Source organism: Pelobates fuscus, chromosome 3 (assembly GCF_036172605.1).
Source record: "Pelobates fuscus isolate aPelFus1 chromosome 3, aPelFus1.pri, whole genome shotgun sequence".
NCBI classification, from domain to species: Eukaryota; Metazoa; Chordata; class Amphibia; order Anura; family Pelobatidae; genus Pelobates; species Pelobates fuscus.
The window spans coordinates 310,029,846-310,606,561 of record NC_086319.1 but is presented as its reverse complement, the minus strand read 5'-3'; the positions used below and the strand labels follow the sequence as shown (position 1 = coordinate 310,606,561).

General features: G+C 42.1%; 1 protein-coding gene across 1 annotated transcript; it reads left to right on the top strand.

Annotated features, from left to right (window-relative positions):
- Nucleotides 1-174,441: 174,441 nt before the first annotated feature.
- On the top strand, nt 174,442-529,764 carry SLCO3A1 (solute carrier organic anion transporter family member 3A1). Its single transcript, XM_063445626.1, has 10 exons — nt 174,442-174,941; nt 249,265-249,730; nt 400,333-400,431; nt 403,186-403,449; nt 458,773-458,937; nt 467,254-467,452; nt 471,781-471,919; nt 485,640-485,815; nt 514,954-515,018; nt 528,721-529,764. Exons 1-10 carry the CDS (start codon nt 174,771-174,773, stop codon nt 529,098-529,100), a joined length of 2,124 nt encoding a protein of 707 aa, XP_063301696.1. The 5' UTR covers nt 174,442-174,770; the 3' UTR covers nt 529,101-529,764.
- Nucleotides 529,765-576,716: the final 46,952 nt, after the last annotated feature.

Genomic DNA, 576,716 nt, shown 5'->3' with positions numbered 1-576,716 from the left:
CACACAGGCATGCAGTCACACAGACAGACAGTCACACAGACATACAGTCACACACACACAGGCAGGCATGCAGTCACACAGACAGTCAGTCACACATACATACAGTCACACACACACAGGCTGGCAGTCAGTCACACAGACAGACAGTCACACACACAGGCAGGCAGGCAGGCAGTCACACAGACAGACAGTCTCTCACACACACACACACACACACACACACACACAGGCAGGCAGGGAGACAAACAGGCAAACAGTCACACACACACTTACCTCTTTCCAGTGGAGGCAGTTGGTTGTTGGGGAAGCAGGGACTTCTTCCTTCTTCCCTCTTCCTGTGCAGCTGCAGGTAGGTATTAGCCCCACCTCACGAGCCCCGCCCCGTAGCTCGTTAAGCTGCTGTTTTTTTTTTTAATAGACCCGGGTGAAGAATAATGAAATCCTCCACCTGGGTACCTGTTTTAGCTTCCCTGCACACCTGTCACCCAACCAAGTGCGAGCTGTGTCGGCCACATGGCGCCCCCTGGTCCATGGCGCCCTGTGTGGCTGCACAGCTCGCACACCCCTAAGGCCGGCCCTGAGTGCTGCAATGTAAAACATTGTAGTTCCAGAGAACTGAAATGTATGCATTGCAGTTCTAAGTCTGCCCTCAGTGGCTGTCTACCAGACAGCCACTAAAGAGCTTCCGGAATCCAAATGGACTTTTGGTCCTTTATATGACACTGGACGTCCTCACGCTCTGCGTGAGGACCTCCAGAGTCAGATTTTCCCCATAAGAAAGCACTGAATAATGCTTTCCTATGGGGAAGACTAATGCGCGTACGACCATTGCCGCATATGCTCATTAGGTCTCCTTCACCGGCTGCTGGCGGCGGGGGAGGAGTGAGGGCAGAGCCTGACAAAGCACCAAGGGACATCGGCACTGGATTCAGGTAAGTTGCTGAAGGGGTTTTAACCCCTTCAGCCCCGTGTGAGGGGTGCCCCCACTGAGGGGGGCACCCCAGAAGCCTATAGTGCCAGGAAAACTGGTTTGTTTTCCTGGAACTCTAAGATCCCTTTAAGGATAAGGTGTGACATCACAAGCTTTAGAAAGGAATCTTGTAATTAAGGGAAAACAAGACATATTGCAATGCAGCAGCAGCTGTTTCAGAACGCTATCAGGGAAGTCCACCACATATACTGTATAACAAAGCAGACAGACTAGACAGAATCCCCCAAAGGCTGGACTGGATGGGGCAGGTAGGCCAAATGTAGAAGAAATGTGAGAATACTCGAAAAATGTAATAAATGGATGCAGGTTATTATAGGACAACACCACATAATTACAGGAGACAACCTTTAAAAACAGTCTAATGAATTTAAGGATTAACTTTTTGTACCTAATCAACATGAACATGCTTAATATTATTATAGGATTGTATCATATGCACAAATAGTCCTTCTCGTTTGCATGATTACATCTTAAAATTTCCTCACATTCTTTTTTCTCTATCCAAATAGAACAAAACACATTAGAGCCTACACATTGAAATTAGCATACAAAATTAAGGTTGAAGCATCAGAAATCTGTACTTTTCCTGCCAGGTGTTCATCTTTGCTATTGTTTGAAAAGAACTAGATAATTATTTTTAAATTTTATTAAAGACACGGAGGCTCCTATTATGCATTCTCTTTCTTTATTATACTCCCAGCAGCAAGAAAAGGGAAGTATGAGAGAATCATAGAAAAAAGAAACCATAACAATAGCCTGGTAACAGTAGCACCAAAAAAACTTATAGAAAACGGTACATGCAGTGATAACACCACAAATAAATCAGTAAATGAATAAAAAAGAAGAGTAGCAGCTACACACCCACTCTAGCGACTTGATGAGTTATATACTCAGAAATGGAAAATAGGGTGTGTGCGCTTAAGATTATAAAACTAGATAAATAGTATAAAAATTATCAAAAATAATTTATTAATTAAGTAAAAAATAAATCAGCAAAGGACTAATTCCGATCACCACTGTTATACCTTAACCGGACAATTAAATACAAAAATCTCATAAAACAGAATAACAAAAAAAAAAAAAATAAAAAAAAATAAAAAAAAAATAAATTAAATGACACCAAATGTATCCACAAACTAACTGCACTGAATGGCCAAAAAGATGGAATAACCTCAATATAAAGAATATATATATAGAGGTCCGATCACTAAGTGAAGGTAGGGTGGATACACAAAAAAAAAAAAAAAAGCAAAAAAATTATATACCAATAAACACAATAGTAATAATAAATGGGAAAAAATATATATCTGTCCTCGGTGTGGGCCCCCACCTGAGGTAGATATAACCAGAAGATGAATAAATGAGATATATAAAAATAAAAGACAAGAGACAAGAAACAATAATACTAAGTGAAATAAAATAAAATGAAAAAAACCAGTAATTGTCCGGAAGTCCTCCCTGGGTAGGCAGAATAAAGGTGATGTTGGGCGGATCAAAGAGCAACCAGATAAACCCTCGTTATGGGAACTCCAACTCTCTCACACTGCGGTCGGGATCTTCAAAAAAGACCACAGTGGAGGTGAAGCCGTGAAGATGGACAAAGTAGGTGCAGAGTGGTACAGCAACCGCCCAGACAGCAACCAGCAGATAGAAACCGCGGTCGGTATTTTCAAAAAAGACCGCGGTATTCAGCCAAAGATGAAGACAGGACGTCAAACCCAGGGGAAATGGAAAGAAAGGAACAGCCAGCAGCCCACAGATCAACGCGTTTCGTCCCAAACTGTGGGACTTTATCAAGATCAGTACTTGTGCCTAGATCACCACCCAGGGTTTAAATACCTGCTCAAGATAAAACCAGCAGGTGAACCCCGGAGTGGATAATTATCAGTAATCAAGCTACATCAGTGAAACCTGTTAAACATAGAACAGGTGCTAATGATACATACACTAAACTGACAGTTTAACACACAGGTAAACAGTTTAACAAATTAGTTCCACACAATCTGATTTAACATTAGCATATAAACAAAAAAATTTTTTAGCGAATTATTTCCACACAATCTGATTTAATATTAACATATAAAGCTCCATTAAAACTATACACATAATATAAAAGAAATTTATAATAAATTCTATTAGACAGCAAAAATCTAGGTCAGGGGAAAAAAACATCTCCATACAAAGAGAATGCAGTGCAGATGCCCCCTATATTATTGTTACATCTCAATAATATAGCTATATAATTTTCCTCAATGAACCAACTAGATATAGAAAAGGGACCTCAAACTAAAAAAGTTCTATCTCCTCGTTTAGGCCATTGGGTATGAGGGAGTCTAACCTAAAAATCCATAAGGACTCAGCCCTGATCAGGTGTCTTTTCCTAATAGCAAAATCCCTAGTGGGAGGTATAAACTCTATTCCCATCACTTTAATAGATGCCGGGTCACTATTATGAAACAACTCAAAATGTCGAGCAACCGAAGATCTCCTATCTTTGTTCAATATAGCCAGTCTATGCTCTCTAAATCTAGATTTCAGGGGTCTGGTGGTCTGTCCCACATAATGCTGATTACACGGACAAATCAAAAGGTATACAACAAAGGGGGTACTACATGTAATCCTATGGTTAACCACAAAAGTTTCTTCTCCCCTATATGATTTAAAGGTGGACGTATTATGACAAATAAACCCACAGGTCAGGCATCTGCTCCGCCCGCAACGTAAATTGTTGACACCATTCTTACTAGTAGCTGGCCCCTCCACATTGTCCCTTAGTTTAGAGGGGGCTAATATATTTTTCAGGTTTGGGGCTCTCCTAAAGGTAATCTTCGGGAGTTCTGGAATACTAAAACAAAGTAAAGGGTCCTTTCTAAGGATAGGCCAGTATTTATAAACGACACTAATAATATCATCATAACATTTGTTGAAAACCGTAGTAAAGACAGGAGAAATCCCCACCCCCACATCCTTAGTACTGATATTGTATTTAGCTCTCCTCTTTTGTGGACAGTTATATTCATCCAAAAGGTTAAGGATAAGTTCGTGATTGTTACTGTGTGACACCCTAATCAAGTGTGACTCTTGATCAAGTGGCCCTACCCTATTCTTTAAACGGCCTAACGGAGGGACAAGGTCCTCTCTATTTAGTGCCCCTGCCCTCAAATAAGCCCGTCTGATCTGCTCAGCTGGATACGCTTTTTCTATGAAGCGACAACATAAAACGAGTGACTCTCTCTCATAGTCCATAAGGGAGGAACAATTGCGCCTTAACCTATAGAATTGGCCAGAAGGGATATTTTGGATCCAAGTGGGATGGTGGCCACTATCAGCATGGAGATATCCATTAACATCAACACTCTTTTGGAAGGTCCTAGTTAGAACTCTCCCCTGAAAACCAGTCAGGGTGAGATCAAGAAAATCAATGGTGGACAAATGTCTATGGTAAGTAAAGGTAAGTCCCCATAAATTATCATTTAGGTAGGAGATAAAATCTTCTAATTCTTCCCAACCCCCCCTCCAAATGATAAGGATGTCGTCAATGAACCTGCGATAGAAGGCGAGTCGCCCCCTCCAATGCGAATTTTCCAAAATCATGGTGCTCTCCCAGAGGCCCATGAACAAATTGGCATAGGATGGGGCGAAACTCGCCCCCATCGCAGTCCCCTTGGTTTGTAGATAAAAAACTTCATCAAATTCAAAATAATTATGCTTTAAGATAAATTCTGTGAATTTCAAAATAAAATCAGCCTGTAATTCCGGTAATAGAGGATCAGATGAGAGATAATATGAAATAGCTCTGAGGCCAAGAGCATGATCAATATTAGTGTAGAGTGAAACTACATCAATGGTGGCCCAACAATAATAATCTTGCCACTCAACCTCTTCCATAAGGGACAGGACATGACCTGTATCCTTAATAAAGGAAGGTAGATGGGGAACATACCTCTGAAGGTGGAAATCAACCCATTTAGAAATGGGAGCTATAAGGGAACCTATACCAGAAATGATGGGACGACCTGGCGGTCGAGTGAGGGATTTATGGACCTTGGGCAGATGGTAAAAAATGGGTATGTTACACTGTGCGGCCAAAAAGAAACCCTTTTCCTTCTTATCTATACATCCACTAGAGAAAGCTAATTCTATAAGGACTCTCAACTCCTTTTCATATTGCTTCGTAGGGTCATTCTTTAAAACCCGATAATATTCTCTGTTACCCAAAATATTCATAGCTTCCTCAATGTAATCATTCCTATTTAACAAAACAATTCCACCTCCCTTATCCGCCCCTTTGATAATAAGATCAGGGTTATTCTTAAGACTCTTAATGGCTAATAGCTCCTGCTGGTTAAGATTATTAGAACTATTTTTCGATTTGTTAATAGCGCCACAGCGCAAACATAAATCCTTAAACTCCTTCAAGACCAAATCATAAAACAATTGAATAAACTGTCCCTTATCAGCCTGTGGATAGAAAGTAGAGGGGGCCTTCAACCCCGATGAGATGTTAGCTTCAACGATACGCATAACATCCATCTCCAGTGATGGCAAATCCTGCTCCTCCAATAGAGAAAAAAGGTTATGGAAAACAATTTTATCTTGTGGATTATGGAACATCCTTGGACATTCTGTGGTACCCACAGTTTGCTTAATATTAAATGACCTCAGAATCGTGAGCTTCCTCACAAAATAATTAAGATCTTTAAAAAGTTCGAATATCTTAGGTAGTCTATCAGGTGAAAATTTCAACCCTTTATTCAGGAGAGACATCTCCCCAGGGTTAAGGGTGTGCGAGGATAGATTAAAAATGCCTTTGATTACAGGCACCTCACTTTGGATGGGCTGTCTACCACATCCTCTGCTTCCTCTAGTACTGCACCCCTTTTTTTGGAAAGAGCAGCCTTGAATAATGGAAAGGTCTTTGCTGCCCCAGCTGGAGCTATCTCTAAAAAATCCTCTTGTTCCGAGTTACCCCTGTTCATCCTATTAAGGGACGTCTTAGGTCTGGCACCCAACTCTTGTGTAGGTGGGAACCTTGCCTCAGACGTCACTTGGTTCCTAGATGTGAAACGGGAACCATCAGTTACAGGAATAAAATTAGGGTTATCAGACCTAGTCTGTTTAGTATGCTTATTTGGTCGTGGAGAGCTATAAAATCTCCCATCATTAGCCCTCTTCCTATACACAGGCTGTAAGGGGTGCTCCCTCCACGAGTTGCTCCTCGCTACTTCTGCATAAGTTTTCTGTTTGACCCCTGACCGTTTATTAAATGCCATTTTGGGACCTGGCGGGGTGCTATCAGTGGTGTTAAAGATCGCACGCCTCCTGTCACCAAATGATTGCCTGAGTCTTTTCTTACGCTGCCAACTCCTCACCTGTCCTGTCTGATAGTCCTTTTTATCCCTTAAAAATTTCTTATTTTTCTGGAGCATTATATCCTTCTCAAATTTAATCAGGCGTTGATTGATAACATCATCCAGTTTAGAGATCTCAGCCGTGTTCTGGGTAGAGCCAATTTGTTTTTGAAGATCATCAATCTTCTTCTCTGTAATCACCAATCTTGATTCCCTATATTTAACCAGGATATTCATTAATATCAAGGAGCAAGAGTCAAGTGCTCCCAGCCATTCTTGTTCCAATAAAATGTTATCTTCAAAGAACGGTTTTTTATCAAACCTCAATCCTCTAGGGATGAACTTGTTTTCTATATACTTATTTAGAAGGACACTGTCCCACCAATCTTTCATTTCATTCTTCAAATTTTTCTCCAAATCATAAAATAATTTGCGTATATCAGCCTCATCTGAACAACCAGTAACACCAGAAACATGATCATTTTCTAGGGTAAAGGTTTTTCTCCTCTCAAATCTGTCATTAATGCTATTCAGGCTCATAATAGTTAATTAAAATAAAACACCAATTAAAAGCTGTCTAAATAGGTACCACACCAACTGCGCTATTAAAGAACAAAAAAACTTATAGAAAACGGTACATGCAGTGATAACACCACAAATAAATCAGTAAATGAATAAAAAAGAAGAGTAGCAGCTACACACCCACTCTAGCGACTTGATGAGTTATATACTCAGAAATGGAAAATAGGGTGTGTGCGCTTAAGATTATAAAACTAGATAAATAGTATAAAAATTATCAAAAATAATTTATTAATTAAGTAAAAAATAAATCAGCAAAGGACTAATTCCGATCACCACTGTTATACCTTAACCGGACAATTAAATACAAAAATCTCATAAAACAGAATAACAAAAAAAAAAAAAAAAAAAAAAAAAAAAAATTAAATGACACCAAATGTATCCACAAACTAACTGCACTGAATGGCCAAAAAGATGGAATAACCTCAATATAAAGAATATATATATAGAGGTCCGATCACTAAGTGAAGGTAGGGTGGATACACAAAAAAAAAAAAAAAAAGCAAAAAAATTATATACCAATAAACACAATAGTAATAATAAATGGGAAAAAATATATATCTGTCCTCGGTGTGGGCCCCCACCTGAGGTAGATATAACCAGAAGATGAATAAATGAGATATATAAAAATAAAAGACAAGAGACAAGAAACAATAATACTAAGTGAAATAAAATAAAATGAAAAAAACCAGTAATTGTCCGGAAGTCCTCCCTGGGTAGGCAGAATAAAGGTGATGTTGGGCGGATCAAAGAGCAACCAGATAAACCCTCGTTATGGGAACTCCAACTCTCTCACACTGCGGTCGGGATCTTCAAAAAAGACCACAGTGGAGGTGAAGCCGTGAAGATGGACAAAGTAGGTGCAGAGTGGTACAGCAACCGCCCAGACAGCAACCAGCAGATAGAAACCGCGGTCGGTATTTTCAAAAAAGACCGCGGTATTCAGCCAAAGATGAAGACAGGACGTCAAACCCAGGGGAAATGGAAAGAAAGGAACAGCCAGCAGCCCACAGATCAACGCGTTTCGTCCCAAACTGTGGGACTTTATCAAGATCAGTACTTGTGCCTAGATCACCACCCAGGGTTTAAATACCTGCTCAAGATAAAACCAGCAGGTGAACCCCGGAGTGGATAATTATCAGTAATCAAGCTACATCAGTGAAACCTGTTAAACATAGAACAGGTGCTAATGATACATACACTAAACTGACAGTTTAACACACAGGTAAACAGTTTAACAAATTAGTTCCACACAATCTGATTTAACATTAGCATATAAACAAAAAAATTTTTTAGCGAATTATTTCCACACAATCTGATTTAATATTAACATATAAAGCTCCATTAAAACTATACACATAATATAAAAGAAATTTATAATAAATTCTATTAGACAGCAAAAATCTAGGTCAGGGGAAAAAAACATCTCCATACAAAGAGAATGCAGTGCAGATGCCCCCTATATTATTGTTACATCTCAATAATATAGCTATATAATTTTCCTCAATGAACCAACTAGATATAGAAAAGGGACCTCAAACTAAAAAAGTTCTATCTCCTCGTTTAGGCCATTGGGTATGAGGGAGTCTAACCTAAAAATCCATAAGGACTCAGCCCTGATCAGGTGTCTTTTCCTAATAGCAAAATCCCTAGTGGGAGGTATAAACTCTATTCCCATCACTTTAATAGATGCCGGGTCACTATTATGAAACAACTCAAAATGTCGAGCAACCGAAGATCTCCTATCTTAGTTCAATATAGCCAGTCTATGCTCTCTAAATCTAGATTTCAGGGGTCTGGTGGTCTGTCCCACATAATGCTGATTACACGGACAAATCAAAAGGTATACAACAAAGGGGGTACTACATGTAATCCTATGGTTAACCACAAAAGTTTCTTCTCCCCTATATGATTTAAAGGTGGACGTATTATGACAAATAAACCCACAGGTCAGGCATCTGCTCCGCCCGCAACGTAAATTGTTGACACCATTCTTACTAGTAGCTGGCCCCTCCACATTGTCCCTTAGTTTAGAGGGGGCTAATATATATATATATATATATATATATATATATATATAACAGTAGCACCAATCAGCATACAGTATAATCCATATAGGTGTAGTGTTCCTTGACTCCTCCTCTTTCTTGCTGCTCCCTCAGACAAGTTAAGTACCTCATCTTGCTACTCCTGAAATTTTATACATTTACTTGTATTTAATTTTTACACATTAATTGTTTATTCACTAAATTGTGTGTAATACTTATATTGTGATATCATTATTGTTTGCTCCTGTGGTGTATCCCCTTCTGGTGTCAGGAGAGTGCTTCTTGCTTGCTTCAGAGAGTGATTCCCCCCTGCCCTCACCTATTGTTTCCCTGTTAGGTGTCTGGGGCTTTTTATTCTACCTTCTGGTGCTTGGCTTGCACCTCCGGTTTATGTCCGCGGTCTTTCCGCGGTTTTGCGGGCGGCCGCGCATGCGCGGTCCCTGAAATTAATTTTCCGCTTTCAGCCCGGTCGCGCATGCGCAGTTGGTAGCGCGGCGGCCATCTTTTTGGTTTTATGTCGCCGGGAATGTAACTTACACTCGCGGCGGCCGTTTTACCGCGATTTCGGCGGGAATCTGCTGGGTTTTAGCTCCTACCGGTTTCTCCTACCCGCCAAGCACTCTCCTAAGACCCAGACTGGGATATTATTACAGGTTATTGGCTGTCATATCTCTACCAAACTGTAAGTGTGGTGTGGAGGATTAATCTATCCTGACACCCTTCTTTTGTGCTGTTTTTTCCTCAAGCTAGTTCCTTTACAAGCTATATATATTGGCTAGGTACCAAGTGTATAAAGGATTTTACTGGGCCCAATATTTTCCACTATTTGAACTAGGGTATATATATTCCCTGTAAGGATTTATCTGCTATGCAGGATCAGAGTGACAGACCCTCAGGGTCTATGTGCCCCACATCAGGCGTTTCCCCCTCTAACAAGGGAGGTTTAAGTGACGCCAGCCTCATGGCATCCGAGGAGTTTCAATCCCTCCTGGACGCTACCATGGCACAATCCATTAACAGAGCTTTAACCTCTGCGATGGGGGTAATGTCGTCCTCTATCACTCAGTCTATAACAGAGGCACTGATACAGACACAGACTAGTGGAATGCAGAACACACGCATCCCGATACCCACTAACATGGCACAACCGGGACGTAAGGCGTTGACAAAGAGCAGACATGTGACCTCCCCTCCAGAACTGCAGGCTCAGCCTGCATTGAATGACACGCCTCAGGCTGTCAAAGATGGCGCGATACCACCGCGCACTAGAGCCCCTGGCCGGGCAAAATCGGCCAGAACTTGGAAACGGGCACGTGCCCATGGGGATTCGTCCGATTCGGACCGGAGTGTGGAGGAGGAGTATGAAGACTCCTATATGGATCACTACAGCGCGGAACTTTCAGATTCCGGGTCTGACATCCAAACAGGCGTTGCTACCAAAAAGAGTACGGCTCAGGGCACTGCGCCTCCTGACTCTGGCGAGGGCGACCATTTGCGGGACCCACTGGGTAACCTGTTATTTGACCCAGATGATCTCCGTCACCCTCGCTCGGCAGCATGGGAGCCGCCTACTCACATTGCGAAGTATCTCGCACTTCGGGTGTGAAAACCTTTATCCAAAGAGGGGCGTAATAAGCTACGGGCAGAATGCCCACGTCCCATCCTCCCAGACTCGGTGGAAAAGACACCAGACGTGGACCCTCAGCTGGTCCAATTCTTGAACAAGTCTGGTTGGAAACCAAGGAAGGGATTAGATTTTTCCCTCAGAAATTGTCAAGACAAATTCCTTGATACTTTGGGACCCATAACTAAACTATACGAGCTAGTGGAGTCCGCCCAATCGGGCGAAAGCGAATTTGATTTTGAAGTAGCGATAGGCTGGTTGCAGAGATTAGTCTGCATGGTGGGTAACGCCAATGCGGCTATGGCTACCGAACGCCGAAAGGCGATTCTCCTAAAAATTGAGCCCAAACTGACCAGCATGGCAACCAACGAGCCGGGCCCAGCGGCTAAAGGCTTATTATTTGGCGAATCCTTTATTAAGGATCTGGGGCTGTACGTTAAGACGTTCACGGCAATTGATAAGGCTCAGACATCTCTTAAGAGAGTTTTTGCACCACGGGTTTTTGGAGGGGCCGGCAGAGGAAGGAGCCGTCTACCCGGCCGTGGATTTCGAGGCTCAACCAGAGCCGGCAGAGGCTCCTTTAATAATCAGAGACCAGTACCAGAGAGGCACTATACCCCTTTCTTCCCTTCTCGGGGTCGGCCCTGGAGTTCCCGTGGACCACGGTTTTTCCCATGTAAAAGTGGGGGGCAGACTGGCATTGTTTCAGCATGCTTGGAAGATTTTAACAGCAGATGTTTGGGTTTTAAATACGATACAAGGGTACATGCTGGAGTTAACCTCCCACCCGGTTCAGACACAGTTCCCTCGAGAACTAAATATGGCCAGCCAACACCAGATGATGATCTCTACAGAGATCGCAGAATTAGCGTCCAAGAACGCTATTCAACAAATCCCATGGGACACAGAAGGTTTCGTGAGCAACTTGTTTCTGGTCCCCAAGAAAGGAGGCGGGGTACGTCCAGTAATAAATCTCCGGCCCCTAAATGCGTTTGTCCAGTACCACCATTTCAAAATGGAGGGTATTCATTGCCTTCGGGACCTCCTCATACCATCGGATTGGATGGTCAAAATAGACTTACGGGACGCTTATCTGACAATCCCGATCGCAGAAGCGCACCGAAACTTACTACAGTTTCAATGGCAGGGAACGAAGTGGAGGTTTGTATGTCTGCCGTTCGGCCTATCCTGCGCTCCATGGTGCTTCACAAAAGTGCTAAAACCAGTGATTGCTTTCCTGCGCACACGGGGGGTCAGATTAATAATTTATCTGGACGACATCCTTCTTCTGTCCCAATCTCAATCCCAACTTCGCATTCACCTATCCTGGACGATCCACCTTATCCAAAACTTAGGATTCTTGGTGAATTGGGAAAAAAATAAATTCTACAACCCTCCAGGCAGATGGAATTTCTGGGTTTCCAAGTCGACTCTGTTCAACAGAGGTTGTGTCTACCCAAAGACAAAATGATTTCGATCAAGAAGGAGATCAGACGGCTTATGCACCGTACAACTATTTCCCTCCGACAACTTGCGAGGATCATAGGACTCTTGGCATCGTCCATACAGGTGATCTTTCCAGGACCGCTACACTATCGTGCCCTACAACGACTCAAAGCCTCATATCTACGCTCTGGTCACTCATACGAAACCTGCGTCACACTAGACGAAGACTCCAGGGAGGAACTAGACTGGTGGCTAGCACACATGGAGGCATGGAACGGACGGGCGATATTTGGATCGACGCCGGACCTGGTCATAGAGTCGGACGCCAGCTTACACGGCTGGGGCGCGCATTGCGGATCAGTTTCCACCGGTGGCAGATGGTCGAACGAAGAGTCTCGGTTACACATCAACTGCCTAGAACTACTAGCAGCGTCCTTTGCCATTCGCAGTATGACCCCCACAGGCATTTCATGCTCAATCTTAATCAAGATGGACAACGTCTCAGCGGTACGTTATATCAACCATCTAGGGGGTACAAAATCGAAGGTTCTCGCTTTGATGGCTCGAGATTTTTGGCACTATTGCCTGAAACACAGCATTTCGGTAATAGCAGAATACATTCCGGGGCAAGACAATACAATGGCGGACTGGAACTCCCGATACCTTCGAGACGCAGGGGACTGGCATCTCCATCCAATGATTTTCCAGCGCCTCTCGCGGCTCTGGGGACCTTTCAGTATAGACCTCTTCGCGTCTCGACTGAACACCCAGCTTCCTCGGTTCTTCAGTTGGAGACCGGATCCAGATGCTCTGGCAACAGATGCATTCCTGCAGGACTGGACCAAAGACAGGAACTACGCGTTCCCCCGTTCAACCTCATTTCTCGGACCCTGGCGGTCCTTCGATATTCCAAGGGGACGCTAGCACTGATAACCCCGTTATGGAGGTCACAACCTTGGTTTCCTCAATTATTGGAAATGTCGATAGATTTCCCACAACTGTTGCCGGACATTCCCTACCTCTTAACCAACCCAGAGGGAATGAGTCACGAACTGGCCAACCAAGGCCTACTGCAACTGATGGCATGGCTCATTTCAGGAGATCATGGAATCTCGAGGAGGTTTCGCAGACGACACTCAGTCTCTTGGCAGAGTCATGGGCACCAGGTACCAGACGTGCCTACGGATCGGCTTGGAGAAAATGGTCTGATTGGTGCATGGGACAGTCAATGGATCCCATATCAGCTTCTACAGAAGCAGTCCTACAATTTCTGACTCTACTCTTTGAGGCAGGGAAAGCCTTTCGTACTATAAATCTGTACAGATCAGCTATATCGGCGGGACATATGGGGTTGGATGGCACCCCAATAGGTAAGCATGCCCTTATCTGTCGTTTACTCAAAGGCATGCGTCTTACTCGTCCTCCTCAAACTCGATATTCTTCCTTTTGGGATGTCAATGTGATGTTGCGATTGATCGAATCGTGGCCAATGAACCAGGAACTTTCACTGAAACAATTGTCGGCCAAACTGTTGATGCTGTTTTGTTTACTTTCATGTAAACGAGTCGCTGATGTCAGGGCGCTAGACTGGCATGCACGTGTTTTTACCCCAAACGGAGTATCCTTCAATATTTCACGTAGAACGAAATCCTCGACTAGGGAAGTTTCCTACCCAGCATTGCCGGACAACCCAAATTTGTGCCCGGTGTTATGTCTGAAGGAATATGAGCATCGCACGGCTTCACTCCGTCCAGGACAAATCCATCCACTGTTCATCTCATTCAAAAGACCTCACCTACCAGTATCTACTGCTACTTTAGCTCGTTGGATCAAGTGGCTGCTGTCAATGGCAGGCATAGACACCTCGATTTTTTCCGCACATTCCGTTCGCGGAGCTATGGCCTCTAAAGCGTCCATGTTGGGTTGTAAATTGGAAGATATACTACGGGCTGCCGACTGGTCGAATGAGTCTACATTTCGTAATTTCTATTTACGCCCAGTGCAACACATTTCGAATACAGTGGTTGCTCAGCTTTGAAATAGCATAATATGAGCCTCCGTGTCTTTAATAAAATTAACAGATTTTACTATTAACATGACGTAAAGTCATGATTTTATTAATGACACGGAGGCGAGTATTATTCCCACCCGCCCTACCCAGGGTGGTGAGTGGATTACAACCCAGAACATGAAGCATTTAGGATGCCTTAATACGGTAGGTACAAGATCATTCATGACACAGGTGAGTGAGGAGTCTATGAACATGACTTATGTGATACAATTTTGATCTAGCAGTATGGCTGAAAATTTTCTTTTTATATAGTTACATCGTTTGATTAACATGGTTTACGAGTTGTTGATTGCGGAATGACAGTCACGAGATTTCGATATTACCATATTTCTCCTCTCTTTTAGCTTGAATACAACTGGAGAGTTCACGGTTGAAACGGTTCTAGATTGAAGTTCCAGTTATGGTTTTTTGTTCGTGGATTCGTATTTATGGTTGGAATACTTGAATTTGCACTAATGGTCTTCAGGATCTACGCAGAAAGAGGAGGAGTCAAGGAACACTACACCTATATGGATTATACTGTATGCTGATTGGTGCTACTGTTACCAGGCTATTGTTATGGTTTCTTTTTTCTATGATTCTCTCATACTTCCCTTTTCTTGCTGCTGGGAGTATAATAAAGAAAGAGAATGCATAATACTCGCCTCCGTGTCATTAATAAAATCATGACTTTACGTCATGTTAATAGTAAAATCTGTTAATTAATCCTCATATTATTATGGCAACCAAATGCGTATGCATTTCAGTAAAGTGGTTTGGCCTGTAAAACTTTGGAGTTGGTCCGATGTTTGACTATGTAAGGCTTTAAATGCTTTTTATTGACAACGAGATCTGCAACTTTCTGAATCTGGACACATTTTATAACATTAGGTAGCCTTAGGAAATGTTTTTTAAAAAGGGGGAAATTTACAGTTGGGACCTTTTCTGTGACTTTACATCAACTATTCATGTCATATAGTATGGTGACATTGCCTAATGATAAAAGAAACATGCGTGGTGAAAAGATATCACTATTAAAATATGTTTGATTTTAACCACTTAAAGTGGGACTGTTTTATACTTTTGGTTTACCTTTCATTATGCCCTAAAGATTACTTTTCACCTGTTAATGTTTAGTATCTTTATTATCTTTCTTGTGCTGGATCTCAATATCAGGGTGCAGACATTTTGTTTTCCTCTGCTCATGATGTCTGCTGTCTGCCCTTCTCTTAGATTTTCTTGATCAATGGAACGTGGGTGAATTAGATTGGCCAATGGAACACTACCTTTCATAAATAGTTACTCCAAGCATCATAAAAAAAACTGTTAAAGAGTTACTGTAATGTTCACTATTGAACCCAAACACGCAGACAGAACACAGTAGAGAGAATTGCAATACCGATCGTTAGAATAGTCGGGTTATGTAAAAAAGGATAATCAAAACATGAGCCGAGGTCAAGGGAAACAGAGAGACGGAATAACGAGAGTCAAAGCCAAATATCACTAACCAGGAAATCCAAATAAGTGCAACGCTTAATGGTAGACCAAAAACCACAACAGGTCACTGAGGAAAGAAAGGGGTTAGCTTGTCAACACACAGGGTGTGTCTGATTGGCTAACCTCCAATTAGTGTTAACCACAACACGTGGGAGGAGTTTCTTCCCTCCCTTGTGGTCTCTGAGGTTATCACTGTGTGCTGGGTCACATGACCGGGTGCAGCACACATATAAGGATGCTGCTCTGGAGCTTGCAGTGTCAGACACACTGCCAGTCTGGAGACAGGGACCAGATGACGCTGCTCGTGGTGACGAGGTAAGCAAGGTCGCCGAGAGAGGCGCGGGGGCAGGGGACTTCCTGCAACTATTTTTATATCTCAGTATATGCAGCATTCCATACTGAAACTGTGCAAATACAGGGTCCTTGCACCATATCCACTTCAAAACAATAAAGTTGTCATGGTGCATGGAGTCACTTTCACCGATTGTCAAGTTTTGTGAACTTGACTGCGGAATTAGTAAGTAGTCCCATTATCTGTTTCTAAACTGTATTTTATAAAAACTAGCATTGTCAGGACACACACACACACACAAAACTATTATAAAGAGAATCAGCTATCCATACCTGTCATCTGACAGGCCTGGCAGTAGCACTGCACACTAATATCAATATAATTTTAAAACATATTTTAGTTGAGACATAGCTATAACAAAATGCCTAACTAAGAAATATCCTCAAATATTATTTTCCTAATAAATAGCAAAATTTTCAGCATAAATACATTTATCTGAAAGTATATTTCTGATAACTCAGCTTGATAGCACATCATGAAACCAGAAACGATCTATAGGACACTTGTTGAAAGGGAAAGACAGATCTTGAGTCTCATCTATCATATTTATATTATTTTCAATGTTCTGTCACCATGTTCATGCACTAAAACCATAACAATCTTGTATTCTGTGTTGGTTATTAGAAAGTGCTGATAGCACGCTGAGCTATCATGTCGCTTGATACAAAAGTAAAAAGGACAATGGTTGATAGTATTACATATAAATGCCTATCTTTTATTCTTTAGTCTATATCATACAGTGCTGCCCTTGCTTTACTTCTTTCTCGTTCCTTAAGATGTTGCTTGAGATATATATTTCTTTGTGATAAGATGACTGATATCAAAAGTCACTTAATGAATCAATGATATGTGACAGTTGTCAGTGGAACTGTCATGTTCTGTTGTATTGTACTCAGTGTTCTTTTACAATTGTCAGAATTTTTATGAAACCAACGATAGCTGCAGATGCTATAAAGGTTATTAAAAAGACAGTTATAACACTAAAATAATAGAAAATTACTTTTTGTGGATCGAGTTCCTATAGGATCCCAGAGCATTCAACATTAACACTAAATATGGTGGTACAACATTCATAAATATTAAAGATAATTATACATGGCAATAAGAGCTGGCCTATAAGGGATCTGAGTAGGCAACACTTTGTGGAGGTGGCACTACATGTATTAAGCATTCTGCACAACAGAACTGAGTGTTGCAAGCCTTCTATTCGGAGCCTAGCAGACTCAAGGCATGTTCTGAGAAGACCAAGTTAATGAAAGCTCTAAAATTGCATCTAATTACTTATTCCGAATAAAGAGTCAGTAGAACAAAAAAATTTATATAAACCTAAATAAAAAAACAACATAACTACTGATTAGGTGCCATAGTAAAATTCATGGATAGATAGACAATCTGTAGGGTCACAGACACAGGGGTACAATGTTGTGAATTAAATATTGGCACACAGTAGCATAGTGTGTTCTGTGCCTCCCTGTCCCCACAATGTTAAATGACCCTAGTATTGTTTGCCATATGTCAAACTCTGACACTGTATACCCTTGTGTCCTAATCTGGCAAAGTGTTTCCCCATGTCCCTCTTTAAAATTGTGGGACAATATGTCCTAATCTTACATATTGTGACAATATGTGTGCCCATGAGCTTAATACATTGGTACATGTTAGACTGCGACACATCAGCACACTGTAATATCAGGACACATTGTCATACAATTTTAGAATGGGGCATATGGGCACACTATGTTACAGTGGCAAACAATCCAGATTCCCTTTACCACTTTTATATGAGATATGACCTCCACTAACTGACTGCTGCTTCTTAAGCAGTGTTGATCGGCTTGGAGGTTTTCTGGCAGTCAGGTCAGTGCTCACAGGATTATAATACAATTTATGGTAAGTTTATATAAATTGATCCATTGCTTAAACATTGTCACTTTAAATCTTCGGGTGTTTTAATGTCACTGTTTTGGGATGGGCTTTATGTTTACAAGGTTTAATTGTGTTGGGCTTTGAAAAATGAGCCATGGTGGGAGAGTTGACTGAATTTTGATCTTGGACCCAGGCTGCATAATTTCTTAGGCTGATGGGATTATGAGGATGATGGGATTAGCACATACAGCTAAACTTTGAAGCCTAAATAGAGCAGTAAAATATTGGGCTACTCAACTAAAATGGGGACTGGCTTTTGTAATGTAAGGCATGTAGCTGATATCATCAAAATGCACAGGGTGGTATTATAATTCAATGATTGAAAGGTTAAAGAAAAAATATCTTCAGTACTCTTTCTTTTTCAAATGTTTAGGGAATACTTTTTTTTTTTTTAGCTTAAACTCAGTTCATATACATAAACTTGTTGCCATGGCAACACACATTTCAAGGATAAGAGAATTTTGGTGTCTTTTGTGATCATGTGACACCAATTAACCTATCACCTTATAAGTCCCAAACTGACAATTTATGTAACAGCATTTTGCATATCCTTGTCGTGTTTACTCACCCCAGACAACCTTGTGCTAATAGGGTTTTGAAAAAAAAAAAAAAAAACTTTACAGAATGTAACTGAATTCATATTTCAAAGAGTAAAACATAAAAAGAAAGAATAAAAAGCTGGAAATAGTAATATTTAAAATCAAGAAATATAAATACAAAATGTGTTTACCTAAAGTAAGTGTTTAACTAAATTAAGGTTATAAATATATTGCCAGCAAATGTTTTTAGTTTGGGTACTCGTTTTAATTATACAAAAATAAATGTCAGACAGATGGAAAAGAAGGTGTCAAAAGACTTACCTTCAAGCTTTCAATTTAAAATGTATAGGACAGTGAAGATTTAAAAAATGTAAAGGTTTAGTGTTTTTTTTTAATGTTAGTCTGTTCTTTTTTTAATGTAGATAAAAACATTAATCAAGGTTACAATAATATTTCATTTTTTACTAAAATTGATACTCTAAGCACCAAAAGAAATGTCACTCAATGAAGCAGTTTTGGTGTATAGATCCTGTCTCACTGCTCAATTGTCTGTTATTTAGGAGTTAAATCATTTTGTTTATTCAGTTCTAGCTACACCTCCGTGTCTTTGACTCACACAGCCTCAAACAGAGCTTAATTTTCAATCAGATCTTCAATCAGCACAATGCGTTTACTGTTTAGAAATTTGTAACTTCTGCTCTGTTGATAGAACTTTAATAACAAAGAAGACACAAATACAAGTGTATAAAAATGTATTGTTAATATTGATCTAGGTTACGGTTACAGATTTTAAAGGAATATACACAGTACATATTAATAACACGTCCAGTCCATAATTAATAGATATACAAAAAAAGGGAATACTTAAACATTTAAATGAAGATTTTCTCCTTGCGATGTCATCTTAGGACAGCCTGAAGCAGTCTGGGTCTTTCCGTTCACCATTTTGACCCAGAGCACTTCTGCTTGTTGCACTCTTCTCCCTAAGACAAGACTGATTCTAGACTAGATATGCCAGAGAAACCAGAATCGCCCTTCTCAAAAATGGTTTATCCAGACTCCTTTTTCCAGAGAGTTCTGTTTTTACACAAGTTTTTCCCTTTGATCTCTTCCCCCAGCTATACTAGAATATTCTGTAAGAAGTGACCAGTTCCAGTGGATTTCTGGGTAGGTTGGGAGCAGGCTTGGACTGCTTTATTATTATTATTATTGCCATTTATATAGCGCCAACAGATTCCGTAGCGCTTTACAATATTATGAGAGGGGGATTTAACTATAAATATGACAATTACAAAGAACTTACGGGAACAATAGGTTGAAGAGGACCCTGCTTAATTGAGCTTACATTCTATAGGAGGTGGGGTGTAAAACACATTAGGATATGAATTTGCAGTCAAATAAGGTGGGTTGCCCTTTAGGGGAGAGCAAGAGACAGGTATGTGAGGTAGAGGTTACTCTGGGAGGCCATAAGCTTTCCTAAAGAGATGGGTTTTAAGGCACTTCTTAAAAGATGCAAGACTAGGGGAGAGTCTGATGGAGGTAGGCAAGCTATTCCATAGGAAGGGAACCGCCCGCGAGAAGTCCTGCAAGCTTGAGTTGGCCGTACGGGTGCGGACAAAGGACAGGAGGTGGTCACGGGCAGAGCGGAGAGACCGAGAAGGGACATACCTATGGATCTGTGAGGAGATATAAGAGAGGCTAGAGTTGTTCAGTGCTTTATATGTGTGAATTAGTACCTTGAATTGACTCCTATAGCATACAGGAAGCCAATGTAAGGACTGACAGAGGGGTGAGGTGTGAGAGAAACGACTAGAGAGGAAAATCAGTCTGGCAGCAGCGTTCATTACGGACTGTAGCGGTGCAGTACGGCTTTTGGGAAGACCAATCAGGAGAGGGTTACAATAATCCATGCAGGAAATTACTAGAGCATGGACAAGCTCCTTGGTAGTATCTGGTGCAAGAAAGGGGCGGATGCAGGCTATGTTTTTAAGATGGGATTTACAGGATTTGGCAACATGTTGGATGTGCGGCCAGAATCAAGTATGACGCCAAGACAGCACGCTTGCAAGGATAGACTGATGTGGGTAGCACAAACTTGAAGGGAGAGCAAAAGAGGAGGATCAGTATTAGGAGGAGGAGGAAAGACAAGGAGCTCAGTTTTAGAGAGATTGAGTTTCAGAAAGCGGGAGGACATCCAGTCAGAGATGGAAGAAAGGCAAGCAGTGACACGTTGCAGGACGGCAGGGGAGAGGTCCGGGGAGGAGAGATATAACTGGGTGTCATCAGCGTACAAGTGGTAGCGGAATCCAAAACTTTAGAGATAGGATGGCTTGTTAAAACACATGCTTGCATGGTTACACCCAAATGTGAATGACTCTGATACTCTGATCTCTTGATGACTCTGATACTCTGATCTCTTGATAACATGAGCCTTGCAACCTCCTTTTTATATATGTTATAGCAAAGATGTACACAATATTTCTTAGATAACCCACTTAGATGTTAGGTACTCTAGCATTTTGAACTATCTACTTCCATGGAGTGTGAAGATCTCAAGGAGATGATATCTGAAAAGCAGGATGAATGCATTTCATAAAATCGTTAAAAAAAAAATACATATTGACTTACATTCCAACTCAGTATAAAGACAAAATAGGGACTGATTTATTTTATGTATATTCTCTATACCTGATAAACCTTGACAGAAGGTGGAGCTGCCACTAGTGATGGATGCAGGGAAAAAGGCATTGTCTATGTAGGATGCAAAACCAGGAGTTGAAGAAGACCGACTAGATGAAGATGGCGGCTGCTGTGAGGGACACATTCAGGTACCTTTACCTGCCCACTAAGGCCACCTCACTGCCAGCAGAGCAGTCACAATTGGGGTTATTTGTAAAATATGCAAATAACATAGCTGGTGATAGAGCTGCTTTAAGAATCGAATCTTGCTCATTCACAGGGAGGGGTCGATAAGTTATTAAACGTGACAACCTATGAAGAGCTATAAAGGTACGTTGATATAATGAAAATGTCAGGATAAATGATTCTTGGTTAACCAAAGTAGAGAAAAGGTTGAGATATTAACTTGTGTTAAATGAAAGTGTCACCGATGGAATTTACTTTGAAATGTACTCATGAATTTATTTTTGTCTTACCATAATCTTTTATTTCAATAATATAAAAGTGAATATGCCATCCAAAAAAAATTATAATAAAATAATCTTCATAAACAGCCTTAAGCAGTTCATTGTAATTTTATGTTTCACATAGATGTCAGTTTGTATAATAGTCTTTGTTTTTGGCTGCTGGAATCATAGAATATATTTCTCGGCACTATGAAGTTCAGGGCCATGCACACACATATTCCACATTAAAGCGCTTTATACCCTCTCTCTCTTACTTTCTTTTCCAATGCCTAACAGTCATCTGCCATTTTTATGGTTTGTAATGGTGCCTTTAAAAGGACACTCCATTGCCCCCCCCCAAAAAAACAAAAAAAATAAAATCACTGTTTAGTAGATATACACCATGAATGTATTTAATTATGCATTTTTTATTAGGGTTATATCTCAAAACAGCTTGCAAAAAATACAATTCGCTTGTCTGCTCCCTTTGCAAACCCTCCCCTTCTAACTCCACACAGACTTTTTGTGGCTGTCCAATCACAGACTTCCCAATGCAGCTCTATGAGAGGTCTTTGCAAGGCAGGTGCTCTGAGCAATTGGCTGCCTTATAAGTTTAGCTCCTTTGAACTAGCCAACTAGGAAGTACCATGGCTCTTTACAAGAATAAAAAATTTATTTGGAAAGTGGAAAATGTTGTAAATCACAAAAACAAACAAATACTGACAATTTGATTCTGCTGTACAGATGAATTGCTCTGCAGTTTGGGGAGATTGGACTGCTCTCTTAACCCCTTCAGGACCAAACTTCTGGAATAAAAGGGAATCATGACATGTCACACATGTCATGTGTCCTTAAGTCCTTAAGGGGTGTAATGGACCCAGCACTAGGCAGTCTGTGTCACACACACCCCTATCTAGATTATAAGCAGTATATACAAATACACAGGGTTTAATTCACTAAACACCAAATTGGAATAAATTACAATCCAAATTGCAAAACGTAGGTTGAAATAGCCAAGCGGGACCTAGGATGAACTGAAGAATTTGATCAAATCAATTATTTTTGTCTTTAATTTAGAATTAATATTTCAATTCACTACATTTCACAGTTTAATAAATAAACATCTGTAGTTTTTTCCCTAAGCCAATCGTTCCCAACCTTTTTTCACTAGTGTACTCTGTACTCCTTAGTGGTCCATTTCCATAAATTGTACCTCTTATATTAACAAAATGCTTGTAATGAATGTAGTTGCTGTTATTTCAAATTTATACTTTTTAATCAGCCCCATTGTTCCTTTTTCTCACTGCTAGGCTCCCCTGCCCGGTGCTCCCCCTGCTCCTCTTCTGCCCTAGGCTCTCCCTGCTTCTCCTCTGCCCAAGGCTCTCTCTGCTCCTCCTTTTGCCCCAGGCTACCGTGCTTCTTCTCTGCCCTAGATCCCGTGCTTCTTCTGTGCCCCAGGTTCCTTCCTGCTTCTTGAGGCTCCCCCTGCTTCTCCTCTGCTTAAGGGGTATTAGTATATACAGTGTAGATACACACATGCAGATACACAAGCACACACATTGACAAACATGCTAACACACAGATACAAACACTGTTTCTGTATGTCTGTGTATCTGCATGTGTAAGTGTTTGTATCTGTGTGTCTGTCTCTGCATGTTTGTTAGCATTTGTATCTGTGTATTAGTGTGTGTCTGTGTATCTGCATGTGTGTCAGTTTTTGTACTGGTATGTATGTGAGGGAAAAAAGTATTTGATCCCCTGCTGAATTTGAATTTGACAAAGAAATTATCAGTCTATAATTTTAATGGTAGGTGTATTTTTACAGTGAGAGACAGAATAATAAAAAAAAAATCCAAAAAAACCATGTCAAAAAAGTTATAAATTAATTTGCATGTCAATGAGGGAAACGAGTATTTGACCCTTTCGAATTAGTACTTTGTGGCAAAACCCTTGTTGGCAATCACAGATGTCAGACGTTTCTTGTAGTTGGCCATCACATCTCAGAAGGGATTTTGTCCCACTCCACTTTGCAGATTCTCTCCAATTCATTAAGGTTTCGAGGCTGAAGTTTGGCAATTTGTACCTTCAGCTCCCTCCACAGATTTCCTGTGGGATTAAGGTGTGGAGACTGGCTAGACCACCCCAGGACCTTAATGTGCTTCTTCTTGAGCCACTCCTTTTTTGCCTTGGCTATATGTTTTGGGTCATTGTCATGCTGGAATACCTATCCATGACCCATTTTCAATGCCCTGGCTAAAGGAAGGAGGCTCTCACTCAAGATTTGATGGTACATGTCCTTGTCCATTGTCCCTTTGATGCAGTGTAGTTGTCCTATCCCCTTAGCAGAAAAACATCCCCAAAGCATAATGTTTCCACCTCTATGTTTGACGGTGGGGATGGTGTTTGGGGTCATAGGCAGCATTCCTCCTCCTCCAAACACGACGAGTTGAGTTGATGCCAAAGAGCTTGATTTTGGTCTTATCTGACCACAACACTTTCACCCAGTTCTCCTCTGTATTATTCAGATGTTCAATGGCAAACTTCTTATGGGCCTGTACATGTGCTTTCTTGAGCAGGGGAAGCTTGCGGGCGCTGCAGGATTCCAGTCCTTCATGGCGTAGTGTGTTACCAATTGTTTTCTTGGTGACTATGGTCCTAGCTGCCTTGAGATCATTAGCAAGATCATTCCGTGTAGTTCTGGGCTGATTCCTCACCATTCTCATGATCATTGAAACTCCACGAGGTGAGATCTTGCATGAAGCACTAGAGCAAAGTAGACTGATAGTTATTTTGTGTTTCTTCCATTTGCGAATAATCGCACCAAATGTTGTCACCTTCTCACTAAGCTACTTGGCGATGGTCTTGTAAAAAGTTTATAAAAGTACAGATTTCAATAGAAATCAGCACTTTTTCAAGTTGACACCAAACACATTCCAGTTGTCACTCATACAGCTGGGAAGTTTTCCTCAACATCTGACTCAACAGAGAACGTGTTCCTTTCACCTTTTTAATTAGCAGTACTACAGTGTATTGAGTAGCCTTGGAAAGCCACAATCATGTGCAACTGCGTGTGTGGCTGAAAGTCTATGCCTGGAAAAGATGGGATGCCTTGCAAAAAAGACAAACAGCAAGTCTGCATCTAGGTAGAAAAAAAAAAACTTTTTTTTTTGTATGCATGGAGGTATATGTACTAAGTAGTAAAAAATAAATTAATTGATTTTTCCTTTAGTTCAGTAATGTATTTTAAAGGATGTCATTGTCTAACTCCTCTTATTTTATGTCTCCTCAGTTTACAACACTCTTCATTAGCTCTTTTACTCACCTCCCCATACTCACCCCCATCTATCTGTCTCCTCATTTCCAAACCCCATCTGTGTTTTTCCTTACCTGTTAACCCACATGATCTGTGTCTCTCTCCATCTGTTAACCCCCATGCTATGTGTCCCTCTCCACCTGTTAACTGCCACCTGTGTCTTTTACTTGCTATTTTTATTTTGATATTTGCATTTGTTTTTTATATTATTTTATTTGTATCTTTATTTTATTTTTATTTTTATATGTTTATATTTTATGTCAATTTTATAGCCAGCTTTTTCGAATTTTTTTATAAATGCCATCATTCCCCTCAAAGTTTGCATTCAACACAGTGCGTCAAGTAGGTCTGTTCCCGATTTGTTCGTGTTAAGGCGCTCGCCTATTTCGTGTTATTCCCTTTCTTAGATTTTGTTCAGTTTAATTTTTGCGCATGCAAACATTGTTTCGGAGCGCGTGCGCACGCAACAAATGAGCCGGCTCTGCATTCATTCGTATGCCGCATCCATGCAAACAGTCGCATTAATGACCCCACACTGCAGATGCATAGGATGTACGTTGTTGTGTTCCATAGTGGAACGCACACTGACAACCAGGTGAAATGGATCTACTTGGATGGCTGGCATTATAAAAAGTCCCAATTGCGATGGATACATACACATCCCTGAGGAAGTTCTTTGTTTACAGGACGAAACACGTTGTATTTTTACAATATTTTATGGACTTTTATGGATTTTATTTTGTATATTTCTTCATTGTGTTTTCTATGTTTGCTTTTTTGGCCTATCTTCCACTTCGCTGCTTTGGTACTATAAGACTACACCATGCTGCTGCTGAGTTCCACTATCTGTGGAGATATGGCCATGATTCTTTCCAGATTGTAAGTGCAATCAAATAAATGTTTCTCTGGTTTTAATGGTACATGAGACTCTCTATACAACTGATTCATTTTAACCCCTGGTGGGGTGAGAAGCCTGATATATCATCTTTGTGAATTTTCTACCAACATCACATATTTCTCTATTTTTTTTTTTACTGTATTATGCTATGTTTTATTTGTGATTATTATAGATCTCTATTTGGTCTATGGATCCTCTTATTTTATGTCTCCTCAGTTTACAACACTCCTTATTAACTCTTCACCTCACCTCCCCATACTCAACCCCCATCTGCGTCTCTCCACTTTTCCAAACCCCCCATCTGTGTCTTTCTTCACCTCTTAACCCACATGATCTGCGTGTCGCTCCATCTGTTAACCCCCATGATATGTATCCCTCTCCACCTGTGTCTTTCATCGTCTCCCGACACTAGTGTGTCTCCTGTCCTCCCACTTTTCTCCCACCATCACTCACTTACCTGACTTGCAGGCTGGAAGCTGCTGGCTGAACTCTCTAAACTGGTCCCCTGGGGATTCAGTCAGTAGAGAGAGGCAGACTTCCTATCACTGCCTCTCTTCCCACACAGTGTGATGCTCCCTACTGGTCAGTACTGGTATTGCAGTCTAATCTCAGTCACAGAGAAATATACCAGAAATCAAGAAAATGGAACTGCACTCTTTCCAAAAAGCCTGGGTGCAACCAAGCCTGGTGCCAGCACCAAGGTCCAAGAAGAAGATAGTGGTCACCAGAGAAAGGAAAAGGTCCAGGCACTCCATTTATTTGAAGTACAGTGTCCAGCAGTAATGTTGCTACCCAGAACTTGAAAAAGTCCTTTTGGGTCAAAACAAGAACCTGGAAGGTGGCTAAGTGTACATTTTGCATGTTGTATGTCTGTATGTTTGTGTGTGTGTATGTCTGTCGTGTATCTGTGTAAGTATGTCTGTTTGTGTCAGTATGTCTGTGTGTGTGTCAGTATGTGTGTATGTCTATTTGTGTCAGTAGGTCTGTCTGTTAGTGAGTGTGTCTGTATGAGTCAGTATCTTTGTCAGTGTGTGTGTCAGTGTTTGTGTCTGTATTTGTCAGTATGTCTGTCAGTGTTTTTCAGTATGTCTGCCAGCATATGTGCCTGTGTATGTCACTGTATCAGTATATGTGTGTGTATGTGTCTGTCAGTGTGTATGTCAGTATGTCTATCAGAGTGTGCCAGTGTGTCTGTCAGTGTGTCTGTCAGTGTGTCTGTCAGTGTGTGTCAGTATGTCTTTCAGTATGTCTGTCAGTATATGTAATTCAAACCAAGCTATAGGTGGCGCTCAGTTAAAAAGTGCGGTGCTGCTGATTCACCCAAGTATACTATATATACTTAAAAGTGAGAAACACTGTAAAACTGTGATAAGTGCACACAATAAGAATACATTACCTTATATACAATATTACTCTTACATTAAAGTAACATATTGTTGTGGTTTAAATTCAGCAGACAGCAATGTTTTCTCTCAGGTAAATGAATGGACACAGCAGAAATACAAGCTTGGAGGGCAGTACTCGTTCACAAGTGTATGACAAAATACTGTTCCTAATTTTAATGGGGAAAACACAGCTCTTATAACAAAATTCTGTACACATCCAAAAAGGGGCTGTCTTTATATAATACAGTCATGTCCTGTCAATTGCATATTCAAAGAACTTAAAGCACATTTGGCATTACCTGGTCAAATGGTGTTACTTGATTAAACAAACACTTCCCAACAAGGTGTTAGCAGGATATGCAGTGCAGGGGGGGGGAGGGGGGGGGGGGGGGACAAGAAGAAGATACAAATCAGGATCAAAGGCCAGTTGTTATAATAGCGCATCCTGACATTACTCAATCAACTGTGTAGTGTGACACAGGATATAAGGGGAAAGGTGCTCATTAATCCATTTCACATATATAATGTCCTATACAGAAATAAAGATAAAACACAAAATAGTGTAATCTGTATAAATAATTTGTGAGTAAGGTTTAGATTTCATAACACTCACAATGTTTAGAGCCCATTAAAGTTGGCTCTGGACTTATAGAGCATATATGTCTCCTTGTAGACATAAGGTGATTTCCTTCACTGGTTAGGATCCCAAGAAGTGCAAAATTGCTGGAATCAAGAACTCCAAAAAGAGGCAGATAGGTTCAATCAATGTATTACTTTAGTGTAAAAAACAAAAAAGTATAAAAACAAATGCACAACTTGTTTCAACCCAAAACTGGGTCTTCCTCAGGTGATCATAAATGCCACACTGACATGAGTATCTTTATATATGTGTACAAACATTATAATTAATCAATCACACATATTAAAAGGGGAAACACCCATTACCAAATATGGTCCGAACCGGAAACACATTGTGCCACTTCCAAAATGGCGACGTTTCCGGTTTCTACACATACTTCCTTTATATCCACCACTTATACCCTAAACACCACCTATAGCTTGTTTTGAATCACTACTACTGTTGTCACTATATAGTTTGGGCTGCTAAAGTAATAATGTCTTTATTCGAACAAAGGCAGAACTGGTGCAATTTTGCATCAGAAAAATTTGGAAAGGAAGATTTTGGAGCGGAACCAATGGTGATCTTAAGTGAGATGATGTCTCAATTAGAAAAACTTTTAATCAGAGAGGTAAAAATTAGATAGGAAATCTTCATCCTCAAAAAATATATTGAAAGAGAAATTACCCCAAGAGGGTTAAGGTTTACAAAATGTCCCAGAGAAAAGGTCTGCAAAACAGGAGGTCTACAAATATAAACAAACATACAAAACAAAAAATTTCCAAAACAAAAAATAACATAGGCAATATAACTTTACCCATAACTTTACCCACCAAAAGATGGCGCCTATCTTTATGAAAAACTCAGAATTGACAGTACAGCTTTACATATACTACAGACAATGAATTGAATGGCTACTAGAATTGTGCAAAGTGTATACAATAAAACAATCCTTGAGAGACTGTAACCAATAAACATATACAAGCTAAAGTAGATAATGAATACATGGGGCATGATAGACCTTTTCAAGTACCTGAAGTAATTGATGTCACTCTACTCCAACTGCTTACACCTAAACGTAAACAAATAGGCCCCATTCGATACTGTAGGTAATATCATTGAGGCTTGTGCAATGTGGAATGTAATGACTGTATTTAAATAATATATGATAATAAATACATCTGATGCTCACCCACATTTGTCACATCATTACTGACTGTACAGAGACAGTATTTTATACATATTCATTATAATTTATATTATATGCTTTAAAAACAACAAGTGGTGTGAGAAATATAAGAACACAGATGTTTTCATTCAGTGTCAGTGCAGATTCCAGATGCTCATTTGTAGGAGTTCACGTTACTGTTATGGCAATCAGAATGACCGCACAGAGCTATAAAAAGAAATCATAATAAACATAAATAACATGAGCTACCTATGCTGGATATATAACATTTATATGGAACAGGCATCTAGATGGTAGGCATACTGCTGATAGCATGGCAATTAGGTTCAGTGTTCTGGCATCTTGCTGTGGTAATAGCTCGTGTTTCAACATCCCTAATGTAACATATCTGAAAAAGTATAATAAGTTAATGGGCACAAAGAAAGTAACAGAGATGTTTGCGGTGCAAAAGCAAGATACAGCCATTATTCTGTGTAATTTCCAAAATACATACAAGTATATTTTATTGAGTCATTTATAAAGAGGTTTATTTGTGAGCTTCATATTTCAGATTTAAGTGCAACGCTCCGCTATAAAACACACATATTTATCAAAAACACTGACTGTTAAAAAGTACTTTCAACAAAATAATATTGAGGATCTATGTATTTATTGCAAAGGTGGCAGCTGCAAGTCTATAGGGTTTGTTTACCGGACATACTAAACTGGAAACCAAAATACAACATTTTGGCAGCAATAGTTTATTTGGAGAAATTTCCCATCTCAGCTTTCATGTCAGCTATTTAACCCCTTAAGGACCAAACTTCTGGAATAAAAGGGAATCATGACATGTCACACATGTCATGTGTCCTTAAGGGGTTAAGCCGTCTGACTGTTTAAACTTCGAATCTTGGTATAGGTAACCATGCCAATATTTTGCATATTGTCTGTGGGAATCGAATTGAATGCACTCTAATTGAAACAGTAATTACACTGAAAATTACATAGAGATATGCTAATACAAAATAAGAACTTTGACTGCACTAGTAAAATAATAGTTTAACAAAGGCAAATTCAAATAATTATACACATTTGCATATTACATCTGTTTAGAGGTCATGAATAATCAGAACATTGTTATAATTTAAATGATAACTGTGACCTCAAAACTATTTTAATATAATTATTCTTTCATCAAGTTTTGAAAGGAAATTATTTTTTTTAAATGAAGTATGTGTAAAAAAAAATTAGAAAAACTCATCCCTACCTTTAGTATATGAAAGGATCTTTCAGCCGTATACGTGCATCCTTTATATTGTAAGCCCTTTCGAGCATGATCCTTTATAAAACTATTGCTAATTTAACAATTCATAGTTATTTGATTTGTTGTTAAGTGTCCCTCTTTATAATATTTTAAAGCAATGCAGAATAACTTATGCCATCCACCTCTCCCGGGGTATGGGCTGCCAAAGGTAGATCTCCAGAGACTTTTGTCCTGGGCCATTTTTTCTAGTTGACTCCAGGTGTTGCCCATCCTTGTGAGGTCTGCCTTGAGGTTGCGTCGCCAGGTGTTTCTTGGACGGCCTCTCTTCCTCTTTCCTTCGGGGTTCCACCTGAGAGCCTGCCTGGTGATGTTAGTTGGCAATTTGCGTAGGGTATGCCCTATCCAACCCTATCTTCTCTTCCAGGTCTCCCTTCGCATAGGTTGGTGTTACTAATGGTGTCTGACCAGCGAATGTGGAGAATCCTTCTGAGACAGCTGTTGATTAATGTCTGGATTCTTCTGTTGGTGGTTTTGGTTGTCGTCCAGGTTTCAGCCCGTACAGCAGTACTGACTTCACATTGGAGTTGAACAGTCGGATCTTGGTGGTCAAGGTTAACTCTCTAAAAGCCCAGATGTTCTTGAGCTGGATGAAGGCGACTCTTGCTTTGCCGATCCTTGCCTTGACATCTGTATCTGTTCCACCTTGCTGGTCGATGATGCTACCCAGGTAGGTGAAGAACTGTACTTCCTCCAGGGGACTTCCATTTAGGGTGATTGAGTTGATGTTGCTGAAGTTGGTCTTAATGATCTTAAGGATCTTGGTCTTCTCCTTGTGGATGATGAGTCCAACCTGTGCTGATGTAGCTGCCAACACACTGATCTTCTCCTGCATCTACTGCTGACTGGGAGAGAAGTCCAAGGTTGTCTGCAAAGTCTAAGTCATCCAGTTGACTCCACAAGGTGCACTGGATTAAATCTCTGCATTCGCTGGTGGATGTCTTCATGATCCAGTTGATGGCGATGAGGAAGAGGAACAGGGATAACCAGCATCCTTTTCAGACTCCAGTCTTAACCTGGAAGCTGTTGGTAAGCTGTCCTCCGTGGATCACTCTACAGGTCATTCCCTCATATGAGCTCTTGATCAGGTTGACCACCTTGGCTGGGGTGCCGTAATGCCAGAGGAGCTTCCATAGGATCCACACTGTCAAATGCCTTCTCATAGTTGACAAAGTTAATTTACAGTGATGAGTTCCACTCCAAGGACTGCTCGACTATGATACGCAGCATTGCAATCTGGTCCATGCATGATCGATTCTGACAGAAGCCTGCTTGTTCATCTCGTAGTTTTTAATCAGCAACGTCCTTCATCCGCTCTAGGAGGATCTGGTTGAAGACCTTGCCTGGCACTGACAGGAGTGTGATACCTCTGTAGTTGTTACAGTTACTGAGGTCACTTTTCTTTGGAAGCTTGAATAAATTACCCTTCTTCCAGTCAGTCGGTATCTCTTCTTCCTTCCAGATCTTCTCGAAGAGTGGGTACAGCATCTCCACTGATGATTTCAGGTCTGCTTTCAGAGCTTCTGCTGGTATGTCATCATGTCCAGCTGCCTTCATTAGGGTGATGCCTTCCCGATCTCTTCTCTAGTTGGCTTGCCACAGTTGATGGGGAGATCTTTGTTGACTGGGTTGATGTCTGGTGGATTTGGTGGTGCTTGTCTGTTCAGGAGCTCCTCAAAGTGTTCAAACCATCTATTCATCTGCTGTGCTAGTCCTGTGATGACCTTTCCCTCCTTGTCCTTGACGGGTCGTTCTGGCTTTCTGTACTTCACAGACAGTTTCTTAGTCGTGTCGTACAGCTGTTTTTTTTTTCTGTTTTTTTCTTTCAAAAAATATATTCTTATTATAATTATACATGGGATATACAATAGTGGAAAAAGACTCAACATGCAGAGTAGTCAGACATCCTGTCAGGTAATTGCATGGAAGATAACAAGGCGAGAGTGGATGACATGACATATAAACAGTCTACCAAGTGAGTTCAGTCTCTATCATTTTCTGCAGTCTATTATAAAACTCATCCTTGTCTTTTTCATCTGCATGTTTGGAGCATAATTCTGGATGATGTTGAACTTAAGCTTCTCTGCTTGGTTCTGAAGGATGCTGTGATGATTATGGGATTGTGCGCCTCCCATCCAATCAGTGCCCTTTGTGCTTGCTCGGACAACATAAAGCCAGCTCCCTACATGTGGGGTGCGTCATTCTCTTCCTGCCCAGAGTACAGCAACAGCTCTCCTGTCATTAGTCTTTTCTGTCCTGCTTGTGTCCATCTGGTTTCACTGATGCCCAGTATGATCAGGTTGTTCTTCTTCATCTCGGCAACTACCTGCTTTATCTTGCCTGTCTCGTATATAGTCCTAACATTCCATGTGCCGATGTGGGTTCTCCTGGTCAAAAGGAGGGTAATTGGCTCGGTGGCTTCCTTTTGGCTTTCACCACCTAGCATCATGCATCTCCGAATTATCGGAGGTCCATCTTCCAGTAAGTTAGTTTCTGTTTCTCTTTTTGGCGTTTCTGTAGTGGTTGAGGTTTTTCCAGGGCGAGGTTGTTAGCCCCATGCCCAACCCTCCTCCTTTTTTATCTGGGCTTGGGACCGGCAATGGCGGAGTTAATGCAGAATAAACATGAATAAGGTGAGGGTCCGACAGTGTTTAAAAATCAACAGTTTGTTCTGGTTCCACAATCTTAGCCACCCACGTTTCACCCCAGCTCTGAAACTCACCTCCACAATCAATAGCAATCCAGCACTCTGGGACCATGCTGACATCGGAGGTTTGGGAAGATGCCAGAATAAACTCAAAATGTCATGGGGACCTGCCGGAAGTCGAGGTCTATGTGATAGGTTGCACCAGCATACACCACACTGCGGCCTGCATCAGGGACATCGGCCTCATACACCCAGGGTCCTTTTCAGAGAGCAGAGGTGGCCTTGGGAACACTCACAACGCCTGTGGAGAGGTGCCACACAAGGTGCTTGCAGTGCAATTCACTGCTTCTTTTCACCCAACCGTGAGTAGCGATACCTACCTCATATCAGCTCAGGACTCCTACTGCTGGGTTCTCTGTCTCCCCTGCACGGCTTTGTGTCACTCTAAGGAACTGTGTCTCACAGGCCAGTCTCTAATACTATACTGTCCCCTACCGCATTAACTTATTTCCTGTAGTCTCCAGCAATACTCACAGGCTGCAAAGCTGGCTCTGCTGTACATACCTTAGTTGATATGCTTTTGCTTCTTATATTTGCTTCTTATATTTTCATTAGGCATGTGCATGGGAAAAAAAATTGGTTCGGTTCGGCATTCCGAAATTCGGGACTACGGCAATTCGGCACTTCAAGACTTCGGAACTTCGGCACTTCAGCACTTCGGGACTTCGGCACTTCGACACTTTGGAAATTCGGCAACTTCGGAACTTCGGCACTTCAGCACTTCGGAACTTCGGCACTTCGGCACTTCGGAACGTCGACACTTCGGAACTTCGGAACTTCGGCACTTCGGAACTTCGGCACTTCGACACTTCGGAACTTCGACACTTCGGAATTTCGGGACTTCAGCACTTCGGAACTTCGGCACTTCGGCACTTCGGAACTTCGACACTTCGGCACTTCGGAATTTCGACACTTCGGAACTTCGGCAACTTCGGCACTTCGACACTTCGGAACTTCGGCATTTCGGAATTTCGGGACTTCGGCACCTCAGGACTTCTCTTGCAGCCGCTTGGTAGATAACTCCCTAATTCCCACGGTATCAGGGAGTTATCTACCAAAAGACTGAAAGACCTAAATTGGTCTTTCAGACAAATTTACTAATACTAAGTAAAAATTACTTGGTATTAGTAAATTTTGCCCCTACTCGCTATACCCCGAGTAGGGGCATATCTAGTAAACAGTGATCAGCCTGTGACTGCTCACTGTTTTAAAAAAAAAATAGTGCCCCCCCGGCCCCCACCCCCGAGCGGCGGGTGGGGGCCCTAAATACTAATAAGGGGGGGACCTAATGTCCTCCCCCCGGCCCCCACCCCTGAGCGGTGGGTGGGGGCCCTAAAAACTAAAAAAGGTCCTCCCCGCTGCCCCCCACCCCTGAGCGGCGGGTGGGGGCCCTAAAAAAATGGGAGTTATCTAATTAGGGAGATATCTACTTATTCATTCCTGTCATTAAACTGACTAGCCAAGTAACATTTTATATGAATGTATGTTACTTGATTGTTGTAAGTGTTGCAAATGCTTACAGGTGAATCCTGGCTATGTTTGTATACTTTTTATTTAAAATTGTATACAATGTAACATTCTTCTTCTTTCACTGGGTAAGTATATTAGTACTTAGGCAATACTGTGCTTCGGAACTTCAGCACTTCGGCACTTTGACACTTCGGAACTTCGGCACTTCAGCACTTCGGTAATTTCGGAACTTCAGGACATCGGCAATTCGGCACTTCGGCAATTCGGCACTTCAGCACTTTGGACATTTGGAGGTACCCGAATGTCCGAATTGTCTGAAATTCGTCCGAATTCCTATTCGGACGAAATTAATTGCACATGTCTAATTTTCATGTTGGTTGGAATTGATTAGAGTAGCTGCCTGCATGAACTATACAGTTTGGTACACTTTGCATGCTTTATTACTGGATTTTCTGCTTTTCTGTCAGCATTCATGAGGGGCCACCAAGCTGCTCAGGGATACAATAATGAACTGCTTGCCATGTCCACGCACTCCCTGCAGAACTGTACTTTTCCTCCTACCATATCTCTGTTTCTCTATCATAATATTGGCAGTTATCGGTGACACTAATTTATTAAGTGATTTTTCAGTCGACTCCCCAGGTCGAGCTCAAGCTGCAGTGCACATTCCCAGATGCTCGAGTGGCCGTGGTCACTTCTCCGGATTCCTATGCCATTGTGAAGGCCTGAATTCTATATACATACCCTGCTTCACATTTCAATCCTTACGGGTATTTTCTGCTACCTGTCATCAGTCTATCACCTGTCAATGGATTCCAGCCTGCAGCTTGTCACATCACTATTGACTCTGTTCCAGATCGTTTTTCTGGCTGTTCTGTTTTTCCTCTCCAATCTTTTGCTTCACTTTCTTCTTCCTTTACTTCACTTTGCTCTGAATTCCATCCTCCTCTCACCCCAGTCATCTTGCTCCCTCTGACATTTCCCTCACCACGTCACATCCAACTCCACTAACCATTTACATCAGACAATCCACGACATTTACACAGCTGACTGCACTATTCACAAACCCTACCTACTGCGGTCATTTTCTCTGACCGTTCTCACAGGATTCCACTAAAATAGCACTTACATATTCCCACCTCTCTCCATAGACTGGCCTTTCCTCTTGTGTTCTTTGTCTCTGCTCAACCATCATGGACAAATTTATTGACAAAGCTCCTTCTAAACGGTCCCAGGGTAAGCCACAATGACAGGCCAAGAAGTCTCCCTCCACGCCTCACTTCTCTCCAACAAATTCAGAGGTGGAGGAGGGTCCCTCTCAAGTGCATTTCCAAGCAGCCTCTATTTCACAACATGCTTCTGAGATGGCAAGGGAAGTCTCCAACCTTCTCCAACCAATCTTTGAGTCTCAATTTAAGGGTCTCAAGGAATCAATCGACATTGCCCTTCATCTTCTTCACACTCACTCCTCTCAACTCACGCTGTTGGAAACAAGACAGAGCACCACAGAGGATGAGCTGCACCAATCTCTACAGGACAAGCTGGATTATTTAGAAAACAGGAGCAGTTGTAGCAACCTTAGATTTGACTCCTCTCTGGCGCTACTCTTTGACTGCCCTACTTCACAGGCAACATCAACTCCTCCCAGATTACATCCTGTCGAACCCCCTCCTAGGTACTCTCATCAGGGCCTGGAAACAAACCCGATCCAAACTGGGAGCACACCCCCTTTGTTCATTACACATACCACTCCTTCACAATCCTGATTTTCCTCCGGGCAATGACTACCCCTTTCCATTGTGGGACAAGCAGGGGATCACGGCTCTCAGATCCTTTGTTGATCACAATGTAGAAACATTTTTTACACTGGCAGAACTCATGGAACGCTTCCCAGGCCTTCAACTCCCATGATTTGCTTACCTTCAGATGCGACACTACTACTCGACTATTACACAGAATTTCACGACCACAAACTGGGAAACCCCCTAGATGCACTGCTGTGCTCTTCTACCAGGACCTCCTACTCAATCTCGACACTTTACATGATAATACGATGCACTCCAGATTGGAACAATCTCCAAAAATGACTTGGAAATGGAAGTCTCATTTTCCAAATTTAGGTCCAGCGGACATACTTCTTACACATCATACTCAGTGTCAGTCATTACCTATGGTCAAATATAAGGACATGTTTCTCAAGACTCTACACTACACTTACTATTCCCCCCATAGACTTCCCCTCATGGCTATGAAGGACTCTGCAACCTGTTTCAAATGCACACACTAAAGCCGACCTGTATTACTGTCTGTGGGAGTGTACACTCATTCAGAACTTTTGGACAGAGATGAGGGGATACCTGGCCAATGGGAACATGCCAACTTTGCTACTCTCCCTGACTTCCTGCTTTTGGGACCCATGTCGGGTCAACCTCTGACTAACAAACAATTCCTTTTCATTGTAGCAGCTGTTGGCCACAAAGCCAACCCCCAGGTCTGAAACCAGCCAGGTGCTCCCACCTTACAATTATTTATATCTAAACTTTAGTTTTTATTTAAAATGGATTGGCTAACAACTTCAACCAATGAAGAAACCTTAACCACCCAGTATTTTCAAACCCAGATACATCCGTGACTCGAGTAGGAGGGTTGATGCGATATTTCAGCATTTTGCTTTGTTTAAGTAGCTTTCCATCCGTCCATGGGTTGTCTGGATCAGCTACTCAGATCACTGGGATTACTGGAACTGCCCACTGCCATATACCTTTGCACCTCTAGCAACCCACCAGTATCCCATCCATTACCACAAGATTTGTAGCCACAAGTTATGTAACTATTATGCTGCTTATGTACCATATCAAGTGCCAACCGCTATGTGGTGGAACAAGCCTCGCCACTGGGCATTGGAGAAGACTGATTGCCAGCCTCCTGCCCCGTGACTATGGCACTGTGTTGAAATGCTTGATTTTCCCCTGCAAAGACCCAAAAGCCGGGTCATTCTGTACTTTCCCTATGTGAGCAGTGTTACCCCAGATAGCTATGCCATGGAGCCCATTCATATAACGAAAGACTATGTGAAAAACTTTGGCTCCATGGCAATTGAACTGTATGTATGTGATCTGAGCGCCATTCAGTCATAATGTGTGCTCAGATCTAAGCTATCTGGGGATATGTTGAATGTACCTGTTTTATGCAATAGCTGCGCAGTTATGTATTTTTATGTATTTTATTGTATTTTGCTACCATGTGGTAATGTGGCTAATGGAGTTTTGCCTCTGTCCTTGGAGATAATTGGATTACTTCCCAATTATATCCAGGATAGAAGAGTCTGTGGAACTGGTTTTGGGCAGAAAAGCCATGCTTCATTTGGTCTTAACTTTTTAACCCCTGAACCGATTGCCCTGATTTTTGAGTATGTGTATATTTCAAGCATGCTGATTTTATGTGAATAGCATGTATATTTTGGAAGTTATTAATATTTTGTAAAAACTGTATTTCTCTGCCTGTGATAATTATATTACCCATTGTGTTCAGTAATCATATCATAGGCAGATTGGAGGATTTTGTGTGGGAGTGTCTGCGTGTATTGTACGGATTGATTGGTTATATTTCAAAACCCTGTGGGCAGTACTATGTTTGTGAATTGTGAATAAAAGAGGCTGTATGTGCCAGTACAGCCAGTTCTACTTCACCCTCAATTTGGAGTGCCGTCTCTTATTGGGGGAATCTGCTACAAGGGATTGCTATGCTTGTCATACTCCCTTGCTAAATCACTACTAAGCTCTTGTAAGAACTTGTTCCTGTCCTGCTCTCTGAAAGAGTCTACGGTGGTTATGGTATCTGGTGGAGTGCTTGGAGTCCTCGGGAAGCACTAGGAGCATCCATCAACGGAAGGTACCCGGTCGGGGTGCAAGCGGTTCTGTTACAGGCTATACTGGCTTCATGCGACCGCCATGGGGTAAACTATGGTCTAGCAAGCAGCATTATACAATAGATGTTGCCCCAGATGAACAACCAGGTACCTTGGGGAAGTACACTCATCTCTTCCTCAATTTCCAGTGGAACCTTTTTCACCCCTCAACATTATATCCTTTTCTAATAATTTGCTCGATATCTATATCTAATCATTCTGATGTGATGTGTCTTCCCTTCCTAAAACCTAGTGATCGGCCGCGTGGACATTCCTTGGGACAATGTAGTGACCACACAGACTGTGACTTACTAACACTATAATAGGACTGGACGTTTGAGTTACGTTTTTCTTTATTCAGTTTTCATATTGTTTCTTCTGGGAAAAATGAATGTTAGATACGCCAAAAGTATCATCACCAATGTTATTATAATTGTATCGTTGTCTATGATTGATGCTTCCATGTATGCCATGTATTTTGCATTCACAATAAAAATTGTATTTGGCAAAAAATATATATATATATCAACAGTTAGTCTCTATAGTCTTTACTGCTTCTGTGCAGGGAGCGAAGCAAGGGATGCTATAGAGACTAACTGTCAGTTTCCAAGTAGTGTCTGACCCAAGGTGTATGTATATGGCTGAATGATACGGTCTAAAGGTAAGGATCAGTTTGCCTTATTTTTTACATATACTTACATTTTTTACAAATCTATTTCCTTTCAAAATTGATTAAAGGATTATTATATCAAAAGATAGTTTTGAGGTGACAATTGTCCTTTAAAGCGGTGTTCACACAGATTGTTGTGGGGTAATTGTCTCCTCAAGATATAGAGATTATCTTTATAGCAACAGAGTCTAATGTCTGTAATGTTTTATTAAAAACCAGATATATACAAATTATATGTGTCTTTTTAAAGCTATTGTGTCTTTAAAAAACTGTATAATTTCTTATAAAAAGATATGTAAAAACAATCTCAATATTTCAAATATACAGAGAAACTGTTTATTCTGTAATTTTATTCCATTTACATCTACCCGCTCCATCTTTGGGGATTTGTGCTTAACATGTCAAATAATAAAAGAGGTAGTTCGCACCTGTGCTATGCAAGTTCTATGATTGCTGTCAGCTGTTAATATTATATACAGAACATGTAATATTCCATAACCAAACTCTAACAGCAGTGAACGGTGGTCTCCAAAGACCTCTAGAGACTTGCACATGTCTGGATGCAGTCATGTGTGAATGTTACATTTTGACACTTGCAAACTGTTTGACAGGTAATCAGGGAAAGGCTTATTATCCAACACTTCCATTAACAATATCATATCAACTGCTTGTATAATTAACACTGGTTCTTAGACTGTTACACCTTTATTCTCATACTTAAGTGTTTGCCTACACTGATATCCCAGTTCATGACACTATCACTACCTTTGATCATTTTCAGTACATGTAACTTTGTAGCTTAGCTTCCTCAACAATTGTACACCAGGCAGACGCAAACCATCTCACATCCTTCAAACAAACTCAAAAAGGCCAAGTCTCAGTCCTCTATACCTCTTTAGTGCATGCTCTACTTTTTCTCACCATATGTGAGAGAAGGTCCATCCACATAAAATATGATTCTGGTGGTATATACCCCCCTACAACTGGCAAAAAATATGCAGTTTCCCTATCAACCTGTGTTCGAAACCATTCTACCTTCGAATCAATTCCCTGCTCTCACATATTTTTATGAAACCTTACTTGTTAAATGCCTGGGAACTTGTATTATCCAAACCTTTTGACTCCTTTATGAGACCCGAGAACATATTAGCTGCCCAAATTGACCTAGCTGCCCCGTAGTGCTTTTGGAGAACTGATGGCCAAATTACCACTTTTGCTATGGACATTCTAAAAACTAAGGAAGCTTCATACATGGATAGGTTGACTGCTCAAATACATGATACGCCCAAGTAAGTACACAACATAAATTTGAGACAATACGCTTTTGACTTTTTCTATATGGACATTGCCACTCCCTCACATTCTCTATCCCTTCCACTCCCTTTTCCTTTGCAGGACTCAAACACACTCTTCCTTCTGTCTTTTCTCCTTAGCTCTATCTTTGCTTTCCTTTACTTCTATTACTCTCTCTTTATTTCACTGTCACTCTTGTACATATTTGATCTCCTTTACACCTACTTTCGTCTTACACTTCTACCAACCATCTCTCCCACCCCCACACACTACTTATAAATGCAACACATGCATCGGAAGGTAGCATCACTCAGGTTTAGCAACACCACTCTGGGCACATATATTGAAATAACCATCTCCATTTTTTCCTACCCATATCCACAGTTGCCATATCATCCCCTCCACTCCACACCCTTTAATCCTTTCTATTATTTCAATTTGGGTTTTATCTGTAATACTTTGTATCCATATAATCCAGTATTTCAAGTGGAACTTGAGAGATCCTACATGTACATTTACATTATTTTGTCTGCACTACCAGCTTACTGGGAATACATTTTTTCTTCCCTCCATATCTTAAGTTTTGTTCTTATTATTTTTAATATAAAGAATTATATAAGAAAAAAAAAATTAGTACTGATTAGATACAGGAATAGAACCTTACATGACCTGAGACAATAGATGGACACAACACACCAAGACGAGATCTGCTTTTTAATTCTGATATAATATAGTTCAAACTTTGCTAATGATGCCAGACGTTTAGAAAATATAGAATTTACTTATTTATCCAGCAGTCATAGTGTCTTTAATACTTTGTAAACAAGGTAGATCATAGATCATTTCACTGTGACATCTCATGCCAATCAAACATCACTCTGAGATTGGTTTAAAATAAAATAAGTGAATTGTATGGTGCGATAGAGAATAGAAACCCTTCCATAGTATGCAAGTAGATTAGTCTTGAGTTGTATCTTAAAATTAAATAAATATAAACATTAATTGAGAAATGAAGCTGCAACAATACAAACATCATATGTTGCCTAAATACTTATAGTTTTGACAATCTGAATGTTTGAGTATATTAATGTAATTAATTTGGAGAAAAGCTCTGAAGGCTTCTAAATGCAATAATTGTATCATAAATAGAGTTGAGCGGACACCTGGATGTTCGGATCCGGCAGGTTCGGCCGAACTTTGGAAAAAAGTCCGAGTTCGGGCTCGAACTTGACCCCGAACATGACCCCGAACCGGAACCCCATTGAAGTCAATGGGGACGCGAACTTTTGGCCACAAAAATGGCTCTAAAAAATTTCTGGAAAGGGCTAGAGGGCTGCAAAAGGAAGTAAAATGGGAGTAAGAGAAGAAAAGTGCCCTGCATACAAATATGGATAGGGAAATCACTTAAAAATAGCATAAAATAAGCAGCCACTTAGTAGATAACTCCCTAATTCCCACGGTATTAGGGAGCTATCTACCAAAAGGCCGAAAGACCTAAATTGGTCACCTAAATTGGTCTTTCAGCCACATTTACTAATACTAAGTATAGATTACTTAGTATTAGTAAATTCAGCCCCTACTCGCTATAGAGCGAGTAGGGGCATGTCTAGTAAACAGTGAGCAGCCAGTGGCTGCTCTATGTAAAAAAAAAAAAAAAAACCTATTGCCCCCACCCCTGTGCGACGGGTGGGGGCCCTAAATAACAATAAGGGGGGACCTACTGTCCTCCCCCCCAGCCCCCACCCCTGCGTGGTGGGTTGGGGCCAAAAATAAAAAATGGGGGGCCTAATGTCCCCCCCCCAGCCCCCACCCCTGAGTGGTGGGTGGGGGCCCTAATTAAGAATTTGGGAGGACCTACTGTTTCCCCCCCCGGCCCCACCCCTGCATGGTGGGTGGGGCTCTAAATAACAATAAGGGGGGACCTAAGGTCCTCCCCCGGCTCCCACCCCTGCGTGTCGGGTGGGGGCCCTAAATAACAATAAGGGGGGGACCTAAGGTCCTCCCCCCCGGCCCCCACCCCTGCGCGGCGGGCAGGGGGCCCTAAATAACAATAAGGGGGGAACCTAATGTTCTCCCTCCCGGCCCCCACCCCTGTGCGGTGGGTGGGGGCCATAAATAAAAATAGCCCCCCAGGTGACTAGGGGTCCCCAAACCCTTAGTCACCCCCTCGCAAAAAACAACAACTAACCCCTACCTACTCCCCTCACCCAACAAATAATGAGGGGGGGCATTAACTAATGTTACAAATCGCTATTTGTAACTGGCCCTTTAAATGAGAAATTGCCCTGCTTCCCTGGATTGTGGAGAAGCATGTTTGCCAGCCTCCTGCCTCATGACTATGGCCCCTGGAAGATTGTGCCCCTGAAAACTTATTAACATTTATTGGGTGTGTATGGCCCTTTAAGAACCGTCTGGGGACATATTGTGACTTTGCTGAACAATGCCCCTTTAAGACTATGTCCCCAGACCTGTAAAATAACTTGCCCCTGGCTCTCTCCCACTTGGTTCAGTAAATAGGGCTTACTGAACCAAGTACCACACAGGCGGACCACCCAGAAGTTAAAGTATGCAGGCAATTTACCTCCCAGGCTGTGAGGTTACTGCAGGTTAATTGCCGTGCGCTGGGTGGCCGCCATTCGGCAGCCGAACACGTGGCGGCGGCCATTTTAGTCATTCAAATGCGGTCAGCGGTGTATGCTAAAGATTCTGTGGAACTAAAATCGGCTACACATTTTGCCGAACACCGCTGACCCTTACCTTCTCCCATACTGAACTTGCAGCTCCAGAGACTAAGTCCCGTTTGAAATGGTTCTTAGTCGTTTTTCCGCATGAAATTGACCGGCCGCACAGCCCAAATCTATGGAACTGTTTTGGGCAGGAAATTGTGCTTGCGGTCGGTCATAAAGGGACTTCCAGCTAACTTTTGAGCCACTGGAGGGATTTGGCTGATTTTTGGAAGTGTTTATGTTTGATGTATGCTGAGTCTGAATATGCAACTTTTATTGAAATTGAATGTATGGTTTTAAAGTTACAGTGTGTGTGTAAAAACTGTATTTTTATTGTATGTAATAATTGGTTTAACTGTTTATCTGAGGGGAGGGAACCTGTGGGCTGTACTATGCTGTTATTGGTTAATTTCATCCTCCCCCTGGGAGTGTCCTGTGTGTACCTTATCCTAATAAAAAGCAGGCTGGGTGTTCCAGTCCTCAGACCTCTTCTGACCCTCAATACGTAGCCTTGTCTTGTTATTGGAGGGAACTGCTATATCACACTGGGGATTGCTATGCGCTGCATATTCCCCTGAGCTCTTAATCACTTAGCTCTTTTAAGAGCTTGTTCCGGATACGCTCTCCTGGAGGAGAGGTCTTCCCCACACGGTCCTGGAGGACAGAAGCCGATCCAGGGTGGAAGGAAGACGGCGCGGCTCCAGTTAAGCTACGGCGGTTGTGGAGCCTGCGGTGGTTGTGGTGTCGTCTGCAGTGCTTGGAGTCCTCTGAGAGCGCTAGGAGCATCCATCAACGGAGGGTACTCGGTCGGAGTACACGGAGCTCCGTTACAACTAAGTACCTGTTAAAAAAGATAAAATAAAACTTACCATTTGATGTTTTCTTTCTTCTAAAGTCTTCTTTTCAGCCCCAAAAAAGGCCAAATCAAAATCCTCCCAGGGTGAGGACATTAGGTTCCCCCCCCCTTATTGTTATTTAGGGCCCCCACCCATTCGCACCCGCTACATTGGAAGAGGTTTCTGCTCTGCTCCAGTCCTCCCGCCCCACCACCTGCTCCCTTGATCCAATTCCCTCTTATCTCATCCGTACTCTGTCTTCTTCTCTTTCTCCACCTCTCAAAATTCTCAATCTCTCTCTCTCTCCCCATCCAACTATCGTCCTATCTTGCTACTGCCTTTTGCATCCAAGATCCTTGAAAGAATTGTGTATGTGAGATTGACAGACTTCCTCGAGTCCAACTCTCTGCTAGACCCGCTTCAGTCTGGTTTCCGCGCTAAGCACTCTGTGGAAACGGCACTGACCAAAGTATCCAATGATCTACTCGCTGCAAAATCTTGTGGTCACTACTCTATCCTAATTCTCCTTGACCTGTCTGCGGCTTTTGACACTGTTGATCATCAACAGCTTCTTCTCATCCTCCGCAATATCGGTCTACAAGATATTGCTCTCTCCTGGTGCTCCTCCTACCTCTCCCAGCGCTCTTTCAGTGTTTCTTTCTCTGGATCTGCTTCTTCTCCCCAACTCCTCTCTGTTGGTGTCCTCCAAGGTTCAGTCCTTGGTTCTCTACTGTTCTCCATCTATACTGCCTCCCTTGGTAAACTCATTAGCTCCTTTGGCTTCCAATATCATTTCTATGCAGATGACACGCAAATCTCACTCAGTGTTCACTTCCTGTTAGTCCGGCCGGGTACAGGAGACAGATGCTCCCTGTACCCGCGGACCATACAGCGCGCAGCCACGCTACAGTGAGGGAGTGACAGGAGGGAGCGCTGAGCGCTTCCCTCCTGTCAGCCCCTCTCCTCTGGCTGCGCCTGGGCGGTGCACCCTCATGGACGCACCAGCCCGGGCAAAGCTGCAGCCGCCTGAGGCTCTCTGCAGAGCGCTCGGGCGGCTGCAGCATGAGGGGGGCCGGCGCCTTTTCCCAAGGGGCACCCAAGGCGGCTGCCTAGTCTGCCTTACAGGTAGCGCCGGCCCTGCTAAGTGACCAGCTTCTATAGAGGCTGGGTCAGATGCTGCACTGGCCAATCACAGCCATGCCGTTAGTAGGCATGGCTGTGATGGCTTCTAAGGGCACACTAGTCAAACACTTGTTGATTGGCTGCCCTGCAGCCTTTCAAAACGCGTCATTAAATCACCAAACTCCGAACTCCAACCCGTACATACAGTGATATGTCCGTGTTCGGGTCCGGGGTCCAAAAAACTTAATGTTCGGTACGAACCCGAACTTTTCAGTTGGGGTTTGCTCAACTCTAATCATAAACAACACAGGGTTAAAGTTCACATAAATTAACCCATATTGTTACATATAAATTGAATAATTCATTAAAATATTAGGTATAATGCAAGGTAAAAATAAACATGACAGCAAGTAGCATAAACAACAGCTATAACTTGCGATATTGCTGCAACAGCGATACTTGTGTAACTCTTTTTCATTCTTCCACTGTCGAACCACAAGCTTTGTTTCTGGTTACGTTTGGCAAAAATACATAGATCCTAGATTTCCCTTAAAAGATGTGTAGCTGAGAATAGAAATGCCTCCCTACAGCAAGGATTTTTGGGATGCAAGTTATACGCTACTGCTAAGACACAGTTAAAATTTGAAAATGTGCATGGTATACACTACATATTGACTGATGTCAATCAATAAACAATGAGAATCAAACAGCTGCACTAGCAATAATAACTAAACTATCAAGGTCTATCTCCAACCCGCTAAGCCAGGGGTTGGACACCCCAGATGTTGTGGACCACATCTCCCATAATGCTTTTACCACCATAAAGCTGGCAAAGCATCAGGGGAGAATAATCCACAACATCTGTAGTGCAGAGCTGTGAGCTGTGCAACATAAAATGAAGGGTTATTCACAATAGTAAAAATTGTTACGAGTTTAAAGTGAATTAAGTGTGAATATCAAATGAAAGGCTAAAGCAGCCAAACTGTAAGCATTGCTATTTTGCTCTAAATTTAAAATGCTCAGAGAATTCCCAGCAATCCTCAGCTTAGTGAATTACCTTAATACTGCCATGGGCGCAGAGCAAAAGCTCTCAAATCAACCCATCTCACAAGGTTTAAAATCTCTGGGATAAAATGACAGAGGACTTGGTGGCCATTTTTGTTGGTTTGGCAGGGCTATCGAGGATTTAGTAACACCACATTTTCTGTCTGTAGTGTTAGGGATTTCTATTAATTAATTGAACTAAGGCTAATCATGCCTGCCACAATTCAATAAACTAATCTGCAGAGACCAAGCTGTTCTATCAATCAGGGTCCACCCCAAAGCACTCAATATTTGTAGATCAAACACAGTAAATATTTATTGAATATGAAAATGTCAGTAGTTAAACAAGCTGCATCGGTGAGAAATAAGCAATTTGTGTAATCTGCAATCAATTGAGAAATTAATTTTATGGCTTGGGATTTATGTACATAGAGATGACACAAAAATTATTGTAGTGTTTTACAATATAATAGAATGCAGTCTATTTACAAACTATGAGCTTGCTCCAGCCAAAATATTCTGACATATTGTGTTGTCTCAGCAATTTCGGGGATGGCATTTTCTGCTTCATTATTTGCATTTACATTGGATATCAATCACATACATTATACCATCCATTATTTTCATCATATTTTAAACAATAAGTTAAAACTGATTTTTCTGATTAATCATGCCGTGTTTGCCATGTTAGCTCCTCTTTATTGTTTTACAAGATATGAATGAATATTTTAACTAATTGTAATTTACAATCGCAAAGTAAGTGAACATGTTTGATAAAGCAATGTACCAGTATGGACTGAATCTAGTTCATGATATGTATTGTGCAAAAGCTGGATGACAATTGACTTTGTTTGCTCATTTACCAACTGGGGCTGTATCTGACTGAGTGCTTGCAAGGCATGTAAACACAAAGATGATATCTATATGAAAACAGGAGAGAGCTTTGTGTCTACTACAAAACAACAAGTATTACAATAAACCATAGCACTCCAAGTCTGAATTTTAGGGCATTTTCATATAGGAATAGTTTTCGTGTCACATTCGCAATGAATTAAATGCCGGTTACAAATTGCAAATTCGGTTTATGAAATGTGGTCATGGGCGCGCTCCATTCAAAAACATGTCTCACAGTATGGTGGCATTAGCCCTCCCTGTCACGCAGAGCGTATGTTTTCTGCTATTTAGAAACAGATTTTCTGCTATTTAAAAACCTAAAATGTGACGACAGATAAGAACCATTCGGCCCATCTAGTCTGCCCAATTTTCTAATTACTTTCATTAGTCCCTGGCCTTATCTTATAGCTAGGATAGCCTTATGCCCATCCCACACATGCTACCACTTCAGCTGGAAGGCTATTCCATGCATGCACTACCCTCTCAGTAAAGTAATACTTCCTGATATTATTTTTTTTTTTTTTTTTCAATTCTTTATTTTCGTTGTGCATGAAAAATAACAACATATTGGGCAGTCTTGCCAGCTTAACAAAAGAGAGGAGCAATTTCAGCATGCAAGACAGGTAAGCATTGCACATTTTTTTTTTTTTTTTGGTTCAAGCTTAATTAAATTAAGTCAAATACAGGCGTGTGGTTAAATGTTATATAAGTCAAGTTATGAAAGTCAGAGCCACAATAGCTTAAATAAACATACGAATGTGGTAAAGATAAGACTATATTTGCTAATTCTAGGCATTTGAGAGTATGGATACACAGACTAGTCAGGTATGTCCACCTAAAGATTGAGCTATCAGTGTGTGAACAATTAGTGCATGTTAGACACAGGTGCTTAAAAGAGTATGGTAAATAAACATATAGCATGGGTCATTTAAATGTAGGTTAAAATAAAATGGGTGTTGTAGAACATGCTAACTTTTAATAAATCAACAGGGATGTAACTGGGTACTTGTTACTGTGAATAGGTAAGCTCTGCACAGGGAGCTCTGCGCAGGAAACAGGAATAACTACATCTTAAGCAAAGTCGCTGCCATCGAAGGCTTATCCAATGCCACAGGTAGGCCACACATGCCAGTCCTTGTTAATGCCAGGTCAGTTCATGTCATCCGATGCCCAATCTTGGCAGAGTGGCTGAGGGATCTGTCCGGCCCCAAGAGGCTATAATGCGCTGCTCCCATGTCGGAGCCTTCTTCCGGCCCCAGGCCTTTGTGGAGGGCTGCATCTGTGAACCACAGGCTCGGTGGCTTCGTGAGTCCGAGGCTTTCCCGTGTCGGGAGCAGTGAGAGACCCGGGTGGACATCCGCCGCCAGCGGCGGGCGGTCTTCCTGCTAGGTGGGCGATGCTGTGGAGGTTTCCTCCTTTGGGCCCTCAGCCTGGGAAGGTAAGTAGGTGCGGTTTGAGTAGCAGTTGTGCCCAGGAGCTGTCGCTCCGTCTCCAGCCCAGCTTCCGTCTTCTCCCTCTCTGATTGTACCGGTTTCATGGTCATGCGTTTTTCCAGTGATGCCCAGAATCGTTGGAAACTTATGTCGATTCGGGTGAGTATGCATTCAACCGCAGTGTCGTTGTCTCCACCATGTGGCACAGATGTAGGGGGCGCCGTCTGTCCCACCGCCATCTTGTTAGTTACTTCGCTTGAAGTGGAGGCACTGCGTTGAGGTACCGGAGGCCTCGTGGTTTTGGGCCTGTTCAAGTGTGCCGGTTGTCGCTGTGGGTCGGGCGGTAGATGGCATGAGGGATGGTTAGAGGTTAGTGGTAGCGGTGTCCCCTGTCTCATTCTGTGCTCAAGCTTGAGCCAGAAGTTTGTGAATATGAGTTCCAGGTTTGACAGGGGGGCTTGTTGTACCTCGTGTCCGCTCGCTGGTCGTGTGTTCTCCGCCATCTTGGATGGACCTTGCGGCCCTCTGATATGTTCCTCGCTTGTCCGATCGGTTTTCCATTCGCCTGGGTGGACCGGGATTACCCCCGCCGGTCCGGGGGGGGGGGGGGTTTACAGGGCTGCCGTGTGCTGCGAGTATCCTCCATGCGCCTCCAGGCTGAGGGAGCGGCCGCCTCCCCCGCCCGTCGCGCACCAGGCCGCAGTGCCTGTCTCGGTTCCGGCAGATCCCCATCGGGTTTCCCGGTGGCCCATCTCGTGCCCCCTGGTGTGGGTGGCAGGAGGGTGTCTAGGGATGCCGCTTGAGTTGCCTGTGGGGGCCCGATTTTCGCCTTTTCGCCGAGTGTGTGCGGGAGCTCGAGGAGAACACGTCTCGCCGCCATGCTTGTCAGGCCCCGCCCCCCCTGATATTATTTTTAAACCTTTAAAGGTGGTTATGCACTACATATTGAGGTATTTTGTCTCCATTTCAAGATAACATTACCATGTATTGGTAAATGTATTGCTGTATATATATTTCCAGAATATGTATACTATCTGGAGTTCCTTATTAATATTGACTAGATTTGGTATGATGTACTGAATTGCATAAATTACTATATCATTATATAAATTTGTACTAATAAAGATATATCAATTTTTCCAAATATGCAATGGTGTTTGATGGTAGACACTTGTAGCTCACAGTCTAGCTTTTTCTTAACTTCTCCCAGGAATCAGGAACTAGTTCAGTCAACCAAGCAATCAGAAAACTCTGTTACTAGAATCACTGCAGAAACCACACAGAGCATACAGTTCCTGGTGAAACTAACATACAATACTCTATTTTCACTTAAAACTAGCCCATATTCGTATTACATTTAACTTATGGTGACACACTCAATCCAATACATATAGCCAAATCATATAGGGTAACATATTAACACAATAGCATATTTATAAAGTCTCGGGGAAGACAATGACAAAAAAAAATATATTTCTAGCCTGCAGAAACCATAATATGCAAATCTCCCTGAACATGCAAATGATCAAGTTTTGCTGTTTTAGGTAATGAACATAACAGTTGCACCTAACAGGTGGCATTGCACATAACTGTAGCAAGATCATCACAACCAACAGATGGTGCTGTACAGGCTCCACAGCCAAATCCACCTAATTGGTAGAGAGCATCAGCAGGACAGGAGAGCACAGAAAACAGGGACATCGGTGGGGTCTCAGGTAAGTGACCTGAAGGGGTTTTCACCCCTTCAGCTACCAGGGGATGGGTGGTGGGAGGGAGAGGGGACCTGCAGTGCCAGGAAAACGGATTGTTTTCCTGGCACTGTAGTTTCCCTTTAAGCAAATAAAAATAATAAACAATCTGCATCTATAATGGACACAGTGTGACTTAAACAAAAGAGTCATCCGGTGACCTACATCCGTCTTATGGTCTTAGCAATGACTACCGTCAACGAGCTGAATTCGAAAGAATTCTGGTGAAGATGAAAAAGGTTAGCCCTTTGATTCTTACTTGTGAATAAAAACAAAAAATATAAATAGTACCATTAAAATATATAATATAAAATAATCATCCTTAAAATATTATATAAAAATATGCTGTCCAGAATGCTTTAAAAAATGGAAGTGTTAATATTTTTTATAATTTAACAACATGCAAAGACAGTGGACAGAAGACAAGTGTAAACCATAACAATATTTGCAGGGTTACTTACTAAACTGAATAAAATGAAAAAACAAGTGATTTTTAAATTAAGGCCAAAGTAGCTCAATTGGAAGACTTACAGAATTATTCCAGTTCAATTATTTTCACCTTAAATGTTAAATTCATATTGAATTCACACTTTAGAAAATAACCCTGTCAGTATGATCATCCTCTGTAAAACATCATCAATTCTTCTAAGTAGACTTGCGCAAAATGTTTCACTCTTGCCTGCGGGCACTCATTCTTGTATCGCTCTCCAGTCCTTCAGCAAGCAGACTACCTTCTGCTACAGCCAAAATTCTTGACTTATCAGTCCAGTGCAATTGCTGCCATTTTTTAAATAATCTGAATACTATTTTCATTATTGTACTTTTTCTATTAGCGCACGCCATGGCTAAAGGTTTCTAAGTAAATTAAAAGCAAATTGATTTGTGTATTGAGATTAATGGTATGGTATATGATATTATTATTATTATTATTATTATTATTATTATTATTATTACTAATTTAAATCTACATTGTGCTGCACTTGATATGCTTGTTATATTGCTAGAGATCCATAACACTTTATATTTTTATTGAACTTTTCTAATATATAATATTAGTAAAATGTGCAGAGTTGCTCAGTTGATTTGAAAACATGTTAGATCTGATGCCAATTATAATAAAATTAAGTTTGAAATGAAAATACCTTTTTTGTGTGTGTTTATTTATCACAAATTCAGATAAAATATGTAATTTAATTTGTTCAGCGGTGCACTGACTGCCTATAACTGGAGATTTTGGGGCACCAGATTTGGTTCTCAGAATCAATTGCCCTGTTACGAAATAGTTCATGTTTATTCTGCAGCAAAAGACGGAAAAAGACCAGTCCCAGGAAGCCAATATAAATAACCCATAATAATATCATACATTATACATAGAAACTATAACAAAACAGACACTATATTAAATGAGTAGTATTAACGGTGGGAGTACCATAATGAATTGTTTTAATATGTCGTGACACATATTCGTATACACTATGCTGCAAAGTTGTAATGCCATTACATCTCTGCACAATTTAAGTACTCAGTAACCAACAAAGCAAGGCAAATACAGTAGGTTGTACACATTTACACTGAACATCCATTATCTGACAATGATAAAAAAAAAAGGTACAAACACCCTTTTCTCTACCTCAATCTCATTTCTCCAGCCATCTCCTATTTCACCCCAAAATTCTTGTCATTCTTTTTCTTACAAACTCTAACCAGTTCTGAAAACCTTCCAGGCTTCTTCCAAGCAGACTTATCTCACCCATTCTTTTCCAACTCCCCTTACTAATATACCTCAACTCATCTGCTCCTTTTTCAGCCTGTCCCATGACTCATTTGGTTTCCTCCTCTGTTATTCAGTTTAGCTTATCTCCTTAACAACCCCTCGCCTCCTTTTGTAATCTCTCCTTTTTCCCCCAATGACTCTGTCCTCTCACCACTCTTCTACTTACTACTGATTCTCACTCCAATTTACTTTAACATCCCTTCTCCATTTTATCACTATTCGATGCCTCACAACATATAAAATAGATGAAGTGGGACACTTTTATTTAACCGTTGTAGCCAAAGAAGGGGTGATTTTTATATATTGTTGTTGCCTTATTTATGACAATTTATGCAAGTTGTAATAATCTCGCTCCTTTTTCTGCTTGCGCTCTTTATTTTATATCCTTCACTTTGCAGTCTCCTTATTACATCTCCCTTTTTCACTCTTTCAGTTAAGCTGGTAACAACAGAATTTTGTTGCCAAGTCATATTAGCTATAAACATAATATACTTCTCTTGTTTAAATCCATTATTATTATTAGCATTTATATAGTGTTTTACTAGTACAGGAATTGAATATCTGGGGGTGAAGAAGGCCCTGCCCAAATGAGCTTGCAATCTATTAGGATTCGAGATTGGCAAATATGTCAGTAGGTGTCTGGCTATTTTTATAGAAGAAGGAACACTCCACACCAAAAATTATTTTAAAGAGGTGGATTGTAATGGATATATTGACCTAAAAAGCTGCCACCACGCCCCATGGCTTACAAATGCACCAAAGAGCCAATTCATGAGAAGAAATTGTACGCAAGAAAGAGATTTTTTAATACAGACACAAGTCATAAAGAGTCAATTTTTAGAAAAGGGGTATAACAAAAATAGTTTACAAACAAGTATTGAGGAAATTAAAAGATTGAAAAGAAGTGATCTACTTTCTTACAACAAAAAGAAAACACAAGTAGTATGTAGGAAGAAATAAATTTAAGATCCCGTTCGTTTGTGACTTTTCAGCAAAGAACAAAAAAGTAAGATATGCCATTAATAAATATTGGCCTCTCCTACAAGATGACCCAATTCTTAAGGAAATTTTGCCATCAAAACCTCAGATAGTACATAGGGGGTGTAAAAATATCAAACAGATTTTGGTCAATAGTGTTCTAAAAAACCCTTCCAGTAAAAATTAAAATGTTTTAACAAAAAGTAAAGGATTTTATGGATGTGGGACATGCCTAGCATGCAGGGAAACTAATAGCAAAAAAAGAAATATAAAAAATACCAAAGAAATTAGTAATAAAGAATATGCTATAAGAGATCAGCTGACCTGCTATTCTAAAAATAGTATCTACCTCTTAATATGCCCCTGTAATAAAATGTACATAGGGAGAACAATTAGATGCCTGCATATCAGGGTTTCCGAACATATAAGGAACATCAAGAAGGGTATACAAACTCACAGTGTCCCTCAGCATTTTAAACAATACCACAGTCAGAATCCACAGGGACTCACATTCTGTGCACTAAAGTTAATTAAGAGGAAGTGGAGAGGTGGATATTTTCTTCAACAAATTGGGAAGGAAGAAACGTCATTTATTTATAATTTTAATACTTTAGTTCCGTTTGGATTAAATTTAGATTTCGAGCTATGTCATTTTTAATAAGTATTCCTTCTTTTATATCTCCACCCTACTACTAAGATTTCCCACTTCCCCTATATATTACTTTTAAGTATATCTATTTATTATGGGTAGGATTCCCCACTTCTCACTATCTGCACTTTATATTTACCACTTTTTTATTCATATTGTGGATGTCCTTGTTTACTATTTTAATTAACCAGCCCCCTTTTATTATTAGGTTTGATTTTATCAACTGTGATATCAAGTATTTTAACTAGGAGCTATTTTAGTTCTTAAATTAATTTTATGATATATAGTAATGTTTATATGCAATCCTTTCTGATGCTCTCTCTCTTTACCTGTTTTAAACGAACTATATATGCGAGATTGGACTTATTATAAACAAGGACGTTTTGTGAACATTTTCGTAAATAAACCAAGTGGAACGCAGACATGCGTTCCACGAAGAACCAATAGGAAGACGAGTAGTAAGTTACATGCGAACGTACACGTCATCCGGTCATGTGTGCGCCTCACGGATCGGTCACATGTGCGTTCCACGAACAGGACTTCCGGGTTTACGGATGCCGGCATGGACGCACTAATGAAGTACACGTCCCATGGATCAACACGTCCGATTACACAGATGTCGAAAATTAAGTAATCTACACCACATAAAAGCAGGAAAAGTGCCATTTGAAAATCCACACCAACTGAGGAAGCCAGCTCCTGGCGAAACGCGTTTTGGTTTATAGGACTACTTGTTATGTTATTTTGATTCATTTGAATCTTTGTTATTATTTTTATGTTACTTTTCATTTTATTTTATTGAATACATTTCTTCCTGATTCATTGGATACTGACCCATTTGCATCTTTACCTTTCTTTTGGAAGTGGAAGATACCAGGAGGATACAAGGAAAGGGTAGTAGATCCCCTTTAAAGATCCCGAGGCGTATACCACTAGAGCCAGGTGACCCTTTGGCTCTATATTTGTGAGTTCAAAATTTATATGCGTTTTTTACTCTATTATTCTTTTGTATTACATATGTCTGCACTATGATTTGGTTGTCTGTCATTTGCAGGCTATAATACAGTGTCATCCATATACATCGTTTATACATTTGTACAGGTATTTCAGTGCTCCATTTATTTTCTATCTTTTTGTCTGGTAAGATGGTCTGACCAGAATTTAAACCTGGGTTTTTCAGTTCCCAGTGTAAAGGCAATGATGTTACCATATCCCTAACCAATTGATATATAATAAACAATTTTGTCGGCCAGTGCATTCATTTATAAAAGTTATTAGGGTGTGTATTTCAGTTGAGGTGTAGAGAATATACATCTCAGCTTATTCACCAGTGTAAGCCAACTTTTAGTATATGTTATGAATACCCACAATATAACTGATTAAACACAGAACTGTTTGTGTTTCGTGTCTACCAGCAGGGCCGGATTAAGAGCCCAGTGGGCCTGGTGCTGATAATTATGATGGGCCTAATTACAAAATCTTATTGACCAAAAACACTAAAACAGTCCTACCTCCTAAGCGTCATGTATCTGATGGAGATGATGCTGTAGGGAAACTCATAGGATGCAACTATGAGAAAACACATACCCTTTGCTAATCTCATGCTTTCATCTTTCAAGTAAACCCATACCCCCTAACAGCAGTGTCCAGTAAAGCAGGAAGTCTATGGATGCGGTAAAAGGGTGGGCTACTGACACAAATCACATAACCAGAACGTCCGAAAGGGCGAACATACACAAAAAGGGGGAATGTCTGTGTCCCTATGTCTCCCAGTCCCTTAGTGTTTGTGTCCTCATGTCTCCCAGTGTCCCCATGTCACTAGGGGACATTGAGAGACATTGGGACACTGGGAGACATGGGGACACAGATACTAGGGAACACTGGGAGACCTGGGAAATCTGAGACTCTTGGGGACACTGGGTGACAGACACGAGGGGACACAGGGAGACATGGGGCACTGAAATACTGTGATATATAGGGGACACTGGAGACTTGATAAAAACCTGGGTACAGGTCAAAATGTTGTGGTGTCCAATAAACCTGCTTAAAGCTATCACAGTGAGTGCCTGAGATTTTTTTCTTTTATACTAGGGGACACTGAGACACTACGGGCACAGAGACACTACGGGCACAGAGACACTACGGGCACAGAGACACTATGGGCACTGAGAGACATGGGGCACTGAGACACTGATACATAGGGGACACTGATACATAGGGGACATTGGAGACTTGATAAAGACCTGGGTACAGGTCGAAACGTTGCGGCGTCCAATAAACCTGCCTAAATCTATCACATTGAGTGCCTGAGATTTTTTCTTTTATACTAGGGGACACTGAGACACTAGGAGACATGGGGACACAGAGACATTGGGAGACTAGGGGACTTTGGGAGTCTAGGGAACACTGAGACACTAGGGACACTGGCACACTACAGACACTGAGAGACACCAGGGACACATGGCGATACTGAGATACTAGGGACACTGGCTGGGAGACATGGGAACACTGCCATGTCTCCTATGTCTCAGTCGCCCAGTGTCCCCATGTCTCCCTGTGTCTCCATGCCTCTCAGTGTCCCCATGTCGCCCAGTGTCCCCTAGTGTTTGTATCCCCATGTCTCCCAGTGTCCCTTAGAGTCTGTGTCCTCATGTCTCCATGTGTCCTGATGTCACTAGGACACTAGGGGACACTTAGAGACATGGGGACACTGGGAGACATGGGGACACTGAGACACTAGGGACAGTGGCTGGGAGACATGGGGACACAGACTAGGGGCCACTGGGAGACATGGGGCCACTGTGTCCCTAGTGTCTCAGGGTCATGGGCATCCGAATGGGGGGGTAAAGAGGGTACTTGGCCCCCCCGGATTTTTCAGCTTGTGCTGCTATTTTTCGTTTTAGTGTGAGAATACAGTGCAATACCATGACTGAAACCGCAGGGGAGCAGCACAGAGGCAGCCTACAGAGCAGGTAAGTGAGGGATGGGGGGTGGGGGAGACCGCATAGAGGAAGGTAAAGTAGAAGGAGCAGAAAGGTTCTGCAAGGGGCAGGAGGGGCCAGCAAGGAATAGAAAGGGGCAGCAAGAAGCAGGAAGGGGTCGAAAGGTTTTCAAGGAACAGGAGGGTAAAGTAGAAGGAGCAGCAAGGAGCAGGAGGGGTCAGCAAGGAATAGGAAGGGGCAGCAGGAAGGGGTAGGGACGGTCTGCAAGGAGTAGGAAGGGTCTGCAAGGAGCAAGAGGGGTCAGCAAGGAGTAGGAAGAGGCAGCAAGGAGTAGGAAGAGGCAGCAAGGAGCAGGAAGGGGCAGCAAGGAGCAGGAAGGGGCAGCAAGGAGCAGGAAGGGAAAGCAAGGAGCAGGAAGGGACAGCAAGGAGCAGGAAGGGGCAGCAAGGAGCAGGAAGGGGCAGCAAGGAGCAGGAAGGGGCAGCAAGGAGTAGGAAGAGGCAGCAAGGAGTAGGAAGAGGGAGCAGGGAGGGTCTGCAAGGAGCAGGAAGGGGCAGCAAGGAGCAGGAAGGGGCAGGAAGAATCAGAAGGAACAGAAAGGATCAGCAAGGGGCTGCAAGAAGCTGGAAGGGGCAGAAAGAAGCAGGAAGGGCAGTAAGAAGCAGGAAGGGTATGCAAGAAGCAGGAAGGGCCATCAAGAAGCAGGAAGGGCCATCAAGGAGCAGAAAGGGATCAGAAAGAGAGCAGAAGGGCGCAAAATAAGCAGAAAGTAGCAGAAAGGTAAAGGAGCAGAAGGAGCCTCAGAAGGCAAAGAAGACTGTCAAATGAAGGAGAAGAAAATTAGATTGGAGCACTTCATTCTGGACACCACATCATTAGGCGTTGGTACCTGGGCCTGGCAGGGAAACTTTGGACCTTCTCATCTCCCCAGGTAAAAACAAACAATATCAGTGTTAATGTGTTCACTTTTATTTACTGAGTGTCAGGAAACACAGAGGGCCGCTGGGTAGGGGTGCCGCTGATTGGCTAGATGGGTCAGCTAGCACTCTACGCCAATCAGTAGCTCCCCATTCATAAAAACGTAAAACATTTTTATGAATCGGGAACTAGCGATTGGCTTAGAGGGTCAGCTGACCACTCTAGCCAATCTGCAGCACCCATGCCTGACGTCAATCTGCACTTCCTGACACTCTGTTTCAGAAGTTGAATACCACTGAGCGACCTGGAGATCTGGAGCTGAAGGAAGCCTTTGGGGGTAAACCATTTGAGAGCGGTTTAACCCCTTCAAAGAAAGAGCACCCAGGGGCCTCCTTGCATCACATAATTTTCATTTAGATAAAGTTGTTATGGTGACCAGAATGTTCCTGTAATTTGATGAAAGGAACACTATAGTGTAAGGAATACAAACATATATTCCTGACACCATAGTTGTGAAAACGCTTTTCACCCTGGCTTTATGTGAAAATGACTATGCTCCTTCCCTTTCATGACACTGTCAAAAAGGGGCCAAGCATGGATGTCATTACAATTATGTCCCCCCTCCCCCCCGGAAAAATTCCTGCGGACGTCCATGCTCAGGGTCCCCATGTTACCCAGTGTCCCAATGTTGGACTCTCTGTGCAGAACTGGTCCCGGCGGATCAGTGAGTAGAGAGATGCAGGGAGGGAGATGCCGTAACTTCTTATCACTGCCTCTCTCCACACAAACAGCGACCCCTACTGGCCGGCGCTGGTATTGCAGAATAAACTATATTTATACTGAGACAGACATTTGTATTGCCGGTATTACTGCAATACCGGCACCGGCTAGGCAGCCTCAAATACCTGAGAAATACTTCTGAGAAATACCTGGCAACCCTAAGAAATACATGAGAAATACCTGGCAACCCTAAGAGTAGTGTGTAAAAAAAAAAAAAAAATGTAACAAAAAAAATATTTTTTTTTTTTTTTTTTTTTTAAACCAATGGGCCTATTCCATGGGCCTGGGCCTGGAGCTGCAGCTCCATCAGCCCCTATGTTAATCCGGCCCTGTCTACCAGTCTTCATGACCTTAATAAACAAATTAAGGAGAAAAGGCACTCCAAGGGCAAAGGGTAAAATCAAACTACAAGACAAATATAACTTTCTCTAAAATCAGCTGGTAACTACAAATATCAAAACCTACAAGAAACAGGTGGTAACTATGTAGAAAAAACATTGTAGGACATACACAGTAAACATCAGACTGCCAAAAGCAGGGTTTGTGACTCAAGCACTGTCTATAGAGCTGATTTCATTTAAAGAAGCACTGTCACCCCCACCCTGAAAAATGAGTATTTCATAAGGATAACAGTTTTATGAATTACTCATGTTGATTGTGTTGGAATTTCACTGAAATTCCAACCTAATCAAGAGATATACTGAGACAAGGTAGGGACTACGTCTGACACTTATAGACACTGGGTGTAGCTATCACCTCCTAGAAGTGACGGTTGCAGGGAATTGGCTTTGTCTATGGAGGATTCCACGGTCTCGTGGGATTCTCCATAGACCTCAATGCTGCTCTTTCATATGCTCCCCTGCCAGTGGACCTCCAGCTGACATGTCACCGTCAGGGGTCTTTGCATATTCTGTAGAAAAATTGCATAGCTATAGTACCCTAGCCTTAGCAACAAGTATTTTGTAGTAATTTTTTTCAGAATTTTTATTACTTTTTTTTTTTTTAAATCAGGGCTAAAGTGAATTTCTAACTATAAGTCAAAGTAGACAAACTGGAAGAATACACGAATTTAGGAGTTTTTTCAATAGTTATTTTTGCCATCAATTTGAAATTAACTTTGAATTCCCTGTATATGTCATTTGCATTAACTATTAATACCATTGGAGATTATTAGTCACATCGAACACTTCCTCATATTTATTGTGAAAGTTCTGTGTTCGACTTATTGAATACTAACTCATAGAGCAATTGTTGCATCAATGCCTAGAACTAATTTGTTTCAGAGTACACTTGGAATACAGCTATGATTTGGTAATGCAAGATATTTTTCATTGAGACTTCTTGTATTCTCTCAGCATGACCCTGCAAGTAGCATTGGTTCAGTGTGCATTGGAATTACAAAACAGCTCATCTTTGGTGACATGAGACAGAATTTTTTTGCTCGCTGTGATGTATTTCCTGCGTTTTGACATGTAGTAACCTTTCCCGAAATTAATGTTATAAATTCCCAATTTCTTCTCACTCTTGTTACTTTCTATTCTTATAAAATGCACTGTCAATTCACAATGTGTGCACAAGGCATTGTACATTTTATACAGTAAATTTAAAGATATATTGTATGCACCTATTCAATTTATTTTATACATGCACGTGTTCTTTCAAAACACTATTTCTATTTCTTATTTTCTAGAATGAATAAGACAAAAATAGATAAGAAAAAAAGAAGACAGAAAGGTGTGTACTTATAAAAACAAAACATAATAATAACTTGTATTATAGTATTACATTTCGTAATACACAAAACATATTTTAAATTCAGGAAAGGGTACAGGGACCCAGCGCTTACTGGGTGTTCTCATATAGTGGTGAGTCAGTATGGAAAATATGAGGACATAAAACAGAATAAAGTGTAATATATTCTATAGGTGGTGAGGTAAAATAAGAGAAATGCCACTTACAATTTTATTGTAAGCTTATGTTCAGCTCAAGATATATGCGCCTGGGCGGTATTTCCTCCCTCAGGTGTTGCTACTCCTGTGTCTGTCTCCCTTCAAGTCAACAGTGTCACCATCACCTCTACTATGCAGGCTCGCTGCCTAGGTGTTCTCTTTGACTCTGACCTCTCCTTCACCCCTCATGTCCAGTCGATTGCCAAATCCTGCCGCTTCCATCTCAAAAACATAGCTCGCATCCACCCCTGTTTAACACCAGATGTGACTAAGGTGCTGGTCCATGCCGTTGTTCTTTCTCGCCTTGACTACTGCAATCCTCTTCTCAGTGGTCTTACATGTTCCACCGCTGTAATCTATAATGAATGCGATGGCGAAGCTCATTTTCCTGTCCGCCCGCACCTCCCATGCCTCCCTCCTCTGTCAGTCCCTACATTGGCTTCCAGTTAAATATATAGCTCAATTTAAGATTCTGGTGCTTGCTTACAAGTTCCTACATAATGCTGCTCCAACCTACCTATCCTTCCTAATACACAAGTATGTCCCGTTCAGGCCTCTGCGCTCTGCCGATGACCTACGTCTATCCTCTGTCCATACTCCCACATCTGATGCTCGCCTCCAAGACTTCTCCAGGGCTGCACCTTTTCTGTGGAACTCCCTTCCCTTCTCCGTTAGACTTTCACTCAGTCTCCACTCCTTCAAAAAAAGCTTTGAAAACACACTTCTTCAGGAAAGCATATCATTTAAACTGTTAGCAGTTTTTCTTTCTCCCCCTCCTCCCCCCCATGACTCATCTCCTGCAACTGTCAAAAATAACCAAAGTTCTCAGTGAATACTTTTCTAGCAATCTTCTTCATTACCCCTACTTATACCTTTTGTGTGACTATACCCCACTCTCTCTAGCATGTAAGCTCATTGAGCATTGCCCTCAACCCCTCAACAGGGGTCCATTTGCGGTTTTAGACGACTGCGGTGCCTGACGGGACCCCTGTTGTATGGGATGCTGGGAGGAAGTGACAGCACTTCCTCCAAGACAGAGCATGCCGGCTGGAGGGAGAGATGGAGCAGTGAGGACTGAGCAGGACACCAGGTTTAGCCAGCAGCATTAAAGACCCTCCTGCAGAAAAAAGGTGAACAGCAAATTGAAACATATGTGTGTGTGTATGTGTCTATGTGTGCACGCCTACCAGTCTGGAATATAGGAATTACCCAGTGGTGTGGTGTTTTTAGAAAAGGGGAAAAAAATACCTTGACGCAACTGGGTAATCCCTAAATCCTGGACTGGCAGGCGTGTTTTGAGGACTGGTTTGGAAACCACTGCCCTAGATGCACTACTGTCTCAGATTGGATGTTGTGTGTAATGCTATTATATCTTCCTCTGTTTTTCAAGCATGACATTAAGGTATTCAAAGGGTTATTCATTAAACTGTAAACTGAAAAATGTTCTAGTGAATTGTTATTTTAGGCAAAAAAAAAACATGGGAGCATTGCTAAACTAGAAAATTGTTCCATTTCAACTAATTTGGCCTATAATTGGCAATTCTATGCTGAATTCTTTGCAATTTCCTATCTGCACAATTTTTCCAACTGGGCTATATCATTTGCAAGTACGTAATTGAATGAAAATTACAATAAAACTACAATTGTACCTTGCCCTACACATATACTCCAAAATGGGAATTGTATATGACATACTGGGTTTTCATCTACAAATAACCTGTTTCTCTTCATCCTTCTGATTTCTTCCAGTACCTGTACTTAAACATTTTAGCTAGATCACTCCCTCTAAAAAGTTATCCTCCATTCAACAGCCTATTGTCTTCCATCTTCAAATTTTTGGTTGTAAATGCTCCACAATTCTGTCTTTTTATCCATCCTCCTTTTTAGAACAGCTCTAAATATAACTACTATGCTCAGTTACTGTTTCATATTTATCGTAAGAACAACCATAAAGTAATAACAAATTTGAGTTAAGAAAGGGTCACATGTGGAAAAAAAGAAATGTATGGCCAACTTCACAGCTTGTTATCTCACTAAAGAAGTATAAATAAATAAATACGTTATGTATATATTCATTGTGTTTATTAAAATATTTTTGATCAAGAAGTACATGGTCAAATAGTACAATATTTACATGTGCGTAAGTAGAGGGTATTGTGTATGGGCATACCAAACAAAAAGGGGAACACCTTACTGCCCCCCCCCCCCCCCCATCCATTTACTGGGCTATATATGTATAACCAATGCCACAAGTTTACTTGGTGAAAATAGGCCAAAGCTATAATTTTAAATATATATATATATATATATATATATATATATATATATATATTTCATCAGTATTGATATATATCTTCAACTTCCACTTTATAACATATTAACATAATGTAACTTTCTCAGCAAAATTAAGCACCTTGCCAACCAAACACAATCACTTAGGCAACTGCCCCCCCCCCCCCCCCCTTTGTCCCAACCAGCACCAAGTCCCTTCTTGGGCCTTCCATTCTCGTAATGCTAACCACTAGCCGATCATTGGCTCAGTGGGCACATCTAATATCATTACCTGTACCCAAGGTTAGGAGAGGGATCAGCCCCGACCATACATCTTTCCACAGACCGCTGGTCCAACCCCCGATTGGCAAGGGTCATTTACCGCCATGCTATGACAAACAAACAAAAACACTTGACCAGCAAACAGAAGGGAGTAAGGGTGGGAAGCTGTTACCACTTTGAGTAATTAAAATGGCTTTGCCTGCAAAATGCCCTCATATTTATACAGGAAACACCTCTTTGCCCTAAACCTCCAAGGACCATTCTAAGACCTACTTAATATTTCTTTCTATACACTCCCCTCACTCTCACACAGGCCCGTCGCTACCCGACAGGCAAACCAAGCAACTGCTTGGGGCCCCGAGCTGGCCCGGGGCCCCAAGCAGAGCCGGCAGGGCCGCCATCAGGGCATGCGGTCCTGGGGGGCCCGGACTGCTCAGGTCGTCCGGGCCCCACATTCAGTGGGTACATACCGGGTCGCAGGGGGCCCGGTATGTACCCACTGGGCCAGCCTCTTCTCCTGGGGGGCCCAGCAGCCGGTCACCTCAGGTCCCCCCAGAGGCTGGCCCTGCTGACACCCGGCGGGCGCGCGAGGGAGCACTCTCCTCTGAAAGCTTCCACTTCAGCTCCCTCGCGCACCGTACTGATGCCGGAGCAGGAAGATGACGTCATCTTCCGGCTCCGGCATCAGTACGCGGCGCGCGAGTGAGCTGAAGAGGAAGCACTCAGCCAGGGAGAGTGCTCCCTCGCGCGCCCGCTGGGTGTCAGGGACAGGGAGGACATTTAAGTGAGTGGGGGTGGGGGAGAGGGAGGGAGGAAATTTGAGGGGGGGGGAGGGAGGAAATTTTTTTGGGGGGAGGGAGGAAATTTGGGGGGGGGGGAGGAAATTTGGGGGAGGGAGGAAATTTGAGGGGGGAGGGGAGGAGGGAGAAAATTTGAGTGGGTGAGGGAGAAAATTTGAGTGGGTGGGGGGGCGAGGGAAAAAATTTGAGTGTGTGGGGGGGGCGAGGGAGGAAATTTGAGTGGGTGGGGGGGAGGGAGGAAATTTGAGTGGGTGGGGGGAGGGAAAAAATTTGAGTGGGTGGAGGGGAGGGAGGAAATTTGAGTGGGTGGGGGGGTGAGGGAGGAAATTTGAGTGGGTGGGGGGGAGAGGGAGGAAATTTGAGTGGGGGAGAGGGAGGACATTTGAGTGGGTGGGGGGGAGAGGGAGGAAATTTGAGTGGGTGGGGGGGGAGAGGGAGGAAATTTGAGTGGGTGGGGGGGAGAGGGAGGGAGGAAATTTGAGTGGGTGGGGGGGAGAGGGAGGGAGGAAATTTGAAGGGGGAGAGGAAGGAAATTGGGGGGGAGGAAGGGAGGGAATTTGAAGGGGGAGATGAAGGAAATTTTTGGGGGGAGAGGAAGGGAGGAAATTTGAAGGGGGGAGAGGAAGGAAATTTGAGGGCGGGGAGGGAGAGGTAGGAATTTGAGGGGGGAGAGGAAGGGAGGACATTTGAGGGAGGGGGGAGAGGAAGAGAGGACATTTGAGGGAGGGGGAGAGGGAGAGGGAGGGGGGAGAGGAAGGGAGGAAATTTGAGGGGGGAGAGGAAGGACATTTGAGGGAGGTGGAGAGGAAGGAAATTTGAGGGAGGGGGAGAGGAAGGAAATTTGAGGGAGGGGGAGAGGAAGGAAATTTGAGGGGGGAGGGAGGAAGGAAACTTGAGGGGGGGAGGGAGGAAGGAAATTGGAGGGGGGAGAGGAAGGAAATTGGAGGGGGGAGAGGAAGGAAATTGGAGGGGGGAGGAAGGAAGTTGGAGGGGGGAGAAGGAAGGAAATGAGAGGGAGGGGAGAAGAAGGAAATTGGAGGGGGGGAGAAGGCAATGAGAGGGAGGGGGAGAAGAAGGAAATTGGAGAGGGGGGAGAAGAAGGAAATTGACGGGGGTAGGGGGAGAGATTGACATCCATCACACACACACACAATGCACCCCTTGCACACAGAAAAACACACAATGCATTACACACAGACACACATACACAAGCAATGCATCCCTTACACACAGCAACACACAATGCACCCCTTCCACACACAGTGCATCCCTTATAGCAGTGTTTCCCAACCCAGTCCTCAAGGCACACCTACCAGTCCAGGATTTAGGGGTGACCCAGTTGTGTCTAAGGTGTTTTTTCTTTTTTTTCTAAAAACACCTTGGACAAAACTGGGTAATCCTTAAATCCTGGACTGGTAGGTGTGCCTTGAGGACTGGGTTGGGAAACACTGCCTTACAGATACACACACTGCATCCCATACATACACAAACTCACCTTGCAGCCCTTACACATACAAACACAGATTCACACAATGCATTCCTTACACACATCAGGACATCCCCCCCCCCCCCCCACACACACACACCCTGGTGAACAAACTCATTGGTGGAACATGAAGGTGGACCCTGGGACCCAGACCTTGAGCTGTGTAAATGGCCCTCAAAAAATGGAACTGCTCCCCGATCTCCCAGAACATTGATTTTTGTGACCACAGTTACAAACCGCCTCCAGAGAACCTGTTCTACACCAGACCAGATCATATGGGTGGGGCACTGTGATGTCACATGGGGGCGGCAAACTTTACTTTTGCCTAGGGCGGCAAAAATCCTTGCACCGGCCCTGCAGACACTGCATCCCTGTGGGTGGACTCGGGGGGGGGGGGGGGAAGGACCCGGGTGCAGGCGCCGGGGGGCCCAGACCTTGAGCGTGCATGTGGGGGGTGGGGGGGGGGGGGTTGGAGTTTGGGGGGGCCTTCATGTCCGTTTTGCTTGGGGCCCCCAAATTCCTTCAAACGGCCCTGCTCTCACATGTCCCTGTTCTGTCCAGGCCTTGACTGACTCCTCAGGGTCTTTCTTTTGAACTAAAGATTTACAAATATAAAAACTAACATGTAATTAAGTTAGTTGAAGTAAAATCCATATATTATTTATAGCTAGGCCCAAACATGATTAGACCAAAGATAGGTAAGCCAAAGTTATTCAGAACCAAGTAAAAGTGACTGTAGTTTTAAATGCATGATAGATAAGGGTGAACGTTTTACTTATGTTTGAGCTAGTTCTGGGTTCCAGAACTCTTCTAATTACCAGTGAAGGATAAGTATGTATACTAGACAAATTCTTGCAATGCAATCGCTTGAAGCATAACGTTGTAAATGAAGACTTGTAAAACGGTCTATGGTTGGCTGATTTCAATCATACATCTAGGATCCTGCAAAGCTTAATGGCTGGTAGCCTTGTCTTGTAAGCCAGGTAATTAAAGCAAGTTCGTAGATGGGAAAATCAAGATCAGAGTCCGAGGTGACATACATATAAAAAAGGGAACTGGTATTTGCAATGACGGGCAGCATACTATTCTGGATGGCAAATTATATTAGGTATTACTTGGTAAATGAGCATTCTCCTTTAGACCTGAATGAACTAATTATTGGAGGCAACAGAAAGAAGGAAACACAAGTTTTAAGTGGTTAGGAACACACAGCGAAATAAACATCACGGTTCAAGTCTCCCTGAACTCAAAACAGCCATGGAGAGAAATTCTATTTTTGTTTCTTTTTTTATTTACTATGTGACGCAAATTTAAAACATTGAGTCAACTTAGTATTAAAATATGGTTCTACGGCCTTCCCTGCTTTTGGAACTTAAGGTTGATTTGACTCAAGATATATATTTTTTTCCATTAAATGCAATTTATTTAATATAATTGAGAATATCTGCTCCTGTTAATCTTTTTTTCAATATATCGTTGCTGTGACAAACTGCCATTTGCCACTGGGCATTGGAGAGGACTTACTGCTAGCCTCCTGCCCTGCGACTATGGCCCTGGAAGGTATTGCCCTTTGAGGCTTGTATTTGGGCACAATGGATGTTTGTATGCTGTTCCTGGCCCTTTACATACTTGGGAGCAGTGTTCCAACTTTTAAACTGGCACTTCGAATGCAGTTGAAGTGCCGAAGCTGTCGAAGTGCCGAAGCCATCGAAGTGGCCGCCATTACAGTCGAACACGTGGCGGCGGCCATTTTAATCCAGACGAACGCGGTGAGCTGTACCTTCCCCTACCCTTCGACACTGCGGCTGGAGACTAAGTCCCGTTCAAAGATTCGAACACACGTTCGAACTGGACTTTGTCATTTCTGGGTGTAAAACAGACCTCTGGTAGACAATAGAACACCACGGAAACAACCCCGGTTTCACTTTGACACTTCGACAAAAGTCGAAGTGAGTTAAACGATTCGAACAGCGCCTTCGGACGGGACTTTGTAACTTTTCAGGGCAGAAATAGACCGACCGCACAGCCTGTATCTGTGGAACTGTTTTGGGCAGGGATATGTGCTTGCGGTCGGTCATAAAGGACTTCCAGCTAACTCTTTAACCCCTGGATGGAATTAGCTGAATTTTGGATATGTTTGCAAGTAAAGTATGCTGATTATTAATATTGGATGTATAGTTTTAAAGTTATAAAAATGAATAAAAATGTATGTTTAAACTGAATGTTATAATTAGGTTACCTCTCAGGCTAAGGGGAGGGAATCTGTGGGAGGTAACCATTGTGTGATTGGGTAATGTTTAATTGGATGTGGGCGTCTCCCTTGCAGGGGAGAATTGCATAAAAGCAGAGTGTGTGTAATTAAACTGGAGACTTCTTCTTGACCCTCAATACGTAGCCTTGTCTCGTTATTGGAGGGAACATCTATATCACACTGGGGATTGCTATGCGCTGCATACTCCCTTGAGCTTTAATCACTTGTTCTTGTTCCTGTTACGCTCTCCTTGGAGGAGAGATCTTTCCCACATGGTCCTGAATGCTGGAGGTTCATTCAGGGTGGAAGGAAGACGGCACGGCTCCAGTTAAGCTACGGCGGTTGTGGAGTCTGCGGTGGTTGTGGTGTCGTCTGCAGTGCGTGGAGTCCTCAGGAAGCGCTAGGAGCATCCGTCAACGGAAGGTCATCCGTTATATTGGTTTCAGCGATGGGATGGCGTCCTAGTGCGAGGAAAAGCAGCTCAGAGACACTGGTAACGTTTGGAGTTACAAATTGAGGGCAGCGCTAGCCACTGCGCAGCGTCCCTACCTATGGCAGCATGGAGCAGGCATGGATAGAGCCCTGCGAAGAGCCCCTGAAAATGATACGTCACTACGAGGGTGACGCTTACATTGAGGAGGTAAAGAGAAATTTGAGGGAGGGGGAGAGGAAGGAAATTTGAGGGGGGAGGGAGGAAGGAAACTTGAGGGGGGGAGGGAGGAAGGAAATTGGAGGGGGAGAGGAAGGAAATTGGAGGGGGGAGAGGAAGGAAATTGGAGGGGGGAGAAGGAAGGAAATGAGAGGGAGGGGAGAAGAAGGAAATTGGAGGGGGGGAGAAGGCAATGAGAGGGAGGGGGAGAAGAAGGAAATTGGAGAGGGGGGAGAAGAAGGAAATTGACGGGGGTAGGGGGAGAGATTGACATCCATCACACACACACACAATGCACCCCTTGCACACAGAAAAACACACAATGCATTACACACAGACACACATACACAAGCAATGCATCCCTTACACACAGCAACACACAATGCACCCCTTCCACACACAGTGCATCCCTTATAGCAGTGTTTCCCAACCCAGTCCTCAAGGCACACCTACCAGTCCAGGATTTAGGGGTGACCCAGTTGTGTCTAAGGTGTTTTTTCTTTTTTTTCTAAAAACACCTTGGACAAAACTGGGTAATCCTTAAATCCTGGACTGGTAGGTGTGCCTTGAGGACTGGGTTGGGAAACACTGCCTTACAGATACACACACTGCATCCCATACATACACAAACTCACCTTGCAGCCCTTACACATACAAACACAGATTCACACAATGCATTCCTTACACACATCAGGACATCCCCCCCCCCCCACACACACACCCTGGTGAACAAACTCATTGGTGGAACATGAAGGTGGACCCTGGGACCCAGACCTTGAGCTGTGTAAATGGCCCTCAAAAAATGGAGCTGCTCCCCGATCTCCCAGAACATTGATTTTTGTGACCACAGTTACAAACCGCCTCCAGAGAACCTGTTCTACACCAGACCAGATCATATGGGTGGGGCACTGTGATGTCACATGGGGGCGGCAAACTTTACTTTTGCCTAGGGCGGCAAAAATCCTTGCACCGGCCCTGCAGACACTGCATCCCTGTGGGTGGACTCGGGGGGGGGGGGGGGAAGGACCCGGGTGCAGGCGCCGGGGGGCCCAGACCTTGAGCGTGCATGTGGGGGGTGGGGGGGGGGGGGTTGGAGTTTGGGGGGGCCTTCATGTCCGTTTTGCTTGGGGCCCCCAAATTCCTTCAAACGGCCCTGCTCTCACATGTCCCTGTTCTGTCCAGGCCTTGACTGACTCCTCAGGGTCTTTCTTTTGAACTAAAGATTTACAAATATAAAAACTAACATGTAATTAAGTTAGTTGAAGTAAAATCCATATATTATTTATAGCTAGGCCCAAACATGATTAGACCAAAGATAGGTAAGCCAAAGTTATTCAGAACCAAGTAAAAGTGACTGTAGTTTTAAATGCATGATAGATAAGGGTGAACGTTTTACTTATGTTTGAGCTAGTTCTGGGTTCCAGAACTCTTCTAATTACCAGTGAAGGATAAGTATGTATACTAGACAAATTCTTGCAATGCAATCGCTTGAAGCATAACGTTGTAAATGAAGACTTGTAAAACGGTCTATGGTTGGCTGATTTCAATCATACATCTAGGATCCTGCAAAGCTTAATGGCTGGTAGCCTTGTCTTGTAAGCCAGGTAATTAAAGCAAGTTCGTAGATGGGAAAATCAAGATCAGAGTCCGAGGTGACATACATATAAAAAAGGGAACTGGTATTTGCAATGACGGGCAGCATACTATTCTGGATGGCAAATTATATTAGGTATTACTTGGTAAATGAGCATTCTCCTTTAGACCTGATATGAACTAATTATTGGAGGCAACAGAAAGAAGGAAACACAAGTTTTAAGTGGTTAGGAACACACAGCGAAATAAACATCACGGTTCAAGTCTCCCTGAACTCAAAACAGCCATGGAGAGAAATTCTATTTTTGTTTCTTTTTTTATTTACTATGTGACGCAAATTTAAAACATTGAGTCAACTTAGTATTAAAATATGGTTCTACGGCCTTCCCTGCTTTTGGAACTTAAGGTTGATTTGACTCAAGATATATATTTTTTTCCATTAAATGCAATTTATTTAATATAATTGAGAATATCTGCTCCTGTTAATCTTTTTTTCAATATATCGTTGCTGTGACAAACTGACATTTGCCACTGGGCATTGGAGAGGACTTACTGCTAGCCTCCTGCCCTGCGACTATGGCCCTGGAAGGTATTGCCCTTTGAGGCTTGTATTTGGGCACAATGGATGTTTGTATGCTGTTCCTGGCCCTTTACATACTTGGGAGCAGTGTTCCAACTTTTAAACTGCCACTTCGAATGCAGTTGAAGTGCCGAAGCTGTCGAAGTGCCGAAGCCATCGAAGTGGCCGCCATTACAGTCGAACACGTGGCGGCGGCCATTTTAATCCAGTCGAACGCGGTGAGCTGTACCTTCCCCTACCCTTCGACACTGCGGCTGGAGACTAAGTCCCGTTCAAAGATTCGAACACACGTTCGAACTGGACTTTGTCATTTCTGGGTGTAAAACAGACCTCTGGTAGACAATAGAACACCACGGAAACAACCCCGGTTTCACTTTGACACTTCGACAAAAGTCGAAGTGAGTTCAACGATTCGAACAGCGCCTTCGGACGGGACTTTGTAACTTTTCAGGGCAGAAATAGACCGACCGCACAGCCTGTATCTGTGGAACTGTTTTGGGCAGGGATATGTGCTTGCGGTCGGTCATAAAGGACTTCCAGCTAACTCTTTAACCCCTGGATGGAATTAGCTGAATTTTGGATATGTTTGCAAGTAAAGTATGCTGATTATTAATATTGGATGTATAGTTTTAAAGTTATAAAAATGAATAAAAATGTATGTTTAAACTGAATGTTATAATTAGGTTACCTCTCAGGCTAAGGGGAGGGAATCTGTGGGAGGTAACCATTGTGTGATTGGGTAATGTTTAATTGGATGTGGGCGTCTCCCTTGCAGGGGAGAATTGCATAAAAGCAGAGTGTGTGTAATTAAACTGGAGACTTCTTCTTGACCCTCAATACGTAGCCTTGTCTCGTTATTGGAGGGAACATCTATATCACACTGGGGATTGCTATGTGCTGCATACTCCCTTGAGCTTTAATCACTTGTTCTTGTTCCTGTTACGCTCTCCTTGGAGGAGAGGTCTTTCCCACATGGTCCTGAATGCTGGAGGTTCATTCAGGGTGGAAGGAAAACGGCACGGCTCCAGTTAAGCTACGGCGGTTGTGGAGTCTGCGGTGGTTGTGGTGTCGTCTGCAGTGCGTGGAGTCCTCAGGAAGCGCTAGGAGCATCCGTCAACGGAAGGTCATCCGTTATATTGGTTTCAGCGATGGGATGGCGTCCTAGTGCGAGGAAAAGCAGCTCAGAGACACTGGTAACGTTTGGAGTTACAAATTGAGGGCAGCGCTAGCCACTGCGCAGCGTCCCTACCTATGGCAGCATGGAGCAGGCATGGATAGAGCCCTGCGAAGAGCCCCTGAAAATGATACGTCACTACGAGGGTGACGCTTACATTGAGGAGGTAAAGAGGCGGTTGGTCTGCTATGGCCCAGACCTTTCAAACGAGGTGGTCTCCAAAGTAATGCGCCAGTTGAGTGCTGAGAACAGTGTGGCAGTGGCATTTGAGTGACAACTGTGGAGGTTGAGGATATGGACACCAGTCTCCAGCGGGAGTGTGAGTTCCAGGGAGCCAAAGGTGTTGTCCTTCCTCCCCAGCGGCAGTGTGAAGTCCAGGGGGCCGAAGGTGCCGTCCTTCCCCCCCAACAGCAGTGTGTTCTACAGGGAGCAGAGACAGGTGGTCACTCTCTCCAGCAGCAGGACAATGTTATGGGAGTGGAGACAGGTGGTCTCCCTCTCCAGCGGCAGCCTGTGTTTCAGGGATAGGAGCACAGCACCTTCTCTCCCCAGCGGCAGTGTGAAGTCCAGGGGGCTGAAGGTGTAATCCTCCCCCCCAGCAGCAGTGTGTCCTGCAGGGAGCAGAGACAGTTGGTCTCTCTCGCCAGCAGCAGGACAATGTTATGGGAGTGGAGACAGGCGGCCTCCCTCTCCAGTGGCAGCCTGTGCTTCAGGGAGAGGAGCACAGCACCCTATCTCCCCAGCGGCAGCTTACCCTACCAAGGGGAGACACCAATCTCCCAGATGGCGCAGATGGGACCGTGGTCTCTGTGCCTGACCTACAGGGATGCTGGACAACCTGTCCAGATCCCCAACTACCTTCACAGGGACAACAGGAGGAGGGGGTAAGTACAAATTCCCCTCCCCAGCTAACTCCTAACTTGGCCCCAGGGTTAACAGAGGAGATGTTAACCCCCACTGACCCCCATGTTCCCCTGGCTACTGAGCCGGACTATGTTCCCAGGACCCCAGCAGAAGAGCTGGCAGCTTGGCAGAGTGCAGTTGGCCTCTGCCCTACCTTTGTCCCTAGTCCAGAGCCTGATGTCCTGCAGGCTATCCCAGAAGAAGGGCTGGCATCAGGGTAGAGTGCCGCTGGCCTCTGCCCTTCTGACCCCCTTGTTACAGGACTGGCCTGCACTTCTTTCACCCCAGCAGAAGTGCTGGCATCAGGGCAGAGTGCCGCTGGCCTCTGCCCCTCAAGTCCCCACAGCGTGTTGCCCCATCACCACAGTGAAATACCCAGGTGCAGTAACTGTTTGTTGTGGGTGGGCTGCTCTGGCACTGGTTTATTGTGGGTTGGTGGATCGACTAACGGAGGCACTGACTGACAGAAGGTTAGGTGACTGGTTAGTCTTCCCCCAAAGGGGAGATATGTGACAAACTGCCATTTGCCACTGGGCATTGGAGAGGACTTATTGCTAGCCTCCTGCCCTGCGACTATGGCCCTGGAAGGTATTGCCCTTTGAGACTTGTATGTGGGCACAATGGATGTTTGTATGCTGTTCCTGGCCCTTTACATACTTGGGAGCAGTGTTCCAACTTTAAACTGGCACTTCGAATGCAGTCGAAGTGCCGAAGCCGTCGAAGTGCCGAAGCCGTCGAAGTGCTGAAGCCGTCGAAGTGGCTGCTATTACAGTTGAACACGTGGCGGCGGCCATTTTAATCCAGTCGAATGCGGTGAGCTGTACCTTCCCCTACCCTTCGACAATGCGGCTGGAGACTAAGTCCCGTTCAAAGATTCAAACACACGTTCGAATGGGACTTTGTAATTTCTGGGTGTAAAACAGACCTCTGGTAGACAATAGAACACCACGAAAACAACCCCGGTTTCACTTCGACACTTCGACAAAAGTCGAAGTGAGTTCGACGATTCGAACGGCGCCTTCAGACGGGACTTTGTAACTTTTCAGGGCAGAAATAGACTGACCGCACAGCCTGAATCTGTGGAACTGTTTTGGGCAGGGAAATGTGCTTACGGTCGGTCATAAAGGACTTCCAGCTAACTCTTTAACCACTGGATGGAATTAGCTGAATTTTGGATATGTTTGTAAGTAAAGCATGCTGATTATTAATATGTTTATATTTTTATTAATATTGGATGTATAGTTTTAAAGTTATAAAAATGTATGTTTAAACTGTATGTTATAATTAGGTTACCTCTCAGGAATCTGTGGGAGGTAACCATTGTGTGATTGGGTAATGTTTAATTGGATGTGGGCGTCTCCCTTGCAGGGGAGAATTGCATAAAAGCAGAGTGTGTGTACTTAAACTGGAGACTTCTTCTTGACCCTCAATACGTAGCCTTGTCTCGTTATTGGAGGGAACAGCTATATCACACTGGGGATTGCTATGCGCTGCACACTCCCTTGAGCTTTAATCACTTGTTTTTGTTCCTGTTACGCTCTCCTTGGAGGAGAGGTCTTTCCCACACGGTCCTGAATGCTGGAGGTTCATTCAGAGTGGAAGGAAGATGCCGCGGCTCCAGTTAAGCTACGGCGGTTGTGGAGTCTGCGGTGGTTGTGGTGTCGTCTGCAGTGCGTGGAGTCCTCAGGAAGCGCTAGGAGCATCCGTCAACGGAAGGTGATCTGTTACAGTTGCTATTGAGTTTAATCATCAGAAAGGAAGTACATAAACAGGATAGAAACATAAAGTGCATGACTGTTTTTAGAAAGTAAAAATATGTTTGTTGTACAACTATAAACACACTTTGAATTCCATGAATTCTTGTCAAATTATGCATGAGAATTTTAGCTTGCAGTGACATACATTTAGGATACAAAACAACATTGCATGACTAGTTCATAAAGAAGAGAAAATTGGTTCGTTAAACAAACAAGGTTGCATACAACATCTGTGAATATGGTATTGATTACATATGAAGCACTAATCATATTTACGCTAGCTGTTTTCATTTAGTTTTCCTGGGGATTCTGTATTAGTGAGATAGAGAAATACCACTCGTCGCTCTGCCCTGGAACTTGCCTATGTCACTTAGGTTATTAAGGGATGGACCCAACTTTCCGGTCATTGGTCATCCTTGTTGAAGTAGCGATTTAGTTTTTTGTGTCATGGATTATATCCTTTGTTGAACCTGTTTAGTTTCACCATGCTGAAAAGTAAATTTGGGGGGGACAGTGATAAGTAGTAAGGGTGAGGAACTGGTATTGGGGGAAGTTGCACTTGGTTGTATTGCCGAGGCTGTTGAGGCTAGTCTGGATTTGTTTGTTTGGACCCTCTTACCACCAAGACTACTAGTTCTTAGTTTGGACCCACTGTTCACCTTGCTACAGTTTACGAGGCATTATGTGGCCGAGACACCCAGCTACTCCAATGTTTGGCATGGGTTTCAGTTTTTCTCTAACCTAGATGCCATTTCCTCATTTAAGCATGTTCCCTCTACCCGTTGCAGAACCTCCTGTAGTGATGGGGACTTGGGGGCTTTCCAATGGCTCGCAATACTAATTTTGGCAGACTGTAAGAGGTGCGTGATTGCCCCTTTGTGAGGAGATATATGAATTTCTAGTGACATATGCAACAAGATATTTTCTGGGTGGAAGGAAAGTTTAACCGAAGTCAGGTCAAGGATGACTTTCTTAACTTGCTTCCACAGACTAAACAGGATGGGACATCCCAAAAGATGTGTTTAATTTTTCCTGTGGTGTGATTGCATCTCCAGCACAGCTGGGAGGCATTGGGGTATGCTTGGGCTATTCTAGAGGGAACCAGGTACCATATCATTAATATTTTACAAAATGCTTCCTGATGGGATAGGCTGCTGGAGGAAGCCTTCATGAGTTGGATCGACTGTAACCAGAGGGGCAGAGGGAATCTTGTCCCAAAGTCGCCTTTCCATTGTGTCATGTACTTATGTTTGACCAGTGTGTCTGCTGCGCTAAAAGCAGTGTAGCATACGCACAAAGATTTGTGTGTTTTCCGTTGTCCTGTGCAGCACAGGCCAAAAGTTGTCAGGGGAGGATTATATACCTTTTGTAGTTGCACCTGTTGTATCATGTGCTTTATATGAAGGAAGGTAAACAGTTCCCTGGGACGAAGGGAAAATTCCTTGAGTAGATCTATAGATTTCTTTCAGACCCTGTGGACCAATTAGGGAGTGAACGTAAGTTGCCCGCTCCTCCCCCCTCCTTACTCAGTGACCCAGAGTGATCCACTTATAGAGAGTGCTTAGGGCCTGTAAGGGAGCATATACCAGGTTGGATTGTCCCATTAGCCGTGGAGCCCATCTCCTCCATCTTTTCAGGTACAATCATCGTCCATAGCAAATGAGTTGGTTGACAGGGTGTTAAGCATGAGTTCTCCAAGGGGAGCCAAACAGGGGAGGAAGTGCGTGTGATCACATCCAGGCCTTGTGCCATTATAGAGACTCGGTAGTACATGGTGATGTTCAGTACTCCCAAACCTCCCTTGTGGAGGGGAAGCCAGGTCAACCGTTTGGAAACTCTTGAGGGTTTCTTTTTCCAAATGTGTGAATTGAAGATAGACTGGAATTGCTTTAAGGTTTTATTAGGGATTTGTATAGGGATTGTTTGGAAGAGGTAGAGGACGTGTGGTAAGGCCATCATCTTGATTGTATGAATGCAGCCAAACTATGAGATTTCGTGGTTACTCCACTGATCTAGTTGCGATCTGAGTTTATGTGTAAGGGCTACATGATTTTCTTGGATTAGGTGGTGATGCGATTTAGTTAGGTTTACACCTAGGCATTTCAGAGAGGACTTACGCCAGTCGAACGGGAATGACTATTGAAGGAATTGGACTTGAGCACCATTATGTTTATAGTATGAGACTTTGCCGTAACTTTCTAAGAGATTCAACTGCTCATGAATCAAGTTTTCTTGGTTTGTGAAGAAGAGTAAAATGTTGTCGGCAAATAATGCCAGCTTTTGTTCTCCTAATGGGGTCTGTAGGCCTGCTATGGCTACATTGTTTTTGATTTGGTGAACTAGGGGTTCTAAGTAGAGGATGAATATTAACGGGGAGAGTGGGCAGCCCTGACGTGTGCCATTGGAAATTGCAAACGGCTCGGATAGGAAGTCTGAGTTTAAGACCTTAGCTGTCGGTTGTTGATATAGGGCTTGAATACTAGTGACAAATGCCTGAGGTATACCCATTTTTAGAAGTGTGGCTTGCATGTAGGCCCAGTTGAGGCGATTTAATGCTTTTTCAGCGTCGAGCGCTATCAACACTCCTTTTTGCTTGGTGGAGGAAGCCCAATCAGTTAAATGAATAAAGTGTCTTGTATTGTCTCCAATCTGTCTGCCAGGAACAAACCCTGCTTGTTCCACAGAGACCAGCTGACAGAGGTACAGTTTCAATCAGGATGCTAGCAGTTTGGCATAGAAGGTGTGTGGGCCTTCTTTTAAAGAAGGCGTGTGGGCCTTATCCACATATACCCTAGATCAGAGCCGATGTGGATGGCTCTGTGTCTGTAAGTACAAACTTGTTCATTTTTTACCGTATTGGAACCATAAGGTATTGCACCATATATGCTTTTCAACATTTCAGGAGTCAAAGGAAAGAACACCCAGTATAAAAGAAGGGATAGGGTCGCCTTCACGGGCCCCATGGGCTACTAAATTGAGCTATACACTATTAGCTCTCCAAAGTGTGAGTGAGAATTTTTTCACCCTTATTTTAACTTTTGTATTGTCACAGTTTACACTATGTTTGGTATATTTTGTTTATTTTCAAGGTATTGAATATCTACTTAGGACTCTCTGTATATACCTAGAAGGTATTGTTGATTTACTTTATACGTATTCACGACTGTTATAAATATATAGCGCTGCACCAGCACTTTTACCACTAGATCTACTTTTAAGATAAGAATTGGTGTTTCAGCTGCTCATTCGGTTTGTTTTGCACTTCTAAGATTAGCGCTAGTACTACCCATTTTCAGTTTGGCATAGAGTTTAATATCAACATTTAGCAGGGAGATTGGGTAGAGATTTGCACATTCTGAAAGGGAGTTTACCTGGTTTGGGAAATGACACCATGTGTGCTACTAGCATTTCCTTAGGTACTGCGCCTGAGGACTTAATATCATAAAACGGTTTCGTAAGGTGTGGGGTCAATAGTGGTTCTAGACAAGTATAATAATAGTTAGAAATACCGTCTGGACCTGGGGCTTTGTGTTTTGGTAGGGACTTTATAGCTAATTGGATTCCTTCACACATGAAGGTGTTGTTCAGAGAGTCTTTCTGCTGTTGGGTTAGGCTTGGGAGATTTACAGAGTCTAAAAAGGCATTGTCAGTTGGTTGTGTGATTGCGTTTTGCAGATTGTAGAGCTTAGTGTAGTATCTGGCTAACTAGTTCACTATATTGTAGAGGTTAAAAAGTTTTGTTTGGTTTTCTGAATTGAGGAAGGGAATTTTAGTTTGCGTGTATTTGTTTTTCTATTTATTTGCTAATAGTCTCCCTGCTTTTTTCCCTTGGGTATAAAATGTTAATTTTAGTGATCTCAGATGTCGTTCTGTTGTTAGCAGTGATAATGAGTGTAGTTTATTTCATACTTTTTTAGCCTTCTGGTTAAGAGTTTAGATGGGTTTTGTTTATTCTGACTCTCCAGATCGGCTTGCTCATTTATCAAGCGGGTCTGGGTGTCATTCATCTGTCATTTCTTCCTGGAGCCTAACTGGATGAATACACCTCTCATGACTGCCTTATGAGCTAGCCATAGGGAGGTTGCAGACATCTGGTCACTGGTGTTATCTACAAAATAGTCTGCTAACGCTTTTGTTATGGTTGGTTTAGCTGTGCTATCCTCAAGCAACATCTCATTCAGTCCCTACTTTCCTCTACCCCTCACCGGATAACACGCTTTGAAAGTTATCATTAGGGGAGCGTGCTCCGAGTGTTCACAAGCAGTCACCGAATCTGCACATAGTATTAAACTAAAGTTGTGCGATTATTTGGCTTGGTGTAACGGGAGCAGTTACTCTATTCGACTGCTCAGCTTGTTGGCAGGACATGCCCCTGCTCCTGTTAATCTTGACAATATTTTGAGAAGATCCTTGTAGGACCAGAGAAAGTGTCTGTTACAGCACCACAATTACACATTCTAGTCTTAGATTTACTGCCAGATTTATCACACTAATATTTAGTGACTGAAAATATGCTGCAATGGTCTTGAATGCACAGAACAATAAATCTCAAATAGCAAGTTTGAAGATACTGAGAATTTAATGGAGTGCAATAAATCAGCTCTTTGCAATGACTCTCCACTGACCTGTAAAAGACACTGCTGTTATGGCTCCCGTACATGGTATTGATACTATACGCTAGAGATTATATTTTGTGATTTCAGCATATAACTCTTTGTAGATCAGAACTGCAATGCAACTCTTAGATCACTCACTTTAAAAATGTATCTTGCCAATATGCAACCCAATAAGTAACTATCCGAGTTGAAGTCAAATAAATCAATTATCTTAATCTATTCTTATTCACATTCACAGTAGTCATTAAAATGTGTAACTTTCCACTAACATGCCAGACAAGATAGTTCAAATATGGCTAAATTAAAATATATATTCCAAATAATTATACATTTAACATGGCATCATCCTATAATATTTCAGTAAAGAAGCATAATTTATATAAATTATATACGTAAGGATTCTAATAAAAAAATGGACTGTTAACTAACTAATAATGTCTCCAGCCTCCCTAACTCAATTGACATAAGGTCAGGGCCAGCGCTACCTGTAAGGTGACCTAGGCAGCCGCCTAGGGTGCAACTTAGCAGGGGGCGCCGGATCCCTGGGCCCGGTGTCGCTCCTCATGCTGCGCCGCCTGAGCGCTTTTACAAGCCTCAGGCGGCGCAGCACTGCTGCATGGAGGGCGGCCGGGTTTGAGTGACCGGCAGGAGGGAAGCACAGAGCACTCCCTCCTGCCGGTCTCTCTATGTAGCGTGGCCGGGCGGCGCAGAACGCGGGACAGGAACCTCTGTTTTCTGTACCCGGCCGCCGGCGGAATGACAGGAAGTGCTCACTCAGTGAGCGCTTCCCTTCAGTCCGCTGGTGGCCGGGTACAGGAAACAGAGGTTCCTGTCCCGCTTTCCGCGCCGCCCGGCCATGCTACATAGGCAGGAGGGGAGGGTAAGGACCTCTAGGGGAGGGGGGGATAAGGACCACTAGGGGTGGGAGGGAGGGAGGGGGGATAAGGACCACTAGGGGGAAGAGGGGGGATAAGGACCACTAGGTGAGGGGGGGATAAGGACCACTAGGGGTGGGAGGGGGGTATAAGAACCACTAGGGGGGGAGAGAGGGGGGATATGGACCACTAGGGGAGGAGGGGGGGATAAGGACCACTAGCGGAGGAGGGGGGATAAGAACCACTAGGGGAGGAGGGGGATAAGGACCACTAGGGAGGATAAGGACCACTAGGGGGGGTAAGGACCACGAGGGGGGTAAGGACCACTAGGGGAGGGGAGGGTAAGGACCACTAGGGGAGGGGGGAGGAAGGACCACTAGGGGAGGGGGGGAGTAAGGACCACTAGGGGAGGGGAAGGTAAGGACCACTAGGGGAGGGGTGTGGAAGGACCACTAGGGGAGGGGGGAGTAAGGACCACTAGGGGAGGGGAAGGTAAGGACCACTAGGGGAGGGGAGGGGGGAGTAAGGACCACTAGGGTAGGGGAGGGGGGAGTAAGGACCACAAGGGGAGGGGAGGGGGGAGTAAGGACCACTAGGGGAGGGGGGTGAAGGAACACAGGGGGGCCGGGGGTGGGGAGGTAAGGACCACTGAGGGAGGAGGAGGGGAGGTCCACTAGGGGTTTGGGAGAGAGAGGACCACTAAGGGGGGGAAGGACCACCAAAGGAGGGTAAGGAGGGAGGACCGCTAAGGAGAGGCGAGGATGGTAAGGACCACTAAGGGGGGGGGGGATAATGACCACTGAGGGGGGTGGGGATTACCACTAAGGGGGTGGGGGGAGTAAGGGAAGGTCTACTAAGGGTTTTGGGAGAGGGAGGATCACTAAGGGTTTTGGGAGAGGGAGGACCACTAAGGAGGGGGGAGTGAGAAGACCACCAAGGGGGGACTGCAGAGGGACAGGGGGCCAAGGGAGAGCACTAAGGGGCAGAAGGGGAGAACATGGAGGGACAGAAGGGAAGGGGAAATCAATAATTGACCGGAGGGGAGAGCACTATGAATTTAAAAAAAATAAAATAAAGAGCTGCTCCCCTCTCAGTCCCTATCCTACCCCACAAACCCTCTCTTTTACACTACACACATACACAATGCATCCCCCCACACACACACAGAAACATACAATGCATCCCTTACATTCACACAAACACTCATTCTCTTACACACAGAAACTACATTACATACACAGAAACAAACCTTGCACCCCTTACACACACACACACACACAGAAACATACAATGCATTCCTTATACGCAAACACACACTGCATCCCCTATAAACACACTACATCCCTTACACAAATTGCACACATAAAACATCCCCAACTCATGGATGGGCCATGTAGGTGGATTTATGGGTGGGCATTGTAGGCATACTCACGGTCAAGCCCTGGGGGCCCAGACCTTGAGCTGTGTAAGGGGCCCTAAAAAATTGAGCTGCTTCCTGTTCGTTAATTGTTGTGAGCTCTGTTAAAAACAGTCTCCAGAGAGCCTCTTCTACACCAGACCTGTGGAGCCAGACTGAGCCCATCATCAGTCTCTTGTCCTCATCTGGTGGTAAGTAGCCAATCCAATATATTATTAGTGGCACTAATCTCTAATTTACCTCACATTAAATGGATACTATAGTCACCAGAAGCACTACAGCATAATGTAGTGGTTCTGGTGTCTATAGCCTGTACCTGTAGGCTTTTTAATGTAAACACACTGTCTTTTCAGATAAAAGACACTTTGTGAAGACTGGCGTTGGCCCATATGGCAGAGCATATGGGTGGGGCATTGTGATGTCACATGGTGGGCAGGACATATGGGGGGGGGGGGGGGGGCGGCAAAATAGTTTTTGCCTAGGGCGGCAAAGATCCTTGCACCGGCCCTGCATAAGGTTCCAACCAACAAATTCCTTGGTTAAATAAAACATAAATAAAAAGTATATTTTTGGATTCCTACTTAAACTTTTTAACATTACAGGCATAAAATCAATATTCCTCTCTTTTATATCTGATGTACATAAAACTAGATTATCTTACTGAATGGCAATGGTCTATTGAAAAAGTAAACCCTTACTCAGCTAACAGAATCCAGAACATAGTATCAGTACCACCCATGTCCGTATGTACACGTTGATATAGAAAGGTGATTTCTTTGAACATGTTCAATTATTAAACAAAATCCTAAAAAAATGAAATACTAATCTATAATATTCACTTGATGTAAGACAAAAGACACATTTTATAACAAACTTGCACTAGACAATTGTGTTTTCACAACCCTTCCATAATTTCAGTTTGAACAAATAGGTAGACAGCATTGATTTTTTCAAAACTTAAATTAAAATGTTTGGTCACATTAGATGTGCAGAGACTTGCTGTTTCATGACATGTGTTTATTTTAATGTGCTGCTTACTGTTTTGAATGTTATAGGAATATCTACTGTATAAACGGCATGGTACCCAAATGTCTGAATTTGAATATTTTGTGACAATTTACTATTTATAATTTGTTGCACTTTCTTTGTCATGCATCAAATTTATTAAAATCAAGTCTAAATGTTTAGAGACAGTAAACGTTTAATAAGCTGAGGTAAGGTACTTACTGAAAAAGTACAATATCTTCCTAGAGATTTGCAGAGTCCACTTATTATCTTTCATATCTCTGATCTCCAATTCTAACCACTGAAAACACAGGTCAGACAGCTGCTTTGAAGAAGCAGGTTTCCATTTAACAAGTATGTGTAGTTCCTTCTGTCAAAGCATTATTTCAGTAACTGTCACTGTCAAAAACTCCAAAAAATGATTACATTGAGCAGTGGAGTTGTGCTATGTATCTGCTCTCCTCTATGGAATCATTTTCATTACACAGTATTATGATTTCAAAAAATGCTGTTTAATACAAAAAATCATTAAACCTCCTGTGGTATATTTAATTTGAAGGAACAGAAAAACAATAACGTTTACATACTGTATTACAAGGATGTGAGAAGTGGAAATGTGCAGTTAATACATTAGTAATGTAGCTAATTAATATTAATATATACAGTTGTGCTCAAACGTTTGCAAACCCTGGTAGAAATTGTGAAATTTGTATAGATCATATGAACAACTGCATATATATATATATATATATATATATATATATATATATAAATATCACTTTTATTTTCCTTTAAAAAAGAGTGCACTCATTGAATTAAAGTGATTATTTTATTAAAGGGATTCTATATTGTAAGGAATATAAATCTGTATTCCTTACACTATAAAACCCTCTACCCCTCCCCCCTTCAGCAGCTAAAGGGTTAAATAACCCTTTAGTCACTTATCCAATTCCAGTGCTGATGACCCTCAGCACTTGGTCGGTGCTCCGCCTTTTTCAGATGCCATCTTATTGGGAGGAGGCTAGTGGAGGAGGCTAGTTGTGCTGTGTGCGTGCTTGGCCCTCCCCATACGAAAGCATTGCTTCATATTATATCGATCGTTTTAAACCATGCTCAATCAGATTGAGATCTGGGGAATTTGGAGGCAACACCGTAAGCTCTTTGTTCTACAAATCATTCCTAAACAAATTTTGCAGTGTGGAAGGGTGTATTATCCTGCTGAAAGAGGCCACTGTCATCAGGGAACACCATTGCCTTGAAGGGGTCTGAAACAATCTCTAGATACGTGAATGCCAGGACCCAAAGTTTCCCAGCAGAAAATTGCCCAGAGCATAACACTACCTCCGCCAGCATGCCTTCTTCCCATTGTGCATCTTGCTGCCTACTCTTTCTCAAGAAAATGATGCAGAAGGAACCAGCCATCTGTGTTGATGTAAAAGAAAATGCAATTCATCAGACCAGACAACCTTCTTCTATTGCACCATGGTCCAATTCAGATGCTCACGTCCCCATTGAAGGTAAATTCAGAAGTGGGGTCCAAACTGCGATAGATTGAGCGTTCTGACACCTTTCTATCATGGCCAGTAATAAGTTTGTCAACAATTTGAGCTACAATAGCTTTTCTGTGTGAACAGACCAGACAGGCTAGCCCACTCTCCTAACGTGCATCAATGAGTCTTGGGAACACATGACCCTGATGTTGGTTCACCATTTGTCCTTCATTGCACCACTTTTGGTAGGTACAAACCAATGCATACTGTGAACATCCCACAATACTTGCAGTTTTCTTTGCAATATATTATTTTTATTACGTTTTTTGTTTTTACAGAAACAGAGCATACACCAATTGACAGTTACAAAGTTTCCAATGGAGACAATCACATAAAGATCGTACATGTCAAATGTGGCAATGTAATGTAACATGCAATGTAAAATGTAAATTCTGAGGCAGGTTCAATTATAGCGAAGGTTACATGTTTCAGATGTGAGCATTAATGGAATCATCAGTGAATTCGCTCTTGAGGTTATACATGGTAAAACATAAAATATCAGAAGAATACATAAACTAAACATAATACAACTCATTATAATAAAAAGGCACATCCCACATCAACACTGACGGATTGGGTTAGTGTAAAAACTTTGCTGTGAGTTGCAACACATTGTATCATCATGAATAAAGATACACATCTCTAACATGTAACCAGCTTTGTTATAACTTAGTGTGTTTATCTTGGTTGCCTTGTAATCTAAGCACCATTGGTTTATATTGGCATGTTGAGTTTACTCTGTGTAAAACTTCTTTTATAGTTGGGGCTGTCTTGCTTTTCCAGTGTAAGGCAATGCTTAATTTAGCTACAGATAACAAGTTGAGAAGAACTATGTAGTGTTGATGATTTGCCAAACCAGGAAAAATGTGGAGCAAATAGTATCCTGGTTTCATGGAGAGAGTGAGAACATTCTGTACTTGCCAAAATGGTTTCAGTATGGTGCAGTTCCATATAATATGCAGTATAGTGCAGGTATCTTGTTCACAGTGCCAACATAGAGGTTCAACATTCTTGTAAATTTGGGACAATTTATGTGCCACCAGATACCAACACATGGGAATTGTGTGGTATGCTTCCCACAAGGAGAGGCTCTTTGATGACCATTTGGTCAAGTGTATCGCTGTTTGCCACTGAGAAATGTTGAATTATTTGCCTAGGTCAGTTTCCCATTGAAGCATTTTATTTTATGTATCTCCTAGGGTTTATGCAATGTAACTGTGCGTAAAGTGCCTCTGCAGCTTATTCCAGGGTAGACCAGTGAGTAAAGAGTCATCTCTGTTTGTCAGCTTCCTTTGTAGGCTGTTTTTGATTCTGAGGTAAATACATAGCTATCTAGCCAGTAGGGAAAATTGCTTTCGCAGTTAAAATATGAAGGACCTGTACTATAACCAATGCAATATGATAGGTACTGACATCTGGTATGCCCAGGCCTCCCTTATCATAAGGGAGCTATAATGATCGGTAGGCAATTCTTAGTGGCTTCCTTTCCCAAATGTGCACATTCCATTAATTTAGATTCTAGTTTGTGCATTAGCGGTACGTGATTTTCCCTGTATAGAAGGTAATTGGTTTTGGTCATTTTTATTCCCAGGTATGAAAGGGATTTTTTGCGCCAATCAAATATATACTTTGTTTCTAGAAGCGGGTTGGAGAGACTTATGGACAGTACTTGTTTTTTTTGTGTTTTTCTTTGTATTATTCTTACAGTATTAGATTTTGCCGTAGGAATTTAAAATGTAAATAGGAGATGGAAGATTCCGGATCAGTTAAAAAGAGGAATTTATCATCAATAAAATATTTCCCCATCTGGGGTAGACAATCCAGCAATTTGTGAGTGTTGTCTTGTTTAATGTGACGGATTAAGAATTCTAAGCGCAGGATGAAGATTAATGGTGCATACCCTTGATGCATACCCTTATGAATACTGAAAGCTGAGATAAAACCTATATTAAAAACTTTAGCTATGGAATTATGTATAAAGTGCTCGGATACTGCTGAGAAATTACTCCTAGTTGGGTGTTTATTTTTTTTTATCTCTCTCTGGAAAGTGTTTTTGAGGTTTTTTAATTTACTTTAGGATTATATATCTGAAAATTCCTGAAGTTCCTGACAGGGCATTGCGCAGTTTGCGTTTGATTATTGAACCTTTTTGTATCAGCACTCCCCTCAAAATTCCCTTGTGTGCTAACCATTGCATGTCTATTGGCATGTCTTGATGTGAATTCTCTTCAAAGTAATGTGTAATGTGTTTATTACAGATTCTGTTCTTAAAAGCTGTTTTCATTTTATTTATATATATTTTTGTTTTTTTCTAAAGTATCTGATGTGCCATACAGTTGTGTAAAGCTGCCTCAACATTGAGACCCACGAATACAAAAATAAATAAAGAATCCCAATAAACTCCAACCACGTCAGCCCACAAAATATTTAGAGAATTTTTCCAGTGTAAGATGACTTCTGATATGATATGATCAGAGCCAGGCTTACCATAAGCCACCGAGGCCATGGCTTTGAGGCAGCAGGCAACACTTCTGACGTAGGTTGGACACAGAAGCTAGCAGTCATTAGAGGAAGCAGCCTGGCAGGTGTAATTATGACCCATGTGGATCTCTTGCAGGAGACAGTGTGATCTTTTTATTTTGAGAAGTGACCCTTCCAGGTATAGTATACAGACTGAGGGCATGGATGTCAGTGGGCACCATGTGTGTTCTCCTTGGGCTTTGAAGGCTAGCCATGTGACATCAACTCTATATGAATTCCATTTTATATGATGCTCAACCAGCCTAATGGATATCAGTGCAAAAGCTCAACAGCCCATATCACTCGCCCAACACCCACTAGAGCGTCTATCTCCCCCAATATACACAATGGCTTTGTGTCCCTAAACACATGCTGTAGGCCCTACACCTGCACACACACCGCACAGCCCCAAACACACAACACAGCCCCATTTAACCACCCAATCCTACATTAAACTAGTAATATTTACCTATCAAGTCACACACCCTCAGACAAGTCCCATTCACCCTTCTAATCACATACACCAAACCTTTTGCAAATGTAGACTGCAGTTGCTGTGGATTGCATTGCTCCAGGCTGGCACTACCTTCTTTTGGGTCCGCATGTGAATATTATGGCTTACCTCCTCCTGCCCAATTACATATCTCTCATTGTTTGGAATTATTATTAAGGGATATTTAATGTAAAAGTATTTTTTAAAAGATATTGAGGACAGTTAATTTGTGCATGTGGAAATTGAATTTATTTTAAATTGGTGAAGGGTTATCATGTGTATGTGTATTTGCTTATGTAGCGGAAAATGTGAATGCACATTTGTTTATAAAATCAATTGTGTATTGGTGTGTGGAATGAGAAATAGGCCTTCATGTGTAGAGGAAACTGGATATTTGTTTATGTAGAGTTTGGAGAAATAATGATATGTATAGAAATTAGGATAAATAACAGAATAATGTATGCCAAACAGGCACATCATTGGAGATTCACCATTTCTGTTTTGTACAGATTCTAGAGGTTCTATAATCCACATGTTGATATCAGAGTCTAAGTATTGTTTGTGCCGAAAGTTGATGAGCAAATTACCTTGGGATTTTCTCACTATATATGTTTTATGTACTATTTTTCATGTGTCAGAATTCATGAGGATTAAGTGTACACATTGAGTGATTGCTATAATTTATCATAATTCTTGCACAATTCCACATATGGTTCTGTGAATGATTTATGTTGATTAACCCCTTAAGGACACATGACATGTGTGACATGTCATGATTCCTTTTTATTCCAGAAGTTTGGTCCTTAAGGGGTTAATAGTGAAATGATTACTCAGTGGATTGAGTACAGCTGGAGTATAGCTGCACCCATGTGTTTGTCAGGAAACTGATTTATGTATTTGTGTGCAAAAAGTGAATTAATGATGTTTGTGTGGATGTTAGAAAGGTTATTAGTAGTGTATGTATAGAAAAAGCATTGGTTGTCTGTTTAGGAGTTGCAAAGAGAATGAGATAGTGAGATGTCTCAATGACAATAAGCACTGTAGCATCAAATGCAGGAGTTGCACCAATAATGTGTTTATGGTTAATTAATGGGTACCTGTAGGCCCATTAGGGTTACAACTGGACAGATTTTGCATGTGGTGGGTGCACCTGCTTCTGAGGTGACAGAGTAGCTGTTGGACTGTCACCTGTCTTGATAAGACTCGTGGCGGGAATTTGGGTGTTTAAATAGAGCTGTTTTGAGGAGGGAAAAACAGTTGAAGATGGGAGTAAGAAAGAAACCAAGAATACTTGAAGAATGTAGCACACTCTCTCTCCATTCTTCACCTGTGAGTTAATCTAAAACAATGTTGTTACAATTATTTTAGTTGAAGTATTTTAGTGTAAGGGCAAAAGTCATCTTCTTAGGTTAGGTTATAGACTAGAGGATGAATCTGGATCAGTCAAGGTGTAAAGGCAGTCAGTTTACTTATGGCTTACTGTCTTAAGTATGTCTGTAATTTCTGAAGTGACGTTTGGATGTATATTTTAATAATTTGGTATTTATTTATTTTATTACTTGAATGCTTTAAGAAATGCAATTGCTTTTGCCCCACGTAGTTTGTGTCGGTTTATTTATTGTGTGGTCTATCTTTTATAATTTGATTGACTCATACTTTGCATGCAGTTGGTGTGAGTGACTGGCTTTATGGATAGAGAATTAGTCATGTGTGGAAAAAAATAATTGTCTGGATCATTCTCTTAATGGCCTTACCTAAAAGATTAGAATCCCACTTTTGGGACTATTATTCAGTGGTTGTACTGGAGTTCTGTCCTATAGTTATTTTCCATTGATGTCTGTTTGTTATTTTCATCAGAAAAGCCCTCACACTGCACAATTCATCACAAATGGCGTCTTCTTCAGATTTGGGTAATTTATTTATCCAGATGTTTAACTGATACCTATTTATTTATAAAACGTATTAAGTCTTGCCTCATGAGTACATACAGTATATGTACCACCTTTCACATCACAGCTTTATATGAGACAGACCATTACCAATAAATAACAGGTCAATCAGTAAAAAGGTGACAGACAACACACTTAGAATCGCAAGGTAATACTGAAGGTACTGGAAGAAGAATCACCATAACCACTATAGCTTGCTTTACCAGCATTCTGCGCATGTGTAGCCTTGAGTGGCAGTCCACTTGGAAAGCATTCCGGACAGGCTGTCATGCTCCTTTTTTGGCTAGACAGACATTTTCTGGTAGTCATGACCCTTTGGGCAGTTATGATAGCCATGTAACTGGCATTCCCTTAGTAGGCCAAACCATTGATTATGATTTAATTCCTCCCTATGTTAGGAGTTATGCCATCAACCTAGCAGGTTTCAGAGTAAACGTGCAGAAAGACAGATAAAAGTGGGTTCTTTCTCTTGTTCCTCATGCAGGGATCCTGACAGAATGTTCCCACAGACGACATCAGCCAGACAGTCAATGTTGAAGCAGGCATACAGAGACAAGGAAAGCAATATCTTCCTTACCTTGGCAACCATACACATGTTCCGGCAGAAAATTCAAAACCCACAATCCACTGGCAAGACATAATCTTGATGAAATCAAGGCAAGGAAGAGCTGGTAGAGGGAGCAGGGGGTATTTGTTCCCTCGGCCACTATTATACAGAGAAATCTGGGCTGCCGTCCCACAGCCCAGTACTAAACATATTATATACTTTATTATTATTTTATTCCAGTTAATGCAGTATTAAAATAAAACACTTAATGTAATATTATGTGTGGCCTCAAATTAAATGATTTGTTTGTAGTTGCCCCAAGCCAAGTGTAGAGAGCTCTCCGTTGACAGGAAACAATTAATCAGTCTGTTATTCTACTGTTATTAATCTTTACACTGGGTCACGTGGAACTTATTTTAATCAATCACATATATGGAATTAATAAAAAAATATTTTAACAGGGCATGATTGCCAGATATTACATTCTGCTGCAGTGACAATACTGAAGATGGAAAATACAGAATTCTGAACTACAGCATTTCCAGTAAAGTTACAGACATTATTTGGATTATTCAAATACCATTTTAAAGTAAAGCTGCCTGTTAATTGCATCCATTTAACATTTGGAGAATATCCAAACATTTTAACCAAGCCGTTGCATTTATTGTTGTATTTTGTTGCTGTGGCAACTGCTTTTGTATAATTTTTAAATCTATGCTAACTGACGAATGCATAAATTATTATTTTTATTTGTTGTGCTCTTATAAATGATAAAAATTTTTTTTTTTTTAAACCCACATATTTATCTATAGTGCTTTCTTTTAAACTGGCAACATGGGGCCAGGGCCTGAGAGTCATAACTCTGCAGCTATAAGCGATATTATTATAATGTCAAGGTCCAGACTCTGCTATCTCGCATCTGCCTTCTCAGAACCCGCAATGAATTTAAGCCGCTGAGTGCTGAAGCCTAGTCAGCTACTCTAACCAGAGAAGTGGGCGATCTCTTGCCTGCTGTGAGTACTGTACTTTGCTCGAAAGGGGTCAACTGGTGTGTCCCCCCTCTCTTTGGACCGATAAGGTCCCCCCCTCTAAGGCCATCCAGTAAGTAGTGGAGATCAGGTGCCTATATAGCCAGCCTGCATTGGTCACCTATGATGCAACATGCTTGAGAGTCAGAGAGGAGTGGGAGACCTTGCATACAGCCTGGATGCATATGACCTGATTTGTGCCAAATTCTTGCCAAATCTTGCACAAAGGGAAGGCACTGGGGCACCAATCAGCGATCTTTATCATGCCTGCCTTGAACATGGCACACAGCAGCAAAAAAGGCTTCAAGAAAACCACCCTCAAGGATGGCGAGTGCCCCTGAACAGCAACAACCTCCTCCCGGTGTTTTGGGAAGACTGTGCTAGCAAGATGGTGCAGAGAGATAATTTCAAGGAGATCTAGCCAGGACTGTGGACTAGAATGAGGGTGGTCATCAGCTTTGTAATGGGCTCGCGCAAAACAATTTTCCAAGCCATCCACACCATCTCCTGAATGGTGATGGGTTGAACTGGGGCAGTTTCCTATAGAGTGTATCTATGTTTCATATATTTCGTTAGGGGCCTTGGTGGAGGTCTTTTCTCTTGGTGGAGTATGATCTCATATATGACCTACTACTAATATTTTGCATATGATTGTACTTATTTTGTTGTGATTCTACTCTTTATTAAAAATTAAGGTATAATTTACGTCACCACTGTTTATGATGTCTTATTTTGGTGACACCATCTATGCTGTCTAATATGCCCATACCTCAAAAAAAATGAAATAAAAAAAAAAACAAAAAAAAAAACTGGCAACATTCAGTCTCTAAGTAGTTTTACTAGCCCTGTATTTAATTGTTTTATTCACCTACACACATAGTTTTACTAGTCTTGTATTTAATGTTTTTATTCACCTACATGCATACCTCTATTTGCCCTCTGATCTCTGCTCTCTGCCCCTTCCTTATTTATTGGTATCTACCAAAATATGTGTTTTGCTTAAACAACCATCACCTCATATCTGTGCATATCCCATTCCTGCAGCTTTATTGCAGATATTGCCTCTTTCCCACAGCCTTATTTAAAATGTACTGCTGCAAGAAAGTTCTTCCTGGCTACCCCACTTCCTCTCCTCTAACACTCCTTCCCTTATACTTGGGGATTTCAATATCCCAATCAACAACAACAACAACTGCATTGTTGCCTCTCATCTGCTCACTGTAACCTCATTCTTTGGCCTCATGCAATGGTCTAATTCAGTAACTCATACAACGGGAAAGACTCCTGATCTTGTCTTCACTAATCTCTGTACCGCCTCTAATCTCTCTAATGAACCTTTTCCTCTATCTGACTACCATCTACTGAATTTTAACATCGGCATAGCTTGTACCCAAATTACACCACCCTTGACATAACAATCTTGTAGAACCCTCCACTGTCTTGACCTAGAGCAATTCTCCACCAACCTTTAAACTCTCCTTTTACCTACCTCACCTGCCCTAGTTATGCAACCTCCTTCTACATTTCCACCCTCTCTTCTCAACTAGACTTCTTACATTTAAATGCAGTAAGCACCTCCAACTACAAACTTGGCACACAAACCTGACCCAATACCTCTAAAAATGTTCCAGAACTGCTAAACGTTGCTGGAGGTAGTCTCACTCTGCATCTGACTTTCTCCACTAAATTTAAGGTGTGCCTCAACAGCTTGGCTCATTCCTCTGCAAAAGTAATATACCCTTACAACCACATTCGCCCATGAGCCCAAATGCCTATTGCATACTGTTAACTCTCTTCTTCACGCTGTTGCTCCTACTTCTCCTACCAACTTGACCGCCACAAACTTTGCAACTCATTTCACTGAGAGACTTCTCTTCTCTCTCCTTCCCCTACCTATGCTTCCCCCAACCCCACTCCCTCTGTGGTTCTATGTTCATTCACACCCACTACAGCGAATTAGGTTTCTGCTCTGCTCTGGTCCTCCCGCCACACCACCTGTTCCCTTGATCCTATTCCTTTGCATCTCATTTGCAGTCTGTCTCCTTCTCTTGCTCTGCCTCTCACAAAAATCATCAATCTCTCCCTCTCCTCTGGCATATTTCCAGAATGCTTCAAGGATGCAGCTGTTACCCAATTCTGAAAAAGACCCTAACTACCCATCCAGCTAACTGCCTATCTCGCTATTGCTTTTTGTGTCCAAGATCCTTAAGAGATTTGTGTATGCGAGACTGACAGACTTCCTCAAATTCAACTCTGTGCCTGACTTACTTCAGTCTGGTTACCGCACTTATCACTCTATGGAAACGGCTCTGACAAATTATGAAGTGATCTAATTGCTGCAAAAACTCTTGGTCACTATTTTATCCTAATTCTTTTTGACCTTTCTGCTTCTTTTGACACTTCATTAACAGCTTATTCTCATCCTCCGTAATCTCGGTCTATGAGAAATTGCTCTCTCCTGGTGCTCCTCCTACCTCTCCCAGCGCTCTTTCAGTGTTTCTTTGCCTGGTTCTGCCTCTTCTCCCCAACCACTCTCTGCTGCTGCTCCCCAAGGTCCAGTCCTTGGTCCCCTACTGCTCTCAATTTATGCTGCCTTCCTTGGTAAACTCATCAGCTCATTTGGATTCCAATATCCTTTCTATGTGATCTCACTTGACTCATGTCTCTGACTGCCTCTCTGCTATTTTTAACTGGATGGCTACTCACATCCTTAAACTCAACCTGTAAAAGCAGAACTCCTGGTCTTTCCTTCCTCAAGTGTTGCTACTCCTGTTTCTCTCTGCCTCCTCTTTAACAGCGCTACCATCACCTCTACCTCACAGGCTTGTTCTGTTTATGTTCCCTTTGACCCCAAACTCTCCTTCACCCTTCATGTCTAGTCAATCGCCAAATCCTGCCACTTCCATCTCAAAAAACATATTGGGCATCCGCCCCTACTTAACGTCAAACAGAGCTAGGCTGCTGGTCCATGCTGCTGGTCCTCTCTCGCCTTGACTACTGCAATTTGCTTCTCAGTGGTCTTATGTGCTCCCAACTTGCCCTGTTACAGTCTATAATAACTGTGGCAGAAAGGCTCATCTTTCTGTCTGCCAACTACAGAAAGATGTAGGGCTCAGTTTAAAATCCTGGTTCTTGCTTACTAATCTCTACATAATGCTGCTGCTCTAACCAAACTATCCTCCCTAATACACAAGTATGTCCCGTCCAGGCCCCTACACTGTACCGAAGAACTGCGTGTATCCTCTCTTTATACTCCCACCTCTGATGCTCGCCTTCAAGACTTCTCTAGGGCTGCACTTCTCCATTAGACATTCACCCAGTCTCCACTCCTTCAAACAAATCATTGAAAACTTCAGGAAAGCATTTCATTTAAACTGTTAAAAGCTCCTTCCTCCCCCCCCACACACACACCCTGATTCCGCTCCTGCAACTGTCATTAAAAAAACAAACAAATAAAAACCCACTAAACCTTCAGAGTATATTATTCCACCAACCTACTTTTCTACCTAACTACTCTTACCTTTTGTGTCGCTCTCTCTGTAAGCATCATGTAAGCCAATTGAGCAGGGCCCTTAATGCCTCTGTTCCTGTATGTCCAACTTGTCTAGTTACAATTACATGTTTGTTAGTCCACCCACTGTACAGTGCTGTGGAATTTGTGGGCGCTATATAAATAATAATATAGACTGTCAGATACATTTGGATGAATATAACTATAGTGTTTGGGATAACAGTTTGGTGTAATAGTTTGTGACATCAACAGTCTGATTGGGCTTCACAAAGTTACATATTTCAGCAATTGGAACATTTGTAAAGATAGATTACTTAACATTTGATTAACCAAAGCGTGCAAAAAAATAATACGTCTAACTTTTGCCACAGTCATTTTTCTAAGACAAGATTAATTTCATTGTGAAATTTTAAATGTGCTTAAAAATATAGAACACCAAAACGTGCATGCATATGTCACTGTATGCATAGTCACCAACCTTAACACAAACTAAATCAAAGAAGAAAAAACAAATGGATATCAACACATATAATAAGGACATTTACCCTTCAATTCCCTTAACCAGTGTGATTACAATCTATAAAAATAAACTATTAATAATTTCAGAATAATTATCCCCCTAGCTGACACAAATTTGCACACAAACACCTATAAACACAGATACAGATAAACATAGAGCATGTAAACAGATATAGCCACTTAGCGATACACACATAATACACTGTCTCACATATAAACACAAATGCACAAGCATATAAACTGCCACACACATACATACTGACACACACACACATGCATACACACATATACAAAGATACACACAAATGCACAAGCATATAAACTCTGCCACACACAGATACACAATGCCAAATGCAGATATAATAACACACACACATATTAAGTCTGGCACACATACACATAAATCACATTCTAGTTGAGCCACCCTCCTCTTGGTGCTGGAGTAGGGTGGCTTCCCTGGAATCCATGGAGGCTGTGGGCACTGCTAGACTTTCCTTGCCTTCCCATGCAGCTTCCTTCTTGCACCAGGAGGATGGGATCTGCCATCACTTCCCCCCAGCACTGCCACACAAGAGAGCAATGGAGGGTGTCAATACAGCTCTTGAACTGGCCCACTCAACCCCAAATTCTTAATGCTGTTCGGCTAGGAGATATATGTATATCTACCCTACTGGACCGCATAGCACTAGTGGCCTACGTGATGGAGTACCATCTGTCACCCTGAGGTCAGCCCTGGTTCTCCATAATTCCCGTTTCTTTGAACAAACCTCACACTTTGGAACAGGTCAGCAAAAACAAAAAAGGAAACCTGCTTTATGGTGGGATAGCTTTATAATGGCCAGATGTACATATATTTGAAAATCATCTTACATTAAATCTCTGTAGCATCCAAGCCTCACTGAATCTACCTACTGTTCCAATGGAATTAACATTAAATACATTAACATAATAATACAATATAGTTTCTCTATGTATTACTCTCTAGTTTTGAAGATCCATGCCTTGCATAATCTGTATTTGATGTCATTTCCATTCACAGCAGCTCATTAGTAGCCATGGATTGCCGAGAGACGTTCAAAGGAAAATCATTTCTCCTCTGCACTGATAAAACTTTAATACCTTGTGATCGCCTGAAAAGTTTTAGCAAGTAAGAGGAATAAAAACGAGGTGAGTGAGAGGATATCATTCAAAGGACTATTTTAATTTTGTGCATACTTATTTTTAGATATCTCCCATCATCCGTCTTCTGAGCTGAGGCTCATCCAGCATGAAATCAGTATTTCCGAAGGAAATGGTTTCTTCATGACCAATTCTCTCTGATAATATATTGCGTGAACACAAAAAGGTGCTAACTAGAAGTTAACTCTTTCCTTGAGTGCATATTGTTTTTAACACTGGTGTATACATACCTAAAATACAGAAATTTGACACTGAAGCAGTAAGAGCTGTGGTGGATGGGAGATCACATGTGACAAAATGGGCTGCTCTGATTAAAATTAGAGACAGCGGATTCAAATTTATTTTACCTGCAGCAGTTTAACTTGTGGAAACAGGAAGCAGAGGACACGTGATGCCCTGGTTTAATTATGAGATATATAATTGTTATGCTCATTCTCTAAATGTATTTATTTATTTACAGCCTCTTTTAAAAAGTGGTAGTAGAAAACACCAACAATATGCGTCACTATGTTCCATTGGTATACTACTCCTGTTAAACTTTATAAAATGAACAAGTCTCCAGATGACCAGTGCCATCTATATATGGTGGAGGTGTCCGGAAGAACAATCTTTCTTGTCTGAAGTATTTCAAAGAAGACTTGAGTTGAAGCCTCGTTTTTTTTTGTTTTTTTTTTGTTATCCAGGTCCCTAGATGACTGGACATAATCGGATAAAAACTTCTACACAAGCTGACCTTAGCTGCCAAACGAGCCTTGGCTCAATCTTGGCTAAAACTAGAAACTCCCTCTCTCCCTCCCAACAGACACAGTAGTACAAAAAAATGTAAAACACATATCTCATGGACAAGCTGACAGCTCAGGTCAGATAGCATGTTGAAACTTTTAAAATTGTATGGTGTATAATATATTGTGACATGTGTAGCTGCTGTATGTACCTCTGAATTACTGATACATTTTTTGACAACTGTCATGGCAAAAATAAAGATTTTTTTTTAAAAGTGCTAGTAGCCAATGTGAGCTACACAAATCATATTGGCATTATCTGTGCACAATCTGTACAAGTCAGATTAAGTTTTTTGCCACCATGTTTTGGAACAATTACATGGACCCTGCAGAATTATGTCAACAAATGTTCCGTTTGCGAAAGGATGATGAAATGAGTGATGCGCAATCATTATTGCCAGAGGATGTAGATAACAGGGATATGTCTCAGTCAGGCAGCATTACACACATGGACGTACGGTGTGATGATGATGATGTTGTACCCGCTGCTGCTTCATTTGCTGAGTTGTCAGATACAAGTGAAGCGGTTGATGATGATGATGCGTCCGTGGATGTCACGTGGGTGCCCGCTAGAAGAGAAGAAGAACAGGGGGAAAGTTCAGATGGGGAGACAGAGAGGAGGAGGAGACGAGTTGGAAGCAGGGGGAGGTCGTCGCAAGGAGCTAGTGGCACAGTTAGACAGCATGCATCGGCACTCGGGGTCAGCCAGACAGCACGCCAATCAATGCATGCTGTTGCCACCACCAGAATGCCGTCATTGCAGAGCTCAGCAGTGTGGCATTTTTTTTGTGTGTCTGCCTCTGACAACAGCGATGCCATTTGCAACCTGTGCCAAAAGAAACTGAGTCGTGGGAAGTCCAACACCCACCTAGGTACAACTGCTTTGCGAAGGCACATGATCGCACATCACAAACACCTATGGGATCAACACATGAGTACAAGCAGCACACAAACTCAAAGCCGCCATCCTCCTCCTGGTCCAGCATCTTTAGCCACTTAAACCACTGCTGTCCTCCTTGCCCCCTCTCAACCATCCGCCACTCCGTCTCTCGCCTTGAGCAGTTCCTGCTCATCTGCCCACAGTCAGGTGTGTGTCAAGGACATGTTTGAGGGTAATAAGCCAATGTCACAAAGTCACCCCCTTGCCCAGCATCTGACAGCTGGCTTGTTCAAAAAATTTGTAGCTATTGGGACACCGCAGTGGAAGGTACCCGGCCGAAATTTCTTTGCACAAAAGGCAATCCCCAACCTGTACTCGATTGTGCAAAAGGAAGTAATGGCATGTCTGGCACACAGTGTTGGGGCAAGGGTCCATCTGACCACTGATACCTGGTCTGCAAAGCATGGTCAGGGCAGGTATATCACCTACACTGCGCATTGGTTAAACCTGCTGACGGCTGCCAAGCATGGAATGCGTGGCTCTGCAGAGGAGTTGGTGACACCGCCATGACTTGCAGGCAGGCCGGCTGCCACCTCCTCTACTCCTCCTACTCCATCCTCTTCCATAACCTCCTTGGCTGAGTCCTCTTCTGCTGCTGCGTCTTGCTCCACATCAACGGCACCCCACCAGCTCCCCAGGTACTATTCCACATCCCGGATATGGCAGTGTCACGCCGTCTTGGGGTTGACTTGCCTGAAAGCAGAGAGTCACACCGGACCAGCACTTCTGTCCGCCCTGAACGCACAGGTGGATCAGTGGCTGAAACAAGGAGTATACTAACTAATTACAAATAAAAAATCTATATAGTAGAAGGGGTCCTAGGTGAACCTCACTGATCACCCAATAGTGAGACAAAAAACAAACAAAGTGGAACCCACATCTAATGAGCATACAGTATATGTATACCTGGGAATTAGACCAGAGTGAGATATTCTATATACAATGATGATAGAATCTATAAAAACACAAATTGAGAATCATAGCATAACACTGTTATGTGTAATAAGTGAATTCGTGATAGTGATGTTACACTCACAAACGAAGGTAGAAATCAGGCCTCTCACCCCCTTGGGGTATATATGGAGTATGAACCTTGGTAACCGCTTCCGATGCACAATTGGAGAAGGTATGTATCTTTAAGAAGTGGATAAGAGAAAACCATACATGGTGAAGTATGTAGTAAAAATTATAAAAAGAATTTATTGGATACACTTACAAACAGAAGGCAATTCTGCGCATATCTCCACTCTTTGTGGAACTCCAGAGCAGCATGGAACAAACAGCACGATTCCAAAAGGGAGTAACACGACCAAGGGAGATCAAAATACAATATAAAATAAAAATTAAGAACAACTTGAGTCCATATATCCAACGCGTTTCGTCCAGATAAACTCTCAGGGACTTCTTCAGGGATATGTGAAGGGTCGTATGAAGGGGAATCTTCTTATACCCGTTGCAATTCTTCATAATGCCGATCACCGGCGGCGTGCGTTTCAGTGTGGAACGCACAAATATATTTCCTGTGACGTACATCCGTTTGTTGAGCGCGTGCGCGCTGGGAATCTAAGAAAAAAACGCTCGAGACTCGAGCATGTATAGACACAAAAAGATGGAGATCAAAACACCAGAGATCTAGAGAACCCATGAATATGTCGTATGGTAACTACAACGTAGTTAGAACTATACAGGACCCCAGAATTAAATACAGAATAGGATACATGGATAGATGACATGTCTACTAAACAGACATATAGTGAATCCAGCGTCATTACAAATGTGCACGCAGGTGCGCAGACAGGTTGACAAAACACCCAATATACGCATCCGTGTGCAAAAACGGTGACGAACTGGAACAAACTGGATAATAGAATTACAAAACAACCGTCTGAGTATGCATATATACCTCATAATACAAATAAAGTAGAAAATAATATAGATATTGTATACATGCATGTGTTGATAAATGAACAAGAAATGAGAAAGTACAAGAGGAAAAAACAGACTATACCAATGACCAGCAATCAAGATATCTATATAAGGCCTTGAAGATCTATTTCAGCATTCAAGCCAAAATGTAACGTCTACGTTACATTTTGGCTTGAATGCTGAAATAGATCTTCAAGGCCTTATATAGATATCTTGATTGCTGGTCATTGGTATAGTCTGTTTTTTCCTCTTGTACTTTCTCATTTCTTGTTCATTTATCAACACATGCATGTATACAATATCTATATTATTTTCTACTTTATTTGTATTATGAGGTATATATGCATACTCAGACGGTTGTTTTGTAATTCTATTATCCAGTTTGTTCCAGTTCGTCACCGTTTTTGCACACGGATGCGTATATTGGGTGTTTTGTCAACCTGTCTGCGCACCCGCGTGCACATTTGTAATGACGCTGGATTCACTATATGTCTGTTTAGTAGACATGTCATCTATCCATGTATCCTATTCTGTATTTAATTCTGGGGTCCTGTATAGTTCTAACTACGTTGTAGTTACCATACGACATATTCATGGGTTCTCTAGATCTCTGGTGTTTTGATCTCCATCTTTTTGTGTCTATACATGCTCGAGTCTCGAGCGTTTTTTTCTTAGATTCCCAGCGCGCACGCGCTCAACAAACGGATGTACGTCACAGGAAATATATTTGTGCGTTCCACACTGAAACGCACGCCGCCGGTGATCGGCATTATGAAGAATTGCAACGGGTATAAGAAGATTCCCCTTCATACGACCCTTCACATATCCCTGAAGAAGTCCCTGAGAGTTTATCTGGACGAAACGCGTTGGATATATGGACTCAAGTTGTTCTTAATTTTTATTTTATATTTTATTTTGATCTCCCTTGGTCGTGTTACTCCCTTTTGGAATCGTGCTGTTTGTTCCATGCTGCTCTGGAGTTCCACAAAGAGTGGAGATATGCGCAGAATTGCCTTCTGTTTGTAAGTGTATCCAATAAATTCTTTTTATAATTTTTACTACATACTTCACCATGTATGGTTTTCTCTTATCCACTTCTTAAAGATACATACCTTCTCCAATTGTGCATCGGAAGCGGTTACCAAGGTTCATACTCCATATATACCCCAAGGGGGTGAGAGGCCTGATTTCTACCTTCGTTTGTGAGTGTAACATCACTATCACGAATTCACTTATTACACATAACAGTGTTATGCTATGATTCTCAATTTGTGTTTTTATAGATTCTATCATCATTGTATATAGAATATCTCACTCTGGTCTAATTCCCAGGTATACATATACTGTATGCTCATTAGATGTGGGTTCCACTTTGTTTGTTTTTTGGATCAGTGGCTGACTCCGCACCAACTGGAGATCGGAAAAGTGGTTTGTGACAATGGAAGAAATTTGTTGGCGGCATTGAATTTGGCCAAGTTGACACATGTGCCATGCATGGCACATGTGTGTAATCTGATCATACAACGCTTTGTGCATAAGTACCCAGGCTTACAGGACATCCTGAAGCAGGCCAGGAAGGTGTGTGGCCATTTCAGGCATTCCTACACGGCCATGGCGCACTTTTCAGATATCCAGCGGCGAAACAACATGCCAGTGAGGCGCTTGATTTGTGACAGCCCGACACGTTGGAATTCAACACTCCTAATGTTCGATCACCTGCTCCAACAAGAAAAAGCCGTTAACGACTATTTATATGACCGGGGTGCTAGGACAGCCTCTGCGGAGCTGGGAATTTTTTTGTCACGTTACTGTAGGCTCATGCGTCCTTTTGAGGAGGTGACAAACCTAGTCAGTCGCACCGAAGGCACCATCAGCGACATCATACCATTTGTTTTCTTCCTGGAGCGTGCCCTGTGAAGAGTGCTGGATCAGGCCGTAGATGAGCGTGAAGAGGAAGAGTTGTGGTCACCATCACCACCAGAAACAGCCTTATCAGCATCGCTTGCTGGACCTGCAGCAATGCTGGAAGAGTATTGTGAGGAAGAGGAGTCAGAGGAGGAATGTGGCTTTGAGGAGGAGGAGGAAGACCAACCACAACAGGCATCCCAGGGTGCTCATTGTCACCTATCTGGTACCCATGGTGTTGTACGTGGCTGAGGGGAAGAAAATACCTTCAGTGAGATCACTGAGGACTAGGAACAGGACATAGGTAGCTCGGCATCCAACCTTGTGCAAATGGGGTCTATCATGCTGTCGTGCCTGTTGAGGGTCCCTCGTATAAGAAGGCTGAAGGAGAACGCCCTGTACTGGGTGTCCACGCTACTAGACCCCCGGTATAAGCAGAAAGTGCCTGAAATGTTACCGAATTACCGCAAGTCAGAAAGGACGCAGCAGTTCTAAAATAAATTAAAAAGTATGCTTTACACAGTGTATAAGGGTGATGTCACAGCACAACAGGAATCTAACAGGGAAAGAGGTGAAAGTAATCCTCCTCCTCCCACGACCACGCCGGCAAGAACAGGACGCTTTACAGACGTGTTGTTGATGGAGGACATGCAGAGCTTTTTAAGTCCTACGCATCGCCACAGCCCTTCGGGGTCCACTCTCAGAGAACGACTCGACCGACAGGTAGCAGACTACCTCGCCTTAACTGCAGATATCGACACTCTGAGGAGCGTTGAACCCCTTGACTACTGGGTGTGCAGGCTTGACCTGTGGCCTGAGCTATCCCAATTTGTGATAGAACTTCTGGCCTGCCCAGCTTCAAGTGTCCTGTCAGAAAGGACCTTCAGTGCAGCAGGAGGTATTGTCACTAAGAAGAGAAGTCGCCTAGGTCAAAAAAGTCTAGATTACCTCACCTTTATTAAGATGAATGAGGGATGGATCCCCAAGGGACTGACAGTGGGCGATACATTCAACTAAAAAAGGCCTGATGAGGGGGACGTAACAGGGATTAAACTGATAAGAATAGTACTACTTAACACACCACTCCTATCTGGTGGCACATTAGATTGCACGCGCAGTGCCCCAAATTTGAAGTAGGAGGACCAACCAAGCATCTTTTTCCATCTCCCGGTTCCTAAAATCGATGCCATATACACGTCCCCTGATAGAGGACGTAACAGGGATTAAACTGATAGAAATAGTACTACTTAACACACCTTATAATAACGCAGAGAGAGGCAATGCAGATAGAGGAGTCTGAAGAAGAGGAGTCAGAGGAGGAAGGTGGCTTTGAGGAGGTGGAAGACCAAACACAGCAGGCGTCCCAGGGGGCTTGTTGTCACCTTTCGGGGACCCTTGGTGTTGTACGTGGCTGGGTGGAGGAAGAGACCTTCAATGACATCAGTGAGGACATGGAACGGGACATGGCTAGCTTGGTATCCAACCATGTGCAAATGGGGAGTTTGCGGTTGTGCAAATGGACTGTTTGCGGTTGTTTGCGGTGCGTTAGTTTGGTCTGTCACTGTGAAGCGGGCGTAACCCTTACACTACCTGATCGATACAACATCATACCGGATGTTTTAAAGCACGTTATTCCAAACAATTTAGGAATGTTAGGTGATTTATGCCCTTGGAGTAAAACCAGACTCTGCATCAACTATGTCATTTTCCATGGGAGTTTTGCCATGGATCCCCCTACGGCATGCCACAGTCCAGGTGTTAGTCCCCTTGAAACAACTTTTCCATCACTATTGTGGCCAGAAAGAGTCCCTGTGGATTTTAAAATTCGCCTGCCTATTGAAGTCTATGGCGGTTGCCAATTTGCGGAAATTCGCGTTCATCGTTCGCGAACTGAAAAGTTTATGTTTGCGACATCTCTACTTACCAGGAAAGGTTAGAGGATCTTAACATGTATAGCTTGGAGGAAAGATGAGACAGTGGGGATATGATGGAAACATTTAAATATTTAAAGGTAATCAACACATGGAAAGTGTAGTGTCTGTTATCAAAAGTATATACACAGTATATACAAAGTAGCCTAAAGTTGGACTCAGTATGGAAGGTGCACATGTCAGGAGGCATGATACCCAAGATTATTGGTTAAGTGAGGGCCTGGGTCAAAACTGGTGAAGTTATTATAAAGAAAAAATAGTATAAACATACATTACCTAAATCTCTCAGAGATATGTCAAGTTATGAAGCCAAATTGCAAAGATACATCTCATTACACCTCACTTTAAATGTGTGGCATATGCTAAGTACAATATATATATATATATATATATATATATATATATATATATATAGGTGTACATAATGACTCTCAAACTATAAACAATCAATTAAAAAAAAGTATTAAGAAAACATTAAGGCAAACTAGGCTTGTAGTATCAGCATGTAGCAGATTTAGTCATCCATTCCTTGTCTAGCTGTCTCGGTGACCTAGGCTATGTAGCACCATCTAATATTGGGATATTACAGCTTTTCAGGAGGAACCACTACAATACTTCAGTCTTCCACGGACTGGAGTACTGTAGTGGTGCCATTCGAGTGATCACCAAACAGGTAGGAAAACTTCATCTGTAAGGCATATGTTGAGAGTGTAATACTGCAGTTTTTCTGTAGCAGGTTTTCCGCTGGGTCAGAGTAGCTGCTGAAAGAATATTCGGACTCCAGCATATTTGGTACGTAAATCCCATGCCACACAACTCTTCCTTAAAAGTAAGTATTTTACGTTAAAATAGTGACATCCTTTGGTAAGTTATTCAGAACATATTTAGTTTTTGGAACCCTGTGTAGTTGGTCCAGAAGAAACATATCAGTAGGGACATCAGGGGCAAAGGCCATGTAGAAAATGCAGGAACGTACACTAGACATGTGCACCAGTGAAATTTTCATTTTGTATGAATGATTTCGTACTAAACAAAAATTTAATTCATCAATCCCGAATTTCGTCCGCAAATAGTGATGTCCCGAACAGTTCGCCAGGAACTGTTCCCCAGCGAACATAGCGTGATGTTCAGTCCGCCCCCTATTCGTCATGGAGGTGGGAGGGTCTGGGAGGGAGGGTCTGCTGCTGATTGGCTGGAATGTGTCTGCTGACTGTGAGGTACAGGGTCAAAGTTTACTCAATGATGACGAATAGGGGGCGGACCGAACATCGCGCGTGTTCGCGACTGCGTACACGCTATATTCGCTGGCGCACAGTTCCCGGCGAACTGTTCGGGACTTCACTATCCGCAAACCATTAGTTTTTGAACGAAATTCGTTAAAAAATAATCCATTTTCGTCCATTAGGACGAAAACAACACTGCGCATTGGCAAAAAAAAAAAAAAAAGCAAGGAGGGAGCCGGCATCGAAACCAGCTCCCTCCTTGTAATAAATAACTACCGTATATACTCGAGTATAAGACGAGTTTTTCAGCACATTTTTTGTGCTGAAAAACTCCCACTCGTCTTATACTCGAGTGAGTGTCTGTATTATGGCAATTTGCATTGCCATAATACAGACTGGGGGGAGAGGGGGGCTGGCAGAGCTGTAACTTACCTTCACCGCAGCTCCTGTCAGCTCCCTTCTCTCTCCTCCGTCCGTGCAGCTCCCAGGTCAGCTCCCTCTGCAAATCTCGCGAGAGCCGCGGGGTCAGAGCGTTGCCACGGGTTACCGTGGCAACGCTCCGCGCGGCCGCGAGAGTTGCAGAGGGAGCTGACCTGGGAGCTGCACGGACGGAGGAGAGAGAAGGGAGCTGACAGGAGCTGCGGTGAAGGTAAGTTACAGCTTCCTGACAGCCCCCTCCTACAGCCCATCCACTGGACCACCAGGGAGTGAGAGCCCCCCTCCCTGGCCAGCTAACAGGCAGGGAGGGGGGACGAAAAAATAAAAATATTAATAAAACAAATAATAAGAAAAAAAAATATTAAAATAATAATAACAAAAAAAAATAATACAATTAATAATAAAATAAAAAAATAATTACCTAAAAAAAATAACAAAAAAAAAATATTAAGATAATAATTAAATAATAATTAATAAAATGCCCAACCCCCACCAATGCTCTGCACACACACACACACACACACTGCACTCACACATACACACACTGCATTCATACACACACACACTGCACTGCATTCATTATATACACACTGCACTCATATACACACACTGCACTGCATTCATTATACACACTCATATACACACACTACACTCATACACTGCATACACACTGCACTCATACACACATTATATACACACTGCATTCATACACACACACTGCATTCATACACACACACTGCACTCATATACACACACTGCACTCATATACACACACTGCACTCATACATACACTGCACTCATACACACACTGCACTGCATTCATTATACACACACTGCACTCATATACACACACTGCACTCCATTCATTATATACACACTGCACTCATACACACTGCATACACACACACTGCATTCATATACACACTGCATTCATTATATACACACGCTGTAAATAGATATTCAGTTAATATAATTTTTTTAGGATCTAATTTTATTTAGAAATTTACCAGTAGCTGCTGCATTTTGCACCCTAGTCTTATACTCGAGTCAATACGTTTTCCCAATTTTGGGGGGTAAAATTAGGGGCCTCGGCTTATATTCGGGTCGGCTTATACTCGAGTATATACGGTATTCCTTAAAAACCCCCCTCATTAAAACCTATGGGGGGTCAATATGACCCCCATATTAATAAAAGGGAAGCTCGAGTAGGGGCATGTTGCCTAAACAGACTGCAGCAAGTGGCTGCTCGCTGTCATTTAAACTTAATATAAATCACTATGACCCCCATATTGATAAAAGGAACGTTAAATCCCTCCGCATGCCCCTATTCGCGGGATGCCACAAGTATGGGCATGTCGCCAAAACAAATTTAAAACTACTAGTGACTGGGCAGTTGTTACCTTACATAGAAGTGATAGAGAGCTATGGTAAAAGTACGTGTAACCAAAAGTTATAGTAAAAAATTAGATCTAAATAGCTACTTTTTAGACATACTCTTACCATACTCTTTACACTTCTATACAAGCTACATTTATATCCAGTTTTAAATGACAGTGAGCAGTCAGTGGCTGCTCGCTGTCATAAAACTATATAAATCAGTATGGGGTAACTATGACCCCCATATTCGTAAAAGGTAGAAGGGGCATCTTGCCTAAACAGTGAGCAGCCACTGGCTGCTCGCTGTGATTTAAAACTACAAGTGACTGGGCAGCTATTGCTATTGCCCAGTCGCTAGTAAAATTAGGGTGGGGAACACACAACTAAAATGGAGGGCATAGTACCCCCCCGCATTCCCACCCGTGACCTGCGGGTGGGGGCTCTTAATATAAATGGAGGACCTAATGTACCCCCTGGTCCCCACTCATGAGCGGCGGGTGGGAACACTAATGAAATAAATAATGGGGGGACCTAATGTCCCCACCCAGGAACCCACCAGTGACCGGAGGGTGGGGACCACAAATAATACAGTGACTAGCGGTCCCCAAGCCCTTAGTCACTTCCCCCCCAATATAAATACCCTACCTACCTCATTCACTCTAATAATAGTGAGGGGGGGCAATAAACTAAACCTGAAAACTAAAATGTCATACTTACAATTTGATGTCGTCTTTCTTCTTTTCTTTCTTCAGCCCCCAAAAAAGCCAAATAAAAATCCATAATATGCATAGCAACTGTGCAAAAAAAGAAAACGAGCAAAAAAAAAAGTCAGTCGGAAACAAAAAAAAATCCAGATGGTAAAAAAATAATCCATCTTCGCCCAGCAGGGGCACAGAGCAGACTGAGCTCTGCAGGACGGGGGAAAGACTTATAAAGCCTTCCCATGCCCTGCAATTAGGCTCAGAGCGCTCTGACTGGTTGGTTTAAGCCACGCAATCAGAGTGCTCTGACAGGTAAATAAAGAGACTAACAGGTAAGTCTCTATATTTACATGTCACAGCACTCTGGTTGGCTTGAAATCCAACCAATCAGAGTGCTCTGTGTCATCTCACAAAGCGGGAGAAAGTTCTTTGGAATTTCCCCATGCTATGTAACTTGACTCATAACACTGTGATTGTTTGCTTTTCATATTAACCAATCAGAGTGCTGTGACATGTAAATATAGAGACTTACCTGTCTCTTAGCTCTGCGGAGCTCATTCTGCGCCGTGCCCTCCATGGGTAAAGATGGATTATTATTTTTTTCCGTCAGGATTTTTTTTTATAAAGCCTTCCCATACCCTGCAATTAGGCTCAGAGCAATCTGATAGGTAAATTAAGAGGCTAACAGGTAAGTCTCTATATTTACATGTCACAGCACTTTGGTTGGTTGGCTTAAAATCCAACCAATCAAAGTGCTCTGTGTCATCTCACACAGCGTGGAAAAGTTCTTTGGAATTTTCCCATGCTGTGTAATTTGACTCATAACACTGTAATTGTTTGCTTTTCAAATTAACCAATCAAAGTGCTGTGACATATAAATATATAGACTTACCTGTCTCTTAGCTCTGCGGAGCTCATTCTGCACCGTGCCCTCCATGGGTGAAGATATATATATTTTTTCGATAGATTTTTTTTTTTTGCGATGGTTTTTTTTTTTTTTTACAGTTGCGGCGCGTATTATGGATTTTTATTTGCCCTTTTTGAGGCTGGAGAAAGAAAAGAAGAAAGAAGACATCAAATGGTAAGTATGACATTTTATTTTACATGTTAGTTTATTGCCCCCTCCCCCCTCACTATTATTAGGGTGAGGGGGCAGGTAGGGTATTTGTATTGGGGGGGGGTGACTAGGGGCTTGGGAACCATTGGAACCATGCAATGCCTCTTTCAAGATAAATTATCAATAAGCAAGTTGAATAGAAGCGGCCCCAGAACAGAAACCAGAGGGACGCCACTTACCAGTTTTTACCAGCTTAAAAATTTACCAATAATGACAATTCTCTGTATGCTATCTTTTAGCCAATGTTCTGCCCAAGAACAAACATTTTCATCTAAACCAATTTATTTTAGTTTGAACACTAACTTTTTGTGTGGAACTGTATCGAATGCCTTTGGAAAAATCCAAGCAGATCACATCCACTGCAGCACCCAGAGCTATACTTTTACTTTCTTCTTTGAAAACTGCAATTAATTTACTTTAACAAGCCATGTTGATTTGTGCTAATAACAATGTTATTCCCAATGGATTTCTGATAATTATCCCTTAATAACTCTACAAATACTCTCCCAGCCACATGAGTAAAGCTCACAGGTCAATAATTTCTAGGCAAAAATGTTGAACCCTTTTTAAATATAAGAACCAGACCTGCCTGCCTCCAATCCTCTGGTACAATTCCTGAAATAAAAAAAAGCTTAAAAGCTTAAAAACAAAGGATCTCTTATTTCCACACTTAGCTCCTTAGGTACTCATTTACATTAACTTTCTTTAGTTGCTGTAGCACTTTGTCTTGAGTCTTCCAATCAAAATTTCTCTTCAAGTTTTTGCAACAATCATTTGCATATCTCTTGTCATAGGAATTGGCTTCTTCTAGTCCATCTTTAATTTTCAGTTCCTAGTACATAAAACCACTTTGTACTAACTCTCTCGTGTGCACTACAGATCCTCTTAATATATGATCAAAGAGATGGTAGATGTATGTTGCACTTCATATGAGAATATATATTCTCCCCAAAACCGCTTGCAATTGGGAATTAGCAAGTTGGCAAGTAGATGCTCATAAGAGATCCATCTTTTTTGACAATATCAACAATTTTATGTATATCTCCAGAGTTTGCTGAAAATATAGAAAAGGTAATACAATATGTATGAGATATTTTTTAAATAAAGATTATATCATTAGGAAATCCTCAAAAGTTATAGTGCCACTTTAGAACAATAAATTGTCATTCAGTGACCACTGCTAATGGCTTTAGTTGTCAAAATGATATATTAGACACAAGAGTGACAGTAGGACTATAAAAAGTTCCAACAAAACCTTAGCAGCAAAAATATATGGCTAGAAGTATCTCTGCATAAACTTCCTAAATAAGAAACAGAAAATACTCAATCCTTCAATAACCCATATTGCTCTACACATTATTAACTGGATCTGTGGTTAAAGAGACACTCTAGGCACTGTGCCTGCTTCATTTTTTTAATATAACTATAGTGTCTGGAGTCCCCTGGTACTATGATTTTATTCAGCATTATAAACAGTGTTTAATATTTTTATTGTGTTATTGCTTTGGTTATGCGGAAGTATTCGCTTGAGCAGCAATGATAGCTGTGGTTGACTGAGAGCTCAGAGCTCCAACTGACAGTATGAATTAGTATGACTTCAAGGAAGTGTTGATCTCTGTCTTAGCCACACCTCTAGAAGGGGCCAGACTCTGGGTGGCCAGAGACACTTATTTAGCGCTAACCTGCTCTAAAACAGTTTAAAACTGAATGGAGGGACAGTGTTAGGGAACTCCACGCACGATAACCAATTCAAAAAAGATGAAATGGATATAGTGGCTGCAGTGTCCCTTTAATAATTCCAGTGTCATACATACTGTACATGTGTATTTATATTGTAAAGTTCACATTATCTATTTCATGCTTCAAACTGGGTTTGTTGCCTTCTTTTGGATCAACAGCAAAAAACATATGTGAGGGAGGCTGAACTTGATGGACGCAAGTCTCTTTTCAGCTATGTAACTATGTAACTAACTATGTAATGGCCCGTTTCACATCTGTCAATCACAGCATGGCTTGACCTTTAAACCACTTGATAGCATGACTTATTATTATTCATCATTTGAAACCTGTATTCAAATTAGTAATGATTAGATCATTCCCTGTTTGTGATCCTGGGCAGATTGTTATGTTTTATTGTTACAGAACACATACGCTATTACTGTGTGTAAGCATTTTATTATTCATGAGGGCAATGAATACAGTATTACAGATTATCTACGTCAGCTGCCAGAGTTTGACCTGTTCACATCCCTCACCTACTTGTGCGAGAAATGACTAATAAATATTCGACAGCTGCCGCTAACTAGAATAAAGTTTTGGCACTTGCAGTTGTAAACACATCTTATTTCTGCTTCCTGTTAGTATTTTTGTGACATGTTACTATATGCCATGATAACATAGAAAATACACATTATGCTGATAGCTGAAGGCTGGTATTCCCATGATACTCACATGATTATTCCACAAGTAGCTCTACATTCATTTAATAGGATTTGAAGTAAAAAAAAAAAAAAGACAGCATATGAGCTACTGCACAAACAGCAACCTTGTGAAAGTTCAAAATAAATGTAAGGTTTTGTGGATAAGATACCAGTCAAAGGTTACCTCTTTTTACGGAGGAATGTGTGTAACAAAAGTGCTCAAAAGATACAAAGTGATATACAGGCAGCTCTATACACTTGTGTGGAAATATCCTCAATTCCACTGAACAAATTGGTATATTTTAGTGCGGTGTAAGTGACAGGGACCTACACCTATAAGTGGAGCGCTCAAACTCGTATATAGCTTACCAAGCGTTGTTTCATTCAATGGGGTACATGTCAAATAAAATACAAAAAGGTACAATATAGTGCAGATGGGATTTAAAGTGACAATGCAATAATAGTAATAGTAATGATAACGTGATGGATTATACACTCACATTTCAGGGAGCCTGTATATAAAAACACTGGCTCCGTATTGGGGCTTGTGTGCTTTTATGGTAGCACCACCCTTCTATCTCGACTTGGAGAAATCCTCAAAGATATAAGCAGAGAGAGCAAACCAATGTGTAGATTGTAACGATAAAAACACAAGTATGTGTTAATAAATGTGGTGCTCACCTGGTCCTGAGCCTATGGGTCCCAGCTCTAGGTGTATAGCTTGACAAAGACCGTGTAGGTCGAAACGTTGCGATGGAGTGGGTTCAATAAAATTGCCTGATTTGTACCTTGGAGTGCCTCGACTTTCCTTCTATTTTGTTGTTCTATATTTTATAGCTGACAATGTTCATTGGGCTCGCCTTGCAGTAACTGCTGTTGTTGTATCATGTGCTTCTGTTGTTGTTTTTAGGTTTGAGTGTAAAGTTTCAGTGATCCTGTTGCTGATTACAGTGATCCACTCACATATAACTGCCTAACACGAGAAACTTTGTCTATCCAACTACAACATTTGCAAGCAAGAGCTCAACAGCCATTCTTTTAGTTAGTTATGTTTACTGAAAGAACTTGAGTATTGAATCAAATGTAAGGCATTACATTTCACTGTCCAAAAGAAAACCGCAAGATTGGGAGATACTTTTCAGCTAGAACCAGTTAACTACAGCCATACAGAAACAGAGGGAGTAATTCTTTATTCTGTAAATACATACAGCTCCACCTACTGACCAATAAGGCAAGCACACACCTGCTATATGATGAACAATATTGCAAATATTATATCACCCAGGTAGTGCTACTAAGGACACCAACACAAAGTTCTCCTCGTGTTTTCCACTATATGTGTTCTCTTGACATGGCATGGTGGGAAAGGGAGTTATGGAATAGAAAAGAAAATTTAAAATTGGAACATACCTTATAAAAACATTAAATACTGAAGAAGATAAGCATAGCAGTATACATTTCATATTCTTTTAGGACATTTAATACTGATTTATTGCTTGTTTACATCAATTAAATTCATTCATTACTCAACATATTAAATGGAGTGGATTAAAGTCCAAGGAGATCCCAGAACAAATGCAAGGGACAATTAAGTGAGCAGAAACGTGTTAGAAGGTCACTGTACTCTCTGACCAACCCAACTCTTTTCGGACAGCAGGTAAAATAGGTTGCCAAACCAATAATAATATTTACCAGTCATCCATAAGGTTCTCTCCGCCCTGGTGACCTTGTTGAATAGGATCCCTGGTTCCAGTAGCACTGTATTAATGGAATGTTCAGTAATGGACCACTATTTGCAGATCTAAACACAAGCAATTGTTTCATTTATAATCAGTACTACTTATTAGAGTGTCCTCATCTCTTCCCACTCTTCAGGCTCTCTCCTAATTAATGTATGCCTATGGCCTTATGGAGTAGCATGGCCTTGGCCAGTACTAGATCTTTTTATCTGCATTAATTATATTATTGATACTAAATACTATAATTACTAACCCAATTAGTAAGGAACAGGAGTGAATATGACACTTGTAGAGCAATATTTCGTTTGGTAGACCATAGTTCGGATCCTTGCAACATCTACAGATCCTTTGCAGAAGTATGTGATCATTTGAAAGAATTTCACTTCTATGAAAAGAAATGTATGCAGAAAATGGACAAAGACTAACAAATGTTACTCACTAAAGTGAGAAATGTTGGAAATGCAAAGAGAATTCAAAGTGAACTTCAAATCTTAGACCGAAATAGCGGAACAGGAAGCATAGCTGACTTGATTTTTTCAAATTCGACAATTTTGGCTTTAAATTTTAAATTTACTTTGAATTCATTTTGAATGCCTGACAATTATCATATTAATGAATAACCCAGTATATGCACTTCACACTCTGCATTTTTTCAACAGTTCTCTAGGGATTTTTTCAAGGTCTACCACCCATAATCTGATGTATGTGGCTTGCCTCTAGCTTGACCTTACCATGTATTGAACCAGTGACTCTAAATCACTACATCCTGAGAACATCTGAGCTATACTAAACATGAAATATTTAATCAAATTCACTCCAAATCATTTAATATTTTTGGATTAACATTAAAAAAAATTTCAACAAAATAAAATAAAAATAGATCACCAAAAAAAAATATGAATCTTTAAAAAAAAAAAAAAAAAAAAGAAATATTAAAAAAGTTAAATATTTTTGATGTTACGTAATTTTGAACGTTATATATAAATTTACATACATCATGTTAGGATCTGCATGTACCCTTTGATATAACAGCTGCTCTTAGTCAGCAACAAAAAATGCTCGATAATCAAAATTATCACTGCTAGCTTTCTACAAGTGAACGTGCCAAGCTACTGACTATGACCTCCAATAACTTTACTGATTATTTCTGGTCTTTGAGTTGTAATTACATTAAGAACTGTGTGCCAAAATGTAGGTACTGCATATTTCCTCAGCTGTACAGTACCTGTAAGCCAATCAATAGTAATAAATAGAGAATCCTTTCACTTGTGTAATGGCAATTGCTTTTCCAAAACAATTTATATCATCCTTTGTTATAGGATTTTTGACAATTTATTACTCTGTGAAGGTTGAAAGACTGCAAATCTCTACAGGAAAGAGAAAGAAAGAAAGAAAGAAAGAAAGAAAGAAATTATGTTGATTGTTGGTGCAAAGCTCACTCATACCTGCATCCTCTTTAGTGCACACATGCAAACTACTTAGTATGCTGTGTGCCAGCTGACTGCACAGTAACGAGATGTCATTCACTGATGCCACAGTTTTTAGAAATGTTACACCTCTTATTGCTCCGCTGACGCCATCTTGAATGTTTGGTGGCATGTGCTAGCATACCAAAAATTCTGATTACAACCATAAACATAGTTTATTTAATAGTTGCACTGCTGGAGTGCAATAAATGTATGCATTTATACTTATGCTTATAAATTAAAGGTTGCCCTATAATTATACACTTCTGAGGATCATTGTTAAGGAGAGGATTGTGGGATATGTGGTTCATCAGCTGCAAATATTTTAATTAGAAAACAGATGCTAATGGAATTACTCAGCTTACTTTAATATACTTCCCAACACTAGGAAGAGTGAGAATGGGACGTAAGGGGAATATCATATGTTGGGCCTGTCTGGTCAGCTTCCAATCTACAGGATCTTCTAAAGAGTACTGGTGAAAGACTATCTTCATGATTGCATTACCCATTTAGAGTACGAGCACATCTAATGATGCGCTTGTCCTGTGTTGGAATACCAGGGGACAAAATCAGTACATAGGGACACAACTGGTATGTGAGCGCTCCAATTAATTATGCAGATCTACATAAAAATCAAGATGAAAATATCAATAAACTTAAAAATGACCAATCTCGCCGAGATCACCACAATGACCACCATAAACCACAATTGAATGTACTGGGTGAGTCTTATCTGAATCAGAATACTCTACACATATATATAAGAGTATAACAAAATATCATTTATTGTATAGTAAACCAATCATAAAAAATGAAACAACATCTCAAAACGTCCAGTATCAGATGTAAACGTGATGAATAGTAAGGGGCCCCTTATTCATATTCTTGTCGACAAAGGACTGATGTAAAAAATCAGAGATGTGCACATTAGCATAAAAACTATATGTAAACTCAAAAAAGTTTACATATAGAGTTTACATATAGTTTTTATGCTAATGTGCACATCTCTGATTTTTTACATCAGTCCTTTGTCGACAAGAATATGAATAAGGGGCCCCTTACTATTCATCACGTTTACATCTGATACTGGACGTTTTGAGATGTTGTTTCATTTTTTATGATTGGTTTACTATACAATAAATGATATTTTGTTATACTCTTATATATATGTGTAGAGTATTCTGATTCAGATAAGACTCACCCAGTACATTCAATTGTGGTTTATGGTGGTCATTGTGGTGATCTCGGCGAGATTGGTCATTTTTAAGTTTATTGATATTTTCATCTTGATTTTTATGTAGATCTGCATAATTAATTGGAGCGCTCACATACCAGTTATATCTTTTCGGTTTCATTTAATAAGTCGCTCCCTTGTATGTGACGCAGCCCTACTGTTATTTCATCCCATTGGGTATATTTATTTCTCACTGTCAGTCCATATTATATTTACATAGGGACACAACCCCAAAATTGGGACTGTCCCACCAAAATGAGGACTGTTGGGTGGCCTGCTTTTAAAGCAGTTTGAAAAAGTAAAATGCAGAGAGACCGCCGTGGAGCTCCTTTCACCATAACCTATGGAAGAAGCTATTTTGAGCCATGTGAGAATTATAAGTCATCTGAGTACAGGTACATGTCTATACTTAGGTGGTGTGTGCTCTCACATGGTTAACGATATTTTTTGCTTTCTACATACTGGCTTACAATCTATATACATTCTATGTTATTGTGCTCTCACATTACCCAAATACTACCTGACATTCAAGGACATTGTTCTTTTGTGGTTTTTCCTGTTATCCCTATCACCTACGGGAATAACTGAAATTGTCATCTAAATATCTTTTCTCTTACAACACGTTTTGTTGACACTCTTAACATATACCATTAATTAAACTAGTATATACCAACGGTAATATAGATTCATCAACACAGTAGGGAGTCATTGAGATTGTCATCGGAATGTATTTTGCTATGCAACTAGTTTGTTGTCTGTTTAAACATTTTCCACTAGTTATCTAGTAACTTCATATAACAATATACATTCATGGAGTACATGTATATATCAAACATTTGAAATAAAATTGTACATCTACATTAGGTTATCTAGACAGGCATACACATCACAGCGAAGAACAATATGTCTTTTGGTTTTATCATGGCAATTTAATTACAATTTGTTATTTCTTTAAGCTATCAAGCATACATGAAATGTTCACTTATTTTCTAAACTAAAAAGGATAGTTAACCAGAGAAATGACTGCACATTTTGATTAGAGTAAGATGAAAAGATCCATCTGCTCTCCTGGTAATTTGGTTGTGTTGGTTATATGTGTGCAAAATAAAACATATCTGATCCTAACGTACAAAGACACAGACATTAATATACTATGACATGGGCATTTAATCCTCAAGCTTTACCTCTATAAAGATGTTTATTATGCCGTGCTTACTATTTCACCATACTCTTCAGTGCTTGTGCCTCAATGATTATTTCTGTTAATGTGATCTACTCTGTGTGTATAGCAATACAGAAAATACAGAAAATGGAAGCACTCACCTGAAGTTTATATTAATTGGGTGCTGTTGAATGACCATAATTTATATATGACATCAATGGGCATCAACGCACCATTTATAAAAAAAAAAATTAAATAAAAACACTTATTTATGACAGCAAATTATATTTTGTCATATTACATAAAATACTTAGCCCACTGCTTGACAAATTTCATTGGAATCTAGGAGCCAGTTAAAAAAAAATTAGGAGACAGTTTTTTTCAAAAGTAGCAAAGCTTTATTTTCAACGACAAAAAATACAATTCGTAAAGGGACACTATAGTCACCAGAACCACTGTTAAGGCTTAATGGACTGGTTCTGGTGTCTATTGTTGCCTAGAAACACCTATAGTGACACTCACTCTGATATCCACTAAATGTGGTTGTTAGTCCAGTGCTGCAAAGTGTGCAGAACCTTCGAAAAGCATCTTTACGCTCTACATGAAGGAGCTGAATGTTATCCATAGAAATGCAATTATTCAATGCATCTCTATGAGGAGATGCTTATTGGGGCAAAGCAGTGTTTTGCCACACATGCACAACAGCCTCTTAATGCTTTCCTGGGGAAAGCTTTGGATTGGCTAAGGTCATCAATATTGGAGGCAGGGCAAGCCACGGCAAGGGAAAAAGGTCAGTAAAAACACTTTTCCCATACGATCGGAGGGGAACAGCCACCTAAACAGACACAATCACTGACAGACTTACACATACTCACTGGCAAACAGACATAGACTTGCTGATAGACATACACACACTCAGCAGAAGTTTATAAGATAAGTTAATAGGCGGCTGTCTCAGCCTCAGTTTCACTCATCACATAGGATAAGTAGAATTGCTGTATAGACTGATTATCAGCTATGCTGCTGTTCTATAATTGTATATACAGTCTAGTTAGCAGTTTTCTGAACTGGACAGTGTGCAGCAGTAAGCAGGATTGACAACCACGCAAAAAGACAGATAGAACCTTCTGACTTGTGCTTGCATCATCCTCGTTTGCATGCAATAACCCCCCCCCCCCCCCTTTACTATGGCCTCAGTTTAATATAGTTGGTTGAGCTTTCTAAATTATTTAATATTTCTGGATAAACTTCAGGAATTACTTAATAGTATGAAATAATATTTTTGTAATATTTTGATATTTATTTATATTTTTTTATTTTAATATCTTGGAAAAATCATTTTAAAAGTGTATTGAAAAATATTAAATCATTTTGAAAGCTTACCTAATAATATTAAATTGAGGCCTATGTCTGATCCACAAAGGACATCTAATAGGTTTTAGCGTATACAGATCATTTACAGTAAGAGCCAATCGCAGCATCAAGAGCAATCATGCATCAGATGATGTTATGGTGCTTAGACTGATACTCTAAAGAGGCACCTGTTCAAATGGATGGTTGCTAAAACAGCATCATTATAGTTGGAGGAACAATGCGTTTGGGTTATAGATTTCCATGAATGCTGCTGAATTGAAAACCAAACCAACATTTCTGAACTCAATTGGTTAACTGTAACAAAATGCACTGCTTGAATTTTTCATATTGGGAAAAGCAATTAATTAAATGTCCTCCAGCCTTTTAACTTTGATTTTATTTTAATTATGTAACTCTAATAGTTGCCATTGTTATAACACATTTCCTAGTTTGCTTCTAGACACAATTTTTATACCATAATGAAATAAGGCAATTGAGATAACCCTTTATAGTGCAGCAGGAGCGTTAGAACCTTAATAAAACCCAACATACAGACTAGCAGACAATTAAAAGTATCTTCTGACAGTATGAACTCATCAGACGCTTGGCGAAGATAAATCATAGGATGCTGAGAAGATAAGTATACTGATACCTTTAATGAGCTTAAAGTGTAATTTCTCTTTGGTCACAACAATTTGCTTCTTAACAAAATGTAGCATTTAGCATTTAGCAGCCTGCATGGTTCCTCACTAGGACTCCTTTGAATGCCCCATCTGCTCCTCTATCATTTTTAACATTTCATTGTACCATTGTAACTATTTGTGTCAATTCTCCTTGCCTTCTCTGTCTCTTTCATGCTCCCTCCCATCTTGTAGTATATGTGATTTTGTTTTTTATCTGTGCCTCTCATTTACCTTTTCTGCCCCCTGTTGCTTTGTATACTATTTCTAGCATTCCCCGTTGAGTCCTCTCTTCCCCAGTCAGATAGCTTCTACATAAATATATTTCACAAGAAATGTGCACAAATAACTTCATTACTTAAAGGGACTCTATAGGCCCCGGGACCACTTCATCTCAATTAGGTGGTATGGGTGCCAGTCCTTATCTTTTTAACCCTGCAACTGCAAACATTGTCATTTTTAGGAAGAAAGCCTCTAGAGCAGGGGTAGGCAACCTACGGCACTAGTGCCATGCACGGCACTCAAGGTGTCTTTGCACGGCACTCAAGGCTGCTAGAGCCAAACAGGATCTGGCCTATCAGGAGTCCCAGTAAAACTTCAGATATCTGCTAATCCGAAAAGGTGGTGAAGGACAATCCTCAATTTATGCAATGCAGCACGTAGAGGTAGTGATCTCAGATCACTTCCTCCCAGCACCTGTGAATAGGAATCCACACTGTAATAGAGCAGCTCGCAGTTGCTGTTGCAGCTCCTGTCCTTGACATGTACCTGGCCGGCCTAGTCCCCACTGGAAGGCACCCACACTGCTAGATATACACAGAAATGCAGAATAACCCTCCCATGATACAAATAATACGGACAGCCCAGACACAAACATACACACAATCCGCACAAATGAAACACCACTAACAATCCACATGCATACACACAACTCCACATGCAATACCTCAAACAGCCCCCACACACTACCAAACACACACACTGTGACATATCCATCCACACACACACACACACAATTCCACAAGCAGCCCCCATACACAGCCCACATTCATATGTATCATACACAATACCATAAACTACTCATGAACATATACAATATAATAGCTCATATACGCAGGGCCGTCTTTAATGCAGGGCAAACTGTCCAGCTGCACCGTGAGCCCTGCTGGCCTCAACAATTTCTAACCCTCTGGCCGGTAATCCGCACACTAAGGAGGCCCACCGGGTGGCCCATGCACAAAGGACCACCTGGTGGGCTTCTGTCAGCAGGGGCCCGGTCACACGCTGAGGCGCTTTAACAGCGGGAGCGGGCCCCTTGCTTTTCGGCAGCGGCTGGGAGGAAGTGACGGCCGCGCACCACTTCCTCCCACAAAGAGAGGAGCGCGCGGGAAAGAAGAGTTGGCAGATTGGAGGGGGGCTGGCCGCGAGCGCTAGACCCCAACTCCCAACACCTTTCAGCCACCAGTAGGAAAGTAGGAAACTGGAGGGTTGGTTTTAAAGTGTATGTCTGTGTCAGTATATCTGTCAGTGTGTGTGAGTGTCATGTTTGTGTGTCAGTATATCTGTGTGTGTGTGTGTCTGTGTGTCAGTATGTGTCAATATGTCTTTGTGTGTGTCAGTATGTGTATCAGTATGTCTGTGTGTATCAGTATATCTGTGTGTGTGTCAGTATATCTGTGTGTGTGTCAGTATGTTTGTATGTCAGCATGTCTGTATGTGTGTCAGTATATCTGTGTGTGTGCGCGTCAGTATGTCTGTGTGTGTATCTGTGTGTGTGTGCGCGCATTTCAGTGTGTATATATCTGTGTGTGTGTGTGTGTATATGTGCATACATCTCAACATTCACACACTAACACTACACACAAATACACCCCTGCATTCAAATTTCAACACTATGTACAAACACATGTCTGTGTTACACACCAAAATTATATGTAAATACACCCCTGCATTAAAAAACCAAAACTACACAAATACATGCTTGCAATCACGCCAACACCACAAACAAACATATTCCATACAAAAACCTGTTTACATTCAAACAAACAAAAACTGCTTAGTGCTAAATACAGACCTGCAAACATGGGTAAATGGTAGAGCCCCAGCTGTCAATGCATTCTGGAGTTGCACGACAGATGGGGATCTACCTTTTAATCACCCGTGCAACAGGGAGACCCCCCAAAAACTCTTGCACCTCTCTACTTTAGGTCCGCCACTGCGTTGAGGTTGAGGACGTGATTGCATGCCTGGGGAGGGGGGACAGGGTCCAGGGGGCCCCAAGCAAATGCTTTGCCCAGGGTCCAGTCACTATTAAAGACGGCCCTGCATATATGCACAAATACAACGACACAAAGCAATTACAGAAAAAATAACACAAGCAGAATACGGCAGCATACACACCTCGATAAAAAAAAAAATAGGACCGGCACGCTGCGGGACATCACAATCCTATATCGGCACAGTGCTGCTAAAAGGTTGCCTACCCCTGCTCTAGAGGCTTGATGGCAGCTATAGGCGACATTAACTGAGTGATAGCTCAGATGACTCTCATTTAGAGCATTTAATTGGTGCAGTGTGGCATTTTTCTACACATGTGCACTACATTCCCAAAGCTTCACCGTGGGGCTGATGATCTCAGCTAGGGAGGTGGTTCACCAGCACAGAGACCAGCATGCCCTGGGATGTAAGGTAAACAGTTTAAACTCCTACAAGGAGGACAACATAGGTATGGGATCATTATAGCATTAGTAACACGGGTTTGTATTCATAATGCTATAGTGTTCCTTTAAGTGGACTTTCTTAAGTACATAGATCACCATAGCTAATAGTAGTGCGTGGAGGAGTGTTATTGGGGACAATCTTTAGTTTTATTACCCAAAGCCTGCCATAGAGAAGAATTTTAAATCCTGCGTTATCCATACAAATCTGGGTAGCAATGAGGGAGGTAGGGCTGGAAAAGAGTCTATTAAAAATTCAAGTGACTGCACACAGAAAATGGTTGCACTATAACCCCCTAAAATAACCTGTGCTCTTTATGAGCTTAACCCCTTAAGGACCAAACTTCTGGAATAAAAGGGAATCATGACATGTCACACATGTCATGTGTCCTTAAGGGGTTAAATTAGTTTGTCCTTTTATGGGGAACCGGGTAGTTGTCTGCTATCTTCAGGGTATTATAATAGCATAATAAAGAAATCTGGATTTCCACAATCTTTAAAAAAAAAAAAATACAATTAAAAAGTTCTTCTGTACTTGAAATATTGTTGCAACTACTGCTGAGACTTTGAGAGAAATATAGAGCAACAGAAATGCACTGGGTATAACTAGAACCAGGAAAAATAATTAAAACATGTGGAAACTATTGTGACAAAAAAAATAATGAAAATATAGAAAGATGTTTGTGTTTTCAACAAATTATGAGCCAGGGGAGAACTTTGACTTCCATATAACTATCAACAGTGCGAATTTCAGAGTAAAATACATTCCTGTGAGCTGAAACAGAACGGTTTGTGGTTCTTAATTAAAAGAGACTGCTAAGGGAATGTGAACACTGAAAAAAAAAATATGCAAAGCTAGAGATAGACTACTAGTGTGGAAGCCGGCTCATGTGTATTGTAACATAAATTCTTAGCTTATTGCTAGATTTGGTCACAAAACGGCTTAAGAAACAAACATATTCTCAAGCCATTTTTTATGAATGAGAAGCTACTGATTAGCTGAGAGTGTCAGCTGACTGTTTTCAGCCAATCAGCTGGGCCACTTCCCGCAGCAGCTATAGTCTTAAGTTTTAATGCTTTTCAGCATGCAGAATGACAGGGGAATAGAGATCAGGCACTGGAACACAGACTTTGGGGTTAAACTGTTCATGAATGGTTTAACACCTATAGGTGAGCAATCACAAGGGACCTTCTGGCACCATAACAACTTAATCTCATTTAAGTTGTTATGGTTCCAAAACTGGTCCTTTAAAAGGTACAACAAGTATCAGAAAGTGCTACAACAAAGAGCAGAAAACAGTTCCTCTTCTAATACTGGATCTCGGTGGACTTTTGGTGTGTACATTATTTTGTGACCAACTAAGTTTACAAGTGAGTGATGGCACATCTGCTGATGCCAGTCTAATGCCAGATAAAGCCCATAACTGGAATAGGATGCAAATAAATGCCAACCATTTTATAAGGCTAAAAGCAACAAATAACTTGCCAATTATACAAAGCCCTTACCTTTACGGGCACCACCAGAGAATATGCAGAAGACCTACACTCATACCTCTTAAACCCTCTGAACTCTTATGGAGACACAATCCAGGCACGTTCTGTTGCCAGATAAGAAGGCTTGGTGTTTGCCCTGCATTCAAACCTGTGGCAAGGCTGGCTGTCTTACACATACAATATTCTAACAACTGTAAGATTTTGCATTGCTTCTCTTTTCCACAGCAAGACTGTGTTCCCAGTTACCAGTTATGCAATGTTAACCTTTTTTTTTTTTGTGCAGACATATTTCACAGCTTCTTCAGTAGATTTTCAATCTGTCTGCCTCTTGCTGTCTATACTTTAAAAAGTTTTTTCTTACATTTCATCTGTCTGTCACATATATATCAAAAATAAAGATTGACAAAAATTGATTTTGCCATGAAGAGATGGATGGGAAATGTAGATGTTTTACAATATTATGCACCATGTTTTTGTGTTGTTAGCAGCCTTAAATGTCATACATAGCTCACACATGATTTAGCAAAAAAATACTTAAACTCTAGAAGGACTACCAATTATCAACAAAATGTAGATAATTTAGTTATAAATAGAAAGTTGAAAATATAGCGTTTACTGTAAAGGATAATTTTATAAATAGAAATATGAGCAAATAATTAGATATAGTATAATGGCACTGCAATTTTCTAGTTGTAATGGCTCCTTTTTATCCTGCTCTGTGTAATAGGAATAATTAAATGAATTTGTAGAAGCCACAGGAACACCATGTTTAATTGGGCAGTAGGTCATGGGCACTGGTCATCCTGCTGTATCATCAGCTATCCATTGGTCCACCTCTTACTTGTAAGGACCTTGGTGGATTCGAAACCACACTGCTCTGTTTACAGATTTGTCATTCAGCCCTGTTTTGTCTCTATGCAGATGTTTGCATGGTTAGATGCAATCATCGTGAAGCATTCCAGTTATCGAGCTACACCTAGCCAAGACTTGTGCTAATGCCAGAGCATGCATTGAGAGTCAGTTTCTTAGCTCACTGTTGGCCTTGAGTCTTGTTTGTATTTTCCTGCATTGTGCCAGAACTGACTTCCTAGTCTCTAGAGACATACTTAAAAGGGTGAGGTATAAAAGTGTGAGGTGTGGATGTGGAATTGGCAGTGGACAGGCCAAAATGGGGTCCCGGTGAAGGAACATATTCCCTGGAAAAGGATAGACCTACCCAGAAAGTAAAATGACAGTTCATAAAAAAGGGCATATAAGCCAAGAGGCTGAAACTAAGATTTCCCATCTAACCGATAGTGTTGGGAGGCATGCATCCTTGTCTAATCTGTTAAAAACGTATGGACCAGGTCTAGCTTTAGTAATAACTGCTATATATCTGTAGTCCAGTCATCATGAGTAAACACTGTTTACATCTGTTACACTTATTTAGAAGTTTCGTTTTGTTAGTCCAACCACTGTAGAGATCAGTAATACCACAACCCCAAACTAGCTTAGGAACAAATCATGACCAGAAGAAAGACCAAGGCTGTCCAGGGGCTTAATCATTATTTTCTTGGATAAAATTGATCAGCTTATTAACCGCAAGGGTTGGTACACATTTGTGTTACCCTCTCTCATTTTATTTCTAGAGAGATCAGTAATACTCACCTCTTGAACTGTTGGAGTTATATGAAATATCAAAAAAGGTGAACAAATAAAAACACTTTTTTTATTTTATTCATGTAATCCTTTGAGTGCCAAAAATATAAGAAAAATAGTAAAAAAAGGTATAATAGATCGGGCGCTAGATAATTGCTGCTAAAACACCTTAGTGGGAACAATCACATAAATCCCACGAAGATAATCATACAAGAAACGCAAAGAAGTGTACAGCGCATACAAATAGAAAGAAACACCTTTAGGTGTATATCACTTAACACATGTAATGTTGCATATAGTGAATAAATGTGAACTAAGAGAAACAATAAAAGGTATATATGCCCCAACAATAGAGATGTCCCGAACAGTTCGCCAGGAACTGTTCGCCGGCGAACATAGCTTGTTCGCGGTCACCGCGGCGGGCGAACATATGCGATGTTTGGTCCGACCCCTATTCGTAATGGAGGTGGAAGGGTCTGGGAGGGAGGGTCTGCTGCTGATTGGCTGGAATGTGTCTGCTGACTGTGAGGTACAGGGTCAAAGTATACTCAATGATGACGAATAGGGGGCGGACCGAACATCGCATATGTTCGCCCGACGCGGCGACCGCGAACAAGCTATGTTCGACGGCGAACAGTTCCCGGCGAACTGTTCGGGACATCTCTACCCAACAATGAAGATATCAGCACAGCTTTTCCTATACAATGTAAGAAAATAATAAAATCTCATAGGACAACACCGTAATAGTGGTAAATGTAGTATTTCAATCTCTGTATGGTCCAACTCATATTTTATTGAGCCTGTTATATGAAAAACTGGCTCAGGTAGTATCACTTTGAGTGCAATCTGTAATGGATCCAGACAGGTTGAAGCTTGATCCTCAAATGTAAGATGTACAAGAAAGGCAGCACCAGTTAGTGTAAAAACATAAAATGTATTACAAAATAATATAAAATCTTACATTAAGATTACTGGAGTGCCATTCAGCAGTTAGCAAAGCACAGCACGTTTCAATGTTACATCTTCCTCAGGTGCATAGTTTGGACAGGCTTCATAAAATCAATTTAAACACATTTTGGCGCGGAAAACAGGTACTTGGAACCCGCCTCCTTAGCTCAATTAGCCTATCATTTGATAGACTCTCATTTACACAAGTATATTTCGGTGTTCGTGGGATCGCAGTACGCCACTTCTGGGTTTATGCGTTCCAGCCACCATGTTTCTTAGTTTTCATGCGTTTCACATGTCTCTTCATATCGATATGAACCCACGGTTTTTGTAATTTTCATTCTCGCGGATTGATTGTAGTTCATGTGGTTTAAGAGATGATAGTCCCATTGTAACGGATCACCTGGCACCCCAACTGGGTACCTCCGTTGATGGATGCTCCTAGCGCTTCCTGAGGGCTCCAAGCACTGCAGCAGACACCACAACCACCGAACTGGAGAAGCATACGAATGCTCTGAAGCATGTGAATGCTGTAAACAGCTTAACAAGAAAAGCATACAATCAGCTTACACTCCTGGCAATCAGCATACAATCCAATTCCCCCAATAACAAGACGACACTTAGTTTTGAGGTCAAGCAGAACTGACTTTACTGGCACATACAGCCTCTTTTATTCACAATCCACAAACATAGTACTGCCCACAGGGTTTTGAAATACAACCAATCAATCCGTACAATACACACAGACACCCCCACACAAAATCCTCCCCTCTGCCTGTGATATGATTACTGAACACAATGGGTAATATAATTATCACAGGCAGAGAAATACAGTTTTATAAAACATATCACAGGGACCCCAAAACATGCAATAACCCCATAAACCGGGGGATCTGGGTGAACCACACATCCAAAATTCACCCAGATCCGTTCAGTGGTTTGGAAGATACAGTTTAATGCAGATTCCGCAGAACATATACAGGCTATATAAAAAATAAGTACTGTATAATGTGTCCCCTGTTGTATAGTTTAAAACTACTGCACAATGTCTTTGTGCACCAAATACCGGCGAGATGGCACCGTGTAGAAAAGTCCAAACAGTGTCTGTGAGTTACAATGGCCACCATCCATTGTTCTCACCATGTGCTTCATCCATTGTTCTCACCATGTGCCTCTTATACATGAAATGGTGGCCACCCAGTAACTCCACAGTATGTCCCCAGATGGTTCTTAAAGGGCCAGCAGCATAATAAAATACAATATGCCCAAATACTGTATTTAAAGGGCCAAATCTCCCAGGGTCCATAGTCAGCGGGCAAACAGGCTTCTCCATTGCCCAGTGGCGAGGTTGGTTTGCCGCACCCATTTATACAGAATATTCTTAAAACGTCCAGGCAATGTAATAACAAATGCAGTATATATGGAATACATTTAAGAAGGAGGATGAGAATAAAGATAGAAAAGTAGTTAGAAAACACTTCATGTATAAATAATGATTAAAAAAAAAACTTTTTTTTAAAAACTTCATATTAAGATCATAATTTTTTACATTTGTACATATCAAAATCTATATTTAATCCATTTGGAGAGAAGGTCTCCAGATCGAAGATCCACTTAATTTCTGCCTTAGGATCTTCAAATGGTCACCCCCTCTCCAAGGTTTTTGTATTTTTTGGATACCTACAAAGTGCAAACATTTCCCTTCACCATTGTGCATTTCATTAATGTGAGTAGATACGGAGTGGTTATGTACTTTATTCTGTATATTTCTCAAATGCTCACTTATTCTAATTTGTAATGGTCTTGTTGTTCTCCCGACATACTGTAGTCTGCAGACACATGTTAAAAGATAAATTACATTGTTAGAATGAAAAGTGATACATTCTTTAATATTGTATTCCTTTTTCGTTACATTGGAGCAAAATTTGTCTTTTTGGTGACAATTTTGCTTGTTTTGCACGCTATACAGTTTTCACAATTATCAAAGCCTTTTAGGCCAAAAATATAACCTTGCATATCTCTAGCATGGAAAGGTTTAAATATATATTGCAAATTGTATATTGCTCCGTATGCCACAACCTGATAAGTGTAATGAAATATACTATTCCTGCTTTTAAAATAATACATTATGCTAAAATATGGAATTGCTAAAATTGGCAGCACACACAAAAAAAATATATACAAAATAAGACATGAGGATTCAGTCCAAGGCAATAATGGTAAGAATCTGAAATAGTCTGTGAGGCATATGCAGCAGACACATGGTGCTTATATTAAGGGGACACATTTCTAGAGGGAGAAATTAGCGTGTGTATCTTTTTTTCATCCTGAAATCCTGGGTTCAATGCCTTGTATGGCAATGAACATTTGTATTTAATTTTACTATATGTTTTGTGAAATAAGATAAAAATAAAGATGTTAGAGATACCATCTGAATTGATTTTTTTTTATTAAACATAGACCAACAGATAATTAAACCTATTAAGTGTTCTATGTCCACGCCACAGAAACTCTGTAATGAAAATTGTAGTCATTTGTCTAATCTTCAATAAGGGTATTTACAAAAACATAGTAAGATAATATGCATATAACATCACAATTTAAATGTGCTGATAACAACACTCTTGGCGATTGAACAATAAAGAACAGAAATTAAAACCATAAATGTTCAGAAATTAAAAAAGGTCATATGTGGATTGAACTTAAAATATTGACATTCAAGCATGACACTCTAATTTTCGGCTACTATCTATATAGCACTTCAGAGTTAAATTGTAAAAGCATCAAACTATTATTCATAGGACGTTCAGGCTCAAAGTAAATGGGGCACTTCAGAAATCAGCTCTAGGAGCAGTCTAAGCATGTTGTAGATCTTTACTCAGACTAGGCATTTTTTCAGCTTCTTTGGCTATCATTCACTACGAATGAATCAGTCTGTGCATTGAAGGAAGAAGGGAATACAATATTGCTGCAATGCGGTACTGTATAGTGTAGGTCCACCATTTTGAATCCATATTTAAAAGTTAATTTCACTCTACACCAGGGAAACAAGGTCCTTTAACACTGGCAAATGGGAAAATAACAAACCTTTTAGAAACTCTATAATTATCTAGTGGGGTCCTTCCAAGAGTCATTATTTTCGGCCACTAACAAGAGCATGCACAACTCTCTATTTCTTACCTGTCCTAGCTTAAATTAAGTGCAACCAGTTAACTGGGTATAGGATTCAAACCTCGCTCGGTTCATTGCTTACATGCAAACTACCATCAGCATCTAGTACAATTCTGATATATGGACACGCCTCATCGATTGCTGTATGTTGGCTGCTTATGTCATCGTTCACTAGTTTTTTTTCTCTGTTGTTAATCTTTTGGGCACATGGCAGAATACTGGTTGGGGGAAACATCCAGTATGGCAATTTTTTTACATTTTTAAATTAGTTTTAATATGTTTTTAATAGAAATTAAAAGATGAAAATTACATTGTAATAATCATAAAAAAGGGTAATTATGTGTGTTAAGTTCCTTGCTGAAGTCAATAAGTTAAAAAGTAAAGATTGTTTGTATTTTGCAAATACCATTGCAGTGGCATAAAATAAACTCAGAGAAATGGATCTTAGGTTTCGTTATTTTTCCAATGGATACATAAATGTCCTTTCAGGACGGAAGAAGGGGGGTACTGCAGTGTCCTGCAGTGCCAGGAAAACTGATATGTTTTCCTGGAACTGGAGAGTCCCTTTAATAAATCTCAAAATGTGTAAAATGTCTACATCTTTCACGGTAGTTTGGTAGTGATAATAGAAAGTGAGTAAGTTGGGGCATAAGTAAAACGATCCATAGATGTAGGGCATCTTCCCATAATAAGATCCTGGAACAAAAGAAGGGTATCTCGTTTAGAAATGTTGGATATCATCAGGTAAATATTAAGGGAATTAGCGAACAATGAGATATGTCCCTTTACCTTCAACAGGCTTTGGCTATCCTGGTCCCTAAAATTGTCTTAAAATGTATATGGGGCTACAAAAAATTCTAGGATGCCTTACTTTTTATTGACTACGCCAAGTAGTTTAGGAGTTTATTATCTAGTAATATATCCTCGTAAACAGTGAGCTCTCTTAGTGCAATCATTTCTTGGTATTTATATGTATTGTTTTACCATGGCAGTAATCTCCTCTAAACACCCTATTGCCAACCCTCCATCCTCTTATTTCCTCATCCTCAACGTTATGGAGAAAAATCCAAGATTATTTTGATTTATCCTCAACGATATCCCCATTATATCCCATATATTATAAGTGGTAGGGCAAATTTTCTAAATTTGAGGTCATGGCTTACTTTATTGTACCCATATAGGGAAACTTTGAATTTCATGAAAAAAAAAATATTTTTTTTTTACCAATGAACAACCAAAAAAAAGGGTAATCTGTAATCAAGCAGTAAATTAGAAAATGGGAAGGTAAACTTGCAAGGTAAAAGGGACATTTGGATTTTAAAATGTGAAAGTTCTCTTAAATACCATTTCTAGAAGTATGTTACATCAAAACAGTGACTTTGAAGTTAATTTATTGGTGCTTTGCCTCCATATTGGATATGGTCAGCTGAAAGGTGAAAAATAATTACAAATAATGCAAGCATCAATTTAGGACTTTGATCATTTAGAAATAGAGATGAAAATTTATTGAAGCAAAATATCTCTTTACAGCATGTCTAAACCCCTTACATAATTAGAAGCACTGGATGATCAAACAGAGCAAATAATGGTAATTAATCAATTTACAGTTGGGTAAACAGAAATTATAGAAGGCAAACTGGCTAATTGCTCAAATTCCAGATGAATGAACATGAAGTACTGGATGCATGAAACTTGCCTAAGGTCACAGAGAAAGCCACAGGGAGCTCTAAGGTCTGAACCTGACGAATTTGCTGCTTTATATATGCACACTAGATTCAAGCATGCTCTTTGAACTACAACAATTAATACACGTGTAGATAGCAAGCTATTTAGCAGTCACGCCTTATTGGTTCACTTCACTAAGAACCTTTTCTTTAAAGTGTCAGGGAAAGTGACGTCAACATACTTGTTAACAATTGCATATCACACTGGATATTGCACATTCGTGCCAGAACACTTGAACTTTACAGAATCCAAATAGAGAACAAAATAGGATTACAAATTTCTTTTTTTAGCTTTCTAAACAACCAACCTATTATTGTCTGTTTGTTGGCTAAGAATGGTCGTTTTTTATAATAGCTTGCAGAAAAGATTATGCAACCTAAATGGTTATTTACAAAAAAAATAACTGAAAATTAAAAACGAATTTAAAATATTATTAAAGATATGGAGGCTCCTATTATGCTTTCTCTTTTCTTTAATTTCCCTCACCAGCGAAGAGAGAGATATATACAGAAGAGAAAAAAATAAACATAACTTTGCATAGTAACAGTTCAACCAATCAGCACTCAGTAACTAGTATGTAAGTTGTAACACTCCACAATTCGTCCTCTTTCTTCACTGCTCCCTCAGACCAGCTAAGTATATTTTGTTTCTCTCTATTCTGCTGCATTTGACACAAGAAACAGTTTTTCTTTATTTGTATGGTTTGTATGATTCCAATTTATGAGTATTGTTTCTATTCTGCTCAGGGCTTTATGATTTTTTTTTACTTATTGTACCCTTGCCTGGCCGCAAGGCCCTGAGCAAATGTAAGCAACATAATGTCCCTCCAAGAATCCAGGAAACCCCTGGTTTGAATGACATGCCTCAGACTGTCCAGGATGGAGCACATTACCAGCAGACTAGAGCCACTGGCTGGGCAATAACAGCCACAAATTGAAAATGGGTGAGAGCCCAAGAGATCATGCGTGACTTGGACTATAGTGTGGAGGAGGGCTTGGACGAGGCACTCTCGGACCCTTATGAGGACGAGGTTTACGATGAGAACCTCATGGGACACAGTTTGTCCCTGCTTCATCCAAAATGGACCAAGATAACACGGACGACCACCAGGACGTAAAGTCTACCCCGGCATTCGACCCGAATGACCTACGTCATCCGCGCTCCACTGAGTGGGAACCACAGGAGCATATTACACAATACCTAGCGCTAAGAGTCCGCTAAACCCTCTCCCAGAAGGGCCATAATAAACTGAAGGCCGAATGCCTCTGGCCCATTATCCCAGACATGGTGGCCAACACTCCCGAAGTCGATCCACAGCTCGTAGAACTTTTATCAAAAACCGTCTGGAAGCCGAAGAAAGACCTAGACTACTCCTTACAGAATTGCCAGGACAAGTTCCTGGACACGCTAGGCCCTATTACTAAACTCTACAAACTGCTGGAAACAGCACAATTGGGAGACTCCCAACTAGATTATGAGGTGGCGTTTGGATGGCTACAATGCCTGGTGTGCATGGTTTGCAATGCCAACTCGGCCATGTCCACCGAACGCAGGAAAGCTATCCTGCTCAAAATAGAGCCTAAATTGGCTAGCATTGCTACTAATGAGCCTAGAGCTCGGCTCTTACATTAAAACTTAACAGCGCTGGATAAGACGCAGAGCTCCATTAAAAGAGTGTTTCACCAAAAGGATTTTGGTGGGGCCGGTAGAGGTAGGAGCCATCTATCCGGCCGCAACACATGGGCAGAGGCTCCTTTCATCCACCTAGACCAGTGCAAGAACACACCTATACCCCATTCTTCCCAACTTGAGGACATCCTTGGAATGCCCACGGCGGTCGAGGAGCAACCCCAGGAAAATAGCCTTATGGTGAGTACTGTGTATCCTCATTTTTCCCATGTAAAGGTGGGGGGGAAGACTGGCTCCATTTCACCAAGCCCAGACTATGATTATGTCCGACACATGGATACTACACTCTATCCAGGGGTATCATTTAGAATTAACTGCTTTACCCATACTCGGGTGCCCATGATGTCCACAGAGCATCACAACCTAATCTCCAAGGAGATTGAGGAATTGAGATCGAAGAATGCTATCTAGGAAATCCCTTGGGATACATCAGGGTTTGTGAGCAACCTCTTTCTAGTCCCGAAAAAGGGTGGAGGCGTCCGACTGGTCATAAATTTGCGACTACTGAATGCCTTTGTCCAATATCGGGATTTCAAGATAGAAGGCATCCACTGCCTCAGAGACATACTACTATCTGCAGATTGAATGGTCAAACTCGACAGATGTGGATTGGATGATCAAACCTGATAATCCCGTGGCAGAGGAACACAGGGACCTGCTACATTTACCATAGGAAACAAGGAAACAGCGCTTCACATGCCTACCCTTTGGCCTGTCCTCAGCCCCCTGGTGCTTCACAAAAGTCCTGAAACCAGTGGTGACCTTCCTGCGAATACACAGAGTATGATTAATCATCCACTTAGATGATATCCTTCTACTTTCACAAATGCAGGAACAACTGACTGTCCATCTAATGTGGACCATACAACTCCTTCAGAACCTAGGTTTCTTGGGGAACTGGGAGAAGTCAGTCCTACAACCATCCCAACATATGGAGTTTCTGGGGTTTCAGGTCGACTCCATCCAACAGAGAAAATATTAAATATCAAGAAAGAGATAAAACGATTGATAATCCGCCCGAACATATCCCTACAACAACAAGCAGGGGTCATCGGCCTGTTGGCTGCCTCCATCCAGGCAATTTTCCCAGGCCCATTACACTACCAGGCTTTGCAGAGACTGAAAGCATCCTACTTAAAAAGGGGCCACTCATACGAAACATGCATTTCACTAGAGGAGGAATCCAGGGAAGAATTGACATGGATATGGAAGCATAGAAAGGGCGAGCAATATTCAGATCCACTCCAGATCTCGTGATAGAATAGCACGCGAGTTCACATGGCTGGGGCTCGCATTGCAGTCCCATATCCATTGTAGGTAGATGGTCCACAGATTAATCCTTTCTGCATATCAATTGCCTGGAGCTGCTGGTAGTCTCGTTTGCCATTCTCAGTCTCTCTCCCAAGAACATCTCTTGTTCGATTCTCCTCAAATTAGACAACGTTTCCACCGTCCGCTAAATCAATCATCTGGGTGGAACCAAATCACGAATATTAGCAATATTGGTCCGAGACTTCTGGCATTATTGTCTATGACACAACATATCCGTGACTGCAGAACACATCCCAGGCCTGGAGAATTACATGGCAGACTGGAACTCCTGTTACCTGAAGGACATTTGGAAACTTCAACCATCTATATTCAAGGAGATTGCCCACCTCTGGGGGCCTCTACACATGGACCTCTTCACATCCAGACTGAACAATCAACTTCCTCAGTTCTTCAAGTTGGAGGCCAGACCCGTAACGGATGCGTTTCTTCAAGTTTGGAAAAAAAAATCAAAATTGGATCAGCGCTAAAATGCCACGAGTTTAAAAGTATGTAATAGATATGAGTAGGCAGCACACCTATAAATAAGGGAGTACCCTCCAATCCCCCTATAGATAGGAATAGAACAGCAAAAACAAGAAGAAAGGGTGCGCCTTTAATACCGAAGATATATGCATAAATAATAAGCAAAATTAATTACAGATAAAGTCCAGAATAATAGTCCATAATCCGGGAACTTCTTGTAGGACAACGGTGATTCATCTCAAATGTAGATAGTATTTTTCAGTGTGCCATATGGGAAGAAGAACAGAGAGAAAGGAAATCCAATGGTGCAGTATGTAGGTATAAATAAAAATGTAAGAATATGTAAATATGAGTGATGTCCCGAACTGTTCACCAGCGAACATAGCTTGTTCGTGGCGACCGCGGCGGGCGAACATATGCGATGGTCGGTCCGCCCCTATTCGTCATCATTGAGTAAACTTTGACCCTGTACCTCACAGTCAGCAGACACATTCCAGCCAATCAGCAGCAGACCCTCCCTCCCAGACCCTCCCACCTCCATGACGAATAGGGGGCGGACCGACCATCGCATATGTTCGCCCGCCGCGTTCTCCACGAACAAGCTATGTTCGCCCGCGAACGGTTCCTGGCGAACAGTTCGGGACATCACTAGTAAATATTACTCACAATTTCCAGAGCTAAAATCCAGCTCTGGTATGAAATGCGTGAAGTGGAATGATCCCCACTCAAGGATATATGGAGTGTCGGCTTGAAGTACGGTGGTCCAACGTTGGTTCCAGCCGAAAATAAAAAGATAAAATATATAGTGCTCTCTGCTTTGACTGGAGTAAAAATTAAAAGGAAGTTTAAAATGTACTCACGATATGTTGAGCAGGCTTATACTGCTCGGTGTATAGCGTTTGGGTGGTATAATCCCCACCTAAGGATTCTTTTTGGCGTTTCTTCGGATGGTAAAATCAAAGGAGTCAGGTTGAAGTTAAAATAGAAATAATAGTAGCTAAATAAAAGGAAAGTGGCAACTAAAATACTTATGGCCAAAATTCCTTTATTATAACAATGATTTAAAATAGTTAAAACAATCTCTAGACGCGGTTCGCCAACAATAGGCTTCTTCAAGTAGAGTATAGTAAAAACATAGACCTGACTTACATTGCTTTATATCGGATACCTTAATTATGTTAGAATTCAAAGTTTCCCGCCAAAATGACGTCATCATTACTTTAATACATATCAAATTGATATTATAATAATGTTGGTGATATATATATAAAATAAATATGCATATGTCTTTAAAAAACGAAATGCGATATAATAAAAATATATATTAAAGAAAACCACGTGACGCGCGGTTAAAATTACTTCCGCGTCACGTAGTAAGTGAAACGCATGCGTCACCTATTAGGTGGAACGCATGCGAAAGGGCCGGCCAGGCAGGTCGCGTCATTGAGAGGAAGGAACCCTATCAAATGATCGCGAACGGGGAAATGATAGTGTTCTGTCTGCTCGAGTGGACGAGCAGACAGCACACCCAGAAAGTGCACGGACGGGCCACAATATCGGAGCCCAAAACAGCAGGGGAGAAAAATGAACCTTATTAAAAAAAACACAACAATAAAATAAGAAGCCAGACTCTATATAAGAAAGAGAACTGGACTTCTTATTTTGGGAAATAACTTAATATACATACTAATGTATAGTAGAGTAATGAATACAAATGTGTATAATACATGAGTACAGAGTAAAATAACATAATGTCATATAAAACCCTAACATAAAAATGAGTAATAAAAACATAAGTAATAAAAACATAGAATAAAAACAAATAAAAGATAAAATGTATCTACCGTATATACTCGAGTATAAGCCGACCCGAATATAAGCCGAGGCCCCTAATTTTACCCCAAAAAACTGGGAAAACTTATTGACTCGAGTATAAGACTAGGGTGAGAAATGCAGCAGCTACTGGTAAATTTCTAAATAAAATTAGATCCTAAAAAAAATATATTAATTGAATTTTTATTTACAGTGTGTGTATAATGAATGCAGTGTGTGTGTATGAGTGCAGTGTGTGTGTATGAGTGCAGTGTGTGTGTATGAGTGCAGTGTGTGTGTATGAGTGCAGTGTGTGTGTATGAGTGCAGCGTGTGTGTATGAGTGCAGTGTATGAGTGCAGTGTATGAGTGCAGTGTGTGTGTGTGTGTGTGTGTGTGTTGCAGAGCCTTGGTGGGGGTGGGCAATTTTTTATTTTTTTTATAATTTAAATTTTTTTTGTATTATTATTTATTATTTTTATTTATTTAATTTAATTATTATTATTATTGTATTATTTATTATTTAATTATTATAATTTTTTTATTATTACTAATTATTTTTTTTCGTCCCCCCTCCCTGCTTGATATTTGGCAGGGAGGGGGGCTCTCCTTCCCTGGTGGTCCAGTGGCATTGGCAGTTCAGTGGGGGGGGGGCGAGGGGAGCTGGCAGAGCTGTAACTTACCTGTCCTGCAGCTCCTGTCAGCTCTCTCCTCCTCCGCGCCGTCCGTGCAGCTCCCTCTGTCAGCTCCCAGTGTAAGTCTCGCGAGAGCCGCGGCTCTCGCGAGAGTTACACTGGGAGCTGACCGAGGTGCTGAACTGACGGCGCGGAGGAGGAGAGAGCTGACAGGAGCTGCAGGACAGGTAAGTAACGCTCTCTGCAGCCCCCACAGCCCCAGTCTGTATTATGGCAATGCAAATTGCCATAATACAGACTATTGACTCGAGTATAAGCCGAGTTGGGGTTTTTTAGCACAAAAAATGTGCTAAAAAACTCGGCTTATACTCGAGTATATACGGTAATAGAAAAGTAACTCATAAGAAAGCCGAAAAAGGAACTTTAAAAATTATAAAAAATTATAAAAAATTAAAAAGGTCGAAATCTATATTAAGCCCCTGTGGGGCAAGAGTCTTTAGATTAAATGCCCATTCCATCTCTTTGCTGCCTAAAATTTATTTAATGTCACCACCTCTCCATGAAATATTACAAGTATCTATGCCTGTACATTTAAGAAGTTTGGGTTTTTTTCCGTGTTTTAGAAAATGTTTAGATACGGAATGATTTTCGTAACCTTTTAAAATATTCCTGCAGTGTTCTGCCAATCTGATGTTTAATTCCCTAGTGGTCATGCCCACATATTGAAGACCACATGGGCATTCTAATAGATAAATGACATTCTTTGTGCTGCAGTGAATACAATTCTTTATGGGATATGTTCTTTGTGTAATAGATGATTTAAAGGAAGTAGTTTTTGATTTAATAGTTTCATCCGTGCGTTTACAGACTATGCATCTATTACATTTAAAAAAAACCTTTGGGTTTATTTAAAAAGGAAGAGGGGCAAGGAGGAGAAGTAATATGGTTATATTTGGTGTAGTTTTTTGTAAGGATAGATTTAAAGCTGGGTGCCCCTCTAACCTGTGGTTTGTCAGGAATGATACCAGCTAAAATCTCGTCCTGTTTTAATATATGCCAATGTTTATTAATAATCTTCTTCATAACATTGTTTTTTGTTATTGAAGTTGAAGATAATTGGCAACGTTGGGGCATTTTCAGAGATCTTTTTCTCTCTATATTCCAAAAGGTCTGATCTATCTTTCTCCCTGACACTTTTTATAGTTTGGTTTAGGTTGTTAAGGGGATTATTCTTTTGGGAGAATTTGCTTAGTAGCATTTGTGATTGAGCCTCAAAGTCTAAAGTTAAAGAACAATTCCTTCGAAGGCGAAGGAATTGGCTCTTGGGTATTCTATGGGGCCATGGTTTGTGATGGCAGCTCGACATATTGATACCGGAGAAACTGACGGAAGCCAAGCACAGAGAGATGGACACAGGTTTCTTCAGGAAGGAAGAGATTCTTTATTCAATTCACCGACCGGGACTCAGAGAGACTAATGTCACCAAAAAACAGCAAAGTCTGAGCCCTGATCATACAGTGTAGGTCCCTTATATAGGCATGTAGCTCCTCCCATAATCAGTTCAACCTACACATACTCTTATCTAATCAACCGAATAGAGACTAAATTCCTGTTTGACCACATGGCTTGCCCAGCACAATGGAGGAGGGGAAATACTCGTATATCCTGTATTCCTACATATGCTCCTTACACTACTGATTGTATCTTAGCTACGTGCAACCAACCGACCGATACATCAACATATGCAAGTGCACATACCATGTGGCAATCTTGTCATAGTAAATTTACTTTTACTGAGATTCCACCACATTCCCCCCTTTGATGCTTCTGATATTTCACAATTCCAGATGCATCACTTAACCATAGTTTGCTTACACCTCAGGTTGCTATGAACCAGACCAGACTTTGCGACTCCCTAAGGACATGAATCTCTCAACATTCCTCTTCCTGTACTAGTTCTCCCTGATTTAGAGCCTCATACCTATATATAGCCATTATCTGTGCAGCAGCCTTTCTCTCTGCTATATTCGCTATAATGCTCTGCACAGACCTAACTACCAAAGGAATCAGACATGGTAGGAGAAGGCACAGCATCAAAATTAGCATGACTCCACCTACCAAGGCCTTAAGTCCTCCAAACTGCTCATACCAATTACCAAACCAACTACTTGGATTATACCCTTTCCATACCTGGGTAGGCACATGCACTGGTTTAACCATATGGCTAGTAAGCTCAGCTATTGCTTGCCCTTCATCATCTATTTGAAGACAACAATTGCTTTAGGTTAAACTTCCCACATACACCTCCCTCTACTGCCAATAGGTAATCCAAGGCTAATCTATTTTGGTAAACGGCTGTCCTCATCCTAGTATTATGTTTCGCTAGGAGATTGAGCGCTTGCGATGTCTCGTTGGTAATTATCTCAACCACTGCCTGTAACCTTATAATACGGTTGAGCATATATATTGGGGTTCTATATCCAAAAGTGCCATCCTCTGCCCACGTAGCTGGCCCATAATAATCTATTACGCTGGGGAGGCCACTCATTATCTTCCCAGGTACCTATCTCTAGGGGTCCCCTTTTCTTTCTATGATTCACATCATATACTTTAACTCCCAAAGTCTCTCCTGTTTCAATAAGCAACAAGAAGAAGGATGGTTTGAGCATACCTAACACACATGCCCCTTCCCAGTCCTGTGGTAACTCCAAATAGGCTTTCTTACCACAGATCCAGTACAAATTTGCTGGGGCTTTCCAACTAGATGTAGTAGATAGGTCAAACCACACGTCCTTTAAATTGGTATAACTTGCAAACGGGTTAGGTGGTTCTGAGACATTTGAAGCCGACCACCAAGTTGTATTCTTTGTATCATCATCATAAGCTTTTTGCCCTAGACAAGTCAATTCTCCTACAGATGTATTAAACATTATTCCTTTCCTTGCTATGCAAACATAACCTATAATGGAGGTCTTTAATCGCCACTCAGATTTACCTCTAACACTCATTTGATAATCGGCTTGAGAAGATGTTATCTGTTCAATTGTCTCAGAACCGGAATACAGTACCTCCTTTGCTTCCCAGGGCCATTGGTCTCCCATATTAGTACCTCCACACACATAGCAGTTGGTTACATTAAGACTACCAGCAATACTCTCGGCTAGATCAATAAACAAGTTCTTAGCATTATGGGGGATCTTATTCTCTACACTCATCTCCTCGTAGAAAGAATGGAAAACCTGATGAGTCTGGGCTGCCACAGTACATAGAAACATAGAAACATAGAATGTGACGGCAGATAAGAACCATTCGGCCCATCTAGTCTGCCCAGTTTTCTAAATACTTTCATTAGTCCCTGGCATTATCTTATAGTTAGGATAGCCTTATGCCTATCCCACGCATGCTTAAACTCCTTTACTGTGTTAACCTCTACCACTTCAGCTGGAAGGCTATTCCATGCATCCACTACCCTCTCAGTAAAGTAATACTTCCTGATATTATTTTTAAACCTTTGTCCTTCTAATTTTAGACTATGTCCCCTGGTTGTGGTAGTTTTTCTTCTTTTAAATATAGTCTCCTCTTTTACTGTGTTGATTCCCTTTATGTATTTAAATGTTTCTATCATATCCCCCCTGTCTCGTCTTTCCACCAAGCTATACAGGTTAAGATCCTTTAACCTTTCCTGGTAAGTTTTATCCTGCAATCCATGAACCAGTTTAGTAGCCCTTCTTTGAACTCTCTCTAAGGTATCAATATCCTTCTGAAGATATGGTCTCCAGTACTGTGTACAGTACTCCAAGTGAGGTCTCACCAATGTTCTGTACAATGGCATGAGCACTTCCCTCTTTCTACTGCTAATACCTCTCCCTATACAACCAAGCATTCTGCTAGCATTTCCTGCTGCTCTATTACATTGTCTGCCTACCTTTAAGTCCTCAGAAATAATCACCCCTAAATCCCTTTCCTCAGATGTTGAGGTTAGGACTCTATCAAATATTCTGTACTCTGCCCTTGGGTTTTTACGTCCAAGATGCATTATCTTGCACTTATCCACATTAAATGTCAGTTGCCACAACTCTGACCATTTTTCTAGTTTACCTAAATCATTTGCCATTTGGCTTATCCCTCCTGGAACATCAACCCTGTTACATATCTTAGTATCATCCGCAAAAAGACACACCTTACCATCAAGACCTTCTGCAATATCACTAATAAAAATATTAAAGAGAATGGGTCCAAGTACAGATCCCTGAGGTACCCCACTGGTGACAAGCCCAAGCTTCGAATATACTCCATTGACTACAACCCTCTGTTGCCTGTCACTCAGCCACTGCCTTACCCATTCAACAATATTGGAATCCAAACTCAAAGATTGCAGTTTATTGATAAGCCTTCTATGTGCAACAGTGTCAAAAGCCTTACTGAAATCTAGGTAAGCAATGTCTACTGCACCACCCTGATCTATAATTTTAGTTACCCAATCAAAAAAATCAATAAGATTAGTTTGGCATGATCTCCCTGAAGTAAACCCATGTTGTCTCTGATCTTGAAATCCATGTGTTTTTAGATGTTCAACAATCCTATCCTTTAACATGGTTTCCATCACTTTCCCCACTACTGAAGTAAGGCTTACTGGCCTATAGTTGCCCGACTCCTCCCTATTACCTTTCTTGTGAATGGGCACAACATTCGCTAGCTTCCAATCTTCTGGGACTACTCCTGTTAACAATGATTGGTTAAATAAATCTGTTAATGGTTTTGCTAGTACACCACTAAGCTCTTTTAATAGGTCCCATTGACTTATTTGTCTTTACTTTTGACAGTTGAAATAGAACCTCTTCCTCTGTAAACTCACGTGTAATAAATGACTCATTTATCCTTTTTTTTAACAGAGGTCCCTTTCCTTCATTTTCAGCTGTAAATACCGAACAAAAATATTCATTGAGGCAGTCAGCTAGACCTTTATCCTCATCTACATACCTTCCTTCTTTTGTTTTTAATCTAACTAATCCTTGTTTTACTTTTCTTTTCTCATTTATGTATCTAAAAAAAGTTTTGTCCCCCTTTTTTACTGACTGTGCTATTTTCTCTTCTGTGTGTGATTTGGAAGCTCTTATAACTTGCTTAGCCTCTTTCTGCCTAATCTTATAGGTCATTCTGTCTTCCTCACTCTGGGTTTTTTTATAATTACTAAATGCTAACTTTTTGTTTTTTACTATTTTGGCCACATCTGCGGAGTACCACAGTGGTTTCTTGAATTTTTTGCTTTTACTGACAAGCCTAATGCAATTTTCTGTTGCCTTCAGTAGTGCAGCTTTTAAATAATCACATTTATTTTGGACTCCATTTAAGTTGCTCCAGTCTGATAATGACTCCTTTACACATATTCTAATTTTAGAAAAGTCTGTTTTTCTAAAGTCTAAAACTTTTTTTTTGTGTGGTGTGACTCAGTCACTGTTCTTATATTAAACCACACTGACTGATGATCACTGGATCCTAAACTTTCACCTACAGTAATATCTGATACCAAATCTCCATTTGTTAACACTAAATCTAGTATGGCCTCTTTACGAGTTGGCTCCTCAACGACTTGTTTTAGAGACAATCCCAGTAGGGAGTTTAGAATTTGTGTGCTTCTGGCACAAGTAGCTATTTTTGGTTTCCAATTCACATCAGGAAGATTAAAGTCACCCATGGTGATAACTTCCCCCTTCATTGTCATTTTAGCTATTTCTTCAACTAGTAGATTATCTAACTCTTCAATTTGTCCTGGGGGCATATAAATCACACCTACACGAACTACTGTGTGATTACCAAATTCTAACGTAACCCAAATGGACTCTATGTTCGTCTCACTAACCTTTATTAGGCTAGATTTTATGCTATCCTTCACATACAGGGCCACCCCTCCCCTTTCTTGCCTTCCCTGTCTTTTCTATATAAAGAGTACCCTGGTATTGCTATGTCCCAGTCATTTTTTTCATTATACCATGTCTCAGTAACAGCGACTAAATCTACACTATCAGTTGCCATTATTGCCACAAGTTCATGGATCTTATTCCCTAAACTGCGAGCATTTGTAGACATGACTCTAAGCTTATCATTTTTTAACACACTTGCTACAGGCACCTTCTGTCCTTGTTTTGGGGGACAATTGGATTGATGTTTTATCACCCTTTTGCCCCCCCCCCCCCTCCTAGTTTAAATACATCTTAGCAAAACCTCTGAACTGCTCACTGAGAACATTTGTTCCCTTTTGAGAAAGGTGCAAACCATCTTTTTTGTACAGTTTATTTCCTTTCCAAACAGAGCTACCATGAGCAATAAAGCCAAATCCTTGCTCCCGACACCATTCACCAAGCCACAAGTTAAAGTCCCTAATACGCATCCGCCTGTCATTCTGAGTGTTATGCACAGGCAGAACTTCAGAGAATGACAGTGTGGAAGCAACCTGCCGTATATCATTGGCAAAAACACTAAAAACTTCCTTAACCTCTGAAACCTCATTGCAAGCCAAGTCATTTGTCCCTAAATGGACAAGTACATCCAATTCCCCTTCCTGCTTTGCTTGCTTAACAATATTACAGATACGTCTCCTGTCTCTGTGAGCAGTAGCTCCGGGAAGACACCTCACAAGACCACCATTGTCCATCTCCACACCTCTTATGATGGAATCCCCCAACAACAACTGCTTTCTATTAGGCCTCATCATAGTCTTCAAGCCTCTCTGCACAACACCACTGGCCTCAATGCCTCTCTCCACAACAGCACTAGCCTCAGTGCCTCTCTCCACAACACCTCTAGCCTCAGTGCCTCTCTCCACAACACCTCTAGCCTCAGTGCCTCTCTCCACAACACCACTAGCCTCAGTGCCTCTCTGCACAACACCACTAGCCTCAGTGCCTCTCTGCACAACACCACTAGCCTCAGTGCCTCTCTGCACAACACCACTAGCCTCAGTGCCTCTCTGCACAACACCACTAGCCTCAGTGCCTCTCTGCACAACACCACTAGCCTCAGTGCCTCTCTGCACAACACCACTAGCCTCAGTGCCTCTCTGCACAACACCACTAGCCTCAGTGCCTCTCTGCACAACACCACTAGCCTCAGTGCCTCTCTGCACAACACCACTAGCCTCAGTGCCTGTCTCCATGACACCATTACACTCTGAAAGTGCAGAAAATGAATTATGTAGAGCAATATGCCTTTTATCCACAACTCTAAGTCTACCAGATCCTACAGTAATCCATCTGCCATTCCTAGTATGTCTCTGTGGCAGTGGCTTTGCAGCAGTTCCAGCCTGAGTTTGTTTACCAGATAATTTACAAATCTCAGACTTCAAAAATACAATCTCCTGCCGCAAGATAGAGAACTGTCTACAGATTAGACAACAACTAAACCTCCAAAAAGTGGAACGCGAAACAAATGCATAGCAACTATTACACTGAACTAAGTCTGCCATTCCAATGAGGTGAATAATTTAAATCAAACGAATCTTAACTTTTTATTTATCCTTAACTTTTTATTTATCCTCCTTAATACTTCAGATTACCTCCAGTTTATCTCCAGAATATCTCCAATCACAGACACTTAGAAGCAACACTCTCCAGAATATCTCCAATCACAGACACTTAGAAGCAACACTCTCCAGAATATCTCCAATCACAGACACTTACAAGCAACACTTAGAAGAAGCAACCAAGCTCTATTAGCCAAGCTAATGACAACAGCCCTTATATACTCCTAAAATCACCTCCCACTAGGAATGTTTAACACCTGGGTAGGCCTCTGCTTATTAGCAAACAATAGCTAATTTACACAGCAATCAATAGCAAGTAGCTACCTAATCCAATCAAATGCCTTATAATTACCAACAGGAAATCAAACCTTGTGCAATCAGTAACCTTTTCCTACAGATGAATCTTACCTGTAACAGTAAAAAAGAAAACTCTTAGCACAACTCTTAGACAGTTGAAGCTTCTGTAAAACTCTCCAGAATATCTCCAACCACAGACACTTAGAAGCAACACTTAGAAGAATCAACCAAGCTCAGTATCGGTCTCTATCCCTATAAATAATATTGTCCCAGGATCCAAACCTGTCCCATATATCTGGAACCCAAATAAGTTTCCGAACCTATCTATAAACTGTTCAGGATTATTAATAAGTATATGGACTGGGTTACACTCCATAGACTTACAATATGGTTTGGTAGGCAACTTAGTAACAATCATATCCTTATCTACTGTCTGTCCCCAAGTTGCCCACCCTACACAAGACCAATATGGACAATAATTATAATTCTTATTTGGGCATTTTGGATCTATATACTTGTTCTTACTACTGGGGCAAATATACTTATCATTAGACCCATACGTTCTTTCCCATTTAAGATCCCCGCATACATTCCACGGTTTTCTACCACTTGATATCGCCTTACATGCATCAAATAGCAGAACACCCGAAGAATGTACGGTTTCTAGTATTGTCCTATTTATTAGGGTCCCCTGTGAGTCTCCATTCCGAAGGGTCAACCAAATTGCACGGGGTTAATACTCTGGATTGGGTTCTCCTACTCCTAAATAGCATACACTATAATCTATACCTAAGTATCTACACCTAGATACATATCCTTTACACTCATATTGTGAATGCCAAATAAGAGTCTGGGAAATATGATTACCTGTTTTAGTAGTCTTAATGCAAACCTCACAGCCAGGTGTGTCGGTACCTCTACCTTCCTGAATAATTAAAAACACAAATATATACACTATCAAATACATTTCTCCTGACATATTTATCCTAATTCTTCGTCCGTGCGATGGCACCTCAGCTTCCAGGGTGTAAGGGCTGCAAGGAATGGAGTTCTTCAGGTCCTCTCTTCCCTTCACAGAGGTCCCTTCAAGACACTCTGGCTATGTAACGTGGGTAGGTGGTCAGGCTTTATTATGGCCATCAAAACACCCACTTGCTGATCTCTTTGATTACTGTAGAAGTCCCAATATCTCCTCGTCACTCCGAATGAGTTGTGCGCTTTAACCGGATCTCTGGATCTGGTGTAGCTTGCCAAGAATCTACTGCTGATGGTTTAACCCTGGAGTCATGAATCCACGGAGTCACTTCAGCCACCTTTATAGCTGTAGGGGTAGACAAAATAACAACATAAGGACCCCTCCACTTAGGCCCCAACGGTACACTGTTCCACTCTTTTATCCATACTTGATCTCCTGGATGATAACTATGAACAGGTGGATAAATATTCACAGGTAATCTGTCTTGTACCCATTTCTGTACCTCCTCCATAGTTTTACCCAACTCTACAACCTGCTGCCGGGTAATTCCTTCTCCCAACTGACTTAAATCCCCCCTTAAGTTACCAAGTACGGGAGGTGGACGCCCATACATGATTTCAAAAGGTGAGAGACCCATCCTTCTGGTAGGTGTACTACGAATGCGTAACAGAGCTATTGGCAAAAGAACATTCCATTTAAGTTGAGTTTCTTGACACATCTTTGCCAATTGGTTCTTAATAGTTCTGTTCATCCTTTCCACTTTCCCAGAACTCTGAGGTCTATATGCCGTATGAAGCTTCCACTTAATACCAAGCATATGAGTCAGTTGTTGTAGGCACTGGTGAACAAAGGCTGGACCATTATCCGATCCTATAGAACATGGTAGTCCATATCGGGGTATTATTTCTCGCAACAGGAATCGCACAACTTCTCCTGCTTTCTCTGTACGAGTAGGACATGCTTCTACCCAACCAGAGTAGGTACACACAACTACTAGTAGGTAGCGATGTCCGCCGGATTTAGGCATTACCGTATAGTCTATTTGAAGATCGGACATAGGGAGTCCCCCCATATACTGGACTCCGGGTGGTTTCACTGGTCCTTGCCTTGCGTTATTCTTGGCACATATCCCACATCTTCGTACAATGGCTTGAGTCAAGTTGGACAATCTTGGTATGTAGAAATGTTTCCTGAGAGATTCTTCCATACTATCTCTTCCAGAATGTGTCCCGTTATGATAATTCTGGACAATTTCTACAGCTAGTGATGCTGGAATGACTATTCTTCCATCTTCTAACTGATACCAATTATTCTCCAGGTACTTCCCAGCTTCAGTCTTTAACCACTCTTCTTCTTGAGCTGTATAAACTGGAGTCCATTGAGACAGTTTGGTCGATATAAGAGCAGCTATATGCTCCACATACTCCTGTTTTCCTGATTCAGCGGCACGCTTAGCTGCATTATCTGCCATCCGATTTCCTTTTGTTACATCACCATCACCTTTCAGATGCGCTCGACAATGTATGATACCAACTTCTTTCGGTTCCCACACGGCTTCCAGTAGTTGTAATATCTCAGCTGCGTACTTGATTTCAGTAGTCCTCTTTCTTTATACAAAGCTCCATGGGCATGAGTGGTTAAAAACGCATACTTGGAGTCCGTGTAGATGTTCACCCTCAAACCTTCAGCTAATTGTAACGCTCGTGTGAGTGCGATTAGTTCTGCCTTCTGTGCCGATGTTCCTTTTGACAATGGCCAAGCTTCTATCACCTTGTCTATGGTTGTCACTGCATATCCTTCATAGCGAATCCCTTCTTTCACATAACTACTGCCGTCCGTATAGTACTGGACATCAGGGTTCTGGATGGGAAAATCACGAAGGTCCAGTCTACTTGAAAACACTTCATCCATCACCTCCAGGCAATCATGTTGACTCTCAGTAGGTTGTGGGAAAAGGGTAGCTGGATTCAAGGTATTAACAGCCTCTAAGCACTCTCGGGTTTTCACATAACATAGCTTGATACTTAGTCATGCGGCTATTGCTAAACCAATGATTGCCTTTATAGTCTAGCAACGTCTGTACTGCGTGCGGGACTCGCACGTAGAGTTCCTGACCCAGAGTGAGCTTATCAGCTTCGGCTACCAGCAGGGCGGCGGCAGCTACAGCTCTTAGACAAGGTGGAAGACCACTGGCCACTGCATCCAGTTGTTTGGACATATATGCAACAGGTCGTTGCCATGATCCCAAGTACTGTGTCAATACTCCCACAGCCATTCTTCTTTGCTCGTGTACATATAAGTAGAATGGACGTGTATGATCAAGTAGACCTAATGCTGGGGCGCTCATCAATGCCTTCTTCACATCTTCAAATGCCTTCTGCTGTTCGGGGGTCCACAGGAAGGAATCGTGTTCTGTACCTTATATAGCCACATAAAGAGGTTTCGCCAACATCGCATAACTGGGAATTCATATCCTACAGAAGCCTGCTGCCCCCAAGAATTCCCGCACATGTCTTCTATTCTTGGGTATTGGTATTTGGCATACAGCTTCTTTTCTCTCTGGCCCCATTATCCTTTGACCTTCAGAGATATGGAATCCCAGATACTTGACAGTTGGCTGACACAACTGGGCTTTCTTCCTGGACACCTTGTATCCTGCCTTCCAAAGAATGTGCAGTAGATCATGTGTTGCTTGCTGACATATCTCTCTTGTAACTGCCGCTATTAACAAATCATCTACGTATTGTAATAGTACACATTCTCCTGGGATGGACTTGAAATCCAGTAAGTCTTGACTTAAAGCTGATCCAAATAGGGTAGGTGAATTTTTAAACCCTTGGGGCAGTCTTGTCCAAGTCATCTGGCGTTTCGAGCCCGTTACAGCATTTTCCCATTGGAATGCAAAAATACACTGGCTTTCCGCAGCAATTCGAAGGCAAAAGAAGGCATCTTTGAGATCCAAAACAGTGAAATAGGTAGCCCCGCCCGGAATTAAAGCAAGCAGGTTATATGGATTGGGCACAACTGGGTGTATACTTACGACCGCATCATTGACTGCTCTCAAGTCCTGCACAGGGCGATACTCATCTGTACCGGGCTTTTGAACAGGCAACAATGGGGTGTTCCAGGGGGAAGTACAGAATTTCAGGATACCATACCTTATGAACTTATCCAAATAAGATTGTATGTTCTTCTTGGCCTTTTGTGGAATATGATATTGTCTCAGGCTTACTGGATAAACCCCAAGCTTTAGTTCAATATGAATTGGTGGGATATTACGAGCAAGTCCTGGTGGGTTATTCTCTGCCCACACTCCTGGTATATTGAACAAGGATTCATCACTCTTAGGGTTTTGGCTAGTCAACACTGTATCAAGTCGCCACTCTTCTTCCTTTGGTACAGATATTGTCATTATACCTGAGGGTCCATTGAACTTCAAAGATGTTGTTCCGTTAGGTAGAAATGTTATCTGTGCGTGTAATTTCGACAACAAATCACGTCCTAGCAGTTGGACTGGACATTCAGGCATATAAAGGAACTGGTGTTTCACTACGTGGCCTCCCAATGTACAGAGTCAACTTTTAAGAACCTGTTTATCAGCACTCCATCCAGATGCTCCTATTACGGTGATAGTTCTTCCTGAAGGAGGAGCGACTAGGTCAGTCACCACCGAATGTTCAGCACCAGTGTCAATCATGAAAGAACTCCTTTTTCCCCCTATTGCTACATCGACCATAGGCTCCGCTCGGCCAAGGGGGATGGAGCCCGGTCGGTATCAATAGTCCTCCATGACTGTGTCAGCCAAACCCACAAAGTCCCTATCCTCTCTCTCGCGGGGTCTCTGCGCTGCTGGGTAATATCTATCTCCACTAACACTTCCTCTATTATTCCCACTATTTCCTCCAGGACCTCCTCTACCTCTCGCTCTACCTCTATAATTACTGCTATATCCTGCCCTAGGTCTGTCTCTCTCATACTGTTCCCTTCGTGGACACTCACTTCTCCAATGCCCTTCTTCCCTACAGTACGCGCATTGGTTCCTACTCAAAGGTTCCCCATTCCACTTACTCTCACCTTTATCCGTTCCCCTATACACTTCCTTTTCCCTTCTATCTACGCCTGCGATAGCTACCGCTAGCATATCTGCTTTCCTACTCATCTTTCGCTCTTCCTCCTTCTTCGTCTCTGTCTCCCTATTCATATAGACCTTATTTGCTATTTCCATTAGTTGGGTTATGGACATACCTACAAACCCTTCTAACTTCTGTAGCTTGCGCTTTATATCTCCGTAGGCTTGGCTGACAAAGGCAGAGTTAACCATTCGGGAATTCTCAGGGGCTTCCGGATTAAAGGGGGTATACAAACGGTATGCCTCCAATAATCGGTCATAAAAGGCACTGGGCGATTCATCACATTTCTGCAATACCTCAGCCATCTTAGACATATTAATCGCCTTTTTTCCTCCGGCTTTCATGCCAACAATAATAGCGTCCCTGTATGCTTTTAAATGGGCCATATCTGCGCCATTGACATTCCACTCCGGATCAGTATTTGGATAATGTGCTGCGGCCCATGCTGCTGGGTTGGCCTGATTTTGTGTACGGGCCACTTCTTCCAGCGCTTTAATTGCCGCTTGGTTTATCCGTGTCCTTTCCTCGTTGTTAAACAATGTCATAAGCAGTTGCTGGCAATCAGCCCAAGTGGGATTATGTGTCTGGACTATGGAGGTAAACAAATCCGTCATGGCTTGAGGTTTATCGGTGTATGAGGAGTTATGGGTCTTCCAGTTAAATAGATCAGTAGTAGTGAAGGGAACATAGACGAATACAGGATCAGCGTGTTGTAACTGGCCGTCACCGTTAATGTGTGTCAGGCCTGGTGTCAGTCGAAGAGGCATTTGATAATGTCGGGGTTGGAGGGTACCGGTCAGTTGTCGGGTTAGTATGGGGCTTCGTTTAGGAATGTCAGTTAGGGGTTCCGGTTGAGGGGTAGTAAGACAAGGGGATGGGGACGCTTTACTGAGGGGGAGGTCAGCAAGTAAAATATTCCGGGCCGGTCTAGGAGGAGCCTGACCAGGAACTAGAAATGGCGCCAAATCTGGGTAGGTGGAGTTAACAGAGGTAGGTACTGAAAGGGGAGAGTTTAAAACAAGAGGGCTGGGCTCTGAGCTAGAGGAGGGGGAAGGTGGGGACAACAGGGCAAGGGGAGTAGCGTTACCAACAGCACCTCCTCTTCCTCTTCCTGTGGAGGAGGAGTAAGGGGGCGGCATGGGGATCTCGGATTCAGGGGGCGTGTCCAAAATGGGCGTAATTACGGCCTTAGTGGACAAGCGAGTTCTGGCCACCATGAGGCGACATTGTTCCTCGTGGCATACCCGGATCCATTTTGGCGAGTCATTTACGGCCTGCTTCCAACAGTCAATATACGGAAACTGGACGTAAAGTAAAGGCCTACCTGATACAGCCACGTGTACACAAAGTAGGCCATTCCCTACTACATAAAGTAGTCAGGCGTGTTGGAGACATCTTTACCCCAAAATCATATACAGTGTATCCCTTTTTAAAGTTTTTCAACATACATCCTAAGGGATCCATCACCGTTGAATCTGACGCACCCATACCAACAATGAAGCGTCGTCTCCAACAGAAACTAAACAAACACACTTCCAACAGTCACACCCGTTCCCTCGACAACAGCACCACGTGGTACAGTTACTAAGTGAAACGCACACAACAAAACACTCAGGGAATTCCCGTACACACAGCTGTTACACCAGTCACTAAATAACTATTACTGTGCCTTTTGGCGAAACTATACAGTCACCCACGCTATAATTCCCTATATCTGAATTACCCGTCTATAACATACCCCAGTAACATCGTCTTTACAAACAGTAGTTATAGTACGGTTAGCATTGATTAGAATACAATTTAAAGTCACAGTTCAATTAGTAATGGTTATGGTGTTAAACATACAACATAGACGACAGTTATTAGTAGTTATTTACAGTATCAGTAATTATACATGGTTATGGTACCGTGCGCTATAATACAGTTACACACTATTCACACTCTCGCTAGATGGCAGAGCTCACGCTATCTAGCAAGACATACACGCTACTACAACAATCTTTAACACATTTACAATTCCCAACTAATCTATTGGCCAGTACCTTGATGGACTACCTAAAACTATCTACATCCGTTTTGGTTAGCCACACTGCCCAAGCACCACATATAGCGAACTAGAGGGCGGAATTTACACAGAACCCTCTTAGTCTATATACTCTATCAAAAATCTAGTGGGTTCCAAATTTACACGCCTTCCCACTTAGCCAAGATAGGTTGAGATCTAGCGGACTGAATTTACACAGACGCAGTCCCTCCGACCTAGCGAACGTAATATACACCCTAGAACGCTAGTCTAGACAAGACACCGGTGTCCGGCTTGGGCTATTTACACAGAACCCAGCGTGACTCCAAACCAAAATTAAACGGGGCGTTTAATTGAGCGGTGCGCCTTTGTTCCTTCCCTCCACTGGAGGGGGCAGATTCCATACACAAATAACCCCTTATGGGCCTACCGCACAATCGGTATCCAATACACCTAGTGGGTCCACCGTCTAAAACAGTAGTCGTCTTACCTCCTCGTTCCTGAACCTGGGTTCACACTCATCGACGGGGGCACCCCAGCACTTACTACGTAGAGGCCGATGATCTCCTGGACAACAGACCAGTGGCGCCGAGACGAAGGGAGGTCCACGCAGAAGTTCAGGGGTGCAGCCGTAGAGAGCGTGGGCAAAGATAGACCGTCTCACGCCTCTGCTTCTCAGCTACCGTTGAACGATGAGCTTCCCGGCCAATCGCACCAAATGATACCGGAGAAACTGATGGAAGCCAAGCACAGAGAGATGGACACAGGTTTCTTCAGGAAGGAAGAGATTCTTTATTCGATTCACCGACCGGGACTCAGAGGGACTAATGTCACCAAAAAAACAGCAAAGTCTGAGCCCTGATCATACAGTGTAGGTCCCTTATATAGGCATGTAGCTCCTCCCATAATCAGTTCAACCTACACATACTCTTATCTAATCAACCGAATAGAGACAAAATTCCTGTTTGACCGCATGGCTTGCCCAGCACAATGGAGGAGGGGAAATACTCGTATATCCTGTATTCCTACATATGCTCCTTACACTACTGATTGTATCTTAGCTACGTGCAACCAACCAACCGATACATCAACATATGCAAGTGCACATACCATGTGGCAATCTTGTCCTAGTAAATTTATTTTTACTGAGATTCCACCACAATATCAATTACATTATTTGTTCATACTTTCTTAAAAAAAGTTTTCGTGTGGATCATATTATTTTGAATAAAAATCTCCAGATCTAAAAAATGGATAAGAGATTGACTATATTCGTGGGTTAAAACTATACCATTGTTGTTTTGATTCAAAAAAGTTAAAAACTGATTAAGGGAGCTTTCGGTACCTTCCCAAATTAAAAACAAGTCGTCAATATATCTAAAATATGTGACCAGGTTTGCCTGCCAGTCATGCTCTCCAAAAATGGCCATGGACTCCCACTCTGCCATAAAGAGGTTAGCATAACTGGGTGCATACCTGGTCCCCATAGCAGTACCTTGTAGTTGGAGATAAAAAGAGTCTAAAAACCAGAAGTAATTGTTTTTTAAAATAATGTTAATACCTTGAATTATAAAATGTATCTGTTGATCTGAAATTCTCTTTTCTTTCTTTAGGATTTTTTCGACTGCAGAACAACCTTTGTCATGAGGAATGATTGTGTATAAGGATTGTACATCACACGTGACTAAAAAACTCGTGTCTTTCCAAATAAAATTATTTAAAAATCGAAGTAGAGTAATTGAGTCTTTTTTTTTTTTTTTTTTTTTTTTTGTCAATCTTTCTTTTATTGAGGCATACGATTATGGTGGTACAGAATAAAGAGAGGGAGACTTGCAGGGGTTATACAGGTTAATGTCGACATAACAGGTGACAAAATCTCCTAGAATTAACAGCCTCATTTTATATTTTTTTTTATACAAGCTTAATACAGTGATGTATTCAAACAGGTGGGTTATAATGTATGTCTCGGTTGTCTAGCTTAATTAACGTAACGTTGGAACATTGATATACATTATGTGTAAAAAAAAAAAAAAAAAAAAAAAAAAAAACACTGTGATATCAGGCTTTGTAGGTATGATTCACACTATACATAACATTGCTATCATTGAACAGTGCTAAAACATGTTAACTCTTCGATGCCTAATAGTGAACATAAGCTTGGTTAAGGCAATGATTCTAAGAACAAGAATAATTGTTGCTAAACAGTGCTAGTTCGGCTACCCCTATGTGTTCCTATGGTCCTACATGTCCTACCGTGCTATAGGAGCCAATTTGTATTTAATGCAGCGAGGAGTCATAGTTAGGGAGGGAACAGGTTAGTAGTCATCGCATATAGAACCCAGCATGCAAGATTAGGTAAAAGGAACGAGTATAGCATAATAATGTTTCCTATGCAGGGCTGCTACAGGGTAGGCATGCTTTAGGTAAGGTCATGCCAACTAGGCCGTCACTGGGGTTACTGAAGTAGGTTAAACTTCTACAGATTCAAATAACCTTTGCTCTCAACACGTGTACGATACAATAGCATTTGTAACTGTGCTTAGCGTTTGCCAGGAAATCAATATGCATACTGCGGATTGGAACGTAAAAACATAGCTGTATGATCATCATCTAATATCTACACGATAAGTGTTATGCAGCCTGAGGCAGGTAAATTCTATCATATGGCGAACTATGCATTTTCCTTGTTTAAAGTCTTGAGCTGAAAAGACACACAGCATGGACATATACGACTAACTGTGCTCAACTATAGTAGCTTCACAAAATATTACATTCAACAGATTAAAGTAAGAGAAAACGGTAACTTCGTCAACAACCGGTCAGTTCCTAGTCAGGTGTGATGGTGGTGTAGCTGTCCGTTAGTAAGGCTGCCTCAGCCTATACCGTTGTTGGGCAGAACCGCCGTGTGTGTCCGAGAGGTGGGGAAGATGGCCCCGGTGATTTGTAGGGTCCATAATGATGGGACTTGGTGCAGGCCTGTGGTCGTCGTCTGCCAGCCCCAGGCTCCTGTGAAGGCCGTCACCTGTAATCCACAGACTCGGTTGCTCAAGGAGGCCGGGTCTTCCCTATGTCGGGCGCCATGTGGGGCTCTGATGTTCTGCCGCCGCCAGCGGCGTGTGAGCCTCCGACGATGTGGTTGGTGCCGTGGAGTCCGACTCCATGTGGCCTTCAGCCCGGGAAGGCATTGTGGACGGGCCCCAGAGCCGCGTCCCCAGCTTTGTAGATAGAGCCTTGGGCCAGGGGGTGCTTCTTTGAGCTTGGTAGGAACTCCGTTCCCTGAGTGGAGCGGACTTAAGTGTGCTTTGGGTTTCTCCCGTCTCTTCCGTTTCTTGTCGGTTGGTGTCTCCTGAGTCTTGCGACCGGTGAGGCTTGGTGCATGACAGGGAGGGTGTAATGGGTCATGCGGCGGGTTCATGTGTCGCGTTTTGCTTTCAAGCTTCTGCCAAAAGGCCGAGAATAGTTTATCCAGGCGGACCTCCAGCGGCTCCAGTAGGTCCCTTGTGTTGGGAGACCCTGTGGAGTCCGCCATCTTGCCTGCTGCTACACGGAGTGTTCGTTGTTTGCGGGTTACCTCATCGTCGTTGGACAGCAGGTAGTGGGTAGCCGGGACCGGGATAACCCCCGCCGGTCCATAGGGGGGGGAACGTGGGCCTAGGCGTTGTCCGTGAGCCGTCGCCAGCAATGGAGGAGCGGCCGCCTTCCCCATGCCGGTCGTGCTCTTAGGCCTCAGATTGCTTTGCCGGGTTTTCTGTCGTCGGTGCCCGGTGTTTGGTATCAACGTGTAGCCCTTGCCGGTGGCATTCCGTTGGTGACCCATTTGCCGGGTGTTAAAGTCGATTTACGGCTTTTTTCTCGGTTGGTACAGAGATTGGAGCGGGAGCAGTTTTGTCTTGCGACCGCTTAGCTTCGCGTCCAGGCCACGCCCCCTAATTGAGTCTTTTAAGTATGATTTCATGCATTTTACTGAGGGTTGTAAGAGAATGTCTAAGTATTCAGATAAGTTAGATAAAATTAAATTTTTCCCTGCTACTAAGCAAATTCTCCCAAAAGAATTATCCCCTTAACAACCTAAACCAAACTATAAAAAGTGTCAGGGAGAAAGATAGACCAGACCTTTTGGAATATAGAGAGAAAAAAATCTCCAAAAATACCCCAACGTTCCCAATTATCTTCGACTTCAATAACAAAAACAATGTTATGAAGAAGATTATTAATAAACATTGGCATAGATGAAAACAGGATGAGATTTTAGCTGGTATCATTCCTGACAAACCACAGGTTATTTTTAGAGCGGCACCCAGTATTAAATCTATCCCTACAAAAAACTACACCAAATATAACCATATTACTTCTCCTCCTTGCCCCTCTTCCTTTTTAAATAAACCCAAAGTTTTTTTTTAAATGTAATAGATGCATAGTCTGTAAACGCACGAATGAAACTATTGAATCAAAAACTACTTCCTTTAAATCATCTATTACACAAAGAACATATCCCATAAAGAATTGTATTCACTGCAGCACAAAGAATGCCATTTATCTATTAGAATGCCCATGTGGCGCAAGAAGCTGAAGTCCTAGATGCCCCAATCTCCACGGAGGAGATACTGGCAGCGGTTAAAATGACGAAAAACGGGAAAACGCCGGGCCCAGACGGATTCCCGGCAGGCTTCTATAAAAAAATTCAGAGACATCCTTGCCAACGCCTTCAACCACCTTCGAGACGGCGGTAGGTTCCACCGGGAAACCCTAGCAGCCATAATCACAGTGATCCCCAAACCTGGCAAAAACACTGAAGCATGTGGCAACTACCGCCCCATTTCATTATTAAATGTGGACGTGAAGATCCTCTCCAAAGTGCTGGCCACTCGTCTGCAACAATTTCTGCCGAGGCTGGTTCACCCGGACCAGACAGGCTTTATCCCGGGGAGGGAGGCCAGGGACAGTACCCTGCGGGCGTTCTCTATACAAAGACTGGCTCGTAAAAGAAATTTGGATCTCCTTATGCTCTCCACGGACGCAGAAAAAGCGTTCGACCGAGTGACGTGGAGCTTCATGGCGGCAACGCTGGCGGCGATGGGCCTTGGGGTTGGCATACTCACCTGGATCAAGGCACTCTACACCGACCCAACTGCTAGAGTGCGTGTAAACGGAACACTTACAGACAGCTTTGAAATCCACAACTAGGCAGGGCTGCCCGTTGTCCCCCCTCCTTTTCGCCCTCACGTCAGAGACATTCCAGGACAGGATAAGACAGACACCAGAGATACAGGGGTTCAAACAGAAAGACCAGATACATAAGGTGGCCGCCTATGCGGACGACATGCTCTTTTTTGTCACAGAGCCCCAGAACACACTACCAGCCCTCCTAGGCGACTTTGAGTGGTATGGAAGTATATCAGGGCTTAAGCTAAACCAAGCAAAGTGTAAAATATTGTCTGTACGCACTACCGGGGACACACAAGTGAGGCTCCAACACAATTACCCTTTTCACTGGTGCAGGGAACAGATGCGCTACCTGGGAATATGGTTCCCCCGCATTCCAGGCTAAACTTTCCCCAGGAACTACACTCCTCTCCTCATCAATATACTGAGAGACCTGAAGAAATGGTCTTTCGACCACATGTCCTGGCAGGGCCGCATTGCGGTGGTAAAAATTAACATCCTACCCCACCTTCTCTATTGCTTCAGCACCATCCCCTGGCACCTGCCCCCGGATTTCTTCACCAAACTCAAAACGGCGGTAACGAAATACGTCTAGAGAGAAGGGAGACCGAGGCTCAGACACGACAGACTATGTCTCCCCAAACCATGGGGAGGCCTCGCATTGCCAGACTTTCGGAAGTACTTCCAAGCAACAGTGCTCCAGAGGATTCGAGAATGGCGCATGGCCCCCGCTAACAAGTTGTGGGCGAGCTTGGATAGAGAAGGCACAAACAAAGCACTCCACGCATACATCTGGCACCGCTCGACAGGGGTCACACACACTCTTGGTGTGGAATCCCCCGTCACGCAGATGCTGAAAACCTGGTCCACCCTGAGAAGGAACGCATACATCTCACCACAACCAAGCCCCTTGATCCCTCTGACGCATAGCGAGGTCTTGGGGGGGGGGACTGCGAGTGTATGCGTGGCCAATACTCAGTGAAGGGGAATATACACCCCTGAGCTCTGCCCTGACCAACGCCGGCCTTCGCAGCCTCCAAGACTGGGCTACCACAGAACGCCTGACGGTAATGCACCGCTTCCACTACGCACAGCTGCGACACTTCTACTACAACTTACCTAACAGAGGAGCGATACAAAGAGAACAGACCTGGTTCAAACACCTTTGCAAGACTTCTCCCGAAGCGAACGGAAGAATGTCGGTCATCTACCAACAACTGCTTACAGGGGACCTCACCAGAAATAATGCTTTCCAGAGGCAGTGGGAGGAACAAACGGGCAGAACCTATACAGATGCCCAATGGGCACAAATTCTTATTCTTCAGCATAAAAGTTCGATAAGCACCAGGTACCAGGAGGTGAACTACAAGCTGCTCTCCCACTGGTACAGAACGCCAACGAGGATACACAGGATTTTCCCGGAGGTCCCAGATACATGCTGGAGGTGCGAAACACAACCAGGCACGCTCCGCCACATCTGGTGGGATTGCCCCAGGATCATGCCGTTTTGGGAGGAAGTGAACTGTGAAATCACTGACATTTTGGGGGATCCACCAGACTTTACCATAGAGGCTGCACTATTGCACTTCTCTGCAGGTCCGCTGGCACTATACAAACGATCAATCCTATGGCACCTGCTGAATGCAGCCAAAGCACTGATCCCAGCAAAATGGAAGCAAACCCAACCACCCACTAAAGTGGAATGGCTCCAGAGAATAGAAGAGATCCAGCTGAAGCGAGATATGCCGACATACTCGGGAGGACAGACAAACATCTCAAAATGGTGGAGACCCTGGTACCTGTACACATCACAAACGAGATAGGAGAGGAACGCAACAGGGACATTAGACAACAACACTAACACGCACACTCAAATATACCCCCTCCCCCGCCTAATCCCAGAAGGCCGTCTTGGGAGACTCGCTAGCACTATATAACAACAAAACACAATTACCCTACACAGTAATCCCCCCCTTTTCTTTCTTCCCTCCCTCCCCTATCCTTCCCCGGACGGATCTGGGGGCCACCCGGCGTAAATTGGACTCAACCGTATAAGGCCCTAAGGGGCCAGCGAGATTACATGTGGAACGAGAGGCCCACATGACGTTGCATAACGCAGTAGGGATCAATCCTTACAAGGACTACACCTACACAGAGGAGCGACCACAAGACATCATATGATTGTAGACACAACCAGACGAAGCGACAACACAACACACTCACCCAACGCGGGGTGAACTTGCAAGACACAGCGCAGATACCTAATGTAGCTAGGGACTGGATGACCACACCAAACACCGCCAGTTAGAAAGTAGGACGATAGCAACGACTAAACGCATCACAAAGCCTCTCCATAATGAATTTGCCTCGTACATGAGAACCAGATGAGGATTCAGTCCCGGACAGTAGATACTCCGAGATAGACCTAAGTAACCACCACAGAGCGGAAGACACTAGTGTTAGGGCAGACGGACGAGGGAGACCGAGACCCGGTACTAGACTACAGGACTCTGATCTGTACGACTGACTCGCACTGCGCCCCCCACACTGGTGGATATTAACTAGGGACTTGCCTCACTATCTAACGACCGGTAGGAGATTGTACACAAGACTTGTGTGTCCATCAAGGTTGTAGGCCAGCATACTTACGACTACGGTAATGTTGCATAAACTAACGTTAGGCACATGCTGTGCTCATGTCGTCATTGTTAAAATGCAGACTGAGACCTGCGAGTCTCACTAAAATCTCGCGCATTACTACCTGCTATTGTACGAACTGCTCATAAATGCACTATTTACAAGAAAATACATGCTATGCTGTGGCCTGCGTGTCACCAATGTATGACTTATCGAACACCACTTCCTAATATGATTGTCATTGTTTTATGCTGACGGGACCTGCGTGTCCTAACTGACGCATACTCATTGTTATTTGACAAATTGAACGATTGCACAATTCAATAAAAGCATATTTACAAAAAAAAATAGCATGCCCATGTGGTCTTCAATATGTGGGCATGACCACTAGGGAATTAAAAATCAGATTGGCAGAACACTGCAGGAATATTTTAAAAGGTTACGAAAATAATTCCGTATTTAAACATTTTCTAAAACACGGAAAAAAAACAAAACTTCTTAAATGTATAGGCATAGATACTTGTAATATTCCTTGGAGAGGTGGTGACATTAAAAAAAAAAAAAAAAATTAGGCAGCAAAGAGATGGAATGGGCATTTAATCTAAAGACTCTTTCCCCACAGGGGCTTAATATAGATTTTGACCTTTTAAATTTTTTATAATTTTTATAAGTTCCTTTTTCGGCTTTCTTATTAGTTACTTTTCTATTAGTTACATTTTATCTTTTATTTGTTTTTATTCTATGTTTTTATTACTTATGTTTTTATTACTCATTTTTATCTTGGTTTTATATGACATTATGTTATTTTACTCTGTACTCATGTATTATACACATTTGTATTCATTACTCTACTATACATTAGTATGTATATTAAGTTATTTCCCAAAATAAGAAGTCCAGTTCTCTTTCTTATATAAAGTCTGGCTTCTTATTTTATTGTTGTGTTTTTTTTTTTTTTTAATAAGGTTCATTTTTCTCCCCTGCTGTTTTGGGCTCCGATATTGTGGCCCGTCCGTGCACTTTCTGGGTGTGCTGTCTGCTCGTCCACTCTAGCAGACAGCACACTGTCATTTCCCTGTTCGCGATCATTTGACAGGGCTCCTCCCTCTCAATGACGCGACCTGCCTGACCGGCCCTTTCGCATGCGTTCCACCTAATAGGTGACGCATGCGTTTCACTTACCACGTGACGCGGAAGTAATTTTAACCGCACGTCACGTGGTTTTCTTTAATATATATTTTTAGTATATCAGCATTTCCATTTTGGCGGGGAAACTTTGAATTCTAACATAATTAAGGTATCCTATATAAAATGTTTTTACTATACTCTACTTGAAGAAGCCTATTGTTGGCGAAACACGTCTAGAGATTGTTTTACATATTTTAAATCATTGTTATAATAAAGGAATTTTGGCCCTAAATATTTTAGTTGCCACTTTCCTTTTATTTATCTACTATTATTTCTATTTTAACTTCAACCTGACTCCTTTGATTTTACCATCCAAAGAAACGCCAAAAAGAATCCTTAGGTGGGGATTATACCACCCAAACGCTATACACCGAGCAGTATAAGCCTGCTCAACATATCGTGAGTACATTTTAAACTTCCTTTTAATTTTTACTCCAGTTAAAGCAGAGAGCACTATATATTTTATCTTTTTATTTTCGTCTGGAACCAACGTTGGACAAGCCAACACTCCATATATCCTTGAGTGGGGATCATTCCACTTCACGCATTTCATACCAGAGCTGGATTTTAGCTCTGGAAATTGTGAGTAATATTTAATATTCTTACATTTTTATTTATACCTACATACTACACCATTGGATTTCCTTTCTCTCTGTTCTTCTTCCCATATTGCACACTGAAAAATACTATCTACATTTGAGATGAATCACCGTTGTCCTACAAGAAGTTCCCGGATTATGGACTATTATTCTGGACTTTATCTGTAATTAATTTTGCTTATTATTTATACATATATCTTCTGTATTAAAGGCGCACCATTTCTTCTTGTTTTTGCTGTTTCTTCAAGATTGGTCCGCCAACTGGTCATATGCCTTTCCTCAATTCAGTCTGATTGCTCGGACTCTGGCGTACCTGCGACATTGCAAAGGCACGATAGTACTGATAACTCCATTCTGGAGGTCGCAACCTTTTTTCTCACACCTGTTGGAGATGGCGATAGACTAACCACGATTACTACCGGATGAACCCTTCCTCCTGACCAATCCGGACGGGGAGGGCCACGGACTCATAGACCAGGGCCTTCCATGTCTACTAGCATTGCTCATTTCAAGGGACCCTGGGCAATAGAAGATGTTTCACACACAACTGCCCAACTCCTGGCAAGCACTTGGGCACCAGGAATGAGACGTTCTTACCACGCAACTTGGAAAACATGGTCCGATTGGTGCCTGGAACGGTTGGTGGATCCTATATCAGGTCCTGTAAAGATGGTATTGAACTTTCTTACACACCTTTTCAAATCGGGCAAGGCCTTTCGTACCGTCAATCTATGCCAGTCAGCAATCTCTGCAGGACATAAAGGATAAGATGGTCTCAAAATCAGACAAAACCCATTGATTTGCTGTCTATTCAAGGGTATTCGTTTTTCACATCCCCAAAGCCTATATATGGAGCATTTTGGGACATGAATGTGATTTTCAACCTACTAGATAACTGGCCCCAAAACACAGAGTTATCTCTGTATCAATTATCGGCCAAGTTATTCATGCTGTTTTGTTTACTTTCCTGCAAACAAGTATCGGACATCAGAGCTTTAGATTGGCAAGCCCGGGTATTCACCCCAGAAGGAGTATCCTTCGATATCTCATGAAAGATGAAGTTTGCGACTAAGAACGTCTTCTATCCTAGATTCCCAGGTCAACCGAACCTGTGCCCGATTGCATGTCTGAAGGAATATGAATTGTGCACAACTCTGCCAGAATTGATACCACAATTTTCTCCTCTCATTAGGTCAGAGGCGCTATGGCCTCAAAAGCGTTGACTATAGGTTGTAGATTTGAAGACATATTGAAGGCTGCAGATTGATCTACGGAATCCACTTTACGAAATTACTACTTCAGACCTATTCAACACTTCTTGAAAAAGTTAGTTGTGGCTCAGCTTTAAAATAGCATAATAGGAGCCTCCGTGCCTTTAATAACATTCCCAGTTATTATTATAAACATGGCGTAAAGCCATGATTTTATTAATGACACGGAGGTGAGTATTATTCCCAACCAACCTCCCTCAGGTTGGGACATTGGGATGATTTTTACTGAACGACAACATACATTAGGTCTGTGTTGGTAAATAGTGATGTTGTGAACATAAAATTTTCCAAGCTAGCCATGTCCCGTTCCTTGTCCTCACTGATGTCATTGAAGGTCTCTTCCTCCACCCAGCCATGTACAACACCAAGGGTCCCCGAAAGGTGACTACAAGCCCCCTGTATTTTTTTTTAATGTACACTACTGTTACACCAGATATGAGTTGCACTGGTGTGACACTGTGCCCTGGCAGGCCCTGAAACGCACACGTGTGAAGGAAACTGACTGCTATTATATTACAGTCAAAAAAGTTTTTGTTTTTTAAATGCAAGCTATTGTGACACCAGATATGAGTGGTGGCACTGGTACCACCTTAAAAATATTGGATATCGCTAAAAATCATGATCACTGTAACGGACCGTTTCAGCAGACAAGGGGTTAAAATCCATTTAGGCGATATTCCCCTTTCAGATATAAAGGCAGCTTCAGTAAAACACCAAACTCCCGAATTGAATACAAGTGAATGCACCAAACTCCCGAACTGTATACAAGGGAATAAGGTAGCACTCCAAACTCCCGAACCGGAACCTCTCGAATAGCTGCTAGCAGACGAATAGGAAAAGCTCCCAAACGGCTTACACTCCTGGCAATCAGTCTCTATCAGCATACAGTGAATCTCCCCAAAGACGAGGGTCTGGATTATTATGGGCTACCCGCCCAGTATTTATGCAGGTCTCCCACTTGGTGGACACTCCCCTAGGGGACCAAATGGGAGACTGTAACAAAAGACAGACAGGTATCAATTTAGGACATACAGTCACAATACTTTCCCACAATGCATCCTGGCTTCCTCTCCTCTGCCCTGGAGATAATTGAGAAGTAATTCAATTATCTCCCAGGACAAAGACAAATCGCCATTATGCACATGGTGAGCACAAAAACATAAAAACACTTTAAAATACACAAAGTCATATTTTATACATAAAACACAGACATGTCACACCCCCCCAGATAGCTGGGATCTGAGCGCACAAAACTACCGAATAGCGCTCAGATCCTATTCACACAGTTCAATTGCCATGGAGCCAAAGTCTTTAATTACACGAATAGGCTCCATGGCATAGCTATCTGGGTTAACACATTCACATAACAAAAGTACCGGATGAAGATGTATTCGTTAGATCTGTACGAATAAGAAGCAGGCGGCGGATGGCTCAGCGGTGTTCGTGCAAATAAGTGTCCGTTTTTAGATCCATGGTATAAGCGCTGAACACCGCTGGCCGCTCAAGACTTTTAAAATGGCCGCCGCCATGTGTTCAGTAAACGAACAAAGACCACCCTGTATTCTTCAATTAAGCTGCGGTTAACCGCAGCTTCAGGGAGGTAAATTGGCGGCACACTTCAGCTCCCAGGTGGTCGCTCCTTCGGCAGTTTGTTCGGTAGATAAAATCTACCGAACACCCCAGCAGAAAGGCATGAATAAGCCTTTCTGCAGGAAAAATAAAGTCTTTTAAAGTCTGGTCCATAGTCCGAAGGCAGCAGGCGGGCAACCAGGCTTCTCCAATGCAATGTGGCGAGATTGCTCTCGTCACAATCACTATATACTTTCTCTACAAACCTCTAAAACGAACCAAACTACTCATCCATCCGCTATACCACTTTATCCCACCTAGAACTAGTGCCCAGTTAAAATACTTGACTCTTACTTACCCACACTCAGTCATGCCACACACATTTCACCACTACTCTCACTGAATCCCTCTGACTACGCCTATATTCATCTTCTACATCAGAACACTACTCCTAAGATTGGGTTGTATCCATGTCTCGGGTGTTTCATTTAGAATAGGGTCAGCTTTGGTCTCCTTCAACACTGACACTCCAGTACATATTATTAAAAGATTGCGCAGATGGAAATCCCTGTCTACAACCCATAATTTTTAATAAGCACAGGTTACTGGCTATGGAGGGGATAATGTATAATAAACACAGGTTACTGGCTATGGGGGGGATAATGTATAATAAACACAGGTTACTGGCTATGGGGGATAATGTATAATAAACACAGGTTACTGGCTATGGAGGATAATGTATAATAAACACAAACACATAAAAAAAAAATAATAAAAAAAATGAATGCAGCTTCAGAATTAATCTAAATTGTATGCTGTCTAGGAGGTGGGAGGGTCTGGGAGGGAGGGTCTGCTGCTGATTGGCTGGAATGTGTCTGCTGACTGTGAGGTACAGGGTCAAAGTTTACTCAATGATGACGAAAAGGGGGAGGACCGAACATCGCATATGTTCGCCATCTGTGGCGAACGCGAACAAGCTATGTTCGCCAGGAACTATTCGCCAGCGAACCGTTCGGGACATCACTATTGGTAAATACAAGTAATAGGTTCATAACATGAACCTCTGGTAAAGGACATTTGGTTTTGCAATGTTATATGATTAATTTTGAATTGTTTTCATGATAATACATCACATATTATTATATATATATATATACACTGAAGTCGAATCACGAATTTCATTATTACCATATTTTATTTTATTTTTAGCTTGAGTGCATACGCCAATGATTAGAAGCTTTGAGAAGGGGTTAAATCGTTATCCCATGGAGGAAGGACATACGTCTGCTATCCAGTTCTACAGTTCAGTTCAGTTTCTACAGTTTTCGGTTTCTGCTGGTCTTCGGATTGCTACGGAAAGAGGAAGAATTGTGGAGTGCTACACCTATATACTAATTGCTGAGTGCTGAGTTGTTGCACTGTTACTATGCAACGTTATGTTTATTTTTTCTCTTCTGTATATATCTCTCTCTCTTTGCTGCTGTGGGAAATTAAAGGAAAGAGAAAGCATAATACTCGCCTCTGTCATTAATACAATAATGGCTTTATGTCATGTTAATAGTAAAAGCTATGAATTGTATGGCAAAGTAGCCAAACTGAAAAAGGAATCCAAAAGAACTTTCCACATTTGGAAATATTGCGCTAAATTTTGTAATTCATTTTTAATTCCTGACAATTCAATATTTAGTGAAAATCCCTGTTAAAGTTTCTCTGTCACCAGAAAAAAAATGGGCCTTTTATTCTTTATTCCATTGAAATTTCAATGCTGTCAAAAGATATCATAAGACAAAGTGGGGACTACTTTGACTTATAGTAAAACATTACTTTGACAAAAGGATGAGCTACTGCCATTGTTTTGGCACTTTCCCCAGGTGTTGCTAGTGGGATCTTCCATTAGTATTCTCTTGCACATGAATCAGTGTACAGCAATGATGTGGGTTCAGGGTGGATGTAGCACCAGGGACTGAAGAAAAAAAGATGACAAAGACAGCTTTAGGTAAGTACCATAGCTTAACCCCAGAACATCACATCAATTTCAGAGGACAGCTGCACTGACCACGACTGCAGAATAGTCCCACCTAGCATCAGGGCAGGATTTAGGTTGCATTCACCCACTGAATCCAGTGGGCTACAACTACAGGTAGTCACAAAAAAGAAATGTTAAGATAATACACTAAGTATGCTAAGCCTATGTATTTTGGTATACATTAGCAATATGCAAAAGAAACAGAAGAAGCTAAATATGAAAGCCTTTGTGATTGCGATTTAGAGGAGAAATAAAAGAAAAAGAAAAAAAACACTGTTAGCTGTTACCTGATACTGATATAGTAAAATCATGTTATTTGAGCAAAGAACACATTCTTAGAATATCATCCTAAGCAAATAGTAAATTTACACAAAAATCGGCAGTAAGAAAAATATTCTGTTCACCAAAATTAAATTTTAAACCAAAGGGGCATTGTGGTGGTCTACTCACAGGGGACCCGAGTGCCGCCATCAAGGACTCCCTTTCCCTCAGTGATTATAGCCCAGAGATCATCAAAGAGGACCATAGCTGTTAAGCTGATTAACAGATGAAGAAGAACTGATTTATTGGAACAATGGTCACTCTTTTATACCTGGGTCCTCAACAGGTGGTTCCCCAGGAGAACAATGGCATTGTGACATACCCGGTGCCTTGGTGTCTTTACCTGAGCAATTTAAAAGTAATTTAATTAGCAACCTGACACCTTGGCACTGGGTGAATCTTATACATAAAATAATTGGGTTCCTGTGCCCCCATCCCCAAACAAATAGTGTCCCCAGAAAGTTTCTTCCGAGCACCCACTCTGTCCAAAAAGCACTCAGGCTTCTGGGAATGGTTCTGAACTCAGAGGCATGAACTGGAGAGGTAAACAGCATGTAAATAGCTCTTTTTTGAAGGGGGTGTTTGGGAGACATGTACCATTCCTGGGTGACTGGGTGGTCTGTCACAGCGTGTTATAATAAATGGTAAAAATGTAAAATGAACTGTAATCAATGGAAATTTAAAAGATTTAAAATAGCTAAGGGTAGCACATGGCCACGTATACATAAACCAACATGCATAAAATGATTTTCTTTTCATATTGTTTCATTTTATAAACAATAAAGTTTATTAATTACTTAAATTCCTTACAAAACATTAGGCTTTCTGGATCCACACCTTGGATTCCTTGGAGCCCAAAGGACTGAACACAGATTTTGATGTGTCTCTTTTCTTTTGATACATTCACTATACTTTCACATTATTTTAGGTTATGGTCCTATAATATTTTGTATATGATAATATTGCTGTTTATTTTCTTTTTAGGATACTAAGTGTGCCTTTTCTGATGTTGTTCCCTGCCTATTTGAATTGAAGATTGGATGGCTACTTAGTATCCAGTTAAGAGATTTAAGGGATACTGAAAACTTCAAATAGTCACCAGTGTCTTTTTCATGCAATATGATATAATGCAGGAAACATATCTGTTTATATTGTTGCAGTAAAATGATTATGCTATTTTTTTAAGAACATATTAGGGCTGTACTTCGTATACCGTGATACATTTAATTGAATTCTACATATGTGTATTTTTCACATATGTTGACATTCTATTATGTTTCTCCCTTTGTCCTTTTATTTTTCATTTATTTATTTTTTTCATTCTGTTATTGTAAGTGTAAAAGTTTCAGTTTAATTCATGTTCCACCCTCAGGGTGTTATTTGCACGGATGGCGAACATATGCGATGTTCGGTTTGCCCCCTATTCGTCATCATTGATTAACTTTGACCCTGTACCTCACAGTCAGCAGACACATTCCAGCCAATCAGCAGCAGACCCTCCCTCCCAGACTCTCACACCTCCTAGACAGCATACAATTTAGATTAATTCTGAAGCTGCATTCTTTTATTTTTTTTAGACAGAAGTGTGTTATATTTGAGCATGCTAGGCTGAACGTGTGTATATCATGGCTAGTTGCACTGCGGGTATGAGTATATAGCAGTACATTGTTGTGAAAGATGGCTGTCATGTTTAGGGTGTAGCTTGCACGTTATCAACTGTGTATTTATATCAGCAGCTCCACCACTAGTTATAAATCAAGTGTGAGTCGCCCCATGAGATGAGACTAGTGAATAACATAATACATGACTGGTTAAGGTAAAGGCATGTAAGGAACTACGACAATAAACTCTTTAGGAGGTGAAATAATGACATGTTTAAACGCTTGCTACTTTACGCTTAGTTAATGTGCAGAGAGCAGTTCATGTGATCAAAGGCATGGTGTGGAGGATCGGCTATAGTGGGACATGCTTGGCAGGCTGCTGTTTATTGCTTGTGCTCATCCGATCCCTTCTGGGCGCCAGGTGCAGACCCTGGGAGTCCCGGATACCTGGAACAACAAAGGCAAGTCTCTGGCTGAGTGCCGGGTTCGCGGCTTGAGGTGGTGGAAGCTTGTTTTGTCGGGTGGTCGGATCTGTCCCGGTGGTGCTTCACGTCCGGTGCGGGATTGTGGTGGCTTAAGGTGGAGGCGAGTGCTTGACGTGGGGCAGGCTCTGCATTTCTGTTTGTGCCTCCGGTCCCGTTTTCGACACCTTTTGCGTTGGTGGATTTTAATGGCGACTGCTTCGCTTAGCTGTGGTGGAGCTTGTTGGGGCTGTGGTGGAGCTTGTTGGGGCTTCCTGCTTGTTATTTGCTTCCAAAATTGATTAAAGAGTCTGCCCAGCTTAGACTCAATATCCTGCCATGCTTTGCTGGTACCAGGAGGACACGCGGCTGCCGCCATATTGGGAGAGTAGCAGATGAGTATGTCAGCCTGGGCGGCTGTGCTCTGTGCGTCCATTAGCTCCAGACAGCTTCTCAGGGGTGGACCGGGATAACCCCCACCGGTCCAAGGGGGGGTAACGGAGCTCCTGCCGGGAAGTAGCTGCTCCTGGGCATCCCAGGATCGGGAGATCGGCCGCCTCTCCCGCCCGGTGAGCACCAGGCCACACTTGCCACGCGGAGGTACGTAAGACTCTGTCAAGTTGCTGACCACTATTAAGCATGTCGGGTCGGTCAGGTAGGAGCAACATTGCTGGGTCATCCAAAAAGCCCTTTTTAGGGCTAGAACATCAGTCTGCTTTTTTTTTTTCTTAGTAATCTAATTGCAGTTGCCTGCCTGCCAGTGTGTGTGTCAGGCTCACAGCGTATACTGTGCCCACTTGCCCAGTGCCACCACTCATATCTGGTGTCACAATAGCTTGCATTTAAAAAATATATATATAATAACTGTAATATAATAGCAGTCAGTTTCCTTCACACGTGTGCGTTTCAGGGCCTGCCAGGGCACAGTGTCACACCAGTGCAACTCATATCTGGTGTAACAGTAGTGTACATTTAAAAAAAAAAAATACAGGGGGCTTGTTGTCACCTTTCGGGGACCCTTGGTGTTGTACGTGGCTGGGTGGAGGAAGAGACCTTCAATGACATCAGTGAAGACAAGGGACAACGGGACATGGCTAGCTTGGTATCCAACCTTGTGCAAATGGGGAGTTTGCGGTTGTGCAAATGGACTGTTTGCGGTTGTTTGCGGTGCATTCAACGGGGAGTTTGGTCTGTCACTGTGAAGCGGGAGTAACCCGTACACTACCTGATCGATACAACATCATACCTGATGTTTTAAAGCACGTTATTCCAAACTACTTAGGAATGTTAGGTGATTTATGCCCTTTATGGATTAAAACCAGACTCTGCATCAACTATGTAATTTTCCATGGGAGTTTTGCCAAGTTCGCGTTCGCCGTTCGCAAACGGAAAATTTTATGTTCGCGACATCACTATGCAGGACACATATTTGTTAATAATGTTGCTGCCAAATTATTATGCTATTTTTCAAGAACATAAGAGAGTTGTACTTTTCATACTTAGATATAGTTAATTGCATTCTGTATATATGTATCTTTGACATATTTCGTAATCTCTCTTTTTTAAAAAAAATGTTTTTTCCATTCTAGTATTGTAGTGGTTAATTTCCCAGTTAAATAATTGCTCCACCCTTAGGGTCTTACTTGTAATCTAATGGGTGTTTAAGCTACACATTGTATTTTGGAACCTAGCAGGGCTCGAGTCCTGCAGGAACGCATGGGAACAGCGTTTCTGCACTTTTTTCCAAAGCAGGAACGCCATTCCCGTTACCAGTCCTGCAGGACCTGCCCTGCTACCGGGGGCACATGGGGGCCCAGCACACTCTGTGTTCCCTCTCCAGCTGCTCACATTCATTAAACCCGCAGCCGTCATCATAGCAATGCTCCGCGCAGCACGTAGGCGTGTTTCGCAAGATTTAGACAGCGCTGAAGAGGGAATACAGAGTGTGCTGGGCCCCTGTGTGCAGCGGTTGGGTGTCTCCACCATACCACCGGACAACCAGGCGATCTCCCCCCTCCCTGACAAGGTAAGAAGCAGGGAGGGGGGAATAAAATAAAAAAATATATACACACATAAATTGGGGGGGGGGAAATGCTTCCCCCCTAACACACACACACACACACACATCCTGTTGGGTCAGCAATGTATACACTGAATTTTCTTAAAAATCACACACATATGATCCAGCACACACACACACACACACACATGCATCATCCAGCACACACACACACATCATCCAGCACACACACATCACACACATATCATCCAGCACACACACACATCACACACATATCATCCAGCACACACACACATCACACACATATCATCCAGCACACAAACACATGACACACACATCATCCAGCACACACACACACAATCATCAAGCACACACACACACACACACACACAATCACCCAACACACACACACTGCATTCATTATACACACACTGCACTCAATACATACACTATGCACACTCTGCACTTACTACAAACACACTACATTCATTATACATGATCTGCACTCACTGCAAACACACTGCATTCATTATACACACTGCATTCATTATACACACTCTGCACTCATTATCACACACACACTGCATTCATTATACACACACTGCACTCACTACATACACTATGCACACTCTGCACTTACTACAAACACACTACATTCATTATACATGATCTGCACTCACTGCAAACACACTGCATTCATTATACACACTGCATTCATTATACACACTCTGCACTCACTACACACAGCATCCATTATACACACTCTGCACTCATTATCACACACACACTGCATTCATTATACACACTCTGCACTCACTACAAACACACTACATTCATTATGCACACTCTGCACTCACTACAAACACACTACATTCACTCTGCACTCACTACAAACACACTACATTCATTATACACACTCTGCACTCACTACAAACACACTACATTCATTATACACACTCTGCACTCACTACAAACACACTACATTCACTATGCACACTCTGCACTCACTACAAACACACTACATTCATTATACATACTCTGCATTCACTACAAACACACTACATTCACTATACATACTCTGCATTCACTACAAACACACTACATTCACTATGCACACTCTGCACTCACTACAAACACACTATTATTATTATTATTATTATTATTATTATTATTATGATATTTATAGAGCGCCGTCAAATTCCGCAACGCTTTACAATGGGTGGACGAACACTATGCACACTCTGCACTCACTACAAACACACTACATTTATTATACACACTGCACTCACTACAAACATACTGTATTCATTATACATACTCTGCATTGTTTTTTTTAGGGGGGGGAATCTTGGGTGAGTTCCCACACTTTTTTCCCCAGGGCTTGACCCCTTGAACCTAGACTTTACAAAGACCCTGAGATTAGGCCGAAATATTGAAATTGCCCCCTCTCCCCACTCACAAACCCAGGTAGTGTTGCCATCATTTGTTGTTCAAACAAACTGAGTTTTTAAATTTTAGCCTAAAATAATCAAACTGGGAACATAGATATTTTTTTTTTTCATTTTACTATTTTGACCTTAAATTTGGATGCCTGATCATGACACAATTTAAAGAATAACCTTATGTATCACATTGAGGATGTTTACACACACCAGAAGGAAGGGTAACTTTGTAATGTGATTTATATGGTTTCTTTAAAGGTAGAGCTGTCTCGATGTTCACTCTAACTTCGTTGACCACTTTAAAAAGTCACAGTGACTTGGGTCATTATATATAATTTTTTTCTTTTGACAAATGGAACAATAAAGTTTATTTTACTTAGTTCATGCTCTGCTAAACCAATCAAGTCTCAGACCGTATGAGAATTGTCAGACAATATGACTCGGTAACTTTTTGTCATTTAATACTGCCCATAGCCTGCTAACATTAAAAAAAAAAAAAAATCCTTATTTGAACATTAGCATGATATGGAAGGTTAATTTCCTTCAAACCCGTAATATTTCTTGCGTACACTAAAAACATCTCCAATAAAATGTTTACAAATATTTTTAAAAGTTAATTTAAATAAATACGATTTTTATAGAGAGATCTTGTTTCTTCAATCAGCTGCGTTAAGATACTCTACACTTGTTAATGAATATAAAATAGTTACATTTTAAAGTTGTTTAAATCAAGCAAAGAAACAAACTAAACAATCTCCATGGCTTTAACTGTGACAATTTATTTAACAATGGATAATTTCAACCTCTAAATGACTGACATTTTCATAGTTTCTAGAAACATTTCTTGTGCTTTTGTTCCATATAATCTGTATTCTGTTACATCCGAGATTATCAATAACCCCCATTAAATACCATGGCCAAATATATGGGGCCCATGTCCCAAATTTAGTTTACCCCCTATGGCACTCTATATGAAAAAGTAAACACTCACTCTATTTTAGATGGTCAGAATTTTGATTAAATTATAATAACAGTCTATTTATGCAAACTTTTCACTGCATTTTATAATGCAAATTTTAACACACAAATTATATATTTAATTTAGACAAGTCTTTCTGTTTTCTCCTCAATGATTCAATGATGGGTTACCCAATATATGAGAGTATTACAGAGATGCTGGGCTGTCTCAATCTGATATTCTCACGGTAGAAGACCTTGTGTAGTATTTGATGCTGACCCAGGGCTGTTAGTATTTGTTGAAATTGATTATATATATCAAAAGAGGAATAACAATCCAAACAACTATGTGTTAGTGTGGTGTAGCTAAAATTAGCAAACATCATGTATTAATTAGAAATGACTATCAGCATAATAACCATGTACAGTTAATAGATTTATGAACCTCTGTATTTCATTTTTCAAGATTCTTTTGTTTCAGGTATTGTACCAGAGGATTGGAGAAAGGCAGATGTTGTTCCTATATTTAAAAAGGGTTCAAAATCCTTGCCTGGAAATTATAGACCTGTGAGCTTAACTTCTGTGACTGGGAAAGTATTTGAAGGGCTATTAAGGAATAATATTAAGGAATTCATTGGGAAGAACTTTGTTATTAGCAATAATCAGCATGGTTTTATGAAACATAGGTCATGTCAAACTAACCTAATTGCATTCTGTGAAGAAGTAAGTAGAAGTATAGATCAGGGTCTTGCAGTGGATGTGATCTACTTGGATTTTGCCAAGGCATTTGATACGGTTCCTCACAAAAGGTTAGTCTTCAAACTAAAATAAATTGGTCTAGATGAATATTCTTGTTCTTGGGTAGAACATTGGCTTAAGGATAGAGAACAATGAGTTGTCATTAATGCTAAATTTTAAGGCTGGACAAAAGTGGTAAGTGGGGTCCCTCAGGGTTCTGTTTTGGGACTGCTTCTATTTAACATATTTATAAATGATCTTGAAATAGGCATTGAAAGCCATGTATCAGTGTTTGCAGATGACACAAAACTTTGTAAAGTAATAAAATGTGAGCAGGATATTGCTTTGCTGCAGAGGGATTTGGATAGATTGGGGGACTGAGCACCAAAATTGCAGATAAAATTTAACGTAGAGAAATGCAAAGTTATGCATTTCGGGGTCAATAATGCACAAGAAACTTACACCCTAAATGGTAGTGAATTAGAGATAACCACACACGAGAAGGATTTGGGAATTGTTATAGACAACAAATTAGGCAGCAATATACAATGTCAATCTGCAGTTGCTGAGGCCAGTAAGATTTTGTCGAGTATAAATAGGGGCATAAATTCTCGGGATGAAAATATAATTTTGCCTCTTTATAAATCCCTGGTAAGACCACAACTTGAATATGCTGTGCAACTTTGGGGATATCATGGCACTAGAAAAAGTGCAGAGACGAGCTACAAAATTGATAAAAGGAATGGAGCATTTTAGTTATAAAGAAAGGTTAAAAAGTTTAAATCTCTTTAGTTTAGAAAAACGGTGCCTGAGAGGGGATATGATAACATTATACAAATATATTTGGGGCCAGTACAAACCATTAGCTGGAAATCTATTCATAAACAGGGCTATGCATAGGAGACGAGGTCACACATTTAGGCAGTAAGAGCAATAAGGATATGGAATTCTCTGCCTGAAGAGGTGGTTTTATCAGAGGTGGTTTTATACAGATGTTTAAACTGCAATTGGATAAATACTTGCAAAAACATAACATACAGGGATATAATTTCTAATTAGTGTGGTAATAGCTGCTTGATCCAAGGAGATATCTGACTGCCATTTTGGGGTCAAGAAGGAATTTTTTCCTAGTTTGTTGCAAAATTGGAAGCACTTCAGACTGGGTTTTTTTTTGCCTACTTTTGGATCAACAGCAAAAACATATGTGAGGAAGGCTGAACTTGATGGACGCAAGTCTCTTTTAAGCTATGTAATGGTGGGAAAATAGGGTTTGACCGAATAATTTTTTTCTAAAAATAAAATTTATTTCAGGACCTCTAAAACGTGTATATTTGATGCCTCAGCTCGTTTGTTCATTCGATGGCTATAATCCTCATTAACTGGCTTTTCTTTTGGCTCCACAGGCAGACAAGCATGATCATGCATGGGCTAGTCGTTTCTGAAACTGGAAGCACAAGTCTAATAGTAAATGCATTTGTCTAGCTACAATCAGGCATCTTTATGATGTAGGACATTTTTGGACATTGTTGGAGTAGAAGTGAAGATACTCATGTTTATGTATGTTTGTTGTAATATATTTAATTTTAACATAAATACATACATATTGCTGATAGGGAAAGAGTTACGTAGGTATGTTAATCTAAAAATCTGGTATGCTTTAAGAGGAAATCTTTGCAATTCGCCATCTTTGGTCTCCATGTCCTGTCTCCTCTAGCCTGTTGTAGATAGAGGAGATATTAGCATAACCAAGGTTTCAGTAACTTTAAAAATAACTTGCAAAAACATACAGCACATTTTACAACTAGGCCGTGTTGCCCTAGATATTTCAAGTTTGTTCTGAAGTTACCAAAAGCAGCCGCAAAGAAAATGTATCCATTTATTTCTTAAAAATGCTCTTTGATCAACATTTAATCGTCAGAGATGTAAAAAAAAAAAAAAAAAAATGTGGGGTGTGATGGGGAGCATCCAGTGAAGAAGTGTTCATAATTTAACCCCTTAATAACTTTGCCTGACCCATTGTTCAGAAGTGGTTAATTCGCATTATTTCCAATAATACTTGATCATTTTATCCAGTGCTCATCGCTACAGTTGTACATGAACCCTCATTAAAAAATAAAAAAAATAAAAAAAACACTATGTCTTGAATTGTAAAGGGCTTTCGTAAAGGAGAACCAAGTCTGATACAATGCCTGTATTCTTTTAAACTAGTTGAAGTTCACATTGTAATGTCCTTATGTTTCACACAGAGACACACACACACACACACACACACACACTGCAGCATTCTTTTTCAGAAGGGGATCTGTGAGCCTAGGAAGCAGATGCAGTTCTAAAATGACACTTTGTAACATTTGAAATCTTCACATCCACTAGAGGTCAGTTGTGAGCGCTGTCTGTTAATAATAAGAGCAGGCAAGTGTGGCCTGCAGCCATTTGCCTAGGAATACAGTATATCTGTTATCCAGGAGCTTAGCAATAGGTCTCCTCTCCCAGCTACAGCTACCGGCGACTTGACTTGGACTTCTCTTTTTTTTCTCTTCTTTTGCTTTAGGAAAAGGGGGAAAGCTGCGGAAAGATGCAGGCACTGGGGTTGGTTCTTTTTAAGCTCTTGTGATTGCAAAGAGGGAGTCAAAGAGGGAGGAGGATTGTTGAACAGGCAGCAAGCAGCAACAGCAGCTCCAGTCCACTAAAACCGAGGAGACACCACAGGCTTGTGCCAGCTGGGGACCTGGTGCTGCTAAGACAGCGAGACCCCCTTGTAGGAGGAGGGTGATACCCTTCAAGGAAGGATGCAGGGCAAAAAGAACAGGTGCTCCAGTGAAAGAAGTGGAGACATTCAAGGAGAGGAGGCACAGAGTAAAAAGAAGAAAAAGAAGGCATCTTGCTTTTTAAACATCAAGATCTTTTTGGTGTCTGAGTGTGCACTGATGCTAGCCCAAGGGACTGTGGGAGCATACCTGGTGAGTGACTTGTAACTTAGCTCAGGACCAGTGGTGCATTCAGAGCCCCCTGGTGCACCCACTGTGAGATAAGGTCAGTGCATGGTGTGGGCTCAGGTTACTCAGTGCTGCAGAGACACAGGGTGACTTTCTAGGCAGCCAGGTATGAGGCAAGCTGCTTCCAACTCTTATTATTAATGCTAATGTGTCTAAATAGAAAACGCAGCTCATTGGGTCCAGTGCCAGCATCCTCTGCAATAGGCAATGGGAGCTCCATGTAATTTATGTTGAAATAGCTGCAACCGGCTATGCAGTGCTGGAAGTCGTGTTATACTGTACATTGTTATGGCTCTGGACTGTCATTAACTGCTTGTCAAGACTTCAGCTTCAGGGAGAGCTGGGGGCGAGGGGGGTGGGGGATTATATATATATATATATATATTTTTTTTTTATTCGCATTATTTTATATACCTGTATATATGTTTGTATGGGAGGAGGACAGACAATATTTCTATATTTGTCAGCCTTAGTGATGGAGTATTTAATATAACTTACACACTATACTACTGGGTAATGACTGCGGATTTGTTATATTATGTCATTATTTGCTGCATAGTTTAATGCTATCCTGTTTCTTAGCCAGGATAAAATAATAGCTCATAAAGTATCACTCTGTGGTAACACTTTATGGTCCAGTGGTTCAAGAATTTGCATGATAAACTTTAATGTTATCCTATTTGTAAACCAGAATAAAATATTGGCTAATAAAGTATCACTGTGCGTTAACACTTTATGGTCCAGTGGGATTAAGAATTTACAACCTTAGTTTCTGGAGGTTGCCCCTTGGGCTCTGCATGATGTGAGCTGCATTTACTAGCAGCACCTTGCCACAGTTTGTGTAGAAATGAAACTTTTCATTCATTTGGCACGCAAAGGGTTAATTGGAATAATGATTTTACGTGTTTAGTTTTTTTTGTTTTTGTTTTTTTTAACCTTTTGAGATTTGCCTGGGATTTGTTAAGTAATCTGGCACCCATAGGGTTAATAAAAAATATTGCCGTAGTCTAATCATTTATAATTACACAGAGGTAATGGCGTTGCTGCTATATATGTGTATATATATATATATATATATATATATATTTTTTTTTTTTTTTTTTTGCTGCATATGCTCCTAGCAAGTAACAGCATGATGAGGGTGAATGTCTCCCTCACCTGCAGTCTTTGATTGCAGTGTGAATCCCCCCTGTGTGTATGAAAAGCGGTCTACATAAAAGTTATTTGAAGGGCAATATAGTAGATTATGAGAATTTGATAGGCACACTTTGCACCTCCTGACTGAATGACTAAACTGCAGCATATACTCCTGCATCTAAGATGTACACAGAAAACTCTCATTTGACCAAAGCTGGAGGGAGGTAACTAGTCATGTAATCACTGAAGTTCCAGACATGCTACTCAAGGGCATAAGGGACTTAAAAAAAGAATGTGCTCATCATCCCTGAGCAGCAGGTTAAAAAGTACAACTCCAGTCTCTAATGACACTGCAAGTGTGCTCTGATGGTAATATCATGCTTAGGTGCTAAGTTTAAAATGATGTTTGTAACCTTTAGAACCTATTCTTCAAAGAGATGCATGCTGTGTCAAGTGTTTGAATTGTTAATAATAGATTTTACTCTGTCTCTATATTTAGAATAAGTATGTTTACCACTTTGTAGCCCATTCTACTGTATAAGTGAAGGACTAGATGTGTTCTGCTATTTTTTTTTTCTCTGAGCTGCTCAGTACTGTGGACATCAAGTGGGTCCTGCGATTTGCCTGCCCAGGGGCAAAGTGTCCCTGTATTCAGTTCACCACTGGCAAACATCAGAAATAGCCCAGCTGTAATGTCACAAATTTCTCTGCAATGTCAGGAAAATATCACAATAACATCAAGAATGTGTGTATGTTAAATTCGCAAATATCAGGAATATTTCACTAGTGTCAGAAGTTCAGTATTCTCCAACCTTTCTCAGTGATATGACGTGTATCAGTACAGTAATCAAAACCATTGATAATTCCATAATAATGATACTTGCCTCTATAAAGGGATCTACTCAATAATACGTAATCTGCAATTTCAACATAGTATTATTCCAAATATTTTTTGGTAATCATGAAAATATTGTTATTTTTGTTAATTATAATTAGTCATAACAGTTTAGCATCGCAAATAAAATATTGTTATGTTGCATGTGCATTATTTATACAAGGGATATATGATTGTTGTTTTGATATTTGAATCATATTAAACATAAATCAGCTTTTTTGGAAATAGCTATATAATATTAAGCATATTTTATTTTCCTTATTTTAACATTATTATATTAGGAATTTATTTGTGTTCATCAAAATAGCGCAGTAATACTTGGCTTAAAGGCACAATATAGTCACTAAAACAACTTTAGCTTAATGAAACCGTTTTAGTGTATATATAGAACATGACCCTGCAGTCTCACTACTCAATTAACTCCATCTGCCATTTAGGAGTTAAATAATTTTTCTTTCTGTTCATGCAGCCCTAGCCATTCCTGCCCTAACTGTGACTGACACAGCCTGCATGAAGACAAAATGGTTTCATTTCAGTCAGATGTAACTTACTTTAGTTTTGATATCCTGCTGTGTGAATTGAACTTTAATCACACACAGGAGCCTCCTGCAGGGTTTAACAAGCTATTAACAGAGCATGAGTTACGAAATTTTAAATGAATCAGAATTTTCAATAAAGTAGTGTAAACATTAGATGTTTCTTTACAGGAAGTGTTTAAGAAGGCTGTGCAAGTCACATGCAGGGAGGTGTGACTAGAGCTGCCTAAACACAGTTATTTAATTCCATAATGACAGAGAATTGAGCAGTGAGACTGCAGGGGCATGAGCTATACACCACAATTGATTCATTAAGCGAGAGTTGTTTTGGTGATGGATTTAAAGTGTCCTTTAAATCAGTTTTGCTTAAAATGTTTACTCCAACCTTTTCTGGGACTTCACCTTTTGGAGCTTAGAATGCCCTATTGGGCTAAAAGGCACCGCTAACTTAAAACCCCCCAAATAAAGCTTTAAACTTACCTGTATCTAGAGCCTGGAGAAACCTTCCTCTTCTGCATGACACACACACACACACGAACGCGTGTGTTTGTCTCGTGGATGCAGTGTCTGTTGTGTGGTATAAGTACTGGGGGAAGAGGGGTGCCGTTTTTATAAATTAGTTGGGCTTAATTCCCCCTTCTCTCCACAGGCAAGAGGCAAGGAGGGGGGAATTAAGCCGAACTAGTTAAAAAAAACTGCACCCCCCTTCCCCCAGTACTTATCCCACACAACAAACACACAGTACAGCAATACGCAAACAGACACTGCATCCAAAACACACACACTGCATACACACACTACATGCACTACACTCACACTACATCCACACACACACACATCACACTATTTCCCCCCTCCCTGCCTCCTACCTGTGGCCAGGAAGGGGGGACACATTTCCCTGGTGGTCCAGTGGCTATAGCAGGCTTATAGTGAAGAGGGACCCAGGAGTCATATTGCACCCTTCAGCAGCAGCATGTCTTTCCCTCTCGCAAGCCATGGTAGCATTGCTGCGGGTTGCCATGGCAATGCTCTGGCATGCATTGCGTGCCGCGCGGAGCATTACCATAGCAACCCGCGGCAGCACTCTAGCAGTTCGCAACGGGAAAAGACATGCTGTATTTTGCTTCCCTGTGTCTTCTTGCATGATGAAGAGGGGCCCAGGAGTCAAAATGCTGCCTCTGTAAAAGTGCGCCCCGGGCACCCCCCTAATCAGTGGCACCCGGGGAGGACCGCCCCTTCCGCCTCCCCCCCCTTAGTACACCACTGCCTATAGGCAAGTTTGAATGTGTGTGCAGCACTTGCCGCGCATGCTCGTTAGGTCCTCAATGCTCTAATAGGAGCATTGGATTGGCCACAGCAGGAGGATGTGACTAGCTTCAAGGGAGCCTCTGTGCTGGAAAAAGGTTAGTAAATCTTGATTTTTTTTTTTATTTTAATGCACCCATGAGGCAAAGGAGGGGAAACATGGATAAGAGTAGGGACAGGGACACAATAGCACTATGAAGACATATGTATTTCTAATGCTATTGTGTTCCTTTAAAGTAAATACTTCATCATTTTCATTCAATGTCTATTTTCATAAAATATGTTTATTTTCCATACACTGGTGATGTTTAGCTGAGGTCATAAAGGAGAGAGACTGTAGCAGCTGTATTTAGTTCATCAGATGTTTCCCAGTCATTCAGTCATCATGTAGTACTGAAATAGCTACATTAGTTCCCTCCAGGATTGAAAGTAACATTTAGAATACGTACTTAACCATGTACAAAGAGAAATGCTTGTGTTTCTGATACAATGAAACACATTAAAATTGTTTCACCCCTCTTGAACTGCCGGTGAACTACAACTCCCATGATCCTCTGCCAACCATGGAAACCTGTAGGGCCGAAGCTCTTTAACAACTAGGCCTATATAGGAAACCTCTTTAAAGGTGAAAAACTTTCTTCATAATCCTGTGTCAGCCTTTAGCTTCGGAACAGTAGACAAAAAGGATTATGAGAATGAAAGTTCATAAACAGCTGTAACATCTCTGGCTCCTGGCCTGTGTTTTAAATGATCAAAGTTTAGTACAGTTTCATGCAAACAAACAAAAATAAAATAATCATGGAATAGAGACCAAAATGAACAGTATGGGAAAATGAAACTCTAGTTCTGAGTTATTTTCTAAACTTGTAACGTTCTTATCAACTGCTGACAGCAATCAAGTATACAAATCCATAATATTTTAACTCAAAACAAACAATATATGTCGGAACCGTCAATAAAGATAGGGGAAAAATAAACTAAAAATGTGAGTTAACCCAAATGATCCTAAAAGAAATTATAAGCATTTTGTAAAAATATTAATGTCCATCACATGAAACAGATACCCTAAAATATATAAATATTTTAACAAAACATTTAAATATTTAATGTGCCAACTGTTTTACACATAGTAACATTAGAATATTGGATGGCTCAAACTCTAGCCTACAATCTACTCTTTAATTCTGGCTACTCTCGTGTTTATGTAGCCATAAAACAGGAGCTAAACTATAGATTGATGTGGCATTTGCTTCCCTTTGGCATTCGAAAGGGATTCCACAGTTTTCAAACTACTGTATGAAGTAATATTTCAATACCAGTCAGTGGATGCCCATAATAGGATATGCAATTTATTTCTCACACTGTTGGTACTCACACGGGTAAATGACCTATAAGGAGAGAACTTTGTTACTGAAATCTGCTATTGTTCTACGGAATGCTAGCCTCAAGTTTCTAAATAGGCGTTACAGAATCCCTGTGGTATTGACACTTCAGACTTACTGCTCAAGGGTAAGGTGTGGTTACATTATTATTATTATTATTGGCATTTATAAAACGCCAACATATTCCGCTGTGCTTTACAATAATACAATACATATTACATATCGACAAGCAAAAGGTGACAGATTTACATTACCTGGAAATTGGTGTGACGTTGAGGCTCCTTCCACTGATATAGTCATAAAGGTTATATGAAGATGCAAAGGTCTTGAGTTCCACATGAGCTTTTTTGCACCACAAAATGTAATTCACATATTCACTTGCTTTCTTCATTGCTCCTGTGACATATTTCACCACGTAAAGGAACACTAGATTTTTTCCAGGGCTTCAATCAGAGGCAAACCTAGGTCACTTGGCACCCGGGGAGGATATGTATGTTGCTCACCAAAAATGTTTAGATGCTCTAAGGACTCATTTAATACATTAGGAATAAGCATAGAGGCAGATAATAGAGGTGATAATGGAGGGACTATAAAAGAGACTTCCTGCTCATGATTCTCTTCAGTGTTGTATTGTCTGGACAAGGCATCTACCTTCACCTTTCAAGTACCTGGTCTATAAGTAATGATGTGATTAAATAGGACCACCTAGCCTGTCTGGCAGATTGCCATTCGGCCTCACCTATGTATGCTAAGTTCTTGTGGTCTCTAATTATTATTATTATTATTATTGCCATTTATATAGCGCCAACAGATTCCGTAGCGCTTTACAAAATGATCATTAAGGGGTTTTTATAACCTTCCAATTAATGTATCCACTATTTTAATACTGGAATAATAATAACCAGGAATTCCCTGTTACCAGTATCATATTTTTTTCTTAGCTGCTGAAAGTTTTTTGGAGAAAAAAAAAAAAAAAAAAACACAAGGATGCAGGGGAGTGTCATGGTTCTCTCTCTGGGAAAGGATAGCTCATATTACAGTCTCAGAGGCATCAACTTCCATTCTGTCTCTTGCTCTCCTAAAGAGCAACACTCCACTCTTTCCTTCTGCAATGCTACTTTTCCACCTTGTTTGGTGACTGTCACCCTTACTGTATTTGTACTTCACCTCCTCTAGAGCAAGGCCCTCATCTACCTAATGTTCCTGTGTCACTGCGTAATTGTCTCATTTATTGTAAATGTACCCCTTTTTCATAATATTGTAAAGCGCCGCGGAATTAGTTGGCGCTATATATATTTTTTAGAAATAGAAAACAGAAAATTGGCATGTGCGTATGTATTCACCCCCTTTGTTATGAAGCCCATAAAAACCTCTGGTGCAACCAATTACCTTCAGAAGTCACATAATTAGTGAAATGATGTCCACCTGTGTGCAATCTAAGTGTCACATGATCTGTCATTACATATACACACCTTTTTTGAAACGGCTGCAAGGCTTGAGTGAACTGATCCATTTGGTTCCTCATCCTTGGCCTCATAGGTTGATACTTGCCGACTTAAAACTGCAGGGTCCAAGACCCTGTCATCATATCAAGATAAACTATGACCTAACACGCAGTACCCAAGTTAGCAAATAGAGGGTCAATAGACGTAGGTGAAAAATATGTATAGTCTGATACTAGCCAAGGTCAGGGATACAGAATGAGACAAATATGACAAGACAAGCCCAAGGCCAAGGTTAATAGAAAGAAGAATAGTCAAAACAAGCCACAGTAAGAAAATCAAATTTGTAATAAAAGATAAACTAGCTCTCGGATAACCAGTAATGGAAACCACGATGGGGCCCAGAAGAAAAGCTGAAATGATTATAAATAACCTTAGGAGGTGAGTGATTGATTGGTCAGTTTTTCCCATGTGATGTAAAAACATGCGATGATGCAAGCATGTTCGCGTCACTAAAGAGAATAGAGAAGGCAGAACTATAAACGGCTCTGGCAACCAAATGCCAGAAGAAAATGGAGCAGCATGGTAGGTGGACGGAATATGCATCCCCTGTATGGTAAGAGGCCATCTGGGATTGCACTTTGTGTGACTGCACCTATCCGGTGCCGTGACATAGAGGCTCCTATCACCATGACCACTTATAAAAGGAGAAATGGTCATTGTGGTTGGATTATACCTTCAAAGTAAGTAAAATGTATTCTCCCCTGCATCCTATGACCACCAGACCCACATGGGATCTGTCAAATATGCAAGGATCCCAGAAAGTGACAGATCCACCTTAAAATGTGCTATGTAAGCAATCACACAAAGCATTTTCTTTCAAATGTTTTTTTATTTTGAAAAATAATATATTAATTAATAAACAAACATGGAAAATGGATCTACATAAGATAATATAACAGGTAATGGTCACAAACAGAAATGTATATACATAACTAGAATACAGTAGCTGAGATAAATAACTAGAAGTTATTAAGATAAAAGAGTTAATGTCATAGTGACTGTGGCAGACCTCCTGGTACTCCAACTGGGTACCTCAGCCAATCGCACTTTCTAGTGCTCATGAGTACTATAAGCACTGCACCAGACACCATAACCAACGTATCCCCCCCCTTAGCCTCCTCAGCTTGGCTGGGGTCTCGCCATCCCTTCCCACCTTGGACCAGCACCTGGATCCAGCTCCCAGTAAGAAGACCTCTACTCCAAGAGAGTACAATAATCCAAAGCGCAGTATAGCAATTCCCCCACACACATTAACCAAGGCTTAATGCTTGGAAGTAGTCTGTTTAATGGAAGCATAGTCACAGAATTTATACAAGTTACAAACTCCTTGTCTGTGCCTGAGAGATAATTGAGTCAGGAACTGTACTAACTTTATCTCCAGGTACAGATAAACACACATTTTTCAGACACCCCAAAAGTATCCCCTGTGGCGGGACCACTGCCTAACTGTGAATTGCCCTTTTTCTATGTGTGGATGTGGATGTTCACTCCTAGAATGTGTGTTTCCACTTTTTAATGTTCCCCTTTCTGTAATTTTGACTGTAAAATCATGCAAGATACCTTTTGATCACCCGGGGGCGCTCTAACGAGGTGTATAAACCACAGACCACAAGTGTCAACTACGCAGGGGTGCTCCTTTTAGAACGTTTACTTAGAATGTTCACACCTCACTAACGAGGTGTGAAAACCGCAGACTGCAAAGGAACAAGCGGCGTGTGCTCCCCCTGGGCGGCCGCCGGTTCGTATCACCGAATGCCCATCAGGGGGAGCATTTGTCTCCCGAACCGGCCTGCGTACACTGTGTTCAATCCCTGTGTCAGGGATCATCCTGCCTGCTACTAACAGAGCTAAAATCACTCGTCACCCTCAAACCTGGGAGCTATGAGGCTAGGCTCGTAGCTGCCCAGGCGAACGCTCTCTCCGGCGGATACCTGATTGTGGTTGTCCACCTGGAGAGAGAGACGCATGCCACCGGGGAATCTCTGGAGCTGTGAGTCGGTCTAGCAGCTGCAGACCTCCGCTGACCACGTGGAAGTCCGTGCTGGCTAATGGGAGAAGGAGCGCCCATTCAAACTGGATTTGCTCCATTCTTCTGGTTGGTCGGCACGAGTGAGCGCTGATTGGTTGCCCTGGGACACCTGTGACCAATCAGAGCAGGAGCACCCATTTAAATCTATTTGTGCCTTTCAGCGGATTGGTGCCAGTGGGTTTCGCGCCCTATCTTCTGATTGGGCCGCGAAACCCCTCTCCTCCCCGAGCAATGATTGGTGCAGCCGAATTTCATGCCCTTTCTTCGGATTGGGCGCTAAACTTCTTCCTCCCCTGAATGCTGATTGGCGCGATTTGGTTGGCGCACTTTCAGCTGGTTGGTTGTTGCTTGGTTTAGGCGCAAACTTTAAATTCGCCGGACTGAACCAAGCAACCCCATGGAACTAATTTCGGGGATGTACAGAGCCTTGAGCCCCAGACTTTCAACGCTGATATCTCAGGCTCTGTACATCCGATCGCCCCACTTTTTGCAGGGATTCCAGGTGGGACCCGGGGCTATTCATCAGGCAAAAATTAAATTTAACCCTGTACCCCGTTCCCGTCCCGGGTCTTCGAGCCCAAAAGCTTACCCACCTTGTATGTAATGTGTATTCATGTGTGTCCCTGTGTCATGTTAGTATCTCCCAGAGTGGGAGATGGTTATCTGTCACCCAGCCCCCCTCCTGCCTGAGATTGTGTTGTGTTGGATGGAGACCCCCTGTGGGGTTCTGTGCATAAAAAGCTGTGTGTCCAAATAAAGATTGTCAAAGTTGTACCCGGGAACAGTGCGCCATCCAGTTACTGGGGAAAATGGGTCTGACCTATTATTACTAAAAGGAATAACCAGCCAGGTTATCGAGCTCCCTCTACACCCCCAAAACACATTAAAACCCCCACAAAAGTTACAACCCCTGATAGACCCGGTGTGGGTGACCAATATCCAAAAATCGCCCAGATCGGTTCAGGGGTTCAGGATTTCTATGGAAGTCATATTTTGACCGACCGTGTACATGGTCCTACGCCCAAAACAGTTCCATAATTTCAGTGCTAACGGTTGGTCAAGTTTCTACGATTCTACTGAACAGTGCCCTTCTAGGCGGTGTAGAATCCAAACACCGGCGATGATGGAAGTCCAGCGGTGTTCACGAGTTTCCGTGTCCGATTTGTGTTCCATTAACTCAACGACCAAACACTGCTGCCTGCATTCATGCGAACAAGATGGTCGCCATCTCGTGGTCATTCATACGAATTGTGGTCACCCAGAAGAACAATTAGAACACTGTGGTTAGAATCGTTAAGAGGTGAAGATAGGGCTTAGCAAGCTCCCGGCTGGTCCATGGTTCGTATGTCTGTTCGGTTCCCAAACAGCATAAGAAAATGGCACGAACTAAGTCTTTTAATAGGCTTTTTGCAGGGCCCATAGTCTTTGGGCAGGAGGCTAGCCAGCAGGCCCCTCCAGGAACATGTGGCAGAGGCATTTCTGCCACAGTGACCAATAGAAAACTTATAATACTAATAGAATAATAATAAACTCAGGGATAAAATAAAACAAAAAAAAGGGGGGTAGGGGGGTGTTAAGGGAAAAATATTGCGTCCGCAATGCAGCCCAACATCCATCCACAATAAAAAAGAAAACAAAAGGAAAACAATAGATAAGTATATAAAAGAGAAAAAAATGATGTCATGCCTCAAATAAAATCGAAATGAGAAAGAAATAAAAAGATTAAAAAAAGGTGAGAAGTTTAAAAAATGAGATTCGACAGATGGATAATCAGACAAATATAAATTTATACCTCATCGCTTTTTTCCAGTCAGCCCAATCGTGTCATAAGAGGACACCACTGGCTGTTGGTATGTGGAGAACAAGCTTGCATCTCTTACTTTCAAATATATTAATAAGAACATCGGTGATAGAGGGAATAGCAATCGATTACAAAGCATTTTCTGAGAACTCCAGTGTGGTTGTATGTGGAACTCTATAAAGTGTGGTTGCATGTGAATCTGTATGTTATTCTGTTTGCCAGTGTGGCCATAAGTGATCCTTTCAGTGTTATTTACTAAAGTATGAATTGTTGGCTATTGTAAAATCCCCAAAATATAATAAAAGGTGAGAAGTACTTTGAAATATAACTCAGAGGCAGCAAGTTGAGGTGGGAAATATGAGTGGTTCCGTTTTAGAAAAGTTGTAAATAAATGGAAGACATACAGTTAGAGATGGCATTGAGGCAGTTTTTGATGTGTTCAAGGAGGGCTGGAGAGAGGTCACAGGAGGAGAGATAAATCGGAGTATCATCAGCTTATAGATGGTATTGAAATCTAAAATAGTTAATAAGTTACAGAGAGTGGCAGTGTAAATGGAGAATAAAAGAGGATCAAGAACAGAGCCTTGGGGAACACCAACGGAGACAGGCAGTGGGAAGTTGACATCAGAGAAGGAGACACTAAATGTGTATTCATAGGGCAAAAACCAGGAAAGTACAATGTCATGGTGGCATATGTTGTGGAGGATTTTAAGAAGAAGAGAGCAGTCAACAGTATCAAAAGAGATCAATAAATAAAAGAGAAAAGAGCATATATGTAAGGGGGATATATGTACATATATCATAAAGAGTTCTGAAAAATTCTGGAGTTAATAATCACAAGCAGGTGATCTACATATTTTGTGTGTGTAATGTAACACTCCTCATAAGATTGTATAGTATTATAATATACACAATCTAACACACCCAGTTTTCAAAAACATCTGACATAGGCAAAAATAATGGGGATATAGTTACAGTATCTGATCATACATTGCATAATTCTACCATGACACCAATTTACCCCATTTTAGGCAAGCCCTATTCTAGCAACCTGGGGTTCTCTGCAGTGCAAGGTTAAGTAGGGCGAGGAACAAGGCACCTCTGACAGCAAGAGATGAAAAACCAAGAGTGTTGACCTGGGCCAGTGGTGTTCTAACAGGTGCGCAAGGGGGATGGGGGGGGGGGAGGAGGGGTTACTGTGTGTATTGTAAGTATATCCAGTGGCTGTGAGTGTTGTGGCTATGTGTGATGTGTGTTTTAGGTGTGCGTGTGGCTGATTGTATGTGGTATATTTGTTGTAACTGTTTGTGATGCATATGTTTTGGTTGTGTGTAATGGGTGTTTTGACTGTTTATTATGTGCATGTGTTTTGGCTGTGTGTGATGTGTTACCGACTGTGAGTGGGTAGCGTTTGAATGTGATGTGTGAGAAGCAGAAAGTGGGAAGCCAGCCAGCCTATATATTACATTATTTAAAATAAATAACATTTAGAAATATGCTTCCCCACCCCCTCACTTACCATTGGACAGGAGAGATGCTATTATAACGATTGCATGGTGGTCCTGGTGGAGGCTGTTTTTATGGTCCCACACCCTAATGGTCCATTGGGGTTGTTATCATGGTTTCACTCACTGGTGGTCTGGTAGGGTAATCTGTAAAGGCATTTTCCAGTCCAGGAACACGATGGAGCAATCCATGTAATCTGCATCTGCTTGAGGGGCAGACCACAAGGTGTAACGAGAATATACCCCTACACGCAGGATTCAGCCAAACAGAAGACAGCACAGAGGAGAGATACGTCTACCGGACCTTAGAGTGGCCGGACTCGACGTAATAGGAGAAGTACAGAGTCAGGAACGATCCGAGGTCAAGGGCACAAAGAGACAGCGTAAACGAGAACTAGCCGGGGACTGGTACACAGGAATCAGCAAGCCGGCAAACAGTACAGACAAGGATAAAGCGAAAACGAAGTCAGAATACAAAGCCAAGGTCAAATACGGAGGAACACAACTGAACACAACAAGCACTAAAGGGAACTGTAGCAGAAACCACGATAGGGCAAGGAACTAAGGGAAAAGGGTAAGTATAAATAGGTTCAAAACTAATGTGATTGGCTCCTGTCACTTCCACACCCCCAAAAGGTAAGTGTATGGGGTGTGTGGGATGACAGGGGCCAATGGGAGACTTTTGGCAATTTAGGCTCCCACTGTCTCTTTAAGAGCGCGCCCGAGACTGGCGGCGCGCTCTTAGATTCAGGCGGGACATGTGACCGCATCTCGCGGTCACTGCCCGCCTTCCTGCCTGAAGCGTCGGATGAGCCGCGCGTGGCTCGTGTAGCCGCAGGACCGCGCGTGGCTTGAAGAGAGGACCGCGGCCGGCCCCTGGGAAAGGTGAGTAACGCTACACAAGGTCCCTCACAAAAATGAGGTGGAACCGGACTGGTCAGGAGGATCTTTTGATCTTCCTACTGGTGCATGAAGTTGCAACCTCTCTATTTCAGCTGTCAGGTATATGGCCTGTCAGGCCTTTGTTATGACTCAGGTCTGCTTCTGATTCAACACACAGCTATTGGGAAAGCATGCATGTATGTCAGTATAGGAGTAGAATAAATATCTAATGTTTGTATGATGAGTATATTTGTGTGTGTAATGAAAGTCAATCATGATGTGCCTGTGTGAAGCGTCAACTTTATGATGTGTGCAAGATTGATTGGTAACTGTGGTAATCTGCATGTGGGAAGTGAATCTGTTATGTGTAGGAATGTGTGTCAGCTTGTGTTCATTAAAGGAATAATCTGTTAACTCTGCATGGGGAGTGAATCAGGTGTAAAGGATCCTGCTATCCGTGCAGCGCTGATCCTTGTAGCATCTCCCGAAATCCAAGCTGAAAAGAGTGAAGTAGTGATTATAGCTCCCAATTCCCCAAACATGAGTCGAGACTTCATGAAGGGGTAAAACGAATGTGTTTATTGATGGCCAAACTCAGCCCTTTTTATGATGGTCTCCCAGCAAGGGAACTCCCACATGGGACCTTGTGGAAGACTGTAACAAAATATGCAGAACCAATCAGTATACAGTACACTTCTTATACACACCCACAGGAAGAGTGTAACCCCTCCTCTGTATCCTGGAGATAATTAACTTACCCCTCCTCTCTATCCTGGAGATATTTAACTTAGGTGGTTGCAGAGAACCTAATTATCTCCGGGCAGAGAGAAACATGTGCTTTTTACCTTTTAACAAAACTGTATTAAAATCAATAACTCATGTTTCGCTGAACGAAGTCCCCATGTTCCACACACCCCCAGATAGCTTGGATCTGAGCGCATATTATAGGCGAATAGCGCTCAGATCCCACGAACACAGTTCTCAATAACGTCGAGTAAAGTTTAAGTTCACCAGCTGTAATGGAAGTTAAACTGCACAAACCCACATACGAGTGTAACAGGGGAAATGTATAATCCAAGCAAGTAAGGCGAATGATGTGATCCAGAGACAGAGGGCTCTGTCCCAAGTGCCTTAAGACCCCATGACTTAACGGGCCAGCATCCCAGGGTAAGAGGCTAGCAATCCGGCTCCACAAAAGGGATAGGTGGGTAGGGCAGTTTGTCACATGCAGACCCAGTGACAAAAGCCATTTTGTCACACATCTCCCTTTTCCAAACGGACTAACAGGGTATCTGACCTCCTGCCGGTCAGTGCCCTTGTTAGTCCAGCAGCCCACCCACAAAACAGAAACAGCAGTACAGCCCTCCCACAATAACTGGTTACTACACCTGAGTGAGGGAAAAACTTGTCCATGTCCGGGTGCCTCACCACGGCTGTGTGGGGGACTGGTAGGCTGCCTTGGTGGGTGGCTGAGTGGGCAGAGACCAGCGGTACTCTGCCCTGGTACCAGCACTACTACGGGAGTAGTCTGGTTGAAACCTGGTTGCTGGAGACCAACTGTCTCCCCTTTAGCTGCACAGCTCTGCTGCTGGAGACCGACTGTCTCCCCTTTTTCTGTTCAGCTCTGCTGCTGGAGACCGACTGTCTCCCCTTTAGCTGCACAGCTCTGCTGCTGGAGACCGACTGTCTCCCCTTTTTCTGTACAGCTCTGCTGCTGGAGACTGACTGTCTCCCCTTTAGCTGCACAGCTCTGCTGCTGGAGACCGACTGTCTCCCCTTTTTCTGTACAGCTCTGCTGCTGGAGACCGACTGTCTCCCCTTTAGCTGCACAGCTCTGCTGCTGGAGACCGACTGTCTCCCCTTTAGCTGCACAGCTCTGCTGCTGGAGACCGACTGTCTCCCCTTTAGCTGTACAGCTCTGCTGCTGGAGACCGACTGTCTCCCCTTTGGCTGCACAGCTCTGCTGGAGACCGACGGTCTCTACTCCTAATACAGTGTCCTGCTGCTGGGGAAAGGAGACTGGGCTCTCTATTCCCTGCTGGACCGGTGAAGAGACCTCGGTCCCATCTCCACCTGCCGACTGTGGGTCCTCCCCGGACCAGTCTATGAGGTCCCCTACCTCTGCAGCTGGTAGCGGAGCAGGGTGTACCCCAGCCGGGTCTTGCCAGTGGTAGTGCTGCAGGTTAGGCTGTGAGTGGATCAAGCTGAACAGATGTTGGTAGTCCTGCTCCAGCTCCCACTCCCTTCTGACCAGGAATGTTAGATCTGCTCTCACCCCCCTTTCGGGAGGCCAATCGTGTAGGTCTTTCCTGTAGTCCATAAGGTCCCAGAATCTGGACTCTCCCGTGCTCCCAAAATCCATTTTGTCAAAGGACTCCCATAATAGACCAGGGCCATTGTAATCCTCACCCTCGGGTCTGTGGTATTCCTCCGTCCAGGGAGCCTGCCGTGCTGTGTGTCCTCTAACCAGGTCTCCTGCCATACCAGGGTCTCGAGCTCCGACACCCACTCCTTCAGGGGCTGCTCCCCCAGCAGAGGCTTTCGCAGCACCAATCGCATTCGCAACCTCTGCTCCTCACTGGGGAGACTCTTGCTCCGTTGTCGCTGCACGTCCTCCATGGCCTCGTGCCATTCGCCTTTCCAGGCTGCATCCCTGTAATCCGGGTGCTCCTCCTCATGGAACGCTGATTCCATGCTGCTGTAGCCAAGGGCACTGTACGAATACTAGTGTTGCCCTAATTATAAATCCATGTGTCGCTGGGATGCTATTCACTACTTGATTCGGTTCTGTATATCCATTCGGGAGAAAATCCCGTCGCTTGCCACCAGTGTAAAGGATCCTGCTATCCGTGCAGCGCTGATCCTTGTAGCGTCTCCCGAAATCCAAGCTGAAAAGAATGCACAGCTCTGCTGCTGGAGACCGACTGTCTCCCCTTTAGCTGCACAGCTCTGCTGCTGGAGACCGACTGTCTCCCCTTTGGCTGCACAGCTCTGCTGCTGGAGACCTGGGAGGGGGTCCCGGCACTATTGACACCATAACCACTACACTGAGCTGTAGTGGTTATTGTGTCTGGATTAGTTCTTTAAATAATCTACAAGTGCCCCTCCCGAGATCAGGCTCTGGATCCGCCACTGGCCGGACTAATACGCTAGAGACAGAGAATGGTCAAAGGGAAAGCAGAGGTCAAGGAAGCCAGAAAATACACAATACCGTTTACACAAGCCAAGTCAGGGAAACCAGAATTCAGAATAACCAGGGAAAAGACAAGATCAGGATACCAGGAAATCAGATTCACAAAGATAAAGCACTCTCAGGAAACCAGGAACAGGAAACCACGACAGGGCAAGGTACTGGGGTGAGTCAGGGATTTAAATATCCCTCTCTATGCTCTGATTGGTCAGAGGGCGACCTCTGACCCCAAAACATGCGTGCGCGTTGACGTCGTGATGTCACGCGCACGTCAGTATAAACTTCGGGGGCGGAGCTAGGATTAGACGCGACCACGCGGTCAGCACCATTTTGGATTTGGGCGCGACGCCCGGAAGATCTGGGGAAGTGGTTGTCGGCTCGCCGCCGAGCAGGTAAGCTCGTGCTGTCGGCGAGGGTGTGCCGGTCGGGCATGGCCGTGCCAAACGGCAGGCCGGCAACCGCGACAGTACCCCCCACTCGAAGACCGCTCACCGGGCGGGAAGGCCCCGGCTTAAGAGGAACGCGGTTGTGAAATGACTGGACAAGACGGGGCGCATGAACCCTGTCAGCAGGAACCCAACAACGTTCCTCAGGGCCATACCCCTTCCAGTCAACAAGATAGGAAATTTTGGAGTCAATTATAGAACAAACCTCGTATTCCTCCTGGTCACCCACTACCAAGGGCGGAGGGGGAGTAGATACTCTAGTGTATCGATTGCAAGTAAGAGGCTTAAGCAAAGATACATGAAACGAATTGGCAATCCTCATATGGGCAGGAAGTGCCAAGGAATAGGTCACTGGATTGATACTGGATTGATACGTCGGATGACTCGAGGACCTATGTACCGAGGGGCAAATTTCATGGGAGGAACCTTAAGCTTCATATGGCGTGTGGATAACCACACCTTGTCACCCGGTTGATAGACAGGATTGGCACTCCATCTCTTGTCAGCTTGGACTTTCGTACAGCTGAATGAACGGAATTCCAAGTATTGTGAATAGATTCCAAACGGGTGTAATAGCTGTGTCTGAGAATTCAGAAGGGAAAACCGTGGGGTGATAACCCTGATTTACAAAAAATGGACTGTGATTAGAAGATTCATTAGTCGAGTTGTTCCTGGCGAACTAAGCCATGGGTAAGAGCTCATACCAGTAAGACTGATTGGCATTGATAAAACAACGTAAATAGGATTCTAAAGACTGATTGGCTCTCTCTGCTGCGCCATTTGTTTGAGGGTGATATGCTGACGAAAAGGAGAGTTCGATACCCAATTGTTTACAAAAGGAATGCCAAAACCTAGAAATTAGTTGGGTACATCTGTCAGACACTATGTTTTTGGGCACTCCGTGCAACTGAAAGATCTTGAGCAGATGGTAATTTTTTAAGAGGTATAAAATGTGCCATCTTTGAGAATCTATCGATGACCATAAGGATTGTATTAAACCCGTTTGAACTGGGTAGGTCCACAATAAAAGCCATGGCTAAATGGGTCCATGGAGCATTAGGTATGGGCAGTGGTTGTAACAGTCCAGGAGGTGTTCTAGGAGGAACTTTAGAAACGGCACATGTTTGACATGCCCCCACATAATCTTTGACATAGTTTCTTAGTGCATGCCACTAAAACCTCCTGCAGCTAGCAGAGAGGGTTTTATGGACTCCAGGATGGCCTGCTGTGAGATTATCATGGAATAAATCAAGTACCTTTTTTCTTAATGGACGTGACACATACAGTTTATCCAGAGGTTTTCCCACGGGTGCCTGAGTTTGATCTGCTATTATGGCACAGAAGAGTGGAGAAGACACGTCGGAAACTGTAGTGGCAATGAGGCATTTGCTTTAGTGTTCTTGGTCCCAGGCCTGTATGTAATTACGAAATTGAATCGGGAGATGAACAATGACCATCTAGCCTGACGAGAGAACAATCTCTTAGCGTCCCCAATATAAGCCAAATTCTTATGATCGGTAAAGAAAGATAAATCCACAGGGATGTAAAGGCGCATCAGGACTTTCTCTCTGAGACAGAATGGCTCCTACAACTGTTTCTGACGCATCTACTTCTAGAATAAATGGCTTGGTTGGATCAGGATGGGTCAGGACAGGTGCTGAGGAAAATAAAGATTTTAACTGTTCAAATGCCTCTCTTGCTTCTTTGGACCATGATTTGCAATTTGCTCCTTTTTTGGTTTAATTGGTAATAGGAGAAATTACAGAAAAAAAACCTTTAATAAATTTGCGGTAATAATTCGCAAAACCTATGAAGCGTTGTGTACCTTTAAGGCCCTTGGGTAACGGCCATTGTAAGACTGCTTCCAGCTTGCAGGGATCCATCTTGAAACCGGACGGAGATATAACATATCCAATAAATTGTATCTCCGTTTGGTCAAACTGGCATTTCTCCAGCTTACAGTAGAGACCGTTCTTTAACAGGGTTTTGAGTACTATTCTCACATGTTCATGATGTGTCTCTAGGTCTGGGGAATAGATGAGAATGTCGTCTAGATAAACTAAAACGTACATGTGGAGGTACTCTCTTAGGACATCGTTAATAAATATACCGCTGGAGCGTTGCATAATCCAAACGGCATAACCAGGTATTCGTAATGTCCCATTCTAGTATTAAATGTGGTCATCCACTCGTGACCGTCCTTAATCTTGACTAGGTTGTACGCACTTCTGAGATCGAGCTTAGTGAAGACTCGAGCTCCTTTCAACCTGTCGAATAACTCCGAAATAAGGGGAATGGGATAGGCGTTTTATCGTAATCCTATTCAAGCCCCTATAGTCTATACAGGGGCGTAGGTCTCATTATTTTTTAGAGACGAAGAAGAACCCAGCCCCGGAGGGTGAGGAGGATCTACGGATATGACCCTTTCTGAGAGCATCCTTAATATACTCCTCTAAACAAAGGTTCTCTTGGGGGGATAGAGCATATACTCCTCCCTTAGGAGGCATAGTACCTGGTAATAAATTTATGGCACAATAATAGGGTCTATGTGGTGGTAATCCCTCCGACTGGGCCTTGTTGAACACCTCCTTTAAGTCCAAATACTGCGGTGGGATTTGTGTAGTCAGGGGAACATTGATGGTACCAATTGGTTGTGGCACCTGCTTTAAGCAAACACCTCTGCATCTCTCACCCCAACTCACAATCTCTCCTTCAACCCAATCTAAATGTGGATTGTGTTTCTGGAGCCAAGGGAAACCGAGTATTATCGGACATGTATGTGATGATATGATTTGAAAAACCATCTCTTCAGAGTGTAGAATACCCACTGAGACAGTGATTGGCAGAGTTTTGTGTGTGATGAGAGGCTGGGTAAGAGGCCTGCCGTCAATAGCCTCTACTGCTATGGGTCTCGCTTTCTGTCTTAAGGGCAGGAGAAACTTTGCAGAGAATTATTTGTCTAGGAAATTCTCTGCTGCCCCAGAGTCAATCATAGCCTCACACTGTACAGCGGTTTTCTAATAAGACAAGGTAACTCTGACAAGGGAACGGTTCTTAGTCAATTTAGGGGACATAGACATCACACCTAAGGTTAGTCCCCATACGTGCCTTAGGTGCGCAAGTTTTCCGGCCGAACTGGACATGAAAATCTTTGATATCCCTTCTTGACGCAATACATACACAACCCCTCATTACGTCTGTGTTGTCTCTCTGCCTCAGTGAGTTTAGCAATACCCAATTGCATGGGTTCAGGTTCTGGAGGTGGAGCTTGGCTAATCACCACTGGGTTAGAGAAACAAGGAGCTATGGACAAGTTAGGACGTCTATTACGTTGTTTGTTTTTCTCTCTTTCTCTGAGCCTGTTATCGAAATCAATCATATAAGCAATAAAGTCATTGAGGTTAATCGGAAGGTCTCTGGCTGCAGTCTCATCCTGTATATTATCAGCTGAACCTTCTGAGAAAGCAGCCACCAAACCACTATTGGTCCAGTCAACCTCGGACGCCAATGTTCTGAACTCTATGGCGTAATCAGCTACAGAGCGACTGCCTTGTTTTATTCTCATTAGGGCTTTGGCAGCGTTCTTTTCTCTCCCTTTAGGCTGAAAAGTAGCCTTAAATGCTGTTAGGAAGACACTGTAATCACGGGCTACGGTGTTTCCACTCTCCCATAAGGGGTTAGCCCAGGTTAAAGCTTTTCCTGTTAAAGGGACTCTATAGTCACCATATAAAAGCAAGAAAGACAGGTCCCCCAGCCTTCCTTCTTGCTTTTATATGAACTTTCATTCATTAAAAAAAAAAAAATCGGTGTTTTTATATTAAAAACTTACCTCCGTTCCAGCGCCGAGCTCCCCGCTAGGCCGCGCCCCCTTTTTCGTCAAAATGACGAAATCGCGGGGCCCAATGGGACGGCTTCGCGCTGGACCAATCGCGTTCTTCATAGAGCGGCATTGAATGCCGCCCTATGAAGAACCTGAGCGCTTTACCGCGCATGTGCGCGGAATGCGCGTTCGCGAGCTGAGCTGTCTGACTGACAGCTCAGCTCACTTTCTAAAATTATCAATAATAATTTAGGGCCCCCACCCGCCCTGTGCGGCGGGTGGGGGCCCTAAAATTATCAATGAGGGGGGGGGACCTACTGTCCCCCCCCCGGCCCCCACCCCTGTGCGGCGGGTGGGGGCCCTAAAATTATCAATGAGGGGGGGACCTACTGTCCCCCCCCGGCCCCCACCCCTGTGCGGCGGGTGGGGGCCCTAAAATTATCAATGAGGGGGGGGACCTACTGTCCCCCCCCCCGGCCCCCACCCCTGTGCGGCGGGTGGGGGCCCTAGAATTATCAATGAGGGGGGGACCTACTGTCCCCCCCCGGCCCCCACCCCTGTGCGGCGGGTGGGGGCCCTAAAATTATCAATGAGGGGGGGACCTACTGTCCCCCCCCGGCCCCCACCCCTGAGCGGCGGGTGGGGGCCCTACAATTATCAATGAGGGGGGGGACCTACTGCCCCCCCCCGGCCCCCACCCCTGAGCGGCGGGTGGGGGCCCTAAAATGATCAGTAAGGGGGGGGGACCTACTGTCCCCCCCCCCGGCCCCCACCCCTGTGCGGCGGGTGGGGGCCCTAAAATGATCAGTAAGGGGGGGGACCTACTGTCCCCCCCCCCGGCCCCCACCCCTGAGCGGCGGGTGGGGGCCCTAAAATGATCAATAAGGGGGGGGACCTACTGTCCCCCCCCCGGCCCCCACCCCTGAGCGGCGGGTGGGGGCCCTAAAATTATCAATAAGGGGGGGGACCTACTGTCCCCCCCCGGCCCCCACCCCTGAGCGGCGGGTGGGGGCCCTAAAATTATCAATAAGGGGGGGGGACCTACTGTCCCCCCCCCCGGCCCCCACCCCTGAGCGGCGGGTGGGGGCCCTAAAATTATCAATAAGGGGGGGGGACCTATTGTCCCCCCCCGGCCCCCACCCCTGAGCGGTGGGTGGGGGCCCTAAATACAAAGGGGGGGGGGACCCTAGTTAACCCTCCCCCCCCCAAAAAAAAATATCTCCCTACCTACCCCCCTCACCCTAAAAATAATGAGGGGGGACCATTAACTAAAAACCTGTAAAAAAATGAGATAAAATCAACTTACCATTCGATGTTTTCTTTCTTCTAAAATCTTCTTTCTTCAGCCCCAAAAAAGGCCAAATAAAAATCCATAATAACCGACGCAATTAAAAAAAAAAAAAAAAAAACGAGCGCAAAAAAAAATAATCCATCTTCACCCATGGAGGGCTCCGCGCAGACTGAGCTCCGCAGGGCGGGGGAAGGCTTATAAAGCCTTGCCCCGCCCTGCAATTAGGCTAAGAACACTCTGATTGGTGGGTTTAAGCCAATCAGAGTGCTCTTTGTCATTTTACAAGCGTGGGAAAGTTCTTTGGAATTTTCCCACGCTTGTAAAATGACAAAGAGCACTGTGATTGGATGGATTTCAAGCCATCCAATCACCGTGCTCTGTGTCATTTTACAAGCGTGGGAAAGTTCTTTGGAATTTTCCCACGCTTGTAAAATGACAAAGAGCACTGTGATTGGATGGATTTCAAGCCATCCAATCACAGTGCTCTTTGTCATTTTACAAGCGTGGGAAAGTTCTTTGGAATTTTCCCACGCTTGTAAAATGACACAGAGCAATGTGATTGGATGGCTTGAAATCCATCCAATCACAGTGCTCTGTGTCATTTTACAAGCGTGGGAAAATTCCAAAGAACTTTCCCACGCTTGTAAAATGACAAAGAGCACTGTGATTGGATGGATTTCAAGCCATCCAATCACATTGCTCTGTGTCATTTTACAAGCGTGGGAAAATTCCAAAGAACTTTCCCACGCTTGTAAAATGACAAAGAGCACTCTGATTGGCTTAAACCCACCAATCAGAGTGTTCTTAGCCTAATTGCAGGGCGGGGCAAGGCTTTATAAGCCTTCCCCCGCCCTGCGGAGCTCAGTCTGCGCGGAGCCCTCCATGGGTGAAGATGGATTATTTTTTTTGCGCTCGGGTTTTTTTTTTGTTTTTTTTTTATTGCGTCGGTTATTATGGATTTTTATTTGGCCTTTTTTGGGGCTGAAGAAAGAAGATTTTAGAAGAAAGAAAACATCGAATGGTAAGTTGTTTTTATCTTATTTTTTTTTTTCTTTACAGGTTTTTAGTTAAAGGGTCCCCATTGATAATTTTAGGGCCCCCACCCACCGCTCAGGGGTGGGGGCCGGGGGGGGGGCAGTAGGTCCCCCCCCTTATTGTGAATTTTAGGGCCCCCACCCGCCGCACAGGGGTGGGGGCCGGGGGGGGACAGTAGGTCCCCCCCCTATTGTGAATTTTAGGGCCCCCACCCACCGCTCAGGGGTGGGGGCCGGGGGGGGGGCAGTAGGTCCCCCCCCTTATTGTGAATTTTAGGGCCCCCACCCACCGCTCAGGGGTGGGGGCCGGGGGGGGGGCAGTAGGCCCCCCCCCCCTTATTGTGAATTTTAGGGCCCCCACCCGCCGCACAGGGGTGGGGGCCGGGGGGGGGGCAGTATGTCCCCCCCTTATTTTTTATTTTAAGGCCCCCACCCACCGCACAGGGGTGGGGGCCGGGGGGGGACAATAGGTCCCCCCTTATTGATAATTTTAGTGCCCCCACCCGCCGCACAGGGGTGGGGGCCGGGGGGGCAGTATGTGCCACCCTTATTTTTAGGGCCCCCACTCACCGCTCAGGGGTGGGGGCCGGGGGGGGGGGGGGGGAGGAGAGTAGGTCCGTCCCCCCCCTCCCTTCAACCACTATTGTGGCCAGACAGCATCCCTGTGGGTTCGGGCTTCAGCTGTCAGCTGAAGCCACGCCCACAGCAGTGCTGACAGGCTGTCAGCACACAAAGCGCGTTCACAGTGCTTTGTGTGCTGATAGCCCGTCTGATGCATTCACCCAGAATGCATCGGACGAGAGGCCTTTTTAGGGCCTCTGAACTCGGAAGTCCCTCTGGTGGCCGTCTGATTGACTGCAACAAGAGGTGTTCCAAGCTTCCAATGTAAACACTGCATTTTCTCAGAAAATACAGTGCTTACAAGAAAAAGGCTCCGGGTAGCTGTAGCACTCACCTAAACAACCTCATTAAGCTGAAGTTGTTCAGGTGACTATAGTGTCCCTTTAATTGGTTCATCAGATAGCCAATTTTGGATCTATCTGTAGGGAATTAACCGGGGGAAGCTTCGAAGTGGTATTCAATTTGGTTTAAAAAACCTCTAAATTCTTTAGAATCACCTCCATAATGCGGGGGAGGTAAAAGAGTTATTGACGGTGGTTTATGTGGCACGGGAGCCACTACAGGTGGCGGAACCACATGTGGTACAGGAGGTGCCTCTAAATAGGCAGTTCACTGGAGCAAGGTCTGAAATGCCTGGGCAAATTGATCTAACTTGTGGTCCATATCCTTCACCCTATTCTCACAAGCAATCATATGTTTGCATAGTTCCGCAGGATCCATGGCCCTGTCGTAATGTCACAACTACTAGTGTGGTCCAGCACGCAGAAACTATGTAAACATATACATAGGAAAGAAAAGGAAAATAAAAGGACAGAGCGTAAACTGGACCTTAGAATGGCCAGACTAATACGCTAGAGACAGAGAATGGTCAAAGGGAAAGCCGAGGTCAAGAAAGACAGAAAATACACAATACCTGTAACGGAACCGCTGGCACCCCGACCGGATACCTTCCGTTGATGGATGCTCCTAGTGCTTCCCGTGGACTCCAAGCACTCCGCCAGACACTATAACCACTGCAGACCCCACGAACCACTGCAGCTTGGTTGGGGTCTCGCCGTCTCCACCCACTCTGGACCCAAGACCAGGGTCCGGCTCCAGTAGGTCAACCTCTCCAATTCCAGAGACCAGGAACAAGAACCAGCTCTTAGCAGAGCTTAGTGATTATACCCTGGGGAGTATAGTGATCAGGGGCGGACTGACCGGTCGTGCAGTTCGGACATGGTCCGAGGGCCCGGCCGGGAGGGGGGCCCGCCATCAGCGGGCCCGGCCGCCCCTTTAAATGCTGCAGCCGCCTGAGCGAGCGCTCAGGCGGCTGCAGCTTCTAACCTCGCCTCCCCTCCCCTGTAGCGTGGCCGAGCGGCTTTCCGGTCCGCGGTGCCCGGCCGGAGTGATAGGAAGGTGCACACTGAGTGTGCACCTTCCTGTCAGTCCGGCCGTGTACAGGAAACAGAAACTCCTGTTCCGCGTGGAACAGAAGTTTCTGTTTCCTGTACCCGGCCGGACTGACAGGAAGGTGCACAGTGTGCACCTTCCTATCACTCCGGCCGGGCACCGCGGACCGGAAAGCCGCTCGGCCACGCTACGGTGGAGGGGGTAAAAAGAGAGAGGGTGGAGGGTTAAAAGAGAGAGAGAGGGGGGGTTAAAAGAGAGAGGGGGGGTTAAAAGAGAGAGGGAGGGTGGGGGTTAAAAGAGAGAGGGAGGGTGGGGGTTAAAAGAGAGAGGGAGGGTGGGGGTTAAAAGAGAGAGGGAGGGTGGGGGTTAAAAGAGAGAGGGAGGGGGGGTTAAAAGAGAGAGGGAGGGGGGTTAAAAGAGAGAGGGAGGGGGGGTTAAAAGAGAGAGGGAGGGGGGTTAAAAGAGAGAGGGAGGGGGGTTAAAAGAGAGAGGGAGGGGGGGTTAAAAGAGAGAGGGAGGGGGGGTTAAAAGAGAGTGGGAGGGGGGTTAAAAGAGAGAGGGGGGGTTAAAAGAGAGAGGGGGGGTTAAAAGAGAGGGGGGGTTAAAAGAGAGAGGGGGGTTAAAAGAGAGAGGGGGTTAAAAGAGAGGGGGTAAAAAGAGAGGGGGGTAAAAAGAGAGAGGGAGGGGGGTAAGAAGAGAGAGGGGGGTAAGAAGAGAGGGAGGGGGGTAAGAAAAGAGGGAGGGGGTAAGAAAAGAGGGAGGGGGTAAGAAGAGAGAGGGAGGGGGTAAGAGGAGGGAGGGGGGGTAAGAGGAGGGAGGGGGGATAAAAAGAGGGGGAGGGGGGTAAAAAGAGGGGAGGGGAGTAAGAAGAGAGAGAGGGGGGTAAGAAGAGAGGGGGGAGTAAGAAGGGAGGTGGGAGTAAGAAGGGAGGGGGAGTAAGAAGAGGGTAAGAAGAGGGGGAGGGGGGAGTAAAAGAGGAAGGGGGAGTAAGAAGAGGGGGAGGGGGGAGTAAAAGAGGAAGGGGGGAGTAAGAAGAGGGGGAGGGGGAGTAAAAGAGGAAGGGGGGAGTAAGAAGAGGGGGAGGGGGGAGTAAAAGAGGAAGGGGGAGTAAGAAGAGGGGGAGGGGGGAGTAAAAGAGGAAGGGGGGAGTAAGAAGAGGGGGAGGGGGGAGTAAGAAGAGGGGGAGGGGGGAGTAAAAGAGGAAGGGGGGAGTAAGAAGAGGGGGAGGGGGGAGGGAAGAGTAAGAAGAGGGAAGAGGGGGGAGTAAGAAGAGAGGGAAGAGGGGGGAGTAAGAAGAGAGGGAAGAGGGGGGAGTAAGAAGAGAGGGAAGAGGGGGAGTAAGAAGAGAGGGAGGGGGGAGTAAGAAGAGGGGGAGGGGGGAGTAAGAAGAGGGGGAGAGTAAGAAGGGGGGGTAAGAAGAGAGTGGGAGTAAGAAGGGGGTAAGAAGAGGGGGAGAGTAAGACGGGGGGTAAGAAGAGAGTGGGAGTAAGAAGGGGGTAAGAAGAGGGGGAGGGGGGAGTAAGAGGAGGGCAATTGCCCCCTTCCCTGTCCGCAGGCACCGTGCGGGCAGCCGGCAGGGGAGGGAGGAAGAGAGGACCCGGGAGCTCAGCCTGCAGCTCCTCTGGGTCCTTCTTGCGCGAGCACAGATCGTTGCCGCGGTTACCACGGCAACGTTACGGCTCTTGCGAGAGTAAACTCTAGCCCTGGAGCTACGGGCTAGAGTTCACTCTCAACACTGTGACCACCAGGTATTCCTGGTGGTCGCAGTGGTGAGAGTGAACTCTAGCCCAATAAACACACTGCCCCCACACACCATACACATTCACACACTGCCCCCCATACACACACACTGCCCCCACACAGACCATACACATTTACACACATTGCCTCACACACACACACACACTGCCCACCCATACACACACAGCCCCCCATACTAACATTGCCACACACATACACAGCCCCCTCGTACACACATTGCCCCACACACCCTACACATTCACACACTACACCCACTCACACACACTGAACCTTTCACACACACACTGCACCCCTTACACATTGCACTACTGCTCCTATACCCTACTACAGCCTCATATCCCAGCAGACCCCAGGTAAGTTGTCAAACTGTTCTTAAACGGTTTGACTACTTACTCTAGGAGGGGGGCCCGGCCCTCCTGGCACCATAACGACTACACAGAGCAGTAGTGGTTATTGTGCATGGATTATTTCTTTAAATAATCTACGAGTGCCCCAGTAGCCAGCAAGCCCACAGGCCGGCCAGCCAGCCAGCCCACAGGCTGGCCAGTAGCCAGCCAGCCAGCCCACAGGCCACCAGTTAGGCTTAAAGCCAGCAAGCCACAGCCTGCCAGCCAGCAAGCCACAGCCAGCAAGCCACAGCCTGCCAGCCGCAGCCAGCAAGCCCACAGCCTGCCGGCAGTAGCCAGCAAGCCCACAGCCTGCCAGCAAGCCCACAGCCTGCCAGCCGCAGCCAGTAAGCCCACAGCCTTCCAGCAAGCCCACAGACTGCCAGCCAGCAACAGTAATTAAGGTAAGAGGAGCCAACTTGGCCTAGGTATCAGTGAGCTATGTTGTGTTGCTATATTGTGAATAGGAACCAGAGTGTTGGAGAGATCCCCCTCCAGGCCCCATTAGACTCCATTGTAGTCTCTAATGGGACCTGGAGGAAATTCTTTCTAACACACTCTCTAAAGGACACTGAGATAGCCTCTGCTAGAATGCTCCCCCCCCTCCATGGCCCATTAGCCCTCAATTGTAGTCTCTACTGGGGCCTGGAGGCGACTGTTTCCAGCAGGGACACTGAGATGGCCTCTGTTAGAAAGACCCCCTTCCAAGCCTATTAGACTCCATTGTAGTCTCTAATAGGGCCTGGAGGGTATTCTTTGTAACACACTCTCTAAAGGACACTGAGATAACCTCTGCTAGAATGCACTTTTGTTCCTTGTGTCTAAAGATTGTGTAGGGTGTGGCTGGAGGCGGTGCATGGAGGCAGGACATGGGTGGCGCTTGCTGCGAAGTATGGGTGGGGCCTGTAAGGGGGCCCTTGATTTATTTTGCCCGGGGGCCCTGAGGGTTCTCAGTCCGCCCCTGATAGTGATTATAACAATCCCCAGAGTGTAGTTCTCCAATACCCCAAACATGAGCCGAAACTTCATGAAGGTCCAAGATGATCTGACTTTAATTAACACACACAGACTTTTATGCAAGTCCCCATGCAACATGTAACCAATCATGTACAGTAAAACAGAAGGCACACCCAGCACAAACACATACAATCCCTCCCCTCTGCATGTGATATAATTACTGAACACAATGGGTTAATGTAATTTATCACATGCAGAAAAAATACACTTTTCATACATATACTATAACTTAAAAAATATGCATCATAGTCACATAAAACCTACATATTCGGAATCAGCATACCGTATATACTCGAGTATAAGCCGACCCGAATATAAGCCGAGGCCCCTAATTTTACCCCAAAAAACTGGGAAAACTTATTGACTCGAGTATAAGACTAGGGTGGGAAATGCAGCAGCTACTGGTAAATTTCTAAATAAAATTAGATCCTAAAAAAATTATATTAATTGAATATTTATTTACAGTGTGTGTATATAATGAATGCAGTGAGTGCGTGTATGAATGCAGTGTGTGTGTATGAGTGCAGTGTGTGTGTGTATGAGTGCAGTGTGTGTGCGTATGAGTGCAGTGTGTGTGCGTATATATTAATTGAATATTTATTTCCAGTGTGTGTATATAATGAATGCAGTGTGTGTGTATGAGTGCAGTGTGTATGAGTGCAGTGCGTGTATGTATGAGTGCAGTGCGTGTATGTATGAGTGCAGTGTGTGTGTATGAGTGCAGTGTGTGTGTATGAGTGCAGTGTGTGTGTATGAGTGCAGTGTGTGTGTATGAGTGCAGTGTGTGGGTATGAATGCAGTGTGTGTGTATATGAATGAAGTGTGAGTGTGTGTGATGCAGTGTGTGTTTGTGTATGTGTTGGTGGTGGTGGGCATTTTGATATATTATTAATTATTTTATTAATTATTATTTTATTTTTTATTTTTTAATATTATTATATATTTTTTATTATTATTATGTATTTATTATTTAACTGAATTATTAATTTTTATTTTTTTATTATATTTTTTTTTCGTCCCCCCTCCCTGCTTGATACATAGCAGGGAGGGGGGCTCCTTCCCTGGTGGTCCAGTGTCATTGGTAGTTCAGTGGGGGGGAGAGGGGAGCTGGCAGAGCTGTACTTACCTGTCCTGCAGCTCCTGTCAGCTCTCTCCTCCTCCGCGCGGTCTGTGCAGCACGCGTTCTGTGCAGCTCCCTCTGTCAGCTCCCAGTGTAAGTCTCGCGAGAGCCACAGCTCTCGCGAGACTTACACTGGGAGCCGACCGAGGTGCTGACCGGACGGCGCGGAGGAGGAGAGAGCTGACAGGAGCTGCAGGACAGGTAAGTACAGCTCTGCCAGCCCCCCTCTCCCCCGGTCTGTATTATGGCAATGCAAATTGCCATAATACAGACTCTGACTCGAGTATAAGTCGAGTTGGATTTTTTCAGCACAAAAAATGTGCTGAAAAACTCGGCTTATACTCGAGTATATACGGTACTTTAAATACAGACATAACCAAAAATCAGACAAATCCCCCCAGTACATAAAAAGTTAAGTGGAAGTCCTTTATGACCGACCGCAAGCACATTTCCCTGCCCAAAACAGTTCCATAGATTTGGGCTGTGCGGTCGGTCAATTTCCTACAGAAAAACGTCTAAGTCCCCTTCGAATGCACGAACAGTCCGTTCGTGCAAATAGCACATTGCAACCGGCTGTTCGAATTGTCGAATGTACTTCGACTTTTACCGAAGTGTCGAAGTGGAGGTGATGGTAAGGGTCAGCGGTGTTCGTATATTTACGCAGCCGATTTTAGTTCCATAGATTCTTTAGCTTACACCACTGACCGCGTTCGACTAAATTAAAATGGCCGCCGCCACGTGTTCCTTTGTCGAATGGCAGCCACTTCGACGACTTCGGCAAACTACGGCGGCACCCGCAGTGCCATATAAAAAGTACCAATCCTTCCCCATAGTTCTTAAAGGGCCAGCAGCAACATAATAAAAATCCATTAGCCCAAATAAGTTTTGTAAAGGGTCATAAAATCCAGGGCCATAGTCATGAGGCAGGAGGCTGGAACTCAGGTTCCTCCAACAGCCATGGAAAAAGGGCCGCTTGTCACCTAACCATCCAGGGACAAAAGGTGTTTTGTCACAATACCGTTTACACAAGCCAAGTCAGGGAAACCAGAATTCAGAATAACCAGGGAAAAGCCAAGATCAGGATACCAGGAAATCAGATTCACAAAGATAAAGCACTCTCAGGAAACCAGGAACAGGAAACCACGACAGGGCAAGGTACTGGGGTGAGTCAGGGATTTAAATATCCCTCTCTATGCTCTGATTGGTCAGAGGGTGACCTCTGACCCCAAAACGTGCATGCGCGTTGACGTCGTGACATCACGCGCAGGTCAGTATAAACTTCGGGGGCAGAGCTAGGATTAGACGCGACCACGTGGTCAACGCCATTTTGGATTTGGGCACGACGCCCGGAAAATCTGGGGAAGCGGTTGTCGACTCGCCGACGAGCAGGTAAGCTCGTGCTGTCGGCGAGGCTGTGCCGGTGTCTTAAAAAAAAAAAAAAAAAAAAGAATATGAGTTTTTAGATGTCAAATTTCCCAGAATACCGGTTATATACGTTTTACCAAAAATCCATAAAAATCCGAATAACCCACCCGGGAGACCCATTGTATCCGGAATTGGATCCCTTTTATCACCCCTTTCCGATTATATTGATTATTTTTTACAAAATCTGGTTCCACAATGTCCAGCATATTTAAAAGATACTATTAGACTTTTACAAATTCTTAATGATTTTAAATGGGATGACTCTTTTATAATGGCTACATGTGATGTTAGTAGCCTCTATACCAACATTAAACATAGTATAGGGTGCGAGGCTACCAAACATTTTTTAACCAAATTTGGGAATTTTTTTAGAATCTCAGATTGACTTTATTGTTGAAGGAATCAGTATGATCCTCAACAATATTTTTTTCTGGTTTGAGGGTCATCTCCAAACCAAAGGGAATGCTATGGGGACCAGGTTTGCCCCTAGTTACGCTAATTTATTTATGTCCTACTGGGAGGAAATTTATGTTTTCTCCAGGTTGGACATTGGGGCAAACCTGGTCCTGTACAAATGATATATCGATTACATTTTTATTATATGGAAGGGAAGCTCTGAATCCCTGTTGAATTTTATAGAGTCCCTCAGTGATAATACATGGAATATTAAACTTACCCACGAAATCAGTTTATCTAATATTAATTTTTTAGACCTTGAAATTTTTATAGAAAATGGCCTAATCAAGAGTTGGACATTTTTTAAATCTGTAGATGTTAATAGTTATATTGATTTTAGCAGTTGCCATTTTAAACCTTGGTTATCCAATATAGCAAAAGGACAGTTTTTAAGGCTTAAAATAAATTGCACAGAAGAACAAGATTTTGATCACCAATCGAAGATTTTAGAGAAGGGGTATGAGAAAAGTGTTTTAGATAAAGCATATGAGAATGTCAAAAAAGAAAATAGATTGAAACTGTTAAAATATAAGAACAATAGAACCAATAAGGAGGCACAGGATAGTATTCCTCTGATCTTTAATTTTAATTCTAATAACTATAATCTACGGAAAAATATCAATAAAAATTGGCTTGTTTTAAACATAGATGATGAGATTCGACCATTTATAGGAGATAAACCCAGGCTTATTTTAAGGGGGGCAAAACATTTTAAACAAATGTTAACTAAGAGTTTTTTAGATATAGAAAATAAAGAATGCCCAAATAATTTCCTAAAGGAACAAAAATGATTTTTTTTATTTTGGAAACTGTAGAGGTTGTAAAATAAGAACGAGTAAAAATAGAAAAGTTTTTACATTTTCTTCCTTTAATACTAGAAAGGAATATCACATTAAGCACTTTATTACTTGCAATAGTGCCAATGTTGTATATATGTAAATAGGCCCCTGCAAGTTAAAGTATATAGCAGTGATGGCGAACCTTTTTGAGCCCGAGTGCCCAAACCGCAATACAACTTTTTTTCCCTCAAAGTGCCAACATGGCAATTAAACCTGAATACTGAGGTTTACGTTTAGAAAAAAACTACTCGTACAGTTATCAACTTTTGTTTTAAAAGAAGAACACAACAGAGAGTTAAATTATACAAATTTTAAATAATGATATAAATTAAGCTTATATTTATTAGTATCTCCAACAAATGCAATACATACACACAGACTGCTGAACACATTCACACACCAACTGCTTAATACATACACACACCGCACACTGCTGAGTAAACAGTCTGCTCAATACACACATGCAGTCTGCTGAATATGCACGCAGTCTGCTGAATACACACACACACTGCTGAATACACACACACACACACACTGCTGAATACATAAAGACTGCTGAACACACACACACATACTGCATTGAGGGGTGCAGTGTATGTGTCTGTGTGTAATGCTGTGTGTGGGGGGTTGGGGTGCTGTATGTGGGGGGGTTGGGGTGCTGTGTGTCTTGGTTGGGTGCTGTGTGTGGGGGTGTAGGGTGCAGTGTGTGGGGGTGTAGGGTGCTGTGTGTGTGGGGGTGTAGGGTGCTGTGTGTGGGGGTGTAGGGTGCTGTGTGTGGGGGTGTAAGGTGCTGTGTGTGTGGGGGTGTAGGGTGCTGTGTGTAGGGGGGTAAGGGTGCTGCGTGTAGGGGGGTAGGGGTGCTGTGGATAGGGGTGCTGTGTGTAGGGGGTAGGGGTGCTGTTGGTAGGGGGGTAGGGGTGCTGTTGGTAGGGGAGTAGGGTGCTGTTGGTAGGGGGGTAGGGGTGCTGTGGGTAAGGGGGGTAGGGGTGCTGTGGGTAAGGGGGTAGGGGTGCTGTGGGTAGGGGTGCTGGGGGTAGGGGGGTAGGGGTGCTGTGGGTAGGGGTGCTGTGGGTAAGGGGGGTAGGGGTGCTGTGGGTAGGGGTGCTGTGGGTAGGGGTGCTGTGGGTAAGGGGGTAGGGGTGCTGTGGGTAGGGGGGTAGGAGGTAGGTGTTGCAGATGCATTAATTTTTTTAACATATTAAATAATTATGAAATCAGTATCCCCCCCTTCCCTTCTTGTTACCTTTGGTGAGGGGAGGGGGGGAACACAGCCATCCCTGGTGGTCCGGTGGTGGTATGCAGGACAGGAGGACAGGTCCTGCAGCTCTCCTGTCTTCCCGTGCGATGCTGTGTGGAGCGTTGCCATGGTAATGCGCGGCAACGCTCCACACAGCTCGAGGGAGGACAGGTGAGCTGCTTCCTCGATCCCTCCCCCCTGCTTCCGGTCCTCCCGACACAGAAGCAGAGTAGGCACCTGCCGTTTTGGGCAGGCAGGCAGGCGCCTACTCTGCAGTGATGGCAAACCTATGGCCGCGTGCCCACTGAGAGTGCCTGGCGTGCCACCCGTGGCACGCGTGCCAAAGGTTCGCCATCACTGGTATATAGGGAAGACATCACGTCCATTGAAGACACGAATCAGGGAACATATATACAACATCCAAAGAGTATTTCCCAACCATTGCATGTCCAAGCATTTTATGGAACATCACAACGGTGATGTTAAGGGTTTAGAATTCTTTGCAATTCAACACATTAAGATCCATTGGAGGGGGGAGATAAAAGTAACCTCCTTAGCAAGACTGAGATTAAATGGATCTTTGATTTACATACATTGGTACCCAAGGGTCTTAATTCGGACTTTGAAATTAATTCTTATATCTAGGTTTTCTATAGTTTTTTAGTATTTTTTTTGTACCCATTTTGGGTTTTAATTAACTATTAATGTATAAAAGGATAGGGAAAACCGCATCACAGTGACGAACACGGAAGTAATTAAGGACGCTAGGATGCCCGGACATAAGGGACCGGTTGACGGAAACGGCGCGAAAAGACACCTATTTAAATCAAGAACAAATAGAATGGACTCACACTTTGAAAAAAGCTGTAAGCTGAAACGCGTCAGTGTATGGAGACTGCAGTAGCTGTTTTGGATTTTTGCTGCTATTTTTATCTAGTTTAATAAAACCTTTTGTAATCAAGTACCTGCGTCCTGGGCAAGAAAACAGTCAGAATTGGTATCCAGCCTACACTACTCCTTATCCATTCTACGTTCTTAGTCTGAGACAGCTTTTATTAAGTGGCTCAGAAATATGTGAGTTTATTAATTTATTCACTATTTTAAACCATTTTGTAAGTTTTTACCCTATGTTTGTTTATCCTGTTTTGTCTCTGCAGGAATTCTTTTGACAAAAGGGTAATAATATATTTAAACTGTTTTTTGTGTGTGCTCTCACCACTTATTTTACTATTATATTTGCACTTATTTATGTGTGGTGGAGTGTCCCACATAGGTGATAGTAGCACCCTTATTGTATTTTAACCTTTATATACGCACTATTTTATTGGTATCAATTCATTTTGTGCGTAGCTCAATACATTATAACTCAATTTTTACAATTAGAGCCAAGAAAAGCTTAGGAAAGGTGTTTTCCGAAGAATCAATAAGCTAGCTTAATACATGACTGGTATCTTTGTGAAGGTAGGTCTGCCCTACATATGTCTGCTAATTTGATGATTAATTAAGTCTGCTGGTTTAGTTACACTGCCATCATTTCATAACACAGATGGTCTTATTTTGCAAGCTTGTACTCTTATTAATTTTATTGGCAAATAATCAGCAACGTGACTAGACTGCCTGTTAGAAATCTAATGATGGCATAAGGGTTTATTCACTAAATTTTATGTTGTGATGAATAGACCACGTTTTAAAAAAAATTATCTCAAAATTGTTTTGCTGGAAGAAAATCTTGCAATCTTGCAATTGAGACCAATCTGCGATTCAGTCAAATTCAGAGACAAAATATACCCAACTTACGGAGTGACTGAATAGTACAATGCCCAACATGTTCAGGTGGGCATGGGTCAATAAGAGCCTTGTGGGCTGCATAAAGGATAGCACTTCTCTATATAGATACATGGATGGTAGATGTATTGGTTCATATTTAAAGATGTAAATGCAATAGTTAATGTTATTACAAAGTTAGAAGCAATGACATTGTATTATTAAATAATTAATCTTATTTCTGTTTAATTATTTTAGAAATATGTATTTTGAAATGTTGAGATGTCTGGTGTAGAGTTTGAGTAGAAACCACCCTTATCACAACTTCAACTCATTGAAGTGCAACAGTTTAGTCTCAAAGTTGGGCTATAAAGATATACACTGTTGCTTCTTCTCTGCCTACACAGTAGAAGGAAGGTTTAGCCAGGTATTATCTTAAGCCACACTCACTTACCCTATCACATCTTACCCAGTATCCACGTCCCTGTTCATATACTCTAAACCACTTAGTTACATACATCTATCAACCCATCCAGTTGCATGCTTCCTTGCACCAACAATGCAATCAAATTTACCTATCCACCAACCATTTTATATATACATTATTCACAAACTGACATATACTCATATTTAAATATCCTCATAACACACAAAACAAAAGTACACATACACAAATAACAATCACACACAAGCATATGCAAGAAATACACTAATAGAGCAGCCATTACCATTAAATACACGAATAGAGCAGCCATTACTATTATACACTAATATAACAGAATTCCCCATTACCCATCTTGCCACCTCCAGGACAGTTATGAGTAGCAGTACCACCACCACTACTACAAACCCTAATACTAGCACAGTCAAAAAATAAAAAGTGTTCTTGTAAAGGCAGAAATTAATATTAGTGGAGCCACAAGTTGGTTACTGTGTCACATCAAACACAATTATGGGATCTCATCAATAGCATTTGTAATGGATGGCAAACTAAGTGTAGCATGTGTGCAAATTAAGTTACATGGGTATCTCACCAGCACTGGAAAAAACCCACACCTCTTTACACACAAGGCTGTGTTGTGGGACCAGCATTATGGCTGTAAGAACATAATGGGAGATGTAGTCCACAACATATGTAGTGACAAAGGTTGCCTATCCTTGGTATATTATGCAAGAAAAAAAGATGGTAGAGAAAAGGAGGCAGTATGGTGCAGTATCTTAATATAGTTAAAGGGTAAGTAAAATGTAATGATTGCATTCACATGTATCGTAGTCTGCAATGGCTCGTAGGGTGTTGCTTTCAGTAGTTGAATCCCTACTTAAGGATGCCTGACTGTGGAAAACACGAACAACCCCAGGGAATGTTCTATACACCAAAACTGCTTCATTAAGCTAAAGTTGTTCAGGTGACTATAGTGTCCCTTTAACTCCAAGCACTTCACACTTCCAGTGAATCTAGTTATTTTTAAAAGTATTTGTTTGTCTTTTCTTTTCATACTGTATTTTGTCAGTTTTCTAACAGTGGCGCTAATCTATTTGTTTAGTTCTGCTTTTTATAATCTAGATGTTTTACAGATCATACAGTGGAGTAGTGTGGCTAGCCACAAGAGCATGCAGCTTAAGATAATTTTACATTGAAACTCTGTCTTATTCCCTCGCCATTTTTTGGTTTTCTATTTCTTATTGGCATATTGTATATCCTATAAATATTTTCTCTAAGCAGGCTTTTCCTGGGACCTCATTTATGATGACATCCTTAGGTTTTGATGGCAAACACATAAAATCACCCAATTTGTTATAGTTATTATTGCTAAAATTGGAAAAAACAATGTGAAACAAGGATCCAGCATATGTAACAACTTTGAAAATGTGACAAGATCTACAGCATATACCCCAGTGTTCCCGTGCCATGAATATAGATGAGAATGAATGGAATTGTAGTGCATTCACCAATGGCAATATTATTTATTACAATTCTGAATATTTTAACATTGAAATACAAACAGCAAAACCTAGTTGGAAAATGTTGATAAACGTTAACCTAAATATTGCCTTTTACATTTCAGGTTCCTACAATTCAGAGTTAGTGAACAACCTTAATAAACGTTGCCAGAGCCTGTTCAAAACCTATTTTGATTTTGTTTTATTTGTATAATAGGAATACTCGCCCTGTGCAAATGTAGCAAAGCATATGTATTGTATGGAAAGAGAAAACTGTCCGCTGTCAATGTAAATGTTGTGGATTAATGACATAGGCTAGCTGTGTCCCCTGCATCTCAAATCATTTCAATCATCGCAAATCAACGCAATCAAGTCAAAACAAATTCAGAGGCACACATTCTTCCATTCATTTAACTTCCTTACAACGAACAGCTTTCATTGGCCTTTTTCTTCTGGAAATGTCATGTTTTTGCTTCATTAAAGGGACACTATAGGCACCAAAACAATGTTAGCTTAAAGGGACACTGTAGTCACTATAACCATTTCATCTCTTTGAATTGGTTATAGTGCCTTGAATGCCCTGGCACTGTCCCTCCATTCAGTGTTGCACCATGTTGTTCGTGCAGTATGCCACAAAATAAGAGTCCCTGGCCACCCACAGTCCAGCCCCTTTTATAAGTGTAGCTAAGGCAGAGATTACACACTTCCTATTTGTTATACCCATTCATACCGTCAGTTGGAGCTCTCACAGGCTAAAAGCAGTCAGCTGACACTCTCAGTCAATCACAGATTCCCATTGCTGCTCAGGCTTATACTTCCTTATTAGCCAAAGCAGCACAGAGGGGATGGACTGCCAGGGACTCTTGTTTAGCATTAAAACATTAAAAACTGTTTAATGCTGAAAGAAACGATGGTACCAAGGGATTCCAGACACTATAACCAGTTTAATAAGATGAAGCAGATACAGTGCCTACGGTGTTCCTTTAATAAAGCAGTTTGGGTGTATAGATCATGCCCCTGCAGCCTCGCTGCTCAATTCTCTGCCATTTTCCATTACGGAGTGTACAAAGAGGAAGGACTTCACCTTGGTTATTAAGGAGTTCTGGGGACACCATTAACTAAATGACCCTCACTCCACCAGACATGAATATGCATTTGCCCATAATGCATCTGATAAATAATATGTATTGGGGAGGGGTGAGTTGGCAATATATATATGACAAAACATACACGCTGATAATATAATTATGCTGGATATTTTTTCAATGGCTCTGGCTTTGGCATACATTTTGCAATTCATATTTCAATCCAACACAATTTACCATTTTGGGAATAACCCACTGTGTACATGTTTTACGTAACTTCTTCTGTCATACTCAGGCTTTAGCCACAGACAGACATACAATGGGAAAGGATTTCAGAAAGCAGTGAGAAAAAGCTCTCTGGGGACCCATTATCTAATAGCTTAAAATGTTTCCAGCTTGAAAATATGGCACAGTATAAAAAAATAGGACTTAGAGAGCTTCTATTAGCTGGAGACATTTATCTCTATACAATTCACCTAACACCTGGTGGCCCTTCTACCCTTTGGCATCAAAGCTGTTCCATGCTTGCCAATGCCAATCTAGATGACTGCACACTGGATATCACAAGCACTCATCACATTGCCAATTAAAAGTAATATAAATAGACTAAACAGTCTATTAAAACACATGTTGATAAGCAGAAGCTAGAATCTGTGGAACCTTTTCGTGGCTACTTTAGCATCATAAAAAGTAACTATCTTCCCAAATGGCTACACATGAGAAAATATCTTAGCATCTTTCCAACATCTGGGCCCAGGGCCGGACTGGCCCACCGGGATACCGGGAAATTTCCCGGTGGGCCGTCGGCACCTGAGGCCGGGGAGACATGTTGGTGTCCTGCGGCCGCATGGAGAGCTTGGATGGCGGCCGCAGGGGAAGCTCTTCTGGCGGCCGCTGGGGGAGCAGGCTGTTCTGTCTCTGCTCCCCCTCCCTCGCGCGCAGCTTAATGAGACCGGGGACGGAATATGACGTCATATCCGTGCCCTGGTCTATTTCAAGCGCGCGAGGGAGGGGGAGCAGAGACAGAACAGCCTGTTCCCCCAGCGGCCGCCAGAAGAGCTTCCCCTGCGGCCGCCATCCAAGCTCTCCATGCGGCCGCAGGACACAGGTATGTGGAAGCCAGGCCAGCTACACAGCAAACTTCAGCCTCCCCTCCGGCACCCCCACCAGTCACCCACAAAGCCTCCCCTCCGGCACCCCCACCAGTCACCCACAAAGCCTCCCCTCCGGCACCCCCACCAGTCACCCACAAAGCCTCCCCTTCGGCCCCCCCCACCAGTCACCCACAAAGCCTCCCCTCCGGCACCCCCAGCCACCTACACAGCCCCCCAGCACATAAATACTTATATAAATATTCACAGTCCACCCAGCACAAATACAATCCCCCAAACAAATTTTATACAGCCCCTTAGCACATATGTAGCACCCCCTTATATTGTGTATATAGTCCCCCAGCCCATATACAGTCCCCACCAACATATTTTTGAAAACTCCCAGTACATATACAGCCCCCAGCATATATACAGTCCCCCCACTTATTTTATACAGCCCCCAGCCCATATACAGTCCCCACCAACATATTTTTGAAATCTCCCAGTACATATACAGCCCCCAGCGTATATACAGTCCCCCTACTTATTTTATACGGCCCCCAGCCCATATACAGTCCCCACCAACATATTTTTACAACCCCCAGTCCATATGCAGCCCCCCAGCATATATACAGTCCCCCAACATATTGTATACAGCCCCCCAGCCAACATATAGAGTCCCCCACATATATATATTTCCAGCCCCACAGCCACAGCATATTTGAAACAGTCCCCAGCTAGCTATACAGCCCCCCCCCCCCCGCCATATATACAGCCCCCAGCCAAAGTATGCATACCCTTACCCTTGTTTTTTTATATATATATGTATCTATCATTCATGGCTGGTTTATATAATATTTATATTTTATAAATAGTATATAAACCAACCATATATATATTCTATAAACATACACACACACACACACACACACACACACACACACACATACACACACACACATACACACACACACACACACACACACATACACACACATACACACACACACACACGTGTGTGTGTGTGTATATGTATATATATATATATATATATATATATATATATATATATATATATATATATATATATATATACTCAATCATCTGGGGTGGCAAGACATAGCCTTACATATTACATGCGACAATATATGGCGCAATGACTTATGGGGCTGGCATAGATTTTTTTTTTCCAGGGCTGCTTTGTATCCCCAGTCCTGCCCTGTCTGGGCCTGTATTCTATAATGGTTTCTGTTTTTTGGTCAACCTGTGGCCTCCCTTCACAGGAGCTACTAGGAGACCAACAGTAGCTTAATGTTTTGTAGTGAAATCTCTTCTTTTCTCAAATGATAAGTAGACAGCACATCCTCTTGCATGTTTTATCTCTGCTAAAGATTACAAAGCTAACTGAGATCATAGCTACGATATGCCAGCCACATTTTAAAGGCAGACTGAAAGGCAGCTGGCTTCCGTGGGAAGGCTCCCTTGTAGTTACAAGGCAGTGTTTGGATTCCTTTACAGGCAGATTAGGAAGTCGCAGGGTTTCTCTATAGACAGTCAAGTGAGTGAGTGGGTTCCATTAAAGCCAGAATCGAGTGGTTGGGTTCATTAAAGGCACACTATGGTACTAATTCAAACATTAAAGTGATGCAGCTAAATGTGATACTTTCCCTTAAAATCACAGTATTGAACATCGGACCCTTGAGTTAGGCATCACAGCAACTTCATCACAATAAAGTTGTTATGGTGCAAGGAGGTCCCAGGTGCCATCATAATGGATTAAACTGTTCATTGGGCTGAGGCTCACAGCCTGTCGATAGCCCCCTATTCAGAAAAGTGAGCGAAAAAGACCACAGAGGAAGTGGAGGGACTACCTTCAGAGGAAGTGGAGGGACAGTGTGATTGAACTCCGTCTTTTAGACTTTGGGGTTAAACTGTTCATTACCAGTATTTTTTTAAGTTGACGTCCTTTAAGAGACCTGGCATAGTAGGATTGGCAATTCACAGTAGCTGGAGTACAAAGGTTGCAATATCAGTCCATGTATTCACTGTTTTTCTTTTACCTATCAAGCAGTTTCTGACAGATGGTCATTTCCTGATCTTCTTTTAACCCTACCCTCTCCCGCCTCCAGCAGAAGTGAGTAGGAATTAGCATTGAACAAAAATTAGTTTTAACAAAGATGGTCTTGTTTCTACTAGAAGGAGCACATGACCAAATAATGCATACAAAGCTGAGTGCTTTTAAGAAGAAGAAAAAAAAAAAAAAGAAGAAGGAAGAAGAACAGAAATAACACATTAATGGAATCAAACAACCGAAGTGCAAGTTACAAAGTGTCATGCAAAAAGAAAACCCAACAACTTTACAAACCTTTTTAGAGACAGTCCAATTGAGAGCAACTGATGGAGAGCAGCTGTCCCATTGTACATTATTATATAACCTCATTATCATGAATGACATCTCTCTCTAAATGACATCGTCATTAACCCCATCTACGTACAAGTAAAGGGGTCAGGAAAATGCTATTATAATAAATCGCAATAATGTAGTAACATTACCAAACAGGCAACTCACTGAAGGGAAGATGATTCACATTGATATAATGAATTCTCATTTTCATTTATTTATTTATTTATTTTCAAGGTGCCTCTCTTTGTGCAAAATGAACCATTTGAAAATTAGGTACAAATAACAGTCCTAGTGCAGAGACGGCTTTTACTGTACTGCATGTGCTCTGCATCGGGGAGAGCGGCACTGTGTTTCATTGGAAAGTGCGTTCAACTAGATGACATTCACTAATCAGTAATAATCTGCCTTTCACATTTATTTAGTTACCATTGACGTCATTGCATTTGCTTATTCAATGCTCAGTATTGTACTTTATAAGACTTTATAGATAAAAAAAAGCCATTGAGGTTTATTCACTAAACACTAAATTGTAGCAAATGGAAAACTTAAATACAAAATTCACAGTTATAATTATATATAACTGAGTCCGCCATGGCCCCTGTGTTTCCATGGTAACCACGCACACATCAAAGTGGCGGTTATGGGGTAGGATTGAGCACAGCACAGAATACGATTTGGCATTCTAAAAAGAGATCCACACTGAGGGGAGTGAGTGCCCATTATTTCTCAGTTAATTATTTTGTATACATAGATACTATGCAGAATTTTTATCCTGATGAAAGATTTGTAGTAAATCTAAAATGTTGATTTTTTTTTTGGTGAATAAATATTAATCCTACAGTGCAATCATTTTTGCATACTTTTTGTCTGATTAAGCTCCAGGTACATTATTTATGAGCAGTCCCTTGAATGCAGATTTATTTCTAATGTACAAAGCAGCGCTTTTTCTCTTACACTTTGCATGTTTGGTTATTATTATTATCATTTTATTATTTATATAGCGCCATCAGAGTCTGTAGCGCTGTACAAAGGGTGGACTAACAGACATTTAATTGTAACCAGACAAGTTGGACACACAGGAACAGAGAGGTGGAGGGCCCTGCTCAATGAGCTTACATTCTGGAGGGAGTGGGGTAAAATGACACAAAGGGTAAAAGTAGGGGTACAAAGTAAGTTGTTAGAAAAGTATTCACTGAGGGCTTAGTAGGAGATTTTTGACAGTTGCAGGAGAGGGGTCATGGAGGGTGGGGGATGAAAACCTGCTAACAGTTTGATTGATATGCTTTCTTGAAGAAGTGAGTTTTCAATGATTTTTTGAATTTAGTAAATAAGCCACATAAGGTTAGTTTTTGTTCTTATTTTAGTAAATAGCCCCGATAGAGTTAAACAAATTGTCAGAAGCATTGCATCAATGTTATCTGTTTCCTCAGCTGACTACTGAATAAGATAAGAACCTGAGTCACTGCTAACACAATCCTCCCAGATTAAACCAGCATAGTTGTGATACTTTGATCTGAAATTACTGCTCTATATTATTCTGCTGCATAATTTAACACATCTAGAATTATAACATATAAGTGTATATATTATTACTATAAGAATTGGTAGTTCAGCTATTTGCTATTAGATGCATGCATATTCCCATTAAGCATTTCCTTATACTAGTCCTAAGGGACTCAAGCTCCAGGTTTATTGACTGACAGAAGTGTAGTATGTTACATTCCCTCATTTTACATCATCTGTCCTGATTTTTCCGGATAGTGTTCCTTGTAGTTACATGATTTTTCATGTATTCAGTCTGTAGTGGTTATGGTGTCAGTAGTGCCCTGGTGCAACCCCACAATTATAAGTAATCAAAACGTTTAGTAACAATTTGACCTCTTACATGGGGTCTGCCGAGCACTGCTCTCCATCCCCTCTGATCCGTAAGTAAGAGCCAAAAGCTCCTGCTACGAGCTTCCATTAGCTCTCCTGAGCTAAATCCTCCAGTCCATGGCCAGCTCACTGGCTGAGAGCGTCAACTCATCACGACACTACCCGCGAATAAGCTAAGTCACACACTGCTAGTTTAGCTCAGAGCTTAGCGGTTTCAGCTGAGAGGGCGCAGGGGGCAGGGCCTGGAAGCCCTAAGGTAAAATGTCAAACTGTTACTAAAGGGTTTATCTACTCTCATTGGTGGGTGGCACTAGAGCACTCCTGGTGCAGTAACCCCTGCAGTATTCTGTAGTCGGTATGGTGCTTTGAGAGTTCCTTTAAAGGCTAAAACATTTGGGATCCCTCTATCCTCCCTTATTTTTATTTTTTATGCTGGTTTGCCTGCCTGTTGTATTGACTAATTCTAGGATTTGGGAAATGTAGAAAAATATATATAAATAATTTCTCTTCTTTTTTCTTTTTGTTTGGTGGCTATGATGATATGATGTTAAAATAAATATATATATTATAATTCTTCTGCGTGTCAGTTAGAAATATCAATACGCATCAGACTTACATTTTCAGAATGTTTATTCATCTAACAATTACTAATATATAATAATAGATATTCAATAGAAGATAGATAACCAACAGCAGATTTTAATTGCTGGACTTAGGAAGGAAGAGACGTTTGGACGTCTTTGTCCAAAAACTGAGAGAAGTTCCAAACCTACCCACAAGACAATTGTTAAGTTAAGGATGTATGTGACAAAACCTGTCTTTCTGTAGTTAACCTAATCAAATAAGAAGCCATGCTTTCCTATGGCGAGGGCCTAAAGAACTTGTGGTGTTCGTCATCCATGCAAATTAGGTCCCCCAAGCGGATGATGTCTGAGGAGGCGGAGTGCCGATCCAGCACAGAGGGACATCGGCACTGGAATCGAGTGAGTGACTAGAGGTTTTTTTTTAACCCTTTAAACTGTTGGGTGGGTTTGAAGGAGGGGGGACTAGAGGGCACTATATTGTTAGAAATGCAACTCTGTATTCCTAACACTATAAAATTCTTTTAATCAATTATAAACATCGAGAAGTGTGTGAGTTAATAAAAATCAATGTAAATTTTAATTAGGCTCACAAGTATTTTATGGTGCGTGTCTATTAGACCTCCATTGCTTAATTTTCCTCTGTCCTCACGTGTTCCTGTGGATCTTTACATCGACTACATACATTGTGAAAATGCTATGTATATATATATATATATATATATATATATATATATATATATATATATATATATATATATATATATATATATAAAAATAACACACACAGTGGTGTATTAAGGGTTTGTGCTGTCCTAGGCAGGATGGTGCTCGGGCATCCCCCCTAATTTAAATTTTCTCCACCCATTCCTGTCAAGGCCGCCCTTTGACCGACAGACGCTCACTCACTGACAGACACACACACTCACTGATAGATGCATACACTCATTGACAGACACACACTCTCATATAGACTGACAAACAATGACATACACACACTCACTGATTTAACACACTGATAGACAGACATACACTTACTCGGACACACACACTCACTGACAGACGCACGCACTCACTGACAGACACACAGACTGACTGACACACTCACTCACATTCACTGACACACACACTCACTGACAGACACACACACACTCAAATTCACTGACACACACACACTGACATTCACTGACACACACACACTGACATTCACTGACACACACTCACATTCAATGACACTCATACCCTCACATTCACTAACACAATCACATTCACTGACACACACTCACTCACATTCACTGACACATTCACTAACACACACACATTCACTGACACACACTCACTCACTTTCACAAACACACTCACTCACGTTTGGGATAGCTGGGTGGATTTCTCGCCTGGGGTCCAGTGGCGCTGCTGGGCAGGGAGGAGGCCGGACAGGTAGGCAGGCAGGCAGGCAGACGGGCGGATGGGCGGGCTCCCAGCATTACTGTGGGTTGCGCGAGGGAGCTGAGCAGAGAGCTCAGGGGAAAGTGCTCCCTCGCCGGCCGCCCGCCTGCCCCGGGGGAACCCAAAGGTGGCCAGCCGGCCAGCTCTTGGGCTCCCAGAAATCAAGACAAACATTTTTAGGGCGGCGTTTTTTGTCGCCCCCTGGAAATTGCTGCCCAAGGCAAATGCCTTGTTTGCCTTGCGGCAAATACATCCCTGTATATATATTTGTTTTAAAGATAGGATGAGATAAGCACTTTGCAAGACATTACATATAGCAATTAAAAACCATGAATGTGAGACAAACTGGTGATCTAAATAAATACAAAAGTAGCACATAACCCTTTAACACACTAGAGGTCAATATTAGCTATTTACTGAAATCTAATGGTAGTTGTTTAATGCAGTGGTTTGTGCAGCCATATCAGTGGCACTCGTCTCCAGCTAATAAACAAACTAACGTTTTAAAGTGTCTTCGTAAGAAAGCAATTTACACCACTTTCCATATCAATACAAAAGCAGAAGACATTTGTACTAAGTTGTTACATGAACACATTGATTATGTGTAATGGTGCAAATGTCATTTCATAGTATAGTGCAGGGTGTCTATTGAAAGCTCATTACTTCTGATTATGAACTAAACATCTACTGGATCAGATTCAGGTGGTGTTATTTCTGTCTATACTGGTTGCAAATCTAGCTGCTCAATAGACTTCATGAATATCATGTTGTGTATCCCTCTAAAAGTTCCTAATTGCATTAGCCATTGTGCCAAACTGATGTGAAATGGCAGAATTTTGAGCCATAAGCTCATTACTATATTTTGGCTAAATTCATCTTTTATATGAGACAAACATCAGTTCCCACTTTATCTTATGTATAACGTGTAATAGCTTTAAAATTACAACTCCAACAAAATTCTATGAAAACTCATCTTTAAATCCACAAAGATAGATAAAAGCAGATTCATATCTGGATTCCACAATATGAATGCCGAATTCTCAGAAGCGACCCACTCTAAAGCAACACACCGGGGCACAGGCACAAATTGATCTGTTTTCTATTCTCACAAATAATAGCCTTTTCTATCCTATTTGACAAAATGAAGATACTAGTTGGCCAGCTGGGTATTTCTAAGTAATACATGTATGTAAGGTAGAAAGAGGGCTGCAAGTACAAGACTCTAGATATACATTCAATTTTTAAGGAATTAGATGAATACATTGGTTTCAGTATACACAGACTTACTTTCTCAAAACTCTTGTGTAGTTTATAAATGCTGCAATATAGATGAGAACATGAACAGTACAAGTGCTGACTCAGTTTAGTACACTGCTAACAAGACTTTCAGTACTGAAAACATATTCCTTGGGGTTCTAAGCCATGGGAGCACTATGGAGGGGTCATAGAGACCAGGAACGGTTCCCTATCTTTTGAGCACTGTGCTCTATGATGAACCACTTCGTGTATCTTTAAATAACATGGAACCAGCTAGCAGCTTACTGTCCAGAGCTCTGGATTAAGGTGGCGATAGAGATAGGAATAAGCAACTAGTGTAAAGGGGAAATTGGCATGAGTGGAGAGATTTGCCAAGGGTAGGGTAAAAGTTGGTATGATGAGAGATGAAAAATAAATTAAATAAAAGTAGGGAAATAACTTATGGCAATGGGGGAAACATTTACATATATATAATAAGGGGAGACTGATCAAAGATTGTCAAAGAAGTGTGTGAAAACAAGAAAAATGTGTTGTGAGGAAGAATTAGAATAGTTCTAGGGTGACAAAAATGCTCACATTGTCCTTGCTGCTATCAAGTAATTGGCCCCTTGCCCTCATTGGCAGTGAAATGCCAAAGAGATTATTTCCCTATAATGAATTATACATGGGTCATTCTTTACATTTATTTCAGGAACCGGTATCTTTACATGGTGTAAAAGTTTTTTTAGCCATTCAGGTCTTTAATTTCACAAGCTGCACAACTTAAAATACACTGATCAGCTACAACATTATTATTATTATGATATTTATAGAGCGCCGTCAAATTCCGCAGCGCTTTACAATGGGTGGACAAACAGACATGTAGTTGTAACCAGACAAGTTGGACACACAGGAACAGAGGGGTTGAGGGCCCTGCTCAATGAGCTTACATGCTAGAGGGAGTGGGGTAAAATGACACAAAAGGTAAGGATAGTATTAGACTAGTGACAGTTGCAGAAGAGGAACCAGTTGGGAGCTATTAACAGTTTAATTGACACGCTTTTATGAAGAAGTGGGTTTTCAACGATTTTTTGAAGGAGTGGAGACTGGGTGAGCATCTAACGGAGGAGGGAAGTGAGTTCCACAGGAACGGTGCAGCCCTCGAGAAATCTTAAAGGCGAGCATCAGAGGTGGGAGTACAGACAGAAGATAGACGTAAGTCTTCAGCAGATCGTAAGGGCCTAGACGGGACATTCTTGTGTATAAGGGAGGATAGATAGGTGGGAGCAGCATTATGTAGCGATTTGAAAGCAAGAACCAGAATTTTAAATTGAGCTCTATATTTTATAGGAAGCCAATGTAGGGACTGACAGAAGGGTGAGGCATGGGAGGTGTGGGCGGACAGGAAGATGAGCCTCGCCGCCGCATTCATTATGGACTGTAACGGCGCAAGTTGGGAGCACGTAAGACCACTGAGAAGCGGATTACAGTAGTCAAGGCGAGAAAGGACAGTGGAATGGACCAACACCTTAGTCGCATCTGGCGTTAAGTAGGGGCGGATGCGCGCAATGTTTTTGAGATGGAAATGACAGGATTTGGCGATAGATTGAACATGAGGCTTGAAGAAGAGGTCGGAGTCAAAGAGAACACCTAGGCAGCAAGCCTGCGTGGTGGAGCTGATGGTAGCACCGTTGACTTGGAGGGAGACAGACACAGGAGTAACAACACTTGAGGTAGGAAAGACCAGAATTTCAGTTTTGGTCAAGTTTAGTTTAAGGAAGTGGGAAGCCATCCAGTTAGAAACAGCAGAGAGGCAGTCAGAGACACTAGTCAAGAGGGACGGGGAGAGATCAGGAGAGGACAGGTAGATTTGTGTGTCATCTGCATAGAAATGATATTGGAAGCCAAAGGAGCTAATGAGTTTACCAAGGGAGGCAGTATAGATGAAGAACAGTAGGGGACCAAGGACTGAACCTTGGGGGACACCAACAGAGAGGAGTTGGGGAGAAGAAGCAGATCCAGAGAAAGAAACACTGAGAGCGCGCTGGGAGAGGTAGGAGGAGCACCAAGAGAGAGCAATATCTTGTAGACCGATATTGCGGAGGATGAGAAGAAGCTGTTGATCATCAACAGTGTCAAAAGCCGCAGACAGGTTAAGGAGAATTAGGATAGAGTAGTGACCACGAGATTTTGCAGCGAGTAGATCATTAAAACCACTGACCAGTGAAGTGAATAGCATTGATTATATAGTTACAACGGCTCCTGTAAAGCTGTGGGATATATTAGGCAGCAAGTGAAAAGTCAGTTCTTGAATTTCATGTGTTGGAAGTGAAAAGATTTGAGTTACTTTGACTAGGACCAAATAGTGATGGCTAGACAACAGAGAATCTCTAAGATGGCAAGTCTTGTGGGGTGTTCCTGGGATGCAGTGGTTAGTGCCTACCAAAAGTGGTGCAAGGAAAGACATCTGGTGAACCAGTGTAAGGGTCATGGGCAACCAAGGCTCATTGATGCACGTGGGGAGCAAAGGCTAGCCCATTTTGTCATTTAACTGGTAAAGAGATGGCAGCAGGATAGACTATGGCAAAAGGCAGCAGGATAGACTATGTCAAGAAGGCAGGCTGGCAGAAGCAATATTATACTTGGTCCTGGCATTAATTTAGATGTTACTTTGACACGTACCACCTACCTAGAGAATGTTGCAGACCACATACACCCTTCATGCCAATGGTGTTCCCTGACAGCAGTGGCCTCTTTCAGCAGGGTAATGCAACCTGCCACACTGCAAACATTATTCAGGTATGGTTTGAGGAACATGACAAACAGTTTAAGGTGTTGACTTAGCCTCCAAATTCCTCAGATCTCAATCTGATTGATCTGCTGCTAATGTCTTGGTCCAAGATACCACAGGACATGTTAGCGGTCTTGTGGAGTCCATGCTTTGATGCATCATAGCTGTTTAGGCAGCACGAGGGGGGCCTACACAATATTTGGCAGATGGATTTAACCCTCTAGTGACCCGACCATTTTAACATTTTCTTATCAGGGCTGTTTTTACATTGCTGTGGTGTTTGTGTTTAGCTGTAATTTTCCTCTTACTCATTTACTGTATCCACACATATTATATACCGTTATATGATAGAAACATTTAAATACATAAAGGGAATCAACACAGTAAAGGAGGAGACTATATTTAAAAGAAGAAAAACTACCACAACAAGAGGACATAGTCTTAAATTAGAGGGACAAAGGTTTAAAAATAATATCAGGAAGTATTACTTTACTGAGAGGGTTGTGGATGCATGGAATAGCCTTCCAGCTGAAGTGGTAGAGGTTAACACAGTAAAGGAGTTTAAGCATGCGTGGGATAGGCATAAGGCTATCCTAACTATAAGATAAGGCCAGGGACTAATGAAAGTATTTAGAAAACTGGGCAGACTAGATGGGCCGAATGGTTCTTATCTGCCGTCACATTCTATGTTTCTATGTTTCTATGTTTCTATGTTATTCTTGCCATTAAATGGTCTTTCTAAAGATACCATTATTTTCATCATATCATATAATTGACTATACAAAAATGATAATTTTTTTAAACAAAAACACTTTTACTAAAATCTGTTACACAGCTACAACCGCCAAAAACACCCATGCTAAATACCGTATATACTCGAGTATAAGCCGACCCAAATATAAGCCGAGGCCCCTAATTTTACCCCAAAAAACTGGGAAAACTTATTGACTCGAGTATAAGACTAGGGTGGGAAATGCAGCAGCTACTGGTAAATTTCTAAATAAAATTAGATCCTAAAAAAATTATATTAATTGAATATTTATTTGCAGTGTGTTTGTATGAATTCAGTGTGTGTGTATGAATGCAGTGTGTGTGAGTGCAGTGTGTGTATGAATGCAGTGTGTGTATGAGTGCAGTGCGTGTGTATGAGTGCAGTGCGTGTGTATGAGTGCAGCGCTTGTGTATGTGTGCAGTGTGTGTATGAGTGCAGTGTGTGTATGAATGCAGTGTGTGTATGAATGCAGTGTGTGTGAATGCAGTGGGTGTGTATGAGTGCAGTGTGTGTATGAGTGCAGTGTGTGTATGAGTGCAGTGTGTGTGTGTGAATGCAGTGTGTGTGTGTGTATGAGTGCAGTGTGTATATGAGTGCAGTGTGTATGAATGCAGTGTGTGTATGTGTGCAGTGTGTGTATGAGTATGTGTGCAGTGTGTGTATGAATGCAGTGTGTGTGTATGTGTGCAGCGCGTGTGTATGAGTGCAGTGTGTATGAATGCAGTGTGTGTGTGTATGTGTGCAGTGTGTGTATGAGTATGTGTGCAGTGTGTGTATGAATGCAGTGTGTGTGTGTTTTGCAGAGCCTTGGTGGGGGGTGGGCAATTTTATTATTTTTTTAAATTATTTTAATATTTTTTATTATTTTTTATTATTTTATTTTATTTTATTATTATTTTTTTAAATTATTTTAATATTTTGTAATTATTATTTTGTATTATTTGTACTACTGTTATTTTTTTAATTATTAATATTTTATTATTTATATATTTTTTTTCTCGTCCCCCCTCCCTGCTTGCTAGCTGGCCAGGGAGGGGGCTCTCACTCCCTGGTGGTCCAGTGGCATTGGTAGTTCAGTGGGGGGAGAAGGGGGGCTGGCAGGGAGCACTTACCTCTCCTGCAGCTCCTGTCAGCTCCCTTCTCCTCCGCGCCGGTCCGGTCAGCACCTCTGTCAGCTCACACTGTAAGTTTCGTGAGAGCCACACTATAACCCCGCGGCTCTCGCGAGACTTACACTGGGAGCTGACCGAGGTGCTGAACGGACCGCCGCGGAGGAGAAGGGAGCTGACAGGAGCTGCAGGAGAGGTAAGTAAATGCTCTGCAGCCCCCACAGCCCCCACAGCCCCCAGTCTGTATTATGGCAATGCAAATTGCCATAATACAGACATTAACTTGAGTATAAGCCGAGTTGGGGTTTTTCAGCACAAAAAAATGTGCTGAAAAACTCGGCTTATACTCGAGTATATACGGTAGTTTCTAAATTTTGTCTTGAGTTTAGAAATACCCAATGTTAACATGTTTTTAAACTTCTTTTTTTTGTGTGCAAGTTATAGGGCTATAGGACATTGCTGTTTTTTTAAAATATCTATTTTTAAAATGTATCAATAGTGACATTGTAACACTGTTATCTGCCATAAATCTCTGAATCACACCTCACAAGTACATATTTTTTTTAAATTAGGCAACCCAGGGTATTCAATATGGAGTAGGTCCAGTCGTTTTTAGTAGCAACTTAGTCACAAACACTGGCCAAAGTTATCATTTATATTTGTTTGTGTGTTAAAAATGCAAATAAACAATTATGAATGCTAACTTTGGCAGTGTTTGTGACTAAGTGGCTACTAAAAAAGACTGAACATACACCATTTGCAATACCTTGGGTTGCCTTCTTTTGCAAATGGTAAGTCATCATGGGGGTAATTCTCATTCCTGGCTACCATATGCTCTTAAATGCAACATTCAATGTGGAAAAATGGAAAATCAAGCTATGTATTGACCCTGTACTGTTATGGGGGGTACTGTTATACTTGGAAGACTTCGCTGAACACAAATATTAGTGTTTAAAAGCAGTAAAACATATCACAATGCTATCATAAGTGAAAGTGCCGTTTGTGTGTGAAAAATTCAAAAAAGTCACTTTCACTGACAATATCATCACTGTGATGTTTTACTGTTTTGAAACACTAATATTTGTGTTCAGCAAAATGTCCTAAGAAAAACAGTACCCCCCATGTACAGGTTTTAGGGTGTCTTGGAAAGGTACAGGATTAAATATAGTGCTAGCAAATTAAATTCTCTGGACTTTCAGCCTGGGTTGTCAGGCAGGTCCCTCAAATGAAATCAATAAAATGACTAAATTATGCAAAAATATTACATAAATATACACGTAGAATTTATATATATGTATATATATATATATATATATATTTATATATTTGAAGTCTAAGTGTATATTTATGAAATTATTTATGTAATTATGTATATGGACATGTGTATATTTCGTATTATTTTTATTTATTTATATATACATATTGCAGTATGATTGCAGTAAGGAAAAGAATAACAGAATTGGAAAATAAAGAAGCACTGCTGCTATCTGCAGTTGAATCAGCACCCATTGTACTGAAGCTAGAACAAAGTGTCAAGATTTACAAAACAGAGCTCATTAGATTCAAGAGAGACAAGCAAGAGAAAGTTGCTAACGACTACAAAGAACACCGTGTGTACAAGTGGTTAAGTGGCCAAACGGATAGACCACGGTTCGCACGACGTAAAAGACCCATCTCTAAACCGAAACAATTCACCATTGACAGAACCTCTGGTGAATCAACCTCTGACTCTGAGACACCTCAGACTAACCCTACCAACAGATCACCCACTCAAGACTCTTTTTTAGACATAGATCCAGGATCCTCAACAAGGATATATGCCAGGTACAACACAAGACAAGCAGAAGGCATATCACTAGAAGGGGCCAAAAGGGGAGAACATATAGCTACAAGAGGGAAACCGCCACGCCCACCGAGGTAATCCCGGTATTCAATCTGTCCAATAGAACCCTTAATACTGAAGAACTGCAATTACTTAAAAAAGGACTGTCGTTTGTACCTACTAACCTTCCAGACAAATTCCAAACTGAGGTAGAATTGTATAAATTTGGACGGAATCTACGCCTGAAAGACTTCTTTAAAGACAAAACACAAGAACCCCAGACTGAAACAGCAATCTTCAGATCAAGGAGCACATTTGATCCCCCTTCTCAGCAACTATCTATTAAGACATTCATGAGAGACATGCAACGAGACACCGAAACAGCATTGACTACAAGGAAACATGTATACTGCAACACCAGTAAAAAAGAACATATGATTATCAACTCCCTGGCTAAAGACAGCAATATAGTCATACGCCCAGCGGACAAAGGTGGTGGTATAGTTCTCCTCAACTACCAATACTACAGAGAGGAACTACTGTCTCAACTACAGGACACCAATACATATAAACAACTACCGGGAGATCCCACAATTCCGATCATGAAGCAAGTATCCTCGATAATACAAAGAGGCCTTGAAGCCAACTACCTCTCCATGGAACTACAAAAATCTTTAATCCAACATACACCGAGAACACCTATCATTTACACCCTACCCAAAATCCACAAGAGTATGGACCACCCTCCAGGTAGGCCAATAGTCTCAGCCATTGTGGGTGTCCTTGAACCACTGGCGAAATGGCTAGATTTCCTATTTAAGAATACAGTGGAAATGTTACCAACCTGCATAAAAGATACTCCTAGTTTATTGAAACTCCTGCATCAAACCATACTTCCAGATGAGACTACCTACCTGGTGACATGTGACGTCAAGAGTCTCTACACCATAATCCCACATGAAGCTGGTATTGAAGCAATGCGCAAAGTACTACAAAATTCCACAGTATACAAAGGCCCCCCCATAGAATTTGTACTGGAAATCCTGAGGATCGTTCTAACTTCCAACTACTTCAGGTTTGAACACACCTGGTACCAAAAGACATCAGGCACTTCCATGGGGGCAGCCATGGCTCCAATGTATGCCAACAGCTACATGTTTGTATTTGAGTCCCTACACATCCTACAACCTTTTGCTGCAAATATAATCTTCTATCGTCGATTCATCGATGATGTGTTTATAATATGGAGAGGGGACTTGGAGTCAATCACATCTATGGTAGATTCGATTAATGAAGCACCCACACCGGTCAAACTCACAATGACAGCAAGCCCCACAGAAGTCGACTTCCTCGACGTCCACATCTACAAGAACCAGTCCAAATTGGCATACACCCTCTATACCAAACCAACAGATAGAAATACAATACTCAAAGCAGACAGTTTCCACCCGAAACCACTCAAGGAATCACTACCACTCTCTCAATTTATGAGGGTAGTGCGCAACAATTCTGATCCTGTGAATACCCAAAAACAGATCAAAGAGATGTGGACCAAATTCAGAGATAGAGGCTATAAAGAATCAACCTTACAACAAGCACTGATTAAAAGTCAAGAGCCAGCACGACAGAATACCAAAAATAATCCACGCCTGGTATTTCCAACCACGTACCACACAGCGTCCAACAGTCTACAAAATGCACTAAGGTCCAACTGGCGCATCCTAGAACGTGACCCGAGCCTACCAGAGGTCTTCCACAATCCCCCCATGATGTGTTATAAAAGAGGGAGGAACCTGAAGGATCTTCTTGTCAAAACAGATCCAGTGCACTGTTACACCAAGGAACAGACATCTGTTAACTGGGGCTGCTACCGCTGTCTGGGCTGTGTCACCTGTAGTCACATGTCACCAGGTAAATACTTCACTCACCCTCATTCAGGGAAGAGATACCCTATCAAACATAGACTCACTTGCACTACAGACTTTGTAATCTACAAGCTGCTGTGTCCCTGTGGATTGTCCTATATAGGAAAGACAGATCACCCCTTAAGAGAACGCATAAGGAACCATCGTTCTAATATCCGCATAGCCTATAGGGACAATAAGGCTGACCTCCCTGTGGCCAAACACTTTTTGGCATTTGGACACCCCCTTCCAACGTTGAAGTTTATGGCTATAGACCACATCCCCCCCCCCCCCCCCCCCTTCGCAGAGAAGGAGATCGTAAGAAACTTATACTTCAACGGGAAGTTTATTGGATTAAAACTTTGAATACTGTCCACCCTAAGGGTCTCAATGAAAAATGTGCCTTATCGGTATTTTTAGGATAATTCCTCTATGTCTATACTTAGCATCTGCTACTTATCTCTGGTGTGCTAAACTTTAATGTGACAACACTTCCAGTATATTAATTGTTGCTACATGTGTTAGTTACTGTATTGACAATACCATGTCATTATGTGTCCAGCTCAATATACCTAATATGTACAATTATATTATGTTACTATTTTTAAATAGTTACTTCATTGCACTGTCACTGTGTGTCAAGTCCTGCACCAACTCATTCCTATTGCTATTACCCTGCTATAGCTATTCTGTTGAGGTTATGTTGTCTTAGCACTAAAACCTTTTTGCCACTTAAAAAAAGTGCCAGTACAAGCTATTACTATAAGGTTGACGGTACTCTGTCGCTACTCCCACCAAGCCCTTCCCTTAAACTTATAGATAAGATGCATTCTAACTATCCGTCTATTATACTAATAATTTGTTAGCTTTGTGATTCACCATCTTGTCCTGCGAGTATTTGTTTTTAATAATTCACTGCTTAGTAACTTTCTATTTATACAAGCTTTTTTACACTACTGAATCAAGTACCCGGGCAACACCGCTGGCTAAGGATGATGAGAGTTAAAGTTCTGTTTGTAATCATGGTAACCTCAAACCATGCATACTGGATATTGCCAGGAAATGGTTGGAACACAAACACTCCCCCCTTCCCTCTGAGCCCCAATTATGCAGATACAAGGGCAGAGTGGGAGACAGCCATGGCCAGCTGTGCTACATCCGGACACTGATTCAGTAAGTACACTCCTGTGGTGCATATTTAATTTAATTTGAGTGTTCAGTTTGTTTTGGAGGGATCTGGGGTATATATTCTCTTGTCTGCACATTTGTTACATGTTACCTGTCCTGATGAAAGCTCCATGTTGGAGCTGAAACGTTGATATTTTATATGGAATAAATAAAAGCTAAATTTTACTACTTCAACCAAGTCCCAGGAGTGCGATTGTTTCTACAACCATATCTACCTTTGCCACAACCAGCACCGGGCACTACAAAAGTCTTCTTGGAGTGCAAGCTACTACAATGTATATATATAATTTAATTCTAAGTCTATTTTTTTTTTTTTATTCTTTATTTTGTCGTGCGTAAATGGTACATAAGTACCTATTCTGCCACAACAGCAGAGATAGGCTATAAACAGGTATACATTTGTGTGACAAAGAGTTATCAACGATTATACAGCACTTTTTTGTGAGTTTACTGCGTTTGATAGGACATGCCCGAGGTTAATTGAGATCTTCCTAAAGTGTGCGAGGCATGTCGATGCTCATGAGTTATATCATGCTTGGAATTGAGGTTGTGTTTGTGGTTCTCTGGCTGTGTGCGCAGAGAAGTTGCTTGGTTATGGGTAGGTATCATTAATATCTCAGAACCATGCTTGTAACAAACAGTACCGTGTAGGTCCTATGACTGGGCTTCATTCCGGTACGGGGTGTTGCCGATCTGTGCTTAGGTATCTTTTTGATCGTGTATGTATTTGCCATCCCTCCGAGTGCCTTTCCATCTCAGTGTGGTGTTCAGTGATAGGTGTGTACTGTGTGATACCCCTAACCTAGGGGGCCAGCGGGGGGGAGAGGGGGGTTGTCATCTCGTCTATTGGGAGTGTGTGTGCTGGCACGGTGGTAGGTGTCTGTTGTGGATTCGGGGGCCCTTGAGGGGGGTCCCAGTGTGTCAGGTAGGTGTAGGTAAGAGACCCTACCGTTCGTGCCAGGATTTGAACTGCGCTAAGCTGTGCAGCTTGGGAACAGAGAAACTGGGGTATAAACAATCTTACCATAAGCACAGGTATAAGTCTCTATCGCTCACTCTCTAACTTGAGTTGCGCTATGCTGAGTAACATTTAAACAGGCAAATAAACATTCTTTTCGTTAGTGTCCAAAGAACCCGGTTATCCATAGTCTCTATGCAGTGTCCTACGGATTGTTTCTTTCAGCTGCATTCATGTGGGCTGTTGGTGTGCCAGGTCGGAGCGTGAGATGAAGGGGACGCTGTTATCTGGGTCCCAGGTGCCCTCTAGGGTTTGTGCGTCTGCCGCTTTCAGTCCCAGCGTTTCAAGAAAGGTTGGGGCTTCTGCAAGAGAGGTAAGTGTATGGGTAGTCCCGTTGTGCATGGCCAGCAGTGATCCTGGTGCTGCCCACCTGTAGCTCATGTTGGCTGCTCGCAGTTGTTGGGTCACTAGGTGGAGTGATCGGCGCCATTGAAGGGTTGCCCTCGTTAGATCTTGATAGAAGGTGAGGTTGGAATTCTCAAATGATAGTGGGGTCTTGTTTTTTGTCGGACCTCCTTGGTCGGGAAGGGGTTAAACGAACATTATAGTGTTAGGAATACAAATCTGTATTCCTAACACAATAGTGTCCCTCTGCCCTCCTTGTGACCCCCTCACAGCAGCAAATAAAGGGTTAAAACCCTTTTTTACAGTTAACATATTCGCTTGGTCAGGATCCTCCTTCTCAGATATCACCCGATCCGGAGAACCTAATGCACATGTGTGGCGAGCATCGTGTGCACATCGGGTTTTCTCCACAGGAAAGGATTGAATCAATGCTTTCCTGTGGGAATTTAGAAGACACTGGATGTCCTCGTGTTAAACTCCATAAAACAGCAGGAAGCACCTCTAGTGACTGTCAGCTGCAGGGCTAAAACGACAGGGACATTTCACCCAGACTGCTTCAATGAGATGTTGTGGACTGGGTGCCTATAGTGTCCTTTTAATTGTGGCTAATCAGTGTATATTTATACTCCCTTTGGCTTATTGAGTGCTGTATAACCCCTCCATGTTGCACAACCAACGCGTGCTATGCAATTTATAGTGTCTGCTGGTGAAATCCTGTTTTGATATAGTAAGACCAATTTGTTCTTATATGATTATTAAAGCGGCACTGTCATGCCGAACTTACCTTTCCTCAATCTCTTCCTCTTCTCCCCCTCTCTCAGGATATGTTATTCTTTTCTTCCTGTCTTCTTTAGTTCTCTTTAAAATCATAAGACAAAGTAGGGACTCTTTGCCTTATGGAGGATTCCTCCGCTTGACCAGCTCTGACCAGCGGAGGAGCAAAGTGTGCTTCATTTTAGGGCCCTCTGTGTTCCCGCGATGCTTCCTGTCATTTTAGACTAAACTGCCGAATTGCGTTCTAACTGAATGAGAACAGTATGTTCGTTTGTTTTAGAACGCAATTCGGCACTTTGTTCATGTCGGAATTTCATTCGAATGAATGAAACTCCGATTCAATTTGTGCTGTGGCTGCATCTTGTAGCCGCTTAGTAGATAAGGGTATAAAAGAAGAAAATCTAATGACATGGCCTCCTTGTTCACCTGATCTGAACCCCATTGAGAACCTGTGGTCCATCATCAAATGTGAGATTTACAAGGAGGGAAAACAGTACACCTCTCTGAACAGTGTCTGGGAGGCTGTGGTTGCTGCTGCATGCAATGTTGATGGTGAACAGATCAAAACACTGACAGAATCCATGGATGGCAGGCTTTTGAGTGTCCTTGCAAAGAAAGGTGGCTATATTGGTCACTGATTTGTTTTTGTTATGTTTTTGAATGTCAGAAATGTATATTTGTGAATGTTGAGATGTTATATTGGTTTCACTGGTAAAAATAAATAATTGAAATGGGTATATATTTGTTTTTTGTTAAGTTGCCTAATAATTATGCACAGTAATAGTCACCTGCACACACAGATATCCACCTAAAATAGCTGTAACTAAAAACAAACTAAAAACTACTTCCAAAAATATTCAGCTTTGATATTAATGAGTTTTTTGGGTTCATTGAGAACATGGTTGTTGTTCAATAATAAAATTAATCCTCAAATATACAACTTGCCTAATAATTCTGCACTCCCTGTATATATATATAAATATTGTTATATATATATTTATATATAATATAAAAAAAATATGTAAATACGTAAAAAAATAATACGTATATATATACAAATAATAATTCTACATATATATTTATGTAATATTTTTACATAATGAGGTATCTTAATTAATTACAATTAGCGGGACCTGCCTGACAACCCATGCCGAAAGTAAAGGGAATTTAATTTGCTAGCACTATATTTAACCCTATAACTTTCCAAGACACCATAAAACCTGTACATGGGGGGTACTGTTCTACTTGGGAGACTTCGCCGAACACAAATATTAGTGTTTCAAAACAGTAAAATGTATTACAACGATGATATCGCCAGTAAAAGTGACGTTTTTTGCATTTTTCACGCACAAACAGCACTTACACGGACGATATTATTGCTGCGATACTTTTTACTGTTTTGAAACACAAATATTTGTGTTCAGCGAAGTCTCCCGAGTACAACAGTACCCCTCATGTACAGGTTTTATGGTGTTTTCAAAAGTTACAGCGTCAAATATAAGGCTTGTGTTTCATTTTTTTCACATTAAAATTCGCCAGATTGGTTACGTTGCCTTTGAGACCCTATGGTAGCCCAAGAACGAAAATTACCCCTATGATGGCATACCATTTGCAATAGTAGACAACCCAAGGTATTGCAAACATGGTATGTCCAGTCTTTTGTAGTAGCCACTTTGTCACAAACACTGGCCAAAATTGGCGTTTTTTGCATTTTTCACACACAAACAAATACTAACGCTAACTTTGGCCAGTGTTTGTGACCAAATGGCTACTAAAAAAGACTGGAAATACCCCATTTGCAATATCTTGGGTTGTCTACTATTGCAAATGGTATGCCATTATGGGTGTACATTTTATTCCTGGGCTACTATACAGTCCCAAAGGCAACGTAACCAATCTGGCGAATTTCAAATGTAACGTGCTATATTTGACCCTGTAACTTCCCAAAACACCATAAAACCTGTACATAGGGGGTACTGTTTTACACGTGAGACTTTGCTGAATACAAATATGTGTGTTTTATTGCAGTAAAAGCAAACAGTATTATGACATTGACAGTTAAAATGTCATGTAGAACTAAAAAAATAAATAAAATATTATTTTCTCCCATTTTTTTCATATTAAATTATGTTTCATAGCTAAATATTTGATATTAAATGAAAGCCCTGTTTCCCCTGAATTAAATGATATATAATAAGGGGGGTGCATTTAATATGAAAGAGGTGAATTACAGTTGGACAGACATATAGCGCAAATGCCAGGTTTTGTTTACGTTTTGTTTTGTTCACAACGTGTACATTTGGCTCAGTCCTTAAGGGGTTAATTGTGCGATCTCATTACAACTCCCTGTTTGTTGACTACTAAACTCATCAGTGTTAAAACAATTGAAAGGTAGTTTCTGTGCAGTAGAAATATGATTACTAATTACATTTTATGAGTGTCTCTCAATACTCAAGAGGCCATGTATTAGTAGGGATTTAATGCCTCAACCCATTGAAAGACAGAGAGCTGTGGCTCACTTCATTTGTATTCAAAGAGTTGAAGCATGTTCATATGTAGCATGTTTTAGATGGCTCCAAATGCTCTTTAAATGATCCTATCAAAGCAGTCATAATTTTTCAAACATTCATTGTGTATGTTAGTTAAATCAAGACGTGCAATGATGAGAGAGCAAGGCAAGTCAAAGCCTCCTTTAAGGGGACCCAAAGGCCAACAATAATTGGCTGTTAACACCAGGAATAGAGTTTTTTTGTCCACAATGTAAAATAATTAGCACATCCTTTTATGCCTTCAAGGACCAATGAAAAGCAAGGTGCTAGTGCAACGGTTTGCTCGTTTTCAGCCAGTTACCAAAAAAAAAAAAGATTTGGTGTTTTGATTTCTCATCTTGTTCTTTGTAACTGATGTTAATAAAGTCTTCTTCCATAAATCAGTTTGACACAATGTTTCCAACACAATCATTTGCATAGACAGAGTATGCAAACAAGGAAGATCGCTACCTAAATTTTACTTTAAGAAAACTAATTTAAAGAAAGATCATTACAAATTCATACTCTAGCAATATATCAGGTACATGCAGACATTTTCTATAATGTGTTGTCAGCAGCTGTGGTTTGTATAGTAATAGAGATGTCCCGAATAGTTCGCTGGCTAATAGTTCCTGGCGAACATAGCTTGTTCGCGTTCGCCACGGCGGGCGAACATATGCGATGTTCGGTCCGCCCCCTATTCGTCATCATTGAGTAAACTTTGACCCTGTACCTCACAGTCAGCAGACACATTCCAGCCAATCAGCAGCAGACCCTCCCTCCCAGAACCTCCCACCTCCTGGACAGCATCCATTTTAGATTCATTCGGAAGCTGCATTCTTTTTTTTTTTTTATTCTTTTTTTTTGAAGTGCATTGAACATCCACGTAGTGACAATGACATATGGTGCAATGCAAAACGTTGGAATACAGACTTAGAGTTATGAAACAAAATGTCAAGAGGAACTGCACGTTTTTAAAATATAAAACATATTTGCTAGGTAAACTTGTCTTGATGTAAGTGAAAAGCAAGGCATAGGGAAATTGTCAGACATGTTGAGAGTAAGTTTGAATACACATGCTTGAACTGAAGAGGGGTAAGGGGATTAACACCACCAGTTATAGAGCAACATGTGTGAATCAGAATATCAAAACTAGAAATAAGTAGACTAAATAACCTCTTAGTGAGTGCTGTTAAATGCTAGACAACTGACTACACCTCATAACAAGGGCATTTTAGATTCTCAGCAGCAGAGATGTTTTAGCCAATTCCTCTGACATGCTTCAGAGAGTGGTCGTCTCTACTCGCATCCATGTGCCGCTTAGTAGTGCTTCCACCACCTGCCGGGTGCACCAGAGGATCGCTCAGACCACGAGGGTCAGCAGCTCGGCGCATCAGCACTCTTGCTCCCTGAGCCCAGTCCATTGTGGAAGAAGATGCCTGGTCGCCCCCAGCCCTCCAGCTTCAGTATAAGTAACCTGTGAGGTTCTGGGAACGTTCCTGTTCAGTCGTGGGCGGCTGGTTGGCGTGCCATCCCCCCTGGCTCTCTGTTCTGAAGGAGAGCACAATGCTGGGGCACCTCTGGAGATCTCTTCCATCCTAGGTGATGTGAGTAGCAAAGCCCTCTGCCGTGATTCAATCCGACTCCAGAAGGCTGCACAGAGAGCATCAAAGGCTGCATGGAACTTAGCTTCCCAGTGTGGGCTTGATTGCTCTCGGAGTGGCGGCCATCTTAGCTGTGACACGATGGCTCGTTTTGTCAGGGTGAGTAGTGGCCATTTAGCCTTGTGGGTTACTTTAGCCTTTCCTTCATTTGTATTCAAAGAGTTGAAGCATGTTCATATGTAGCATGTTTTAGATGGCTCCAAATGCTCTTTAAATGATCCTATCAAAGCAGTCATAATTTTTCAAACATTCATTGTGTATGTTAGTTAAATCAAGACGTGCAATGATGAGAGAGCAAGGCAAGTCAAAGCCTCCTTTAAGGGGACCCAAAGGCCAACAATAATTGGCTGTTAACACCAGGAATAGAGTTTTTTTGTCCACAATGTAAAATAATTAGCACATCCTTTTATGCCTTCAAGGACCAATGAAAAGCAAGGTGCTAGTGCAACGGTTTGCTCGTTTTCAGCCAGTTACCAAAAAAAAAAAAGATTTGGTGTTTTGATTTCTCATCTTGTTCTTTGTAACTGATGTTAATAAAGTCTTCTTCCATAAATCAGTTTGACACAATGTTTCCAACACAATCATTTGCATAGACAGAGTATGCAAACAAGGAAGATCGCTACCTAAATTTTACTTTAAGAAAACTAATTTAAAGAAAGATCATTACAAATTCATACTCTAGCAATATATCAGGTACATGCAGACATTTTCTATAATGTGTTGTCAGCAGCTGTGGTTTGTATAGTAATAGAGATGTCCCGAATAGTTCGCTGGCTAATAGTTCCTGGCGAACATAGCTTGTTCGCGTTCGCCACGGCGGGCGAACATATGCGATGTTCGGTCCGCCCCCTATTCGTCATCATTGAGTAAACTTTGACCCTGTACCTCACAGTCAGCAGACACATTCCAGCCAATCAGCAGCAGACCCTCCCTCCCAGAACCTCCCACCTCCTGGACAGCATCCATTTTAGATTCATTCGGAAGCTGCATTCTTTTTTTTTTTTTATTCTTTTTTTTTGAAGTGCATTGAACATCCACGTAGTGACAATGACATATGGTGCAATGCAAAACGTTGGAATACAGACTTAGAGTTATGAAACAAAATGTCAAGAGGAACTGCACGTTTTTAAAATATAAAACATATTTGCTAGGTAAACTTGTCTTGATGTAAGTGAAAAGCAAGGCATAGGGAAATTGTCAGACATGTTGAGAGTAAGTTTGAATACACATGCTTGAACTGAAGAGGGGTAAGGGGATTAACACCACCAGTTATAGAGCAACATGTGTGAATCAGAATATCAAAACTAGAAATAAGTAGACTAAATAACCTCTTAGTGAGTGCTGTTAAATGCTAGACAACTGACTACACCTCATAACAAGGGCATTTTAGATTCTCAGCAGCAGAGATGTTTTAGCCAATTCCTCTGACATGCTTCAGAGAGTGGTCGTCTCTACTCGCATCCATGTGCCGCTTAGTAGTGCTTCCACCACCTGCCGGGTGCACCAGAGGATCGCTCAGACCACGAGGGTCAGCAGCTCGGCGCATCAGCACTCTTGCTCCCTGAGCCCAGTCCACTGTGGAAGAAGATGCCTGGTCGCCCCCAGCCCTCCAGCTTCAGTATAAGTAACCTGTGAGGTTCTGGGAACGTTCCTGTTCAGTCGTGGGCGGCTGGTTGGCGTGCCATCCCCCCTGGCTCTCTGTTCTGAAGGAGAGCACAATGCTGGGGCACCTCTGGAGATCTCTTCCATCCTAGGTGATGTGAGTAGCAAAGCCCTCTGCCGTGATTCAATCCGACTCCAGAAGGCTGCACAGAGAGCATCAAAGGCTGCATGGAACTTAGCTTCCCAGTGTGGGCTTGATTGCTCTCGGAGTGGCGGCCATCTTAGCTGTGACACGATGGCTCGTTTTGTCAGGGTGAGTAGTGGCCATTTAGCCTTGTGGGTTACTTTAGCCTTTCCCTGGTGGGGACCGGGATAACCCCCACCGGTCATGAGGGGGGGGGGGGGGGAAACGGGGCTGTAGATATGAGGTGCAGACACGATGAGAGCACCAGGCCGGTAGATCAGCCGCTTCTCCCTGCCACAGAACCCCCAGAGCAGATAGGCTGCAGCACAGTGCGTAGTCATAGGCTGCTACAAACTTGATCGGGTAAGCTCCCTGGTGTTCAGGAACAGGTAAGTGTTCAGTGACCAACCTCCAAAGGTATTATTCCCTCTGTGGGTCTCACTTTGCATGCTGTATGCAGGGAGCTCACTTCATGCACGTCCGTCCGCCATGCTGGCCCCGCCCCCCCTCTCCTCCCACTCCCCCCCCCAGAAGCTGCATTCTTAGTGAGAAGAGGAACAGTGTAGCTGCTTCTGATTTAATAGGGAAATCGATAGCTAGGCTAGTGTATTCAGTGTCCACTACAGTCCTGAAGGACTCATCTGATCTCTGCTTTAAGGACAGCACCCCAAAAAGCCCATTTTAGGGCTAGAACATCAGTCTGCTTTTTTTTTTCTGTGTAATCTAATTGCAGTTGCCTGCCTGCCAGCGTGTGTGTCAGGCTCACAGCGTAATATATATATATATATATATATAATATAATAGCAGTCAGTTTCCTTCACACGTGTTTGTTTCAGGGCCAGCCAGGGCACAGTGTCACACCAGTGCAACTCATATCTGGTGTAACAGTAGTGTACATTAAAAAAAAGAAAATAGAAATTTGACTGTGAAATAATAGCAGTCAGTTTCCTTCACACGTGTGCGTTTCAGGGCCTGCCAGGGCACCGTGTCATACCAGTGCAACTCATATCTGGTGTAACAGTAGTGTACATTTAAAAAAAAAAAAACAACACTTTTTTTACTGTGAAATAATAGCAGTCAGTTTCCTTCACACGTGTGCGTTTCAGGGCCAGCCAGGGCACAGTGTCACACCAGTGCAACTCATATCTGGTGTAACAGTAGTGTACATTAAAAAAAATAAATAGAAATTTGACTGTGAAATAATAGCAGTCAGTTTCCTTCACACGTGTGCGTTTCAGGGCCTGCCAGGGCACAGTGTCACACCAGTGCAACTCATATCTGGTGTAACAGTAGTGTACATTTAAAAACAAACAAACACTTTTTTGACTGTGAAATAATAGCAGTCAGTTTCCTTCACACGTGTGCGTTTCAGGGCCAGCCAGGGCACAGTGTCACACCAGTGCAACTCAGATCTGGTGTAACAGTAGTGTACATTAAAAAAAAAAACTAGAAATTTGACTGTGAAATAATAGCAGTCAGTTTCCTTCACGCGTGTGCCATTCAGGGCCTGCCAGGGCACAGTGTCACACCAGTGCAACTCATATCTGGTGTAACAGTAGTGTACATTTAAAAAAAAAAACTAGAAATTTGACTGTGAAATAATAGCAGTCAGTTTCCTTCACACGTGTGTGTTTCAGGGCCTGCCAGGGCACAGTGTCAAACCAGTGCAACTCATATCTAGTGTAACAGTAGTGTACATTTAAAAAAAAACTAGAAATTTGACCTTGAAATAATAGCAGTCAGTTTCCTTCACACGTGTGCGTTTCAGGGCCTGCCAGGGCACAGTGTCACACCAGTGCAACTCATATCTGGTGTAACAGTAGTGTACATTAAAAAAAAAATATATAAATTTGACTGTGAAATAATAGCAGTCAGTTTCCTTCACACGTGTGCGTTTCAGGGCCTGCCAGGGCACCGTGTCACACCAGTGCAACTCATATCTGGTGTAACAGTAGTGTACATTAAAAAAAAAAACTAGAAATTTGACCTTGAAATAATAGCAGTCAGTTTCCTTCACGCGTTTGCGTTTCAGGGCCTGCCAGGGCACAGTGTCACACCAGTGCAACTCATATCTGGTGTAACAGTAGTGTACATTAAAAAAAAAAAAATAGAAATTTGACTGTGAAATAATAGCAGTCAGTTTCCTTCACACGTGTGCGTTTCAGGGCCTGCCAGGGCACAGTATCACACCAGTGCAACTCATATCTGGTGTAACAGTAGTGTACATTTAAAAACAAACAAACACTTTTTTGACTGTGAAATAATAGCAGTCAGTTTCCTTCACGCGTGTGCGTTTCATGGACTGCCAGGGCACAGTGTCACACCAGTGCAACTCAGATCTGGTGTAACAATAGTGTACATTAAAAAAAAAAACTAGAAATTTGACCTTGAAATAATAGCAGTCAGTTTCCTTCACGCGTGTGCCATTCAGGGCCTGCCAGGGCACAGTGTCACACCAGTGCAACTCATATCTGGTGTAACAGTAGTGTACATTTAAAAAAAAAAAACTAGAAATTTGACTGTGAAATAATAGCAGTCAGTTTCCTTCACACGTGTGTGTTTCAGGGCCTGCCAGGGCACAGTGTCAAACCAGTGCAACTCATATCTGGTGTAACAGTAGTGTACATTAAAAAAAAAAAATATAAATTTGACTGTGAAATAATAGCAGTCAGTTTCCTTCACACGTGTGCGTTTCAGGGCCTGCCAGGGCACAGTGTCACACCAGTGCAACTCATATCTGGTGTAACAGTAGTGTACATTAAAAAAAATAAATATAAATTTGACTGTGAAATAATAGCAGTCAGTTTCCTTCACACGTGTGCGTTTCAGGGCCAGCCAGGGCACAGTGTCACACCAGTGCAACTCAGATCTGGTGTAACAGTAGTGTACATTAAAAAAAAAACTAGAAATTTGACCTTGAAATAATAGCAGTCAGTTTCCTTCACGCGTGTGCCATTCAGGGCCTGCCAGGGCACAGTGTCACACCAGTGCAACTCATAACTGGTGTAACAGTAGTGTACATTTAAAAAAAATAACACTTTTTTGACTCTGAAATAATAGCAGTCAGTTTCCTTCACGCGTGTGCATTTCAGGGCCTTCCAGGGCACAGTGTCACACCAGTGCAACTCATATGTGGTGTAACAGTAGTGTACATAAAAAAAAAAACTAGAAATTTGACCTTGAAATAATAGCAGTCAGTTTCCTTCACACGTGTGCGTTTCAGGGCCTGCCAGGGCACAGTGTCACACCAGTGCAACTCATAACTGGTGTAACAGTAGTGTACATTTAAAAAAAATAAAACAAATTTGACTGTAATAGATTGAATAGCAGTTAGTTGTCTGCAAGCGTGTCAGGCCTACAGCGTCTACTCTGCCAACTTCTGCCACTGCACAGTGCCACTCATATCTGTTGTCACAGTAGCTTGCACGCATAGTACCACTAATTGAAAAAAAAAAATGACAGGCAGATGCAGGCCACCCTACAATAATGCCCAGTGTTCAGAGGCCACGTACCCTGAACTCGAAAAGTTCTGAGGACATAGTTGACTGGCTAACACAGGACACCCAATCTTCTACAGCTTCCGCTTGGAACATTGACGCACCATCCTCCTACAGCTTAGCTTCAGGCACCTCTCAAGTTACCATTCGCCCGCCTGCCGCCACCACCAACACTAGCACCACAGTCGCTTCACTTGATCTGTCAGAGGAGTTATTTACACATCAGTTGGAAGAAATGAGTGATGCGCAACCATTATTGCCAGAGGATGTAGATAACAGGGATATGTCTCAGTCAGGCAGCATTACACAGTCAGTCAGTGTGATGAAGATGATGTTGTACCCGCTGCTGCTTCCTTTGCTGAGTTGTCAGATACAAGTGAAGCGGTTGATGATGACGATGCGTCCGTGGATGTCATGTGGGTGCCCGCTAAAAGAGAAGAAGAACAGGGGGAAAGTTCAGATGGGGAGACAGAGAGGAGGAGGATACGAGTTGGAAGCAGGGGGAGGTCGTCGCAAGGAGCTAGTGGCACAGTCAGACAGCATGCATTGGCACCCGGGGTCAGCCAGACAGCACGCCAATCAATGCATGCTGTTGCCACCACCAGAATGCCGTCATTGCAGAGCTCAGCAGTGTGGCATTTTTTTTGTGTGTCTGCCTCTGACAACAGCAATGCCATTTGCAACCTGTGCCAAAGAAACTGAGTCGTGGGAAGTCCAACACCCACCTAGGTACAACTGCTTCGCGAAGGCACATGATCGCACATCACAAACACCTATGGGATCAACACATGAGTACAAGCAGCACTCAAACTCAAATCCACCATCCTCCTCCTGGTCCAGCATCTTCAGCCACGTCAACCACTGCTGTCCTCCTTGCCCCCTCTCAACCATCCGCCACTCCGTCTCTCGCCTTGAGCAGTTCCTGCTCATCTGCCCACAGTCAGGTGTCTGTCAAGGACATGTTTGAGCGTAAGAAGCCAATGTCACAAAGTCATCCCCTTGCCCGGCATCTGACAGCTGGCTTCACTGAACTCTTAGCCTGCCAGCTTTTACCATACAAGCTGGTGGAGTCTGAGGCGTTCCAAACATTTTTAACTATTGGGACCCCGCAGTGGAAGGTACCCGGACGAAATTTCTTTGCACAAAAGGCAATCCCCAACCTGTACTCGATTGTGAAAAAGGAAGTAATGGCATGTCTGGCACACAGTTTTGGGTCAAGGGTCCATCTGACCACTGATACCTGGTCTGCAAAGCATGGTCAGGGCAGGTATATCACCTGTAGAGGAGGGCAGTATTAGAGTCCACGATCTCCGCTGGTTTCACAGGTAAATCCACAGTCAGCGCTGAAAAGTAATGCAAGTCCCCAAATCCTCCCAATAACCGGACGAAACACAGTTTGGGAGTCAACTAACTTTCTTTATTCACAAGATGGCATATTTAAGCAGTTCCCCATGCAAGGGGTTTCCTTACAGACAATTCAGGGGATTTCTCCCATCAGACATTGCAATTCTCCCAACAGGCACTGCTGCACGAGAGGGATACTCCCACTAAAATGGACGATTAAGTGGATTATCTCCTCGTGCAGCAGAACCGACAATTTACTTTAAAATACATATTTTGTATAATATTCGGTACATTGAGACAACCAAACGTTCGGTATATAGCTGGGGTCTGAGCGCACCTTTTGTGAGAATACCGCTCAGATCCCAGCTGAAATGACCGAATGCCGCAACAAATACTGTTCTGCATAGAAGTTCCCCTCAATCTGTCGATTGCATTTAGGGGAACGTTTCTACCAAAAACCGGGCTCCCGAACGGCCTGGAAGTGCAGCGGTGTTCGCATCATCGAGTAGCCGTTTTTAGTTCCAGGCACTCGATGACCAAACACCGCTGCAAAATAGACGAAACAAGATGGCCGACCGCCGCATGGTCGGTAGCCGAACGACGGCCACCCAGGAGAGTCTATAATTACCGATTGCAACATTGTTGCAACCGGTTAACAAGCGCCACACGACCCTAAATGTGTGATCTATCAGGGGGGCCCGGATTTGTTTGGCAAACAGCCTAGATAGGCGTTGTTCGCCGAACAAAGTACTTGTATGCTGGTAGCATACAGCTGCCAGCATGCGAATTATCATAGCACAATACACACACAGCAAGTTATACATAGCACACAGTACAGCCTACAGACAACCTTCCCCGATTATAGTCCAGAAGTGGCTAGGTTTGCCACATCACCTACACTGAGCATTTTGTAAACCTGCTGACGGCTGCCAAGCATGGAATGCGTGTCTCTGCAGAGGAGTTGGTGACACCGCCACGACTTGCAGGGAGGCCTGCTGCCACGTCCTCTACTCCTCCTACTCCATCCTCTTCCATAATCTCCTTGGCTGAGTCCTCTTCTGCTGCTGCGTCTTGCTCCACATCAACGGCACTCCCTCAGCTCCCCAGGTACTATTCCACATCCCGGATACGGCAGTGTCACGCCGTCTTGGGGTTGACTTGCCTGAAAGCAGAGAGTCACACCGGACCAGCACTCCTGTCCGCCCTGAACGCACAGATGGATCAGTGGCTGACTCCGCACAAACTGGAGATCGGCAAAGTGGTTTGTGACAACGGAAGAAATTTGTTGGCGGCATTGAATTTGGGCAAGATGACACATGTGCCGTGCATGACACATGTGTGTAATCTGATCGTACAATGCTTTGTGCAGAAGTACCCAGGCTTACAGGACGTCCTGAAGCAGGCCAGGAAGGTGTGTGGCCATTTCAGGCGTTCCTACACGGCCATGGCGCACTTTTCAGATATCCAGCGGCGAAACAACATGCCAGTGAGGCGCTTGATTTGCGACAGCCCGACACGTTGGAATTCAACACTCCTAATGTTCAACCGCCTGCTCCAACTAGAAAAAGCCGTTAACGACTATTTGTATGATCGGGGTGCTAGGACAGCCTCTGCGGAGCTGGGAATTTTTTTGCCACGTTACTGGACGCTCATGCGCAATGCCTGTAGGCTCATGCGTCCTTTTGAGGAGGTGACAAACCTAGTCAGTCGCACCAAAGGCACCATCAGCGACATCATACCATTTGTTTTCTTCCTGGAGCGTGCCCTGCGAAGAGTGCTGGATAAGGCCGTAGATGAGCGTGAAGAGGAAGAGGAAGAGTTGTGGTCACCATCACCACCAGAAACAGCCTTATCAGCATCGCTTGCTGGACCTGCGGCAATGCTGGAAGAGGATTGTGAGGAAGAGGAGTCAGAGGAGGAATGTGGCTTTGAGGAGGAGGAGGAAGACCAACCACACAGGCATCCCAGGGTGCTCGTTGTCACCTATCTGGTACCCGTGGTGTTGTACTTGGCTGGGGGGAAGAACATACCTTCAGTGAGATCACTGAGCACGAGGAACGGGACATGAGTAGCTCGGCATCCAACCTTGTACAAATGGGGTCTTTCATGCTGTCATGCCTGTTGAGGGACCCTCGTATAAAAAGGTGGAAGGAGAACGACCTGTACTGGGTGTCCACGCTACTAGACCCCCAGTATAAGCAGAGAGTGCCTGAAATGTTACCGAATTACCGTAAGTCGGAAAGGATGCAACAGTTCCAAAATAAATTAAAAAGTATGCTTTACACCGCGTATAAGGGTGATGTCACAGCACAACGGGAATCTAACAGGGCACGACCACGCCGGCAAGGGCAGGACGCTTTACAGACATGTTGTTGATGGAGGACATGCAGAGCTTTTTAAGTTCTACGCATTGCCACAGCCCTTCGGTGTCCACCCTCAGAGAACGACTCGACCGACAGGTAGCAGACTACCTCGCCTTAACTGCAGATATCGACACTTTGAGGAGCGATGAACCCCTTGACTACTGGGTGTGCAGGCTTGACCTGTGGCCTGAGCTATCCCAATTTGCGATAGAACTTCTGGCCTGCCCCGCTTCAAGTGTCCTGTCAGAAAGGACCTTCAGTGCAGCAGGAGGTATTGTCACTGAGAAGAGAAGTTGCCTAGGTCAAAAAAGTCTAGATTACCTCACCTTTATTAAGATGAATGAGGGATGGATCCCGAAGGGACTGACAGTGGGCGATACATTCGACTAAAAAAGGCCTGATTAGGGGGACGTAAAAGGGATTAAACTGATAAGAATAGTACTACTTAACACACCACTCCTATCTGGTGCCACATTAGATTGCACGCGCAGTGCCCCAAATTTGAAGTAGGAGGACCGACCAAGCATCTTTTTCCATCTCCCGGTTCCTAAAATTGATGCCATATACACGTCCTCTGATAGGGGACGTAACAGGGATTAAATTGATAGGAATAGTACTACTTAACACACCACTCCTATCTGGTGGCACATTAGATTACATGCGCAGTGCCCCAAATTTGAAGTAGGAGGACCAACCAAGCATCTTTTTCCATCTCCCGGTTCCTAAATTCGATGCCATATACACGTCCCCTGATAGGGGACGTAACAGGGATTAAACTGATAGGAATAGTACTACTTAACACACCTTATAATAACGCAGAGAGAGTCAATGCAGAGATAGGAGTCTGAAGAAGAGGAGTCAGAGAAGGAAAGTGGCTTTGAGGAGGTGGAAGACCAAACACAGCAGGTGTCCCAGGGGGCTTGTTGTCACCTTTCGGGGACCCTTGGTGTTGTACGTGGCTGGGAGGAGGAAGAGACCTTCAACGACATCAGTGAGGACAATGAACGGGACATGGCTAGCTTGGTATCCAACCTTGTGCAAATGGGGAGTTTGCGGTTGTGCAAATGGACTGTTTGCGGTTGTTTGCGGTGCGTTAAACGGGGAGTTTGGTCTGTCACTGTGAAGCGGGCGTAACCCTTACACTACCTGATCGATACAACATCATACCTGATGTTTTAAAGCACGTTATTCCAAACAATTTAGGGATGTTAGGTGATTTATGCCCTTTATGGATTAAAACCAGACTCTGCATCAACTATGTAATTTTCCATGGGAGTTTTGCCATGGATCCCCCTCCGGCATGCCACAGTCCAGGTGTTAGTCCCCTTGAAACAACTTTTCCATCACTATTGTGGCCAGAAAGAGTCTCTGTGGGTTTTAAAATTCGCCTGCCTATTGAAGTCTATGGCGGTTCGCCCGGTTCGCCCGTTCGCGAACATTTGCGGAAATTCACGTTCGCCGTTTGTGAGCGGAAAATTTTATGCTCGCGACATCTCTATTTAGTAGTATATGTTTCTACTAAGTATGTAAATGTAATGCCTCCTATCATTTGATATGTCCAAAGATGGACATGTTATGAAACTCGAGGACCTAATGATAGCCATTGTTGTGCTTTATTGGTCATTTAGAATAAGAGAACATTGTTTTATTTATGCAATATAATTTGTATACATAATTACTGTAATTTAGATGTGTTGCAACCAATTGTATTGCTATGAATGTTTATTATATCATCTTAAATTCTGAACTCCTAAAAAATAGAATATTAAGATTCATAAGATGCACGGAGTAATAAGGGTCCCAAAAAGGGACTGACTCTCTTAGAGAGGGACACGTGAGGCATGCGTTATCTTACCTCTCTGCTGATACTGTGTATCCACGGTACCAAAACCTTAGCCTCTCACTTTATTCTAGCATGTTGAATGGGATTGAATGGAATATGTAGTTCAGTCCCTGGCAGCAGTTCCACTCATCATAATTAATGGAGCTGCTGAAGAAGGTGAAAGCAGTCGTACCACAACTATTATCAGATAAATGACAGCTAGACAGGCAGAAGAGGATATGTACATTCTGTGTGTGTGTGTGTATATATATATATATATATATATATATATATATATATATATATATATAAAATAATTTCTATCAGAGAGAAATAGTGTATCCAATTTCAGAATTAGCCTCGTTAATGCGCCATATTTGAAGCAAATTATACAGCACAGTGTGGTATTGCTATGTGTGCATTGTTTTAATGTAGTTGGGTTCAGGGTTAGTTATCACAGCAAGGTTTAGGGTTATTACAGCTGAAGTTTATAAATAGTATATATTATATAAATATAATACACTTTCTTTTACAGAGATTGATTTGGTGTCACAATGTGATTTATAGAACATGTTAAGTTTTAAGTTTGGACTCAGGGGAGGTTTTAGGAGGGTCTTCAGCTAATATACATTGAAGGAGTAAAAATGTACCCTTTGTCCTAAAGCTCCTGGTTTTTTTTTTTTTTGCTACCGAACAATTCCCCTGGCCTGGCATATAGATCCAGTCATTTTTGCAATCCATTACAGTTAGAAGCAACTACGTGCAAAGAGAAAGGAACGTAGAACATAAAAAAACATAGAATGTGATGGCAGATAAGGACCTTCGTATAACATACCCTATGCAATAATCATAGAATGTGATAGTGTTTAGCAGGTCTTTTTAAAATATTACAATATGTGCATTAATAGTAATTGTTGTACAAACACAACAAAAACAAACTATACACAGATTTGTTGTTAGAAATTCTGTCCCAAAACAACTGGAAAAGTAAGTTGTCATGAATTAATGAGCAGGTCATTTTCACATTGAAACTGTAACATGACATGAAATGGTTAAGACGTACTGTTTGTAATAAACCCATGTGTAACAGTGAGGATGCATTCTAAGATATCTGTTTCCTTGTAGGTTAGTGTGCTGACAACCTTGGAACGAAGGTTCAACTTGCAGAGCACAGATGTAGGAGTGATTGCCAGCAGCTTTGAGATTGGTAACCTAGCTCTTATACTGTTTGTCAGTTACTTTGGAGCAAGGGGACACAGACCTCGCTTAATAGGATGTGGGGGTATTGTCATGGCCCTTGGAGCTTTTCTATCAGCCCTCCCGGAATTTCTTACGCACCAATATGAATATGAATCGGGAGATATCCGATGGGCTGCAGAAGGAAGAGATTTCTGTGTAATTAATGGTTCTTCCAGCGAAGATGTTCCTGATCCGGATATTATCTGCAGGAATACGACAACCACCAACATGATGTATTTACTTCTTATTGGAGCGCAGGTCCTTCTGGGAATTGGAGCGACACCAGTGCAGCCCCTTGGAGTCTCCTACATCGATGATCACGTCAGAAGGAAAGATTCTTCTCTCTACATAGGTAGGGTAAAAGATAAAATGTTAAATTATTATTTTATTTATAGAACCATTAACAGTGTAATTTGTACAATGGTAAGATGCATTGATCATAATAAAGTTTTCATATAAATGTGTGAAAACACCTTATCTAGGCAAAAAATATTATAATTTAATGGGGGTTTAGTTACATTATATGATCATATATTGCATAAGTAGGACCTGCCAAGAATGGGGTACATTGACGTTGTGGCAGGCTTATGCAATATATGATCATATAATGTAACTAAACCCCCATTATTTTTTTTGCCTAGGTTAGGTGTTTTTAAATAAAACTATTACAATCTCTAAGATTTGTAATCATTGTTTAGTGAATAAGCGAGTGCGCTGGATTTTATATTTTGTGTATTTTGGCCCCAGCAGCACCCTATAATGCATGCATGTTCAGGTGAGTGCAGCCCTCTTGGTTTCATTTATATATTTGGGAGTCCAGGCCAACTCCTTGGTTTTGCACCCCTCCCTGTCACAGGTGCCTCATTCCAGGACCCTATTTAGCCTTGATTTGCAGACAGTCTCAGTAAGGAAGTATTTCCCAAGTAAATTGATTAATCTCATAAGAGCAAGCATTAGGCTGCTAGAGTAGGACCTGCCAAGAATGGGGTACATTGACGTTGTGGCAGAGTAAGCTGGCCCATGCACTCTCAGTTTATCACCGCAGTCCTAGGTTGGATGGATTTGGATATAAAATATCGCACTGGTTATGAGCAGCCTGGCTTTTGGGTGCCAGGAGAGACCAAGCTGTCGTCGTCTCCTCCCCAAATAATGCATATCTGTACCCACAGACTCCCTAATATGATAGCTCTACATTGAGCTATAGTGGTTATGCTTTGACATGGTTAACTGAGAGGTATGCATCATGAAACATGTCATTCAAAGACACTGCAGTCTTTTCAAAAATTATCAATGCCATTATCAGAAAAAGGCAGATCCCACTAATGAGCTGCTAATTTAAGAGCAGGGATAATCCTAAAATAGGTTAACCTAATAAAAAGGAGACATTATTTCAATTGATTTATTCCTTTGTGGGATATGTTGCTATACAGCATGCTGCTTCTGCTTGCAAAGTGAAAGCAATTTCTGTAATTTGGAATTACTAATAAGAATTGCTCCCTATAGTACAGAACAATTAATATGACTGTGAAAGCTTCTCGTAATGCAGCAGGCGGCTGGATGCCAAATAATGTCCAATTTTGTGATGTGCTCATTGTGGCAGTAACTTGTTAAATGTGAAAAATGTAACATCAAGATGAATTTTAATCAGTTCTGCATTTGTTCAGTTTATTTGCAGAATTTTAACCCTTTAAGTGCCAGCGGTGTGCCCAACAGATTGCATGGCACTGTGCCCGCATACCTCAGGTACTTAAGGAGCTAAAGTCTGGAATGTTGTGTTATTTTCTATTTCTCTATAATGAAGATGAAATCATAAGAGGAGCTGCTGGAATTGTTAAACCAAACAGATTTTGCAGGGTTTGCACTTCTCCAATTCATTTGTAAATTTACAATTAGTTATTGCTTTCTTGCCTATTAACGTAATATACTCACAAGCTTGTTATTCCAGGTTTATTTATTAAATAGCTTCAAAACATTAGTGATTATATTTGCAAATCCAAAAAAAAAATTTTTTTCAGAGAAAACTAAAGAAACACACACAATTAAGAAAGCAAGAAAACAGTAGTAAAACATCCCAAACTGGAATTTTTATTTCAACCTATATCCAGTGGGAAATAGACAATCACAACTGCATCTAGTTATAGAAAAAAAAAAAAAAAAAGAAAAAAAGAAAGGGTGCAAAATCCATTATATAATCAATATAAAGTTAGCTAAAATCTATTTAAAATAAGCTGTTTGCATTCACAAGAATAAAGGGACTCCCATCTCCAACCCAAGTAGTAACTGGACTTGAAAATGTGCAGTCCATTCGGAACTGTCCAATCTTAGTTCATGCAAGCACCCAGTAATAAATCACGAAATATATCTCTACCCTTGTTGGTGGGTCCAACTAATGGAACTCCTCAACACTGGCAGAAATTCACCTAGATTGGAAACTCCAGACGTGTCCTGGGGCTTAACCCCTATACAGAGAATAGGAAATTACTTAGACCATCTGGATACCAAATCCAGAAGTCTATAGTAAGTACTGGAGTAGGAGAGATGGGATTACCAAATTAATTAATAATATTAACGTAAAGAGTCACTTAGCAAGTGTAACGAAATAGGTGGTAAAATACCCGAATTGGGTAAAAAATCTAGCCTCAATGGCTCACCTCAAAATGTCTTAGTCAATGGGGTAGTCAATCATGGTAGGTCAATTCTGATAGCTACAGACAGTAGATAAGCTTAGCTTCAAGTTGCTAAGTAAAGTATTGACTAGGAACACTGGTCCTTATGCTGGGAGCAGACTTAGTTGTAAGGCTCTATAGGCCACAGCTAGCATCTGTGGATTTATCTAAATAGAGCGAACAGAAAGTAATCTTACAAATTATCAACAGGACAAATCTGCAATCATACCCACATATATGAGGGCTAGATAACTGTAATGAGACCTACTGGTAATATTTAAGGCTCATAGTATATCTTACCCATATTATGTGAAAAAAAGGAATGATGAAAGCTTGCAGGAATCTAGTTATAAGTCTTAGAGTATAGTTAGCTGCTGTGGAATTGAGCTATAGTTAGCTGCACCTGACGAAGGTGCATTACTGAAAGCACCGAAACGCGCTTCGGGTTTCTCCTTCCTTTCACTCATTTTTTCACTAGGGCACTGTCACTATGTGTAGGTAACCAACAATCTAAGTATGGTTCTACACATTAGATCACTCTAATTTTCACTTTCTTATTTTTTCACCTCATTATACTGGACATGTTGTTTGGGAGCAGCTAACTATACTCTAAGACTTATAACTAGATTCCTGCAAGCTTTCATCATTCCTTTTTCTCACATAATATGGGTAAGATATACTGTGAGCCTTAAATATTACCAGTAGGTCTCATTACAGTTATCTAGCCCTCATATATGTGGGTATGATTGCAGATTTGTCCTGTTGATAATTTGTAAGATTACTTTCTGTTCGCTCTATTTAGATAATTCCACAGATGCTAGCTGTGGCCTATAGAGCCTTACAACTAAGTCTGCTCCCAGCATAAGGACCAGTGTTCCTAGTCAATACTTTACTTAGCAACTTGAAGCTAAGCTTATCTACTGTCTGTAGCTATCAGAATTGACCTACCATGATTAAAGTCTAATATCTGTAGCCTTTTAAAGACTAATCTATAAGTACCCCATTGACTAAGACATTTTGAGGTGAGCCATTGAGGCTAGATTTTTTACCCAATGCGGGTATTTGACCACCTATTTCGTTACACTTGCTAAGTGACTCTTTACGTTCATATTATTAATTAATTTGGTGATCCCATCTCTCCTACTCCAGTACTTACTATAGACTTCTGGATTTGGTATCCAGATGGTCTAAGTAATTTCCTTCTCTAAGCACCCAGTAATGCTGATACTAAAATCTTCGCATATTATATGCAGTCTAGGTGTCCATTAAAAAGAGAAGTAGTCAAAATAAATTATAAGACAATTGGCATCTTAAGGACATATCACAATGGTCATTGGAGGTCTAACTGATGACATTTTTTTATACTGAGATAAAGCATGATCTTATCAAGATAGTGTCTGATTTTTGAATTTGCTTCACTATCTCTCAGAGCAGGAGTACCCATTAGGTTAACCTAAGCAGCTGACCTGGAACCATGAATTTGCCTGGCCCCATTAACCATCCCTATGTAAAGAATGATGGTGGGCCCCAAACGGGTGACCTAACTACTGCCCCATGGGATCTTAATTCTTCTCTGCCGTCTTTATTTTTGTACTTTGCTTTTGTTCACATCTGTTCTTGTGGTTCCTGTAAAGGGACCAGGCCCCATTGGCCAATCTCTATACACTATGTAAACCTCCCACAACCTATACAGTTTATATAAGTGAAATCGCTACTGGTGAAACATGTTCTGTAATTGATTGATGTTTTATGTGGTGTGTGTGCCATGTGGGTGAATAATGGATCAATGGCTACCGTTGATGACTGATGGATGTACTTCTTTGTACAGTGTTTGTAAGATGGAGATGACTGATGGATACTGTGTGTGGTGTTAAAAGCTGACATGTGATTTGGTGCTGAGTAGGTGACAAATAACGTATTTGTTTGTGATCTATGTTCCATGCTATGATTGATTAAGGTATCACCTAATTTTGATGTAATTAAGTTCTATAGTGCATCTTTAATACACTGGATGTGTATTCAAGGGTCTTTGGATTCCAGATCACTTCTACACATTACCGTACTTTAGTTTGAAAAGGGTCATTGACCAGAACAGAAGACATAAAACTAGAGATGTATTAGGTGTTTTCAGAGGGTAGAACTATGAATGCAGTAATGAAGTTGGAAGTTATTTGACGCAAATCTAGAATAATCTCGGGAAATTTCCTTTTCAGGTGTAGGGTTAGATACATTTCTTATTAGCATACAAGTCTTGATATGAAACCCTAAAGGGATTAAGATCTGAAATCTCTGACTTCAATACCTGTTATATTAAAGAAACTACATTGAAACAAGCCAAGCCAGCATGTTAGCATTGTGATTGAACATTCTATACCCTTTATACGATAGGGTAGGGAATTCTAGCTACAGCCTGAGAGACTCCAAAATGAAGAAAATGATTATCATTATTTTGTCCAGCAAGTGAATAACGGTAAAAAACTAAAACAAAAAGAAAAAAAACCTCAGTCAAGGTCACGCAGTATTATATTCTGTAAAAGTAATTAACAAAAGGAAAGTGGCTAATTGAAGCTTGCTAAAGCCTCACCTCAATATCCGTGCATTAGAGATGAATAAATGTTGCTTAATGGCCCAATGGAGTAACACACAGCAGAATTTGAGTAAAATGAAGCGGTGTGATATTATTGTATCGTATTTTCATTTTATCGTGAACCTGGCTGCACACATTTATGAGTGTGAGAACTGCATGTATATATTATCAGAAAGATGGCCGCCTGGGATCCAAAATCATTATTGTTCGCTGTAGATGTACTTTGATAAGATTAAATTGCATTGCCCTACAAGGATCTTATTATATCAGTCATTCTGCCATGGTCTGTTGGATTGATGATAACATAATGACTTTACTAGAGGGGGACTAGGAAACTGTGATAAATTTGCAATGTGATAGATGAGAGCATACCCACAGAAACTAGAGAGGTATGGAGAGATTTTCTATATCCAGATGTTATAATTTTCTATCCTTTATTAGGCATTACATAATAAAAAAATCCATTTACTTCTCAGAGGTCGATCTAAAGAACTGCATGAGTAGAAATTAAGCTGTTTACCTATGTGACAAAAATAGGAAAGCAATCTATTACTGAAATAATATCAAGATGTCTATGAACAGGTTGTGACCTCCTCCACCATAATCTCTTTTTTAGTCCGATCTTGTAGCCTTCGCAGTTTCACTCCCATCTCTCTGAAAATCTTTTTTGCTTCCAATCCTCTCACATGATCATGCTTTCTCTCCCAAGTAAAACAAGCTTTTTAAAATCTTCCAATCAGGGCCAGCGCATCCTATAGGCAACTTAGGCAGTCACCTAGGGTGAAACGGCCCGGAGGGGCACTAGATTTTTGTGACCAGCTGGAGGGAAGCGCACAGTGCTCCCTCCTGCCGGTCACTCAATGTAGCATGGCCAGCGGCGCGGACCTCGCGGGACAGGAACTTCTGTACTGCAGTCTGAGCCGCCCTGACATGCTACATAGGTAGGAGGCACAAAAGGGAGTGAGGACCACCAATCGAGGGGAAGAGGGGAAGGATCACCAAAGGGGGGGAGACCACTAAGGGGGGGAAGAGGCGGAAAGGACCACTAAGGGGATGGGGGGAAAGGACCAATCATGGGGGGAAGAAGGTAAAGACCACTGGGGGGGGGGGGAGAGGGGAAGGACCACTAATCGAGGGGGGGGGAGGAGGGGAAGGACCACTAAGGGGTTTGAGAGAGGGGGAGATGGAGGACTGCAGAGGGACAGGGGGCCAAGGGAGAGCACTAAGGGACAGTAGGGAAATGGGAGAAATGACAGGAAGGGAGAGCACTATAAAAAAAATAAAGAGCTGCTCCCCTCTCAGTCCCTATCCTACCCCACAAACCCTCTCTTTTACAGTACACACATATACAATGCATCCCTACTCACATGCTAAAAAAAAACGCCCATTCCCAAATATTTTTAGCATGTGAATTGAATTATTTATAATGTATACTTTTATATAAATGATCAACTTCAGAAGTATCTTATCAGCACCTGAGGAAGACCCAGTCTTAGGGTAGAAAGGCGTTGTGCACTTTAAATTTGTTTTAAATATATATACCTCTTTTTTGTAGTTCCTGATTTCAGCGAACCTGTATTCCTTGGGACCCCAATTACCAAGAAGACTTCCATATTATGCCTAATAAGAGACATATATGCTCCATAAGTCCAGAGCCAACTTTAATGGGCTCAGAAAATTGTGTGTGTTCTATTTTCAAACATCTACTCATTTAATTTATTTACAGATTACACTATGTTGAGTTCTCTTTTTACCTTTATATACCTTGATTTTGTTTTTTATTCTGTATTCTTAAGTAAATTTACGTGACTAAATACTTGGGTGAACTTGCGGCACCACATTGCTTATACTCCTGAGTGCCACCTATATTCCACTTTTTAAATAATGGTGGCTATGTTTAAGAACTTTTGATTTAGATTGTCATGGTATTTTTCACCCAAGAAAACTGTAGCGGTTAGCTAGCTGATTAGCTTGATTAATGTGAAGATGGGTCCGTGTGAGTAAGATGGCATTTTGACGGTGTCATATTCTTGATTGTGTTGGCCAGAGCACTATGTTTTGTTTGCCAACCATTTTGTTGATTTGAATGACCTTTAAACAACTTCGGAACATTGCTAAAATGGGACGAGTAAGATCCAGTTTTAAAAAGAAGCTTTTTATGGAAACATTAGGGAGAGTTTAAAGACTGATGACAAGTCAAAAAAGGGAACTCCCCAAACAGCTGTTCCAACCACGTCTGTTCATACCACATACCTCCATGTCTGCTTGCAATGTTCTAAAGTTTGTTTGAGTTATGAAAGTGATGTGCTGTACTTGACCATGAATTAATTATTGGCATCTACTTAAAAGTCTTGGAAGTGACATGAAAGCATTTGTTGCTGTTTTGTAAAGCTTGCTTTAATTTTTGAGCCACCAACTCATATAGTTTACTTAATGACAGCTCTTTACGTAAGCTCCCTTGGCCGATGGGCTGTTATGAGATAGATTTGGTTTAAATGTCTCTCATCATCGCATTGTAGCAAAGGCTTAATATCAATCACTTTGCTTAACTTTCACCGGTCCTCATATAATAAAAAGACAAGGGACTTTTGATAGATATGCATTAAAGGCTGTGCCAAAAATGATCTAATCAACTAATGTCTCTTCTAATTAGCCACATCTGCAGACTTGCTGAGCCCTCACAGAAATCAGTTTCAGCAGCAAAAACACATTTAATCTAAATGATCTTCATTCTGTGTACCAGCCATTCTCTTTATTAGTCTCCATATGTTTTGCCTTGTAACTTATAGCAGCCAATAAATAGTCACTTTCATTACACACTCACAAGTAAATAGCTTACCACACGATCTGTAAGACAAATCTATTCTCTTTCATTCTCCCAAGTCTGTCGAAAATCAAATCAAATTGAGATAGGCCTTGCATCAGCTAACTGTCTTTCTCAGCGTTAATAGCATTATTAAACTACTGAGTGCCCTACTGATGTGAAATGTATTTGGAAAGAATTGTGTGTATAGATTTATACATTTTATTTAGTTTATTGGCTATTTTTCATCATGGTGATACTGTCATTGCAGTATGTGCTATCTGTGTGCAATACTGCAGACCCCAAATCGTACCCAAACATCCGCTATCAATTGAATGGCCAAAGCTTTAATTACAATACTTTACATGACATCCCAAAACTAGCCAGTCTCAACCTTAACAAACTGTCAGCTTTTGTGGGTTCACCAAAAGGAGAGCTAACCCTTAAGATTCCATGAGCCCCCAGCAGCCTGCACGTGCCGTCATCCTCATTAACATTCTCGTTTTACTGGGATGGACAGAGAAACAGCGCTGTGACAATAAAGCACAAACATTACAAAGAAAGAGTACAGTAACAATGGTGAATGCAACTGACAATACTTATATATTAAAAAAATAAAAAAATATTGGGAAGGATGGGGGAGGGCTTCCTCACTTGCTCTAGCCAGACTACTCATTCCTCAGCCAGCAAGCGCACTATAACACTAGGAACACAAGATACAAAGTATCCCTTCTGTGGGATGTTGCTATCCTCCATTTATCACGGCAGTCCCCTTCTCCATTTTGTCCTAAATTGCGAAATGTCGTTTTGTTACATTTTTTATTATTTCTTTTGCAATCAGTCTTCAAAGTTTGTACCTGGGCTCAGTGCTATTTTTACTTGAGGACTCGGATTGCTGTGTGCTAAAGAATTCTACTTTTATTTCATTTAATTTAAATTATTGGAAGGTGCTGGATGGTAAATTTCTGTAATGCAATAGATGGAATTTGCCATATAACTCTTTTCAGGGTGAAATAAAAATGTGTATTGATCATTGCAAACAAAATGAATTCCAACCTCAAGACATGCTAAATCTTCTGTCATAATTTCTGACTTAGACTGAGATTTACAATTACATTTTTTTTATAATCTAATACAGTTTTTTAAATAATATTATTGGGTGTTTATTCTGGATTTTAGTTGTTTTACTTTTATCGTATGCCTCTATGTAGCAATGAATAAAACAGAATCTGAATTGTTTTATATTGTGGAAACAGGAAAAACATTTTCTAATACAGATGTGTATTTGTTTAAAAAAAAAAGTTTAACGTATGTTCTTTGGAATGTTGTTAATTATGTGAATATTCACTGAACTCTGCATTTAAAAATATGATTTGAGCTATAAAAATATCCCAATGTTCAATCTGGGTAAAATAAGTTTTATTTTTGGGGATCCCTAAAACAAGAGAAGGCAACACTTTCTTCTTTCTTCTCTCTAAAACTAGTCCCTGTGACCCCACCTTAATGGAGTCCTTTACTCTCTTACCCCAATGCAACAGAGTGGAGTAAGTGTTATGAAGCAGATGCAGGAGCAGAAGTGCCTCCAATGGTAGTGTGGTTTGGAATATAAATGTTGAGGTATCCAGGACCTTTATTTCATGTATAATAGTGTGAGGGTTCATAGAACATCTGTCTGTAATGTCTGAGATTAAAGGATGGAGAAAAAAAGATTGCTTTAGAAGATTGTAAACTTGTTTTAGCAGGGTCCTCATCAGCCTCATCAGTTCCTTTAACGTGTAATTTGCCTAATGTATTATTAAATTTACCCCTTTATAACATTGTAAAGCATTGCAGAATAAGATGGTGCTATATGAATACCAATAAAGTAATAATAATAGAAAGGTACATATTTTTCTAATGCTTTCCTCATAATGGACACCAGTTTTAGTCTGAAAGCATCACCTGACACTTTCAGCCTTTCAATGGCACCAAAGGGAAAATCTTCTTTAACAGAAATAGAGGCAAAGGGGCAGAGTAGATGTGTGATGGGAGGCTAATTTAGTGATTACATTATTGAAAGAGGCTTAACCCCATTACATACCTCCAAACATTTCCCACCAGTGAATCGGGACAGGTGGACAGGGATATGAGGGGGCCTCACCAATGACGTAACACATGTCGCTAGCGATGCTCATAAAGGGTGGGCCCACTGGCAGGCAGCCTGTCCAACCCCAGCTACTAGGAACATGCAGATCTCCTCTTGTGTCCACTGTACAGCGCAAGCACATCTGATGATGCACTCATACTGTGCCACCTGTGGATAGTTCCCTGGTGTCCCCAGATGTGAAACACCAGGGAACTAAAGTGGGACAGCCCCCCAAAATTGTGACTGTCCTGACAAAAACAGGATTGTTGGGAGGCATGTTATTAGGTAAGACAGATCCCAGGACTTCCAGGCCCCATAAGGACTTCACTGAAATTATGTTGTTCTGGGACTGGAATGTTCCTTTAATTGCTGATGTTCCATGGGTCTCTATAAACAATGGGAATGCAGGATGTGATCCCTTTTCCTCTTTGTATGTGGCGCTGAAGGGGTCATGTGCTGTAGAACACGGCCAGGTGGTCCCAAATTGTCCTGATATTAGGTACACAAAATCCCCAGGGGGAATGATAAGGAGCAATATGTGGCCTTGTACTTAATGCACTTCAGTATATAGTCACATTCAGCAGAGCCCCAGAATGCCAGATAATGGCAGGGATTGTCTTCAATGTGATACAAAATCAATTGTTAGTTTTGTTAGTGGCTACAGAAAAACACTCAATACACTTGCTAATACAATGCTAAGTAATCATTGGTGTTATATGCAGCTTGAACTGAAGAGAGGCAAAACGTTGTTTTCTTTTTTAGAGAGACATTGAATTGTTATTTATTTATTCGGTCCCATATGTTTCCTTCTGGACAATATTTATTGGTCAGCAGGTGTTATAAAACACTGGTTGCAGGTAGCATGTTACATTGAAAGCAGCGTGTATGCTTAAGTATTTACTTTAGAGAATTAGATAATATATTTTAATCTAAAAGCCAACTTTAATGCTGCACTTCCCATATAATAAATATTTTCTTTGTAATCAATATAGCACTAGTCTCGCCATGAAAATATGTCTTAGTAATTATTGTTCAGTGAAATGCAGAGAATTTGAGTTGTCATCTATTGATTTGTGCTCTGTCTTGCCAATCCGTGGGATATTTACAGCTCCTGAACATATTCCGCATGCCATCAGGTTCCTGGAAGGGAAAGAAAACAGAAATGATTTTACAGTGTGTGGGGTGTCTATTATTATGCTGCTGTAACAAAATTAGTCTGTCTGTAAGCTACATTGAATATGTTTTATTGGACTGGAGTTGATTACACAGACATTCAGCGCTTATTTAAAAACTGTACTTACCACTGTGAATGCGGATGATAGAATATATATATATATATATATATATATATATATATATAAAACGCTTCTATCTGCCTGCACTCCAGTTTGTATAGTCATTAGGGCCCGGTGACTGAAGAAAGTTCGTATTGGAACTGAACCATCGACCTTTTACTGGCAACATCCTGAATAAAGGTTAAGTTTTACCTTTTTATCTTAAGTAAGACCTTAGAGTGCTATTATTTTTCACAAATTATATATATATATTGTATATAGAGCCCGAAAACAGGAATAGTTGCCATTAAATAGATCAATCTGTGGATGCTGTATGACGCATAATATACAGATTAAAGGACCACTCTAGGCACCCAGACCACTTCAGCTTAATGAAGTGGTCTGGGTGCCAGGTACCTCTAGGATTAACCCTTTTTTTTATAAACATAGCAGTTTCAGAGAAACTGCTATGTTTATAATGAGGGTTAATCCAGCCTCCAAATCCTCTAGTGGCTGTCTCATTGACAGCCGCTAGAGGCGCTTGCGTGCTTCTCACTGTGAAAATCACAGTGAGAGCACGCAAGCGTCCATAGGAAAGCATTGTAAATGCTTTCCTATGCGACCGGCTGAATGCGAGCGCGGCTCCTGCCGCGCATGCGCATTCAGCCGATGACGTCGCGATCAAGATGGAGAGGAGGAGGAAAGCTCCCCGCCCGGCGCTGGAAAAAGAGGTAAGTTTAACCCCTTCCTCTCTCCAGAGCCCGGCGGGAGGGGGTCCTTGAGGGTGGGGGCACCCTCAGGGTACTCTAGTGCCAGGAAAACGAGTATGTTTTCCTGGCACTAGAGTGGTCCTTTAAGGGCCATGGCCTGGCTGAACTTTACTTCTCCACATGTGTAGCATGGATTGTGTTAATGCATTGCTTTAATTAACAGTGAGATTTAGAAATCATAAAGTAATGACAGTTTATCTAAATGATGAACCCAGGGTAAATTTGTCCCACATTTGTTATGCCTTATATCAAGAATTCCATAAATATATGCAAACATGTAACATTTAAGGAGACTATATAGGGACACTATAGTCACCAAAACACATTTAGCCTAATGAATCAGTTTTGATGTTAATTTTGAAGGTTATTTCCCTATTACAGGGAGAGTGACATTGGCCAATTCTGGATCAGCCCCTATTTATTTATCTAGTTTCCTTTACATTTAGAAGTTAAATCACTTTGTTTATGCAGCCCTAGTCACACCTCCCTGCATTTATCTTACACAGCCTTCATAAACACTTCCTGTATAGAGTCATCTAATGTTTACACTTCCTTTATTGTAAATTCTGTTTAATTTAGAATTTTAATCTCATGCTCTGTTAATAGCTTGATAGACCCTGCAGGAGCCTCATGTATGTAATTAAAGTTCAATTTGCAGGAGCACGAGACCAAATCTTTTAGAGTAAGAAACATCTGATGGAGAATGAACCCAATTTGTTTTCATGCAGTCTGTGTCAGTCACAGCCAGGGGAGGTGTACCTAGGGCTGCATAAAAAGAAACAAAAAGTAAGTTAATCCTGATTGGTAGAGAATTGAGCAGTGAAACTCCCAGGTGCTTAATCTACACTCCAAAACTGCTTTATTAAGCTAAAGTTGTTTTGGTGACTATAGTGTCCCTTTAACAAAAATAGCTTAAAAATTACCTGGAATACAGTGCCGGGCTCAGTCATTTCCACTCCTTTTTTGGCGACACATCTCATCATTTTCTTCCAGGTCGCTTTCCAATCTAATGCTTTTTGTGGACTTTGCCAATCAACTTCTTCTGATAGAGAAACATTGAATGAAATGCTCCTCTACCAGAAAGAGTGTATGCTACACCATGCACGCGAGCAGGGTATATCTATTCACGAGCAGTGAGATAAGCCGAGTGACAGCATATCTCACAGCTACAGCATGCTCACCAGTCAATCTAATTTACCGAAGGGAAAGAAGGCAGGAAAAGAGGACGGAAGATAGTGTGTTTACTGCAAGTGAAGAAAATGATTAAGTCCATTGCCAGCACGCAGTGCATGCTGAGGACTGACTTATGTTTTGCACCGGACTCACGTTAGGCAGTCCAGAACCGAGCTGGACATGCAATTAGATGCCACCACAAAACTGCAGGTTTTCAAGCCGAAACGCTGCACATACAGATAACTTGCACCATAGCCACTTTTAAAAGCAGAAGTGGTCATGGATGTTGGAGTAACTCTTTAATTAAACCTTTACATTATATGTAGTTTGGTGAATAAACAGCATGCAACATTGTAAAGAACAAAATAAATGAAAATAGTGAATATATAGGCATGTAATTAATAGTAATTACCGTATATACTCGAGTATAACTCGAGTTTTTCAGCATATTTTTTGTGCTAAAAAAGCCCCACTTGACTTACAATTGAGTCAAGGTCTGTATTATGGCAACTTACATTGCCATAATACAGACCAGGACCGCTGGGCTCATTACATACAAGCCCGGCGGTCCTGTTGGGGGCCAGAGAAAGCTGTTACTTACGTTTGTAGCAGCTCCGGTCAGCTCCCTTCACCTTGTGCAGCTCCCCTGTCAGCTCCCAGTGTAAGTCTCGCGACACCCGTGGCCGTCAGAGCCGTGGCAACGCTCCGCGTGGCACGCAGACCGCAAGATTTACACTGGGAGCTGACAGGGGAGCTGCACGGAGGTGAAGGGAGCTGACCAGAGCTGCTACAAAGCTAAGTAACAGCTCGCTGCCGGCTCCCCCCCTGCACAGCCCATGCCACTGGACCACCAGGGATTAAGATAGCCCCCCTCCCTGACCAGTTAACAAGCAGGGAGGGGGGGACTAAAAAAAAGATTAAATAATAAAATAATTAAAAAATATATAATATATATTTTTTAAATATTAAAATAAAAAAATTAAAAAATGCCCTCCCCCCACAAAGTTTACACACACTGCACAAACACACACATTCTGCATTCACACAAACACACACACACTCTGCATTATATACACAGAGTGTGTGTATATAATGCAGAGTGTGTGTGTATATAATGCAGTGTGTGTGTGTATATAATGCAGAGTGTGTGTGTATATAATGCAGAGTGTGTGTTTGTATGAGTGTGTGTGTATATAATGCAGAGTGTGTATATACTTATAAAAATCACAGAATTTCATAGCCCCAAGTTTTACCCTCGACTTATCAATGAGGCATAGCATATTTCACAATTGTTGGTCACAAAACTGCACTCAACTTATACACGAGATCGACTTATACACGAGTATATACAGTATACACATGTTATACTTCTATGTAAACACCAGGATATTTTCATTTTTATTTTACATTAACTTAAGAAAAAAAAGTAAAAATTTTAGGCCAAACTAAAAATTAGATATGATGAAAAATTCTCCCAGTTTTCTTCCATTTTAAATTACTTGATCATTTCTCAACATTTCACAGTTTACTGAATGACTCTTTGTGACCTCAGAAGGAACACTCTGGGCCACCTCCATACCTTCCAACTCTGGCATCCTGTGAATAAGAACGCTGATTGGAGGAAGGTAAAGGGGGCGGGCCAGTGACACTATTGTGCCACTAGCACTACCACCCAAGTTAAAAGGACACTGTAGGCACCCAGGCCACTTCAGCTCACTGAAGTGGTCTGGGTGCAATGTTCCATGTCCCATAACCCTACAGTGATAGTCATTGCAGTTTCTGAGAAACTTCAATAATTACCTGCTAGGGTTAACTCCTACCAGAAGGCCACTTTTGGTCACCTAAATGACACTGAAGTCTTCACGCTATGCATGAGGACTTCCAGCATCACCTGAATCACCATAGGAAAGCATTGATTAATGCTTTCCTATGAGGAAATCCTTGATTAATGTTTTCCTATGAGGAAATCCTAATGTGCATGTGTATTAGGTCTCCCCTGCCGGCTGACAGCGGTGGGGAGGGGCATGGGCTGAGCTGGACATCAGCGCCGGATTAAGGTAAGTTACTGAAGGAATGGGGGGTGCGTGGGAGGGGGCACTATAAGAACCTATAATGTCAGGAAAACTGCTTTGTTTTCTTGGCATTACAGAATCCCTTTAATGGTAGGTCAACATGGCATGAATGCATACTAAGGGCTGGCCCTGCAGGGAGCACAGTTTCCATACTCTCTACAGGGTCCTAGTGCATAACACTAGCGCGTCTATTCAGTTGCTCATGCTATAAATATTTGGGACAGTTCTCAGGTGTCCCCAAAAGTGGGATACCAGGGAACAAGGGCAAGGCAGGGAACAGAGCTTAAAAAATCAGGACTGTCCTGCCGAATACAGGACAGTTGGGAGGCATGTAACACCTTTATCTCAATGAAGTTGTCTTTGGGCTGGAGACCCTGTGAATTGGGTAGACCTTGAAGGGAACCTGACAGCTCTTCACTATACAGTCCAGGAAGGTTTGCCTTGGCAGTCAGCGATAAGGTGAGATTGCTAGCTGATGCTCTTAGTCTATCACTAGCTACCCATAATGAGTAATGGTATGTACAGATTAACAAACAGTTGACTAGTGATGCTCTCTCGTATAAAAAAATAGCTTGGAATAGCCGCACACTTGTTTAATGATGATTTTTTCTTTTTTTTTATGGGGACCTTTTCTCCAAATTAGGACGGTCTAGCCAGATCCAGGACAGCCGAAACTTATGATAAAAACCTCTCAGTGATAACTGGAGAAGATATCTATGGATATATTACATTTCTGAGATGTATTTATTTGAAAGCAGATGAATAGGTTCCTCAAGAACTTCAACTCTATTTTTGTTCTGGGCTATTACGTGTTTAATAATACAACACACTCCGTAGATTTGTTTTTCAAGCAATGTTCCCAACTATATGTGGTTATCAAGCGCCAGTGGGCTGTTACTGACCCAGATGACCATGGATCACTGAATAGAAAATATGAGCAATACCCAAAAGAAACAGATAGCTACATAAATAGGGCTTTTGATTTGAGTTTTGTTCAGCACAAATACAGTAGGAGAGCAAGTTTGTATTTTTTCCCAATATTTAATAATTTAAATAAAAAACTAAATTGCAAGAAGAGAATATATGATCCCATAAACCAATGTGATCATAAACAGGCCAATGTCTATTTTAGAATGTCTGGCAGAGGTTCGATTAATTATTGCCTTGCTGTTCTTTCCTGTTCAGATACCATAAGTGAGTTACTTGTGAATGATACGGCAATAGCTGTCGAAGCAAAGTCTGCATCTCTGTGGCCAGCATTTCCCAGAAGAATAATGTTGCAAACAAGCATCAAATAAAGAGCAATGGTTTTTCTCCATTAGCGAATTACAGCTTACCTATTAATCATAAGGATGGAGTGGTCTGTTGCTTGTCAATAAGTGGGATTCCCCTTCTCCATTTGGCTGTATGGTACTGGAGCTTTTGGCAGAAGCTTAGAGAACTTGGATTACCATTATCTCTGTATTTAGTCATCGACAAGGATTCCATTCATAATATTGTAAAATTATATATTTTTTTTATGTATGTGTGTCGCCAATGATAAACTGTCATCTTTTTCTTGTGTTTGGACGGCTGCTCAACATTCTACCACTTTTTCTGCATGAAAGGAGGGTTTAGCTCTTCTAATTCATCTTTCCTGCAAGTGCTGTATCTCACTTTTCATACATATATTTGCTGATGAGAGAGGGGTTGCCATCTGGGAAGCTGTATTTTTTTTTTTATATAAGTTAAGTATTTTATATTTTTGTCACACTTTGCGCATTGTGCTGTATACACATATATTCCAGTGTGTCTTAAATCGGACTATGCTTGGATTTATTTAACTCATTGGATGACTCCAGCACTTGCAGTGTTAAAATGTGTTTGTGCAGCAACTCATTTGCCACCATCTGGCTGGTTTCTCCCCAGAGCTTTTACTGTATCATGAAACTGTTCATTCAAAAGGCCTTTTAATCTCAAGTGCTACTTTCCACCAGCAAATGTTATTTTGCTATTAAAACAGCCGCTGCATACTCTGATTGCCTCTAATATCTAGTGAGCCTACAGTAATTTTCATAATTATTTATTGCGGAGTTATAATTATCCGGAAAGTAAGTTGAAATAACCATAACTGGGGGTAGGGGGTTAATTGTTTAGGTTCAGAAAATTTTTCAAAATATATATCCATCCCTAAGGGAAAGGAAGGGTGGTGCAGTTTTAAAAGGAGGTTTAGATTACAAGAAAGGGATGAAGCTCGCAGTGAAAGAGGTGACCTAATTCAGCATTCTTAATTGGGATGAGAAAGGGGCAGTCTTTAGTTCATGGTAGGGCTAGCAAGGGGGGCAAGAGACAATTGATCCAGGGCAATAGCATATAGGGTTTGTGAGATGGAGCCACACGGGGATTTTTTCTGCTGTGTTAAAGAATATTGAAGGTATTATTGGGTGCCTGTTAAAGTATTGCAGGAACAGACAGCATACCTCCCAAGTGTCCCTATTTTGGATCTAAATCCCTTTATCCCTCTTTTCTAGGAGCTCCATGTTGTCTGTGTTTTTTGAGATCTCCACAGCAATCATTCTCACAGTAATTTGTCTTTAAACTACAATAACTATGTTTACAAATCAGCCTAAATAAGATGCATTCTTATTCAAAATTACATTTTTGTTTCATAAATTGTCATTGGTCAATCATCTAAAATTTCTCAGAACAGTCTTTCCCTTGGCTACAAACCCACTCAGTATCCAAAAGTAAAAAATTGTCCCTTTGATATGTTGGGAGATATGAGGCAGGGATTGTGCTAGTCCAGCACTATGTGTGTTTTTGCTAGGGCTAGAAGCCTTTAATTCCATTAACATGCAAGACTTTACTGGCTATCTGGGATGTTCCTAGGAATCTATAATATTTGGGGCCAATCAGGCTCTGAGTCTATGATGAGTATGTATACTGTGGAGGTGTTTGCAAGTTTGCTGCAGCGTGGCAATAGACATTGTTGTTAATGGAGTCACAGGAAACCGCATTGATCTCTTAACATGCCTCCCAACATCTGTATTTGGTAAGTCGGCACATGGGCGAAGTCCTGAGTGGGTGTTGCCACTCAATCAAGCTGCATCTTTCCGGATCTTACCTGAGGTGGGAGTCTGTAGCACAGATATGTTTTCCTACCCTTGCAGTTAGACACAGTCCAAGGTGACCAGGTAAGAAGCCACCTGGACTGTGAATCTGTGCACGGGGGCTGTGGAGGAAAGGTGATTCCAAAGCAGTACCGACAAGGACACAAACAGCAGGATAGTTGAGGGGTAGCCGAATTCAAAGGATGTACAAGTTCAGGAGACTTGAAAACAGGCACTTAACCCATAAACCAGGATCAAAGAACTGACAAAGTTTCCATGACGAGGCAGTGCTTATATACCCAGCTGATGACTGATCAATCTCAGGTGAAGCACAGCAATAGACGAAGTCCAGCCCCCAGTGCTGCAGACAAGCCAGGATTAACAGGACTAGAACAATTCCAAGGACTAGAACCTGCTGTGGCTGAAAGGCAGATAGCAGACCCAGGACAGCAAAGTACCAGGTTCAAATCCCCTGCTGGGCACTTTTGGACAAGCAGTATGGCCTGCTCCCAGGTATCATAACCATGCAGGGAGTGCTTTAGGTCCTAATGCCTTCTGCACAACACAAGCACATCTAAAGAGTGTGCTTGTGCTGTGCTCCACAGGGACAGTTCTATCAGGGAACAATAACATGGGACAGCAGTACAAAAAAAGCTGAAGAGTTGGGAGGCATACACCATTGGTTTCTGTGAGTGTTCCCTCTTTCTGCTTAGGTCATACTTATGGAGCTTGCAGGGATATGTGATGTCATACCTAGAACCTCCAGCAGTCAAAATCACATGTTGTTTTCATTCCACACAGACATCAGTTTGGTGGGAGCTCGTGTTTTCAATGTTAATATAGGAACGTCAAATGTGAGCATCTTTATGATTTATTTTTTTAATTTACTTTGAATGTTTTGCATTGACATTATTTGAATGCATTATTATCGGTACAATGGGTCGGCTCCACCCTGGAGTGCCACCTTAAGTAAACCCTCTTCGCAGGATGCCTAGTAGTTCTTTCTTGCAGGTCCTAGACTCATTTACAAAGAACACTTGCTAATCCACTGTGAACATTAAGCCCTACTATGTCCTATATGTCACGGTATAAAGAAAAACACTAGTTTTGTACTACAAAGCAACTAATCAAAGCATAAACATACCACAGATGATTCCGTGTAATGTAGTGCAGACAGTACATAAAGATGCAGTAAAAATGCACAAGATATAACACTGATGTCTCTTGACTAAACAATATTTCAGAGGACTAAATTGAAAATTTTCCTTTGGTTTCATGCTCTAGTAATGTGCACAATCAGGGTCTTTGAACACAAAACCATCCTAGGTTATTTTACTAGACTTCTAAACAAGACTTAATAGCAATGTCAGGAATAAGCTTTTCTTCCCTCTATAAACCAGAGAGAAGCTGTATTATTGATCTGCTGGTTTTATTTACCAGTGTACACTTGTGTAATCTGTCTGCTGTGCAGAAAGCCAGGTCAAGGGGATTAATCCTCAGCTAATCCACTGTCTAATTTCAGTTTAACTCTCATTGCTTTATCTAACCTTGGCACGGCCATTTGTCTGCGTTGATCATGATTTGTCATAGTAAGACAGATAAATGCCCGAAAACTATCGAATGAACAATTCCCGCAGAACTGTCCTCTTAACCAGTCTCTGTCTAAGAAGTCTAAAGGTGGCAGATTCTCATTGAAAGGGAATGGCAGACATAAGAATGTGGTTCATTGTTAAGTCCTCTAGGAATGTCACAAATGATGTTGCAGATTCAGGTGTTGGTGACTCATTTTGGTTTAATATAAGGCGAAGTGTACAGCAATACTTCATTAGGAGTACTGTTGCAAGATCCTTCATTCAGAACGCAGTCAGGAGTTTGATACTGCAGACGTTTATCCTTTACAATCCTGGAAATGAAATGGGGATATGTGCAAAGTACGTGTACAGTGTAAAGAATGACTTGTATGTGGCATGATCTGGAACTGCTTATAGATCTTGACAGTTAGGTGAAAAGAGCAGGAATAAAGAACAGCACAACGTGAATGCCATTCATTGGCAGAGACAAATTCAGAGGAATCGGATCAGAGAGTTTATAGTGAGTAAGAGTTAACACCTTAGTAATTTTATTAAGACAAATGTGACCCTATTTTTCCTGTCAATACTGAGATGTTTAAACCAAAAAGTAGATAGTGAGACAAACTGGTTATCAATTTAGTGCAGGCCAGCCACTATATATAGGGAAGCACTCCCTGTGTCCCTTAACCAAAAAGTGCAACAAAAAGCTGTATACAATACAGAAAATAGGGCGCCACTTATCACCATGTATGAAAAAACTGGATATAGTTACCCTCCAGCGAATGGGTAGGGAAATTCATGTGGAGAATGCTCATATGGAAAATACAAAGGAGAACATCATAGTGCAAAACTATTTAATATATAAGTATTTAAAAACACATAAATCAAAACACTCACAAACGGTGTGGCACAATTGAGACAATCAATATGTGCAAAGATGCTGTTGCCTTAAATAGGCTAAGAATCTCCGGTCTGGCAGTCTGTGGAGGTCTGTTCGAAATTCTACAGCCAATAATGGCTTAGTTGATTCACCATCCGCTGCTTCAGATATCCGGGTTGGTAGCTGCTCGACGCGTTTCGTCTCTTCTCGTTCAGACTTTCTCAAATACTGAGATGTTAACTTGGTTTAACGTTTTGTGACACACTATAATGATCAGTAGCATGGAAACGTCTCAATTCTCAAATGTGAAGGATGATGGAGTTCTAGATTGACTAGATTGTTGATTTTATTTTGAAAATCAATGTGAAACACAGCAATCTGGATTCCAACTCATTGTTGTAAATTCCTGTGTACTCAACTAGATTGTACTAACATTAACAGTCTTAGAAGGTTGAAGATTTCATTCCTTTTACCCAAAACCCTGAACACTGCCCTTATTGAATCTACTGCAGTTTGTCCACCTTGATAATTCACAAATATATAGAAGCACTACCCTTATTCCCCTTAAAATGTTCCCATTGGGTTGCAAATACCTGCTTCCCGTCAATGTTTCCCTCCCAAAAACTGGTGTCAAGTATTCTATTTTATTCAGTGTACGGCTAACCTATTTCATACTTTATACCAAAGCTCATATTTCAAGTACTATGTTACTAGCTAGTGCTACTGATAGTTTCACTAGAGGGGGAGTAGAGGGAGGTCCATTGCACACATAAAGAAGATGTGTTTCTTCTTGTCAGGGCTAAATGTGTACTTGCTAATGGCTAGTGAGTGAGCTGCAATTTTAGGCCCTGTTTTACACAGCATTTCACGACTATCATTGAGTCTTGCATGACCTGCAAGAACTCATAAATGTCACTGTATACTTCAGGCCTCCCATTTTTCACACTTTGAGGGGTACAGTACTGATTTTTGGGTCCTTTCCCACCTTCCTGATATGAATCCCTGGTGTCCTGCATCAGAGCGAGTACATCATTAGGCGCTCTGTGCATGGTCCTGTAGGTTTTGAGTCAGCCAGAGGGGCTGTCAGTCAGTCTGGCATGCATGATGCCAGACTTGGATGCCACTTCAGTGAGCAAGCCAGCCCCTTTTCTAGGTGTATCCACCCATTATGAGCGTTACCAGTGGCACAAGTCACGTCACTGGTGATGCTCTCCCCTAAAGTCCATGGTCCCATCCCAAATGGGAGGTATGTAATGTTGGGAGGTGTGGTACTTTCTTCGTTGATTTTTCTCTTTTCTTTTCATTTTTTTTTCGTAATGTCAGTCCATATAAAACAGTTGTATGATATATAAATATCTGATTAAAAAAAGATTTAAAAAAAAAAAGAAATGAGACATGCTTGTAGTGAGGAATAGGATGACAGTTTCCCCTGCTTTGATGGTTTTAGATTAAGTTTTTTTTCAATAACATATTCTCCTCAGCATACCTTCCAACATACCTTCCAACATCTGTCCTCCGGAAGTCGGGATGTGTGGACGGAGTCATGAACGGGCATTGCCAATTAAGTGACCTGTGCCCATAAAGGTGCCACCCAGAAAGGGGCATTCTAATAAATAATGGGGTAAATCAGTCAAAAAAGGGGCAAGTCTGCCACCCGACAGGCAGCTTGGCTGGCTTTAGCTATCAGGACCATGCTTCCTGTATGGTCCTAGTTCCCACTGCATAGCGCGTCTAATGATGTTTTTGTGCTGTGCTGCGCGGGTACCAGGAAACTTAAGCAGGATGGCAGGTAGGCACCCCAAAATCGGGACTGTCCGGCCAAAATTGGGACATTTGTAGGGCATGCCTCAGTCTTTTTTGGACAGAATGCAGTTGCATACCTCCCAACATTGGTAGGTATGCTATTGAGGGCGTGCTGTGGTTGAGTTGAGTTATAACATTGTCAAAATATGTTCAGAAAAATAAACTACAGTGAAATTGACTGGACAGTATACAGAAAGAGGGTTTATTATCAGTTATATTTGGCTTGCTGAGCATTATATGGGAATATATTCTAAAGGGATTTCAATGAGAAGGGTACAATTTTGCTAAGAGTCACTGCAATTTCCGTAAGTATAGTCCACAGATAAAAAGCTAAATAGGAGTGAGAAAAATGGCACACCTGCTAGAACCTATTCAAAGAAATATCTTGTTGAGTTCCACTTTTTACTGTGCACTATCAATGTCATATCTCTGGTGCTCCATATTTTTGCTGGATCAACAGAAACATGAAATACTACAAGTCCGCTGTGCAAGAATCAGAGCTGCCAAAAAAAGATAATAACATATTTTACTCCCAGCAGGTGAGTGCATGCTGCAGTTCTAAAAAGACAAGTCCAATTAAGCTTCAAAGCTATCAGAGCAACCAGACAGAGAGAAAAAGAAAGCATAGCATCAAAGAGATCCTGCTCGAAAGCTGGCACTGGGCTGGCAACAAAGCATATTTATTAAGATGTGGGATAACTTGCATAAAATGTGCTTTTCAAGCCCCGAATAATCACAAGCTTTGATTGCTGTGAAATGATATGCTTTGTTTTCTGTTAACATTTATGGGTGTATTGTTTGTGCACGTTCTCAAGATAACTAACTAATCATTTTCTTTCTCTATTAGTGGTGTGTTTCCCATTTTCTGTGTGACCTATTGTATCCCTAATAAACTGACTACCTACTAAAACACCTTTGTTTGCTATGTGGGTGTGTAGGAAACTGGTAATAATACAATATACAATGTGCTTTACTAGTGTGTGAGAAAAAGAGTAAGGTGCAAAACGTCTTATATTCATATTTCTTATAATGATCCAACGTATCGCGACAGATATAGCGAAAAATAATTCCTGATCTGAGGCCTGTAAACTTTCAGCAATATAAGATGTTCCAGTGTAATAGGCAATGTGTTGGGAAATACAAAGCTGAAAACAGTGACACTTTGTGGTTGTTTAAAGCTTTAAAAAATACTGTTTAAAAATAGACATTCTAAGGCTAACCAACCAGACAGAGCACTCTACTGATATTACATAGCCTATTTAAGGGTTTTCCCTGCTATCAGAGCTATTGTGGAGCCCCAACTTTTATTGTGTTGTGTTTTTAATTTTATTGTTTGTTGGTTTTTTTAGATCAGGCTTTTTTTTCCTTAAAGAGATTGATGGATTTTTATTTGCCCTTTTTTGTGACTGAACATAAGAAGAATGCAAACTTCTAATGGCTATTACACTGCCATTAACAAAGCAACATACCAGCAATGCCAACAACAAGGTTAGGGTAAGATGTGGGTTTACGGCTGTTGGGGATGGGAGGGGTGTCAAGATTGTCTAAGAGTAATAAAGGTTACAGTTGACATGAACTCTGCCTCTTTATCGCATCAGGCACAGTATACACAATGCTGCAATGGTGTCCAGCATTATAAATGAACCTATAATGCAGCTGTTCTAAACCTGGCCTCAGAACAGTTTGCGTTATAATAGCTCTTCTGGGTGTTCAGACAAGGTAGGCTTTCCTTCACTCCCTACGTGCTTCAATGAGCCTTCGGCACCCATGTTCATAACACCAGTTCGCAGATTGTCCTTTCTTGCACCCCTTTTGATATGTACTAACCACTGCATACTGCAAACACCCCATAGCACTTGTCGGTTTGGGGATGCTCTGAGCCAGCCACCTAGCCATCACTGTTTGACCTTTGTTAAAGTCACTCAGATATTTTCCTGCATTAAACAAATTAAACTCAAAAACTTCACATGCCAGTGGTTTTAATGTTGCGGCTGATCATAGTGAAAATCAATTATTATTAGTATTGGTATTTATATAGTGCCAGCTTATTTCCCAGCACTTCTTGAAATTATCACATTTTTCACTTTACATTCTTAATAGTCCTTGTTTTAATTTGGTACATCTTTTCCAATATGCTTTGTATATTTTCTGCACCATTTATTTCTCTACAAATTGCGTTGGCTACATGGAAAAAAACAATTGTTTCTCATTTATTTAACTCTTATTGGCTGTGATGTGACCTCTTCTTCTTTGCCTGAGGGTCAATCCATATTCACCAGCATTCCAATCTGCCAGTCTCCATTTTCTTGCACGGATTTTGCTGGGCAGACAGGTGAACTATAAGTCTGTGCAAGAAGCAAAGAGAAGCCGGTTTAAAATAAAATTATTTATTTTTATCTGACCTAAAAAACAATAATTTGCCATGTGCCTTTTTGCTGTGCTGCATTCTGTAGAAGATAATCAAATGTAAAGTATTTGTCATGTTCAAGCATAAATCAATTGATAGTGTAGCAATGCAAGTGACTGAATGCCATAAACATAACATTTTGTAGAACGTTTCTACTGCTGAAGGGTCCAAATTTAGTCAGTTTAACTTTTGGAAACCAGAGTGAATTGTTTAAATAGAACCCACAATAAATTTGGCAATGGAAACAATGGTTTGAGAAACTATGTATTTCTGTCTTCACATGCATTGTTATTTGTCATTATGTTTCTCGTTTGACACCATACGTAGCTTTGCAAGTATTAAATTGGAGTTTATAGGAGGCAAAAGAGGATTTATAGATGGCATGCACTGCAACTTTATACACAAAGAGGTTATAATACATGTTAGCTTTAATTTAAGTATTAATAAAAATACACAAGCCACAGCATGTTTTGATATTTTCCATCTGCCTACTGAAGTCCTGGTGGTTAGTGTAGCTGAGAAGGGGGAGGGCTGTGACATAGTGTTTCTGGACCTGCTCTATGTATCTAAAGCAGGTACCTGTCCCAGCCCCACTATCTCAATAATTTATGTAGCGAGTGGCCCCTAGGCAGGAATTAACAAATTAAACAAAAGCAATTGAAGAGCTCACAATAACGAATGCTTCAAGTGGTTTCCCCAAATTCAACTGAAAATGCAATTTATAATGACTTCTTCAGTCTTCAAATTATTTATTCACGACAAGCATCTTTATTACTTAGTACAGCACCATTTTGCTGTTATGATCTTCTGCAAATTATTATTATTTTATTATTTAAATAGCGCCATCACATTCCATAGCACTGTACAATTGGTGTACTAACAGACATGTAATTGTAACCAGACAATTGGACGTACAGGAACAGAGAGGTGGAGGGCCCTGCACAATGAGCTTACATTCTAGAAGGAGCGGGGTATAGTGACACAAAGGGTAGAAGTAGAGGTCTGAAGTAGGTTGTGAGAAAAGTATATACTGAGGGCTTAGTAGGTAAATAATGAGATGCACAGCCAGAAACCAGCTTTTGGCAGCACTCCTGAGGATTTGTAGCCCATTGCTCATGAGCAATAGCCTCCAATTCAGTAATATTCTTGGGTTTGTGTGCTGCAACCACCTTCTTCAAATTCCATCAGAGATTTGCTGTGGGGTTCAAGTCAGGTGACTGTGATTTCCACTGTAAAATTTTCCAGGACGTCTTCTGCAACCAAGCCTTGCTGGTATTCGAGGTATGCCTGGGATTATTGTCTTGTTGAAAGATCCAATGACTCGCAAATTCCAGCTTCTTTACGGACATCAGGACGTTTTATCCTAGGATTTCCTGATACTTCAATAAATCCATCTTGCCTTAGAAATGCTGCAGGTTTCCAGTCACAGAGGTCGCAAAGCGTTCCTGATAAATTTTAGCCCAATGCTCATGAGCATCCAGTTCAGTAATATTATTGGGTTTGTCAGGTGACTGTGATGGCTACTGTAGAATTTTCCAGGATTTCTTCTGCAACCAAGTGTTGGTGGAATTTAAACGTCATACCCCATCTCGACTTGCGCCTCTCCGATCCCACTGTCTCTGCAGATGCCAACTGTTCTCTCTAAACATTCGTCTGACATCATATGCATCTGCCTCTTTGGCACCTTAAAGGGACAGTAGCCAATGTTACTTCTGGGTTGAGCACTCATTTCATACGTTTCATACATTTGCTACCCAATCATGTAGATTGCATCCACCCCTTTCTTATACAATATGCTACTAAGGAGCCTGTCCGTGCTCTAATAATCTCTTGCATGGATTATTGTAACCCTCTCCTAATTTATGTTCCTAAAAGTTGTATTCCCCCTTACATCTATAATGAATGCTGCCGCCAGACTGATTTTCCTCTCCAGTTGGTCCTCTCACACTTCACCCTTCTGTCAGTCCTTACATTGGCTTCCTGTATCTTATAAGAGTCAGGGTACTAATCCATACCTATAAAGCATTGAACAATTGTAGCCCCTCCTACATCTCTTCATTGATCCATAAGTCTGCCCCTTCAAGATTCTAGGCTCTGCCCATGACCTTCTCCTGACCACTGCTCCCACGCGCATGGCCAACTCACGCTTGCAGGACTTCTCGTGGGCGGTTCCCTTTCTTTAGAATAGCCTGCTTACCACCATCAGACTTACCCCTAGTCTCCAATTGTTTAAGAAGTGCCTTAAAACCGATCTCTTCAGGAAAGCTTAACCCTACCCCTATCCCTTCCCCTAACCCTACTCTTAGCCCTAACCCAACCCTTACTCAAAGTTCCACCCCTAACCTTAACCCTACCCCTAACCCTATTTTATTTCTACTAGAGTTAGGGGTAGGGTTAGAGTTAGAAGAAGGTTGGGGTAAGGGTTAGGGTAAGGGTTTCGGTTAGGGGTAGGGTTAGAAGAAGGTTGGGGTAGGGTTAGAAGAAGGTTGGGGTAGGGTTAATGGTAGGGTTAGGTTTAGGGGTAGGGTTAGAGGAGGGTTTGGGTAAGGGTTAGGGGTAGAGGTAGGGTTAGGGGTAGGGGTATGGTTAAGGGTAGGGTTAGATTCCTGTCATCATTCCCTTAATTTTCCCTCCCTCTCCTGTTTTGCCACTTTTCAGAAATCTGAAGAACTTTGGCACTTCCAAAATTCAGCAATTCGGTTTGGTTCGGCACTTCTGAAATTCAGCACTTCCGCAATTCGGGACTTCGGCAATTCGTCAGTTCGGTTCAGTTCCACATTTCCGAAATCCGGCAATTCTGCACTTTGGCAATTTGGACATTCAGAAGCATCCAAATGTCTGAATTGCCAAATTACGTCCGAATTTAAATTCGGACCAAAACGAATTGAACATGTCTAACCTATATACGTTACATCCAGTCTTTCTAAGGCCTGGTAATACGTCTTTGTTGTGTACAGGAAGCTGGCTTCATAGCTTGCGTGTTAGGTTAGTAGACCATCACATTGAGGTATCCTTGAGATCATTACCTTGTTGGAAGGTTCAATGATGCCAATGCTTCAACTTCGTCAAAGACAGCATTATGTTTTCTCCTAGGATTATCTCCATTTTGCCTTCCACATGCTGCAGGTTTCCAGTGCCTGAAGATGCAAAGCAGCCCCAAAGCATCACAGATTTACCACCATGCTTAATTGTAGGCCAAAAAGTTCCAGTTTTGTTTCACCGCTCCACATATCAGAATCAAAAAACGTATGTTGCTTATTTATATGATTTTGAGCATATTGCAGTTTTTGGGTCGGTAGTGGTGTACAACTTGGAGTTCTGGCATGGAATCCTTTGGTGTTTAGTGCTTGATTTACTGTGCATTGCCACCAAGTCTTGTTGCAGGTCTTTTGCAGTCACTTGAGAGTTTTTCACAACCTACTTTCTCAGAAATTTGGTTGCAGCCATTGATAGCTTCCCTTTTCTGCCCTGTCCAGGTAGTGTAACCACTGTTTCTTCAACTTTAAACTTGCTAACTATGCTTCCAACAGTGTCTCTAGGAACATTCAGTTTAGGAACATCAGTTTAGCCATGTGCTCCAGATTTGCTTCTATTATGCCTTGATTAAATGGTTACTTCAAGCACCATGACCACTTAGTTGATTAGAAGAGGTCATGGTACCTAGACTCTCTATGTGCATCATTTCATATTGCGATCGACCCTTCTGCTGCCTGAGGTACAACGCCACCTCCAGTAGCATCAAAATGATTCTGGGCTGGCTAATGTCAATTCTGGGATTACACACAATACCACCTCGGCTTCTGGCTTTTGCTTCTGTTGAATGGTTTGCCCAATTACCATTGAACTGGACCAGGGTACTCCTGTCATTATGCCTACTACAATGGGTTGTATGATTATGATTATTGGAGAGACCCTTTAATATGTTCACTACTGGAAAGTGGATGTGCTCATTTTGCCATCATGGTGATTTTATTAAATGATTAATGAATCCCTTTCAGCGGAACATCTCATGCATAAATCAGCTTAATACAATAGATAATACAAATGAATATCATGATCATCGTACGAAACTATATTAAATATAGCTATAATAACTTGTAAAAATGATTGTATTTTATTGTGCCATCTTGGAACTACATAATCCTTGAAATGACATACTATATATAGAGTTGCCTAGGTTGAACAGAACCTTAAATTGGTTGAGTAATGCTGATTAATGCTCAGCATTCCACCATGCAGGGGAGCGTAAATTATGTGTACAGCTTAATTTTGCAATATGCTTACTATGCCCATGGAATCAAGCCGGGAAGTCCAGGTAAGTAAGAATAACTGCAACGTTAGTTGCAAGGAAGCTAAACAGAATAAAAAAATCTGTAAATTCCTATTTTAGGGTATTTTCTTCCCCATGACAGAATCAAAAGGAAGTTTTCAATTCCATCTTCTGTTGATAGTTTCTATAAAATGTTTGTAAATACAATATTGAAAAGGGTTAACAGTCTGATACGCGTTAATTTAGTATTCAAGCAAAACTGAAGTCAGGAAAAGGTTAACTGTAGACATAATTAGGATTTAAGGTGATATGTTAGCAAAGCTGTGCTCTTTGTATGTGGTTCAGTTGCTGCAGCACGGTTACTGGGAATATTGTATAAACACTGAAACATTGTGTTAGTAAATAGCGAATGACCGCACTGAGAATAGAATATGCTAAAATACTACATTGCGCAGGTGCTCTTTATAAAATACACTAAAATAAGAAATTACCTAAAAATCTACATGTGGGACATTTTTAATGTGCCAATTTTTACTCAAAACATATCATGTGACAGAGCCATGTTATCTATATTACCATTTGGCTTTATGTACTTAAAAGTGTTAAAGGCTAAGAATGCAAAGTGAATTTAAGGTAAATTTCATATTAAAGCTGAAATAGCCAAACTTGAAGCATAGCTCGCAGATATCTTCCAGTGTGGCTATTGTGGTTAAAATGTCAATATTCACTTAGAATCTACTTTCCTGTCAGTTCACACTATGGTGAATAACTCTGATCATCTTAAAACCTAGCACATTTAGCCTGTCTTTCACATAGCATTACAAGCGAAAATATTGCTTCAACAGAACTTGAAATCCTTCAATAAACACAATTAGCCTTATATTATCAGGTGGTCCAGTGGTCATGACTTGTGTAATGGTTAAAGTTACTTTTCATTGTGGTCATATTGCTAATAGTATGGGTCAGTGCACATTCTTTTTCTGTAACTGCAGCCGGGAGATGGTGCACATTACAAAGTAATTGTCCCGGCTTACTGTTGTCAGGGCCACCAGCATAATTGCTGAGCCCCGGGTGTCTCTATACTGAGAGCAGCTTGATAAACCTTTCACTGACAGAGAAGCAAGAAATGCAAGAAAATCGCCTTACAAAATGGCTTTAGTCAATAGTTTGCCACAAGGGTGAGCACACCTTTACAATATATGAAAGAAAATGAAAAAAAAGAAAGAACCAGCCGATACAGCTCTCTTTTCTTAGGCCAAGTGTTTCTGTTTAAAAATGTCTTCCCTTCATTCAATTTAAAATCACTTTCATCTAAGACAACTACAGTAAATTTAGCTGAAATAGCCACTTGCTAGTTTGCAGTGTGGAGGGGAATATTATACTTGTATCCCAATCCTCAAATCATCAGTGAACTTGATTTAAAAAACAAAACAAAAAAAAACTAGGCTGACAAGATCATGCAATGTGAACATAGCTGTGAAATATTTTGGTATTGTACAAATATATTGCTAAAAATTAAACATATAGGGGCCCAAAAATACCAGGAATCTGTATTGTTCCTTGTATCTCAGGATGCCACATGTGTCCTCATATAGAATGAAGAAGTCTGCAGCACAAGGCAAATTAGGTACTGACCATGCATATGAACAATGTTGTCTAATTTGTGCTCTCACCCCTAACCTAGGTTGAGATTTTCCATTGCAGGGGCTGAATGGGTGGGGACTTATTCAGGTAGAGCCTCACATCACTCCCTTCCCCCTCAACAATTTGACCCAGGGCAGCATTAGATACAATGGGTGATATGTATAGAATTTTTTCTGTTATGAAAAGTGATCTAAAGTTCAGAAGAGGAAGCAAATAGATGAATTTAAATCCAGTTGGTAAACGATCCTATGCTCTGTTATCTGCTACATGTGTTTGTTATTAGAGGAAATCGCAGGCTGCTCTTCAAGATGGCGGAAAATGGAAGTCAATGCTTTTAAAGTTAGACTTTTAGGAAAATTATTGAAAAGGAAACATTGTGACAACTAAGTGATTGCAATGTTCTTAGTTATAAGTTAGATCTGGAGAGCATATGAATTGTTTCCAGTTTCCATTTATATATTATTCAAATAACAAATTACAATTTTCTTATTTTCCTCTTCCAACAAACCTGCATATATTCCCTTTTCCGCAGTCTACTAGGTCCCTTGGAACAAATACGTGATTCTTTTCTCAGATTCAACTCATTAAGGGTCCAGTGAATATACTCTAATCCGATACATGTGTACAGAAAAGTGTGGAAAGGGCATAGTTCATTTAGAGTATGTGTCTTGAGTGTATGAGCATGTCTCTTAATATGTGTGGCTGTGTATTTGTGTATGTGTTTGATATTGTATTTTTGTATGTGTACAAACATTTATTTGTGTGTTTGGTTTTCCATGGTTGAAGACATTTTCGCCTTTTTTAGTGTTTTTAAGTTTTTAGGTTTTTTTTGCACTTTGTGACACAATATATTAAATCATTTTTTTCACCTGTTGCTTCTTTTGTGCCCTGGTTGTCATTTCTGAATGTAGAGAATTTGTTCATCGGATTTATAAATCTTTCCATCGTTTGCTGCCAAAGTGTTGCATTTAATTTCTCTTTTTTATATCTATTTCAGATTTGGCAATCTTACTGAAAATCATATTTTTGAAAAAAATTGCATAATTTAGGCTTAGAAAATCTGTCACTTTAAATCATTACAGATCTCAAATAAAGGACACATTTCAGAACACTCAGATACATCTCCCATTACAAGTGCGTAGATGGCTAATTGGCTATCTTTGTAGGTGTGTGAGATTCTACTTATGCATGTGTGCCTAAATATATATGCAAGCATGAGGGTATGGCTAGTAAGATTTGTTGGTGTGATTCTACGTGGTGAGGAATAGGGAGATATTTTATTCTTGGACCCAGCCAGCAAAGTATCCCACCAACATGACAAATTAAATGCTGTACCTTGAACATTATTCCTGTGAATGATACCTTTACTTTGCACTTTTACTGTACTGTTGTAATGCTGTAGGGTAGAGATCTTTAGTACAGTAATGTGCAGTGTATATGAATATAAGTTGTATTTATGTGGAACAAAAACTGCCTGGGATTTTATGGTCAGATCTATAAAAACAATTTACATACAGGTTTAATGAAAGAAGTGTAATTTGTTGGAAATTAAAAGTGAAGCTATATTGAATTAGAAATTGTAGGTCTAGTCAACGTGGAGACTTTTTCCAGTTTAACTGTAGTGTCCCAAAATTCTAAATTTACTTTGAATTCCCTTCGCATCCCCAACCGATCACACTTTAGTAAATAATTGTATGTGAATATTAGGTAATAAAGAAGAAGAAAAAAAATCCATGTTTCATTTTGCAAAAAGATTTGTGGAAATCTAAAACATACTAAACAAATCACGTTTCCAGTGATTTTTCAGGATGGTTTGGTATACTGCGACTTTCTTATTTAGAGATAATACAGCGTTAAGGAATTTGCTGGCGCTATATAAATAATAAAATAATAATCATACTAATTTTAAAAAAGTTACGGCTACAGGGGGAATGCAGTCATTGACATTGCTTTGTACAACAAGGAAGTGTCTCTGGAGGTGTCAGAGTTCTAACATAAAACAAAATCTATGTTGTTTGTCGCTCACTGCACATGTTTTGATATATTAAGTGCACGTGCCTGACTTTATATAAACATTATTGTAAAATGGTATTCGTGCATTCCTCTATTTGTATTTATTTTTGTGTTTACGTGTAAAAGTCAGTAGTCAAATAACCCATATGTGGTCCACAGTTATGCATAAACAAACCTTAGTTGTGTCAGCATTTTGAGGGTAAAAATATCAACTTCATCTAGATATAAAATCTCAGGTAAAATAAATACTTATAGAGTAAATCAATTATTTAAAAACTATTCACCCTATAAACAATGTCTAGTATACATGTTCTATAAGATAAGTATGCAATGTTAACATCATAAATCTCATGTAATCTTATCTCTTAATTTTTTATCATTCCAATATTTTCTTTAACTATTCAAAAAAATACATGAAAAATACAACTATTCTGTTTTATCCTATGTTTATATATCATATGTGCTATCCATGTCTCAAACAAATATTGTGATTTTTTTTCAACATGGGCACCTAGTCTAACACCATAAATAGAACAACATATCCCTCTCTAAACTGCACTGAGTAGTCTAACAAAGTTCGAAATGTGATTTAAATGATTTGCTTACCATATGTTCTGTTATGATTGTTTAGACAGCCTGACACTGTACGAACTGCAGGTCCCTCACTCAAGCTAATCTAAGATTAATCATACTAAAGTTTGGAAACTAAAGCGGTGACAAGCTACATACATATTAACCTTAAACTACTGTCACCAAATTTGAAGGGAACTCATTATGACGAAGGTAATTAGCCAACATATACCTAGCCTGTTTTAATAAGTTACATAGTACTATGAGAACAACCTAAGCAATGAAAACCTAAAATGTTTATCACCTAACCTATCCTTATATAAAAATGTGCTAGATCTACCATGTACCTTTATGTTCAACTGTTTACAATACGCAGGAGGATTGCCTTTGGGGTACCTCGCACGCGACTGTTCAAAGATTACGCACTACAAAAATAAAGAATTAAAAAAAAAAAAAAAAAAGAAGAGCTTGGTAGTTAAATGTGTGCTTTATGCACCATAACCAATACAGCTTATTGTAGTTGTTATGGTACAAATAGTTAGTTGGTGTCAAAACACGGCACATTTAGCCCTGCTCCTCTGTTGTTGGTACGCTAATCAGAAATCAACTTCCTTGCTAACTTGAATTGGTAGTAAAAGCCTGAGTATGCTATGATAAATCACTCCCAAACATAATTTCATTTCCACAATAGGTGAGAGACAGAAAAGGAGCATGGCTGTAGATACTGGGATAACCCATGCTTTGTCAAACCAATCCAAAGTGGGTTAATGTAAACAGTGAGAACATAGAAACATAGAATATGATGGCAGATAAGAACCATACAGCCCATCTAGTCTGCCCAATATTTTGAAATACTTTTAATTAGTCCCTGGCTTTATCTTAAGTCTAAGATAGCCTTATGAGGGAACCTCAGATGCATAGGTTGCAGCCTTATACTTATTTCAGCTTTAGGTTGACCACACAAGCGCTGATCCAACATCTACTTTTAGGATAGCCTTATGCCTATCCCACGCATGCTTAAACTCCCTCACTGTGTTAACCTCTACCACTTCAGCTGGAAGGCTATTCCATGCATCCACTACCCTCTCAGAACAGCACAAGCACATACTCCTTACATCATATTTGTTACAATGAGTTGACGTGGTTATAGTGCTCAGATAGCCCCTGTTAGGGGTTAAAGGATTTAGCTTAAAAGTTCCAAAACAGAAACCTCACTGCCAAGTTTAAGATGCATATCCCTTTTCTCTGTGTTGTGGGAATGGAGTCATCATGCAAATTCAGTGACATTTTAATAATACATTGAGATTTGAATGGTGCATGTTGTTACAGAGAACACAATGTAACTCCACCTACTTAGAGATCTGGTTTGCCTCTCATTCCTCATAAAATATCCTGAAGCCTAAACATAGATATTGGAGATGCTATAAAATAACTTTCAGCCAGTTTTTGCTTTAGCCACAAATAGATGTACGGCATATACCTCGTAGCCATCACAATTCATTAGATGTTGCTCTAAAATAACACCATAATAACACCAATAAATAAGCAGCAATTGCAATATCAGCATTGGTTTACTATTGGTGATTCTTGGCATACATGCCCTGTTTTGATGTCACAAGTCTAAAAATGATAGCAGGGAAGTGGCACTTATCTGCCAATTCAATGTATTACTTTGCCCTTTTTACAGAGCGTGCCATTTGTGTTTGGAGATCAGACATGTTATAAACTGTATAAATTAATTTTAGTATGGTGCATAAACATAATGGATACATGCATTACAAATTCTAACTTCACATTTGGAAAACCAAACCAATTTGAGGCCTGTTAGAAAGAGTTGAATGCAAATGATGCCTGTTAGAAAGAGTATGTATCTTTATTTTGTGATACTGTGATTCAAATTCCAATATGAGTATGATTGTGTCAGGTGTACCAATGTAAAGCTTGAGCATTACAGTTATGCAGAAGATAAGGTGTTATCAAGAAGTTACTATTTGGTATATCTGGAGCAGAAAAAAAAAATTAAAAAACATGACGTTGGCTTACAGCATTATTCTCTAAAGTTCAACATGAGTTCAGTGAATTTCATATTTAAGGCCAAAGTACCCAAGCTGAAAGCATCACTGTCTTAGATCATTTTTCTAGTTCTGCAATATTGGCATAAATTTGGAAATTATCTGTGAATTCTTACTTTAATAAATAACCCTGGAAGTTCAGTGTACGTTGTCTTCGCAAAGTGGCTTTGTACTTTAGACACTAAAAACATATGGGAATTATTGAGGAATGGGATTTATAATACTATTTTTAAAGAAATGCCTATAGGTGTACCTGTAAGCTTTGGATTTCCTATTTAAACAGTTATTTAAACAGTAGAGGCCTGTCCATAGGAGCATTTTGTGCAGCACCTCACCACAGTGCATCTGCAGTGCTATAATACAACAGCACACAACGGTTCACTGATAATGAGTGATGGCTGTCTGGATAAGCTGTTGAAAGCAATTGGGCATGTGAAGAATTTAGGTCGTTTTTGAAATTTTGTCCAATCAGAGAGATATAACTCCCAGCAGGGCATCATATTTGACCATCCAGTGTATGATAGTTCAAAAGTCTTTGGAAAAAGTAATACAATCACCGAATACAAGATAGCCTAGAGGCAAAGGGACACTATAGTCACCAAAACAACTTTAGCCTAATGAAGCAGTTTTAGTGTACAGATCATGCACCTGCAGTCTCACTGCTCAATTCTCTGCCATTTAGGTGTTAAATCACTTTTGTTGCATCCCTAAGTCCCTGCTTATTTTGTACTTATCAGATGCAGGGCTTGTAATTTCAATCACTACCATGTGGTTTTTTTTTTCTGCTAAAAATGTTACCTCAAGTGTCATGTTATCAATTATATATTTTATTAATATATTTAGTGCTTAGCGGGGCCAAACATGTAACTAAGTCCCTCCATCTTCATGGGCCAGCTGGGAGATTTGAGAGCTCCCTCATCAGCCCACATACTCAGACTGTGACATGCAGAGGGGCGTAGGTAGCCTGGAGTCTCACCTCCAGCTGGGGGGTCGCCTAGGGCATATGCTCGCAAGCTCCAGTTACAGAGCATTGCTGCGGGTTACCAAAGCTCTCAGTAATGCTGGAGTTCCTCAAAAGTAAGTGGGCCTCCAGCCAGAGAGTGCACTGGATTACCAGGATGTCATCCCTGATCCCCCTCCCTTGTCCAAAGGTAACAAAAGAAAGGGGGGATAGATATTTGATTATTTGATTTTTAAATGTTATTATGTTCTTCCAATCTGCAGTTTAAACCCCTATGCCCCCACACAACAACCCCATAAGTACACACAAAAGTCCCAAACACACACACACACACACACAAAAAAACATTCAAGTCCAAACTCACTGTAGCCCCTGTATGCACACTGCAGCCCATATGTGCACACACACACCATCTAGACTACACAAACTACACACTATAGAAAAATACATACACTACACACTCTAGACTCACAAACACTCTATAGTGTCTAGACACACACACTAGAGCCCCTAAACAAACACCAACTACCTTGAACACACAAACTAAAGCCCCTATACATAAACAAAACATTACAGCCCCTATACACACATGCTACAGCCCATAGATACACCCACATGCACATGCTTTTTCGCTCTCTCTCTACAACCGCTAGGCACACACACACACATACAATCTCTACAGCCCCTGGTTGCACACACTTTACATCCAGTGTAAACACAAGGCAGTGTTTACATGAAAATGCCTACAGGGACAGGTCTTAAACACCAGAACAGCTCCAGTGGCAATCATTCAGACAGCCTCTAGATGTGCTTAATAGGGCAAATGCTGCACAATGTGTAGCACTAAATGTTCACCGTTTCCATGCTCTGCATGGAGATGCTGAATGCACCCCATAGAGATGCATTTATTCAATGCATCTCCATGAAGAGATGTTGATTGGCGCAGAGCATGCGCAATATCCTCCCAATGGATTAGCCGAGGGAGTGGAGTGTGGGCAGATCCAGCTGTAAAAATGGGAGTAAAATCACCTTTTTAACTAGAGGTAAGAGGGGACGACGGCCTAAACAGCTATTTAAACCTATAGTGTCAGGAATACACATTTGTATCTCTGATGCAATAGTGTTCTTTTAATAACTGCTCATTCGGACTTTGATTAAATACCTGCTGGATTCTACTTTTAGGTTCTAAGCACAAACCTACTTACAGTAATACAAGCACAGGTGTGTCAGCTTAGCTGTCAAGTTAAGTACACATACATATTCTTTGCCTAGATACCTTTATATCATATGGTAGATTATGTGACAGATTAGTCGCAGAGCTCCTTTAAAACAACTTTGGAAATTATCTACTAACAAGCGGCAACTACTGTACTACAGTATTTTCACAGGTATCTCTAAAGGTGTGTCTAATTAATACTTGGCAACTCTCCAGAATTTCTAGGTGAATTACACTGTATGTAAGTTGGCTTGCACAAAGATGTATGGCATTGGTTATCTCATTGTTTGTAAAGGGGACGGCCACACTATAGTGCATGTAAGGGATGTGGTGTATAAGAGAGAAGAAATCCAACACATTACATATCTGCATATTCTATGTACTTTAACTGGCAAATGCATTGAAGCATGCAGTTACTACATTTATGCATATTAGTGATTTATGAGTACTTATGATATTTTTAGAAACAACAAAATAATAAGGTGTAAAAACCTCACTAAATTATTTCACCTTATTATTTTGTTGTTTCCACTTCGTATCTGTTTATCCTGTGAGTAAACATTGACATACATTCCCTTTGGAAGAATGTCAATGTTTGCATGGTAATATCCCTGTGTGGGATTAATAAAAACTTTCTTAAGCGGCATTTTCTCTGTTTTTTTTTTGTTTGTTTGTTTAGTACTAAAGCGTGCATGATCCTTCATATTTTTTGGTCTATTAGGCATGTACTAGGGGGTCGAGACTCATCTGATAGTACACACCTCATTGCAAGAGTTCATGAGACCCGCAATATTTTTTTGTTTTATTTATTGATTAGAAAGCAACATGCTTGCTAAGATAGTCTTTACATATACTTGTAACATACACAATGATTTTTTTGTGTATACCTATGTGCCCATTTTCCACAGTTTCACAGGAGGCTTTATACATGCCAACGTATCTAGCATAAATGTGCAAGGGAAAGGGTTATATAAATGCCTGCACATTTATATAGGCACATGAGATGAATTTGTATGTGTAGTGATATAGAACAAGAAAAAACCCTGGGACAAATTAGGAAAAGGGTTCATGACTTCAGGTCAATGCTTGTCAGTCAAATATGTAAACTGTCCCTTGATTGACAGTGTGCAAACAATATTTCCATTTATCGTTTAGGGGTCCATCAGGGCGGCAGCAGAATAGGCATATCATCCCTTGTCCAGTCAACGTGCCCTTAATTTCACATAATTTGTTCTTGCCTGCCACAGTTAGTGTTGTATTTGTGTTCTGTTTCTCTCTTTTTTTTGAAGATTTTTAGTAATTGTTCCTAGATCCATCAAGGAGGATGGCGGGGATGAGAGATTAGGGTTCATTGTTGAGAGAACTACTTGCTCTCACAGAGAACAGCAGCTGTTGTTGAGTATGTTATGGTTTTCTGCTTTGTTTCTTATTAAAGCCATGGACAGTGCCCTTAGCCCACATCTAATTGTCCACTTGCTATTGAGCTGGGGTATTGGAAGATGGAATTCCCCAGCTCATTAACCTAAGTAGTCTTGATTTTATATGTGTCGGAAAAGTCCAATTTATATGTGTGCTTTAAGATAAATGTATTTGTGAATGCAATGTGAAGTTTATATATTTACAAGGAGGTGGTTCAATATGTGCTGGCAATGCCCATTTTATACATGGCAATGCTTTTATCTAAATTATTATTTTATTTGGGGGGAAGGTGTTCTTTAGTATTATGTGTCAACAGGTGACTGAGATGTAAATTCAGTCCTATAGACAGTGACAAGGGGGATGAGAGAGAACCATGTTGAGTGACACTGAAACTTACAAATGGATTGAAAGCTAAGAAAAAAACAGAGGAATTGCATAACAAAAAAAGAGAAGAAGAGACAAGAGGGAAAGAGACGTAGAAAGGACACTATGGCGGAATGATAGAACTGAATTCTAGAAGCTCACCATATATTATTCTGCTTGTCATAGTCCACATATTCATAGTGGAGAAGGCAAGTCCAGGTTTAATAGTTAGACTGTTGGTAAGAACATCTGCCCGTTTCAAAGCTGACATTGTACTGCCTACTTTTGCATGTGAGATCACCTGCATTTTCCATACCATCTTTTCCCTGTAGCTGCCCTCTTTGTATATCGATAAAGGGAATAGAAATGTTTAATGTTTCTTCCTCAATTTCAAAGTGGAATGTAATGTGTGTGGATCAAGTACTCCTAAACCCATATGTTCTAAGAGCAAATTCCTGGGATTTGTAGGAATGGCAGGTAAGATGAATTCTAAAAGTAGTAAGCATGTAACAAGACCTTCTACCTTCTACCTCAACAGTACAATTATGTTTAAAAAAAAATATATGTTTAAAGGAACACTATAGTAACCTAAATTACTTTAGCTAAATAAAGCAGTTTTAGTGTATAGATCATTCTCCTGCAATTTAACTGCTCAATTCTCTGTCATTTAGGAGTTAAATCACTTTGTTTCTGTTTATGCAGCCCTAGCCACACCTCCCCTGGCTATGATTGACAGAGCCTGCATGAAAAAAAAACTGGTTTCACTTTCAAACAGATGTAATTGACCTTAAATAATTGTATCTCAATCTCTAAATTGAACTTTAATCACATACAGGAGGCTCTTGCAGTGTCTAGCAAGCTATTAACATAGCAGGGGATAAGAAAATCTTAATTAAACAGAACTTGCAATAAAGAAAGCCTAAATAGGGCTCTCTTTACAGGAAGTGTTTATGGAAGGCTGTGCAAGTCACATGCAGGGAGGTGTGACTAGGGTTCATAAACAAAGGGATTTAACTCCTAAATGGCAGAGGATTAAGCAGTGAGGCTGCAGAGGCATGTCCTATACACCAAAACTGCTTCATTAAGCTAAAGTTGTTCAGGTGACTATAGTGTCCCTTTAAGGAAATTGTTGCCTCCTCATGTATCCTAATACGTACATCTGAAAATAGACAGCAGCCTCCAGAAAGGAGAATGATGAGTCGCGAGATATACTAAGTAATAAGAGAACAGCTGCCACCGCTCTGTCTGAGGGGTTTTATGGTCTTGCGGTGTGTAAAATGATTTTAGCAGATCATACACTGACTCATCTACAAAAGCATTTGAAAGGCTATTGCTCCTGACACTGTGACAGCTCTGCGGCCGAAGTTAGCTTTCTGTTCAGCGACCCTCAAATGTCAGAGCTGAGCAGATTAAAGCAGCTAGTCTTATGATTTTGTGCTCTGTTAAGCCATCGGTTAAGAGTATTTTATTCTGTTCAAAGAACCTAAAAATCTGAACGATCACTCATAAGATCCGCGGTTTAATTCTAATGACTGGAGACGCATGGATTCCATGCCATAGTCCTGCTTGCTAAAATGGAATGCCTGCCATCCTTATCTGTCCACCAATGTAAACTAATCATGGATGAGATGATAGATCTGGTTTTATATGTGATTTCATAATGCCTTGATGTTTTAAAAAGAATAAAAACTAACGTTACAAATCCATTGTTAATTTGCCATGGTTTATTACTTTTAAACCAGTTGTAGAATGTTTCTGTTTAGTGTTAGCTCTTTGAGATATTGTCTCACATGGAAAAAATATGGCACTACAATTGTTACTTTTATTTTCTGAGGTTCTATGGGTGAAAAACGGGCCTCTCGACATTCCCGATTTTGGTGGGACAGTCCAGATTTTGGGGTCCTGTTTGTAGCGGTACTTACCCTCTCCAGGGGCCGGCCGGGGTCCTCTCTTCTCGCCGCGCGCGGTCCTGCTCCTGCACGAGCCGCGCGCGGCTCAGCCTACAATAAGATCAGTCAGGCGGGCAGTGACCGCGAGAAGCGGTCACGTGTCCCGCCCGACACTAAGAGCGCGCCGCGCGTCTCGGGCGCGCTCTTAAAGGGACAGTGGGAGACTAAATTAGAATCAGTCTCCCATTGGCCCCTGTCAGGCCACATTCCCCATACACTCACGTTTTGGGGGCGTGGATATGACAGGGGCCAATCAAAGTGAACCTTAGGGTATTTATACTCACCTGTTTCCCTTACTCATTGCCCTATCGTGGTTTCTGTCCAGTTTCCCTTTAGTGCTTGTATCGTTCAGTTGGTTTTTTGGTGCTTGACCTTGGCTTTGTTCCTGACTCCGCTCTCTCTTTATCCTTGCTCGCTTATCCGCTGTTTTGTCCTCTGTGTACCAGTCCTCGGCTTGTTCTACGTTTCGCTGTCTCTCTGTTCCTGTCTCTCTTGATCTCGGCTTGTTCTAGACTCTGTCTTGCTTATTCTCGTCAAGTCCGGCCATTCTAAGGTCCGGTAAGACGAACCCTGGTTTCTTGTCTCCTGACTATCTGTACTATTCCTGCGTGTTGGGGTATATTACCGTGACATTACGATAGGGCCATGGACCCCGCAGGTTTAGGTCAACAGATGGCCACTCATGAGGCTAGATTCGCAGAACAGGATCACCGTATGGATCAAATGGCTCAAGCCATCCAGACACTGTTATCCAGATCAGCTCCGGTACCTGTACCTACGCCTCCTGTAAACCCTATACCGGACACAGCTAATATGCCTAATGCTTCTGCACATCTAACCCCGCCACCTAGGTATGGAGGGGACGCTAAGACATGTAGGGGATTCCTTAATCAAGTGGAATTCCACTTTGAAATGTACCCACGTTCATTTCCCACTGATAGATCTAAGGTGGGTTTTCTTATGCACCAGCTTACGGATAAGGCACTAGAATGGGCAAATCCTATTTGGGAGGCTAATGGGCCTATGGTACACGACTTCAATTGCTTCCTCACAGCGTTCCGTAGAACATTTGACACGACTAAAAGGTCAAAAAATGCCGCCAGGGCATTAATGAGAATAAAGCAAGGATCTAAATCTGTAGCCGATTATGCTATTCAGTTCCGGACCCTTGCCTCACAGGTAGATTGGACTAATAATGGCCTTACTACTGCATTTATGGAAGGTCTGTCTGAAACTATCTTGGATGAGGTAGCAGCTAAGGACCTCCCTGTACCCCTGGAGGACCTGATTGACTATCTTATCGATATAGATAACAGGATCCGTGACAGGTTATATACCAGGTCCAGAAATAGACATTTTGTTCCCTTTAACTCCCCTAGAGCTGAGACTCCCGAGGGATCTAAAGGTTCTGAGGAGGAACCTATGCAGTTAGGGGTTGCTAAACTTACTGACGCTGAAAAGCTTTATAGGAGAAAGGAGGGACTTTGTCTTTATTGTGGTAGGAGGGGTCATATGAGACAAGAATGTCCCGTGCGTCCGGGAAACTATCGCACCTAAGACCGTATAGAGGACTGGCCTTGGGTGTGACATCACAGTCCTCACATTTGCCTCTTAATAAATTACTTCTTCCTGTTTCCCTGCACCTTGATAGTAACTGCATAGCAGGGAATATACTAGCCCTGGTTGATTCCGGAGCGGCCGAAAACTTTATTGATTCCAGTTTTGTCAAGGAGAATAACATACCCACCAGAGAGAAGGAGACACCCTTGGCCGTTGAGGCCATAGATGGTAGACCATTATGCTCTCCAGTTATCACACATGAAACTGTTCCACTACATATGTCTACAGGGGTGTTACACTCTGAGACCATTCGGTTTCAGATCATTACTTCTCCTTCCTCTCACCTCGTGTTAGGGTATCCTTGGTTACGTACTCATAATCCCACCATTGATTGGGAGTCAGGACAAATAGTTTCTTGGAGTGATTCTTGCCAAGAGTCTTGTATTGTTAAAGTCACCCCTTTGAATTCTACTAATATTCCTCCCGTGCCTACGGTCATACCCTCTCAGTACCTGTCTCTTAAGTCTGTTTTTGATAAAAGCGAGGCTGAAAGATTGCCACCTCACAGGCCTTACGATTGTGCAATTAATTTATTACCTGGCACGATGCCTCCCAAAGGGAGAATATATCCTTTATCTCCTCAGGAGAATCTGGTTATGGAGGAATATATTAAGGAATCTCTAGAGAAGGGATTTATAAGAAGATCCTCTTCCCCGGCAGGGGCGGGTTTCTTCTTTGTATCTAAGAAGGATGGCGAATTAAGGCCTTGTATTGACTATAGGGGCCTAAATAAAATCACCGTCAAAAATGCGTACCCCATACCTTTGATCACAGAACTATTTGATAGGCTTAAACAGGCCACAGTTTTTACTAAATTGGACCTTAGGGGTGCTTACAATCTCATACGTATCAAAAAGGATCACGAGTGGAAGACCGCTTTCAATACCAGGAGTGGCCACTACGAGTACACTGTGATGCCCTTTGGTCTTTGTAACGCCCCAGCAGTTTTTCAGGAATTTATTAATGATGTCCTACGTCAATTTATACATACATTCGTTATAGTATACTTGGACGACATATTGATTTATTCCACTGATTTACAGACTCATCACATGCATGTTAAATTAGTGTTGAGAACTCTTCTGGTTAACGGTCTCTATTGCAAACTCGAAAAATGTTCATTTGATCAATCTGAAGTCCAATTCTTGGGTTATATAATCTCGGCCAAGGGTTTTCGTATGGATCCCAAGAAACTGTCTGCCATTATGGAATGGCCTCTACCCCAGGGGTTGAAAGCCATTCAGCGTTTTCTGGGGTTCTCTAATTATTATAGGCGTTTTATTAAAGGGTTTTCTGCCATTGTTGCGCCTATAACCAGAATGACCAAGAAGGATGGTAATACTCATGTCTGGAAACCAGAAGCACTCGAGGCCTTTGAATTCTTGAAGGCTACATTTGCCTCTGCTCCTGTTTTACAGCATCCTGTCCCTTCACTGCCCTTTATTCTTGAAGTTGATGCTTCTGAGATAGGGGTAGGTGCTATCTTGTCTCAAAGAGATTCACCTGAAAAGCCGTTACACCCTTGTGGCTTCTTTTCCAGACAGATGTCCAAAGCAGAGAGGAATTATGATGTAGGCAATCGTGAACTCCTTGCTATCATTTTGGCGCTCAAGGAATGGAGACATCTGCTAGAGGGTACTAGGGATCCCATCCTCATTTTAACGGATCACAAAAACCTCTCTTACCTTAGTGAAGCTAAAAGATTGTCTTCTAGGCAGGCCAGGTGGTCTCTGTTTTTGTCTCGTTTTAATTACATAATCACATACAGACCGGGTGATCGTAATACTAAAGCTGACGCTCTGTCCAGACAATTCGAGACTACTGACAAACTCGAGGTCGATGTTACCCCTGTCATTCCGCCTGACAGAATAATAGCGACTACTGTTCTTTCCATTTCGTCTTCTCTCTTACAAGCTATTCAGGCTAAACAATACTTGGCTCCTGGGGAGAGGCCTGCTGATAAGCTATTCGTTGATATACCGGAGAGACGAGACATCTTGTCATTATATCATGACACTAGAACTGCTGGACACCCTGGTATTTCTAAGACATTTTCAGCAGTTTCTAGATATTTCTGGTTTGCTTCCTTGCGCAAGGACGTCACCGATTACGTTAATGCCTGTAGCACTTGTGCCAGTATGAAGTCCTCCCACAGAGTTCCTTGTGGGTTGTTACATCCGTTGCCCATACCCGAGAGACCGTGGTCCAATATATCCATGGATTTCATTGTTGAATTACCTCCCTCTAATGGTAAAACTGTCATCCTGATGATTGTGGATCGTTTTTCTAAGATGGCTCATTTTGTGTCTCTTGTCAAATTGCCATCATCCAGGGAACTTGCCTCTATCTTTGCCAGGGAGGTGTTTCGGTTGCATGGTATTCCCACTTCGATCGTGTCCGATAGGGGTAGCCAGTTTATCTCCAGATTCTGGAGATCGTTTTGTACAGAGATGGGTATCTCCCTCTCGTTTTCTTCAGCCTACCACCCCCAGTCTAATGGAGCTGCTGAACGTGCCAACCAATCTCTAGAGCAGTATCTTCGTTGTTTCGTGTCCCACCATCAGAACAATTGGGCTGACCTTCTTCCTTGGGCTGAGTTTGCTCGTAATAATGCTGCTCATGAATCCTCCGCTAACAGCCCTTTTTACGTTGTTTATGGCCGGCATCCCGTGGTTCTTCCAGCTGCATTCTCCTTACAGGGCATGCCAGCTCTGGACGAACATTTGGCTAGTCTACGTAATACTTGGGAGCAGGTTCAGTGTTCTTTGGTGGCCTCAGCTGCTCGCCAGAAGGTTCAGGCAGACAAGCATCGCAGGGCGGCTCCTTCCTATGCTGTGGGAGACCGGGTTTGGCTTTCTACTCGCAATATTCGTCTTTGCGTGCCTTCTATGAAGTTGGCCCCTCGTTTTATTGGTCCTTTTCGTATCTTGCATGTGGTTAATCCTGTCTCGTATGCATTGGATCTTCCTAAAAATTTACGCATTCCTAACGTGTTTCATACCTCCTTGTTAAAACCCCTCCTGTGCAACCGTTATACTCGGCATGTCCCTCCTCCTCCTCCGGTTTCTGTGGAGGGCCATGAGGAGTTTGAAGTGGCGGCTGTAATTGACTCTCGTTTGCTTCGGGGTCGCCTCCAATATCTGGTACATTGGAAGGGCTATGGGTCTGAGGAACGCAGTTGGATTTCCGCTGACGCTGTTCACGCTCCTCGCCTTGTGCGTTCTTTCCACACTCGTTTTCCTGCCAGGCCTGCTCCTCCCCGCCCGGTGGGCGTGTCTTCAGGGGGGGGTACTGTAGCGGTACTTACCCTCTCCAGGGGCCGGCCGGGGTCCTCTCTTCTCGCCGCGCGCGGTCCTGCTCCTGCACGAGCCGCGCGCGGCTCAGCCTACAATAAGATCAGTCAGGCGGGCAGTGACCGCGAGAAGCGGTCACGTGTCCCGCCCGACACTAAGAGCGCGCCGCGCGTCTCGGGCGCGCTCTTAAAGGGACAGTGGGAGACTAAATTAGAATCAGTCTCCCATTGGCCCCTGTCAGGCCACATTCCCCATACACTCACGTTTTGGGGGCGTGGATATGACAGGGGCCAATCAAAGTGAACCTTAGGGTATTTATACTCACCTGTTTCCCTTACTCATTGCCCTATCGTGGTTTCTGTCCAGTTTCCCTTTAGTGCTTGTATCGTTCAGTTGGTTTTTTGGTGCTTGACCTTGGCTTTGTTCCTGACTCCGCTCTCTCTTTATCCTTGCTCGCTTATCCGCTGTTTTGTCCTCTGTGTACCAGTCCTCGGCTTGTTCTACGTTTCGCTGTCTCTCTGTTCCCTTGACCTCGGCTTGTTCTAGACTCTGTCTTGCTTATTCTCGTCAAGTCCGGCCATTCTAAGGTCCGGTAAGACGAACCCTGGTTTCTTGTCTCCTGACTATCTGTACTATTCCTGCGTGTTGGGGTATATTACCGTGACACTGTTCCACCGTTCCAGATGTGGAAAACCAGGGAACTGTACTCACTGGACCCTGCACAGAGTTCTGCAGCTGTCCTGTCTGCAAGGTCCTATACGTTGGGACAAGACAGACAGGTCTCTTCAGTGGGCCGGCTACTCCTTTTCTCATTACATGTCACTCAGGGCATGCCCATTTTTCTCGATCTCATATCTCCCACTTCAGCAGGGGATTACAGATGTAAGTATGACTACATGGTATTAGACATCCATCAGTCACTAACAATGAACCCATTAAACATACTGCATCCATTGTACTTTACATACAACAAATACATGATAGAAAAAAAAATGTACTACCCACATGGCACATTTTTTCAAAATAACAGCTAGGCTTATTTATACGTGTCTCTTCTTCTGCCAGCACTCAGTGCAGTTTAGCTTTGTGCACCTCTAGTATGAAGCACCCACTAACATCGCCATCATGCACATGTGTCATTGATATTGCACTGAAAGGAAAACTTCAGAAACTATAACCACTACAGTGTGCTGTAGTCATTTTGGTGCCAGGAGTGCCCATCCCCTCCCATTGTACATAATGAAACTGTTTAGTAATGGTTTGATTTCTTACCTTGGGTCCTTTAGTCACCGCTACCCACCTACACTACAAAGGACAGAGCAAGAAGCTCCTGCTTAGGAGCTTCTGTAATCTGACTAAGCTATACTAAGCTAAGACCTGCAATGTTTTAGTGTAGGCAGATAACTAGCTCATTAGCCAAATGCATCAACTGATCACCCTCAGCCAATGAGCTAAACACTGCATTGCTAAACTTAGCTCAGACAGAGAGCTTTGGGTGCTCTGAAGTCTGTAGTGGGGATGGCAAGGGGTGGATCATATATTTGGGTTTAGTTAAAATTATATATGAACACTTATTGTGTGAATATAATGTATTTACCTCAAAAGTGTTTAACTACTACAACAGAAAACAAGGTTATAAATGTATTAATAAATACATAATTTTGTTCTTTGTATGTTTTCTTCGAAATAACTAATTTACATATAACTATATAACTATACAACTATATAACTATATATATATATATATATATCAGCAGTGGGCCAAGGAATGACTTGAAATCACAAAAAAAATCATGTGTGTGCCTTCCAATGATTCCAAAAACACTTAATATACACATATTTCCCTTTATAGTCATCTGAAATTCTGGGTAATTTATTTATTTTGATTTGGATGATACATATTACAGATACACACAAACACAGATGAGCAGAAAGAACAACACACAGAAATGCACAAACACACAGATGCACATATACACAGGCATCCACAGGCATAGCCAGACATATACAGGCACATATTAAAACAGTTAACACTATATTTTTTAAAAGGCATAGATAATGTATTGCTTGCAACCTCCTGTATAAAGGGTTAATGACCACCAGCCTTACACTCGAAGTGGAATTAGAATGTGTGTGGTTATAGTAACCATATGCTATGCATGGGTACAACACTCTCAAACCTATGCTTGCAAGTTTATTATGATACATTTTTTAATTGTAAAAATACACATCTATGGAAATCATTGCCTCCTCGTATAGTCTAATGCTTAGATCTAAAAAATATCAGAAGCCTCCAAAAATAAGAATGAGTCCTGTATTTTAAAAGATAAGCAAGAATGTGTTGTAAGACACCTTCCATACACAGGGTTAATGAACTTATGAAAGATGATCTTCCAGGGGGGACATGATTTGCCACATTGTCATAAAGGGGTTAATGGCTCAGGTTTTGAAATAGTAAAATGATCTCTTTTAACCAGTAGCTATTTAGAAGCATGGCAGTCCCTGGATATGAATTTGATGGAGGTAAATTAATGGCCAGTATTGACCAGCATTTTGTATATTGAAGACAGCTATCAATACTTCTACTATAACTGAAGGAAAGGATTTATTCTGTCACTTCAGATGTGCTTCTCTTGGATAATGAAAGCAGTGTGATCCTATTGAAAAATTGTAGCAGTCGATGAACTAACTGAACTGCAGAAATCTTATCTCTTACAGGCTGTTATAATGGAATGTGTGCAACAAATTTCTGCTTTAATTTCTCAGTAAATTTTAGAAAATGCAACTGGCAAATAAAACACCTATTTGCAAAGATTTAAAAGCTTCCAAATTCCCAAATGTGGCAAAATCCCTGAATAAAATCATAACTTGCCATTTTGTTAGTTACACTGGGGAGGTTGGTTTTATTGAAAGATTATCACCAAATGTGTCAACTCAGTGTCCACATTCCACCTCTACAGAGTTTGTATCCCATACCAAAGGGGGCAAAATTGTCTGACTTCATATGTTGCCATTTAAACAGCGAAATTCTGACTATTTAACAATGTCCTGATTTTGCTAATAATGCTCCGAACTAGCCCTCATTAATGAATGCCGCTTGACGGCTAAAATGCTTTGAATCCAGGCCCACATTTTGAAGGGGTATCATAGTGTTAGAAATACAAATCTGTATTCCTAAAATTTTAGTTCCCTCTGCCTCCCTCATCACTCGCGGCCCTGCTCACCCGATTGCAGCGCCAGTGCCTCTTAATGCTGGGTCGGCGCTCCACTTCCTCCTTGAATTAATGCTTTCTTTTGGGGATTTTACTGATGCTGGTTCTCATGGAGAATGTGAGGACATAGACAGCTTCTAGTGGCTGTCTTAGTACAGTTTCTCAAAAACTGCAATGTTTAACATTGCAGGCCTAAGTCCAATAGGGACACTGTACCCAGACTACTTTAATGAGCTGAAGTGGTCTGGGTGCCTATAGCATCCCTTTAAAAATCACTGCCATGTATTGTATAGCAAACAAAAAGTAAGTATACCGTTGCTTTAAATCATATAATTAATGATTTATGGATATGAGACAAATCAGTAATGTCATGTATACTGTTCAAATCAGGAATACCTAAAAAAAACTAATTGGAAGAAAAATTCCGGTTTATAACATTAAGTAGGTAAAAAACTACAATTAAATTGGTAAAAAGACTCTTCAGATACCTAAAATTATACGATAATTTGAACATTATGACTGCTTGCGTGCGTAATGCCCATCCAGGAAATGCAGTTGTATTGCTAAACCCAGATTTTTATAGTTTAAAGGACTAGCCTGTCTGTTATAGGCTACTAATATGGCCTGATATGTACTCAGAAACCTTCCCAATCTTCCTTGCAGTGTACGGGTTGAGCCATATAAGCTCCTGTCAGCACATGGCAATAGAACGGACTTGTGTAGAAATTTTGTTTTCCTACCACTACAGTAGTGAAAGTGAAGCATTGTGTTATTTAATACACACTGATCAGCCACAGCATTAAAACCACTGACATGTGAAATGAATACCATTGATGATTTTGCTACAGTGGCACCTGTCAAGGTGTGGGATATGTGAGGCACCAAGTGAACAGTCAGTTCCTGAATGTCATGTGTTGGAAGCAGGAAAAATGGGTAAGCGAATAGATCTGAGTAACTTTGACAAGGGTCAAATAGTGATGGCTAGATGACTGGGTTAGAGCATCTCCATAATGGCAAGTCTTGTTGGGTGTAACGAGAATGCAGTGGTTTGTACCTACCAAGAGTTGTGCAAGGAAGGACAATTGGTGGCAGGGGGCACCAAGGCTCATTAATGCACGTGGAGGGCAAAGGCTAGCCCATTTGATTAGATCACACAGAAGAGCTATGATAGAAAGGTGTCAGAAGACACACAGTGCATCGCAGTTAGCTCCGTGTGGGACTGCGTTGTCGCGGAGCAGTCAGAGTGCCCATGATTAACCCTGTCTACTGCCAAAAGCAACTTAAATGGGGACGTGAGCATCGAAACTGGTCCATGGAGCCAGGGCTGCCACCAGAAATTTTGGGGCCCCTGACAAAGTACAAGGTCTGTAACTCCCGCGAGCGCGGTGTGTTGCCATGGTAACCCGTGTCAACGCTCTGACGGCTGCGGGTCTCGCGGGAGTTACAGAGAGGGAAGAGCTTGTAAGTACACTTGCAGTCCGCTGGGCCCCCTCGGCAAGTATAGGGAGCTGGGGGCCCGCGGCTACACACATAGATAGCGATATTCACTATCTATGTGTGCAGAGAGGGAATGTGGGGCCCAGGACTGCCAGAGCAGAGCATGGTTGTCACCCCCTGATGGCGGCCCTGCATGGAGCAATGGATGAAGATTGCCTGGTCAGATGTATCACAGTTTATTTTAAATCAGGTGGATGGCCGGGTGTGCATGCATGGTTTACCTAAAGAAGAGAAGGCAGCGGAATGCATGATGGGAAGAAGGTAGGCAGGCAGAGGCAGTTCTAAGCTCTGGGCAATGTTCTGCTAGAAAACCTTGGGTCCAGGCATTCACATGGATGTTACTTTGACACGTACCACCTACGTAGAGATTGTTGCAGACCACAAACACCCCTTCATGGCAATGGTGTTACCTGATGGAAGTGGCCTCTTGCAGCAGAATTATGCACTCTTCCACACTCCAAACATTGTTCAGGAATGGTTTGAGGAACATGACAGAGACTTCAAGGTGTTACCATGGCCTCCAAATTTCCCAGATCTCAATCAGAATGTGCATCTGTGTGATCTGCTGCTAATGTTTTGGTGCCAGATACCGCAGGATGCTTTCAGAAGTATTGTGGACACCATGCCTCAATGCATCAGAGCTGTTTTGCCAGCATGAGTGCAACCTACATGATATTGGGCAGGTGGCTTTAAATGTTGCTGCTGATCAGTGTAGCTTTGCAATGTAACTCACTACAAAATGGTATTAAGGTGACATGTACTGGAGGGGTTAAAACTAAAAAAAAAGGAGAAAACAAAAAAATTTCAATTTCTATAAACTGAATTTGAAGCAATGCTGTTTCTTTATGCAGGTATTATTATTAGATTATCCAATTTATGCCGGTTAGTCAATTCATAGCAGCTTCATACCTGCAGGCAATATGTGTAGTTTATGTGGAGTAAAACAGTAATTGATAGTGGTTTCGAATATTACACATTTATTTCAGTGTGTTCAATGCATTATTCTGCATTTTTCCTCCATCAATTAAAATGACAGTTACGCACCCAAAATATCATGATATTAGATCTGAAATTGCAATCTCTTAAATTCAATTTATACTAAATTGTAGATAAAGTTACTGAAACAAGTTGAACTGTTAATCTTTTAAAATCTAATTTAACTGATTAAATGCTTTTTTTACTTGTGTGTGGACCTGAAAAACAACAGGGCTGGCTGGCAGTCATGGGGGGCATCTATTGACACACAAATGTTAATAAGGTTTAGCTTCTTCCATAATGTGCAGTCTACAACTCAACCTGTATCAAAGATACGAGGGTCAGAAAAATAAGAACAGGCTACAAACCTTCAATAACATATTTGAAATTCGTTGTAGTTTAGCCTTTCTCACTACACTAATATTTAAATAAATGAACAATAGGGGGTTGTCATTAAATTAGCTTTAATGAAGAAATATAGAGTGATTTTTATCTTTAAAAGGCATTGTTCACTCATGACTGTAGTTGACTACATGGCCTTTTAATGCATAATAGAGAAAAAAGTGTCAAATATATAATAAAAATAAAATCACAATAATAATAGTGTTATTTTTCACATTGGTCATTAAGATACTTTTTAAAATTATTATTTTGTTTTTTTTCCCCCTACTTTAAACATTTAGTATCCATTGTGATAGCAATATGTTTTTAGCTGCAGACTCACTGACAATTACCTAATCATAGATTGCGTGACTATAACATTAAATTTTTAGCGGTTTTATATTACAGCATCTCCAGCTGTCTAACCCCCAGATTCAAGTAACAAATGGCGCCTGTCATTAGTCTGATTTCTGGGCTGCAGGTGTTACTGATTTAGGGGAACCTGTCATCAATTAAGGTTGAATATATGTGTGTGGTAGTTAAAAATAACTGCATTTGTAGTTTTGGTAAGCAAGAAAATAGTAGAAGTGCATTAGCTGCAAAAACAAAAACAAAATAAAAAAAACAAAAAAAAAGAATAATCCCTAAAAACAAGGTTCATCTAAATTTCACTCTGCTTGCTTTTTATAGACTCAAATCCACAATCTTCAAAACTGATCCATTCAGTTCACTAAACGTTTGTTAAAAACGTTGGTCAGCTAGTTAGTACATGCCCCGTTGTGGGCTTGCTTGTACTAAGACCACAATGGAAAAAATAAACAGTTAAAAAAAAAGTCACAATAATAATTGCTCCTTCTAATTTATCTTATTAGCTCTTTAACCATCAAAATCAATATTAAATATGAGTCTACTGCTGTGATAAAAATGAAGAAAAATGAACACAGACAATATCACTTGAAAGCGATAGCATGTTAAAATAACACATAACTGCATATTTTTAACATGAGGCCAGGCGGTGTGTTAATTAGTATTAATTTGTGAATTTAATAGTGCTGTAAGGGTATGTGCTGCTTGCTGTTTGATTAATGAATTACCACTAGTTCTAAATAAGTAAAAATAGTATAATTAATGGTATAACATCTAGCCTTGAAGTACATTCAGACACACTAAAAATACTAAACTCCTACAAAAGAGGGACATTATGATAGAAAAGAGGGGCAGAATGTGGAATATCCATCCAAAATGAGGACAACCCAAGCAGTCCCTCTGCAGTCAATCCAGCCCTTTTGGGCCATGTAATATCAATGACATAGAGATCACATAGTCAGAGCAGAAGTTTAAAGCACTGCCTTGCCTTTTGATATGCATGGTTGTCTGACCACGTTCGGTTTTCATTCGGCCTTGCAGGTTATATAAGGGGCGTTCAGGTACGCACCCTTTAAATCTTTTGGGCCATTTGGTCGTTGTTCAGACAGTTTAGGTATTAGGAGCAATTTTAGTATGGGCCTCATTCAGCCTTGACAATATTAAATTTGGCCACATTAAAACACACACTTAAAAGCCAGTTTATGTGATAGCATTCGACATTCATTTGGCCCAAGTTGTAGGGGTTGAGTTGGATTGTCGGCCCTCTTTTGGCCATTTTGTATAATGCAGTTATTATAGGTGTTCATTATTAGATCCAAACAGTCTATATATTACTTTGTTATATTGGACCTTTAAATAGTAACATGGTTACACTTGACCTCATTTTATACATTGGAATGCAGCTGCCAATTAGTGATGTACCGAACTGTCCGCCGGCGAACAGTTCCCAGCGAAATTAGCGTGTTCGCATTCGCCACGGCGGGCGGACACATGCGCAGTTCGATCCGCCCCCTATTCGTCATCATTGGGCAAACTTTGACCCTGTGCCTCTCGGTCAGCAGACACATTACAGCCAATCAGCAGCACTCCCTCCCTTCCACACCCTCCAACCTCCCTCCCAGCATCCATTTTCGATTCATTCGGAAGATGCATGCTTAGTGAGAGGAGGGAAAGTTTAGCTGCTGCTGATTAGATAGGGAAATTGATAGCTAGGCTAGGGTATTCAGTGTCCACTACAATCCTGAAGGACTCATCTGATCTCTGCTGTAAGGACAGCACCCCAAAAAGCCATTTTTAGGGTTATAACATCAGGCTGCTTTTTTTTTTTTTTTCCTGTGTAATGTAATTGCAGGTGCCTGCCTGCCAGCTTCTGTGTGAGGTTCACATTGGATACTGTGCCTACTTGCCCAGTGCCACCACTCATATCTGTTTTAACAATTGGTTAAGCTTTAGATTTAAAATAAATATTTTTTTTTCACTGTAATAGAAGAGCAGTTGCCTGCCTGCCAGCTTCTGTGTGAGGTTCACATTGGATACTGTGCCCACTTGCCCAGTGCCACCACTCATATCTGTTTTAACAATTAGTTAAGCTTTACATTTAAAATAAATAATTATTTTTCTCTGTAATAGAAGAGCAGTTGCCTGCCTGCCAGCTTCTGTGTCAGGTTGGATGCCTTGCCCATTTGCACAGTCAGTGCCACCACTCATATCTGTTTTAACAATAGCTTAAGCTTTAGATTTTAAAGAAATCATTTTTTTTCACTGTAATAGAAGATCAGTTAGTTGTCTGCAAGCATCTGGGTGTCAGGCCTACTTCAGCGTGTGCTCTGCAGACCTGTGCCAGCGTGCTTTGACAGTTGCCAATCATATCTGGTGTCTCTTTAGCGTGCTTTTACAAAGAAAAAAGGTTTCCAGTGTAAGCTAATAGCAGACAGTCAGTGTCCTTCAAGCGGCTCTGTCAGGCCTTCCTTCAGCGTGTGCCCTGCACAACCCTGCCAGCGTACTTTGACAGTTGCCACTCATATCTGGTGTCTCTATAGCGTGCTTTTACAACCAAAATTTTGTTTCCACTGTAATAGAAGAGCAGTTGCCTGCCTGCCAGCTTCTGTGTGAGGTTCACATTGGATACTGTGCCCACTTGCCCAGTGCCACCACTCATATCTGTTTTAACAATTGGTTAAGCTTTACATTTAAAATAAATATTTTTTTTCACTGTAATAGAAGAGCAGTTGCCTGCCTGCCAGCTTCTGTGTGAGGTTCACATTGGATACTGTGCCTACTTGCCCAGTGCCACCACTCATATCTGTTTTAACAATTGGTTAAGCTTTACATTTAAAATAAATATTTTTTTTCACTGTAATAGAAGAGCAGTTGCCTGCCTGCCAGCTTCTGTGTGAGGTTCACATTGGATACTGTGCCCACTTGCCCAGTGCCACCACTCATATCTGTGGTAACAATAGCTTAAGCTTTAGATTTTAAAGAAATCATTTTTTTTCACTGTAATAGAAGATCAGTTAGTTGTCTGCAAGCGTCTGGGTGTCAGGCCTACTTCAGCGTGTGCTCTGCAGACCTGTGCCAGCATGCTTTGACAGTTGCCAATCATATCTGGTGTCTCTTTAGCGTGCTTTTACAAAGAAAAAAGGTTTCCAGTGTAAGCTAATAGCAGACAGTCAGTGTCCTTCAAGCGGCTCTGTCAGGCCTTCCTTCAGCGTGTGCCCTGCACAACCCTGCCAGCCTACTTTGACAGTTGCCACTCATATCTGGTGTCTCTATAGCGTGCTTTTACAACCAAAATTTTGTTTCCACTGTAATAGAAGAGCAGTTGCCTGCCTGCCAGCTTCTGTGTGAGGTTCACATTGGATACTGTGCCTACTTGCCCAGTGCCACCACTCATATCTGTTTTAACAATTGGTTAAGCTTTACATTTAAAATAAATATTTTTTTTTCACTGTAATAGAAGAGCAGTTAGTTGTCTGCAAGCGTCTGGGTGTCAGGCCTACTTCAGCGTGTGCTCTGCAGACCTGTGCCAGCGTGCTTTGACAGTTGCCACTCATATCTTGTGTCTCTATAGCGTGCTTTTACAACCAACATTTTGTTTCCACTGTGATAGAAGAGCAGTTGCCTGCCTGCCAGCTTCTGTGTGAGGTTCAGATTGGATACTGTGCCTACTTGCCCAGTGCCACCACTCATATCTGTTTTAACAATTGGTTAAGCTTTACATTTAAAATAAATATTTTTTTTTCACTGTAATAGAAGAGCAGTTAGTTGTCTGCAAGCGTCTGGGTGTCAGGCCTACTTCAGCGTGTGCTCTGCAGACCTGTGCCAGCGTGCTTTGACAGTTGCCACTCATATCTTGTGTCTCTATAGCGTGCTTTTACAACCAAAATTTAGTTTCCACTGTAATAGAAGAGCAGTTGCATGCCTGCCAGCTTCTGTGTGAGGTTCACATCGGATACTGTGCCTACTTGCCCAGTGCCACCACTCATATCTGTTTTAACAATTGGTTAAGCTTTACATTTAAAATAAATATTTTTTTTTCACTGTAATAGAAGAGCAGTTAGTTGTCTGCAAGCGTCTGGGTGGCAGGCCTACTTCAGCGTGTGCTCTGCAGACCTGTGCCAGCGTGCTTTGACAGTTGCCACTCATATCTTGTGTCTCTATAGCGTGCTTTTACAACCAAAATTTTGTTTCCACTGTAATAGAAGAGCAGTTGCCTGCCTGCCAGCTTCTGTGTGAGGTTCACATTGGATACTGTGCCTACTTGCCCAGTGCCACCACTCATATCTGTTTTAACAATTGGTTAAGCTTTACATTTAAAATAAATATTTTTTTTTCACTGTAATAGAAGAGCAGTTAGTTGTCTGCAAGCGTCTGGGTGTCAGGCCTACTTCAGCGTGTGCTCTGCAGACCTGTGCCAGCGTGCTTTGACAGTTGCCACTCATATCTTGTGTCTCTATAGCGTGCTTTTACAACCAAAATTTTGTTTCCACTGTAATAGAAGAGCAGTTGCATGCCTGCCAGCTTCTGTGTGAGGTTCACATCGGATACTGTGCCTACTTGCCCAGTGCCACCACTCATATCTGTTTTAACAATTGGTTAAGCTTTACATTTAAAATAAATGTTTTTTTCACTGTAATAGAAGAGCAGTTGCCTGCCTGCCAGCTTCTGTGTGAGGTTCACATTGGATACTGTGCCTACTTGCCCAGTGCCACCACTCATATCTGTTTTAACAATTGGTTAAGCTTTACATTTAAAATAAATATTTTTTTTTCACTGTAATAGAAGAGCAGTTGCCTGCCTGCCAGCTTCTGTGTGAGGTTCACATTGGATACTGTGCCTACTTGCCCAGTGCCACCACTCATATCTGTTTTAACAATTGGTTAAGCTTTACATTTAAAATAAATATTTTTTTTTCACTGTAATAGAAGAGCAGTTAGTTGTCTGCAAGCGTCTGGGTGGCAGGCCTACTTCAGCGTGTGCTCTGCAGACCTGTGCCAGCGTGCTTTGACAGTTGCCACTCATATCTTGTGTCTCTATAGCGTGCTTTTACAACCAAAATTTTGTTTCCACTGTAATAGAAGAGCAGTTGCCTGCCTGCCTGCCAGCTTCTGTGTGAGGTTCACATTGGATACTGTGCCTACTTGCCCAGTGCCACCACTCATATCTGTTTTAACAATTGGTTAAGCTTTACATTTAAAATAAATATTTTTTTTTCACTGTAATAGAAGAGCAGTTAGTTGTCTGCAAGCGTCTGGGTGGCAGGCCTACTTCAGCGTGTGCTCTGCAGACCTGTGCCAGCGTGCTTTGACAGTTGCCACTCATATCTTGTGTCTCTATAGCGTGCTTTTACAACCAAAATTTTGTTTCCACTGTAATAGAAGAGCAGTTGCATGCGTGCCAGCTTCTGTGTGAGGTTCACATCGGATACTGTGCCTACTTGCCCAGTGCCACCACTCATATCTGTTTTAACAATTGGTTAAGCTTTACATTTAAAATAAATGTTTTTTTTTCACTGTAATAGAAGAGCAGTTGCCTGCCTGCCAGCTTCTGTGTGAGGTTCACATTGGATACTGTGCCTACTTGCCCAGTGCCACCACTCATATCTGTTTTAACAATTGGTTAAGCTTTACATTTAAAATAAATGTTTTTTTTTCACTGTAATAGAAGAGCAGTTGCCTGCCTGCCAGCTTCTGTGTGAGGTTCACATTGGATACTGTGCCTACTTGCCCAGTGCCACCACTCATATCTGTTTTAACAATTGGTTAAGCTTCACATTAAAAATAAATAATTTGTTTTCACTGTAATAGAAGAGCAGTTGCCTGCCTGCCAGCTTCTGTGTCAGGTTGGATGCCTTGCCCATTTGCACAGTCAGTGCCACCACTCATATCTGTTTTAACAATAGCTTAAGCTTTAGATTTTAAAGAAATCATTTTTTTTCACTGTAATAGAAGATCAGTTAGTTGTCTGCAAGCGTCTGGGTGTCAGGCCTACTTCAGCGTGTGCTCTGTAGACCTGTTCCAGCGTGCTTTGACAGTTGCCAATCATATTTGGTGTCTCTATAGCGTGCTTTTAAAACCAAAATTTGTTTTCACTGTTATAGATTGAATAGCAGTTACTTGTCTTCAAGCGGCTCTGTCAGTCCTTCCTTCAGCGTGTGCTCTGCAGAACTGTTCCAGTGCACATTGCCAATCATATCTGGTCTCACAGTAGCTTGCACGCATAGTACCACTAATCCCCCAAAAAATGACAGGCAGAGGCAGGCCACCCCGCAGGGGCCGTTGTGGTCGTGGTGCTGTGATTGCCTTTTGCCCTAGAATAATGCCCAGTTTTCAGAAGCCACGTACCCTGAACTTGAAAAGTTCTGAGGACTTAGTTGACTGGCTAACACAGGACACCCAATCTTGTACAGCCTCCGCTCGGAACCTTGACGCACCATCCTCCTCCAGCTTAGCTTCAGGCACCTCTCAAGATATCACTCACCCGCCTGCCGCCACCACCAAAACTAGCACCACAGCCGCTTTATTTGGTATGTCAGAGGAGTTATTCACACACCCGTTTGAAGAAATGAGTGATGCGCAACCATTATTGCTAGAGGATGTAGATAACAGGGATATGTCTCAGGCAGGCAGCATTAAACACATGGAGGTACGGTGTGATGATGATGATGTTGTACCCGCTGCTGCTTCCTTTTCTGAGTTGTCAGATACAAGCGAAGCGGTTGATGATGACGATGCGTCCATGGATGTCACGTGGGTGCCCGCTAGAAGAGAAGAAGAACAGGGCGAAAGTTCAGATGGGGAGACAGAGAGGAGGAGGAGACGAGTTGGAAGCAGGGGGGGGGTCATTGCAAAGAGCTAGTGGCACAGTCAGACAGCATGCATCGGCACCCGGGGTCAGCCCGACAGCACGCCAATCAACGCATGCTGTGTCCACCACCAGAATGCCGTCATTGCAGAGCTCAGCAGTGTGGCATTTTTTGTGTGTGTCTGCCTCTGACAACAGCGATGCCATTTGCAACCTGTGCCAAAGGAAACTGAGTCGTGGGAGGTCCAACACCCACCTAGGTACAACTGCTTTGCGTAGGCACATGATCTCACATCACAAACGCCTATGGGATCAACACATGAGTACAAGCAGCACGCCTACTCTAAGCCGCCATCCTCCTCCTGGTCCAGCATCTTCAGCCACGTCAACCACTGCTGTCCTTCTTGCCCCCTCTCAACCATCCGCCACTCCGTCTCCCGCCTTGAGCAGTTCCCGCTCATCTGCCCACAGTCATGTGTCTGTCAAGGACATGTTTGAGCGTAAGAAGCCAATGTCACAAAGTCACCCCCTTGCCCAGCGTCTGACAGCTGGCTTGTCCGAACTATTAGCCCGCCAGCTTTTACCATACAATCTGGTTGAGTCTGAGGCGTTAAAAAAATTTGTAGCTATTGGGACACCGCAGTGGAAGGTACCCGGCCGGAATTTCTTTTCACAAAAGGCAATCCCCAACTTGTACTCGATTGTGCAAAAGGAAGTCATGGCATGTCTGGCACACAGTGTTGGGGCAAGGGTCCATCTGACCACTGATACCTGGTCTGCAAAGCATGGTCAGGGCAGGTATATCACCTACACTGCGCATTGGTTAAACCTGCTGACGGCTGACAAGCAAGGAATGCGTGGCATTGCAGAGGAGTTGGTGACACCGCCATGAATTGCAGGCAGTCCTGCTGCCACCTCCTCTACTCCTCCTACTCCATCCTCTTCCATAACCTCCTCGGCTGAGTCCTCTTGTGCCGCTCCTTCTTGCTCCACATCAACGGCACCCCCCCAGCTCCCCAGGTACTATTCCACATCCCGGATACGGCAGTGTCACGCTGTCTTGGGTTTGACTTGCTTGAAAGCAGAGAGTCACACCGGTCAAGCACTCCTGTCCGCCCTGAACGCACAGGTGGAAAAGTGGCTGACTCCGCAGCAACTGGATATCGGCAAAGTGGTGTGTGACAACGGAAAAAATTTGATAGCGGCATTGAAGTTGGGCAAGTTGACACATGTGCCGTGCATGGCACATGTGTGTAATCTGATCGTACAACGCTTTGTGCATAAGTACACAGGCTTACAGGACGTCCTGAAGCAGGCCAGGAAGGTGTGTGGCCATTTCAGGCGTTCCTACACGGCCATGGCTCACTTTGCCGATATCCAGCGGCGAAACAACATGCCAGTGAGGCGCTTGATTTGCGACAGCCCTACACGTTGGAATTCAACACTCCTAATGTTCGACCGCCTGCTCCAACAAGAAAAAGCTGTTAATGAATATTTGTATGACCGGGGTGCTAGGACAGCCTCTGGGGAGCTGGGAATTTTTTTGCCACGTTACTGGACGCTCATGCACAATGCCTGTAGGCTCATGCGTCCTTTTAAGGAGGTGACAAACCTAGTCAGTCGCAACGAAGGCACCATCAGCGACATCATACCATTTGTTTTCTTCATGGAGCGTGCCCTGAGAAGAGTGCTGGATCAGGCTGTAGATGAGCGTGAAGAGGAAGAGGAAGAGTTGTGGTCACCATCACCACCAGAAACAGCCTTATCAGCATCGCTTGCTGGACCTGCGGCAACGCTGGAAGAAGATTGTGAGGAAGAGGAGTCAGAGGAGGATTGTAGCTTTGAGGAGGAGGAGGAGGAGCAAGACCAAACACAACAGGCATCCCAGGGTGCTCGTTGTCACCTATCTGGTACCCGTGGTGTTGTACATGGCTGGGGGGAAGAACATACCTTCAATGACATCAGTGAGGAGGAGGAACGGGAAATGAGTAGCTCGGCATCCAACCTTGTGCAAATGGGGTCTTTCATGCTGTCCTGCCTGTTGAGGGACCCTCGTATAAAAAGGCTGAAGGAGAACGACCTGTACTGGGTGTCCACGCTACTAGACCCCCGGATTACCGAATTACAACAAGTCGGAAAGGATGCAGCATTTGCAAAATAAATTAAAAAGTATGCTTTACACAGCGTATAAGGGTGATGTCACAGCACAACGGGAATCTAACAGGGGGAGAGGTGGAAGTCATCCTCCTCCTCCTCCTCCCACGACCACGCCGGCAAGGACAGGACGCTTTAAAGACGTGTTGTTGATGGAGGACATGCGGACCTTTTTAAGTCCTATGTATCGCCACAGCCCTTCGGGATCCACCCTCAGAGAGCGACTCGACCGACAGGTAGCAGACTACCTCGCCTTAACTGCAGATATCGACACTCTGAGGAGTGATGAACCCCTTGACTACTGGGTGTGCAGGCTTGACCTGTGGCCTGAGCTATCCCAATTTGCGATAGAACTTCTGGCCTGCCCCGCTTCAAGTGTCCTGTCAGAAAGGACCTTCAGTGCAGCAGGAGGTATTGTCACTGAGAAGAGAAGTCGCCTAGGTCAAAAAGTCTAGATTACCTCACCTTTATTAAGATGAATGAGGGATGGATCCCGAAGGGACTGACACTTGGCGATACATTCGATTAAAAAAGGCCTGATGAGATGAGCTGCCTTGGGCTAAAAATGGTCCACACGCTGCTGTATTTTACCTCTGAATGACGTTTGACTTGCGTGACTTATCCGCCACCAACTAGGGTTCAAGCCGCCATGTTTTAGGGCACTTTCTGCCTGTGAAACAAACATCAATTTTTCTGCAACAATACCAAATTTTTCAGGCATGTGTACATGCCTAATTTTTAGGCCCACTGGTGCAGCACTGTGGCTTCAAAAACCAAACCAAAAATTAAAATCCTCCAAGATGGCACCAATATACCAGTGGTCTAAGCATCTTCCCACCTTGGCCTAAAAAGGGGACGTGATTCAACAATTAAAAATCTCTGCCATTTACACGTCCACTGATAGGAGACGCGGAAGGTATTAAACTGATATGAACAATACTCCACTCCTATCAGTAGGTCCGTCCCATTGTGATTTATGCCCCCCACCCACAGCGCAGGGATGGGGGCCGGGGGGGAGGAAAGTAAGCCCCCCCATTGTGATTTATGCCCCCCACCCACCGCGCAGGGATGGGGGCCGAGGGGGGAGGACAGTAGGTCACCCCATTGTGATTTATGGCCCCCACCCACCGCGTTCGCCGTTCGCGAACCGAAAATTCCGGGTTCGCGACAACACTAATCGTAATTATATTTGTGTATAATTCTTATTCAATTCTTATTTGAGCATACGTCTCTAGGTATTGATTTCAGTAAACTCAAACCTCCTTCAAATATCATTGATGGACTACACGGCATATTACCTAATGTCAGGGCTTGACAAATTTGCTTTGAACCTATTAGCCAGCTAAAAAAGTTAGGATTCAGGTTTTTTAAACTTACACAGGTTTATTTTCAAATACAAAAATACAATTCTTAAAGAGACACTATAGTCACCAGGACCACTACAGATTTATGTAGTGGTTCTGGTGTCTATAGCCTGTTCCTGCTGGCTTTTCAATGTATACACTTTTCAGAAGAAACTCATATATAATTGTAGGTGCGCAGTATAAAAGAGGTAAATTATGGTTGAACAACGATGACGTAGCACACTCGCGGGTATAGTTGCCAGGAGAAGGACGATGGAGGTAGATCGCCATGGCCTTGGAAATGATTAATGGAGAATACACAATAACACAGGATACTGGGCTAAAGAATTATTTGGCACAACACAGCACCCCTATCAAAGGAGTGTTACCTAGATGGGGGAGGTGAGACCTGAAAAACAACAGGTGGTTTACAGACGCTGACAGGCTATTGGGGAGGACTACTTTGCTGCAGCACTACAAGAATGCAGAGATGTGGATTTTTGAAGACAATAAAAAAGAAAAGAAAAGTTCTTCTGAGGAGAGAAGTGCAAGCCGGCAGATCAGATCCAGGGAAAGGGGACAACATGCCTCACTGCAAAAAAAACTGCCACAAAGACACATGAGTGAGCGGAAAGCTCCCAATACTATATATGTATTCTAACTCAGAATCAGCTGGCATATAGAAGGGAAAAATAAAGTGAGTGTATTGCTCATATAAATTATTTAAAAACTAACTGGCATGATCAAAAAATCGTGTTTTAAAATGAAAAAGGAAGTCAGATAAAGAGTAAAGGATGATATCCTAACATGAGAGAGGCGAGTGAACATGAGAAAGGGGTGAGAGAATGAACATACTACTTGAATACCTTGCCAGAATACCCATCCTGAAAATTTTGTTTTTTGGAAACCTTGCTTGTATACTATACTTGAAATCTTTATTTTTGACTATTTTGCCTCAATACCCTGCTTGATTTTTATACTTGAATACCAAATAAAATGTTTGAGGGGAGAGAGGAGGGGAGGAAGGAGGAGAGAGAAAAAATAGAGTAAAAAAAGAAAGCAATTCTTGGATAGATGGGATGAGAGAGAGAGAGAGAGAGAGAAGCTTTTGATCTATTCGAAAAGAGAGAAATATAGGTAGAAGGACTAACATTGACAGAAAGAAGAGGAGAGAAAGGGAAGGAAGAAAGAAAACAGACCACAAGAAGCAAGAGGTCCCTCCTTGCATATTCTGAAAAGATTTTACTCTTGGGGGTATAGATTTTGTAGTGTACTTGTTTTTTTTTCTTCTCTTGTCTTTGCTACTTACTGATTCCTTCCTAATTTTTTTAATATGGCGACCAGGAAAACTCAAGAAAATACAAATACCAAAAAAAAAATCTGAAAACAAAAAAGAACCACTGGAGAAACACTTGTATTTTTTTCTCTCTCCAGTCCATAAAAACAGGGGATCAAGGCAACCCCTTAGAAGATACAATGAAGAGTGTAAATCAAGAACGGTTAGAAAATGTGGTAATAGCAACTGAAGCACAGCAAGTAATGGTAGACTTACTAAACAGAGCTTTGGAAACCCAAATTGAAAGGATCAAAAACGAAATTCAACGTTTCTCAGAATGTACTCAACATAAATAAAAAATGTAATGAAAACTATGAAAAAAATCTAAACTGTGGAATACGACTCAATACAGTCCCAAAAGGAAATTTAGCATTTATAAATCAAAATAACACAGTTGGAACAAAAACACGCAGATTTAGAAGATAGGTCGCAATAACTTGAAAGTAAGGAATATTCCGGAAGAAGTCACTAAGAAAAAAATTAGAAGAATTTTTAAACAACTTATTTACTGTTAAGAGTTTGAGAGGTGTAAGTTTTCCTGAACGGTATGAAAACTATGATGCTTCTGCGGTTAAAGCTGTTACCTGAAGAAGCTGATATAGGCTAATTATATTGGCGTCACTACACATAACAGGATGCCAACGGTTGAAGAAGTCTATGAAGACAAAGTAAAGAAAAGGATAGGAAATGAAATGAAAAGAGAAATTTTTATGCCTTCTATGCCTACTTTTTTTTTTTTATAATCAAATACAATAATGGTAGAACAACATTGTTTGTTAAGGACGGAATAAGATTTCATTGTATTCATATGCCAAAAAAAAATATTTTTCATTGTTTTTGTATTTGTAACAAAAATCCTGCAATAAAAATCTACTTAAAAAAAATTAATTAAGGTTGAACAGACATAAAGCTCAAAGCTCTAGGTTTTGCTTTGGTTTTGTTTTGGTCAGAACGTATACAATTGCCTCCGTCCTTAAGGGTTTAAATAAGAAACCCCTGTTTCAATAAGCAACAATTCACAGTATAGTGAATAAGCCCCAATAGATACTAATCTTATTCGGCAGTTTCTGATAGACGTGCATATCCCTGTTGGACATTATATGATACATTTTGAAATTCACACTCTCTTTGCTGGGAAGCTGTTTGGAATAGCTGTCAGAGCTTCAGACTAAACTGTCAGCCGGGTCAGACCTTTCTACAGGCATTACTCTGGTGTAAATACAGTTAACTCATGCACTAAGATCCAGCTATGAGCTATCCATAGCCAAATCTGTGTACTATATCCATTTACACATGGCTAAAAATTATGCTGCTGAAATAGCTGTTGTCGGCGATAGATTTTGTTGAATTCCATAATGATTGCAGAACATTTGGCACTTTGTATCAGTCTTGCTCTTTAGAAGTACAGCTTCAGATGTACACATCCATGTTTCAATACCTGTGCAGAGATAAAGGAGGAACCCCAGGAGCCTTGCAACAGTAAACAAGGGTATATTTTTTCTTCATTCATATCTCCTCACCTCCGCTGTGGCATGATTGCTTATTCCCATGTTATGTACAGGCGTGTTAAGCCACACAAATAACAACAGACACAGTAATTTTGTGGTAGGGCAATACGCACTTATGTATTTAAACCACTTAAGCCAGCTAGTTCCACCGTACCATATTACCACTGCCAGCTGCAGGGTCCACAGGTTGACATAAAACACATTTAATCCAAGCCATCATCCACAGGAGCGGGAGGCATATACATCTGTGTTCCTAAGAGTAAACATGTCACTGAGATAAAATAACTGTGTGTGTGTATTGGCATTTACATGTCTCAAAACGATGGCACTGAGGAGCAGTCTTGTTCCCCTCCCCGATATATCCATATATCCGAAAGCCTGTTTGCAAAACCCATAATAAAGTTGTTCCACATCAGCCCATTTTTAATTGTTATATTGGTAATATATGATGAAACCAGTCTACATCAATAAAACGTATTCATGCAAATCTACATATATTTCAGTAGGGGAAACTTGTACCGTAGAGGAAAGGATGCACTTAGTTAATGGAACAATTGCTGATCACAATGCTTGATGATCTCACTGGTTAAATGACATTGCTAGAGTATTAAGGGATAGTCAATTGCCCAACCCTCATCTGGAGATTAAAAAGTTTAAAAAGTTGAGACCCTTGTAAACTATTGTAAATATTAATATATTTCCTTTTACCTTCCTCCTCTTAGTATTTCCCTACTTTTTCTTCTTTTTCTCCCCTCCATCTTTTTTTTCCTGTTATATAGTTTTAAAATTTTATTTTATATGTTGGTTTTTGGAGATTTTAATATTGATTGGCTGAATCCTAAAAATAATAAATCATGTACGCTGTTTAAGACTTTGCAGCTAACACAATTAATTTCCTACCCAACTCGCATTAATATTAAATGCTAGAACCATACCTTGCTCGATCGGAATATCTCCAGTTGTCCTGACAGAATCCAGGAGGCGGGCGTTCTCCCTAATAGTTTCAGTGACCACTGTCTAGTCTACTGCATACGAAAATAAAGGCCAATCCTTTGGCCTTCACATTGAAACAATCTCTTCAAAACTTTACCCAAAACTAGTTGCCCTGTACAGAAATAAATCCTGTCTAAGCCCTACAGTTAATGAAACATATGCTAATGACTTCCATTGATTATGAGGATGTAGTGTATGCACTTAATATGTTATATCATTCATTCTGCCGCTTTGTACTAGAATGTACTTACTTCACCCCATACGCGTGCGCAGCCCATTGCATTAGGGTGTGCACCCTAAAGCACAAGCACACACGGCGTGTATATATATATATATATATATATATATATATATATGTATGTATATATAGATATATATATATATATATATATACACACACACACACAAAGCTGTGTGTGTGCTGTGTGAGGGTGCTGTTAGTGCGATGTGTGTGTGAGGGTGCTGGTAGTGTACTATGTGGGTGAGGGTGTTTGTGTGTGCGTGCTTGTGAGGGTGCTGTGAATGTACTGTGTGTCAGGGTGCTGTTTGTGTGTGTGTGTGCACTTGTGAGGGTGCTGTAAATGTACTGTGTGTGAGGGTGCTGTTTGTGTGTGAGGGTACTGGTAGTGTGCTGTGTGTGTGTTTGTTAGAGTCCTGTTTGTGTTTGTGAGGGTGCTGTTTGTGTAATGAGTGTGAGAGTGCTTTGTGTTTGTGAGGCTGCTGTGTGTGTTGGTGCTGTGTATGTGTGTTGGTGCTGTGTATGTGTGTGGGTGATGTGTATGTCTGTGGGTGCTGTATGTGTGTGGGTGCTGTATGTGTGTAGGTGATGTATGTGTGTAGGTGCTGTGTATGTGTGTGGGTGCTGTGTATGTGTTCTGGTGCTGTGTATTTGTATAGGTGCTGTGTATGTGTGTGGGTGCTGTATGTGTGTGGGTGCTGTATGTGTGTGGGTGCTGTATGTGTGTGGGTGCTGTGTATGTGTGTGAGTGCTGTGTATGTGTGTGGGTTCTGTGTATGTCTGTGAGTGCTGTGTATGTCTGTGGGTGCTGTGTATGTCTATGGGTGCTGTGTATGTCTGTGGGTGCTGTGTATGTCTATGGGTGCTGTGTATGTCTATGGGTGCTGTGTATGTCTGTGGGTGCTGTGTATGTCTGTGGGTGCTGTGTATGTCTATGGGTGCTGTGTATGTCTATGGGTGCTGTGTATGTGTGTGTGTGCTGTGTATGTCTGTGGGTGCTGTGTATGTCTATGGGTGCTGTGTATGTCTGTGGGTGCTGTGTATGTCTGTGGGTGCTGTGTATGTCTGTGGGTGCTGTGTATGTCTGTGGGTGCTGTGTATGTCTGTGGGTGCTGTGTATGTCTATGGGTGCTGTGTATGTGTGTGTGTGCTGTGTATGTCTGCGGGTGCTGTGTATGTGTGTGTGTGTTGTGTATGTCTATGGGTGCTGTGTATGTGTGTGTGTGCTGTATGTGTGTTGGTGCTGTGTATATGTGTGTGTGTGGGTGATTGTGGGGGGTGGAGGTGGGGGTACATTACTCCCCCTCCCTTCTTACTTTATGTAGGGAGGGGGGATCTTTCCTTGCTGCTTTCCCTGGTGGTCCAGTGGAGGTGGGGGCAGATCAGTTATCCCCCCTCCCTTCTTACCTTATGCCTGGGAGGGGGGATCCTGCGGCTGCCATCCATCCCTGGTGGTCCAGTGGAGAGTGAACTCTAGCCCCGCAGGGCTAGAGTTCACTCACGCGAGATCTGAGCGTTGCCGCGGCAACGCTCAGATCTCGCGAGAGGAACCCGGCGGAGCTGCTGGCAAGAGCTCCGCCGGTCCTCTCCTGCCTCCCTCCCTGCATGTGAGCCGGGGAGGGGAGGCTGAGAGCAGAGCCGGCGCTATCCGAGCGCCGGCTCTGCATGAGCCGGCAGGGGAGATCCTGAGATCTCCCCTGCCGGTCTCAATACATAGCGCGTGTCGCGGGGATTAGGGTGTGCCCAGGCACACCCGGCACACCCCGTGCGCACGCCTATGCTTTACCCACCACTGTGACATGTTAAAAGAGCTAAACTGGATGCTGGAATCCCGACGCACTCTTCATCTTCCCAGCCTTGTGCATAAGAGCATTTCTGGGAAGACCCCACCCTACATGAGTTGAATGCTCTCCCTGGCTCTTCCCACCTCCTCTAACCTCCGATCCAGAACTAGCACGATATTTAGCATTACCGCAATACAAAAATAAAGTGGCTTGATCCTCCTTTTCCTACAGAGCACCGCAATTATGGAATAACCTCAGGGACACAGTCAAATCAATCTAAAATATTTTAAGATGTTTATGGCAATATACCTCAGCACAGAATGCACCTGTCATGGTTGAATATATTTATTACCTGTTATGTATTAAATGTATATGTGTAGGGTGTGTGTCTGTGTGTATATCTAATATATATAGTTTGTATATTGTATTTTTATAATATTGTATACTATTGTAACAATGCAATGTTTTGTGGACCCAGGACATACTTGAAAATGAGAGAAATCTCAATGTATCCATCCTGGTAAACTATTGTATAAATAAATATTGCTTTTATTTAGCTATCTGATTTCATATATATATATATATATATATATATTTGAGAGGGGATTTTTCTAACCATTCACCTTAAATCGGTTAAATAAATCATGTTTCAGAATCGTTGGCAAATATATCGGTGACATCCCTTCAAATGCATAATATATAAATGATCTGCAGTATAATATTTTTATTTGATCATTTTTTTTTTATAGCTCATGCTGCTATACATTTTGGAGCATCTTTCTAGAGAAGAATTCTAGAATGTCAGTAGATTGTATCTCCTGTGCAGTGATAAGTTCAGTTAACAGAAGCTAGTGAAATTTGACAGAGATAAGTAGCCACTTTAATTCACAGCCATGGGGTTTTGACAAATGAGTGCAGACCAAGGCAGAATATCATTGCTATAACAATGTTCTGTAAAGTTCTCTCCCCACTAAGCAATTTAAGAATTTAATGAACCTCTTTGCACTTTGTACTTATTCTGCGGCTGAAATCCCATATGAATTCCCAGTGTAAATGGTTTCAAACGGGAGCTTAACTTTCTGTATAGTCAGCACAATCTTTAATAGCGTTCAGAGCCACAATGTGCAGGTGTTATTATACTTATATTATATATTTTAGTTCTAAAAAAAAATAAAAAAATATATATATTGTGTATGAAATTGACAATAAAATGTCTTACAGAGATAAACCAAGTTTCCAACATGTCCAATGCCCAAGCAGGTCTCTTTTGGTATTCTAATTCCAAGTTCAAAGCCCAGTCCTCAATGTTCCCCAGGAGTCCAGGATTCAGACATTTCCCATTTCTGTTTTGTTACCTTATGAAATGGTTCAGAAACATGGTAAAAATACATTATTTACATGAATTTCCTTCCGAACACATTTACTGTAAGGTACATTAGTGTGATTGCTATGGAGATCTATGATGTAATTTCATAATACACAGTATTATGTGGTGTAGCATACTTGCCAGTTTCTAATGTTGAAAAGAAAGAGAGCAGGCTGTAAAGGACAATGTGCAAGGTGCGTTTCTGTCCGTCAAAGATGTGAGCCCATCAGTAAAGGTGGATGATTAGGTTGACTGAGAGCCTGCCCTCCCAAGGCAGACCATGCTGCTAAAGCCCTCTGTGCATGGTTCTAAAACTCTGTCCATTCCTGCATTTTGAATCTGACAGCAGATTTCAAAATCTCCCTGTACCTATTTTTGCTGGAACAGCACCCCAAAATGTAGGAATTGTTGGCCCCTTTCGTATAGCAGTATTTGGGTCCCAAAGAGTTACTACCTTCATAAAATGGGGAGGGATACAAACACACATCAATACATGAGTTCCTTTCAAAGTGCTTGTTTAGAATTTTCATTAAATACTTCCCGTCCTATCACCATGATTGTGTTATCAACGTACTTACATGATAGTCACAGTCTCCCATTTAAACTCTTGAATTAGTCATGTTGTTCCTAGTCTTCTTCCTATCTTTATTTTACTAATCTAGATTTATTTAAATTTTTTCTTTGAACATCTTGTTTGATTTCTTTGCTACCTTTTCTTGTTTATGCTATAATAACTTCTCGCTTTTATTTGTTTCCTGTTTTCTTTTATCAGCCCATTTCATTGTTTTTACTTATTTTTTATAATTCTTTATTTTTGTAGCGCATCTGACATACAATATGAACAGTTGTCCATATGAGGTATCAGTAAACATATAGGCAAAAAAAACAGCATTGCAGGACAGAATTACTGCACTCATTTTCTGTTTTAACAAGCGATCAGTGGCCTAAGCAAACCAAAGTTGAGAGTAAAAGATCTTGGTTAGAAGCTTTTCACTAGGGGGCCTATGGATGAAGGATACATATATAAGAAGTTGTAGTTCAAATAGAAACAGGCTGTTATCTCACATTGTGTTATAATTCTCCAGGTATAATCACAGGATATAAATTGTGTGCATTGTTGGATATGACGTTATAGTGTCCTTTTGCAGGTTTAAAGCAAAAGGCAAACTCACAGAGAAGGCAATATGTAACCAATTATGTAGTTGAGAGAGTTACCCATACCAAAGGGGTTGTGGGGGGAGGGGTTGGTAAGGTATGTCCAGCGGTATGTAACTCCGGAAGACAGGAGATGTGTAGTTATGGGGCTTATGGATCTGCGCCACTGCAAGGTTGCCCTGGAGAGATCCTGAAAAAACATAGGGAGTCCTGAAATGTCAATTGACCCATCAGGCTGCCATGATGTGGTTCTTGTCTTCAGTCGAGTTACAGCACACTATAACGTATCGTGTATCAGAGTGAGAAGAATTGGCTGAGTTGGTGAGTCGGTAGATTCCTTGCAAAGTGATCTTCCAGGCCACTGCAGCTTGTAGGAAGGAGGCCGTCAGATTTATATATATGATTACCAATCTTTGCTAATATTTGCAATTAATACCCCTGAGGAAGTCTCCTGGGAGACGAAATGCGTAGGGTGAGATTTGATAACATTAATGTTTTTTAAATTGCATGCCTTACATCATTATCTCAAAGAGAAGTATGAAGGAGACATTTCTTGCACTTGCACTTTACAATTTTTCCAGCTTCTTCAGAGATTTGACGATGGGCTCTTGACGATGGGCTCTTAATTTTAAAGGATTTTGTCTGACCAATTAAAGTTATTTTTTATACTTTTATACAGTGTTGCACTATGTTAGGTAATCAGATTCACCATACCAGAATAACCGGATTTACCAAGAATCACATCCATACACCAGATAAGCCTGATTTTTACATATTTTTGTGTTAAACATTGAATTTTACCCTCTTCCAAGTGTTTTACTCTACTGCTCTATGTATGGTCCTGTTTTTTTTATTTATTGTAGATGCTTATTTTTGTGTCATATTTTTGAGGAACTTGCGGAACCTTTTGGTGCTCTTCAATATATTTCATAAATAGGTTAAAAACTTTATTATATTTTAGCACTGCATCTTTTGGGGGAGTGTGTTGTTTGAACCTTGTGTTTTGTTATATAGCCTTCAGATATAGTGTGATAGTTCATCAGCCACTACTGAGGAAGGGATTCCTCGGACCTTGATGTTGTTGCGATGTTGTTGATCTTCGAGGGATGTCATTCTAAGTGACAAGGCGTGTTGGTGTGTACGGAGTTGGTGAATTGACATCCTCCTCTGTCTGTGCTGAACTGAATTTCAGTCCTGAGAAGTGCAAGATCAGCTGCCATCATTTTGTGCACGTCAGATAGGAGTATTTTAAGGTCACCCTTGTTGTTGGAGCTGAGCTATCAGTTTGGTGCAAAATATTGCTCCGATTTTCCTGTTGGGCTTTTGCGACCGGTGCCCCATCGTTGAGGTGTGAAGCTGTGAAACTCTGTCTTGCTTGTGCTATGTGCCCACAGGAAGCTGTCAAGGAGCTTTTCCAGGCCTTTCCAGGTATTGGGATGTGCCAGGCCCCAATTCTGCATTTTGGCTTGGATTACCAAGATGCATACAAAAAAGACATCAGTTAGTGCAGCAAGGTGGGAAGGTAACCAAGGTGTCCAGGGTTTTAGAGATGGATGGGAGGTCCATAAGGAGATAATTGTCAAGTTAAGCAAGATATGCGATAATCATTCAGAGATGGCATCTGCTCCGGTTGCGTTAGAAATGTAATCATTAAAATTTATGAAATTAATAACAAACAATTTCTGTAAGGAATCCTTTATCATTCTTCATTAATTTTCAGTGTATCTGGTAGCTTTGAATATGATTTAATTGTTGGCCAAAGGGGCTCACTTTTGATCTTCAAGTACTATATGTTTAAAATGTCACATAGATATATATGAAGAAATATAAAATTGTAAATATGTTAGATATACATTATATATATGTATATGTATATATATATATATATATATATATATATATATATATATATACACATATACACATTCATACATATACATTTTAGGTACATTAGATTGCAATTACAGCAATATTTATGACTGCCTAATTTATTTGTTTTGTATTCTCTAAAATAATGCTCATTATGTGAAGAGATGCAGAATAAATATAAACACGAGCAATGTGGGAAACTATTTATATCATTGCACGCATTAACATGACAAATGACATGCCTACCAATGTGTATGTAATAAATTTAAACATTGCTGGAAGGTTGAACAGCTCAAAACTAGGGACTTATTATAGTTGTGAGAAATTGACAACATTCTAAACTGCTCTGCAGTCATTTTAAATAGGCCAATGGCATTTCATAACTCCTCGTCTTTTTTGCCTAATGCGTGTGTTAAAGGTACATCAGAAATATAGCCAGCATTTTCTCAACTAGTTGTAGTTGTGCTCCTTTGGAACTTTCTAATGAGTTAATTGGTTAGACCAATATTAGATTCATTGTCTATGGTCTTTGAAGTAGAATAGGAAATCAAAATTTACCAAAAAATAAAAAACCCTTGTTTTAGGGCTAGCACTATTAGTACCTGTGCACTTCAGTAGCAGTATTAGAAGTTGGCAGAAACCTTTCCCTAAAAAAGTTGAAAAGTTATGATGTTTCTTTCAAAGCACATTTAACTTTGTATTAATATTCCAATACCAGTACAAAGCAGGGCTATATTACCCGTTAAGTGACCCATTAAATGGGCTTTCTACGAGCTAGTAGGGACATAAAAAGATCTCCCTGAACGGCCCTGCGCTCCCTCACTGCACAGAGATAACAGTATCAGGTACAGACCACTTTAAGCATGCCATCACGGTCCTTTGGCACTTCTTGATGATTCAGAGGGCCGTTTCAAGGATTTTGGGCTAAACAGGCGAAGATGCATTTTACCTCCCCTGTTCCTCCCAAGAAATGCATCTTCACCTGTGTGTCCCTTAATTGCCCTCTTGAATGTTTTGCCCACTTTACTATTTTATCTTACACTCTACTTTAGCATATCCTATCTCCCATTTTCCCCATTGTGTGTCTTACACCCTCCTTGTGTGTCTCTTACTTCCCTCCAGCCCCTTTCTGTGTCTCTTTCTATCCCAGCCCATTTGTGTGTCTTTTACTTCCCTCTGCACCTGTGTGTATCTTTCTCACCTTCCCCAGCATCTCTATGTGCCTCTTCCCTACCAGCCCCCATTTGTGTATCTCTTTCTTCCCTTCACCAGTCCCTCTGTGTGTCTCTTTCCCCAGCATCTTGTTTCTTTCTCCCCCCAGATCCTCTTTGTCTCTTTCTCCCCCTCAGACCCTCTGAGTGTCTCTTCCCCCCCAGCCACTCTGTGTCACTCTGCCCCTTTGGATGTCTCCCCTCCAGCCCCTGTCTATATCGTTTGCCCATTACTCAGCCCCTATGTATCTCTTTGTCCCAGCTCCTCTGTGGGTCCCTCTTCTCAGTCCCTGTCTGGCTCTTTTGCCCCCAACCCCTTTTGTGTGTCTCTTTCTCCTCTTCCTAGCCCCTCTGTATGTGTTCCCTCCATCGCGTTGTCTTTCTGCCACGGGCCCCTCTTTGTCTCTTTGTATTCTCCCAACCTCTCTGAGTATCTCTTGCCCAGCCCCTGCATGGCTCCTTTGCCCCCTTTGACTGTCACCGCCCCAAGGTCTTGTTCCCCTATCCTGTGCCTGCTCACCTTCTGTATCCTCTACCCAGACTGACAGTAAGCTGTTCAGAGCTTCCAGCAAGCACTTCCTGCCAGACTGGGCAGAGAAAAAGACAGAAACTTCTCTGTGGTCCACTCAAGCATGCGCTCCCATCCTGCCAGTCAAATAGATCTCGCATTCCTGGGGCCAGTGCACCCTAAGGTGGCCGCTTTGTCACCTTATGGTTGGCAAAGCCCGAGCAGTGAGGGCACCAATATTAATGCAGTTCAGGAAGCTCCCCCATCAGACCAGCATGGAAGGTAAGCAGGAGGGGAGAGTGTGAACTTAACACACACAAAACACTCAGACTCCCTACACACACACACAAGTCAAGCACCATACATGCAACTCTGAACACTCACAGACACACTCACCCTCCTCCAAACAAAACACTCAGCCACCACACGCACACATAGAAACAGCTCAGAGCTCTAGGAGGGGGTCACAATCTGGAACTCTGCCTAAAGCCCTGGGCAATCTTAATCTAGCTTTGGTACAAAGTGCAGTGAAAAGGAAAATGCAACATACACAACAGAGAGGTTAGTTATCATGTTGGCTTCAGCAGCAGAACTCTGAGGATATAAATTATTCCCCCTGAAGAAATTCACTGTTTTTCTTATTGACAGGAAAATATTCCTTCTCATGCCCAAAATACGAAAAAAACTAATCCCACTGGACAGCATACTATTAATAATGTGTACATGTTATTTTTATAGCGCTGCGTATCCTAAAATGCAAAATAAATAAATACATGGTAAGCTAAAAGTATACGGATTGAGGAGCATAATTAAATGCTTATGTAGCTATGTTTGGGGGGAAATGCCACCTCTACGACATGTAGCTATGTTTGGGAGGAAATGCCACCTCTATGACATTGTATAAAACAATGAAGAATATTATCTTTTAAATTTAAATCTAAGATTTAGCTAATTGCGTCATAACCCAGTCCAGACAAGCCAGAACCATGGCCAGCATTGCAGATAAAGAGAATAAATATTAACTTGTTTTGTTTCTCTTAACTATATGCTTTCTCTATCTCTATTGCTAAGAAATGACAGAGTTTATAAAAACGATTCACAGGGAGCTAAGATGGAGGTGCCCAATTGCAGGATTAACAGATATGTATTTCAACATTTAATTGTATCTGATTCTTTACATCTCACAAATTAAGTAAATTGGCTTGGCTGGCCATAGCAGTCGCAAACATTATGCATTGTTGCAAAGTTAATCACAAAACATTCTTGTTTGAATATTTTCTTAACAATGAGAGATATCAATCAGAACCTTCAAGATCATTATTAAACACATTAAAGAATAGTACCGGTAAATCCCTGATAGAACCGCGCACTGATTACCGCTTTTTTGCTATTTAAAAAACTGCATGATATGCTTTAGCAAATTCTACATAGATCACACATACTACAATACGTTAATCTGTTTTTCAATCAAGTCTTTATAGAAAGCAATACGTGTCTGCAGTTATTCCCAGTTATATTATAAGTTGCACGTGTATGTATGTTAGCATGATGCTCTGTGACATTGTTTGCATTTTATTCCATCAGCCATATTCCATTATTTGCGCCTAAATATTATACATACATAGACCTTGGAGGAAGCGTAGTGAACCTTAAAAAAAAGAACCATATATTTTTAATATATTTTGTATATATAGTATTGTTACAATAAATAGTTACTTTTTTTCCAGTACTATTTATTCATTTCCTCTTCTTTGGCTTGAATCCTGCCATCATCTATATCCTTAGGTGGGGATTATACCACCCACGCTGTTATACTAGAGCAGGTTCTGCTCTAGAAAATGTAAGTACATTTTCACATTTTACTTATTATATATATCAGTACTTACTGCACCATTGGAGTTCCTGTTTTTGTTTTATGTCTCCTGCATATATCACCATCAATTGGAAGACTAGCAACACCATTACCACCATACATCCTTAGACGGGGATTATACCGTCCACGCGTTATACAGCAGAGCTCTAATAGCTCTAGCGTATGTGAGTGGTTTTCCTACAGTTACTTTCCATTTGATCTCTCAATTGTATTATACTGTATTGCACTATCATCTGTTTTTTTTCTTTTTTTGAGGTTCACTACGCTTCCTCCAAGGTCTATGTATGTATAATATTTAGGCGCAGTATACGCTATATCCTGTTTTTGTCTCTCACCACACAAGGTTTTTGGGAATCCTTGTATTGTATACCACAGCCTGTTCTACTATATAGTGAGTGCCTATACCTCCAGTTTGTTATATTCCATTATTTATCCAATGCTTTAACAGAAAAGGAGCACTTGCCTTTATTACTTAAACTAGTTTTTGTGTTATCTGCAAATACAAAAACGGCTTCCTATACCCCCTATAAGATTATTGATACACAAATGAAATAGTTCAAGCTGGACAGAACTCTTGTGTCTATCATTTAGATTTTTAATTACCAGCAAATCTCTGCATTCAATTTTTTTCTTAATGCAAACATTTTTTCTCTGATCCTATTCATTTCAATTTGTGGAGTAAACATTTACCGTATATACTCGAGTATAAGCCGAGTTTTTCAGCACATTTTTTGTGCTGAAAAACCCCAACTCGGCTTATACTCGAGTCAGAGTCTGTATTATGGCAATTTGCATTGCCATAATACAGACTGGGGGGAGAGGGGTGCTGGCAGAGCTGTACTTACCTTTCCTGCAGCTCCTGTCAGCTCTCTCCTCCTCCGCGCCGTCCGTTCAGCACCTCGGTCAGCTCCCAGTGCTCTCGCGAGACTTACACTGGGAGCTGACAGAGGGAGCTGCACAGACCGCGCGGAGGAGGAGAGAGCTGACAGGAGCTGCAGGAAAGGTAAGTACAGCTCTGCCAGCACCCCTCTCCCCCCACTGAACTACCAATGACACTGGACCACCAGGGAAGGAGCCCCCCTCCCTGGCCAGCTAGCAAGCAGGGAGGGGGGACGAAAAAAAAAAGATAATAAAAAAATAAAAAATTAATAATAATTAAATAATAAATAATAATAAAAAAAATAATAATATAAAAAAATAAAAAATAAAAATTAATAATATATCAAATGCCCACCCCCACCAACACATACACAAACACACACTGCATCACACACTGCATCACACACACACTGCACTCACACACACACTGCACTCACACACACACTGCACTCACACACACTGCACTCACACACACTGCACTCATACACACACACTGCACTCATACACACACTGCACGCATACACACACACACTGCATTCATTATATACACACACTGGAAATAAATATTCAATTAATATATACGCACACACACTGCACTCATACACACACACACTGCACTCACACTGCACTCATACACACACACACACACTGCACTCATACACACACACTGCACTCACGCACTGCACTCATACACACTGCACTCATACGCACACTGCACTCATACGCGCACTGCACTCATACACGCACTGCACTCATACACGCACTGCACTCATACACGCACTGCACTCACACACTGCACTGCACTCACACACTGCACTGCACTCACACACTGCACTCATACACGCACTGCACACACACACTGCACTCATACACACACACACTGCACTCACGCACTGCACTCATACACGCACTGCACTCATCCGCGCACTGCACTCATCCGCACACTGCACTCATCCGCACACTGCACTCATCCGCACACTGCATTCATACGCACACACTGCATTCATACGCACACACTGCATTCATTATATACACACACACTGTAAATAAATATTCAATTAATATAATTTTTTTAGGATCTAATTTTATTTAGAAATTTACCAGTAGCTGCTGCATTTCCCACCCTAGTCTTATACTCGAGTCAATACGTTTTCCCAGTTTTTTGGGGTAAAATAAGGGGCCTCGGCTTATATTCGGGTCGGCTTATACTCGAGTATATACGGTATATGGACTTGTATGCAATGCATTCAGAAGAATCTCATCCACTTCAACACCTTCAAGAGATACTAAACATCAAAACAACTTTAGCTTAACAAAGCAGTGTTTGTGTATAGATTATGCCCCTGCAGTCTCACTGGACAATTCTCTTCCATTTAGTATGTAAATCACTTTTGTTTCTGTCCATGCAACACTAGCCACTGACTGCCACTGACTGCATGAAAAAAAGTTTTCATTTTTAATCAGGTGTTCACTGACTTTAGAAGTTTTTTATCTCCCGCTTTATAAATCGAACGTTAATAACACACTGGAAGCTTCTGCAGGGTCTAGTAGGCAATTAACTAAGCGGAAGGTAAAAAAAATCTAGATTAAACAGACTGTGCAATAAAGGAAAATAAAATACCTAGGTTATTTTTTCAGGGAGTGTTTAGGAAGGCTGTGCAAGTCACATGCAGGTAGCTAAAATTGTTTTGGTGCCTATATGGAACAAACACAGGTTGGTTTTATATATATATATGTGTTATTCACTTTCATAAAACCTCATGCTTGTACCAATGTTTTTCTCAACATGTATTCCTGAATATGATATTAGTACCCATCAAAATATTTTCTCTGCCTCAACTGTTAAGCTTACAGGTCTGTAATTTCCCAATTTCGCCCTTCTTTAAATGTGCTGTCGCAACGGTATTGTTATCTCCAGTGTATTCGCTCGGAATTGCCTGGAAACTGGTGCGGTTTACAGAAAAATAAACACTTCAGGGCTACTTTATATTGATGTGCCGCAGAAATAATTTTCTATAAGCATCTTCATTTAAAAATAAAAGATGATCACCTGTTTACTATAGCTGTGCATCATCTCCAGGGGCAATGTTATGTTTGTCATCTATTCAATGAGGGACCTGAGATCATCAGTATATAGCGGAAGGTAATGAAGCACAATGATTCACCCAATGTATAAATGAATTCTTTCACTGTGAAATCTGTATACATGAATGTCGAAGGTACATAACATCACCATACACCAGCACTGTGTATTTGATACTGGCACACATAAAAAGATAATGAGTTTATTTAGTACTATTTTGTTTGCAAAATGTGGATTTTCTTTACCTGAATAGCACACCAGCTAGAGCTGCCACACTTAAAAAGCATACGCTCAGAATGCAGAACTGCAAATAGGACCATCTGTTGGAGTTCAGCGCATTGCTGGAGGTGTTATGTGTATGTATGTTCCTGGAGCTCCAGCAGTACACAGAACACAAAGAGTTTAGAGTTCCTTATTTAGTGTTTAAGCAGCTGATGGGAATCCTGTACCACACACTGCTTTATAAGTGAGATTTTCAGCAGGTACTCAGGTGAAAGCCATTGACAAGTTCTGAAGAAAAGATAAACCACAAGGCAAAGGGCTATATTAAGGATTAAGATAGGACTACGACTAAGGATATAGTATTACTCTAATAACTGTGACCTGGTGACAGGAGTTCTGCTTGTAACGCTTTACATATGGAGATATTTGGACTTGTGTGCCAGGGGCTAGTTGCTCCCCTGACATACATGATGTAGACACATGACTTAGGCAGTCTGTAACTTTGCCTAATGATATTTCTGTACAAAAAATACACAGATTGGCAGCATGCACTGTACGTTGGCAACAGACATGGTCAGATCCTTCTCTTCAAGGGGAAGCTTTTTCTGCTTGATATCCCCATCTCCTTCCCTCCTTGCAGTCCCTCCCAGGCACTCTCCATTTTAAAGATTGCTTTTAAAAAAAAGATAATATTAGTGCAGCCCTCCCCGTCCACTCCTCACTTAACTGGCTCCGAGTGCACTCATGCACTGAGATGGTGAGAATGGTCCAATCAGATGTATCTCTTTGAGGAGCATTTAATTGCACCGTGCTAGGAAGCTTGTGGCATCGTAATGGGGCATGAAGCAGCGCACCGGTCCTGGACTGGTTTTCAGATAAGTTTAACCCTTTAAATCCTGCATTGGGAGGGACCTAATGGCAATGACAAATAGGGCTTTCTAAATTATATTAAAATGTTCTTGTGTGATGGACATGAATTACATACCTCCCAAACAGAGTTCTAAAGGAGGGTCCGCCCAAGATGGCAGGTGGCGCACAGAGAACCCCCTACCACTAGAGCAGATTCCTGCCTACTGGACCACTTTGTGCAATAGTGCCACTTTGTCACTGTAGCTGTTGACCAGGAGCTGAGAGACTGATCCTTGCAGCTCCCCAACAGACACTAGGAAATGAGGCTCCAAGTTAGCTCTCCTTTTAAAGGTAAGTAAATGGAGACTAGTATAAGTATAAATCAGTGTGTGTATATAAATGTGTGTACGTGTGTCCATGCATGTGTGTGTGTGTGTACGAATGTGTGTATGAGTCTGATGTATGAGTCTGTCTGTGTATATAAATGCATGTGAGTCAGTGTATGCGTCTCTGTATGTATAGGAATGTGCATTTGAATGAATGTGTGTTTATGTGTTTTTGTATGTGAGAGTGTATGTCCATGTGTTTATATGAATGAGCTCCACAGTGTGTCTTTAAACTGCAATATATAAGTCTGTGTAAATATGATACATTATTATTGCTCTAAATTACATTTTAGTCGTGTACATTTGTATCAGTAAGATACCTAAAATTTCTCTGTACAGCCTATCCTGGTCACACCCCTAAAATTAAAGTGTCCCTCTTTTTTACATTTGAAATGTTGAGAGGTATGTCATTATATTTTTAGTCAATAGGTTTATATTTGCACTGTTTTTAAACCAGTCCCTGTTGCTGGCTTGCCAGTAGCTGGGGAGAATTGCACTGTCTCTGTCTCCCCAGTTGCTCTTTTAGCATGTCAACAACAGGAAAGGGACTCAATTAACAGTGTTAGTGGTTGCATTTTTTGCTCACTAATATTGCCCCTAATCTGAGATAGGCCAACACATGTTTGTCCTGGTGCTGTCTTGATGATGTTTTTTTTAGATTTTAAAATCCCCGCCGTTCCTACTGGTGCTGTACTGAGACTACGGACCAAGCATTCACTCTATCAGTCATATTGTGCGATAAATGTGCATTAACAGATTGATCTTCCTGTTTAAATAACTTTCATGTATGTGTGTGTGTATATATATATATATGTATATATATATATATGTATATATATATATATATATATATATATACACACACACACACACACACAATGTGTGTTATGTATTGATCAGTATGTTGTTTCGAGGTATATTGTAATATGGGAGCAACAATTTGCTGGATAATTGAGAGGATTCTAGAAAATGCCAGTTTAAATAAGGAGCAGTAGAAAAGTTTCAGAATCTTTAATTTTAACATTATTATTCTGTAACTGATTTTTTTTTTAATCTCTTTTTGTCTTGTCCAATGCGTTATCTATGCAAACCGACATAAATTAAAGAATTCTGGTGGTTATTATTTTTTTTTATTATTTGCAGTGAAGAGGTTCATAAGAAAAAGTGAATTTCAAACATTGTCATCCAACTCTATATGGGCAGTGCACAGGCTGGGGATATTTATAGTCATAGTTCTGTTTTTATTATTTTTTTTCTTTTTGTTTTTTAAAATTGAAGCTGTAATCCATTCTAGTAATTGTAATAATGAATAAGTAACATCTGGCAGCTGCTCTGACTGTTGGCTCGCTATGCAAGCCAAACTAATCGCAACTGGAGGCTACGTTACATGAAGAATCCTCACAGGCTGAAACATAGATCACTAAAGACATTTCTTAAATACCAACAAAATTGTCTAAATGGTATTTAGGTAAATTACTTTAATAAAATAATCTCCAACTAAGGTATTCAGAACAATTGCTTTATCATACCAGTTGGACCAAAGTTGTATGTGGCAGGCTTGGCAATGAGAAATCCTCAAATTGGAAAACAATTTATTTAGGAACGCCATTTTATATATAACTTGATCAATGAAAAAAAATCAAATGATCAAAAAAAAATATCCAACGCACTCTCTTCCAGCAATTCTTCACCAGCATGTTATCTATTCTGGGAGTCCTTCCTTATCCAACTGGAAAATAACCTAAATCCCATGTCAAATTTGCGTAATTTTTTTTTATATTTTATAATCTTTAATTCTTTCACAAAGAGACCAGGAAGATAAGTGGAAACGTAATCCACAACCTTAACAAAGGCTTTGGTGGCCTGAAACATTGCCATTCTCATTATGTAGGATACAGTCTCATTTATTTTACATTCTTGAGTGTCTGGTCCTACTTTGATTACTGCTTTGGAGCTGTTACTCTGATCCAGTTAGTACCAACAAGTAAAGTCCTTTTTGTCATGATTGTCACTCATCTCTACTTAATGATCTGTATCTTGAGGTTCATAGTCTGGGAAGACGAGATCATTGGATTGAATAGTGTTTTACTGTTCTTGAACACTGTCTTGATACACATATGTTGGCTTATATATTGTAATATTTTCTATATCTTATGCACTGTCAATGATGAAATAAATCTATACCTCAGAAGGAGTAGTCGGTGTTTAGGTGATAATACACATGAGGAGTGAGAAATTTATGTCAGATCATTTGTATTAATATGAAACATGCACACACCATACAGAGTTATTTTTTTTGTTAGTTTTGTCGATGTGACTAATTAAATATAGGTTACGTATTTTTAGGTATTGTTCATTTCAAGCTCTGACATAGCTAGTATTCATCTTGTAGAGGGATTGCAGATATCCTTAGCCAAGCACATCATCTTCTGTTCTCAAAACAGTTTCTACCATATAAACATGTGAATTGTGGGGTATGTTTAAGCAGTAGAACACTTTTTTTTTTTAATTCTTTATTTTTGTTGTGCAGGTGGGTACAAGATATCAACAGACGCCACAACAGCGTAATGCAGGATTAACACACGTTAGGTAGTGGCATGAGAATTCGCACATTTTTTATAATAATTTTAACCAGCTTAAGTGGACGATTATATTGTTAGAGTAAAAGTAAATAAAACAAGTGAGGACACTTAATGCATAACAGTTTTAGATTAGACATTACGTGAAGAACACTTTATCTTAGTACCACTCTGGCCTAATGCCCAATCTATTATGGCTACATATTCTAATGGCACATGTCGGCATACCAACCATTGTCTGTGTTATTTCAATTCTGCTGCTTAGGACGTGATTTAATTAACGTCATTTTGGAAGTCGTGCAAATTCTTACTGGTGTATAAACCAGTAAAGCAGAACTAGATTTAACTCTTGTATCTAGCTTGGTACTATTATTTTCTAGGAAGTTATTTTTCTAGAACATAAATGGCCTGACATTTGCAATATAGTGATTGTGCAGCAGCTTGCAATCTTTTTTTATGTCTGTGTATGTTAAAGCTCCTTCCATCGCACTTAAGGAGAAATGTATAGTCCTCGAGATTGTATGATTTAAGAAATAATCCAGTCTCTATATAATTTTCCCAGTATACTACTTGAAAATGTCATCATCTGAAGATAAGTTGAGAGAAACTGAATCATTTTTTTGAGATTATTGCCTTAGCTGATATGTATTTGATCTGTGCAAGAAGATTGTAAAAAAAAATTAAAAGATAGCAAAAAATATACGTGTGCTTCTAAATATGAGAGCATATCACATAATTAAAATCTCCAACATTGACAGTATCACAGCAAAAAATGTGATGTTTAACCTCTGTTCGTACTCCTACCTCTGATGTTCGCCTTAAAGACTTCCCTTCCCCTCTCTGTTAGACTTTCACCCAGTCTCCATTTCTTCAAAAAATCTTTTAAAAAAGTACTTCTTTGGGAAAGCATATCATTTAAACTGTGAACAGCTTTCTCTCCCAGTACACTGATTCCTCTCCTGCAACTGTCATCAAACCAGCATCTAGCCCTCATTGAATATTATCCTAGCAACATACATTTCTAGCCTACCCTTGCCTTTGAGCAGGGCCCTCAATCCCTCTGTTCCTGTGCATCCAACTTGTCTTACTTGGTTACAATTACGTGTCTGTTAGTCCATCCATTGTTGGCGCTTTATAAATATTAATACTAATATTATATATATAATATATATATTGTGATAAAGTGAAGGCAGAGAGGCCATTTAACCCCAGGGGGAGTATGTGTAGTTTGCGTTGTAGGCAACACAAAGCTACGTTTAGTTATGGGCCCCTGGGGTGGAGCATTTGGAGAGCAGGGTGGGCCAATGCTCCACTCCGCAGTTTATACACAACTGGGAGAAATAAGGTCCAGGCCAGAGTTTTTTGGAACTGTCTCCAACCCACTGCTCAGCTGCAGATAATCAGCTGTAGCAGTGGCAATAAACCCCTCCCTGCTAGGCAGGTAAAGGGGGATTGCTGGCTTCCTCCCGGGAAGCAGGTAGGAGAAAGGCTGTTCTCTCCAGTGAGAGAGTCAAGGCTGGCTTGGAGCACTGGGAGTGCAGAAAGGGAAGAAGTCAAGGCTGGCTTGGAGCACTGGGCGTGCAGAAAGGGAAGAAGTCAAGGCTGGCTTGGAGCACTGGGAGTGCAGAGAGCTGACAAAGACACTAGGTTGGTGAAACCAATATTGTTTTGTTCTAGTTTACCCCCTGAGAGATAGGGAACCTGAAGTGAGTCAGTGCTCAGACGAGCTAGGTTTTTGTTTAAAGGGGAAACCTGTTATATTTATGTTTTCATTTGCTGCTGTCTTCTGTGTGGACTTACAAATAAAGTGCCTGAACTTTATGCAAATAAAAGGACTGTGCCTGTTGTTTACCCTAGAGGACCGTACTACCTGCAGACAAGGATCACAAAATCTCTCTCTCTCTATATATATATATTATATTATATATATATTTTTTTTTAAATTGCCCATACCTTATCATTTTCGATAAACTGACTACAGCATAACACCCTGGAAAAAAAAAGGTGAAAAACATTATTCTGGAAGAAATATGCAATAATAGCTTACATGTCATCATCAGTGGCTTAGCATGGGTTGCCAGTGCCCAGGTTAAGGCAAGTATTGTGGCTCCTAAACCGTGGACCATTAGCACTCCTGAGTATCTTAACTGGTGCTTAGAGAGCCTCACTCCTCCTTCCCTACCCGCCTTGTCTCTGTGATGTGTGTGTGTGTGTGTGTGACACTGATAGTTGCTTTGTTTATTAAAATCCACCTTTCCTATTTCCTCATCAAATTGGAAATCACACTATTAATAGGAATGTAATTCACTCATAAGGATTACTTGAGGACAGTATGTCTGTGATAAGCAAGAAAAATACTGGAAAATGTTACATGGGAACATATATTTTTCCCATCATTTTGAAAAACTGTGTGGAACATTGGGAGATTTTCTGTGTGAGGGAAAAGGCGTGCTTTTAAAACAATTGTTATTACTACTTTCTTTTTTATCTTAAGAAATGTTGCGCCCCTACAACTTTTGTGCCCTGGGTAACTGCTCTTGTGGAGCCCCACACTACGTCATTGATCACCATGCATCTATTATCCCTAAAAATGAACCCATGCCTTAAAGCACATAAAATTCGGGGAGTGACACTTCCTAAAAATATTACCAGAATATAAACAAAATGTTTGTGTCTATACCTCTACTTGAGCACAGTAAGACTAAGCATCTGTACTATAGAGGGTACTGCAGGCTTCTTTTGCAAAATGGACAGTATTGATGTAGTGTATGCAGGACGTGTTTTGTGGTCAGAGACATTCCCTTGCTGTACCCTTCCAGGGTGATAGAATGCATGACGTTTGAACCAGTTAAGTTGCTTTAGTATAGGATTTGGGACAAAATTGTGCCCTTCCAGAGAAATTCTAGTAATTAAGGGGAGAGTACTTGTAGCTTCATGGACTAAATTTAATTGTGCATTGTGACGAAGTGCCCTTCGCCACTTGTTCTTGGAGAGGCCTGCTTGCCAGCCTCTTACTATGTGACTATGGCCTCTGGGATGTATGGCCCTTTAAAGACACTATTTAGGCTCATGGGAAAGGATTGTACTTTTTATATGGCACTTCTGATGCAGCCGTAGTGCCGAAGTACTCGAAGTGGCCACATTCGACAAACGAACACGTGGCGGTGGCCATTTTAATTCAGCTGAACGCGGTCAACACCGCTGAAGTTTTACCTTCCCCAGACTTCGACTAATTTGACTGGAGTCGAACGCCGGTCAACTATTTGAACGCCACATTAATACTGGATATTTTCACGAACAGCACCCGTGTTAAATAGACTGACCTCACGGTCAAAAGAGGCTTCCACAAAACTTTAACACCATGACAAAGTTATTCTGTGCAAGTTATTCGTGCAATCTGAGCGCTGTTCGCCTATATTGAGTGTTGGGGTTCTGTTCAGTATATTATGAATTATGTATTTTTACTGTTATTGTAAAATAGAAATATTTTCTGTACCTGGAGATAATTCAGTTTACTATGGTTACTTAAGCCAATTATCTCCAGGATAGATGGGAGGAATTTTATTTTGTATGTGGGAGTGTTATTTTGTTAATTAGTGTTCCCATTGGTATGTCTCCCTTTTGTCACAGTTTACCACCAGTTCCAGGGGGTGTGCCTCTGGCCTGAAAATGTGTATAAAAGGAATGCATTTTGTGCTTATTAAACAGATCATCTTGTACCTTCATGAACTTTCGGCTCATGCTTGGGGGATTGGAGAATTGCCTACACTCTGGGGATTGCTATATCACAATAGTCCCCAGAGTAAGCTCTTGTAAGAGCTTGTTCTTGTTCCTGGTTCCTGCTCTCTGGATTTAGGAGAGGTTCACCCATTGGAGCTGAAGCCCGGTCTTGGGTCCAGGGTGGGTGTGGAGAACAGCGAAACCCCAAACCAAGCTGCGGTGGTTCGTGGGGTTAGGGATGGTTGTGGTGTCGAGTGCGGTGCTGATGGTTCTTGGCGAGCACTAGGAGCATCTTTTCGCGGAGGCACCCAGTTGGGGTGGCAGGCATTCCGTCACATTCATTACTTTCCAAAAGTTATATTTATACACTCTGTTGTTATGGTAGGAGTTAATTTTTTTTTCAGTCTAAACTATTTTTCATTACATGGAATATTGTTATCATATCTTAAATAAACCTTTTCATGATTCATGATAAAACGCGTAATTAGAAACAATAATAATACATAGAAAACATGTTCATTTATTTTAAGGGGTTCTAATAAAAGTATGTATTTTATCAGTAAAAGTAAATCTTAACAGCCTTATGATTTAATGTATTATTTGGGCAACACAGATAGATGTTGCAACCAGTATAAGGGAGACAGCTTGCTTTAAATCATGTTTACTGCTGCCTTAGTTATCAGTGTTTTGAAAAGACAAATTGTTTATGAACAGCTGCATCAGCCAGCTTGGAACCTGTAATAAAAGTACCACTGGATTGGTCATGACTGCTTCAAGCGGAACTGGCAGTTCTCTGACAGTTCCTTATTTCATGATAGCGTATACTAGGGTGAGTACTGCAGTGGAAGCAACTATAACAAGTTGGCACTTTGGCTCAAAGCATCATTGCCTATTCATGTGTGCTTGGACATTTCTTCCAGAATGGTATACTCAGTCAGCATACAATGTAAATTATAATATTAATATTCCCCCTGATGTGTCAGACTTAAAGGGACTTAGTCACTAAAACAACTTTTTCTCAGTGAAGCAGTTTTGGTGTATAGATCATGTCCCTGTAGTCTCACTCCACAATTCACTATCATGTAGGAGTTAAATCACTTTGCTGTATCAGTCAAAGCCCTAGCTACACCCTGTGGCTTTGACTGATACAGCCTGCATGCAATTGTATTTTCTTTTTCATTGTAAAAGTTATTGATCTTGTAAAAATATATCTTTAATAAAATATATTTGAAAATACATTCTAGATTAAACAGAATGTGCAATAAACAATGTGTAAACATTAGATCTCAGTGTACATTAAGTGTTTGGGAAGACTGTGTAAGTCACATGCAGGGAGGTGTGACTAGGGCTGTATAAACAAAGTGGTTTAACTCCATAATGATGAAGAATCGAGCAGTGAGACTGCAGGGGCATTACCCACACCCAAACTGCTTCATTAAGATAAATGTGTTTTGGTGCTTTCAGCAACACCCTAATAGGACATAGTTGTAACAGGCTTTTGCCCCAGGGGACTGACACCCCCGTGACCTTCATTCTCTTCCTGTTTTACGAGGGGATCCTGAGTCTCTGCTATATAGAGTTGGGGTAAATACAATTGACAATGCCTCCACCTGACTGGGCATCCATACCATGGATTGGTTTCCCAAGCAGGACCATAATAAATAACTACCATACAGGTAAAAGTAAGGCAATAATGCAGTGACTAACACACCGAATTGGTCACATGAACCCTGCCAGTCAGGTGTCAAAGTTCAAATGTTCCAGTGGTGTAGCAGGAAAATATTGAGGGCTACATAGTATTTAACCTCTTAAAACCAGAGGGCGTACTATTACGCCCTATTCTAAGCGGCTCTAAACGTACGCCCTCCGTTTTTTATCTTTACTTACCCTGTCGCCGGCGATCACACGCTGGCGATCGCGGTTGGGGAGACTCACCTGGGATCCCAGGTAGTCCCCCGCGGCAGATCCTTCCTTCTGCACCCCCCCCCCCCAGCCATGTGAGAGTGAGGTCCTTGTGAGGACCTCACAATCACATGACCGGGTTAGCTGGCTGCTGCATTGCCAGCAGGGGGACTGCCTGTAATGAAATAAAATAAAATAAATTAAAGTTTATAAGTGTAAACAAAAAAAATATATACTTAGATTTTATATATATATATATATATATTTATATATATGTATAATATAAAATATAGAATATATATAATCTAAGTGTGTGTGTGTGTGTGTATATATATATATATATATATATATATATATATTATTATCAAATTACACGTAGACTGATACTGATATACTATATATATTTATATCAAAATACACGTAGAACGAAATATATATATCTATATACATAAATATATACGTGTGTATGTATATGTATATATAGATATATATATATTAATTCTACATATATATTTATGTAATATTTTTACATAATTAGGTATCTTAATTAATTACAATTAGCGGGACCTGGCTGACAACCCATGCCGAAAGTATAGGGAATTTAATTTGCTAGCACTATATTTAACCCTATAACTTTCCAAGACACCATAAAACCTGTACATGGGGGTTACTGTTTTACTCGGGAGACTTCGCTGAACACAAATACTAGTGTTTTAAAACAGTAAAATGTATTACAATGATGATATCGCCAGTAAAAGTTACGTTTTTGGATTTTTAACGCACAAACAGCACTTACACGAACGATATTATTGCTGTGATACTTTTTTCTGTTTTGAAACAAATATTTGTGTTCAGCGAAGTCTCCTGAGTACAACAGTACCCCTCATGTATAGGTTTTATGGTGTTTTCAAAAGTTACAGCTTGTGTTTCATTTTTTTCACATTAAAATTTGCCAGATTGGTTACGTTGCCTGTGAGACCCTATGGTAGCCCAAGAATGAAAATTACCTCTATGATGGCATACCATTTGCAATAGTAGACCACCCAAGGTATTGAAAATGGGGTATGTCCAGTCTTTTTTAGTAGCCACTTAGTCCCAAACACTGGCCAAAATTGGCGTTTTTTTGCATTTTTCACACACAAACAAATACTAACGCTAACTTTGGCCAGTGTTTGTGACCAAATGGCTACTAAAAAAAGACTGGACATACCCCATTTGCAATACCTTGGGTTGTCTACTATTGCAAATGGTATGCAATTATGGGTGTAAATTTTATTCCTGGGCTACTATACAGTCCCAAAGGCAACGTAACCAATCTGGCGAATTTCAATTTCAAATGTAGAAACATAGAAACATAGAAACATAGAATGTGACGGCAGATAAGAACCATTCGGCCCATCTAGTCTGCCCAGTTTTCTAAATACTTTCATTAGTCCCTGGCATTATCTTATAGTTAGGATAGCCTTATGCCTATCCCACGCATGCTTAAACTCCTTTACTGTGTTAACCTCTACCACTTCAGCTGGAAGGCTATTCCATGCATCCACTACCCTCTCAGTAAAGTAATACTTCCTGATATTATTTTTAAACCTTTGTCCCTCTAATTTAAGACTATGTCCTCTGGTTGTGGTAGTTTTTCTTCTTTTAAATATAGTTTCCTCCTTTACTGTGTTGATTCCCTTTATGTATTTAAATGTTTCTATCATATCTCCCCTGTCTCGTCTTTCCTCCAAGCTATACATGTTAAGATCCTTTAACCTTTCCTGGTAAGTTTTATCCTGCAATCCATGAACCAGTTTAGTAGCCCTTCTTTGAACTCTCTCTAAGGTATCAATATCCTTCTGAAGATATGGTCTCCAGTACTGTGTACAGTACTCCAAGTGAGGTCTCACCAGTGTTCTGTACAATGGCATGAGCACTTCCCTCTTTCTACTGCTAATACCTCTCCCTATACAACCAAGCATTCTGCTAGCATTTCCTGCTGCTCTATTACATTGTCTGCCTACCTTTAAGTCCTCAGAAATAATCACCCCTAAATCCCTTTCCTCAGATGTTGAGGTTAGGACTCTATCAAATATTCTGTACTCTGCCCTTGGGTTTTTACGTCCAAGATGCATTATCTTGCACTTATCCACATTAAATGTCAGTTGCCACAACTCTGACCATTTTTCTAGTTTATGTAAATCATTTGCCATTTGGCTTATCCCTCCTGGAACATCAACCCTGTTACATATCTTAGTATCATCCGCAAAAAGACACACCTTACCATCAAGACCTTCTGCAATATCACTAATAAAAATATTAAAGAGAATGGGTCCAAGTACAGATCCCTGAGGTACCCCACTGCTATGTAACATGCTATATTTGACCCTGTAACTTCCCGAAACACCATAAAACCTGTACATAGGGGGTACTGTTTTACACGTGAGACTTTGCTGAATACAAATGTGTATTGCAGTAAAAGCAAACCGTATTATGACATTGACAGTTACAATGTCATGTAGAACTAAAATCACAAAAGTTCTTATTTTCTCCCATTTTTTCATATTAAATTATGTTTCATAGCTAAATATTTGATATTAAATGAAAGCCCTGTTTTCCCTGAATAAAATGATATATAAGAAGAGTGGGTGCATTTAATATGAAAGAGGTGAATTACGGTTGGACAGACATGTAGCGCAAATGCCAGGTTTTGTTTAAGTTTTGTTTTGTTCACAACGTGTACATTTGGCTCAGTCCTTAAGGGGTTAATAAGTGACACATTACTGCATATCTCCCTGCATTGGGAGGTTTGAATACAATACAAAGGGTGGGGCAGGCCGAGAGGGGGTGTGGTGAAAATGCACTGGTATGAGTGGCCATCCTAGAAAGGGGGTAATCACAACCAAAAATGAGTTGTGTTAGCGTGGTCTGGATGCAGGGCTCAATGCCCAAAGTTTACTGTGTATATTATAAATGTGCCTGATCAACAAACCCCAGACCGTGCAGGAGTCTCAAATTACAACTGTATTGCCTAGTGGTGGAGAAATGTGTCTGAAAGAAGGAGACCATGGTGACTGAATTGTAAACATATGAATACAATAAATAGCACATTAAGGACATTCAGTGAGATGTTAGCACTGGACCATATCAGTCCTTTAAGGTTTGCTAAAGACCTGGTCTCCTTGTTGGTGTTGGGTTGTCACATGTTCCCTGCTTTAATTGGACCATTAATGAAAAGGTTAACCTTGACTTGAAATGACCAAATCTTCCTGTATCCCAGTCCTTAAAGCCTCTCACTGCTCATAAGTATATTGGATGGATAACAACGGAGTGTGAACTTCTTCATTTTGACATCTCCAGGTATGGGGATGAATGGGCTGAGAGTGTCAGAGAATCTCTCATTTTTTCCAAACAACTTGAAAATAATCTGACCAAAAGTGGAGGGACAACACAACACACCATATTGCCAGGCAATATTGCAAGCATAGCCTTCAGCACAGAGCATTTTACTCTGAGTAGTCAGATATAGGGTGATGGAACATAAGTTAAAATACATAAAACAAAAGCAGTGAGATGGCTATATCAGGGAAACAAGATCAGTCTGCATAACATGTTTATTGACAGTGGGAGAGTGACTAGTAAAAAGAACCGCAGGTAAGGGTGGATTGAGAGTGATTAATGTCATAGTTGTTGACACAGTCATTCTTTAAAGGAAGAGGGATACGCTGTAGGTAAGAAGTGAGTGTGATACATTTGATATTTGCTTCTCTATAATAGACAGCTACTAGAGGCAGACAAACACTGTAGTTTATCTAAATGTCTGGGTGCCAATAATGTCCCTTATAGGACAACTATAGGCACCCAGACCACTTCATCTTAATGAAGTGGTCTGGGTGGCAGGTCCATCTAGGATTAACCCTTTCTGCTGTAGGGTTAGGGTTAATCCAGCCTCTAGTAGCTGTCTCATTGACAGCCGCTAGAGGTGCTTCCTTGCTTCTTACTGTGATTTTCATGCTTTCCTATGGACTGAATACGCTTGCGCATTCAGCCGATGACATCAGAAGAGGGAGGAGAGTCCCAGCGCCGAGGGAGCCCGGTGCTGGAAAAAAGGTAAGGGATTTACCCCCTTCAGCACAGCGGGAGTGGGACCCTGAGGGTGGGGGCATCCTCAGGGCACTATAGTGCCAGGAAAACGAGTTTGTTTATTCTGGGGCATTGTTTAGTTTTCCAGTGGTGGAACTATAGTAGTGAGAGCCCAGGTGAAAGAATTTATCCACCTATTACAAGGATGAGAATAAAAAAAGGTAGATCCCTTTCCGTTTTACAACTCTCACAGTGGTTTGCCAGCTTGGGATCTACCATTTACCCATTCTTGCAGGGTTGTATTTAGCGGTGAGCAGTGTTTGTATGTTTGATTGTAAGCATGTTTTAGTATGGAGTATGTGCATGAATGTAGGGGTGTATTTGTGTGTAGTGTTGGGGGTTTAGATGCTGAGAAGTATGCACACATACATAAACACTGCCACACACACTGGTACACATACACACACCCTGACTCAGATCCGTATACACAAAAACATGGATACACACACAGCCAACATGCCAGACAAACTGACACACATACAGATATAAACACTGACACAGATATATATATATATACACAGGTACAGACAAGCAGATACAAAACACATACTAATACACATAGAATTACACAGAGACAAGCACAACACATATGCAGATACACAGGCACACTAAAAATACATATTCAGGTACACTGTCACACACGCAGATACAAAGAAACACACAGTGACATACACACAGATACACAGATGCACATACTGACATACAAATACATACACAGGCACACATGTATTCATTGGAACACATTAGCACACAAATACATATACAGACACATGGATACACAGATACACATACAGGTACACAGATACATTGACACACATATAGGCACACCAATAAATACACAGACACAGATACAAATACAGACCCACAGATAGATATACTGACACACATTCAGACCCACAGATAGATACACTGACACACAGAGACACGGATAGATGCATTGACACACATACATACAGATAAATACATTGGCACAAATACAGATACGCAGATAGATACACACAGATACACTGGCACGCATACAGAAACACATATAGAAACACAGGCACACATACAGACACACACAGATACAGTGACACACATACAGACACCAAAATACACATACACACACACAGATACATTGACACACATATAAATACACTGACAAACAGATACAGACACATATACCAACATACAGATAGATACAGACACAAATATAGATACATTGACACACATATAGGCACACCGATAAATACACAGACACAGATACAAATACAGACACACATATATAAATACTTACACACATTCAGACCCACAGATAGATACACTGACACACTGATAGATACATAGACACATACATACAGATAAATCCAGGTTGTACAATGTACACATTTTAAGCCACCCTCCTGTTTCCTCCTAGGAGTCGAGTTGGGTGGCTGAGCTGTTAGGAGTCAGAGTTTCTCCCACTCCGTCATACACGTAGAAAGACCAACAATTTGGAGCTCTTAGAAAAGGACATTAAAGGACACTGTAGGCACCCAGACCACTTCAGCTTATTTAAGTGGCCTGGGTACCGTGTCTCTATTGCACTTAGCACTGCAATGTTAAACATTGCAGAGAAACTGCAATGTTAACATTGCAGAACTAAGTCTGCCTCCAGTGGATGTTTACCCGAAAGCCACCGGAGGCGCTTTCTGTATCGTAACTCACCTTTGGTCTGGTAAATAACGCTGGACGTCCTCATGCTCTGCATGAGGACATGCAGCGTCAGATTTTTCCCCCAGGAAAGCATTGACTTATCCATGGAATTTTTTTTTATCCATGGAATCTTTTATAATCTACATATTTGCATATGGTGTCTGCAACAGACAGAATATTTATCCTGTGCTGTGTGAGATATAAACTCAATAATGCTATCAACACAATTGGGGGGGGGGAGGGGAGAGGGGAGAATAACGGGTGGGGTAAACGGTGTATGCATTCAATTTCTTTTTTTTATTAAATAGTCTGGAGCTTTGTATGTAATGCTCTGTCTGCAATAACTATTCTGTTCTGGAAGCAGAGCGCCATTGAAATGTTCACTGGTTTCCTTTATTCTCGTTACACATGGATACGTCTAAACATGTTTGTGTTATAATTGTAATCAAATAGTTAAGTATGTCTTCAGTTTATGAAAACTGGACAAGAATTATTTGCTGGCATTTCTAGGCATCTGTCATGAGATCAATTTTCCCACGCTGTGTAAAATGACACAGAGCACTGTGATTGGATGGATTTCAAGCCATCCAATAACAGTGCTCTGTGTCATTTTACACGCGTGGGAAAGTTCTTTGGAATTTTCCCACACTGTGTAAAATGACAAAGAGCACTCTGATTGGCTTAAACCAGCCAATCAGAGTGTTCTTAGCCTAATTGCAGGGCGTGGCAAGGCTTTATAAGCCTTCCCCCGCCCTTCAGAGCTCAGTCTGCGCGGAGCCCTTTATGGGTGAAGATGGATTATTTTTTTGTGCGGTCGTTTTTTTTTTTTGTTTTTTTTTTATTGCGTCGGTTATTATGGTTGTTTTTTTGGCCTTTTTTGGGGCTGAAAAAAGAAGATTGTAGAAGAAAGAAAACATCAAATGGTAAGTTGTTTTTATCTATTTTTTTTACAGGGTTTTAGTTAAAGGTCCCCCCCCTCATTATTTTTAGTGTGAGGGGGGTAGGTAAATAGATCATTTTTTTTGGGGGGGGGGAGAGGGTTAACAAGGGCACCCCCCCTCCCTTTGTATTTAGGGCCCCCACAATAGGTTAATTTTAGGGCCCCCACCCACCGCTCAGAGGTGGGGGCCGGGGGGGGACAATAGGTCCCCCCCCTTATTGTTCATTTTAGGGCCCCCACCCACCGCTCAGGGGTGGGGGCCGGGGGGGACAATAGGTCCCCCTTATTGTTAATTTTAGGGCCCCCACCCACCGCTCAGGGGTGGGGGCCGGGGGGGGACAATAGGTCCCCCCCTTATTCTTAATTTTAGGGCCCCCACCCACCGCTCAGGGGTGGGGGCCGGGGGGAACAATAGGTCCCCCCCTTATTGTTAATTTTAGGGCCCCCACCCACCGCTCAGGGGTGGGAGCCGGGGGGGACAATAGGTCCCCCCCTTATTGTTAATTTTAGGGCCCCCACCCACCGCTCAGGGGTGGGGGCCGGGGGGGACAATAGGTCCCCCCCTATTGTTAATTTTAGGGCCCCCACCCGCCGCACAGGGGTGGGGGCCGGAGAGGGGGAGGACAGTAGCCCCCCCCTCATTATCATTATGGCCCCCACCCGCCGCACAGGGGTGGGGGCCGGGGGGCGGAGGACAGTAGGTCCCCCCCCTCATTATCATTATGGCCCCCACCCGAACCCAGGGGTGAGGGCCGGGGGGGGGGGAAGGAGAGTAGGTCTCCTCCCCCCCTTCAACCACTATTGTGGGTTTTAAAATTCGCCTGCCTATTGAAGGCTATGGCGGTTTGCACGGTTCGCCGGTTCGCGAACATTTGCGGACGTTCGCGTCCGCCGTTCGCGAACCGAAAATTTTATGTTCGCGACATCACTACTGAAGAGTTCCCAACTTCCACTGGCATAAAAGGGAAACTCCAGTGCCAGGAAAACAATCCGTTTTCCTGGCACTGCAGGTCCCCTCTCCCTCCCACCTCCCAATCCCCGGTTGCTGAAAGGGTAAAACTTCAGGTCACTGACCTGGACCCCGCCGATGTCCCTCGGCGGTGGTTTCTTCTCGCCGCTCCTCCTAGTTATTACGTCGGCCGGTGGGAGAGACTGATCCTGCCCACCGGCCGGGGAGACCTAATGCACATTAGAACTCCCCATAGGAAAGCATTGAAAATGCTTTTCAATGTTTTCCTATGGGGAATTGAGCGACGCTGTGCTATAGAGCAGGAAGTAGACAGCCACTAGAGGTGGAGTTAAAAAAACCCGGAAATGATTACACTTGCAGGGTTAAGGGTAGTGGGAGTTGGCACCCAGACCACTCCAATGGGCAGAAGTGGTCTGGGCGCCTGGAGTGTCCCTTTAATATCAGCACAACAACACTGCACAACAATGCTGCTAATATCAGCACAACAACGCTTAGTTGGGAACTTCATGGAGTGGGGTTGCATGTCCAAGCAGGTGCTTGCAAGCCTCATATCACCAAGTTCAATGCCAAGCATTGCATTAACTCTGGAGCAGTGGAAACGTGACCTGTGGAGTGACGAATAATGCTTCTGTTTGCCAGTCTGGTGGGCGAGTCTGCATTTGGCAGATGCCAGGAGAACGTTAGCTGCCTGACTGTTGTGCCAACTGTAAAATTTGGTGGAGGAGGGATAATGGCATGGACTGTTTTTCATGGGTTGTGCTAGGCCCCTTACTTACAGTGAATGGAACTCTTCATCATACCAAGACACTTTGGACAATGCTGCAATTCTATGCTTCCAACTTTGCGGTAACAGTATGGGGAAGGTCCTTCACTATTTCAGGCTGAAGCAAGGTCCATAAAGACATGATTGGTGAGTTTGGTGTTGAAAAACTTGACTGGCCTGTATATGTATAAACATACAAGAGCCTGTGCACTCCCAAAAAAACAACTTCAAAGCTCACAAAATGTAATGTATTTTTTTTTTTAAACACCTGAGGAGATATATACCTGTATGCACACTTATCAGTCACAACATTAAAATCACTTAAGTGAATAACATTGATTATTGTTGCAACAACAGCTGTCAAGAGGGGGGGGGGAGGGCGGGGGGAGCAAGTGTTAGACAGCAAGTGAACAGTCATTTTTTGAATTCCATGTGTTGGAAGCAGGATATATGGGCAAGAAAAACATTGTGAGTGACTTTATCAAGGGCCACTAGTGATCGCTAGACGTCTGGGTCAGAGCATTTTCAAAATGGCATTCTTGTGGCATGTTAATGGTATGCAGTGCTTGGTACCTACCAAAAGTGGTGTAAGGAAGGACAACTGGTGAACTGGCATCAGAGTTATGCCAATACATCCATACACACACACACACACACACACACGCAGGCAGACTGCCAAAACAAACATTTATACAAACTTACTACCTAATGTGTTCATCCATACACACATACTGCCTATTGCATACATCCATACAACCACGCTGCCTAATGCATACATTCAACCATACACACTCACTTTCCATTATATCCATACTGCCGAATACATACATCCATATGCACATACCGCCTAATACATACATTTATACGCACATACATCTATACACACATGCTTCCTAATACATCCATACGCACATAATGCCTAATAAATACCTTTTACATTAAATACATAGTTTATTGCGCTGATAAATGATCTATTTAATTCATTTGGTGGGATTTAACTTATAATATTGTGCATTTAATTTGTAATAATGATGGGATATAATGTATGTGTGGCAAACCTAGCCACTTCTGGACTATATGTATTGCAGGTTGTCCATAGGCTGAATGTATACTGTATGTCCTTACCTGTATAAGTGCTGTGTTATGGCCGTTCGCATGCTGGCAGCCGTACGCTGCCAGCATACAAAGCCTTCGTTCGACGAAACACGGCTATCCCAGCCGTTCGCCGTACGAATGCGGGCTCCCCAGGTAGACCACACATTCCCAAGTCGTGTGGCACCAATTAACCGATTGCAACAATGTTGCAATCGGTAATTAAGGGCTCTCCTAGGTGGCCGCCGTCCTGCTACCGACCATGCGGCGGTCGGCCATCTTGGATCCTTTGTCTCTGCAGCGGTGTTCGGTCGTCGAGAGCCTGGAACTGAAAACGGCTACTCAATGATCCGAACACCGCTGGACTTCTAGAGCGTTCGGGAGTTCCGCGTTCGGCACATTCTGTTCCCCATAGATGTTCGGTACCTTTAAACCGAACTCAATGTTTTAATGTATTTTGTGCGGCGTTCGGTTAGTTTAGCTGGGATCAGAGCGGTATTCTCACTAAATGTGCCCGCCGACCCCAGCTATCTACCGAACGGTCATTCGTCTAAAAGCGAGCAAAAATGTATAAAATATGGATTTCTGTATAAATTGTCGGTTTTGCTCCACGAGGGGATAATCCACTTAATCGTCCATTTTAGTGGGAGTATCCCTCTCGTGTAGCAATGCCTGTTGGGATAATTACAATGCCTGATGGGAGAAATCCCCTGTAACAGCTGTAAGGAAACCCCTTGCAAGGGGAACTGCATAAATATGGAAGTCTGTGAATAAAGCAAGTTAGTTGACTCCCAAACTGTGTTTCGTCCGGTTATTGGGAGGATGGGGAATATTGCCGTGCTTTCTGCTCTGACTGTGGATTTCCTGAGAATACCAACGGATATCGTGGACTAATATACTGCATTCCGTTACAATTGGTGGCAAGCGACGGGATCCGAACCTTACAGCCGAAAAGAGGAGTTCGTGTAACTGGAACTACCGAACAAGGAAAGCAAAGGCAATTCGTATGGAGATTGATTATACCATACTGAAACGACAGACTTTAAAGGAACTACTAGAAGCCAGAGGGAAAGTAGCCAGCAGCAAAACCAAGGCTACCCTAATCGCCGAGCTGATGGAGGGAGACCAAGCCCGCAGCGCTACACCCCCAGTAGTTATGGAGGAAACCCTCTATGAAAGAGAGATGAGGACCAGGCTAGCATTTTTGCCGCAGCCTATATCGGATGCCATGTTGAACCTGGTGATGGCAAATGTGCAGGAATATGTTATGGCACACAGCCCGCAACACACCTTGACTCGAACCGAGTCCAACCCCGGGTCCCTTTACAACCCGGTAAAGCCCAAGATCCCGTACCAGGCCTTCAGAGCTTTTTGCGAGGAAAAGGACGAAATAGATGGGTACTTGCAGGACTTTGAAAGACTGTGTGATCTGCATGAGCTAGAACGGTCAGTATGGGTGCAACTGCTAGCAAGCAAACTAGCAGGTCGGGCAGCCGAAGCGTACCGTGCTGTGCCCAGTGAGGACAGCAAAGATTATGAAAAAGTAAAGCGCGCAATCTTGGAGAGGTATGCCATTACCCCAGAGGCATACCGGCGCAAGTTCAGACACTTACGCAAACCAGAGCGAGATTCGCACGCAGAATGGGCACACAAATTAGATCAAGCCTCCCAAGGGTGGATACAGGCCAGCAACGCCACCACCATGGAGGAATTGCGTCAGATGATGTTGCTGGAACAATTTTTTAACGGATTGTCACCAGAGACTCAAGAATGGGTGCGGGACAGAAAACCCCTCACCCTAACCGAAGCGGCTAGATTGGCCGATCAACACTTTGATGCCCGGAGGCACCAGGGACCTGTAGCCAAAAGCTACCCCCGACCCACAGGACTACCTAGCGCTACACCATCTCTAGCGCCCACAGCCGCTCCGTTCCGTCCCTCACAAGGACAGATACCGCCACCCTCCAGATACAACGGGCGGGCCAACATCCAATGCCATTCCTGTAAACAATGGGGGCATATGGCCCGAGAATGCACCCAGAATCGCGGCAGGCCCTCCTGGAATCAGGGGCGTCCAAACCCCGCACCCAGGGCGGCTGCTCACCATTACCAGAGGGAACCAGCCACTCAGGATTTGTGGAGTGTTCATGCGGAGGAACCCCTGGGTATATTGCACGAAGTAATGTCGGTCCGAGCCACCGATAACCGGCAGCATCACCGGCAGCTGGTAACCCTTGAGGGGAACGAAGTTCAGGGACTGCGGGATTCGGGAGCTACCTTAACCCTAATAGCACCCCATTTGGTATCGGAGGGCACGCATACCGGCGGATCTGTGGCTGTTCGGGTAGCCGGGGGAGCTGTATACCGACTACCCACGGCAAAAGTACATTTGAACTGGGGTGCGGGAGAGGGGACAGTAGAAGTGGGACTAATGCAGAACTTACCCGCAGATGTTGTGCTAGGGAATGATTTGGGTCAGATGACCTCTGCCTTTGTTCCACAGGCCCCCTACCAGGAAGCCCATCCAGTAACCACACGGCAACAGGCTCGCACCACGGCTACCCCGATACACTCTGAGGCTCTGGTAAGAGACCATGACCCCCACCCGACTCCCATATCCTGGGATACTCCGACTACCTTTGTCACTGAAGTACAGACCGATCCCACTCTACAAGTCTATAGGGACCGGGCCCAAGCTGACCAGACAGGGTTAGAGGGGGAGCATTACACGTGGGAGAAAGAGTTATTGTACCGTGTCACGGCCAAGGACGTGGGGGGGTCTGTCACCTTGACTAACAAACAGTTAGTAGTACCGCGGAAGTATAGGCAGGAGCTGCTCAGAATTGCTCACGATATCCCCTTGTCAGGACACCTAGGGATGACCCGTACCCGATACCGCCTGACGCATGCGTTTTTCTGGCCCGGAATCTCACAGGATGTGCGACAGTATTGCACCTCCTGCGACGTTTGCCAGCGAGTAGGTAAACGAGGGGATCGTTACAAGGCCAAGTTATGTCCCCTACCCATTATTGCCGAACCCTTCAGCAGGGTAGCAGTGGACATAATAGGGCCCCTGCCAAAACCCAGTCCCTCTGGTAAAAAGTATATTCTAACCGTGGTGGACTACGCCACCAGGTACCCCGAAGCTGTGGCTCTCCCTAACATTCACGCTGAAACCGTAGCTGAAGCCCTAATGAAAGTATTTTCCCGGGTAGGGTTTCCCCAGGAAATAATATCCGACCGGGGCACCCAATTTACTGCCGAGGTCACCCAACATATGTGGAAGGTATGTGGCATTAAGCCAATAGTCAATTCCGCCTACCACCCCCAGTCCAATGGACTATGTGAAAGGTTTAATGGGACGCTGAAGCAGATGCTTCGGACGTTCGGGGAAACCCACAAAGACTGGGAGAGGTTTCTGCCTCACCTGCTCTTTGCATATAGAGAGGTTCCCCAAGAATCAACCGGGTTCTCCCCATTTGAACTATTGTTTGGGAGAAGAGTACGGGGACCCTTAAACTTGATTAGGGAACACTGGGAGGGGGAGAGTACAGCTAGCGAAACCCCTATCGTATCATATGTACTGGAGTTCAGGGATCGTCTGGAGGCGCTAACTCAGGCTGTGCACACCAACCTCCAGGCGGCTCAGCAACGTCAGCGACGCTGGTACGATAGAGGAGCCAGGGACCGCAGCTTTCAAGTGGGACAGAAGGTTTTAATTTTAAAACCTGTCCGCACAGACAAGCTGCAGGCCATCTGGCAAGGCCCATACCAGGTAGTGGAGCAGCGATGCGACACTACCTATGTAATCGGCCCCTGCTCAGGGGTGGGGAAGAGACGCATGCTTCACGTAAACCTGCTCAAACCCTACCATGAGAGGATAGAAGATGTGACGGCAATCTGTGCCTCTGCCTTAGAAGATCAGGAGAACTTGCCCCTACCTGATCTACTAGAACCGGAAGAACCGGTAGAGCCTTCCCGGGGAGTTCAACTGGGGGAGCGGCTAAGCCCTCACGAGCGTGCCCAGATACAGGCGCTGATCGTAGCTAAAGGGGCTACCTTCTCAAATTTACCTGGGTACACTCCACTGGCCACACACCGAGTTGAAACCCCGGGACAGCTACCTATGCGACAGGCGCCATATAGGGTTCCGGAATCCGTCCGGACCCATATGAAGGCCGAGTTGGATGAAATGCTGCAGCTAGGGGTTATCGAACCCTCAGATAGCCCCTGGGCATCACCGGTAGTCCTGGTGCCTAAAAAGGATGGCACTACCCGATTCTGCGTTGACTACCGGAGGCTGAATGACAAGACAGTGTCTGATGCCTACCCGATGCCCCGGATAGACGAGCTGTTAGATAAGATGGCCCGGGGTCAGTATCTCACTACCATTGACTTATGTAAGGGATACTGGCAAATTCCTTTAGCCGATGATGCCATCCCCAAGTCGGCGTTTGTCACTCCGTTTGGCCTGTACCAGTTTAAAGTCATGCCCTTCGGAATGAAAAACGCTCCGGCTACTTTTCAGCGGATGGTAGATCGGCTACTGGACGGCTTCCAGGACTATGCCTGTGCCTATCTGGATGACATAGCCATCTTCAGCCAGACCTGGGAAGATCACCTAGATCATATAGGGGCGATCTTAGACCGTATTGGGGAAGCTGGGTTAACTTTAAAACCGAGTAAGTGCCACGTAGGTATGGCCGAGGTGCAGTATCTGGGACACCGAGTAGGATGTGGGCAGCAGAGACCCGAGCCAGCCAAAATTGAGGCCGTAGCTAAGTGGCCTACCCCCAGGACCAAAACCCAGGTGCTAGCGTTTCTAGGGACTGCAGGGTATTATAGGAAATTTGTACCCGACTACAGCACCCTGGCCAAACCCCTGACGGACCTGACCAAAAAGAACCTTCCTCGACTGGTTGTCTGGGCCCCAGAGTGTGAGCAGGCATTCCAACAACTCAAGACCGCCCTAACTAATGCTCCCGTATTAACTGCTCCTGATCCAACTAAAAGATTTCTTGTCCACACAGACGCTTCAATGTTTGGATTGGGGGCAGTGCTGAGTCAAGTGGGAGCCGATGGCGGAGAACATCCCGTAGCCTACTTAAGCCGCAAGTTGTTGCCCCGTGAAGTGAGCTACGCCGCTATTGAGAAGGAATGCCTGGCCGTGGTGTGGGCCCTTAAAAAGTTACAGCCGTATTTGTATGGACAACCTTTTTCCTTACTCACAGATCACAACCCGTTGGTGTGGCTAAACCGTGTATCTGGGGACAACGCCCGGCTGCTGCGCTGGAGTTTGGCGCTGCAGCCCTTTGACTTTACCATCCACTACCGGCCAGGAAAACAAAACGGTAACGCTGACGGGTTATCCAGACAGACTGAACTAGAGAAGTGATCTGTGAGTACTCCCCCGGACATCCCCAAGCCGATCCGTTGGGATCAGACTGTGTATGCCGGCTTGGTTCTGGGGGAGCATTGTGGCAAACCTAGCCACTTCTGGACTATATGTATTGCAGGTTGTCCATAGGCTGAATGTATACTGTATGTCCTTACCTGTATAAGTGCTGTGTTATGGCCGTTCGCATGCTGGCAGCCGTACGCTGCCAGCATACAAAGCCTTCGTTCGACGAAACACGGCTATCCCAGCCGTTCGCCGTACGAATGCGGGCTCCCCAGGTAGACCACACATTCCCAAGTCGTGTGGCACCAATTAACCGATTGCAACAATGTTGCAATCGGTAATTAAGGGCTCTCCTAGGTGGCCGCCGTCCTGCTACCGACCATGCGGCGGTCGGCCATCTTGGATCCTTTGTCTCTGCAGCGGTGTTCGGTCGTCGAGAGCCTGGAACTGAAAACGGCTACTCAATGATCCGAACACCGCTGGACTTCTAGAGCGTTCGGGAGTTCCGCGTTCGGCACATTCTGTTCCCCATAGATGTTCGGTACCTTTAAACCGAACTCAATGTTTTAATGTATTTTGTGCGGCGTTCGGTTAGTTTAGCTGGGATCAGAGCGGTATTCTCACTAAATGTGCCCGCCGACCCCAGCTATCTACCGAACGGTCATTCGTCTAAAAGCGAGCAAAAATGTATAAAATATGGATTTCTGTATAAATTGTCGGTTTTGCTCCACGAGGGGATAATCCACTTAATCGTCCATTTTAGTGGGAGTATCCCTCTCGTGTAGCAATGCCTGTTGGGATAATTACAATGCCTGATGGGAGAAATCCCCTGTAACAGCTGTAAGGAAACCCCTTGCAAGGGGAACTGCATAAATATGGAAGTCTGTGAATAAAGCAAGTTAGTTGACTCCCAAACTGTGTTTCGTCCGGTTATTGGGAGGATGGGGAATATTGCCGTGCTTTCTGCTCTGACTGTGGATTTCCTGAGAATACCAACGGATATCGTGGACTAATATACTGCATTCCGTTACAGTATGCTACAGTAAACTTGTATGAAAGGTTCACTGTAAGTAAGTAGTTTTTCCAATATAATATATAATTATATTATTATGTATTATAAATATAACTGGTCACACACTCACTGGCACACACACACAATGTCACTTACACACTCTCACTGACATATACACTCTCACTAAAACACACTCTCACTGACATAAACACACAATGTCACTTACATACTCTCACTAGCACACACACACAATGTTACTTACACACTCACTAACACGCACAATGTCACTTACACACTCTCACTAAAACACACACTCTTACTGACATACACACACAATGGCACTTACACACTCACTAACACACACACTCTTGCTGACATACAAATACACACAATGTCACACACTCTCACTGACAGACACACAATGTCACTTACACACTCACTAACACACACACTCTCACTAACACACAATGTCACTTACACACTATCACTAAAACACACACACACGCAATGTTACTTACACACTCTTACTAACACACACACACACAATGTTAGTCACACCAGTATACAATTAGTTACAATGTATTAAAACACACACCCACAAACACACCGATTTTGAAACATACACACAATAACCAGCCCCCCTTATCCTCCCGATATGCCATACCTGTGCTAGTGATGTGGCTGGAGGAGAAGAGGCCCCGACTCCAGCCTGCAGGTAGCTGTCCTTGTTCTTGGGGGAGCAGGAGAGCTGTGCACTGTGAGCACAGCCTGCTTCCTGCTCCCTCCAGAGTGCTTCCTGTGTTCACAGACAAGGGGCAGCTGGGATACCATGTCACATCCCGGCTTCCCCTGCCTGCAGCAAGCAGTGTGCTCTGCTCGGGAGCTGAGGATTCAACAAACCCCTCTCCCCTTGAGCAGATGATCGGCAGCAACAGGGAGGCAGAGTGCGCACAGGATATGGCTGCGCTGGGGGTTGGCTAAACAACCGCTCACTCAGCGCTCCCGTCCCAGGCTGGAGCAGCCTACCCACAGGAGCAGGCCATCCAAAATTTTTCCTTATTCGCCTTATGATAGTGGGCCCTGGTTATGGGCTCCCAAGACCAGGGCTGGACTGGCCCACCTAGATAGCAGGAAATTTCCCGGTGGGCCGTCGGCACCTGGGGCTGGGCAGAGACCTGGGTCTGCTGGCGGCCGCTGGGGGAGGTCTGCTGGCGGCCGCTGGGGGAGCTGTTCTGTCTCTGCTCCCCAGCGCGCAGCTGAATGAGACTGGGGCCGGAATATGACGTCATATTCCGGCCCCGGTCTCATTCAGCAGCGTGCAAGGGTGGGAGAGCAGAGCCAGCTCAGCTCCCCCAGCGGCCACCAGCAGTCCTCCCCAGCGGCTGCCAGCAGACCTCCCCCAGCAGCCGCCAGCACAGGTCCCCCAGCAGCCACCAGCACAGACAGCTGTCTGCAGTGCACTGCCCCCTGGCAGGTAGTAGTAATGTGTTTCAGTGTGAGTTTGTCTATCTGTTATTTAGTGTCTGTCTGTTATGGTGTGTGTCTGTCTGTGTCATGGTGTGTCTGTCTGTGTCATGGTGTGTGTATCTGTCTGTGTCATGGTGTCTGTCTGTATGGTGTGTGTGTGTATGTCTGTCTGTATGGTGTGTGTGTGTCTGTCTGTATGGTGTGTGTGTGTGTGTCTGTATGGTGTGTGTGTGTCTGTCTGTATGGTGTGTGTGTGTGTGTGTCTGTCTGTATGGTGTGTGTGTCTGTCTGTATGGTGTGTGTGTGTCTGTCTGTCTGTCTGGTGTGTGTCTGTCTGTCTGTCTGTATGGTGTGTGTCTGTCTGTCTGTCTGGTGTCTGTGTGTGTGTGTCTGTCTGTCTGTCTGTCTGGTGTGTGTGTGTGTCTGTCTGTCTGATGGTGTGTGTGTGTCTGTCTGTCTGTGTCATGGTGCCTGTCTGTGTGTCTGTCTGTCATGGTGTGTGTGTGTGTGTGTGTGTGTGTCTGTCTGTCTGTCATGGTGTGTGTCTGTGTCATGGTGTGTGTGTGTCTGTGTCATGGTAAAGGTGTGTGTGTGTGTCATGATGTGTGTGTGTGTGTGTGTCTCTGTGTCATGGTGTGTGTGTGTGTGTGTGTCTGTATGTGTCATGGTCTGTCTGTGTCATGGTCTGTCATGGTGTGTGTGTGTCTGTCACAGGGTGGTTCTCTGTCATGGTATATGTGTGTTTCTGTGTCTGTCATGGTGTATATGTGTGTTTAAAAATAGTGCTTTTGCTCACCTTTTTTTTTCCCCCCTGCAGCGTACTGGTCTCCCCTCGACTGGCCCTGCCTCTATGGCTGAGATCATCAAGTTTGATGATCTCAGCAAATCCAATGCTTTGCCATAGGATTGGCTGAAAAATGCTACACCAATCAGCATCTCCTCATAGAGATGCATTGAATCAATGCATCTCTATGGGGAACGTTCAGCACCTACAGAGTGTGGAGGCCCTGAATGTAGGTGCACTGACACAGGAAGCACCTCTAGTGACCGTCTGAGTGACTGTCACTAGCGGTGTCACTTTGAAGCAATGTAAACACTGCCTTTTCTCTGGAAAGTCAGTGTTTACGTTGAAAAGCCTGTAGGGACATGCTATAGACACCAGTACCACTACATTAAGCTGTGCATGTGTCTGCTAGTGAGTGAGCTTGCTTGCATGTGTGTGCCTGCTAGTGAATGAGCTTGTGTTTTTATGTCAATGAGCTGATGTATATCAGTGAGATTGTTTGTCTGAGGCTGTGTATCAATGAGCTTGTGTGTGTCATTGAGGTGTCAGTGAGATTGTCTGTCTCTGCAGACTATATATATATATATATATATATATATATATTACTCAATCATCTGTCATGGCAAGACATAGCCTTACATATTACATGCGACAATATGTGGTGCAGTGACTTATGGGGCTGGCATAAACATTTTTTTCCAGGGCTGCTTTGTATCCCCAGTCCGGCCCTGCTCAAGACTCATCAATGCATGTGGGGAGCAAAAGCCTGATCACAAAATAGCTACTGTAGCTCCATATGCTGAACAACTGGGCATGATTGAAAGGTGTCAGAACACATAGTGCATCGCAGATTGCTGCATATGGGACTGCATGGTCACAGACCATTTAAAATACCCATGATAACCACTGTCCACTGCCGAAAGTGCCTTTAATGGGGATGTGTGCATGAGAACTGGACCATGGAGCAATGGAAGAAGGTAGCCTGGTCTGATGAATCACATTTTCTTTTAGATCAGGTGGATGACCGGGTATGTGTGCATCGTTTATCTGGGGAAGAGATGCACTACAGGAAGGAGGCAGGCCAGCGGAGGCAGTGATATGCTCTAGCCTAGGCAATCTTTTATGGGTACTGGCATTCATGTGGATGTTACTTTGACATGTACCACATACACCCCCTTTATGGCAAAGGTATTCCCTGATGGCATTGGCCTCGTACAGCATAACATAACATAATACACCCTTTCACACTGAAAAAACTGTTCAGGAATGGTTTGAGGAACATGACAATTAGTTCAATAATCTCAGCTAGGGGAAAAATGTCTAAATATGTAAGGAAACTCCATATTGCAGGAATACATGTTTGTATTCCTAACATTGTAGTGTTCTAAAATAGCACTTTCAAGAACATGATATAATATCCATAGCCATACACTTGTGTATCTGATATGTTATACTCATGTGTCTGTCTCCTTTAGTCTTAAATATATCTTTTTATTTTTCTGTTAGCATCCTTTTTATTCATTGTGACAAATACAAGCAAAGCAGGGAGTTGATATAACCTTCACGTGATTCCCGTCACTCTTTCAAGTTGACTTATTCACCTCCACAGGAAAGAATGGCCTGCTTTGTATACCAGTTATATGCAAACACTTGCACTGCTGTAAGCATTGTTCTGACAAGGAACAATGGAAAGAAGGAAAAACATATGGTTCATTATGCCGTGGTAAACAATCTCATTCAAACTGACATACAAGAGCTTTTATTAGAAATACAACATTATACGTCTTTTGCATTTTTTTTCCTTCAGTGATTATGTTTTTGTAGTCAGTTATACATGTTGACACTCGCAAGTTTATATTTGGAATAAACATGTGTAAATTTTAAAAGACCTTGGGAATATTCAAGTAGAATTTGCATTGGAGTACGGCACAATTCTTTATCATTACCAGCCAGAGAGTTTGTATAATTGTATTAACCACCGTGAACATGCATAGAAGTATATTATTTATTTTTAGGTACCCTGAAGCACAAGCACCAAATGAGCAACAAGGCCTGGCAATGGTTTATTGATTAACATATTGGAGATGCATTGATTTTTTTTAGATTTACATAAACCTGCTTAGAATTAATTTAGTTGTAAACAATAAAGTAGCATCGTAAAAAAAAAGTTATAATCACTTTTTAATAAAAACTTTTATTATGCAGTGATGACATAATTAAGAAAATGGCCTTTGATGGACCTATTGGGGTCCTTAAATCGTCAATCAATTATTCTTATAAACATTGAGCCCAAATAACATTCCTCTGCATTTCATTCTTGAAATCTAAAAGAAGAGAAAACATCCACAGGGAAAGCAGATATTTGGAATTAGGGCTAATATGTGAATGGAAAGCAAACCAAGGAAAAATTCAGTTACATGGGAATGGAACACACAAAGCTCCTCAAAACCTTCCCATGCCTTATCTGCCATCATAAGTCAACCCTCCATTCACAAGTTTATCCTTCCTCTCCGTGACTTATCTTCCCATGCTTGTATTCCCTCTCCAGGACCCTCTGGATACCATCCCTGCCTCTTGCTTTTTTGGAGACATTTAGGTTCTCCCTACTTATAAGTTGCATAGATTTTTTTTTTAGGCAGCTATAGATTAATATTGATTGTCCTTAGACTTTTCCAAGGCCAACATTGATTTAATGTGCATTTAGCACTAGGGATGTGCATGATGAAAAAATTTGTTTCGGTTCGAAATTCGGGAAAACAAAATTGGCACTTCAGCAATTTGTCACTTTGGTTCGGCACTTCCGAAATTCTGAACTTCGGCAATTCAGGACTTCGGCAATTCGGGTCATCTGTAGGGCTCCCTAACCCTACCCCTAACACTATCCTTTACCCCTCTTATCATTCACATAATTTTCCCTCCCTCTCTTGTTTTTCCACTTTTCAGAAATCCGAAGCACTTCAGTACTTCACAAATTCGTCAGTTCAGCACTTCGGCAATTCAGTTCAGTTTGTCACTTCCGAAATTCTACACTTCCGAAATTCTACACTTCCGAAATTCAGCACTTCGGCTATTCGCCAATTCGGCACTTCGGCAATTCAAATGTCCGAATTGCCCGACATTCTCTGAATTCACATTGGGACCGAAACTAATTGCACATGTCTATGTAGCACCGTTGTACAGTTTCTAGTCATCGGGTAGCTGTGGACAACATATGTCCTGCAATGCACAACTTGAAATTAAGAAGGCCTGCAGTTGATTCTAGTCAATACTTTAAAACGCTAACATTTTATCTTGTGTAGCCATACCACAGTGGCTTCAACATGTAACTCACATTCTGCTAAATGACCATTTCCTCATTACTTTTAATGCTTTCGTAGATTTTGATAATGCCGCATTTACTTTCTATAGATGTGTGAGTGTTTTCTAACAACATTAATGAGGATGATATGATGAACAGAACACCAAACACCAGTATGTGTCTACTTTTTTGTGAGTAATACCCACTTCTCCCGCTGTCCCATTTGTGAATATGAGGAGTAAGTGCTAATATACTGAGTTAATGCAATAAGTTGTCAGGGCCTTGAGGTCAGGTACATGTAAGTATAAGATGCCTAGATATAGGCAAGGGATAGAAAGATGTTTCTCAGGCCATGGCTTAACTTAAAAGGAAGACAGCATCATGGTGTAAGCTAACTAGACAAAAACAGTAAACAAGGTCTGGATTTCAATATGCAGGTAGTCAGAGAAGCCAAGGTCATGGCACACAGCAAGCAGGCATGGCCAAGAACAAGCCAGGTCAATATCAGAAATACAGGAACACAGGATGCGCCAAACTCAGAACCAAACGAACAGCACAGTAATGAACTTGCAATGAGCCTGTAGAGAGACAGTCTCCATAAAGGCCTAAGGCATCGTGAGGATACGACCAGCATCACATTACTTGCCACAGGTGGTGTCAATAAATGATGCAACCATACTGTGTCTGGCATTAAAATGTTTAAGTGTGTAGGAAAGCAACAAAAAAAAGGGAGGGGGAGGGGGGAGAATGGGAGAAGGCAGCCACCTAAAATGTTTTTTTAACACTATAGTGTCAAGAATATTCCTGATACTATAGTGTTGCTTTAAAGATACTTTATCTCATTGAAACCAGTTTCTTAAAGACTATATCTTATTTAGTCTGCAGTTGTGTTCCAAACATAAATCTAACCCTGACAGCTTCATGAGAAACCTGACTGGCAAAGGTTTGCAATTTCTTCTTTCTAGTAAAAATCTGGAGTTTTCATTTTACACCGTACCACTATCCATAATGTGATGCTTATTGAATGATCTCTGTAAGTATTTAGTAGTACTAATAATAATGTATGTAATATTTTTTTCCTTTAAAGTTATCAATGCCCTTCCATAGATTTGCTAGCCGTCTGCCCCAAGGAAACCATCAATTTGAAAAGTTGAAGTTTTTGATAGTAGGAAGATGGTAATATAAAAGGATGAAAAAAAAAATGAACTCTCATTTAAGTTAGAGCTCATAGAGGTTATGATGTATTATCTTATGTTTTGTTGTCCTGGCATCTTCTAATTATTTGTTGTTGTTTTAGTGGATATCAACTATTTGAGTAACCTGCAAATCCAACACAGAAAAAATTTAAACTAATGCTCAATCAGCATTCAAATAAATAACGAAATATATGTAAGAAAATAAATCCACAAAATAGACAGTATATGAAACATTCTAAATATACAAAAAAGAGTAAAAACCAAAGTGGTATTTTCCATAGGAGGTCGGTCAAGCAATAAATAAATGCTGCCAGATAAAGAAACAAGAATATAAATAAACAGACAACAAGGCAAAGACCAGGACTCTTACACACTGTAGATTTTATCAATCGGAACATGTATGGTGTTGACAGTGGGAAGAGTAGGTCGTGCCTTTGGACAAATTGTTGCCCTTAGTGACATTTTTTGTGACTGGTGTGACCACAGAACACAGAATGACAGGAGGCTTGCCATGGAATGCAGAGTTGGTATACAGAGAATGGAGACCCTAATCCCGTCTAGGTTTCATAGACAAGAAGACAATTGAAGCAACCCAAATAGAAATAATGGCTTGATTCTCCCAGGTATTGCAAACACAGAATCGCCAGAGAAGAGAGACTAACTGGAGCAATGAGGCTGCTAAGAACTAAGGCTTTGCTGATTGACAAGTGTGGCTTATGGAGCAAGTTAACTAGCACACTTACAAATGTGTTGCTTAAAACCTGTTCTCAGCCCAAAGCATAGTGAACAGGCACTATTGGAAGATGGTTCATTTACAGCCAGTGTGTGAAAAGAATTACCTAGAACAATGACAGCTACCTATCAGGGAACCGGGCAAAAGTATTCCGATATGAATGTAATGAAAATCCTCTATAAAGGTGTTTGGCACCCAGAGAAACTGGATGTGGCATAACTGTAAAGTGCTCATTTATGACTTTTTATTTTTATTTTGTGGCTTTTGTGTCCGTAATAAAGAATTAGAAGAGCATTCTGATTGAAGCAGTCAGCACACTTTTGATGCTTTGGTGGCCGGGCTTGGAGCTTTTCAACCTGAAGTGTTGCTGTAAAGTATTAATGAATTGCAGAAATAAATATTTCTTCCTGGAGACAATCCTTATATATGCTCTACTATGAATTAGAGTTTTAACAGGTTGACCTAATTCTCCAAACATTAGATTTCCACCCCCCACATTCCAATTCCAATTAAGCTCTTATAGTATAACATTGGAAGTATATATTTTGTTTTTCTAGGTTGGTGTTTGTGCTGTACAATCAAATTACCCTATGTCTAGGGAACGTTACCAGGAACCTTCTTTAAGATCCCATTTCCAAATTCTCAATTATTATTATTATTATTATTCTCAATGGCCATGCAGGGCTGGATGTACATGTCAGCTGCCTGTAGACACAGCATTCTAAGGTACCCCCTTCCCCCTGCCAATTTAATGAATTTAAAAGAACACTTCTCATACATAAAGTACTTTAGCTTTCTGTAATGCTTCATGTGTGAAGAGTGTGTCCTCTTTATTTAATTTTTTTTCTCAGTTTATAAAAAGTGCACATTACAAAATAAATCGGCATTTTTGTAAATTAACCTGATTACACCCACTGGCTATCAATCAGACAACTGACCCTGTTACTTCCTTATTTAGCTCAGTGGAGCTAAACACAACATGCATGCAGTTGCCCAGAGCAACTGCCCTGCATAGATGTCTCGATGAGCTACATTGGGGAGTCTGTGATTGCACAACTACAGAGAGTCTGGGCTAGGGAAGAAGGAGAGGGCTTTCAAACACTGCAAACAAGAGATCAGCAGCTTTGGCAAACAGTTTTTAGATGTAACCCCAAGGGAAAAATACATATTTAAATAAAAAAAAAAATTTCATTGGGAGGATAACTAATAAATAGTGACATATATTTATTTGGGCAGTCGAGAGTCTCTTCAACTGACCAGGCATAAAATGTCTGAAAACTTTATATTGCGAGTATATGCAGCATATATACACAAGGTTATTAGTGGTTAGGTTAAAGGGGGTTCTAAGGTTATAAAGGAGCTCGTGTCAGAGTTAGTTACATAGGGTGTTAAGTTTTAAGATGATTAAAAGCCTAAGAGGGGTTATATTTATGGCATAATGGGTGCTTCAGATTATTCAGTTCAGGACTAGAGTTGGGTTCAATTTAGTAACGGGATACCTGTGTTTAGCTTTCAATATAAGTTAAAACTAGGATTGGGATCAAGGATTTTTTGTTGAGGTTCAAGTTCTGAGAGCTTAGATTTGGGACTAAGCAAAGTATTTGTTTGAGAGGTTGTAAATGTAGGGTTAGGAAAAAGTTTCTCCGTCATTGTACAAGGTGAGTTCTCTTATAATAACTGACAAGGGGGACTGGATTAAGTGTTACTTTTAAGTATTCTATTGTTAACTTTTAAGTATTCTATTGTTAAAGTGACACAGAGAAATTTACAATGTATTTATTTATTTTATTTGGAGTTACTTATTTTTATAGCTGATACAGCTAATTAAGGATGAGATTGAACTCTAAATTCAGATTGAGGCCCACTGAGAAAATTAATAAATGAAACATAACGAGAAACAAAAGCATAACATGATGGATCTCTTTTGAGCTCTTTTGCCAGTTTGAAATGGGATCATGACAGCGTTTTCGGAGATTTGATTAGCATGCTATCGCAGTGATGCGCTGCAGTTTGGCTGAAACACAAATGACACGTTTACTATTTCCAGGTTTTTTAGGCAGATGAGAAATAAAAATGAGCACTGCTGTAATATCCCAGCAATCAATTAAACATCTAAACCAGGGGACAACTTTGATAAATTCCCTTCTTAGTTCAGTGATCTGTTTTCAAATTACTCAACACAGCTGATAACAGTGTCATTATTATTTACACATTAATACAACTCTGCTATTAGATAGCAAAGATTAATCCATCTTCATTTCGAAACCATTACAATAAGCAGCCGATAAATTACAGCTGGGATTGATGCTCTGTCAAAACTCACATACGGTGCCAGAAAATGAATGAGAAATGTATTTGAGTTCAAGGTAGGTTCCTCGATAGAAAACAAAAAAAAAGCAATTTGGTGTGGGAACATTTGACAGTAAATCTGAAAAAACAGAAATTGTTATTTTTAGACATAAGCAAATTTTATTTTCAAAATAAAAACCAAAAGAAAATTGGCATTTTCTTGCAAATAAATATATGTTTGGGTGTTTTGTTATTTTAGAGGAGGGGCAGTGACTATATTGAGAATATTTAACTTTTTTCCTTTTCTGGTTCAAGATATGTGTGTACTAAAATTTCTCAACAGCATTTGACAAAAATTAGAAATAATGCTTTCAAAAAATGAAAAAGTTTGCACAAAGAGAGAATTGGAGATTTCACTTATTCTTATCTCAGTATTTCTGGTACGGTTGCCACCTTTCTTTGATAATTTGCATAATTAATTATATATATCACCAGATGTTAGTGATATGTGAAGAAAAATTTGGATGGGGCGAGTTCCATAAAATCAATTAAATAAAGCTACTTGCCTTGTGTGTACTATGTCTGACTATACACTAAGCACTGTGTATGTGTAGTAGTGTGTGCGTATACTGTTTCTGAATGAGTGTGTGTGTAGCAGCAGTGTGTGTATAGTAAAACTCATTATGCGTAATTTCACAAAGGAATAACTATTAAAAATAGTGGAATTTTAGATTCAAAGTGGCAGGTACTTTATTTTGACACAGAGGAAAATTCCCTCAAATGTGTCAACAGGATGGGGCTACAGCCCATAGAGCCAAGTCCACAATGGATTCCTGAGACAACTGTTCGGTGAACAGATAATTTCAAGAAATTCCCATATAAATTGGCTGCCATTTTACCCAACCTTTCAACTCCTGATTACTTCCTGTGGCAATATCTGAAGGGACTGTTGTATGAGAACTAACCATGTGCCCTTGAATAGCATAGGGAGAATATCCATCAAGAAATTTTAGTGCTAGAGCCTCAAACTTTAACTAATGTTATGTAAAATGCAATCGAAAGTGCTCAACTTTGTGAAGTGGCAAAGGGAGCTCATTTAAAAGATGTCATCTTCCGTTCCTAGTCAAACAAATCTCAATACATTAAGCATTTGTTGTATGTCATATAATTAACATTTCTTCATTAATAAAACGTATTGACTGTTTAAACCTTACTCTGAATTTTGGCCCACCCTATACAAGGAAAAGAGATCCACCATCTAATCCAGTGTTTCCCAACCCAGTCGTCAAGGCACACCTACCAGTCCAGGATTTAAGGATTACCCAGTTTTGTCTAAGGTGTTTTTAGAAAAAAAAAAAAAAAAACACCTTAGACACAACTGGGTCACCCCTAAATCCTGGACTGGTAGGTGTGCCTTAAGGAATGGGTTGGGAAATACTGATCTAATCATCAGACCTAATAATAGATACAACAGGCAATACTAATACAACCATATACATAATTACCATACAACAATACAAAATAAAATGTACATATATTTTAGTCATTGGTAAATAATATAAAAATATGAATATTAAAAAACACTTTAAAAAGAAAACACTTTAAAAAACCTGCTAAAAACCTGCTTGCAGAAAAGTAAGGAATAAAAATATATCTTAGTACAAAAATAAAAAAGAAATCAATAAAATTATAAATAAAAATTTAGTTTATTTGGTTATAAGTTTGTGTACCTATTTCATTTCCTCCATTCCTATATTCTTAATATGATTACCTCCTCACCAGGGTTTGTTTACCACTTGAATGCCCAAAAGTACAAGTCCCGTTGGATCTTTATTTACCACTTGAATGCCCAAAAGTACAAGTCCCGTTGGATCTTTATTATACCATTTTTAAAAATGTGCCAAAACATTATGTTGATCATAATCTTTTAATATATTATTTACATGTTCACTTTTGTGAAGGGGTCGAATGGTGCAGCTTAAATATTGCAGACCACATGGGAAAATTAAAAGGCAAACCACATTTTTAGTAAAACACATGATAAAACCTTTGATGTTCAACTTATCCTCTGTATATATAGTCTAACAGTTATTTATCCCTTTTAGAGTTTTATTTTTACTATACTTACATCCCTGGCATTGATTGCATGAATAAAAAACGTTTTTACTATTCAGAAATACTATTGGCATTTATTTATTTGGATAATTATGTGTTAAAATAGTTTTACAACTAGGTGCTCCTCTAAACATTCCAAACAACCTGTTATTACCTTTGCCAGTTCTTTATCTTTTTTTAGAAGGACCCAATGTTTGTATATAATACATTTAATTTCCTAAAAATTATTATTAAAATCAAATACCAGTGGTATTCTTTTATTATCACCTAATACTTTTCTTTTTTCTCTTGTAACTAGATCCCTCTGGTTATACTTTTCAATTTCATTATACGCATCCATGATTACCTGTTTTGGATACTGTTTCTGTTCAAATCTTTCTATTAACATTTTAGCCTGTGCTTTAATTTTTTTTTTTCATTTGCACAATTCCTTCTAATTCATTGAAATTGTCCTTAGGGGATATTATTGAACCATAGTGTATAGTGCCCACTATTGTGCAATATATAAATATTAGCATTCACTTTTTTAAAGACATTTTTGTCTTTAGACCATTGTCCTAGAAAAATCAAGATACAAAACAAATTATGAATTCCTTGTACTGTATTAGTTTGATAAATGGATCCCCCCAATTTGTTTCAATTAACATTTGTAAAAAAGACTGCAAATTATCCATAGGCCCACTCGAGATTAAAAATATATCGTCAATAAATCTACGGTAGGTGACCAGGGTTAAATCCCACTCAGGGGTGTCATAAACAAAATCACTTGGCCCCAATAGCTGTACCTTGATGTTACAAATAACATTTTGAGTTAAAAAGGAAATAATTATTATTTAAATCGATACTCTCAACCAAAAAATGTATAAGGTTCAATGTGAATTTCCCTAACTTGTCTTAACGCTGTTTTACTGTGTTATAACTGTAACTATGTGGTATTTATGTGCATAGAGAAGACACATTTCATATGTGCCCAAAATTTACATATTCTCCCAACACATATCCTTCAAGACTAATAACATCTGTAGTGACCTTTAAATATAAGGGCATAGACTCTTCTGCATCCTATAGATGTAGATCTATATATTTTGAAAGACTTGCTGAAATGGATCCAATTCTGGACACTATTGGTCTCCCTGAGGGACATTCTATTATTATTTTCATTATTATTATTATTGGTATTTATAAAGCGCCAGCTTATTTCACAGCACTTTACAATAAGTTCTAAACATGTATGTACTTTTGGCAAAGTATAAAAAAAATGGCATGCATAGATATTCACCTTTTGAAAATGTATATTCATTCTCATTCAGAATTCTAACTTCTCTTCCCTTACCCAAAAGTACATAAAGGATTCTTGGATATCTTTAGTTGGATCTTTTGGTAACTGGCTATATATTTCCTTCCTATAGTCCTTGGTATTTTGGATCACTATGCTTCCCCCTTTATCAGCTTGCTTTATTACTATTTTCTTGTTATCCCTTAGTTGCTGTAATGCTTCTCTCTAATAGGTTTGGTGCTTAGTAGATTTTTTGTGCTATTGTATAGTCTGCAATACCACCCGGCTGCATCCGGCTACTGAATGTTCAGGTTTTGGAAGCGCAGAGCACGGAGTTACTTTTCCAAGCCAGTTTTGTGAATCGGGTGTCACTGATTGGCTGAGAGCGTCACCTGACTGCTCTCAGCCAATCAGTGGCACCACTGCTGGTGGCATTCAATGCTTCCTGAATCTGACATTTCAGAAGCCGAATGCAGGAAGGAGAGGAGTGGACATGGCCACTGGAGGCAACTTTGCTGCTGGAGGCAACTTTGGGGTTAAACCATTCGAGAACAGTTTACCCCTTAATGCAAGAGTGTCACCTGGGGCCTCCTATCACTATAACAACTTGATTTATATCAAGTTGTTTTGGTGCCTAGAGTGTCTCTTTAAATTTGAAATTCACTTTCAATTTACTTTGATTTCTTACTCTAGTAAATCCCTTGCCATAAGCCAATTTCAATACTCTTTGAGTTAATCTATACTTTTTTGCATTCTTAATCTTGAAGAATTAACATTTTATTTGTTCTGTGACTTGCATTCCTAGAGCTTTGAAACCCACTTCTATTGTCAGTTTGATAGAAAAATATACAACATAACTGCCTAGAACACCGAACACTTGGAATGCTGTGAGTTCTTATGATAGACTTCTGGCCATTGATTCAGTGAGGAAAAATGGTATGAATGTACATACAACAGAAAGGTAGAGAGCAGAGAATGTTCTATTACACGCTTCCAGCATCCGGATGGCAGAAATAGTGGAAGTCCATCATAAAAAAACATTGAACATTAAAGTAAGTCATTCCAATATTGCTCCTCATTAATTAACAGCTGCAGGCACTTTGAAACATCTGTCAGGATTGCTTTAACATTCCCTTCGCTTCTGTAGCTTTCACTAAAGGAGCGGAAATAATCAATATGATCCACTTCTGCTACCACACCTGAGTCAGTGCCTGCACTATATAATACATCTCAAACACAATGCGATACAAGACAATGGGGAAAGGTATTGACGTCTCAGAGAACTAGGGACTGGGCATTATGCCCTTAAGCAGGGGTGCCCAAAAGGTGGATCCCCAGATGTAGTAGAACTACAACTCCCATGATGCTTTGTGTGTCTTTGTATGCCTTTAGAATGACATGGCATCCTGGAAGTTGTAGGTTTAAAACATCTAGGGAACAGGGGCGGACTGACCACTCGGGCATATCGGTCATGGACCGAGGGCCCGAGACAGCCAGGGGCCCGGCAGCCCAGCCATGCTCCAGCTGGAGAGATCAGAGATCTCTCCAACTGGAACGAAAAAAATATATTTTCCTTTATTAGGTTGCTGGGGCCCCTGATGGAGTGCAGGGCCCCAGCAACCTACCGCTTTGTAAGTCACCCCCCTCTCACCCTCACCCGAGACCTGGCAGCTTCACCAGCTCTCTGCCAGGTCTCCTTCTCACTGTCCCACGCGGCTCTGTGTGATGGGAGAGGCGGGACCAGGAAGTGACATCACTTCCTGTACTCTCCTCTCACACAGAGCGATCAGCAGGACAAGGAGCAGCAGCCTGGGTGAGAAGAGGGAGCAGAGAGAAAGGTAGGAACTACTCACCCCCCTCCCTCCCTATGTCACTGGTCACCCTCCCTCTGTCACTATTCACCCCCTCCCTCTGTCACTGGTCACCCTCCCTCTGTCACTAGTAACCCTCCCTCTGTCACTAGTCACCCCCCCCTGTCACTAGTCACCCCCTCCCTTTGTCACTGGTCACCCTCCCTCTGTCACTAGTCACCCCCACTCTGTCACTAGTAACCCTCCCTCTGTCACTAGTCACCCCCTCCCTTTGTCACTGGTCACCCTCCCTCTGTCACTAGTCACCCCCACTCTGTCACTAGTAACCCTCCCTCTGTCACTAGTAACCCTCCTTCTGTCACTAGTCACCCTCCCTCTGTCACTAGTCACCCCCCTCTGTCACTAGTCACCCCCCTCTGTCACTAGTCACCCTCCCTCTGTCACTAGTCACCCTCCCTCTGTCACTAGTCACCCTCCCTCTGTCACTAGTCACCCCCCCTCTGTCACTAGTAACCCTCCCTATGTCACTAGTCACCCCCCCCCCCTGTCACTAGTCACCCCCTCCCTCTGTCACTAGTCACCCTCCCTCTGTCACTAGTCACCCCCCCGTCACTGGTCACCCTCCCTCTGTCACTGGTCACCCTCCCTCTGTCACTGGTCACCCTCCCTCTGTCACTGGTCACCCCCTCCCTCTGTCACTAGTCACCCCCTCCCTCTGTCACTAGTCACCCCTCCCTCTGTCACTGTCACCCCTCCCTCTGTCACTAGTCACCCTCCCTCTGTCACTGGTCACCCTCCCTCTGTCACTAGTCACCCCCTCCCTCTGTCACTAGTCACCCCCTCCCTCTGTCACTAGTCACCCCTCCCTCTGTCACTGTCACCCCTCCCTCTGTCACTAGTCACCCCCTCCCTCTGTCACTAGTCACCCCTCCCTCTGTCACTAGTCACCCTCCCTCTGTCACTGGTCACCCTCCCTCTGTCACTAGTCACCCCCTCCCTCTGTCACTAGTCACCCCCCCCCCGTCACTAGTCACCCCTCCCTCTGTCACTGTCACCCCTCTGTCACTAGTCACCCCCTCTCTCTGTCACTGTGTCACCCCCTCCCTCACGGCCACTAGTCACCCCTCCCTCCGTCACTGTGTCACTAATCACTCCCTCCCGTGTCACTGTGTCACTAATCACTCCCTCCCTGTGTCACCCCCACCCTCCCTCTGTCACTAGTCACCCCTCTCTTTGTCACCCCCTCCCTCCCTACCTCTGTCATTAGTCACCCCTCCCTCCCTCTGTCACTAGTCACCCCCTCTCTCTGTCACTAGTCACCCCCTCCCTCCATCACTAGTCACCCCCTCACTCTAGTTACAGTGAGGGAGGGGGAAGATGTGACTAGTGATAGAGGGAGGGGATGACTAGTGACAGAGTGAGGGAGGCATGGGGTGACTAGTGACAGAGTGAGGGAGGCATGGGGTGACTAGTGACAGAGGGAGGGAGGGGGTGACTAGTGACAGAGGGAGGGGGTGACTAGTGACAGAGTGAGGGAGGGGTGACGAGGGAGGGAGGGGGTGACTAGGGACAGAGGGAGGGTGTGACTAGTGACAGTCACCCCCTCCCTCCCTCACTCTGTCACTAGTCACCCCCTCACTCACTCTGTCACTAGTCACCCCCTCACTCTAGTCACCCCCTTCCTCCCTTACTCTGTCACTAGTCACCCCCTCCCTTACTCTGTCACTAGTCACCCCCTCCCTCCCTGACTCTGCCTCCAGGTACCCCCTCACTCTGCCACCTGTAACCACCTCCCACACTCTGCCACCTGTCACCCTCTCCCTCACACCCTCTGTCACCTGTCACATATGCATTCACACTGACACTATATACAAAAAAGCACATGTAGTCATCCAGACATGCACAAGTGCATTCACACGGACTCAAATACAAAGTGCATTCACATTGACTCACAATATACACATCCAAAGGAATGCTGTATTATATGAGAGTTATATTTAAAGGGACACTATAGTCACCCAGACCACTTCAGCTCAATGAAGTGGTCTGGGTGCCAGGCTCCTCAGGTTTCAACCCTTCAGATGTAAATATAGCAGTTTCAGAGAAACTGCTATGTTTACTTAGCAGGGTTAATCAAACCTCTAGTGGGTATCATCCTGACGTGCAGAACGTCTATAGGAAAGCATTGAGAAATGCTTTCCTATGGACTGTTTGAATGCGCGCTTGTTTGAATGCATGCGCATTTCGCTCCACTCGGGAGCTAACGTTGGCGGGGTAGGAGAGGTCACCAGCACCGAGGGAGCCCGGTGCTGGATGAAGGTAAGCTGCTGAAGAGGTTTTAACCCCTTCAGCGCAACGGGCGGGGAACCCTGAGGGTGGGGGCACCCTTAGGGCACTATAGTGTCAGGAAAACTGCTTTGTTTTCCTAACACTATAGTGATCCTTTAACATATATTTAATGCACATATATTTGTGCATTCAAAGGGCCTGGGATGTAATTTTGCCCGGGGGCCCCAAAGGCTCTCAGTCCGCCCCTGCTAGGGAATCAACCTTTTAGGCACTCCTGCCCTAAAGAATTGACCTGCAATGGGAGAAGCGGATGGACTAAAAGTACGAATGGTTACAGGGCATAGTGTGATTTTTACTTAATGTCTGGTATGCTTTCAAAATAATATTTCTTCCTTATATATTATTATGAATTGGAAGATAATTATTTTCTCGCAAAAATTGACTGGTCACAATACAGTATTACTGGATACATGGCCCATTTTGCATTTATTGACTACAATGTGTTATTTGTTTTCAAGTAATTATTTAACCATTCCCATAAGAAAATATTTAAAGGGACACTTTAAGTACCATAACCACTACTTGCTGCTGTAGTAGTTATGATGCCATGGAGGCAATGCCTAACATTCTAAGTACCAAACTACTTGCCAAGTCTTAAAAGTTGCTTGCCAGCAAATCTGAAGATATTTATTTTTTTCTATATATGTGGTATTATGTTGGTAATCCAATAGTTTGAGTAAGACTCCTTGGGAGTTAAAACATTGCCAATCTCTGTGTCTGAATAAATTCTGATTTGGATCATCCAGTTGTGTGCCCAGACATTTCCTATAAAAATCTATGGATTTGGAAGTTGCCAACCTTGTCACTAAAGGAGTGTGATTTAGTATTAAGAAGCATGTGTTGCCCCTTCTTTATGTGTTGTTTCTAAATGTTAAAGGAACACTCCAGACACCAAAACAACTTTATCTAAATGAAATTGTTATGGTGCCAGTAGGCCCCTGGGCTCACTCTTACCACAATGGGTTAAACCATTCTCAAATGGTTTATTCCCAAAGTTGCCGGTCTACGCTCCAACCCAGGCAGCATCTGGCTTCTGAAATTTCAGTTTCAGACAGTAGGAGTTCTACTGGGCAGAGGCACCGCTGATTGGCTGAGAGTGGCCAGCTAACACTCTCAGTCAATCAGTGACTCCCCATTCAGAAAACTGTCTTGGAAAAGATACGTTTTTCTCCAAGCCAGTTTTGTAAATGGGGAGTCACTGATTGGCTGAGAGTGTTAGCTGATTGCTCTCAGTCAATCAGCGACACAACTGCCTGCTGGCACCCCGAGCTTCCTGAAACTGAAATTCAGGGGCCAGATGCAGCCTGGGGGGAACTAAAATCGGCACTGGAGGCACCTTTGGGGTTAAACCATTCAAGAATGGTTTAACTCTTTGAGGTAAGAGTGAGACTGGGGGATTTCTGGCATCATAAAAACTTAATTTAGATGAAGTTGCTATAGTACCAAAACTGTCGCTTTAAAATGATGTTGCAGCCTGACACCTCTCCTTGGTTCAATTATCTGGTAGCCTAATCTGTTAGGATGTGTTAATGCTTCATTCCTTCTGGTCCTTACTGCTTGTGTAGGCAGAGGTGGTTGCCTGCTCATGACTGCTGGTGGAAATTGAGGTCGTAGCATAAATGATACCGTAGACAGAGGTAGAAATTATGACAATGCATATGGAGGGGGTGGAACAGTGATTGTTGCAGACAAAGGTGGTGGAAGAGGAATTAAAGGCAGCGGTGGTGAAACAAACTACGGTTATTGATGCCAGTGAAAAATTAGAAGAGGACCTCATCTACCTTTCTTCAGGCACTAGCATACATTAGGAAGTAGGTGATCTCTGTTCAGTTAACTACCTTACCTTCTTCAATAGGTTTCATGAGATCATAGTTTTTGACTGGCATTATGGTGTCTTATTTAAGGTTTATAGGTTTGTGTGTTAAGATATTATGCACAAAAGATAGGAACATCACTTGAGGCAGCTTTCATATGCAATGAAGTCTACCTCTCCATTAATAAATCTAGGAAATCTGGGATATGGAGCGACAAAACCTGTTATAAGAGGTTTACCTCCATTAATGAAAAGCCTCAGGGTCCTAAGAGTGATTAAATAGGATATTTTCACAGAAAAATCATGAATCTATATCCAAAACTATATATTTATTTACATGTTTGTTAAAGATTTTTGGTAAGCAAATTAACATTTGGAAATAAAGATGAGATACATGTTTAATTAATGAATTAATTGTTAAAGGTGTGATACATGTATAATTAATTAATTGTTAAAGGTGAGATACACGTGCAATTAATAAATTGTTAAGAGTCGTAGCAGCTAAGGGTGAAAAAAAAATGGTTAGGCGGACTCACTCTTTCTAATGCAACATCAGCAGATGGTCATCAAAGCACTCAATTGGACAACACAAGCCCCATTCCATGTTAAATATATCTCTGTAATCCGTCCACAGACAAACACACAGACACTTAGAAGCCTTAACAAGTGCCCTAGCAAGAAATGTGGGACAAGTGGGGCTTTAAAATTATCAACACGGGAGCTGATAGCCTACAGAAACTTTACCAGTGTTGTTCAGTAGGGCTAAATCACGTCATAAAGATAATCTAATTTATTTTCTATTTTTTACTGATTTTATTCTGCCTTCATTCAGTTACTAGAAATCTGCTTTGTTTGATTTTAAACTTCATTTTTCTGTTGATATTATATAAAATGCATTATTGTGGCAGGAAAGGCAAGAAATACATTTTCTTGTACAATTTTTCTGGTATGATAGGATACATGGACATGTTTTATCAGCTGCATCAGTGTGTCCTGATTTCTTTTGCACCAAAAATACGACTTAACAACAAAAAAAGGAATAATGGTCTGGAGTATAATTGCTTTTATTATCATCGATTCTTAGTTGTGAAAAAAAGGCTTTATGGATCCATTCGTTTTTTTCCCCCATAAAGTTATGTTTTAGTGCCCTCTAGTGGGAAAGTGATTCACTAACACCTTGTTCCAGTGTGAAGTAATAGTGAAAAATATAGCACAGTTTATAATAGAACAAATGTTCATATATTTCAGTTAAAAGATATGCTACAAATAAGTAAAATAAAAAAAAAAAAAAAAAAAACATGTCAAGCTTATATACATGTAGCAATAGCTAATACTATAAACTTTAAAAACTGATCTGGAAATAAATCTCTAATCCAGCTTTAGTCATGACTTGGCCATTCTAGATTAAAGAGCTAGTCTACGTAAAAAATAAAAAAAATGAATAAAAAGGATCCAATATTTATACATAGATATTGGAAAACATTGCAAAAACTATTACATATGAAAATAATAAGCTACTTACCTTGAAAATGTCCCTTAATACATTACTTAAAGGATACCGGTCACATACAAAACTATTTTTAATATAATAATTCCTTTATCAAGTTTTCAAGGGCAAATTTATTTTTTTATTGAAGTATATTAAAACAATGAAAAAAAAATAGACAAATAAGCTCATCTCTACCTATAGCATATGACAGGATGCTTACGCCATATACATACACCAAACAGAGACTGTTTGACCCAAAGACATATACAGTCATATACTTCATTCAAAACAATCTTTATCCTTTAAAGTTCGCAATTCAAAGGCCTCTCCATGCACTCTCCATTTGTAGTTCTTACTGGTTCTTTGTTACAGAATAGGAATGTTTTAGATAACCTTGGCTCAAGTTAATGCAAAACTAGGCCTACCAAGCACACCAGCAGTTTATGAAATCTGTTTATTAGTGAGACCATCCAATATGTCATTATAAATACTGTACCGTTGTAATCCAAATCATTCAACTCCCATTGAAAACCAGGTTTATTGTCAAAATTTACAGACCTTCAGCTGTTTGTAATGAACAAATTGAAAAAAAAAACAATTGAAATAGCTCAAAACAACGAATGCTTCAAGTGGTTCCCCCAAATGTAGCTGAAAATGCAACCTGATGCCGGTTCACAGGTTAAACTTCCTTGCACCACCCTTGGTAGGTACTACCCACTGCATACCGGTAACACCCCACAAGACTTGCCATTTTGGAGATCACTGTTTGGCTCTTGTCAAAGTCACTAAGATCTTTTCGATTGTACATCTTTTCCTGCTTCCGGCACATGAAATTCAAGAATTGACTGTTTGCTTGCTGTCTGATATATCCCACCCATTGACAGGTGCCATTGTAATAATATGATCTATGTTATTCACTTCACATGTCAGTGACTTTAAAGTTGTGGCTGTATATAAGAAGTAAACTACATAAACAGTACATGCCCTATACATTCAGAGCATCGCTTATATATGCCAATATTAGATGTACCCAGAACACAAACACAGTGAGCAGTAACCTAAATAGTTCCTCCTACATTAAATTCAATAGCAATACTTGGCCCATATGGCTGTTTTCATCTGCTCATTTCTAATACTCAATGAAGCTGCTCCCTTCACGGTCAAGTTACAGTCAGAGAGGTGGTCACTATATCAATGCATGTCAGCCTGTTGTGTGCCTGCCTTTGTGTCTTACGTATCTCCCAACCTACCATGTACTGAGCACCGCTGAAGCACTTTCAGGACACGAGCAGGACACCTGGAAACTTAATCTGGATGGCAGGATAGGAAGCCGAAATCAGCTCTGTTCTGTCAAAAGTGGGAAAGTTCTGAGCTCTGGTCTTATTCTTTGCTTGCAACAAAACAACTTCATTTAATCCATAATGAATATGGAGAAAACAAAATGTCATGTGTGCTAGGGTAGCAATCACAAGTACAAAAGTACAGATATCTCTGTATGTGCAGAGCTGTAAACAGAAACTGTGTACATGCAGACTCCTACCACCATGACCACTTCAAATCACTAAAGTGTTAATGGTGGTTGAAATAACCCTTTAAGTCTATAATAATTTCACGTTCGTTATGCCAATATCCGACATGTCTTATATTAGAAAAAAAGGATATGCTGTCAGCATAATAATGGTACTTGTCATCATTTTAATGTTTGTCTGGGGCAGCAGATATGGACAGAACATAATCTGACAACATTTGTGTTATAGCTGGTCAGTGGAGAAACTGGAGTTAAAAAAACATGAATGGTTTGAAATATTGGCCTAGGATGATGCAAAAATGTAAATGAATAAAGAATTAAAACAAAATACCCAACCCCTTCAGCCACTTACCTTTATCCAGTGCCGGGCTCCATCGGCGCTTGTGACCTGTCCTCCCCCGCCGACGTCAGCTCCCGACGTCAGCGCATGCATTTAAACAGTCCATAGGAAAGCATTTCTCAATGCTTTGCTATGGACATTCTGCACGCTGAATGCGATTTTCTAATCCAGCGTCGCAGAAGCGCCTCTAGCGGCTGTCAGGAAGACAGCCACTAGAGGCTGGATTAACCCTGCAATGTAAACATAGCAGTTTCTCTGAAACTGCTATGTTTACATCTGAAGGGTTAAAATCTGGGGCACCTGACACCCAGACCACTTCATTGACCTGAAATGGTCTGGGTGACTATAGTGTCCCTTTAACATTATCTGCTGCTCTGTTAATAGCCTGCTGGAGCCTACAGCCTGCAGAAGTCTTAAAGTTCAATTGACTGAGAAGGAGATAGGAAATAAGAAACACAATGTGCTCTAAGATTAGATTGAAAATGAAACAATTTTTTCATGAAGGTTGTATGAGTCACAGATAGGGTTTTAACTCCTAAATGGTAGAAAATTGAGCAGTGAGACTGCAGGTACTTGATCTGTACACCAAAACTGCTGCATTACCTTTGTGACAACTGTTTTTTTTTTCCTTCTCTTTTCTGTAAAGAATATTAACCATGTAATAATTCTAGGAGGTTCTGGTGTTTCACAATGAAGTTCCATACCTCCCAACTGTCCCTATTTAGGATTTTGGGCCCAAACACCTCTGCCCCTCCTTTTTATACTAATGTCCTTTTTTGGAGCTCTATGTTGTTACTCACAGTAATGTGTTGTTAAACTACAATCAATGTGTTTAGAAATCAGTCTGTGTAAATAAGATACATTGCTCGTGTTCTAAAATACATAACAGTTGTATAAATTGTTATTAGTAAGTCACCTAAAATGTCTCAGAACAGGCCATGACCATACCCATTTTTGCACCTCTAAAATTAAAGGGTACATCTTTGCCCATTTAAAAAGAAATGGGAGGTATACATTTATTTTACTATCACAAACATTTCTGGCATTAAAACAATAATTCAGTAAAGTGTGAATTGTCAGTAATTCAAAGTAAATTTAAAGGAACACTAAATCGTTAGGAGTAGAAAACTTTATTCCTAATGCTATAGTGTCCCTATCCCTAGTTTTGTAGGTGTCCCTCCCAGTGAATAAATGGTTAAAACACAATTTTTACTTACCTTGGTGCTGGATATATCTCCTTGTTCCGCAACGTCATGGAGCTGGTCTGACCTAATGCACATATGCGGCACTCGCATTAAAGTTTCCTCATAGGAACTAGAGTTGAGCGAACATGGACTGTAAAGTTCGGGTTCGTACTGAACATTAGGTTTTTTGGACCTTTTTGGTCCTGAACACGGACATATCACTGTATGTTCGGGTTGGAGTTCAGTGTTCGGCGATTTAATGGCGCGTTTTCAAAGGCTGCAGGGCAGCCAATCAACAAGCGTTTGACTCGTGTGCCCTTAGAAGCCATCACAGCCATGCCTACTAATGGCATGGCTGTGATTGGCCAGTGCAACATGTGACCCAGCCTCTATATATAAGCTGGAGTCGCATAGCGCCACACGCACATGCAGTCTTATAAGTGTAGGGAGAGGATGCTGCCGCTGATAGGGACAGCTTAGGAAAGAATTCTGCAAACTAGTACATTAGTGGGGTGGGGTGCACTTCATATCTGAGAGTCAAATAGAAGCTTCAAATACCGCGGTTACATCAAAGTTTTAAAAAGTCTATTTTTTTGGTGCTAAATAGTACATTAGTGGGATAGTACATTAGTGGGGTGCACTTCATATCTGTGAGTCAAATAGAATTGTCAAATACTGCTGTCACATTGCAGTTTTAAAACTTTTAATTTTTTGGGTGCTAAAAAGTACATTAGTGGGGTGCACTTTATATCTGAGAGTCAAATAGAAGCGTCAAATACTGCTGGCACATTGCCGTTTTAAAACTTACAATTATTTGGGTGCTAAACTGCTAAATAGTATTTTAGTGGGGTGCACTTCATATCTGAGAGTCAAATAGAAGCGTCTAATAGTGTGCTTACAGCGCAGTTGTAAAAATTCTAATTTCCTGGGTGTTAATCTGCCAAATAGTACATTTTGGGGCCTGCTATTCATATCTGAGAGTCAAATAGAAGCGTCAAATACTGCGGTTACAGCGCAATTGTAAACATTCTAATTGTTTTGCTGCTAAACTGCTAAATAGTCAATTTTGGGCGTGCTCTTCATATCTGAGAGTCAAATCGAAGTGTCTAATAGTGTGCTAACAGCGCAGTTGTAAACATTCTAATTGTTTTGCTGCTAATCTGCTAAATAGTACATTTGCGGCCTGCGGTGCACTTTATATCTGAGAGTCAAATAGAAGCGTCAAATAGTGCGCTTACTGCGCAGTTGTAAACATTCTAATTGTTTTGCTGCTAATCTGCTGCTTACATTGGAGTTTTAAAAAGTCAATTTTTTTTTTTGGTGCTAAATAGTATATTTGGGGTGTTTACGTCATATCTGAGAGTCAAATCGAAGCATAACTTTGATTTTAATTTACTACATCGGTTACTTGTAATGTTTTTTCAAACCTACAGCACTTGTTACACAGATCTAAGTGATAGAAAACAGATTGATATTTTGTACACTAGAAACTACCAGATAACAAGCTGTTATATTTAAACCAGTGATCAATAGCTAAGAGGTACTTTAACAATATTGTAATTCTGGGGCAATACCCTCACAGGTACAAACTGAGAGGTCAGTTTATAGGGAAAACTGTTGCCTGGATACAATTCTAAAACAATTTCCATATGTCCTTTGCAGACTTTACATGCTGGAAAAACACAGGTGCCAACTGCTGTGGGTTTCTGCAGTGTGCATACCGGCAAGGAGGGCAGGGTTGAGGAGTGGGTGGAAGATGATGTGGAGGATGATGAGGTCCTAGAACCCACATGGAATCAAGGTCATGCGAGTGACGTGTGCAGTTTGGAGGAAGAGGTGCTGGTCGCACAGAGGCAGCAGCACAGCATAAGAGGGAGCAGGGTACAAAAGCGTAGCGGCCGTCCCCTAGCGATCGTCGGCATGTATTAGCTCGAGAATTACCAGTTATCCAAGTAATACATGTAGCGATCAAAGGATCCATAATAGAGTTGAGCGAATCCGAACTGCAAAGTTCGGGTTCGCACCAGATTTAATAATCCATTTGTAGATTCACACTGTCTGGGCGGCGGTCGGACGACCGGGACCCAGTATGCCTGATGTTGAAGTTAGGAGCCACAGTGTGGAAAGGATTAGCAGGGTCTGGTGCAGGGTAACCGCACGCCCCCTGGTGTTGAGCACCTGCGTTTGTGCGGCCACATACCAGGACCCTGATGCAGCTTCAGTAAAAAGAGTACTGGATACCAGAAGCCATAACCAGACTGAGCCGCAACTTGGAACAGGATGTGACATTAACTGTAGCGGCTGTGTGCGCTTTTGGCATTGTCACCCTGCTGCTGCTCGCCTGTCTGCGCTGTAGCGTAATTTCGGCCTTCCCGCTCATCGCCTCATGAGACTGTGCGAGCAGCAGCAGGCGATAGTGGAGTTTCAGCTGCAGCATGCACGGGTCAGTGGCTCTGCACCAGACTTCCCTCCAATTGATCAGAGTTAAAGGATTTCAAGTGGACTCATTACAATTACAGGGCCTCTAAAGAGTCCTGTATTGTTATTTGTCGTCACTACCTTCCTGCGTCGGGAGTGGGTCATTTGCGCGCCTGCTGCCTATTTGCATGTGGTAGCCGTTTCTCAGGGTCCCTGTACGGAATGGAACCCTGATTCCCCGTAACCCGTGAACACCATGGTAGGTGCAGAAACTGGCATTGAAAGTTGATATGGATGACATCCGCATGCAAAGTCGCCGCCACAGGGATGTGCGATTGGCCCGAGGTTCTCTAGAGTCAGCAAAGTGCCTGTGCAACTATAATGTCAACAGCTACTCTGCGGAACAGAGTTGTCTTTTTTTATATGTCCCAATATTTTGGGGGATACCCCAATTAATATATATATATATATATATATATATATATATAAAAACAGTGTTGGCTACCTCATCCTCCTCCTCCACCGCCACGGTCACCGCCTCCTCAACCTATGGGTCACTTAGTATAAACTATGTACACATTAGCAGAGGCTTGTAAAGGCCTTTTTTCCATGCATCAGGAGTTGAGCATTTCTACATGCATCAGGACTGCAAGAAATGCACCGCAAGCCACAAATGTTTCTTTTTTTGTATGTCCCAATATTTTGTGGGCTACCACAATTAAAAAAACAAACAAACTTAAAAAACAGTGTTGGCTACCTCATCCTCCTCCTCAACTGCCACGGTCACCGGCTCCTCAACCTATGGGTCACTTAGTATAAACTAGGTACACATTAGCAGAGTCTTGTGAAGGCCTTTTCTCCATGCATCAGGAGTTGAGCATTTCTCCATGCATCAGGACTGCAAGAAATGCACCGCAGGCCGCAAATGTTTCTTTTTTTGTATGTCCCAATATTTCGGGGGCTACCACAATTAAAGAAAAGAAAAAAACATAAAAAACAGTGTTGGCTACCTCATCCTCCTCCTCCACCGCTGCTTCCACCTACACCGCCACGGTCACCGCCTCCTCAACCTATGGGCCACTTAGTATAAAATAGGTACACATTAGCAGAGTATAAACTATGTACACAATAGCAGAGGCTTGTGAAGGCCTTTTCTCCATGCATCAGGAGTTGAGCTCAGTTTGAACAACCCTCTCTCAAATCGATAATTCTGGTGATCCTCCTGACAGCCATGCTTTAGATTTTGATTTATGTTCTTCCAAAGATTTCATTTAGTGCTATTTTATGGCTCAGCTGTATTTTTATTTTTTTATGTTATTTTAAGTGATTTCCCTATCCACATTTGTTTGCAGGGCACTTGTCCTACTCCTACTCTTTCCAGGAGTTTTTTAGAGGCATTTTTTGGCCAAATGTTCGGGTCCCCATTGACTTCAATGGGGTTCGGATTTGGGGTCAAGTTCGGGGTCAAGTTCGAGCCCGAACCGGACTTTTTTTCGAAGTTTGTCCGGACCCGCCGGACCCGAACATCCAGGTGTCCGCTGAACTCTAATAGGAATGCATTATTATTATTATTATTATTATTATTGCAATTTATACAGCGCCAACAGATTCCATAGCGCTTTACAATATTATGAGAAGGGATTTAACTATAGATAGGACAATTACAAATAAACTTACAGGAACAATAGGTTGAAGAGGACCCTGCTCGATCGAGCTTACATTCTATAGGAGGTGGGTGTAAAACACATTAGGACAGGAATTTGCAATCAAATAAGGTGGACTGCCCTTTAGGAGAGGGCAGGAGACAGGTATGTGAGGTAAGGGTTAGTCTTGGAGGCCATATGCTTTCCTAAAGAGTTTTAAGGCACTTCTTAAAAGATGCAAGACATGGGGAAAGTCTGATGGCGGTAGGCAGGCTATTCCATAGGAAGGGAGCCGCCCGCGAGAAGTCCTGCAAGCGCGAGTTGGCCGTACGAGTGCGGACAACGGACAGGAGGTGGTCACGGGCAGAGCGGAGAGACCGAGAAGGGACATACCTATGGATCTGTGAGGAGATATAAGAGGGGCTAGAGTTGTTCAGTGCTTTATAGGTGTGAGTTAGTACCTTGAATTGACTCCTATAGCATACAGGAAGCCAATGTAAGGACTGGCAGAGGGGTGAGGTGTGAGAGAAACGACTAGAGAGGAAAATCAGTCTAGCAGCAGCGTTCATTACGGACTGTAGGGGTGCAGTACGGCTTTTGGGAAGACCAATCAGGAGAGGGTTACAGTAATCCATGCGGGAGATTACCAGAGCATGGACAAGCTCCTTGGTAGTATCTGGTGCAAGAAAGGGGCGGATGCGGGCTATGTTTTTAAGATGGAATCTACAGGATTTGGCAACTTGCGGGATGTGAGGCTCAAAGGTGAGACCAGAGTCAAGTATGACGCCAAGACAGCGCGCTTGCAAGGATGGACTGATGTTGGTACCACAAACTTGAAGGGAGAGCAAAAGAGGAGGATCAGTATTAGGAGGAGGAAAGACAAGGAGCTCAGTTTTTGAGAGATTGAGTTTCAGAAAGCGGGAGGACATCCAGTCAGAGATGGAAGAGAGGCAAGCAGTGACACGTTGCAGGACGGCAGGGGAGAGGTCCGGGGAGGAGAGATATAGCTGGGTGTCATCAGCGTACAGGTGGTAGTGGAATCCAAAAGAGGTAATAAGTTTGCCAAGAGAGGCAGTATAAAGAGAAAATAGAAGGGGACCAAGGACGGAGCCTTGGGGAACTCCAACCGAGACAGGGCGAGGGGAGGCCGTATCAATAGAAAAGGAGACACTGAATGAGCGTTGGGAGAGATAAGAGGAAAACCACGAGAGGAAAGAGTCACAGAGACCAAGCGATTGAAGAGTTTGAAGAAGGAGAGCATGATCAACGGTGTCAAAGGCCGCTGAGAGGTCAAGAAGAATTAGTATGGAGTAGTGGCCTTTGGATTTAGCTGCGATTAGGTCGTTAGTGACTTTGATAAGGGCAGTCTCTGTAGAGTGGAGAGGGCGGAAGCCAGATTGAAGGGGGTCAAGGAGAGAGTTGGAATTGAGGAAATGAGACACACGGGTAAAGACAAGCCTTTCCAGAAGCTTTGAGGAAAAAGGGAGCAGGGATATGGGACGGTAGTTAGAGAGGGTGGATGAGTCGAGGGATGTTTTTTTAGTATAGGTACTACAGTGGCATGTTTAAGGTCAGCAGGGACGATGCCAGAAGAGAGCGAGCAGTTGAAGATGTGTGTTAGAGAAGGCACGAGACAAGTGGAGAGAGATCTGATAAGGTGAGATGGGACAGGATCGAGCGGGCAAGTGGTGGGGCGAGAGGAGCAAAGAAGAGCAGTCACCTCTTGGTCAGTAGCTGGGGAGAATGTCTGAAGGGTAGGAAATGCATGATCTATGTGTGATTGAGAAACAGAAAGGCAAGGAGGGGAGAATTATTTCCTTAGCTGTTCAATCTTGTCAGTGAAGTAACATGCAAAGTTATCAGAAGTAAGGTTAGTTTTGGGGGTGGCCACAGCAGGGCGAAGAAGAGAATTAAAGGTGTCAAAGAGACGCCTGGGGTTGCGGGAACATGAACTAATGAGAGAGGAAAAATAGGACTGTTTGGCAAGGGCAAGGGCTGCACTGTATGAACACAATATGAATCTATAATGGAGAAAGTCTGATTGGGTACGAGACTTCCTCCAGGAGCGTTCAGCACAACGGGAGCATCTTTGCAGGTAGCGCGTTGATTTAGTATGCCATGGTTGGGGGCGGGTCCTCCTTGAGGTGCTTGTTTGGAGTGGCGCTGCAGTGTTCAAGGCAGATGTAAGAGTAGAGTTATATATGGAGATGGCCAGTGAAGGACAGGAGAGGGAAGGGATGGACAGCAGTTGTGAATCAATGTCAGCTGACAACTGTTGGAGATCCAGAGAATTAAGGTCCCTCCTGAGTTGAGGGGGGTTAGGCTGAGGTTGTTGGGTGAGGGGGTACGCAAGAGCAAATGATAAGAGGTGGTGATCAGAGAGTGGATATGGAGTGTTGCAGATATTAGTTACTGTACATGCATAAGTGAAGATTAGGTCAAGGGTATTGCCAGCTACATGGGTGGGAGAATTTGCCCACTGTGATAGCCCGAGGGAGGAAGTCATTGAAAGTAGTTTAGTGGCTGCAGAGGTCAAAGGTGGGTTTATAGGAATATTGAAGTCCCCGAGAATTAGGGATGGAATGTTAGAAGAGAGGAAATAGGGTAGCCAGGCAGCAAAGTGGTCAAGGAAGAGAAGAGGGGAACCAGGGGGACGGTAAATAACAGCAATGTTAGCGGAGAAGGGTTTGAAAAGGCGAATTGAGTGTATTTCAAATGACGGGAAAGAGAGGGAAGGGGGGGTGGGAAGAGGTTTAAAAGAGCAGTGAGGGGAGAGGAGAAACCCAACACCACCACCTTTACATTCAGAGTTTCTTGGGTTGTGGGTAAGTTGGAGACCACCGAAGGACATTGAATCAGTAGTTTCCTATGGGGAGTTTAAAGATGTAAGACATCCTCATGCAAAGGCTGTCCAATGTTGGTTGAATGAGTAAAACTCCGTCAGGGAGCATGAAGTGCCTTCAGTGGCTGTTTAAAAGACAGTCACTAGATATAGACTTAACCCTGTATTGTAAGCAGTTGTGGAACTACCATGGTCGCAGGGGTCGCAGGTGCGACCAGGTTCGTCACTCCAGGGGGACCGGACGGCCTGTGGACCCCTGTGACCAAGGTGCCCACCTGGGCCACACGTTTAGGGGCCCATCAGATGGCCCCTGCTGTTAGGGTCACCCAATGCAATGTAGTTCCAGGGGTCTGTTCTGTGCTACGGCGCTTTAAAAGCGCGACCGGGCCCCTTTTAATGAGGTCAGATCACTGGGAGGAAGTGACAGCCGCTTCCTACCAGCAACCACTGAGAGCCACGTGGGAGGAGGAAGGAGAGGAGGGAGTCAGCATGGGAACTCTGACTCCCATGAGCCTGAGCCAGCCACTGGACCCCAGGGAAGTCACCCTCCTGCACCTAAAAGGTAAGAAACAGGAGGGTGACTAAAACATTTTGCATGTGTTTGTATATGTATGTGTGTCTGTATGTATCTGTGTGTCTGTATGTGTATGTGTATGTGTCTGTATGTGTGTATATATGTATGTGTGTGTGTGCGTGTGTGTGTGTGTGTGTGCGTATGTGTGTGTCTCTGTATGTATGTGTTTGTCTCTGTGTGTACGTATGTATGTATGTATGTGTATGCGTGTGTGTGTCTCTGTATCTGTGTGTATGTGTGTGTGCGTGTATATATGTGTGTCACTGTATGTATGTGTGTGTGTCTATATGTGTGTGTCTGTATGTGTATCTGTTTGTGTGTATTTGTACTATTATTTGTCTGCACTATTATTTGTCATTTAGTGTCTCCCTACATATATTTCCAAGCACCTTAACCAAGAACCAACATTCCATAAGAATCCAGGAACAGCTTGGATTGTGATATTTGGACTGTGAATATTTGGACTTTTTTATTATCATATTAATCTATTGTTTTACAACTTTTGGCGCAACTTTTGGCGCAACCCCCCCCAACCAGGCTAAAGGTAAGAAGGGAGGGGGGGATATGAAGTTTATTATTTTTAATATTTTTTTATTTATCCCCTATTTCTTAAATCTGATTTTATTCCACATAATATATAATAATAATAATAATTGAAAAAAAAAGTATCATAAATTTACACCTTGCCCCCCCATACACACAATCCCTCCAGACATAATCACACACACAGCATGCACACACACACTAACAGCACCCTCAGACACACACACAGCACACTCACCCACACAGCACACTCACCCACACAGCACACTAACAGCACCCTCAGACACACACACTGCACCCTCACACACAGCACCCTCAGACACGCACAGCACCCTCAAACACAGCACACTCACTAACAGCACACTTACCCACACAGCACCCTCACACGCACAGCACCTTTAGACAAGCACACAGCACCCTCACATAGCACACCTACCCACACAGCGCCCTCACGCACACACAGCACGCTCAAACACACAGCACCCTTGCACACACACAGCACCCTCAGACACACACACACACATATATATATATATATATATATATCATATAAAATAACCCTCAGTGAATTAACAGACAAAGATAATTAGACACATAGAATGTGATGGTAAGAACAACCTCACACACATGCTGCACCCCTCACACACAACACACTGCACCCCTCACACACACATGCTGCACCCGTCACACACAACACACTGCAGCCCTCACACAACAAACTGCACCCCTCACACACATATGCTGCACACAGCACACCCAACACACTGCACCCCTCACACATGCTGCACACAGCACACCACTCACACATACATGCTGCACACAACACACCCAACACACTGTGACCCTAACACACATGCTGCACACAGCACACCCAACACACTGTGACCCTCACACACACACGCCGCACACAGCACACCTAACACACTGTGACCCTCACATATACATATAGATATATATTTGGATGTATATAGTGTGTGTGTGTGTGTATATATATATATATATATACACTATAGCACCCCTCACACTGCACCACTACACACATTACGCTCCAGATACACGCTAGATCCCTTACCCAACTCTGGATCATCTAATCCCCACACACATACACACAGTAGATCTCTATATACACTCTAAATCCTGTACACACACACAATCTCCTATACACACTCTGGGTCCTTTACACACTAGATCCCCTACACACACACACACACTGCACCACCTACACACACTACATTCCTGACATCCAAACTCTGGATACCCTATGCACACACTACATTCCTTGTTAACAAACACATGCTACATTCTCTAAACACACACTCTCTACAACCCTTACACACACTACAGCCAGTATGCACACACTCGCTACATCCCCAATACACACTATGCCCCCTATACACACACTCTCTACAGCCCCTAGCACGATATGCTTTCCTGGCCCTTTTGTCCTCTGGTATCCCACTTCAAAGCAAACACAGCGTAAGCATGTTATTAAATTTGCTTGCGCTGCGCAGACCAAATGCAGGGCCTTTTTCTCATGCTAGAGCTCAATGACATAGCTTTGCTGGCAAAATCCCTGACCACAAAGCCTGCTAAAAAAGGCAAGGCTGCAGGTTAAAATCCCGGCAAAGCCAGCCCAACACCCCATCCGGCCGAGGTCAGCAAAACAAGCTCCATCAATGGGGCACCATTAACATATACTACTAGTCAGCTGCCAACCTGGTCAGCTCTGAGAGCTGAAGAACGTCCTGTGTCCCACTAGGGGAAAGGTGCCACATAAGTACATGTTATTAACACAGTAAAGGAGTTTAAGCATGCGTGGGATAGGCATAAGGCTATCCTAACTATAAGATAAGGCCAAGGATTAATGAAAGTATTTAGAAAACTGGGCAGACTAGATGGGCCGAATAGTTCTTATCTGCCGTCACATTCTATGTTTCTAAGTTTCTATGTTTCAGCAGGGCTCTGTGCATTGAACCAACATGCTCACTTTGAGAGGGGGCATAATTGTCACTAGTGATTACAAAACACACCCTCTCTGGCCCTGTACCCTTCTCAGGGGGCCGCTGTGATTGAAAAATGCCCGGGCCGAATTTTTTTCCCAGTCCGGCCCTGCTGTCACCCCCCTTCACCCAGCCACACTCACAATAACTCCCTCATTCCTGTCACTCACCCATGCCATACTCACCTCCCATCACTCTGCCATATTCACACTCACATTCTCTAGCACTGTCACACTCACCCCTCACCCCAATCCTGTCGCACTCATTCTCCATCACTCTGTCACACTTGCTCCCTTTCACACTGCCACACTCACAATATCAATGAACCCCTCCAATTCTGTCATAGGCATCCTGCCCAACCTAGCCACACTTACCCATGAATATGTTAATGGGGGGGCAGGGAGTTGAGACATATGCTGGGGGGCCCAGGGCAATTTTCACACCAAGCCCAATGGTTTCTCGTTACGCCTCTTATTGAAAGCATTTCAGTTTTCTGAAACTGCAATAAATAACATTGCAGGGTTAAACAGACAGGGACACTGTACCATGATCACTTTAATAAGATGAAGTAATGTGGGTGCCTATAGTGTTCCTTTAGTTTTTAAAGTGTTCTTAAAGTGAATATTTCTTTGCATATATTACCACATCTAATACAACATTTTATAGATTTTGATTCTTTTCAAAGCTTAGTATTGTGATGTTTCTCGGATTGTAAACGTTTTAAGGGTCCTTTCTTACAATTTAATTGGCAAGATGAAAAAGGTTATGCATTTTTTTTATTACCAAATCAGAGTACCACATGCTGTGAATAGTGTGTTAAACTGAAAACAAAAGGCATTCAATGCCACTTTATACACTTAATAGCCTATAAACTGACTTATAAATGAGGGTTTAATAACATTTAAAGAACTCCGAGCAGTTAATAGAGAATAAGGTTACATCACCCGTCACCTATAAGATTATTATAGCTTTGAAAGCCTGATTTCTTTTTATAATTGCCCATGTTTTCCCAGCCATTATCTCTCAATACCGTCATGAATGGATGATGAAATAGTTCAAGGAATATATTTTATCATTATATAAGGGACTTAGATTACTCTTCATATAAGGGTTTATATAACTTAAAAGGGAATACAAATCAGCCAATAACTTGAAGGTTAACTAGTACAAATATGCAATAATAATACCTGACCACTGCCCATATACTTTAATCTTATTATATAGCTCAGAGGTTTATGTTTGACTTTGGTTTGGCACCATTCTGATGTTTTGCTTAGTAAACTTCCCGCCTTCCCCACTAGCGCTCTCTATTTTTCTTTTCCATAATTGCATGTTTTTTCTAATAAACATTATCATGGAATTTTACTGACTTTGTTGTAGATGAATGTCTATCTGTAAGTGTTGTTTCTGATTGTTGTTATTCACATTTGTATTGTCCATGGGTGTAGATGATATATACCTCTGTTATTGCTGTAACTTAGATAACCAACCTGTTTTTCTTTTAGAGAGGAGGAAGAGTTACATTAGACATTTATGCCAAATTCCCAAAAGCAGTTTAGAACTGGTAGTAATATTTGAGAATGGCTACTTGGCTCCTGGAGTTAAGTGCTCTATCATTTGACAGTATAATGGACATTACAGAATTCTGTTATTTCTTACAGTTACGGCAAGTATATATTTTTTAGCCTTTTCAAGGTTGCTGGCACATTCCCAATCACACAAATAAATAATGTTTCAAAATATATGCACAGAAATCAAACTATTATTCTATTTTGTAATTTCAATACAGACCTGTGAAACATTTCACAAAATGCATTACATGTTTTCCATCAGCAAACGTACCGTCACTATTAAATAGTGATAAATTTACAAATTAGGATTTACATATTGCTTGTTAATATTCTTTATTTTCCTTGTGCTTTATATCTATTGTAATATTAAGAGTAGACCACATTATGCTACACTTATAGTATGTCTAATAACTAGAGCTATGATCTGCATTTGTAGCTAATAGATTGTCCTAGATAGAGAATGCTCCAGGCAAGTGCTCTGTTGACATAGCCTTTTACATTATGAATATGGATGGATTTAAATCAAAAGGACTTAGTTTTCTGATATTCTAATGATGCTGAGGCAAGCGGTGAGTCACAAAAAAAACCCTGAATTTTAAAAAGTGCGTTTGATGAGTTTACTAATGAACCTTTCACTCTTATTGTAGATGAGGAACTTGAAAATAATTCAAGGTTCTATTTTCATTTCAGTACTGTATTAATTAACTGCAATTGTGCTTCAAACTCTGCCTGTCTGTCTATCTATCTATCTTACAGTATGTACCTACTCTTTCTGATTACCATAACCACCACTGCTCATTAGTTTTTATTAGGACAAACATTAGGAACCAAAATATAAAAATATGTTTCCTGATCAATCATGGCAGCATTTACTCATGGGTTAGCTCCTCCCCTCACAGCAGAAAGGACAGGAAACAGAACTCTGAAACTGGTATAAATAGATCCTCTCCCTTCCCATCAGGCAGTCTTTTTTTCTGTCCTTCACAGCAGTTTGGAAGGAGTCTGCTTATGCAGACCTAGATTTTTTCTTTTATGCTCACCAGGCAATATTTTTGAAACCCTGCCGGGGTTCAGCCTGTAAGCCCTGAAGACCCAGCAATGCACTATTGTAAAAGTGGCTAGCCTGGGTACCCCATTTAGTGACCGGGGGTCGGACCCAACCTCTCCCTCAGGGGATGAAAATGGTCCACTGCATGCCAGGGTTCAGCCTCTTATCCCTGAAGACCCAGCAACAGGCCAGCTTGGGTACCCCCTCAGGGGATGAATGTGATATACTGCTTACATGAAGCCAGGCCAGGGTTCAGCCTCTTATCCCTGAAGACCCAGCAAACAGCATACCGGTAAGAGTTGCCAGCCTGGGTTCCTACTTCAGCAACCAGGGGTCTGACCTATCTCTCTCTCTGGAGTGATGACAGTAGTCCATGGTATACATGAAGCCCAGCCGAGTCTAAGCCTTTATCCCTGAAGACCCAGCAAACAGCACATTGGTAAGAGTTGCCAGCATGGGGACCTCCTTGAGCTATTTGGAGTCTAACCTATCTCTCTCCCTGAGGGGATGACAGTGGTCCACTGCATACATGACGCCCAGCTGAGTCTAAGCCTTTATCCCTGAAGACCCAATATACAGCACTTCCATGAGGTGACTACCTGGGTATACCTGTTATATGTATTCCACCTTGTCTGGGGTTTGGTTAAACCTTCTTCCACTGGTGAGGATGAATGGCATATGGGATACAGATGGAAGCCTATAGTTTAAACAGTTTAGGCTGTCAGTTGTTCAAATACCCATTTTGCCGCTGAAACACAGGCCTGCAACGGTTCAGGTAAGTGTTTTTTTTTTTTATAACCGGCTCTTATTTCTCTACTAGGCTCTGCCTCTTTCTGACAGGCAGATATTGATTTGTTTCCTGTATCTACAGGTAAGTAGTTCACTGGGCAAGAGGACGCAATGTGAATTATCTTTAATAAATACATCCAGAAAGTAGTGGGATTCTCAGTGTAATTCTCCCCGGTTAAATAGCATGGTGTGAGTGTTCTCATCCAACAGTGTCTGATTGTTCCAGTATGATTTCTGGAAGTTAAGCATTTGTCAAGGTTCTGATTTGATGATGCCATCCATTTGGTTTTAAATTTATATCAGAGAAGGACATTATCCTTTCTTGTTGACATAATAGATCTATAATTTCTAGACCGTGTCTGGGTTTCATAGAGGTTCTCTAGCCTTGTTCCTTCTCTAGACTAGGCTATCTGGGCCTTAAATCCTATTTGGCTCTTTATTTATTCAGGATGTTTCAGACATTTGAATGCCAGGAGGTTGCTGACCTTGCAGCCTCTAGGGTAAATTAACTTGTCTGAGCAGATTTTATGACAATATCCTATTGATTGCTTGTTTGGCTTTTTTAAAGTCTTCTAAGGTTTATGCAGCTCAATAATGGTTTTTATAGCTATTAGCTGTTTTTAAACTCTGTCCCTCCCTCGATATATATACTGCCTGGGTATTCCCCATGAGTAAATGCTGCCATGATTGATCAGCAATAAGGAAAATTGTTTCATACTTACCGTAATTTTCTTTTCCTGATCATTATTCATGGCAGCATTATGTTCCCACCCATATACTATAAGAGTTGTGAAGCTAGTTACAAAGACCGCCTGATGGGAAGGGGGAGGATCTATTTATACCAGTTTCAGAGTTCTATTTCCTGTCCTTGCTGCTGTGAGGGGAGGAGCTAACCCATGAGTAAATGCTGCCATGAATAATGATCAGGAAAAGAAAATTACGGTAAGTATGAAACAATTTCCCTTAATATTAGTGCCAACCCTTAAAACGTATATACAATGTGACTTTTAATTTAACATTTAAAAGGGTACATCAAGATATATAAGCAAAAGTATTGTGTATGGCCATATTGATGGGAGGGATGATGGTGGTTGTATCTATTATATAAATTGACTTGTTACACACACTTTATTCAGTTTGTTTTTTGTTTTATTAATTGATCACATTATGGTTTAGCATGATTATATACTGTGCATTTTAGGAGTATTGGGTGTGGGATTTTAGAGGGGTGCCCTCGAAGGCACCTCATTTGGACATTAGCAGGACTTGGTTGCTGCTGTGTATTTTTTCCCACACACCCAGAAGCACACAATGCATTCTTTACACACAAACACACACTGCATCCCCTATACATACCGACTACATCCCTTGCACAAACTGCTATCCCTATACATTACATTCCATAAGTACACACACATATTACATCCTCTACAATAACACATAACACATCCCCTACACACATACACTCCACTCCACTCCCTGTGAGTGAACTCATGGTTGGGACTTGTAGGCATCATGCTTATGAGCAGGCATTGTAGGCATAATCACGGTCAGACCCTGGTGGCCCAGACCGTGATCTGTGTAAGGGGCCCCAAACAACTGAGCTGCTTCCTGTTCGTTGTTTTTGTGAGCCCTCCAGAGAACCTGTTTTAACACCAGACCAGTGGAGCCAGACTGCAGAATGAGCCCATCATCATCCTCTTGTCCTCATCTAGTGGTAAGTAAGCAACCCTCTGCAGGCTTTTTAATGTAAACACACTGCCTTTTCAGCAAAAGGACACTGTGTTCAGCATTTGCTAATATGGCCGATCATATGGGTGGAGCATTGTGATGGGGGAGGAGAGGATGGCAAATTTTGGTTTGCCTAGACCGGCAAAAATCCTTGCACCAGCCCTGAATATATAAATATAGATCTTTTACTGCAACTCCTCTTCCCCCCTCTGTTGGTTACCTTTTTTCACTTTGTCTGGTAACCAAAGCTTGGAAAAATACTCATATCAGTGTGCTGTAAAATTTGCATAATATTTCAGTTATGTGTATATGTGCAGTACACTGATTGGCCCATTTGCCCAACTTTTGCCAAAATGCTCATCTCATTGGTTTTACCAAATCTTTCTTCAGTAAAGAATATGGATGAAATTCGGCAGTCTGTAAAAAAGCAAATCCCTCCATGTACAAAACATAAAATTAGGACTTATGTCAAATAATTCTCTGTGTTCCATTAAAGCTGGTGAAGTCATGGAACTGTCTTCTAGAATAGGTGCTATAGAAAGTTAATAATGTTTATGATTCTCATAAGGCAGCCAGGACACTAAACATAAATTTATTGTTTGATGATAACCAACTTAATAAACTTGGGCCAAAATAATTGATTGAATTATGCAACCTATTTTAGTAAATAGATCCAGTCAGTAAAGATTCCAGTCAGTAAATATCTGTATATAGAAAATATATATGGGTTGGCAATATAGAGGTGAAAATGCTCATCTTTAAATAGTATTTATTTATCACTCAAGCCATTTATTTTTCAAGGACACGGAAAAGGCAAAACAAATGTACTGAGTTGCTACCGCCCCCCTCTCCTCCCGCCTTCATTGTATTATGTTGATGACAATATTAAGCTTATCTCGAGTTTCTGTGAAGATCCACTGAGGACATTGAAGAGTAATCTTGCGACTGATTATATGTATACTTCATGCTCATTCAAATCAATTTATACTAAATTGGTTGGAAAATCTATAGTTTTGTTGGCCAGAAATTGCTTTATGGTTCTGTGAAGAATAATTTAGAGGTGATATAGTATCAAAATTTAGCATAATCACCTATTCATTTAAATAAATCTATTTGTGGTGCGGTGTAATTCAGTTTCATATAAGTACATATTTACATAATTCATTCTTTTTTTTTCTATCCTTGGAGTTAACCTCTATGTGCATCAGTTTAAAATTCTTAACTCCAAGACTCAACTCATTTTTTTTTTCTTTTAGATTAGTAGTTTGCAAGGCAGTGCTGGGCAGTGTCTAATAAACACAAATTAACTGATACTGTGATTTTTGTTTAGCCATCTGTTTGTATCAGAATACGCCCCAGTGCAACTCAGACAAGCTTATTTCCTGCAAGAATGATAGTTTTTACTACACTGACTATTTGAGTTTACTGACTAAAGAGAGATTCATACCACTGACATGACAAATATTATATTCATGAAAACGCATGAAAAGTTTGCCCTTCAGTATGTGTAATGTATATTCTGCAGGTCTCTTTATTGTCTAATTGCTTAATTGTAGGATTCTTCATTGCCTAATTGCTTAATCTTATATACCTCCTTCTGAATTCTACATTTTACAGGGCTACTCTTTTCATGTACTGCCCACCAATATGTATATATGATATATGTCCCTATGATGTATAGAGCTCAAATAAAAGAGGGATATTAAGACAGAAAAGTGGAGCAGATAGGTAAAAAATCGTTGTAACTTGATTTGAAACTAGAAGTGCATTGATCTGGAAAACAAAATGGCCAATTCAGCTATAATCCAATCTTGACTATTTTAGCCTTTATTTTGACATTTGTATCCAGGAAATATTAGAAATATTAGATAGCCCAATTTGCTAAGCTCATGGAATCTGTAAAATGTGTTTTATCATTCAATTTGCTGAGTTTCAAAATTGCTTTAGTCCCAACCCCAGTAAAGATGTTTTATGCACAACTGGCTAAGTTGACCCTTTAACAAGGAGATGTAAGCTCTCAAGACTTTATATTATAATGGTTGTCATTTGTACGTCCTTCCTTATTACATATACGATAAACCTGTTTTTTATCTCGGTGTGACGGTTATACTAAGGTTTAGAATCTTGATACCCACGAGAAGAAACGTATTGATCAATTTCCACTCTCATCAAGTGTCCCTGAGCCTGCCAATGTTTGCCTGCTGTCTGCCTCCATTGATTGCTTTAAGGACTTGACAAAAGAGCTCAGCTTGTGCGAATCTTGTTAGTTTTTCATGGCTGAATTATATAGCAGGCACATTAACTTGCTCTAGGGCAGTGCCATCAGTCAAAGGTGCACGTATAAATGTTTTGCTGTATGACCACAGCCATGGTACATTAAACTATTGCTGTGTATTAATGATGAAAAAGCACTATGGAATCCCATATTTAGGTAGCTCAGTCTGCATTATCTAGGTGCCCCAGAGTGTAGTTATTATTGTGCCACTGTGCTTAGAGACCAGCAGGCTATTCAACTCTCTTTCACATAGCTGCCACCATTTAAAAAAAAAGTTAATTTTGCAAGAAAGAATCAAAACACTAAACATTAACCCTTACACTACACTACACTGTCATCTTTACACATTGTCCCCTGCAATCTCTTAACACTTACATTAACTTTTTTATTTATTTATTTGTTATTTACATTAGGGTTAGTGTAAGTGTATATATATAATTCTCCTGTAATAAACTGTTCACTGTTCTATCTATCTCTTTCTCTCTGTCTTTTTCTCTCTGTGTATATATCTATAAACAAACAGTAGGTGGCAGCATATAACCCTTTACAAAGGATAGCTTTGCAACATGAGACTTTCTTTGCTTTCAAAGAATGTGTATATGATGTTATACATAAACAACAGTGTTTTGCCTAAAAATCACAGTTCCTTCGTTTTCTTATTTACCAGCACTATATAAATAACCTGCATATAACTTCCCATAGTGAGATATACATAGTGCTGATGTTTTTCCCACTTACTTGCCAATATTTATTTAATGTCATATTTGTTAATAAGGATGTTCAACCATAATAGTGTTCATCAGCTAGACCTCTCCAATTGATACTGAACTACAACCCTCAAGACCTAATGCGAATAATGCTCACTTTTTGTATGATGGTAGATGCATGTTTCTTCCAATTTAAATAAAACAAAATTTAAATCAAAGTTGCTTGTGTGCTGTCATTCATTTTTATTGTTTCATGAATGCACCACTTTTTCATTTTGGAAAAGCTAAGTTTATTTTCAAGACAGTTTTATGAATGAGGAGTTACTGACTGGCTGAGAGCATCAGTTGACCCCTCTTCAGGTAGAGTGTGTATGGGAGCCTCCTGGTACCATAACAACTTCATTTAGATGAATGTGTCTGGAGTTTCCCTTTAACCTATTTATCTGCCATCCTGAAGCTGGCAGCCTCCCTCTCTGGTGACCTTCTAGTATTTAGAATGTTTAATAAATAAAGACAAAATATAAACATGACTAAAAGTTTTTATTTTTTAAATTTACAATGTGGGCCAGACTAACCTGACCCAATTTGGCCTAGAGTAAGACATGGATAGCATGACCCACATGTTGGCCTGGATCCAGTTGGCTCTCTGTAATGGAATCAAAGAGGAGACAATAACTGAGAGAGGGGAGGAAAGTGTTTGAAGGGATCGCACTGCATAGGCGGTTCTTGCTAAATATCCTCCTGTTTCTCAATGTAATATATCATGTTTCATATTTATATTCTTAACACTTTATGCTACCATGATTGTAATGCTTGATTCTAATAACAGCAGTTTCTCAGATAATGTCCATTATTGTTACTGCTACCTTTTAGTTGGTAAAAAATATTCATAGGGTAGGATGTCATGCATCATGAGCATTGAACTCCGTAGAGGTTCGTTCATATGCAATTTATCAGTAAGAATTGAACATGAACAGAAACACAGCAGTGGCGTCTAACTGGGTGATTTCAAATGAAGTAATTGTTCAATGTTATAGTTTTTGACTCGACACAGCTGTTAACTCTTTTACTTTGCTGATAATGCTCTTAAAGTGGTCTGCACCTACTGAGATATAAGGATGAAAAAGATGAGAAATTGTAAAAAGATCTTAAGGATCATTATAGGGTATTTTATAAAACAGTTTACATTTTCCAATTTATTTCAGGAATTCAACTTATGTAGAATTCATGAGTTTAGTTCTCTATGGTGCTGTAGTGGTTAAGACACCAGTAGTACCCTGGCTTAGTAGCTCTGTAATGGGCAATCTCCTGTTCTCTTCTCCTACCAGGTGATGTGCTTCCGGGTTCTGCAAGGCTACAGATGCTGGAAGCCGATGCAGTTGCTATCCTTTGTCAGAAAGCATCAGCAGACCACTCTCTGCCAATAAATACAATTCTGTGCAAAAAAGAAATTCACAGAATTAACATTAGCCAGCTCGGAACTCTTGTTCTGACTTATAACACCTCAGCGAGGCTGCCAGAGGTGGAGTAACATTTAGAGCAGCAGAGGGGTAAATCTTTATATACACAGATGCCAAGCACCTTCAGTGATATAAAGTGGCCATGGTGCTTAGAGTAACTCTTTAACACATGTACGTATACAGAATGTTAAACACATATTCTGAGGTTTTTATTTTTTTTTATCAATAAGACACTGGAGTGGTAATGGGGCCTGCAGTAATCTTCACACATATACATATATGTGTACAGATTGTTAATAATTAAAAGTCTTCATATTTAATTATATAGTCGAAATGTGTTTAGTTTGCTAATTTTATGCCTAAAATATTTATGTATTCAGGATGTATCCACATGTCAAGTGGTGATTCTAAATGCATTGTGGTTCTTATTAAAGGGACACTAGCTTAATGTAGTTGTTGTGGTGAGTATAATAGCTCTCTTTAGGCATTTTCATGTAAACACTGCCTTTTCAGAGAAAAGGAAGTGTTTACATTGCCCCTAGTGACACCTCCAAGTGGCCACTCCTTAGATGGCCACGGGAGGGGCTTCCTGGCTCAGGGCTGCACAATAAGCAGCCCTGCCATTCAGCGTCCCCATGCTCTGCATGGAGACGCTGGGTTTTCCTCATATAGATGCATTGATTCAATGCATCTCTATGAGGAGGTCCTGATTGGCCAAAACTGCATTTGGCCCTGCCCCCGTGCCCATTTTTTCTATGGGAAAGCATTGGATTGGCAAAAAATCTGCCATTTTGATGATGTCACAAAGGGGGCAGAGCCAGCATCGGCGGACCCGCACGGCACTGGAAATAAGGTGAGTTTTAAACTTTTATATGGGGGCTAAGGGGGGGGGGGGGGGGCAAGCCACCTAAATGGTGGGATTAGCACTATAGGGTCAGGAATACATGTTTGTGATCCTTTAAAATATTAATTAGATTTTATATGTAACTTGTCGACATCAATGAGTTTAGGACTTGTTTATTGAAATAAACACTTTTTGGGGGGGTTCGGGGGTTCGGTGAAACAATAAGACAATTAAACCATTTGTTTGTTGGCCTTTAGAAACATAAGCCTCCTATGATGAAATAACAATCACTACGCTTTAGGGAGGTAATTAAAAAAAACAGCAAGGTGTGTTTTAACAATCAACTAATAGTAATTACTGTTGACAATTTGAATGCCTTTAATAATGTCTCATTTCTGTGGCTTATGTGTCAACATAGGGAGCCCTCTTATCACAACATGCATTTGAGCTAGGAAATTTTGGAAAGTTTACAAAGGCACACACCACAATGGGTTTTTGTACCTGAGTTGAAAAGTATTTGAATGTTTAGTGACTTTGCAATGGAGCTAAATTAGAACATTATAAATATTAACTCACAGGGAGCTGAGTTATGTTGAATACTCCCAGTAGGGTGTCATTAGTTTATAGGTAACATGCCAGCATATTCGCTGCACTGTGCTTTACCATGGACGGACATAACTTGCAAATAATAAGTGATATGCTGAAGCCAAATGTAATAGTTGCTTGTATATGACCACCGTCTAAAGCACTGGGTCTTGACATTTTTGTTTAGAAGGACTTAAACTACATACATGGAATTATCATATACCTAATGGTCTATTCTTCAGCTGCTATGCAATATTTAACAAAAAAATAATTCTGCAAATCACTTTCGTTATACTCTTCACATTGTCCAATTGGTCTTTGTTGCTCTTAAGAACACATTTAGACTACAGTAATTTATTATACCATGCTTTTATGTAATGTTTCACAGCCACTAATGAGTTATTTGACACTCGAAAGGATAATGGAAAATCTTGGTCACCAGTTTCATGGTTGCTTTCTCCTTTGATTGCAGGTATCCTCTTCACCATGTTGGTATTTGGACCAGCCTGTGGTTTTATCTTGGGTTCTTTCTGCACAAAAATATATGTGGATTCTTTGCTTGCTGATACAAGTAAGTTTTCATTTTAATTTATAGTGTCTACATTGTATTGTTGTGTTTTTCTTTTTTTTTTTAATCCTATGTAGTTTTTGAAGGGTGACAGAAATGCCATCATGTATAGAAACATAGAAACATAGAAACATAGAATGTGACGGCAGATAAGAACCATTCGGCCCATCTAGTCTGCCCAGTTTTCTAAATACTTTCATTAGTCCCTGGCCTTATCTTATAGTTAGGATAGCCTTATGCCTATCCCACACATGCTTAAACTCCTTTACTGTGTTAACCTCTACCACTTCAGCTGGAAGGCTATTCCATGCATCCACTACCCTCTCAGTAAAGTAATACTTCCTGATATTATTTTTAAACCTTTGTCCCTCTAATTTAAGACTATGTCCTCTTGTTGTGGTAGTTTTTCTTCTTTTAAATATAGTCTCCTCCTTTACTGTGTTGATTCCCTTTATGTATTTAAATGTGTCTATCATATCCCCCCTGTCTCGTCATTCCTCGAAGCTATACATGTTAAGATCCTTTAACCTTTCCTGGTAAGTTTTATCCTGCAATCCATGAACCAGTTTAGTAGCCCTTCTTTGAACTCTCTCTAAGGTATCAATATCCTTCTGAAGATAGGGTCTCCAGTACTGTGTACAGTACTCCAAGTGAGGTCTCACCAGTGTTCTGTACAATGGCATGAGCACTTCCCTCTTTCTACTGCTAATACCTCTCCCTATACAACCAAGCATTCTGCTAGCATTTCCTGCTGCTCTATTACATTGTCTGCCTACCTTTAAGTCAACAGAAATAATCACCCCTAAATCCCTTTCCTCAGATGTTGATTAAAATGTATTTATATGGTTAAATGTGTGTAATGCCATATAAATACATTTTAATCATTCATAATTTGGTATCTGACTATTAATCATCAACAAGAACATTTTGTTTTACTCACAGTCACCAACAATACAATTTTGTTATACTCACAACACAGTGACAGTAGATAGGGAGTCTATCCTGTAGAACAGAGGAGCTTAAAACATAGATCCCCAGATGTTTGAAAACTACACATTCCATGATGCTTTGTCATTCTAAAGGAATGCAAAGCATTATGAGAGTTGTAATTCTACAATATCTATGGATCTACCTTTTCGGAAACCCTGTTGTAGAACATAATCCATCATGGAGATTTAATAGATATGTATTCATATTTTTATGATTTTATTAGTGGAAGTGTTTACTTTTCCCATAATTATAATAATAATAATTCTAAGTATTGAGCAAATTCTCTCATGCACAATGATGGGATTATATATTCTGTAGGCGTTACAAGGCAAAATAGAGAAGGAAAGCACGCATGAGACTGTAAAGTCATAGACTGCCTAGGATGGCCAAATTACAGGGACTGTACTTTGAGCACTCTGGGAATAGTATGATGAATTGAAGGACCATTATCAGGGGATATTATATGGGTGTTTATTTTTTACAATCTTTATTTATTAATGCATTGTAAGCTTGCAGACAAAGTGACTATGACAGTAATCCAAACCATCATTTTATAAAAGACTTAAAGAACAAATAACAACTCAGAACCAGTATATTTATAGTATAAGGAGACTGTGACCTACTGCCTAGGGTGATATTAAGGATGCGATACTCTAAGACAAATGGGTGGCAACAAGTGGTGAAATATCCACCGGAATTCTGTTTCATTTATCCATCTTCAAATTAGAAATCTGAGTAAGACCATGTCTTATGGGGAGCATAAAGAGAACTTGGCTTAAGTGTGTGAATAAGAGAAAAAGCTTTGTGACGGGGAAAGAAATATAAGAATGAGTCAAATTCAAGCCCACATCGGGTATCTACGTTTAGTGAGTGTAATTAGAAGAATCATATTATTAAGTATATGTGAGCCATTTAATAGGAATCAGTGGCATTAGCTACTTCAGCTAACTGCTAACAACCTTAGAACATATGGGATGCCTGAAATGATAAAGCTAGAAGAAATGTTAAAAGAACACTCCAAGCACCATATCCACTACAACATTCAATAGTGGTTATTATGCCAGATGTACCCTGTGCCCATTCTAACATTAGCTGTCAAACCATTTGCAAATATGCACTTGTCCTTCTCATCCTGTCTCACTTGTTATGCAACTGATAAACCCAGGGACGTTTTAGCCGCGAGGCAAACAAGGCATTTGCCTTGGGCGGCATTTTCCAGGGGGTGGCAAAAAAAGCCGCCCCCAAATGCCCAGGGCAAATGTCTTGTTAGCCTTGCGGTGATTGGCTGGCTGATGGGCAGGCGGTGCTGGCGAGGGAGCACTTTCCCCTGAGCTGTCTACTCAGCTCCCTTGTGCGCCTGCATAGTGAGGTTGGGAGGTGGAATATGACGTCATATTCCGGCTCCCGGCATCACTCTGCAGGCGGTGCACGAGTGAGCTGAGCAGACAGCTCACGGGAAAGTGCTCCCTCACCAGCAAGTTTTGTCCTGCCTAGGGAAGCACAAAACCAGGATACACCGCTTGATAAACCTCTTATTAGCTCAGTGGAAAAAAGGGTGTGTTTTATCATAAAAAATAGCAAAATCATGTTAAAACTGTTAACATAATATGTATATATCTCAATGAATAAATGCTGATCAATGCAATACATGGTCTAAAACGGATATGCATGGACAATGACTAGTGCAATACATCTTTTATATTTATTCTTACCTGAAGAGACTCCTGATATACCTGAACTCTACCTTATTCCTTTGCTGTACCATAGGCAAGTTGGAAATCACTCCTGAGGATCCACGTTGGATTGGAGCTTGGTGGGCAGGTTTCCTTCTCTGTGGTGCCTTATTGTTCTTCTCATCACTTCTGATGTTCGGTTTCCCACAGTCTCTTTCTTCACACATGGACAATTCAGAGGAGAGTGAGCAGACCATGCTACCTGACAGAGAATATGAACGACCCAAACCTAGCAATGGAACCCTGAGACATCCTTCAGATACAGCAGATGGTGCTTCTTGCTTCCAGCAGTTAAGAGGTAACCAGGATGCTATAATAAGCCTAACTGTACTTACATAAGTAACATGAGTAACATGTGAGCTTTCGGCTATTAAGAAATTTAAAGGCTATTCTGTAAAAATACCACTTTATAAACTTACATCTGACTTGTCAAGCAAAGTACAGCTGAAATTTACTGCAGAGCATGCATTTAATGATATACTCATGCTGAGCGTTCTAGGGAACCCACAAGAGTACCCACATCAATACCGACTCGGAACATGTGGTTTGCAATCGGTTCTGTAAATTGTGAATGTTTTGATTCGAAATGTACAACTGCTTTGTTATTGTTACACTTATTACTATAAAAAAAAAGACTGTTAAGTTATTCGATCATTTTATTAGTAGGCGACATGAGCTCTATAGTGTTCAAATAAAGTTAAAGAAGTTATTAGACAGCCTGTCTATAGATAGCACAGTCCCTTTCATACATACATTTGTTCATAAACTAGACTAAAAACCTCAAAGTCTACTTTAGTATTGCTGCCCTTGTTTCTTTCCTTTTTTACCTCTCCCGCACCATCCCTTTATTTTTATTTTTTTTCAGCTTTCTTTATTTGCCTCTCTGTCACTCTTCTCCAATACCCTCTGTCCGTCACTAATTCTGATCCTTTTTAATATTTCTGGGTTGTTCCACCCACCTGCTTAATCAGCTCTGCAGTGTTCAAATAAAGTAACAAAAATGCTTCCACTCCCAGCTCATTGAAGTTGTTATAGGGGCATTTGTGTCTGGGTGCTACTTTATGTTCATAGATTAAACAGTTTTGCAACACTTTATTTTCCCTGTAAACTGGCACATTTTATGTTTTTATGTTTCTAAGTTGATCCTTCAATGTTCACTACAGCTGCCACCTGGCCAAGTCTCCCTCACTCTGCAGAGCAGTGAGGAAGGAAGCCAGGTGGCAGATGCTCACAGCCTAACAGTTGCTGTCCACTGATTAGAAATTGTCCATACTCAATAAACTATAGGGATGAGAGTGTTCCTTTAAACAACCACTTTAGCTTCATGCAGTGGTTTTGGTTCATAGTTTGTGCCCATGATTTCCCACTGTTCAATGCTCTGCCATTTAGGTATTAAATATTTGTTTTATGCATCCTTAGCGACACTTCCCTTGCTCCCTATACACTTCCTACAGAGACATCTAATTTTTTAATTCCCCTAATTGTGCAGTGTGTTTAATGTATGATTTCTCATCTTCGACTCTGGTCATTGCTTGCTATAGGCTGTAGGAATGAACCTTGTGTATGATCAATTAGCAGAGCAGGCGTTAATACCTTCTAAAATAAACACACTGTGCTGCATGATTGAATTGAGAATGGACATTGTTTTCCATGTTGGCTGTGTGAGTCACAGTGTGAGTCACATACAGGGATAATTTGGATATAAACAAAATCAAAAGTGAATCCATTTACATCTTGTTTTAGCATTATAATTCCCAGATTTTACTAGTAACATGACGTAAAGTCATGATTTTATTAAAGACACGGAGGCGAGTATTATGCATAACTCTTTCTTTATTTCCTCAGCAGCAAAGATAGAGGAATATAAATATTGTCAAAATGAAAGAAAAACTAAACAGGCATAACAGTCAGCCAATCACATAACAGAGGAAGTAGCTATATAAGTCCTGTGTCTCCCACAATCCCCCTCTTTCTTGCGAAAACCGAAGACCAGGTAAGATAACGATGTCCCACTTGATCCAAACAGGAAACGGGAAACAATACGAAAACTTCAAGCTAAAAAAGATAGAAAAATATGGTAATTTCCAAACTCAAAACTGTAGACTTACCAAACATAACCGTGAGGAGCCATACAAAAAACTGTATTCTGGAATAGAAAATATATAAAATTAGGATCCATCATAAAATGGTCAAGATCATACAAAAACATGATGCAAATATATGATATAAATACATGAAATAAATACAGACCTAATTGAAAGGCATACCTGAATAGCACCGAAGCATCTCATTTCCCAGAATCCACACCGGGAGGGTGGGCGGGAATAATACTCGCCTCCGTGTCTTTAATAAAATCATGACTTTACGTCATGTTACTAGTAAAATCTGGGAATTTTATTAAAGACACGGAGGCTCATATTATGCAAGTTCAAAGCTGTGCCACTACTCGAGATGCGATGTGTTCAATAGGTCTGAAATAGAAATCTCGAAAGGTCGATTCTCTGGACCAGTCCGCCGCTCGCATAATGTCTTCTAGACGACATCCGACTGAGGATGCTTTCGAAGCCATCGCGCCCCGTACAGAATGAGGCGTAAAAACAGAGGTGTCTATACCTGCAGAAGACAGTAGCCAACGCACCCAACGTGCCAGAGTAGGTGTCGAAACTGGCCGGTGAGGTGACTTAAAAGATAAGAACAAATCATGCAGATCCGCGGAGCGAAGGGAACGTGTAGCATCTAGACAAACTTTGACGCAATCCACTGGGCAGAGTGCCGGACAACCAGAAAACCTCGGGTAAGTAAACGACTTGGATGCGGATTTCGTCCTCCTGGATATGTCAAAAGTAACGCCTTCTGGGGTGAATGCAACGGCGTCCCAATCCAGGGCCCTGACGTCAGAGATCCTCTTGCAAGAGATCAAACAGAGTAACATCACCAGCTTGGATGACAAACGTTTTAAAGACAATTCTTGGTTAGGGTACCAAGATGAGAGGAACTGCAACATCACGTTGACATCCCAAAATGCAGAGAAACGAGGCCGAGGAGGACGGGCAAGGCGAATACCCTTGAGAAGGCGACATACAAAAGGATGTCTGCCGACAGGGGAACCATCCAAACCCCTGTGTCCGGCTGAAATAGCCGAGCGGGATAGGTTAATCGTGCGGTACGCCTTGCCCGAGTCAAACAGGAACGTGAGGAACTCCAGTATCAAATGTAGAGGGGCAGATACGGGATCCACTGCCCGTTCCATGCACCAACCAGACCACGATCTCCATGAAGTTCGATAAGCTGTTCGTGTGCCTGGGGCCCAGGCGTTATCGAGGAGCAGGAGAGTTGTCTGCGGAACGTCTGAGACAACCCAGGGTCCCCTGAAAGGAACCATGCTATCAGGGGCAACTGGTGTTGCAACACCAGGTCGTGTGAGTTCCCATCCGGATCCAGAAGGAGGTCCTGGAAGACTGGTATCAGCCGAGGGAAATCTATTGACAACTCCATCAAGCGAGGGAACCATGGTCGAGATCTCCAGAGAGGGGTGACCAACGCCACACGACAATCGTGGCGAACCAGTTTCGAGATCGTGCGTGCGATCATGTTGAACGGGGGAAAGGCATACAGGTGACCCTGCGGCCAGTCTTGGAGAAAGGCATCTGTCGCCACCGCCGCCGGGTCCGGTCTCCAACTGTAGAACTTCGGCAGTTGAGTGTTCAGCCGAGATGCGAACAGATCCATCTGGAATTTTCCCCACAACATGTCCAGGCCCTGGAACACTGAAGCGTGTAAATGCCAGTCGCCAGAGTCTCTTAAGTGTCTGGAATTCCAATCCGCTCCCGAATTGTCCAGACCCGGAATGTGTTCCGCCGTCACTGAGACGTTGTTGTAGAGGCAGAACTGCCAGAAATCTTTCGCTAGAATCGCTAACATTTTGGACTTCGTGCCGCCCAGGTGATTTATGTAACGGACCGCCGACACGTTGTCCATCTTGAGCAGAACACAGCAATTCGCCCGCCCTGGGGTAAGGCTGCGGATCGCGAATGCCCCTGCCAGGAGTTCCAAGCAGTTGATGTGTAACGACTTCTCCACGTCGGACCATCTGCCTCCTGTGGAAACGTCTCCACAACGAGCGCCCCAGCCGTGCAAGCTGGCATCGGACTCTATCACTACGTCCGGGACGGAGCCGAAAATGGCTCTCCCGTTCCACGCCTCCATGTGTGCCAACCACCATTCCAACTCGTCTCTGGATTCCGCGTCCAAGCGTATCCGGGATTCGTAGGAGTGACCCAGCCGAAGGTGTGAACCTTTGAGCCGTTGGAGGGCTCTGTAATGTAGTGGGCCCGGGAAGATCGCCTGAATAGAGGCTGCGAGGAGGCCAATAATTCTCGCCAATTGTCTTACTGACAAGTCCGAGACACGAAGAGCCCTCCGGATTTCCTTCCGAATGGCCTTCATCTTGGAATCCGGTAGAAATAAAAACTGTTGGACGGAGTCCACTTTGAAGCCCAGGAATTCTATCGACTGGGCGGGGGTCAGGACCGATTTGTCCCAATTGATCAGGAATCCCAAACCTTGTAAAAGGTCGGTCGTCCATTCTAAGTGTAGTAGGAGGTCCGCCCTTGACTGGGACAAGATCAGAATGTCGTCCAGGTAAATAATGAGACGGACCCCTCGGGTTCGGAGGAATGCCACTACCGGCTTCAAGAGCTTGGTGAAGCACCAAGGAGCCGAAGAGAGACCAAAAGGCAGGCAGGTGAAGCGCCATCGTCGGCCATGCCAAGTGAAATGCAGGTAGTCCCTGCAGTCCGCAGCAATGGGAACCGTGAAGTAAGCGTCCTTCAGGTCCAGTTTGGCCAGCCAGTCCGACTGGCGTAAAAGATCTCTGAGGCAGTGTATGCCTTCCATCTGGAAATGTTGGTAACGCAGGAAAGCATTGAGAGGGCGAAGATTTATCACGGGGCGAACTCCGCCCCCTTTCTTTGGTACTAGGAACAAGTTGCTCGTAAAGCCTTTTGCGGCGAAGGCAGTTCCTCTATTGCGCCCTTGGACAACATTTCCACGACCTCCGCGGAAATCATCTTGTCCTGATCTGGTGGAAGAGACAATTCTCTGGGGGGACAAAACTGGACAGGCATAGAAACGAACTCTAGGCGATATCCCCTTACACACTGTAGTACCCAAGCATCTGATGTCAGTGCCACCCACCTGTGGTAAAACAAGGCTAACCTCCCCGCTACCTGAACCTGAGCGGGAGGGGAAGAAGGGGTACTTACCGTAAGGACGTCTGGTTGGAGCGCCACTGCGGGGGTATCTGGAGCCCCAAGCCCTGCCTCTGGCTGGGAAGAAGGTGGGTGCTCTCGGGTCTTGGAAGCCTCGTGACGGAAAAAAGGAACCCCTGGGTGCTCGGAATGAGCCTCTGTAACCGCGGCCAGGCGGACGGCTCCTGCTACGCCCGGCCCCTCCAAAAACCTTGGGCGCGAACATGCGCTTCATGTTCGCTTGCGCCTTATCAATTGCGGTAAAGGTCTTCACATAGGAGCCCATGTCTTTGACAAAGGAGAGGCCGAACAGTAAGCCCTCCTCAGTCGGGTCAGGTTCTGTCACCGTCATAGTGGCCAGTTTAGGGTCGATCTTTAGGAGGATCGCCTTACGCCTCTCGGAGGACATAGCTGTATTAGCATTGCCCAGCAGGCAAATAGCCCGCTGGACCCATCCAATGGCCACATCCATATCCAAAACTGAGTCTCCAGATTTGGCAGCTTCGAGAAGCTCGTATAATTTAGATAGGGGCCCCAGAGTATCCAGGATCTTGTCCTGGCACCCTTTCAGGGAGTGGTCGAGGCCCTTCTTGGGCTTCCAGCCCGACTTATTGAGAAATTGGGTAATTTGGGGATCAATATCCGGGGTTCTGCCGGCGGCGCCGGTGAGGGAAGGCCTCGGGCATTCGGCGCGCAGTTTATTGCGGCCTTCTTTAGAGAGCGGGGTGCGAATACGCTTAGCCACGTACTGGGCAATATGGTCTGGGGAAACCCATTCAGCGGACCTGGGGTGTCGCAGGTCATCAGGGTCGAACAGGGGGTTACCCTGCGGGTCAAGAATCGCCTTGGTGTCCCCAGAGGCGTCTAATAAGTGGCCACTGGCCATGGCGGAGGAGCCCGAGGGGGTCACGCCCGTAAGGGGCAAATCCTCGCCAGATTCACCTTCATCGAAGGAGTCATATCCCATATGGTCGGACTCATCCTCCACACTCCGGTCGGTATCCGACCCATCATCCAGGGCTCTAGCCCTTTTCCATAGTCTAGCCTTTTTAGCCCGGCCAGGGGCTCTTTTGCGCGTGGGGTGCGCGCTATCAGTGACCGCTTCCAGCGAGTCATTCAAGGCAGGTAGCACCTGCATCGAGGAGTGGGAGCCGACATTTTTGGATTTGGCCTTAGCCTTACGTGCCCCAGGCACTGTCTGGGCAGGGGAAGGGGACCCCCCACCCTGGGAAGCTGGGGCGGTAACGGTAGGTAAAACCATCGAGTGCAGGGAGTGGGTAAATGAGGAGGAGACAGCCCCCATGGCTGAGGCAATAGCCTTCTGCAGGGAGGAAGCCATAGTGGCTTCAAGCAATGTTTGAAATTCCTGAGAGGCCATAGCGCTCTCAGTAGTCTCCATGGTAAAGTCCCCTGAGGGATCTGCAGGCCCATCATCCCTATCCTGCATGTTGGCTATAGTTTGCAAGAGCCAACTTTAGACTAACGAAATGGGGCAGGGGAGAACTAAAAAGGGTTGAGTAACCCACAGAGAAAAGGCAATAAGAAAATAGTCAGACCGTTAGTGTGCCCGGGAGGGATCGAGGCGACCGACTGCACGGCAACTAGGAGGCAGACCGCATGGAGGTCCGTCCAAAATGGCCGCCGCACGCGAGGGAGTGCTCGCGGCCGTGCACCCGTCGGGGGAAGGGGCGCGTGCACTCTGCCCGCGCGGTAAGACCGTGAGCGGGCAGGGGAAAAGTGCACGTAGCCGCGGTCGTGAAGCAAGGACCGGCCGCGGCAAAAATCACAGTTTGCACCCGCGAGGGAGCAAGGGAAAGGCAGGGAGAGAAAAAATCTCCCGGTAAAGGGGAAAAACCCCCAGGGATCCCCAAGGCACACTAAGAGCACAACAAATAAAAACGATGCATATACATTTAAACAAGGGATGCATCAATAACCACAATACCAAAGTAAAATCAGTAAATTGCAATAATAACAAGAAATACCACAATCAAAGTATAACAAGTAAGAGAGCTAAACATGGATACTTAGCTGTCTGAGGAAGCAGCAAAGAAAGAGGGGGATTGTGGGAGACACAGGACTTATATAGCTACTTCCTCTGTTATGTGATTGGCTGACTGTTATGCCTGTTTAGTTTTTCTTTCATTTTGACAATATTTATATTCCTCTATCTTTGCTGCTGAGGAAATAAAGAAAGAGTTATGCATAATATGAGCCTCCGTGTCTTTAATAAAATTTAAATACCTATAACTCTCACTACTGAATTCTTTACAAATTGTACTAATTTCTTTAACTGGATTTGATAGTTTGGCAGCAAATTCAGAGCTTAGTAAATTAGCCCCTAACAAAATTATCTCCTTGTTTGCTCGTATTAAAAAACATAAACATATTTCCATTTCAGATAATAGATCAGCATTTTGCAATCAGAATAAGTGGGATATTTGATTTGCGAAGAGTTAACATATTATGTGGTTTCATAACTTTCTTTTCAACTTATGCATATTTATTGGTACAGTGTGTATCTAAACTAAGATTAGTGTAACTAAAATTGGGCAATTCAAACCTCACACCTTTCAAAGAATGAGACATGAAGAATTCCACAGATGTTAAAATGATGCAAAGAAAACCCACATGAGAAATTTGTTATAGAAAACAATTTATTTCAAATGTTGCAGCATTTCACATTTTGCCAATTTCATTGAAGCTCCAGATCTGGCTGGAAGATCTCCAATTCATGATGTTTTATTTATATCCACATTCTATTTTTGTTGAAGGTAGCTACATTGTATTTTTGAGGGATTATTTTTTTCTAGAGTCCATTTCTCAATGAGACTCAGGGTCCTTTATCTGCAGCCTTCGAGAATATGTTTATGACTCTAGATGTAGATTGTACTCAGCAATGTGAATGCACAAAAGTACCTGGTAATACTACAGTTGGTCTAGAATAATATAAAAAAAGATATAAATATAATATATATTTATAGAATATAAAAGTCCAGATAATTGAAGTGGGAGATCCTGTCATTACTACTCAAATTTAGTAGGTACAGTCTTTAATGGAACACTCTCACGTTAGGAATACAAACATTAGAGTGTATTCTTAACATATTACTAATGTTAGAGCATTCTATCTATTTTGATATCTCAGCCCTCCCATAAATAGTTAAATAAACAGTTTTACTTACATTTAGTCCTCCAGTGTGCCAGTTTTGCCACAGCTGCCACTCCTGCCTTGGCTGACATTATCATTACAGGTGGAGAATTGGGGAGTTAGTGAACATGCATGGTAATCACCACGCAATGCCATTCAGCATCTTCTCATAGTGCTAAACTGATTCAATGCTTTATGGAGCTCATTTGGTGTGTTCATGGAGAGCAGGGATGTGGTCAGAGGCACTATGGGGCCACAGAAATTATGCCCGCCTTCCTGCAATGATGTAAGAAGGAGGTGTAACAATATTGAAATTGTATGTCCTTGCAAGTGTGCTCTGTAGATAAATGGCCACCTGACTTTTTGTCTCAAATTCAACCAATAAAAATACTGTGCTTGGAGACTCATAATTCCATTAGCACTAGACTTTACACTATATCAACAAGCAAAACCCCCAAACCACTGGTACTGGTACTGTGCATTCCAAGTATCAATGGAAGTGAAACAATACCCCCTAACATTGGCGTCATGTGAAGCAGGATTATGTCACTGGCACCACCCAAAGGGGCAGAACCACCTTGAGAGGGGTACAAGTCTGGCTGGCGTGAATGCATGCCAGGGTACTTGCCAATCATGCACTACAGCTAACAAAGGGTGGACTATGCAGATAGCGCTGTTTCAGAACCCTTAGCTTGGTGTGAATGCATCTAATGATGTCCTCATTCTACGCTTTCTGGGAACAATTATCACTTGTCCTCTCTTCTCTTTTTAAAAGCAGGCAGAAGCTTCTCATATGCAGTCTGGAACAGAGAAAATGATGGATGTATTGAGTGCAGAAGAAAGGGTACATGTTAGAAAGACCAAACAAGCCAAAGCATTTGCACAGTGTGCAAAGTCAGCTTTATCTTAACCAGGCCCGGACTGGCCATCGGGCATACCGGGCAAATGCCCGGTGGGCCGCGATGGCCGTGGGGCCGAGGCCGGCAGGGGAGATCACAGGATCTCCCCTGCCAGCCCCTGCAGGGCCAGCGCTATCCGAGCGCCGGCCCTGCTGTGTGTCTCCATGGGCCGGTGGGGAGATCAAAGATCTCCCTCACCGGCCCACAGGGACTGAGATGCGGCCGCCGGCAGGGGAGGAAGGGAGGCAGGAGACAGACCGGCGGAGCTCTATCCAGCAGCTCCGCCGGGTCCTCTTGCGAGGTCTGAGCGTTGCCGCGGTTACCGGTTACCGCGGCAACGCTCAGATCTCGCGAGAGTGAACTCTAGCCGGCAGGTTAGAGTTCACTCTCACCACTGGACCACCAGGGAAGGATTGCAGCACCCTCCATGGCAGCATGGCACCCCACCCACAGGCAGAATGGATCCCCCCCTCCCCTCCCAGGATAAAGGTAAGAAGGGAGGGGGGGATATAACTTTTTTTTTTTAATTATTAATAAAAAAAAATATTGAAATTTAAATAAAAAAAATCACACTAACAGCCCCCTCACACACATCACCCCCAGACACACACATCACCCAAACACACACAGCACCCAAACACACACAGCACCCAAACACACACAGCACCCCCAGACACACACAGCACCCCCAGACACACACAGCACCCCCAGACACACACAGCACCCCCAGACACACACAGCACCCCCAGACACACACAGCACCCCCAGACACACACAGCACCCCCAGACACACACAGCATCCCCAGACACACACAGCATCCCCAGACACACACAGCATCCCCAGACACACACAGCATCCCCAGACACACATCACACACAGCACCCCCAGACACACACAGCACCCAGACACACACAGCACCCTGACACACACAGCACCCTGACACACACAGCACCCTGACACACACAGCACCCTGACACACACAGCACCCTGACACACACAGCACCCTGACACACACAGCACCCTGACACACACAGCACCCTGACACACACAGCACCCTGACACACACAGCACCCTGACACACACAGCACCCTGACACACACAGCACCCTGACACACACAGCACCCTGACACACACAGCACCCTGACACACACAGCACCCTGACACACACAGCACCCTGACACACACAGCACCCTGACACACACAGCACCCTGACACACACAGCACCCTGACACACACAGCACCCTGACACACACAGCACCCAGACACACAGCACCCAGACACACAGCACCCCCAGACACACATCACCCCCAGCACCCCCAGACACACACAGCACTCCCAGACACACACAGCACCCCCAGACACACACAGCACCCCCAGACACACACACAGCACCCCCAGACACACACACAGCACCCCCAGACACACACACAGCACCCCCAGACACACACACAGCACCCCCAGACACACACACAGCACCCCCAGACACACACAGCACTCCCAGACACACACAGCACCCAAACACTCACAGCGCCCCCAGACACACACAGCGCCCCCAGACACACACAGCGCCCCGAGACACACATCACCCCCAGACACACATCACACACACACATCACCCCCAGACACACACAGCACCCCCAGACACACACAGCACCCAAACACTCACAGCGCACCCAAACACTCACAGCGCACCCAAACACTCACAGCGCACCCAGACACACAGCGCACCCTCAGACACACAGCGCACCCTCAGACACACAGCGCACCCTCAGACAGACAGCGCACCCTCAGACAGACAGCGCACCCTCAGACAGACAGCGCACCCTCAGACAGACAGCGCACCCTCAGACAGACAGCGCACCCTCAGACAGACAGCGCACCCTCAGACAGACAGCACCCTCGCTCACACACACACACACACACATATATATACATATATATATATATATATATATATATATATATATATATATATAAAATATATAAAATAACCCTCAGTGAGTTAACAGACAAAGAAAATTAGAAACCTAGAATGTGACGGCAGATAAAAACACCCTCACACACAGCACCCCTCTTACATACACACACACTGCGCCCCTCACACATACAATACGTCCAAACATATATATATATATATATATACACACACACACACTACAGCACCCCTCACACTGCACCACTACACACATTACGCTCCAGATACACGCTAGATCCCTTACCCTATATGCACTCTTAATCCTCTATACACACACACACACACACACACACACACACACAATCTCGTATACACACTCTGGGTCCTATACACAGTAGATCTCCTACACACACACACTGCACCACCTACACACACTACATTCCTTGTCAGAAAACACATACAACATTCTCTAAACATACCCTCTCTACAAACCCTACACACACTACGTCGCTCACACACACACACACACACAATCTCCTATACACACTAGATCTCCTACACACCCGCTCTACAACCCCTACACACACTACGTCACCTATACACACACACTACAGCCAGTAGGCACACACTCGCTACATCCCCTATAACACTATGCCCCCTATACACACACTCTCTACAGCCCCTAGCCACACATATTACATCACAATCACAAATTAAATTGACCTATTTACACAATACCACACCACACTCTACACACACGCAATCCCACAAGCAGGCTCCAAACACATGCACCATACACTTTCCTGGCCCTTTTGTCCTCTGGTATCCCACTTGTGGAGACACCAGTGACAATTTAAAAGCAAACACAGCGCAAGCATGTTATTAAATTTTCTTGCGCTGCGCAGAACAAATACAGGGCCTTTTTCTAATGCCAGAGCTCTTCAGCGGGGCTCTGCGCATTGAACTAACATGCTCACTTTGAGAGGGGGCGTGCTTGTCATTAGTGATGACAAAACACCCCCTCTCTGGCCCCGCCCCCTTCTTAGGGGGCCGCTCTGATTGAAAAATGCCCGGGCCTAATTTTGTTCCCAGTCCGGCCCTGATCTTAACAAATGTATAGTCAGCCAGTCCACTCAAGTTTGTTCCCCTGCATCCTTTTGAAACTGCCATTCTTAATTCCCTCTGCACAAAGCAATAGCATGTAAAGAGTAGTAGTACAAATAAATATATTTTAGATATATATTTATTTATAGGCCCAGCTATTAAAATAATACTATATTGGAAGGCTTGGCATGAAGTTGTAGGAGGGGCATATGTTACATAGTTACATAGCTGAAAAGAGACTTGCGTCCATCAAGTTCAGCCTTCCTCACATATGTTTTTGCTGTTGATCCACATTTAAAAGGCACTTCCCCCCCTCCTTCCCTAACTTACCGGGATTGGTCTGATGATCTGCTGCTCTACTGCCGCCATTCCCGCATTCCTGCCAAAATGCTGGTATCCAGCTGTCATCCAGCTTACGAATCTCTGGATTTTGCATGCGCCAGGCTATGGCAAGTTTCCCAGCCACAGCTCTGGTTCCACACCGCCTCAGGCTCCACACCACCTCGGGTCAGACATAGCTGACCTACTTACCTCGCAAACTACTTCTGGGTCGCTCTCCGGGTGAAACCAATGAACAGTCTACCCGAACGGACTAACAATTTGTATAACAAGGGACCATATGCACGGTTCTGCCAAACGAATATGTTCATGTACCCTTCAATTCCTAAGTTACACGCTTATACGCTTGAATATAAGCTTATTATTAACAGGCTAGGTATGAACCCTAGCAATTATTCATGACACTCATTTAGGATAGGGGCCACATCTACGGCATCAAGTCAGGACATTCCAGTCCATATCATTAATCGCTAGGCCACGGGAAGTCATCAGCATACACAACATACATACCTCAACCAGTACAGGAAATGCAAAAGGCCTTTGAGAAAATGTCTTCTTAATTGTGCCTACGTTGTATCATGTACTTTCTCAATAAAGGTTTTTGAGCATGTTTGCTTTTTGCCAACTCTTTATTACTGGCATACAGCAAACTCTGGTTTCGGCCCACCTCAACTGACTTGTTCCTATCTCAGGTTCTGTAACACCAATCTTACAATCATAACTGATGTAGCCCCGAACACAAATTGGAAGGCTTGAACTGAAGTTGTGGGAAGGGCATATGCACATTCAATTGCAGTTCTAAAGGCCAATTCAGTTAAAACCCTCAGGAATATAGAAACCCCAATATCAAGACACATGACAGGTGTATAGTCGCCATTTGGGCAGTCGGAATCCAGGACAAACCAACCCCCATAACCTAACCCAATAACACACGGACACTAAGTATTATGGGGAAATTTGTCCACAGCTTTATTAACCAATAATTATAATAATAATAATAATAATAATAATAATAATAATAATAACAATAACAATAACAATAATAAATTAACATATTTTACATGGGTCATTGCCCCCCATACTCCGCCCCCTCGCATCCTGTTCCTTCGGCTACCATACAAAAGGCAATGACCCCCATATAATAACACCTATACATATTTATAACATATTTATAACATACACCAACATTCCAAAGTGCCAACCAACCATTAACCACGGCAGGGGTATACCCGGATACCCCTGCCCCACCAGGTTCTGAGTCACCTCCAGGACTCGAAACCACTTAACCACCGATGACCACAATCTGTTATTCCACCTCACGTTCATCCAGGGGAGCCTATTTCCTCTCCTTCGGCTCCCCGTCCCGCCACAAGCTCAGACCTTGACCCCTTAAGCTGTCTGAGCTCCGCCACCCCGAAGAAACAGAGCCATCCGGATACCATCCTGCCAACCCAAGTTGAGCAGGTCCAAACCCACCTCCGAGAGGTGAACACCATCCGAGCGGTAGTATCCTGGCAACCCTTCCTCCAGCTCAAGGTGCCTTACTACCACACCCCCTACCTTCCGCACAAAGCTTGCCATCAAGCTATTCACCTTCTTCCTGCACCTATCCATAGCTAACGGATCCCGAGCGTGCCGCCACCGGCGCCTCGGGACGATCTCCGACCACACCAACATGACCCCCGGAAGCAGGCCTCTCAACTTATTGATGTCCTGCTTCATCCACTTCACCAGCCGTCGTTGCGGCGTAAGGCCCAGGTCATTACCCCCAATATGCAGGACCAGTAAGTCTGGCGTGTATCCCGCCGCCAGCATCCCAAACAGTTTACCACAAACATCCCCCCAGCAGAAACCCCGATACCCAAACCAGCGAACTGCCAACTGGCCCCTCGGAAAACCCAGCTGCTGGCCTTGCGCTCGAGCTGCGGCCCTCCTCTCGGCCCAGAAGACAAACGAATGGCCCACGATCCATGCCTCACGCCCTGGGGGGAAAAACAAATGATGAGGGAAGTCCGACAGAGACCCCCACCCCAGCCCAAATAACACAGTGAACCGTTACAGTACAGCCAGTTACAAGTCTCTCATCCCCAACAGTTATACATTTTTTTTTTTTTTTTTTTTGCATAAAACGGTCCCCAAACTCATTATTCCAACAGACCCAATCGGACATAGGAACGGAATCTTACTGATTCCCACCTCCCGATCCGCTTCACCACCTCGTCCCCCAATCCCAACCGAGCCGCCTCCGTGGCAGCCCCAATACGGAACGAGTGCGTTCCAAATCGTTCAGCATGAAGCCCTAACTTGCCCAAGCCCAACCGAACCCCCCATCACTGGCCTCCGCGCCAGGTACTCTGCCGTAGCAGCCAACGGGCACAAAGCCGAGCCCGGCAAGGCCCCCAGTGCCACGTCCCGGCCCACGCCGCGGTCGTCGGTTTTGGATCTGCCAAGGTGCACCACCACCTTCCCATCCAAGACACGAACCCCCGAAAATTGCAGGCCCCCCTGCACCCTCTTATTAGCGCTCACCAGTTCCCCAATTCGGAATGCCCCAAAAAACGCCAAAACAAACGCCACCTTGAACAGTGAAGCCTCGAACCCATCGAAACAGATTTCGGGCAACAAACCCACCAAATCCCCCAGTAGTCGAACCGACACCGGGCGCCTGGTATCCGGCGACCTGCGTCCCTTGCGATAGCCCTTCAGGGCCTGCCTGATAATGAAGGACTTAGTAAAGTCCTCCTTCCCATTCCATCTGAACCAGAACGCCATCGCCGCCATGGACCTGTCCACCATGGCAGGCGACGCCCCTTTCGCCAGCAACTGACAAGTGTACCACAGGAAAGCATCCCGCAGGGCCTCCCCGCTGTCCACGGCCAGCCCGTCCAGCGACCGCTCCCACAGGCCCCAAACCTTACTGTACGAGGCCCAAGTGGCCGGTGCCAGGGAAGCCTTCACAAGTCCTCCAAGCAGGATGTTCCCAGCTGCCAAATCTCGTCCGGGCAAGCCTGCCCGTCCTTCGAAGCCCCCGGCGCCACCAGCCAGAATGGGGACCACTGAAAACGAGACAGAGCATCAGCCACCTCATTCAAATAACCGGGAACATGCCGCGCGCGAAAAACAACATTCCGAGACATACACAGCAATACCAGTTGCCTAAGCAGCCTAACCACGGCCTTGAGGCCGCAGCCTGACGATTCACCGCGTGAACCACCGCCATGTTATCCGAGAAAAAGACCACTTTCCGATCACGCAGCCTGTCGCCCCATAGTGCCATCGCAACCACTAACGGGAATAACTCAAGGAAAGCCAAGTTGCGCATAAGAGGGCTCGAACCCCAAGAGTCCGGCCACCTCTCCGCACACCAGCAGCCACCAAAGTATGCCCCAAAACCCACGCTGCCCGAAGCATCCGTGAAAAGCTCAAGCTCGGCCGATGACTGGCCCTCCTGCCTGAACAACACCGTCCCATTAAAATCCCGCAAGAAGGCATCCCAAATGCCCAGATCCTCCTTCATGGCCGCCGACACCCGGATGAAATGGTGCGGAGACCGAACCCCCGCAGTAGCAGCCGACAGGCTGCGACTGAAGACCCTTCCCATCGGGATTACCCGACACGCAAAATTGAGCAGCCCAATCAAAGACTGGAGCTGCCGCAGAGTAACCTTGCGCGCCCCCGCTACAGCAGCCACCGCCCCTCGAAGCCTGTCCAGCTTATCCCGAGGCAGCCGGCATTCACCCAACCCGGAGTCAATCTCCAGACCCAGGAAACTCAGACACGTGATCGGGCCTTCAGTTTTATCCGCCGCCAGCGGAACCCCGAAGTGGCCCGCCACCCACTCAACCGTCCGCAGCAGGCGCAGGCAATCCAAGGAATCAGCTGGCCCCACGCACAGAAAATCATCTAAATAATGTACAATAAAACGATTCCCTGCTTCCACCCTTACCACCCATTCGAGAAAAGTGCTAAATTTCTCAAAATAGGAGCACGAAATGGAACAACCCATGGGCAGGCACAAGTCCACGAAGTAGTCCCCTTCGAAGAAACACCCCAGCAGGTGATGACAGTCCCGGTGGACCGGCAGCAGCCGAAACGCGGCCTCAATATCCACCTTCGCCATCAGAGCCCCACGCCCGGCCCGCCGGACCAAATCGACCGCCTGGTCGAAAGACGCATAAGACACCGAGCACAAGTCCTTATGAATACCGTCATTCACCGGACTCTCCTTTCGGGTACGAGAGATGGTGAATGAGCCTAAATTTACCCGGCTCCTTCTTGGGAACCACCCCGAGTGGGGAAATCCGCAGGCCTTCCAGCGGAGGCACTGCGAACGGGCCCGCCATGCGGCCTAGCCCGACTTCCTTGCCCAGCTTCTCCCTAACCACGTCCGGGAAGTCAGCCACAGACTTCAGGTTGCGCAGCCTTCCCGATCCCCCCTCCCGCTCCTGAAACGGAATGAAAAACCCCTTCTCAAAACCCGCCCGGAGCACATCGGCATCCGCCCTGTTAACGTAGCGGCTTAGCCATGGCTCCATCGCGCTTAGCCTCACTGGGGTTAAGCCCAGGGGAAGCGGATGCTCCCCCTCCCCCGGCCGCAGCACCGGCGCCACCGGACTTCCCTTTCTTGAAGCAGCGGTTGAGCCCATGAGCGCCTCCGCAGCCGGAGCACTCGTGCTTGAAGCGACAGGTGGTCCCCCATTTGCATTGGCCCTCATTATAGAGCCAACATAAGCCCTTCGGTAAGGCGGCCGACGAGGCGGACTGCCCCCTAGCGCCGGCCGAGTTCTGAAAGGGCTGCGCCTTTTGCGCCATCATTAACTTCATCCAGAGCGGCAGGTCCATTTGGTCCCACCGCATACCCGGGTTAGCCGCCAGCCGCTGCCTAAACTGCTCATCATACCGCCACCACGCCAACCCTCCGTAAGTCCGGTACGCTTCCCAAATGCCATCCAAATAACAAAACAGCGAGGAGCAGAACCCCGGCGATTTCTCGCCGAGCACGCTAGCCAGCACGCAAAAGGCCCTCAGCCAATTCCCAAAGGATTTCGGAATCTTGCGATACCGCTTCCTCTTCTCCTCCTCCTCCTTCTTCTCGTCCTTCTTATCCTCCTCCTTGAGGTCTATAAAGTCCTCCAAGGGGAGGAGGGAGAAGATCTCACAAAACTCCCCCTTCCATATCTTATCCTTCACATCCTGCTTCAAATGGACCCCCAACGGGCCCGCAAACGACACATACGCGTGCTGTCTAGCCGCGTCGGGAATGCCCCCTGTCAACTCAGCCCTCTCGCTCCCAATCTCCCCTACGTCCTGCGGCAACACCATGTCCCCGCCCGAACTAGGCCCTGTGGAGTTCCCAACCCGAGAGCCTGGAGCCACAACACCCGGAGCCCACACCTGACCAATGCCGCTAGTGTCACCCCCCGCCCCCAATGAGTGGAGTAGTGCCTGAAGTGTGGTAATTAAAGCGTTAGAGTGTAGTGACCCACTGGACTCACCGGCCAAGCCCCCCGAAACCGGGACGGTGGGGGCTGCAGTGCAGATCGCCCGACATCCAGGAAGAGGAACTTCCGCTGCTGTCTCGCCGACTGGGGAGCCCACCCGGTGACCAGCCTGCGAGGAGGCGGAACGGCTCCGAGACCTAGGACAAGGAGAAGAAGTCCTGGGTAGGGTGTAACGGACATCAATACCCCTCCCGTCACGACCCCGGGAGCGCCTGCTCTGTACCGAAGCCTCCCGCTGACCTCTACCACCACGTGGCACCCTGGAACCCCTGGGGCTACGACTCCTCCCGTCTCTACTAGTAGGCCGCCCCTGCCGACCATACCTAGGGGCTGCCGCACATTCCCCTGCCGAGCTGTCCGAGGGGGAGCAGTGCCGACCCGACCTCCCCCGCGCCTCCCGGGACCCCTGCGATATAACGGGTGATGGACTGTCGCTACCACTCCCAGAATCCGGGCCCCCCCGCCGCCCGACCACTACCGAGGATCCCGGTCCCCGACCTCCTGCATTCTTCCGACTGACCGCCTCCGGAACCCCTTTACCTGCGCCTATCCCCACCGCCCCTTTACCCTTACCCCCCTTCTGACTAGACCCCGACAGCCCGGACCTACCCACCGCCCCTACGGGGGACCCGCTTTCTGACCTGGCCTCTCGGGACCCCCCCCGCCCCTGGAACTCACACCTTTCGATCTACGTTTTCGCTTAGGGGCCCCGGGACCCACCCCCCTTGGGACTATGGCCTGGGCACCCCCCACTGGCCTACTACCGCCTCTCTCCATGGCAGAGCTCCCCCTAACAACCTTCCCGCCAAGAGGGCCCCGGCCGGAGCCCCCTGCACTTGCCTGCTGCCTCCCGGACCGGCCATGCGGTCTCCCGGATCCGGCCTCGTCGTCCTCGGTACTCTCCGATGGGGGGGAAGCCCGCCCAGACCTCCCCTCCGTGGGTCTTGCAACGCCAGGGGGCCGCCCGGCCACTTCCGACCCGACAGCAGCAGCGCCCCCGTCCACGACATCCTTCTGCCTCCGAGTGCTCGTCCGAGGCTCCGTCCGCACGTGGGGAGGCAAGGCCTCGACCACGCGGCTCCCGGGCCTGCTGCCGGTCGCAACCGGAACCCCACTGCTTCCGGGGACAACTTCACCGGGCCCCGTGCCCGGGCTTAGCCTCCTCGGGGGCCTCCGGGCCCTGACCGGTCTCCCGCCATCGCCGTCCCGATCCGCCGCCTCCGCCAGGGCAGGGCCGAGCTGCGCCCGTAGCCAGTCCACACCCTGATGCCGTGCTGCCGACCTGATCCCCTCCAGCAATCGCTCTACGTCGTCCATTGGTCCTGCAGAGGAGACAAAGAAAATCCAACCAAGCAAAGTCCGCGCACACCGAGGTGAACACAAACTCAACCAGGTAGGAAGTTAGAATGACTCACCTAAAATGGCTGCTCATTTAAATAGCCAATCCTACTTACCCATAATCCAACCCTTGCTTACTTCCTCCTAAGCCCGCCTCCTAACCCCTGTCAAGGCCTTTTTCCGCTTAGCTGCGCTCTAGCTACATGGGGCTACATTAAAATTGTTCATCAAGGTAATCCTAGTGGATTAAGGTTTCAAGGTATCGAACTGGTAACCAGTGACCAGAGAAAAGGCAGCTTTGACAAACGCCTTCTAAGGAGAGAGTGCTCTGGGTATATCGCCTAGGAACACTCTCTCCACAAGGCTTGAAGGAGGGGTTTACTTACTCCGCTTTTATTAATTATCTCTCATTTTCATCAATTGGCTGTCTATAAATATCACAACATATTAACATATGTATCTTACTCCAAGATTCAAAGGCCTATCTACTAGCAGACCTGTCTTAGTAATAAATTCCTATAGTATTGTATTAATATACTTACCTTACAAATTCAATCAGAGATTGATAAATGGGGAAGACTAGAGAAGTAATTTAAGAGTATGACTATGAAATAGACTGTGATGGTTAATCACACAATTTCTTTTTGACCATTGAGTAGATAAGACCCATAAACTGAATGAGAAGTTATTGATTTCCCCTTCCTCCCCCCTTTTCTCTTGAGATATACTTCAAGAGGAATTGGAGCACCTAAATCAGGATTTTCTACATCACCATAATCAGATCATGTGTCTTTAAATCTAAAGCAACATAGATTTTTTTTCGTGCAACGCTAAGCCTAATAGAATATCTGTTAATGATATTTATGACACCCCACAGTATAAATGGCATTAAAGACTTAATACTGTTATAACTGATAGCTTTACTGCTGGATATAAGCAGTACTCTTCTGATTACTTAAGTTTCAAAAATAACACACAATAAAAATAATATCTCTTTATTGGTGATACATAACATAAACTAAAACTAACTTGAATAAGTAGGTGCCCATATTATTCACATAAAAATCAGGGGAAATCCATGAAGGAAAACTGTTCCTCTCTTTGGATCTTAATAATGCTCAAACTCTATGATTCTCCACTCCTTCAATATGTACTATATTTGTCTTCTCTGTTACAATGTTATCAGATAGGATATTTTAAAAGTTCCCCTTCAGCGATGACATCGACAGGGAACTCTAATAGAAGGTAACCGCCTAGAAGGTGGAACTAAATCTGAGAAGCTGTAGCTGATTTGCAGGTGGGACTAATCACCTTTATATACTGGAAACTTCCAGAGTGAATGTTTACCCCTGAGGAAGGTGCTTCTATAGCACCGAAACGTGCGTTGCGATTTTTTTGTTTTTATTCACCTAGCACAGTGATGGCGAACCGGTGGCACGCCGGGCCCTCTCTGTGGGCACGCGGCCATAGGTTCGCCATTAATGCAGAGTAGGCACCTGCCTGCCCAAAACGGCAGGCGCCTACTCTGCTTCCCGCGAGCAGACTGTGTGGAGTGTTGCCGCATGTTACCATGGCAACGCTCCACACAGCATCGCGTGGGAGGACAGGGGAGCTGCTTCACAGATCCCTCCCCCTGCCATCCGACACAGAAGCAGTGCTTACCACCACCGGACCACCAGGGATGACTGCCCCCCCCCCTTCATTAAAGGTAAGAAGAAGGAGGAGGGGGGGAGAAGATACTGATTTAATGTACTTTTTTTTTAAACACGTTTCCCCCCCAGCAGTACCCGTACCCCCCACACACACAGTACCCCTACCCCCCCACACACACATTACCCCTACCCCCCACCCACAGTATCCCTACCCCACCCCCCGCACACAGTACCCCCTACCCCCCACACACAGTACCCCTACCCCCCACACACAGTACCCCTACCCCACCCCCCGCACACAGTACCCCTACCCCCACACACAGTACCCCTACCCCCCAAACAGCACCCCTCCTCTCCCCAGCACCCCTCCCCCACACCCAGCATCCCTCCCCCACACCCAGCATCCCTCCCCTCCCCCACACCCAGCATACCTCCCCTACACACACATCACCTCTACCCCCCCCCACACAGCACCTCTACCCCCCCACACACACAGCACCACTACCCCCCACACAGCACCCCTACCCCCCACACACAGCGGCCCTACCCCCCCCCCCCCCACAACACACACAGCACCCCTACCCCCCACAGCACATCACCCTTAACCCCGCCAAGCACCCCTACCTCCCCACACAGAACAGCACCCCTCTCACACACACAGCACCCCTCAAACACACACATACAGCGCCCCTCACACAACACTCCTCACACACACAGCACCCCTACCCCCCACACACAGCAGCCCTACCCCCCACACAGCACACCCACAACACACACACACACATCACCCCTACCCCCCACAGCACACTTACTCCCGCCCAGCACCCCCACCCCCCACACAGCACAGCACCCCTACCTCCCTACACAGCAAAACACCCCTACCTCCCCACACAGCACAGCACACCCCTCATACACACAGCACCCCTCCCCCACACACAGACACATATACAGCACCCCTCATACACACATACACACATATACAGCACCCCTCGTACACACACACACACACATCACCCCTCACACACACAGCACCACACACCCGCACACACAGCACCCCTCATACACACACAGCACCCCTCATACACACACACACACAGCACCCCTCATACACACACACACACACACACAGCACCCCTCATACACACACACACACAGCACCCCTCACACACACACAGCACCCCTCACACACACACACACAGCACCCCTCACACACACACACACACAGCACCCCTCACACACACACACAGCACCCCTCACACACACACACAGCACCCCTCACACACACACCACCCCTCATACACACAGCACCCCACACACACAGCACCCCTCATACACACACACACACACAGCACCCCTCATACACACACAGCACCCCTCACACACATACACAGCACCCCTCACACACACAGCACCCCTCACACACACACACACACAGCACCCCCCACACACACACACAGCACCCCTCACACACACACACAGCACCCCTCACACACACACACAGCACCCATCACACACACACACAGCACCCATCACACACACACAACACCCCCCCACACACAGCAATCCTCACACACAGCACCCCTCACACACACACAGCACCTCACACAAACACATACACTACACCCCTCAATGCAGTCTCTGTGTGTGTGCATGTATTCAGCAGTCTGTGTGTGTGTATGTATTCAGCAGTCTGTGTGTGTGTATGTATTCAGCAGTCTGTGTGTGTGTGTGTATGTATTCAGCAGTCTGTGTGTGTGTGTGTATGTATTCAGCAGTCTGTGTGTGTGTATGTATTCAGCAGTCTGTGTGTGTGTATGTATTCAGCAGTCTGTGTGTGTGTATGTATTCAGCAGTCTGTGTGTGTGTGTGTGTGTGTGTGTGTGTGTGTGTGTATTCAGCAGTCTGTGTGTGTGTGTGTGTGTATTCAGCAGTCTGTGTGTGTGTGTGTATTCAGCAGTCTGTGTGTGTATTCAGCGGACTGTGTGTGTACTCAGCAGACTGTATGTGTATTCAGCAGACTGTGTGTGTATGTATTGCATTTGTTGGAGATACTAATAAATATAAGCTTAATTTTATCTATTTATATAATTATTTAAAATTTGTATCATTGAACTCTCTGTTGTTGTGTTCATTTAAAACACAAGTTGTTAATTAGTTTGGACAACAGTACGAGTTGTTTTTTCTAAACTTAAACCTCAGTATTCAGGTTTAATTGCCGTGTTGGCACTTTAAGGAAAAAAAAGTTGTCATGTATTGCGGTTTGGGCACTCAGGCTCAAAAAGGTTCGCCATCACTGACCTAGCACTATGCACTATTTTGTTTGATCTCACTTTTTTCTTTTAATTTATTATTTAGTAATAAGGAAGAGGGAGTCCTGTGATTAGACAAGAGGTTATCTGAGAAGGCAGATAAGAGTGAGAAAGGAACAGCTGCAGGGATACTTAGCATTACCGGCACCCACAAAGGTGCTATAGGGACAGCACAGATGACTTGCTATTATCTATATTGGCAATTCATGAGGGAAGTGGCATGTATGCAAACCATATGTAGATGGTAATTATACATCTAGGTACCCTATGAGTTATCGCTCCAAGAGTGCTCTATATGACATATTGACAATATTTCATAACTTTGTTTTACCGAGGCAGACGTGACTAATCGAAGACTGTTTCAAACACCTATATATGCAAGACCAATGGGGGATGTTATTGGATACCAAATAATCCCATGAGCTGTGAATGTTCAAATACCATTTTGCACCATAGTTTTGCTGATAGTTTATAACTGAGGTGTACCTGGGCAGACAAAAGCAACTGAGCTATAGCTGCAGGAATATCTGGAGCTGATTTAGGAGCCTTAGGGACAGCACAGCTGATCTGCCAGTCATCAAGCGAATAGCATCCAGTGCTAGTTTTGACAAAACTCTCTAGATACCTTTGGATTATATAAGTTTTTATGGCACTCTATTAACTAGACCACTATATTTACATTCAAGATATTGAACTGCTCGAATTGGGTGATTGACTGATTACCTCGTATTGCTTAGGTTTTGCCTTAGAACCATATGCCTTTTATCCCTTTATAATATCAACCTCTTACCTTACATTTGGACAAGTCAACACCTTAGCGAATCTCTCCCCTTTTATAATTTTTTTTCAGTTTTTTGGTTCAATAAAAGCCCATTAATCTAAGGTCAATCCAGACCAGATATCCTGACAATTTATTTTTAAAATTGACTAATATAATAACGCTTTGTAATTGAGAGACTTTATGCCATTACAGACTAATACCATTAGTACTATTCTGCCATTTATTGATGGATATGAGTGATTCTGGGTAATACATTTTAGGCAAATAAATATAGCCTGTTGGTTTACCTATTAGATATATAGCCATCCTGCCGTCCCTATATAGTATCTACTATAGTATCTTTTCCTCATTAATTGTTATATGTTGTAATTTTTGTCATAGTCTATTTACCATGTTTTACCCCAATGGGGATCTCTCCTCAGGAGATTTTCCCCATTTTCATTCTTTTTGAATATAATAACCACATTCACTCACATAGTGAGCCACCATCAATGGCAGATTAACATGGGGGCTAATGGAGCTGAAGCTCCAGACTCATGCCTATAGAAAAGCCCCAATGATTAAAAATAATACAATAGGGGGTGCAGGGCCTGGCAGTTAGGCCAAGCAGACGTGCCTGAGTTGAGCTCCTCACCAAATCCCAAATACATGGATTAAACTGCGGCACCCAGCCCTGATTTTGCACTTCAGCTACTACTTACATGTATCTAAATATGCCCCACCTACTCAGCCTGTGCTAAAAAATGTGAGTGTGTAGGTGAGTGTTCCCTGCCTTCTCAGCCCTGCCAATCAGTCGTTATATAGAGTATTGCTGGCAATGCATTTAATTCTGTTATTTCTTCAGGATGTGACATCAGATGTCAGAACAGACAGCGGAAGTGAAGACTCTAGTACAGGGCTCAGCAATTATTTGCACGTGTGCCATGCATGGCACTTGAGGTGCCTTTGCACAGCACTCAAAGCTTGGAAGACCTCCCGTGGAATCTAAAATTGCCCTAATGCCTGGAAAAACACCTGTTATTCATGTACCATGGAAATTACCAGTGGCTTTCTGGGATAAGTTGCAAGAAGAGATACAATGCCTGATAGTGTAAGATGTTATAGAATGTTATAAAAACCAACTGACTTCAAATAGCTTCACTCAGTTATTATGGTAAAGAATTATGGTTCTTTAAAATTTTGTCTTGATCCCAAGGAGTTAAATGCCAGTATTAGAAGGGAGCATTACCAGATAACCAGAATGAAATCCTGAGAGAGATAGCAAGATCATTTCCAACAAAGACCAGATTAGACCAGATTCAGCCAAAGTGGACTCTATTGAGAAAATGGAATCCCCTGCCAACAGGGAATTTACAGAAATTCTTAGGTATGGTAAAATGAATATAAAGAAGAATTGTTATTATGAAAAAAAAAAATTCTCAGAACGACCCATACTTTGCAGTATTTTGGTGCATTAACAATATTTTTGCAGAAAACATTACAAACAGTGACAAAGGAAGATGAAATACTGCAAAATGTCATGCAAGCCATAACTTCAACAAGTAAGAAGGTATACATGTCCAAGCAATATTTAGCACGCAGAGCTATTGCTACTAAATAGTGTGCTTTTGAAAGACCATAGACTGTTTATGACCGCATTGCTCAGGAGAGAAATGCTATATGAAATACATGGAGGGCATTTAGGAGTGCAGCAGGAGAAGTCTTCTTCTGACCTGCACTGATGAATGACCTCATAGCTTTCATTTCAACATGTCCCACTTGTCAATCTTCTATCTCTAAAGACAATCTGCTTCAAGAAGACTTGGTCGTTATTCCATGGGATACCATTGGAGTTGATCTATTTTCCAAGGATAATCAGGATTACTTGTACATACTAGATGCTCCTTACTCCTGTCTAAAGGTTGTGAAACTGAGGAATACTTCTACAAAACAAGTATGCAAGACTTTATAGGCAGTGTTCTCAAGGTGTGGTATTCGTATAATCTTAAAGTATGATAATGGACCTCAGTTTTCATGCAGATATCTGCAAGCATTTTCTGAGGGGTTTGGATTACACATGTGCCATCCAGTCCACGATATCCTCAGAGTAACAAATTAGCAGATACTGGTGTGAAAATGATTAAGAGGTTACTTAAGAAGTAATATCACTTGAGGATCCATACACACCTTTGCTAAACTATAAAGCAGCACCTCTGGAAGGTGGAAAGTATCCAGCTGAATTGTTTCTAGGCAGACAGATAAAAAAAAAAAAAAACTAACTCAGCTGACTCATCTAGTACCATTCCCATGCGAAACTACACCAACTATATGTAAAAAAACTATTAAAAAAAAAGAAAGATATATTTAGGGAACATCAGAAAATAAACTGTGATGGGGTAAAAGACCTTAAGGAGCTGCATATTGGGGATATTGTAAATGTTGGGATGGGTTAAAACTGCAATGATGAAGTTGTAGTGCTCTGTAAAGTAGCAGAGTAAGTTTGAAGTAAGAACAACTGATGGTTTAATTCTGTGACAAAATTGCATATTTACTGAAGATTCCTATCTACACGTTATCCAAACTGCTGTCACCAGATATGGACTTATTAAGGGATACAGGTGATTAATTGGAAAATTACCCTTTACCTAAATAACCTGAAGACAGGGAAGTGATTGGTAATGAAGTATTGCTATTCTCTGAATATGTGAGGACGAAACTGACAACATAGAAATATTAATCCCAGAATTGCTCATGGCCAGGGGATGAAGTACTGTCCAGTCTTTTCTCACGCCTAGCGCGTACTGTGTACTTGTAGATCTGGGGTTGAGGCTCTACCCCCTTCAAGTAGCACTTGCGAGATGCATGTCAGCTTTGAAGGCATCCGAAAGCCTTGCTTCCTCCGGTGGGAGAAACTGCCTGCAGAGGTTGTCTGTAATCACATGAATAATAATAATAAAATTGAGAAATTATCTGCTCAATACAATGCCGATTATGAAAATAGCATATATCTGTACTAACTGGGTAACAAACCTCCAGGAGTAGAACCCTCCAAAGCGGGTCAATCATAGGGGTTGTAGCAGTGACAGCCAGATAAAACAGGCCATACTCTGCCTGATAAGGTATCAGGGAAGTGAGAATTTGGTGGGAGGTTCTCCCCCCGTAAGGAGGCATAGTGGCCCATAGTAAGGTTCTCCCCCCGTAAGGAGGCATAGTGACCCGGGCAATGCAGGCCCATCATAGGAGCCATAGCGGAGACAGCCAACTCAAGCAGGTAGACCAGCTGTAAGATGTAATATAGTGGTTGCTTCCAATCTTCCATGCATGTGGAATAAACGGTAATCCACATTAGTGTACAGAGCTGCTATACACAGAGATTTCATCACAAATCCTTCTTTTGTTACACACACTCTCCCAAAAGGAGATTGTGGTTTCAGTTTTGTACAATGTAATAAATAACGCTATCAGCATCCATCTGAGTTTATGAGAGGGCCGCATCCTCTAATAATGTAATTAGTATCCATCCCAGCATCAGGCTGAGTTTATGAGAGGGTCGCATCCTCTAACAAAAATTTTTTGTATCTGCGTTACAATCGCCTGTAACCCAATGAAACTAAACATGGCTGTCGGGATATCACGCAAATGCGCTGGAGCCAAGATGGCTGCCGGTTACCTGAGGAGGCGCTGTAGACCTTCTCTGCGGTCTTCGAGAGTCAGGGGAGTCAGAGGTGGCCAGTAGAATAGTCCTCAATACGCCCGAGCAGGTGAATAGGACAAGTGTCACAAACAGACTTGCCGGGGCAGCACCCCATATATTACGGCATTGGCAAGAAAGTGTATATAAATCTATGTATATAAAAAGCCAAGCTGGCAATGGCACAGTTAATACAAGCCAATCCTGGGGTACAGTCAGAGCAGGCCAATCATGGAGCACAGTCAAAGCAGGCCAATTATGGGGCACAGACAGAGCAGGCTTATTATGGGCCAAGCCTTGGTACTGCAACAGGGTAGCAAATCTGAGCAACAACCTACAGGGGGAGCTATGCTCATATAGATTAGTGACCCCCGGTGAATAAATATGTCCTTCAAGGAGATATCCCAGTTGTTGGGATGGGTGAGTAGGGTGGAGGGGGAGAGAGTGTGTCGTCCCCCCCATTTATATGTAAACGAACAGAAGTCTGTTGTTTCTGGGCCACAAGACAGTGCTGACTTTCTGGTCAGTGTTGTTGAGAACACAGTGAGATTAACTAGGCCAAGTCAACGGTAATAAAGAAAGAAGGGTTACTATGCAGAAAAAACAGTGCCTGTTGGCATACAAACCCCTCAGAAGACCAGGCTAAACCTGAGCTCCCAGTCAGGAAACAGATCCTGGGCGGGAAAAGCAGCCACGAGGTGACCTTGCGTCAAAATTGAAACTCCAGGAGCTGCAGTTTCCACGTGGCACCTCTACTCCCCCCACCTTTTGCACCAGGTGCAGGCAGGCCGCAGCAAACTCCGGCTGTGGGTCGGTGATGGGAGGTGGGAGCGGCAAGGGGAGAGAGGCTCCCTGTTGTGACAGACGGACAAGAATCCAGAGAGGAGGATAATAGTAAAAAGGAAGCCCTACCTTTAATAATACTAAGGAAAAAATTAAATTAAAAGATGTATATACCAAATAAGTGGAAGGGGGCAGCCCAAAACAAAGAGGCTGCTATTAGTCAGTGAATTAGACTGCTAATGAGGCTACAGGGGTACTGCAGAGATGTCAGTCTACTCACAGTAAAAAAGAGGCTAGCTGGGAAAAAAGGAGAGAATCCTCATAAGCAAAAAGATGGAGAAAGTCCCCCTTCCTCCCTTCCTGCAAAAATTCCCCACAGCCAACTATAAACTGAAAAGCCAGGCTGACCCTAAAATACCTCGGCACGGTGGAACATCCACTAGTGCCTACAAGAGCCCCTATCCCTTCCTCCACTAAAAATAATCACACACTTAACTAAAATACGTGCATAGTGCTACCTCGTGAGTAAAGTGAAAATAATGCTGTAATGATATTGATGTTACAAAGTGTTGGAGTCCAGTAGCCAGATCAGCAATGTTTTCTGCCAGAGGTAGCCACTCGTTACCCAGGTGGTTGAGCCCCTGAGCCTTGAGTGGCCTTCTGGTCTTAAGCAGAGATGGGAGACTGGAACAGAGAGATGATAATCGTAGTGAGGCAAGCCGAGGTCAGTGGGAAGGAGAAGCAGCAAAGTCAAAACGGTCCAAAATCAGCAACAGGTAGGAGAAACAGGAACAAGCTTGATTAGAGAGTACAGGAACCACAATAATCTGGAAAAGGTACAGAGACAGGAAGTGGCTTTTATAGGCCAAGAACCAGACACATGACCAGACACAGCTGAAGAGACTTGTCACTGATACCAATGCTTATAGAGTCAAGGTTACCAGATCTCAGGTACATTTGCAAAAGGCAGGCTGGTGTAGTGGTAAGGAAGAGGTTTAGCAGCATGTAAACCAGGGTTCGAAACCCACAGTCAGTTCCTCACAAATGCTGAGTTTGTACAATAGTTGCAGTTACACACAGGACACAATTAAACTCAACCAGCCATCACACATAATCACATTCAGCCAGTTCCATAATCACACTCAGACAGCCCTCACATGCAATTATATTTAACTACTTCCACACACACAATCATACCCAGCAAGCCCTCACACACAGTTAACAAGTCCCACATACACAATCACCTTTAGCCATCTCCACTCATTCATATCACACTCAACCAGCCACCACAGAAATCCTGCTTACATGTTTTGCTTAATGGGGTGCCATGAGGGGCCCTTCTTACATTTTTGCACCAGGGCCAGCAGTTCCTACTTATGCCCCTGATGTAAACTTTTTTTCAGAACTACCATATTATGCTGTAGTGGTTCTGATTCTTAGATTGTCCCTTTTAAGATTTAATACCTTTAACCGCCTTAAGGACACATGACATGTGTGACATGTCATGATTCCCTTTTGGTCCTTAAGGGGTTAAAGCAAGTTTGATAATAACACATTTTTACATGTCCAATTTAAAGGTGTTTAATCCTGTTTCTCAATACAAGATTGTTTTTCCATGACCTCAATAAGCCAATAAGTATTATTTCCCTATAATGCATCACAGCCAAATTTGACCTTACCATCATCACAAATAAAGACTAATGACATTCACAGCTTTTTCCCCCTATCAAGCAATCACTTAGTATATGGATACATATTAATGAAACCATGCAAGATAACAGCAGCCCATACAACTGACATCTGCAATCATTCAAATTACACACAATGACAGCTGAAAAAAAAGGGATTGTAAAATAGAAAAAAATAATATTCTATGTTTAAGACATAGAAATAAAGTTATAATTTATTTATTTACTTATTTTAATAACCTGACAATGTTACCGTACAGTTCCAATAGAAGAGCTAGCACTCAAGGACTCCTGCAAAAATTGATGGCTTTAATCCAGTAGTTCGACGTTTCAGTTCACAATTTTGAACTTTCTTCAGGACATACAATTTTTTTAATGCAAGCTATTGTGACACCAGATATGAGTGGTGGCACTGGGACCACCTTAAAAATATTGGATATCGCTAAAAATCATGATCACTGTAACGGACCGTTTCAGCAGACAAGGGGTTAAAATCCGTTTAGGATTTAGGATATTCCCTTTTCAGATATAAAGGCAGCTTCAGTAAAACACCAAACTCCTGAATTGAATACAAGTGAATGCACCAAACTCCCGAACTAGACACAAGGGAATAAGGTAGCACTCCAAACTCCCGAACCGGAACCTCACGAATAGCTGCTAGCAGACGAACAGGAAAAGCTCCCAAGCGGCTTACACTCCTGGCAATCAGTCTCTATCAGCATACAGTGAATCCCCCCAAAGACGAGACAAGGCTCCGTGTTGATGGTCAAGCAGTGGTCTGGTTTATTATGGGCTACCCGCCCAGTATTTATGCAGGTCTACCACTTGGTGGACACTCCCCTAGGGGACCAAATGGGAGACTGTAACAAAAGACAGACAGGTATCAATTTATGACATACAGTCACAATACTTTCCCACAATGCATCCTGGTTTCCTCTCCTCTGCCTTGGAGATAATTGAGAAGTAATTCAATTATCTCCCAGTACAAAGGCCTGAGCACAAAAACATAAAAACACTTTAAAATACACAAAGTCATATTTTATACATAAAACACAGACATGTCACACATCCCCAGATAGCTGTGATCTGAGCGCACAAACTAAATAGTTTTGTGCGCTCCCCCCCTCCGACACCCCCAAGGTAAGGGGCACATCACTCAGCAGGGAAAGGGGCCATGAGACACAATGCCACAATACCAAAATAGAAACGAAATAAGAGAAGCCAGACACACACTCAGGACAGAGCACCCCTATCTCACTATGAACGCCTGACAGACCCTACACATGCATTACTGTGCGGAACTACCCCATATATCCTGCAACTTTACAGCCCGCATACCAGCACTACAAGCCAGGTCCCTCGGATCACTACTCACCCGTACGACTATACAACTCACGTAAGCTACACCCCAACTGACCTTGATAGACTACTCTCGGATAACACCACACATAAAATGGTGCAGACAAACTACCTAAAACCACAAGAACCGTAGTTACAAAATATTGTATGATACCGATATTTGATGCAGACAACTGTTTTTGTCAATTATACATGCACTGCAAAAATAAAGAATTAAAAAAAAAATACTACAGAATAGCGCTCAGATCCTATTCACACAGTTCAATTGCCATGGAGCCAAAGTCTTTAATTACACGAATAGGCTCCATGGCATAGCTATCTGGGTTAACACATTCACATAACAAAAGTACCGGATGAATATGTATTCGGTAGATCTGTACGAATAAGAACCAGGCGGTGTTCGTGCAAATAAGTGTCCGTTTTTAGATCCATGGTGTAAGCGCTGAACACCGCTGGCCGCTCGGGACTTTTAAAATGGCCGCCGCCACGTGTTCGGTAAATGAACAAAGACCACCCTGTATTCGTCAATTAAGCTGCGGTTAACCACAGCTTCAGGGAGGTAAACTGGCGGCACACTCCAGCTCCCACGTGGTCGCTCCTTCGGCAGTTTGTTCGGTAGATAAAATCTACCGAACACCCCGGCAGAAAGGCACGAATAAACCTTTCTGCAGCTAAAATAAAGTCTTTTAAAGTCTGGTCCAGCAGGCGGCAGCAGGCGGGCAACCAGGCTTCTCCAATGCAATGTGGCGAGATTGCTCTTGTCACAATCACTATATACTTTCTCTACAAACCTCTAAAACTAACCAAACTACTCATCCATCCGCTATACCACTTTATCCCACCTAGAACTAGTGCCCAGTTAAAATACTTGACTCTTACTTACGCACACTCAGTCATGCCACACACATTTCACCACTACTCTCACTGAATCCCTCTGACTACGGCTAAATTCATCTTCTACATCAGAACACTACTCCCCACAGACACACACCGACGCACTCACTCACACACACACACTCAGTCACTCACAGACAGACGCTGTCACTCACAGACGCTGTCACTCACAGACACACACGCTGTCACTCACAGACAGACTCTGTCACTCACAGACACATGCTGTCACTCCCAGACACACACTCTGTCACTCACAGACACACACACACACTGTCACTCACAGACAGACACTCACACACAGACACACGCTGTCACTCACAGACACACACCCTATCACTCACAGACACACACTGTCACTCACAGACACACATGCTGTCACTCACAAACAGACACTCACACACAGACACACGCTGTCACTCACAGACACACACGCTGTCACTCACAGACACACGCTGTCACTCACAGACACACACGCTGTCACTCACAGACAAACGCTGTCACTCACAGACACACACACTGTCACTCACAGACACACACACTGTCACTCACTGGCTCCCGCGGCATCAGCAGACAGCACGCGAGCGAGCAGAGCGGTGAGATTAGAGCTCCCTCGCCGCGCCTTATCACATTACAGCACTGCCGCGCCGGGGTCCAGATGGTGGCCGGCAGGAGGGAGAGCTTCCCTCCTGCCGGCCACTGAAATATTGCGCCCCCAGAGCCCGTGCGCCCTAAGGCGGCCACCTGTGCTGCCTTATGGACGCGCCGGCCCTGGGTCCAACGATAAATGACTATGGGGGATAATGTATAATAAACACAGGTTACTGGCTATGGGGGGGGGGGATAATGTATAATGAACATAGGTTACTGGCTATGGGAGGGATGATATATAATAAACACAGGTTACTGGCTATGGGAGGATTATGTATAATAAACACAGGTTACTGGCTATGGGAGGATAATGTGTAATAAACACAGGTTACTGGCTATGGGGGAGATAATGTATAATAAGCACAGGTTACTGGCTATGGGAGGATAATGTATAATAAACACAGGTTACTGGCTATGGGGGGGATAATGTATAATAAACACAGGTTACTGGCTATGGGGGGATAATGTATAATAAACACAGGTTACTGGCTATGGGGCATAATGTATAATGAACACAGGTTACTGGCTATGCAGGATAATGTATAATAAACACAAACACAAAAAAACAAAATAATAATACAAAAAAAAATGAATGCAGCTTCAGAATTAATCTAAATTGTATGCTGTCTAGGAGGTGGGAGAGTCTGGGAGGGAGGGTCTGCTGCTGATTGGCTGGAATGTCTCTGCTGACTGTGAGGTACAGGGTCAAAGTTTACTCAATGATGACGAATAGGGGGCGGACCGAACATCGCATATGTTCGCCATCCAGGAACTATTCGCCAGCGAACCGTTCGGGACATCACTAGAAGCCACTGATAGCTTCCTTTTCCTGACCTGTCCAGATAGTTCCTTCAACTTTTAACCTGCAAAATATGCTCTAGGAGCATTCAGTGTCTTTACTGTGTTTTTGTATCCTGTTCCTTGATTGTAAGGGGGATGATCTTTTCTCTAAACTTTGTGGACTATTCTTTTGACTAACCCATATTTATAATATGCAATCAAATGTGACACTCAACAAACCCCTAGCCAGTTCAGATATTTCAAGTGTTCCAGCTGAAGCACACCTGGCATAAATAATGAAGCCCTTGATTAGTTGCATCAGGTATGCTTGAGACAGCACCTGTTTTGCATATTTGTGCTGTTGTGAGGAATTCTATTCAGGGGGTGGAATCATTTTGAGACTGGAGAAGTCATTATAAATTGCATTTTCAGTTGAATTTGGGGAACCACTTGAAGCATTCCTAGTTTTGAGCTATTTCAATAGCTTTTGTTTGATGTGTTCATTACAAACTGCTTAAACTCTGTGCATTTTGACAATAAACCTGATTTTTAATGGGGGTTTGCATTGTTTCATTTCTCCTCTTCTCTGTATACTTTCTCTTTGTTGACTGCAAGGTACAAATGACTGGGCTTATAACAGTGATTGACAGGAAACTATGATTGCGGCACCTAGTTGCATATTAAAAATGTGTAGATTTCTACATTAAATTTTATTTTGCACGCCTTAACAAATACATATTCACTACATTTTGAGAGTGGAAGTTCTTTACTACAAAGTGAATGTATGAAAATATAAAAAGTGGCGGAATGATGTATTGTACATTTAAAGCAAAATGTTTTAATATAGGATTAAATGCCTGCTAGCTGGAAGTGTTTGCGAACATAAAGTTTACACTGCTGTTCTCCAACAGGGTTTTTAGGTAAAAAAAGCACAATTAATAGATTGCAGTGCAAGAATGGTGATCTCTGTCTGAGACGTCAGCTGGAGTCCTACTTTAGTTTTTTTTTTTTCTCGTGTCGTCTACAGCATATACTTTTTAGTATTGAACTGCTTCTTCGCAATTCTCTCAGAAAAAAATAAATAATCTGCCAACTCTGCATGCTACCTTTCATTTGGGTCTATATCAAATTGCTTGTCAATTCACAAAAGTAATTTCTAGATTGAAATGACGGCATCTAGAAATAGAAGGGTTAATACAGAAGAAACATTTGATGACCTTAGTTGTTCCCTGTGGTAAAATGAAAAGGCTGTCTTTAATGTAGCACAGTGAGATGCCTCTTTTAATCTCACAGCTACTTTTACATTTAATATTCAGAAGATCTTTTGCATTGCACAATAAAGCTGGAATATTTTGAAGGACAATCAGCGGGAGGTCACCAAATGACATTGGAAGTCAGCAGGTTATCGTTGGGACTAATGAGGGACTGGTCAGCCATATCTTTTAATGTGTTTTTTATATCTGTCTGACCACAGTAGAAAAATTTTTTCTATCCTCATTATAAAAGCACCCCAAGGATCTGGTAGGAATGATACAGTGCCAGTTAACAGAAGTCACACCACTATCCTGAAGCAGTTACTTTGAATGTTATAGGAAGAGCTTCTAGCATTTTAGTTTTCCAGACGTTGTTGCTGCTCTCTCGGCAAGGAGCCTATGCTGCAGTTAAACTATCCATTTTTTTGTTGTCCAGGTCAACAGATAAACACGCACTGTAATGCCAGTTTTTATTGTTTTTCTTGTTTTGTTTTTTTTATTCTTTTATTCTTTCATTTTTAAAGTCTTCTAAAAGTAAGCCGTAAGCACTTGAAAACATCATGTTGCCAAATGCGTGTTGTTCTTTTTAGTCTGAGTCTCTAATAATGGGAGTTCATATAAAATTAAATATATTTAGACATTTTATAATGTTTAATGTAAAATGTTTTCTGATAAATCATTCAAATATAACATTTTACATTCTGCCTATTGGCCAGACAAACAGATAACAGTCAGTGGATTGTAGACATTTGTTATAGTAAAATATTTAAACTCTCCATGATGGATTGGTAGAGATAAAGCGTTAAAGAAAACGCATAAAAAGCTAAGAAGGTTTTAACTTCTTCTGAACCAAAATGATTCCCCACAATTACTTACCGGTAGAGACAACAGGAAATTGGACATTTTCACTTGCAGTGGTAATGAATAACACAAAATTTAAAAAAAGAAATCCTGTAACTGAATTTGAATATGTGACTGAACCACTTAATTATGTTGAAAAAAAAATGCATTAATACATTTAGAATTAAATTATTTACATGTAAAACATATAAAGATCTCATTGGCTAGCCCATTCTAATGCTGAGGGAGCCGGCTGCTGTAGTGTGTGCAGTGGCCAGCCTGCGTGAGAAGGAGACTACAGACCTGCTTCTTCTACTTCACGGTGGGCTGCTGCCAACTGAAGGATAGCAGGCGTGGCTATGAAATCACTGTCATAAATCATATGAGACTTCTCCTCCCCACACATGAGGGACACAGAGGTGGCCAAGAAAGGGCAGCCTGCAAAGACGAGAACAGTCAATGCCGCCAAGAGCATTGTCCTCCCCTACTCTACACTGCCCTTCTTAGTCTAGCTAGGGGCCAGTGCTAGTCACCAGTCTGCCCAGCGAAGGACCTGCCAAGTCAGCAGCAGCCTGCCTTACCCCGCCCAGTGGCCAGCCACCCATGCCAACCAGTGTCAATGCATGTGTCTGCATGGGTTGGTGTGTTTGTCTGCTATGTGGACTTACTATAACAGTGTTATCATTTTACCTGTAGTATAACTCTAATATTCTGTGCACGCAGTTTTTCACATTTATTTTCATTGAATGTATTTCACCAATAGTCCATGTACATATTGTTATTGGTATGTTGGCCTACAGAATTTTGTTGGTAAATATTTAAGTTGTATACAACTGTTTGCTCTAACCCTCCCCCTTCCCCCATTCCTTATGCTTCCTAGCAGTTAATTCCTTCAAATATCTGTGCCCATCTTTATTTCTTCTGCCTAATTCCACAAACCAGCTAACAGAAACAAAGTCACTTACCGTAATTTCTTTTATGCAGTATCCGCCCTCCCACCCTCCCTCATTACTTTATAGCATGCTTTTCCAACTGTGTGACATCACACTCAGTTACCTCATTCTTTTTACATGTTACCAGTGGCTGCAACTATCCTTTAAAATCTCTTTGGCCATCACCTCCAAATCCCCTCTACCACCTCTTATCTCAAATCCCCATTTCAACCTTTATATTGTAAGCTCAAGGTCTGGCAAGCAAAGTGCTCTACAAAAGAACTTCAGTTGCTACAGGGCCCTCTTTACCTTTAGTTTTGTTCTATTTATATTGTACTGTCTGTTCCCACAATTGTACAGCACTTCAGAATATGTTGGCACTTTATAAATGTCTAAAATAATAATTAAAGTGACTGGGTTTCTCTGGTACAGAGGCTGTTAAACCTGAGATTGATAAACCTGTTTCTCTGCTGTATAGTACTATTTCATTTGAATAATGCAAGCAATAACACCGCATTGAATAAGACATAAATAAAAATGAAAGATTATCTCAACATCATCGCTGTCAGTTTCCGCAGATGAATCTTAAAAAGATTATCACATTTAATTTTGTACAAAATTAGTCACTACTTATTAAGACAAAGAAGTGCTGGCACACATTTATATGACTTCTAGTTCAAGCTGTGTTATCATTAAAATAATTACCATGTTTACTGATGTAGAAAAATTTATATCTGATCCATTAACCAATTTTCATATTCCAGAGCAATCACAGAAAAAAATTGATGAGCACAATTACACTGTGCAGCACTAGAGAGGTCAAAATGCACAGAGGAAAAGATTAGCAGTGGTTTCAAAGAAAGTCAGACTACCAAAAAGGAATAAAACAAGTGCCTCAAGTCTTCCAGAATGTGTAAAAGAACGTAATGGAACGCAAAAGAAAATCTACTAGATATTTAGAACTTTAAAGGAAATTTAAGGATTTTGTTATTATCAGCATTCGTTTATAATGTTCTTATGGGTTCAACAGAGTCCTACAATGGGGAAAAGCATGAAAATGTGATATATTGAAATAGAGACAGACAGCGCAGATCCCTGCTCCCCAATTCCTAGAATTTAAAACCCAAGAGGGAAGTTGGTGACTAATATGCCATTATTTTGGTCTAGTTAGATAGATGTATGAATATAGATCCTTTAAAAAGCAGATGCTAACAAAATTTTGGTTCTCCAGGGACTAGACACTTATCTCGTATCATCAAGACGGTGATAGAAAAAATAAACGCATTGTCAATCATTTAGGGAAACTTTATTCACTGGGAAGAGTCAGATGATGTAAAATATATTGTGTGATTGTTAGGCCTAGTTGATGGTCTCAGTAAACCACAGGGGCCGATTTAAGTTCTAGTTCAGCAACAAGCTGAAATATTAAGATTAAATGATTTATAAATTCTGTTCCAGTACAGATAGTGATAGCATCTGGACTGTGGGTCTGCATGAGGAATTATTTGATAACCACTGCTCTAAGTCATGCTGAAAACCAATGGCTCAGAATAAACATCTACATTTAAATGCAGCATCAGGTACAGCAAGCTACATTTAATGAAGGACAAATTACAATTATTTGAAAGTACATTAGTTCAAAATCACAGGAGCATTTCCCAGATCTAGCATTTGATCTTTCTTTACATGTAATAGCCAAAGTTCAAATGCATAGCTCAAATGTCAACGGTATTTAAAGGTTTTATCTTACAACTCAAGGCTAAGGGAAGTTGTATGTTGCACATAGTTTAGCTAGTCAGCCTACATTGATATGCATGTAGGTGCATGCCTTTCATTATTGGATCAGAAATATAACTGTTGTGCATCACCTGCATATCTCCAGTTGGACTTTAGCATGTCCCCATTGGATGCAGAAACTCGAGAAATCATGTTTCCACAACTCTTTCAGTCTTGGACTTCATACTGAATTTCTGCAGGTACCTATAGCAATTAACATTGTGGTTTAAAAAAAATACAGCTTTTTTTAAAACCACAGCATGGGCTATTATCCAAAGGGACCAGTGACCAGAAACCAGCTATGAGTTACACACTTTTGACCTTGTGCGTCTCATTTGCATGGTCCCAGTTCTAGTCTGGAAGTTGAAGTCCTTCTGAGAGTGTATAGCTAGGTGCAGGGCCTGCTGGGGGCACCCACCTGGATGTTTCCTGGTGGGCTGCCCCTGTCTTGGGCCACAGCGCTGGACAGCCCTTAGCGCCGGGCCGATCCTCCAGGCGTCCAAAAGTGGGGGCACCCAGAGGAGTCCTGTAACAGGGTGCCCAGGAGGTGTCCTTCCCAAGTATGGCAGAGCAGGCACCTGCTTACCATGATGGCAGGTGCCTGCTCTACCGAGAAATGCCAGAGGAGAGGAAGCAGGCAGCAGTATTGTGGGCGGTGAGGTAAGCCGTTCTTGCCTCCCTCGCGCTTCCTCTGTGATGCTGGGAGCTGGAATATGACATCATTCTGTCCCTGGCATACTAAACAGCACGCTGGAGGAGTGAGAAGCTGCCCTACACTGTACCCCAGGGAGTTAGGGAGGCAGAATTTGTCTCAAATACAACTGTGTGAGTCTGTGTGTCAGTGAGTGTGTGTTTGACTGTCAGTGAGTGTATCTGTGTGTGTGTCTGTCTGTGAGTGATTATGTGTGTCTGTAATTGTGTGTGTCTGTGAGTGTTTGTGTCTGTCAGTGACTGAGTGGAGTGTCTGCCTGACAGGGAGTGTGTGCCTGACAGTGAATGTGTGTCTGACAGCGAGTGTGCCTGTCAGTGTGAGTGCTTGTCTGTGATAGTCTTATAAATTAAATTCACCAAAAACATTGAATACATAATTTACCACAGCAATAAATTATGTATTTAATGTACAATGTATGTATTAGGCAGTATGTGTGTGTATGGATGTAGGCATCAAGCAGTGTGTGAATGGATGTATGTATTAAGCAGTATGTGTTTATGGATGCATGTATTAGGCAAGGTGTATGTATGGATGCATGTATTAGGCAGTGTGTGTGTATGGATGTAGGCATCAAGCAGTGTGTGAATGGATGTACGCATTAAGCAGTATGTGTTTATGGATGCATGTATTAGGCGGTATGTGTGTATGGTGTGCTGTGCCTTTAAATCGTAGCTTCAATTTTTGTGCAATCAATACACAATTAAAGTGCTTAAACAAGAGCAAAAAGTGCTTTTGCAATACTGTGCAAACAAATTAACTAGTGTTTAAATAAGTGCAAAAAACAATGTGTGAAAACAAGCAAAACATTTTTTTTTAAAGTGCTTATGGTGTCAGTGCACTCCAAATATAAAAAGAAAAAAGAGGACAAATATTATACTTGCAATATGCAGAGTTCAACATGAAATAGAGAAAAACATAAAAAAACATGGCATAATATCGTCTGGATAATAGAATGTATTTTAAAACCAGATATGTTTTAAACACTCACAAACATGGAGCAGGTACAAGACTGCTCAGGCTATATGCGCTCGCAATATATCTCCTCCCTTGTTTATAGGGAAACGATGGATAGCCAGCCGAGATCAAAATGTTAATGATCTCCGTCTCACCAGTCCCGTAAGGAGCTTTACACAGTCCCCGGAAGTTTCAGTTACCGGCACCCCTAGATTCCCGGGCTACAATGTTTGTATTGGTGGGCGGAGTCTGACCATGTCCTTAATGTAATGTAATTGTGTTCCTATACTCAGCGTGATGACGCGTTTCGCCACTCCTGGCTTCCTCAGATCACTTCTTCTCTTTGGGAAATACATCCTTACTGGGACTCTCTGCAAGTCAAGGCTAAATAGGGTCCTGGAATGAGGCACCTGTGACAGGAAGGGGTGAAAAAAACCTCCCTGTCCCAGGTGCCTCATTCCAGGACCCTATTCAGCCTTTATTAAGCAGTATGTGTGTATTAGGTAGACCTAAAAAACAAAATGATTAGGCGCTCATTATAGCAGTTTAAACAATAGGATTGGGCAGCAGTAACCAATACAAGGATTCCCAGCCTTGTAACAGAATAGTGTGAACAGAAAAGAGGAGGGAACCGCACCCTAAACAATATGATATAAATAATATACGTACTCAAATCTTATGATGACGGTATCTATACAGTTGACCTCAAAGTAAAAAACATAGAGAATAATAGTGCAATAAGGTAGGTATAGTGGGTATGTGAAAGAGTGCTTAAGTGAATGCACACTCACATTTACCAGAGCTAACTCAGAGCTCAGCTGTTATTTTGCATAGACGGAACAATCCCCGTCTCAGGATATATATGAAGCAGTAGGTGTCTTGACAGTCTCAGGCAGATGATATATGGAGAGACATAGAGAATCCAAATAGTGCAATATGTATTGATAAGGTAAATACAATGAAGAAATATAAAATGGCGTACTCACATGTACTAGAGCAAGACTTGCTCTAGTTGGTGTAGCATAGGTGGTATAATCCCCACCAGGGAATGTGATGGTAACCAGGAAGTAAAGGAAGGATAATCCAGAGTGATGAAAGGATAAAAATATACTATTTATTTAACAACAAAAACAATAAAATGTTGTGTATAAAATCACTCTAAAAAATGTACACTTAAAAAAATGTCCCCTTAACGCGTTTCACCTGTAAAAAGGCTTCTTCAGAAGTTTTATAGGTGAAACGCGTTAAGTTTCCTTCACTTTGCCCATTTCCTACTGACATCAGTATTATTGCGGGATCCTGTCGCTTCCAACTCAAGAACATAGCGCGCATCCGCCCATATCTAACGCCGGACGTGGCTAAGATACTGGTTCATGCTGTGGTTCTCTCTCGCCTTGACTACTGCAATCCCCTTCTCACCGGTCTTACATGTTCCCAGCTTTTACCGCTGCAATCTATAATGAATGCGGCTGCAAAGCTTATTTTCCTATCCGGTCGCACCTCCCATGCCTCCACGCTCTGTCAGTCCCTGCATTGGCTTCCAGTTAGATATAGGGCCCATTTCAAAATTCTGGCGCTTGCTTACAAATCCCTACATAATGCTGCTCCAACATACCTATCCTCCCTCATGCACAAGTATGTCCCCTCGAGACCCCTGCGCTCAGCCCAAGACCTACGCATATCCTCTGCCCGGATCCCCACCTCTGATGCTCGCCTTCAAGACTTCTGTAGGGCTGCACCTATTCTGTGAAACTCCCTTCCCTCCTCAATCAGACTTTCACCCAGCCTCCACTCCTTCAAAAAATCTTTGAAAACTCACTTCTTCATTAAAGTGTATCAATTACACTGTCAGCAGGCTTCTCATCCCCCACCCCATGACTCCTTTCCTGCAACTGTCAAAAATGACCAACCAAGCACTCAATAAACCCTTCTCTAACAAACTATTTAATCCCCCTACTTTAACCCTTTGTGTCACTATACCCCACTCCCTCTAGCATGTAAGCTCATCGAGCAGGGCCCTCAACCCCCTCTGTTCCTGTACGTCCAGTGGTCTGATCTCAATTATGTGTCTGTTAGTCCACCCATTGTACAGCGCTACGGAATTTGTTGGCGCTATATAAATAATGAAATAATAATAAAATAATAATAATAATTGCACAGTTAGCTGGTTCTCAGCAAACTTAGCCGCCCATTTTCACCTCAGCAGAGCTTCTCGCAGAAATGAATGCAACATTGACTACCTTGAGAATTGCTTTATACTTCTTTGTAGCACATTCCTTTTCCTGTTAGATCTACTATATATTATTTATAAGTTAGTTTGTTTTCCAATTTTAAATTACTGAAACAAAATATGATTATGAGTTCTAAGGAGCACAAAACAACTCATGCTCAGTCAGCAATCTCTTGTGCATCTACTGACTGTGAAATCCTCACTGAGCATTTCTTAGAAAATATTTTGGACATATCTGTACATAAATCTATTTCCACTGCTATTTTTACTGCAATGTCCTCTATGCAGTAGTTGATTGCAAAATCAGTGGATAAGACTATAAGCCATTCCAATAAACATAGTAAACTGTCTCATATTGCTAATACTACTTCAAACCACTTTTAGTTAGCAGTGGAGTCTGAAAGTCAGTTAGCTCAGGGTTTCAGGAGGTCTGGAAGGGCCACCTATAATTGAAAACACTGTTTTGACAGTGCTTTAGATTCTGCTAAATATTCTAAACATCATAAAATGGGAAAGGACCAAGACCATGACAGCATCTGCAGAATTGAACAGTGTAAAAAATAACGCAAGAGATCTTTCTGTCTGTGAAAAAGATAAACTGGCTTGGAAGGCCATACACAGGACTAAGCCAGACTCCTTTCGAAATCGTCATCTTCAGACACTGAAGATTCTGAATCGTATTCTCCCTTTAATTATTTTTATCTTCTGAGACCTTCACAAAGTCAGATAACGATGATGATATTATTATAGATTTCATTCTAATGGAAAACCGCTATTTGACCCAGTTAGTATTAAATACCCTATTTAGGATGAGTGGGTTCCTATGACCCATGTAGCCAAATATCTGGAGTACTGGATAAGCAAACCTTTTGATCAAGCAGGTAGGAATAAATTAAAGGCGGAATGCCCTAGACTGACTTAGGCCAAAAAAGTAGCACTGACCCCTGATTTGCATCCTACTATAGCCCATGCACACACACACACACACACACACACACACTGACCAATGCAGACAAACCCTGACTCATGCAGATACACACTGACACTTGCATGCACACACACTGACCCATGCAGACACACACCATCCAGACACACACTGATCCATTCAGACAAACCCATGCAGGCACGCACACTGAGCCGTGCAAACACCAAACACATGCAGACACACACACACACACTGACCCAACAGGTCCCTTGCTGGGCAGGTTGGCACTGGTTCCCAGCTGAAATTGAGGTCGAGAAGGGCAGTGTAGAGTAGGAGAGGGTAGGACAATGTTCTTTGCTGTATTTCCTGCTTCTTTCTGTGCTGGCTGTCCTTTTTTGCCCACCTCTGTTTCCCTTACATGTGAGGAGCAGGAGGTAGCATGATGGTTATGACAGTGATGTCATGACCCCACCTGCTCTCCTACAGTTGGTAGCAGCCCACCGTGTAGGAGAATAAGCAGGTTTGTAGTCTCCATCTCGCATGGGCTGGTTATTGCACACACTACAGCAGGCATTAGAATGGGCTGTCCGATGAGTGGGATCGTTGTATGTTTTATATTTAAATAATTTAATTCTAAATGTATTTATGCATTTTTTCAACATAATTAAAGGAACACTATAGTCACCTAAACTACTTTAGCTAAATAAAGCCATTTTAGTGTATGAATCATTCCTCTGTCATTTCACTGCTCGATTCACTGTCATTTAGGAGTTAAATCACTTTGTTTCTGTCTATGCAGCCCTAGCCACACCTCCCCTGGCTATGATTGACAGAGCCTGCATGAAAAAAAAAACTGGTTTCACTTTCAAACAGATGTAATTTACCTTAAATAATTGTATCACAATCTCTAAATTGAACTTTAATCACATACAATAGGCTCTTGCAGGGTCTAGCAAGCTATTAATATAGCAGGGGATAAGAAAATCTTAATTAAACAGAACTTGCAATAAAGAAAGCCTAAATAGGGCTCTCTTTACAGGAAGTGTTTATGGAAGGCTGTGGAAGTCACATGCAGGGAGGTGTGACTAGGGTTCATAAACAAAGGGATTTAACTTCTAAATGGCAGAGGATTGAGCAGTGAGGCTGCAGGGGCATGTTCTATACACCAACACTGCTTCATTAAGCTAAAATTGTTCAGGTGACTATAGTGTCCCTTTAAGTAATTTAATTATTTATATATTGGGGGTTCTGCCTGAGAACCCAGGCAGTCCCCCCGCAGGCAATCAGTCAATCATGCTGATCCAAGTCCTTCTTGCACAGCCTGGCTGCTGCACACATTACAGCAACCAACTCCCTCGGCATGAGAATGGGCTGGCCAGTGAGGGAGATTTTTCATGACTATAAAAATATGTACCCCTTACAGCAGAAGACACACTGACAAAGGCACCTTCACTGAAAGCAGCTGGTATGTTTGCTGCTTATTGGGTAAATATTTGGAGGTTATATGAGAGGACAAGGATAATGACTCCTGGATTATCTTTTCATTCTCTAGGTTTTTGTTGTAATTTAATATGAGAATTAGAAGCATTTGATTCTCTGTTAGAAGCCCCAGTAGAGACACTAATGAGTAGATCCGAAGCATACCAATTGAAAAGGTTACCTACAAGCAACACTGAAATCATGTTGTTTCTTTTACCAACATTTCCAAGGAACTACATCACTTTTCTTTCCACTGCAACCTATCCTTATCTCTGTTAGAGGAAGTATGAAGAACAAAGGGAAAAAGAATAATGTGAACATAGTATCTTGGTGGGACTTTTGCATAATTTAAATGTCATTCTCGAAAAGAGTTTCTACATAAGCAAGAGATAACTAAGCTATCCAGCTATAAATGCTGGTAGTGAAAAATTGGATTTTTTTTTTTTTTTTTTTACTTTTAATAAGATGTAATTAAAAATCCCTTAAACTCAATCACAACAACAACAAACAACTACACACATCAGTTAATCATGTGTATTAACATAAATTGCAGTCAGGAGACCTAAATGAAAGAAAGGTGTCTATGGTTGGTATGGAACTGTATAATTAAGTTTAGTCAAAAATATACAGCATCATGTTTATGTAATACATCCAATCAACCCTTGAAGGGTAACTAAAGTATCAATGTAAAGAGAATAGGTAGCTGACCTCATATATAGGAAGAAGAGCTGTCTGACCAGTGAAACGCGCATCAAGGCTCAGTTTACTCTTTAGCCTTGGCAATGTAATAGTTTAATGGATATGTTTAGCCAATATCGTTAGATAGCAATTCTCTTGCAGCAATATATTTTGTCTTGAAATGTTTGCCGGTTAAGGAATGGGAGCCTTCTCTTAGTTTTTAGATACTTTAGTTTGCAGTAGTTATATACCTGCAGTTTAGATGCCCACGAAGGCACAGTTTAGATCAGTTACATTTACCCATAGGCGTGCGCAGCCTATTGCATTAGGGTGTGCACCCTAAAGCACAAGCACACGCTGCGTATATATATATGTATGTATATATATATAAATATACACACACATATATACACACACACATACATTGCTGTGTGTGTGCTGTGTGAGGGTGCTGGTAGTGTGCTATGTGGGTGAGGGTGTTTGTGTGTGTGTGTGCGCTTGTGAGGGTGCTGTTAATGTTGGGGTACTGGTAGTGTGCTGTGTGTGTGTTTGTTAGGGTCCTGTTAGTGTGCTGTGTGAGGGTGCTGTGTGTGTGTGTGAAGGTGCTGTGTGTGTGTGAGGGTGCTGTTTGTGTGCTGTGTGTGTGTGAGGGTGCTGTGTGTTTGTGAGGGTACTGTTAGTGTGCTGTGTGTGAGGGTGCTGTGTGTGTGTTTGTGAGGGTGCTATGTGTGTGGGTGATGTATGTGTGTGGGTGCTGTATGTGTGCTGTGTGTGCTGTATGTGTGTGGGTGCTGTGTGTGCTGTATGTTTGGGTGATTTGTGGGGGTGGAGGTGGGGGCAGATAAGTTAATAAATATCCCCCCTCCCTTCTTACCTTATGTAGGGAGGGGGACCGTGCTGCTGCCTTTCCTGGTGGTCCAGTGGAGGTGTGGGTAGATTACTTAATATCCCCCCTCCCTTATTACCTTATGTAGGGAGGGGGGATCCTTTCTGCCTTCCCTGGTGGTCCAGTGGTGAGTGAACTCTAGCCTGCGGGGCTAGAGTTCACTCTCTCGAGATCTGAGCGTTGGTTTTATGTTAAATGGGGTTAGGGCATATTTATTTTTAATGTTAGAATGTTGCTGTACATAAAGTAAAGTAACGTACCGCAATATATATGGCTGTTTATTTTTGATGTACCTCCACCCAATCTTCCTTCCTCTATGACTCACTTTCTCATGTGAGGAACCCAGCGGAGCTCGGATAGCGCCGGCTCTGCATGAGCCGACAAGGGAGATCCTGAGATCTCCCCTGTCGGTCTCACTCCATAGGCGTGTCGCGGGGATTAGGGTGTGCCCAGGCACACCACGTGCGCACGCCTATGTATTTACCTCTTTAGTTTAGGTACCCTCAAAGGCAGTGTCTAGTTAGCAGCTTCATATTAAATTATCAGACCTATATATAAGGTCACAGCAGCTACCTAGTCTCTTTACAGCCATACTTATAGGAACACTATAGTGTCAGGAATACAAATGTGTATGCCTGACACTATAGGTCTGAACAACAGTTTAGGCCCCTGGCAATCCCTTACCTTCGGTTAAAAAGGTGATTTACTCACCTTTTTCCAGCACCACACAGGTCCGGTCGTGGTTGGCAGCGCCCATGCTCCACTGGCTTGGCAGAGATCAAACTTGATGATTTTCACTGAAAAGGCATATGTGTGCCTTTTTCTTTGTTTTATGTTAAATGGGTTTAGGGAATATTTATTTTTAATGTTAGAATGTTACTGTACATAAAGTAAAGTAACGTACCGCAATATATAAGGCTGTTTATTTTTTATGTACCTCCACCAAATCTTCCTTCCACCATGACTCACTTTCTCATGAGTCCCAGAATTCTAGGCAGGTATTATAGTTCTTTAACCTGTTATAGGCTCCTTTTCCACCCTGAGGAACTATGGGAAGATTATTATTGTGGTAGTGTAATGTAGTATAATTTCACAGTGAGTGGAGTGACTAACTCTGACACTCATGTTGATTTGCAAAAATAAAGAAAAGCTGTTGTAAGAAGAAAATTGTATGAATAGTTAAGGTAAAATTATGAAATCAATAGTTTGGAGACCCCTGTAAACCATTTCTTGTGGTTTATGACTTCCTCCAGCACATCTGTACAGTTCTACCTTACATATCCTCTATGTGATCTATATATAAATGGAGTAGCAGGGCTCAAGGTCGACAGTCAGATTCTCCTACTGCATTTACATCAGGAGCTAAACAGAAAAAAAGCAAAAAAAATTTCTAGGCACTACTAAATGCTGCATGCTGGACTCTGAAGTTAAAGGACCACTATAGTGCCAGGAAAACATACCGTATTTATTCGAGTATAACGCGCCAAATTTTGTACCGATTTTTAATTTAAAATTAGGGGTGCGCGTTATACTCGAATAAATATTCGAGTGGGTGCTCCGATTATACCTCCCAGGGCCGCGGGTCTCGCGAGATTTACACTGGGAAGCTGGAGGAGCTGCACGGAGGTGAGTAAACGCTTGCTGCCCGCCCCCGCAGGACCGCCGGGCTTGTAATGAGCCCGGCGGTCGGTATTATCGGAGCACCCACTCGAATATTTATTCGAGTATAACAAGCACCCTAATTTTAGATTAAAAATCGGTATAAAATTTTATACCGATTTTTAATCGAAAATTAGGGGTGCGCGTTAGACACGTGTGCGCGTTATACTCGAATAAATACGGTACTCGTTTTCCTGGCACTATAGTGCCCTCAGGGTCCCACTCCCGCCGGGCTCTGGGGAGAGGAAAGGGGTTAAAACGTACCTTTCTCCAGCGCCGGGCGGGGAGCTCTCCTCCTCCTCTCCTCCCATTCGGCTGAATGCGCACGGGCGGCAAGAGCTGCCGCGCATTCAGCCGGTCTCAAAGGAAAGCATTATCAATGCTTTCCTATGGACGCTTGCGTGCTCTCACTGTGATTTTCACAGTGAGAATCACGCAAGCGCCTCTAGCGGCTGTCAGTGAGACAGCCACTAGAGGATTTGGAGGCTGAATTAACCCTATTATAAACATAGCAGTGTCTCTGAAACTGCTATGTTTATAAAAAAAATGGGTTAACCCTAGCTGGACCTGGCACCCAGACCACTTCATTAAGCTGAAGTGGTCTGGGTGCCTAGAGTGGTCCTTTAAACATAACATTTATTGATCCATTTGGAATAGCAGTGGACTCCAGACAGCCCTGTGATGCTTACAAGTGTTTCTGCATACAATTATTCATAGACTTCATGGTCTTTATTTGACGGCTACCGAAAATGCATTTTGGGATTGAACCCCGTGTATTATGAGATGCACATCTTACGGCACTAGCATATTTATAGCTTGAATCTACATAACAAAATTAAACCAGACCTATTAGAGGCATCAGCATATTAAATGAGGCATATAACATTGTGAATTTTCTTTTTTTTTCTTTATATTGTCTCTTGAGAAATGCACGATTGCTGGTGCCAAAATGTTGGGGGTCTTGTAGTACAGTCTTGTAGTATCTGCTGAAGACTTACGTCTATCTTCTGTCCGTACTCCCAACTCTGATGCTTGCCTTCAAGATTTCTCGAGGGCTGCACCGTTCTTGTGGAACTTGCTTCCCTCCTCCGTTAGATGCTCACCCAGTCTCCACTCCTTCAAAAAATCGTTAAAAACCCACTTTTTCATAAAAGCGTTTCAATTAAACTGTTAATAGCTCCCAACTGATTCCTCTTCTGCAACTGTCACTAGTCTAATACTATCCTTACCTTTTTGTGTCATTTTACCCCACTCCCTCTAGCATGTAAGCTCATTGAGCAGGGCCATCAACCCCTCTGTTCCTGTGTGTCCAACTTGTCTGGTTACAACTACATGTCTGTTCGTCCACCCATTGCAAAGCGCTGCGGAATTTGACGGCGCTCTATAAATATCATCATCATAATAATACTACATGTGTTTATTTATTTATTTATTTATTATTGCCATTTATATAGCGCCAACAGATTCCGTAGCGCTTTACAATATTATGAGAGGGGGATTTAACTATAAATAGGACAATTACAAATAAACTTACAGGAACAATAGGTTGAAGAGGACCCTGCTCAAACGAGCTTACATTCTATAGGAGGTGGGGTGTAAAACACATTAGGACAGGAATTTACACTCAAATAAGGTGGGCTGCCCTTTAGGAGAGGGCAAGAGACAGATATGTGAGGTAAGGGTTAGTCTTGGAGGCCATAAGCTTTCCTAAAGAGATGGGTTTTAAGGCACTTCTTAAAAGATGCAAGACTAGGGGAGAGTCTGATGGCGGTAGGCAGGCTATTCCATAGGAAGGGAGCCGCCCGCGAGAAGTCCTGCAAGCGCGAGTTGGCCGTACGAGTGCGGACAACGGACAGGAGGTGGTCGCGGGCAGAACGGAGAGACTGAGAAGGGACATACCTATGGATCTGTGAGGAGATATAAGAGGGGCTAGAGTTGTTCAGTGCTTTATAGGTGTGAGTTAGTACCTTGAATTGACTCCTATAGCATACAGGAAGCCAATGTAAGGACTGGCAGAGGGGTGAGGTGTGAGAGAAACGACTAGAGAGGAAAATCAATCTAGCAGCAGCATTCATTACGGACTGTAAGGGTGCAGTACGGCTATTGGGAAGACCAATCAGGAGAGGGTTACAATAATCCATGCGGGAAATTACTAGAGCATGGACAAGCTCCTTGGTAGTATCTGGTGCAAGAAAGGGGCGGATGCGGGCTATGTTTTTAAGATGGAATCTACAGGATTTGGCAACATGCTGGATGTGAGGCTCAAAGGTGAGACCAGAGTCAAGTATGACGCCAAGACAGCGCGCTTGCAAGGATGGACTAATGTTGGTACCACAAACTTGGAGGGAGAGCGAAAGATGAGGATCAGTATTAGGAGGAGGAAAGACAAGGAGCTCAGTTTTTGAGAGATTGAGTTTCAGAAAGCGGGAGGACATCCAGTCAGAGATGGAAGAAAGGCAAGCAGTGACACGTTGCAGGACGGCAGGGGAGAGGTCCGGGGAGGAGAGATATAGCTGGGTGTCATCAGCGTACAGGTGGTAGTGAAATCCAAAAGAGGTAATAAGTTTGCCAAGAGAGGCAGTATAAAGAGAAAATAGAAGGGGACCAAGGACGGAGCCTTGGGGAACGCCAACTGAGACAGGGCAAGGGGAGGAGGTATCATTAGAAAAGGAGACACTGAATGAGCGTTGGGAGAGATAAGAGGAAAACCATGAGAGGACAGAGTCACAGAGACCAAGTGATTGAAGAGTTTGAAGAAGGAGAGCATGATCAACGGTGTCAAAGGCCGCTGAGAGGTCAAGAAGAATTAGTATGGAGTAGTGGCCTTTGGATTTAGCTGCGATTAGGTCGTTAGTAACTTTGATAAGGGCAGTCTCTGTAGAGTGGAGAGGGCGGAAGCCAGATTGAAGGGGGTCAAGGAGAGAGTTGGAATTGAGGAAATGAGACACACGGGTAAAGACAAGTCTTTCCAGAAGCTTTGAGGAAAAAGGGAGCAGGGATATGGGACGGTAGTTAGAGGGGGTGGATGGGTCGAGGGATGGTTTTTTTAGTATAGGTACTACAGTGGCATGTTTAAGGTCAGCAGGGACGATGCCAGAAGAGAGCGAGCAGTTGAAGATGTGTGTTAGAGAAGGCACAAGACAAGTGGAGAGAGATCTAATAAGGTGAGATGGGACAGGATCGAGCGGGCAAGTGGTGGGGCGAGAGGAGCAAAGAAGAGCAGCCACCTCTTGGTCAGTAGCTGGGGAGAATGTCTGAAGGGTAGGAAAGGCATGATCTATGTGTGATTGAGAAACAGAAAGGCAAGGAGGGGAGAATTCTTTCCTTAGCTGTTCAATCTTGTCAGTGAAGTAACATGCAAAGTTATCAGCAGTAAGGTTAGTTTTGGGGGTGGCCACAGCAGGGTGAAGAAGAGAATTAAAGGTGTGAAAGAGACGCCTGGGGTTGCGGGAACATGAACTAATGAGAGTGGAAAAATAGGACTGTTTGGCAAGGGCAAGGGCTGCACTGTATGAACACAATATGAATCTATAATGGAGAAAGTCTGATTGTGTACGAGACTTCCTCCAGGAGCGTTCAGCACAACGGGAGCATCTTTGCAGGTAGCGCGTTGATTTAGTATGCCATGGTTGGGGGCGGGTCCTCCTCGAGGTGCTTGTTTGGAGTGGCGCTGCAGTGGTCTCTGTGACTCTGTCCTCTCATGGTTTTCCTCTTATCTCTCCCAACGCTCATTCAGTGTCTCCTTTTCTAATGATACCTCCTCCCCTTGCCCTGTCTCAGTTGGCGTTCCCCAAGGCTCCGTCCTTGGTCCCCTTCTATTTTCTCTTTATACTGCCTCTCTTGGCAAACTTATTACCTCTTTTGGATTTCACTACCACCTGTACGCTGATGACACCCAGCTATATCTCTCCTCCCCGGACCTCTCCCCTGCCGTCCTGCAACGTGTCACTGCTTGCCTTTCTTCCATCTCTGACTGGATGTCCTCCCGCTTTCTGAAACTCAATCTCTCAAAAACTGAGCTCCTTGTCTTTCCTCCTCCTAATACTGATCCTCATCTTTCGCTCTCCCTCCAAGTTTGTGGTACCAACATTAGTCCATCCTTGCAAGCGCGCTGTCTTGGCATCATACTTGACTCTGGTCTCACCTTTGAGCCTCACATCCAGCATGTTGCCAAATCCTGTAGATTCCATCTTAAAAACATAGCCCGCATCCGCCCCTTTCTTGCACCAGATACTACCAAGGAGCTTGTCCATGCTCTAGTAATTTCCCGCATGGATTATTGTAACCCTCTCCTGATTGGTCTTCCCAATAGCCGTACTGCACCCTTACAGTCCGTAATGAATGCTGCTGCTAGATTGATTTTCCTCTCTAGTCGTTTCTCTCACACCTCACCCCTCTGCCAGTCCTTACATTGGCTTCCTGTATGCTATAGGAGTCAATTCAAGGTACTAACTCACACCTATAAAGCACTGAACAACTCTAGCCCCTCTTATATCTCCTCACAGATCCATAGGTATGTCCCTTCTCGGTCTCTCCGTTCTGCCCGTGACCACCTCCTGTCCGTTGTCCGCACTCGTACGGCCAACTCGCGCTTGCAGGACTTCTCACGGGCGGCTCCCTTGCTATGGAATAGCCTGCCTACCGCCATCAGACTCTCCCCTAGTCTTGCATCTTTTAAGAAGTGCCTTAAAACCCATCTCTTTAGGAAAGCTTATGGCCTCCTTACCTCACATACCTGTCTCTTGCCTCACATACCTGTCTCTTGCCCTCTCCTAAAGGGCAGCCCACCTTATTTGATTGTAAATTCCTGTCCTAATGTGTTTTACACCCCACCTCCTATAGAATGTAAGCTCGTTTGAGCAGGGTCCTCTTCAACCTATTGTTCCTGTAAGTTTATTTGTAATTGTCCTATTTATAGTTAAATCCCCCTCTCATAATATTGTAAAGCGCTACGGAATCTGTTGGCGCTATATAAATGGCAATAATAAATAAATAATAAATACATAAGTACATCTAGTGAGTTTAATTTAAATGCAAAGATGGATTTCGGAAAAGCATGAAAGTAAACGCATGCCACAGTAAGAGATATTTTTTAAATGCACCGGGAATAGTAAAAAACATGTAATTTACAAAACGCATACTTTTTCAATATTCTGGGTGCATTTTAGAAATATTTCATATTTATGTTAACGAAGCAAAGGTTATTTTAACATACAGTGACATAAAAACAAAACCAAAGTAAATACATATTTTGATGTAAGAATAAAACAGTATCATTAAAATTAGGTAGCAACATAGCATATCACATAATACAGTGGCTTCTTATGGAACAACTACAGTGCATAATTACATTAGGGTCGGCACCAGGGGTAAAAACCCCTTCAGCCACTTACCCTAATCCAGCGCCAGGCTCCCTCGGCGCTGGTGACCTCTCCTCCCCCTGCCGACATCAGTTCCGAATGCGCATGCGCGGCCAGAGCCGTGCACGCATTCAAACCACCCATAGGAAAGCATTACTCAATGCTTTCCTATGGACATCCAGCATGAGTTAAATTAAGTGGTCTGGGTGCCTATAGTGGTCCTTGAAGGTTAGGGCCAAAAACTAACTGATTTTTATACGCTACAATGCATCCTCAGAGGCTGTACAGAGGCCTCAATTTTGTGCTGGCTGATTTTTACAACAGAGACTCTGCCATTGCATCCACAGCTCAAGTGTTGAAGTGGAGCACCGCTCTTACCAAACTGCAGAAAAAAGCTAAACATCCATCAAATTTTTGTAAGGCTGTTCGGGAAGCAGGTCATGATGCCCTACTTCCCTTGTCTGATGCGCGGTTCTTATATATGGTCCTTTGATATATTTAAAAAAAAAAAACATAAGGTTTTTTAAAGTATGCTTATTGTGCCACTTAAGTATAAGGGTATACTGACTATCTTTTATTTACAGCTGGAGATATACTGAATGATATACATTTATTGATTTATTAATGTTGTTTATTTATAAAATGATAATGTATATGAGTTGTATCTAGTAACTAATATTTGCTGCTATTACATTGGACACACACAGTATGCACCTTGATGAAGACCAGGCAGGTCGAAACGCGTTGTGCCATGTGATTTTAAGGATATTTTATGTTATTTACTTGTTCATATTCTGTTGTATTGTTACACAGAATATTTTACTTTATCTTTATTTTTGAAGATTAATTAAAAGTTTTTTGCACTACCTCCGGTTGATTTCCTTCTACAATTGGTGTATTAAAAGGTGGAGGACAGGAGGCAACTGGATAAAGTGATCTTTTCAAAACCTTTAGAGCCAGAGTCTGCTATATGTGGCTCTGCATATTGTGAGTTGGAAATTGTCACCTGTATCTTTATACACATTTGATTGTACTATATAATGCTATGGATTGTGCTTTTATAATTTTAGGTTGACTATAACTCACAAAAGATCAAGTGTGAATACGTATTATTAATTTTACCTTATTATCTTGGTTTTAAGTATTTTGACACTAACGTTTTGCGACACATTGTTTGGAAAAAAACTGCCTTAACCAAATAGACAGAACCCAAATAAATGGCATAGAGCCTTTCTTTAATTTTTATGGATAAAATATATATAAAAATTTGATATTTTGAAAAAATATTTTCGAATTTTTATTTTTTGATATATTGATATTTTTTTATAGATATGTTGTTTAATAATGCAATAATTTTTAAAAGTTTATCCAAAAATATTAAATAATTTAAAAAGCTTACCTAAAAATATTAAATCAAGTCCTCTGGGTCTTACCCCAGAAGATAAAGACCATTGCAATAATGTATTAACTGAATTTTCTATGTGAGAATTTATTATTTAGGACATACCAAGAAAAGACAGCATTCCTGCTCTTGTGGATCTTTGTCAAGCTTGAATGATATGATTCTGGAAGCATTATTTTGAGTTAGAATTGGTTTTACTAAACCTGATGTCATTGTCATGACATGTCATTATGAGAATTTTCGATGGTGCTTTTATTTCAATATATACATGCTCATATGGTTTTCATTTTTTTGTTTTTGTTTTCATTCTTCACCCATTGCACAGCTCTATGCAAATAAAAACACATGTTTTATGTCTGTGAGTATATTTTTTTAAGCTGGCTTATACTTGGTATATAATGTAATATTACTAATTATTTTACTTGTGAAATACTGATGCCACCATGTGACCATGATGTACCTATTTTCTTTCAGTAATCCCGAAAGTGACAAAACATCTGCTCTCTAACCCTGTTTTCACCTGTATTGTTCTGGCTGCCTGCATGGAGATAGCTGTGGTGGCTGGCTTTGCTGCATTTCTAGGCAAATATTTGGAACAGCAATTCAACTTGACAACTTCATCAGCCAATCAGCTTTTGGGTAAGAGTATTTCATAATAATCAGATACTAGGAACAACACTGTTTATTTTGTATGTACCTTGTCTTCCATTTTAGATGTGTTTCATGAGTTAGAGCTTATTATGTGAACCTATATTAACCAAGTGTCTCTGAATAAGGCACTTGTTAGCATTTCAGAGTGTCTGATAGGAAATACCTAGGGTCATGTTTCCCTGTTCCAAATACCAGTAGAAAAAAAAAATCCACAGAACACTCGGGAAATAGCAAGACAGGGGTTTTCTGGGGGCTAAAGCTCTGAATATGGGGCTCTTTGGCTGCAGATCTCTACAGTTGATGGAGGGGGCGAGGGATATTGGTATTTTTTATTTCTTCTCAACATCTGTCTGTTATAAAAAGAAAGATCAGTAGTATAGTGAGCCAACAACCTACTTTGGAGAACAGCGTGGTGCCCTACCAGGTGTTTTTCCTTAGGGTGTACTGCAGCGCAGAAATCTTTGGTGGGATCCCATTGGATTGATGGCTGTGCTGAATTTGCCTGTTTTTTGAGATCCCAGAGAGCATCAGTAGCACTCTGTTCATGGGTAGAGAGGGGAGGAAAATGTGTAGACATATCCACACCTTTCTGTTAGTGTTGGGATCATTGAGTTTTCCACTGTTTTTTCTGACACCTAGCAATGCATCTGAGTAGAGCACAGATTTCCATATTGACTTCTACATCTCAAAAGAATGAATTAGTATTCTTTGGAATTCTGCTTATACACAAAGCCACTCCTCAATCTGTGTAACGGATCACCTGGCACCCCGACTTGGTACCTCCGTTAATGGATGCTCCTAGTGCTTCCTGAGGACTCCAAGCTCTCTAGCCGACACCACAATCACCGAATCAGAGAAGCATATGAATCCTCTCAAGCCTCTGAATGCTGTAGACAGTTGAATAGGAACCATACGAATAGGTTTTCACTCCTAGCAGTCAAACCGGAACAGCATGCAATAAATCCTTCCCCCAATAATGAGACGACACTTCACTTTGAGGGTAAAACAGGAACTCTGGACTGGCTCATCCAGCCTGGCTTTTATTTCCAACTCACACATACAGGCCACACCCAGGGGGAGGCATAAAAGAACCAATGACATAGATGTTACCTCCCACACATCCCCTCCCCTTAGTGTGACACATAATCCCATTATGCATACAGTGTAAAATATACTTTTACACAACTTTCATAACTTTAAAACCATACATCACATTCACATAAAAATACATATCCATAATCAATCCATTCAGGGGAACAACATATTACAAAAATGGCATGAATCCGACCAGGGGTTCAAAAGTTACTAAAAGTATCTTTTGTTCCTTTCTGGCTGGCAGAAAAACATCCCCACAATGCACCCTGGTTTCCTCCCTTCTGCCCTGGAGTTAATTGGAGAAGTAATACAATTACCCAGGACTAAAGGCAGACTCCATTAACCACATGGTTGCAAAACAACATAAAACACTTTAAAATACATAAAGTCACATTTACACATAACACACAGACATTTCACCTATCCCCAGATAGCTGGGATCTGCACGCACAAAACTACCGAATAGCGTGCAGATCCTACTCACACAGTACAATTGCCATGGAGCTAAAGTCTTTCCCATAGTCTTTCATTATATAAATAGGCTCCATGGTATGGCTATCTGGGGTATCACATTCCCATAAAGTCTGGTCCATAGTCCAAAGGCAAGAGGCGGGCAATCAGCCCCCTCCAAGGACACGTGGCGAGGTCGGTTTCGCCACACTTCTCCCCTTTACCCCCCAGACTAACAGGGTACTTGACCTCCTGCCGGTCAGTGCCCTTGTTAGTCCAGCAGCCCACCCACAAGACAGAAACAGCAGAGCAGCCCACCCACAATAAACAGTTACTACACCTGGGTGAGGGAGAATCTTGTCCAGGTTCAGGTGCCTCACCACGGCTGTGTGGGGGACTGGTAGGCTGCCTTGGTAGGTTGCTGAGGGGGCAGAGACCAGTGGTACTCTGTCCTGTTGCCAGCACTACCACGGGAGTAGTCTGGTTGGAGCCTGGTTGCTGGAGACCGACTGTCTCCCCTTTAAATACACCGCTCTGTGGCTGGAGACCGACTGTCTCCCCTTGAGTTACACCGCTCTGCTGCTGGAGACCGACTGTCTCCCCTTTAGTTACACAGCTCTGCTGCTGGAGACCGACTGTCTCCCCTTGAGTTACACAACTCTGCTGCTGGAGACTGACTGTCTCCCCTTTAGTTACACAGCTCTGCTGCTGGAGACAGACTGTCTCCCCTTTGGCTAAACAGCCCTGTTGTGGGGGGGCAGGACCGACCGTCCCTACCCCCTGTGCTGGAAGTGCAGAGACCACGGTCCCATCTGCACAGGTGTGGGGCTTACAGTCTCCCCTTGGTGGGTTAGGCTGCGGCTGGAGAGAGGGTGTAACAAGCTCCTCTCTCTGAACTGTAACCTGCCGCTGGGGATCTGGGCCGACTGCCCAGCATCCCTGTAGGGCCGGTAGAGAGACCTCGATCCCATCTCCACCTGCCATCTGTGGGTCTCTCCAGGACCAGTCTATGAGGTCCTCTACTTCTGCAACTGGTAGTGAAGCAGGGGGTACCTCTGCCGCGTTTTCACAGCTATAGGCTAGCAGGTCTGGGTCTGCCACCCAGTTTTCCCGGTCTGCGTCCCTGCTCTGCGGCTGGCAGGAATTTAATAGTTCTACATAGTCCATCTCCAGCTCTCGTTCCATGGCAGCGAAACGGCGGAGGTCTTCTCCCAGTCCAATAGATCTCGGGCCCTGTATCATCTCACCTCGGTAATGAAAGATAGCCCAGTACCGTGACTCTGCTGGACTGCCGAAGTCGACATCCTCCACTAAGGCTTTCCACAACAGGCCAGGGCTTGTGTAGTTCTCCCCCTCTGGCTGGATGCCCTCTGCCCTCCACGTCTCTGGCTGGACAGTGCACCACCACAGTGCCCGGTATGAGGCGTCCAGGCTCAGTTCCCTTTCCACGAGGTACTCGAGTTGTCTTACCCGCTGCCCTCCAGGTTGATCTCCCAGAAGTGGCATCCGCCAGGCCATTTGTTCCTCCAACTGGTATGCGACACCAGGAAGGCGCTGCTGCCGTTGATACTGGACTTCCTCCAGGGCATCGTACCATAATTCTTTCCGGGCATTATCTCTCCATTCTAATTCACTCTCTTCCTCAGGTGTGTGTGTTGCCCAGGGGTCTACGAACCCCATTTTCCCAAATCTTTGTGTAGACAGGGATGCTGTAGGCACACTAGCGTCGCCCTCAATTTGTAAATCCAAACGTACTGTGTCTCCGAGCTGCTTTACCTCGCACTAGGACGCCATCCCACCGCTTGCCACCAATGTAACGGATCACCTGGCACCCCGACTTGGTACCTCCGTTAATGGATGCTCCTAGTGCTTCCTGAGGACTCCAAGCTCTCTAGCCGACACCACAATCACCGAATCAGAGAAGCATATGAATCCTCTCAAGCCTCTGAATGCTGTAGACAGTTGAATAGGAACCATACGAATAGGTTTTCAATCCTAGCAGTCAAACCGGAACAGCATGCAATAAATCCTTCCCCCAATAATGAGACGACACTTCACTTTGAGGGTAAAACAGGAACTCTGGACTGGCTCATCCAGCCTGGCTTTTATTTCCAACTCACACATACAGGCCACACCCAGGGGGAGGCATAAAAGAACCAATGACATAGATGTTACCTCCCACACATCCCCTCCCCTTAGTGTGACACATAATCCCATTATGCATACAGTGTAAAATATACTTTTACACAACTTTCATAACTTTAAAACCATACATCACATTCACATAAAAATACATATCCACAATCAATCCATTCAGGGGAACAACATATTAAAAAATGGCATGAATCCGACCAGGGGTTCAAAAGTTACTAAAAGTATCTTTTGTTCCTTTCTGGCTGGCAGAAAAACATCCCCACAATGCACCCTGGTTTCCTCCCTTCTGCCCTGGAGTTAATTGGAGAAGTAATACAATTACCCAGGACTAAAGGCAGACTCCATTAACCACATGGTTGCAAAACAACATAAAACACTTTAAAATACATAAAGTCACATTTACACATAACACACAGACATTTCACCTATCCCCAGATAGCTGGGATCTGCACGCACAAAACTACCGAATAGCGTGCAGATCCTACTCACACAGTACAATTGCCATGGAGCTAAAGTCTTTCCCATAGTCTTTCATTATATAAATAGGCTCCATGGTATGGCTATCTGGGGTATCACATTCCCATAAAGTCTGGTCCATAGTCCAAAGACAAGAGGCGGGCAATCAGCCCCCTCCAAGGACACGTGGCGAGGTCGGTTTCGCCACAATCTGAAATCAAATTCTGGAGCTAGACCTGTTCTATAAAATATAATTCATGTGTGAGTATGTTTGTGTAAATGTGTAAGAAGCAGTTAAGCAAAGTCTTTGCAGTCTTTTGTTCCCCCCTCTTTTGGTCACTTCTCACTTGATTTGTGAATAAAATCAACATTTAGTCACTGCCCCCTAGCCATCAATCATTTTTATTTCCTATCAATCATCTTTTGTTTAGACTCAGCCCTTGCATGTTTCAGTTGTTTCGGGAGTCGTGTACATTTCAAATCGGAGTTTGTGAATTCATCCGAACCAATCAGACCAATTATGGATGAATTGTAGTTCAGAGCAAAACAACTCTCCAAGTCTAGTTATAAACATGCTGTAAAAACTAAAAGATATGCAAACTACTAGAAAAGGGAATAGTGCATACACAAAAAATGCAGTTTTAAATCTTACAAGGCTTCTAAACTATGCCTACCTTAGCAAACAAATATGGTGATTTGGTTACACCATATGACCACACCGTGTTAAACCCATGACTTTGTCAAAGTAACTCAATATTGGTGGGTTATATGCTAATTATTCATGGAAGATAAATATTCTAACTCTACCTACTACTTAAACTGCTACACGATACTGTCCTTGTTTTAAAACTTTCCTGTGGTCACTTCCAATGGGGGACCTGGAGTGGTGGTGCAAGGTGCTCAACCTACAAGGAATCTCGTCTGGATTCCAAATATACGCAGAAAAAAAACAGGGAATTGAGGGGCATATCCAAAAAATGCATTTCTTAGTAGCTGATTTATGTTTGGTAAATTTATCTTTGGTAACTTCCAAAGAAAAACAATATACATTATAGAAACTTTGTGCATTTAGAGGTCAATAAGATTAGATAGATTGGGTTGAATAGCGCAATTAATGCAACATTATTGTGAATGATCATTAAAAAGCTATTGTTCCACGTAGACTGGCTATTTCCTATTTAAAAAGCAAATGCATTTTCATAGTTGTTCCTTTTTCAGAACAGGACTGTGTCTAAACTGTTGAGGGTGTTGTTGGAGGGCATTACTCTATTAGTCTTCTACCTCTTCTATAAGGCTTTATAACACACATATATTTTTTTCTGATGTTGTCATAAATGCCTATTTCTCCCTTGCCAAAATTCTATCGAAATTATCAGAATAATGCACTTTAGAAAATCCCTCTGGATGCTTGTTTATATGACGTTGCCTATCTCCCCGCTGTGTTCCAAGTCATTCACAATTAGAGCATTCTCTTTAATGATGAGTATCACCATTGCTCGGTTCACATAGCTCATATCTAAAATATTTAATCTCTTATGTTTGTTTGTTTGAAGAAAATGGTCTCCACTCAACGCTGCAAAAATATTCATATAAAAGTGCAACATCTTCCACTAATTATTTGTACTATTTACCAAAGTATTCTGCTCACTTTCCCAAATGCTCTGAAATTCTACTTGTTTTCTTTTAACTTAGTCAAGATAACTGTAATCCCTTTCTTCTTCTTCTTGTGTCAGTAAGATTTATTGTTCTCCAAATACATACATTTTTGATGATAGTAAATAATAGATTGTTCACCACTCAGTTGTTTAACACATCTAAGAATATATACTTGGTTGTAAATTTTTCATTTCCTGGTCAAAATGCATACTTTGCTTTCAATATTTCTAAATTTACAATATTTCTAATTACTTATTTTTAGTTTTAGCCATTACAGTGACTGTTCAAATGACTGATCCACGAGAGGAACCATAATAGCATAACATAAGTGTTTTCTCTAGGGATACACCAAAATTCCGTCTGCCAAAATTTTCGGCCGAAAATGGGCCTATCCTGTTCCAGCTGAAAATGGGTCAAATTTGCAAAAAAATGAATTAAAAAATCATTGTTTTTTGTTTGTTTTTTTTTGGGGGGGGAGAGGGAGAGGGGGGGAAAGAACACTATGGGACAGGGGAGGGGTAGGAAGAACACTATGGGACAGGGGAGGAAGGGAAAGAACACTATGGGACAGGGGAGGGGTAGGACGAACACTATGGGACAGTGGATGGCGGGAAGAACACTATGAGAAAGGGGAGGGTGGGAGAACACTATGGGACAGGGGAGGGGGGAAGAACACTATGGGATAGGGGAAGGGGGAGAGAACACGATAGGATAGGGGAGGGGGGGGGAAGAATACTATGGGACTGGGTTGGAGGGGGTAAAGAACAATAAAAAAGAGGGGGGAGAGGAACACTAGAGGGTGGAGAGAGGGACATTAAGCGGGGGGACCACTAAAAGAGAAGGGAAGTTTTTCATATTAGATTAATTCATTAAAAAGTCTAATATTAAAAAAATTATAGGAAAACATTTTTTTTTTAAATCATTTGGGGAAAAAAATTTATTTTCGGTTTCAGTTTTTGGCCAAGGGCATCCTGAATTTTCGGTTTCGGCTCAGAATTTTCATTTCGGTGAATCCCTAATTTTTCTCTTCTAGCAACTCATTCACCAGACCACTATCAACTGCCAGTTTTTTATCCTATTCCGGATCAACTCAAATTAATACATTTTTTTCAGAAAGTGTCCTGTATGGTGCAGTACCAAGAATCTTGATTATCTAAATCCTCTGTTGCCCTAATATAAATTTTGATAACCTGATTAAAATCAATTTCTGCCTCATACTTTTCCTAAAGTAAATCTGTGCTTTCTTAGATCTTTTAAACTTGTAGATTTTAAAAATGTAACAAGTACTTTTATCACCAATGATTTCACTAGTTAAGCCTCATTGAATGTGAGGTTGGCTGGCCTATAATTATGTGACTTTACATTACAACCACATTTATTTTACTTTTTTTTTTTTATTGTTTTAGGGTTTCCTATAATTACCCTGAACAAATATATCTATACTGGTTAATATTAAAGTAAATGTTAGATTTTCTACTGAAATCTGGAATGGATAAATTATTCTTCCTGTCATCAGTATTGAATTTTTTTTTTTTTTATACAGAATGTTTAGGAGTGTCTCATTTCGCTGTAATTTAGGAGTTATTACACTTTGCTTATGCAGTCCTAGGCTACACCTCCCCTGACTGTGATTCACTCAGTCTACATGAAGTAAATATTTATTTTTTATAACACAAAGTGTTTAGTTTGGAAGTGCTTATTGAATTTTAATCACACACAGAAAGCTAGCAGGAGATCAGAAATTCTAAATGAAACAAGCTGTGCAACAAAGTTTTTAGGTTATTTTTCAGGAAGTCAAAGACAGAGGATGTGTGGCTAGAACTGCATAAAAGAAGGTATTTAATTCATAAGTAGCAGTAAATTGAACAGTGAGGATGCAGAGAATGATCTATACACCAAAATCCCTTCTTTAAGCAAAAGTTGTTTTGGTGCTTAATGTATCCTTTTAAAAAAAGGAACTCTAAGTGGGAGTTTCCTACTGAGATATAAGGAGGGCACGTCTGTATATTCTTTGGGGCTTTTTTTGTTTATAGCATTCAGCTAGTTATTAGAAGTATAGCATGAGTAAAGAATTAGCTAAATTGGCTATTTAACACTTTTTTTAACCAAATGTGAGAGAGGCACATTAGTAGGAATGGATTTAACATGGTAAGAAATGGGAATATATGAGATTTATGTCTGGATAGTAGTGGTAAGACCTAAGGGCTTATTTACTAAAGTGAGAATACAAAGTGAATTTAAAATTTGACATCAGAATAGCTGAACTGGAAAAATTCAGTTACCTATATGTTCAACTCGATTTCAAGTTCTCGCCTTAGTAAATAAGCCTGACAGTGTTTCTTCTGCAGTACTTCAATTAGCATTCAAAATATATAATTATATTATTTGTTTAAAAAAGTAATTATTTGTATAATAAATACTTAATGGGAAAAAAAACCAGACATTTCACATGAAATGAGTTCACAGGAGTAATACTATTTTTATTTCTTCCAGGAATGACTGCAATACCATGTGCTTGTTTAGGCATTTTCCTTGGTGGGCTCCTCGTCAAGAAGTTGAGTCTGTCTGCACTCGGAGCTATCAGAATGGCCATGCTTGTAAACTTGATATCCACTGCATGCTATGTTTCCTTTCTCTTCCTGGGCTGCGATACAGGTCCTGTAGCTGGAGTAACAGTTCCCTATGGAAATACGTGAGTAAAACCATTATTACAAAGTACTCCAAGTCTGATTTATAAACATGTTGTAGATAATGTCTAGGAATGTGCATGGACAAAAAATTTGGTTCGGTTCGGTTTGGAAATTCGGGTAAGTAAAACAATTTGTCTGCTTCGTCAATTCAGACCAATGGCATTTGGTTCAGTTCGGCATTTCGGCAATTCGAAACTTATGCAATTCGGAACTTCTGTAATTCCTACCCCTAACCCTAAACCCTACTCCTAAACCTTAACCCCTAACCCACATCGGAACTGCGGCAATTCGGAACTTTGGCAGTTCGGAACTTCAGCAATTTGGAACTTTAGCAATTCGGTTCAGTTCGGCAATTCGGCAATTCGAACATTCGTAAGCATCCGAAAGTCTGAATTGCACGAAATTCGTCTGAATGTACATTCATAATGAAACAAATTGTACATGTCTGATTGTAGCGGTACTTACCCTTTCCAGGGGCCGGCCGGGGTCATCTGTTCAAGTCCGCGCGGTCCTGCTGCTGCACGAGCCGCGCGCGGCTCATCCGACGGCTGCAACAGGAAGGCGGGCAGTGACCGCGAGAAGCGGTCACGTGTCCCGCCTGACTCTAAGAGCGCGCCGCGGGTCTCGGGCATGCTCTTAAAGGCAAAGGCCTCCCATTGGTCCCTGTCATGCCACACTCCCCATACACTTACCTTTTGGGGGCGTGGATGTAACAGGGGCCAATCAAAATAGATGTTAAGGTATTTATACTCACCTTTTTTCCTTAGTTCCTTGCCCTATCGTGGTTTTTGTTTCAGTTCCCTTTAGCGCTTGTTGTGTTCAGTTATGTTCCTTCGTACTTGACCTTGGCTTTGTTTCTGACTACGTTTTCTCTTTACCCTTATCTGTTCTGTTTGCCAGCTTGCTGTTTACTGTGTACCAGACCCTGGCTAGTCCTAGTTTACGCTGTCTCTTTGTGCCCTTGAACTCGGATCGCTCCTGACTCTGTACTCCTCTCGTATACGTTGAGTCCGGCCATTCTAAGGTCCGGTAGACGTATCTGCCCTCTGTGTTGTCTTCTGTTGAGTTAAACAAAAAACAAACTAATTGAAACCTTCTAAAATAGGTATCTCTGTATTTCATAATCTGATTGAACATAATAGTTTTAATTATATTTTTATATTTATATTTATATTTTTATTTCTCCGTTGAACTTTCCTATATCTGCTGTGTCTCAAACTCCTGTTCATAAAATGCCTTTAAAAACATGTCTAAATTCAGTCTAAATCCAAATTGCTTCTGCTGCCTATGAAAATAATATAGTAACCCAGAATAACATGGGCAAGTACCCAAACATACTGGGTGGGTGTAATCTGTTTCATATATTAGATTTTTTTAATGTCATACGTAGTAGGGTTAAGCCCAAAAAGGGTCAGCTTAACAGAGCCCAAACCTTGGTTAATTGGATGTAGTAGTCACACAGTAACTTTAGAGTTTTTTAACAAGTTGTTTTAGACATCTTTGAATTTCTTACTACATCTTTGACATGAATTGTTTAATAAGACAGTGACCATATGTTGTAAAAAAGTCCATTCTGTCTGCTTTAGGACATACACTTGTAGTATGAGTAATATAATTAATTAGTGAATGTTTACCACAATGCACAAAAGAACCAGCATACAAAGTCTACAAAATCAAACTATATTTTAAAAGTTACATAAAGTATGTAAATTAGATGAAAACTATTTCAGTGGCAGACATGCAGGTCTGTATCATGTCTAACTCGCCAGAACAAAAAAGTGTACAAGTGTTCGTGGGTTGTAAATATCGTTAAAAAATAAATAAAGACACCCCGTTTAAAAGGACTTACCTTTAGGTATGCAAAGAAGTATTTTTTACAAGAAAGGATAAGATCACTCCAAAATGTAGTGTTATAATACAAATTCCCAGGAATCTAATCCATACAAGTGACAAGTAAGTACTCAACAAAATAATCCTATTTGCTCAGAAAAACAGATATCCTAACTCACGAAAAATTACTTTTGGGGAGGGGGGGGGGGGGGGGGAAGAGGGGAAAAAAAGAAAAAAAAAGTAAAAAATAAACAACAAAAAAAGAAAATATTGTACACTATAAATATCAACAATCTCAACCATCAACAGTATCAGCCATTTTATTTTTTACTTTTTTCATTTTTTTTTAACCTTTTGTTCTTTTCCCCCTTTTTTCTTTAAAATAATAAAATAAATTGTGTCAGTTAGGATAGCTATTTTATTCTGAGCAGATGGAATTGTTTTGTTAAATAGTTACTTGTCACATGTATGGATTAGATTCCTGGGAGTTTGTACAAAAAGAATTGTGATCTTATCCTTTCTACATGTTCTAATAAAAATCACTTTTTTGCATACCTAAATCCCTTTGAGTGCTATCTTTATTTATTTTTTTAGTATTTTCTATATAGAGAGTTTGAAGGCTTACTCTCTGATGCCAGCACCACTGTCCAGCACCATCTTGCATGCCACCATATACCCTATTTTTGATTGTAAACATATTTTATTCAAGGGAGATAAATATTCAAATTTGTAATAAATGCACTAGACCAAAGTCATTATGTTTTAATTTACAAGATTCTCATATATTGCTCCTTAAGGTATTATTTGATGATTTGTCGTAGAACACATTTTCAAAATTAGGAAAATTAAGGGGCTTGATGAATTTATACTCTTTAATGTATTTATTCTCAGGCAAATAAATTTTTTCATATCACATGTTTTTAAAACTGCTTACTTATGTCTGAAACATTGCTTTTCACTGTTTTAATCAAGCTGTATGAGTGCACTGGCTCATCTGATTATTATTCCACAGTCTGCAACCTCTGTGAGAGAGGTTAGAACAGCACATATCTGGTTATTAATATTTAACAACAAAAAAGAAAGAGATTAACATAAATTATAAAATATGGCAAAGGTTCGATGTTACAAAAGCTATTGAAGACTCAATCTCCTGTGTTCTAGAAGAAATGTATGGTATTTTACATATAATAGGCAAAATCTAGCTCTGAAGAAGGGTATTTATATTAAATTATACTACCTATTTTTTTTTTGTAGACCTCATGATTGTCACATTTTCCAGATACATATATTAGTGCCTTATAGCCTGTTTTTCAGCCTGTGTTACACATATCCCAGGGGCGTACCTAGAGCATTTGGCACCCGGGGTGGATGCTGTGTTTGGCACCCCCTACTCCCACTTTAAAATTTAAAAAACACCCACAATATATTGTCCTGCCCCCTTCTACAAAACCCCTCTCCTGCCAGCCGTTCTACAAAATGCATCTCCTGCCCCCATTCTACAAAATTCAGCCCCCCTTAAACAAAATGCCTATCCCCTTCTACAAACCCCTGCACCCCCCTTCCATAAAACTCCTGCACCCCCCCTTCCCAAAAAATCCTGCCTCTCTCTCTAAAGCCCCTGCTCAGCTCCTTACAATAGAATTCATTGTAAGGAGCAACTATATTAGCAACAGTCTTCAGAATCCAGTCCCAGGCACATAGTCACTCGCACACAGTCACACACACACAGTTACAGGCAGACAGTCACACACAGTTACAGGCAGACAGTCACACAAACAGTTACAGGCAGTCACACATACAATTACAGGCAGACAGTCACATGAACACAGACACAGACAGATAGTCACACACACACACAGTTACAGGCAGCATCCCCCAACCACAGGCAGACAGTCACACACACATAATCACATGCAGACAGTTACACACACACTCACAGGCACACTGTCACACACAGACAGTCACAGGCAGACATTCACACATAGAGTCACAGGTAGACAATCACACACACACACACACACAGTAACATGCAGACAGTCACACACAGTTACAGGCAGACAGTCTCACACACACACACACACACACACACACAGTTACAGGCAGGCAGTCACAAGCAGACAGTCACACACACACACACACACACACACACACACACACACACACACACATACAGTTACAGGCAAGTTACTCCAGTAGTAAGGATTTTTTATTAACAGGTGAACCACCCCACAGAAAGTGTGACATTTCTGCTCAGCAGAATCTTAATCATACAGTTACAGGCAGGCAGTCAGTTACACAAACACACACACAGTCACAGGCAGTCACACACATATGTTTATATATATGCCTATACATGCTGTTACTATTTTCTCAACTCATTTTCTTCTTATAAGCTGTAATGTACAACAGTGACCAGGCATATATCAATTCTACATCTTGCAAAGCTCAAAGTCTGAAACTCATGAAAACAAATTCATACATTTTGGTTTTTCTCACACAGCTCCTCTTCTGGCACGTCTTTGGACAGATCCCCTCCCTGCAATAATGGCTGTGAATGTCAGAATGACTCCTTCTCACCTGTATGTGGTGCTGATGGAATTACTTACTTGTCTGCTTGCTTTGCTGGCTGTACTAAGATGGTGAGTTATTTTTAAGCTATTTTTTATCTTTGATTATCTTGTAGGGTTTATAACTATTAGTGGATATACCTCCCGAAAGGATTGAGCATGACCAACGTATGTAACCAGCTGATGTGAACAATTGATCTTATTCATCATCAACCTCATGGGAATGAATATTCACCACTAAAAGGAGATTTATCAAAGCCCACGCCAGGAAATAGTTGTGCAAAGTCCTAAAGGTGCAGCAGTCACCATGGAAACCAATGGAATCAGCAGAAATATTCTATATTAGCTATTACAGCTCCATTATAACGTTGCTATACTTTCCAGATCACTGTGCGTTGATAGATCTCCATATAATAAGTCTCACATACATTTGCCTGCTTTGAGAGTTCCTTACTGGAAGTCAGAAAGACTGGTGGACAATTCAGGAAAACTGATCATTTTCCATACTGTGCCTCGAACAGTAAGCCACCTTGAAAGTAAGTGCTACCGGATGTCTGATTGGGACAAGGCAATTTGTTTTAGCAAGACTAATTTTCAAAGTTAGACTTACAGCTAGTTGCTTCACAATTTGATCACACCTCCTTATCTGGTAAATATACATAGATATGAGTGTGATAGTAGATGTGTAAATAACAATATGGTGATCTTTGTCAGTTAAATGGTTTATAATTACACTTAGTATTACACTTTTTTTTGCAGCTAGTCACATTAGATAAAATGCTAATATGTAAATTTGTATAAAAATGTGTTTGCAAAAATGCATGTGTAGTAAATTATACAAACTCTGCACTAATTGTGTACTATTAAGCAGAAAAATATCAGTGTAATAAGCCTTTCAGCGTAGCTCTCTTGTAATTTGCAGGAAGAAAAGAAAACATTTGGGCTACCACTAGGGGTCACTCTAAGGTTTCTACTCAAAAGAAACACAGGGAAACAAAGAAATTACAATTGTATAATATTTTATAATATAAATACATTAAATCTGCGTACACTTTATAACAAGAAATACAAAAAGGTGTGACAAAGGAAGGACAAAAAACATTTGATTAAAAAAAAGAGATTGCTCTTTTTGATGATATATACAATATTAGCTGGTATGCACAATGAATATCATACATAGATATATTATCTAAAAAACAAACTAAAATAGATACAGTAATGATGTGCCGAAAAGATGGCATACAGAGGCTGTGGCGGAACATGAAGTACAGCTGATGATCTTACTAGGCATGGATAGAAGGTAAATGAAAGTAATTGTGCATAAACATGCATTAAATTGAATGATTAGCAACACACCAAGTCTTTAACCCCTTAAGGTCCAAACTTCTGGAATAAAAGGGAATCATGACATGTCACACTGTGGTGGAATCTCGGTAAAAATAAATTTAGTAGGCCGAGATTACCACGTGGCATGTGTACGTGCATATGCTGACGTATCGATCAGTTGGTTGCACGAGGCAAGATACAATCAGTAGTGTACGGAGCATGTGCAAGAATACAGGATGTAGTATTCCCCTCCTCCATTGTGCTGGACAAGCCATGCGGTCAAGCAGGAAGTTAAATTCTTATTTGTATTGATTGGTCAAGAGAATGTGCGGGTGGAGCTTAATATGGGAGGAGTTATGTGCCTATATAAGGAGCCTGCACTATTGTCCGGGGCTCAGAACTTGTGGTATTTTGGTGACGCTAGTCCCTCTGAGTCCCGATCGGTGATCCAATAAAGAATCTCTTCCTTCCTGAAGAAACCTGTGTCCATCTCTCTGTGCTTTGCTTCCGTCAGTTTCTCCGGTATAATTTGGTGCATTGGCCGGGAAGCTCATTGTTCAACGGTAGCTGAGAGGCAGAGGCGTGAGACGGTCTATCTTTGCCCACGTTCTCTACGGCTGCACCCCTGAACTTCTGCGTGGACCTCCCTTCGTCTCGGCGCCACTGGTCTGTTGTCCAGGAGATCATCGGCCTCTACGTGAGAAGTGCTGGGGTGTCCCCGTCGATGAGTGTGAACTCAGGTTCAGGAACGAGGAGGTAAGACAACTGCTGTTTTAGACGGCAGACCCACTAGGGGTATACCGATTGTGCGGTAGGCCCATAAGGGGTTATTGTGTATGGAATCTGCCCCCTCTGTCGGAGGGAAGGAGCGAAGGCGCACCGCTCAATCGAACGCTCTTTAGTCAGACCGTTTGATTTGGTTAGTCAGGCGGGGTCCTGTGTAAATAGCCCTAGCCGGACACCGGTGTCTTGTCTAGACTAGCGTTCTAGGGTGTATATTACGTTCGCTAGGTCGGAGGGACCGGGAGACTAAGCGGCGCCTGTGTAAATTCGGTTCGCTAGCTCTCAACCTATCTTGGCTAAGTGGGAAGGCGTGTAAATTTGGAACCCACTAGATTTTTGATAGTAATCGACTAAGAGGCGCCTGTGTAAATTCGGTCCTCTAGCTCGCTATATGTGGTGCTTGGGCAGTGTGGCTAACCAAAACGGGTGTATATAGTTTTAGGTAGTCCATCAAGGTACTGGCCAATAGTTTAGTTGGGAATTGTAAATGTGATAAAGATTGTTTAGTAAAGTGTATATCTTGTTAGATAGCGCGAGCTCAGCCGTCTAGCGAGAGTGTTAATAGTGTGTTGCTGTATTATAGTGCACGGTACCATAACCCTGTATATTTACTGACACTGTATATAAATACTAATCATTGTCGTCCATTGCATGTCTAACACCATAACCACTAATAATTGTATTGTGACCTTAACTTGTGCTTTGACCTATGCTAACCGTACTGTAACCGCTATTTGTAAAAGATGATGTTACTGGGGTGTGTTATAGACGGGTAATTCGTATATAGAGAATTATAGCGTGGGTGACTGTATAGTTACGCCAAAGGGCATAATATTGATTATTTAGTGACTGGTGTAACAGCTGTGTGTGTACGGGAATTCCCTGAGTGTTTATTGTGTTATTGTATACGTTTCACTTGGTAACTGTACCACGTGGTGCTGTTGCCAGAGGAAACGGGTGTGACTGTTGAATAGTACGCGTGTATAGTATTCGTTGTCGATGATGTTCCATTGTTAAGTATGGGTGCGTCGCAGTCAACGATTCCGGATCCCTTAGGTTGTATGGTGAAGAATTTTAAGAAGGGATTTAAAACCTGTGATTTTGGGGTTAAAATGTCTCCTGTACGTTTGGTCACTTTGTGCACTAGGGAGTGGCCTACTTTGGTTGCGGCATGGCCGCCACGTGGCAGTTTGGATCCAACTCTGGTACAGCGCTTACACGTGGCTGTATCGGGTAGGCCTGAACTTTACGGCCAGTTTCCTTATATTGATTGTTGGAGACAGGCCGTAAATGACTCGCCAAAATGGCTCCAGACATGCCACGAGGAGCAGTGTCGCCTCATGGTAGCTAGGACTTGTTTGTCCACTAGGACTGGTGTTAGGCCCATTTTGGACACGCCCCCTGAGTCCGAGATCCCTTTGCCGCCCCCTTACTTTCCGTTAAGAGGAAGTGACGCAAATGCAGGAAGTCCTGCAACCCTCCCCTCATTACCCCCATCCACTTCCGCTTCCTCCTCCAGTACAGAATCCACCCCCTCTCGTACTAAATCTCCCCTTCCGGAATCAGAACCAACCCCCATTAAATCCGAATATCCTGATTTGGCGCCACTTCAGACTTCCGGTCAAGCTTCATCTAGCTCGACTCGAAGTGTTTTATTTACAACCTTTTCCCAAAACCAAGTTCCCACATCCCCATACCCTATTTCTCCCCGACTGGAACCTATGACTGACGCCCCTCCACGTAGCCCCATACAGACCCGACAACTGACCGGTGCCCAACAATTAAAACACTATCAGATGCCTCTTCGTCTGAATCCTGGGTCAGCCTATATCGATGCCGCAGGCCAAATGGCACATGCTGACCCAGTCTTTGTATAAGTCCCGTTCACGACAACCGATCTCTTAAATTGGAAGACCCACAATTCCTCGTATACTGAGAAACCACAAGCTATGACTGATCTGTTCACCTCAATAGTACAGACACATAACCCGACATGGGCTGATTGCCAGCAGTTATTAATGACTTTGTTCAACAATGAGGAAAGGACAAGAATTAATCAAGCGGCCATTAAAGCATTAGAGGATAAAACCCGTACTTTAAACCAAGCCAATCCATCAGCATGGGCCGCAACACATTATCCCAACACCGATTCCGATTGGAATGTAAATGGTGCTGATATGGTTCAACTCAGAGCCTATAGAGACGCTATAATTGCTGGCATGAAAGCCGGAGGAAAGAAAGCCATTAATATGTCGAAGACAGTTGAGGTGATTCAGAAAAGTGATGAAGCGCCCAGTGTCTTTTATGACCGATTATTGGAGGCATACCGCTTGTATACCCCCTTTAATCCGGAAGACGCAGATAATTCCCGAATGGTGAACTCCGCCTTTGTCAGCCAAGCTTACGGAGATATTAAGCGCAAGCTACAGAAGTTAGAAGGGTTTGCAGGTATGTCCATCACCCAACTAATGGAGGTAGCGAATAAGGTATACATGAATAGGGAAACAGAAAGTAAGAAAGAGGAAGAGCGCAAGATGCGTAGAAAGGCAGACATGCTAGCGGTAGCGATCGCAGGCGTAGATAGACGGGGCCCAGATAGAGGCGATAGTAGATGGAATAGGGAGCCTTTGAGTAGGAATCAGTGCGCGTATTGCAAGGAAGAAGGGCATTGGAGGAACGAATGTCCACAAAGAGAGCAGTACGAGAGAGACCAACCCAGGGCAGGTTACGGAAACTTTAGAGGCAGAGCGAGAGGTAGAGGAGGCCCCGGAGGGAGTAATGGTAATAGAGGGAGTAATGGGAACAGAGGAAGTGTTAGGGAAGATAGGTATATCCCAGCAGCGCAAAGGTCCCGCGATAGAGAAGGCAGGGACTTTGTGGGATTGGCTGACACGGTCATGGAGGACTATTGATACCGACCGGGCTCCATCCCCCTTGGTCGAGCGGAGCCTATGGTCGATGTATCAATAGGGGGAAAAAGGAGTGCGTTCATGATCGACACTGGTGCTGAACATTCAGTGGTGACTAATCTAGTTGCTCCTCCATCTGGAAGGACTATTACTGTAATAGGAGCAACTGGAAGAAGTGCTGAAAAACCGGTTCTTAAAAGTCGACTCTGTACATTGGGAGGCCACGTAGTAAAACATCAATTCCTTTATATGCCTGAATGTCCAGTCCAATTGCTGGGACATGATATGCTATCAAAATTACAAGCGCAGATTACGTTCCTACCAAATGGAACAACATCCTTAAAGTTTAATGGACCTTCAGGTATTATGACATTATCCGTACCAAAGGAAGAAGAGTGGCGACTTTATACAGTGTTGACTAGCCAAAACCCTAGGAGTGATGAGTCATTATTCAACATACCAGGAGTTTGGGCAGAGAACAACCCACCAGGACTGGCCCGCAATATTCCACCTATTAAAATTGAACTAAAACTTGGGGTTTATCCAGTAAGCCTAAGACAATACCACATCCCGCAGAAGGCTAAGAAGAACATCCAATCTTATCTGGATAAGTTCATACGCAATAAAAGTAGCCGAAGTGACTCCGTGGATACATCACTCCAGGGTTAAACCAGCAGCAGTCGATCCTTGGCAAGTTACAGCAGATCCAGAGAATCCCTGCAAGATCCGGTTAAAACGCACGACTCAGTCGGAGTAACGAGGAATTATTGTGGATTACAAATTTTATTATTTTTGGGATTTGGTGCGTGAGTGAGAAGGCCATAATAAAGCCTGTCCGCTCACCGACGTATAGTGTATAAGCCAGGGAAAGTCTCGAAGGGACTCCTGTGAAGACGAGCAGAACTCCATTCCCTGCAGCCCTTACACCCTGGAAGCTGAGGTGCCTTCGCACGGACGAAGACTGAGGATGACGGCAAAAGATGTGTTGATGATAGTGTTTATTTATGTGTATTTTTATATTCAGGAAGGTAGAGGTACCGACACTCCTAGCTGTGAGGTATGCATTAAGACTACAAGAACAGGTAACCATATTTCCCAAACCCTAATTTGGCATTCACAATACGAGTGTAAAGGAGATGTATCGAGATGTAGATACCTAAATATAGACTATAGTGTGTGCCATTTAGGAGTAGGAGAACCTAAGTGCTTCAGTCCAGAGTATCAACCCCGTACAATTTGGTTGACTCTCAGGAATGGAGATCCTCAGGTGACCCTAATTAATAAGACAGTGTTAGAATCCGTACATTCTTCGGGTGTTCTGCTATTTGATGCGTGTAAAGCGATATCAAGCGGTAGAAAGCCGTGGAATGTATGTGGGGATCTTAGATGGGAGAGGACGTATGGGTCTAATGATAAATATATTTGTCCCAGTAGTAAAAATAAATATGTGAGTCCTAGATGCCCAAATAAAGACTATAACTTTTGCCCATATTGGTCTTGTGTGGGGTGGGCAACTTGGGGACAGACAGTAGACAAAGACATGATAGTGACTAAGTTGCCTACCAGCCCATATTGTAAGTCTATGGAATGTAACCCAGTCCATATACTTATAAATAACCCCGATAAGTTCTTAGACAAATATGGCAATTTATTTGGGTTTCAAATATACGGGACGGGTTTAGATCCTGGGACAGTATTGTTTATAGGGATAGAGACTGATACGGTATCCTCCCAAACTCATCAGGTATACCATTCCTTTTATGAAGAGATGAGTATAGATAATAAGATCCCCCATAATGCTAAAAACCTGTTCATTGACTTAGCTGAAAGTATTGCCGGTAGTCTTAATGTTACCAACTGCTATGTGTGTGGAGGTACTAACATGGGAGACCAATGGCCTTGGGAAGCAAAGGAGGTAATGTCCGGTTCTGAGGCAGTTGACCAACTAATATCTACACAAGCCGATTATCATATGAGTGTTAGAGGTAAATCTGAGTGGAGATTAAAGACCTCCATCATAGGTTATGTTTGCATAGCAAGGAAAGGAATAATGTATAATACTTCTGTAGGAGAATTAACTTGTCTAGGGCAAAAAGCTTATGATGATGATACAAAGAATACAACTTGGTGGTCGGCTTCAAATGTCTCAGAACCATCTAACCCATTTGCTAGATACGCCAATTTAAAGGATGTGTGGAGAGCCCCAGCAAATTTGTACTGGATCTGTGGTAAGAAAGCCTATTCGGAGTTGCCACAGGATTTGGAAGGGGCATGTGTGTTGGGTATGCTCAAACCATCCTTCTTCTTGTTACCGATTGAAACAGGTGAGACTTTAGGTGTTAAAGTGTATGATGTGAATCATAGGAAGAAAAGGGGACCCATAGAGATAGGCGCCTGGGAAGATGATGAATGGCCTCCCCAGCGTATCATAGATTATTATGGGCCAGCCACGTGGGCAGAAGATGGTACCTTTGGTTATAGAACCCCTATTTATATGCTCAACCGTATTATAAGATTACAGGCGGTGGTTGAGATTATTACTAACGAAACATCACAAGCGCTCAATCTTCTAGCGAAGCATAATACCAGGATGAGGACAGCAGTCTACCAAAATAGACTAGCCTTGGATTACCTTTTGGCAGTAGAGGGAGGTGTATGTGGGAAGTTTAACCTGAGCAATTGCTGTCTTCAAATAGATGATGAAGGGCAAGCAATAGCTGAGCTTACTAGCCATATGGTTAAACTAGCGCATGTGCCTACTCAGGTATGGAAAGGGTATAATCCAAGTAGTTGGTTTGGTAGCTGGTATGAGTGGTTTGGAGGGCTTAAGGCAGTGGTAGGTGGAGTCCTACTGATTTTAATGTTGTGTCTACTCCTACCGTGTCTTATACCCTTAGTAGTTAGGTCTGTGCAAAGCCTGATAGAAAATATAGCAGAGAGGAAGGCTGCTGCACAGATAATGGCAATTTATAAATATAAGGCTCTAGATCAGGGAGAACCAATGCAGGAAGATGAGTGTTGAAGATTCACATCATAAGTTAAGTCTGGTCTGGTTCAAGGTAACTTGCGGTGTATGCAAACTAAGGTTAAGTGATGCCTCAAGTAATTGTGAAATATCAAGAGGCATCAAAGGGGGGAATGTGGTGGAATCTCGGTAAAAATAAATTTAGTAGGCCGAGATTACCACGTGGCATGTGTACGTGCATATGCTGACGTATCGATCAGTTGGTTGCACGAGGCAAGATACGATCAGTAGTGTACGGAGCATGTGCAAGAATACAGGATGTAGTATTCCCCTCCTCCATTGTGCTGGACAAGCCATGCGGTCAAGCAGGAAGTTAAATTCTTATTTGTATTGATTGGTCAAGAGAATGTGCGGGTGGAGCTTAATATGGGAGGAGTTATGTGCCTATATAAGGAGCCTGCACTATTGTCCGGGGCTCAGAACTTGTGGTATTTTGGTGACGCTAGTCCCTCTGAGTCCCGATCGGTGATCCAATAAAGAATCTCTTCCTTCCTGAAGAAACCTGTGTCCATCTCTCTGTGCTTTGCTTCCGTCAGTTTCTCCGGTATCAACACATGTCATGTGTCCTTAAGGGGTTAAACAAGCACTGTAGAACACAGAGAATGTATATAAAGATCAACATATTTCCAGAGGGCTTGAGAGACAAGAATTAGTAATGGTACCTGTACATGTGGAGTAGTCAAGGTTGATAATAACATATTTTATTGGGTAAAATAAGACAATTTGCAGAGTTTCCTCAGTAATGTCCTTTCCCAACAGTTTGATAGTAATGTAAAATATGGGCTTGGCTCTACAGGACATCCTCCAGTTTCTTGAAACTATTACAAGCTATACAAAAGTAAGACAAGCTAATCAATTGAATGAAATTATATTTTATCTCAGTGTTTCCTAATTACTTAAAGGGACACTTTAAACACTATAACCATTTCATCCCATTATATTGGTTATAGTGCATAGAAAACCCTGGCACAGGCCTTTCCTTTTTAGCCCACCAGCACAGATTGGCTTCTTGGGATTATTAAAATGGATTAATACTTAGTGAAAAGACAGCACCAGGGGACGCAAGACTGCAGCTATTATACACATGGCTACAATGCAAATGCAAGAAGAATACCAATGATGGGTTTAGAGAACATACAGTAAGTGACAAAGTTTCAGTTCTTACAGGACAGTTAGTAAACCAGTAGATTAGTGGTGAATGTCCTTATAGGACCAAAATGCTGTCATACACTAAAACATCAAGGCAATGTAAAGAGAGAGCAAAGTTTTCATTTGTATCTTGTTTCTCTAGAGATGGCTATCCTTCGGATTTCAAACGAGAGATTTAGAGAAGGGATTATGGGAAATATGCAGAGTGTCATACACTGCTGAACTTAGAGGTGAAAAAGAATGGGGATGAAGCTGCAATGTACGGTTTTGTGCAAGATCTGGACAATGTTGAGCAAAACATTAAACTAGAAAAATATGTTCTGTAAAAACGTTTAATATGCATCCAAATTGCCCAAAAAGCCTAGTGCATCATTTTTAAAAATAAAAAGTATAAGAATGTAGTCTACATTTTTTTTTTAGTCTAAAGTTTTTTTTTTCCAAGAGTGTAGTGAAAGTGACACATGAGCACTCATTTTAAGTGCAACATTAGCCCTGGGAAGTAATGTCCTACTACTCGCGTCTCTTTATTACTGAGACAATTACAGACGGAAATGAAAAGCGTGCTGATTCATTAATAATTATTTAATATCCTATTCATTATTATCTTCAGACCTTTGGCCTTCTGTATTTGTTAACCCCTTAAGGACACAACTTCTGGAATAAAAGGGAATCATGACGGAATATTTCCGTCATGTGTCCTTAAGGGGTATAGGTGTAGGTGCAATTCATAGATAAAAAGTTTTATTTTGCAACACTACCACATGCAATCACTTCAGAATGGAATTAAGTCTTCCAACAGTCCTTTGTGAGGTAGGACCGCCATGTTATTTGTCCTGCAGTCTGTTTTTTTTCTTTCTTTTGTCTTTTAGAGGAAGTCCCATGAATGCTTTATTAAAGGAACACTATAGTCACCTAAATTACTTTAGCTAAATAAAGCAGTTTTAGTGTATAGATGATTCCCCTGCAATTTCACTGCTCAATTCATTGTCATTTAGGAGTTAAATCACTTTGTGTCTGTTTATGCAGCCCTAGCCACACCTCCCCTGGCTATGATTGACAGAGCCTGCATGAAAAAAACAAACTGGTTTAACTTTCAAACAGATGTAATTTACCTTAAATAATTGTATCTCAATCTCTAAATTAAACGTTAATCACATACAGGAGGCTCTTGCAGGGTCTAGCAAGCTATTAACATAGCAGGGGATAAGACAATCTTAATTAAACAGAACTTGCAATAAAGAAAGCCTAAATAGGGCTCTCTTTACAGGAAGTGTTTATGGAAGGCTGTGCAAGTCACATGCAGGGAGGTGTGACTAGGGTTCATAAACAAAGGAATTTAACTCCTAAATGGCGGCAGAGGATTGAGCAGTGAGGCTGCAGGGGCATGATCTATACACCAAAACTGCTTCATTAAGTTAAAGTTGTTCAGGTGACTATAGTGTCCCTTTAAATACTTTTGCCTGGTTTACACATGGAAGAACTCTGTCACAGAACTCTGCGCATATACAGGCCTATTTTGCTGTCAAGGTTGCACAGCAGTCCACTGGCAAATATGGCCATCGTTTAGTATATATCTTGCCATACCGGTGCAGTGACAAGCACGTTCTTAATAAATATAATTCACACAAGGCTTGCACATTATAAATCCCAGAGTTCAATAATTTAAAAACAAACAAACATACAAAAAAACATGCCTTATACACAAATGAGGTTTGCAATTATCATTGTCTCAGTGGTATTCTACAGGTCAAATCCAAACTCTCATTAAAGGGATTTTCTAAGCACCAAAAATGTTATCCAGCAGAAGATGCACATCTTTTGGTTGTGACATGCACAGTTATTATAAATAAAAAGTGCTTCTTTAACCAATCTGACAGGACAATATGTTTACTTAAGAAGTTCTTATTCCCTGCGCCTGGGAAGAATTCAGAGAAGTTGCCAAACTACTCTTAAATAGTGTGAGTACTTAAAGGGACACTATAGTCACCAGAACAACTACTACTTATTGTATTTGTTCGAGTGATTCCCTTCAGGCATTGTTTCAGTAAACACTGCCTTTTCAGCTAAAATGCAATGTTTACATTACAGCCTAGGCATACCTCCTCTGGCCACTCATCAGATGACTACTTAAGGGGCTCCCTGGGACAATGCTGCACACTGTGCAGCACTGACATTCAGTGTCTCCACCCTCTGCTTCCTATGGGAAAGCATTGTGATTGGCTCAGACCATCACTTCTAATGATATCAGCCAAGCGGGCAGTTTAGGGGCAGAGCCAGCAGCAGCAGACTTGAATAAAAGTAAGATTTTTTATATTTAGTGAGGCAAGGGCGTCCAGGAGGGCTAGATGGTGTTTCTAACACTATAGGGTCAGAAATACATGTTTGCATTCCTGACCCTATAGTGTTCCTTTAAACTGAGAGGGAACCAGGCCAAGATTGGGCACCTTAACACCTACAACAGGTTTTAGTGGTTATGGTGTTTGGAGTGTTCTTTTAAAAAATATTTTGGCTTGAATTAGATACTGTTTGTAATTAAAGCAAACAAACTGCTTTGTTAATGCATCACCTGCATTGTGTTATAGATAACAGCGTAAATGTTTCAGTGGTTTAGAAGATTCGAGAAGAGAATGTCAAGGCATCCATCCATGAGCTGAAGCTGAACTGAAACTAGGTCACGCAACAAAGCAATGATCCTAAACACACAAGCAGATCTATGAAAGTTAAGCTTAGGAAGCAGAAATGCTGTTTTTTGCAATGGATCTAAAGCCTACTAATAATTTTGTAGCGCAACCTGACATAAGCTGTCACTTAAATATGACAGAGTTGAAACAGTACTGTAAGGAAGAAATGGATATATTTTCTTTAAAACAGTGCATAGGACTGACCAACAATTACAAAAAAAATGTTTATTGGTTCTGTTCTTGATCAAATTATTGTCACCAGATACTTTCCCATGTATTAATATTACATACTAAATCAGTTTATTAATATACATTGCTTTACAATAACATTGAATGTGCTTTTAGTTTTTCTCACCACTGTTATTTGTCATTGATAAAAAAAATACTTGTGTTTAATGCATGATCTTTTTTTGAAATTGGAGCCAAGTAGTTAACCTAAGCAAAAAAAAAATGTATGTCATTTGAGCAATACAAGCTACTTTCTTAAGTGTTATTAATATTTGAAGCAGTGGAGACTATAGGAACAATATAAAGGGGGACACATAAGATACCACAATCAGAATTGGGGAGCGGGGCACTATATATAAAGACAAACATATTCAGAGGTGGCAAGTGCCATATCTGTAGTTACAAATCTAGTCTCGTCCTTTACTGGGTTGATTCCCTTTATGTATTTATATGTTTCTATCATATCCCACCCTCTCCTGTCTTTCCTCCAAGCTATACATGTTAAGATCCTTTAACCTTTCCTTGTACACATGCACACACACTGCCTAACACATAAAATCACATAAAACTGCATAATGTACACACACACATACACACACACTGCCTAATACATACGCACACACAAACTGCTTAATACATACACACACAAACTACCTAATGCATAGACACACACTTCCATAAACACACACACACAAATCTTCTAATATTTATACAAATACATTGCTTAAAACATTCATAAATTACACACACAGATTGCTCAATCCACATACAAACTACCTAATGCATACACACAATCTACATACATGCATACTGTCTTATTCACAGACACACACTGCTTGATATATAGACATATAAACACACTTCCTAATACATACATACTCCGACACCACCTAATACATGCACAAACTACACACACATACACAAGCTGCTTAATTCACACTTAAGCTGCCCAATGCATATACAAACAAATTACCTAATACATACACAGACACTGTCTAATACATAGACACACACAACCTAATACATAGATACACAGAATACATATGCACACAGATACTGCCTAATGCATACACAGATACACACAGACTGCATTGGCAGCCTAGTGTACATGCATGGCAAAATACTGTGCTGTGCAAATCAGATGGTCTCTCTGAGATCATCTGATAGAAATTGTGGAGTTTTACTCCACTATATCGTAGAGGCGCCTATAGTGGCTATCATATTGATAGCCACTAGAGGCATGTTAACTCTGCAAAGAAAACATTGCAGTTCCGTCAAGGTTTTCAGCTGTGGGGTTAAAATTAGTGGGACATGGCACCCACACAACTTTATTGAGAGGAAGTGTTCTAGGTGCCTGTAGTGTTCCTTTAACCGTCTCCACTTAGTAACAATCTTCAAATTAGCATTTAAAAGTTATTTCATATTTTTAGTTTAATTTATTCATTTGAAAGAAAGCTTATGAAATCCAAAAATGTTAATTTGCTCTAATATCCAATATTTCATTCACAAAATAATACTTTTTAAGCCAAAATGAAAGTGAACTTGGGATACAAAATATGCAGGGGTTAATTAGTAGATTACCATTTACAGCTTAATTATCATTTGGAAGATGTATCTAATAAATTGTCCCTAGAGTGGCAGACTGAAAAAATTGTCTCTTTCATAACCTCAGCATGATGTTTTTCATTTAGAACCTGGCTGGCTGCTCGTGTCTCACGTCTGTGCCTGTTGAGAATACCACCGTGGTTCCTGGAAAATGTCCCAGTCCTGGTTGTCAAGAGGCCTTTCTCACATTCCTCTGTGTTATGTGTGTCTGCAGCATGATTGGAGCAATGGCACAAACACCGTCCGTTATCATACTCATCAGGTGAGCAAGCTCCTTTGAGAACCTTATTTCAAACATCTTGCAATTACAGGGGAAGTGTCACTTCTCTGGAATTAACACCATTAAATAAAACATTGAATATCGCATGCAACCTGAGTTAATTTTCTTTGAAGTTGATATTAAGAGTTAGCAAATGGCAGCATATTCCAGTTCAAACAATGCCAGGTGAAGGAAAACAATGCAAATAAAAAGAAGGAATAGAAACATTGTTTTATTCTTCTTTTCTCTGTGTACTTTCTATATGCTGACAACCAGGTGCCAAAGACAAAACTTAAAACAATACTTGAATAAGCACTAAGATGGCAGCACCCAGTTTCAGGATAAAGAGGTATAGATTTTTACATGTAATTTTATTTTTCTCATTTCACAATTACATATTTCTTTATTATAGGATTTAAAAAAATATACTATTAAAAAACCTGCACATTTCCCCTTTAATTCAATTAGTGAAAATGCATTGTGAATTTTAAATGTTCAAATAGCAGAAATGGCAAAACATTATCTGTCAGATGTGCTTTCAGTTTAACAACTTTTGGCCTTAAATTTGAAATTCAGTTTGAACTCCATTTAAAGTGTCACTTTATTGAATAACCTTGAAGTTCTTTGCGATAATGATACAATGACATTTAGAAAACAGAAACATTAAAAAAACAACAACACATAAACGGATAGTTTATTTTTTATTTTTAGCGAGCCAGTTAAAAGCACAGATTGACATATTTTACTTATCTGTGTTTTTTCTTATGACTTCCAAAATGCCACACTTCAGATTAATTATTTAAAGACCTGTCTGAAAGAATTGCAGTAATACAAGGGAGATCTTTGCCTGTCATCTAATGCCGTTTTTTTCTGCTACGACCTAGTCCTCTGAGTAGCATCTGATATATATATATATATATATATATATATATATATATATATATATATATATATATATATATATATATATATATATATATATATGTATATGTGTATATATATATATATATATATATATATATATATATGTGTATATATATATATATATATATATATATAATTTAAAAAAAAAATTCACATAATGCTCGATGTGTGTTTTTTTTTGGAAACAAAACAGGTCAAAAGAAAGCATAATGGTTTAATTCTTTTTTTTTTTTTTTTTTTAATGTGAGACCCAATACAGCAGGAGACATGTGCAACTGTGCATTTATTTTAATCCATACAATGTCAAATTAAATATTTTACCCATGGAATATAGTGGAACCTCTTGCACACGTGCATTGCTGTCCGTAGCATCCCATTCACTTACTAAAATAAAGTTGATGATGCATTAGTGTCTAGGAGCTCTCGTTAATTTATTCACGTGTTTGTGGCTGCATTATGTATGTACAGTTCACTACTCAATTATATCTTGAAGCTTTTGCTAAGCATGCTCAAGTGTTACATAGTTTAAAGATCTGAACCATTATTTGGTTTCTGAGGATTCGAGCCCAGGGAGTTAGTTAATGTGTTCTATAAAAGATATATATATATATATATTACGTTATGTATTACTTTAATGCATCATCCTTAAACAAATGGTTAAAACACACATGTGTATATACTTTATTATTTAAAAAATAAATAAATGTGTATTGTGTAAATCGGCATAATTAAAATGAAACTATAGGCATCAAAACAGCTTTAGCTTAATGAAGCAGTTATGGTGTATACATCATGCCCCTGCTAAATGACTCTTGTTTCTATCGAAGCTGCCCTAGCCACACCTACCCTAGCTGTAACTCAAACAACCTGTATGAATAATATATATATATATATATATATATATATATATATTTTTTTTTTTTTTTATCAGATGTTTTTATCTCCTGCTCTGTAAATTGAACTTTATTCCAACACAGTAGGCTCCTGCAGGGTCTAGGAGGCTATTAACAGAGTAGGAGATAAGAATTTCAGATTAAATAGACTGTGCAATACCGGAACTTTGCATATCTAGGTTCTTCTTATGGAAGTGTTTGGGAAGTATGTGCAAGTCACATGCAGGGAGGTGGAACTAGGGCTATATAAAAGTGAATTAACTCCTAAATGGCAGATAATTGAGTACTAAGACTGCACGGGCATAATCCATACACAAAAATAGCTTCTTTAAATGAACATTGTTTTGGTGCCTATAGTGTCCCTTTAAAAGATTATTTACCAGAGCCAACTCCTACATCAACCCCCAAAAAGTAATCTGTTTAGATATCAATTTTAGCTTCTTCTTAAAGGGACACTATAGGCACCCAGACCACTTCAGTTCATTGAAGTGGTCTGGGTGCAGCTTCCCTATTGCACTAAGTGCTGCAATTTTAAATATTGCAGTTCCATAGAAACGGTAATGTTTACAGTGCAGATCTCAGTCTGCCTCCAGTGGCTGTCTCCCAGACAGCCACTGGAGGTGCTTCCTGCATCTAAACGTACCTTTGGTCCGGTATCTGATGCTGAGCGTTCTCACACTCTGCATGAGAACATCCGGTGTCACATTTTTCCCCATAGGAAAGCATTGATTCAATGCTTTCCTATGGGTAGTCCAACACGCGTGGCATTTGCCGGGCATGCGCATTAGACCCCACTCGTCGCAGGAATTAGGAGAAGTCAGGTAACTAAATAAAGGGTTTTTAACCTTTTATTGGCCACCATGGGGGGTGTGGGGTAGAGGGCAGACAGAGGGAGCTATAGTGATATGAACACAGCTTTGTATTCCTGGCACTTATAAGGTCCCTTTAAAGCACCAGGGTCAGGTCTTATGCAACTGTGGAATACTTAATTTTATTAAATAATTTTGTATCCAAAACCAAAATGGATTTGGATAATGGTAACATTAGTAAGACAGATCTGATGTCTCACTTGATTTAACAGGAGTTCAAAACAATATTATTCACTAGCTATAGACAATCACAATACCATACAATTTTCAGTCTAAGACACAACTGAGACTCTAACTTGATCAAGCATAACATTACTATGTATTATTACATTTTAGGTAATACATATCATCCATATTGCAGTTTCATTGGGCATAAGTTAATAGACTATGTCTCCTGTGCAGCAAATAGTAGCTTACTATTGTTCTTCTAAATTGAAATTTCCACCTTCTTGTTCCCAATGAGGTTTAGGTGACTTAATGATTATTAAAATATTTCAAGTGTTCATTCCTTTATTTGGTTCTATGGCTACAGCAGTATATTGACTGTGGAAAAGGTTTAAAATTCAAGGAGTAACCTTCCCTGTCTCTGTTACTGCCTGTCACCTATTGAACTAATCAAAATGAACTGGAGAGAGCCTACTGTTCAGTGCTGTGCAAGCAGTGTGCCAAACAGCTGTGAACACTGCTGCAGAAAAATTGAAAAGAATTACTAACCCAGTGTGATACACCAAGACACGAACATGCTATTTCAATGTTCTAACACAATGACAGTCATAAAAATGCACATTGCTTCAACATGTCAGATCATATATCAAAGACTGCAACATGTTTTCTTACTTATATTCAGGTTAAGTGCATTAGCAACCATACACAATTACATTTAAGTATTGTTTATTATTTCAATATGAGCTTTAGGAATAGTGTTGAAAAGCTGGTCCTCGGGGAGGATATTATGGAATATGTAATGGAATTTCTCTCTCATTTAACGGCGGCAAGAAAATAGATAGCTGCAGAAGCTAAATATTCAGGGCATCACATGCTAGTATAAATAATTTAATGACTAGATTAGGTCATGGGTATTAAAGAATTCAAAAACATAGAATGTGCATTACATTCATCTCCTATTGGAGTCTACTTGCTTTTTTCTCCTTGTTTCCAATATTGTTCTAATTTTACGTGTCACATTCTTTTGGTGAACAGTGATGGTTATTCAACCAAGGTACATTATCGAATATTAAAGAGTTACAAGAAGTCTATCTGTCATTGCAATATGACATGGTGTCACTTGCAGTAAGGCATGCATGCTTTTGTGCATTTATTCCCTGATTCCTAATTGTTACATTCCCCAAATGTGTGTCATGTGGCTGCTTCGTAGACATTTTTTTTACTAAGCTATTCTTTTAGTTGGACATTAGTCTCGGTAGATGCAGAAGGCACCATTAGTTAAAGGGACACTCCAGGCACCCAGATCACTTCTGCTCATTGGAGTGGTCTGGGTGCCAACTCCCACTACCCTTAACCCTGCAACTGTAATTATTGCAGTTTTTTTTTTTTTAAACTGCAATAATTACCTTGCAGGGTTAAGTCCTCCCCTAGTGGCTGTCTATTAGACAGCCACTAGAGGGAACTTCCTGCTTCATAGCACAGGTTTTCTGTGCTAGAGCGTCGCTGGACGTCCTCACGCTGTGTGAGGACCTCCAGCGTCGCTCTATTCCCCATAGGGAAGCATTGAAATTCATTTTCAATGCTTTCCTATGGGGTGCGCTAATGCGCATGCGCATTAGGTCTCCTCGGCCGGCGGGCGAGATCAGTCTCGCCCACCGGCCGACGTAAGCAGAAGGAGGAGCGGCGGGGGAGGAGGAAGCAGCGACGTGGGACCTGTCGCTGCCTCTGGTAAGTCACTGAAGGGGTTTTCACCCCTTCAGCAATTGGGGATTGGGGGGTGGGAGGGAGAGGGACCCTCCAGTGCCAGGAAAACGGATTGTTTTCGTGGCACTGGAGTTTCCCTTTAAGCATATATCTTAATACATCTATGGTGGTACATACATAGTTTACATTTCAATACACTTCTAGAGCTGACTGTGTCTACAAGTAGTGAAGGAATTGGGGAACCCATTTCAATAGTGGCGTGCCAGAATCAACTAAGCAGGTGATCCTGAAAGATGGCTCACTTTGGAATGTTCTTTTAAAGAAAATGGGGAATTACACGAGGGATCACAATCTACCATACATCATGAGGTAAAAGGAAGGGACAGGTTTAAAAATCCTTACCCCTCCCATTTGAATGACTATTCATCTTTAACTATCCTCTGGCCTAGCAGCCCAAAACATTCTATTGCCTGTCTCCAAGGCCCAAATGAGAGACGATTGGGATAAATGGGGAGAACAGGTTGGGGATTACAAAGAAACTGGTGTCGGGGTAATATGGAAAGACAGGTGAGAGAGAGAAATTTGGAGAGACAGATTGGGGAGTAAAATGGGGGAGAAAAAAGTGGAAGAGATAATATAGAGACAGGTGGGGGAATATTATGAAGAGGCTTGTGTGGGACAAAATTGGAGAGTGATGGGAGGATAAATATAGAGGCACCAGTGGGAAGGAATATTACAAAGATACAGATAGGTGGAGGATTGGGGAGAGACAGAAGGTGTGATAGAGAATATATGAGGGAATTAAGGTTAAGTTATTGCACCATGGATGGTCCTCTGTTCCTTTGTTCATCCTCTGCACTTGATACATACTCTGATATCAAAGTAGTTAACAAGGAGTTAATAAAGACTATGGTCCAGACTCTATAATTAGGAATCCATTTTACATCTGCTGCTATTTATTTTCATTTGTTCCAGGCAGTCTATGGGGAAGTTAGAATTCAATTATCAGAGATAAATGTATTTCTGGCCGTACAATCTAGCTTTTCAGAAGTGAAGATATATACAGATAAAGCAGACTGGCAGAAAAGGGAGGCATTTAGAGCTAGAGATGATAAAACTAGAGGTAATATATGGAAATAATATAATATACACAGAGGGTGGATGAATTAGGTGCCTTCCAAGTAGAGTTGATGGGAATTAATACAGTAAACAAACTAGTGGGTGAATGGGATACATTGTGAATATGTAGTAAATACATCTTGCCATTGAATTATTTAAAAGGCTAGACTCTGTGGGCTTGCTTGTTGCTTATCATTCAGTGGTTATATGGCTGTGATATCTGTGTTAGTAAAAGGGCCACCTGTATTATTGTACAACATTCCCTCTGTGTGTACAACATTCCCTCTGTGATCACAGTGTGACAGCAATGTACACAGCAAGAGGCCGCTCCTGTAGGATTTTTCACTTTTTGCAAATTGTTTGAGAAAAAATTCTGTTTACTTATTAGTAACATATGGCACATTGACAATAAAACAAAAACAGCCAGTTTATTGAAACAATACAAAAAAACCCCAAAAAGCTTAACCTTACGGCTCTTTTAAACTCACCTCTTTTAAGTTTCTTTTATTGAGGTTTGAACTCCTCTGAAAAACAGGCTATGGATAATTGGAGCTAAAATTCAACAACACCTAGAGAGTTATTTTATTTGACATGTGGAAGCTATATTTGTGAAAACAGATGTAGATCTAGCTCTTAAGATTAAAGAAATACCCGCACTACCAAGATGATTAATAATAAAATATCAAAATTGTATTTCAATACAAAATTAATAATACAGGTACATCTATATATACACACCTATAATAGTAGCATATATGTCTTAAATCCGCCCAAGTATAAGTATTCAATATGTATACATGAACCACAAAATTAATTAATAATACAAAATGTGTTCATTCATAATTGATATCTATATAAAGAAGTATAAGCAAAAAAACTAAATCGAGCTGCTGTACAATATTACCTGGCAAGTGGACAGAGAAACATCCAACATTTCGACTTTGGAGCCTTTTTCAAGGGTAAATTCTAGCCACAACAGTATAGGTTTTTATAGACATACAGTTGCAAGAAAAGGTATGTGAACCCTTTGGAATTATATGGATTTCTGCACAAATTGGTCATAAAATGTGATCTGATCATCATCTAAGTCACAACAATAGACAATCACAGTTTGCTTAACCCCTTAAGGACTGGACTTTTTTTGCGATGTTGTACATTTGCGACCAGGCATCTTTTTGACACTTTTGTGGTGTTTGTGTTTAGCTGTAATTTTCCGCTCTCTCATTTACTGTTCCCATACAAATTATATATTGTTTTTTTCAGGACAAAAGGGGCTTTCTTTACATACCATTATTTATATAATCTCATCTAATTTAATTTTAAAAAAATGAAAAAATATGATGAAAAATTGAAAAAAATACACGTTTTTTGAATTTTATGTGAAAAATCTTTTACTCATCTACAAAAGCGAATGAAAAAAACTGCTAAATAGATTCAAAATGTTGTCCTGAGTTCAAAAATACCCAGTGTTTACATGCTTTTTGCTTTTTTTTTGCATGTTATAGGGCTATAAGTACAAGTAGGATATTGCGGTTTCAAAACATACATTTTTAAAATGTATCAATAGTGACATTGTAACACTGTTATCTGTCATAAATTGCTAAATAACACCCCACATGTACATATTTTTTTAAAAGTAGACAACCCAGGGTATTCAATATGGGGTATGTCCAGACTTTTTTAGTAGCCACTTAGTCGCAAACACTGGCCAAAGTTAGCGTTCATATTTGTTTGTGTGTGAAAAAGGTAAAAAACTAAATTGAACGCTAATTTTGGCCAGTGTTTGTGACTAAGTGGTTACTAAAAACGACTGGACTTACCCCATTTGCAATACCTTGGGTTGTCTTCTTTTGCAAATGGTATGCCATCATGGGGGTAATTCTCATTCCTGGGCTACCATATGCTCTCAAAGGCAACGTAACCAACCTGGCCATTTTCAATGTAAAAATATTTGACCTATATATTTGACCCTGTAACTTTCAAAAACGCTATAAAACCTGTACATGGGGGGTCCTGTTCTACTCAGGAGACTTTGCTGAACACAAATATTAGTGTTTCAAAACTGGAAAATGTATCACAACAATTATATCATCAGTAAAAGTGCTGTTTGTGTGTGAAAAATGCAAAAAAAGTCACTTTCACTGACAATATCATCGCTGTGATATGTTTTACTGTTTTGAATCACTAATATTTGTGTTCAGCGAAGTCTCCCGAGTAAAACAGTACCCCCCATGTACATGTTTTAGGGTGTCGTAGAACGTTACAGGGTAAAATACAGTGATAGCAAATTAAATTCTCTGGTCTTTCGGCCTGGGTTGGCAGGCAGGTCCCTTAAATTGCAATCAATAAAATAACTTAATTATGTAAAAATATTACCTAAATACGCACGTAGAATTTAAATATATATGCATATTTATATATTTGAAGTCTACGTGTATATTTATATAATTATTTATGTAATTTTGTATATCGACATATGAATAGTTCGCATTCTTTTTATTTATTTAAATATACATAGATATATATACAATTTCATTCTAAGTGTATTTTGATATAAATATATATATATTAATATCAAAATACAGTTAGAATAAAATTTCGTATAGATATATAATTTTTTTTCAATTTTTTATTATTTTTAATTTTTTTAATGTAATTTAAATTATTTATTATTCGTATTTTATAATAATATATATATACAATATATATAGTTATTATATATATTATATATATACGTGTGCAAATTAATTATAAGTGTATTTTTATATTAATATATGTACATATTAATATAAAAATACACTTAGCATGACATTATATATATGATATATTAGACATATATTACATATATTATGAGGCTAGTGGTGTTGTGCAGAGAGGCACTGAGGCTAGTGGTGTTGTGCAGAGAGGCACTGAGGCTAGTGGTGTTGTGCAGAGAGGCACTGAGGCTAGTGGTGTTGTGCAGAGAGGCACTGAGGCTAGTGGTGTTGTGCAGAGAGGCACTGAGGCTAGTGATGTTGTGCAGAGAGGCACTGAGGCTAGTGGTGTTGTGAAGAGAGGCACTGAGGCTAGTGGTGTTGTGAAGAGAGGCACTGAGGCTAGTGGTGTTGTGAAGAGAGGCATTGAGGCTAGTGGTGTTGTGCAGAGAGGCACTGAGGCTAGTGGTGTTGTGCAGAGAGGCTTGGTGAGGCCTAATAGAAAGCAGTTGTTGGTGGGGGATTCCATCATAAGAGGTGTGGAGATGGACAATGGTGGTCTTGTGAGGTGTCTTCCCGGAGCTACTGCTCACAGAGACAGGAGACGTATCGGTAATATTGTTAAGCAAGCAAAGCAGGAAGGGGAATTGGATGTACTTGTCCATTTAGGGACAAATGACTTGGCTTGCAATGAGGTTTCAGAGGTTAAGGAAGTTTTTAGTGTTTTTGCCAATGATATACGGCAGGTTGCTTCCACATTGTCATTCTCTGAAGTCCTGCCTGTGCATAACATTCAGAATGACAGGCGGATGCGTATTAGGGACTTTAACTTGTGGCTTGGTGAATGGTGTCGGGAGCAAGGATTTGGCTTTATTGCTCATGGTAGCTCTGTTTGGAATGGAAATAAACTGTACAAAAAAGATGGTTTGCATCTTTCTCAAAAGGGAACAAATGTTCTCAGTGAGCAGTTCAGAGGTTTTGCTAGGATGTATTTAAACTAGGAGGGGGGGGCAAAAGGGTGATAAAACATCAATCCAATTGTCCCCCAAAACAAGGACAGAAGGTGCCTGTAGCAAGTGTGTTAAAAAATGATAAGCTTAGAGTCATGTCTACAAATGCTCGCAGTTTAGGGAATAAGATCCATGAACTTGTGGCAATAATGGCAACTGATAGTGTAGATTTAGTCGCTGTTACTGAGACATGGTATAATGAGAAAAATGACTGGGACATAGCAATACCAGGGTACTCTTTATATAGAAAAGACAGGGAAGGCAAGAAAGGGGGAGGGGTGGCCCTGTATGTAAAGAATAGCATAAAATCTAGCCTAATAAAGGTTAGTGAGGCGAACATAGAGTCAGTTTGGGCTACGTTAGAATTTGGTAATCACACAGTAACTCGTGTAGGTGTGATTTATAGGCCCCCAGGACAAATTGAAGAGTTAGATAATCTACTAGTTGAAGAAATAGCTAAAATGACAATGAAGGGGGAAGTTATCATCATGGGTGACTTTAATCTTCCTGATATAAATTGGAAAACAAAAATAGCTACTTGTGCCAGGAGCACACATATTCTAAACTCCCTACTGGGATTGTCTCTAAAACAAGTCGTTGAGGAGCCAACTCGTAAAGAGGCCATACTAGATTTAGTGTTAACAAATGGAGATTTGGTATCAGATATTACTGTAGGTGAAAGTTTAGGATCCAGTGATCATCAGTCAGTGTGGTTTAATATAAGAACAGTGACTGAGTCACACCACACAAAAACAAAAGTTTTAGACTTTAGAAAAACAGACTTTTCCAAAATTAGAATATGTGTAAAGGAGTCATTATCAGACTGGAGCAATTTAAATGGAGTCCAAAAGAAATGGGATTATTTAAAAGTTGCACTACTGAAGGCAACAGAAAATTGCATTAGGCTTGTCAGTAAAAGCAAAAAATTCAAGAAACCACTGTGGTACTCCACAGATGTAGCCAAAATAGTAAAAAACAAAAAGTTAGCATTTAGTAATTATAAAAAAAACCAGAGTGAGGAAGACAGAATGACCTATAAGATTAGGCAGAAAGAGGCTAAGCAAGTTATAAGAGCTTCCAAATCACACACAGAAGAGAAAATAGCACAGTCAGTAAAAAAGGGGGACAAAACCTTTTTTAGATACATAAATGAGAAAAGAAAAGTAAAACAAGGATTAGTTAGATTAAAAACAAAAGAAGGAAGGTATGTAGATGAGGATAAAGGTCTAGCTGACTGCCTCAATGAATATTTTTGTTCGGTATTTACAGATGAAAATGAAGGAAAGGGACCTCAGTTAAGAAAAAGGATAAATGAGTCATTTATTACATGTGAGTTTACAGAGGAAGAGGTTCTATTTCAACTGTCAAAAGTAAAGACAAATAAGTCAATGGGACCTGATGGAATACACCCAAAGCTATTAAAAGAGCTTAGTGGTGTACTAGCAAAACCATTAACAGATTTATTTAACCAATCATTGATAACAGGAGTAGTCCCAGAAGATTGGAAGTTAGCGAATGTTGTGCCCATTCACAAGAAAGGTAATAGGGAGGAGTCGGGCAACTATAGGCCAGTAAGCCTAACTTCAGTAGTGGGGAAAGTGATGGAAACCATGTTAAAGGATAGGATTGTTGAACATCTAAAAACACACGGATTTCAAGATCAGAGACAACATGGGTTTACTTCAGGGAGATCATGCCAAACTAATCTTATTGATTTTTTTGATTGGGTAACTAAAATTATAGATCAGGGTGGTGCAGTAGACATTGCTTACCTCGATTTCAGTAAGGCTTTTGACACTGTTGCACATAGAAGGCTTATCAACAAACTACAATCTTTGAGTTTGGATTCCAATATTGTTGAATGGGTAAGGCAGTGGCTGAGTGACAGGCAACAGAGGGTTGTAGTCAATGGAGTATATTCGAAGCTTGGGCTTGTCACCAGTGGGGTACCTCAGGGATCTGTACTTGGACCCATTCTCTTTAATATTTTTATTAGTGATATTGCAGAAGGTCTTGATGGTAAGGTGTGTCTTTTTGCGGATGATACTAAGATATGTAACAGGGTTGATGTTCCAGGAGGGATAAGCCAAATGGAAAATGATTTAGGTAGACTAGAAAAATGGTCAGAGTTGTGGCAACTGACATTTAATGTGGATAAGTGCAAGATAATGCATCTTGGACGTAAAAACCCAAGGGCAGAGTACAGAATATTTGATAGAGTCCTAACCTCAACATCTGAGGAAAGGGATTTAGGGGTGATTATTTCTGATGACTTAAAGGTAGGCAGACAATGTAATAGAGCAGCAGGAAATGCTAGCAGAATGCTTGGTTGTATAGGGAGAGGTATTAGCAGTAGAAAGAGGGAAGTGCTCATGCCATTGTACAGAACACTGGTGAGACCTCACTTGGAGTACTGTACACAGTACTGGAGACCCTATCTTCAGAAGGATATTGATACCTTAGAGAGAGTTCAAAGAAGGGCTACTAAACTGGTTCATGGATTGCAGGATAAAACTTACCAGGAAAGGTTAAAGGATCTTAACATGTATAGCTTGGAGGAAAGACGAGACAGGGGGGATATGATAGAAACATTTAAATACATAAAGGGAATCAACACAGTAAAGGAGGAGACTATATTTAAAAGAAGAAAAACTACCACAACAAGAGGACATAGTCTTAAATTAGAGGGACAAAGGTTTAAAAATAATATCAGGAAGTATTACTTTACTGAGAGGGTAGTGGATGCATGGAATAGCCTTCCAGCTGAAGTGGTAGAGGTTAACACAGTAAAGGAGTTTAAGCATGCGTGGGATAGGCATAAGGCTATCCTAACTATAAGATAAGGCCAGGGACTAATGAAAGTATTTAGAAAACTGGGCAGACTAGATGGGCCGAATGGTTCTTATCTGCCGTCACATTCTATGTTTCTATGTTTCTATGTCTATATATCATATATATACACATATATAATAATATATTTTTTTTTTATTAACTATAACTTTAAATTTTTTTATGATTTTACAGTTGCAGGGAGACTGCCTGTCAGCACAGACAGTCCCCCTGCAGGCAGAGTCTAGGACACCTATTGTGACCATGTGGTCGCCCTGTTGGGCGATCACATGGCCGCAGGGGTCCTAAACCGCCATGGGGAGACTGTCTGGGCTGCAGGCAGTCTCCCCACACCGGGAGCACCGCCGATCGCCGCCGGGGGAACGACGGCGATCGGGTAAGTACATTTTAAATTTAGGACGGTTCAGGACCGTCGTCGGTCGGCAACGCAAAAATGCCGATGACGGTCCTGAACCGTCCTGCGTCCTCAAGGGGTTAAACTAATAACACACAAAGAATGAAATGTTGCCATGTTTTTATTGAACACACCATGTAAACATTCACAGTGCAGGTGGAAAAAGTATGTGAACCCTTGGATTTAATAACTGGTTGAACCTCCTTTGGCAGTAATAACTTCAACCAAACGTTTCCTGTAGTTGCAGATCAGACGTGTACAACGGTCAGGAGTAATTCTTGACCATTCCTCTTTACAGAACTGTTTCAGTTCAGCAATATTCTTGGGATGTCTGGTGTGAATCGCCACAGCATCTCAATCGGGTTGAGGTCAGGACTCTGACTGGGTCACTTCAGAAGGCATATTTTCTTCTGTTTAAGCCATTCTGTTGTTGATTTACTTCTATGCTTTGGGTCATTGTCCTGTTGCAACACCCATCTTCTGTTGAGCTTCAGCTGGTAGACAGATGGCCTTAAGTTCTCCTGCAAAATGTCTTGATAAACTTGGGAATTGATTTTTTACTTTGATGATAGCAATCCGTCCAGGCCCTGACGCAGCAAAGCAGCCCCAAACCATGATGCCCCCACCACCATACTTCACAGTTGGGATGAGGTTTTGATGTTGGTGTGCTGTGCCTCTTTTTTTCGCCACACATAGTGTTGTGTGTTTCTTCCAAACAACTCAACTTTGGTTTCATCTGTCCACAGAATATTTGGCCATTACTGCTGTGGAACATCCAGGTGCTCTTGTGCAAATTGTAAACGTGCCGCAATGTGCTTAAACCACACGGTTGGAGATAGCGTTCTGTTGCTATGGCAACATAACTCTTCCCCCGATATATACATATCTTTAAAAGAGCACATTAATCATATATTTCCGGATAATCCTAAATGAAAACACAGATGATAACAGATATACATAAATCATAAACCTGCTGAGGCTCGGCGCATACATAAATGAAAAACCTGTTGCTGCTCGGTGTATAGAGTAATACCTGTAGCACAGCAGACGTGTGTCAGAGTTCCGAATGCGGATAGCAAAATATAAGGTGTAAAGGGTATTGAGACCACTCCCTCCAGTGGTATATAGAAAATCATAAAATTAAAGAAATACCCATAGATAGTGATGTACCGAACTGTCCGCCGGCGAACAGTTCCCGGCGAACTTAGCGTGTTCGCGTTCGCCACGGCGGGCGGACACATGCGCAGTTCGATACGCCCCCTATTCGTCATCATTGGGCAAACTTTGACCCTGTGCCTCTCGGTCAGCAGACACATTCCAGCCAATCAGCAGCACTCCCTCCCTTCCACACCCTCCAACCTCCCTCCCAGCATCCATTTTCGATTCATTCTGAAGCTGCATGCTTAGTGAGAGGAGGGAAAGTTTAGCTGCTGCTGATTAGATAGGGAAATTGATAGCTAGGCTAGGGTATTCAGTGTCCACTACAATCCTGAAGGACTCATCTGATCTCTGCTGTAAGGACAGCACCCCAAAAAGCCCTTTTTAGGGCTATAACATCAGGCTGCTTTTTTTTTTTTTTTTTTTTTTCCTGTGTAATGTAATTGCAGGTGCCTGCCTGCCAGCTTCTGTGTGAGGTTCACATTGGATACTGTGCCTACTTGCCCAGTGCCACCACTCATATCTGTTTTTACAATAGGTTAAGCTTTACATTTAAAATAAATATTTTTTTTTCACTGTAATAGAAGAGCAGTTGCCTGCCTGCCAGCTTCTGTGTCAGGTTGGATGCCTTGCCCATTTGCACAGTCAGTGCCACCACTCATATCTGTTTTAACAATAGGTTAAGCTTTACATTTAAAATAAATATTTTTTTTTCACTGTAATAAAAGAGCAGTTGCCTGCCTGCCAGCTTCTGTGTCAGGTTGGATGCCTTGCCCATTTGCACAGTCAGTGCCACCACTCATATCTGTTTTAACAATAGCTTAAGCTTTAGATTTAAAAGAAATAATTTTTTTTCACTGTAATAGAAGAGCAGTTAGTTGTCTGCAAGCGTCTGGTTGTCAGGCCTACTTGGTGTCAGGCCTACTTGTCAGGCCGACAGTTGCCACATATCTGGTGTCTCTATAGCGTGCTTTTACAAAGAAAAAAAGTTTCCAGTGTAAGCTAATAGCAGCCAGTCAGTGTCCTTCAAGCAGCTCTGTCAGGCCTTCCTTCAGCGTGTGCTCTGCAGACCTGTGCCAGCGTGCTTTGACAGTTGCCAATCATATCTGGTGTCTCTATAGCGTGCTTTTACAAAGAAAAAAGGTTTCTAGTGTAAGCTAATAGCAGCCAGTCAGTGTCCTTCAAGCGGCTCTGTCAGTCCTTCCTTCAGCGTGTGCTCTGCAGACCTGTGCCAGCGTGCTTTGACAGTTACCAATCATATCTGGTGTCTCTATAGCGTGCATTTACAAAGAAAAAAGGTTTCTAGTGTAAGCTAATAGCAGCCAGTCAGTGTCCTTCAAGCGGCTCTGTCAGTCCTTCCTTCAGCGTGTGCTCTGCAGACCTGTGCCAGCGTGCTTTGACAGTTGCCAATCATATCTGGTGTCTCTATAGCGTGCTTTTACAAAGAAAAAAGGTTTCTAGTGTAAGCTAATAGCAGCCAGTCAGTGTCCTTCAAGCGGCTCTGTCAGTCCTTCCTTCAGCGTGTGCTCTCCAGAACTGTTCCAGTGCACATTGCCAATCATATCTGGTGTCTCTATAGCGTGCTTTTAAAAACAAATTTTTTTTTTCACTGTTATAGATTGAATAGCAGTTACTTGTCTTCAAGCGGGTGTGTCAGGCCTACAGTGTGTGCTCTGCAGAACTGTTCAAGTGCACATTGCCAATCATATCTGGTGTCTCTATAGCGTGCTTTTACAAAGAAAAAAGGTTTCTAGTGTAAGCTAATAGCAGCCAGTCAGTGTCCTTCAAGCGGCTCTGTCAGTCCTTCCTTCAGCGTGTGCTCTGCAGACCTGTGCCAGCGTGCTTTGACAGTTGCCAATCATATCTGGTGTCTCTATAGCGTGCTTTTACAAAGAAAAAAGGTTTCTAGTGTAAGCTAATAGCAGCCAGTCAGTGTCCTTCAAGCGGCTCTGTCAGTCCTTCCTTCAGCGTGTGCTCTGCAGAACTGTTCCAGTGCACATTGCCAATCATATCTGGTGTCTCTATAGCGTGCTTTTAAAACCAAAATTTATTTTTCACTGTTATAGATTGAATAGCAGTTACTTGTCTTCAAGCGGGTGTGTCAGGCCTACAGTGTGTGCTCTGCAGAACTGTTCAAGTGCACATTGCCAATCATATCTGGTGTCTCTATAGCGTGCTTTTACAAAGAAAAAAGGTTTCTAGTGTAAGCTAATAGCAGCCAGTCAGTGTCCTTCAAGCGGCTCTGTCAGTCCTTCCTTCAGCGTGTGCTCTCCAGAACTGTTCCAGTGCACATTGCCAATCATATCTGGTGTCTCTATAGCGTGCTTTTATAAACAAATTTTTTTTTCACTGTTATAGATTGAATAGCAGTTACTTGTCTTCAAGCGGGTGTGTCAGGCCTACAGTGTGTGCTCTGCAGAACTGTTACAGTGCACATTGCCAATCATATCTGGTCTCACAGTAGCTTGCACGCATAGTACCACTAACCCCCAAAAAAATGACAGGCAGAGGCAGGCCACCCCGCAGGGGCCGTCGTGGTCGTGGTGCTGTGATTCCCTTTTGCCCTAGAATAATGCCCAGTTTTCAGAAGCCACGTACCCTGAACTTGAAAAGTTCTGAGGACATAGTTGACTGGCTAACACAGGACACCCAATCTTGTACAAACTCCGCTCAGAACCTTGACGCACCATCCTCCTCCAGCTTAGCTTCAGGCACCTCTCAAGATACCACTCACCCGCCTGCCGCCACCACCAAAACTAGCACCACAGCCGCTTTACTTGGTATGTCAGAGGAGTTATTCACACACCCGTTTGAAGAAATGAGTGATGCGCAACCATTATTGCTAGAGGATGTAGATAACAGGGATATGTCTCAGGCAGGCAGCATTAAACACATGGAGGTACGGTGTGATGATGATGATGTTGTACCCGCTGCTGCTTCCTTTTCTGAGTTGTCAGATACAAGCGAAGCGGTTGATGATGACGATGCGTCCATGGATGTCACGTGGGTGCCCGCTCGGCAAGAAGAAGAACAGGGCGAAAGTTCAGATGGGGAGACAGAGAGGAGGAGGAGACGAGTTGGAAGCAGGGGGGGGTCGTCGCAAGGAGCTAGTGGCACAGTCAGACAGCATGCATTGGCACCCGGGGTCAGCCCGACAGCACGCCAATCAACGCATGCTGTGTCCACCACCAGAATGCCGTCATTGCAGAGCTCAGCAGTGTGGCATTTTTTTTGTGTGTCTGCCTCGGACAACAGCGATGCCATTTGCAACCTGTGCCAAAGGAAACTGAGTCGTGGGAGGTCCAACACCCACCTAGGTACAACTGCTTTGCGTAGGCACATGATCTCACATCACAAACGCCTATAAGATCAACACATGAGTACAAGCAGCACGCCTACTCTAAGTCGCCATCCTCCTCCTGGTCTAGCATCTTCAGCCACGTCAACCACTGCTGTCCTTCTTGCCCCCTCTCAACCATCCGCCACTCCGTCTCCCGCCTTGAGCAGTTCCCGCTCATCTGCCCACAGTCATGTGTCTGTCAAGGACATGTTTGAGCGTAAGAAGCCAATGTCACCAAGTCACCCCCTTGCCCAGCGTCTGACAGCTGGCTTGTCCGAACTATTAGCCCGCCAGCTTTTACCATACAATCTGGTTGAGTCTGAGGCGTTCAAAATTTTTTTAGCTATTGGGACACCGCAGTGAAAGGTACCCGGACGGAATTTCTTTTCACAAAAGGCAATCCCCAACTTGTACTCGATTGTGCAAAAGGAAGTCATGGCATGTTTGGCACACAGTGTTGGGGCAAGGGTCCATCTGACCACTGATACCTGGTCTGCAAAGCATGGTCAGGGCAGGTATATCACCTACACTGCGCATTGGGTAAACCTGCTGACGGCTGACAAGCAAGGAATGCGTGGCACTGCAGAGGAGTTGGTGACACCGCCACGAATTGCAGGCAGTCCTGCTGCCACCTCCTCTACTCCTCCTACTCCATCCTCTTCCATAACCTCCTCGGCTGAGTCCTCTTGTGCTGCTGCGTCTTGCTCCACATCAACGGCAACCCCCCCAGCTCCCCAGGTACTATTCCACATCCCGGATACGGCAATGTCACGCCGTCTTGGGTTTGACTTGCTTGAAAGCAGAGAGTCACACAAGCACTCCTGTCCGCCCTGAACGCACAGGTGGAAAAGTGGCTGACTCCGCAGCAACTGGATATCGGCAAAGTGGTGTGTGACAACGGAACAAATTTGATAGCGGCATTGAAGTTGGGCAAGTTGACACATGTGCCGTGCATGGCACATGTGTGTAATCTGATCGTACAACGCTTTGTGCATAAGTACACAGGCTTACAGGACGTCCTGAAGCAGGCCAGGAAGGTGTGTGGCCATTTCAGGCGTTCCTACACGGCCATGGCTCACTTTGTCGATATCCAGCGGCGAAACAACATGCCAGTGAGGCGCTTGATTTGCGACAGCCCTACACGTTGGAATTCAACACTCCTAATGTTCGACCGCCTGCTCCAACAAGAAAAAGCTGTTAATGAATATTTGAATTTTTTTGCCACGTTACTGGACGCTCATGCGCAATGCCTGTAGGCTCATGCGTCCTTTTGAGGAGGTGACAAACCTAGTCAGTCGCAACGAAGGCACCATCAGCGACATCATACCATTTGTTTTCTTCCTGGAGCGTGCCCTGCGAAGAGTGCTGGATCAGGCTGTAGATGAGCGTGAAGAGGAAGAGGAAGAGTTGTGGTCACCATCACCACCAGAAACAGCCTTATCAGCATCGCTTGCTGGACCTGCGGCAACGCTGGAAGAGGATTGTGAGGAAGAGGAGTCAGAGGAGGATTGTAGCTTTGAGGAGGAGGAGGAGGAGCAAGACCAAACACAATAGGCATCCCAGGGTGCTCGTTGTCACCTATCTGGTACCCGTGGTGTTGTACGTGGCTGGGGGGAAGAACATACCTTCAATGACATCAGTGAGGAGGAGGAACGGGAAATGAGTAGCTCGGCATCCAACCTTGTGCAAATGGGGTCTTTCATGCTGTCCTGCCTGTTGAGGGACCCTTGTATAAAAAGGCTGAAGGAGAACGACCTGTACTGGGTGTCCACGTTACTAGACCCCCGGTATAAGCAGAAAGTGGCGGAAATGTTACCGAATTACAACAAGTCGGAAAGGATGCAGCATTTGCAAAATAAATTATGCTTTACACAGCGTATAAGGGTGATGTCACAGCACAACGGGAATCTAACAGGGGGAGAGGTGGAAGTCATCCTCCTTCCACGACCACGCCGGCAAGGACAGGACGCTTTAAAGACGTGTTGTTGATGGAGGACATGCGGACCTTTTTAAGTCCTATGCATCGCCACAGCCCTTCGGAATCCACCCTCAGAGAGTGACTCGACCGACAGGTAGCAGACTACCTCGCCTTAACTGCAGATATCGACACTCTGAGGAGCGATGAACCCCTTGACTACTGGGTGTGCAGGCTTGACCTGTGGCCTGAGCTATCCCAATTTGCGATAGAACTTCTGGCCTGCCCCGCTTCAAGTGTCCTGTCAGAAAGGACCTTCAGTGCAGCAGGAGGTATTGTCACTGAGAAGAGAAGTCGCCTAGGTCAAAAAAGTCTAGATTACCTCACCTTTATTAAGATGAATGAGGGATGGATCCCGAAGGGACTGACACTGGGCGATACATTCGATTAAAAAAGGCCTGATGAGATGAGCTGCCTTGGGCTAAAAATGGTCCACACGCTGCTGTATTTTAGCTCTGAATGACGTTTGACTTGCGTGACTTATCCGCCACCAACTAGGGTTCAAGCCGCCATGTTTTAGGGCACTTTCTGCCTGTGAAACAAACAGCAGCGGCTGCAACAATACCAAATTTTTCAGGCATGTGTACATGCCTAATTTTTAGGCCCACTGGTGCAGCACTGTGGCTTCAAAAACCAAACCCAAAAAAAATCCTCCAAGATGACACCAATATACCAGTGGTCTAAGCATCTTCCCACCTTGGCCTAAAAAGGGGAGGTGATTCAACAATTAAAAATCTCTGCCATTTACACGTCCACTGATAGGAGATGCGGAAGGTATTAAACTGATATGAACAATACTAAACTCACCACTCCTATCTGGTGGCACATTAGCTTGCCCGCGCAGTGCCCCAAATTTCAAGTAAGAGGACCGACCAAGCATCTTCTTCCATCTCCCTGTTACATAAATCAATGCCATATCCATAGAAATTGTAGAGAATATCCAGGATAGTTTTACAGGGCCAAATCATGTCGCCTGTTGAAAGAGGTGACCTTGCTCGGGTCCCAGGTGTGCGGTTCCTAAAATGGCTGCCATATACATGTCCTCTGATAGGAGACGCGGAAGGTATTAAACTGATATGAACAATACTAAACTCACCACTCCTATCTGGTGGCACATTAGCTTGCCCGCGCAGTGCCCCAAATTTCAAGTAAGAGGACCGACCAAGCATCTTCTTCCATCTCCCTGTTACATAAATCAATGCCATATCCATAGAAATTGTAGAGAATATCCAGGATAGTTTTACAGGGCCAAATCATGTCGCCTGTTGAAAGAGGTGACCTTGCTCGGGTCCCAGGTGTGCGGTTCCTAAAATGGCTGCCATATACATGTCCTCTGATAGGAGACGCGGAAGGTATTAAACTGATATGAACAATACTAAACTCACCACTCCTATCTGGTGGCACATTAGCTTGCCCGCGCAGTGCCCCAAATTTCAAGTAAGAGGACCGACCAAGCATCTTCTTCCATCTCCCTGTTACATAAATCAATGCCATATCCATAGAAATTGTAGAGAATATCCAGGATAGTTTTACAGGGCCAAATCATGTCGCCTGTTGAAAGAGGTGACCTTGCTCGGGTCCCAGGTGTGCGGTTCCTAAAATGGCTGCCATATACACGTCCACTGATAGGAGACGCGGAAGGTATTAAACTGATATGAACATTTACTAAACTCACCACTCCGAGTGCTGTTATTTATTTAGTTTTTTTGTGGTGAGGCTTTACAGGACAGAGTGCTTCTTCACGGGACATGTTAACTCACGGGCAGCTGGCTCATCAAGGAACCAGAGCAGCTTGAATGAGGTGACCTTGCTCGGGTCCCAGGTGTGCGGTTCCTAAAATGGCTGCCATATACACGTCCACTGATAGGAGACGCGGAAGGTATTAAACTGATATGAACAATACTCCACTCCTATCAGTAGGTCCGTCCCATTGTGATTTATGCCCCCCACCCACCGCGCAGGGATGGGGGCCAGGGGGGAGGAAAGTAGTCCCCCCCATTGTGATTTATGGCCCCCACCCACCGCACAGGGGTGGGGGCCGAGGGGGGGAGGACAGTAGGTCCCCCCATTGTGATTTATGGCCCCCACCCACCGCGCAGGGGTTGGGGAGGACAGTAGCTCCCCCCAGTATGTATCATGGGCTTTGAGGACAGGTGTCAATCCATACCTGCCAAGTGACCCTATGTAGGGGTAACAGTCCCTATTCTGCTCTGTGTCAGTGTGTATCATGGTCTCTGTGGACGGGGAACAGTCTCTATTCTGCTCTGTGTCAGTGTGTATCATGGTCTCTGTGGACGGGGAACAGTCTCTATTCTGCTCTGTGTCAGTGTGTATCATGGACTCTGTGGACGGGGAACAGTCTCTATTCTGCTCTGTGTCAGTGTGTATCATGGTCTCTGTGGACGGGGAACAGTCTCTATTCTGCTCTGTGTCAGTGTGTATCATGGTCTCTGTGGACGGGGAACAGTCTCTATTCTGCTCTGTGTCAGTGTGTATCATGGACTCTGTGGACAGGGAACAGTCTCTATTCTGCTCTGTGTCAGTGTGTATCATGGTCTCTGTGGACGGGGAACAGTCTCTATTCTGCTCTGTGTCAGTGTGTATCATGGACTCTGTGGACAGGGAACAGTATCATTGCTCCTGATGCTATGGTTGTTTTTTGAAACCTTACTATAGCTTTAAATTCAACCTCCCTGTGATGACATCACAAAGAGAAGCGATACTTTTCTCTGCCTGTAAAAGTATAGCATTTTAAGTACTTGCGTGTTTATGTCATGAGAGTGTTCGCTACCTTTGACACTCTTCCTCATAGCTTTTAATGAGGGAGCCTGAGTACTAGCTCAATTAATGAAAAAAAAAAAAAAACTTATATTACTGTATACTGCGTTTTTTATTTTTTTTATTTACTTGAATGAAACTGTTTCTCAGTGCAGAACTTTATTTCCCATGGATGCCTTTTGACCATTGCTTCATGTTAAATAATGAGAGCATGAGCATCAGGGTTATATATATATATATATAGTTCTTATATGATAAATATATGTATGTTTTAACTATTTCTTATTTGCGCTGGGTGTCTTTTTTATTTTCTTACTTGTATTATTTTAGATTTATTTTTTAGATATTATCTAAATATAATCTATCTAATGCATTTTAAAGAAATTGGGGTCATCAGAGGGTACCATTTTTTATGCGTAGGAAATCTTACCTGAACTTTGTTAGGGCCTCACTAAGAGGGTTTCAGATTCACAGTATGGTGTTTAACATGTTCATATACAGTGAGGGAAAAAAGTATTTGATCCCCTGCTGATTTTGAACAATTGCCCAGTGACAAAGAAATGATCAGTCAATAATTTTAATTATAGGTGTATTTTAACAGGGAGATACAGAATAACAACAACAACAACAACAACAAAAAATCCAGAAAAACGGATGTCAAAAAAGTTATAAATTGATTTGCATGTCAATAAGTGAAATACGTATTTGATCCCCTATCAATCAGAAAGATTTCTGGCTTCCAGGTGTCTTTTATGCAGGTAAAAAGCTGAGATTAGGAGCACTCTCTTAAAAGGAGGGCTTCTTATCTCAACTTGTTACCTGTATAAAAAACACCTGCCCACAGAAGCAATCAATCAGATTCCAAACTCTCCACCATGACCAAGACCAAAGAGCTGTCCAAGAATTTCAGGAAAAAGATTGTAGACCTACACAAGGATGGAATGTGCTACAATACCATCGCTAAACAGCTTGGTGAGAAGGTGACAACAGTTGGTGTCTCTCACTGTTAAAATACACCTACCATTGAAATTATAGACTGATCATTTCTTTGTCAGTGGGCAAATGTTCAAAATCATCAGGGGATCAAATACATTTTTCCTTCATTGTATCTCGCATCTATGTGTATGAATAATATGAATAATATTTGATTGATTCATTTTCTTTTTTCCCTTGTTACTGTGTTAAGGCAGTGTCAAGAAGCTACTATTTCTAATGTTAACACTTCATTTGGTATATGAATAGTTAATTTGTCTTTATTGCCAAACTGCTGTCTAATGCAAGACCAGTATCATTAACTAAGGTTGACTCTAGACAGATTTGCTTCCAAGTCTCAGGGGTAGATGATGATTGCATGGGCGTTGTGAGCTGACACACTCCCCTATTTAGATTGAAAGCCTCAGCAAATCTCCTCTTATGATGAATAGCATACACCTGCCCACACTATATTTCAAACCACATTAGCTCTGCTGATTCAACAGAGATTTCCAATGACAAAGCCCTGTCAATGTTATACAGCTCTCCCATGCTGACATTTCACTCCGGATTTCAATAGTTTGTATTGGATTCACTGTAGGCTGTGTTACATTTCATTGTTACTATTATTACAGCACTTATCACATTCACAACAATTTGCAGTTTTAAAACACACAAGGGTTGATGGAAGATCACAGATTTGAAGCTTCAGAGATGTTGATAAAGAACATCACAGTAAATTTTGCTGTCTTGCTGCCAGGAACAGGCTAAGGAAGCTTTCATGAAAATGGCCCAATTCTGCTGGCACATTCATTACAATTTTATTACAGGCACTGTACATAACAATGCCCTCTGGCAACTAACCATTTTAAGGACACATACATTATATTCTTGTTAAAAATGGTAACGTTATAAACATTCCATTTTCCCTGTTGTTGGTGCTTGTCCAATGTTCGTGTTATAGAGATACAATGATATACAGACAGACATGCTGCCTGTAAATCAGATTTGCTGTTGCCAAGCAGATTGCATCTCTCTTTTCATTTATTTGCTGCCTAACCTGTCACGTATATATGAATGTATTCTCCTCTTAATTGTATCTGTATCTAAATAGATATATAACAGGGTTGTTTTCAGCCAACTACTTCTAGCTCTAATTTAATTACAGTACATTTTTTATGTGTTCAAAGTATCTACTGTAGCTTAACCCCTTAAGGACACATGACGTGTGACATGTCATGATTCCCTTTTATTCCAGAAGCTTGGTCCTTAAGGGGTTAATTACCCTCACAGAGGTTGCATTGTTGAGAGTAATAGGAGTGTGTGTCTGGCAGGTTTATTCACTATAGTGAAAATCCAAGTGATTTCAAAGTAAATTTCAAATTAAAGGTTACTGCAGTTTGGCTACTCTGACCTTAAATTAAAAAATTCACTTTACATTCTCACTTTAGTAAATAATCCCGTAAGTGTACTCGAGGTGCCTTATGAATTTAACAGACACCATAGCAGTAAACTTGTAAGATTTATTGAACTGTTGATAGTTTACAGATAAGGCCAAGTCCAGGCTTAGTTATAAATGTACGCTACAGGGAATTAGCTTATTAGACATCACTCTGCCGCCTTCTACATACTCGCTATGGGATAGCTACTGGGTGTCTGAAGAGGTAGCGAAGGCTTACATACACCAGGCACAGCATGCTTCACATATAACTATTTAAATCCCACTTAGAGGGACTCTAGAGGCACTAAGACCACTTCAGCTCATTGAAGTGGTCTGGGTTCAGTGTCCCTGTCCCACATAGTCCTGCAATGTAAATTATTGCTGTTTTAAAGAGAAACTGCAATATTCACATTGCAGCACTAAACCATCCTCTAGTAGCTGTCTACCAAAAAAGCACTAGAGGTGCCTCTGGAATGTTACAGGACTTTTGGTCAGCTGACGCTGGATGGCATGGCTCTCTGCATGAGGACATCCATTGTTAGCTATTGCCCCATAGGAAAACATTGATTAGTGCCCCCTCATGAAATGACATTGAGGGCAATTGGCAATGGGATCAGGGAAGTAAATAAAGGGTTTTTAACCCTTAATTCACCATGGCTGGGGGAAGAAGGAGCGCGAGGGAGGCAGAGGGAATAGTGACAGGAATACAGTTTTGTATTCCTGACACTATACTGTCCCTTTCATGAGTGACAATGGACCTTACAGTCAATGTTGCATGACAGCAGTATGTGCTGAGATCTTCCTATCTGTTACTTTAGTTTGACCCTTTTATCTGCCATTTTAGCGCAATCTGCATAATGTATTAATCATTTAGAAATACACTGCCCCTTGCGGCATGGCCATGTGATGCATTAGCAATTAATAATTACCTGCTCACTGTCATGGGTCTTTCCTAATCTTAACATAAAAGGCTTTGCTTGGCTGCTGACTATAAGGACTAAAATCACCTGGGTTTTAAATACAGGAGGGAACAAAGATACCACAAGACGTGGTCAGTCATAGAAGATAAACTGGCTGTTTACTTAGAAACTATCAGGGAATGTCCTATAACTTGTGTATGTATTAATATATGCTTCTTTAAAAAGTAGTGGCTAATGCCATAATTGGCATTAGTTAACCTTTCTCAAGTCTGAGCTGTTTTGTTTCTGTAAGTATGTAAGGGAGGCTGACAGTAACCTGAACTACATGGCATTAATGCCTTCAAGGAATAGCCACAGGTAGTAGTAAAACACAAATATAATTCAAATAAAATGGCTACAGCGATTGTCACTTTGTAAAGTAGTTATATTAATATATATTAAAACATGTCAAAAGAAAAGATAGAAGATAAAAAAGACAGATGAATGGACGGGTGGACAGATGGGTTGATATATTTCTAATTGTCACGGCTTTCTATTTACGCACATAAAAAATCGTTTACTAGCGAAGCATCTCTGTGGCCAGCCATCATCTAATTTCCATAACTTCCAGTGTTCTGAGGTAAATGTATTTCTTAGAAAAATAAAGTTTATCAGTATTTTTACAGTATTTCTGGTGCCAAGTTTTAATTGTCCAATTTCTGTTTATTTTTCACTGCTGAGAGAATTACAGTTATTATTCTGAGCGGCATACTAGGCCTTAGAACCCCTTGCCACCAAATTGCTTTCTTGCAGGTTTAATGTGATGACTAACACAAAAAGTCCACAGTTCCAAAACATAATGACTTACTCTGTATTTCCCAGTGACACCATTAGCTAGTGTTAACAATACTGCTAAGTTCCAGAACTTAGTATGCAGCTCCTGCTGTAATTCTCACACATGAAGCCGAAATAGCTAACAACCCTGTAATGATTTTGAAGAGGTTGCAGCACCGCCCTGATTGGCGGCAAAGTGTCGCTGATGAGGCCATTAATTAAAGCAGTGTAATAATAATCAATATGTTCTGCCATTTTTTCTTCATATTAATTGCCCATATTGTCTCCCCCTGGTTCTCCCAGGTATAAACCCTCCTCACTTTGTCTCACATTTATTTATTTTGATAAATGTATTATAATGGTGTTTAGATAATTATAGAATCATGTAATGCATGTAATTTTTATTGGACAAAAATCCATTATTTTACATCTGCATTGCTGGACTAATGACTTTTTTTTTCCAACTTCAATACTGTGGATGAACAAATAGATAGATACCAATGAGAAATATATATGATTTTATTAAACATATTGTTTTTTTTTTTTAATTAGTTTATTGATTTTTCAGAATATGTAGGGTTGTACCAGAGATCAAAATAAAGAGACACGCTGGTCTCAAACATTACAGTTTCAGTTGTAGAATAACAGCATCATATTAGTAAACACTGTTTATACCACGTTCTAACGAATATATCTTGTGGAAATTACTGAGGCTCTGGTCTATGTCATGTCAATGCCACTAAGTGCACCAGGGGTGGATTTTATTAAACATATTGAGTTTCCTGGTCATGATACTTTTACACCACACCCTACCTTTCACAGTGCATTCCCCCTCTTCCACCACATACGGGTATAGAATGCTTGTATGTGTTGTCATTTCTACATCATGTGAACATGGTGGGGGAGTTTTAAAATATTTCCTCTTCCATTCTAAAATATGAGATGAATAAGGGTAAGGTACTGAAAAGGGTGGAAAGAAAAGAGGAAGAGTTGGCTACAAGGGACCCTAGATTAAAAGCAGAGAAAAAATATATCCCATGGTTAAAAGAAGGATCCCAGAAATTAGCTGTCAGGTCAAGAGTCTCTGACAAAAAACCCTCATGCAATGTGTCAAAAAATGAGCAATGGTTATATATATATACATCGTGCTCCTCTCTGGTAGATAATCAGGTCCAGATATGTGGCATGCTGAGATCATGGTTTTTAATTTAACTACCTACAATTACAAGAAAAATAAGTATTATATTCAACAAAATTGATGTCTTACTTATCTGCTAGAAACCTTACTTGTTTTTACTAGTAAACTTATGTAGGTCATTTCTATATTTCAAGTGCACCTTTCACGGTGCTTAGAACATTATTTTAAAGGATAAAGAGAGAAATTTATACCTCTATATATCACTTTAATTTATACACCGTGCAGCAGAATCAGTTGTAAATGTACAGAATTTCCAATAAATAAATTTTTTTTTTACAATTGTACAAATTCCCTCTCCTCACCTGTCCATTGATTTGAAGCATAGTTGTCTATATAAGTTAAATAGCAAGAAGTTGGTTCACTGTTTGAACCAGGAATAGGAGATAAATGGTATTAAAGGAATAGATCCACTTAGTAAAGGCTTAAAAAGAAGAAATAGGGATATATTTACTAAACATTTGAATATTTAAAATGCAACATTGGTATAACATCTTAAATAAGACTAGATGATAAAAGAATAAAGGAAAAGGGTAAAACATTTTGCAGTTTTCTCAGTCGAAATTCGTTCACTAAGCGTTTTTTTGTGAGGTAGTCAATTTCTTATCGTCCTCGTATTTAATACCATTTATCTCCTATTCTTGGTTCAAGCAGTGAAACAACTTCTTGCTATTTAACTTATTTTCTTCTAGCCTCGGGTGGGTGCTTTTTATAACTCACCGGTTGAAGTAGGAGATTTGGTACATTTACTGGTCTTACTATTGATATTACTACTGTATTCATTGCCCACAATCTGTTTTATCCTCTACTTTGCACTTTATTGCCATATCCTGTATAGCCTGTCTCCTCTTTCTACCCCGTGTCTCCCAGGACGGTACTATACCATTGTACCACCCAGGTTTTCACTAATTTTACTCTATAGTTGTCAACATAAAACCTGTCTGGCAAGCACAAAATATAGATAAATATTAGCTAGTTAAATGGCCCCTGCCAGGATCTAAAAATCTCTTCAAATTTACATTCTTTTTCAATGACAGAATATTTTTCTTCTAAATTGTGTCACAATCAAAAATTACATTATTTGTAAAAGTGACCATGGATTTCTTAAATATTCTACATTGTGATAACACACAACATTGCGTTATCGTCAATGTATTTTTTTTTATACTCAAAAGAAAACACGACAAACTGTTATCACATTATTCCAAGACATTTTTTATTTAATAGATTACATCTTTGACCATTGGCATTAGACTTTTGACTTCATTTATTAATTCAACATGGACTGGTTTCTCTCTATGTTTTTAAATAATGTTCCCACCATGGTAGTTATGTCAGTGTTCCTAAATCTGCCAATTTTTCATGTACAGTTAATATCATCCAATTCATGTAGACACATCAGGTCTACTAGATAGCTACAGGTCTCAGTGTTAGGCCTGTTCAGATCAAAGAGGGATCAATGACAACTATTCACTTAATAAAGAGGCGGTCTTGACACACTTTGTAATAATTTACAATAGTAAGTAAATGTTGAAGTACGTTTCCAAGTTTTAAACTGCTTTTCTTTTCCTTGGTATTCCGATATTACTTTAATGTGACCAATGGTTGCATGGTAAATGCAATAGAAAGGTCCTGAATAATAAATTGACAGGCAAATTATTTAATTGGGTGTGCAAGTGTGATCATTTGCAATATTAGTTGTTAAATTATGAATGTGCTTGCTTAAGACCTCAAGAGTTACTCAGGAATTTAATAGTAATTTAATCAGTCTAGCTAAAAGTCTTGACTTCATTAAAGACCAGTAGAACCATATTTTAAACACTCATGGAAGATTAAGGTGCTGCCATAATGCATTATTGTTATTATTTTGTGAAATTAATGAAATGATTACTTGCTTATAAATCCTACTTTCTTCTTTCTCTGTGTAGGGCAGTAAGTCCCGAACTAAAGTCTTACGCGTTGGGTGTTCTATTCCTTCTTCTTCGCTTGATAGGTGAGTTTTGCACTTTTCGGAAATTCATAATTTTGTATGCTCAGATATAATGCTATGATATACATTAAATAAAGTTCATAATAGTCATCCTTTTGTCAAGTTGCCATCTATTTTAACCCCTTAAGGACCAAACTTCTGGAATAAAAGGGAATCATGACATGTCAGGCATGTCAGGTGATATAAGAAGGAAACAACATTAAGACTATGGGTGTAATGTTCAGCTGGCAATCCTCGAAATTCTAGGGGAAAGTCCTGTGCTTACCTCTTCAAGGTGGTTAATGACTCTGGCCTTCATCTTATCTTATTCACAGTGGATTTCGTGCTTTCATATGTGTGTTTTGCCATATAACATGCACTATATTTATCCTTTTAAAATAGTATTTCACACATGAGATACACATTGAGAATTATTTTTATTCGGAGCCTAACATTTAGAAAATTGTTCATTGACATACATTGTGCCCTTTAGTTCAATATGAAATGTTTGCTTGCAGTAAGCTTTTTTAATATTTTCTTGTATTAATATGCCTTTTTTATGGAGGCATTGTTTTTTTGACCTTGTCAAATGATAGACTCAAGCTTTATAGTCTAAAGGACTATTGCTGCATAGAATGATCATGCTATAAAAAGCTTTGATGGAAAATTAAGAGATTGTATTTCATCATTATGATACCTGATGTTAAGAGCTTTGGGTGCAGTAGCATCCTTTTGTTTTTTTTAAACAATTGTAAAATGATTTATTGACATACAACTGAGGGATTGCACCCTTGGAAAGCACTAAAACCACTACTATATGCTGTAATGGTTATGGTGCTTAAAATGCCCTTTTAGGGCACATCATGCACCTACATAAAGGGTAGGATATGCAAGACAAATCACATACCTAAATAGCCAGAGATGCATTTTGTGTCTCATCTGAATGGCTATGCTGAAAGCATCCAGGTGAGATACGAAATACATCCAGTAATTGAGGTAAGTGGTCTGTCCTGCACATTCTCCCCCCACCCAGTAAGTGGGCTGTCCTGCACGTTCTCCCCCCACCCACTGCCTCGTGATGTAGTGGTATATAATGTGACTCTATATTGTCTGCCAATATTTTTGTACTGTATTTACATTAATAAAGAGGAGTCAAGATTTTAACCACATTTTAACCATTGTTTTCTTCTGGAAAGGGTCTGGTCATGGTAAAATGGGTACAGTTTGTTCATTAAAGAACAGGTATTTCCTTGGTGCTATTTTTAGCTACAAACATGTTATTTTAAGAAGAATGGGAACAACAGCCTATAGTTTACTATCCTGTAGTTTAATTTATGAACTTTAAATTATATGTGCTGCTGCGTGGGTGATCTTTGTAATTTAAATAATTAAGCAATCATTTCAAGATATATTTCCAAAAGCAAATTGGAAAAAATAATGATACACAATGATAGTTACAAAGTCTTTAAGCCTCTGAATATTATTTTCCACCAGAACTCAAGTATTCCAAGTAAATTATTATTCATTCCTCTAATATGCATTACAATTATACTAATGACTCCATGCAAAGTAAATATGCAATTATATGTCAACTCTTGTGTAGCCAGACAATAAATATATTGAAATATATGGGAAATTTTGTCTGAGAAAACATTACTTAATTTCCGTTATAGAGGATTAAATCCATGTCACAAAAAATGATTGTGTTTTTCATTCATTCATGTTTAAAATATAAATATTTCAGTATAAAGTTTTATATAGCTTTCAAAATGCTAACCTTGAATTATTAATTAGTTAAAACAGAAATGGGAGATGTGGCATTCTTGAAATTATTAAAATACTGATGCACAGGTGCACATTTGTCAGCAGTTTTTTAAATTTCATGCAATCAGACAATTTGTTAAAAAAAAGCCTGATTATTGATTTTTCACATACAAGTGAGATACAAACTTCAGACTCTTTATAGAAATCTCTGTAAGAAAGCGGACTTGCCCTGTTTCAAAACTAAACAGTGAAGCTTTGTAGAAATTTTCTTAGAACTATTTCCACAAGGAACATAGTTAGGAGACTGTCTGTACAGGGTCAGACAGGGCAAAACACATCTGTAAATTAAAGTAGGTAATCTACTGATTTTATCTACAATTCATTTACAGTGAAAGAGTTTTATTGACTGTTCACTGTCATTTTTCCTATATTTCATGAACACATCAGTCTCAGGTTCCCAAGTTAAAATAATTTCTAGATTTTCATTTATATCAAACAAATTGTATAGATATCAATATATTTAATATAAAAACATTTATCAAGGGGCAGAGCCAGTACCTCATGACGGCTAGATGCATTTCATTAAAGCTCCTCACTCAACTCATGCAATAAGCTGAAAAACTGAGTCACAGCTCGTGACCCATCTGACTGTGAAGACAACAGTGGCACCTTGGACTTGGTCTTGAGTGCCTATCATTGCGTATGCCGGAGGTTTTAGAGAGGTCTGGTGATTCCGTCGGACAGGAGAGACGGCTGCTCTCCTGGGTCATGCACCAATGCTTCCTCGCAAGTATCCTGCATTTGAAAGGTCCCATTTTTCCCTACTCTGGACTGGTGGGGGTTATCTCGGACCCCACTGGCCCAAAGCACTTACTTTTGTTGGCCCAAGCCATTCTCCACAGTTCAGGACTGAAACAGGGAGGAACTAGCAAGAGGGCAGGTGCGACTCTACTCATGAGATAATTGGGGTATGGTGGAGCAGTCAGATGGCTGGATGAAATATTCCAATTCTTCTAGGCAGAGTTGGAGAAGACCAAAGCTCTTACACCACATTTATCTCAGAAGGAGATGAAGAGGGACGGAATCGGGAGCTGAGAGGGCCTCTCTGGGTCACAGCCTATGTTGCACACTAACCTAGATGAAGGCCACCAGGGGCTTGCCCAGATGCATCAGCCACATTGACTGAAGACTGCCCTCTGCTGGCGGGGACAGAACACTTGGGTCTTCTGTTGTGCCCAACTTGGGAAGGACTCAGACTTACAGAGCCACTGAGCCTGTGGCTTACAGATGGTTGCCTCCACACAGGCTTGGGGCTGGAGGGGAACCCCACCACACAATTACCCTTGGCTACCTCCATATTCCAACATTCCCACTGCCCTGTATATAAATTGGCTGAATATGGACCTCCTTGTCTGTATTTCACAGATACTTCTCTACTGTTTATAGGCACCATCTGTGGGAGTCACCATCTGATAGTCACTGTTATATTTTACTTTTATTCTATATGCCTTCTTTTTTATTTATACTGTATATAAAGCAGTGCAGAGGTGGTATGTCAGGCCTCAGTGGCTCACTAAGCATGATCATATTCCATGTTCTAGCTACAACCAGCATGTCTCATTAGCATCCTTAGTTTTTCTTTAATAAAGCTAGTTTTTTTTTTGTATAGACATGTCAGCCTAACCTGTGTTTGCATGTTTCTGAATTTCTTATTTTCTTATCACTATTGCTTACCTAGGATTCTCATAGTTAGATAGAATGTATATATACAAAGCTTGGTGGAAATCAATGATCTAGATGGAATAGCTTAACTTGTTTCTTCTATAATTAAAAAAATTAGGCAGGGGGGCGGAGCCAGCGCCTTAGCGAGACGTTCGCAGCTCACCATAGCTCCGACGGCCGACCCGATAAAATAGCGTCAAAGGAGGCTAAAACCACAACGGGGACCCGTGATACCATCCCCTGCTTACCCGAGACCATGGGGAAAAAGACAAAAAAACACAGAGCAGAACCGGGCTCCGGAACCAGGGATATAGGCGCTTTCATGCGCCTGACACAGCGATGCGAGACAGCCAAGATGGCGCCGGCGGAGGCCTTCACCTCGCAATCCTCAGATGACGACAGCCTCCCGGACACTGTGCCTGCACAATCAAAGGTACGACCTATGCCCCAACAGACATCAGACCGGGGTGACCTAGCACCAGCAACAAAAGCCGAAATTAAGGCTATAATGATAGAAATAAGGGCGATGTTTGACGCAGACATGGCACTCGTTAGAGGAGAGGTGCACACTCTTGCAGGCCGCGTAGCCTCCACGGAGGAGACGCTTAGAAGCACTAAGGTGGCACAAACGGCCACAGATGCCACACTGGGATCCCTACAGAAACAGTGCACTACACTGGCGGCCCAACTAGCAGGCATGGAGGATAAAGCTAAAGCGCGCAATGTGCGCATCAGAGGTGTACCTGAAACCATTACTAATATGGAACTGCCTCACTACTGCAGAAGGCTGATAGCCACATTGCTACCGCCAAAACAGGCTAAACTGATTGGAACTGAATCCTGCTTTAGACTCCCCAAAGCCACAAAAGCACCGCAAGATGCCCCAAGGGATGTTCTACTTAAAATGGTTCGAGACTCTGATAGAGGGGCCCTTATGGGGGCAGCACGGGGATCCCCCACAATCACTTTTGAAGGAGCCAGCTTGACACTGTACAGGGACCTGTCGAGACACACCCTCACGTGGCGCAGAACATTCCGCCACATCACGCAACACCTGCGGGAGAACTCTATCCCTTACAAATGGGGCCCCCACAGACTGACGGCGGAACATGATGGAAAGACTCACCTCCTACTGAGTGCCGAAGCACCGACTTTCTTCCAATCGATAGGCATCCCAGCGCCGCCGGTGAATACGGGAGCCTGCCCACCGTGGAACATCGCAGAAGTTACTCCCTTTGCTCCCAGGGGAACGGCACTAAGGGCGACGGACCTGCAAACCTGAGATGAGCGGACGCACACCCAGGGGAGGGCTGGCAGCCTTAGGCCTGGGGGGCAAAACCAGTCAAGTGGCCCATTGCACCACCAAATCAGTTCACCATCCATGCCCACCTTTTTCTGGCTTTATAATGGATATTGATGTTATGCTAATCAGTAGCTCTTTGCCATACCCGCTCGTTCACGGCTCTGACTTTCAATGTTGTCAGAGCACAGGCTGAGAATCTCTGAGCCTGTGCTCTGACTCACTAACTGAGCGCTGGAACCACGAGGGAGAGGATATGATCTGACTGCACCTACTGCTGGTGCGCACCAGTGGACCACCAGCGAATCGTTTAAATTAAATATGCTGGTGTACCCAACTTGTGAGCTGTGTTGGCCGCCGGGTGCCTCTGTTGTCATGGCACCCTGCGTGACCGCACCAATTTGCCCACCCCAACGGCTGGCCCTGCTGACACACACTGACGTTACTACTTAGACATCCCTCAATATTAATACAGACATCAGACACCAATAAACTGTGGAAACAGAGCTGATCCCCCCCAAATTTATAAAGGTTTGCTTAGAGGATTTATTGTAAGATTAAATCATGCCTCCTCCTCTCTCTCCCCCATGCGCTGCTCTGTAGGCTGGGAGGAAGTGAAGAGTAATCACAGTCTCCCAGCACAAGGCCACCTGTGGCTGCATGGGGAACAGCTGTTTAATGTAATGCTTGCAGGACGGCCAGCTGCCGCAGAACCTCTTTGTTTCGGTCTCTGCAAAGGGCTCCAGGCACTGCTTGTTGTGAGTGTGAGCCACTGTAAATTAGGGGCAGAGGGCACTTGCACTGCGGTCAAGACGGGTCTGGGCAGGAGGCCCTGCCCCCCGGCCCAGCCCGCCCCTGCGCACACCCTTACAACATCCTACTATGTACTTTCTTGTGGAGAATACAACTCCCAGTTGAAGGCCTCTCAGGCCTATTGTTTTTCACCAGTTTTAAATGTATGCTTACATGACCTTTTGTCACGTTGACATATTCTCTGACGTTACTATCCACACTTACAGTCTTACTTCAGAGACACCACCTCTACCCTGGCTCCGCAAGCCGACTGACTGAGACGTTACCTAGGCAACACACCATTCCCCCCACCCTCAAGAAGACAGAGTAGGGCCTCAACCAGCTGGTCTATACACCCACACTACATGGCAAGAGACCCACCTGAAAAACCCTGACCGACTAAAGGACCCACATAGGGGCACAAACATACGCAGACCATACTTTATCAACTCCCCCAACCACTCACCATAATTGCCGTAGGCAAGAAGCTTTGACCTAACTACTTAGCAGGGCACATAAAGCTTGACACCCAAACCCTCCCTAACATATTGCTGCACATCGTATACACTGACAAGAGGAGGATTACCCTGACGAAAAAGAAAAACTAAACCGGGTAGACGACTCACATGTGCGACTCTCTGACATATGCTGATGATCCAGTTTGTACAATGTTACATTTGAGCACATGCTGTAACTGTTATTCTTGACTTCCAAACCCACTAAAAATAAAGCATTAAAAAAAAAATTAAAAAAATTAGGCAAATTGTACTTGGAGTTTTACGCAAATTAGCTTCTTATTACTGTGATATATATGCTAATATTCCTGTGTATGTAATGTTTCTTTCACATTTCTGTGAATATATTCTGACTCCTTGATTGTTGTAAATAGCTTGCTTGCCTAAATAAAACATAGACTGAAAAAAAATGTCAAAATATTAATTCATTTTAAAAGGTAATCCAAAAATATTAAATAATCTGAAAAGCCTGTTCAAAAATATTAAATTGAGGCCTAAGATGGGCCAAAATCAAAATGCTGGTAGGTCACCTTTGCACAAAGATACAGCAGTCCATATGAAAATTTTGCTTTCTTTGGGCCTCACCAGTAAGGCACACCATTTGTTCCTCTAAATTACACACTAGACTTATATAGCCCTTAAAGCAGCTCTGTCACTTCTGAGTATTTCTTACAGATATAATCTTTATGGAATACTCAAACTGACTGCATTGAAATCCCATTAAAAATTCCAACACAAACTATGCAAAGCCTCTGAAAGTTACCTGTCTGATTTAAGAATATGCATGGGAACATTGAAAAAGTTCAAAAACCTAGCAGTTTGCCCTTCAGTAAGTCTCTGCTCTGGTCCTTCGATTTTAGGATTGGGTTGGAGCCCTGGTTTCTAACCTTGGCACTGGATCACTGTCTTGGCAGTCTCTAGTCTCTAGAATTTTTAGAACACAATTTTCAGCCACCTTTACGTTTTAAAGCACCTAGCGTGCCAAGGTTGCTATAACTGGTTTAGAGCACTAAATGCTACTTGACATAATCTATCCTGTTATAAATAGATCCTTCTGAGAAATGCTGGCTTCTGTAAGCCCCGTCCTCCAAAATGTTAAAGTTATGCATAATGCAGCAATATAAGAAGTGAGTGTGTAGAAGTTAGTGAGACTGCATCCAACTCTCTGGATATTAACCACAGTTGGCAGGCCTGACACCACGACAAGCTTCTGTATCTTGCAGTCATGGCAACTAGGTCACCTATTTTTGGCCGTACAAATTTACTCAAGGGGCCAGAGATATTTAGCAGATTAGGAACTGGTTTGACTCTTCATCAAAAGATATTTAGTTAAATGAATTGGAAGTTTGTAATTTCCACGCACAGCTTCTCTTCCCCCACAATATGACCCTTAGTATCCTTTGCAAAAATGTAAAATTTAGAAATTACTGATTCCGCTAATGGCTGGGTGCATGTCTTTTTCTTCTTCTTTTCTGTGTGAAAACATTCTATGAATACAAAAAATAAATGCATAGTTATTTGAATAAGTTAAAGCTTTCCTCCATGTAAGATTGCAGTCTTTAACATTGAACATTTAATAAGTGTATATCCGGCCAGATGTATAGTTTTGTTAATTTATTAATTATGTTTAGACTTGTGCATTTGGGTTCTGACAAATCAAATTTTGTCAGAATTTCAGAACTTGGAAGCTTCCAAATTCGTCATCATCTTAAATCACCAAAAACAAAATTATTTTTCTAACTTATACACTTTCAGCTCCCTAACTTGGTATGTGCTCCTTACATGGACTTGCCGTTGTTAAGGGTACCAAATTATACAGCTTACAAACTTAGGGGCCGGTGGTGAAGAAGCAAAGACAGAAATAAGTTAGTGGGAGCTGAACTAAATTGGAATAGGAGGCATGGTTTAATGGGAAGCAGGGGTGGAGCTAAATGCTGCCTCTACCCGCTGCCCAGTTATGTTGCACACTGAGGGGGGAGCAGGAAGGAGTTCATGTTTCCTCCAACTGCTAGACAGCGACTGCAAGCCCCAGTCCTCTCCCACCAAAGCATAATGGAGAAAGATACCTGTCAGTTTGTGTGCCTGCCTGTAACTGTATGTGTGTGACTGACTGCCTATAACTGTGTGTATCTGTCTGCCTGTAAGCGTGTGTGTGTGACGGTCTGCCTGTAACTGTGTATCTATATAATTACCAATATGGATACCGCACTCTCCCAGGGTGCAACCGGGCCTTAGTTTGGCCAGTCATCATGATTTGATTTGCAAAAAAGTAATGATGGTCCAGGCAAGTTCAATCCAGTGGGCAGATTTATTGGAGCAAAATCGAAACAATGTTTCGGCCCACAACAGGGTCTTTGTCAAGCTGTAACTTTGTGTGTGACTGTCTGCATGTAACTGTGTGTGTGTGTGTGTGTCTGCCTGTAACTGTGTGTGTGACTGTGCCTGTAACTGTGTGTGTGTGACTGTCTACCTGTAACTGCATTTCTGTCTAACTGTGTGTGTGATTGTCTGCCTGTAACTGTGTGTGCCTGTCTGTAACTGTGTGTGGCTATCTGCCTGTAACTGTGTGTGACTGACTGCCTATAACTGTGTGTGTGATGGTCTGTAACAGTGTGTGTATAGGTAACTGCCTGCCTGTACCTACAATTGTGTGTGTGTGTCTGTATCTGTTTTTGTGAATGTCAGTTTGTAACTGTGTGTGACTGTCTGCCTGTAACTGTGTGTCTGCTTGTAACTGTATGTATGTGTGACTAGGATAGGTATATATACACACTAACGAGACAATTAGATAGTACGTGAAAAAAACTAGGTCTTTCCCAGGTGTACCTTACAAACACCCAATTAACAAATTAGTCTGTCTGTAACTGTCGGTGTGACTGTCTGCTTGTAACTATGTGTGTGTGTGTGTCTATAACTGTGTGTGACTGTCTGCCTGTAACTGTGTGTAAATGGCTGTAACTTTGTTTCTGTTGCGACTTTTAAATATTGAGCATGGGGCAGAACCACCAACGAGCTGCAATGAAATTGCAATTCATGCACAATAGCAGGCTACATCTAAATAAATTACTGCACAAGTGTCCTGAAACAGAACCTGTGTCCCTTGCATTCCCCCTTGCACTGTTGCACTCTAGTTTTCAGTGTGGACTTTTTAAAATATTATAGGCATCACTTGGGGCTGGTTGTCTTCTATAGATTGTCTTGATAATAGTCATGAATAGTAGACTTTTCTTTTTTGGTCAATAATGCAACTAGTACTAATCACACAAATTGGCTGTGACAACTGAACAAATCCAAAGGCTTCTATGTCCAACAGGAGTCTTAATAGTGTCCAATAGACTTGCATTCTGTGTTGGCTAAATTGCAAACTGAGCAAAGGATTAAGTACGATAGCCAACCATGTTTATTTGATTTGGTTCTGCCCATGGTGCCAAAAACAAACAGTTGATTTTTGGGAAAAAAGAGGATTGATGCTGGGAAACAGCCATTAAATATTGCTTTTATTCACAGAACAAGTGAGAAGTGACTAATAAAAGGAGAAGTATATGCTATAAAATATATGCATTTTTAATATATATATATATATATATATATATATGTATATTATACAGTGGCAAGAAAACGTATGTAAACTCTTAAGAAATTATGCATTTCTTTAGAAATGTCTTCAGATTTGGTTTGATGTTTGTGGCGAAAGTAACCTCGTCACTGGTTTTTGGATGGGCCTGTTTGCCAGCAACCTACTCTGTGACTATGGCCCATGTGTTAAACCCTGATTAAAACCACTGTGTGTGCCCCTTTGGACTTGTATGGCCACACTTCGAACTTTCGAAGCGGGACTTCGAATTACCAAACAACCGCACGAACCAGAGACCACCCTGGAGCTTGTTAACACTTATTAACAACTTGGAATGTTTTTCACCGCCGTGTTCTAATTGTTTGCCTGGGTGGCCACAATTCCTATGGACAACCACCAGGTGGCGGCAATCTTGTTCGCATGAACGCAGGCAGCGGTGTTTGGGCATGAATCTCATGGAATTAAAATCGGATACAGAAGCTCCCAAACACCGCTGGACTTCCATCATCGCCTGCTTTCGATGCTGTGGAATGACCTCAAAAGAGCCATTAACAACAGACATCCTACGAATATGAATGAGCTGAAGCAGTTTTGTAAGGAAGAGTGGTCCAAAATTCCTCCTGAACGTGTGCAGGTTTAATCCACAGCTACTGTAAATGCTTGGTTAAGGTTATTGCTGCCAAAGTAAGATCAACTACCAGTTAATACCAACTTTTTCCACAGCACTTACTGTTCACTTACTTTTCCCACAGCACTGTGAACTTTAATGGGAAGTGTTCAATAAAAACATGAAAGATCACAATTGTTTGTATGTTTTTAGCTTAAAATAACACTATAAGCACCCAGTCCACTTCAGCTCATTGGAGTGTACTGGGTACATTGTCCTTATTGCCCTTAGTCATGCAGTGTAAACCATTGTAGTTTTAGAGAAACTGCAATGTTTACATTTCAAAACTACGACAGCCTCTAGTGACTGTCTTTTTTACTGCTCTTTCCCTCTATTGATTACTTTTTCTCCCTTGTTTGAGAACTGTCTTCTGCAAAATATATACATAATATTTATGGCACATTTTTTGCTTGTCCTAATCATTTTCCCATGTAATGTTTTTGCATGGTCGAACCATCAACTAAATTATTGTTATAGGACCCCTCAAACTAAATCTAGTTTTTAGCAAAAATGGTTCAGCCGAACCAAATTGTTCTACAGTGCACAAGTCTTAGTGTCATGCACCTTGTAATGCAGGATGGATTTGTCCCTGTTCCCAAATTTAGCCCCTATCTTAATTTTTGTTTTAATTTTTACTGTCTGTGATCTGGCTAAAGATAAAAATAGTAAGATAAATTCTATATTTTTAAACACATGGTTACTATTACAGCATTAATATATTAGGCCACATACAAATGTGCCTTATGCTGTTCACAGAAATATGCACAGAATTGACATAATCCATTCTCTGCATTAGGTCTTTTGGTGCCTTGTGCAAAACAATTTCACAGCGCCCTTCCCTGTTCACACGTGCTCATCCACTTATTGTGTATGTATAAGGATGTAGTGTGTGTATACGGTTACTCATTTCAGATTTTAAAAAATGCATGTAGCCCCATGTGTGAATGCTAGTGTGTATTTTTGCAGTGTCACATGCACACAGTCAGATGCATACAGTTATACACATATACTATCACATAAAGTCCCAGATGCATAGCCACTCGCACACATTAACACATAGTTACAGTCTTTCAGTCACCCGCATTACAGGTCTTTAAGTCACCCGCAGACAGTCACACACATTTACAGGCAGTCAGCTACAGTCACAGGCAGTCACACGCACAGTCAAGGCAGACAGTCACACACACACACTGTGACACATACCGTTACAGACTGTCACATGCACACAGTTACAGACAGTTACAGACAGACAGTCACACACACACACACACACACACAGTGTAACAGGCAGTCACCTACAGTCACAGGCAGTCACACAAACAGTCAAGGCAGAAAGTCACACACACACTGTAACACATACAGTTACAGACTTTCACATGCACACAGTTACAGACAGTTACAGACAGACAGTCACACACACACACACACACACACACATACACACACACAGTTATAGACAGTCACACACACACATTTACAGGCAGACAGTCAAACACACACAAAGTTACAGGCAAACAGTCACAGACAAACACACATTTATTAGTTACAAGAAGACAGCCACACAGACACAGTTACAGACAGTCGCACAGAAACAAAGTTACAGCCATTTACACACAGTTACAGGCAGACAGTCACACACAGTTATAGACACACACACACACACACACACATAGTTACAAGCAGACAGTCACACCGACAGTTACAGACAGACTAATTTGTTAATTGGGTGTTTGTAAGGTACACCTGGGAAAGACCTAGTTTTTTTCACGTACTATCTAATTGTCTCGTTAGTGTGTATATATACCTATCCTAGTCACACATACATACAGTTACAGGCAGACAGTCACACACAGTTACAAACTGACATTCACAAAAACAGATACAGACACACACACACAATTGTAGGTACAGGCAGGCAGTTACCTATACACACACTGTTACAGACCATCACACACACAGTTATAGGCAGTCAGTCACACACAGTTACAGGCAGATAGCCACACACAGTTACAGACAGGCACACACAGTTACAGGCAGACAATCACACACACAGTTAGACAGAAATGCAGTTACAGGTAGACAGTCACACACACACAGTTACAGGCACAGTCACACACACAGTTACAGGCAGACACACACACACACACACAGTTACATGCAGACAGTCACACACAAAGTTACAGCTTGACAAAGACCCTGTTGTGGGCCGAAACATTGTTTCGATTTTGCTCCAATAAATCTGCCCACTGGATTGAACTTGCCTGGACCATCATTACTTTTTTGCAAATCAAATCATGATGACTGGCCAAACTAAGGCCCGGTTGCACCCTGGGAGAGTGCGGTATCCATATTGGTAATTATATAGATACACAGTTACAGGCAGACCGTCACACACACACGCTTACAGGCAGACAGATACACACAGTTATAGGCAGTCAGTCACACACATACAGTTACAGGCAGGCACACAAACTGACAGGTATCTTTCTCCATTATGCTTTGGTGGGAGAGGACTGGGGCTTGCAGTCGCTGTCTAGCAGTTGGAGGAAACATGAACTCCTTCCTGCTCCCCCCTCAGTGTGCAACATAACTGGGCAGCGGGTAGAGGCAGCATTTAGCTCCACCCCTGCTGCCCATTAAACCATGCCTCCTATTCCAATATAGTTCAGCTCCCACTAACTTATTTCTGTCTTTGCTTCTTCACCACCGGCCCCTAAGTTTGTAAGCTGTATAATTTGGTACCCTTAACAATGGCAAGTCCATGTAAGGAGCACATACCAAGTTAGGGAGCTGAAAGTGTATAAGTTAGAAAAATAATTTTGTTTTTGGTGATTTAAGATGATGACGAATTTGGAAGCTTCCAAGTTCTGAAATTCTGACAAAATTTGATTTGTCAGAACCCAAATGCACAAGTCTAAACAGCAATATTATACAATATCATATATACCTTTCAGGAAATTTTAGAAGTACAACTTGAAGATAAAGAGGTTCTGTGTAGCCAATGTATGTCTTGCATCATAAAAAAAATACATTTATCAATGCTAACTTATTTCTCAAAGCATTTCTTAAAAGAAAATACTACACTAATGTTAGGCAATCTCAATTCAATACAGTTTTACATTACATCTGTATAATTGTTTATTGTTAAACTATGAAAAGTAATGTAAAGATGATCCACAGTAGATTTCGCCTAAAAGCTCCTAACAACTCAAGTCTCTTTCTTCTTGTGACATAAATAAATATTAGGCTCCCTCTTTAAGTACAGATTCAGAATATGATGCTTAGAGGACAGGAATTAAATTAAGCAATGTAAGAAAACTGGCCATCATTTTCTATTTTATCTTCTCAAAGTAAAATTGATATGAATGTAATTTTCATTTTATTTCTTTCAGGATTCATTCCTCCCCCCCTTATTTTTGGAGCTGGAATCGATTCCACCTGTCTTTTTTGGAGTACATTTTGTGGAAAGAAGGGTGCATGTGCCCTCTACGATAATGTAGCCTACAGATACCTATATGTAAGCATTGCTATAACGCTGAAATCTTTAGCATTTATCCTCTATACAACCACCTGGCAATGCTTAAGGAAAAACTATAAAAGATATATAAAAAACCATGAGGGAGGGCTCAGTACAAGTGAATTTTTTGCCTCTACGTTAACCTTAGATAATTTAGGGCGAGACTCTTTGTCCAAAAAAAAAACTCCTAGGACAAAATTCATCTATAACCTTGAAGATCACGAATGGTGTGAAAACATGGAATCTGTTTTATAGTAGACGATAGAAGAACTAATTTGTTCATGGAAAATACTATTTTTTAAAAGGAAAAAAAAATGACGTTGCTTCTTTCAAATCAGCACTGGACAGCACTTGACATACTGCACTGACCCTATGGTCTTAGATATATGTGAAGGAGAGTTCTTGGCCTCCAACACCTGGTCTTCCTGCAGGATGGATAATGCTTTGTAGAGGATTGTTTTCAAGCCCTTTTTTGGTTGTACAGCACATAGCTTTAAAACTCAATAGTTAACTTGATGGTTAAGATAGCGCTGAGAAACTTCTTCCTGGAAATAAGTGAATGCAAACTGACAGATACTGGTGAAGAACGTCATAATAAGTTGAAGGATACAAGGTACAACCTTGTTACTAATAATGGCTTGGTAGCATCCCGAAGGCTCTCTTCAAGGTTTTCTTTCCCATAAATAATAAGGTCCAAGTAACTCAAAATGATTAAAAGCTTTGTTTTCTCTATAACACTTATTCAAATTATACCCCTCTACTTCTACAGGGGCACAAAATGTAGCAACCTATGCTCATGATCATCCAGTCAGTTTCTTGGGCTCATTGTAAAATGTTGTGTGTCCCCTTTCTTCATAAATATTGAAGACTTACTGGAGAGAAATAAGAAGTAAAAATGTACAACCACCCAAACCCCGCCGCCCCCCCCTCACCCCCCCAAAAAAAAATAATCCGAAAACTTCTATCTTTTACTGAAATGGGATCATTTCATTTAATCGTCTAGCCAATATTTTGTGACAATGACTTATTAACTAATTGCGTGTTAGCAAAGATAATGTAAATTTAATAATATATTGGGCTGTATAGAAAATAAGCTCATGCCCTTCACTTGGGCATTAATATGCAGCCCATTGAGAAAAAAATGACAATCAGTGCCCTCATCTGTCTGCACTTTGGATAGGTTGTCCCAAAATGAAATATACTTCTTATTTACTACCTGTAGTTCAACAGAGCAATGATACATTTAAATATGTAGTATACTACATATCAGAATCGGGACTAAATGACAGTATCTACCAGTGGTATCCACTCCACATGATGTGGACTACATTTCCCATAATGCACTCACAGCCATAATGCTGACAAAGCAGCAGGGAAGATGTAGTCCACAACATCTGGAGTGCTGAAGTTTGCCTACCCCTGGTATAAACCATTATTGGAACCGAGTATTCATTCAAGTGCTTTTCTTCTGATTTAATTTTATCATATCCTTCGCATTTATCATGTATGTGATAATGATTGACAGACTGTGTATGGGACAAACGCAAATACTATCTGTTTGTATATTTTGGTTATCAGTCATCAATGACTACAAACAAAAAAAAAAAATAAGAAAAAAATGAATCTGTCTGTATATAAAGTGGTTGTAGAAAATTAATATTTCATTCAAGGAGCTAACCTGCTCATCCTTACATTCTGGAATATTTGTGGTCATTGAGGGGAGCAATTTGACTCTCGTTATATTGAAAAAAAAATGGATTTTGGTCATGCAAAATATACCAAAGGCATCAGGCATGTTTATGTTGACTCAAATTTAGTTTTTAACCATAGATTTAGTGCAACAAGACAGTGCAGTGCCAAGTCATGTATATGATTTTTGTTTATATGATAACGTTATATAAGATGGAATTCAAAAATTCTGTGACATATCCATTATAGTACACCAAGCAGTGAGCAGTGAACTAGAATTTATTTTGTTTTAAATCACAATAGCCACTTCTTCCACACAGAATGCTCCTTATTGCCATAAAAATGTCCTGTCTTCCAGGTTGCCAAATTTTCTTGATGTGCCTTCACCAATTCCCTATTCTGCATACAATTGACAATTCTAAATTTTAGGATATGTAGGAATATATTCCATTCCAAGAGATAATACTTCTATATTTCTCCCTTTTTTGTGTTGGGAATAAAACCTGCTTGATCACATAACTGCTTCCAGAGTTGTGTATTATGTATATATTTTAACCTTGCACCCACGCTGAATGTTACTTAAAGACATGTATATCCAACTCAAAATAAGACTCTATGAACTTTCTTGGTGAAATAATTAGACTTTTGAAAAACCCTTTCATGAACATAGTCTTGTAATTAATGAAGATAATTGCAGTTTGTGTTACATGTTTTGCCTATTCCCAAGCAAAGTGTTTAAAAGATATCCATACAGTGAGTATTGTATCCTGTACATTATACGAACACACTATTAAAGAAACACTTTAATGTTTGAAATAAAAACCTTTATTTCCAATCTTAGAGGTACTTTTGTCAATTTAGATTTATGACTCCCCCTTGAAACTTACATAAAGCCATTTAACGTACCTTATATCTTAAGCATCTTCGCTCCTGCCTGTGCTCATTCCAAAGCTTCCAGATAGACCATTCGGTGGGCTTGTACAATTTTCACTAGTGATAGTTACCATGGTCCTTTATGTACTTCAGCATTCAACACTATGATCAAGTGGGTGTTTATTTTGTTAGCATTTTCCTCACAAAAATCTGGAATGGAATTTATTCTAAAATGCATGCTTTGCAGCACATACAATCCTATGGGTGAAATTAATCAAACATTTACAATAGTATACTCTTAAGACCTCTGCTTAAAACAATGGGATAGTTTATGTTTGGATCACTGTTAGAATTTCGACCTGCAATCTGAATTAAGGTTTAGCAATACTTTGAATCAAGTAGAGGCCAAGGTACAGCTATCCAGAGCTCATGGATTTAGCAATGTAGAACTATGGCAACACTGACCTCTAAGGAAACAAATACTCATAATACAAAATGTCAAATACCAACATTTCAACTGTTCACATACATTGACAGTGATATATACAATTCAGAATGTATACATGGTCAAAGGTTGATGTGTTCCAAGTAGGCTAGTGAAGTGGTTTCACACACATATGGGATTGCTAGTTGTATTACTGAAAGTAATGCACTACACTGTGTTAAAGTGCACTTTTCTCACTATGTCGATCTCACTATGACGAGAGCATCCTATCCAATTCTGTTATATACTATAAAATATTCCCAGATAAAATTTACTCCTAGTAACCCTGATGTTTGCAATTTCCACTTTTTTTGGAAGTTGACTACAATTGATAGACAATATCTGGAAAGGTAAATGCTTAAATAAACACTATAGGGGCAGGAAAAACACATGTATTCTTGACCCTATAGTGGTAAAATCACTATCTACCCCCCCCCCCTCCCCCCTAAACATAGTAAATTTTTACTTTTACTCCAGTCTGCTGCTGTTGGCTCTGTCCCTGATCTGCCTGCTTGGCTGACATCATCAGAAGTGATTCTAGCAGCCAATCACAATGCTTTCACACAGGAAAGCATTGGATTGGCTGAATTTGTGAAGGAGGCAAAACAGAGGCAAAGCCAGCACAAGCCAAACACAGCCCTGGTCAATCTGCATCTCCTTATAGAGATGCATTGAACCAAAGCATCTCTATGATGAAAGTTCAGTGTCTCCATACAGAGGGTGGAGACACTAAATGTGAGTGCTGCACACTGTGCAGCACTGCCCCAGAAAGCACCTCTAGTAGCCATCTGAAGAGTGGCCAGTAGAGCTATCCCTAGGCTGTTATGTAAACACTGCATTTTCTCTGATTAAAAACAATGTTTACTGCAAAAAGCCTGAAGGGAATGATTATACTCACCAGAACAAATGCAATAAGCTTTAGTTGTTCTGGTGACTATAACCTCCCTTTAAGTTCTTCAAATGTGTTCCAAATATGTTTACACACTGAAAAGTATCCCAGCCTACTAAAGTGACTGTAAACTCAATAGAAAATATACAATGCTCCTATTGCACAGTTGTAATGTCTTCAAATTATCACATTCTTGTACATTTCCACATTATTTATCACTCTTTTCTCTGACACTTCCTTCCCATGTGAAGCTCTGATACAATTTGCTTATTAGAATCTTAAATTGTAATCATTTCAATTACTGCCATCATTTGCTTCAATCATCTATTTCTCAAATGTGTTTGTGTATATATGTCCAAATATATATTTTTTACATTTATTTCACCTCTTATAAATATTCATAACTTTTTTGTACTTGAAAATATGGCTTCATAAAATGTTGTTTTTTTAAATGAAAATATTTGATATATTTTTTGTTCATCATTTGTACATTGTAATGTCATATTCCAAAAATTATCAACCAATGCACCATCCTAGAATCATACCGTGTTTTATAATTAAATGTAAATATGGGTTTAAATTATCATTCCATTGAAAATACATGTGTCCTTTAAACATAATAAATAGCAAGTCAGCTGTACACATTTTTCTCTGAAATACCTAACATGAATCCACCTTGATATTTTGCTAAAAATGTGAGCCATAAAATCACCCTCAATTGAACTCTTGTGGAACAGAGACATCTAAGATTAGCTAAGTTTAGAACCTTAGAGAATTCTGCTGTATGCAGCCTGTGCTGCCAGAGAAACCAGAGTTGTACATCTCAAGACACGTACTTTAAATCGGTACAGTATAAATATCTAAAATGAGCCTTCTGGCATGTCTGAAAGACAAATTGTACTTGACGTCTCATTTTGTGTGCTAGAAAAATAAAGGTACGATTTTACAATGTTAAGAGTATAGTTTATAAAAATGTAAATCAATACAAAAAAATATTTTGTTTATTTTATTTGAAGCAATAGAATCCATGAGAATTAAAAGGGATTACAAGTGACCATATTAACAGCAGACATGAGCATGCAATGTAGGGTTGTAAATTATTGTAATCCACAACCCAAAAATTTACTGTCTGTTCGCATCTCTCGATTTCCGATTTCAGTCTTAGAATTTAGAGATTAAACTAATGATATAAATGTTATGTCTTCTTTTCTTTGCTTGCAAAGAGATGGTCAAGGAAAACTGTAAAACAAGGCTGTGTGACTTGTGATCATTAGCATGTTGTGAAGCTACAATTCCTCTAATAATTAGTGAGCCTTGTCAAGGATTTAAGAGCTGCATTTCAACAATGGCTTTAGTGCTGAAGACGGGAATCCATTGTGTCATCCATAGAACGTATAATAATTGTTAGAAAGTTTAACATTTTCCTTTAAAATATAGTTATGGACACTTTAAAGCATCTACCTCAGGGTTAGTGGCTTTGTGCCTGTGTCGTTTACCTGCTGAATGCTTAAAAGTGCACTTCATATTAATATAATACGAGATGCTTAATATGTAATATACACTGCTTGTAAACAAATGGTGCCTGTTGATATCCACCATTGGGTAATACCTAATATCCCATATTAGAGTACCATAAGTACATGTCATGCTGCCTATCTCACTTAACGATCACATCCAAGGTCATATTTAGTTACATTAAATAATTAATGTAGACACTTGACTTCTAAACTTCAGATTTTACATTGACATTTTTACAAGTTTGTAAAAGAATCTTAAACGTACTAAACGTAAGCTGTTTACAACTAAACCTAATTTGATAACACTTTTAAACATCAAGAAGAAGGTTTTGCACATTTTAAAAGGCAGCTATTGTAAAGTTAATACCGAGCTAAGTTTACGTAAACAAAGAGTTAAGTTACTCAAAACATCTTTTGTGAGCTCAGATTTGGAACATGGAATATCGAATGTAAAATACGAAGAGTAGACAACACAAGTACAAAAGTATAACTGCGTTGAAAAAATACATTTATTCAAGCCTACTGTGTCTAGATTTTTAGATTTAGCCCCTCTACCCCAGCATTTAAAAAAAAAAAAATATTAAAAAGCAATTCAATGTTTCTTTATTCCAATGCCAAGACTGAATCCTCACTGCAGTTGTATCACCTACTTTGAAGTCATGAAGCTTAATGACTTTCAACTAATCCGGTGCTTCTCATATTGAAGCAGTTAATGCTAAACCATGCATGGTGTGGGCACTCGTGGGGAACAAGCTGAATGACAGCTCAGCTCGCCATTCATTTAGGACATGCAGTCACGCTTTGTGCAATGCCCTAAAGCTATGTTTGGTGTCATTATGCTGTCCAGGATGACACCAAAAGTGAAGACCATAGACAAAGGAAGGATCTTTAAGGAGGAAGCTGTCTGGATGATTGCTACTAAAGACATGTTTGCCACAAAATGCAAACATTGTTCTTTTTTGATGTTTTCATTTTCAGCAAAAAGGAAAAAAAATGCACCAAAACCACTTTAATAAAGATGCAGTGGCTTTGGTGCTTTGATTGTCTCTTGAAAAAAAATGATCTGTGCTAACCCCTCAAAGGTAGTGGGAATAGAAAAGTCAGACTTTGTATTATTGTGTCCACAAACTAAAAAATGAGCATCTTTGTGAATGTATAAACCATATTTATATGCCAAAAAGGGTAAGGCACATACAGAAATGGGAGAGGGACACTAGCACCAGGCACCACAATCTTACATATAGTTTTCTACAACCATGCTCTCTACTTCTATAGTTACTATTATACCCAACATAGTTACCAAGATCTCTACCCATAATGGAATGATTCAGTGAACCATGTTGTTAGAACAATACAGTCAGTGCCAGATATGAAACATTGCATGGCAAATACACTGGGGAAAATAGTGAACAATGCAAAATATTGTTTAGTCTTTCCATCTGTTTCCAAATTCATCTTGCAGGAACATTTAGTCAGCTCCACTGAGCCGAGCAGAGCAATGCAGACTTTGGTTTTGAATATCAGCTGAGCACACTCAACCAACGAGCGTGGTCCTGCATCGACCTTTCTTGGCTCAGTGGAGAAATTCTGCAACATCGCACCTGGAGGTCCTAGGTAAGTTGTCAAACTGTCCTAAAAGGGTTCGATAGATTACTCTGGTAGAGTGTCAGACTCCATGACATCATAATCACTACTGTTGATTTGTAATGGTTATGGTACTCGGAATGTTCTTTTAAGTGAACTGAGTGCAGGATTTCCTAAAACACATTTTCTTTTGCTTTATGTTTCTCTGATTGGAGAATGAGGCAGATTGTAGCAAGTATAGGTAAATACTGGCAGGACAACTACTCTGTATTATAAGTTATACGCAAGGCTATTCGAATTCAAGTGAATTTCAAATTTAAAACCTAAGTAGTCAATCAAGAAGCTTAGCCGATTTGGAAAACGTCTCCAGGTCTGCACTTTTTGCCTTAAATTTGAAATTCATATTTAATTCCTGACAATAATCACTTTATGGAAAAGCCCTAATTAGGTTTGGCAGGACAACTGGGATGTTGACTAACAATTGTGGAAATCATAGTCCATAGCAGCTAGATTACCAAAGTTTGACTAAACCAGTGTGGTTATTTATATTTGTGCTTTCAATGTTGTCCTGCCTAATTAAATATTGAGTATCAGTTCCATATTGTAGATGATAAAAAAAACAATTACAACAGCGTTCATTTTCATTTGGTGGGCAGATTAGCTGGTTTTGTGGTTACATTGCGGCACAAAAATTAACTCGCATTTTCTACGTAATGGTTTTACTTCCTCGTCAAGTAAATATAATGTATTGCTGTATTTTCTTCTAGATTGCTATAACTAGATATACATTGGATATTGCAAGACAGGTGAGATGTAAGCATTTGATTTAGATAGAAGATTGTATCTCGTGCAAAGACATTTCTATTAAAGAGTAGATTTATTTTAGAAAATGGTAATTGCCTTCCCTTGATTGTTCCCTTTTCTATTTTCACAGGGTAGAAAACGATATATTTACAAGTGAAACTGGTCAACTTTTCATATTCATTTAGAACTGTAGAAATACATATAAAAGCCCATTCACTACAAATCTAGTCCTGGCTTGCCGAGTTTAGGCTGAAATAGCATAATCTGATTAAAATGTGCAATTCAACAGAGTTGGCAACTTGTTCCAATTCTACTTTTACCTACATTTTGCAAGCTTGTGTAAACATTGTCACCTGTTCTTTCAGATATATACCATATTGCGTGATTTTCAGGCAGAGTTCCACATTTACTGTGCCAAATATCTTACAATTTTAGATTTGTAACTGTAAATGTCTCTTCTTTTTGTAGGGCAATAATGTCTAACAATGGCACATCAGATTTAGGTAAATTGTATCTCCCACAAGGCTCTGCTAGGCTTTATGTGGGTTTTTTTTTTGGTGCCAATGTGAGTCATCATTGCTATAGGACAATATGCAATATTCTTCAGTGTGAAAGATAAATCAACAGCAAGTCTGTTGTGTTGCTTTCTAAAAATAATATGTGGACTAGAATTGTATATTCCATTAGCTGAAACATAAACATTACTTCAATAAGCCAATGCTTTTTAATTAAAAATGACAAGATAAATACAGGAGTAGGAAATAATGTGCAATTCTCATATATGAACAATTTAAAACAGGCTGCACATCCATTTTCTATCTCTTTTAAAATGTACTGCCTCTATCTCTTAATGTTCATTAATATACATACAAGACTTCCACAGTGGAAAGGCTAGATTACTGTTCATTGGCTGCAAGAGTCGTATAAGGTCATTTTATGCATATTTATTTTTTAATTAAAAATATGAGAATAAAAATCTATTGGAATTTAAAGGTTTATCAGGTGCTGTTGATGAGGTACATTTCCAGTGTAACCTTTATTATTGTACTTGTTCTGTGAAGTAGAAAAAAAGAGAGAACAGAGACTTTATTTTGTGACTTGTGGTGAATTTAATCTGAATATCCAAAATTTAGGACAAAATAAGATAAAAATGAGTTTATTAATTTTTTTCCAACAACTATTTTGGTTCTAATTAGGGAGTACCATTAATCTAATTGAGTTGACTGTTAAAGAGTTAGCCTAACCAAAAAAGTGTTTTAATTAAACTCTTTTTTTTGGGATGGTGCAACTCTTCTTGGTATGTTGCCCCTCCCTCACCAAATAATTAAACAAAATAAGGGGGGGAAAAACTCACCTCTCACCTATGGTGACTTTATTCCTCCTAAGGACAGCTTGAGGGGAGTACATAATCGGCATGGAGAGGTAGGTCGTGCCGCCATCGGTTGTCTGTCACCAGCATGCTGTGTATGTTGACAACTGACATCCAGTATGTACAGACTTGGCATTAATAATGCTCTAATGATGCTGTTGGAGGTGGAGCTACACCCCTGGCAGCAAACGGCTACTACTCTATATGTGCAGAGTCTCATAGTGAGACTCCATGCATCAGGACAACTTCAAATAAGTGATATGACCATGGTACTTAGAGTAATCCTTTAAAAGTGGGAAGGTGATTACGGTGATTCTTACTGTGCGTATACAGAGTATTCTTTCCCTAGAGCAGTGGTTCCCAACCCAGTCTTCAAGTACCCCCTAACAGTCCAGGATTTAGGGATTACCCAGTTGTGTCTAAGGTGTTTTAGAAAGAATGAAAAAAAAACACTTTAGACACAACAGGGTATTCCCTAAACCCTGGACAGTTAAGGGGTACCTGAGGACTGGGTTGGAAACCCTTGCCCTAGAGCAAGAAGCTCTCATGACAGGTAACAGGTCCGTCTTTAGTAGACATCAGCAAGTGTTACTACCACTGATATTGTGACAGCGTCCTGGAGCAAATGTTACAGAAAGCAGTAGCCTACAACTCACTGTAAATTAGGTTAATATTATTATTATTATTTTTTTTTTATATTGTAACGTCAGTTTTTATTTAATCACAATTCACTCTTTAGTGAATAAATGCCATTGTTTGTTCAAATTTATTGTACCATTCATATTTCATTAACTGAATATGTTAAGAATCATGGTATCTGTCTATTTATTTAAATTTTATTTTTTGTACAAGACTTATTAACTGAAAAACAACAGAAAAAAAGTACATTTGAAAGCAGCATTAAATTGATTCTTAAAATGCTTTGTTTGTAAAGCAATAAACTTAAAACGACATGAAACTATATCGATGTTTGTGTTTCTTTATGGCTGGGAAATGATAGCACATTTAATCTTGCCATGCACTACAACTGGTTTCTAAGAATCTGCGGAATCTATGTCGAACAAGCAGTTCTACATGTAGCAGGTAAGCAAAATGCTAATATGCAAATCATCTCAGAAATTTGTGTTCAACTGTTTAGAACTCAAAGAAACATTTGTTCCCTGATCTGGCGATTTTACGGCTGGACAACTGTTCACCGTCACTTGTAATTTAATTAAGCATAAAAACAAACATTCAGTTTTTCTATATATGGTCAAAGGGTCATATTGTTTTTTTAGAAATTAACCCTTTATATTATAATGGAACTATGTGTAATGGAATGTTAATATTTTTCTAGGTACTAGCTAGTAAATATTGCAGGGTTTGAGTAATCCTTGCTATGGTGTCCATGTCCCCCCCACTCCCACACTTAAAAGAAAACAATTAAGCTTACCTTCATTCCATTGTCCTGACTAAGTTCTCTCTGTAGCCTGATCCTCTTCTGTTGTCGTCACTCTCCCTCGCTAGAGGGAGATGGAAGTCAGGGAGGGTGAGCTGAGGGAGAGTACCTCAGCGGCACTTGCTGCAATTAGATGGCTGTCGCCAGCATGCCGTGAGTGCTGACGTCAGATGTCAAATTAACACAGAACATACATACAGACTCCAGTCACCATGACCACTTCAAATCATTGAAGTGGTCATTGCGCTTGGAGTAATCTTTCACTTAATGGATCCAAAACATCTGAACTTAAAATGGCAACATGTCAATGCATAAACTCAAGCAAACATAGTCAACAGGTTCAGGTTTTGTTAAAACCAAACATCACAAAGAAGAAGATTTTGTTTTCCCTTCAATATAAGTATTAATGAATGAGGATTTATGAATGTAATTTTGCTTTGCAAAGTAAATGAAAGTAAAAATGTTGTACATGGACTGGGGAGTGAAAGAGTCACGTGGCTATGACCAGGGCCGGATTAAGAGCCCAGTGGGCCTGGTGCTGATAATTATGATGGGCCTAATTACAAAATCTTATTGACCAAAAACACTAAAACAGTCCTACCTCCTAAGCGTCATGTATCTGATGGAGATGATGCTGTAGGGAAACTCAAAGGATGCAACTATGAGAAAACACATACCCTTTGCTAATCTCATGCTTTCATCTTTCAAGTAAACCCATACCCCCTAACAGCAGTGTCCAGTAAAGCAGGAAGTCTATGGATGTTGTAAAAGGGTGGGCTACTGACACAAATCACATAACCAGAATGTCCGAAAGGGTGAACATACACAAAAAGGGGGAATGTCTGTGTCCCTATGTCTCCCAGTCCCTTAGTGTTTGTGTCCTCATGTCTCCCAGTGTCTCCATGTCACTAGGGGACATTGAGAGACATTGGGACACTGGGAGACATGGGGACACAGATACTAGGGAACACTGGGAGACCTGGAAATCTGAGACTCTTGGGGACACTGGGTGACAGACACGAGGGGACACGGGGAGACATGGGGCACTGAGACACTGATATATAGGGGATACTGGAGACTTGATAAAAACCTGGGTACAGGTCAAAATAAACCTGCTTAAAGCTATCACAGTGAGTGCCTGAGATTTTTTTATTTTATACTAGGGGACACAGACACTACGGGCACAGAGACACTATGGGCACAGAGACACTACAGGCACATGGACACTACGGGCACAGAGACACTACGGGCACAGAGACACTACGGGCACAGAGACACTACGGGCACAGAGAGACATGGGGCACTGAGAGACATGGGGCACTGAGAGACATGGGGCACTGAGAGACATGGGGCACTGAGAGACATGGGGCACTGAGAGACATGGGGCACTGAGAGACTGATACATAGGGGACACTGATACATAGGGGACATTGGAGACTTGATAAAGACCTGGGTACAGGTCGAAACATTGCGGTGTCCAATAAACCTGCCTAAAACTGCCATTCATAAAAACGTAAAACATTTTTATGAATCGGGAACTAGCGATTGGCTTAGAGTGTCAGCTGACCACACTAGCCAATCAGCGGCACCCATGCCCAACTTCAATCTGCACTTCCTGACACTGTTTCAGAAGTCGAATACTACTGAGTAGTGATGTACCGAACTGTCCGCTGGCGAACAGTTCCCGGCGAAATTAGCGTGTTCGCGTTCGCCGCGGCGGGCGGACACATGCGCAGTTCGATCCGCCCCCTATTCGTCATCATTGGGCAAACTTTGACCCTGTGCCTCTCGGTCAGCAGACACATTCCAGCCAATCAGCAGCACTCCCTCCAACCTCCCTCCCAGCATCCATTTTCGATTCATTCGGAAGATGCGTGCTTAGTGAGAGGAGGGAAAGTTTAGCTGCTGCTGATTAGATAGGGAAATTGATAGCTAGGCTAGGGTATTCAGTGTCCACTACAATCCTGAAGGACTCATCTGATCTCTGCTGTAAGGACAGCACCCCAAAAAGCCCTTTTTAGGGCTATAACATCAGGCTGCTTTTTTTTCCCCTGTGTAATGTAATTGTAGGTGCCTGCCTGCCAGCTTCTGTGTGAGGTTCACATTGGATACTGTGCCTATTTGCCCAGTGCCACCACTCATATCTGTTTTAACAATAGGTTAAGCTTTACATTTAAAATAAATATTTTTTTTTCACTGTAATAGAGCAGTTGCCTGCCTGCCAGCTTCTGTGTGAGGTTGGATGCCTTGCCCATTTGCACAGTCAGTGCCACCACTCATATCTGTTTTAACAATTGGTTAAGCTTTAGATTTAAAATAAATAATTTTTTTCACTGTAATAGAAGAGCAGTTGCCTGCCTGCCAGCTTCTGTGTGAGGTTGGATGCCTTGCCCATTTGCACAGTCAGTGCCACCACTCATATCTGTTTTAACAATTGGTTAAGCTTTAGATTTAAAATAAATAAAAAATTTTCACTGTAATAGAAGAGCAGTTGCCTGCCTGCCAGCTTCTGTGTGAGGTTGGATGCCTTGCCCATTTGCACAGTCAGTGCCACCACTCATATCTGTTTTAACAATTGGTTAAGCTTTAGATTTTAAATAAATAATTTTTTTCACTGTAATAGAAGAGCAGTTGCCTGCCTGCCAGCTTCTGTGTGAGGTTCACATTGTTTGCCTGTGTGTGTGTGTGTGTGACAGGGTGAAGATTTCTTGCACATGGGTGTGACAGGGTGAAGATTTCTTGCACAGGGCGCCCAAAGGCCTAAAGCTGGCCCTGCGCATGGGTCTGTGGCTCTGCACCAGACTTCCCTCCAATTGATCAAAGTTAAAGGATTTCAAGTGGACTGATTACAATTACAGGGCCTCTAAAGAGTCCTGTATTGTTATTTGTCGTCACTACCTTCCCGCGTCGGGAGTGAGTCATTTGCGCCCCTGCTGCCTTCCTTGCATGTGGTAGCTGTTTGTCAGGGATTTGTCAATCCATATCTGCCAAGTTACCCTATGTAGGGATAACAGTCCCTATTCTGCTCTGTGTCAGTGTGTATCAGGGGTTTTGAGGACAGGTGTCAATCCATATCTGCCAAGTGACCCTATGTATATCTGCTGTCAGTACACAGGAAAATATTTCTTGTTCTACGTTCTCTGCAACTCCACGCACCGACTCATCCAATACGTGAAGATCTGGGGTTTCTCTGACTCTCCTCAGTAGTGTATCAAACAGAGTCTGCACTGTGGTAACACGGACATCTTCAGGACATAACTCAACTATTTGCAGATAGGCAGTCTGCAGCTTCTCTTTCACCTGTTCTCTTCTTTCTCTTATGCGTATTCTTGTCTATATGCAGGTGGTCTCTTGCCTTTCTTTTAACCAATTCGTTCCTTCCATATGGTTTCAAAAGATCTCTGGCATCATTACTTTCAACGCAAATAACGTCATCATAGTTAGTCTCCTCATTATTCCCCGGTAAGAGAGTGTTTGCACTGACTACCCACAGCATGCTCTTGCCATTGCCTACTCCACCTTCAACGACAGGGTGCAAGTGCCAAGGAGAAGGATCATTCACTTTATTATCTGTCTTTATTTCACAAGTAGTGCCTGGAACATCCTCATGGGTCACAAGATGTAAATCTGGACTAATGTCAACCCCAGGGCCTGGAAAATCATCAATTTGAAATTTTTCGAATAATCCCAGTGGGCTGCCACATTCTTCCTCCTCTGATGGTATTAAAGTTTGCAGAGATTCACTATGGGGTGGTGTCAAGCATTTTGGAGAACAATTAAGCATCTCCATCCCAATACGTTTCAGATGTCCTATCAGCTCTTCCACCCTATGCGATACTATGGGCAGGCTACCCGTGACGTCATTACTCACGGCCCTATTTCACGCGGACACTCTGTGTCAGTGTGTATCATGGTGTCTGTGGACAGGGAACAGTCTCTATTCTGCTCTGTGTCAGTGTGTATCATGGTCTCTGTGGACGGTGAACAGTCTCTATTCTGCTCTGTGTCAGTGTGTATCATGGTCTCTGTGGACAGGGAACAGTCTCTATTCTGCTCTGTGTCAGTGTGTATCAGGGGTTTTGAGGACAGGTGTCAATCCATATCTGCCAAGTGACCCTATGTAGGAGGAACAGTCCCTATTCTGCTCTGTGTCAGTGTGTATCAGGGGTTTTGAGGACAGGTGTCAATCCATATCTGCCAAGTGACCCGATGTAGGGGGAACAGTCTCTATTCTGCTCTGTGTCAGTGTGTATCAGGGCTGGGCTTTGAGGACAAGTGTCAATGTTAGGTGATTTCTGCCCTTTATGGATTAAAAGCAGACTCTGCATCAACTGTGCAATTTTCCATGGGAGTTTTGCCATGGATCCCCCTCTGGCATGCCACAGTCCAGGTGTTAGTCCCCTTGAAACAACTTTTCCATCACTATTGTGGCCAGAAAGAGTCCCTGTTGTTTTTAAAATTCGCCTGCCCATTGAAGTCAATGGCGGTTCGCTAACATTTGCGGAAGTTCGCGTTCGCCGTTCGCGAACCGAAAATTTCGGGTTCGTGACAACACTACCACTGAGCGACCTGGAGATCTGGAGCTGAAGGAAGCCTTTGGGGGTAAACCATTTGAGAGCGGTTTCACCCCTTCAAAGAAAGAGCACCCAGGGGCCTCCTTGCATCACAGCATTTTCATTTAGATAAAGTTGTTATGGTGACCAGAATGTTCCTGTAATTTGATGAAAGGAACACTATAGTGTCAGGAATACAAACATATATTCCTGACACCCTAGTTGTGAAAACGCTATTCATCCTTGCTTTATGTGAAAATGACTATGCTCCTTCCCTTTAATGACATTGTCAAAAAGGGGCCAAGCATGGATGTCATTACAATTATGCCCAACCCCCCCCCCCCCCCCACTGAAAAATTCCTGCGGACGTCCATGCTCAGGGTCCCCATGTTCCCCAGTGTCCCAATGTCTCAGCGTCCCCATGTCTCGGAGCAGCTGTCTGGACTCTCTGTGCAGAGCTGCTCCCCCACGGATCAGTGAGTAGAGAGAGGCAGGCCTCTCTCCACACAAACAGCGACCCCTACTGGCCGGCGCTGGTATTGCAGAATAATCTATGTTTATACTGAGACAGACATTTGTATTGCCGGTATTACTGTAATACCGGCACCGGCTAGGCAGCCTCAAATACCTGAGAAATACTTCTGAGAAATACCTGGCAACCCTAAGAAATACATGAGAAATACCTGGCAACCCTAAGAGTAGTGTGTAAAAAAAAAAAAAAATTAAAAAAAAAAAAAAAAAAAAAAAATCTTTTTTTACACCAATGGGCCTATTCCATGGGCCTGGGCCTGGAGCTGCAGCTCCATCAGCCCCTATGTTAATCCGGCCCTGGCTATGACTGTAGAATGATTGATAGTGCTAGGCTAAAGGTTCATCAGAAGCAGCTGATTTCCAGAGATTTCAGGCAAAACAGTCACTAAAATTACAAGGAATGGTATGAAAACAAAACATCTAATGAGAGACAATAATGTGGGCAAAAACACTTTGTCAGTGAGATAAGAATGTCAATCTGTCCATTCAAAGTGATAGAGAGGCCACAGTAACTGAAATAACCACATTACAGCAATGCTATGGAGAAAAGTATATCTAAATGCACAACATATTGAACTTTCAAGTGAATGGGCTAGAGCAGTGCTCCCCAACCTTTTTATCGCTGCGGACCGGTAAACGTTTGATAATTTTTCCGTGGCCCGCTTGTTTTGATTTAATAAGACAAAAAAAAAAACAGTCACATATATTAAAAAAAACACGCAGACACATACATAGTCAGAAAATCACAAACACAGTCACATAAAGACTCAAAATTGTGTGTATGTGTGTGTGAGCGGTGCAGTGTGTATGTGAGGGTGGCAGTGTATGTGAGGGTGGTAGTGTGTGTGAGGGTGGCAGTGTGTGTGAGAGTTGCGGTGTGTGTATGGGGAGCAGTGTTTGTGGGGCAGTGTGTGTAGTGTGTGTATGGGGCAGTGTTTGTGAGGCAGTGTGTGCAGTGTGTCTATGGGGGCAGTGTTTGCGGGGCAGTGTGTGTAGTGTGTGCATGGGGGCAGTGTTTGTGGGGCAGTGTGTGCAGTGTGTCTATGGGGGCAGTGTGTATGGGGCAATGTGTGTAGTGTGTGTATGGGGCAGTGTGTGTATGGGGCAGTGTTTGTGGGGCAGTGTGTGTAGTGTGTGTATGGGGCAGTGTTTGTGGGGCAGTGTTTGCGGGGCAGTGTGTGTAGTGTGTGTATGGGGGCAGTGTTTGTGGGGCTGTGTGTGTATAGGGCAGTGTTTGTGGGGCAGTGTGTGTAGTGTGTGTATGGGGCAATGTGTGTAGTGTGTGTATGGGGCAGTGTGTGTAGTGTGTGTATGGGGGCAGTGTTTGTGGGGCAGTGTGTGTAGTGTGTGTATGGGGCAGTGTGTGTATGGGGCAGTGTGTGTAGTGTGTGTATGGGGTAGTGTGTGTATGGGGTAGTGTGTGTATGGGGGCAGTGTTTGTCGGGCAGTGTGTGTAGTGTGTGCATGGGGGCAGTGTTTGTGGGGCGGTGTGTGTAGTGTGTGCATGGGGGCAGTGTTTGTGGGGCAGTGTGTGTAGTGTGTGCATGGGGGCAGTGTTTGTGGGGCAGTGTGTGTAGTGTGTGTATGGGGGCAGTGTTTGTCGGGCAGTGTGTGTAGTGTGTGTATGGGGCAGTGTTTTTGGGGCAGTGTGTGTAGTGTGTGCATGGGGGCAGTGTGTGTATGGGGGGTAAGGAGGCTTTTTTTTATCTATTTAATTAAAATTAATATATTCATGTCCCCCCTCCCTTCTTACCTTTACTGGGAGGAGGGGGACATTTCTTAGTCCCTGGTGGTCCGGTGGGGAATCCCTGGTGGTCCGGTGGGGAATCCCTGGTGGTCCCAGCGGTGGTGAGATGAACTCTAGCCCAGTTACAGGGCTAGAGTTCACTCTCGCGAGATTTGGAGCGTTGCCGTGGTTACCGCGGCAACGCTCCAAATCTCGCGAGAGGAGGACCCGGAGGAGCTGCAGGTAAGAGCTCCCGGGTCCTCTCTCACTCCCTCCCCTGCCGGCTGTCAGCACAGTGCCTGCGGACCGGGGAGGGAGATCTCGGATCTCCCCTCCGGTCCGCAGGCACATTGCAGGGCTGGCACTTGGGCAATGCCAGCCCTGCATGAGCCGGCAGGCTCGCACACCCCTGGGTGGCCCGGTACCGTTTGATCCACGGACCGGTACCGGTCCGCGGCCCGGGGGTTGGGGAACACTGGGCTAGAGCACCAGATGACTACTCTAGATTCATCTTCTGTCATGTCATGAAATGGAGGGTATATTGGGCAAATATGCAATAAGCACTGGGCAGTAGAATATGAGAAACTATTGCCTATTTTGATGATTCTTGATTGCTGCGATCTGCAGATGAAGAAAGTACAATATTACCCTTGTGGCATACAATAGTGAAATAGGGGAATGAATGATAATAATAAATTACCCCTTCAAAGGTAGTGTGAAGACTCCTCTGTGTCTTCTCAAATATAGAGAAGAATACAAAATACATATGTATAATGTATTACTATTATCGTTTTATTTCTGTAAACTTTTCTTCCGCATACTCGCCCTTATTTATGCGGAATTTGCGAAAACTATTGCTTAGTAACCTTTTTGCTGGGCTACTAAGCCAATCAATAAAGATGCCGTCCAGAATGAACACAATGGACCGCATATTTTGTATTGTGATCTGCAGATGGCAGGGTCAGAATTTGCCATAATGAATATGAATCCATGGATCTACCTTGTCCTCTGTCAACAGCTTAATAACATGGTAGTGGTGTAATGTCGTGGGGAATATTTTCTGGATGCCTTAAAACCAAGTGAGCATCATTTTAATGCCACAACAAGTGAGCATCACACGTAATGCTCACAACAAATAGTATCCATCAGCTGTTTCATGGCTACTTCTAGCATTATAATACACCATGACACAAAGCTCACATTATCTCCAACTGGCACACACTACTTCAAGCTGTTTTTTTTTTTTTACAAACATGACAAAGAGCATTTTGTACACAAATTACCACAGTAATGTGATCTCAGTCCAATAGAGCATATTTGTGATATGGTGGGATGGGATGTATAGCTTGGAGGAAAGACGAGACAGGGGGGATATGATAGAAACATTTAAATACATAAAGGGAATCAACACAGTAAAGGAGGAGACTATATTTAAAAGAAGAAAAACTACCACAACAAGAGGACATAGCCTTAAATTAGAGGGGCAAAGGTTTAAAAATAATATCCGGAAGCATTACTTTACTGAGAGGGTAGTGGATGCATGGACTAGCCTTCCAGCTGAAGTGGTAGATGTTAACACAGTAAAGGAGTTTAAGCATGCATGGGATATGCATAAGGCTATCCTAACTATAAGATAAGGTCAGGGACTAATAAAAGTATTTAAAAAAATTGGGCAGACTAGATGGGTCGAACGGCTTTTATCTGCCATCACATTCTATGGGATGGGAGATTTGCAAAATAAATGTGCAGACAGCTATTTTGCAGCAACTGTGTGGTACCATCACATCAACATGAACAAGTATCTCTATGGACTTTTCCCAGCACCTTCTGAATCCATACCATGAAGAATTCAGATTGCTCTTGGGTAAGGGGTAGCTAATAAAATAGCCGTTAAGTGTAAATGGCACAATAAGAATATAAGGTCTTGTTTAGTATATTAAAGTATACAATTTGCTCATTATATACTTTTTACATCATTGGCTATGGTTCTAGATGTCCTCTGGTTCAATCCCACAGTAAGCTGACAAACCCTTTAAAAATGCTTTTACACTTTCCTGGCTTTGTTGGGTACCCCTCATCTTAACACTTATATGCTAAATAGTGATGTCCCGAACGGTTCGCAGGCGAACAGTTCCTTGAGAACATAGCTTGTTCGCGTTCGCCACGGACGGCGAACATATGCAATGTTCGGTCCACCCCCTTTCATCATCATTGAGGAAACTTTGACCCTGTACCTCACAGTAAGCAGACACATTCCAGCCAATCAGCAGCAGACCCTCCCTTCCAGACCCTCCCACCTCCTGGACAGCATCCATTTTAGATTCATTCTGAAGCTGCATTCTTAGTGAGAGGAGGGACAGTGTACTGCTGATGATTTAATAGGGAAATTGATAGCTAGGCTAGTGTATTCAGTGTCCACTACAGTCCTGAAGGACTCATCTGACCTCTGCCCTTTTTAGGGCTAGAACATCAGTCTGCTTTTTTTTTTGTGTAAAAAAGTCAGTTTCCTTCACACGTGTGCATTTCAGGTCCTGCCAGGGCACAGTGTCACACCAGTGCAACTCATATCTGGTGTAACAGTAGTGTACATTTAAAAAAAATAAAAATTTGACTGTAATAGATTGAATAGCAGTTAGTTGTCTGCAAGCGTGTGTGTCAGGCCTACAGCATCTACTCTGCCAACTTCTACCAGTGCACAGTGCCACTCATATCTGTTGTCACAGTAGCTTGCACACATAGTACGCAGCGGAGGTAGCGAAGGTACTGGTTCATGCTGTTGTTCTCTCTCGCCTTGACTATTGCAATTCCCTTCTCACCGGTCTTACATGTTCCCAGCTTGCACTGCTGCAATCTATAATGAATGCGGCTGCGAGGCTTATTTTCCTGTCTGGTCGCACCTCCCACGCCTCCACGCTCTGTCAGTCCCTGCATTGGCTTCCAGTTAGATATAGGGCCCAATTCAAAATTCTGGCGCTTGCTTACAAATCCCTACATAATGCTGCTCCAACATACCTATCCTCCCTCATACACAAGTATGTCCCGTCGAGACACCTGCGTTCAGCCCAAGACCTACGCCTATCCTCTGCCCGGATCCCCACCTCTGATGCTCGCCTTCAAGACTTCTCCAGGGCTGCACCTCTTCTGTGGAACTCCCTTCCCTCCTCAATCAGACTTTCACCCAGCCTCCACTCCTTCAAAAAAATCTCTGAAAACTCACTTCTTTATTAAAGCGTATCAATTACACTGTCAGCAGGTTTCTCATCCCCCACCCCATGACTCCTTTCCTGCAAATGTCAAAAATGACATACCAAGCACTCAATAAACCCTTCTCTAACAAACTATTTAATCCCCCTACTTTAACCCTTTGTGTCACTATACCCCACTCCCTTCTCTAACAAACTATTTAATCCCACTACTCTAACCCTTTGTGTCACAATACCCCACTCCCTCTAGCATGTAAGCTCATCGAGCAGGGCCCTCAAGCCCCTCTGTTCCTGTACGTCCAGTTTTCTGATCTCAATTATGTGTCTGTTAGTCCACCCATTGTACAGCGCTACGGAATTTGTTGGCGCTATATAAATAAAATAATAATAATAAAATAATAATAATAATAATAATAATAATAATAATAATAATACTAGTACCACTAATCACAAAAAAAATGACGGGCAGAAGCAGGCCACCCCGCAGGGGCCGTCGTGGTCGTGGTGCTGTGATTCCCTTTGGCCCTAGAATAATGCCCAGTGTTCAGAGGCCACGTACTCTGAACTCGAAAAGTTCTGAGGACATAGTTGACTGGCTAACACAGGACACCCAATCTTCTACAGCTTCCGCTCGGAACCTTGACGCACCATCCTCCTCCAGCTTAGCTTCGGGCACCTCTCAAGTTACCACTCGCCCGCCTGCCGCCACCACCAACACTAGCACCACAGCCGCTTCACTTGGTATGTCAGAGGAGTTATTTACACATCAGTTGGTAGAAATGAGTGATGCGCAAGCATTATTGCCAGAGGATGTAGATAACAGGGATATGTTTCAGTCAGGCAGCATTACACACATGGACGTACGGTGTGAGGATGATGATGTTGTACCCGCTGCTGCTTCCTTTGCTGAGTTGTCAGATACAAGTGAAGTGGTTGATGATGACGATGCGTCCGTGGATGTCACGTGGGTGCCCGCTAGAAGAGAAGAAGAACAGGGGGAAAGTTCAGATGGGGACACAGAAAGGAGGAGGAGGAGATGAGTTGGAAGCAGGGGGAGGTCGTCGCAAGGAGCTAGTGGCACAGTCAGACAGCATGCATCGGCACCCGGGGTCAGCTAGACAGCACGCCAATCAACGCATGTTGTTGCCACCACCAGAATGCCGTCATTGCAGAGCTCAGCAGTGTGGCATTGCCTCTGCCTCTGACAACAGCGATGCCATTTGCAACCTGTGCCATAAGAAACTGAGTCGTGGGAAGTCCAACACCCACCTAGGTACAACTGCTTTGCGAAGGCACATGATTGCACATCACAAACGCCTATGGGATCAACACATGAGTACAAGCAGCACACAAACTCAAAGCCGCCATCCTCCTCCTGGTCCAGCATCTTCAGCTACGTCAACCACTGCTGTCCTCCTTGCCCCCTCTCAACCATCCGCCACTCCGTTTCTCACCTTGAGCAGTTCCTGCTCATCTGCCCACAGTCAGGTTTCTGTCAAGGACACGTTTGAGCGTAAGAAGCCAATGTCACAAAGTCACCCCCTTGCCCGGCGTCTGACAGCTGGCTTGACTGAACTCTTAGCCCGCCAGCTTTTACCATACAAGCTGGTGGAGTCTGAGGCGTTCAAAAAATTTGTAGCTATTGGGACACCGCAGTGGAAGGTACCCGGACGAAATTTCTTTGCACAAAAGGCAGTCCCCAACCTGTACTCAATTGTGCAAAAGGAAGTAATGGTATGTCTGGCACACAGTGTTGGGGCAAGGGTCCATCTGACCACTGATACCTGGTCTGTAAAGCATGGTCAGGGCAGGTATATCACCTACACTGCACATTGGCACTGATGGCTGCCAAGCATGGCACTGATGGCTGCCAAGCAAGGGTCCATCTGACCACTGATACCTGGTCTGTAAAGCATGGTCAGGGCAGGTATATCACCTACACTGCACATTGGCACTGATGGCTGCCAAGCATGGAATGCGTGGCTCTGCAGAGGAGTTGGTGACACCGCCACGACTTGCAGGCAGGCCTGCTGCCACCTCCTCTACTCCTCCTACTCCATCCTCTTCCATAACCTCCTCGGCTGAGTCCTCTTCTGCTGCTGCATCTTGCTCCACATCAACAGCACCCCCCCAGCTCCCAAGGTACTATTCCACATCCTGGATATGGCAGTGTCACACCGTCTTGGGGTTGACTTACCTGAAAGCAGAGAGTCACACCGGACCAGCACTCCTGTCCGCCCTGAACGCACAGGTGGATCAGTGGCTGACTCCGCACCAACTGGAGATCGGCCAAGTGGTTTGTGATGGAAGAAATTTGTTGGCGGCATTGAATTTGAGCAAGTTGACACATATGCCGTGCATGGCACATGTGTGTAATCTGATCGTACAACGCTTTGTGCTTAAGTACCCAGGCTTACAGGACGTCCTGAAGCAGGCCAGGAAGGTGTGTGGCCATTTCAGGCATTCCTAGGACAGCCTCTGCGGAGCTGGGATTTTTTTTGCCACGTTACTGGATGCTCATGCGCAATGCCTGTAGGCTCATGCATCCTTTTGAGGAGGTGACAAACCTAGTCAGTCGCACCGAAGGCACCATCAGCGACATCATACCATTTGTTTTCTTCCTGGAGTGTGCCACGCGAAGAGTGCTGGATCAGGCCGTAGATGAGCGTGAAGAGGAAGAGTTGTGGTTACCATCACCACCAGAAACAGCCTTATCAGCATTGCTTGCTGGACCTGCGGCAATGCTGGAAGAGGATTGTGAGGAAGAGGAGTCAGAGGAGGAATGTGGCTTTGAGGAGGAGGAGGAAGACCAACCACAACAGGCATCCCAGTGTGCTCGTTGTCACCTATCTGGTACCCGTGGTGTTGTATGTGGCTGGGGGGAAGAACATACCTTCAGTGAGATCACTGAGGACGAGGAACAGCATGAGTAGCTCAGCATCCAACCTTGTGCAAATGGGGTCTTTCATGCTGTCGTGCCTGTTGAGGGACCCTTGTATAAAAAAGCTGAAGGAGAACGACCTGTACTGGGTGTCCACGCTACTAGACCACCAGTATAAGCAGAAAGTGCCTGAAATGTTACCAAATTACCGCAAGTCGGAAAGGATGCAGCAGTTCCAAAATAAATTAAAAAGTATGCTTTACACAGCGTAAAAGGGTGATGTCACAGCACAACGGGAATCTAAAAGGGGAAGAGGTGAAAGTAATCCTCCTCCTCCCACGACCATGCCGGCAAGGACAGGATGCTTTACAGACGTATAGATGGAGGAAATGCAGAGCTTTTTAAGTCCTGCGCCTCGCCACAGTCCTTTGGGGTCCACCCTCAGAGAAGACTCGACCGACAGGAAGCAGACTACCTCGCCTTAACTGCAGATATTGACACTCTGAGGAGCGATGAACCCCTTGACTACTGGGTGTGCAGGCTTGACCTGTGGCCTGAGCTATCCCAATTTGCGATAGAACTTCTGGCCTGCCCCGCTTCAAGTGTCCTGTCAGAAAGGACCTTCAGTGCAGCAGGAGGTATTGTCACTGAGAAGAGAAGTCGCCTAGGTCAAAAAAGTCTAGATTACCTCACCTTTATTAAGATGAATGAGGGATGGATCCCGAAGGGACTGACAGTGGGCAATACATTCGACTAAAAAAGGCCTGATGAGGGGGACTACTTAACACACCACTCCTATCTAGTGGCACATTAGATTACACGCGTAGTGCCCCAGATTTGAAGTAGGAGGACCAACTGATAGGAATAGTACTACTTAACACACCTTATAATAGAGAGAGGCAACGCAGAGAGAGGAGTCTGAAGAAGAGGAGTCAGAGGAGGAAGATGGCTTTGAGGAGGTGGAAGACCAAACACAGCCGGCGTCCCAAGGGGCTTGTTGTCCCCTTTCTGGGACCCTTGGTGTTGTTCGTGGCTGGGTGGAGTAAGAGACCTTCAATGACATCAGTGAGGACAAGGAACGGGACATGGCTAGCTTGGTATCCAACCTTGTGCAAATGGGGAGTTTGCGGTTGTGCAAATGGACTGTTTGCGGTTGTTTGCGGTGCGTTAAACAGGGAGTTTGGTCTGTCATTGTGAAGCGGGTGTAACTCTTACACTACCTGATCAATACAACATCATACCTGATGTTTTAAAGCATGTTATTCCAAACAATTTAGGAATGTTTGTTGATTTATGCCCTTTATGGATTAAAACCAGACTCTGCATCAACTATGTAATTTTCCATGGGAGTTTTGCCATGGATCCCCTTCCGGCATGCCACAGTCCAGGTGTTAGTCCCCTTGAAACAACTTTTCCATCACTATTGTGGCCAGAAAGAGTCCCTGTGGGTTTTAAAATTTGCCTGTCCATTACTAATGCTAAAGCAAAACTTTGTACTTCCACTTTAACATATTACCTTTGGACATAACTCATTGGTTCAGAATGCCAGCAGACATTGATCAGCCAGTGAATTTTGTCCAAACTTGGTATGCTAACACAGAAGCATGAACTTTGACATATTAGTGAGGACCAAAAGAGCCAGGGAAGTGTCAGTGTGTAAACCATTTTATAGGTTACTGTGGACTATGGCAATGCACTCCTAGTGCCAATTCTAACATATGTTTTGCTGTAATGCTATCAAAGACATATTCATTACATTAACGTTAATACAATACAGTTAAGGTATATACATACTATTGAAGAAGAGATCTTGCAATCAAGGTTTCGGTGCCAGGAACAAAAGGTTGGTGAACATTCTGTGTATTGTTTTCTACTCGCAGTTAATAAACATGGACAATGGTGGAATACAATTTTAAAATAATTTTCTCATCTGTCATTTCAATATTGCAAAAAGTCAAGCAAATACAATCAGACTTATATGAGTGAGATTAATGCACTCTAGCCCCTAGCACCATTAAATCTAGGTCATTATGTGTTATGGATGACTTGTATACACTTGGACATACTTAAAGTCTAGGCCAACTGCATAATGTACCCTTTACAACTGCGTAGGAAAAAGCAGAAGAGCCCCTGGCAAATAAATATCTTGCTAATACAGTAATGTTGACACTTATCCTGCACATTATAGTACTTTTTAGCCTTGATGGAAGCAATTTACACTTTTTTGAAATGCAAAATCTGCTCCTGTCACTATGTAAGTTTTTAAGGTTTATTCATCATGCTGAGCAAACTATTAAGTTTGAGACTGAGAGGTTTATGACAGATACATACTGAGCCCAAGATTTAACTCTTTTCAATGCTAGAGGTCCTTGTAATACATGGCAAAGGAATGTGCTGCAATTGCCAATAACTAAACCACCTGGTACTCTGCAGAATGTACATCACAATGACATGTAAAGACTATACATTCACACACTTAGGTTATCCCTAAGTCAAAAATGTAATCCTGGTGTATTGATGGATTTACATTTCAGGTTAATGTACAAGCAGAAATTTTAGGTTAGCCCCTATAACCTACAGAAAAAGAACTTTAATAGAAAAGAAGCTATAAAGAAAATTAAAGAAATACTTTAGAAAACATTTATTTATAGGACCAAAACCTATTCTACGAAGGTACACTAAGTAATAACATATAACATCTTTAAACTGAACTCAGTAAAAATCCTATGGTGTGTAACACATCCTAAATAAAAAATAGCACCTTATTAAAACAATATGCATATGCCCAGTGAAGAATACATTCCAAATATAACGTCTCACTCAAAAGTTGAGTTTGTGTTTTTGCTAAAAAAATTTTAGATTTAAGTTCATCTTAATCTTTGCCCCTCACAATATCCTGTCATGATTTTTCTCAAGTAGATTTCTCTTACATATAATACCTTAACCCACTATTCACAGTAAATGCCAAATATGATTGTGTTTGCCTTGGGAGATGAACATTTTGTTGGACATCTTTGAAAAGTATATGTCATGGCCCCCGTCTCGCAGCTGCATGTGGTCACACCTGATCGGTGCGACCACACTGACAGGTTGGAGGAATTACCTGTTCAGCAACGAGCTGGGAGCCGACCCACGTGGGCATCCGTCCCCTTCACACACAGGATCCAAAATGGCGCCAACCACGAGGTTGTGGCCATTTGTAGCTCCGCCTCATGGCGTCGACGCACACGTATGTTCTGGGGTCAGAGGCCAAGCTCTGACCAATCACAGCCAAAGGTGGGATATTTAAACCCCTGAATTTCCCTAGCTTATTTCCCTGTTGTGGTTTCCATTCCTGGTGCCTGAGAGTGCGTTTTCTTGTCCCTGTTATTTATATTCCCAGTATTCTGACTTTGGCTATTCCTGACTTGGCTTTCTTATCGATCTTGTGTATTTCTGGCTTCCTTGACCCCAACTTTCCCTTGACCATTCTCTGTCTTTCCATGTATTAATCCAGCCATTCTAAGGACTGATTTACATTCTGTCTATTTTTCTCTTCTATGTAGATGTTACATAGTTTTGCATGTTGGATCACATTAGTAGTCATGACATTATGACAGTGACATGGATCCTGCAGAACTATGTAAGCATATGATAGCCTGTGACAATAGGGTGGAGGATATGGATCACAGGCTAGACCAATTTGCCCAAGCATTCCAGACCTTACTCCAACAAACGGCTCATCTTGAGTCGCCTCAGGTACAGCCGGTTACTCCACCACTGGTACCTATGGTTTATAAAGCTCCCTCCATAACCCTTTCTCCTCCTTCTCGTTTTGGAGGTAATCCTAAAGAATATAAGAGGTTCCTCAACCAAATTGAATATCATTTAGAGGCTTTGCCTGGTTCTTTCCCATCAGATATGTCAACGATTGGCTACCAGGTAAGGCATTAACCTGGGCCAACCCTTTATGGGACAGCATCAACTCCATCGACTGTAATTACAATACATTTTTAGCTGAGTACAAAGCAACCTCACCTTTGAACCTATGGGAAGAGAAAAGAATGCTGCCAAAGCCTTGATGAGAATCAAGCAAGGTAATCGTTCTGTGGGTGATTATGCCATTGAATTGAGAACATTAGCCACTGAAGTAGACTGGACCAACAGCGGACTAGTTACTGCTTTTTCTGAGGGTCAATCCGAAAATGTACTCAATGAGAATGCAGCTAGAGACCTTCCTGTCAATCTTAACAAATTTATCACCTATATGATTGACATAGATAACAGGTTAAGAGAGAGAGAGAAAAACAAACGATGGACTAGTCGTACCACCCTTGTTTTTCTAATCCTGTCGTATCTGTTCCTGTTCCGCCTTCAGAAACTGAACCCATGCAGTTTGGGGTAACCAAACTTACTGAAGCAGAGAGATAGTATAGAAGAAACGAGGGCTTATGTTTATATTGTGGCAAAAAGGACCATCTTAGGATTTCATGCCCTGTACTCCCAGAAAACGTGCGCACCTAAGGACCGTTCAGGGACCGACCTTGGGTGTGATGTATATGTCCCCACAATTGACTAAGGACGTTTCCTGGTAAAACTTAGCATTCAGTGTAAAGACACTACTATTCAGTGTGATGCTATGATTGACTCTGAAGCAAAGGAAAAACAGTAATTTTACTTACCGTAAATTCCTTTTTTCTTAGTATAGTGGCAGTACTTACAAGTGGGATGTTCCTTCCGGTGTTGGAAAAGAAGCTCCCCCTTCTTTGAATAATATAGCTGTGCTCCGCCTGCTGCCTCCATATAACCTGCAAGATTGAATCACCCGCCAGTAATAAAAAAGAACCAAACGGAGACAGACTAATGCAAAAAACATTTAATCCAAATGAAAGAGGAGGGAAACCCAGTACTGCCACTATACTAAGAAAAAAGGAATTTACGGTAAGTAAAATTACTGTTTTTCCCTCCGTATAGTGGCAGTACTTACAAGTGGGATATAGCAAGAACCCTGCATACAACAAAGGGTGGGGACTCAGCAGGCCACAGCTTGCAGCACCTTACGCCCAAAAGCAGCCTCAGAAGATGAAAATATGTCCAGCCTATAATGCTTGATGAATGTATGCAATGAAGACCAAGTAGCCGCTTTGCAGATGTCTTCAGGTGATGCTGCTGCTCTTTCAGCCCAGGAGGTTGCCATAGCCCTAGTGGAATTAGCTTTCAACTGGAATCTGAGAGGAATCCCTTTGGAGTGATAAGCCAACTTGATGGTATCTGTAAGCCACCTAGCCAGAGAGGGTCCGGAAACAGCACGACCCTTGTACTTGCCTTGAAAGTAGACAAAGAGATGATCTGAGGATCTAAACCCTTGAGTCCTCTGAAGGTAGATCTTCAGGGATCTCCTAACATCCAGGAAATGCCACTTTCTTTCCAGATCCGATGTAGGAGATTGACAAAAGGACGGCAGAATAATAGGTTGGTTAATCGCAGCCCTAGAGATAACTTTAGGCAAAAAAGAAGGCCTGGGGTGCAGGACCACCTTTTCCTGATGGAATATGGTGAACTCCGGAGAAGATGATAGAGCTCGGATCTCACCAATTCTCCTAGCGGAGGTGATAGCCACCAGGAAAGCCGTCTTGAAGGTTAGTAGCTTGATGGGGACCTTAATCAATGGTTCAAACGGAGGTTCACAAAGGGCTTGAAGAACCAGAGACAAATCCCAGGTAGGAAAAGACACTAATCTGGGAGGCCTTTTTAACCGTATGGACTTAACAAACCTTCGGACAAGTATGTTTGAGGCAATGTCACGAACCAGGAAGTGACTTAGAGCCGAAATTTGGCCCTTGAGTGTAGAGACCCCTAGGCCGGCTTCAAAACCATCCTGTAAAAAAGAAAGGATTTCCGGGATAGACGTACTGGCAGGATCCGAACCTCGAAGAGAACACCAGGCTCTGAATTTCACCCAGACTCTGAAATAGATTTTCGAAGTGGACAAGCGGACAGAGGATAACAAAACGTCACATATGTGTTCTGAGAGACCATGACCCTGAAGGATCATCCTTGCAGCAACCATGCTGTCAGGCGAAACATTTCCAGGGTTTCTACTGGAAGAGTCACATTCTCTAATATGGTGGAAGAGATCGGGAGAGACCAACGTGATATGGTCATATTTTCCACTTCTGAGAACCAACTTCTGTTTGGCCAGAAGGGCAGGACTGCTAGAATTCTTGCCTTCTCCCATCTTATCTTCTGAACAATCCGGGGAATAAGAGCGACAGGCGGGAAAATATAAGCCATGTTGAAGTTCCAAGGGATCGACAGACCGTCTAGGACATCTGGGTAGTCTCCTGCTTGGAGGGAAGCGAATCTCTGCACTTTCCGGTTTCTCCTTGTCGCCAACAAGTCTATCTCTGGCCTGCCGAAGCGGGAAACTAGCTCCAAGAAAAACTGGTTTGATAGTGCCCAGTCTGCTTGAGACCAATGATTTCTGCTGAGGTCGTCTGCAATAATGTTTAGAGACCCTTTGATATGGGTAGCTGAGATTGCAAGAAGATTGGTTTGGGCCCAAGACATTATACGGTAGCAGAGATTTTGGAGAGCTTTTACCTTCGTGCCTCCTTGGCGATTTAAATAAGCCACAGTGGTGGCGTTGTCCGACTGTATCCTCACCGACCGATTGGCGATGACTGAACCGAAAGACACCAGTGCCTTCCAGACCGCTAGTAATTCCCTGAAATTTGAGGAAGCGCCTGCCTCTTCCTTGTTCCAAAGTCCTTGATGGAATTGAGAACCGAGATGGGCGCCCCAACCAGTCTGGGAAGCATCTGTGGTTATCGTAATCCACTGTTTTTGTGCAAAAGATAGGCCTTTTGAAATGTTGCTCCTGTCTCTCCACCAGTTTAACTGTTTTTTCACCTTTGCGGATAAGTGGAAGGGAGAGTCTAGATCTTCCTGTTTTCGAGTCCATTGTGAAAGAATGTCCCATTGCAATGGTTTTGATTCTGCTTTTGCCCAAGCCACTGCTGGGATTGCAGAAGTGAGGAGGCCTAGCAAACTCATAGCATCCCTGATTGAGCTTAGGTTTTTCTGCAGCTTTAATACGGCTTTTAAGATCCTCCTTTGTTTCTCTATTGGTAAAAACAGAGACAGGGACTGTGATTCTACCTGAAGACCCAAGAATTCCAGACTCCGTGACGGATTCAACTTGGATTTTTCCAGGTTCAGGATCCAACCGTGATCTTTTAAAACCTTCATCATAATCCTGAGATGATATTCTAGCAGTTGTTTCGATTTGGCTTTCAAGAACCAATCGTCCAGGTATGGAACAATCGAGATACCTTTCAGACGTAAGACTGCTGCTACGGGTGCCAGGATCTTTGTAAAAACTCGAGGAGCTGAAGACAGGCCAAAGGGTAGAGCCTTGAATTGCAAATGGAGAATCCTTCGCTTTCTTGTAAGAACCGCAAACCTGAGAAACTTCCGGGAAGATTCTGAAACCGGTACATGTAGATAAGCAGCTTTTAAATCTAACTTTGCCATGTGATCTCCTTTTTGTAAAATGTGCGTTACAGACAGAATACTTTCCATGCGGAACTTCTGGTACGGTATGCAGGTGTTGACTTGTTTTAGGTCTAGTATAGGCCGAAAGGATCCGTCTGGTTTCTGAACCAGGAACAGGCGGGAGTAAACCCCCTGAAATTCCCAACGTTTGGGTACCTTCTCTACCACATCTTTTCTTAAAAGAAGAAGAGCTTCTGTTAGGAGTGCTTCTGTTTTTTTCTTTGAAGGATAGTCTGATAGTAGGAAGGAAGGTTGTGGTTTTGTCGAAAACTTTATTCTGTAACCTTCTGAAATTGTTCTTATAATCCACCCATTTGATGTACTCTTTTTCCACTCTTGGACGAAGAACCGAAGGCGTCCTCCCACTCTTTTGGCGTCAAAACTTCCTCTTTTTGTCTTGCCTGTTGGATTAATGTCTAGACCACTGGCTGCTGTTTCCACCCTGTTTTAGAAACCTTCGAAACCGCCCTTGGTAACGAAAGGACCGCTGACCCTTATACTGAAAACGTTTATAACCCTGTGATCTTGATTCCAGAGGTAGGGCTTTCTTTGTGTCTGACATTTGTTTAATAATGTCTTCCAAAGGTGTTCCAAATAGTTTGTTCCTCTCAAAGGGTAATTCACACAAGGCAGCCTTGGACGCTGAATCTGCTGTCCATGTACGTAGCCAAAGAGCTCTTCTGGCCACTGACGACAATCCCATGATTCTTGCTGCTAAACGCATAGACTCATCAGAGGCATCCAAAAGAAATTCATTAGATAATTTCAGTAGGAACATAAGATGGGAAGGATCTGCATCTGATTTTCCCATAAGAGATTCTTCCAGGGATTGTAGCCAAACGCTCTGAGCCCTGAGAACCGCTGAACCTGCAATACCGGCTCTGCATTGGTACCCTGCGGCCTGAAATATTCTTCTACATGACGTTTCGGCTCGTTTATCCATTGGGTCTTTGAGTCCTGAGACTTCGCCAATGGGTATAGTGGTTTTCTTAGATAGCTGGGCAATCTGAATATCTACTTTAGGAAGATCTTCCCACTTTTCTTCCGACTGTAGTTTGAACAACAGTTTAAATTGTTTGGAAATAAATGCACGTCTTTCAGGATTCTTCCATTCTCTATGAAGGAGATCCAAGATTTTAGGTGGCATCGGGAAACCTTTAACCTTACCCTTGGTAGGTTGCGTTTCTTGTATAGCTGATGTTACTTCCTTAATAAATTTTTTCAGCTCTTCTGGTGGGAAGCCCTCCTCCACACTGGAAGCTAGGCTGGAAATATCCGAAGGCGAAGAAATAGAGCATTCTCCTGAAGAAACGTCAGACACCGAAGGAGATCTATTCCTTCTACGTTTCTTAGGCTTCTCTTGTATAGCCGGCTCTTGCTTCACAGAATCTTTAAAAGACTCAAACGTCTGGGACAAATTTTCCTGGAACCAGCCCAGGAAGGATGCCATATCAGTCTGCTTAGCTTTCTCTAGCAATTCCACAGAGCACTGATTACACGTCTTTTTGCGACATCCGTCAGGCAGAGGTACAGCACATTCCAGACAACATAAGTGCTTAGATTTGCTTGTGGCTTTTTTAGGGACAGATGCTGACATCTTGTCCTTATCCGCTTTGTCCAGGGGAATAGGACTGGACATATCTGTGGATCAAACAAAAAATGTTTCAATAGAAATAGAAATAGAAATAGACATATAAATAGACGCATGCAAAAATAATAGATGAATAAAAGGAGAGATTCATAAAATCTCACCTTAAATCAACTAAAGTCCGTGTAGGAGGGCTGGTGACACGGAGAACCAGAGCTGTACACCCACCCTTGGGGTCAGAAAGGTTCTGCACAGTTTATATACCAATTAAAAAAAAAAAAAAATTGTAATTTTTAAATTTGGCGCCAAAAAACCCCGGTTTCGCGCATGCGCAGTTGCGCGATTCCATGTTTGGTGGAACGCAAACGCCTCCCGGCGTGCGTTCCACCACTGTGCGCATGCGAAAAGCAATCGAGGAGGACCGCCCGGGAACTCATCTTAGCAGCCACAAAAGGGAAGTACCCGGTCGCGTTCCGTAACGCTAGACCGGAAGTACTGCGCCACTCAGTTCCCACCCGGGGAACCATCGGGCAATTACCTCCTCGATCAGCAGCCTGTGCTGATCGCACCTCTCCACCTGAACTGGGGAACCTGTCCGTCCCGTTGCCGGGACAAGAAGAACTGGCGGGTGATTCAATCTTGCAGGTTATATGGAGGCAGCAGGCGGAGCACAGCTATATTATTCAAAGAAGGGGGAGCTTCTTGTCCAACACCGGAAGGAACATCCCACTTGTAAGTACTGCCACTATACGGAGGGAAAATGTAATTGATAGGATCTTGCCATTAAGGTAGAGAAACAGACCTATAGCAGTCGAAGCCATTGATGGGAGACCTCTTTATCTGCCTGTTATCACCCAGGAAACAGTTCCTATCACTGTTTTAGTAGGCATCTTACACTCTGAGGAAATGTTTTTTCAGGATCTCTCATCTCCTTCATGTACCATAATCCTCGGTTTCCCATGGCTCCAGAGACACAACCCTCACCTAGACTGGACCAAAGGGGAGATAGTAGAATGGGGAGAGGATTGCAAGGGTCATTAAAAGAGCCTTATGCAACAATGTATTGGTACTGTCAATGTACCTACTGCACCTCCCTTGTCAACAGAGATTCCACCTCAGTATCTGGAATTAAAAGAGCTATTCGAAAAGGAAAGTAAGAGACTTTACCACTTCATCGGTCTTATGACTGTTCTATTGATCTTTTGCCCAGAACCATGCCTCCTAAAGGAGGAGTATATGCACTCTCTGTTTAGAGGAATACATAAACGACTCTCTGAGGAAAGGGCACATACAGAGATCCTCCTCTCCCGCTGGGGCTGGATTTTTCTTCATCTCCAAAAAAGAGGGAGACCTACGCCCCTGCATTGATTACAGGGGTCTCAATAAAATAACTATCAAGAACGCTTACCCCATTCCACTTATTTCTGAACTATTTCACACGCTCAAAGGTGCCAGAGTGTTCACCAAACTTGACCTTAGGAGCGCATATAATTTAGTCAGAATTAAGGATGGGCATGAGTGGAAGACAGCATTCAATACCAGAATGGGACATTATGAGTATCAGGTTACACCGTTTGGTTTGTGCAATCTCCAGCGGTATTTCAAGACTTGATCAATTATTTCCTAAGAGAATACCTCCACACGTACGTGTTGGTGTATCTGGATGACATTCTCATCTATTCTCCAGACCTTTGTACCCATCACGAACATGTGAAAACCGTGCTTAAAACCCTGCTAAAAAAATGGCCAATACTGTAAATTAGAAAAGTGCCAGTTTGATGAAACCGAAGTACAGTTCCTTGGATATGTTATATCCTCCTCTGGTTTTAAGATGGATCCACGCAAACTGGACGCAGTATTACAGTGGCCATTACCCAAAGGTCTTAAAGCCGTACAATGCTTTATTGGATTTGCAAATTATTATCGTAGGTTCATCAAAGGCTTCTCATCTGAAATTGCTCCTATCACCAACCTTACCCGAAAAGGAGCTAACAGTTTTTCATGGCCAAAGGAAGCAATAGAGGCATTTGAAAAACTCAAATGTTTATTTGTCTCAACACCCGTTTTAGCACATCCAGAGCCCACCAATCTTTTTATTTTAGAGGTCGACGGGTCCGAGACAGGTGTAGGTGTCATCCTGTCTCAATGAGAAAACCCTGATAAGCCTCTGCATCCCTGTAGGTTTTTCTCCAAAAAGTTATCTCCTGCTGAAAGAAACTATGACATCGGAAACAGGAAATTATTAGCCATTATTCTAGCTCTTAAAGAATGGAGGCATCTCTTAGAAGGTTCCAAAGAGCCACTTCTGGCTTACATTGGGGACGCTAAGAGATTGTCTTCAAGACAGGGTAGATGGTCACTTTTCCTTTCGTGTTTTATTTTTGTTATTACTTACCGACCCGCACTAAGAATAATAAGGCCGATGCTCTGTCTAGACAGTATGATACTGACAGGGCCGCCACCAGAAATTTTAGGGGCCCCTAACTCAGCTCAGGGTCTGGGCCCCCTGGGGCCCACCTCCAAATACTGCCTACAGGGTCCGCCTAAAAATACCGCCCACAGGAATACACACACACAGACACAAACACTGATACAAAAGTACACAGATACATACTAACAGACACACATACTGAAACAGACACACGCATACAGGCATACATACAGACACACAGGCATACATAGTGACAGACAGACACATACTTACATACATATATACAGACACACATGCATGAGGACATAAAGACATACATACATACACACTGACATACATACACACATACATTCATACATACAGACACTGACATCCATATACACATATATTCATAATGGCATACAGACATACATTCAGACTGACATACATGCATATATACAGACATACTGACAGACATACATACATACTGACATACTTGCATACAGACATCCATACATTCATTATGATATGCAGACATACATAAATACTGACCTACATATATACATACATAATGACATACAGACATACATTGATACTGGTATACATACATATATACAGACATACATTTATTTATACATACATATAGACATACATACAGACAGACACAGACATTCACACACACAGCTCATTTTCCAGCCACCTTCCTGTCTCTTACCTTTTCGTTGCAGGAGGGTGGCTGATGGGACTGGGAGTCAGCACGGCTCTCCCTCTTCACTGCCGTGTGCGCGCTCCTCCCAGCAGCACTTGCTGCGGCTCCTTTTTTTTTTTTTTTATAGGGGCTCGGTCGCGCTATAACATGGCCACAGCGCTGACCGGGCCCCTGAAGAAGGGGGCCCATCGGGTGGCCTGGAGTGCATGGGTCACCTGATGGGCCCCATCAGCTTGCGGGCCCTGGTGCAAGTGCACCGGCGGCAGCTCCGCCGCTACACGTGGGGCCCGGGCGGCCGCTATGGTTGTCATCCCCTGATGTCGGCCCTGGATACTGATGCATTTCCAGACCAAAATACATCTATCATACCCCCTGAGTGTCTTATAGCTACGACAATTTTGGAATTGTATTCTCCGCTCCTTTGTGCCATAATAGCAGATCAAACTCAGGCACCAGCAGAGAAGCCATCTAATAAACTGTTTGTCTCACCATCCCAGAGATCTGAGATACTCAGGTTATACCATGATAATGTAACAGTTTGACAACCTGGTATACACAAAACCCTCTCTGCCATTACTAGAAAATGTTGGTGGTCGTCACCTAGAGGTGATGTCAAGGATTATGTGGGGGCATGTAGAATTTGTGCTGTGTCCAAGGTTCCCCACAAGTCACCTCCTGGGTTGTTACAGCCACTTCCAATACCAGACGCTCTATGGACCCACATGGCCATGGATTTCAATGTTTGATCTCCCATTCTAATGGGTATAAAACTATCATTATGGTAGTGGACCGTTTCTCCAAGATGGCACATTTTCTACCTCTCAAAAAACTGCCATCTTCCCAGGATCTTGTCCAAGTATTTTTACATGAAATCTTTAGGCTACATTGGGTTACCAAAAAACAGTCTCTGACAGAGGTACCCAATTTATTTCCAGATTTTGGCGTGCTTTCTGCAAACAGTTGGGCATAGAACTTTCTTTTTCCTCTTCGTATCACCCTCAGACCAATGGGGTGGCGGAGAGAGCCAATCAAGCCTTAGAGTCTTATTTACGTTGCTTTATTGATGCCAATCAGACTAACTGGTCAGAGCTCCTGCCCATGGCTGAATTTGCTAGAAACAATGCAACCCACAAGTTCTCTACTCTCCTTTTTTGTAAATAATGGTTATCACCCCACTGTATTACCTTCTGATTTTTCAGAAACTGACTGTGACAGACATCCTGGAACCCCGACCGAGTACCTCCATCAATTACTGCTTCCTAGTACTTGCGAGCACTATAACCACCGTAAACCTCATGAACCGCTGCAGCTTGGTTGGGGTCTCGCTGTCCTCCACCCACCCTGGACCCAATACCAGGATCCAGCTTCCAGTGGGTAGACCTCTCCTAGTCCAGAGAACGTAGCACGAACAGATCTTATAAGAGCTAGTGATTATACTCAGGGGAGTATTGTGATATAGCAATCCCCAGAGTGAATATAGTTCTCCAATCCCCCAAACATGAGCCAAGACTTCATGAAGGGATAAACGAATCTCAGTTTAATGGGAGCCACACTTGGCCTTATATGACAATCCCCATGCAAGGGGTACTCCCACAGGGACCTGGGGGATAATTGGATCAGTAACTGTACTAATTCTAATCCAATTATCTCCAAGCACAGAAAAAACATACTTTTATAAAACACCCCAAAAGTACCCTAAAAATACATAAAACCCCACAAATGTTACATAGATAGCCCTGATCTGGGTGACCAACATATCAAAAAAATCACCCATATCAGTTCAGGGGTTCAGGAATTTCATGGAAGTCATTTATTTGATCGACCGCAGGCATGGTCCCATGCCCAAAACAGTTCCAGAGAATCAGTGCTTGCGGTCAGTCTAGTTCGGTAGTTTGAAAACGAACCAAATAGAGTTAGTCTTATCCTGGAGCATGTTTCCATCATCCAGACGGATGATCTTACCGAACAGTGCCCTTCTAAATTGAATAGAATTGAACGCAGGCGATCATGGTAGTCCAGCAGTGTTCGGTTGTTTCTGTATCCGATTTTAGTTCCATGAGATTCATGCCCAAACACCACTGCCTGCGTTCATGCGAACAAGATGACCGCCACCTCATGGTTGTCCATAGGAACTGCGGCCACCCAGACGAACAATTAGAACACTGCAGTGAGAAACGTTCCAAATTGTTAATAGGTGTTAAGCTCCAGGGTGGTCTCTGGTTCATGCAGTTGTTCGGTAAACGTACTATTTTAGCTAGGTTTATTGCAGGGGCTATAGTCACAAGGTAGGAGGCTGGCAAACAGGCCCTTCAAAAACCAGTGGCGAGGTTACTTTCGCCACAATGACATTCCTGCTTTAGATGTCTGTTTGGCCTCTATCCATGACACTTGGGCTTCGGTACATGAAGCGTTACAATCGGCCTCCAGACGTACTAACGTCTGTCGATCAAGTTGGGGACAGGGTCTGGTTTTCCACGTGTCATATCAAATTGAAAGAACCTTCCATGAAACTGGCTCCTCACCTTATAGGTCCTTTCCGAGTCCTTCAGCGTATTAATCCTGTATCATAGTCTTTCGCCCATTCCTGCACATTTGCAGATATCAAACACATTCCATGTGTCTTTGTTGAAACCGCTTACTTGCAACCGGTACACTAAACAGTTCGTACCTCCTCCCCCTCTAGTTGTTGGATCCAAGGAGGAATACGAGGTCCATTCCATACTGGATTCCACGGTGTCATGGGGTGTTTTGTCTCATTTGGTGGATTGGAAAGGTTATGGACCTGAAGAACATTCTTGGATCGCTTCTGATAGAGTACACGCTCCTCGTCTTGTCCGGTCGTTTCACAAACGATTTCCTAACAAACCTGCTCCTTCCCACCCGGTGGATGGTCTTCGAGTGGGGAGGGGGGGTACTGTCATTGCCCCCGGCTTGCGGCTGCACGTGGCCGCACCCGATTGGTGCGACCATGCTGATTGGTTGGAGGAATTACCTGTTTAACCACAAGCCAGGAGTCGACCCGCTGGGGCATCCATCTCTTCCACATGCGGGATCCAAAATGGCACCGACCACGAGGTTGTTTGACAAAATGGACATTTATTTTTGTGAAAATAATTAGAAATAACTGTAGTGAAATATTCTTGTTTCATTTATCTTATAGAATGGATTCATCCTCTATACCAGAGAATGGGTATTGTTCTTTGTGTGCTAAAAGTATCAGAGTGTGATCCAACCAAGGCATTGATTACATTCCAGCCACATTGATCACACTTAATACCAGATAATAGGATAAGCACTAAGAGATCATCTTTGAATGTGTATAGAGACAGGCTGCAGACACTGATAGTAAGGGATACCTTTAGCCCCTTACTGGTAAACAGAGAACAAAACAATACAATATACAGGTTGTACCAAATACAAAGCCCAATAAGTCCAAATATTCTTGGGATATTCTTTGCTGGTTACCGTCCAGACTTCAAATAATCGGAGGTGTATGCAATAAAATTAGATAAACAGTGATGGTGCAGATTATCAAGTGCTAGGTGCAGGATACACAACAGAAATATATATTTGTGTTAAGGGCTCATGATAGTACAGAAGATACAAACACTGATAAGTGTAGGATGGTATTAAAAGAGCAAGTCGGTTGTGGTGTGCCGGAACCGACGATGAGGTAGGCCTGTAAATAAAGAGGGCAAAAGTAGAAAATCAAATTTATTACATACCAGCAATATACATACTTTAACCAGACATGTCTTGAAAGGCATTTCTTACTTCTTGTACCGGGTTAGGTATGTATCTAGAGTAAGCCGATGATTTCCAGCGCCCTAGTGACTTGATAACATGAACTGGAATGTTTGCACTGGATGCTGTGGAGGCCGCTCCTATGCGGAAGGAGTGGCCCGAATAGTTAGCTGATTTGAGGCCCAGCTGTGTAAGTAAAGACCTGACGTGTGTCATAAAGGTGGTGGTAGTGAGTACCGAACCTTGTAGACTGAAAGTGGTTGAGATGGTGGTTCGTTGTTATGCTGGGTATATGAGTCCAGTAGTTTGACGGGGCTCCACCTGTTGTGAGTAGGATAGTACTTAACCTCTACTGAAAGTGCATGTTGACTGGTTTTGGAGTGAGGCAGAGTCAAGATATAATAGTCCATGTGTTTTGTTAAGTGTGAATGAAGTAGGATGTGAGTGGACTGTGTTGTGCTGATGGTGGTAAATTCTCTTGGTCTCAAGAAACCATAAACAAGGCTACGTATATGGCGGTTTTAACGATGAGGTTTGTGTTGTTGGCAAAGGGTTTAAATCTAGTGAATTGTATAAGTCTTTAAAAATATGGAAATCTATGGGTAGCCTCTGGGCCGTACGTGGGGGTTCGGATCTCTGAATACCCCTAAGGATGTTCTTAATTGGTAGGAGGACACTTGATTTGTCTGGTTGTAAAGTTAGCATGTGATGTTGGATGCCTGTCAGATATGGTTTGATTGTGTTGTATGATAGTTTGAGTTTGAGGTGGCAAAAAGAAGCAAAGCCCAACCAGGATGTCACGATGAAAGGTTGTAAGATGTTGTGTTCAGAAAGGAATCTTTAAATCAAATGAAAGCTCGATCGTAAGTTTCCCGGATATTAGTAGACAGTGCTAATTGGGACAATGTTCTGCTATGTTGCATAATAGCATCTAGTCCATTACTAGATGGTGGAATAGTGGGGTGTTCGTGGCTGTGAGTGCGGCTGACGGGAGTATTTGACGAAAAGCCTGGAAATTAAAGCGAGACAAATTGTCAGCAGCAGTGTTACATACACCTGGAACAAAACAAGAGAAAATTATGACATGCAGCCAGCCAGGTGAGTTTCCTCAAGAATCTCATAATAGTCAGTGATTTGGATCGGCCTTGTTTATAATGTGACAAGTTACTTGGTTGTCTGAGTAGCAACGTACAGACGAACCTGCCCATAAATGCACCCATGCCACGGCAACCGTCACGATGGGATATATCTCAAACAGAGCTGAGGTAGTGGAAAAACCCTCCAGGTCCTGAACTTCTGAAGGCCAGCTGCCCCAAAGCCATTCGTTCCTGAAAAATTGCTGCAAAACCTGTGGTAGACGCCGCGTCTGACCAAATGGTAGGTGAGGAGTCAGACAATTTTGGAAGGAACATGCTTTTACCATTCAAGGTGGTTAAAAATTTTCTCCACATAATTACGCCTGCCTTGGCTTGGGTATCCAGGGGTGACCTGTGTCCATCATGTCTAAAAGTGGGAAACATGTAAAGGAGTTGTGAGATGAAAGCCCAGCCTTGAGGTATGATGCGAATGGCAAAATTCAGTGACCCAAGCAGAGACTGTAATTCTTGCGGTTGCAAGTACCGAGTTGTATGTAGAAATTATGTTGATCAGAATGTTTTCTACCTTGGGCGTGGCAGGCTAGCTTGCATGGTGGCTGAGTCTAGTATGATACCCAGGAATGTGATGAAGGTATCTGGTCCTTCAGTCTTGGTGGAGGAGACTAGGACACTCACCTGTTCGAATAGACTGATGGTTTCTTTTAGGCTACTGGGAGGGGAAATATTCTCCTCGACCAGTAAGAAATCATCCAGATAATGTATAACTGTAGGGCATCTGGCTATATTTAATAAAACCAGCATAGGGTTTCGGCGAATACGTCGAAAATGGCCGGACTACTTTGGAACCTAAATGTTAAACGTGAGCAAAATAGTAGTTCCCTGCCCACTTGATACCATGCAGGTGACACAGTGTAGGGTGGATAGGCAGTAACTTGAAAGCATTGTGATATCAGTCTTACTGAGCCATGCTCCGGCCCCTGCCTGCATGATAGCCGTAATGGCGTGATCTATGGTGGAATATTGCAGTGAAAATTCCTCAGAGGGTATGAGGGAGTTCAGACTAGGAGTGGCAGAGGTGTGAGGTGTTGATAGATCAATGATAAGTCTCTTTTTGTGAGAAGATTTCCCCGTGACAATACCGATGGGGTTTGTCCGCCATGTGGTGAACAGAGGGGACTGGAAGGGCCCCCATAGGAAGTCCTCTACCACTTCCTGGCTATGAGTGTCTCCACCGCTGTAGGGTTTGTTGTGCGGATTGTAAATTAGGACATTCCAGGATTCCGGAAGGCATGTGTATGAGGCCTGCGTGAATCCTTCTGATAGACCCGAGATAATGAATTCCACCAAATGTCTAGATGGATGATGTGGCAGTAATGTCGTAAGTACAGAAATGTTTATTGATGTTAAGTATAGTTTTGGGATACATTTTATTTGGACACAGATTTAGCATGTGCCCTGAAACAGATGGCTGGAGAAAGTGATTGCAACTCAACCAGTGCTGGAGGGGTCGCAGCGGCCGACCCAGCCATGGTAAGGGGTGTAGTGACCGATTCCCCAGGGATGATACTGGCAGGCTAACTAGGCCTGAAAGGCGAAAAATTAATCTTGTTTTGTGACAGGTGAGGCCCTGCTAGTTGCCAAGTGGCTATGAGAGGCTCTGTCTATGAGTTGGCGCGAGGGGTTATTGAGGCCACCCGTCGTAGTGGCAGGAATCGTAGGCCTCTCGGTGATAGTAAAAGAAAACAGGGGGAGGGAGTGACAGGTGAGGCCCTCTCTATAATATTGCGAGGCGGCTAACTCACGTGTGGCCCGATGGCGTTTGCCTCCAAAACGTTGAGGCGGGGTGTTGGCCTCGCGGACCACTAAACGATAGGCAGAAATGCCAAGAAGGGAGGTACCTATTTGGGCCTATACCCCTAACTTGCCAGTACTCTATGACCTAGAAGAATGAAACGTATGTGAACTACAACGTGAGCAGGCTTACGTACCTGGTAGTATGTATGAAGTTTTGAGATTCGACAGGTATGAAAACCTGGATAAACCTAAAAAGGGATAGAGTGAGAATGGATCCTGTGAGACCTGTGTAATCTGTATAGGCTGGGATTAGGGCTTCTAGCAGTATGTGTGGGAGGTGTAAAATCTATGAGTATGATAGTGACATGACTGCCCATGCTTGGTGACAAGCGTTACGCTGAGTCCGATACCTGGCAGCAGGGGATTGGCCGTGTAATGTGTATATATGGAAGGTGATCAGATGATATGCATGTCACTAAACTGATCTGGGAATGCAAGGGACTTTTTAATGTGAAGTGACAATATGCAGAATCATAAATGTTGCTGTAAAGTGACGTATGAATGTATGAACCAGAACGTGTGATTCAAAAACCGAAAGTCTTGTGAGACGTATATGCCGTTTTCTTGAATACTCGTGTTACGTCGTCTGAGTGTGTCAAGAAAAGGCCTGAGTTTGTAAATGCCATGTGAAATTATGTGAAATGACAATCTATGCAGAAAATGTTGTAACGTGACGTATGAGTGGTTGAACCAATGCGTGTGATTCAACCCGAAACCCTCTGTGGAAGGTAGGACCGTGTTCTTATATACTCGTGGTATATCGTATGAGTATGATAAGAAATGGCCTGAATAGTTAGTGCCATGTAATCGTAATGTACATGGTTGTAATAACATCATATCTCCATTATACTCTTTGAAAATAGGACCGTGTCCTTGAACTCGTGGTATGTCGTACGAGCATGACAGAAAAAGGAGCCGTAATGTAGGCTAACCATAACAGTAATATACATGTAATATCTGCATTGTAAAATAAAATAACTTATTATTAAAACTATATATATATATATATATATATATATATATAATAAGCAAACTGAAACAAAACAGACAACCTAAGATCGTGTAAAATAAGTATTTGAAAGTTTAACCGATTACTGTGCAGGAAACGTATGATTGGTTGGATCAGTACGTGTGATTCAACCCGAGTATGCATGAAAAGGAATTAAATCCTTGTGTCATGGTTAACAACAAAGAAATGAGGCCTGTAACGTAGGCTGATTTAATTGTAATGAAATGGATAATTATAAAAAAAAACAAAAAACTCCAGTAAGCGTGGGAGTCCAATGTCTATACAGAAATGTTAGCTGGTTTCATACCCTGATGTAATAAGTGATACCTTAAAAATAGCATGAAAATGGTCTATTTAACCAAGCAACTTTTTAACCAAATGAAAATAAATGCAATGATGAAATGTAACTCACGAAAAAGATCTATATGAACACATAGCAGAATAACCGAATCTTAGTATGAAGGGAAACAGAAGTTAGCATGAATAGCTTAACCGTATGCATTTTAATGCGAACAGCAATCGTGCATAGAATATACTATGAATAAGTGCCGACCAGAAAACACAAACCGAAATGACAATCGTTTAAATGAAGCAAGGTTGGTTTTTACATGAAATGCAATAATGTCTGAGAAGCCTGTAGTACACTGAATGACCGGTAGGGGTCAGTGTGTAGGCGAAAATGCAGTGGTTCGATGGTTTGTACATGAAATGCAATAATGTCTGAGAAGCCTGTAGTACACCCAAAGACCGGTAGGGGGTTTAAACGAATGATATGCATGAACATGCAATGGTTTTAGAACAGACTTAGACAAAATGCAGCCGTAAAGTGAGGACCTGACCCGTGCATGGTGCCGTGGGACTGATGCCTGGCATAATGGGTAGGTTGACTTACAGTTTGTGAGTCACTTGATCACCATCCACGGCGATGGATTGAAGAAAGAAGGTTGTAGGCCGGAAAAGCCTGTGGCTGGATTCCTGACACAGCTCTGCTTAAAAAACCTCATGGAGTAATCAGGTAAAATGGCGTCTGGATGACCCGGAAGTGGAAATGATGCAGCGATGACCTCGAACGATATGGAGCCAGGTAAGGGGTGTCCCTTAAGTAGGGAAGAGGTGTGTCATACGCCCCTCCCACAATTACAGGCCAAAAGGCCTTAATACATATTGGAGAAGATCATTCCTTGGAGTATATATATATATATATATATATATATATATATATATATATATATATATATACTCCAAGGAATGATCTTCTCCAGGATATTCGTATTAGGTAAGTACATAACAATATTGATGTGTCAAAAACAATAAAACAAATTAAAAGAATGTAAAAGCGTAAAAAGTGTAATAAATGGCCAGACACATATTTAAGTGAATGCCAAATGTACTTTAATCCTAAAAACAAATATTTAAAACAATGCATTTGGCCAACTAGATGGGCTTTTTCAACAAAAGCCTTTTATCATTTTAAATTGATTAAACTACTGGCCTTAAAGGTTTCTCAGGAGGTGATAAATATCGGTTTGAATGATATTGAATTTCATAACAACTTAATTCTCGATAAATGACCTCGACAATTTAGGAGATAAATTGCTGATACATTTATTTTTACTATTTTCTCGCTGGCAGCAGACTCCCATATTAGTCCAAGGAAGAGCTCTGCACTGATTAAGCTCACATGACAGGAAAACAAACCTTATAAAGCCATGCTATGGATTTGTAGGCCAAGCAGAGTCTTTGATGGGTAATTCTCACTTACCTGTCAGAGATTTGCCTATCAAGGCAGTCCGAGTGGTTGGCTTACAAGACAAAGAATCAGAGCACTTTGACCGAGAATTAATTTTTCAATTTAATAGCTTCCACCTGCTGGCAATGAGTGGGGACACAGGGCTGGACGGTGATCTCCTGTTCTTTAACTTGAAGCACCCACCCAATGCCTACAGGTGGGGGCATGAGTTCCCTGTGTATGCTAATTGCAAATGCGAACCAATAGCTGCCCAGTCGCTAGCCTATTTTCACAATGAGTGATTACATCCATTGGTGTACTTTCGTTTTTGTGCTGCCTAAGCATTACAAAACTCAGGCACCCCATCAATCTAAATTTGCCCCACCCCTTCCTGTTTAATACCAACATACATTTTGATTGGCAGACACTCACTGACAAACACTCACTGACTTATACTGACATACTCATAAATTATAAAATAAAAATGTTTTAATTTCAATCCACCCAGTCTCTTTACCTTTTGGAGTACTGTAGTGGTTTCTCTCTTTCCCTGGGGTCCAGTGGGGTTATTTTCACTGTTAGGCGAGTGAGCGGACAATGGAGGCGGTGAGGGACCTGTAATTTTTGTTCTCTGCACCCTCACCCAGGATTTAGTGAAAAAGGAAAACTATATCTCTGCCATAGATGCTCATATGCCCATTATAAGAGCATATGTATGAAAGTGTTTAAAATCGAGTGTTGAGTGCAGATAAGTGAGTATCAAAGACGTGCCTTAGAGTGATGTCATAACTAGGTTTATATACATCAGGGGTGTGAACCTTTGGCCCCCCAGATGTTGTGGGCTACATCTCCCATAATTAGTGATGTACCGAACGGTTCGCTGGCGAATAGTTCCTGGCGAACATAGCTTGTTCGCGTTCGCCACGGATGGCGAACATATGCGATTTTCGGTCCGCCCCCTATTCATCATTATTGAGTACACTTTGACCCTGTACCTCAAGTCAGCAGACACATTCCAGCCAATCAGCAGCAGACCCTCCCTCCCAGACCCTCCCACCTCCTAGACAGCATACAATTTAGATTAATTCTGAAGCTGGATTCTTTTTTTTTATTTTTTTTTAGACAGAAGTGTGTTATATTTGAGCATGCTAGGCTGAACGTGCGTATATCATGGCTAGTTGCACTGAGGGTATGAGTATATAGCAGTACATTGTTGTGAAAGATGGCTGTCATGTTTAGGGTGTAGCTTGCACGTTATCAACTGTGTATTTATATCAGCAGCTCCACCACTAGTTACAAATCAAGTGTGAGTCGCCCCATGAGATGAGACTAGTGAATAACATAATACATGAACGATTAAGGTAAAGGCATGTAAGGAACTACGACAATAAACTCTTTAGGAGGTGAAATAATGAAATTTTTAAACGCTTGCTACTTTACGATTAGTTAATGTGCAGAGAGCAGTTCATGTGATCAAAGGCATGGTGTGGAGGATCGGCTATAGTGGGACATGCTTGGCAGGCTGCTGTTTACTGCTTGTGCTCATCCGATCCCTTCTGGGCACCAGGTGCAGACCCTGGGAGTCCCTGATACCTGGAACAACAAAGGCAAGTCTCTGGCTGAGTGCTGGGTTCGCGGCTTGAGGTGGTGGAAGCTTGTTTTGTCGGGTGGTCGGATCTGTCCCGGTGGTGCTTCACGTCCGGTGCGGGATTGTGGGGGCTTAAGGTGGAGGCGAGTGCTTGACGTGGGGCAGGCTCTGCATTTCTGTTTGTGCCTCCGGTCCCGTCTTCGACGCCTTTTGAGTTGGTGGATTTTAATGGGAACTGCTTCGCTTAGCTGTGGTGGAGCTTGTTGGGGCTGTGGTGGAGCTTGTTGGGGCTTCCTGCTTGTTATTTTCTTCCAAAATTGATTAAAGAGTCTGTCCAGCTTAGACTCAATATCCTGCCATGCTTTGCTGGTACCAGGAGGACACGCGGCTGCCGCCATATTGGGAGAGTCGCTGATGAGTATGTCAGCCTGGGCGGCTGTGCTCTGTGCGTCCATTAGCTCCAGACAGCCTCTCAGGGGTGGACCGGGATAACCCCCACCGGTCCGAGGGGGGGGGGGGGGTTAATGGAGCTCCTGCCGAGAAGTAGCTGCTCCTGGGCATCCCAGGATCGGGAGATCGGCCGCCTCTCCCGCCCGGTGAGCACCAGGCCACACTTGCCACGCGGAGGTAAGTAAGACTCTGTCGAGTTGCTGACCGCTATTAAGCATGTCGGGTCAGTCAGGTAGGAGCAACATTGCTGGGGTGAAATTTGCTTGTTGATAGCTGCTTAAAGTGAGATATTGAGGGAGCTGACACGAAGTGCGTCTTTCCTCCATGACAGCTAGGCCCCGCCCCCCGGAAGCTGCATTCTTAGTGAGAGGAGGGACAGTGTAGCTGCTGCTGATTTAATAGGGAAATCGATAGCTAGGCTAGTGTATTCAGTGTCCACTACAGTCCTGAAGGACTCATCTGATCTCTGCTGTAAGGACAGCACCCCAAGAACATCAGTCTGCTTTTTTTTTCTGTGTAATCTAATTGCAGTTTCCTGCCTGCCAGCATGTGTGTCAGGCTCACAGCATATACTGTGCCCACTTGCCCAGTGCCACCACTCATATCTGGTGTCACA

Excerpts from the sequence above, each read along its gene's own strand:
- SLCO3A1 (XM_063445626.1), top strand. The coding sequence starts at position 174,771 with ATGCAGGGCAAAAAGAACAGGTGCTCCAGTGAAAGAAGTGGAGACATT. Across the intron at positions 400,432-403,185 it reads TTCTTTGCTTGCTGATACAA|GCAAGTTGGAAATCACTCCT; the intron begins GTAAGTTTTCAT and ends GCTGTACCATAG. Across the intron at positions 471,920-485,639 it reads TTGCTGGCTGTACTAAGATG|AACCTGGCTGGCTGCTCGTG; the intron begins GTGAGTTATTTT and ends TTTTTCATTTAG.